Source organism: Saccopteryx bilineata, chromosome 4, assembly GCF_036850765.1.
Source record: "Saccopteryx bilineata isolate mSacBil1 chromosome 4, mSacBil1_pri_phased_curated, whole genome shotgun sequence".
Lineage (NCBI taxonomy): Eukaryota > Metazoa > Chordata > Mammalia > Chiroptera > Emballonuridae > Saccopteryx > Saccopteryx bilineata.
The window spans coordinates 258,637,226-259,213,941 of NC_089493.1; the positions used below are offsets into that span (position 1 = coordinate 258,637,226).

At 43.0% G+C, this 576,716-nt stretch overlaps 7 protein-coding genes, 3 non-coding genes and 1 pseudogene across 16 annotated transcripts; 7 read left to right on the forward strand and 4 right to left on the reverse strand.

The window, feature by feature from the left end:
* Positions 1–228: 228 nt before the first annotated feature.
* ALDH7A1 (aldehyde dehydrogenase 7 family member A1) lies at positions 229–46,071 on the reverse strand. Of its 3 annotated transcripts, none has more exons than XM_066274230.1 (19): positions 45,843–46,071; positions 44,440–44,493; positions 43,773–43,838; positions 38,339–38,419; positions 37,912–38,035; positions 33,318–33,450; positions 31,640–31,684; positions 28,226–28,303; positions 26,532–26,629; positions 20,870–20,911; positions 17,868–17,962; positions 15,024–15,108; positions 13,490–13,596; positions 11,034–11,150; positions 9,490–9,587; positions 9,199–9,272; positions 4,971–5,046; positions 3,328–3,384; positions 229–442 (listed from the first exon to the last, which is right to left on the reverse strand). In XM_066274230.1, exons 1-18 carry the CDS (start codon positions 46,032–46,034, stop codon positions 3,330–3,332), a joined length of 1,620 nt encoding a protein of 539 aa, XP_066130327.1. In that variant the 5' UTR covers positions 46,035–46,071; the 3' UTR covers positions 229–442; positions 3,328–3,329. The 3 variants fall into 3 exon arrangements, with proteins under 3 accessions (XP_066130327.1, XP_066130328.1, XP_066130326.1); XM_066274231.1 differs by lacking the exon at positions 229–442 and adding an exon at positions 1,668–2,409; XM_066274229.1 differs by lacking the exon at positions 229–442 and having other exon boundaries at positions 3,211–3,384.
* A 5,317-nt stretch (positions 46,072–51,388) lies between these two features.
* LOC136336368 (large ribosomal subunit protein eL21-like) lies at positions 51,389–51,851 on the forward strand (annotated as a pseudogene).
* A 5,139-nt stretch (positions 51,852–56,990) lies between these two features.
* LOC136334246 (phosphorylated adapter RNA export protein-like) lies at positions 56,991–69,957 on the forward strand. Of its 2 annotated transcripts, XM_066274232.1 has the most exons (5): positions 56,992–57,171; positions 61,115–61,728; positions 65,348–65,468; positions 67,494–67,577; positions 68,918–69,957. In XM_066274232.1, exons 1-5 carry the CDS (start codon positions 57,076–57,078, stop codon positions 69,185–69,187), a joined length of 1,185 nt encoding a protein of 394 aa, XP_066130329.1. In that variant the 5' UTR covers positions 56,992–57,075; the 3' UTR covers positions 69,188–69,957. The 2 variants fall into 2 exon arrangements, with proteins under 2 accessions (XP_066130330.1, XP_066130329.1); XM_066274233.1 differs by lacking the exon at positions 67,494–67,577 and having other exon boundaries at positions 56,991–57,171.
* A 29,825-nt stretch (positions 69,958–99,782) lies between these two features.
* LOC136334247 (phosphorylated adapter RNA export protein) lies at positions 99,783–112,602 on the forward strand. Its single transcript, XM_066274234.1, has 5 exons — positions 99,783–99,965; positions 102,094–102,707; positions 106,514–106,634; positions 107,080–107,163; positions 108,214–112,602. The coding sequence occupies exons 1-5, from the start codon at positions 99,870–99,872 to the stop codon at positions 108,481–108,483; spliced, it is 1,185 nt and encodes a 394-aa protein (XP_066130331.1). The 5' UTR covers positions 99,783–99,869; the 3' UTR covers positions 108,484–112,602.
* A 2,931-nt stretch (positions 112,603–115,533) lies between these two features.
* On the forward strand, positions 115,534–123,406 carry SPMIP10 (sperm microtubule inner protein 10). Its single transcript, XM_066276969.1, has 3 exons — positions 115,534–115,619; positions 116,953–117,058; positions 123,197–123,406. Exons 1-3 carry the CDS (start codon positions 115,534–115,536, stop codon positions 123,404–123,406), a joined length of 402 nt encoding a protein of 133 aa, XP_066133066.1.
* Positions 123,407–200,931: 77,525 nt separating this feature from the next.
* On the forward strand, positions 200,932–201,007 carry TRNAA-GGC (transfer RNA alanine (anticodon GGC)). The gene has a single exon. It is a non-coding gene; the product is annotated as a tRNA-Ala (tRNA).
* Positions 201,008–244,315: 43,308 nt separating this feature from the next.
* On the forward strand, positions 244,316–303,591 carry LMNB1 (lamin B1). Its single transcript, XM_066274241.1, has 11 exons — positions 244,316–245,133; positions 273,479–273,635; positions 274,248–274,373; positions 275,898–276,068; positions 277,455–277,580; positions 285,105–285,325; positions 285,607–285,832; positions 287,368–287,472; positions 290,858–290,977; positions 298,202–298,315; positions 302,902–303,591. Exons 1-11 carry the CDS (start codon positions 244,775–244,777, stop codon positions 302,941–302,943), a joined length of 1,767 nt encoding a protein of 588 aa, XP_066130338.1. The 5' UTR covers positions 244,316–244,774; the 3' UTR covers positions 302,944–303,591.
* On the reverse strand, positions 266,142–266,249 carry LOC136336974 (U6 spliceosomal RNA). The gene has a single exon (XR_010731706.1). It is a non-coding gene; the product is annotated as a U6 spliceosomal RNA (small nuclear RNA).
* On the forward strand, positions 297,121–297,252 carry LOC136337132 (small nucleolar RNA SNORA42/SNORA80 family). Its single transcript, XR_010731832.1, has one exon. It is a non-coding gene; the product is annotated as a small nucleolar RNA SNORA42/SNORA80 family (small nucleolar RNA).
* Positions 303,592–318,487: 14,896 nt separating the features above from the next.
* MARCHF3 (membrane associated ring-CH-type finger 3) lies at positions 318,488–476,474 on the reverse strand. 2 transcript variants are annotated; one of them, XM_066274244.1, is made up of 5 exons: positions 476,260–476,474; positions 364,908–365,154; positions 361,476–361,680; positions 333,779–333,988; positions 318,488–326,055 (listed from the first exon to the last, which is right to left on the reverse strand). In XM_066274244.1, exons 2-5 carry the CDS (start codon positions 365,096–365,098, stop codon positions 325,984–325,986), a joined length of 678 nt encoding a protein of 225 aa, XP_066130341.1. In that variant the 5' UTR covers positions 365,099–365,154; positions 476,260–476,474; the 3' UTR covers positions 318,488–325,983. The 2 variants fall into 2 exon arrangements, with proteins under 2 accessions (XP_066130341.1, XP_066130340.1); XM_066274243.1 differs by having other exon boundaries at positions 318,488–326,066; positions 476,260–476,472.
* A 24,178-nt stretch (positions 476,475–500,652) lies between these two features.
* On the reverse strand, positions 500,653–523,633 carry C4H5orf63 (chromosome 4 C5orf63 homolog). 3 transcript variants are annotated; one of them, XM_066277968.1, is made up of 4 exons: positions 523,436–523,633; positions 506,262–506,382; positions 501,646–501,702; positions 500,653–500,981 (listed from the first exon to the last, which is right to left on the reverse strand). In XM_066277968.1, the coding sequence occupies exons 2-4, from the start codon at positions 506,373–506,375 to the stop codon at positions 500,805–500,807; spliced, it is 348 nt and encodes a 115-aa protein (XP_066134065.1). In that variant the 5' UTR covers positions 506,376–506,382; positions 523,436–523,633; the 3' UTR covers positions 500,653–500,804. The 3 variants fall into 3 exon arrangements, with proteins under 3 accessions (XP_066134065.1, XP_066134064.1, XP_066134066.1); XM_066277967.1 differs by having other exon boundaries at positions 523,464–523,628; XM_066277969.1 differs by lacking the exon at positions 523,436–523,633 and adding an exon at positions 517,583–517,653.
* Positions 523,634–576,716: the final 53,083 nt, after the last annotated feature.

A 576,716-nucleotide genomic window follows, 5' to 3' on the forward strand; every position in this document is an offset into this window, starting at 1 on the left:
ACACCACCAGAGGCAGGTAGGGAGGGGCAGGACAGTCAGCGGGGCTCAGTATGACTAGTACTCAGCAGTACAGGACTCCTAGCTTCTCAAAATACATGGCCAGAAATAACATATGCCAATACACATTTTAACTTTTGTGGTTGAAAATACTAATGAGTAACTTGCATTTGTTAGGTCAAAGAACAAAAAACAAAGAGAACCAATTTAAAGGCAAACCTTTTTAATAAACATTTGGACAAAAATATGCTTGTTGTTACTAGAAATATGTAAAAAAAAATTATTAGTTTCAAATCTTCCAGAACCAGTTTAACCTGACTTCTACACCTAAGATTAGAGCTGCCAGTCATGCCCTCCAACCACGTACTGGAGGTTAATGATTCCACATTGGACACACGGCTTTGGTAGATACACAGGAAGATGGAGAGCCTCCTTAATTACCTAACTGGAGAGAAATTATAAATATAAAAATTTTTAATTGAAACACTGATACAGCTTATATTTTGGAGCACTTGTTTAAAAATAATATGCTTGGGGGGAAAGTATAAAATATTTTAACTATAAATAATCTCTTACGTACATCTGAAAGTAACATAATATTGTATGCCAACTGTAATTAAATAAAAATAATAATCTTACAATTTCACAAAACAAAAATGGTGTATTATTAAATGATTTCTAAATATGTTTTAAATAGTGCTTTACTTTCTTCAGGCAGTATTTCAGTCAGTTAATAAGATGGGCCTAGAATACTTAACTCTATCACACACACACACACACACACACACACACACACACACACACACACACACAATAAAAGTAGCAAGGTTTTTAAACTAAATACCCAAATTGCATAATGTTCCTAAGCAACCATTTATACTGAAAGTACGTTGTGAGTTGAAGATGATCTGAGCATTGGCAGTGTGAGATACCCTTGATCTTTCCCCTTACAAGTTCAACAGTGGAACAGCTGTAATGTAGGGAAGGAACCCACGCTGGGCTCGCAGGCCTGCCTGAAAAGAACACCATGGAATTGACCAAAGGTGAGAAGGATTGAGAAACAAGGCAGAAGATGCACTCAACCAGGCTCTAAAGAGGAGAAAAATGCACTTTTGGGGTTTTGGTCCATTGGGGCTCCAGAGGAAAGAAACCCGAAGTGACTGGGTCTTCTTCTGCGGGGAGGAGTGGAGATCGGGGGGCACTTGGGGAGATACTAAACCACAGCATCAGCAGAATGAGGGGTCACTGCCAGCATTCCCCAGGTCTGCCAGCAGACTACACTCAACATCAACACAGACGGAGAAAAACAAAGTGTCCTCCCAGCCTCCCAGATCCCATCTCCCTCCCACACAGGGTACGGAGAGTGGGAGAGACACCCCACAGCTAGTTCTACAGGGTCATTCTTCCCATGAAGAACAGACGTGCTCTGTGTCTGATTCCCAGTCTGTTGAGACATGGTAAGGAGTGCCCAGTGGCCTGAGATCACCATTGCTCAAGCAGTAAAGCCTTCCCAACACACCCCACCCATCGCCACAATTGCTGCCCTGCCTCCATTATTGAACAGCAACATCTTAGTAGAGGTCAGCCTGAAAATTTCCAAGCTAAAACTTGTAATTCAGCACTACCAACTGGAAAAAAAAAAAAAAAACAGATAAAACTCTCGAACTAAATTTTTTTTCTTTTGAATTTTATTTTACTTTAATCTCTATTTTTTGTGGGTGTTTTGTTTTTGATTATTGTTTTTGTTCTTTTTGTGTTTCTTTTATTTTTTTTTAATTTTTATATTTTTTATTTTTATTGTATTTTTTACTTTTTTGTAGTTGTTTTTTGTTTGATTTCTTAATAATACCACTCTCAAATGCTGTCAAGGCATAAGAACACTAATATCATGGCTACACAAGAAAGAGACATAGCTCAGAAAGAAAATGGAAAATTTCCAGAAAGCAATCTCAATCACATGGAAACCTTGGATAAATGATAAAGAATTCAAAATATAAGCTCTGAAAATAATGAGATGTGAGGAAACAGTAATAGGCAATTTGATGAGTTCAGAAAACAAATTAATGATCAAAATGAGTACTTCACCAAGCAGATTCAAACCTTAAAAACAGAGATGAACTCAACACATGAATTGAAAAGTGAGCTAGTCTTAATATTAAAGGCCAACAACAATATACCTAGGTGAACACTAGTCACACTGAGCACTGGAACATAATACACTTTTCCTTCCCTGATAAATTTATAATTGCTTAATTTTTTCATTTGCTTGCTTCTCTGTCATAACAATCCCAAACTCTTTGCCAGTTATGGACATCTCTCCACACATCCTGATGCATCAGGTCATCTGTAAATGTCATCTTCAAAGGCAGGAGTCCAGAGGGTGGCGGCTGCTGCCCATCCCGGGCACGTACACTGCCAGGAAGACAGGAGAACTGCAGCACAAGCCTGTCTGAGATCCACAGGGACTCTGGGCTGAACACTCTAAAGGCTCCTGGGAAGCTTCTCAAGACACGGAAGCAGACTCTCAGCAAAGAGAAAGTGAACTTTGCTGAGCTCACTCTGACACATGCTGCCACACACATTGTGGTTATTCTCCAAGAACAAACCCAAGGGCAACTGTAGAAGCCTCACAGCTAAAGACAATGGCCTAAGGCTGCATAAGAAATCCAGATGCACTTTCTACAGAATTCTGCACGAGCAGATTCCATGGCAGGAATAATATCTACATCCTCCCCACAAGCTTTTTCTGCAGTGTCACAAGACACCGTGAACAAGAGAAGTCAGGATAGTGATTAGTGTCTTAGTCATTTTTAACAGAGCAAGTCATTCCACAGATACTGCACTATGGCCCCCTGTATAAGGGATATACTCCCTTTCAATCACACCCTGTCCAGTGCAGGCTGGAAGACGGTAATGTGAATCAACGCTCACCAGAGAATTCTTTACTTGCTCAAGAGATGTTCCTGCTTCTACTGAAAAGATTTTGGTTTTCTTCTCTATTATGTTCTATGTTTTCCCAAATTCCTACAATGGCATGTACTATTTTTTCTAAATTATATCATAAACATTAAAAAAAATTAGTAACTACTAGTAACATAAAAATCTATTTTTCTACCTCTTACTAAATATGGCTATGCCATGACAATTTTTATTTTTTTTAAAAATGAGTCTCTGGATTTAGTGAAGACCTTGGGGATATAAAGGATTAACCACTTGTCATATTCAAAATGATGCATTTATTCAAGAAAAATCTGAAGTTTCTTTGTCTTCTTCAAAAGAAAGAGCTGCAAGAATATCTAAAAGACTTGAAATAATGTCAATTTAAAGCACCTTTACTGAAACTTGATTCCTTGGGCCAGAGGAAGGTCCTTACTGTAATTGATGGTACTAGGAAGAAAAAACAAACAAAATTAAATGAAGAATAGTACAAACATAAAATAGAATATTTTTATACTATTAAAAATGTACATCTGTATATAATCTGTATATATACCACTCACAAAAATTAGGGGATATTTCAAAATGAATATGAAGCGATAAAAAAAGCAGTTGATTTTCTTTTATTAAACAGGAATATCATAAAAGCAAATGACAAGTCAAAGCAAGTTGTTTAATTATGCAAATGAGTTGCAAAATCAACTTTTATTTCATTAGTGAAAATGCACTATACAAAAGGCTGAAAGTATTGGATGGAGTATCTGCACGTCCCTGAGCCCCTAATTTTTGTTAGAAGTTTATTAACTAGATAAACTGTCCAAGTTACAAACTGGTGAAGAAAAAAATTAGGACACAAAATGATAGATCCTGTTTCATAAAAGAAAAAAACAGTGAAACATGAAATCTGGAAATATACACAGCATACGTGTTATTCCTATTCTTCAGGGCACAACACTATGAGGCAATAACAATCTTCTTTATATCTCTCGGTAACTTGTACTGAATTAGCAGGGAAAACACAGATATTCCCATTTTGATAGAAAATAAGAACTATAATAATTTAGAAAATAAAAACTTCTGTTAGTCAATTGTCTGCTAATCGTCTCATTTTTCACCTTAGAGGAAAGATGTCCTATTAAATGGGTTCCCAAAAGGCCACAGCTAAATGTTTTCTACTCTAGACCTCAAGTGCACAAGAAAAGTAAAAGGAACATAAGTGACTTCAATGAACAGGAATCAGGCGAAGAGTGTGCATGTGTTTGAGACTTAGCAAGCCACAGCGGAAAGCACTTCGGCAATTCCCGACAGACAGAAAGTCACTAAGGCTACAAGGAGCCAAGGTTGAGAAAGCACCTGAGGTTACAGAACCAGTAGCAGCAGTAAATGCGGTGAGGATGGGTGTCCTTGGTCCCTCACCCTGTGTTCTCTCTACAGCCTAACACCACATGGGCCTGACCCCACACGCTGTTTTATTGTACTTGGATAAAGCTATTTTCTACTCAAAGGGGAGGAAAGGTTGAATACCTTTAAAAGCAACAACTCCTAATCCAACTCTCCCAGAAGCTGGGTCCCTCACCAGCTAGCTACCCATGTGCTAATCCAACTTTCAAGGGCTGTGCTCGATTTTCTGAGAGCTGGCATGTGCCCGCTTGCTAGCCCGGCCCCCAGCCTCCTCCTGCTTCTACAGTCAGCAAAGGTGGTAACTGTGCCCCAGGAGAACACTCGGAAAGGACAGCTACTTCCACTTTGTCCTGCTGGTGGACACCTCCCCACAGCGTCCTGCTCCTACATGGTTTCTAGATAGAAACCAACGGGATGGTCTCCCAGCTGAGCGCTGGGAGCTGGCTGAGGCTGGACAAGAAAAGGAGAAAGAAAACAGTACAAAAATAGATGCTCTGGAACGGGAGAGCTTGGAACATTAGAAAAATGAAGTGAAATGAAAAGGGATAAGGATGGAGCAGAAAGTAGAAGAGTGTAAACAAAAGCACGCTGCAACAGCGCCCAGCCCGGACCGCACTCTCAAAGCCCGTACTTACCAAGTGGATCTTCTCATGTACTGCTTCCAGGCGTCGCTGCCAGACTCCCTGCCCCCGCCAGTGTGCTTTTCTCCTCCTAGAGAAACACAGGAGAGCTCACGCCTCACCGCTCGCTCGGGCTGTTCTCTCTGCACCGGCTTCTGCTCGGCACCACCGAAACGAAGATTCCAAAAGGGGACCAGGGCGACCTGGCCGGCACCTCTACCTGTAGCCCTTGACATGTATTTGTTTAATTCCTTTACTTTTATTTATTTATTAGATTTTATTTATTCATTTTAGAGAGAGAAAGAGAGAAAGGGGGAGGAGCAAGAAGCATCAACTCCTGTATGTGCCTTGACCAGGCAAGCCCAGGGTTCTGAACCTGCGACCTCAGCGTTTCCAGGTTGACGCTTTATCCACTGCGCCACCACAGGTCAGGTTCATTACTTTTATTTAGCAAACAGATAAATGAAAGGCAGAGATCACAATAGACACACACAAAATGAAGGAACTAAGAGGAAAATAGAAGAAATTAAGAGGAAACAGAAATGTGTCAGGAAGAAGAAAACCTTAAAACTGCCTTACCACTAGACAAAGGTTTAGTTAAGAATGAAAACCTCTGGAGAGTGGAAATAAAATTTTATTTTCTCATTAATGCTTAACTATATGTAATTTCCTACAATACACATAACTGCTTTTATAAAATATTTTAAATGGCAAATTAATATCTTTAGGGAGGTTATAAGTAGATAATGACTCCATAAAACAAGGAAAGGACACCATTTAAAAGTGTGCCAGCAAAGCATAAGAATAAGTCTTGGTGTTGTTCTTAATATATAATAGCAGAGGAGAAAACACTTAATCGAAGGATTAGAAGGAAAATTTGAAGAAATCACCTATATAAAACGAATAAAGAGATGGAAAATAGGAGAAAAACACAACAAATTTTTCAAGAAATATTTAAAATAACAGAAGTTCAAGAAATTAAAATAGAGAAAATTAAAAGGCAAAAATTGTCAAAAGAAACACTACCAGAGCAAAATTAGAACTAAAAGCTACATGTTCCAATATTCTAAGGCCAATCACTGGCCCACTGACTGTCCAACAAATCATTTTACAAAGATGTCCCACTGGGGCATAAACCTGTGAAATTTCAGAAATCAGACATAAATAATAGAATCAATATTTTTTGAAACAAGGAAAAAAATGGTCAGAAATCAATGTGGATTTCGGCTTTTTCAACCACAATACTAGAAACCAGAAGACAAATACACATAATAAAAATCAGCTTTAAAAGTCTGAGGAAAAATTATTACAGAACTTCAGGAAAGGTACAGCAGGTCTGCTTGGTTGTCGCTGGCATCTGCTTGGTTGTCGCTAGGCTGCTCACAGCTCCCTACACTGATAGAAAACGTTCCCTAAATGATCAAGGAGTCCCACTGAGCCTACACTCTTTCTGTACAGTGTGGTTTATGTTGAACACCTGCTTTCCTTCTGGAACTTTTGGTTTGTGGTAGGCAGAGGGTGGCCCGTGACCAGCCCCCGGTAAAAGCCTTGTGTGCGGAGCCCCTAGTGAGCGCCCCTGGCAGACAACATATGTTGTCACAATCCACTGCTGGAAGAATTAAGTACATCGTTTGTGCCTCCACTGGAGAAGACTCTTAGAAGCTCGTACCTTGTTTCCTCTGGACCTGATGCCCTACAATGTCACATCCCTTACAGGGAAGGAGGGAGAGGACTTAAGAAGGTTAACCTAGCCTAAAACAGAGGATTAGCATATAATGTCTGAACAAGTACAGTTAAAGCACACTATTTAGAAAATTGAAGTCAATTCATAGGTACATTTACTTCTTTCTTTTAGTAGGAATCTCAAAGGGGTTGCTCTGGGAAAGAAGAGGAAACTGTGGGCAGAACTACTTTTTCCATTGCAAGTCTTTATACAATCAATCGTTCAAATGCCACAGAAATGTTTACTTGAAACCTATATACTCTTATTGATCAATGTCACCACATTAAATTTAATTTTCTAAATTAAAAAAAGGCCATGGCTGGTTTGCTCAGTGGTAGAGCATCTTGGCCGGCATGTGGATGTCCCAGGTTTGAACCCTGGTCTGGGCACACAGGAGAAGAGACGATCTGCTTTTCTACCCCTCTCCCTCCCCTTTCTCTCTATCTCTCTTCTCCTCATGTAGCCATGGCTCAATTGGTTCCAAGGAGTTGGCACCCGGCACTGAGGATGGCTTCGTGGAGCTTCTGCCTCAAATGTTAAAAATAGCTTGGATGCCAAGCAATGGCCCCAGGTGGGCAGAGCATGGCAGCCTTATAGGAGTTTGCTCCCGATCAGGGCACATGTGGGAGTCTGTCTCTCTGTCTCCCCTTCTTCTCACTTAAAAATAAATAAGTAAATAAGACTTTAAAACATTTTTTAAAAAATAACTGTGAGGGCTGACCTGAAGAGTCAATTGGAGAGAGAAGGCCTAGGTTTGCACAGGGATTAAAGGACTACAGAAGGCCTGACCTGTGATGGCACAGTGGACAAAGCATCGGCCCAAAATGCTGAGGTCCCTAGTTCAAAACCACAGGTTTGCCCGGTCAAAGCACAGACCACAAGCAACTACTCCGAGTTGATGCTTCCCATCCCTTCCCCACCTCTTCTCTCTCTCTCCTCTAAAATTAATAAAAATATTAAAATAAATAAAGGGTAACAGAAGGACAGACAGACACATTCAAGGCCACAAAGTAATGGAGGACAAGTGTGATAGGCCAAACTGAAAGAACTTTTGGCAAAATCTGCACACCAAAAAGTAATTATGAATTATGAAGTTGCTGTTTGGTTTAAAATATATGAAAGAATGATTTAAACTTTTACAAGTAGTAATAAATATTTGTTTCACTTCTATATATACTTAAAGGCAATCTGGTTTTTTTATGATACTGCAGACGATTTTCATTAAGTAAAACATTGTTGAGAAGAGTTTGTTTTCTTTTTAAATTATTGCTATTACTAAATTTAAGCACTAAGAACTCAAAGCATATAAAAAGAAAACAGAAACAGGGCTCAGTGAAAAGAAACAACATAATACTTTATCAAGATGAAAGATAACGTTTAACATTTACTATGCCCACCTTGCCAGTAAAATCTAGAATTTTTCACGTGAAATTTTCTGGCTTTAAAGCAGGGGTTCTTAACCTTCTTTGGGTCTTGAACCCTCTCCCCAGAAATCAGACGCCACGTTTCGGGGGCCCACACGTGCTGGGGGAAGGGCCCGCTGGAGTGCGATGCTGCACCTGCGAGTAACTGAATGTGGAGCCCCCGCGCCCTCCGGAGTGTCAGACCAGACAAGACTGTCGTTTCGGTGTCTCGGGCACGCTTTTCTAAAAGCTACTACTTACTGCACTGCTTCTCCTTTACTGCCCGTTGTAAACTGAACTGCCCCCCGCTCCCTGCGCCCCCACCCCAGGAACATGGTGAAGCCCTAACCTCCAATAACTCAGAATGGAGCTATAAGGCCCTGGCCGGTTGGCTCAGCGGTAGAGCGTCGGCCTAGCGTGCGGAGGACCCGGGTTCGATTCCCGGCCAGGGCACACAGGAGAAGCGCCCATTTGCTTCTCCACCCCTCCGCAGCACTTTCCTCTCTGTCTCTCTCTTCCCCTCCCGCAGCCAAGGCTCCATTGGAGCAAAGATGGCCCGGGCGCTGGGGATGGCTCTGTGGCCTCTGCCCCAGGCGCTAGAGTGGCTCTGGTCGCAACATGGCCACGCCCAGGATGGGCAGAGCGTCGCCCCTGGTGGGCGTGCCGGGTGGATCCCGGTCGGGCGCATGCGGGAGTCTGTCTGACTGTCTCTCCCTGTTTCCAGCTTCAGAAAAATGAAAAAAAAAAAAAAAAAGAATGGAGCTATATTGGGCATTAGCGTCCTGAAGTTAGGTAATTAAGGTTCAATGAAGTCGTAAAGGTAAGGCCCTAAGCCAACATGACCAGTGTCTTTAGAAGAAGACACACCAGGGACGTGTGCACAGAAAAAAGGCCATGTGAGGACACAGGAGGAAGGTGGCATCTGCCAGCCAGGAAGAGAAAAACCTTAGGGGAAACCAGACCTGCCAACACCTTGATCTTAGACCTCCAGCTTCCAGAACTGTGAGAAAATTAATTTCTGTTGTGTCAGCCCCCTGCTCCGTGGTATTTTGCTGCAGTAGCCCTAACGGACTGACGCACTGCCCACGTGGAAGAGGAGAAACGACTCTCTACATACCAAAGGCACCGCCAATCTCCGCGCCGCTCGTTGGAATATTGACGTTGACAATGCCACAGTCTGATCCTTTCGGTCTATGCGTAAGAAGGGAGGGATGGTGAGCGCGATGTACAGGAAAGTAAAAAAGAGTAATAAAAATAAAAACAAAAATAAATTAAAAATCCAAACAAAACCTCTAGTACTCTCAATGCCCAAAAAATGGATGTTCAACTATGATGGCTTTGTTTTCTTTTTTTAAAGTTCATCACCACACAAATCAGACTACATAGGTTTTTTTAAATAAAGTTATACCCAAGCCAGCGGAAGATTCTGCCCAAATCCTTGGTAAAGATGCTACTTGAAAGTCCCTGTTTTACTTCATTATTCCATGCAAAGACTTCGTCTTCATTCTAAAAGGACAGATGTGAGAAGCCGTTAGATGACAGTGTTCAGGTCAGTTACCAGTGTTAAATTCCTATCATGAGATGCGCCGGTATCATTTTAGTGCAAAAACGGAAACTACAGAGTCAGCATGTGTTTCTCTTATAGAGCCTTTGTGGGGCTTTCTCCCTAATGTGCTACAAGAAACAAAGATCCATCTTCCTTTATTCCAGTACATTCTTCTATTCAAGCTATTACACGTAAGATCTAGTATTGAAAAAGTTTTTATTATGTGCCACACACAGACCTAAGCACTTAGCACGCGTCTAGTTCCTGAATCCTCACCCTATGACACAGGTTTTCTATTATCCCTAATTTAAAATTAGGCAATGGCAGCCCAGAGTGGCTAAATTATTTGCTCAAGAGCTCAGTCACACAAACACACCCTACAACAGGGGTTCCCAAACTTTTTACACAGGGGGCCAGTTCACTGTCCTTCAGACCGTTGGAGAGCCGGACTATAAAAAAACTATGAACAAATCCCTATGCACACTGCACATATCTTATTTTAAAGTAAAAAAACAAAATGGGAACAAATACAATATTTAAAATAAAGAACAAGTAAATTTAAATCAACAAACTGACCAGTATTTCAATGGGAACTATGGGCCTGCTTTTGGCTAATGAGATGGTTAATGTACTCCTTTCATTGACCACCAATGAAAGAGGTGCCCCTTCCGGAAGTGCAGCGGGGGCCGGATAAATGGCCTCAGGGGGTCGCATGTGGCCCGCGGGCCGTAGTTTGGGGACCCCTGCCCTACAAAATATAAACTTATCCTCTCTAGTCACCACATGTGAAACAATGATAGACCATTTAAAGCAAGATTTTAAAAACTGCTATCATGTGATTGCAACAAGGTAAGATTCTGATTATGTATTCTTCAACTGTTAATCATGGCACATCAAACCCTGATTTGCTCTCTAAACTCTCTCTGGCGTGGCTAGGGCCTATCTCCTGCTGGGGCAGGAGACCCTCTATTTTCTCCATCTGTTGAAACCTCCACAGCCTGTCCTGACACAGATCGTAACTGTGGATCTTTACGTTGCTCTATATCTTCTCATTTTGTCTGCTGGTACTCAGCTCTCAGACTATCAGGTTATCTAGTCCTTCTGTGTAGAAGCCAGATTTTTGGCTCACACAGCTCAGATGATACAGGATGTGAGGACCACATTCTCCAGCAACCGCAATAATCTCTGTCTTTGCTTCCCTGCCAGGAGCTTGACATGCTCTATAGTCTAAAGTGTTCATCCCATTGCATCTTATTCACAGTCTTCAAACTTATACTCAGAATGATTTTTTTTAAAACCTCCCTAAAGGCAAATCGAGTGCAATTTAATACACCTTCATTTTCTTCCTAGTCTTCTCATTGATTTCAACATTAGACTAGAGAAAAGAGAAACAGACTCATTTTTACCTTGAATTTAAAGACATAAAGAATTGGAGCAAAAGTCTCTGTGTGTGCAATGGATGCGTCATGGGCAAGACCTGTCACAATTGTTGGTTCTACGTAGTTCCCAGGGCGATCCATAACCTTCAGGAGAGAAAGGAAATAAAAACAATGAAGGCACAGCTGGCCTGTGGTGGCACAGTGGAAAGAGTGTCAGCCTGGAAAGCTGAGGTCGCCGGTCCAAAATCCTGGGCTTACCCGGCCAAGGCACACATGACAAGCAATCAATAAACAATTAAAGTGAAGTGATTATGAGTTGATATTTCTTGTTCCTCACCCCTTCTCTCTCCTCTCTCTGTAAAATCAATATATAAAATCTTTTAAAAGAAAAAACAAAGAAAGCATTTTGTTTGCTAGTACTTGTGCTCGGAGGACACAATCTTTGCCTATGTCTATGAGAAAAAAACAAACACTACTTTAGGTGAATTATTTCTGCAAAGTAACTTCCATCATGAACGAAAATTCTTTGCCTCCTATTGGCTCTAACTTGGACAGAATAAAATAGGAATAAAAGAGGAACCAAGGACAGAGAGCTGTACTATGTGTCACAACCAAGTAGTGTTGAAAAATAAGCTACTGTACACCTACTGTGGTAGAGACTACATTGTATCCCCCACCTCCAAATCCATATGTTGAAACCTTAACCCCACAGAGTAACTGAATTTGGAGACAGGGCCTTTAAAGAGGTAAAGTTAAATGAGGTCACCCTGGACAGTTACCTCAGTTGGTTAGAGTATTGTCCCAAAACATCAAGGTTGTGGGTTCAATCTCTGGTTAGGGCACATATGGAAAGTGACCAACAAAATAGAAAAAGAAATGCTATTCTTTCTTCCTCCTTGTCTCTTTTTCTCTATCAATAATAAAATAAAAAGTTAAATGAGGAACTCCTCTCTTTATGCATGGAAGAAAGGCGATGTGAAGACACTTCATGCCAGAAATGGAGGCTTCAGAAACCAACCCTGACTGCAATTTGATTTTAGACTTCCAGCCCCCATTACTGTGGGAAAAAGAAATGTCTGTTGTTTTAGCCATCCAGTCTATGATATTTTGTTATGGCAACCATAGCAAACTAACACACACTGTACAAAAATCAAAAGCTCCAAAAGGACACAGTTTTGACAATCCTAACCTACCTGCTCGTAACCAAATTACTAGTTCGCGTCCACTCTGCTAATTCTCCCTTTCGTTCCCTCACACACCGGTGCCCACGGCAAGCTGCCGTAGCCGGTGACTGATGCCCCAGCACCTGTGCAACGCTGCTCTCGCCCTCCGAGCCGTGTTTACCAGGGGTCAGCTGCATTACTCCCAATCCTGGACATGGCAGCGTATTTATTACTGCAACCCTATAATGCATTGCATAACGTAAATAAATATCCCACAAAGGAAAAAGTCATTTCTATAAAAAGTAAGTTGAATGTTTCAGGAAAACACAACTCAACAAAAGTAACAAAAATATACACCCTGTCCATACACACGCTGTGCCATGAAACATGGGTTATCGTGAACATGAGCGGGGAGAAGGAGTCATTCCTCAGACAGCTGAGCAAGACATTCAGTCACAGCAAACTTCAAAGAAAGTGAAACTAAACTGTAGCTAATACATGATTGGTATGGCGTATGCAAGGATGAAAACCAATTCCTACCGCACAGGAAGGCAACACTTGGACTACAGGTAAGGAATCAAACAAATGTAGTTATCTGTGCTAAATTAAAATGTTTTTGCTGGCAATTTTTTTGATTCCCTGTCTTACCTATCCTATTACAATAACCATTAAATACAAATTCCAGATACTCTGAACACAAAGTCTTCTCCTGTAGCATAAAAAGTTCTCCCCTCCCTACAAATTCCTAGAGACTCAATTTAAAGGCAGCCATTGCCTGACCAGGCGGTGGCGCAGTGGATGGAGCGTCGGACTGGGATTCAGAGGACCCAGCTTCGAGACCCCAAGGTCGCCAGCTTGAGCGCAGGATAATCTGGTTTGAGCAAAAGCTCACCAGCGTGGACTGGAGGTTGCTGGCCTGAGCAAGGGTTTACTCAGTGCTGAAGGCCCACGGTCAAGGCACATGTGAGAGAGCAGTCAATGAACAACTATGGTGTCGCAATGAAAAACTGATGATTGATGCTTCTCATCTCTCTCTGTTCCTGTCTGTCTGTCCCTATCCCTATCTATCCCTCTCTTTGTCCCTGTAAAAAAAAAAAAAAAAAAGGCAGCCATGGCTCTGAGATTCTTGTGTGTCCTTCCAGAAGAGTGCCACGCAGTTTATGTCATCACTCTTTAAAATGTGCACTTCCTTCCCTCTTACAAAACGGAGGGAAGAGAAACAACGGCATCTGAAGACCCCTCACCGGTTGGCCCAGAGCCCCCCTAGGCCTGAAGGAAGAAGTAAACACCTGTCACCGCCAAGGTAAGAGCATGCATTACCTTGCCACCGTAGGCCACTGCGCCTCCTTCTTTCTTTGCTGCCTCCACTGCTCCAAGAAACATGCTCACTGCCTGCTTGGTGTGGAGTGGCCCATAAAGAACATTAGCTGGAAGGAAAAAGCAATGTTCTTCACTGTACCCTAAATGGCATCATTTCATTATTACAACAGTTTTCCCAATGATCAGACCAATCCCTTCACATAGCCTCTCAGCTTAGAACAGGAGTCCACAACCTTTTTCTGTAACAGGCCAGACAGTAAATAGTCCATTTTGCATGACACACATGGTCTCTGTCACCACTACTGCACTTGGCCACTGTTGGGTGAAAGCAGCTGCAGCAGATATGTAAACGACTGGGTGTGGCCGTGTGCTGATAAACTGTCTTCACAGAGACATGTGGCAGGCCAAATCTGTTTGTCAACCTCTGATTTAGATCAATCCAAGCACTACATTAAAAACGCAGCACCAGTTTATTCACCGCAGTGTGAGCCCTCTCTAAGAAGTTCACAGGCTAAGCAGCTGGTGCGCAATGTACCGGGGAGAGGCTGACGCTGCCCTGTGTGTGGCTGCCAGGAGGCAGAGCAGCAAAGGTGACCAGGAGGAAGAAGGGAGACATAGAGGGCCTCAGGGAGGAGGTGCCTTGGAGCAGGAAGCCAGCTGTGGGAGGGACGAGGTGAAGAGCATCCCCAGCAGAGAGTGCAGGGCAGGACAGACCGGGCCTGGGACCCCTGGAGCACTGCAGGAAGGTTGGAAACCTTAGAGCTCAGGGAGCCCAGGGGCAAAGGCGCACAGGAGGTCAGAAGGGAAAGAGGGGAGGGGCAGAGCTCAGATTGGGAGCCTACAGAAGAGGAAGTAGGAAAAAAATCTAGGTTTTAGTCCAAGAGCAAAGAGAAATCGCTGGAGTATTTAAAGTAGGAGAGTGAATTATCCAATCTAATTACATTTTAAAAAATCACTCTGGCGCCTAACCAGGCGGTGGCACAGTGGATAGGGCGTCAGACTGGGAATCGGGAGGAACCAGGTTCAAGACCCCGAGGTCACTGGCTTGAGCATGGGCTCATCTGGCTTGCAAGCAGGCTCACCAGCTTGACAGCCGGGTTACCTGCTTGAGTGTGGGATCAGCTGGCTTGAGCCAAAAGGTCACTGCCTTGAAACCCAAGGTTGCTGGCTTGAGCAAGGGGTCACTCAGTCTGCTGTAGCCTCCCTGGTCAAGCCACATATGAGAAAGCAATCAATGAACAAATATGGTGCTGCCTCCTAGGAAACGGGATGCTGGTGGCTTTGAGGAGGGTCACAGCAGAGAAGAGAGAAAAGCTCATCCAGCACATCCCACCTAAAGACCATGCCCCTGGCTCACCTCCCAGCCCCCATCAGGCATTCCAGATCCTAACCTAGGAGCGGACCCGCTCCCATAATAAATGCCCTACAACCTGCTTTATATACTCTCAGTCCTCTCGGGAGAAGGGGAAAGATCAGAAGCACTTGTGACAGCAGCTTTCAGAAGGAACATCTCTGAAATGAACCAGATACTCACAGTCCCACGGGTCCCCGACCCGGATCTGTGCGTAGGCCTTTTTAAGTCTGCTTACCACTTCATCGTGGATGCTTTCATGTAAAAACTAAGTGAGAAAAGGAACATGCAAGAGACTAGTCAAAAATATATGTACAAATTTGTTCACAATGTACAAATTTTCTTAATAGTACTGATCTATATAGTTCATAATTTCTGAAAGTGATTTCTAAAAACATGCAAGCAGAAGTATGTTTATTTTTGTAGTTACATAATTTCTAATTTTAATATTAACTACCTGAAAATAATAATTTCCTCTAAGTAGATGTTAGAATAAAATTATAAGACAAGTCTTTATCAAGTCTTTAAGGACCTAGTTGACTAAGCTTTACGAATCAATTATGCCTGTTTCTGTTCTAGAGCATTTGGCATCTTAAGAAGCAGAAATCCTCAAGCATCCCTACCCACACTGTAGCTGTCTGAGTCATGGCAAACACATACCACTGCGACGTGGTCAGCCTACTTCTAATGCTGTGTAACCATATGCTCTTAGCCTCGGGCCCAGCAAATCTCCAGAGTAAGGCCTTCATCAGGTGAGGACATGCCTTGGACTCACTCTGGGTAGGACATGAGCTCTACACTATGTTCCCAGTGGAGGAAGAGAACTTGTCAAGCCATCCATCCTCTGAATTGGGCTCCGTGCGGCAAATGCATTGACATTATGAGAACTAGTTATTGGGATGTCTGGTGTACTACAATGGATTTTTCTACATATCACTTAACTGTTCTGTTCCTATGGAAATCGATTGGGCAATGACTAATAACTGTCCTCTAATTTAACACTAACTATAAAACATGGATATGCATATTTGCTCTAAGACACAAAAGATAAGTAAAAATTCTGAATAGAGAAATGCTTCTTTTATATCATTTCATATTTTGCCATGTAATTAGATTATAATATTTTAAAGGACCCATTTTCTTCTTAGTATTAATGTAATAAATATTTAAGGCAAATAAATTTAATAAATTATAAATACTTTGTGAATACTGTATCTTAGATTTTTGGGGGGGAACTTCAACTGAGTAATGTAAAAACAAAGAAAAGATATTCCTTTGTTATAAAATACAGGAAAAAAAATAAATATAAAACCTTATGAGAAAAGTAAAGACTTAACTTTGATATATCTTTTATTTTTATCAATTTAGATTGTATCAACCTTATGAAGAATTTGTTTATACTCATTGGGGGTGAGAGTAAAAAACCAAAGGCAATTCCTCTGTAATTCAACTGACTACATTTTTTTTTAATTACAGGAGAAAAACTCAATATTAATCATTTTAAAAAGGCAAATGTAGCCAAATTCTGTACCTACCCAAAACTTGTCTGGTTGTAGTACAGTTTTTCAGTACCATGAGAGTCATGAAAATCAAGTATGTATCTCATACAAAATTGAAATGCAGCCCAAATCTAAGCATGAAGATGAAACATTCCAAATGCTATACTATATACATGCCGAAAGTAAACAGCATCTCTTATATACACTTCATATTAATGCCTTATTTACTTATTACTTGTTTATTTATAGAGAAAACACTTACATAAAGTTATCTGCTTTTCATGTCACATCAAGTCAAATCTGAGACTTTATTTACAGGCCCAAATTAAAATCTTTAAAATGTTTTTATATTAAAAAATTTTTTTAAAAAAAGAAAAGGCTGTCTACCTTTCAGCTAATCATTTTAGCATTTTTTCAAATATTTAGCTTGTTTTCGTCTGTGATATTGGACCTTGTTGTCCCAGTAGAGCCCAAGCTCTGTGTCGATCAGGCGTCCCTGATTTGACTTCCCTGTGCAGTGGGACACTCCTGCTTATTAGCAGGCTGGCAGCCTCTTCGAGACTACTCTTGAGGCGGCTATGAGGATGCTACTGTTAAGTGCCACCAGAAGAAAGACACAACCGACACACAAATTAGTTGCAATAATCACACAGTCAATTTATCACTCACAAATCCTTTTGGCGTGCCTGGATACAGCTTAGGGGGCCCCGTCGGCGTGCTCCTCTAGGCTGGCTTTGGTCAGAGCTCAGAGCGGCGTGGAGACAGTTCACATCAACGTTGGAGTCTGGGCAACCACTGCAGCAGGGGGCCCCTCAGCTTTAGTACCCTTTCTGGCCAACACCTTCTAACAGGGGTCAATCTACAGGATTATCACCTCAAACCACCTTTTTGGGAGTTCATCACAGGGAACCCCCTTTATGTCAATCTACTGAAATGTTTACAGTAAACCACTTTTTCAGATGTTCTTATTTTCATTAATTTACAAAGTTAATGTAAATAACACCACTTCTTATCTATGTATAACTTCACACACATACTAACTGGGCTCTGCTTGAAAGTCAGAGTCTGTTTATCACATTACAGAGTTATGGCACTAAGCCACTATCCAATTGGCATAACTTTATTTAATTTTAATAATTATTTTTAATATCCTTTTAATTACTTTTATATATCTTCCATAGTTTTATATTTCTATATATTTAATTACTATAACCTTATGTTACTACAACACTTGTCCATACTGTTCTGGGTGTGGGACTGAACATAGTCTCATCACCCAGTCCTAGTGCAACCAGTCAGACTGAGACCACTTTTAGCTCGGGGTGGAGGGTCACTCAGAGAGACCCTGGCTGATCAGCAACATCTGCCAGGAGCAGAGAACAGAGCACAGGGCCACCTGTTTGCCAACCACATCTAGGAACAGCACGTTTCTAACAGTACTTGGACGACACTTTCCTAACAGTACAATCTGTTAAAGGTGGTGTTTGAAGACTAGGACAAGCTCATGAGCCTATACAGACACACTCACCAGGCGCCTCGCAGTGGTGCACCTCTGGCCGGCTGTCCCCACGGCGGCAAAGAGAGCTGACGGAACGACTAAGCTGAGGTCCGCATCCTCAAAAGCTTAGGGAAGCACAACGCACACCCATCAGTGTCATGAAGTAAGCAGACAAGGTACTTGCTAACTGGAGTAAAATCATGCCTTCATTCCTTGCAGTGAAAGGATATCAGAGTGCTCCCTGCACAGTAAGCATGCTCACACTGCTGAGGCCACTGGTCTTCCAGAGGAGGTGATGCGGGAATAGAGCAGTGAGCCTTAGGGTCTTTACCCAAGTACAGATGCACATGGAGGCTCTCGCTCCCCTGACCTCTTTCATTCCTCAGAGTGTCTGATACTGGCTAAGCCTCCTCTGTAACTCACTTGTGGTCTCTTCTCTAAGACCTCCACCCTTGTTGTCAGCTCTACATGCCTCCAGTCTCAACCTCATGACCCATTTTGATGCCAGCTTCCCCGGCCCATAGAGAGAGCAATGGGAAACTTCCCACTAACACCACCATCAGACTTGCCTTTAACACCGGTATTCTCACCTGCATCTGTCCTGAGGCCTTTAAATGCCTCTTGTGACCCCTCTACAAAGTGTTTCCAAATCTCTGAAACCCTTCAAGCTCTTTACTCCTACACCAGATTACTTCACCCCACTTAGCAAATAATCTCAAAGTGATTACACGCACTCTTCCATTTATATTATTTGTCATTCCTTCCTTCTTATCTCTTAGAGAAATTTACAGACACAATTCCCTCCTACATCTCCAATTGTCCCTTCTACAGTCTGACAGCATTCTCAGACTAGCCCGGTTAAAATGGGTAAGGTGGTTTGTGCAATCAAACAGACCAGCGTTCTTGTCCATTTCCACCACTTTTTAGTTGTGTTATTTTACCTTTTTGAGCTTCAATTTCCTCATCCATAAGGGATAGCGTCTGGGGTACAAATGGGTGATAGTAAGCAGTTAAGGAAAGAGCAGTGCTCTGGGGTCTGATTGCCGGGATATCAATTGCTGGTTCTATCACTTGCTGGCCTGTTCACACACATAATCACTATAAAGCTTAGACTGCAACCTTCAAATGAGATTCATAATGGTATCTACCTCACAGGATTACTGTGGGCATTAAATGAACAATGCATACGAAACAGCTGAGCACAGTTTCGTAGCAAATACCCACTGCAAACCAGATTTTTATTATTATTTCTTTTAATCTTTTTTTTTTTTTTTTTTACAGGGACAGAGAGAGAGAGTCAGAGAGAGGGATAGATAGGGACAGACAGACAGGAACGGAGAGAGATGAGAAGCATCAATCATCAGTTTTTCGTTGCAACACCTTAGTTGTTCATTGATTGCTTTCTGATATGTGCCTTGACCGTGGGGCTACAGCAGACCGAGTAACCCCTTGCTTGAGCCAGCGACCTTGGGTCCAAGCTGGTGAGCTTTTTTGCTCAAGCCAGATGAGCCCGCGCTCAAGCTGGCAACCTCGGGGTCTCAAACCTGGGTCCTCTGCATCCCGGTCCAACAGATCCTGGTCAGGCTGCAAACCAGATTTTTAAATTAACTCTCTTTAGCCTGACCAGGCGGTGGCACAGTGGATAGAGTGTCGGACTGGGATGCAGAGGACCCAGGTTCGAGACCCTGAGGTCGCCAGCTTGAGTGCGGGCTCATCTGGCTTGAGCAAAATCCCACCAGCTTGAATCCAAGGTCACTGGCTCCAGCAAGGGGTTACTCGGTCTGCTGAAGGCCCACGGTCAAGGCACATGTGAGAAAGCAATCAATGAACAACTAAGGTGTTGCAACGTGCAATGAAAAACTAATGATTGATGCTTCTCATCTCTCTCCGTTCCTGTCTGTCTGTCCCTGTCTATCCCTCTCTCTGACTCACTCTCTGTCTCTGTAAAAACTAAATTAATTAATTAATTAATTAACTCTCTTTAGATCAGAAGTTCATCTCAAACAAACCTTTGCCACTTAGTTTTTAAACTTCTGGTGTATACCACAAATACACAGGCATTTAAACGTGATGATTAACAGCAATATACAAATTAGCAAGTTTTGCCTTTTTTTTTTTTTCATTTTTCCGAAGCTGGAAACGGGGAGGCAGTCAGATAGACTCCCATATGCGCCCGACCGGGACCCACCCGGCATGCCCACCACGGGGCGATGTTCTGCCCATCTGGGGTGTCACTCTGTTGCATCCAGAGCCATTCTAGCGTCTGAGGCAGAGGCCAAAGAGCCATCCCCAGCGCCCGGGCCAACTTTGCTCCAATGGAGCCTCGGCTGCGGGAGGGGAAGAGAGAGACAGAGAGGAAGGAGAGGGGGAGGGGTGGAGAAGCAGATGGGCGCCTCTCCTGTGTGCCCTGGCCGGGAATCGAACCCAGGACTTCTGCACGCCAGGCCGACGCTCTACCGCTGAGCCAACCGGCCAGGGCCAAGTTTTGCTTTTTTATTCACAAAAGCGGTACTTTTATTATTAAATCTCAACCTACATTATCCAGTTACACTGGTAGACTATTCCCTTTTGTGTCAGATAATTGAAAAACAGAATTAAGTAATGTCCAAGTCTATCTATAAAGTGATTGAAATGCCTTAAGGAAGCATTCCTTCTCAGTTATAAAAGCACTAAATATTTCATTAAGGACAAGCTAATGTTTTTGAAATCTAATGTAATCAGCAAGTCACATAAGAGTTACTTATTTATTCTAGACATGTGGCCAGTTTTCAGAAAATAGGAGAAGGAAAAATAAGAAACAAAGCCACATTAGGAAGTCTCATACAAAGGTCCTAAACCCAGGTTACATTTTTCAAAAATGTAACCTTTCCTTCCTAGTTATCTCTGCCTTCAAACCACTGTGTCCTGTCTCATAACTAAAATTCCTAAGCATGTGAACTAGGCCTTAGGCATGGACAACATAGAACAGAGCTCCTAAACAGATTCTATATACTCAGGACAGAAAACAAAACAAAAACACAGGGCATCCTTACCAATAATGGCATTATTTCCTCCAAGTTCTAACAAACTTCTCCCTGTAAAAACATATAAACACAAATTAATGCCTAGTTTCGTATTTAATGTGCACTAACAGATGGCCTCAAATCATAACCTTATCCTAATTATGTTTTACTTTCCGATTTAAAATATAGCATGAGCGCCTTGGCAGGTTGGCTCAGTGGTAGAGCGTCGGCCTGGCGTGCAGGAGTCCCGGGTTTGATTCCAGGCCAGGGCACACAGGAGAAGCGCCCATCTGCTTCTCCACCCCTCCCCCCCCTCCTTCCTCTCTGTCTCTCTCTTCCCCTCCCGCAGCCGAGGCTCCATTGGAGCAAAGTTGACCTGGGCACTGAGGATGGCTCTGTGGCCTCTGCCTCAGGCGCTAGAACGGCTCTGGTTGCAACAGAGCGACGCCCCAGATGGGCAGAGCATCGCCCCCTGGTGGGCATGCTGGGTGGATCCTGGTCAGGCGCATGCAGGAGTCTGACTGCCTCCCAGTTTCCAACTTCAGAAAAATACAAAAAAAAAAAAATATATATATATATATATATAGCATGAGCACTGAATCAATGTCAAATTTCCTGATTTTAGCCTGACCAGGTGGTGGCGCAGTGGATAGAGCGTCGGACTGGGATGCAGAGGACCCAAGTTCGAAACCCCAAAGTCACTGGCTTGAGTGTGAGTCCATTTGGTTTGAGCAAGGCTCACCAGCTTGAACCCAAGGTCGCTGGCTTAAGCAAGGGGTCACCCACTCTGTTGTAGCCCTGTGGTCAAGGCACATATAAGAAAGCAATCAATGAATAACTAAGGTGCCACAACAAAGAATCAATGCTTCTCATCTCTCTCCCTTCCTGTCTGTCTGTCCCTCTCTCTGTCACACACACACACACAAAAAAAAATTCCTGATTTTAATAATTGTACTAGGTTATATTGCAGAATGTACTTGTTCTTAGGAAATACAGTGAAATATTTCATGGTAAAGGAACACAAGGTCTTCAACTTTCTCCAGATAGTTCAAAAATAATATGCAACCACAATGTGTGTGTGTGTTTCTGGAGAAAGAAAAATGATAAAGCAAGTGGGACAAAATGTAAGCAATTGGTGAATCTGGGTATAAAGAAATGACTTGTGTGTCTTATAATTTTTCTAAGTTTGATGTTGTGTCCAAAAAATTCCCAATAGTGTAAATGGTGTAGCCACTATGGAAAATCCAAGAAATTAAACACAGAATTACCATATTCTTGATCTAGCAACATCATGAAAAGTAAAGACAGGGACTTGAACAGATGTTTGTACACCCACGTTCACAGTATTCGCAACAGCTAAATGTGGAAGCAACCCAAGGGTCCACTGGTGGATCAATAAAAAATTATATATATATATATATATATATATATATATATATAATGAAATATTCAAGCTTTTAAAAAATGGAAATTCTGACACATGCTACAACATGGATGAATCCTGAAGACATTATGTTAAGTGACATAAGCCAGTCACAAAAGGAAAAATATTGTGTGATCCTACTTATATGAGCTTCCAAGTATAGTCAAATCCACAGAGACAGAAAGTAGAATCGTAGTTGCCAAGGGGCTGGGGAAAGCAGAAACGGGGCGTTCGTTTTTAATGGGGACAGTTTCAGTTGGGAAGACAAAGAAGTTCTGGAGGTGGATGTTGGTAATGGTCACACAACGAGATAAATACACTTAATGTCATTGAACTGCACACTTAAAAATGGTGAAAATGATAAATTTGTATATATTTAACCACAATAAAAAAGTTTTAAAATTATAAGCTCATTGTAGAAATTTTTTAATGATCAAAATGTATCAAGCAGGCAAAAGGCTATGGCCCATAGGTCATGATGAACTTTATATATACTTTGGTATAGTGCCTTCCACTCTTTTTCCTGTAAATTTATATTTAGTTGAGATTTTATACCTAATTAACTTTGCTTTATTTTCTGATTCATATCTCATATCTTCTCCTTAAATTATTAGAAACTATTAAAAAAAAATCGCTGTAGAGTGTCCATCATGAAGATGAACCAAACTTGATTTAACTACTTCTCTAGTGTTGAATAGATTGACTGTTGAATATCTACCTCTTACCTACTTAGGTCAGGGCCAAAGGGTGTGAATAGTAAGGCCACTATCTGCACTGCCAGCGTACATTCCAGGCAAGTTACACAGCAGGCTATGGATGCCATTCCAACCTTACTCTTCTCAGCATAAAGATTTGAAATGTATATGCCTCAATTTGAGAGCTGTGTTTACTACATCTTTTGAATATACATTTATTTTTCCTTAAATGCACTTTAAAATCAACTTCTATAAAAAGAACTTTTATTTATTTGCGACAGCAGGAAAAGTGCGTTCCCACTTCCACCACTCTAAAACAGTTAAGCATCAGATAAATGTTAATTATAAGGAGGTAGGGCTGTTATTACCAGCACTGAGTGCTACATCAGCTCTAGTCTCTGCTGCAAGCACTGATTTAATGACAGTTTGCTGGCTACAGCAGAGCACTATATTAGATGGCAAAAAAAGGGGGAGGCAAACAGAAGATCTACACCTAATGTCAGCTCCCCCTGCCTGATTTCACGTGCTTTGTGGCAAAAGAGAAGGGACCTGTACTTCCTAAATCCTTCCAATTCCTTAACTGTTCCCTAACCACTCTCCTACAGCCAACCCCCACCATGAAAAGCACCTGTATCAAGACAGGCAGATACCTTCTGTAAAAATTATCATATAATCCTATTAATAGTACTGCTTAAGAGAGAACAAACTACTGCTTTGAATACGAAGGGGGTGGGAGAAGGATGAGGAGAAGAAAGTCGCTAGTGGGAAGAGTGGAATTCATGATCTTGAGCATCTCTGCGCATCTTATTGGCCAGCTGTATATATTCTTTGAGAAGTACCTATTCATTTTTAATTGGTTTGTCTTTTTTTTTTAATATTTTATTTTTTTTATTTTAAGAGAGGGGCGTGAGAAGTACCTGTTCATTGTTGCTTCGCTCTAGTTGTTCACTGGTTGTTTGTGTATGTGCCTTGACTGGGCAAACCCAGGGTTTTAAACCAGCGACCTCAGCATTCCAGGTTGCCGCTCTATCCACTGCGCCACCACAGGTCAGGCTATTTGTCTTACACGTTGTTGAATCGTTAAGAGTTCTTTATATAAGCCCTGGCCGGTTGGCTCAGCGGTACAGCGTCGGCCTGGCGTGCGGGGGACCCGGGTTCAATTCCCGGCCAGGGCACATAGGAGAAGCGCCCATTTGCTTCTCCACCCCCACCCTCTCCTTCCTCTCTGTCTCTCTCTTCCCCTCCCGCAGCCAAGGCTCCATTGGAGCAAAGATGGCCCGGGCACTGGGGATGGCTCCTTGGCCTCTGCCCCAGGCACTAGAGTGGCTCTGGTCACGGCAGAGAGACGCCCCAGAGGGGCAGAGCATCGCCCCCTGGTGGGCAGAGCGTTACCCCTGGTGGGCGTGCTGGGTGGATCCCGGTCGGGCGCATGCGGGAGTCTGTCTGACTGTCTCTCCCCGTTTCCAGCTTCAGGGGGAAAAAAAAAAAAAAAGAGTTCTTTATATATTCTAAATATAAATCTTTTATCATGTAAGATTTGCAAATGTTTTCTTCAATTCTACAGGTTGTCCATTTTTTTAATGGTGTCCTTTGAAGCACAAAACTTTTTAATTTTGATGAAATCCAATTTATCTTTTATTCTTTTGTTGCTTGTGCTGCAGGTGTCACATCACAGCTAAGGAACCACTGCCTAACCCAGGGGTCCCCAAACTACGACCGGCGGGCCGCAAGCGGTCCCCTGAGGCTATTTATCCACCCCCGCCGCACTTCCAGAAGGGGCACCTCTTTCATTGGTGGTCAGTGAGAGAAGCATAGTTCCCATTGAAATACTGGTCAGTTTGTTGATTTAAATTTACTTGTTCTTTATTTTAAATACTGTATTTGTTCCCGTTTTGTTTTTTTACTTTAAAATAAGATATGTGCAGTGTGCATGGGGATTTGTTCATAGTTTTTTTTTTATATTCCAGCCCTCCAATGGTCTGAGGGACAGTGAACTGGCCCCCTGTGTAAAAAGTTTGGGGACCCCTGGCCTAACCCAAGGTCACAAAAACTTATTCATGTTTTCCTTTAACAGCTTTATAGTTCTAGCTCCTATATTTAGGTCTTTGATGCATTTTGATTTAATTGTTGCATACTGGGTGAGGTAGGGATCTAACTTTAAATATATTTATAAATATATTTATGTGGATATCTAGTTGTCCTAGCACCATTTATTGAAAAGACCATTTTCTCATTGAAATGTCCTGGCACCCTTGTCAAAATCAACTGGCCATAAACGTAAGGCCTCTGAACTCTTGATTCTTCCTCATCGATCGTTTCGTCTATCCTTATGCCAGTACCACACAGTCTCGATTACTGTAGTTTCGTAGTTAAGTTTTGAAATCAAGAAGTGTGAGTCTTCCAATTTTGTTTTTCTCTTTCAAGATTATTTTGGCTATTGAGGGTTTTTGTATTTTCATATGATTTTCAAATCAACTCATCCATTTCTACAAAGAAGCCAGCTGGCATTTTGAAAAGAATTGCATTCAATCTTTTGATCACTTGGGCAATACCAAGAAGTGAAAATGGGATGACTACTTTTACTTAGGTCTTTAATTAACAGTGCTTCATGGTACTCCGTCTGAAAAGCTTGCACAGCTTTTGCTGAATATACCCCTAAGTATTTTATTCTTCTTTTTTTTTAATTTATTTTTTTTTATTTTTTATTCATTTTAGAGAGGAGAGGGAGAGACAGAGAGAGAGAGAGAGAGAGAGAGAGGGAGGAGCTGGAAGCATCAACTCCCATATGTACCTTGACCAGGCAAGCCCAGGGTTTTGAACCCGCGACCTCAGCATTTCCAGGTCGACGCTTTATCCACTGCGCCACCACAGGTCAGGCCTATTTTATTCTTCTTGATGCCATGCAATTAAATGAATTTTTTCTGTGGAATTCATTTTCATGTTGTTCATTGTTAATGTATAAAAATGTAATTGTTTTTATTGATCTTCTATCCTTGCTGACCTTGTTGATTAGTCCAACAGTTTTCTGTACACATGCTTTTTAAAAGCAATGCCCAAAAAAGCAACAGGGCTGGCAGATTACCTAGTCAAGTCTCTCCTTGTTAAAATCTAAATTCATAATTGCCCAAAACTGACAGTTAATATTATCCTTAAAAACCTCTTTAATCAGTCATAAAGTAGAGCACACAAAGCTATGTTTATATAAATGAGGAGACAGATTTGAATCTTCCATTCACCATTCACTGTAGGTCCTGTACTCAGTGATCCTATTTAAACTGCAGATTTTCTTTTTTTTAAATTTGCTAAATAAGTCTGATACAATTTGATAAATATATATGATTCTACCATAGTCATGTAGAGAAAAAATGACATCCTTTTCCAAATTTTGCTATTTAAATTTGTGTGTGCCCTAATATGAACTCACTAATAACTGCAACCTCTTCTTTTACTTGAATGTTCAAATAAACGTGGCTGGTATCTCCATGGAAAGGGTCAAGATAAAAAATACCACTTTTAGATTTCACATCCATACCTCTGCAGGAATTAAAATCCTCATTAGAAAGCCAACACTTACCAAACCTCTCCTGCACCATAAGGGCCACCTGTTTTCCCACCTGAGTGCTCCCAGTGAAGGACAGCAGGTTCACTCGCTCATCTTTGGCCATGGCTGTGCTGAAGGGGAACAGACAAGGTCACTCAAGCAGGAAAACCCAGCCATGGCGCCACCTAACGAGAACCTTGACCTACCGGGCTCTTGGAAAGGCAGTCTGTTATAAGAGAGCAAGGGGAGGTCTTCATGACAATGAACTAGATTTTCACAGGTAGAACCAAATAACAGAAAAAGTAACCTCTTCTGTGAGCTCTCTATAAACAGAAATCACCTTGAGGACACTGTTAAGGAAGAAAGTTCTTCCTGTACTGAGTGGGTGACTGTACAACGTGACCTTAGCATTTCACTGATGAGCAGCCCGGTTATTTTGAGGATTTTTAAACTACCCCATGGTTGCTGGCTTGAGCCCATGGTCGCTGGCTTAAGCAAGGGATCACTGGCTCAGCTAGACAACCCCCCTCGCCCTGGTCAAGGCACATACAAGAAAGCAATCAAAGGCCCTGGCCGGTTGGCTCAGCGGGAGAGCGTCGGCCTAGCGTGCGGAGGACCCGGGTTCGATTCCCGGCCAGGGCACACAGGAGAAGCGCCCATTTGCTTCTCCACCCCTCCGCCGCGCTTTCCTCTCTGTCTCTCTCTTCCCCTCCCGCAGCCAAGGCTCCATTGGAGCAAAGATGGCCCGGGCGCTGGGGATGGCTCTGTGGCCTCTGCCTCAGGCGCTAGAGTGGCTCTGGTCGCAATATGGCGACGCCCAGGATGGGCAGAGCATCGCCCCCTGGTGGGCAGAGCGTCGCCCCTGGTGGGCGTGCCGGGTGGATCCCGGTCGGGCGCATGCGGGAGTCTGTCTGACTGTCTCTCCCTGTTTCCAGCTTCAGAAAAATGGAAAAAAAAAAAAAAAAGCAAGCAATCAATGAATGACTACGATGCTGCAACAAAAAAAATGATGCTTCTCATCTCTCTCCTTTCCTGTCTGTCTGTCCCTATCTGTCTGTCCCTCTCTGTCTCTTTCACTAACAACAACAACAACAAAAATTAAAAATCTAAGGGCTGTAGGGAAACATCCTAAGTATCCCTCATGGAAGATGACTGATAAAGGCTGTGCTACGATTTCCGGTTGTTTCTAAGGAATGCAGACCACACTATCAATTTGAACCTTTTTGCTCAGTTTAGTACGTCAAAGGGCTTGGTGCACAGAGCAGTCACAGCATCTAATATAGGGCACGGACAGTTCCCCAGGTTCAGCCCAGCAAACATGAGCACAGCTACCCAAGGCAGCGGCTCCGTGACGCACAACTTCACACTAATGCGATTACCCGAGCTACTCTACGGCCAAAGCCAAGGACTGGATGCCCAGAGGGCAAGAACGGAGTTGGTCAAAGGATAGAATACTCATTGGAGTTAGATACTACACTATGAATACTTTTCATTTATTTAAAATAAAAAAGGAGCAACTTATAGCTCATTTTTTGAGATCACCAGTAAAAGTAGCATACTATGGTAAAAAAAAAAAAAAAAAAAGTTGGGTTCCATAATAATATTGATAATTCCAAAACACCATTCTCACTTCAGCTGCGCTGGGCTTAGTTATTCCAGTAAGGCTGCTTCTAGTTGATCAGCCTGGGGTCCTTCAGCAGAAAGCTGTTCTCCATCTACTGACCTACCCGATGTCTGCTCCACTGCAAGTCAAGGAACAAATCGCACCAGGCAGCTTGTTGTCCTCCAGAACCTTGGCTATTATCCTAGAAAGAAAAAGCAATTACTACTAAGGGGGCAAGTCCATTTCTTAGGGTTTTGAAAAACTAGGAATAACTTCCAGCCACCTAACCTTTCTGTCTTAACTCTGTCTCCCTCCCCTCAAACATCCAGACCTGGATTTGTCCTCACATAACAGAAATAAGGTTTTCAAACACATGAAAACAAAACTTTTTTTTCACTAATAGAATCTTAAAAGGAAATTGTTTTTAAAAAAAACATCACAAAATAAATAAAAGACGTAAAGCATTGGTCATGTAATTCAAGTGATCCTTGTTTTCAAGTAGTTTCTGCCAAACTATGAAGATGTATCTGACTGATCACAGGGCCTTTTTTTATTTTTTTGTTTCTCACTACAAATCCATTAAAATGAAAATAAAAAAATAAAACAAGAAATCATAAAAAAAAAAACCTTGAAATAGGCCCTGGCTGCTTGGCTCAGTGGTAGAGCGTCGGCCCAGCATGTGGAAGTCCCGGGTTCGATTCCTGGCCAGGGCACAGAAGCGCCCATCTGCTTCTCCACCCCGCCCCCTCTCCTTCCTCTCTGTCTCTCTCTTCCCCTCCCACAGCCAAGGCTCCACTGGAGCAAAGATGGCCCGGGCGCTGAGGACGGCTCCGTGGCCTCTGCCTCAGGCACTAGAATGGCTCTGGTTGCATCATAGTGGGCTTGTGGGGTGGGTCCTGGTCGGGCGCATGCGGGACTCTTTCTGCCACCCCACTACCCCCACTTCTCAATTCAGGAAAATACAAAAAAAAAAAAAAAAAAAAAAAAAAAAAAGGAAGACCCCTGACTGGCCAACCACATCTGGACTAGGACCACCACCTGAAAATGATAAACAGGAACCTCATACAGTTTGGCCTTCCCAGAGTGCAGTGACTCTCACCACTGCAGGACCCTGACGGGCAGCTGAAAGCCCTGCCAACAGAATTGTCACAAGGCATTCTGGCTCCTGTGCGGCATTAGGCTATCAAGTCGGGGCTACCCCCACTTGTGTGCATTGCAGATCCCATCTCTTACCCCTGTGCAAACTGCTATAAAGACACCAACTGAAGAGAAATACCTAATGCTATCCCCCTGGCCAACTAGTATAACCTTCCGCATGGAGAAGTACCATGTGGCCTGTGTTCATCTTCTGAGTCTGAGCGTTGAGCTGCATTAAGAACTCCTATTGGATACAGCAGCACCCTTGCTTAATTATGGCCAAATTCAGCATCATTTTACTTACTGCCTTCCATTACAAAATAAAGTAACATTCTCAATTACCTAAAATGTCAACCATGTTCCTATGTGAACATTTCAAACCTTCAAAATGTCTAAAGCACATAAGTATAAAACAGCTCAAAGCAACAATAACTTAAAACATCTGAAACTAATATCAATTGATAGTGTTTTAAACCAGTTGTTTAAACTGGCAAGTCAGTCCACTATGATCATGTTAGCTGTTTTAAGTTATTTTTAATAAAAAAAAATTCCCTTGGAAATCTCATCATTTTTCTGTTTTCTATATCAGAGTTCTATGTAATATATTTTTTTAAGATTTTCTTTATTGATTTTAGAGAGAGGAAAGAGAGAAGAAGAATGGGAGGAGGAGAGGAAAGCATCAACTGGCAGTAGTTGCTTCCTGTATTTGCCTTAACTGGGCAAGCCCAGGGTTCGAACCAGCGACCTCAGCATTCTAGGTCAACTCTTCATCCACTGTGCCACCACAGGTCAGGCTCTATGTAGTATTACCTTGAACATCCCTACCTTGAAGGATATACTTTTCTCAATTATCACACATTTCTTTCAAGTAAAGACTATTCTCTCTTTTAGAGCCCACTTTTCAATTCCTAAGCCAGTATTCCTAAGTGATCTTCCAATACTACAGGCCCTCTCACATAGAGATTCTGCCGCCAGCTCTCCACAACAGCTCTTAACTCAGAGAATGCAGACTGTGAAATTAATCAAGCATGAAGGATGCACTATACCCCCGCATGCGAAAGCCCACTCTTGTTGATGATTTCTAAACTCTGGAATGACAAATCAGTAACAATGATTTTATGATGTGATCAGAGTTGTCGAGTTTTCAAATATGAGAAAACAATTTTTTTAATCAAAAGATAAAACACACTTTAGATGATGTGAGAAAGAATCTGTGGAATAATATAGTAAGCATTTCTTTCTGTTCTGCTAACAGTCTATTAAACAAAAGCAATAAAAGAATTAGCAAAAAAAAAAAAAAAAGAATTAGCTAGGTAGAACTCAAAACCATTAACATGTTGAATAGTTATAAATTATAGCCCCTAAACTGCAAGAAAATTTCTCTTCGCTGATTTGCTTTTATTTTGCAAGTGACAATAATGTTTATAAGAGTTCAAGTTCAACACATAAATCAATATCTGTCATGTTTCCAAAGAATTAAAGGATGTGGCTATAAAAGAGCTCTATGAACTGCAAAATAATATAAAAATGTTATCACAACCAAAAAGAGATTATTCAAATCCCATACTTAAATATGACACTTACATTACATTAAAAATTCAGCCTGACCTGTGGTGGTGTAGTGAATAAAGCATTGACCTGGGATGCTGAGGTCACCAGTTTGAAACCCTGGGCTTGCCTGGTCAAGGCACAAATGGAAGCTGATGCTTCCTGTTCCTTCCCTTCTCTCTCTCTGTCTCTCCCCTCTCTAAAATGAATAAAGTCCTAAAAATTAAAAAATTTTAAAAAAGGCCTGACCTGTGGTGGCGCAGTGGATAAAGTGTCGACCTGGAAATGCTGAGGTCGCCGGTTCGAAACCCTGGGCTTGCCTGGTCAAGGCACATATGGGAGTTGATGCTTCTAGCTCCTCCCCCCTTCTCTCTCTCTCCTCTCTCTCCCTCTCTCCCTCTCTCTCTCCCTCTCTCTCTCCTCTCTAAAAATGAATAAAAAAAATTTTTTTTTTAAATTCAGTGCCTATTGCTTGAGTGGTGGGGGCATAGTGGATATTGTCAACCTGGGACTCTGAGGCCCTAGGTTCAAAACCCTGAGTGCAGGCTCACCAGCTTGAGTGCAGGGTCGCCAGCTTGAGTGTGGGATCATTGACATGACCCCATGGTTGCTGGCGTGAAGTCCGAGGTCACTGGTTCAGCTGGAGCCCCCCAGTCAAGGCACTTAGGTGAATCAATCAATGAACAACTAGAGCACCACAACTACGAGTTAATACTTCTCATCTCTCTCCCTTCCTGTCTATCTCTGTCTCTCTGTCTCTCTCTCTCTCTCTCACACACACACACACACAGAGTGCCTATCTATCACCCTTTTGAGAATATTCCATACTCAGGAAAAAGCCACACATACTCACTTTGTGACAGCGACACTAATGAGGGAAGTTGTTGGAGCACCTTTCCTTAAAAGGGTTAAAAAAAAAGAGCAAGTTAATTTGGTGAAAATCATAAATATCTTTTATTATCAAGCAGAAGCAAAAGTCTGTGAGAAAAACTTCTAATGAGACAACTGAGCCTAATATCTGAAACAGGAATCTATCCTTCAGCTTGGTTTCTCTGGGACCTAACAGAACACAAAACTTTCATAAGTATAAAAATGGCGAAAAGCAATTTTGAACCTTCTTGCGCTGATCGTGGGAACCGTTACATTAATCTCTGCCAATTATGGGAACCGAGTGAAAGGAAATCCATGTGAATTTTTCTTAGAAAGCTCAGAGCTGCAAGAAAGCATGGGTCCCTTTGGTAACATGGTACCAAACCATTAATCCTCCCACCCACACCTTGCTCATTTGTGACAGTCTGAGTACATCCAATAGACTACCCTCAGATCAGTATATCACTAGTGGTAAGATGCAAAATGGACAAAGACAAGTCTCGTGGCTTTGCTGACCTAAATTCTTCCTCTGAGCACGAAAGCTAAAAACAGTCAATGGTTTCTGTCATGTATAAGGCACTGACATTTTCCCATTTAACTTTTACTACCGAATATTTTATAAACTATAAAATTTAATGCATCAGTGTGAACACCGGCCAAGTGCCTCAGAGTCACTTGGGAGTTCACTATCAAATTTTTATTCAAGAAAAAAAAAAGAGTCAAACTTTAAAACAACGTTGTGATTTATCACAAGTTCTCTTTTTTTCCTCCTACTTGTTTACTTACTTTTCTGTTTGGGGAGTATAGTATAATAAAGATTATTTGTTCTTTGTTTCTGGCACAGAGCATCAAAACACCTTGGAATTCTAAGTGCTAACAAGGTGACTTGTAGGGTCCATTTGCTTCAAGACAGAGGTTGGTTGCTGGTCACCAGAAAGACCCACCACAGGGAAGGGAGGAGGAATCAAGACTGAGTTTAACCACATGTCCTGTGATTTAATCAATAATGCCTGTGGCATGTATCCCCCATAAAAAACTCTGGACACCAGAGCTCAGTGGAGCCTCTCTGCTGGGAGGGCAGCATGCCCCACCTTCACTCACTGGGAAAGGGCATGGGAGCTCTGCATCTGGGACCCTGCGAGACCTCACCCCATGTGCATCCTCATAATCAAACTATGATTGTTAAGCATTGTGCTTTCTTCCGTCCTGAGAGGTCACTCTAATAAGTTATTGAAACAGAGGGTTCATAGGAACCTCCAAATTTGTAGCTGGCTGGCAGACCTGCAGATGCCCTGAGGACCTGGGGGTACTTGCAGTTTGCATCTGAGGTAGAGCCAGTCTTGTGGAGCACTGAGCCTTTAACCATGAGGAGCCGGACACTAAATCCAGGAAGTTGGTGTCAGAATTTAATTACAGTACACACACTTGGGATGGAAACAACTGGAAAGACAAGGCTGTGTCAAAAAAATAAACTTTACCAATGGTAAAATAGGTAATAATTCCAAGTCAGTGTTTTACATGTAGCAGACGTGACTTAATATGTTGTAGAAAGAATAAGGTAATAAGAAAACATCTCAATACATTTGAAATACTTTTGCTAGTATCCAACAATGGCTACTTTTATCATCGTCTTACTGTATAAGAAAGTGAACAGGTCTTACCAAAGGCACACATTCCCACAGATCATGGCGATGGCGTTGTTCCAGCCATATACCGCCACGGGGAAGTTGAACGCAGTGATGATTCCAACCAGGCCTACAGGATTCCACTGTTCAATCAGCGCGTGGCCGGGTCCTGAGAACAGGGAAAGGTGAGGAGCCGCCTAAGCACGTTCGTTTAATGCAGATCAAGCCCTGGCCGGTTGGCTTAGCAGTAGAGCGTCGGCCTAGCGTGCGGAGGACCCGGGTTCGATTCCCGGCCAGGGCACACAGGAGAAGCGCCCATTTGCTTCTCCACCCCTCCGCCGCGCTTTCCTCTCTGTCTCTCTCTTCCCCTCCCACAGCCAAGGCTCCATTGGAGCAAGGGTGGCCCGGGCGCTGGGGATGGCTCTGTGGCCTCTGCCTCAGGCGCTGGAGTGGCTCTGGTCGCAACATGGCGACGCCCAGGATGGGCAGAGCGTCGCCCCTGGTGGGCAGAGCGTCGCCCCTGGTGGGCGTGCCGGGTGGATCCCGGTCGGGCGCATGCGGGAGTCTGTCTGACTGTCTCTCCCTGTTTCCAGCTTCAGAAAAATGAAAAAATAAAAATAAAAAAATAATGCAGATCAAGTGAATAAGAACAAAGTCTGAAATCTTTCATATTCAGAAAAAAACGTACACAGGACCACGTGGGGATTCCAGATGCCTTGTAGTGGCTCACTTTAGATAGTGGCGGGATACAGGTATATTAATTAGTACACTACAAAAGCTGTTATTACTACACTACCTTAAAAACCGTAATGATAGTCACTATGCCTCTGATCCTCATAGGAAGTCTGATTATTTTATTACTCAAGGGCAATCAGAGCAGCGAAGAACCAAAGCAAGGAGCGATGATGGCTCACAAACCCTGGTGAAAAGCAGAGAGCACTGGCCAGGCGGTGCTCCCGGCAGCCATCTTTCTGAGCCCGCTCACCTCGCTGGCTGGGAGCAGGGAAGCCGCCATTGCTGCACCCACTGCCAGACCCTGCTTTAGTCTGGGCCGCCTCATCGCCCTTCACACGGTGTGCTGGCATGGCTCCTCCCCGGCAGGGCCTGCCTCCTCCCTCCCTGTCCTCCCCGCTTTATCCTCCTCAGGGGACCAGGGCCACTCTGATAACATCACTCCTTTGCTGCAAACCCTTCGGTGTCTGGGTCACTACTGCAGCTGCCTGCAGTCAAGCCCAAACTCCCCATCAGGCGAAGTCTTTTCCCACTGCCTGTCCACGCCACCTCTCCCCTCCTCTGTGCCCTCCGGCTGGTCTAAAACAACAGTTCCCCAAATAAGCCACATCCTCCCATCCCAAGCTTTCACGTTTTCCCCCTATTTAAATTAATGCTTGCCCCAACACTCCACCTCTCTCTGCTTGAGGCGTTAACTTGAATTACTTTCTCTGGCTAGCTGAGGGGCTCATTATCCTACCCTCCACCCCACCCCAGTACTTACCATGTTCTATTGTAATTATCCCTGTACTTACCTCCCACTTGCCTCTCACTCTTAACTGTAAGAAACCTATAGGCTTATAAATTCACTGAACACAAGGACTATGCCTTATTGATCAAGTATCACCTGTTTAGATGACCTGGCACGTGGTAGACACTCAATAAGGATTAATTGCATTAATGAGGTCAAAGTTACCCCTAAGTTTCTGCTAGATGAATGATCTACTCTTAAAAAAAAAAAAAAAAAAAAAAGCCTGACTAGATAAAGCATCGTCCTGGACGCTAATGACCCAGGTTCAAAACTCTGACATTGCTGGCTTGAGCACGGGCTCATCCAGCTTGAGTGCGGGCTCATCAGCTTGAGCATGGGAATACAGACATGACCCCATGGTCACTGGCTTGATCCCAAAGGTCACTGGCTTGAAGCCCAAGGTCGCTGGCTTGAGCAAGGAGTTACTGGCTTGGCTGGAGCCCCCTAGTCAAGGCACATATGAGAAAGCAATCAATGAACAACTAAGGTGCCAGAATGAAGAATTGACGCTTCTCATCTGTCTCCCTTCCTGTCTGTCTGTCCCTGTCTCTCTCTCTGTCACCAAAAAAACCCCCCAAAAAAACCCTGGCCGTGCCTGATCAAGGCATCTATGGGAAGCAACTACTATGAGTTGATGCTTCCCGTTCTTCCCCCTACTCTTTCTCTGTCTCTCTCTTCTCTCTAAAAATCAATAAATAAAATTAAAAAAAATAAAAAATAAAAAAAAAAGCCTGGCCTGTGGTGGAGCAGTGGATAAAGAAAGCATCCATCCGGAACACTGAGGTCGCCAGTTCAAAACACATGGGAGGAGCCGATGCTTCCTTCTCTTCCCTCCTTCTCTCTTCCTCTCCCTCCCCTCTAAAATGAATAAATCTTTTTAAAAAACATAAAGAAAAGAAATTTTGCAAAATACTGAAAAATAGAAAGAGAACAGCCTGACCAGGTGGTGGTACAGTGGATAGAGCATCGATCTGGGATGCTGAGGACCCAGTTTTGAAACCCCGAGGTCACTAGCTTGAGTTCTAGCTTGAGTGTGGGGTCACTGACTTGAGCGTGGGATCATAGACATGACCACGAGGTCACTAGCTTGAGTGTGGGGTCACTGACTTGAGCGTGGGATCATAGACATGACCACGAGGTCGCTGGCTTGAGTACTAGCTTGAGTGTGGGGTCACTGACTTGAGCGTGGGGTCACAGACATGACCACGAGGTCACTAGCTTGAGCACTAGCTTGAGTGTGGGGTCACTGACTTGAGCGTGGGATCACAGACATGACCACGAGGTCGCTGGCTTGAGCAAGGAGTCACTGGCTCGGCTGGAGTCCCCTCACCCTCGTGTGAAGTTGATGCTTCTCATCTCTCTCCCTTCCTGTCACTGTCTGTCTCTCTCTCTCTCATTAAAAAAAAAGAAAAAAAAAGAAAGACAACAATAAAAACCATCAATAATTCTGCCATCCTGGGATAACCACTGTTACCACTCTGGCAGACTTCCAGCCCTTCTGTCTTCAACGCAGCCACACTATTAAAACTGCAAACATTACAAATGACATAAGCCCTTATCCTCATCACTGAAACCTGTTACAAGGTTGGTCCTTGCAGCATAGTATAACAGCAGAAGATTGAAAACATTCATCATTTTTAGGAACTGGTTACGTCTAGTATCTTAACAGCAAATAAACAGTCATTCAAAAAAGAAAAATGAAGGAAGCACCTTAATGGAATAATAGGAAACAATTTCCAAGACCCATTAAGTAGGAAAATGTATAGAACAGAATATATAGTTTGCTAATGCTGTTTCCCAAAGACACATACTTGCCTATAAGTGAATAAAAGCTCTAAAAAGATATACAAGAAACCAGAAACACTGACTACTTCTATAGGAATACTATGGAGTATCCAGGGGGAATACTTTTCATCCTTTATTCTTTTATTTCTTTATATTTTTGTGATCTGAGTTTATCATCTCCTTAAAAAAATAACATTAAAATAATTATAGCCTGACCTATGGTGGCACAGTAGATAAGGCAACGACCTGGAATGCTGAGGCCTGATTTGAAACCCTGAGCTTGCCCAGTCAAGGCACATACGACAAGCAATCAATGAACAACTAAAGTGAAGCAACTATGAGTTGATACCTCTCACTTCCCCCCTCCCCTGCATTTCTCCCTCTCTCCTCGCTCTAAAAATCAATGAACAAAATCTTTTTAAAATAATACCAATAATTTAAAAATAAGTAAATACAACCTTCCCAAAACAGTGTGAGACTGGAAGAAGGCAAATTCGTAAATAGGATTTTTATTACCTGCTAACAGACTGCCAAAATTAGCTCAACCTTTGCCATAGGACACTTAGGTCATTTTTAATGTTCCCTATTGATACCATAATGAACATCTTTACACATAAACCTTGTCACATTTCAGATTATTTACTTAAATTAGATTCTTGAAACTGATTCTTTGGATTATTTCCAAATTGTTTTCCAGATGGATTGGCAATTCTTACCACCAGTCCCCATAAAAGAATCTGGCTCAGGCCCTGGCCAGTTGGCTCAGTGGTAGAGCGTTGGCCCAGCGTGTGGAAGTCCCAGGTTCGATTCCCGGCCAGGGCACACAGGAGAAGTGCCCATCTGCTTCTCCACCCCTCCCCCTCTCTTTCTTCTCTGTCTCTCTCTTCCCCTCCAGCAGCCAAGGCTCCATTGGAGCAAAGTTGGCCCCCAGGCACTGAGGATGGCTGCATGGCCTCCACCTCAGGCGCTAGAATGACTCCAGTTGCAACGGAGCAATGTCCCCTAGTGAGCTGGATGGGTGGATCCCAGTCTGTCTCTGCTTCTCACTTCAGAAAAATTAAAAAAAAAAAAAAAAAAAAAGAACCTGGCTAACCCACAGACTCACCACCATTGACTTTTATCTTAAAAAAAAAAAATTAAGTGTCCTGATCTGATCTTTTCACCTGTTTCAATTTGCATTTCTAAGTAGAAAGATTAAAAATATTCTCATTCATTTATATGTTACTTATAATTCCTCTTTTGCAAATTGTTCACAGCCAGGGCATTTTTTGGAGCTCTCTGTGTCAGAGCACAAAACTCAGCTTAAGCAACATCATTGCTTACTTTCAGAAGGCAGGATGGGTCCCCCGATCATCCGTGATAAACCAACAGCATAATCACAAATATCCACATACTCCTGAACTTCTCCCACACCTTCTACTAAGATTTTCCCCATCTCCAAAGACACCTAAAAATACAAAAAGCCAAGTTGTATTTTTCCAACAGAATTCATTCTTTAAACATTAAAATGACAAAAGGGAGAATGCAAAACATACTTTGTGTCTGTCTTGTGACAATAAACTTCAGAAAAATCTGTTATTTTTATGAAGTATTTTTTCACTTTTTCCTGTCCATCTTTTTCATCTTTCCTTTTGAGGAGAGACTTTTACAATACACAGACTGCTTTCTTAAACATTATGATCTCACATACAGAAATGTGTGATAGCCTTATTTCCCTTTAAAGGATATTTTTACTACAGAAATACTTTACCAAGCTTCCCAGTACTTGAATCTTCTCCCGCAAGGCATCACCAATCTGTCTCACTACTTCTCCTCGCTTCGGAGCAGGAATCTAAGAAAAGAATGGAATTTTAGGCCCTGGCCGGTTGGCTCAGCGGTAGAGCGTCGGCCTGGCGTGCAGGAGACCGGGGTTCGATTCCCAGCCAGGGCACATAGGAGAAGCGCCCATTTGCTTCTCCACCCCCCCCTTCCTCTCTGTCTCTCTCTTCCCCTCCTGCAGCCAAAGCTCCATTGGAGCAAAGATGGCCCGGGCGCTGGGGATGGCTCCTTGGCCTCTGCCCCAGGAGCTAGAGTGGCTCTGGTCCCAACAGAGCGACGCCCTGGAGGGGCAGAGCATCGCCCCTGGTGGGCAGAGCTTCGCCCCTGGTGGGCGTGCCGGGTGGATCCCAGTCGGGCGCATGCGGGAGTCTGTCTGACTGTCTCTCCCCGTTTCCAGCTTCAGAAAAATACAAAAAAAAAAAAAAGAATGGAATTTTAGCATCTGATTCAAAGTACAAACTCATGTCCCTAACACAGTATTACATAAATGTGATGTGAGAGAGCAAACTACAAGCAGGTGACTTTTTGATCAGACCCAGATGGTGAGAGGGCGGCCCCAAGACCAACAGCCCAGAAAATAGACAATAGGTTCACAAAGAGCAAGGGACTGTGCCAAGAAGAGAGAGTCAGATCTGAACACAATCTCTGGGATGACTCCAGAAAGCTTAAAATTCCTAAATCCTATAGGCTTTTATGATTCCTGGCGATGAGTTTTTATGGGTTAAACTGTATGCATGCCTGAACCCTCAATGCAACTTCCTTATAAACCGGTATTCCATAATCCACTCAAATCATATTATTCACTCACCAAGTATTTTCTGAACACCTATTATGTGACAGGAGCAATAATAGCACTGGGACTAAAATAAGAAGTGAGGTATTTATGGAGCTAATTAATATCTAGTGGGAGGCTATAAATAATTACAAATTGCCAAAAGGCCTATTAAAAGTTCAAGGAAATAAACAGGGTGCTGAGATAGAGAAAGCAGCGGTTTTGAGGATATTAGGTAAGTTTTTTTAATTTAAAAGGTTGTCAGGAAAAATCTAAGAAGGTGAGATTTAAGCTGAACTCCAAAGAATGGGAAAAGTCGGCCACAGGAATATTCTTCCCGGGAGGGTGGGAGCGAGGACCTAAAGCTAGAAATTTTTAAGGAGTCAGAATCTTAGAATCTTGCCTGACTTGTGATGACGCAATGGATAAAGCATTGACCTGGAACACTGAGGTCTCGGGTTTGAAACCCCGGGCTTGCCTGGTCAAGGCACATATGGAAGTTGATGCTTCCTGCTCCTCCCCCTTCTCTCTCTCTCTCTCTCTCTCTCTCTCTCTTTGGTCAAGGCACATATGGGAGTTGATGCTTCCTGCTCCTCCCCTTTCTCTCTCTCTCTCTCTCTCTCTCTCCTGCTCTCTAAAAATGAATAAATAAAATCTAAAAAAAAAAAAATCTTACCTAAGTGCAGTAGGAAGTCTCTAACAGTTTTTAAGGACAAAAATAAGATAGTCTGCTTTATCTTTTTTTTTTTTTAAGATTTTATTTATTGATTTTAGAGAGAGGAGAAAGAGAGAAAGGCTAGGGGGGAGTGGGAAGCATCAACTTGCTGTTGCCTGTCTCATGAGCCTTGACTGGGCGAGCCTAGAGTCTCAAACCAGAGACCTCAGCATTCCAGGTCAACACCTTAACACCTTACCCACTGGTCAGACTATTTTTTTTTATTGATTTTAGTGAGAGAGGCAGTGAGAGGGAGAGGGAGGAAGACAGGAACATCAATCTGTTTCTGTATGTGCCCTGGTCAAACCGGCAACCTCTGTGCTTCAGAACAACACTCTTAACCAACTGAGCTATTTAGCCAGGGTATTCAGACTATGTTTTTTTAAGATTTTTAAATTTTTTATTTATTTTAGCGACTGAAGAGAGAGATAGAGACAAGGGAGGGAGGAGCTGGAAGCATCAACTCCCATATGTGCCTTGACCAGGCTATCCCTGGGGTTTCGAACCAGGGATCTCAGTGTTCCAGGTCGAGGCTTTAACCTCTGTGCCACCACAGGTCAGGCCTTCAATATTTTTATATTTCGTTCTTTTTCCCTTCAAGAAAAACGTGCCCTTTGAAAATGAACTACAAAAAACTGGCAAGGCCAGTCATAGGGATCATGGCCAACTAGGGGGTCCACATGCGTGAGGACCCAAGAGAGAACGTGCATAGACCAGAAAGGGATCGGGCTCTGGTCTGTTCTTGTTTGAGGTCCCAGCAACCTCTAAGTCACTGCCCCCATTGACAGAAGCCTCAGAAGCACAGTTGGGAAAGTCTGTCTCTTTCCTAAACTTTGAACTCAATTGCTTAACTCAAATTCTAACAAGTGGATCCCCAACTGACTCTACCATCGTCCAGAACAGCAACCCGTTCATGCTTAGCAGCCCCCACTCTATGGTAGGTCTGAGAAGTATGAGAAAGCGAGTAGGGCACAGGCAGAGTCTGGCATTGAGGAGTCAGAGCAGACGGCCCAATGCGATCCTGAACGTGAAAACGACAAAGCACAGACCAATATTAAAGACAGGCCAGTTCAGGGGGAAAAAAGTCCCTGATTTCACACTAACTCTTTTCTCAAACACCACTGTATTTACCCTGAGTAAGTACATACACATAATAGAAGTTTCTGGTCAAATGTTTCACTGCCATTCAAAACAGTGTATACAAAGAGTGAAATCCTAGTATAAATGACAGGCTTTATATATTTATTAATAATGTAGCAATACTGGCTCACCAATTTTTAAGAAATGTAGCACACTAATGCAAGATGTGAATAAACTTGCTAAGAGTGATGGGGAAGAGGGGAGAGAAGTCTGCGTTTTCTGCTCATCTTCCTGCTGAGGGCGCTCAGAACAAGTCACCACAGAATGTGCCCCTTTCTCATGCAGATTACTTTGTGCTGAAGGCACTCAAGACCCAGTAGACTCAGGAAAAGCCTTTACCTCCCCCTTAGCTTCCTAAAAAACTTAGAAAAGGGGCCTCTATCAGGAAGAGAGCTACTACCAGTCACAACTTTTTATATTTGACTTATCTGCATAGCAGGGCAAACATCTGTTTACCAAACATCTGCCCTTTAAAGCTCAGGACCGCTATTCATTCCCTTCACTCAGAATGCTGTATAAGCACCAGCTAACTGGCTACCTTTGGGGTTCATATCTTCGAGAGCCCTTTAAGTACAAAATTAAAGTTTGTTTTTCTGTGTCAATTTAATTACACTGCTCACAAAATTTAGGGGATATTTTATCGCTTCATAAACATTTTGAAATATCCCCTAATTTTTGTGTGCAGTATATTAGACCAGCCACAGAACCTAAAATGGAAAATTTTTTCCTCCCCTATGCTACAAACTTACCACGGCTCTAAAAAATAAGTCTATTAATTAAAAGAAAAAATTTACGTACAAGAAAACAATTATGTTTAAAAATTATGCAAGAGGAGTAGAGGGACAAATATTCTGTGACAGAAAATGATTTAACTTTGGGGGGTGGGCACACAACACAATCAATTGTTCAAATGTTATAGAGATGGCCTGACCAGGCAGTGGCACAGTGGATAGAGCGTTGGACTGGGATGTGGAGGATCCAGGTTTGAGACCCCGAGATCGCCAGCTTGAGCACTGGCTCATCTGGTTTGAGCAAGGCTCACCAGCTTGAGCCCAAGGTCACTGGCTTGAGCAAGGGGTCACACGGTCTGCTGCAGCCCCTCGGTCAAGGCACATATGAGAAATCAATCAATGAACAACTAAGGAGCTGCAAGAAGAATTGATATTTCTCATCTCTCTCCCTTCCTGTCTGTCTATCCCTATCTGTCCCTCTCTCTGACTCTGTCTCTGCCACACACACAAAAAAAGTTATAGAGATGTTCACCTGAAACTATGTACTCTTATTCATCAATGTCACCCCATTAAATTTAATTTAATAAGAAAAAAATATGCAGTAAGCATAGGCTGGTATACAATGCAATCACAGGTCACAGAATTTTAGACACATCTTGTATACATGCATGTTTGTATAATAATCACAACCATAAAATAAACACATAGAAGACTGATAGGAAATTCACCAAAACATAACTGTAATAACCATTCTATATTGAGAGTTTAGGGCTTAAATTTGATTATCTTGTTTACAGCATCATCCAATTTTGTTTTTAAGTAGGGATATGTGTTACTTTTATGATCAGAAAGAAAATTATGTATGTCATTTTTGGAACATGACACTGCTCTGGACACTCTTCTCTAGCCAGGTAGGGTGAACTTTACTGAGCACACTGTTTACTTTTGGAAGTGGTATTTGCCTGCTCAGGGATATCTTTGTGTATAATGGAACCCTCAGCCTAATTTATGCCCAGAACTAGTTAAAGTAGAAGAAAATTGTTGATTAGAAGCAATCTTTTAGCAAACAACAAAGCTACATTCACCTCAGGACTCTCTTGGAGTCTGCCCCTCCCCAAGACGCCCTAGCAATCATTGATTCAGAGAAAACACTTGGCTCAGCAGTCCGGAAACCCAGCAGCACGTGGTTTTATCACTGGCGGGTGCTGAGGTTTGCCCTGTGCCAGACTCTCCCGTAAGCATTTGACAAGATTAACTCATTCTACCCACATGGAAACTCAGGAAGTCAGCACACGAGGTCTCCCCTTTTTACAGGACAAAGCACACTTGAGGTGAAGAGATTTACTTCTAGGTAGAGCTGAGTTAACCACCCACGGAATTCCTACACAGCCTCAGAACTAAAATTTTTGGTGGCTGAACAAAAGGGGTATTCAGGGTGGGGGAGGGAGGACTGGGAAATCCAGGCTAACTCTGTTCTTCTTCTCCCCTCCTCCGGAGCCCTGGCCTCATCTAGTACCAGCTCAGCAGGGCCAAGCTCAATCAGTCCCTACACTTACTCATGTCACCCCTGGTGGGGTCAGAGCTGGAGGAGGCTGAACCCGCCTCCGAGCCTGATCAGACAGTTGAGGTACTCCTGCCTACCCTTGGAAAGAGCTCCCACCACTGTCCTGTGGACCGGAAATGTGGACATAGTTCTGAGAGACTCCTCACCTACTCCCCTACAAAGCTGGTGGGGAGGGCGAAGCAAATGGGTGTTTTTAGTATAGATATCTCATGCACTTCAATAAAACTAATTTATGCTACATCAGTAAGAGTTTTAATCCATTTAAATTTACCCATTCACACTGAAGTCCAAATGGTAAAAGGCACTCTTCTAAGACGACAGCAGAGGAAATCACAGCCCCCCAAGAGCTCCTGTTTCAGCAAGGGGGACTGACCTGCTCATCAGATGCTTCTTCATCTCACTGCAATTAAAGTAAGTAACCATTCCATGGCCTCCATTACTTACATCTGCCCAGATTCTCCATGCTTCTCTTGCTTTCTTTACAGTTTCTTCATAGTCAGCCATACTAGCCTAAATTAACAATGGAGGGATGGTGGGGACGGAATAACAAAGAAATAAAAAAATTAGGGGGGACAAAGGAAAAAGGAAAAGGAAATGATCATCTCCTAAGAACACACAGACTATTTTTGGAAAACAACTTAAAATCTCTGGCTGACCCTAAGATTTGTGGTTTGAAATTATCTTCTCAGCCTACACTTCCAAAACTTCACTGAAACCCAGTAGGTCATGTTAGAATCTCGCTGTGATTTTTTAAAACCTTGCTTCTCCAAGAAAGTGATGTTAGCCTCATCTGGAAACAACACCTGAGGTGTATCAGAATATCAGAACCTCAGGCTCCAACCCAGATTTAAGAGGTTAGAACCTTCATTCTAAAAGTCCTCAGGTGACTCTGAAGCAAGACATTAAAGGGAACCTCTCTCTCCCTAGTTCTCTTTATGGTTCACCTTTTCTAAGGCACACACACCTCCACCCAAAGAGCAGGTCTCCCAGACATTCCTAAATATCAGTGAAAAAGGAACACATCCTTCTTTGACTTTCTAAATGTGTATTGTTCTTGATCACTCCCACTAACTCTGGACGTGCTGTTTGCATGAAAAATAAAAGAACTTACCTGTCGAACTCTTGCTATTGGCTCATTGTTAGCAGGACAATAGGTTGTGATAACCTAAAAACAAAAAGATGAACACCATTAGTAGAAAATGTAATCCTGTCCAAATTGGGGGAACCAACCAAATAAGGGAAGAAACAAAAGGAGGAAAAACAAAAGAAGACTAAGATGCAGTATCCAAATTCGGAACCTGAGCTTCTGTTACAAATAAGCCACTTTTGGCTGGTCCGATGGTAGTGGGTTATCAGAACTTATTAACTTAGTGTCACAAATAAGCCACTTTACAAAGCTTTCCATTTTGACCTCAACTTTCAGAACCAACTTTCTGCAAAACCCATCCTTGCCATCTAAGTATTAGGTACATTAACAAAAACCTAAACATAACCCGTTATCTCATCTCTTTTTCCATTAATAACAGACCAAACTCCAGGTTTACTTATACCTTCTCTTCCTTACTCTGCCCATAAGGTAAAATAGCCAAGGCCAAACAACAATAGGAAAGGCCTGTGTCCACACGAACTGTAAAGGTCAACTAGAAATAACAAAAAAATCAATGTATAGCTATTAAAGGGGGGGGGGGGGGCCTTCAGGAGGAAATATTTTATCCAGGAACCTAATAATTAGATGCCATAACGGGAAAGAAAGAAAATTATCAATTTGGGAGAGGAGGGTATTAAAACTACCTGTATCTCCTACTGTCACCAGAATGAAGGTGTTTCCTCTAACAAAGCAGGTTCATTATATAACGTGCACAAAGTTTGTCTCATGTTATGTAACATTTTCTTACAAAAGCTTTCTTCTATAAACAAACAAACAAAGAAAACTCAAAAAAATCTAGGCAATGATTACCTTATCTTTCCATCGTACTCTATAAAACGTTTTATTGAGCACTGTCAGACTCTGGAAATAGAGAAATGCAGACAAGCTGGTTCCCACGGAAGCTCAGAGAACACATGACAGGTTTTCAGGAAGCACGAGCTTGGAAACTCCAAAGGATTTCAGAAAACAAAACAATATAAAGCTATACTGTAGGACATTACCTATGCCGCATGTCACATCTGAGGAGCCACAGGCAAGCACAAAATTAAGACAATCTCCACCGTTAAGCGTGTGGCATTTTTCACTACAGACTGCAGAATTCTGCCCTTAGTTTTAAGTGTGTGTGAAAAGTTTAATCCCCGACCAACTCCAAAATGACATGGAATCGACTCTCCATAGGACACAAGGACCTAAAATCTAGGGGAATTGTTAAGGCATCCTCCATTAGAAAACTTTTACTGTGGAGCATCGAAACTTCCCACCCAGTATAATCCCCCAAGGCGGCAGGGGGCGCCGGATGGAGCAAAGCCAGCCAGGCCTCCTGGAAAGAAGTGAAGCCGCAGAGATTTCCCGGGACGCCCGCGTACCTCTCCCCGGCCTCCCCAGCTTCCATTATACACGCCCTCGTTTTCCTCGCGGAGCCCCAGCTCCTTCAGCCAAGCATACTGCGGCTGATTGATGAGCAGAGTGGACATGAAGGCGGCAGGCCTGTTCCAGGGTCCTAACAGCTTGCTCTTCCTTGCAACGTGCACGCAGAGGCGGCAGGGTACGCGCCACATACTGAGCCCAGGACGCGAAACGCGCCTGCGGCCTGAGAAGCCGCTGAAATAAAGCCCCGCCCCCCCGCCCGGGAGAGCCCATTGGGCAGGCCCGCCCCGCCCCAGACACGCCCCCACCTCCTCAAGGCCAGCCCCAGCCTTCAACCCGAGCTTAATTTTGTGGCTGTAAAAAAGGGGGTGCCGCAGGGATGAAGCGAGAGGGCTACTGCCATCTAGTGAAAAATGCCGAGAACCGCGACAGCAACTAAGAAATACTTTCCAGAAGTATTGGCTCTATATAGTACAGTAGGTTAGAGCAGGGCTTCCCAGACTGTACGGTGCATATAATCACCTGGCCACCATGTTAAATGCACATTCTGAATCCGTGGTTCTGGTCTGGGGTCTCAGAACCAGCATTTCTAACCAGTTCCCAAATGATGTTGGCGCTGCTGTTCCATAGAATAGCCAAAGGGGAAGTTTCTTGTTTATTTATTTCTTTGTTTTTGGAGGAAGGAGGAAGAGGATTGATTGTTTTCACTGCTTTGATATATTCAAATTAGTTTTCTAAGCCTGACCTGTGGTGGCGCAGTGGATAAAGCGTCGACCTGGAAATGCTGAGGTCGCCGGTTCGAAACCCTGGGCTTGCCTGGTCAAGGCACATATGGGAGTTGATGCTTCCAGCTCCTCCCCACCTTCTCTCTCTGTCTCTCTCTCTTCTCTCTCTCCCTCTCTGTCTCCCTCTCTCCCTTTCTCTCTCCTCTCTAAAATGAATAAAGAAAATTAAAAAAATAAAAAAAATAAAAACAAATTAGTTTTCTAATTAATGAAAAATCTTAAATTATGATACTTTCTTCTAAATATCCTGCCTAATATTCTTGCTTTTGAAGAACAAAAACAGTTTTGCTCAATTTCCTTCATTCTCTTCGAAACCCTGGGCTCGCCTGGCCAAGGCACATGTGGGAGTTGATGCTTCCTGCTCCTCTTCCCTTCTCTCTCTCTTTCTCTCTCTCTTCATATCTCTCTCTCTCTCTCTCTCTCTCAAAATGAATGAATACATTTTTTTAAAATTTCCTTCACGCTCAATTTCTTCTATCTTCCTGCAACATCCTTTCCACCCCCCTTGCCATCCCATTTCCACGTAATCCCACAAAAACTAGGCCTGCTCTATGTAAGGGAAATGCTAACATCTCAATCACCGTGATTTGAACAGGAGCTAATACATTCTCAAATCAACTGAATTAATAATAGGTGTTTCAGCGAGTCCCAACCTATTTTTCAAAATATTACTTCTCACTACCTGCCTGTGGCCTTTCACATTGCAGCCAGACAGAAGTCACTTTAGGTTTCTGTATGAAGCCCGTATAGTCCTCCCACTGTGTCTATGTCCTTGCTGTTCTCTCCACCTGTCAAACCCTTCCGTCCAGCTCTGCATTCAAGCTTGAGCTTTAGCTGTTCCATTCTTTTTTTAAAGATTTTATTTATTCATTTCAGAGAAGGGGAGAGAGAGAGAAAGTGAGAGAGAGTAGAGAGGAGCAGGAAGCATCAACCCCCATATGTGCCTTGACCAAGCAAGCCCGAATCTGTGACCTCAGCATTCCAGGTCTACGCTTTATCCAGTGTGCCACCACGGGTCAGGCAAATCTGTTCCACTCTCAAAGTGCAAATAATTTCAGCAAATCCTTGGCATGTATCAAACACTTTCCAAGAAACTGTAGTAAGTGTTGAATAATACTTCTGCTTGTAAATGTTATATTTTTCCTTGTTAAGACAGGTACGATCCTTGACTCATTCCTGCATGGCTCCACAATTCCCATTATTGTATCAGGGTCATGTTCACCTATATGAATGAATGAATGAATGAATGAACAAATGAACCTTCCAACACACCTCAGGAGTAATAAGCATGGATCCCTTGTCCAATATTGGTAATCTCTATCAACAACCCAGTTATTGTCTTCCATCTACCCTTAGGACTGAGGCACAAATTCCCTTCATTTTATTTCTCAGACATTTTAACTAAGAATTTAATTCTCATTTTCTGGCTGCCGGCAAAATTCTTTGTGCATCCCAACACCACACCCTTCCTTCCTTCTCCTTGTTTGATTCAAAAATAAAAAGACATTTACAGATGCACTAATATTTTTTAAGATTTTTATTTATTCATTTTTTAGAGAGGAGAGAGAGACAGATAGCCAAAGGGGGGAGGAGCAGGAAGCATCAACTCCCATATGTGCCTTGACCAGGCAAGCCAGGGTTTTTTGTTGTTGTTGTTTGTTTGTTTTGTTTTGTTTTGTTTTTGTATTTTTCTGAAGCTGGAAACGGGGAGAGACAGTCAGACAGACTCCCGCATGCGCCCGACCGGGATCCACCCGGCACGCCCACCAGGGGCGACGCTCTGCCCACCAGGGGGCGATGTTCTGTCCCTCCGGGGCGTCACTCTGTCGCGACCAGAGCCACTCTAGCGCCTGGGGCAGAGGCCAAGGAGCCATCCCCAGCGCCCGGGCCATCTTTGCTCCAATGGAGCCTTGGCTGCGGGAGGGGAAGAGAGAGACAGAGAGGAAGGAGGGGGGGCGTGGAGAAGCAAATGGGCGCTTCTCCTATGTGCCCTGGCCGGGAATCGAACCCGGGTCCCCACACACCAGGCCGATGCTCTACCGTTGAGCCAACCGGCCAGGGCCAAGCCCAGGGTTTTGACACAGTGACCTCAGCATTCCAGGTCGAAGCCTTTGTCTACTGCACCGCCACAGGTCAGGCCCATATACACTAAAGTTTAGGACCAATACATAATGCTCTTAGGAACTGTTAGCTTCCTTCTCTTGACTAAGTCAAGGAGAGAGGTTCATGGCTGTCAGCCAGATTTGGGAAGATAGACACCAGCAAATGCCAACATTGAAAATTAGGATTGCAATGGGGGTGGAGGGTGAGGGAAATAAAGAGTGACAAATATACAGTGACAGAAAATGATTTGACTTTGACTGATGGGCACACAACACAAGCAACAGTTCAAATGCTTTTATAAAAATGTTTCCCTGAGCCTGACCAGGCGGTGGCACAGTGGATAGAGCATCGGACTGGGATGTGGAAGGACCCAGGTTCGAGACCCCGAGGTCGCCAGCTTGAGCGCGGGCTCATCTGGCTTGAGCAAAAAGCTCACCAGCTTGGACCTAGGGTCGCTGGCTCCAGCAAGGGGTTACTCAGTCTGCTGAAGGCCCGCGGTCAAGGCACATATGAAAGCAATCAATGAACAACTAAGAAGTCACAACGCGCAACAAAAAAACTAATGATTGATGCTTCTCATCTCTCCGTTCCTGTCTGTCTGTCTCTGCCTATCCCTCTCTCTGACTCTCGGTCTCTGTAAAAAAAAAAAAAGTTTTCCTGAATCCTATGTACTCTTATTAATCAATGTAACCCCATTAAATTTAATTTTTTAAATACATATTTTTTTCTTTCATTGAGAGGAGGGGAGGCAAAGACATACTCCTGCATGTGCCCCCTGCTGGGATCCACCTGGCAAGCCCAGTAGGGGGCAGTGCTTTACCCATTTGGGGCTTCTCTGTTGCTCAGCAACTCAGCTCTTCTTAGCACCTGAGGTGGAGGCCAGGAAGCCATCCTCAGCACCTGGGGCCAACTTATGCCAATTGAGACATGGCTGCAGGAGGAGAAGAGAGAAAAAGAGAGAATGGGAAGGAGAGGAGAAGCAGATGGGTGCTTCTCCTGTGTGCCCTGACCAGGAATTGAACCTGAGACTTGAACCCGAGACATCCAATCTCTGGGCCAATGCTCTACCACTGAGTCAATGGGCCAGAGATACGTAAAATTTTTTAAAAAGAAAGAAAAAAGAAAATTAGGATCACATCTCTCTTCCATCTCCTTTTTTCAAAACTCACTTAGCTCTGCCCAACAGAAGGTCAGGAAAAAAATAAATTTTGATGGGACAGAGCAGAAAGAGATTAAATTAAATTAATCATGTAAAAGCACACATTTTATATATGAAAGAGAATTAAATGAATCATATATGAAAGCATATAAAAAATTGCAAAGCACTATAGCAATTTAAATGTACAGGCTAAACTCAGGACACCTTGAACCAATTCTGTATTAAAAGTGGCAGAGATTGCAAACGGCCAATTCTGCTTTTCAAATGACTTATCAACGGCATCATAGGGTGGTGATTAAAGCAAGGACTCTGGAATTACAGCATAGGTACAAATAACCTGTGTCTTGGATATCCTTAGTGAATGCTAGCCAGCTTCATTCTTCAAAGATAGCTGCTGGCCAGGAAGCAGAGGGACGTAACCTGAACATGTATGTATCCCCAAGGCAGCAGTAATTAAAGAAATCATCATGACTCAAGATGTGATTTCATTATTGCTAACTGGGAATCTGACTTGTCAGAGCATGGGTGAGTGACACGGCTGTTCTGAGCAGACTAATATTAATCCAGATCACAAAAAAATGATGCTACAAACTAGAAAGCTGGTTATTTTACAGTAAAAAATATCTTGCCCTGGCCGGTTGGCTCAGTGGTAGAGTGTCGGCCTGGCATGCAGGAGTCCCGGGTTCGATTCCTGGCCAGGGCACACAGGAGAGCGCCCACCTGCTTCTCCATTCCTCTCCCTCTCCTTCCTCTCTGTCTCTCTCTTCCCCTCCCACAGCCAAGGCTCCATTGGAGCAAAGTTGGCCCGGGCGCTGAGGATGGCTCCATGGCCTCTGCCTCAGGCGCTAGAATGGCTCTGGTTGCCCCAGATGGGCAAAGCATCGCCCCCTGGTGGGCGTGCCGGGTGGATCCCTGTCAGGCGCATGCGGGAATCTGTCTGACTGCCTCCCTGTATCCAACTTCAGAAAAAGACAAAAAATAATAATCTTCAGAAAATGAATCATTCACATCCTTTGATCACTGCATTCTCTTCCAGAATACTAACTACCTATTTGGTTGTTTAAGGAGCCCAGAATCAGAAGTAGAAAAGTTGTTGATTAACAATAAATGAGCCTGACCAGGTGGTGGCGCAGTGGATAGAGCGTCGGACTGGGATGCGGAAGGACCCAGGTTCGAGACCCCGAGCTCACCAGCTTGAGCACGGGCTCATCTGGCTTGAGCAAAGAGCTCACCAGCTTGGACCCAAGGTTGCCGGCTCCAGCAGGGGGTTACTCGGTCTGCTGAAGGCCCACGGTCAAGGCACATGTGAGAAAGCAATCAATAAACAACTAAGAAGTCGCAACGCGCAACGAGAAACTGATAATTGATGCTTCTCATCTCTCTCCGTTCCTGTCTGTCTATCTCTGCCTCTGTAAAAAACAAACAAACAAACAAAAAAAACCCAAAACAATAAATGAGCTTTTCAGCCGGATCCGCCATCTTTCAGTAATTCGCCAAAATGACTAACGCAAGAGGAAAGAGGAGAGGCACGGTATATCTTCTCTAGGCATTTTAGAAAACATGGAGTTGTTCCTCTGGCCACATACATGCGAATCTACAAAAAAGGTGATATTGCAGACATCAGGGAATGGACACTGTTCAAAAAGGAATGCCCCATAAGTGTTACCATGGCAAAACTGGAAGAGTCTAAGGTGGCACCTGTTGTGAACAAACAAGTTAAGGGCAAGATTCTTGCCAAGAGAACGAATGTATGTATTAAGCATATTAAGTACTCTAAGAGCCGAGATAGCTTCCTGAAACGTGTGAAGGAAAATGACCAGAAAAAGAAGGAAGCCAAAGAGAAAGGTACCGGGGTTCGGCTGAAGCGTTAGCCTGCTCCACCCAGAGAAGCACACTTTGTGAGAACCAGTGGAAAGGAGCCTGAGTTGCTGGAATCCATTCCCTATGAATTCATGGCATGATAAGTGTAAAAATAAATAAGAGACCCCACTGTATTGATAAAAATGTTTCTCATAGCCTGACCTGTGGTGGCGCAGTGGATAAAGCGTTGACCTGGAATGCTGAGGTCGCCAGTTCAAAACCCTGGGATTACCTGATCAAGGCACATATGGGAGTTGATGCTTCCTGCTCCTCCCCTCTTCTCTTCTCTCTCTCTCTCTCTCTCCTCCTTCTCTGCTTTCTAAAATAAATAAAGTCTTAAAAAAACAAAATAAAATTTGAGGTTTAAAAAAAAATGTTTCTCATAATTGAAGTGAAGTGTGGTATCCCTTAAACCCCCCAAAATATTTAAAGAATAAAAAACAGCAATAAATGATCCTAGCCTGACTTGTGATGGCACAGTGGACAGAGCGTTGACCTAGAAAGCTGAGGTTGCAAGTTCATAAACACTGGGCTTGCCCAGTCAAGGCACATACAAGAAGCAATTACTAAGAAGTGATGCTTCCTGCTCCTCCTTTCTCTCTCTCTCATCAATAAGTAAAATATATTTTAAAAAATACATCTTCTAAAATAAATAAATCAATAATTCCAGCATAGGTAATGGCATCAGGCTAAGACAGTCTCCAAACCATGAGAAATAATTTATAGATCTAATGCAATCCCAATCAAAACACCAGAATTGGCACAGATTCTGAAGTTCCCCCCCCCTCCAGGTTCTAAAGTTTACATGCAAATAGAAATGCAAAGGATCTAGAATAGCCAAAACGGTTTGGGGGGGGGAGGAACACATTTACCTAATTTGAGAATTAAAAGAATTTTACAATTACTATAAAGCTACAGTAATCAAGAAAGTTTCACATTAATGTAAAGACAGAAATAAAGATAAATGGAGCCTGACCTGTGGTGGCGCAGTGGATAAAGCGTCGACCTGGAAATGCTAAGGTTGCCAGTTCGAAACCCTGGGCTTGCCTGGTCAAGGCACATATGGGAGTTGATGCTTCCTGCTCTTCCCACCTTCTCTCTCTGTCTCTCACCCTCTCTCTCTCCTCTTTAAAAATGAATAAATAAATAAATAAATAAAAAGATAAATGGAGCAGAATGGAGAACCCAGAAATAGTCCATTTTCAGTGAAAGTATCAAGGAAATTCAGAGTGGGAAAGGACACTAGGGGGTCCTGTCAACAAATGGTGCTATAGTAATCCGATAGTCACAGGATTAAAAGAAAAACAAAACACCTTGACTTTCAATTCAGACTATATAATTAACTCAAATGGACCACAGACCTAAAGCGTTCCTCTAAAAGTCTAAAACGTCGACAGGAAAACATTGGAGAAAATATTTTGGAAGCGAGGGGGTCTTTCCATGTGCTATATGATATTTAGTTATATCCCATAGCACATAGTAAAATGATGATTATAGAATGAAATTTAACTCTTACCTCTCACAGCACACAAACATCAATTCCAGGGGGATTGTCATTCTACGTAGGAAAGGTAAAACAGTCTAAGAGTTAGGAGATCTGGAGTCAAGACTCTTATTTTCAAAAGCTTACTGTGTAATCTTTCTTCATTTCTCAAAATGAGGAATTGGATCAAGGGATTTCCCAAATTCCTTTATATATCTTTATTTTCTTTTTGAAGATTTTATTTATTGACTTTACAAAGAAAGGAGGAAGGGGTGGAGCAAGAAATATCAACTCACTGTTGCTTCACTACGGTTGTTCATTGATTGTCTCTCCTATGTGCCTTGACTGGGCAATCCCGGGGTTTTGAAACTGCAACCTCAGTGATCCAGGTCCACACTCCATCCACTGCGCCACCCCAGGTCAGGCTAAAATCCCTTTATATTGATGTAAAGTACTGCACCCCATATTCTTTTTTTTAAAGATTTTATTTATTCATTATAGAGAGGGGGGAAAGAATGAGAGAGAGAGAGAGAGAGAGAGAGAGAAGGAGGGAGGAGCAGGAAGCACCAACTCCCATATGTGCCTTGATCAGGCAAGCCCAGGGTTTTGAACCAGCAACCTCAGCGTTTCCAGGTTGACGCTTTATCCACTGCGCCACCACACGTCAGGCTACACCCCAGATTCTGAAAGGCGCTGTACCTCATTTCATTGAGTTCACGTAGAGACTCCCAGTCCAGATAAGTTTTGAAGAGTTTTATTAAAGGAGGAAATTTATTAAATATGCCAGCCACATATAGCTTACAGGGGGCAGTCCCAAATCATGTGTGTCTATATAACCAGTCTAGGGGCTGGTTATATATCCCTAATTATACATGGGCAGGGGAAAAGCCTGACATCACGGCATAAGCTTATAACCTTTGTCTTTACCTACACAGGTTTGGGAAAAGGATGAAGTGGGGGATGGGACACAATTCATTAGCAAGTTTATAACATCTGCCTATAGGGTTCATAAAAAGACATTTCTTCACATTAAAACTTATAAGGTAACACAATGGTAAAAATGTCACTTTATATATTAAAAGACATTCCTATATTTTCTAGTGTTCATTTGCTATTCCTTTGTCCAGAAATACATGCATTAACTACATGTTTTCAGGAGGGGAGAGGTAGTATTCATGGGGACAAATGCCTGTAAATGACCCATTAATATAAGAAAAGGTTTAATTTAATCTTTTCTGCCTGCACCTGGCTAGCTATTCACCCATTTCCCCACAGGTGTGGGGAAAGTCAGAGAATCCAAGTCTCCTTCCCCTTTGCATTTAAAACACAATGCCATCAGCTATCTTGATTTTATGCTAATCACACAAGTATAGAAATCCCGCTCTGCACCTAGTCCAAATTAATAAAATGTAATTTAATCTTTCTAAAATATTAATATTAATTCTGTAACTTTTGATATCTTAGAACAATGTCTTATATTCACATTTCAAATATCTATATTCATTCTTTTCCATACAGTCTAGAAACGTATACTCAGGAAATAATAAAACAAGTTTGCAAAAGTACATGTTAACTGTGAATTAGCTACATCTGAAATGTACACTATCAGAGACTAAATAAACAATGGTACCTCCACACAATGGAATACCAAGGAGTCAGGAGCCAGATCACCAGACCTGTGGTGGCACAGTGGATAAAGTGTTGACCTGGAAAGCTGAGGTTGTGGGTTCAAAACCCTGGGCTTACCTGGTTAAGGTACATATGGGAATTGATGCTTCCTGTTCTCCCCCCTTCTCTCTGTCTCTTCTCTCAAATGAATAAATAAAATCTTAAAAAAAAAAAAGGAGCCAGATCTTTGTATTTTCGAATACAAAGGCGTCCAGGATAAATTGCTATACTGTGTATTTCCTTCTTTTTTTTTAGATTTTATTTCTTCATTTTTAGAGAAAAAGGAGAGTGAAAGAGAGAGAGAGAGAGAGAGAGAAAGGGGGGAGGAGCAGGAAGCATAAACTCCCATATGTGCCCTGACCCTCAAGCTCAGGGTTTCAAACCAGCGATGCCAGAGTTTCAGGTGGACACCCCACCTACTGCGCCACCACAGGTTAGGCATATTTATTTCTTTAAAGCAGATTACACAATATTAAAAGATAAAAATAAGATTCCTATTATGCAAAAATAAATAAAATAGATATTTCTTTTTTTTGTATTTTTCTGAAGCTGGAAACGGGGAGAGACAGTCAGACAGACTCCCGCATGCGCCTGACCGGGATCCACCCGGCACGCCCACCAGGGGCTGGGCAATGCTCTTCCCACCAGGGGGCGATGCTCTTCCCACCAGGGGGCGATGCTCTGCCCCTCCCGGGCGTCGCTCTGCCGAGACCAGAGCCACTCTAGCGCCTGGGGCAGAGGCCAAGGAGCTGGGCGCCTGGGCCAATGGAGCCTTGGCTGCGGGAGGGGAAGAGAGAGACAGAGAGGAAGGAGAGGGTGCAAATGGGTGCTTCTCCTATGTGCCCTGGCCGGGAATCGAACCCGGGTCCCCCACACGCCAGGCCGACGCTCTACCGCTGAGCCAACCAGCCAGGGCCTAAAATACATATTTCTTAATCACCTGTTATACACAAGAAGTCACTAGGAGGGAGGAAACAACACTGAATATATCAGACAAAAAAAGGCCTGACCAGGTGGTGGCGCAGTGGATCGAGCGTCGGACTGGAATGAGGAAGGACCCAGGTTCAAGATCCCGAGGTCGCCAGCTTGAGCATGGACTCATCTGGCTTCAGCAAAGCTCACCAGCTTGAACCCACGGTCGCTGGCTCGAGCAAGGGGTTACTCCGTCTGCTGAAGGCCCACGGTCAAGGCACTAAGGTGTTGCAAGGAAAAACTGATGATTGATGCTTCTTCTCATCTCTCTCTCTGCTCCTGTCTGTCCCTATCTATCTCTCTATATATAAATAAAAAATAAATAAATTCAATACATCTTCTTTAAAAAAAAAGGTTAAAGAAAATCAGACAAAAAAATAAAACAAATATACCTATGACTATTGATGCCACGAACGAAAAAAAAAAGGGTTTGAGAGTGACAGTAGAAGTTTCTATTCCGAGGTGGTCCAAGAAGCCTGTCTGAGAAGATAGCATTAATTCAGAAATCGGGTGTTCTGGGTGTTGGAGGGGTCGACCTGGCAGCCGGAACAACAACTACAAAGGTTTTGGGCCTGGAAAGAATAAAGGATGCCTGAGCAACAAGGTGAACAGCGCCGCCGCGTCTGAGGAGCTGAAGGGCTGGCGAGGGGCACAGGGGCGGGCCCGCGGCCGGGTCTGCCACGCTGAAGACTCGGCCTTACTGGGTGCAGGGAAGCCCCAGGGAGGTCTGAGCAGGGCGGTCACTTCAGGTAACAGCCTCCCAGAAAGCCACGTGGTGTAGATCGCGCTAGAGCAGAATGGAAGCCGGACGCCCTGCTGGGGCATGCAGGTGACGCAGTGAGGCCAACGAGGAAGGCCGAAAGCCGCTATTCCCGCACAAATAAGCAGAGGACACATCTCCCGGAGCGGCGCAAGTAGACAGCAGTGATGGTGCGTGTCCGTCAGTCTTGGACAGGCGTCCCAGCGGAACCCTGTCCTCGCCCCGCCCCGCCCTCCCTAGCCCCGCCCCCGCCCTCTCTAGCCCCGCCCCGCCCTCCCTAGCCCAGCCCCCGCCCTCCCTAGCCCAGCCCCGCCCCCAACACTCGCAGGACACCGGGCGGCAGCAGTTCCTCCCGGGGGCGCCCGAGATGCGGCGGCCGCCGGACCTCCTTGCCGCTGCGCCGGAAGTGCTCTCCTGAGTCCCGGCGCCGCGCCGCGGGAACATGGAGCAGGAGCCCGGCGACATGGAAGATGGACAGCTTTCTGACTCGGATTCCGACATGACGGTCGCACCGAGCGACGGGCCGCTGCAGGTGTCGGTGAGCGAAAAGGGCGGGCGGGTGGTTCCGGGCGCGGCGCGCGGAGCTCGGGCAGCAGGGCGGCGGTCGCGGGCCCTGCGCGCCCTGGAGCTGCTTGTCGCCGCAGGGAGGGTCCCGGGGCTCGCGGCCGTGTTTCTCCGCCAGCCCGGCGCCGCTTTTCGTTTTTTACACTTACCGAGTTCCCCACCCAGCGCCACTGGGGTGTCCCGCAGGGGACAGCGGCCCGAAACCGCCTGTGGGCAGGTAGGGAGATTGAGGATGACGAGTCCAGTTCATCACCTGCTCGGGGGCCTGGTCTTCCGTATCCCGTCGGACCTAGCTTTGTTCTGCGGTAATGTGGCGCTATCTGTGCACTAGTCGCGGTTGTTTGAATGGGAGTCTGTCTTGATCCTAGTCCTGAGCACGAGCGCTTTGAGAGGGCGTTGGTGCCAGGCTGTGCGCTTCATGCCCTGGCGCCGCGTGTGTGTGACCTGCGGCAGGTTGTCAGCCTCCCGCCCGCGGCTGTGCGCTGAGGGTGCTGGTGGTAGCTAGTGATGGGGTTGTAAGGATCCAGTGGAGCGTAGGGCCTGAGAAGTGTTAGCTGCCCTTTAGTGCTTATTTCAGAAAGCGGAGGTGGTTCTTTTGCATATAAACGACACCAAGGTATTTTGTTTTTCAATTTCTATCAGGTTGTTTTAGATAGACTGACTCATGACTTGGTAAATGTATTGTCATCGGCTCTGCATTTTTAAAGGTAGTGTTTCAGGAAAGCAACTTAATGGAGGATAGAAACTACGACAACTGTATAAGAGGAAAAAGAAAATTTATTAAAGGCGGCGGAGCACGCGGGGCCTTCGGCTCGAAAGACATGGTGCTCCCCGAAATTAGATTTCTTATATCTTATATATCCTTTATAGAATACAAGTTCACATACATGTGTAAGGTATTTTTCCCCACCGAGAAGGAAGGAAGGGGCCGTAGCCACGAAGTGTGGAATTATAGCAAAGGCTTTATTTAGTACAGCGCATCCCGCCCTACGAGGTTCTCTGGTCCCAGGCGACAGAGGCCAGAGGAGTCGCACAGATTAAACCGTGTGAGGGATATTTAAAGGGGTCTTCTAGGGTGGGTGAGCTAATATGACGTGGTGAAATCTCACTGGCAGAGGGACAGTCGCTCTTCTCCAAAGGGTTCCTGGAAAGTTTCTTTTGGGGTGCTTGGTTGTGGGCAGCCCTAGCCAAAGTCCCGGGTCTGGGTTCCCTACGTGACCGTCCCCCATTGCCCACCACCCTACAACATGTATTTCCTGATTTCTTAGCGGTATATATGACAATCACACCATTTCAGGATGGGAGGGGATTAGATGATATCAGAGGATAAGCAATTATAAATCGCCCATTAAGGAGAAAGAAAGGGGAGAGGAAAAGGTTATTCAAATCTCCCTTACCCCTCCTGCATTCCTGGCTGTTTACCTTCTTCTTCACAAGTATGGGGAACAGAAGGGGTCCAGAGGGGGTCCAAGTCTCCTTCCTCCTTCCATTCAAAACCTAGTACAAAAACCTCTTCATTTATACATTGGTAGTCAACCTGGCCCCTACCGCCCACTAGTGCGCGTTCCAGCTTTAATGGTGGGCGGTAGCGGAGCAACCAAAGTATAAATAAAAAGATAGATTTAACTATAGTAAGTTGTTTTATAAAGATTTATTCTGCAAACTTAGCAAAAATCCGACATAAAGTACTTGATAAGTAATTATTATTATATGCTTTAACTTGCTGTAACTCTGCTTTATACATTTTATAAAGTAAAGTTACTTCCCTACTTTATAAATCACATTACTGTGGAACCAGTGGGCGGTTAGAAAATTTTACTACTAACAGAGATACAAAAGTGGGCGGTAGGTATAAAAAGGTTGACTACCCCTGATTTATAATATAATAGCCCTTCTTAAGCATGAATGTGATTGGCCATCTTGAGCTGGTGTAAATCACACACAAGTATGAAAATCATATTTACAAAACTTCTCTGAATGTTTGGCCTATATCATAAAATGACTTTGAAGCTTCTTAGTGAAAAGAGGGGTTTCTTATCTCAGTAGTGTGTCAAGGATTCCTACCATAGTTGACTATCTGATCTGAAAGGAGTATAGTCACAAAATTGTGAAAAGTAAGTTGATATATTTATACCTGACCAGGCGGTGGCACAGTGGATAGTTAGACTTGGACACAGAGGACCCAAGTTGGAATCCCCCACGAGGCCTCCTTGAGCGACTGCTGATGGGCCTTGATCGTGGGGTCGCTGACTTGAGCATGGAATCATAGACATGACTTATGGTTGCTGGCTTGAACCCAAAGATCGCTGGCCTGAGCAAGGGGTCACTTACCCTGCTGGAACCCCACCTCCACCCCACTAGTCAAGGCACATATGAAAAAGCAATCAGTGAAAAATTATAGTGCTGCAAGGAACAATTGATGCTTCTCATGTCTCTCCCTTACTGCCTGTCGGTCCCTATATATCTCTGTTGCTATTGCTAAAAGAAAAGAAAAGGAAGTTCATATGTTTAAATGAAGGAAAAGCATCTTTGGAAAGAAAGAAAACGAATTCCGTTTTAAATGCTATTAACAATTAGTGTGTATGCCATTTTCAAAGATTCGGATAATAACTGAAAAGATTGAAGATCTTCTAAAGGTGAGAATAAAGGGCTTCAGTAATTTTTATGTATTTTTTTATTGATTTTAGAGAGAGAGGGAGAGTGAAAGAGACATCATCAATCTGTTCCTATATGTACCCTGATTGGAGATCCAACCCACAACCTTTGCATATCGAGACAAGGCTGTAATCAACTGAGCTATCCATCTAGGATTATGTATTTTTATTTTTTAATTTATTGATTTTAGAGAGGGAGAGCAATCTCGATTGGGATATTACTTTAACCACTTGAGCTACCCAGCCAGAGCAGGCTTTGGTGATATTTTAGAAGGAAGATTTAGAAGAGGGGTCCCCAAACTTTTTACACAGGGGGCCAGTTCACTGTCACTCAGACCATTGGAGGGCCGGACTATAAAAAAAAAACTATGAACAGTAGAGCGTCGGCCTAGCGTGCGGAGGACCCGGGTTCGATTCCCGGCCAGGGCACACAGGAGAAGCGCCCATTTGCTTCTCCACCCCTCCGCTGCGCTTTCCTCTCTGTCTCTCTCTTCCCCTCCCGCAGCCAAGGCTCCATTGGAGCAAAGATGGCCTGGGCGCTGGGGATGGCTCTGTGGCCTCTGCCCCAGGCGCTAGAGTGGCTCTGGTCGCAACATGGCGACGCCCAGGATGGGCAGAGCATCGCCCCCTGGTGGGCAGAGCATCGCCCCTGGTGGGCGTGCCGGGTGGATCCCGGTCGGGCGCATGCGGGAGTCTGTCTGACTGTCTCTCCCCGTTTCCAGCTTCAGAAAAATGAAAAAACAACAACAACAACAAAAAAAAAACAAAAAAAAAAACTATGAACAAATCCCTATGGACACTGCACATATCTTATTTTAAAGTAAAAAAACAAAACGGGAACAAATACAATATTTAAAATAAAGAACAAGTAAATTTAAATCAACAAACTGACCAGTATTTCAATGGGGTCTATGCTTCTCTCACTGACCACCAATGAAAGAGGTGCCCCTTCCGGAAGTGCGGTGGGGGCCGGATAAATGGCCTCAGGGGGCCGCATGTGGCCCGTGGGGCCATAGTTTGGGGACCCCTGGTTTAGAACTAAGTTCTGCATTTGCTATAGAAGTGTAATGATTTGTGCCTTTAAAATTGGAAATTCGTGTAGACCTTTAGAAAAGTAGGGACTGAATTTGTTCCAGAGATACCTGTGAAGCTCAGTTTGCCTCACCAGGGTCCAGCGGAATCCCTAAATCAGTTTCTTTAAATAGCACATGGGGGCGGAGTCGATGTGTTCTGTGGAATTGATTCATTGCCTTTCTCTTGCAGAAAGCGTTAGGCGGGGAAAGTGCAGAGAGGCCTTTCCAGGGCACTGCAGCAGCCTGTGCACCAGTGTCACATTATCGGACTGTTAAAGGTGTGGACTCAAGTGAAGAGAGTTTCTCTGATTCTGATGATGATAGCTCTCTTTGGAAACGCAAGCGGCAGAAATGTTTTAACCCCCCTCCCAAACCTGAGCCTTTTCAGTTTGGCCAGAGCAGCCAGAAACCGCCTTTTGCTGGAGAGAAGAAGGTGAACAATGTCTGGGGCACTGTGCTGCAGGAGCAGACTCAAGATGCAGTGGCCACTGAACTTGGTATCTTGGAAATGGAAGGCACTATTGACAGAAGCAGACAATGCGAGAGCTACAATTATCTGCTCGCTAAGAAACTGAAGAGGGAGTTTCAAGAACGCACATCAGAATTAGACAAAGAGCTAGAGGACTATATGCAAGGTGGCAAGAAAACAGGCTCAAAGGAAGGGGAAAATGGGCAAGGTCATCTCAAACGGAAACGACCTGTCAGAGACAGACTAGGGGACAGAGTAGAAATGAACTATCAAGGCCGGTATGAGATCACAGAGGACGATTCTCAGGAGAAAGTGGCTGATGAAATTACTTTCAGGTGAGCATTGAACTGTTTCCTACAGATGAGCACTTGACCTTTCACTTATAGGAAATAATAGATTCCAAATACATGAATGATAATCTTCTCTTTTAAGATGTTTTAGAATTTTACCCAGCTGGTTGGCTCAGAGGTTGAGCGTTGGCCCGGCATGTGGATGTTCCGGGTTTGATTCCCAGTCAGGGTACAGGGGAGAAGCACCCGTCTGCTTCTCCACCCCTCCCCTTTGCTTCCTTCTCTGTTCCCCGCCTGCAGCCATGGCTCGACTGGAGCAACTTGGCCCAGAGTGCTGTGGATGGTTCCGTGGCCTCCACCTCAGCAGCTAAGAGCTGGTTGCTGAAGAACAAAACAAGGCCCCAGATGGGCAGAGCATCGCCCCCTAGTGGGTTTGCTGGGTGGAGACCATTTGGGGCGCATGCAGGTGTCTGCCTCTTCCTCCCCCTCTCACTGATTTTTTTTTTTTTTTTTGTATTTTTCTGAAGCTGGAAACGGGGAGAGACAGTCAGACAGACTCCCACATGCGCCCGACCGGGATCCACCCGGCACGCCCACTAGGGGCAACGCTCTGCCCCTCCGGGGCGTCACTCTGCCATGACCAGAGCCACTCTAGCACCTGGGGCAGAGGCCAAGGAGTCATCCCCAGCGCCCGGGCCATCTTTGCTCCAATGGAGCCTTGGCTGCGGGAGGGGAAGAGAGAGACAGAGAGGAAGGAGGGGGGAGTGGAGAAGCAAATGGGCGCTTCTCCTATGTGCCCTGGCCGGGAATCGAACCTGGGTCCCCCACACGCCAGGCCGACGCTCTACCGCTGAGCCAACCGGCCAGGGCCTGAATTTTTTTTAAAAAGGGTTGTTTTACAATTTAAGGAACAAACTCCCGGCTTATTTGATTGTATGAATATTTCTATGGGTTTTAATAAATTTGGACAGGCTGAGAGAATAATTCTGTGAACTTTTATAAAATTTTAAGGAATTCTTTCCATTTATGGCTATAGAGCTTTTTTAGATAAAAACATCTTTTTAAATTGTGTGTGGGTTTTTGAGTGTATTCAAGAATTCATGACTTTTATTACTTGATACATATTGTACATGTGATAAAGTTTACCCATTTCAAGTGTTGAAATTCTTATAAATTTATCACTTGTTCAGCCCTCACCATAAATCCCATTTAAAACATTTCTATCACCCCAATAAGATTCCTTGTACTCATATGCCCATTTAAAGTTAACCTCTGTTTCAGTCTCCAGATAACTGCTAGTCTCCTTTCTGTACTTAATTTGCATTTTTGAACATCTCATATTCATAGATACATACAACATGTGGTCTCTTGTGCCTGGCTTCTTCTACTTACTGTAATGTTTTATTCATTATACACACATATGCATATCTATATTGAATGGATATTCCACCTTTTTTTTTTTTTTTAGATTTTATTGATTTTAGAAGAGAAAAGCAGTGCAGGGGTTGGGGATGGGGAGGAATGGGGAGCATCAACTTAGTTGCTTCTTGTATGTGCCTTAACTGGGCAAGTCCAGGGTTTTGACCCGGTGACCTCAGTACTCCAGGTTGACTGATGCTTTATCCACTGCGCCACCACAGGTCAGGTGCTATTCCTCTTTTTGGCTACTCTGAATAATTTTATGAACTTTCACGTGCAGATACTTGGACTTGTATTTTCATTTTTCTTGGGTACATACCTCAGAGTAGAATTGCTTGATGTAAATTAACACTTTATGTATTTTTAACAAGTTCAGATTGTGTTTACCTCTTCATTAGCTTACCTTGGCCAGTTGTTCTGTGGATAGAGTGCCGGGGTTGCCCATTCTCTGGCTCAACCCCAAGGTGCTGGTCAAGCCCCTGTCAGGGCTCATATGAGAACCAACCAATGGTACAACTAAATGAACAGCAGGGTGATGTTTCTCATCATCTCTTTAAAAAAGAAAGTGTGTGTGTATATACTGTAGCTCTAAATCACTAATGAACAATGTCACAATTCTTAAAACAAATATAGCTAGTAGGAAAACAGGAGTTTACTTTCCACACAAGCCTGTCAACACTAGTGTAGAAATTTTAAAATACTGAGAAAATTTGGAATTTGAGTGCTGGAAAGGAACTTGGAGATTTTGTAAACCAAAACCTTTACTTTAGAGAGATGGAAACCAGTACCAATTGTTGTGTGGCTTGCCCAAAGTCACAAATTTAATGAGTATCAGACCTGGAACTAAACCCGGGTCCCCTATTCCGTGTTTAGTGCTCTTTGTACTGCCTCCTGTTGAGAAGAAACAGGAAGCAGGTGTAGTTAGGGAACCCGTGAGACTCCTGCGTTATTAACCCGCCTTCATCTCTGTGGAGTGTGGGCTCTGATGGACAGGTGTTGCTTAGGTGGTTTTACCTCTGGGTGGTAAAGTGAAAGTGTACGTAATAATAGTACCTATTTCATAAGGTTGTTGAGAGAATTAACTGAGATCATGCATGGAAAGTTCTTAGGATGTGCTTATCCTACACTTGATCTTAGCCAAAAGGCCAAGAAGCAATTGTGCTTATATAATTCATCTGTACATATTAGCTATATATATTCTTTGTTTTCAAGTAGACAGCCTGTGCGGGAAAAATTCTATCAATTTTTTTTTTTTTTTGTATTTTTCCGAAGCTGGAAACAGGGAGGCAGTCAGACAGACTCCCGCATGCGCCCGACTGGGATCCACCCGGCATGCCCACCAGGGGGCGATGCTCTGCCCATCTTGGGGTATCGCTCTGCAGCAATCAGAGCCATTCTAGCACCTGAGGCAGAGGCCACAGATCCATCCTCAGCACCTGGGCAAACTTTGCTCCAGTGGAGCCCTGGCTGTGAGAGGGGAAGAGAGAGACAGAGAGGAAGGAGGGGGGTGGGGGGGTGGAGAAGCAGATGGGCGCTTCTCCTGTTTGCTCTGGTCTGGAATCGAACCCAGGACTCCTGCACGCCAGGCCGACGCTCTACCACTGAGCCAACCAGCATGGGCTCTATCAATTATTTTATAAGATTTTATGTACTGATTTCACACAGAGAGGGGGTAGAGTGAGAAGTATCAATTCCTAGTTGCTTCACTTTTATTGTTCACTGCTTACTTGTTGTGTATGCTGTGATCAGGCAAGCCCAGGGTTTGAACCCACAACCTCAGCATTTCAGGTTGACTGATGCTTTATCCACTGCACCACCACAGGCCACGTAAAAAAATCCTATCTATTTTAAAGCTCCTAGATAGCTCTGAAGTTAGGAGAGCTAACTTTCAGGCTTAATAATCCAAAGCTACTATATATTTGTTATTTGTTTGACAGGAGTGGGCTGCTTTTATCGTTTGTTTTTAGGCTTGTGTTCCTCATGGTCTATCTGTCTGCACATTGGTTTTGAAATCCACCACAGTCCCAAGAAAGCAAAGTGAAGAGACCAGTCAGAGACTTGAGATGAAACCTTGGGTGACCTACCATAGGTATCGATTTCAATGTTAAATATCGAAGATTTTGAAAAGCAAATGTCATTAGGATTTTAATTCTCGTTGAGGACTAAACTGGAGACTTAAGATAGATTTCTCCATCTTCATACCACTAATAAAGAGGATAATATTACTCTCTTTGTTCCTTATCAGGTTGCAGGAACCAAAGAAAGATCTGATAGCCCGAGTAGTGAGTATAATCGGGAACAAAAAGGCTATTGAACTTCTGATGGAGACTGCTGAGGTTGAACAAAATGGCGGCCTTTTTATAATGGTAAGACCAAAAGCGTCTCTGTTTCTGCTTTGAATTGTGCTTTGTATGGTTTTCTACAAAACAAACTTGTCTCTCATTCTTGGGTCATAAATTTACCATAAATTATTAGTTTTAGATTTTTAAGAACTTTAACAATGAAGACAATAAGTAAGTATTGTCAGTTTAAGTACTTTAGTTAGAAAAAAACGTGCATAAATTTTAGCCTTTTAGTGTGCAGGCAACACATCGATCCAGAAGCTCAGATTTTAAGAATATGGATTCTGGAGTTAGCAAGTCCTTGTTTTGAGCTCTGGATCTGCACCTTATTAGGTGTGAGAATTGGCTAAGTTATTTGACTTCTCGTAGCCTCAGTCTACTCAGCTATGAAACGGTGAGGATTAGCTGAGGTGATGTGTATAAAGTGCTCTTTACACTGCCCAGGGTGTCTTCATCAATGGTGAACAGAAGTGTTATTTCGGTTCATTTTAATTCATGCATTCCTGGAAATTGGTTCTTGGGAACAAAAGAAAACTAAATCTTGTTATAGCAAATGCCCCAATAGATATATAGTATATCTGTGAGTATTAAACTTTCATGGGTGATATGGGTGATGAGGGTGACGAGGGGAAAGAATGTCAGAAAGGCTTCTGCAGTGGGGGAAGCAATAATGGACAAAAAGGCTGAAGAACACTTCCCTGTGTCAGAGTGGCAGCACGAGCACTCCCCTGGCTAGGGCCGCATCACAGCAGGGCAGTCATCCTGTACGATGATCTGGCAGACCGCATTTAATTCAGCTTTCCCCTCTGGGTGACGGTGAAGTTTGAATGGCTTTTTTCTTATTTGCTCCTTGGGAATCAGAGTAATAACATCACATGAGAGTAAATCAGTATTATGCAGTGGAAACCGAATAGAATTGAGAGCATAAGCTGAGGAAATAGCCTGTGAACACAGATGACTGAAGTCAAAACCAAAACAAGTTGTAATCGTCAGGAATATACTGGCCCCACTTATGTCATTGTTAAAGTACTTTGATTTTTATTTAGTTGAGCACAGTTATAGGTTCATCAATACTTTAATTCTATAGTAATGCAATAAAACTTTATATTCCAGTGTGCTAATGCAAATCTATGGAAATTTGGGAAGATGCAGATACAAATCCATTTTCCTTTTTTTTTGTGACAGAGCCTCAGAGAGAGGGACAGACAGACTGGAAGGGAGAGAGATGAGAAGCATCAATTCTTTGTTGAGGCACATTAGTTTCTCATTGTTTTCTCATATGTGCCTTGACCGGTGGGCTACAACAGAACGAGTGACCCCTTGCTCAAGCCAGTGACCTTGGGCTCAAGCTGGTGAGCCTTGCTCAAGCTGGCGACCTTGGGGTTTTAAACCTAAATCTGCGTCCTGCACATTCCAGTCCGATGCTCTGTCCACTGCACCACCACCTGGTCAGGCCAAATCCACTTTCTTTTGATGCGTTTTTTCCTTTTCATCTCTGTGCCCAACGCTGTTTTGGACACAGGAATTTTATGTTGTAGTTGAGATGGAAGGTTGACAGTTTATAAATAATAAATATAATACCTTCAAATATATCAGAAAGTGCTAAGTGCTATGGGAAAAGAAATAGCTCATATTTAAGTACAGAGAGGAGAGGAGGGCATTGCATTCAAATTAAAGTGTCAGGATAGACCTTATTATTGCCTTAGACATGTTTCTGTTTAAAAGATACTTAGACCATCCATAGGAAGAGTCTATACAGTACAGTATTTTGTTTTCTAAGCAAGGGAGAGACAGACAGGGAGAGATGAGAAGCATCAACTCATACTTGCAGCACCTTAGTTCATGTTTTCTCGTATGTGCCTTGACCTTGGACTTCAGGCCAGCAACCTTTGGGCTCAAGCCAGCGATCATGGGGTCATGTCTATGACCTCACAATAAGCCTGCTACCTTTGGGTTTTTAACCTAGGACCTCACCATCCCACGCTGAGGCTCTGTCCGCTGTGCCACGACCTGGTCAGGCAATACAGAATATTTTCTTTCTTTTTATAGAATGGTAGTCGAAGAAGAACACCAGGTGGAGTTTTCCTGAATCTTCTGAAAAACACTCCTAGTATCAGTGAGGAACAAATTAAGGTAAAAATGATAATATTCTTGACTTTTAAGATCAATAGTAATTTGACCACTCAGCCTCTAGCTGCACTTGCTACTGATCTTCATACCTGCTCTGCCTTAAGGTGGTCGATTTTGTCACTGTCTCATTTCAAGTGAACCGTGTGCCTTTTGTAAAGCTCTGCCTCCTTTTATTTTCTTCCCTCTCAGGGCCACGATCAAGGTTTCTTATGTGGCAACTTTATTTGGTTTCTTAGCACGTAATTGTTTTTGTGTCATCCTACAACTTTTAGTAATGAAAAATTTTAAACATGTGGACTAAATGAAAGAATAATAGGATGAATACCTATATACCCTCACTTAGATACAGGAGTTGTTGAAAGTTTGGTAGTCTTAGTTTACTATACAATATTTTGGGTGCCATTTGAAAGTCAGTAACGTCATGACACTCATCCCTAATTATTTCAACAAGCCTTTTTCAATAATAGACAGTGTCCTACATAGCCATACACAAGAGAAATAAAAAACTGTTGAATAATGTCATCCAATTTCTAGACCTTACTCCAATATCCTGAATTGTCCTCGAATGTATTTTCAACTCTTTTCTCCTCCAAACCAGGATCCTTTCCAGATTTCAACGTTCCATTTGTTTAATATCTCATTTGATCTTTTTAGTCCCACATTTTCCTCCATGATTTAAGTAACTGTCTCCTTGTGGGTTTGTTTTGTTCATTCCTCTATTACCAGTTTTTTTTTTACAGAAACAGAAGGAGTCAGAGAGAGGGATAGACAGGGACAGACAGACAGGAACGGAGAGAGATGAGAAGCATCCATCATCAGTTTTTCATTGCGAGACCTTAGTTGTTCATTGATTGCTTTCTCATATGTGCCTTGACCATGGGCCTTCGGCCGACTGAGTAACCCCTTGCTTGAGCCAGCAACCTTGGGTCCAAGCTGGTGAGCTTTGCTCAAACCAGATGAACCCATGGTCAAGCTGGCAACCTCAGGGTCTTGAACCTGTGTCCTCCGCATTCCAGTCCAATGCTCTATCCACTGTGCCACTGCCTGGTCAGGCCACTTCAGTATTCTTAATCATTGTTGTGTTACTAGAATGTATTATATGGGAATTCTACAATGTGGGTGTTCACAAAATTTTAAATTGTTAATTAAGGAACATGATTTTCATTTAATAGCTATGATCAAGAGATCGTGGTGGGGACTTTTTACAATCTTGGACTCTGTATAATGATGAGTCTAATGGTGATAACTTGGTTTTTGTGAGAAATGGAGATAATGTAAAGGGTCTGCCTAGTGACACTAATCAATGGTAGTTCTTATTTACTAAAGTTGTTCCTTCATTGTAGGACATTTTCTACATTGAAAATCAGAAGGAATATGAAAATAAAAAAGCTGCTAGAAAGAGGAGGACACGGCTGTTGGGGAAGAAGATGAAAGAAGCTATTAAAAGTCTAAATTTTCAAGAAGATGATGATACATCACGAGAAACTTTTGCAAGTGACACAAATGAGGCCCTGGCCTCTCTGGAGGAGGCACAGGAGGGCCAAGGAAGAACAAAACTGGATGCGGAGGACGCCATTGAGGTGGATCATTCTCATGACCTGGACATTTTTTAGTACATTCTGAGGAATAAACCTTTCTAAAATAATATTGTGATAAACCATTTCTACTGAATTGTTTTGTTTTACTTGCACTGATAAACATATACTCTGGAGAGATACACTTGTCTTCTTGTTTAAATACAATTGAATTTGTGGGGGAGATGAATGCGATTGATAGAAACATTTAGAATTTTGTCACTCTGACAAAAGTATGTAGCAGGGGATTTAATTTCTCAATCTGTGACACGTGCTAATTGTAACTAGTTGATAATCAGTTTTCTCCAGGTGATTATAACACGCCATGCAAAAGTTGTTTTTCTCTTCTGATTTATCTTTGCAGTGGATTATGACTGGTTTCAAAACATTCCATTAAAAGGTCCTAACAAGAAATATAAATTGTTAAACTGTTTATTACAAATGCATCTAAATTTAGTTTATCTGTGTTCTAAGAATTCTTAGGTTATATTAAGGATAGTGATCAAAATTCCAATAAGTTTATACTGATGGCTCTTCCCACTTATTTGTCCAGAAATAAGTAAAGAGCAGAAGCTTTCCAAAGATGGATTGATTCATAGGTTTAACTCTGATTGTTAATCTTTATTTGTTTTCATTTAATTATGTTTTTGACTTACTTAACTTGGTCATATACTAAATATTGAATGTGACCCATATGTATGATTACCATGGACTTTTAAAATGTTTTCAGTGGTGACCAGCCTAAGTAAGACTTTTACCTTATACTAAGGAACTATTAAAAATATTGCATCTGGCCTGACCTGTGGTGGCGCAGTGGATAAAGCGTCAACCTGGAAATGCTGAGGTCGCCGGTTCAAAACCCTGGGCTTGCCTGGTCAAGGCACATATGGGAGTTGATGCTTCCTGCTCCTCCCCCTGTTCTCTCTCTATCTCTCCCTCTCTCTCTAATAAAAATGAATAAATAAAATCTAAAAAAGTAAATAAAAAATAATAATAATAATAATATTGCATCTGGCCTGGCCGGACAGTTCGGTTGGTTAGAGCGTTGTTCTGAAGCTCATAGGTGGCTGGTTTGATCCTTTGTCAGCACACATATTGAAACAGCTCCATGATCCTGTCTCTCTCTCCCTTCCTCTCTTGCTAAAATCAAAAGTTACATCTTCCTGACTGGTGGTGGCACTGTGTATAGAGGTTGACCTGAGATGCTGAGGTCCCAGGTTTGAAACCCTGCTGTCGCTAGCTTGAGTGTGAGTTCATGAAAATGATCCCATTGTCACTGGCATGTCTTAAGTCAGGGCATATATGAAAAACAGTCAATGAACAACAAAAAAAGTGACACTATGAATTGATGCTTCTCATCTCTCCCTGTCTCTGAAAAAAAAACTACATCTGCATGGATTTTTAAATTAATCATTTTTATTGAAGGGATAAACTTAAAGGTAGAGGCCCTGGCCGGTTGGCTCAGCGGTAGAGCGTCGGCCTGGCGTGCGGGGGACCCGGGTTCGATTCCCGGCCAGGGCACACAGGAGAAGCGCCCATTTGCTTCTCCACCCCCCCCTCCTTCCTCTCTGTCTCTCTCTTCCCCTCCCGCAGCCGGGGCTCCATTGGAGCAAAGATGGCCCGGGTGCTGGGGATGGCTCCTTGGCCTCTGCCCCAGGCGCTAGAGTGGCTCTGGTCGCGGCAGAGCGACGCCCTGGAGGGGCAGAGCATCGCCCCCTGGTGGGCAGAGCGTCGCCCCTGGTGGGCGTGCCGGGTGGATCCTGGTCAGGCGCATGCGGGAGTCTGTCTGACTGTCTCTCCCCGTTTCCAGCTTCAGAAATAAATAAATAAATAAATAAATAAACAAACAAACAAACAAACTTAAAGGTAGATTACTTAAGATGTTCCAAGAGTTGGCTATACGGTACTTTACAAAACATTAAGCAAAAAGATGTAGGAAGTGATTATAAACTATTCTTTGCAAGCAATGTACTTGAACACAGTAGCTCCTGAAATACATTGAAGTTGGATTTAACCCTTTGAGTAGTTTTTTCATGCTCGTTGACCCCCAGGACTGAGGTATTTGGTTTTTTTTTTAAATGAAATTAGTTCTGCCTGACTAGGCAGTGGCACAGTGGATAGAGCGTCGGACTGGGACATGGAGGACCTAGCTTCAAAACCCCAAGGTTGCCAGCTTGAGCTCAGGCTCATCTGGTTTGAGCAAGGCTCACCAGCTTGAACCCAAGGTCGCAGGCTTAAGCAAGGGATCAGTTGCTCTGCTGTAGCCCTGCAGTCAAGGCACATATGAGAATGCAATCAGTGAACAACTAAGGTGCTGCAACGAAGAATTGCTGCTTCTCATCTCTTTCCCTTCCTGTCTGTCTGTCTCTCTGTCTCTGTCACACAAAAAAAGAATGTAAGAAATTAGTTCCAGGCCCTGGCCGGTTGGCTCAGTGGTAGAGCGTCGGCCTGGCGTGCAGGAGTCCCGGGTTCGATTCCCTGCCAGGGCACACAGGAGAAGCGCCCATCTGCTTCTCCACCCCTCCCCCTCTCCTTCCTCTCTGTCTCTCTCTTCCCCTCCCGCAGCCAAGGCTCCATTGGAGCAAAGTTTGCCCGGGCGCTGAGGATGGCTCTGTGGCCTCTGCCTCAGGTGCTAGAGTGGCTCTGGTCACAGCAGAACGAGGCCCCAGATGGGCAGAGCATCGCCCCCTGGTGGGCGTGCCGGGTGGATCCTGATCTGGCACATGCGGGAGTCTCTGACTGCCTCCCCGTTTCTGGCTTCGGAAAAATACAAAAAAAAAAAAGAAAAATTAGTTCCAGTTATAGTTTTATTAACTTAAAATCATGTTTGTTTGATAACCAATTTATGGAAACGAGAACATACATTTGCCTTTTTTTAATGTTGCCTTACACATTTTTAAAATAAAAATTTTTGGCCCTGGCCGGTTGTCTCAGTGGTAGAGCGTCGGCCTGGCGTGCAGAAGTCCCGGGTTCGATTCCCGGCCAGGGCACACAGGAGAAGCGCCCCTCTGCTTCTCCACCCCTCCCCCTCTCCTTCCTCTCTGTCTCTCTCTTCCCCTCCCGCAGCCAAGGCTCCATTGGAGCAAAGATGGCCCGGGCACTGAGGATGGCTCCATGGCCTCTGCCTCAGGTGCTAGAGTGGCTCTGGTCGCAACAGAGCGACGCCCCCGGATGGGCAGAGCATCGCCCCCTGGTGGACGTGCCGGTTGGATCCCAGTCGGGTGCATGCGGGAGTCTGACTGCCTCCCTGTTTCCATCTTCAGAAAAATACAAAAAATAAAATAAAATTTTTGTTACAATCGTACTGTGGTCAGGAGGCCCATACATGAATGTCCGTACTACTCAAAGGGTTTAGCATACAAGTGGTTATTGGTTGCTTTATATTCATAAAGAAATAGTCTGACCTGTGGTGGCGGAGTGGATAAAGCATTGACTTGGAATGCTGAGGTCGCCAGTTCGGAACTCTGGGCTTGCTCAGTCAAGGCACATACAACAAGCAATCAATGAACAACTAAAGTAAGCAACTTCTTGTTCTCTCCCCTCCTCTCTCTGTAAAATAAACAAATAAAATTTAAAAAAAAAAGAAATAAAAAATTAGTTTTGGCAGTCCTTAATGAGATTGAAGTGACTTTAAAATCCCAATTACTCTTTCATAAAATTATAACCAAGGAAAGAAAAACATTGAAAATAGGTAATTGGATATTGGCCCTGAAAGTATTATTATTATTTTTTTTAGCAAGGGAGAGAGCGCGAGAGGGACAGATAGGGACAGGAGGGAAAGAGATGGGAAGCATCCACTCATAGTTGTAGCACTTTTGTTCATTGATTGCTTTCTCATATGTGACTTGACCGAGGTGGGTCCAACTGAGCCTGTGACCCCTTGCTCAAGCCAGCAACCTTGGGCTTCAAGCCAGTGACCTTAAGCTTCACACCAGAGACCATGGGGTCATTTCTGTGATCTCATGCTGAAGCCAGTGACCCTGCACTCGATTTGGTGAGCCCATGCTCAAGCCAGTAATCTCGGGGTTTTGAACCAGGGACCTCAGCGTCACAAGCTGACGCTCTATCCACTGCACCACAGCCTGGGGAGGTGGCCCTGAATTTATGAGAGGTGATTTTAAAGGTATAGTACATTAAGAAAGATAATTGGACATTCAGAAATCTAAATGCCACATACTCATGTAAATAATGCTGATAATAGTGAAAGATGGTTTTTGAAGAGCGCTAATGCCTGAGAGGCTACTTTATTAAGTGGATTGTTCCTTCCACCACCTTCCTAGTTGGTTTTTTCAATAGTTGTTTCCTTAATATTTGGAAACCACACAGATTTCTGGCTTGTATTGCATTCTAACATTGTATATAGAAACCAACACTTCAGCCTGACCTGTGGTGGTGCAGTGGATAAAGTATTGACCTAGCCTGACCAGGTGGTGGTACAGTGGGTAAAGCGTCGGACTGGGATGCGGAAGACCCAGGTTTGCGACCCCGAGGTCGCCAGCTTGAGCGCAGGCTCATCTGGTTTGAGCAAAAAGCTCACCAGCTTGAGCCCAAGGTCGCTGGCTCAAGCAAGGGGTTACTCGGTCTGCTGAAGGCCAGCGGTCAAGGCACATATGAGAAAGCAATCAGTGAACTACTAAGGTGTTGCAACGCGCAACAAAAACTAATGATTGATGCTTCTCATCTCTCCGTTCCTGTCTCTGTCCCTGTCTATCCCTCTCTCTGACTCTCTCTCTCTCTGTCTCTGTAAAAGGAAAAAATAAATTAATTAATTTAAAAAAAAAGTATTAACCTGGAAGACTGACGTCACTGGTTCGAAACCCCGGGCTTGCCTACAAGAAGCAACTACTATGAATTGATGTTTCTCCTACCCTTCTCTAAGTCAGTAAAAAATAATATCTTAAAAAAAACAAAACCAACACTTCAATTTTTTTCCCCATTGATTTTGAGAGAAGCATCAATTTGTTCCACTTAGTTGGTTATGCACCACTGATTGCTTCTCATACTTGCCCTGACCAGGGCTCAACCAGCAACCTCAGCATGGAGCCAGCGATCCCCAGATGGAGCTGGCGATCTCGGCAGCCCTCTGGGACAATGCTCTAACCACTTTGCCACTGGCCAGGGCCAATACTTTACTGACTGACTGATTGATTGATTTTAGAGAAACAGGAAGTGAGAGAGATGTGAAGTATCAACTCATAGTACAGTCACTTTAGTTCTTCATTGATTCTCATATGTACCTTGACTGGGGGGAGGGACTTCAGCCAACCAGGAACCCGTTGTTCAAGACAACGACATGGGCTTCAAGCCAGCAAACTCTGGTCTCAAGCCAGTGACCATCGGATCATGCAGATGATCCCACGCTCAAGCTGATCGGCCTGTGCTCAAACCCGATGAGCCCACACTTAAGCAGGTGTCCTCAGCATTTCAAACCTGCGACTTCAGTATCCCAAGTCGATGCTCTATCCACTCCACCACCACCAGTCAAGCATCAATTTTTAAGGTTCCTAAAGTCTTGCTAGTAAAATTACTCTTCTCTAAACCTTCTTATGTATCCAGATCTAGTGGTAGGTATCTAAATTTGCCAGATATGTATTCAGTTAATATTTAACGATCCATTTAGTATGTTTTGAAGTAATTCTTCTTGCTCAGTCTAACGTTTTTCCTACTTGATACAAAGTAAGATTGACAATGACAGCCCTCCACCTCTCTGTCCTAGTCATTTAGGTGCTCATCCTCACTTGTAGCCTTTCTTTTTTTTTATTTAAATAAATTTTTATTAATGTTAATGGGGTGACATTAAAGCCTTTCTTGATTAAAATGAGTTTCTGTAACCTAACATACTCTACAATATAACTTAGATATTAGGAGATAAAATGGGTTGGATTGGTTTGAATTGAAGCAAATTTTTAAAAATTATTTTATTTAGGCCTGACCTGTGGTGGCGCAGTGGATAAAGTGTCAACCTGGAAACGCTGAGGTTGCCGGTTCAAAAAAAAACCCTGGGCTTGCCTGGTCAAGGCACATATGGGAGTTGATGCTTCCTGCTCCTCCTCCTTCTCTCTCTCTCTCTCCCCCCCCCATAATGAATAAAAAATAAATAAATAAATAACAAAGATTTAAAAAAAAATTATCTTATTTATTCAATTTAGAGAGAGGAGAGAGAGAGAAAGGGGAAGGCGGGAAGCATCAATTTGTAGTTGTTTCTTGTATGTGCCTTGACCAGGTTAGCCCAGGGCTTTGAACTGGCAACCTCAGTGTTCCAGGCTGATGCTTTACCCACTGATTTACATTCTTTTTTTTTTCTTTTTTCTTTTTTCTTATTTTTTCTGAAGCTGGAAACGGGGAGAGACAGTCAGACAGACTCCCGCATGCGCCCGACTGGGATCCACCCGGCACGCCCACCAGGGGCGACACTCTGCCCACCAGGGGGCGATGCTCTGCCACTCCGGGGCGTTGCTCTGCCGCAACCAGAGCCCCTTAGCGACTGAGGCAGAGGCCAAGGAGCCATCCCCAGTGCCCGGGCCATCTTTGCTCCAATGGAGCCTCGGCTGCGGGAGGGGAAGAGAGAAACAGAGAGGAAGGAGGGGAGGGGGGGTGGAGAAGCAAATGGGCGCTTCTCCTGTGTGCCCTGGCTGGAAATCGAACCCGGGTCCCCCACATGCCAGGCCGACGCTCTACCGCTGAGCCAACCGGCCAGGGCCTGATTTACATTCTTAATGTGTGTGTGTCTGATTAATAATTGGCTAAAGGTAAATGAGACACATCAACCATGTGTAATACATCATATAAAGAGGAAAGTTAGCGAAAGACACATAGAGAATATGAAAATGAAATGACTGGATAAAAATTGTTTATTCTAATATACATTTCAGTATGTTTGTCAAATTTGTGGTATGTCTGCAAGCATCCTCTTTGAATTGTTCATGATAAGAACGATGTTTTACTCAAGACAGGATGTAAAAGCTCACCTACCAGGTTGGGCTCCAGTGTCCTGTTTGGCCACCGGGGAGGGCAGGTGACAGATGGGGACACAGAATGGGCTGGGATGCAAGTGTGCAGAAGGGCCACCCTCACTAATGCCACCACCACCTCGGTTTAGGGACTCACAGGCCGTCTCATCCTGCCCTCAGAACAGTGGGACTCATCATTCATCCTGGGGGCTCTGCTATTGCCAGGTGGTCCAGGACAGGGAGCCAGTGGGATCTTCAAGCAGAAAGACTTCTGCGCTTGCCAGCCTGGCCAGGTATCTCAGTTGGTAAGAGTGTCCTTTGGATACATCAATGTTTGTTACAGGTTCAGATTCCCAGTCAGGGCACATACAAGACGCAACCAATGAATAATGCACAACTAAGTGGAACAATAAATAGATGCCCCTCTCTCTTTATCTCTTCAATCAATAAATTAAAAAAAATAAAAGACTTCTAAGCTTCCTGAAAATTCCACTTCTAAACAAACAGGGAATACCCCACACTGTCCCTTTCAGCCATGCAAGTGATCTTCCAACAGCACTGTGAAGCCTAAAACTCCAGCTTCCTCAGTGACAATCACCACCTTGAGACACATAGCAATATCTAAAGTGATAACACCAGGGTCTTGACACATAGGACTTTTACTTTCTTAAAGTCCAAACCCAAAATAACAAGTGGTTCACAAAACACATCCCTCAGTATCCACAAGGCCCAAAACACACAATAGTTTGGTGAAATCTGTTTTTTCATCAGTAGCAATCACAGCAACTATAAATTCTAAAGAAAATAAAGGATCAAAATTTGATACTGGCAGCTTTGTTGATGATAATTCATTAACACTGGGAATTTTCCTGTTTTGCAAATTGGATGTAAAATGTATTTTTTTTTACAAGGAGAGGGGAGGGGATAGATAGGGACAGACAGACAGGAATGGAGAGATGAGAAGCATCAATCGTCAGTTTTTCTTTTTTACAGGGACAGAGAGAGAGAGAGAGGGATAGACAGGGATAGACAGGAACGAAGAGAGATGAGAAGCATCAATCATCAGTTTTTCATTGCGAGACCTTAGTTGTTCATTGATTGCTTTCTCATATGTGCCTTGACCGCGGGCCTTCAGCAGACCAAGTAACCCTTTGCTCGAACCAGCGACCTTGTGCCCAAGCTGGTGAGCTTTTGCTCAAACTAGGTGAACCCGTGCTCAAGCTGGCGACCTCGGGGTCTCGAACCTGGGTCCTGCATCCCAGTCTGACGCTCTATCCACTGTGCCACCGCCTGGTCAGGCGTAAAATGTATTCTTAAAGAAGAGGTGCATGGCCTGTGGTGGTGCAGTGGAGAGACCATCGACCTGGAATGCTGAAGTCACCAGCTTGAGACCCTGGGCTTGCCTGGTCAAAGCACATATGACCAGCAACCAATGAACCACTAAAATAAAGCAACTATGAGTTGATACTTCTTTTTTTTTTTTAAGTCATTTTATATTCACATTATCAAGGATATAATACTTGATGTTAGAATCTTCCTGTGGCTCCGGCTTGTTAAGCAAACTTTTGGAATGTTATTCAGGTAGCCAAGGTGTTGGCTAGATTCCCAATTTGTCTTTTGTGAATTTGATAATTGCACCCACTTCCAATCTATCTTACCTTACCCTTATCTAATACATTGCTCTAGCTGCATGTTGCCTATAAAGTTATCATGAGGGACATTCCTTCATGAGTTGATACTTCTTGTTGCTCCCTCCTTCTCTTCTCTATAGAAGAATCTTTAAAATCAATAAATCTGTTAAAAAAAAATTTTAAGTCACATCAGAGAAATGGCACTGTGAGGGGTGCTCCCGATATCTCCCCCTGAAATTTCAACAAATTCAACAACTAGAGACAGAGAAACAATCTCAGGAGCATCTGAAATATACATACATCAAACAAAGGTACAATTGAGTGAAAAGGTGGCTGAATATACAATCCACTCTGAAGGAAATAAGATGAAGAACAGGGTATTCCACTTTGCTCATTGGTCTGAGGAAGGGCTGCTTTCACTTGGAACCGAGAGAAATAGAGGATTAGCGGTGAGGGAAGCAGCTGGGCTAGGGCAGATGATCAAGCCAAGGAGAGAGCGCGCCAGCAGCTCAGCCTGAGATTGCAGATGCGTAGCTAGCGTGAGCGGCAGACTCCGGCGGTAGGTGCCCGAGCAGGTTGCCTGCGGAGGCCCGCACCAGAGCAGCCTTTGGGCTTTGTTTGCTCCCCGTCTGCAATCGCGGGTGGTGTGCCAGTGGCTCCACCTGGCACCTCTGGCATGGGTGCGCGTGTTCGCGGGCAGAGGGGCTAGGCCAGAGATTGTTAGCAGTGGACTTCTGCGTGGGCTGTAGCCAGAGTTTCTGTGTGGTCTCTAGCCAACCAGCATGGGAAGTGCACAAGGGCCGGGATCCCTAGGCCTGGACCTGTCAGGGCGGGGTGTCTCCAGCCAGCCAATACAGGTTACAAAGCACATTCCTGCAGAGCAGACCTCCAAGAGCACTGCAGAAGTTGTGGGGGCTGGGCTACGGGCTTCCAAACAGGGCATAAGGGAGAAAAGCCTGTGGAGATTAGACCCGCAGAGTGCTGAGGCATACTAGACATGCCTGGGGCCCTTAGAAAGGCACCTGAACAGCAATCAGCTCCCTGCCCTGCCTTCTTATGCTGGCGGCTCTGTTTGGCAAAGCTTTACCCAGAACTGTGTTTTGAGAGGTGCTAGAGGGGGGACTTGGCAGCTCTTAGAGCCTCTTGTTCTGTAAGCAGTGGCTGGGGCAGCTACACAGCTGGGTTCCCAGACTGCTGGCTCAGGAAGGAGAGACATGGGGAGAGGCACCTGAAAAACTGAGTCTCCCATTGTTGAAGCCTGCAAACCCTAACAAGCTTGACCTACCAATGGGACTGAGGCCTAGCTTACACATCAATTGCAAATCTCTACCCAAGAGTGCCACAGGGGCAAAACCTGTGGTATAGCACCACTTGCTGAAAAAAAAGAAGCTACCTCTCAAAACCAGGAAATAAATTACAGTTTTTATAAATATTTTCCATTTTTTCTTGTTTTTTTTTTTTTATCTTTTTTTTTCCACTTTGGTCATTTTATCTTCTTTCCATCTTATTCTTTCCTTTTAATTTTGAACTTCATTACCCATAGGTGTAACATTTTTCATTCTTGTTTTTTTTTTTATGAGGGTTACTTTTCAAAAACCTTAACCTTTTTTTTTCTTCTTTCTTCTTTTCTCTTTCTTTCTCTTTTACTTTTTCTCTAATTCAATTGTCATTTATAAACAAATTATTTTATTCTGAATTCATATATTTTCTTTGTGGCATTTTTCTGTATTTTTTACTTCGTTTCTTATCTCTTTGTCATTTCTCCCCAGCTCTGGCTCTCCATTCTATGTAGTTTTTGTTCCATTTAGCATAATTGAATTTTCATTTTTTCATTGTATTTTTTCAATTTTTGTTTTTGTTTTTTTACAGCAGTGATTTTCACCTTTGTTTCTCATGCACTCATAAACTAATTACTAAAGAAAAAGGGGCCCTGACCTCTTCTTCCTTAGTAACTAATTTATTTGTGCCATGAGATGAAAATGGTTGTATTTAGTCAGGGGCACTGACCTTAGCAATTAGTGTGTGTTTGTGCCATGAAAAAAAAAAGGTTGAAAATCAGTTTTACAGAGACAGAGAGAGAGTCAGAGAGAGGGATAGATAGGGACAGACAGACAGGAATGGAGAGAGACGAGAAGCATCAATCATCAGTTTTTCGTTGCAACATCTTAGTTGTTCATTGATTGCTTTCTCATATGTGCCTTGACTGTGGGCCTTCAGCAGATGGAGTAACCCCTTGCTCGAGCCAGCGACCTTGGGTCCAAACTGGTAAGCTTTTGCTCAAACCAGATGAACCCACACTCAAGCTGGCGACCTCGGGGTCTCGAACCTGGGTCCTTCCGCATCCCAGTCTGACACTCTACCCACTGTGCCACAACCTGGTCAGGTGATTTTTTTTCAATTTTTTTAAAACCATCTCTTATTAGTGTTATTAAAAATACCACTCTAAAATGCCATTAAGGAAAAAGAAATCAAATATCATGGATACAAAAGAGAGATGTAGCTCTGATAGATGAGGAAAAATCTCAAGAAAAAAATTTCAATTGCTTGGGAACCTTGGAGTTAAATAACAGAGAATTAAAAATTGAAATCCTAAAAATACTCAGAGAAATACAAGAAAGCATGGAAAGGCAATTTAGAGAGCTCAAAAAACAATTCAATGAACAAAAAGAATACATCACCAAGGAAATTGAAACTATGAAAATGAATCAAACAGAGATGAAAAACTCAATACATGAACTGAAAAACAAGGTAACAAGCTTAGCTAATAGAACAGGCCAGAAAGAGGAGAGAATTAGTGACATAGAAGACAGGCAACTAGAGACACTATAGAGAGAAGAGGAGAGAGACTCACGAATTTAAAAAAAATGAGAAAGCCCTAAAGGAATTATCTGACTCCATCAGAAAGAGCAACATAAGAATAATGGATATATCAGAAGGAGAAGAGAGAGAAAATGGAATGGAGAACATATATAAACAAATAATAGATGAGAACTTGCCAAACCTGTGGAAAGAACTAGAGCTTTGAATTCAAGAAGCAAACAGAACACCAAGTTCTCTTAAGCCAAACAGACCTACTCCAATAAACATCATAATGGAATTATCACAAACCAATGACAAAGAAGGCCTCAAGGCAGCCGGGGAAAAGAAGAATACCACACATAAAGGAAGGCCCATTAGATTATCATCAGATTTCTCAGCAGAAACTCTACAAGCCAGAAGAGAGTGGACCCCAATATTTAAAGTTTTGAAAGAGAGGAACTTCCAGCCAAGAATACTATATCCATCAAAGCTATCCTTCAAATATGAAGGAGAAATAAAAACATTCATAGATATAGAAAAGATGAGGGAATTTATCACCAGAAAACCTCCACTTCAGGGTTATCTGACCAGATACAAAGAACAAAACAAAATTACAAGTAAAAGCTCCATCAAGATCACAATAAAAACAAGATTAATCTGTGACAACAAAAACAAAAACAGGGAGAGGACAAAGATTAACAGTAGCAGTGGAGGATGGAGTGCAGAAGCACTCATGAGATAATGTACTACAATGAACATGATATGTATCCTTTCTATTACTCAATGGTAACCACCCCTGAAAAAATCACTACAGAAACACATGGCTTAAAAAAAGAAGAAACAGAGGAAAGAAGTATGGAATACAACCAAACAAAAACAAATGACAGAAAAACAAAAGAGAAGAACCAAACAAGATACAGAGCTATCAGAAAGCAATATATAAAATGGCAATAGGAAACCCTCAAGTGTCAATAATTACACTAAGTGTAAAAGAATGGAACTCACCAATAAAAAGACACAGAGTAGCAGAATGGATTAAAAAAGAAAATCCAACTATATGCTGCCTTCAAGAAACACATCTAAGCTACAAGGATAAAAACAAATTCAAAGTGGAAGGTTGGCAAACAATTCTCCAAGCAAATAACATCCAAAGAAAAGCAGATGTAGCCATACTCATACCTACCAATGCTGATTATAAGACAGGAAAGGTAATCAGAGACAAAGATGATCATTTCATAATGATAAAGGGGACATTGAATCAAGAAGACATAAGACTTCTTAATATACATGCACCAAACCAAGGAGCACCAAAGTATATAAGACATCTACTAACTGACCTAAAAATAAAAACTGACAAAAATACAATCGTACTTGGAGACCTCAATACACCGCTGACAGCTCTAGATCATCCAAACAGAGAATCAGTAAAGAAATATCGGCCTTAAACAAAACACTAGAAAAATTGGATATGATAAACATCTACAGGACATTTTATCCCCCAAATGCCAGAATACACATTTACCTCCAGTGTACATGGAACATTCTCAAGAATTGACCATATGTTGGGCCACAAAACTAACGTGAAAAAATTCAGAAAAATTGAAATTATACCAAACATATTTTCTGACCATAAAGCTTTGAAACTAGAATTCAACTGCAAAAAAGAAGTAAACAAACCCACAAAAATATGGAAATTAAACAACATACTTCTCAAAAATGAGTGGGTCAAAGAAGAAATAAAAGCAGAGATCAAAAGATACATACAGACAAATGAAAATGACAATACAACATATCAGAATGCGATGCAGCAAAAGCAGTAATAAAAGGGAAGTTCATATCACTACAGGCCTATATGAACAAACAAGAGAAAGCCCAAGTAAACCACTTAACTTCACATCATAAGGAACTAGAAAAAGAAAAACAAAGGCAACCCAAAACCAGCAGAAGAAAGGAAATAATAAAAATCAGAGCAGAAATAAATGAAATAGAGAACAGAAACCTATAGAAAAAAATCAATAAAAAAAGGAGCTGGTTCTTTGAAAAGATCAACAAAATTGACAAACCCTTGGCAAGACTCACTAAGGAAAAAAGGGAAAGGACTCATAAAAACAAAATCTAAAATGAAAGAGGAGAAATCACCACAGATATCATAGCTATACAAAGAATTATTATAGAATACTATGAAAAACTGTATACCACCAAATTTAACAATCTGGAAGAAATGGATAAATTCCTAGAACAATACTATCTTCCTAGACTGAGTTATGAAGAAGTGGATAGCCTAAACAGACCCATAAGCAGGGAGGAAATAGAAACATCTATCAAAAACCTCCCCAAGGCCCTGGCCGGTTGGCTCAGCGGTAGAGCATCGGCCTGGCGTGTGGGGGACCCGGGTTTGATTCCCGACCAGGGCACACAGGAGAAGTGCCCATTTGCTTCTCCACCCCTCCCCCTTCCTCTCTGTCTCTCTCTTCCTCTCCCACAGCCAAGGCTCCATTGGAGCAAAGATGGCCCAGGCGCTGGGGATGGCTCCTTGGCCTCTGCCCCAGGCGCTAGAGTGGCTCTGGTCGTGGCAGAGCGACGCCCCAGAGGGGCAGAGCATCGCCCCCTGGTGGGCAGAGCTTTGCCCCTTGTGGGCGTGCCGGGTGGATCCCGGTCGGGCGCATGCGGGACTCTGTCTGACTGTCTCTCCCCTTTTCCAGCTTCAGAAAAATACAAAAAAAAAAAAAACCTCCCCCAAAAATAAAAGTCCAGGGCCAGACAGCTATAGTAGTGAATTCTGTCAAACATTCAAAGAAGACTTGGTTCCTATTCTACTCAAAGTCTTCCAAAAAATTGAAGAAGAAGCAATACTTCCAAACACATTTTATGAGGCCAAAATAACCCTCATACCAAAACGTGGCAAAAACAACACAAAGAAAGAAAACTACAAACCAATATCCCTAATGAATACAAATGCTAAAATACTAGCAAATCAAATACAACAACACATTAAAATATAATTCATCATGATCAAGTGGGATCCATCCCAGAATCATAAGGATGGTTTAACATACATAAAATAGTTAATGTAATACACCATATCAACAAAACAAAGAACAAAAACCTTATGATCCTATCAATAGATATAGAAAAGGCATTTGATAAAATACAACATTATTTTATGTTTAAAACACTTAACAAAATGAGTATAGAAGGAAAATATCTCAACATAATAAAGGCCATTTATGACAAACCATCAGCTAAAATATTTAAATGGCATAAAACTGAGGACTTTTCCTCTAAAATCAGAAACCAGACAAGGTTGCCCACTCTCTCCACTCTTATTCAACATAGTGCTGGAAGTTCTAGCCAGAGCAACCAGACAAGAGAAAGAAAAAAGGCATTCATATTGGGAAAGAAAAAGTAAAGGTTTCACTTTTTGCAGATGATATGATCCTACACATTAAAAACCCCAAAGACTCCACAAAAAGACTATTAAACCAATACAGTAAGGTTGCAGGGTATAAAATTAATATACAGAAGTCTATTGCCTTCCTATATGCTAACAATGAAACATCAGAAAACGAACTAAAAAAAATAATCCCTTTTACAGTTGCAACAAAAAAAATAAAATACCTAGGAATAAACATAACTAAGAATGTAAAGAACCTATATAATGAAAACTACAAAGCATTGTTAAGGGAAATCAAAAAAGGTACAATGAAATGAAAAAATATTACTTGTTCTTGGATAGGGAGAATAAATATAGTCAAAATGACCATATTACCCAAAGCAATATACAAATTTAATGCAATTCCCATCAAAATTCCAATGTCATTTTTTAAAGAAATGGAACAAAAAATCATCAGGTTTATATGAAACTATAAAAAACCCCGAATAGCCAAAGTAATCCTAAGGAAAAAGAACGAAGCTGGGGGCATTACAATACCTGACTTCAAATTATAGAGCCACGCTAATCAAAACAGCATGGTATTGGCAGAAAAATAAGACACTCAGACCAATGGAACAGAATAGAGAGCCAAGAAATAAACCACATATATATGGTCAAATAATCTTTGATTAAGGGACAAACAACACACAGTGGAGAAAAGAAAGCCTCTTCAATAAATGGTGCTGGGAAAATTGGAAAGCCACATGCAAAAGAATGAAACTCGACTATAGTTTGTCCCCTTGTACTAAAATTAATTCAAAATGGATCAAAGACCTAAATATAAGACCTGAAACAATAAAGTACATAGAAGAAGACATAGGTACTAAACTCATAGACCTGGGTTTTAAAGAGCATTTTATAAATTTGATTCCAAAGGCAAGAGAAGTGAAGGCAAAGATAAATGAATGGGACTACATCAGACTAAAAAGTTTTTGCTCAGAAAGAGAAACTGACAACAAAATAGACAGCCAACTAAATGGGAGATAATATTTTCAAACAACAGCACAGATAAGGGCCTAATATCCAAAATATACAAAGAACTCACAAAACTCAACAACAAACAAGCAAACAATCCTATAAAAAAATGGGAAAAGAACATGAACAGACACTTCTCCCAGGAAGAAATACAAATGGCCAACAGATATATGAAAAGATGCTCATCTTCACTAGCTATTAGAGAAATGCAAATCAAAACTACAATGAGATACCACCTCAGGCCTGTTATATTAGCTATCATCAATAAGACGGGTAATAACAAATGTTGGAGAGGCTGTGGAGAAAAAGGAACCCTCATCCACTGTTGGTGGGAACATAAAGTAGTCCAACCATTATGAAAGAAAATATGGTGGTTCCTCAAAACATTAAGAATAGAACTACCATATGACCCAGCAATCCCTCTACTGGGAATATACTTACATAACTCAAAAACACTGGTACGTAAAAACACATGCAGCCCCATGTTCATTGCAGCATTGTTTACAGTGGCCAAGACATGGAAACAACCAAAAGCCCTTTAATAGAGGATTGGATAAAGAAGATGTGGTACATATATACTATGGAATACTACTCAACCATAAGAAATGATGACATAGGATCATTTACAACAACATGGATGGATCTTGATAACATTATACAGCCTGACCTGTGGTGGCGCAGTGGATAAAGCGTCGACCTGGAAATGCCGAGGTCGCCGGTTTGAAACCCTGGGCTTGCCTGGTCAAGGCACAAATGGGAGTTGATGCTTCCAGCTCCTCCCCCTTTCTCTCTCTCTATCTCTCCTCTGTCTCTCCCTCTCCTCTCTAAAAATGAATAAGTAAAAAAAAAATAGTTAAAAAAAAAAAAAAGATAACATTATACAGAGTAAAATAAGTAAATCAGAAAAAACTAAGAACTGTATGATTCCATACATAGGTAGGACATAAAAATAAGGCTTAGGAACATGGACAAGAGTGTGGTGGTTATCAGGGGGAGGGGGAGGGAGAGGGGGGAGAGAAGGGGCACAAAAAAAATCAAATAGAAGGTGACATAAGACAATTTGACTTTAGGTGATGGGTACACAATATAACCAAATATCAAAAGGACCTGGAGATGTTTTCTCTGAATCTATGTACTCTAATAATTGATCAATGTCACCCTGTTAAAATTAATTGTCTAAATAAAAAAAAAATTTTTTTTAACACCAGTGAATGCATAAATAAGTGGAACAAGAAATCGATGTTTCTCTATCCCTCTCCACCCCCTTTCTTTTTCTCTATTCAATCAATAAATGATTTTTAAAAAGAAGGAAAAGGCCCTGGCCGGTAGGCACAGCGGTAGAGCATCAGCCTGGCGTGCAGGAGTCCCGGGTTCGATTCCCGGCCAGGGCACACAGGAAAAGCGCCCATCTGCTTCCCCACCCCTCCCCCTCTCCTTCCTCTTTGTCTCTCTCTTCCCCTCCCGCAGCCGAGGCTCCATTGGAGCAAAGATGGCCTGAGCACTGAGGACAGCCACCTCAGGTGCTAGAATGGCTCTGGATGCAACAGAGCGACGCCCTAGAGGGGCAGAGCATCGCCCCCTGGTGGGCATGCCGGGTGGATCCCAGTCGGGCGCATGCGGGAGTCTGTCTGACTGCCTCCCCGTTTCCAGCTTCGGAAATATAAAAAAAATTTTATTTTTGTTTTGGTTTTTTTTGTTTGTTTTATTTTTTGCATTTTTCTGAAGCTGTGAACAGGGAGAGACAGTCAGACAGACTCCCGCATGCGCCCGACCAGGATCCACCCGGCACGCCCACCATGGGGCGATGCTCTGCCCACCAGGGGGCAATGCTCTGCCCATCCTGGGCGTCGCCATGTTGCGACCAGAGCCACTCTAGCGCCTGAGGCAGAGGCCACAGAGCCATCCCCAGCGCCCGGGGCCATCTTTGCTCCAATGGAGCCTTGGCTGCGGGAGGGGAAGAGAGAGACAGAGAGGAAGGAGAGGGGGAGGGGTGGAGAAGCAGATGGGCGCTTCTCCTGTGTGTCCTGGCCGGGAATCGAACCCGGGTCCTCCGCACGCTAGGCCGACGCTCTACCGCTGAGCCAACCAGCCAGGGCCCGGAAATATAAAAAAAATTTTAAAAAGCCGGGCCATGGTGGCGCGCGCCTGTAGTCCCAGCTACTCGGGAGGCTGAGGCAGGAGGATCGCTTGAGCCCAGGAGTTCTGGGCTGTAGTGCGCTATGCCGATGGGACGTCCGCACTAAGTTCGGCATCAATATGGTGACCTCCCGGGAGCGGGGGACCACCAGGTTGCCTAAGGAGGGGTGAACCGGCCCAGGTCAGAAACGGAGCAGGTCAAAACTCCCGTGCTGATCAGTAGTGGGATCGCGCCTGTGAATAGCCACTGCACTCCAGCCTGGGTAACATAGTGAGACCCCGTCTCTATTTAAAAAAAAAAAAAAAAAAAAAAAGGAAGGAAAAGAAAAAAGATGGGGCTGATAGTTGTCAGTTACTAACTTAGCCCTAACTGGTCTTTCAACTACTGCTTTCATATCTCTGCAGAGTATACTTAAAATACTGTACATTTTATAATAGCCCTGACCAGATACCTTGGTTGATTAGACTAGAGCATCACCCTGATACACAAAGGTTGCAGGTTCGATCCCCAGTCAGGTCACATACAGGAACAGATTGATGTTTCTGTCTCTCTCCTTTTCTCTCTAAAATGAATATTAAAAAACAAAACACTTTAAAATAAACAAAAAGTACATTTGATAGTAATGGATGGACTCCTAAATTTAAGTTGTTTTGACCTTGACATTTTAGTACAAATCAGTCAGACCTTTGTAAACAGGCCTGAAATTTTATTAAGTACTTGTTTCTTTAGCATTTTGAAAATATAAAACCACTTTTTAAGAACTCAAGATCAGGCATGACCTGTGGTGGTGCTGTGGATAAAGCATTAACCTGGAACACTGAGACTGTGGGTTTGAAACCCTGGGCTTGGATGTGAGGGCGAACTGGCTGCAACATCTGTCACCCCATTGATCGCCAGGGTTGAAACCCTGGGCTTGCCTGGTCAAGGCACATATGAGAAGCTACAAAGCAACAAGGAGTTGATGCTTCCTGCTCCTCCCCTGCTTTCTCTCTCTCTCCTCTAAAATCAATCAATAAAATATATTTTTTAAAGATTTTATTTATTCATTTTTAGAGAGGGGAGAAAGAAAGAGAAAGAGAGGGGTGGAGGAGCAGGAAGCATCAACTCCCATATGTGCCTTGACCAGGCGAGCCTGGGGTTTTGAACCGGCAACCTCACCATTCTAGGTCAAGGCTTTATTCACTGTGCCACAACAGGTAAGGCTATAAAGGCTATAAATGTCAGTATATACTTTTAAAGTTTCCTGTGCTTTGGGTTTGAAGTAATTTAGTTGTCTTTTCTTTGTATTGATATATATGTTGTGGAATTTGTTGCTTTCCAGCTTCAGTACAGTCAGGCATTTATAGTTATGTGCAAAAATTGAGGGAAACAGTGAGTCAAACCAATATTTTGCTTCGGAATACATTTTCTTTTTCTTTCTTTTTTTTAAATTCAGTGAGAGGAAGGGAGGCAGAGCCAAACTCCCTCATGGGCCTGGACCGAGATCCGCCAGGCATGCCCACCAGGGGGCGATGCTCTGCCCATCTGGGGCTTTGCTTCATTGCAACCAGAGCCATTCTAGCGCCTGAGGCGGAGGCCATGGAGCCATCTCAGTGCCCTGGGCCAACTTGCTCCAATTGAGCATTGACTGCGGGAGGGGGAGGGGGGGGAGAGAGAGAGAGAGAGAGAGAGAGAGAGAGAGAAGTGAAAGGGTGGGGGGGTGGAGAAGCAAATGTGCACTTCTTCTGTGTTCCCTGACTAGGAATTGAACCCGCGGACATCCACACACCGTGCAATACTATACCACTGAGCCAACTGGCCAGGGGCCTGGAGCACATTTTCTAAGCATAAATTTATCTTCCTAATTATATTTACTTAAATGTTCAATTTTGTTTTCATTGAGAATGTATCTACTTGGAGACAAAAGCAATTTAGATGTACATCTAAATATTAGGCAGAGTCCAATCAGATTGAATAATCCATAAAATGAATAATTCAAATACAGATAAGTGAGAGTTGGCAGTATATTTAAAGTGATAATTTTGAGTTTTTCAGAAAAAAATTCATCTTCCTCCCTCCCTTCCTTCCTTCTTTCCTTCCTTCCTTCCTTCCTTCCTTCCTTCCTTCCTTCCTTCCTTCCTCCCTCCCTCCCTCCCTCCCTCCCTCCCTCCCTCCCTCCCTCCCTCCCTCCCTCCCTCCCTCCTTCCTTTCTTTCTTTCTTTCTTTCTTTCTTTCTTTCTTTCTTTCTTTCTTTCTTTCTTTCTTTCTTTCTTTTGTGAGAGGCTAGGAGGCAGGGAGGCAGAGAGATTCCCACATGGGACCAGACCAGGATCCACCGGGCAAGCCCCCTACAGGGCCATGCTCTGCCCAGTTCTCTGTTGCTCGGTAACTGAGTATTTCAGCACCTGAGGTGAGGCCATGTAGCCATCCTCAGTGCCCGGAGAAAACTTTCTCAAACCACTTGAGCCCTGGCTGTGGGAAAGAAAGAGAGAGAGAGAGAGAGAGAGAGAGAGAGAAGTGGAGAAGAAAATGGTCACTTCTCCAGTGTACCCTCACTGGGAATCAAACAAGGGACATCCATACATCGGGCTGACACTCTACTGTGGAGCCAACCAGCCAGAGCCTAGAAAAAAATTTTTAAGCAAATTTCTCTTACTTTTTTTTCCTTTGTAATGACTGGCCTTTGCCATTTCATTGTTACCAAGATCTATTTTTAGAATAAAATTTTGTTCCACAGGAAAAAGAAAAAAGAAGTATACAAAACACTGAAAATAGCTCTCAGCTCTACACTTTTTTTTAATTTTTTTTTAAATTTATTTATTCATTTTAGAGAGGAGAGAGAGTGAGAAAGTGGGGAGGAGCAGGAAGCATCAACTCCCATATGTGCCTTGACCGGGCAAGCCCAGGGTTTAGAACCGGTGACCTCAGCATCCCAGGTCGACGATTTATCCACTGCGCCACCACAGGTCAGGCTCAGCTCTACACTTTTAATCAACTGCTAATGGGTTGCTAGGAAGCTAGCAGAACATTGTTACATCTGAGGCAGCAATGTCATCATAATTAGACCAAGGGATTAGTGAAGTTCTAGAAGAAAATTCCATCTCTAAGGGCAGCAATGGCTTCAGGAAAAGACACTCGTCCTATCTTACCTAAACTTGCCAACAACTGTTTTGATGACAATTCATCTAAGCCTGCTAATAGGTAAGCACTTAAAGATTTTGGAGTTTGGGGTTTTTAGTTTTGTTTTTCTAGTTTGGGAACTACACAGATGAGGGCAATAATTCTGTGCTTCCCCCAGACGTCCATACAGAAAGCTCTATGTTCCAGAGAAAAAAATGTGTGTGCAAGGCAAGGAGGTCTGACCTGAGCAGAGGTAGACAACCTTTTCATACCTGCTGCCCACTTTTGTATCTCTGTTGGTAGTAAAATTTTCTAACCGCCCACCGGTTCCACAGTAATGGTGATTTATAAGGTAGGGAAGTAACTTTACTTTATAAAATTTATTAAGCAGAGTTATAGCAAGTTAAAGCATATCATAATAATTACTTACCAAGTACTTTATGTCGGATTTTCGCTAAGTTTGGCAGAATAAATATAAAACAACTTACTATAGTTAAATCTATCTTTTTATTTATACTTTGGTTGCTCCGCTACCGCCCATCATGAAAGCTGGAACACCCACTAGTGCGAGGTAGGGACCAGGTTGACTACCACTGGTAGAGTTTGTACTACATTGTGGTGCTAATTTAGTGACTGTTTTTTGTGACTGGCCAGAGATTCCCTAAGCAATGGGTAGGCCTGAGGCAAACCTCTCCCCGCCGACCTTACCCGGTCTCCCCAGCTTCCATTATACACGCCTTCGTTTTCCTCACGGAGCCCCAACCCCTTCACCCAAGCATACTGTGGCTGATTGATGAGCAGAGTGGACATGAAGGCGGCAGGCCTGTTCCAGGGTCCTAACAGCTTGCTCTTGCTTGACGGGTGCACGCAGAGGCGGCAGGTACTCGCCACTGACTGACATCGGGATGTGCAACGCGCCTGCGGCCTGAGTAGCCGCTGAAATAAAGCCCCGCCCCCCGCCCGGGAGAGCCCATTGGGCAGGCCCGCCCCGCCCCAGACGCGCCCCCACCTCTTCCAGGCCAGCCCCAGCCTTCAACCCGAGCTTAATTTAGGGCTGCAGAAAAGAGGGTGCCGCAGGGAGGAAGCGAGAGGGCTACTGCCATCTAGTGAAAAACGCCAGGAACCGAGGCAGCAACTAAGAAATTCTTTCCAGAAAGTATTGGCTCTATATAGTACAGTAGGTTAGAGCAGGGCTTCCCAGACTGTACAGTGCCTATAATCACCTGGCCATCATGTTAAATGCACATTCTGAATCCATGGTTCTGGGCTGGGGTATCAGAACTAGCATTTCTTTTTTTCTTTTTTTTTTTTTTAAGATATTTATTTATTTATTTATTTATTTATAGAGTCAGAGAAAGGGATAGACAGGGACAGACAGACAGGAATGGAGAGAGATGAGAAGCATCAATCATCAGTTTTTCGTTGCGACACCTTAGTTGTTCATTGATTGCTTTCTCATATGTGCCTTGACCGCGGGCCTTCAGCAGACCAAGTAACCCCTTGCTCGAGCCAGCGACCTCGGGTCCAAGCTGGTGAGCTTTTGTTCAAACCAGATGAGCCGGCGCTCAAGCTGGCGACCTTGGGGTCTCGAACCTGGGTCCTCCTCATCCCAGTCCGACGCTCTATCCACTGCACCACCGCCTGGTCAGGCAGAACTAGCATTTCTAACCAGTTTCCAAATGATGCTGGTGCTGCTGTTCCATAGAATAGCCAAAGGGGAAGTTTCTTGTCTGTTTCGTTTGTTTTTGGTGGAAGGAGGCAGAGGATTGTTTTCACTACTGTTATATTACAAATTAGAGTTTTCTAAGCAATAAAAAATGTTAAATTATGACCCTGGCCGGTTGGCTCAGCGGTAGAACGTCAGCCCAGCATGTGGAAATGGCAGGTTTGATTCCTGGCCAGGGCACACAGGAGAAGCGCCTGTCTGCTTCTCCACCTTTCCTCCTCTCCTCTCTCTTTTATCTCTCTCTTCCCCTCACACAACCAAGGCTCCATTGGAGCAAAGTTGGCCTGGGTGTTGAGGATGGCTTCATGGCCTTCGCCTCAGGAGCTAGAATGGGTCCGGTTGCAATGGAGCAAGGGCCCACCTGGGCCGAGCATCGCCCCCTACTGGGCATGCTGGGTGGATCCCGGTTGGGTGCATGCGGGAGCCTGTCTCTATTTTCTTTATACAAAAAAAAAAAATAGTTAAATTATGATACTTTCTTCTAAATATCCTGCCTAATATTATTGCTTTTGAAGAACAAAAGCAGGCTTGACCTCTGGTGGATAAAGTGGATAAAGCATTGACCTGGAACATTGAGGTGGTAGGTTCAAAATCCTGGGCTTACCCAGTCAAGGCACATTTGGGAGTTGATGCTTCCTGTTCCACCCCACCTTCTCTCTCTCTCTCTCCTCTCTAAAATGAGTAAATAAAATCTTTTTTTTAAAAGCCCAAGAATTTTTATTAATTATCTTCATCACAATTTCTTTTATCTTCCTGTAATATCCTTTCTACCCCCACCCTCACCCCCATACCTCACCCCTACCCCATATCATCCCGTTTCCATGTAATCCCACAAAAACTGGGCCTATGCTATACTAGGGAAATACATCTCAATCACCGTGATCTGAATAGGAGTGAAGACATATATTCTCAAATCAATTAATAATAGGTGTTTCAGCGAGTCCCAACCTATTTTTCAAAATATTACTTCTCACTACCTGCCTGTGGCCTTTCACATTGCAGCCAGACAGAAGTCACTTTAGGTTTCTGTATGAAGCCCGTATAGTCCTCCCACTGTGTCTATGTCCTTGCTGTTCTCTCCACCTGTCAAACCCTTCCGTCCAGCTCTGCATTCAAGCTTGAGCTTTAGCTGTTCCGTGTGTGTGTGTGTGTGCGCGCGCGCGTGTGTGTGTGACAGAGACAGATAGAGGGACAGAGACCGCAAGGGAGAGAGATGAGAAGCATTAATTCTTCATTGCGGCACCTTAGTTTCTCATTGATTGCTTTCTCATATGTGCCTTGACTGGGGGGTTGAGTCTGCGCTCAAGCTGGCGACGTCGGGGTTTTGAACCTGTTCCCAGTCTGATGCTCTATCCATTGCGCCACTGCCTAGTCAGGCTATCTGTTCCACTGTTAAAGTGCAAATAATTTCAGCAAATACTTGGCATGTATCAAACACCTACCAAAAAACTGTAGTAAGTGTTGAATAATATTTCTGCTTGTAAATGTTAAATTTTTCCTTGTTAAGACAGGTACCATCTTTGACTCATTCCTGCATGGCTCCACAATTTCTATTATTGTATCAGGGTCATGTTCACCTATATGAATGAATAAGTGAACAAATGAACCTTCCAACACACCTCAGAAGTAATAAGCATGGATCCCTTGTTCAATATTGGTAATCTCTATCAACAACCCAGTTACTGTCTTTCATCTACCCTTAGGACTGAGGCACAAATTCCTTTCATTTTATTTCTCAGAAATTTTTAACTGAGAATTTAATTCTCATTTTCTGGCTACAAGCAAAATTCTTTATGCATGCAATCCAACACCACACCCTTGCTTCCTTCTCCTTGTTTGATTCAAAAATGAAAAGACATTTACCAATGTACTAAATTTTAGGAGCAACACATAATGCCCTTAGGAAATGTTAGCTTTCTTCCCTTGATTACGTCAAGGAGAGAGGTTCATGGCTGTCAGCTGGATCTGGGAAGATAGACACCAGCAAATGCCAACACTGAAAATTAGAATCATATCTCTCTTCCACTTTCTTTTTTTCAAAACTCACTTAGGTCTGTCCAAGAGAAGAAAGTCAGGGGAAAAAAATGAATTTTGATGGGATAGAACAGAAAGACATAATATTAAATTAATCATATAAAAGTACATTTCATATCTGAAAGATAATTAAGTGAATAATATATGAAAGCATATAAAAAACTGCAAAGCACTATAGCAATTTAAATGTACAGACTAAACTCAAGATACCTTGAACCAATTCCATATTAAAAGTGGCAGCTTGCAAATGGCCAATTCTGCTTTTCAAATGACTTAATCAATGGCATCATAGGGTGGTGATTAAAGCAAGGACTCTGGAATTACAGCATAGGTACAAATGACCTGTGCTTAGGACAGTGATAGGCAATCTTTTGAGCTTGATGTGTCAAAATTCACCATTCACCAAAAAACCAAGCATAACTCAGGTGGTGTGTCACTTCGAGAAAAAAACCATAATTTTGCGATATTTATAGTTTAAATAACAAAAATGTATAATTGTAATATATAACTGTATTTAATAAACCAAAAACTAATTATTTAACTTACCTGCTTAGTGACTTCTTTGTTCATCTGTCAGTTGGTTTCTTTTGTGGGTCTTGATATTATTTAACTTGTGTGGGGTGCTGTGAACTAAGATAAGTGAGGGGGAGGGGGAATTCTTTAACTAACCTGCCTATTAGTGACTTTTTTCTTGCTGAATTTCATTGGCTAAATCTTCAATTGAAGGTTGGTATTTTGTATACTTCAAGCCCAAGCAAGCACTACTAATTTCATCTGTCAGTCTGTTTCTTTTATTGGTTTTGATATTATTTAACACTGAGAATAAGGTCTCACAAAAGTACAAAGAGGGAAAAATTGTGAGTAAAGCATTGCTATATTTTTCAGGGTGCTGAAAGTGTCTGGTAATCGGTTCCAGGCACTCCAAATTTCCTGTTCGTAGTGGCACTCCTCTTGATTCTCCAAGTGGCACCTTTCCAGATTCTCAAGCTTTGACCTCAAGTCGACAAACACCTGAGCCCAGATGCTGTCTTGAAATTCTGCAAGTTGCATCTTATGTAAATTAAGATGGCAGCCGCTATTTCTAATGGTGGGAAATGGCACCCATAGCACAGGCCCTCTCCTCTCCCAGCCTCCCCCTCACTTATCTCAGTAATGATGGTCAATTAGAAATCCACGACACCCCAGAACAGTAGATTGGATGGATGATGGTTGCTGTAGTTATGTGGCTGCTGGTAATGGTGATCACAGGGCCCCCAGAGATGCATCCCCCGCAGCATTCCGCTGTTCCCTGCTCCGCCGGCCGGAAGTGAGGTCAAAGATCCCCTAATGGCCTAACAGGAAGTCCCAGAACTAGACGCTCTGTGCCGGAGTTCTGTTGTTTTGGCCTACAGATCTCTGGCACAGAGTGTCTACACTACAGCAAATGTTTTATCCTCGGCTGCTGCACCTGGCCGTACAGGAGCCGAGGATGAAATGTCCTTCTCGGCATGCGGCCCCATACTTCTCTGGTATGTGGCCGCATGCAGCCGCGTGTCATCGAAAATGGCTACATGTGTCAGTGCTGACACACATGTCATAGGTTTGCCATCACGGGCTTAGGATATCCTCAGTGAATGCTAGCCAGCTTCATTCTTCAAAGATAGCTGGCCTGGAAGCCAAGGGATGTAACCTGAACATAAATGCTTGCCCCAAGGAAGCAGTAAATTGGAGAAATCACTATGACTCAGAATGCAATTTTTTTTTTTTTTTTTTTGCAAGAGAGAGAGATGGAGGGACAGACAGGGACAGACAGATAGGAAATCGGAGAGATGAGAAGCATCAATTCTTCACTGCAGCATTGATTGCTTTCTCATATGTGCCTTGACCTGGAGGCTCTAGCATAGCCAGTGCCCCTTGCTCGAGCCAGCGACCTAGGGCTTCAAGCCAGCGATAGTTGGGTTCAAACCAGAGACCATGGGGTCATGTCTATGATCCCATGCTCAAGCTGGAAACCTCAGAATTTCAACCTGGGTCCTCAGCATCACAGGTCGATGCTCTATCCACTGTGCAACCACCTGATCAGGCCAGGATGCAATTTCATTATTGCTAACTGGGAATCTGACTTGTCAGAGGATGGGTGACCCTATTGTTCTGCTCAGAACACTATCAACAGTCTGTTCTGAGCAGACTGATAATCATCTAGTTTACAAAAAATGATGCTACATCTAGAAAGCTAACTTATTATTGTACATGAAAAAATATCTTCAGAAAATCAATCATTCACATCCTCTGAACACTACATTTTCTTCCAGGATACTAACTACTTGATTGTTTAGTGAGTCCAGAATCGGAAGAAGAGTTATTGATTAACTATAAATGATTGCAGCATGGATAATAGCATCAGGCTAAGACAATCTCCCTACTGTGAGAAATAATTTATAGATCTAATGCAATTCCAATCAAAACATGAGAATCAGCAAGCAGATTCTAAAGTTTAAATGGAAATGCAAAGGATCTAGAATAGCCCACACAGTTTTGAGGAAAAAACACACATATTTACCTAAATTAACAATTTTTTAATTATTATAAAGCTGCAGTAATCAAGAAAGTTTCACATTGGTGTAGAGATAGACATAAAGATCAATAGAACTGAATAGATAACCCAGAAATAGTCAATTTTCAGTGAAAGAATAAAGGAAATTCAATGGGGAGAAAGATAGTCTTTTCAACAAATAGTGCTGTAGTAATCAGATATTCACATACAAAAAACCCCCACAAAAACAAAACACCTTGACTTCCACTTCACACTATATGGTTAACTCACAATGGACCACAGACCTAAAGAGTTCCTCTAAAACTAAAACATCTAGAGGAAAACATTGGAGAAAATATTTTGAAAGTGAGGGGGTCTGTTTTGTGTGTTATATGATATTTAGTTGTATCCCATACCACATAGTAAAATGATATTTATAGCATAAAAAATTTTTAGCCTGACCAGGTGGTGGCACAGTGGATAGAGCATCGGACTGGGACATGGAGGATCCAGGTACAAAACCCCGAGGTCGCCAGCTTGAGCGTGGGCTCTTCTGATTCAAGCAAGGCTCACCAGATTGAGCCCAAGGTTGCTGGCTTGAGCAAGGGATCACTCGCTTCGCTGTAGCCCCATGGTCAAGCCACATATGAGAAAGCAATCAATGAATAACTAAGGTGCCGCAACGAAGAATTGATGCTTCTCATCTCTCTCCCTTCCTGTCTGTCCCTGTCTCTGTCTCTGTCACACACACACAAATTTTTTAATTAATTATTTTAATTTTTTTTTTCACATTTTTATTTATTCATTTTTTTAGAGAGAGGAGACACAGAGAGAGAGATAGAGACAGAGAGAGGAAAGAGATAGAAAAAACAGAGGGAGGAGCAGGAAGCATCAACTCCCATATGTGCCTTGACCAGGCAAGCCTGGGGTTTCGAACCGGCAACCTCAGCATTCCAGGTCGACACTTTTACCCACTGCGCCACCACAGGTCAGGCTAAGTTTATTTATTGATTTTAGAGAGAGACAGAAACATTGATCTGTTTCTGTACCTGCCCTGTCCTGAGATCAAACCCGCAGCCTTTGTATATCAGGGTAATACTCTAACCAACCCAGCCCTCCTGGCCACGGCTAGCATAAAATTTGACTCACACCATAAGCAAATGAATTCCAGGGGATTGTAATTCTATGTAGGAAAGGTAAAACAATAAAGTTTTCTAAGAGGAGACCTGGAATCAAGACATAGCGCTTCAATAGTTTAGCTGTGTAATCTCTCTTCATTTCTCAAAATGAAGACTTGGACCAGGTGATTTCTAAAATTTCCTTTTCTTTTTTCTTTTCTTTTTTTTTTAAAGATTTTATTTATTGATTTTATGGGGGGGAGGGAGTGAGAAGTATCAACTCATAGATGTTTCACTTACTTTTTCATTGATGGTCTCTCCCATGTCCCTTGACTGGGCAAACCCCAGGTTTTGAACTGGTGACCTCAGCATTCCAGATCCATGCTCCATTCACTATGCCACCACAGGTTAGGCGAAAATTCCTTTATATGTCTTAAATTCACATTTCAAAAATCTATATTCATTCCTTTCCATACAGTCTAGAAACGTATCCTTTTATTTTTATAGCTTTCAGCTGGTTAGTGTTGGCATGAGGATTTTTTTTTTAATTTTTAAAATTTTTTATTTATTATTTTTTTTACAGGGACAGAGAGAGAGTCAGAGAGAGAGAGATAGATAGGGACAGACAGACAGGAACAGAGAGAGATGAGAAGCATCAATTATCAGTTTTTCATTGGGACTCCTTAGTTCATTGATTGCTTTCTCATATGTGACTTGACCGCGGGCCTTCAGTAGACCGAGTAACCCCTTGCTCGAGCCAGCGATCTTGGGTCCAAGCTGGTGAGCTTTTTTTGGCTCAAGCCAGATGAGCCCGCGCTCAAGCTGGCAACCTTGGGGTTTTGAACCTGGGTCCTTCCACATCCCAGTCCGAGGCTCTATTCACTGCGCCACCACCTGGTCAGGCGGCATGAGGATTTTTTTTTAGATTTTATTTATTCATTTTAGAGAGAGGAGAGAGAGACAGAGAGAGAGAGAGGAGGGGGGAGGATAGGGAAGCATGAACTCCCATATGTACTTTGACCAGGCAAGCCCAGGGTTTGGAACCATTGACCTCAACGTTATTGATCTACGCTGTGCCACCACAGGTCAGGCTAGAAACATATCCTAAGGATAAAATAAAACAAGTTTGCAAAAGTACATGTTAATTGCAAATTGGCTACATCCTACATGTACACTATCACAGAAACTAAATAAATAATGGTACCTCCATGCAATGGAATACAAGGGAGTCATTAAAAAGGAGTCAGATCTTTGTATTTTGGTATAAAAAGGTATATCCAGGATAAATTGCTATATTGCTTTAAAGCAGATTACACAAAAGTAAAAGGTACAAATAGTAAGATCCCCGTTATGGAAAAAATATTCAACACATATTTCTTGATCACCTGTTATATACAAGAAGTCATTGGGCAGGAGGTGGAAACAAAACTGAATAAATCAGACATTATGTGGGGAATTCAGACAAAAAATAAAATATACATATGACTATTGATGCCACAAACGAATAAAAAAGGATTTGAGAGTGACAGTAGAAGTTTCTGTTCTGAGGTGGTGGAAGAAGCCTTTCTGAGAAGATAGCATTCATTCAGAAATCGGGTGTTCTGGGTGCTGGAGGGGTCACCTGGCAGCGGCAACAGCAACTACAAAGGCCTTGGGCCTGGAAAGAACAAAGGATGCCTGAGCAACAAAGTGAGCAGCGCCATCGCGTCTGAGGAGCTGGAGGGCTGGCGAGGGGCACAGGGGCGGGCCCGCGGCCGGGTCTGCCACGCTTAAGACTCGGCCTTACTGGGTGCAGGGAAGCCCCAGGGAGGTCTGAGCAGGGAGGTGACTTCAGGTAACAGCCTCCCAGAAAGCGACGTGGTGTAGATCGTGCTAGAGCAGAATGGAAGCCGGACTCCCTGCTGGGGCATACAGGTGAGGCAGTGAGGCCAACGAGGAAGGCTTAAAGCCTCTATTCGCGCACAAATTTAGGTCTGCACGAAAACCAAGTTTCGAAGAAAATGCGCCAAAGCGGCAGGAAAGCAGGAGACGCATCTCCCTGAACGGTGCAAGTAGACAGCAGTGATGGTGCATGTCCGTCAGTCTTGGACAGGCGTCCCAGCGGAACCCTGTCCTCGCCCCGCCCCACCCCTCCCGAACCTCCCTAGCCCCGCCCCGCCCTCCCTAGCCCCGCCCCGCCCCCAACACACGCGGGACGCCGGGCAGCAGCAGTTCCTCCCGGGGGCGCCCGAGATGCGGCGGCCGCCGGACCTCCTCGCCGCTGCGCCGGAAGTGCTCTCCTGAGTCCCGGCGCCGCGCCGCGGGAACATGGAGCAGGAGCCCGGCGACATGGAAGATGGACAGCTTTCTGACTCGGATTCCGACATGACGGTCGCACCGAGCGACGGGCCGCTGCAGGTGTCGGTGAGCGAAAAGGGCGGGCGGGTGGTTCCGGGCGCGGCGCGCGGAGCTCGGGCAGCAGGGCGGCGGTCGCGGGCCCTGCGCGCCCTGGAGCTGCTTGTCGCCGCAGGGAGGGTCCCGGGGCTCGCGGCCGTTTTTCTCCGCCAGCCCGGCGCCGCTTTTCGTTTTTTACACTTACCGAGTTCCCCACCCAGCGCCACTGGGGTGTCCCGCAGGGGACAGCGGCCCGAAACCGCCTGTGGGCAGGTAGGGAGATTGAGGATGACGAGTCCAGTTCATCACCTGCTCAGGGGCCTGGTCTTCCGTATCCCGTCGGACCTAGCTTTGTTCTGCGGTAATGTGGCGCTATCTGTGCACTAGTCGCGGTTGTTTGAATGGGAGTCTGTCTTGATCCTAGTCCTGAGCACGAGCGCTTTGAGAGGGCGTTGGTGCCAGGCTGTGCGCTTCAAGCCCTGGCGCCGCGTGTGTGACCTGCTGCAGGTTGTCAGCCTCCCGCCCGCGGCTGTGCGCTGAGGGTGCTGGTGGTAGCTAGTGATGGGGTTGTAAGGATCCAGTGGAGCGTAGGGCCTGAGAAGTGTTAGCTGCCCTTTAGTGCTTATTTCAGAAAGCGGAGGTGGTTCTTTTGCATATAAAGGACACCAAGGTATTTTGTTTTTCAATTTCTATCAGGTTGTTTTAGATAGACTGACTCATGACTTGGTAAATTGAATGTCATTGGCTCTGCATTTTTAAAGGCAGAATGTCAAGGATTCTTATCATAGTTGACTATCTGATCTAAAAGAAGAATAGCCACAAAATTGTGGAAAGGAAGTTGATGTGTTTATGCCTGACCAGGCGGTGGCGTAGTGGATAGAGCATCAGACTGGGAGGCAGAGGACCCAAGTTCAAATTCCCCACGACATTTGCTTGAGCGCAGGGTCGCTGGCTTGAGCAGGGAATCATAGACATAACCCCATGGTCATTGGCTTTAGCCTAAAGTCGTTGGCTTGAGCAAGGGATCACTGGCCCTACAGTATCCCCCCCACCTTCCCGCCCTGTCAAGGCACTTACCAGAAAGCAATCAATGAACAACTGTGGTGCTGAATGAAGAATTGATGTTTCTCATCTCCTCCCTTTCTGCCAGTCTGTCCCTGTCTCTCACTTAAAAAAAAAAAAAAAAGGAAGTTGATATGTTTAAATGAAGGAAAAGCATCTTTGGAAAGAAAAAAACAAATTGTTTTAATTGCTAGTAACAAGTAGTGTGTATGCCATTTTGAAACATTCAGACAATACTGTAACTGAAAAGTTTGAAAATCTTCTAAAGGAGAGAATGAAGGACTTTGATATTTTTTAATGTATTTTTTATTATTTTTTGTGACAGAGACAGAGATAGGAGAGAGATGAGAAGCATCGATTCTTCATTGCAGCACCTTAGTTCATTGATTGCTTTCTCATATGTGCCTTAACCAGGAGGCTAAAGCAGAGTGGGTGAGCCCTTGCTCAAGCCAGCAACCTTGGGCTCAAGCCTTGGTCAGACCAGATGAGCCCGCACTCAAGCTGGCGACCATGGGGTCTCAAACTTGGGTCCTCTGTGTCCCAGTCTGATGCTCTATCCACTGCACCACTGCCTGGACAAGCTGTGTTTTTAAAAAAAATTTATTGATTGATTTTAGAGAGAAAGGAAGAGGGAGAGTGCAAGAGACATCCGTCTGTTCCTGTATGTACCCTGATTGGAGATCCAACCCACAACCTTTTCATATCAGGACAAGGCTCTAACCAACTGAGCTATCCACCTAGGATTATGTATTTTTATTTTTTAATTTATTGATTTTAGAGAGGGAGAGCAATCTCGATTGGGATATTACTTTAACCACTTGAGCTACCCAGCCAGGGCAGGCTTTGGTGATATTTTAGAAGGAAGGTTTAGAACTAAGTTCTGCATTAGCTATAGAAGAAATGATTTGTGCTGTTAAAATTGGAAATTCGTCTGGACTTTTAGAAAAGTAGGGACTGAATTGGTTCCAGACATATCTCTGAAGCTCAGTTTGCCTCAACAGGGTCCAGAAGAATCCCTAAATCAGTTTCTTTAAATAGCACATGGGGGCGGAGTCGATGTGTTCTGTGGAATTGATTCATTGCCTTTCTCTTGCAGAAAGCGCTAGGTGGGGAAAGTGCAGAGAGGCCCTTCCAGGGCACTGCGGCAGCCTGTGCACCAGTGTCACATTATCGGACTGTTAAAGGTGTGGACTCAAGTGAAGAGAGTTTCTCTGATTCTGATGATGATAGCTCTCTTTGGAAACGCAAGCGGCAGAAATGTTTTAACCCCCCTCCCAAACCTGAGCCTTTTCAGTTTGGCCAGAGCAGCCAGAAACCGCCTTTTGCTGGAGAGAAGAAGGTGAACAATGTCTGGGGCACTGTGCTGCAGGAGCAGACTCAAGATGCAGTGGCCACTGAACTTGGTATCTTGGAAATGGAAGGCACTATTGACAGAAGCAGACAATGCGAGAGCTACAATTATCTGCTCGCTAAGAAACTGAAGAGGGAGTTTCAAGAACGCACATCAGAATTAGACAAAGAGCTAGAGGACTATATGCAAGGTGGCAAGAAAACAGGCTCAAAGGAAGGGGAAAATGGGCAAGGTCATCTCAAACGGAAACGACCTGTCAGAGACAGACTAGGGGACAGAGTAGAAATGAACTATCAAGGCCGGTATGAGATCACAGAGGACGATTCTCAGGAGAAAGTGGCTGATGAAATTACTTTCAGGTGAGCATTGAACTGTTTCCTACAGATGAGCACTTGACCAACTGTTTTTCACTTATAGGAAATAATAGATTCCAAATACATGAATGATAATCTTCCTTTTTAAGATGTTTTAGAATTTTACCCAGCTGGTTGGCTCAGAGGTTGAGCGTTGGCCCGGCATGTGGATGTTCTGGGTTTGATTCCCAGTCAGGGTACAGCGGAGAAGCACCCGTCTGCTTCTCCACCCCTCCCCTTTGCTGCCTTCTCTGTTCCCCGCCTGCAGCCATGGCTCAACTGGAGCGACTTGGCCCAGGGTGCTGTGGATGGTTCCATGGCCTCCACCTCAGCAGCTAAGAGCTGGTTGCTGAAGAACAGAACAAGGCCCCAGATGGGCAGAGCATCGCCCCCTAGTGGGTTTGCTGAGTGGAGACCGTTTGGGGCGCATGCAGGTGTCTGCCTCTTCCTCCCCCTCTCACTGAATTTTTTTTAAAAAGGGATGTTTTACAATTTAAGGAACAAACTCCGGGCTTATTTGGTTGTATGAATATTTCTATGGGTTTTAATAAATTTGGACAGGCTGAGAGAATAATTCTGTGAACTTTTATAAACTTTTAAGGAACTCTTTCCATTTTTGACTCTAGAGCTTTTTTAGATAAAAAACATATCTTTTTAAATTGTGTGTGGGTTTTTGAGTGTATTCAAGCATTCATGACTTTTACTTGATACATATTGTACATGTGATAAAGTTTACCCATTTCAAGTGTTGAAATTCTTATAAATTTATCACTTGTTCAGCCCTCACCATAAACCACATTTAGAACATTTCTATCACCCCAATAAGATTCCTCGTACTCATATGCCAATTTAAAGTTAACCTCTGTTTCAGTCTCCAGATAACTGCTAGTCTACTTTCTGTACTTAATTTGCATTTTTGAACATCTGATATTCATAGATACATACAACATGTGGTCTCTTGTGCCTGGCTTCTTCTACTTACTGTAATGTTTTATTCATTATACACACATATGCATATCTATATTGAATGGATATTCCACCTTTTTTTTAATTTTAGATTTTATTAATTTTAGAAGAGAAAAGCAGTGCAGGGGTTGGGGATGGGGAGGAACGGGAAGCATCAACTTAGTTGCTTCTTGTATGTGCCTTAACTGGGCAAGTCCAGGGTTTTGACCCGGTGACCTCAGTACTCCAGGTTGACTGATGCTTTATCCACTGTGCCACCACAGGTCAGGTGCTATTCCTCTTTTTGGCTACTCTGAATAATTTTATGAACTTTCACGTGCAGATACTTGGACTTGTATTTTCATTTTTCTTGGGTACATACCTCAGAATAGAATTGCTTGATGTAAATTAACATTTTATGTATTTTTAACAAGTTCAGATTGTGTTTACCTCTTCATTAGCTTACCTTGGCCAGTTGTTCAGTGGATAGACTGCCAGGGTTACCCATTCTCCAGCTCAACCCCAGGGTGCTGGTCAAGCCCCTGTCAGGGCTCATATGAGAACCAACCAATGGTACAACTAAATGAACAGCAGGGTAATGTTTCTCATCATCTCTTTAAAAAAGAATGTGTGTGTGTGTGTGTATACTCTAGCTCTAAATCACTAATGAACAATGTCACAATTTTTATTCATTAAGTTGGGTTTCTTTTAACTTTTTTTTTTTTTTTTTTTTTTTTACAGAGATAGGGATAGACAGGGACGGACAGGCAGACAGGAACAAAGAGATGAGAAGCATCAATCAGTAGTTTTTCATTGCGTGTTGCAACACCTTAGTTGTTCATTGATTGCTTTCTCATATGTGCCTTGACCTCGGGCCTTCAGCAGACTAAATAACTCTTTGCTCGAGCCAGCGACCTTGGGCTCAAGCTGGTGAGCTTTTGCTCAAAACAGATGAGCCCGCACTCAAGCTGGCGACCTCGGGGTCTTGAACCTGGGTCTTCTGCATCCCAGTCTGATGCTCTAGCCACTGCGCCACCGCCTGGTCAGGCCAATGTCACAATTTTTAAAACAAATATAGCTAGTAGGAATACAGGAGTTTACTTTCCAGGAAAGCCTGTCAACACTAGTGTAGAAATTTTAAAATACTGAGAAAATTTGGAATTTGAGTGCTGGAATGGAACTTGGAGATTTTGTAAACCAAAACCTTTACTTTAGAGAGATGGAAACCAGTACCAATTGTTGTGTGGCTTGCCCAAAGTCACAAATTTAATGAGTATCAGACCTGGAACTAAACCCGGGTCCCCTATTCCATGTTTAGTGCTCTTTGTACTGCCTCCTGTTGAGAAGAAACAGGAAGCAGGTGTAGTTAGGGAACCCGTGAGACTCCTGCGTTATTAACCCGCCTTCATCTCTGTGGAGTGTGGGCTCTGATGGACAGGTGTTGCTTAGGTGGTTTTACCTCTGGGTGGTAAAGTGAAAGTGTATGTAATAATAGTACCTATTTCATAAGGTTGTTGAGAGAATTAACTGAGATCATGCATGGAAAGTTATTTTTTTTTTTTTTTTTAATTTTTGTTTGTTTGTTTGTTTGTTTTTTAATATTTTATTTATTGGTTTTTTTTAGAGAGAGAGGAGTGAGAGAGAGAGAGAAGGGGGAGGAGCAGGAAGCTTCGACTCCCATATGTGCCTTGACCGGGCAAGCCCAAGGTTTCGAACCGGCGACCTCAGTGTTCCAGGTCGACGCTTTATCCCACTGCGCCACCACAGGTCAGGCCGGAAAGTTCTTAGGATGTGCTTATCCTATACCTGATCTTAGCCAAAAGGCCGAGAAGCAATTGCGCTTATATAATCCATCTGTACATATTAGATACATATATTCTTTGTTTTCAAGTAGAGAGCCTGTGAGGGAGAAATCCTATTGATTTTTTTCCTATGATTTTATTTATTGATTTTACAGAGGAGGAGAGAAAGGGTTTGGAGCGAGAAGTAACAATTCCTAGTTGTTTCACTTTAGTTGTTCTTCATTGCTTGCCTGTCGTATGTGCCTTGACCGGGCAAGCCCAGGGTTTCGAACCCGTAACCTCCACATTGCAGTTTGACACTTTACCCACTGCACTGTCATAGGCCAGGCAAAAAATCCTATCTATTTTAAAGCTCCTAGCTTGACCAGGCGGTGGCGCAGTGAATAGAGCATTGGACTGGGACGTGAAGGACTCAGGTTCGAAACTCCAAGGTCATCAGCTTGAGCCCAAGGTTGCTGGCCTGAGCAAGGGGTCACTCACTCTGCTGTACCCCCCCCCCATCAAGGCATATATGAGAAAGCAATCAATGAACAAGTAAAGTGCCACAACAAAGAACTGCTCCTTCTCATCTCTCTCTCTTACTGTCTCACTGTCCCTATCTGTCCCTCTCTCTATTTCTCTCTGTCTCTGTCACACACACACACACACACACACACACACACACACAAAAGGCTCCTAGATAGCTCTGAAGTTAGGAGAGCTAACTTTCAGGCTTAATAATCCAAAGCTACTATATATTTATTATTTGTTTGACAGGAGTGGGCTGCTTTTATCGTTTGTTTTTAGGCTTGCGTTCCTCATGGTATATCTGTCTGCACATTGGTTTTGAAATCCACCACAGTCCCAAGAAAGCAAAGTGAAGAGACCAGTCAGAGACTTGAGATGAAACCTTGGGTGACCTACCATAGGTATCGATTTCAATGTTAAATATCGAAGATTTTGAAAAGCAAATGTCATTAGGATTTTAATTCTCGTTGAGGGACTAAACTGGAGACTTGAGATAGATTTCTCCATCTTCATACCACTAATAAAGAGGATAATATTACTCTCTTTGTTCCTTATCAGGTTGCAGGAACCAAAGAAAGATCTGATAGCCCGAGTAGTGAGTATAATCGGGAACAAAAAGGCTATTGAACTTCTGATGGAGACTGCTGAGGTTGAACAAAATGGCGGCCTTTTTATAATGGTAAGACCAAAGCGTCCCTGTTTCCGCTTTGAATTGTGCTTTGTATGGTTTTTGTTTTGTTTTGTTTTTTAAGTAATAGAGAGAGAGAGAGACAGGGATAGACAGACAGGAAGGGACAGAGATGAGAAGCATCAATTCTTCATTGAGGCACCTCAGTTGTTCATTGATTGCTTTCTCATATGTGCCTTGCCCAGGAAGCTCCAGCCAAGCCAGGGACCTCTTGCTCAAGCCAGCAACACTGGGCTTAAAGCCAGCAACCTTTGGGTTCAAGGAAGCAACCATGGGGTTATTTATGTCTATGATCCCATGCTCAAGCCTGTGGCCCCGTGTTCATTCTCGTGACCTCGGGGTTTCAAACTTGGGTCCCCAGCACCCCTCGCTGAGGCTCTGTCCGCTGTGCCACCACCTGGTCAGGCAATACAGAATATTTTCTTTCTTTTTATAGAATGGTAGTCGAAGAAGAACACCAGGTGGAGTTTTCCTGAATCTTCTGAAAAACACTCCTAGTATCAGTGAGGAACAAATTAAGGTAAAAATGATAATATTCTTGACTTTTAAGATCAATAGTAATTTGACCACTCAGCCTCTAGCTGCACTTGCTACTGATCTTCATACCTGCTCTGCCTTAAGTTGGTCAATTTTGTCACTGTCTCATTTCAAGTGAACCGTGTGCCTTTTGTAAAACTCTGCCTCCTTTTATTTTCTTCCCTCTCAGGGCCACGATCAAGGTTTCTTATGTGGCAACTTTATTTGGTTTCTTAGCACGTAATTGTTTTTGTGTCATCCAACAACTTTTATTAATAAAAAGTATTAAACATGTGGACTAAATGAAAGAATAATAGGATGAATACCTATATACCCTCACTTAGATACAGGAGTTGTTGAAAGTTTGGTAGTCTTAGTTTACTATACAATATTTTGGGTGCCATTTGAAAGTCAGTAACATCATGACACTCATCCCTAATTATTTCAGCAAGCCTTTTTCAATAATAGACAGTGTCCTACATAGCCATACACAAGAGAAATAAAAAACTGTTGAATAATGTCATCCAATTTCTAGACCTTACTCCAATATCCTGAATTGTCCCCGAATGTATTTTCAACTCTTTTCTCCTCCAAACCAGGATCCTTTCCAGATTTCAACGTTCCATTTGTTTAATATCTCATTTGATCTTTTTAGTCCCACATTTTCCTCCATGATTTAAGTAACTGTCTCCTTGTGGGTTTGTTTTGTTCATTCCTCTATTTCCAGTATTTTGTATGAACTAGAAGCTGGCACTTCAGTATTCTTAATCATTGTTGTGTTACTAGAATGTATTATATGGGAATTCACAATACATGGTTTTCACAACACAAAATTTGTTATCTTTTAAATTGTTAATTAAGGAACATGATTTCCATTTAATAGCTATGATTAAGAGATCATGGTGGGGACTTTTCACAGTCTTGGACTCTGTATAATGATGAGTCTAATGGTGATAACTTGGTTTTTGTGAGAAATGGAGATAATGTAAAGGGTCTGCCTAGTGACACTAATCAATGGTAGTTCTTATTTACTAAAGTTGTTCCTTCATTGTAGGACATTTTCTACATTGAAAATCAGAAGGAATATGAAAATAAAAAAGCTGCTAGAAAGAGGAGGACACAGCTGTTGGGGAAGAAGATGAAACAAGCTATTAAAAGTCTAAATTTTCAAGAAGATGATGACACATCCCGAGAAACTTTTGCAAGTGACACAAATGAGGCCCTGGCCTCTCTGGAGGAGGCACAGGAGGGCCAAGGAAGAACAAAACTGGATGCGGAGGACGCCATTGAAGTAGATCATTCTCATGACCTGGACATTTTTTAGTACATTCTAAGGAATAAACCTTTCTAAAATAATATTGTGATAAACCATTTCTACTGAATGAATTGTTTTGTTTTACCTGCACTGATAAACATATATTCTGGAGAGATAGACTTGTCTTCTTGTTTTAAATACAATTGAATATGTGGGGGAGATGAATGCGATTGATAGAAACATTTAGAATTTTGTCACGTCTGACAAAAGTATGTAGCAGAGGATTTAATTTCTCAATCTGTGACACGTGCTAATTGTAACTAGTTGATAATCAGTTTTCTCCAGGTGATTATAACATACCATGCAAAAGTTGTTTTTCTCTTCTGATTTACTTGACAGTGGATTATGACTGGTTTCAAAACATTCCATTAAAAGGTCCTAATAAGAAATATAAATTGTTAAACTGTTTATTACAAATGCATCTAAATTTAGTTTATCTGTGTTCTAAGAATTCTTAGGTTATATTAAGGATAGTGATCAAAATTCAAATAGGTTTATACTGATGGCTCTTCCCACTTATTTGTCCAGAAATAAGTAAAGAGCAGAAGCTTTCCAAAGATGGATTGATTCATAGGTTTAACTCTGGTTTGTCTTTATTTGTTTTTGACTTAATTAACTTGGTCATATGCTAAATAGTGAATGGGATCCATACCTATGATTACCATGGACTTAAAAATTTTTTTCAATGGTGGTCAGCCTAAATAAGACTTTCACCCTATGTTGAGGAACTATGAAAAATACTGCATCTGGCCTGGCCGGATAGCTCGGTTGTTAGAGTATCGTCCAAAGCGCATGGGTTGCTGGTTTGATCCTGGTTGGGGCACGTACAGGAGCAGCTCAGTGTTCCTGTCTCTCTCTCTCTCTCTCCCTTCCTCTTGCTAAAATCAATACATAAAATTTTAAAATGTTACCTCTTCCTGACTGGTGGTGGCACAATGTATGGAATGTTGACCTGGGACGCTGAGGTCCCAGGTTTGAAACCTCGAGGTTGCTGGCTTGAGCAAGGTGTCACTGGCATGTCATGAGCCCCTAGTCGAAGCACACATAAGAAGCAATCCCTGGGCAACAAAAAGAAGTGACACAACTGTGATTTGAGGCTTCTTATCCCTCTTCCTATCTCTGTCTCAAAAAACCAAAAACTTATATTTGCATAGATTTTCTAATTAATCATTTTTAATTGATGGAATAAACTTAAAGATAGGTTACTTAAGATGTTCCAAGAGTGGGTTATACTTTACAAAACAGATTAAGCAAAAATAGGTAGGAAATGATTACAAACTGTTCTTTACAAGCAATGTACTTGAATGCAGTAGTTCCTGAAATACATGGTCATTGAAGTTGGATTTAAGGATATAAGTGGGAAAAGGAGAGAATAATGGTTATTATTTGTTTTTTATTCATAAAGAAAGAAATAAAATTAGTATTGGCAGTCCTTAATGAGATTCAACTGACTAAAATCTTAAGTGCTCTTGTATAAAATTATAACCAAGGAAAGAAAAACATTTTAAATAGGTAATGGGATATTGGCCCTGAAACTATTATTATTATTATTATTATTATTTTACTTTTAGCGAGAGAACATGAGAGGGACAGATAGGGAGAGAGATGAAAAGCATCAACTCCTAGTTGTGACACCTTAGTTGTTCATTGATTGCTTTCTCATATATGCCTTGAGCCAGTGACCCCTTGCTCAAGCCAGTGACCTTGAGTTTAAGCCAGCGACCTTGGGCTTAAAGCTAGCGACCTTTGGGCTCAAGCCAGTGACTATGGAGTCATATCAATGATCCCACACTCAAGCCGGTCACCCTGCGCTCAAGCTTGTTGACAAGCACTCAAGCTGGCAACCTCGGGGTTTTGGACCTGGGACCTCAGTGTTCCTACCACCTGGGCAGGCTGAAGTACATTTTATAGTATCCCTGTCTGGATAACTTGGATGGTTAGAGCATCATTCTGATAAACAAAGGCTGCAGATCCTCAGTCAGGGCACATATAGGAACAGATTGATGTTTTTGTCTCTCTCCCTTTCTCTTTAAAACCAATCATTTTTTTAAAAAAACTAAAACAAAAGTACATTTCATAGTAATGGGCAGACTCCTAAATTTAAGTTGTTTTGTTCTTAATATTTTAGTACTTCAAATCAGTTAGAAATTTGTAAACAGGCCTGAAATTGTATTGAGTACTTGTTTCTTTAGCACTTTTAAGGTATAAAACCACTTTTTTTTTTTTTTTTTTGGTATTTTTCTGAAGCTGGAAACTGGGAGGCAGTCAGACAGACTCCCCCATGCGCCCGACCGGGATCCACCCGGCACACCCACCAGGGGGCAACGCTCTGCCCATCGGGGTGTCGCTCTGTCGAGACCAGAGCCACCCCAGCGCCTGGGGCAGAGGCCAAGGAACCATCCCCAGCGCCCGGGCCATCTTTTGCTCCAATGGAGCCTTGGCTGCGGGAGGGGAAGAGAGACAGAGAGGAAGGAGAGGGGGAGTGGTGGAGAAGCAAATGGGCACTTCTCCTGTGTGCCCTGGCCGAGAATTGAACCCTGGACTCCTGCACGCCAGGCTGACGCTCTACCACTGAGCCAACCAGCCAGGGCTTAAAACCACTTTTTAAGAACTCAATATCAGGCCTGACCTGTGGTGGTGCTGTGCGTAAAGCGTTAACGTGGAATGCTGAGGTTGCTGGCTTGAAAACGGGCTTGCCTGGTCAAGACACATATGAGAAGCAACTATGAAGGAACTAGGATTTGATGCTTCCTCTTCCTCCCCTACTTTCTCTCCTGTCTCTAAAATCAATAAACAAAATCTTTAAAAAAAACACAACTAAATGTCAGTATATACCTTAAAGTTTCCTGTGCGTTGGGTTTAAAGTAATTTAGTTGTCTTTTCTCTGTAGATAAGTTGTATAATTAGTTGCTTTCCATCTTTATTGATTGTACTTCAATACCGTTAGGCATTTTTGGTTATGTGTAAAAATTGAAGGAAACAATGAGTCAAACTAATATTTTGCTTTGGAGCACATTTTCTCTTAAAAAAAATTTTTTTTAAAGATTTGATTGATTCATTTTAGGAGAGGAGAGAGAGAAGTGGGGGAGGAGCAGGAAGCATCAACTCCCACATGTGCCTTGGCCAGGCAAGCCCAGCGTTTTGAACTGGCGACCTCACTGTTCAGGTCAATGTTTTATCCACTGCACCTCAGATCGGGCTTGGAGCACATCTTCTTTTTTTTTATTTTTATTTTTATAGAGACAGAGTCAGAGATAGATAGGGACAGACAGAGATAGGAACGGAGAGAGATGAGAAGCATCGATCATCAGTTTTTCACTGCTACACCTTAGTTGTTTATTGATTGCTTTCTCATATGTGCCTTGACCATGGGCCTTCAGCAGATCGAGTAACCCCTTGCTCGAGCCAGCAACCTTGGGCTCAAGCTGGTGAGCTTTGCTCAAACCAGATGAGCCCACACTCAAGCTAGCGACCTCGGGGTCTCGAACCTGGGTCCTCTGCATCCCAGTCTGACACTCTATCCACTGTGCCACTGCCTGGTCAGGCTGGAGCACATTTTCTAAGCATAAATTTATCTTCCTAATTATGATTACTTGAGCAAGTGTTCAATTTTGTTTTCATTCCTGAGAATGTATCTACTTGGAGATAAAAGCTATCCAGATGTACATCTAAATATTAGGTAGAGTCCAATCCATAAAATGAATAATTTAAATACAGAGAGTTGGCAGTGTATATAACTGATAATTTTGAGTTTTTTTAAAAAAAGTTTTATAATTTTTAAATTTTATTTAGAAAATTAACTTTAACAGGGTTACATTGATCAATAAGAGTACATAGGTTTCAGGTGACCATTTCTATAGCATTTGAACTGTTCATTATGTTGTATACCCATTACCCAAAGTCAAATCATTTTCAATCCCATTATTTCCTTTTTATATTTGGATTCTAACTTCAGAGGCTTATGGTAAGAAAATATGCTTGGTATTATTTCAATCTTCCTGAATTTGTTGATGTTAGTTTTGTGACCCAACGTATGTTCTATCCTTGAGAATGTTCCATGCACACTGGAGAAGAATGTACAATCTGATGTTTTGGGATGAAATGTCCTATAAATGTCTATTATGTCCATTTGGTTCAGAGTGTCATTTAAGAATGATATTTCTTTATTGATTCTCTGTTTGGATGATCTACCATCAATGGTGTGTTGAAATCTCCAAGTATGACTGTGGTTTTGTCTGCTTCTATTGCACTTTTAGATAAGTTGGTAGATGTCTTATATATTTTGGTGCTTCCTGGTTTGGTGCATATAATTTAAGAAGTGTTATGTCTTCTATATTCTTATATTGCTCTTTCTGATGGAGTCAGACAATTCTTATAGAGCTCTCTTTTTTTAACTCGTGAGTCTTTCTCCTCTTCTCTCTGTAGCATCTCCAATTGCCTGTCTTCAATGTCACTGATTCTTTTCTCTATCTGGCTTGTTCTATTAGCTAAACTTGCTACCTCAGTCCTCCATTCACGTACTGAGTTCTTCATCTCTGTTTTTAAAGTTTCAGTGTCCTTGGTAAGGTGTTCATTTTGTTCATTAATTTGTTTTCTGAACTCATTAAGTTGCCTATTGATGTCTTCTTGCATCTCATTGAGTATTTTCAGAACTTCAATTTTGAATTCTGCCTGACCAGAATGGTGGTGGCGCAGTGGATAGAGCATCGGACGGGGGCACAGAGGACCCAGGTTCAAGACCCCAAGGTCGCCAGCTTGAGCGCAGGCTCATCTGGTTTGAGCACAACTCACCAGCTTGGACCCAAGGTCGCTGGCTCAAGCAAGGGGTTACTCGGTCTGCTGAAGGCCCGTGGTCAAGGCACATATGAGAAAGCAATCAATGAACAACTAAGGTGTCACAATGAAAAACTGATGATCGATGCTTTTCATCTCTTTCTGTTCCTGTCTGTCTCTCCCTATCTATCCCTCTCTCTGACTCTCTCTCTCTCTGTCTCTGTAAAAAAAAATTTTCTTTTAATTCTCTGTCATTTAATTTCAAGGTTTTCATGTGATTAAGGTTTTCTCTGGAGATTTTTTTTATTTATTTATTCATTTTTTAGAAAGGAGAGAGAGAGGGAGAGAGAGAGAGGAGAGAGATAGAGAAGGGGGGGGAGGAGCAGGAAGCATCAACTCCCATATGTGCCTTGACCAGGCAAGCCCAGGGTTTCGAACCTGCGACCTTGGCATTTCCAGGTCGACACTTTATCCACTGCGCCACCACAGGTCAGGCTTAATTTTCTTTCTGAACTATTTTCGTCTTGTGTAGCCATGGTATTCAATTTCTTCTTCCTTGATGGCATTTGAGAGTGGTATTGTTAAGAACCCTAACAAAAAAACAACTTAAAAAATTAAAAAATAAAGCCCGACCAGGCAGTGGCGCAGTGGATAGAGCGTCGGACTGGGATGTGGAGGACCCAGGTTGAGACCCTGAGGTCACCAGCTTGAGCATGGGCTCATCTGGTTTGAGCAAGGCTCACCAGCTTGAGCCCAAGGTTGCTGGCTTGAGCAAGGGATCACTTGGTCTGCTGTAGCCCCCTGGTCAAGGCACATATGAGAAATCAATCAATGAACAACTAAGAAGCTGCAACAAAGAATTGATGTTTCTCATCTCCCTTCCTGTCTGTCTGTCCCTATCTATCCCTCTCTGACTCTCTCTGTCTCTGCCACACACAAAAAAATTTTTTTAATTAAAAAAATACAATAAAAAATATAAAAATTTTAAAAATTATGACAGGAAGAAACACCACAGGAAAAAAGATCAAAAGCAAACAAAAATAAAAAGACATCCATAAAAAATAATAAAAATATATAAAAATAAAAAAAATGAAATTCAAATAGGAAAAAGGAAAAAAGAGTAAGAAAAAAGGGAAAAGGGAAAAGTAAATTTTGGTTTTGAAAGGTTTATTCTGGTAGGTGTCACTGTACTACAACTTTTAGCTCTTTGAAGTTCCTGGGCTGTCTGAGATATTTTTGTTGCAATGGTGTAAGTGGGGCCGCACTCTTGTTGGTGGCTGGGGCGTGTTGTTAGGGCTTTATGGCTTTGGCTTTATGGCTTCAGCTTTATGGCTTTACGGCTCTAGTAATGGCAATCTCAGCCTTCCAGGTGCTCCTTCCCACAGCTTGACAGACCTGGGGACCAGACGTGGAGCACCTCTGTTCTTCACGGGAGAGAATGGCTCTGGGGAGCTAGCTGTGGGGTTTGTCTCTGCCACTCTTGATCCTGCGAGGTGAGGGAAGCGGGATCTGGGAGGCTGAAGGGCTGCACCTCAGCTTTCTCTACCTCTGCCAAGTGCAGGCTGCAGGCAGGCTGCGGGAACACTGGCCATGACCCCGTGCTCTGGCTGTTTTGGTTTATCTCCCTTCTGCCCCTCTGTCTCTCCATTCCTCCTGGCAGAAGGAGACTCAGTCACTTTAAGTTTCCCTTTATGTATCCCTCAGACAAAATCCAGAGAGCCCAAGCTTCCCTCCTCCCCATTGTCCAGCAGAGGAAAAATAACCCAGTCACTCCAGCTTTGCACCTCTCCTCACCAAAGCCCTCCGCAGCTGTGCTTTGTCTTCCGTCCCCCTTTTCATCCCATCCCACCTTTAGTCCATTTAGTGCATGGATCTTTCAGGCTCACCTGTGAGCCCAGCTGGGTTCTTTCACTGTGTTACAGCTGTTCAATTTGTTGAAATTTTAAGGGGAGAGATCAGCAGAATCTCTCACATCGCTATTACTCTGACATCATTCTCAAAAAAATTTAGAGCAAATTTCTTTCTTTCCTTTTGTAATGATTGGCCTTTGCCACTTCATTGTTCCTGAGATCTATTTTTAGAATAAAATTTTGTTCCCCAGGAAAAAGAAAAAAGGAGTATACAAAAAACACTGAAAATAGCTCTCAGCTCTGCACTTTTAATCAACCGCTAATGGGTTGCTAGGAAGCTAGCAGAACGTTGTTACATCTGAGGCAGCAATGTCATCATAATTAGACCAAGGGATTAGTGAAGTTCTAGAAGAAAATTCCATCTCTAAGGGCAGCAATGGCTTCAGAAAAAGACACTCATCCTATCTTGCCTAAACTTGCCAACAACTGTTTTGATGACAATTCATCTAAGCCTGCTAATAGGTAAGCACTTAAAGATTTTGGAGTTCGGGGTTTTTGGTTTTGTTTTTCTAGTTTGGGAACTACACAGATGAGGGCATTAATTCTATGCTTCCCCCCGACGTCCATACAGAAAGCTTTGTGTTCCAGAGGGAAAAATGTGTGCAAGGCAAGGAGGTCTGATCTGAGTGTAGAGTTTGTACTACATTTGGGTGCTAAATTAGTGACTGTTTTTGTGACTGGCCAGCGATTCCTTAACCAGTGGTTGGCAAACTGCGGCTCGCGAGCCACATTCGGCTCTTTGGCCCCTTGAGTGTGGCTCTTCCACAAAATACTACGTGCGGGTGCTGCCTCGATAAGGAATGTACCTACCTATATAGTTTAAGTTTAAAAAACTTGGCTCTCAAAAGAAATTTCAATCGTTGTACTGTTGATGTTTGGCTCTGCTGACTGATGGGTTTGCCACCCCTGCAAGTGGGTAGGCCTGAGGCAAGTCCTGGGGCTCTGTCTTCTTCCCGAAAAGCAGGTTAAAATGAACATGCTGAGCCAACGGTAAGGGACAGCAGGCAGTTGGAGGTACAGATATCCAGCCTGGGCTCTTGATCTTGGTGATTCTTAGGGATTTAATGGGTTGTTTATCTGTCAGGTGAGCCTCAAACAATGGCACAGCTCTCTGTCCTGCAGCTGTGGGGGTCCGAACATCAGAGACAAGAGGCAACTGCCTCCATTCCCCTAGAGCAGGGGTTCCCAAACTATGGCCCGCGGGCCGCATGTGGCCCCCTGAGGCCATTTATCCAGCCCCCGCTGCACTTCTGGAAGAGGCACCTCTTTCATTGGTGGTCAGTGAGAGGAGCATAGTTCCCATTGAAATACTGGTCAGTTTGTTGATTTAAATTTACTTGTTCTTTATTTTAAATATTGTATTTGTTCCTGTTTTGTTTTTTTACTTTAAAATAAGATATGTGCAGTGTGCATAGGGATTTGTTCATAGTTTTTTTTATAGTCTGGCCCTCCAATGGTCTGAGGGACAGTGAACTGGCCCCCTGTGTAAAATGTTTGGGGACCCCTGCCCTAGAGCCTTGGTTGGCAAATTGTGGCTTGTGAGACACATGCGGCTCTTTAGCCCCTTGAGTGGGCTCTTCCATAAAGGGTACTCCACCCTAATTAAGTTAATAACAATGTACCTACCTATATAGTTTAAGTTTTAAAAATTTGGCTCTCAAAAGAAATTTCAATCATTGTACTGTTGATATTTGGTTCTGTTGACTAATGAGTTTGCCGACCACTGCCCTGTGATGCTAAAATGATTGTGTTTAACTCACAAGATGTCTTTTCTCCTTGCCTTCCTAACCTTCAGGAGTGAGGGTCATTTGCCGCAGTTTTCATTAAGGCATGCGATGATCCCAAGATTTTATGTTATGCCTTGGAAAGAAAGCATGAAATTCAGGAATGTGAATCTGAAGGTATTTTCCTATAACCATTCATAATAAAAAAAAATCTATGCTATTTAATATAATGAACAGACATAATAGTTATATAAAAGGTATTTAAATTTATTTTGGGTTTTTTTTTCAGTTTTATCAAGGAATAACGGGCAAATATAATTGTATATATTGTATATATTTAAAGTGCACAATGTGAAAATTTGATATACGTTGTGGAATGATTACCAAGATCATGTAGTTAACATATCTATCACCTCACATAGGAACTGCTTCTTTCTTTTGGTCAGAATGCTTTAGATCCAATCTCAGCATCCTTCCAGTATACATGCCATATTATTAATTGTAGTCACCATGCTAAACATTATATCCTCCAAATTTACTCTTTTATAACTGAAAATTTGTACCCTTTTCCTTATATCTCCTCATCTCTAAGCTCTTCCCAGGCCCTGACAAATACCACTCTATTTTTGTCAAAAATATTTGATGTAGTTACACATAAACTTGCAAACAAAAGTGAAACCTCACAATCTAGTCAAATAACCTAATTACAATTCTAAAAGTTGATATACTGGAAGATTTCAAAACTCTATGTCAGGGGTCCCCAAACTACGGCCCGCGGGCCGCATGCGGCCCCCTGAGGCCATTTATCCGGCCCCCGCCGCACTTCCGAAAGGGGCACCTCTTTCATTGGTGGTCAGTGAGAGGAGCACATTGACCATCATTAGCCAAAAGCAGGCTCATAGTTCCCATTGAAATACTGGTCAGTTAGTTGATTTAAATTTACTTGTTCTTTATTTTAAATATTGTATTTGTTCCCATTTTTTTTTCTACTTTAAAATAAGATATGTGCAGTGTGCATAGGGATTTGTTCATAGTTTTAGTCTGGCCCTCCAACGGTCTGAGGGACAGTAAACTGGCCCCTGTGTAAAAAGTTTGGGGACCCCTGCTCTATGTCTACCTTTTTCTCTACACAATGCCACCAGCAGTTGTTAAGTAGCTCTGATCAGCTCATCAGAAGTAGGGCCCATTAATATTAAAGCACAGTACAGAGCATGTATTTTTAAAGTTGTACTGCATATTTAGGTTGAGTGCTATGGGAACAGTTTGGGTAGATTTACAGATAAGACTTGTTGCCTATTCCATGTTCCTATTCAATCAGTAGTTTCAAAACATTTTCCAAATTCAGATTGACCATTCACTTGTGAAAAGGTAAGTTCTTTCTTTAAATGAGAATAGAATATATTGTGATAGTCACCCTGCAAAAGGAGATTTCAAGTTAAAATTCCTAGAACGAAATGTGTACCACTAACTTGAAATTTTCTGATAAACAATTAATGTTGAATAAAAAAATACTTTGCCAAGACAGAGATGACGTTACAAAATATGACTGTTATATCGTCTAAAAATATCCTAAAAATATGGCTGTTATTTCCTTATAAAATGCATGCATGCAGTGTAATAGGTAAAGCTGCCATTTGCACTATGATTATATGTATTTTATGTGCTATTTTGATAATAAAGATAAAACTAAGGAAATCAAGACTCAAATAATAGACTTACATATCAAATTTACAATCTTAATATTAGGCTGTATTTTATGTAATTTAGTGGCTTATCAAGTCATTTTTAATGTCCTAAATAGCTTTAGCATGGTGACAAATATTAGTACTGGTTTTATTTTTCATTTATTAAAACTACAGGGTGTAAAAACATCAAGTTGAAGTCACTAATGGAGAACTGTTTTGAATGCTTCAAAACACTTTTTATTTTTGAACTTACTCTTTGTAATTCAGCATAAATTTTTTAATTTTTTTATTTATTGATTTTAGAGAGAAAAAGGGAGAGACAGACAGACAGACAGAAATATTGATTTGTTGCTATATGTTCCCTGACTGGAGATTGAACTAGCAACTTCTGGGTATCAGGACAATGCTCTAACCAAGCTAGCCAGATAGGGCTCTAAGAATTCTTTTTTTTTTTTAATTTACTTATTTATTTTAGTGAGGAGAGAGAGAGGGAGAGAGAGAAGGGGGGAGGAGCAGAAAGCATCAACTCCCATGTGTGCCTTGACCAGACAAGCCCAGGGTTTTGAACCTGCGACCTCAGCGTTCCAGGTCGACACTTGATCCATTCACTGTGCCACCACAGGTCAGGCTCTAAGCATTCTTTAAATATTGTTAGTGATTGGTGTACAGAACATGCTGCCTTACAGAGAAGAAGTGAAAATGAAATAAGAAGTGAAGTAAATGTACACTGAGTACAAATGTTAGCTATGCTTTCCTCACATTTACTCTCACCATTTTTCCTGCGGGAGATGATATAACTATTTAACAATATAAGGTGAAAACACAGCATAGTGGAGATGGGGCCACATCCCAAGACCAGGCCGGAAAGCTATTGAGCAGTACTGAAGACTCAGAAACGGATATAAACTCAGGAAAACAACCTCAAGTAGCTGTTACTGATCCAGCCGCAGCGACAGTAGCAGCAACATGCTTTATATCAATTTAGTATACTTAATAATTGGCAAAAAGTCTCTCACTCATACATAGTATTTTATTTAAAGATCTAAGAATCCTTTAATAATTTCTATTTTATATTTGAGAAAACTGACTCCTGGCCGGGTAGTTAGGTTGCATCCCCTGGAATCACAAAGATGGCAGGTTGGTCAGAACATATAAAGGAAGACGTCAATGTTTCTGTTTCTTTCTCTCTCCCTTGCTTTTCCTCTCTCTCTCTCTCAAGTCAACTTTTAAAAAATCTTTAAAAAAAATCAGTGAGGCCCTGGCTGGTTGGCTCAGCGGTAGAGCGTCGGCCTGGCGTGTGGGGGACCCGGGTTCGATTCCTGGCCAGGGCACATAGGAGAAGCGCCCATTTGCTTCTCCACCCCTCCCCCTCTCCTTCCTCTCTGTCTCTCTCTTCCCCTCCCACAGCCAAGGCTCCATTGGAGCAAAGATGGCCCGGGCGCTGGAGATGGCTCCTTGGCCTCTGCCCCAGGCGCTAGAGTGGCTCTGATCGCGGCAGAGCGACACCCCGGAGGGGCAGAACATCGCCCCCTGGAGGGCAGAGCGTCGCCCCTGGTGGGCGTGCTGGGTGGATCCCTGTCGGGCGCATGCGGGAGTCTGTCTGTCTCTCCCCATTTCCAGCTTCAGAAAAATACAAAAAAAAAAAGTCAAAAAAAAAAAAAATCAGTGAAAGAGTCCTGACCTGTGGTACACAGTGGATAGAACATCACCTGGAACACTGAGGTTGCAGGTTTGAAACCCTGGGGTTGCCTTATTGAGGCTGCACGAGGAGCAATCAATGAACAACTAAAGCGAAACAACTGTGAGTTGATACTTCTCATCTTCCCCCCACCTCTGTAAAATCAGTAAATAAAATCTTTAATAAATAAATAAATAAAAGAGAAACGGGATCTCACAGGGGTAAGTGACTTGTACAAGGTCACATAAGTAGGTGAAGTTAAAGTTCAACAACTTGTCCTGGCTGGGTGGCTCTGGATAAAGCATCGACTGGCATGTCAGACATCGTGGGTTGATGAGAAATGATCAATGAGTTTACAACCAAGCGAAACAATGAGCTGATGCTTCTCTCTCTCTCACTCTCAAATCAATGGAAAAATTAAAAAAAGATGTTCAACAATCTGACTCTAGGTTTATCTTTGTAGTCTGCAGTGCACATTGCTCTTCCTGGTGATTGGATGACACCAGCCAGAGCCAGAGAGCAATACTTGATTGATTGATTTAGAGTACGTTCACTAAAGCTGAGGCAGTGAAACAGGAAGGGCTTAGGGCAGGGGTCCCAAAACTTTTTACACAGGGGGCCAGTTCACTGTCCCTCAGACCATTGGAGGGCCGGACTATAAAAAAAACTATGAACAAATCCCTATGCACACTGCACATATCTTATTTTAAAGTAAAAAAACAAAACAGGAACAAATACAATATTTAAAATAAAGAACAAGTAAATTTAAATCAACAAACTAACCAGTATTTCAATGGGAACTATGCTTCTCTCTCTGACCACCAATGAAAGAGGTGCCCCTTCTGGAAGTGCGGTGGGGGCTGGATAAATGGCCTCAGGGGGCCGCATGCGGCCCGCGGGCCGTAGTTTGGGGACCCCTGGCTTAGGGTTTAGGACAGAAGAAGCTACGTGAGGGGCTGTTCAGTCTCTCTGGATACGATATAGGAAAGAAATAGCCAAGGCAGGGCTGCTTCGGCTCACTGGAAAGTCAGAGAAAAGGAGGCCTTGGAGACAGGTTCAGGAGGTTAGTCTGAGAGGAGATGCCGCTGCCCACTGCTCTCCTGGTTTCAAGTCTCATGGGATCCCTTAGACTTTAGGAGATGCGTGCCTGTGGGGAAAAAGACGGGGGAGGGAAACGTGTGGGCAGTGCTCCAGGGAGGGAGAGCATACCCAGTGAGTATTGCTTTTGAAAAACAGATGTCACCAACCAGCCAGTGGCACAGTGGGTAGAGCATCAGACTGAGACATGGAAGACCCAGGACCCCAAGGCCGCCGGCTTAAGTGCGGGCTCATCTGGTTTGAGCAAGGCTCACCAGCTTGAGCCCAAGGTCACTGGCTTGAGCAAAGGCTCACTCAGTCTGCTGTAGCTCCCTGATCAAGGCACATATGAGAAAGCAATCAATGAACAACTAAGATGCCGCAATGAAGAATTGATGCTTCTCATCTCTCTCCCTTCCTGTCTGTCTGTCCCTATCCCTTTCTCTGTCTCTGTCACACAGACAAAAAAAGTAAAGAAAAACATATGTTGCACCTGACCAGGCAGTGGCGCAGTGGATAGAGAATCAACATGGGATGCTGAGGTCCCAGGTTAGAAACCCCGAGGTAGCCGGATGAGCTGTGCTGAAGCTGCTCACCAGTTTGAGCATGGGGCTACCAGCTTGAGCATGGGGCTACCAGCTTGAGCATGGGGTTACCAGCTTGAGCATGGGGCTACCAGCTTGAGCATGGGGTTACCAGCTTGAGCATGGGGCTACCAGCTTGAGCATGGGGCTACCAGCTTGAGCATGGGGTCACTGACATGATCCCGCGGTGGCTGGCTTGAGCCCAAGGTTGCCGGCTTGAGCTAAGGGTCACCGGATGAGCCTGAGCCCTCTGCCCGCCAGGAATGTATAAAAAAACAATTGATGAACAACTGAAGTGCTGCAACTATGAGTTGATGCTTCTCATCTTTCTCCCTTTCTCCCCACTTTCTCTAAATAATAAAGAAAGGCTCTGGCCAGATGATTCCATTAATTGGAGCATTGTCTCGAAGTGCAAAGGTTGCTGGTTTGATCCCTGGTCAGAGCACATACAGGAACAGATTGATGTTCCTGTCTCTTTCTCTCTCTTCCTCCCTCTCCCATTAAAATCAATAAATAAAAATAGTTTAAAAATAAATAAATAGAACCTGACCTGTGGTGTCTCAATGGATAAAGTGTTGACCTGGAATGCTGAGGTCACTGGTTAAAACCCTGGGCTTGCCTGGTCAAGGCACATATGGGAGTTGATGCTTCCTGCTTTTCTACCCTTCTCTCTCTCTTTCCTCTCTCTAAAATGAATAAATAAAAATCTAAAAGAAAAAAAGAAAGAAAAACAGATGTTTCAGCCCTGGCCGGTTGGCTCAGTGGTAGAGCATCGGCCTGGCGTGCAGAAGTCCCAGGTTCGATTCCCGGCCAGGGCACACAGGAGAAGCGCCCATTTGCTTCTCCACCCCTCCCCCTCTCCTTCCTCTCTGTCTCTTTCTTCCCCTCCCGCAGCCAAGGCTCCATTGGAGCAAAGATGGCCTGGGCGCTGGGGATGGCTCCTTGGCCTCTGCCCCAGGCGCTAGAGTGGCTCTGGTAGGGACAGAGCGACGCCCAGGAGGGGCAGAGCATCGCCCCCTGGTGGGCAGAGCGTCGCCCCCTGGTGGGCGTGCCGGGTGGATCCCGGTCAGGCGCAAGCGGGAGTCTGTCTGACTGTCTCTCCCCGTTTCCAGCTTCGGAAAAATACGAAAAAAAAAAGAAAAGAAAAAGAAAAACAGATGTTTCTCTGTCCAGTAGACCTTCCTTCTCAACAGGGACAGTTAGAAAAACTACTAGACAACTTCCATCTTAATCTCATAAAGTGATGTTCGCAGTCATACAAAGCAGATTTGTGTTTTGTTTTTCCTCTCAGCATGCAGAAGCGTGTGGGATCCATGCTGGCCCTTTAGAAGACACTCTGTTTTTAAATTGCAGCGAAAGGCTTTGCCATGGGGAAGATCGGAAAGTTGTCTCGAAGAAAGGCCTGCCAGAAATAAAAATCGCAGATATGCCTTTGCATTCACCACTCTCCAGATACCAAAGCACAGTGATTTCCCATGGCTTCAGGAGGCGACTGGTTTGAGGAAAGACAAATAAACTGATAAAGCATTTCAATCTCTCTCTCTCATAAATGTTTAAGTCCATTTCCATTTCACCTACATGTTCTGTTTAAAGGTTATAAGTCAATTGCATACTGTATACCTTATAAAAGCTTTAGAAGAGAAATAGGCTCAGAACATCTGCAATAAAGTAGAGGAACAATAAAAACTATCTCACTGAGCCTGACCAGGTGGTGGCGCAGTGGATAGAGCGTCGGACTGGGATGTGGAAGACCCAGGTTCGAGACCCCAACGTCGCCAGCTTGAGTGTGGGCTCATCTGGTTTGAGCAAAAATTCACCAGCTTGGACCCAAGGTCACAGGCTCAAGCAAGGGGTTACTCGGTCTGCTGAAGGCCTGTGGTCAAGGCACATATGAGAAAGCAATCAATGAACAGCTAAGGTGTCACAATGCGCAACGAAAATCTAATGATTGATGCTTCTCATCTCTTCATTCCTGTCTGTCTGTCCCTGTCTCCCTCACTCTGACTCTCTCTCTGTCTCTGTAAAAAAAAACCCCACAAAAAAACAACAAAAAAACCCTATCTCATTGAAATTCATTCCATACCAAATAGCTAAGACCCACCATCTAACCTCACCAACACTGTCAACCTTTCTCTTCTCACTCCATCTTTATTATTTAGTCCCTCCAATACTCAGTGTCAAGGGAGCTGCAGGATGCGGAATTATTTTAGCTAGTTTTCTGACTGCCCCAAAATGCTTCTTTCAGTGCCCACAAATATCCCCTGCCCCCCTCCACACACACACATGGCTTTGAGTACTGAAAACTAATCACCATGGTACAGTGGTACCTTGAGATATGAGTTTAATTTGTTCTATAACTGAGTTTGTAAGTCAGTCAACTCGTATATCATACAAATTTCTCCCATTTAAAATAACTGAAATAGATTTAATCGTTCTAGCCCTGTGAAACATCCCCAAACCATCCTGAATTATAAAAGAAGACATGTTTTTAATTAAGAAACACACATGTATACTTTACCAATGCATAACAAAATATATGAAATAAAAGAAAAAAGTGTTATTTAGTACTGTATTCTTACCTTGGAGACAGACAGGTGCGGCTAACGGAGGTGAACAGCAGAGGAGGAGGGACGGAGGAGGGGATGCCGGCACTGTAGACACGTAAACTAAAACTGTACTTTCTTAACACTAAATGTAAACTAAAACTGCATTTTCTTTACTTTAAACAAAACTAAAACCACTTTCTTTACTTAAAATGAAACCACAAAAACTTAATTGTAAAAAAATGCACTTTCTTAACTTTAAACTTAACCTAAGCTTAACGTTACATATTTTTTCATTTAATCATCACCAGCTTGCCTGACCAGACAGTGGCACAGTGGATAGAGTGTTGGACTGGGATGTGGAAGGACCCAGGTTTGAGACCCCGAGGTTGCCAGCTTAAGCGCGGGCTCATCTGGCTTGAGCAAAAAACTCACCAGCTTGGACCCAGGGTCGCTGGCTCCAGCAAGGGGTTACTCAGTCTGCTGAAGGCCCATGGTCAAGGCACATATGAGAAAGCAATCAATGAACAACTAAGAAGTCGCAATGCACAACGAAAAACTAATGATTGATGCTTCTCATCTGTCTCCATTCCTGTCTGTCCCTGTCTATCGCTCTGACTCTCTATCTGTCTCTGTAAAAAATAAAAAAAAAATAAAAAATCATCACCAGCTTTTTCCTTTTTTGGCTGCACTTTCAGCACTTTCACTTGCAGGACTTTTGAATAAAAATCTATCCAAAGAGGTTTGCTTTTGCCTGCCTTTTAAAATGTTACAGAAATGTGACAAACAAGTGTCATTAAAAAGTGCCGAAGCACGACCAGTTGAAACTTTTTCTGGGTGTTTCTTTTCAATAAAACTTGAAAGCTTCTCCCACATTGCCAGCATGTCTTTAATTTCACTTGTAGAAATCACTTCCTCCGACTCTACCTCCTCCTCACTACTAATCTCTTGCAGAAGCTCCGTATGTTGCATCATCTGTAGTTCCTTCAACTCAGTTGAGAGTTCCACTTCATGTTCCTCAATGAGCTCGTTTATGTCACCCTTATCTACCTCCAGACCCATTGACTTTCTGAGGGACACAATCTCCTCCAATGCTTCTACCTCGGTCTCAGTCTCTGGTTCAAATCCTTTGAAGTCCCTCTCTGCATCATCAGGCCATAACTTTTTCCATGCTGAGTTCAAGGTTCTTCTTGTAACCTCTTGCCATGCCAAGTCAATAATGTGTAAACATGTCATGATGTTGTAGTGATCTTTCCAAAACTCTCCAAGGGTTAGATTTGTATTCTCAGTCATCTCAAAGCAGTGGCGGAACAAGTGCTTTGTGTAAAGCTTTTTAAAGTTGGAAATGACCTGCTGATCCATAGGTTGCAAGATTGAAGTCGTGTTGAGTGGGAGGTAGAGGACTTTCACAAATTTGAACTCATCGAGAATGTCATCTTCAAGACCAGGTGGGTGGGCTGGAGCATTTTCAAGGATTAGTAATGCTTTCATCGGGAGTTTATTTTCTTGAAGATATTTCTTCACTGCAGGACCAAAGACAAGATTTACCCATTCAATAAATAACTGCCACATAACTCATGCCCTAGCATTGGCATGCCACATAACCTGCAGTTTTTCTTTAAGAATCCTGTGAGTCTTAAAGGCTCAAGGATTTTCGGAATGATATACTAGCAGTGGCTTTACTTTACAGTCACCGCTAGCATTTGCACACAATGCAAGGGTCAGACGGTCCTTCATGGGTTTATGGTCTGGCAGCTTCTTCTCCTCTGCAGTGATGAAAGTCCTCCGGGGCATTTTTTTCCAAAATAATCCTGTTCGTCACAGTTGAACACTTGTTGGGGGACATAGCCTTCCTTTGCCATAAGCGTAGCAAAACGTGCGATGTACTCCTCAGCTGCCTTAACGTCAGCACTCGTAGCTTCACCATCCTCACCACCGAGTGGATGCCAGATCTCTTCTTGAAATTTTCAAAGCAGCTGTGACTTGCCTTAAACATATCTTCTGCTGCCTCTTTTGAGGTTGATGGTTCTTTATTCTTTAGGTCGCTGTAAATAATACGTGCCTTTTCGCATATTACAAGTTTCTGTCACTGTATCTCCTGCTAGCTCTTTCTCTTTCACTCACACTAGCAAAAGCTTCTCTATTTCTTCATGGATATTTGTCCTTAATTGGGACAGAATTGTAGTTCATTTCGCTGGACTTGCGCTTTTGATGGCATCCTTTTCTTTAAGGATGGTACAAATTGTAGATGTATTGCAGTCATACAGCCTTGCCAGTTCAATCACTCGTACACCATGCTAATGTTTTTCTATTATTTCTTGCTTTACTTCAATCGACATCATTCTCTTCTTGTCACCACTGTCCTTTACACTCACTTTCTTCAGCCCCATGATAGCACACAAAAAAGTAAAAAATGCAAAAATGATGCAAGAACAAGTACAGCGCATGAGATCCGACTTGATTCTGCGGGTACCACGTGAGAAAGAACGAGATGCTGGTGTTGTGCTGCCGATACTGGACCCGTGCGCCAACGCGCCAACTAGCGGCAGCTTCCCAAATCACAACTTGTATCTCGGAATTTTGCTCAGATCTCGAACAAAATCACAGCTCGTATCTTAAAAAAAAAGTATGTTGGTCTGTTCGTATCTCAAGGTACCACTGTAATTAGAAGTGTTTAGCAGACAACTCTATGATATGTCATATACTTTTAGTGAAGATGTGCTTTCTGTATGGGTTTGGTGTACCCAAGCATCACTTTCCCACAACAAATTGATTCACATAATTTAATGACATAAAAATGACCACATGCAAAACAGTATACCACTGTGGAAGACAGTAGAATGATTTCTCAAAGTATTAAACATAAAGTAGTTAAACATTACCTGATAACCAGAGGTGTATTTAACGGCAGCGCACTGGGTGTGCGCCCTGGGCCCCGACTTCTGAAGAGCCCCGCAAAAGCCCAACTTTACACTTTTTTCTAATGACATCAAGTCTGGTTTCATATGTGCAATTTTAACATTAATAGTACATAATATTTTTTATTTATTTAAAAATACAGTTAACATGTATTTTTATTTTCCCTAATATTTTCTTCTGCGCCCGGGGCCTCAACTGACCTTAATCTGCCTCTGCTGATAACCCAGCAATTCCACTTCTAGGTATATACCTAAAAGAATTGAAAGCAAGTAGCAAACAGCTATTTGTATACCAGTGTTCATACCAGCATATCCACAAATAGCCAAGGGTGAAAACAGTTTAAATGCCCATCAACTGATGAATAAATAAACAAATGCAGTATGAACATGCAATGGGTTATTCGAACCTAAAGTGTAATGAAGTTCTGATACATGTTACAACATGTAAGAACTTGGAAAACATGTAGTAAATGAACCAGACACTAAAGAACAAATGTTGTATGATTCCACTTATATGAGATCCTTGGATTAGTCAAATTTCTAGAGAAAGAACATAGAATAGTAGTTACTAAGGGCTATAGAAGAGGGGGAAATGGGTAGTTACTGTTTCATGGGTACAGAGTTCAGTTTGAAGTGTTCTAGAGAGAGATGGTGGCACACTACCAAAGGGTTACAATGGTAAATTTTATGTCACGTATATTTTACCACAATTAAAAAAATAAAAAAGAAAACAAAACTTAGTGTGTCTAAGCTATGCTTCACCCAGCCAAGTAGTCATGTCTGATAACAATACTGAGGAAACTGTTATAAAAAAGATAGAGTCATCCATCTAATATCAACTTAAAGATCAATAAATAAAGTAAAAACTATATAGTCAGAATGTTACAATGATTAAAGAAGACTAGGTAATACAAGTAAACAGTCTCTATTTGGAGAACTGCAAAAAGGCAAGAAGCTTTTATAGGATAAAGAATAAGAAATGAGGTATTTATTGAGCCCAGAATTGGCTTGGCTTGTCATTTGGGGATTAACTGGATATACTGCATTTCTGGTCAAGGAAAGCATTTATATGGGCATGAAAGTCATCTAGTTTTGGTTTGCCGACAGGAAACCCTTGGGCCTAGAGATTTATTTCAACGTTAGGGTCCGATTGTGGAAAGTGTGAATGAAAAAAAGGAAGCCACACTAAACCTGACCAGTTCATGGGAGGCCTGTATGGTGGCCTTACAAACTCAAGAGACCAGAAGCAACTGCATAGGATGGTCTGAACATAAAAATTCCTAACTGAAGGTGGGCCACAGCGAGTAGTCACATCCTAGGCCTGCAGCTTCCTTAACAAAGGTCAGTCTTTACCTTAACTGAGCCTGCCTAGTAGTGTCTTTGTGCACCGAAGATAACACATCTTTTTTAAAAATTTATTTTAGAGAGGCAAGGGGAGAGAGGGGGAGAAAGAGTGACAAAGAGAGGGGGGTGGGGAGGAGCAGGAAGCATCAACTCCCATTTGTGCCTTGACCAGGCAAGCCCAGGGTTTCAAACCAGAGACCTCAGCGTTCCCGGTTGATGCTTTATCCACTGCGCCACCACAGGTCAGGTAGATAACACATCTTTGAACTATCAGAGCAATCTTTTCCAGACCCCCTCTAAAGCACAACCCCCAACAGCAGGACACAATACCACATTGTCATCTGGGTGACTGCATCCTGTAAGAATGAGACGGCACTGGAACATCAGGTGTGCAGGCTTTATTAGAGGAGAAAGACCTGCCGGGCACTTCTCTGGGAAGAAGGGCCCCCAAACAGACTGAGGTAAAACTTTATAGGGTTGGGGATGGCCTTGAGCAAGGGTGTGCTGGTATGTTTGGCTTTCTGGAATACTCCTCTTTGGGGTGATTGACCAGTTTCCTGGAATTCCTTTGTCCCAGGGGCGATTGTCCGGTAATGAAGGGTGGGGTCAGGCAGCCAAGCAGAACAGCAAAAGGGCAGTGGTAATTCATGTATCTATCACATACCATCTCTATGTGCTGTAAGTGTTAACTATCCTGTGCCCACCAGGGTAAAAGAAGTATATGTCTCTCCCTTTTGCTCTTCATCAAATCCCAGAGATATCCTACACTTTGCTTTCTCCCGCCCCCTTAATCTACCCCCAATGGATTTCATGCAACCTTCTTTGTGTCTCCTCTTTTGATTCTAATGTATAAAAGAAGCTGCAACACTGCCATTCTCCAGAGCATTTTCTCAATCCATTGAGATTTTGCTTTCTGGCCATTGTTGTCACTTTGGCTCGAATAAATTCATAAATATTTTGTACAAATTTGGGTATTTCTTATGTCGACAAAAGTAAGTTACTGAAGTCACTGTTACTGTTGAATTATCTATTTCTCTCTTCATTTCTGTTTTTGTTTCATGTATTTTGGTGCTCAGGTATTAGATGAAAATATGTATTATTATATCTTCCTAATGCACTGACCCCTTTCATTATTTTTAAAAGTCTCCCTTAGCCCTGGCCGGTTGGCTCAGCGGTAGAGCGTCGGCCTAGCGTGCGGAGGACCCGGGTTCGATTCCCGGCCAGGGCACACAGGAGAAGCGCCCATTTGCTTCTCCACCCCTCCGCCACGCTTTCCCTCTCTGTCTCTCTCTTCCCCTCCCGCAGCTAAGGCTCCATTGGAGCAGAGATGGCCCGGGTGCTGGGGATGGCTCTGTGGCCTCTGCCTCAGGCGCTAGAGTGGCTCTGGTCGCAATATGGCGACGCCCAGGATGGGCAGAGCATCGCCCCCTGGTGGGCAGAGCGTTGCCCTGGTGGGCATGCCGGGTGGATCCTGGTCGGGCGCATGCGGGAGTCTGTCTGACTGTCTCTCCCCGTTTCCAGCTTCAGAAAAATGAAAAAAAAAAAAAAAGTCTCCCTTTATCTCTTGTAATGTGATAAGGTGCCAAAGAACTGTAAAATGTAGTATTGGCAATGTCATTTTAAAGAGGAAAAGTCAGGCTTCTTGCCCTCTCAGTTCTGTGGAAAATGGAGGGAGAAGAATGCAGAAGCTTTCTGGATTACAAGGACAAATGGGTCATCTAGTCATAATTAAAATATAGTTCTCTGGAAGGACTGAGGCCACTACTTGCTAGACAACAAAGAAAATAAAGGTTATCTAAGAACTTCCTTTCTTTTTCAATAAGAGACAATGTTTGTATATCCTACACTGATTTTAACTCTTCCTCACCCCCTGGAGTCCTGAGAGTAACATATACCTCTAGACAAAGGGATGGAAGGTAGACATTAAAAGATTTGTGCATGGCCCTGGCCAGTTGGCTCAGTGGTAGAGCGTCGGCCTGGCGTGCAGAAGTCCTGGGTTCGATTCCCGGCCAGGGCACACAGGAGAAGCGCCCATTTGCTTCTACACCCCCCCCCCTTCCTCTCTGTCTCTCTCTTCCCCTCCTGCAGCCAAGGCTCCATTGGAGCAAAGATGGCCTGGGCGCTGGGAATGGCTCCTTGGCCTCTGCCCCAGGCGCTAGAGTGGCTCTGGTCATGGCAGAGCATCGCTCCCTGGTGGGTGTGCCGGGTAGATCCCCGTCGGGCGCATGCAGGAGTCTGTCTGACTGTCTCTCCCCATTTCCAGCTTCAGAAAAATACAGGAAAAAAAAAATTTGTGCATGTCTTTGATATGTAAAATGACACCACTATTGTGTTACCTTGTAAATTTTAATATGTAGGAATGTTTTTTATAGATCCTATAGATGAATGTTTTAAGCTTGTTAATGATTGATTATTGTGTCATGCTCCCCCTCCTTTTCCCCCAACCTATATGTGATCAAGTCTATATAACTAGCCGCAGGGCTATTTTTGAGACACACATGATTTGGGTTAGCTATACCCCGTGTAAGTCATATGCAGCCAGCTTATTAATAAATCTCCTCCTAAAAATTCTTCTGTATCCTGCCTTGGTGTCTCTACGTAAGCCTGCGGAATTAAGGTACGCTACTTTATAACAGTAACATTTAATTTTTTATTGATTGATTTTTAATAAGAGAGGAAGGGAGGAAGAGAGAGAAACAGGAACAGGAATCTGTTCCTATTTGTGCACTGGCCAGGGATCAAACCAGCAATGTGTGCACTTTAGGACAATGCTCTAACCAACCGAGCTATCTGGCCAGGGCATTTTTTGTTTTGTTTTTTTTAAAGAATTTTAACAAATTGATTTTAGAGAGAGAGGAAGAAAGAGAGAGAGAGAGAGAAACATTGATTTGATGTTCCACTTATGCATGCATTCATTTCAATGGTTGTTTCCTGTATGTACCCTAACTGGGGATTGAACTCACAACCTTGGCATGTCAGAAAGATGCTTTATCCAACTGAGCTATGTGGTCAAGGCTCATTTTTTTATTTTAAGGTATATTTCTTCTGATATTAATACAGTCACTCCATTGTTCTTGTGGTTGTCACTTGCATAATATATTTTTTCTGGGTTTTTTTTTTTACTTTCAATATATGTATTTGTGTAAATATATACACTAAATATATATGGAGGGGGAGGGACAGACAGGCACAGAGAGATAGACAGGAAGGGAGAGAGAGATGAGAAGCATCAATTCTTCGTTGAGGCACCTTAGTTCTTCATTGATTGCTTTCTCATATGTGCCTTGACCAGGGGACTCTGGCTGAGCCAGTGACCCCTTGCTCAAGCCAGCGACCTTGGGTTTCAAGCCAGTGACCTTTGGGCTCAAGCCAGCAACCATGGGGTTATGTCTCTGATCTCACGCTCAAGCCAGCAACCTCGCGCTCAACCTGGTGAGCCTTCTCTGAAGCCAATAAGCTCATGCTCAAGCCAGCGACCTTGGGGTTTCAAACCTTGATCCTCAGTGTCCCAAGCTGACGCTTTATCCACTGTGCCACCACCTGGTCAGGCCAATCTGTTTGTATTTTTAAATCTAAAATGTCTCCTGTAAAGAGCATATCATTGGACCTTGCTTTTTATCCAACCTAATAATCTCTGCCTTTTAATTGGATTGTTTAATTCACTTGTGTGTAATGTTATTGTTGATCTGGTTGGGTTTGTGTCTGCCATAATCCCTACTGATCTTTTAAAAATTAACATTTTTTTCTGCCAGTTTAAATATACTGTTGAGCCCCCTAGTGAATTTTTCATGTTACTGTACTTTTCAATTTCAGAATTTCCATTTTAAAAAATATTTATCTCTTTATTGATATTCTCCATTTGATACAACATTGCCATTATACCTCACTCTACTTTTTTTTTTTTTTAGGTTTGATGGTCTTTTTTTTTTTTTTTTTTGCATTTTTTCTGAAGCTGGAAACAGGGAGGAGAGACAGTCAGACAGACTCCCGCATGCGCCCGACCGGGATTCACCCGGCACGCCCACCAGGGGCTACGCTCTGCCCACCAGGGGGCGATGCTCTACCCATCCTGGGCGTCGCCATGTTGCGACCAGAGCCACTCTAGCGCCTGGGGCAGAGGCCACAGAGCCATCCCCAGCGCCCAGGCCATCTTTGCTCCAATGGAGCCTTGGCTGCGGGAGGGGAAGAGAGAGACAGAGAGGAAGGTGCGGCGGAGGGGTGGAGAAGCAAATGTGCGCTTCTCCTGTGTGCCCTGGCCGGGAATCGAACCCGGGTCCTCCGCACGCTAGGCCGACGCTCTACCGCTGAGCCAACCGGCCAGGGCCTGATGGTCTTTTTTTTTAATTAATTTTAATGGGGTGATATTGATAAATCAGGGTACATATGTTCAGAGAAAACATCTCCAGGTTATTTTGACATTTGATTATGCTGCATTCCCATCACCCAAAGTCCAATTGTCTTCTGTCACCTTCTAACTGGTTTTCTTTGTGCCCATCCCCTCCCCCAACCTCCTCCCTCTCCTCCCCTCCCACCCTGTAACCCCACACTCTTGTCCATGTCTCTGTCACTCTACTTCTTTCTTAAAAAAAAATTTTCCATTGATTTGAGAGAGTGAAGAAAGGGGAAGGGAGAGAGAGAGTGAGAGAAAGAGAGCGAGAGAAGCATTAACTTGCCATTTCACTTACTTGTTCCGTTTAGTTGTGCAGTCATTGATTGCCTCTTTTGTGTACCTTGACTCGGGATCAAGCCAGAACCTCGGCACACTGGGATGATGCTTTATCCACTGAGCCACCCAGCCAGGGCTCACTTTACTTCTCTCTTTTTTTTTTAACTTTTTTTTTTTTTTTTTTAGGTGACAGGAGGGGTGATAGTGAGGCAGACTTCCGCATGCACTCGGACCCGATCGGATCTTCCCAGCAACTCCTGTTTTGGGCTGATGTTCAAATCAATCAAGCTATTTTTAGTGACTAAGACTGATGTGCTCAGACCAACCAAGCTATCCTCAGTGCCTGGGGCCACACTCACTGTGGGAGAGAAAGAGGGAGAGAAGGGGGGAGAAGCAGATGGTTGCTTCTCCGTGTGCACTAACCAGGAATCGAGGAATCGAACCTGGGATGTCCATACACAGGGCTGATGCTCTATCCACTGAACCACTAGACAGGGCCTCACTTTACTTCTCAAATCATCTTTTCCTTTAGTTCTCTGAACATATTTATAATGGCTATTTTGAAGGCTTTGTCTGTTAAAACTGACATCTGGCCATTTCTGTTGCCTGCGTATTTTCTAGTGTATGGGTCATAGTTTTCTGTTTCTTTATGTGTCTCATAATTTTTGTGGGAAACTGGATACTTCAGAAGATATATTGTAGCAACTCTGGATAATGGTCTCTCTTCCCATTTTCTGGGACTTGTTACAATTTGTTTATATGTTTGACTGGCTAGATTATTTCCAATGAAGTCAAATCTCTCCTCTTCTCTCCATCCTCCACTCTCTTGCATGGTAATTAAGCCTCTGGTGTCATTCCCAACAACAGTAGTTTGGGCAGGGTTCTCTTTAAGTGTTTCTTTCCCTGACTATGCCCAGCTGTTAAACTCTACTAATTACAGACTGATTGCTCTGTTATTTTCAACCGTTTGTCCTAGGGAATGCATTTCTCCCAAATGCAATCCTGTCAAATCTGGGCTCTTTTGAAAGGCTAGTTCCGGAGGTCGGTGTGATTTGTTCTGACCCCAGGCGGTTTCCTCCCAGTTGTCTCTTTCCCTAATTCTCTTAGGTAAACCAGTCAGCCTGCAATTTAGACTATACCTTCAATGAGTCTACTGATCTCCTCCTGGTTGCCTTTTACCATAATCTTCTCTGTTTTTGAAAGTTATCTTAAGCTTGAACTTCTCCATACACAGTTGCAAATGAAGTCCGTTCCTCTGGCAAATTAGGAGATAAATGCTTTATGGCCTGCTTTCCCCCCCAGACAAAATCTCTGAGCCATGACTAAAGGACAAAGGCACACTTTTTTCAAATCCACAACTCCTCCTCCAGAAGCTGATCATTCCATGGGGGAGGGTGACTGTAGCCTCTGGTTTTCTCAGCTTGTCTCTCCCAGCATGAAGCCAGGAGTCGGGGACACGGGTGATTAAAACCCCAGTATTCTCAGTGGCTGCGAGCCCAAGGCAGAGCTTTCTCCCCACAAATTGGGGCTGAGCAGAAGAGGGAGGCACATGCGGGAGTCTGTCTGCCTCCCTGCTTCTAACTTCAGAAAAATACAAAGAAAAAAAATCATTCTAAGGAACCCTGTGGTCCTTTAGATCCAACTTCCCTAAAAACATAAAGTCCAGTCAGAGTATTTAGAAGAGATACTAGAATAACTCTGTCTCCTCAGCTGATAAGTACGGGAATCTCATTAAAAGTATGGGAGGAAGGCCCTGGCTGGGTAGCTCAGTTGGTAGGAGTGTCATCCCCAAACACCAAGGTTGTGGGTTTGGTCCCCAGCCAGAGCAGCTACAACAATGAATGCATAAATAAATGGAACACAAATCAGTGTTTCTCTTTCTCTCTCTCTAAAATCAATCAATTAAAAAAATTTTAAGTATGGTATGTGAGGAAGAAAACAGTAAAATATGTTGCCTGACTGATGGTACAGTGTATAGAATGTCGACATGGGATGCTTAAGTCCCAGGTTTAAACCCCGGAGGTCACCGGCTTGAGCATGGGCTCATCCCACTTGAGCACAGGCTTGCCAGCTTGAGCACAAGATCATTGACATGATCCCATGGTTGCCGGCTTGAGCAAGAGGTACTGGCTTGGCTGGAGCCCCCTGGTCAAGGCACATATGAGAAGCAATCAATGAACAACTAAAGTGCTACAACTCTGGGTTGATATTTCTCATCTCTCTCCCTTCCTATCTCTCTCTCAAAAAGAAAAGAAAATAGTAACATATAATTTATATAATTATACCATTCTACCCTTAATTCAATCCAGACTTGAGAAATAACTAGAAATATCCCACAAGAGTTATTTTATACATCTGAGTTAAGAAATATAAAAGCAGGTGGTACTGAATTTCTAAAAGCTCCTTAGGATAAGTAGAAGATCTTTATTTCCAGGTGGTTATTAGACTTTTTTTTTTTAAAGAGAGAGAAAGGAGATTAGAGAGAGAGAAGGGGGCTGGGGACAGCAGGACGCATCAACTGGTAGTAGGTACTTCCCTTATGTGCCTCAACCAGGCAAGCCTGGGGATTTGGACTGGCGACCTCAGCATTCCAGGTTGACATTTTAGCCACTGTGCCACAGTCAGGCAATTTCCACGTGGTTTCTAGACTTAATGTGATCACATCATAAAGAATATAAATGTCCATTCTTTATATTTGTAAAGCCAGTGGCCAAGGCCAGGGCTACCATCACAGCAGCCTCCTGGCCCATGCAGGTTCGCATTGGATTCGGACAGTCGGTAAAGAAACAACGGAGCCAAAAACTGATAGGCCATTTTCTTTAATCCTAGCTTGCACCCGGCGGGCAAGTAAAAATACACACTGGGCTCCAAAACCCAGTCACATTCAGTGCTCACAAAGCCACTGACTTATCCAAGTTTCCTAGAATTAAAGGTTTCTAGCTCACCAGCCTTATTCACCTCTGTTCCCCATCTCCTTCCTTATCCCAGATACAAACTCTACACAAACTGGCATCTCACTCAGCACTCCGCCATCTTAGCTGCTTCTCCTGGCCTCCTCCACGTGGCCTCCTTCCGCTGCTGGCTCTACTCTCTCATGCTAATCATCCCAGGAGCCAAGAGGGCAAACTCCCGTTTTGCCCCCACTTTATACTGTAGCTTCACAACCTCTAATCCAATATACAAAGTAGTAAAGTCTCCAACCCAAAGTCACCTTCTGAGGCATGATTGGATTGCACCACCCCACATCAAAAAGGGTAGGAAAGGCTTAATCCCAAAACCAAGTCCCAGGCTACAAGGATTCCGCCTGCCTTTAGCCCACCCCAACACGCATTAATATCACCTGGGCAACGGCCTCCTCGTGTTATCTTTAACAAAGTGAGCATAATACATTTTATCTGCTCAACAATATTGTACACCTGGAACTAACATAACATTCTAGTTCAACTGAAGAAAAAAGATCTTTACTTCCTATAATCCCCTAATCCTACTTTACCTCCAAAATAGCCCTGAGACAGTTAACCCACTTCTCCTTGAGTAAACATTGACAAGACTCTGTCCCTGTAAAGTTTTTCTCCATTACTTTCTCTTTGAAAACAAAAGCAAATTTGACTGGTAATGGGATATATTTTAGCAATGTCTTCAAGTTATAACTTAAGTCTGACAGTGCTTTTCAAGCATTTTACACTTGGGGACCTGTGAAAATAGGAGCATTATTTTGGGGACCACTAAGGCGGAAATCACCTTGAGCATAAGGCTTTGACTAAGATCACTGGGTCTATAATTGTCATAAAACTTTAGGGCGGTTAACTCCTCCGTGGACCAGCATAAACTTCTGGTGGACTGGCAGTTGAAAAACACTGGTTTATACCACGAACTTAGAATTTAAAATCCACTGTGGCCACAGCAGCCTGGCTCCACAGAAATGAGGAATGGGAGTGCTGCAGGACGTCACAAAAAGGCTGAGCTCTGAGAAGGGGTGCCTGCAACTCCAGAAGCTCATTTGAGTGGGGTCTTGGTGCATTTCCAGGAATGAATGGAAAAACAGCTTGAGCAGAAGAACTGAACTGAACAATGTACAGTGCTTTGGTCCTGCCTCAGGAAAACATCTGAATATATTGTTCACACCCAGTCATGTCAACCCATTCACCCTCTGTGAGGTCCGACTCTGAAAGTCTTCCCAGGATTGCAGCAATGATTCTGCCCTTCTATTGATACTTAATTTCCCCGAAATTCCTGTGACCCCCTATGTTCCTTCTGAGCAAGTAATCCTCTTTCCGATAGATCCTCTTCTAATTTCAGTCTCCTAACTGTCAACTCCTTTTAGCCTCCTCCTTTCGAAGCCCACATCCTCCATCCACCGTGGGTTAGTTTGTGACTGCAACTTTCGTCACAAGAGAGCAGAATATCGTGTTGCAGTTTAACCGAGGTAGAACAGTCTCAGTGATTGTGACATCTCTGGGATTTCCAAGGTCAAAAAATGCCAATGGATATATTTTTATAGATGGAGAATACTGGTGATTGTATTTGACCATTGCTAATGTCAACGAAAGAAACATTCAAACCTGTAAGAATTTTTAGGAGTTTATTTGAGCCAAACTGTCGATAATCACCAGGAAGCAAGATCTTAACAGATGGAGAAAATGCTGCAGAGAATGGCAGTTTTACCACTTGTTTTATACATCAGAATCAAAGGGGAAGATGTAAGGAAGTTACATGAAATCCACTGATAGATTAGGGAGGTGGGAGAAAGCAAAACAGGGAAATCCGTGGGATCGGATAGAAAGGAAAACTTACACACATTTCTTTTACATTGGTGGTTACAGGCTAGTTAACAATTAACAAAGTAATGATAATGTCTGACCAGACGGTGGCGCAGTGGACAGAGCGTCAGCATGGGTTGCAGAGGACCCAGGTTCGAAACCCTGAGGTCACCAGCTTAAGCTCAGGCTTATCCAGCTTGAGTGTGGGGTTGCCATCTTGAATGTGGGATCGAGAACATGAACCCATGGTCCCTGGCTTGAGCAAGGGACCACTGGCTTGGCTGGAGCCAGCCAGTCAAAGCACATATGAGAAAGCAATCAATAAACAACTAAGGTGCCACAACTATGAGTAGACGCTTCTCATCTTTCTCCCTTCCTGTCTGTCTGTCCCTAACTATTCCTCTCTCTCTCTTTCTCACATAAAAACAAAAAAAGATAACAATAACAATGAGGGGTTCTGTGGTCTCCTGCTCTGACTTGTGTCCTGGAGAGATTACTCCTATATTTCTTTCTTTTTTAAAAATTTTTTTTAATTAATTAATTTATTTTTTACAGAGACAGAGAGAGAGAGTCAGAGAGAGTGATAGGGACAGACAGACAGGAACGAAGAGAGATGAGAAGCATCATTCATCAGTTTTTCACTGCGACGCCTTAGTTTTTCATTGATTGCTTTCTCATATGTGCCTTGACCGCGGGCCTTCAGCAGACCGAGTAACCCTTTGCTTGAGCCAGCGACCTTGGGCTCAAGCTGGTGAGCTTTTGCTCAAACCAGATGAGCCCTCGCTCATGCTGGCGACCTCAAGGTCTCGAACCTGGGTCTTCCGCATCCCAGTCCGACACTCTATCCACTGCGCCACCGCCTGGTCAGGTTACTCCTATATTTCAAATGCATGTTATCGTAGATGCAAAAAGACAACAGGCTGGCTCAGGTAAGGTAAGCATTGCCCTTTGTTAGAGAAACATACTGCCCTAGGATGTGACGTGACTATCCACCATGAACTGCTTTAGAAGAAAGTTTTAATTCCAGACCATCCTATGTGGTTACTTTAGGTCCCTGAGTTTTCAAGGCTGCCATGCAGGCCTGCCCTGAGTTTGTCATGTTCAGCATGTGGCCCCTTTTTCAGTCCAAAACTAATTAGCTTTCTGGCAGGCTGAGGGGCCCGCAAGAGCAGGTATGTAGGCACGCCTCGTGTGGAGGAGTCCGGCCGAGATGGTGAGCAGCGGCTGGAATGCAGCCAGCCCTCTCAGTGCATTAACTCATGGGGGCTCTGGCAACACAGGGGCCAGGATACGGTAGTCATTGAAATTTCTCTGGCTTGTAAATGGTTTACATTTGAAGTCTGCTAGTAGAAAACAGCCTTTTCTTCTTATAAAATGAAAAGTTCAGAATTTACCCAGTTTTATGGATGAAAAAGAATATATATGACCATAAGACAAAGCTAGAAGCCAGTACATTAAAATGTACAGTTTTATTTCTGGATGGTGAAGTTATAAATGATTCCTATTTACATCTTTGTACCCTTATAAATTATCTATAGCAAACCGGTATTTTCTCATTAGAAAAGAAGAAACACTGGCTTGTGCACGCACTGCTCCCCAGGTGTGAAATGGACTCCTTTCTCTATGCTGCTTGTCAGCGTTCCAAAGCCAATGCAAATGCCAACTCCTTGGTGCAACTTATTTCACAGTCTATCTTCTCCCTTACCAGTTTATCTTCTTTCTCCAGATTGGTTCTCTAAGACTTTTGCTTCTTGACCAGAAGAGGTCTCTGTTGCACAGCTCAAAAAACTTTTTTTTTAAAAATGTTTTCTTTGCTCTTTATAAAATAAGGGGAAACTTGTCCCTGGTTGGGTTGCTTAGTGGATAGAGCGTCACCCAGGAGTGCGGAGGTCCTGGGTTCAATCCCTGGTCAGGGCACTTATGAAAAGCAACCAGTGAGTACTCAGCTAAATGGAATGAATAAGTGAAATAAGTTGATGTTTCTCTTTTTCTTTTTCCCCTTCCCCTTTTTCTCTCTCTCAAATCAATGGCAAAATTTAAGCAAATAAATAAATAAATAAGGGCAAACATCTTTACCTGTTAGAGATATTGTGATATTATAGAAGTAACAGGTACCATATTTTCCCATGTATAAGACACACCTCTTTTCAAAAAATTTGGCATCTAAAAACTGGGTGCGTCTTATACAGTGGTTGTTGATTTTTTACTTGCATTTCCCACTTGAAAATTTGTATGAATTTTATGATGAATAAAACTTGAGTTCAATAACTTTATGTAATACATTTTTTTTTTCAGATTTCGGGCCCAAAATTAAGGTGCATCTTATACATGGGAGCGTTTTATACATGGGGAAATACAATAAATATTCTTCAATGCCTCTGTAACTAACACATTTTCAAATAGAGTCTTTTATCAACAAAGGGGTACTTAACCCCTTAGGACTGCCCTCCTTAGTAGTAGCACTTTACTGAGCCATGGAGGATTTTTATCTGATATGCAAAAGCTTGAAAGTGAAAAAGAGAAAACAAGGGGAACACATCTGGGACAAAATAAAAACCATCAGTAAAGTGCTTCAGAGAGCGTGGACTTGGCATTTAGGCTGAGCTGTGTTCCACTACTTTCTGTGTGGCTTCAAGCAAGCTCCATGTACTATAGGCCTCTCCCTCTGTTTCTCATCTGGAAAATGGGGTTACTGATAGCAAATTCTCATCTGGAAAATGGGGCTGCTGATAGCAAATTTGTAGAGTTGTGAATAGCCTATTAGGTAACATAAAAGTGCTCACCATGACTCTACATACAATGTATGTGTTAGCAGGCCTGGGGATAGGCATAGGATCCGGTTGCCAGTTAAATTCTACCATGGCTTAATAGCAAAGTAGCTTTTTCCAAGAGGAAGAATGCAGTGAATGCAGGAAATAAGAAATCCCTCAGAATGGGAAGAGGAGTCTTTTTCATCGACCGTCTTGGCTTGAAATATCACAGCTAAGAGAAAACTACATCTCTAATCTCGTTGACGAGCTAGGTACTCCACGTTAGATGTTTCAAATCACTGTCTTATTAAGAATCTCAAATTCGGCCCTGGCCGGTTGGCTCAGCGGTAGAGCGTCGGCCTGGTGTGCAGGGGACCCGGGTTTGATTTCTGGCCAGGGCACATAGGAGAGGCGCCCATTTGCTTCTCCACCCTCCCCCCCCTCCCCTTCCTCTCTGTTTCTCTCTTCCCCTCCCGCAGCCAAGCCTCCATTGGAGCAAGGATGGCCCGGGCGCTGGGGATGGCTCCTTGGCCTCTGCCCCAGGCGCTAGAGTGGCTCTGGTCGCGGCAGAGCGACGCCTCCTGGTGGGCAGAGCGTCGCCCCCTGGTGGGCGTGCCGGGTGGATCCCGGTCGGGCGCATGCGGGAGTCTGTCTGACTGTCTCTCCCCGTTTCCAGCTTCAGAAAAATACAAAAACAACAACAACAACAAAGAACCCCTCAAATTCATCAGATGCGCTCCTCATATTCCTCACTCTTTTTTTCTGTTCAAATCTACTCTTTTCTTCTTGGTTACCGATTCCTAAACTATATCTAATGTTGATAAATACCATCAACTACTAAGGTTCCCATGTTCTCAGTTCTCTGCAAGCCTCCGTGTGCTTCCCTTACCGCCCAGAGCCCTTCAGTCCCCCAGCTTCTGGTCGGTGGAGGGTGGTGCCGTTAGGAGTGGTCCCTGGTCCCCTCTAGCACTCTCCGCGAGGAGCGACTCTCCTTGCACCACGTCTCTTGCAATAACCTAATTTGTTCTCTGTCCCCTCTCTCATCATTCCCATAAATATGTGAGGGCAGCTCAGTCAATCCTGACTACTGGGACTAGGAGTAATCTTGCTAAATCCTCTGTGATCCCTTCATCCTCTTGCTCAAAAATTATTCATGAAACATTCTGGAGATGGATAGTGGTGAGAGCTACACAGCAGCGTGAGTGTGCTAATCCCACTGAGCTGTACACTTAAACGGGGTTAAAATGGTGAGTTTTAGTTATGTATATTTTAACACACACACACACACACACACACACACACACACACACACAGACACAATTAATGATCCAAATGCCCGGAGCATGATCTCATATATTGCCATCCAAGCCCGCTCAATCTTCATTAGCACAGTGTCTGGCATCGGGACGGTGAAAAGATACACAGGTGGCTGTCTGACTGCCCGTGACGTGTGTACACCACCCACACACTTGCCCTCACACTCCTGTGTCTGAGGCTGCTTTCCTCCAGAGTCACCAGACGTTCTCTGTGCTTTGTCTCAGATGTAGCTTTTCCCCTTGAACCTGTCTAAAAAACCATATCCTAACCTAGCCTTTCAAAGCCCAGCTCAACAGTATTTTGTCTATGAAGGCTTCACTCTTTTTCTTTTTTTAAGATTTTATTTATTGGCCCTGGCCGGTTGGTTCAGCGGTAGAGCATCGGCCTGGCGTGCGGGGAACCCGGGTTCGTTTCCGGCCAGGGCACACAGGAGAAGCGCCCATTTGCTTCTCCACCCCACTCCCTCCTTCCTCTCTGTCTCTCTCTTTCCCTCCGGCAGCCAAGGCTCCATTGGAGCAAAGATGGCCCGGGCGCTGGGGATGGCTCCTTGGCCTCTGCCCCGGGCGCTGGAGTGGCTCTGGTCGCGATGGAGCGATGCCCCGGAGGGGCAGAGCATCGCCCCCTGGTGGGCAGAGCATCGCCCCTGGTGGGCAGAGCATCGCCCCCTGGTGGGCAGAGCATCGCCCCTGGTGGGCGTGCCAGGTGGATCCCGGTCGGGCGCATGCGGGAGTCTGTCTGACTGTCTCTCCCCGTTTCCAGCTTCAGAAAAAAAAGAAAAAAATATATATTTTATTTATTGATTTTACAGAGGTGTGGAGTGAGTGATGAAAAGTAGTTGCTTCACTCCAGCTGTTCATTGATTACTTGTCGTATGTGCCTTGACCCGGCAAGCCTAGGGTTTAGAACCTGCGACCTCAGCAGTCTAGCTCATTGCTCTGTCCACTGTACCACCACAGCCCAGGCAAAGCCTTCACTCTAATATTGCTCATGTTGGAAATAATCCCCTTGTCTGGGCCTTGCTGGCACTTTGTATTGCTATTCTGCCTGTGCAAACATCCTGAAGGCTGAGACCATGCCTTAATCTCCCTGGTATTTCCCCTAGATTTTCCATCCGCGCTGCGCACAGAGCAGACCTACAGTGAGTGCCGACCGGCTGAGGTGAAGGACGGGCGGAGGGGCCAGCAGGCTCACTGGGCTCTCTGGGTCCCCACGCCTGACTCTGCACACTCAACCCCACCTGCCCACACAAGGATTCGAAAGGTTTTATGCGCTTTGGTGTAACACATTTTATTCTGTTGGGTTTTGGAAATACTCGTTTTCTTCCTTTCTTCATTTTATTAACCACTCAATTTCGAATTGTGAACTTTTATTTTATTGTGGGACCAAAATGTAACAGATTCAGCATCAATCTCCCTAGATTCCCATAACAATCTGTAGGAAAGGAACATTCTGTATCTCTAATTCCAGGGGTTTTTTACATTTTTTTGTTTTCTTTTTATTTATTCATTTTAGAGAGGAGAGAGAATGAGAGAGAGAGAGAGAGAGAGAGAGAGAGAGAGAGAGAGAGAGAGAGAGAATGGGAGGGGGAGCAGGAAACATCAAGTCACATATGTGCCTTGACCAGACTAGTGCAGGATTTCAAACCGGCGATCTCAGCATTCAAGGTCAACGCTTTATCCACTGCGTCAGCACAGGTCAGGCCTAATTCCACTTATTTATTGGGTGTCCTGGCATCTTTTTGCTATTGGGTAGTCTAACGACATGCTTTAAAAAATAATGAATTAATCTTGATAAAATTATACATGTTTATGCACCATTATTTTCTGAGTAAACTATTGTTGAGCAATATTTTATCTTCAAGGTAAGTAACCTTAGAAGAATGTGTGGTTTCCCATGATATAACTTTGCCTCTAGCATCATCACCAGAAGTTAGTATTATGTCAACACTTTCATATGAAGATGTAACTTCATTGTAAATGATTTGTCTGAATTAACAGTGAACTTAGCTGGAAGGGAAAAGAAAGCCACTTTTTACAATGAAGAAAAGTTTAACTCTTTTTTTTTTTTTTTTTTAAAAGGACAGAGAGAGAGTCAGAGAGAGGGATAGATAGGGATAGACAGACAGGAACGGAGAGAGATAAGAAGCATCAATTATCAGTTTTTTGTTGCAACACCTTAGTTGTTCATTGACTGCTTTCTCATATGTGCCTTGACTACAGGCCTTCAGCAGACCGAGTAACCCCCTGCTCGAGCCAGTGACCTTGGGTCCAAGCTGGTGAGCTTATTTTTTTATAAATTTTATTTATTTATTTTTAGAGAGAGGGGAGAGAGAGAGAGAGAGAGAGAGAGAGAGAGAGAGAAGGGGGAGGAACAGGAAGCATCAACTCCCATATAACTCCCATATGTGCCTTGACCAGGCAAGCCTAAGGTTTCGAACCGGCAACCTCAGTGTTCCAGGTTGACGCTTTATCCCACTGCGCCACCACAGGTCAGGCCAGCTGGTGAGCTTTTTAGCTCACGCCAGATGAGTTCACACTCAAGCTGGCAACCTCGGGGTCTCGAACCTGGGTCCTCCGCATCCCAGTCAAACGTTCTATCCACTGCATCACTGCCTGGTCAGGCAAAGTTTAACTCTTAATGTGGAAACAAACCCTGCACACACAAAAAGAGCTTTGACTACACCTAAGGGCTGGGCCCTTTGTCTAATATAAATATAAATTCTTTTTTACGATTTTTTTTTCTTTAGAGCGACAGGAAGGGAGAGAGATGAGAAGCATCAACTTGTAATTGCAGCTGTTTAGTTGTTCATTGATTGCTTCTCATATGTGCCTTGACTGGGGGGCTCCAGCTGTGCCAGTGACCCCTTGCTCAAGCCAGCAACCTTGGGCTTGAAGCCAAGGACCTTTGGACTCAGGTCAGTGACCATGGGATCAAGTTGATGATCCTGAGCTCAAGCTGGCAACCAACCCCAAGCTCAAGCTGGCAAGCCTGTGCTCAAGCCGGTTGAGCCTACACTCATGCCGGCGGCCTCGAGATTTTGAACCTGGGCCCTCAGCATCTCAGATGAACGCTCTATCCACTGTGCCACCACCAATCAGGCAAAATTTTGCGTTTTTAACAAACTTCCATATGAGGCTTATGTGTGAACCACACTCTAAGTAGCACTGCATATACGTAGGAAGTGTTGTTATGCAAGATGCTTATTATAGACTACACTTCCTTAAACATAATTGTTTGTCCAGAGGTATTGGAAGCCACAGCCCACATAGCTAATACAGATTCAGAGAATTTGAATTACAGGTAAGTGGTTTTCACTTCCTATAAGTAGCATTGATGCTATTGCTATTTCACTAGTTTGGGCTATTCTGATTAATGGGTGTCAGTGCTATACAATGTGTTAATTATTGTGATCACTGTCCCTTTCTAAAACTTTTTAAACCTCTCTTTTGAAAACCTCTCTTTTGAAATCCCAGTCTGACGCTCTATCTACTGCGCCACCGCTTGGTCAGGCAAAATTTAAGTCTTTTTTTATTTTATTATTTATTTATTTATTCATTTTAAAGAAGAGAGACAGAGAGAGAGAAAGAAGGGTGGAGGAGCAGGAAGCATCAACTCCCATATGTGCCTTGACCAGGCAAGCCCAGGGTTTTGAACCGACGACCTCAGCGTTCCAGGTCGACGCTTTATCCACTGCGCCACCACAGGTCAGGCAAAATTTAAGTCTTAAACAACATGAAAACAAACCCCGCACACACAGAAAGAGCTTTGACTATACCTGAGGACTGGGCCCTTTGTCTAATATAAATATAAATTCTGTTTTGAAAACAGAATAGACTAGAAACTGGATGAGGGAAGAACCCCTCTCTATCACCAAATACAGTATGTTCAGTCTTCACTGCTGCCAAAGGCTGGTCATGGACAGTATATTCTGGAGCAAATAGAGACAACTCTGACACAAAGACCTGGAAATTGGCAAAGATTTACCTAACCTGGATGCAGGAGCACTAAGTACGAAGAAAAGATTAAAATTTTGGACTTCATTAAAATTAAAAACTTGCCCTGGCCGGGTGGCTCAACAGATAGAGCATCGTCCTGGCATACTGAGATTGTGGGTTTGATTACTGGTCATGGCACATACAAACATACGAGAAGCAACCAATGAGTGCACAACTAAGTGCAACAGCCAAGTGGAACAACAAATTGATGCTTCTCACTCTCCCTTCCTCTCTGTCTCAAATCAATTGAAAAAAAAAAAAAAAGCCTGGCCTGTGGTGGCACAGTGGATAAAGTGTTGATCTGCAATGCTAAAGTCACTAGTGTTGTAAAGTATTATACTTTAACCCACGGGTTACATAGAGACACCAAGGCAGGATACAGAAGAAATTTTGAGGAGTTTATTAATTAGCTGGCTAGCTACACGGGGCACAATCCCAAATCATGTAGAAAGTTCCTACCGTTCTGTGGCTGATTTTATAGACCAAATCACATTCTGGTTGGGGTGGGTAAGGAGGGGCTCGTGATCCCTTTGGAGGTATACTTACTCTCATGACTTTAGAGTGAGTCCGAGTATAGGAATTCTTGATTAAGGTACATAAACATTGTTTTCTAAGGTTTTTAGATAAATTCTATCTTCTTTGTTCTGTGTGGCAAGTGGCCCCAGGCACCCTTGCAGAGAATTCTAGGAATTAGCTAAACTATGACTAGATGACCCAGTTGTCCTTGTGAGCCAGGAAGCTCCTGCATTCTTCTCTTTTCTTTCTCCACAGAAAGGAGGGGGTAAGAAGCCTAACTTTTAAAATGGCATTGCTAACACTAAGTTCCTTGGCACCTTCTCACTTTAGTTGTTCATTGGTTGCTTGTTGTTTGTGCCTTGACCAGGCAAGCTCAGGGTTTTGAACAGGTGACCTTAGCATTCCAGGTCGACCATCTATCCCCTGTGCCACCACAGGCCAGGCTGAAAAATCCTTTTTTTTTAAAATATTTTTATTTATTGATTTTCAGAGAAAGAGAGAGGAGTGAGAGAGAGAGAGAGAGAGAGAGAGAGAAGGGGGAGGAGCAGGAAGCATCAACTCCCATATGTGCCTTGACCAGGCAAGCCCAAGGTTTTGAACCGGCAACCTCAGCATTCCAGGTTGACGCTTTATCCCTTTGCGCACCACAGGTCAGGCCCTGAAAAATCTTTTAAAAATAAAAAATTAAATTAAAAACTGATTTTCATCTCAAGACTCCATTACAAGAGCAGATAAAAAGCCACAAACTAGCAGGAGACACACGAAATACATAAACTCAAAGACTTCCTTTCAGCCTGATCAGGCAGTGGCACAGTGGATAGAGCATCAGATGAGACGCGGAGGACCCAGGTTCGAGACCCAGAGGTTGCCAACTTGAGCGTGGGCTCATCTGGTTTGAGCAAAGCTCACCAACTTGGACCCAAGGTCGCTGGCTTGAGCAAGGGGTTACTTGGTCTGCTGTAGCCCCACAGTCAAGGCACATATGAGAAAGCAATCAATGAACAACTAAGGTGTGGCAATGAAAAACTGATGATTGATGCTTCTCATCTCTCTCTATTCCTATCTGTCTATCCCTCTATCCCTCTCTCTGACTCTCTCTCTGTATCTGTAAAAAAATTAAAAAAGAAAAGAAAAGACTTCCTTTCAGCATATACAAAGAACTCCTTCAAAACGATGAGAAAAAGATGAGCCTGGGGAGGAAAGTTTTAACTTTTTTCATCTACCCTCTTAGGTTCTTCTGGGGCCCTGTCAACCGCACTGACAAGAGACAGATCAACAAGTGCAAAACAAGCAGAAGTTTATTGACTCGTGTATCGTGCATACGAACAGGAGTACATACTCAGTGATGAGGTGCCCAAAATGGTGGTTGAAACTTGGGGTTGTAAGGCAAGTTAACAAAAGAACAATAATTCTGTAGATAATTGACAAAACAAATGAAAGACCTTTGAGTTTCTAGAAGATGCAAAGTGTTGGAGGGCAAATATATGGAGAAACTAATAGTAGATAAAGGCTAATTTGAGCAAGGTTTGCTATGTAGATTCCCCTGGGCTGAAAAGGGTCCAGTGTTGTATCTGATGATTAACTTCTGTCCTCCCTGGTAGAGAGGGGAGATGGGGACACCTTTGGACATTTATATCCTGCTTTTAGGCAAGTAGTGGGAAGGCAGAGAGTTTCTTTCTATCTGCTTCTTCTCAATTGCCTTCAGCTCAAAATATTCCTATGCTAAAGTGGCATATTTTGGGGGGGCATATTCTGTTACCTATCATTAGCGATTCACATCAGTATTTCGTTGTGGCACTTTAGTTGTTCATTGATTACTTTCTCATATGTGCCTTGACCGTGGGGCTACAGCAGACTGACTGACCCCTTGCTTAAGCCTTGGGTCCAAGCTGGTGAGCTTTGCTCAAACCAGATGAGCCTGTGCTCAAGCTGGCGACCTTGGGGTCTTGAACCTGGGTCCTCCGCATCCCAGTCCGACGCTCTATCCACTGCACCACCGTCTGGTCAGGCAGCGATTCACTTTTAAAAATGGACAAAAGACAAACAAAAGCAAGTTCTCTCTGCTCTCTGGCTGTGTGAGGAGAAAGTATGCCTGTTCATTCTTTCTGTGGTCTTCTCGTCACCTGTGGGCACTTCTTGGGCAAATCAGTCCCCTCCCCCCCCCACACACAGAGTATCTCGAGGACAGTGAACAAGATGAGCAATAATTCTCAGTGATGTAGCAGAGACAGACATTTTTCTAAAGGCAAACATAACTTCAGAGATGACTCTTGCCCACAGTAAAGTAATTGAGGCTCTCCTGGCTGTTGTACCACCAAGAAAATACTTTGAGATGCTTTTCTGATCAAAACAACACAAAAAAAGCCATTTACACCTAGTTTCTTCCATGGCAGCATAAAGAATTTCCCCTAAAGATCACCAAAAGGGGAACAATGTATTGTCTTCTGTCCAGGATAACTCCGTGTGGAACTTGTAATTCTCCTGCACACACTCACATGCACAAGCACACACATTTTCTTTCTTTCTTTTCTTTTCATGCTTTTATATTTTGACATAATTTAACACTCACAAGAAGTTGCAAAAATAGTACAGTATTCCCATGTACTCTTTACCTGACTTTCCCAATGATAATATCTCACATAACCATGTAAATTGTCAAAACCAGGAAAACGTTTTTTGGTAAAACACTATTAATTTATTTGGAATAGAATTTGGTATAGAACTTATCTTGGATTTCATCATTTTTTACATACACTCTTGTTTTGGTTTTTGGTGTATAGTTTTATGAAATTTTAGCACAACTAACCATCACCACCATCAGCATGCAGAATACTCTATTACCGTAAAGAAACTCTCTTGTGTTACCCCTTGATAATCACACCTTTCCCCTGGATCTACTACTCTGATCTGTTTTTTATCACTATAGTTTTGTCAATTCACACATGTCATATTAAATAGGTTCACACAGCCCTGGCCAGATAGCTCAGTTGATTAGAGCTTCATCCTGAAGTGCAGAGGTTACCGGTTTGATCCCCACCCAGGCCACATACAGAAACAGATTGATGCTCCTGTCTCTCTCTTTCTCTCTCTCTCTTCCTCTCTTGCTATAAACAATAAAATGAAAAAACTTTAAAAAGGACAAAGACAGTAATTTATGTATATCTATAAAAAGCATTACACAGTATGCCACCCTTTGAGATTGGCTTTTCTCACTAGGTATAATGCCTGTGCAATCCATCCAGTTTGGAGCATGTCTCCCTACCTCATTTTTTTTTATGGCTGAATAGTATTTATTTTATGGATGAACCACAATTGGTTTATCCACTCGCCCATTGGAGGCCATTCAGCTTGTGTGTTGGAAGGTCCCCAAACCACCTCCAGGTTCAATAACTCACCGGAACTCACAAGACTCAGTAGGTACAGGGTGGGGTAAAAGTAGGTTTATAGTTACGAGTATGTGAAACAGTTTTTTCTTGCGTTATCATTTATTAATTATTGTATTTTCCATATGAGCAACTGTAAACTTACTTTTGCCCCACCATGTAGTCGCACTCATGGCTAGGGTTTATTACAACAAAATGATACAGGGTAATATTGGTACAGGAAACAGGCACACGGGTGAAGCCCAAGGGACAGCTGGCACAAGTTTCCAGGGTATTCCCTCTCAGTGGAATACAGGGCATGCTTAACTCACCCAGCAGTACACTGTGCCCACTCTGTTCTTTCTCTGATCAGGATAATAAACTTGTTCATCCTTTGGTCTTCCTGGGCGGTTAAGAGAATTCTCTGCAAGTACAGCAAGGTCCATTGCCATCCTGGTATAAGAAGACAAAGATCATAGTTGCATTATAGTTTTCTGAAGCAATGACATGTGCATATTATCCAGAGGGATTACTAGGTAATCAGTCCTTGACTGGTACTACCTTTCAGAAAAGAGGTAAGTCTGAGGAGTCAAAGGAGTAAGGCAAATTCCAGGAGGAATTGGTTGATGGGTAAGATGTGAGGAGATGAGAACTTGTGGTAGGGAGTTATACAGAAATGAACAGAGCAAGAATGATAGGCCAGGTACAGAAGGTCACCAGGCTGGACAGCCCCAGGTGCCTAGACTGGGCAAAACTGGGAAGACAAGGATCTTGCTCCCGGGATAAACTTTCTTCCAATAGCGTATTTTTGGTTATGCAGGTTAGACGCCCCCTTAGCAGGGGAATGAACAAGGGGGCCAGGAAACAGCCCTTAAGCATTAAACCCCCAGGACAATAGGGTTCTGACCCACATCAAATAAATCTAGACCTCAGTTGTTTTTCAGCTCCAAGCCCAGAAAAGCGACAAAACCAGACAAGAGATGCCCTGGCTGACCTCAGGACCAGTTGCATTCACTAATTACCCCCTGCCTTGATGCTGGCCAATCAGTGGGGGCCACGACCCTGAAAGGGCACACCTGGAGAGCTGATGACTATTCTGCTGAGATCCCAGCCCCCTCCAGAACCTCCCCTAAGATCTCCAGCCTTAAAAGATCGTAGGACGGAGGACCCGGCTGCTCTCCCCTTTCTCACTTCGTCCCACACAGGCGTGCGTCTTTCTTTTTTTTTCTTCTTCTTTTTTTTTTTTCTGAAGCTGGAAATGGGGAGAGACAGTCAGACAGACTCCCGCATGCGCCCGACCGGGATCCACCCGGCACACGCCCACCAGGGTCGATGCTCTGCCCACCAGGGGGCTACGCTCTGCCCCTCTGGGGCGTAGCTCTGCCGCGACCAGAGCCACTCTAGCGCCTGGGGCAGAGGCCAAGGAGCCATCCCCAGCGCCCGGGCCATCTTTGCTCCAATGGAGCCTTGGCTGCGGGAGGGGAAGAGAGAGACAGAGAGGAAGGAGGGGGGGTGGAGAAGCAAATGGGTGCTTCTCCTATGTGCCCTGGCCGGGAATCGAACCCGGGTCCCCCACACGCCAGGCCGACGCTCTACCACTGAGCCAACCGGCCAGGGCCTGCATCTCTTAAACTCTAAGGGTTCCCACAAGACTTGCAACCAGGGGAGCAGCGGGCAGTGGCATCTCATTAACCCCCTGAACCTCTCTCCAAGGCCCTTTTACTCTGATTTCCCAACGGCCCACAGCAGCCCTGCCTAGGCTCTCTGCTTGCTTCTTCTGTTTTAGGACTTTCTTTGTTTCACTGTCCCCAGCTTTAATAAACTTACTCTCAAGATCACCTGGACGCATGTTGTGAAAATGTTCCTGCACAAAGTCAAGAACCCACACACTACTGGCTGTCTCTGGGCAGACTCTAAGGGCTAGGTCCGCAGTCTGGTAACAACCCGGAGAGGAAAGCATGAGCAGAGGCAACAGGGAGGGAGAAGTCGCTGTGTCTACACAGGCTGGTGAGACTATCCTGGGCAGAACAGAAGGTTTCTGTTGGGGAATAAAAGAAGGTCATCTTAGGAAAAGGAATCCAGTTTATAAAGGAGTTTTTTTTAAAAAGTTATTGATTTTACAGAGAAAGAGAGAGAGAGAAACATCAATTTGTTCTTCCACTTAGTTGTTCCATGTAGTTGTGCACTCATTGATTGCGTCTTGTCTGTGCCCTGACTGGGGATTACACTTGCGATCTCGCAGTGCTGGGATAACGCTCTATCCACTGAGCCACCTGGCCAGGGCTATAATGAACTTTAAATTCCCAAACAAATGATTGAAATAGACAGCTACTCTGGAGTGTTATGTTAATAATCAGAATAGGGTTTGAGAAAGATTGATCTGGCAACAGGTCAAATGATGGATTAAAAATTAAGAGATACGCACACCTGTCTGACATGAAATCCAGGTGAGAAGACCCAGACTAGGATCAGAGCGATGAGAACGGAGACTGGTTGACATTGGTGTAAATGATGCACACAGACAGGACTGAGCACGTGGAGACGGGGTCACCCTGTCCTGGGAAAGAGGTTAGTGGCATCTGGTAGTTACTTTTATAAATGAGGTCTGTAGGGCACTATTAGAGAAAGCTACTGTCGCTTCCAAGAAAAGTTATAAAACACTTTCTACTAGAAAGATGATAATACAAAGGGAGAAAAAACATCAATGTTCAGTGTAAGAAGTTTCAAGAGGTACAGTGGTTTGTTTTTTTTATGATGATGAAGTATTTTTAGAAAGCCAGTTAGTGTAACTAATCTGTTTTCCCTTTCAAAGATGGTTCATTTAAGTATGGCCTAATTAAGAAGGAATAGATGACTTGCGGTGGTGAACACACAACGCTTATACGCATAATACATTGTAGAAATTTGTACCTCAAATCTGTATAATTTTTTTAACCAATGTCATCTCCAGTAAATTCAATAAAAAAAGAAAGGAATAGAAAAGACACTCAAGGTCAAGACTGGAACTGTGTGGACAAAAAAGGGACCATCTACTAAACCTGACAAGCTCAGGGGAGGTCTGTGTGGTGGTCTTACAAACTCAGAGACCTAAAGTAACCAGATAAGATGGTCTAAAATCAATACTTTCTTACTAAAAGCAGTTCGTGTTGAGTAGTCATGTCTTAGGGCAGTATTTTTTTCTAACAAAGGTCAATGTTTACCTTAACTGAGCCTGTTGTCTTTTTGCATCTGAGGTAGCATACCTTTGGAATAGTAAAGTAATTCTCATTTTTTTCTGACCCCTCAAAGCACAACCACCATCCAGAGCAGAGATCACAAGTCCCCCCTCATTGTATTTTGTTTGTGTGTGTGTGTGTGATAGAGACACAGAGAGAGACAGAGAGAGGGACAGATAGGGACAGACAGGAAGGGAGAGAGATGAGAAACATCAATTCTTCGTGTGGCTCTTTTGTCTCCTTTAGTTGTTCATTGATTGCTTTCTCATATGTGCTTTGACAGGGTGGGGGGGGGGTGCTACAGAAGAGCAAGTGACCAATTGCTCAAGCCAGCAACCTGGGCTCAAGCCAGTGACCTTTGGGCTCAAGCCAGTGACCATGGGGTTATGTCTATGATCCCATGCTCAAGCCAGTGACCCCACACTCAAGCTAGTGAGCCCATGCTCAAGCCGGGTGAGTCTGTGCTCAAGCCGACGACCTCAGGGTTTCAAACCTGGGTCCACTGTGTCCCAGTCCTGACACTCTATCGACTGTGCCTGGTCAGACCCCCTATTGTTATTATTACCATGTTAATTGTTAATTATCCCATAGTCACCCATGTAAAAGAAGTATGTGTCTATTCTTTTTACTTTTTATCCAATCCAGAGATTGCCCTGCTTTGCTTTCTCCCGCCTCCCTAATCTATTATCAGTGAATTTCCTGTAACCCGCTTAGGTCTTCCCGTTTGATACAGATGTATAAAATACGTGGTAAAACTGCCATTTTCCGGGGCATTTCCTCAATCCCTTGAGATTTTGCTTCCTGGCAATTGTCGGCAGTTTGGCTCAAAGAAACTCATAAAAACTCTTATAAATTCGGCCCTGGCCGGTTGGCTCAGCGGTAGAGCGTCGGCCTGGCGTGCGGGGGACCCGGGTTCGATTCCTGGCCAGGGCACATAGGAGAAGCGCCCATTTGCTTCTCCACCCCCCCCCCCTTCCTCTCTGTCTCTCTCTTCCCCTCCCGCAGCCAAGGCTCCATTGGAGCAAAGATGGCCCGGGCGCTGGGGATGGCTCCTTGGCCTCTGCCCCAGGCGCTAGAGTGGCTCTGGTAGTGGTAGAGCGACCCCCCCCCCCGGAGCGGCAGAGCATCGCCCCCTGGTGGGCAGAGCGTTGCCCCTGGTGGGCGTGCCGGGTGGATCCCGGTTGGGCGCATGTGGGAGTCTGTCTGACTGTCTCTTCCCATTTCCAGCTTCAGAAAAATACAAAAAAAAAAAAAAAAAAGATGAAAAAAAAAAACTCTTATAAGTTCAAACTTTTCTTGACACCTCCTTTGTTACTTTATAAAAATTCACAAAAGCAGGGATATCTAAGATCTGTTATATTATATCTAAAATCTGATGCATTCAGAATGAGCCAGGAGCTGATGTGTGAGTGTGCATTTTTAATGAAAGCAGTAATAGCATTTCTTTCTTTGTTTCTTTTGTGTGTGTGTGTGTGTGTGTGTGGCAGAGACAGGGAGAGTCAGAGAGAGGGACAGACAGGGACAGACAGACAGGAAGGGAGAGAGACGAGAAACAACAATTCTTCGTTGTGGATCCTTAGTTGTTCATTGACTGATTTCTCATATGTGCCTTGACCGGGGGGCTACAGCAGACCAAGTGACCCCTTGCTCGAGCCAGTGACCTTGGGCTCAAGCTGGTGAGCCTTGCTCAAACTAGATGAGCCCACACTCAAGCTGGCATCCTCAGGGTCTCAAACCTGGGTCCTCCACATCCCAGTCCGATGCTCTATCCACTGTGCCACCACATTTCTAATCATGTCACTAACTCAAATTTTTTTCAATGTAAATCAAATTAACACTATAGCTCTCATTTCTCCAGCTATCAAAAAGAAGCATTTCCTAAGAGAGCTACTTATTTAGAAAACAAGTAACTTTATCAACATGCTTTGAAGACAAAAAGGAAGTGATAGAGTAAAAGGCTGTTGCCTGTGCCATGCTGTTGGGTCACCACATTCCACTCCCACTGACCTTTCTATACTTCAAACATGCTAACAGTCCCCACCTCAGAACTACCAGGATTCTCTGCCCAAGAGTTTCACATGGCTGCCTCCCTCTTGTGGAGGAGAAAAAGGGGGTTCTGTGATCTCTTTCTTTCTTTCTTTCTTTCTCTCTCTCTCTCTCTCTCTCTCTTTCTTTAACTTTTTTTTTTTTGTATTTTTCTGAAGTTGGAAACAGGGAGGCAGTCAGACAGACTCCCGCATGCGCCCAACAGGGATCCACCAGGCACGCCCACCAGGGGGTGATGCTCTGCCCATCTGGGGCGTTGCCCTATTGCAACCAGGGCCATTCTAGTGCCTGAGGCAGAGGCCATGGAGCCATCCGCCCAGGCCAACTTTGCTCCAATGGAGCCTTGGCTGTGGGAGGGGAAGAGAGAGACAGAGAGGAAGGAGAGGGGGAGGGGTGGAGAAGCAGATGGGCACCTCTCCTGTGTGCCCTGGCCGGGAATCGAACCCAGGACTCCTGCTCGCCAGGTCGATGCTCTACCACTGAGCCAACCAGCCAGGGCCGCTTTAACTTTTTTTTGAGAGAGAAAGACAGAAAGAGAGAGAGATGAGATGCATCAACTTGTAGTTGCAGCCTGACCAGGAGGTGGCGCAGTGGATAGAGCATTGGACTGGGATGCAGACGACCCAGGTTCGAGACCCTGAGGTTGCCAGCTTGAGCACGGGCTCATCTGGTTTGAGCAAGGCTCACCAGCTTGGACCCAAAGTCGCTGGCTCGAGCAAGGGGTTACTCAGTCTGCTGAAGGCCCGCGGTCAAGGCACATATGAGAAAGCAATCAATGAACAACTAAGGTGTCACAATGTGCAAAGAAAAACTAGTGATTGATGCTTCTCATCTCTCCATTCCTGTCTGTCTGTCCTTGTCTATCCCTCTCTCTGACTCTCTGTCTCTGAAAACAAAACAAAACAAAACAAAAAATCTTGTAGTTGCAGCACTTAGTTGTTCACTGGTTGCTTCTCATACGTGCCTTGACAAGGGGGATCCAGCAAAGCCAGTGACCTCTTGCTCAAGCCAGCAACCTTGGGCTCAAGCCAGTGACCACGGGATCACATTGATGATCTCACACTCAAGCCAGCAAACTTGGGCTTCAAGCCAGTGACCACGGGATCACACTGATGATTCCACATTCAAGCTGATGACGCCAACACTCAAGCCAGAGACCTTGGGGTTTCAAACCTGGGACCTTAGTGTCTCAGGTCAACACTCTATTTACTGTGTCAGCACCGGTCAGGCACAATATGATCTGATCATAAATTCCTAAGCGGGCAGGTCATGATGGGTAATTATGCTCCAGGCATATAAGTTGTTTAGTAAAAGGCTTATCTTTGCCTTAAGCAAGCCCTGTTCATTGTTTCTGTGCAAAGGTTAACACACCTTTTGAAATGTCCACTTCCAGACCCCCTCCTTCTAATACCATCCTCAAGAGAGCCCTGTAATCAGATCACCAGGAGTTTATTCTGTAAGCTAGTCCCAGAATTGCTTTCTCACACCTTCGTGCCATCTTACTTATGTCCCCTCCTTAATTTCAAATGCATAAAAGAAAGTATAGTTGTGCTCTCCAAAATTCCACAGGACTCCAAGAGACTTGCAACCAGGGGTGCAGTGAGCAGCGGCAGCTTGTCCTGGGCTGACCCCCTAAACCTGACTCCAAGGCCCCATTTTCTCTGACTTCTCAGTGAGCCAAAGCAGCTGTCCCCAGCTTTTTTTTTTTTTTTTTTTTTTGTATTTTTCTGAAGCTGGAAACGGGGAGAGACAGTCAGATAGACTCCCGCATGCGCCCGACCGGGATCCACCCGGCACGCCCACCAGGGGGCGACGCTCTGCCCACCAGGGGCCAATGCTCTGCCCCTCCGGGGCGTCGCTCTGCCGCGACCAGAGCCACTCTAGCGCCTGGGGCAGAGGCCAAGGAGCCATCCCCAGCGCCCAGGCCATCTTTACTCCAATGGAGCCTTGGCTGCAGGAGGGGAAGAGAGACAGAGAGGAAGGGGGGGGGGGTGGAGAAGCAAATGGGCGCTTCTCCTATGTGCCCTGGCCGGGAATCGAACCCGGGTCCCCCGCACGCCAGGCCGACGCTCTACCGCTGAGCCAACCGGCCAGGGCCTGTCCCCAGCTTTAATAGATGTACTCTTAAAATGAAAAAGAAAGAAAGAAAGAAAGAAAGAAAGAAAGAAAGAAAGAAAGAAAGAAAGAAAGAAAGAAAGAAAGAAAGAAAAAGAAGAAGAAAGAATCTGCAAACTCTTTTTCTCAAAAGCATTTACTCAGTGTATTGGATCTTACTTTCAGGTGTATCCTCTCTTTCGCTGAAAAAAAAAAATATAAAAATTCTGTACGGGTTTGGATGTTTTTACATCAACATTCTCATTATTCAGCTTTTTAAACTGAGTATCCTCTAGGGAGCTATAGCACCCTTACCAGGAGGTACATTCATTCCCCAGGTGCAGTTGGTGTTGGCTGCCCATAGCTCAGGCCTTTGTTCTTTTACAGAGGATTGGCGGGGCCAACTGGAACCGACTCACCTGCAGTGGTCCTGGAGACAATGGCTGAAAGCTATGTCCTTCACTCCAGGGTGGGCGCGGAACATAGACAGAGACCAAATGATGAAAGCATATGGCAGCCTCCTCATCTCTGGGTTGGACAGCCTTTGTGGTACAATTCTTGCCAACTTAGGGCTTCTCAAGGGATAAGGCTGAGACTAGACTTTTCCTAAAGTCTTATCCTTGCCAAACTTTATCCCTGCTATCTCCTACTTTTCTCATTCCCTAATAGGTTTCTCCTTAAGACCAACTAAGCAGGACTTCCATCTCAGGATCCGCTCATAGGGAACATAATCAAAGACAGTTGATGACAAATGTGGTCCTAGGGCCTGAGCAGGCGGCGGCGCAGTGGATAGAGCGTCAGACTGGGATGCGGAGGACCCAGGTTTGAGACCTCGAGGTTGCCAGCTTGAGCGCGGGTTCATCTGGCTTGAGCAAAAAGCTCACCAGCTTGAGCCCAAGGTCGCTGGCTCGAGCAAGGGGTTACTCAGTCTGCTGAAGGCCCGCGGTCAAGGCACATATGAGAAAGCAATCAATGAACAACTACGGTGTCACAATGCGCAACAAAAAACTAATGATTGATGCTTCTCATCTCTCTGTTTCTGTCTGTCTGTCCCTGTCTCTCTCTCTCTCTCTCTGTCTCTGTAAAAAACAAAACAAAACAAAACAAAACAAAACAAAATGTGGTCAGGAAGCTGAGTAGATTTTGGCATCAGGGAACTCATCCACTAGACGGCAGTGAGAACCCTGTCATTGGTGCTGGGTGAGGTATTTTTAGTCCCTGATGTGCTGTAGCGGTACAGTTGCTAAGTGTGGGGAAACAGCTCTGTTAGGCTTGCTTGCTGGTTTACAGGTTGCAAGCACTTTGCCTGATTAGTGCCTGAACACCTGGCAGCGCTGCGTGTGTAGTCTATGTAAGGCTACAGGTGCTTTCCCTCAGGGCAGTTCTCCCAGATGGCTCTCCCGACGCTGCGAGGTGCAGTTTTCCTGATCCCTTGCCCTTCACTACGGAAAGCAGGTTTTCCTTCGTTTATTTGCTTATCTGTCTTTGAGAGCCTCCAATCAACGGGAATGGCCCGATGCTTTCCGGCTTCGCAGTTCCTCTACCATCTGCCTGAATTCAATGTGAACCTGCCTGGCCTCAACCACCAGCATTACACTAAGATTTTCACCTGTAGTGAACTGGGGAAAATACAGGTAGAAGAGGCTGCATTAAATTGCATAACAGCTCTGATATTTAGTACATATGGGAAACAGTACATGGTACTATTGGGCCATATGACCCGAAAGGTTCTAGGGTATTAGATGTAGCTGTTGTAGATAGAGATGCTGTGAGTCACATCTCAAAATTGTACATCTGACACTAATATAATCTTGGATGGCAACTATACTTCGATTAAAAAGAGCTTTACATTCCAGAATAAAAATTTAATAAAAAAGATGCTGTGTAAAAACACTTGGGAAGTTCAAATATGAGAGTTGTGGGCAGACTCCTAGGGTTCTTGGGCAAGGTCATGCCACCTGCATTAAAGAACTATACACTAATCAGGGCCTGACCTGCAGTGGCACCGTGGGTAAAAGTATCAACCTGGAACACTGAGGTCGCAGGTTCAAAACCCCGGGCTTGCCTGGTCAAGGCACATATGGGAGTTGATGCTTTCTGCTCCTCCCCCTTCTCTCTCTCTCTCTCTCTGTCTCCTCTCTCAAAAAAATGAATACACAAAATCTAAAAAGAAAAAAAAAGATCTACCAGAAGACATTTAAAAATATTTTTTTAAATTAAAAAAAAAAGAACTATGCACCAATCAAACAACAGCTTCTGACACAGTACTGTGACCTGGCAGAGATTATCTGCTTATGAGAGATCAAGTATTTATAAAACTAGAGCTTCCCACCATGAGCGGGGTTTGGTCTGACCTACCACATATACCACTGGGGCACCAGCCGCGTTCCATCATAGGATGGAAACAGTACAACTACTCCCCAAAGCATAACAAAGCTGTACAAAAAAGTAGTTCATAATAACATATTTCTCATTACTCTTACACAGACACCACTTTTCCTTCACCTTAGATCTATAGCTTCTTGAAATTTCCCTAAGATCAACTGATAGAGGAGGCATGGCGTTATAGGTTGAAAATACACTGCTACCACACTGCAGCCCACATGCGCTGACAGGTGGTGGTGGGAGCAAATTCTCCTTGTAGGTAGAGCTTCAGATGGTGCTCCTGGCGATCTACTTTGTGTGCAGAGAAAATGGCCCTCCAAAAACTCAGACACAAGTTTATGGGCCATCGGTGTCCAGGAAAGAGCAAGACCAGAAAAATCATGAAGAAAGAGGTCTGGAGAAGAAGCATGTGAGTAGTGAGTCAGTGGGAGTGGGCAAGAAGCTCTGGGTAATGTCCACCAGTGAAGACCTACTGCAGATGACGCACTAACCAGCCAAGGGACAGGAAGAGTCACCCCGCAGGTGCCAACTAGCCTCTATCCTTGCACAGCTGACTTATGAGCAGGTAGCCATGGTGGCAGCAATGGGGGTTATGCATGCGTTCAACAGCTTGGGCTCCCTCTCCTCAAAGCCGACCTAGCTATTGCCGCTGCTGTACTTCCAGCCCCCAGAAACAAAGAGCAAAGCAATGCTGAGCCCCCCACAGAGTACAGCCCCTTGAGAGAACCAACTAGCTACTTGGTAGCAAAATGGTTTTATCGGCCCCCCTCCCCCGCACCCCCGTTCATGTTGAAAAGAGCAACAATTTAACAATTTAACAATTTAAAATGCAATTGTATTTATCATAACTGCAGGACCACCTGCAACAATTGGGAGCATAGCTTGTTCCAGTAACCCTCCTCTATACAGTACCCAGAAACCGCACCTGCTAGAGTCTCGGAGGACCTGCTACCAGATGGAGTGACATGAACAAGAGACCCAGTGCTCTCTTAGTGGTACAAAGGGGAGACCGCAGCAGATGCTACTCGTGTCTTCCTTATCCCCTTTACTGGCCGGTGTGCTGGTGTCAGCTGCTGAAGCCTCACACCCGTATTCTTCCCCATTTGGTTAGAGAGGTGCTGAAGTCAGAGAAGACTGGGAGGCAAAAGTCCTTCCCACTGCAGGGTTAGCCTGGCGCCAGTGCCTGACTGGTGCTTCTGGAGGGTTCGCTAAACATCTGTACTCCTTGCACAGTGTACAGAGGCAGCTGTCCAGCCACAACCACATCAGCCCCTCTTGCAACTAGATGGGGCCAAGTGACTAGTTCTTACCAGTGGAATGTCAGAGGAGGTGAGGTATAGTCTCTCGAGACCAAGGTTAAGAAGCATTCTCGGGTTCTACAAATATTAAAGGAAACACTTTGTAAAGTACATGATTGTCTGACCATTATGCTATATGCCTGAAACTAATATAAAATAATATTGAATGTAAACTGTAATTGACAAATCAAATTTAAGTTAAAAAAAAAAAGCCTTCTCTGCTTGTTTGTTCCTCAGCCTCCTCTTGCAGGTAGAGGATGTGGAAACCCTCGGAGGGGGCACCACCAGATAAAGAAAGCCTGGTTCCTGAGCCACCTCGTGGAGACTGCCACCATCAGGAACACTCGTATTGTTAAATGAGTGAGAAATAAACGTGAGTTGCGTTCAGTCATTAGAGTTTGGGGGCTTTCCGCTCCAACAGCTGGCATTGCTCTCATGTACTCTCTACCTGTGAACTCTAATCAGATCCCTGACGTACAAGCTGAATGCTTTCAAAGGTTCCTTCTGATACAGATTTGCTGGTATGTTTCCTCTGAAAAATGTTTGAATTGTTAATGAGTTATTGTACAAAAGTTTATATCATAAAATAGTATCACTTAATTATCCCATAGTAAACATGGTAGAGTTCAAAAGCACTGGATCTGGAGAAACGATTCTAATATATATATTGTAGTTCCGGCTTCTGTACCAGCCTGTTGTGTAGAGTCAGGAAAAATCTGTTTTTACCTCTCTTAGCTTCAGTTTCACCAACTGTAGAATGTAAATATATGCAGTGTGAGAAAGAACAACATGACCTCTCGGGTCCTTTCTAGCGCTTGTATTTAGTGATTCTTTGTATTGTTTAAAATCAGATATGGCCTGACCTGTGGTGGCACAGTGGCTAGAGTCCTAGAATGCTGGGGTTGCTGGTTGTAAACCCTGGGCTTGCCTGGTCAGGGTCCATGCAAGAAGCAACTGTAAGTTGATGCTTCCTGCTCCTCCCCACCACCTTTCTCTCTCTCTCTCTCTCTCTCTCTCTCTCTCTCTCTTTCCTCTCTTTAAAAATCAATACATAAAATCTTAAAAAATATCAAGTCTCTTACAGCAACAGCTTTTTATAGGCTGGGAGGAGTGGGCACGCAGAACTTCAGTGCATTAAATAGCACACCAAACTTAACCCATAATAAACCCTTTAACCGCAGAGTATCTTTTATTACTGGGCTGCAAATTTTGGAAGTGAGTCAAAGACATTAGGTTCTTTGCTTTTGGCTCTGGATATAGTCAAGTTGTGTCCAACAGCTCAAGTACTCTGTTTAGCTAAGGCAGTAATTGGTGATGATTTGTTTCAGAGGAGTGAGAAATGGGGCCAAGTGAGTCCAGTGGGAAATGGCTGCTTGGCAGTGCCAAGAAACACTGCAGGGCACCAGGCCATGACCATGTCAGCCCATGCTCAGCCCACGCTGAGAATGAATCCAACATTAAGCTATAGGCTAATTGAAGTGTTGTCCTCTATAAACAAATAAGTATGGCTATGTTCCAACTTTGTTTACCGGTTTCGGTAATCACTTTTTTAAAATTAACAAACCTAAAAAAACTCATTTAGAAGACACAAAATTATTAAAGAAAAGTTGCCACAAGTTACTACAGATAAATTTATTTCTCTGGTGAATATAAATCTCCTGATATTCTATGTTTCTGAATTACATAGATTTTATTCTCTCTCTCTCTCTTTCTTTTCTTTTCTTTTTTTTTGTACTGAACAGGGCATTTAACAAATTTCTTGATGTTCATGGAAGAAACCCAGGCCAAGTGTAGGTAAGGAAAGTATTGCAAAGTATTTGGGACTTTCTCTGACTTTTCTGTGGGCTGCCTTTGTCTCACGCATTGTACAATATGCACATATTCATTGAGCCAATGTTGCCACAGGCCAGGATGAATAGCAGCCCTCAGAGGTGGGAGGAGCTGCTGGATTCAGTGTAGGCAGTTGGATTAGGCCTTCCTGAATAGCCATGCAAATTTTAGTGAAAGTCTGTAAATCTGCGGCTTGAGCAATGACATCCTGTAAAGCATTTCAGGTGAGCTCATCAGCCTCTCCACCAAGAATTTGGTCCTATTCAACTTCCCACTCACCTGGTTCCTTTGTGTTGGGCTGTTTATTCCTTATGCCCCTATTACTAGTATATATATGATATTTATTTTTATATTTATGAAACTATGTTGGCATAGCAATATTATAATTGCTAGGTTTCTCAATGAACAACTAAGGTGTCACAACGAGAAACTGATGATTGATGTTTCTCATCTCTCTCCGTTCCTGTCTGTCCCTATCTATCCCTCTCTCTGACTCTCTCTCTCTCTCTCTCTCTCTCTGTCCCTGTTAAAATAATAATAATAATAATAATAATTGCTGGCTTTCTCTGCTGAGGACCTATGGAATAATTTCAAGTCTCCTCACATCCAAATACATCAAACCACCAGGGGATTGTGAGGTCGGTTGGCAATGGCGGAGAGTCAGGTGGGGAACCAGGCCCGGGAACTTTGGCTGGAACTGCCCCCACCCATGCCCACCAAAAGAAACTTCCCAGAAGCCCTTTGAATAAGAAGGACTGTCCATCAGCCAATGAACTTTCGCCACGTCATATCAGCTCGACCACCCTAACGATACTATAAATTACCCCCATGTGAATCCCCCCCCCCCCCCCTGCACGACTTCTCTGGCTCCTGTCTCCTGGACCAGAGAACCTCGTCTGAGAAGCACTGTACTAAATAAAGCTGTTGCTTATCCACACTGGGTGGCTATGCCCTTCCTTTTTCCCCCAGTGGGAAAAATACCTTATATTTGGTGCCGAAACCTGGAAGGAGTTTGAAGTCTTCTAGGACCGCTCTCGCCCTTCCCCTCCAAGGAAGAACCAGGACCTCTGACTTTCCACCCACTTCGACACACGGTGCAGTAAGTCCCCTGCCTCCAGCCTCCCCTCAGTTCTTTCCCCCGAGACTCCCTGTCCATAATTGCAGCTGCGTCAGGGACCTCTTATCCGTTCTGAGTGCGTGTGTGCCCAGGAGATGTCCTGGACACTCCCATTCTACCTCACCATCCAGTGGCCAGAGTTTGAGTTACAGAACTCTAATTCTCATCTCTGATCACTCCGAGGACTGAGGGCAGCCATGGGAGGCACAGGAATCTAAATCTGACTCAAAAACACGCCTGGAGTTGCCTTATCCAAAATCTCTTCCTCCCTAACGAAGAGGAAACTGTTCTTCTTCTCTGCTGTGGCCAGGCCACATAACCACTGGATAACCAGACCATGTGGCCTCCTGAAGGGACTTTCGATTTTAACATCCTCTCCAATTTATTGCCAAAGAACTGGGAACTGGTTGGAGATCCCTTACTAGCTTCAGGGCTTCTAGTATTTGCGCTCCCGTCCTAATCTCTGTGCTGCCTGCTCCACGACACAGACCCTTATTGGCCAGAGAAACCTCAGCTAAACCCTCCACACCTGATCTTTCTTCCTTCGCTGACCCCCAATTCTCTTCCCCTCTTGCACAGCTCCCTCCGTCCTATCGGGCTCTTTTCCTCCCTTCCCCGGATCCTATTTCTCATTCACCTGCAAACACCAGTCCCTCTTTCTCCTCCCCCGCCGGCCAGGAGCCCTCCCTTCTCCACTGTGTTCTTAAGCCCCTCCCCTGTCAGGCCCTCCTCTGCTGGTCATTGACCCTCGCGCTGGTTTGCAGGGCTCCCGACCCCATGGCCCAACCCTGGTCTTCTTGCAGGAAGGCCTGGCCCTGTCCTGCCTCTGGCTCCAGTGTTTCCAGCTAGATCTGGGTGCCAGGCTCCCCAGGAGCCCCCCAACTCCCAAACCCCTATTTGAGATTTGATGAACATGGCATTTAAGGGTTTTTTTTTTAATTTAATTTTTATTTTTTATTGAATTGATTGTGTTTACAGAGATTCTAGGGCATTTAAGGTTTTTTTTGTTTTTTTTTTTTTGTTTGTTTTTGTATTTTTCTGAAGCTGGAAATGGGGAGAGACAGTCAGACAGACTCCCGCCTGCGCCCGACCAGGATCCACTCGGCACGCCCACCAGGGGCGATGCTCTGCCCACCAGGGGGTGATGCTCTGCCCCTCTGGGGCGTCGCTCTGCCGTGACCAGAGCCACTCTAGCACCTGGGGCAGAGGCCAAGGAGCCATCCCCAGCGCCCGGGCCATCTTTGCTCCAGTGGAGCCTCGGCTGCGGGAGGGGAAGAGAGAGACAGAGAGGAAGGAGAGGGGGAGGGGTGGAGAAGCAGATGGGCGCTTCTCCTGTGTGCCCTGGCTGGGAAATCGAACCCGAGTCCCCCGCACGCCAGGCCGACGCTCTACCGCTGAGCCAACCGGCCAGGGCCGCATTTAAGGTTTTTAATGGTCGGGAGGAACACACCGAGGCTGCTCACCAGGCCCGCATGCAGCAGAAGGTAACGCTCCAAACCCAGGCTCTTGTGGCAGCCCTGAGGCTGGCAGATCAACAGGGGCAAGGCATAGGAGGTGCCCAACCCAAGTCCTGGCTGCAAAGAGGAACCCCACCAGGAGCTTGCTTTAAATGCGGCAAGGAGGGTCACTGGGCCCAGCAGTGCCCCTGCCTGAGGCCACCCACTAAGCCCTGCCCTAACTACAAGCAGCCCGATCACTGGCAGAGCGATTGCCCCTTTTGGGCAACAGGCTTTTCCTTGCACCTCTACATGGAGGACAAGCCACCTAAATGGCAGGCCAAGCCAGTCAGGCGGGCCCAGTGCTCGAAATTCTTGACCTCATGAACGACTGACGCGGCCCGAACTTGGAGACCCCCATCACCCTCACCGAGCCCCAGGGTAATGCTACAGGAGCGGGTAAGTCCATCTCGTTTCTGTGGACATGGGGGCGACCTTCTCTGTTTTGCCATCACACTCTGGACCTCTAGTTCCCTCACAGGTCTCGATTATGGGAATAGATGGGACCCCTTCTTTTCCTAATTGCACACTACCCCTGACATGCAGTTTGGACGGAATCCCCTTTTCACACTCCTTCTTAGTTATGCCATCATGCCCTGTACCCCTCCTGGGTCGGGACATTCTACAAAGTCTCGGAGTCACTATCCAGCTGACAACATCTTCCTCACTACCAAGGGCTCCCCCATAATCAATACTACCCTCATTTCTAACCATGTTTTTCACATCAAGCTTGTACCCATGCAGGACTGCTGGCAGTTGGAACCACTGGGCCCTACCCGCCTCCGGCTCACTAAAAGATTGGGCCCTGCAGATCCCCCTGTTGTTTCTGTCCCTCCCACCGGGAACCTGCCACCAGAGTGAGATAAAGCAGGGAGCAGTGCTGTTCAAGGAAACCGGCCCAATGGAAGAAAGCATCAGGGTCCTCCACCATCTGCAAGAGAAACTGCACAAGGACCTCTCCTTCTACAACCCGCTTAACTCCTGATGGCAGCCACCCATCCTCACCTGGGCTGCCCCTACCTAGGTCCTCTTCTAATTATCAGCATATTACTCATAGTTACTCCTCCTTTTAAAATTCTTACAGGACCGTTTCCACGAAGTTTCTCGAGTCACGGTCAAACAGATGTTCCTACACCCATATACGCAACTCCCCTCAGAGCCACCACCTTCCGACCTCCCTCCCCCACGACGCCCCTAACCAGCAGGAAGTAGCCAAACGAACAGCGGCGCCCCAGCTAACATAGAAGGTTGGAATGTGAGGTCAGTTTGCAATGGAGGAAGGTCACATGGGGAACCAGGCCCAGGAACTTTGGCTGGAACCGCTCACACCCATGCCCGCCAAAAGAAACTTCCCAGAAGCCCTTTGAAAAAGAACGAGTGTCAGCCAGTGAAACTTTGCCACATCATATCAGCTCGACCACCCTAATGACCCTATAAATTATCTCCACGTGGATCCCCCTGTGCGACTTCTCTGGCCCCTGTCTCCCAGATCAGAGAATCTTGTCCAAGAAGTGCTGTACTAAATAAAACTTTTTTTTTTTTTTTTTTTTTACAGAGGCAGAGATAGACAGGGACAGACAGACAGGAACAGAGAGAGATGAGAAGCATCAGTCATCAGTTTCTTGTTGCGCGTTGCAACTTCTTAGTTGTTCATTGATTGCTTTCTCACATGTACCTTGACCGCGGGCCTTCAGCAGACCGAGTAACCCCCTGCTGGAGCCAGGGACCTTGGGTCTAAGCTGGTGAGCTCTTTGCTCAAGCCAGATGAGCCCGCGCTCAAGCTGGTGACCTCGGGGTCTCGAACCTGGGTCCTTCCGCATCCCAGTCCGACGCTCTATCCACTGCGCCACCACCTGGTCAGGCCTAAATAAAACTTTTGCTTATCAACACTTGGTGGCTATGCCCTTCCTTCTTCCTCAGTGGGAAAAATACCTTACAGGGACATGTTGAAGGGTCACCTGGATTTACAATCTCAGCACCACCTGTCCCTACCTCTTTTACCTCCTTATAGCCAATCATTTGCCAATTTATGTTTATTCATTATACAAAGGGGTTTTTATACCATCCCTTCTTAAGGCCACTGTCACTTCCTTCAGGCCCTCTTATTGACAGTATAGCATTAGACACGAAACCGCCTTTCCAGCCTCAATGCGTCTTACACATGCTAGTAGACTAAGCATCTAAAACTCCCATCATATTAATTTCTGCTCAGTTCTCAGTGGTTTCCTATTGCATATATGGCCTGACCTGTGGTGGCGCAGTGGATAAAGTGTCGACCTGGAAATGCTGAGGTCGCCGGTTCGAAACCCTGGGCTTGCCTGGTTAAGGCACATATGGGAGTTGATGCTTCCAGCTCCTCCCCCCTTCTCTCTCTCTGTCTCTCCTCTCTCTGTCTCTCCCTCTCCTCTGTAAAAAAAAAAAAAAATGCTTCCTATTGCATATATAATTCAGTGTAACCTAAGCTTGGCATCACTTAAAACTAAGCTCAAATATGCACTTTCAATTCTTAATTTTCTAGTATCTATCTCACATATCCAACTCTGATATAATTACCTGGAAATTTAAGCTTTCTTACAGATGTGCTTTTTTTCATGCTATGCCCGATTCTCTTTAGAAACTTCCCATACGGGTAGTGTCTGATTTTGTTTTACTTCCCGACCTCCACTGTTCCAGGTGCAAACCCATTCACACAGCTAGTTTCAGCACACTTGTGGAACTGAAGGAGAAAATGAAGTCCCTCTGGTATAATTCAAGATCCATTCTATCACCGTTATATGACAGGCTTTATTCCAGGGTTAGGTTACAAAAGTGATCACAGCACAAATGGGTCCCATTAAGAAAGTCACATTTGAGCAAAATACTTAAAGGGGTGAAGGAATGAATGTGTTGGCTACTGAGGGAAGGTCTATAGACCTCTGAAATTTTATTCTAACAGAATTAAACAAGTTTTTTTTTTTTTGTTTGTTTGTTTTACAGGGACAGAGAGAGAGAGAGAGAGAGAGAAGAATAAATAGGGACAGACAGAAATGGAGAGAGATGAGAAACATCAATCATCAGTTTTTCATTGTGACACCTTAGTTGTTCATTGATTGCTTTCTCATATGTACCTTGACCACAGGCCTTCAGCAGATAGAGTAACCCCTTGCTTGAGCCAGCGACCTTGGGTCCAAGCTAGTGAGCTTTTTTTGTTCAAGCCAGATGAGCCCGCGCTCAAGCTGGCGACCTCAGGGTCTCAAACCTGGGTCCTCGGCATCCCAGTCCGACACTCTATCCACTGCGCCACCGCCTGGTCAGGCAGAATTAAACAAGGTTTTTGGGTTTTTTTGTATTTTTCTGAAGCTGGAAACAGGGAGAGACAGTCAGACAGACTCCCGCATGCGCCCGACTGGGATCCACCCGGCACGCCCACCAGGGGCTAAGCTCTGCCCACCAGGGGGCGATGCTCTGCCCCTCCGGGGCTTCGCTCTGCCGCGACCAGAGCCACTCTAGCGCCTGGGGCAGAGGCCAAGGAGCCATCCCCAGCACCCGGGCCATCTTTGCTCCAATGGAGCCTTGGCTGCGGGAGGGGAAGAGAGAGACAGAGAGGAAGGAGGGGGTGGAGGTGGAGAAGCAAATGGGCGCTTCTCCTATGTGCCCTGGCCAGGAATCGAACCCGGGTCCCCCGCATGCCAGGCCGACGCTCTACTGCTGAGCCAACCGGCCAGGGCTTAAACAAGGTTTTTAAGCAAAGGCAAAGTATTCTCATGAGGCAAAGTCTTTTGAAAGAAAAGAAATAACTTTAAACTTAATTCTTACTGTTAAAGTTTTGTTTCCAGACTCTATTATGACTTTTATTGTCAAATATTTTATTTGTCAAGCAAAAAAGCTTTGATTTTCTCAGGAAAGGTTTGTGGTTTTAATCTTTCCAGTGCATTTTCTCCACACTTCCTGTTATAGAGTGGCATTTATTTCCATTCAGTGAGATATGTTAAAACTACAAACTTTGATTAACTTTCTGCTAATACATTATATTATTAAGAATAACTTTTATTTATTTCTGATTATAAAATTAAAAAATACATATTGGAAAAAAATTTAGGTAAAAAAAGCTCAAACAAACAGAAAAACACCCAGAAAAATTTAAAGAGCATGTAAAGCCAGTAGCCATGGCCATCATCACAGCCACCTGGCCCGTGCAGTTTCACATTTGATTTGGACAGACGGTAATGAAACAACGGAGCCAAGAACTGGTGGGCCATTACCTTTAATCCTAGCTTGCACCCAGCGGGCAAGAAATACACACAGTGGAAAAACACTTTCCTTTCCATTCAGGGCTCCCAAAGCCACTGACTTATCCGAGTATTCCTAGAATCAAAGGTTTCTAGCTCACCAGCCTTATTCACCTCTGTTCCCCATCTCCTTCTCTCTGCACAAACTGGCTTCTCCTTCAGCACTCCACCATCTTGGCTGCTTCTCCTCTCCTCCACGTGGCCTTTCTCTGCTCTCCTCCAGCATGAGCTCCTCTGCCCCGCTTTATAGTGTAGAAATCAAAACCTTTAATCCAATATACAAACAAGGAAGTCTCTGATACAAAGTCACTTATCTGAGGCATAATGAGATTCCTCATGAGAGTGCATCACCCCACATCATAAAACAGTCAAGGGTGTGGGGAAAAGCTTAGTTTTGAAAAGATCTTAGTATTAAAAGGGTGGGAAAGGCTTAGTCTTAAAACTAAGCCTTAGGCCAGGGGTCAGGAACCTTTTTGGCTGAGAGCCATGAATGCCACATATTTTAAAATGTAATTTCATGAGAGCCATACAACGACTCGTGTATGTTACATATTATCCAATAAAAATTTGGTGTTGTCCCGGAGGACAGCTGTGATTGGCTCCAGCCACCCGCAACCATGAACATGAGCGGTAGGAAATGAATGGATTGTAATACATGAGAATGTTTTATATATATATATATATTTTTTTTTCTTTTTTTTACAGGGACAGAGAGAGTCAGAGAGAGGGATAGACAGACAGAAACCAGGAACGGAGAGAGATGAGAAGCATCAATCATCAGTTTTTCATTGTGACACCTTAGTTATTCATTGATTACTTTCTCATATGTGCCTTGACCACGGGCCTTCAGCAGACCAGGTAACTCCTTGCTGGAGCCAGCGACCTTGGGTCTAAGTTGGTGAGCTTTTTGCTCAAGCCAGATGAGCCCGCGCTCAAGCTGGCGACTTTGGGGTCTCGAACCTGGGTCCTCCGCATCCCAGTCCGATGCTCTATCCACTGCGCCGCCTGGTCCGGCGAGAATGTTTTATATTTTTAACATTTTTTTTTTATTAAAGATTTGTCTGCGAGCCAGATGCAGCCATCAAAAGAGCCACAACTGGCTTGCAAGCCATAGGTTCCCGACCCCTGATCTAGATTTTGATCTCTAGGCCAAATTCGTTGTCATGGACAAATAAGCCAGAATTTACCAATTTGTTGGCAAACCTGTAGATCTGCAAATTATGTGCCCTAATACACACATCACATAATTTTACACTGATACTGTGGTTAAGTGATACCTTCCAAATTAACCAAATATATTCCTGTATGGCTCATTGTTTAGCTAGCCATATTAATTATCCTTTCCACATGTTTCTCTGAAGTGTTCATTTAGCTATTCTCTGAACAGATGGTCCCCTGATGTTACCTCACTCAGGATAGGGTAATTCAGTGTGAGAATCATCATATGAAATATGATCCTGCCTTCCACAGGAAATGCTACAAAATCCTGTAGAAGGAATGGATATAAACAAAGTGTCCTTAAGTATATTGTGCTTAGAACAGAGAATGAAAGAGGCCCATACTTGAGTAAAAGAGGTTACAAAAACAATAGAAGTTGTTGTTCCTGTATTTCCAGTTAGTAAGCAAAGAACCTTCAGAGCACACTGGCTATCCAACTACCTAAGTGTGTGTGTGTGTGTGTGTGTGTGTGTGTGTGTGTGTGTGATAAATCCCAAGTGATTTTTCTAGGGTCTGATCATTCTGCATGAAACTTTTGGATTATAAGATGCTTGTGAAGCATTTACTTCTTAGTTATATTGAATGCCTGGTTTTAATTCAGACATTTGGATGTTGCATTAAATCTTAAAGATGTACAATTTAGTCTAATCCAGTTGATCTATACAGTGATGGTCAACAGGGATAAAGCCCCATTCTAAATGTGTTTTGGGAATTTGTGGGAATTTTTTTTATCTTTCATAATGGCTGGAGGATGCAACTCAAGTGTTTAATAATTGGGGACCCAGAATGCTACCCCACCTGCAGTGTGTGGAAATGTCTCACATGGCAATGAACTATTCTTGATTTGCATACTTTCCAGAGTTCCACCAGAACCCACTCCAAATGTAAAATCCCCGGCCAGGACACATTCAGGAGCAGCTAGGTGTTCCTGTCTCTCTCTCTTCCTGCCTCTCAATACATGCATGCATGCATACATACATAAAACAAATGTAAATTGATGTTAATTTGGTAGATTTTAATTATGAAGGCTTTGTAGTTCTGATTATTTTTGTAAGAAGTTATAAGAAAACCCCTGTTATTTAGGAGAAGGTGGTATGGAAAGTAGCAAACACAATGGACTAAAGACACAGTCTTTGAATAATTTATTAACTCTGAGCTTCCTTCCTATGTGATGTATGATTATAGTTCTAAAAAAATGGTAGTAGGCCCTGGCCGGTTGGCTCAGAGGTAGAGCGTCGGCCTGGCATGCGGGGGACCTGGGTTCGATTCCCGGCCAGGGCACATAGGAGAAGCGCCCATTTGCTTCTCCACCCCCACCCCCTCCTTCCTCTCTATCTCTCTTTTCCCCTCCCACAGCCAAGGCTCCATTGGAGCAGAGATGGCCCGGGTGCTGGGGATGGCTCCTTGGCCTCTGCCCCAGGCGCTAGAGTGGCTCTGGTCGCGGCAGAGCGAAGCCGGGGAGGGGAAGAGCATCGCCCCTGGTGGGCGTGCCGGGTGGATCCCAGTCGGGCGCATGCGGGAGTCTGTCTGACTGTCTCTTCCCGTTTCCAGCTTCGGAAAAAAAAAAAATGGTAGTAAATATACTGAAAAGATGCCTGACCAGGCGGTGGTGCAATGGATAGAGCATTGGATTAGGACGTGGAGGCCCCAGGTTCAAGACTCCGAGGTCGCCAGCTTGAGCGCAGGCTCATCTGGTTTGACCAAGACTCTCCAGCTTGAGCCCAAGGTCACTGGCTTGAGCAAGGGGTCACTCGATCTGCTGTAGCCCCCTGGTCAAGGCACATATGAGAAAGCAATCAATGAACAATTAAGGTGCTGCAACAAAGAATTAATGCTTCTCATTTATCTCCCTTCCTGTCTGTCTGTCCCTATCTGTCCCTCTCTCTGTCTCTGTCACAAATAAATAAATAAATAAACTGAAAAGGGAGCTATTAGTACTGATTGAATAATTTCCCCTGTTAAAAACACTGTAATTCTGGGATACAATAAGAGACATCCCATACTAACACAAAATTCAATAAACATTTATTTAAAAAGGTAAAAAATTAAATAAACACACTGTATTTTGTTAATACTGATGACACATGGTAGGCACCTCATTATGTCACTTGTGGTGTTAAAACTGCATAATGGCATAAAAAAGTGTTTTTGCAACTCTGTAGTTTTATAAATCTGACAGCCCTGGCGGGTTTTATCCACACTGTTCACTTATTCATGTGTGGGAACATCATACCTCCTCATTTTCTCCACCAAGACAGTACGTTATCTAGGCACATTATCCTCACTTCATTTAACTTTCTCTCTCTTATCATCTACAAATATGAATCACATGTGTTTTCCTGCTATTTCATTATTTTTTTAAATTATTTTTTCTTTACAGAGACAGAGAGAGAGAATCAGAGAGAGGGATAGACAGGGACAGATAGACAGGAACGGAGAGATGAGGAGCATCAATCATTAGTTTTTCGTTGCACATTGCAACACCTTAGTTGTTCATTGATTGCTTTCTCATATGTGCCTTGACCGCGGGCCTTCAGCAGACTGAGTAACACCTTGCTTGAGCCAGTGACCTTGGACTCAAGCTGGAGAGCTCTTGCTCAAACCAGATGAGCCTGCGCTCAAGCTGGCGACCTCGTGGTCTCAAACCTGGGTCTTCCACATCCCAGTCAAACGCTCTATTCACTGCGCCACCGCCTGGTCAGGCCTGCTATTTCATTTTTGTTTTTCTTATATGGAATATCTTCTGGTCCTCTTACTTTTTAAAAATCCAATCTTATCAATTATAAATAGTTGCAAAGATCTGGCTACTTCATATCTTCTAGTGTTTCCCTACTACTCCACGTGTGGTGCAAGAGCCAGCAGCATCTGCTTCACCTGGGAGCTTGCTGGAATTGCAGAATCTCAGCCCCCTCCAGAACTGCTGAATCAGAATCTGCATATTTCACAGGATCCCCAGGGCTTTCAGATGCACAACAGAAGTTTGAGAAGCCCGGTGGGACTGACCTGTGGTGGCGCATTGGATCAAGTGTCAAACTCGAACGCTGAGGTTGCTGGTTCAAAACCCTGGGCTTGCCTGGTCAAGGCACATATGAGAGTTGATGTTTCCTGATCCTCCCCCCTTCTCTCTCTCTTATTCTTTCTCTCTAAAATAAATAAAAATCTTTAAAAAAAGAAGCACTGTGATAATGTAGCCATGCTCTATGACTCATATAAAAATACTGAAAAATTACATAACATTTTATTATAAATTGTGTTATGGGCTGAACAATGTCCCCTCAAAATTCACATATTAAAGCCTTGATCTCAACTACCTCCTAATGTGACTATATTTGGAGACAGGGCCTTTAAAGAGATGATTAGATTAGAATAAGGCACATATTTTATTTAAAAATGTATTGTATAATAAATATATATTTTCCGATGGCTTTAGGCGACCCCTGTGTTTTGGTCGTTTGACCCCCGCCGGGGTTGCGACGCACAAGTTGAGAACCGCTGACATAGGGGTTAAGTTCTCCACGTTGGTTCTTATTGCTCTCTTCCCTTCTACTAGTTCAGAAAGTATATGCGTACTTTATTGTCCTCACTAGGAATGCTTAACATTTAAGTAATCATAGTATTTGACAAAATAAAAAATTGATAATTTTGTTCTCCTGCACAATTCAAGGGCTTCAGTATACTCGAACTGAGCATATGACTCTCAGTTTTACATGTTATGTTTGCCCAGTACTATATTTTAGTACATACATTCCACTTGACTCATGTGTTATAAAGAAGAATTTATTTTCTTTACATATTTGGTAGTAGGACCTTTGTTTTGTGGTAATGTTAAGAAGTCTAATTTTATTGTATTGTAATTAGAGAACGTGGCCTATATTATTTCTACTATTTAAAATGTCTCCTTTTTTTTTAAAATGAGCACTTGAAGGTATATTGTTAATTTTAAGGAAACACAATATGATGTGTTTCACTGAATCCAAGTCACAATTTCTTTCTTTTACATTTTTAAATCCTTGACTGAGATTCAGCTTTCAATGCTGGCATCTTTTCATTGCTTTTGGCTCCATGCCAATCGAAATGCAGTCGCTATTTCTGGGACATGCACATATTCGGTCACAGCTGTTTATATCACTGACACTTCAACTCAGTTACATTCACGTTGCTGGCTCTGTACAGGTTGGGTTTAATTTCCATGTTACATTTGGTTGAAGGATTACAGTATGTTTTGGCATTGAAACTAAAAATTACTGGGTACACAGAAAGGCTTGGAACCAAAGCAGAAAGGTGTAAATTTGATATTAGGAAAGCAAATATTAAGGATAGAAGAATTTACTATAATTCTGCATTTTCATGAAAAAAAAAAATAACCAAAGATTTTAAAGAACCTTAAAACAATAAAGGACAATAACTATGAGTAGATGAATCTGTGTGATATTCTTTCCTGAGATAAATGCAAAAGGATCCCTACTGTACACCAAACAAAGCAGTCACATTTAGGAGAAGTGAACAAATCCCTCAAAATAGATGAAAAAAAATTCATAACAAGCAGAGGATAGAGAGATTTCTTCATGCATTTTGCAGAGCTATAATGAAGGTATTGTCATTGTTTAATTGATAGCATTTATTTTCTTTCTTTTTCTCTTATTTTATTTACCTATTTATTTACCTATTTATTTATAGAGAGAGACAAAGACAAACAAATAGGAAGGGAGAGAGATGAGAAGCATCAACTCATAGTGGTGGCACCTTAGTTGTTCATTGATTACTTTCTCTTATATTCCTCGACCAAGGGGCTCCAGCCGAGCCAGTGACCTCTTGTTCAAGCCAGTGACCTTGCCTGACCAGGTAGGTGGCGCAGTGAATAGAGCGTCGAACTGGGATATGGAAGACCCAGGTTCAAGACCTCGAGGTCGCCAGCTTGAGTGTGGGCTCATCTGGCTTGAGCAAAAGCTCACCAGCTTGGACCCAAGGTTGCTGGCTCAAGCAAGGGGTTACTCAGTCTGCTGACAGCCCACAGTCAAAGCATATATGAGAAAGCAATCAATGAACAACTAAGTGTTGCAATGAAAAAGTAATGACTGATGCTTCTCATGTCTTCATTTCTGTCTGTCTGTCCCTGTCTATCCTTCTCTCTGACTCTCTCTCTCTGTCCCTGAGATAAAAAAGAAAAAAAGAAAGAAAAAAAAAGAAATCCCAGTTCTCTTAAAAAAAAAAAATATATATATATATATGATAACTCCTACAAATCAATAAGAAATGGACAGACAATCCCAACAGAAAAATAGAAAATAATTTAAACAGATCCACAAGAGAGAATATCTAAATAGCCAATAAGCATATGAAAAGATGTTTGACTTTATTAGTAGTCAGGGAAGTACAGATTAAAACTATAATGAGATACCATTATCTGCCCACAAAAATGTCTAATATCAACAAGGCAGAAAAACCAAGGATTGACAAGACTGTTGGGGAAGTGGAGTTCTTAAATATCCCTGCTGGAGGTGTAACTTAGTCCAACAACTTTGGAAAACGTATGGCAATATTTACTAAATCTAAACATATAAATCTCTGTAAAGCCACTGGCCACACCCACCATCACAGCTGCCTGGCCCGTGCAGGTTCGCATTTGATTTGCACAGACAGTAATAAAACAACAAACCCAAGAACTGGTGAGCTATTACATTTAATCCTAGCTCGCATCCGACAGGTGAGAAATACACACAGTGGAAAAACACTTCCCTTTCCATTCAGGGCTCCCAAAGCCACTGACTTATCTGAGTTTCTTAGAATCAAAGGTTTCTACCTCACCAGCCTTATTCACTTCTGTTCCCCATCTCCTTCTCTCTGCACAAACTCTGCACAAATTGGTTTCTCCCTCAGCACTCCGCCATCTTGGCTGCTTCTTTTCTGCAATGCTAATTTCAGGAACTGAGAAAGAGAGCAAGCCCCTGGTCTGCCCCATTTTATAATGTAGAAATCAAAACCTTTAAGCCAATATAAAAATAAGGAAGTCTCTGATACAAAGTCACTTATCTGATGCATAAATGGGATTCCTCATAAGAGTGAACCACCCCATATCATACAACATTCAAGGACAGGGGTCCCCAAACTTTTTACACAGGGGGCCAGTTCACTGTCCCTCAGACCGTTAGAGGGCCGGACTATAAAAAAAACTATGAACAAATCCCTACGCACACTGCATATATCTTATTTTAAAGTAAAAAAACAAAATGGGAACAAATACAATATTTAAAATAAAGAACAAGTAAATTTAAATCAACAAACCGACCAGTATTTCAATGGGAACTATGCTCCTCTCACTGACCACCAATGAAAGAGGTGCCCCTTCCGGAAGTGCGGCGGGGGCCGGGTAAATGGCCTCAGGGGGCCGCATGCAGCCCGCGGGCCGTAGTTTGGGGACCCCTGGTCAAGGATGTGGGGAAAAGCTTAGTTTTGAAAAGATCTTAGAATTAAAAGGGCAGGAAAGGCTTAGTCTTAAAAATAAGCCTTAGGCTATAATGACTTTGCCGGTTTACAGCCTGTCTCCCTCACCCAATGCAAACTATAAGCGAGCAAACATATATGTCATATTTACAAACTTATTTGACCGACTATCTCCTATATCAGAAATTTCACTCATGTGTACATACCCAACAAAAATTCTTAGATAGGTTACCAAAAGACATGGGAGCACTATATGTTTTAGTCCCTAACTGGAAAGAATACAAAAGCCTATCAGCAATAAAATGAAAAAAAAACCCCCACAAAACTGTAATATATTCACATAACAAACTCTCATACAGCAGTAAAAAAGAGAAACACTCATGTACTCAGGAGGCTACCAAAGGATGTGAAGTTGTGGCTTTAGTAAGGGAATAAACCAAGACAGAGGAAGGCGTATGTGCTAAGAAAACAAAGATCCAACCCAACAGAGACAAAGGATTCTCCGGAAAAGCAATGATGGGAAATCCCAGAGCAAGAGCCACTCAGCAGGCCTGCAGGGCCGCCTGTCCTGATGGGAGCCCACGGGGAAGCTTCTGATACTTAATATATCTGACCTTATTGAGAAGAAAATTTAAAACTGGCGTCAAGTTTATGGTTTGCTATGGTCTGAATGTTTGTGTTCTTCTAAAATTTCTATATTGAATCCAACCCTTAAAGGTATTAGTAGGTAGGGCCTTTGGAAGGTGCCAGGTTAATTTATAAAGCCATTATAAAAAAGGCCCCACAAGCTTCCTAACCCCTCTGCCATGTGAAGGTACAGTGGGAAGTCTGTGGCCAGGATGATGGCACCTTGATCTTGAATTTCCAGCTTCCAAAGTGTAAAAAATAAATTTCTGGTGTTTATAAGCTACCCAGTATGTGGTATTTTGGTATAGTAACCTGAATGGACTAAGAGTAAGACAGGATTTAACTAGTAAAAAACATTCATCCTGACCTGTGGTGGTGCAGTGGATAAAGCACTGACCCCTGAGGTCGCCATTTCAAACCCCTGGGCTTGCCGGCTCAAGGCACATATAAGAAGCAACTACTAGTTGATGCTTCCTGCTCCTCCCCCACCTCTTTCTCTCTCTCTCTCCCCGCTCTCTAAAATCAATAAATAAAATCTTTAAAAGGAAGAAATATTAGTGAGAGAAAATTAAGCAAATGGGAGGAAAATAATGATTAAATCCAGGGTGGGGTGCAGAGGTGGGGCAGAGAGGAATGCTATACAGGAAAGGGAGCATATTCATAGAACACCACTTGGCCCAGCAGTGAACAGTAGTCATAGTAATGAAATACTGAACACCTCTCTAAGTACTCTTACAATATAACTCTATTTGGAGACAAGGGATGAGAAATATGCTGCTGTGTGTATGTGTGGAGAGAGGGAGATGGAGAGAGAAAACTCGTGTTATCTCCCATAGTGAAGTCAATAGATAATGCCTCAAATTAGAAATTCAAGAAGTAATATTATAAGCATATTATTTAGAGACATGGAGATAAGTATAAAAAAAAATGGGCAAGCCTGACCTGTGGTGGCGCAGTGGATAAAGCGTCAACCTGGAAACGCTGAGGTTGCCGGTTCAAAACCCTGGACTTGCCTGGTCAAGGCATGTATGGGAGTTGATGCTTCCTGCTCCTCCCCTCCCTCTCTCTCTCTTCCCTCTCTATAATGAATAAATAAAATCTTTTTAAAAAATGGGCAAAAGTAGTTGAAAGCATTGCTCTGGAAATGGGAAAGGAGGTGGGATATGGTGAGGTGACAGGTTGGGTGGCAGGGACTAGCTGGGTTTTTTTTGTTTTGTATTGTTTTAATAATAACCTTATAGAGCCTGACTGATGATGGTGCAGTAGACTGAACGTTGGCCTGGGACGCTGAGGGCCCCTGTGGGAAACCCTGAGGTTGCCGGTTAGAGCATGGGCTTGCCAACTTGAGCGCAGGGTCACTGGCTTGAGCTCAGGATCATCGACATGAGTCCAAAAGTCATTGGCTTGAAACCCAAGGTTGCTTGCTGTCTTGAGCAAGGGTCAATGGCTTAGCCTGAGCCCTCCGGTCAAGGCACATATGAGAAGCAACCAATAAACAACTAAAGTGAAGTAACTACGAGTTGAGGCTTCTCCTCACTCTCCTCCCGCTTTCTCCCTTCTTGTCTCCTTTTCTCTAAAAAAAAAAGAAAAAGGAAAGGAAAGGAAAGGAAAGAAAGGAAAAAACTTTAGAGAATTACTTGACTCTTTACACTGTGGGCATAAAATTTTTGATAAAGATAAAATAAGAATATATGGTCAACTGGCCCTGGCCGGTTGGCTCGGCGGTGGAGCGTCGGCCTGGCGTGCGGGGGACCCGGGTTCGATTCTCGGCCAGGACACATAGGGGAGGCACCCATTTGCTTCTCCACCCCCCCCCCTCCTTCCTCTCTGTCTCTCTCTTCCCTTCCCGCAGCCAAGGCTCCATTGGAGCAAAGATGGCCCGGGCGCTGGGGATGGCTCCTTGGCCTCTGCCCCAGGCGCTAGAGTGGCTCTGGTCGCGGCAGAGCGACGCCCCAGAGGGGCAGAGCATCACCCCCTGGTGGGCAGAGCGTTGCCCTGGTGGGCATGCCGGGTGGATCCCGGTCGGGCGCATGCGGGAGTCTGTCTGACTGTCTCTCCCCGTTTCCAGCTTCAGAAAAATACAAAGAAGAAAAAAAAAGAATATATGGTCAACTGTGCTGAATGCCACCAAAAAAAACAGGATAGAAGTGATTATTACATTTGGCAACATGGGCTCACTGATGACCCTCGAAAAGAACAACTTCATTTTACTAACAGGAATTAAAATTAGATAGTAATAAGCATTTATAACATGTAGTCAATATTAATTTTCCAAAGAGCTGTATATATTTTATGGCCACTTTTATGTTTTTTTCTCATGTTCCTTATGTATAGAACCTAGAGGAACTACCCATATAAATATTTTTAGTTCATTATCAATTACATGTTATCCATTGCCATTCTCTCTAAAGTCATTTGGATATAGAAAACTCCAAAGGATAAATAATATGTAATCTCCATCCCTTTCCATACACCCTGCACTCACTGAAATTCCTCACTTGTTTCTTGAGGGCCTCACCCAGTGAGCTAGATATGAGTCATACTCTGCTCTAGGGGAGGGGTTTCATTACTGACATGTTAAAGGTATAAAGCCACTGGTCTAGATGAGGACTAAAAAATTCAGATACACATTTACAGTTCCCTGCCCCGTCCTTCCTCCCACCCCATCTTATTTTCTGACGAAATTAAGGTTCCACTGAAGGAAAGGAGAGAATGAGGGGAGGGACCACACAGGAAGAAGTGGGTGGAGAAAGGCATCAGTGTTCAGCTTGGACAAGGAGGCCCAGTGTCACTGGCAGGTCAGCTTTCAGAGGCCCTTCAGTCTCCCAGCAAGTGAGGATGGTTCGCTGTTGTGCTGTGTTACCGCGTTAATTATCCTTGTCCGGTCACTCTCCTTCCCCTCTGTGACACTCAGAGCAGTCAGCACAGCACACACTGCTTGTCTGTTAGGAATGACAAGCCCCATTCCCGACCGAGGCTTTGCCACCTCCCAACACACCAGCTCCATGTGCTCAGCTGGCTTTTCTGTGGTTGGATAGTCTTCACCTGAGCAAGGCTGGGCCAGACAGAAGCGGGAACCATCTCACACAGCGTGAGCTGGTGGGAAAACATGGCTTCCATTGTGTTCATAATGGGGTTGCGTCATCAGGAGGAGGCAGAACTTAAGGTTAGGGAAGGATGGAGGGGGTCTGCATTTACTTCTTGGATCACATTGCAATGAACGTTACCTAATTCTATAATCTCCACCTCTAGAAATTTCACCTGAAAGCCCTGGCCGATTAGCTCGGCTGGTTTGAGGGTTGTCCCTGATACACCAAGGTTGCAGTTTCCATTTTGGGTCCGGGCACATATGGAAGCAACCAATGAATGCACAACTAAGTAGAACAACATATGAATGCTTCTTTCTTTCTCTCCCTCTCCTTTCGCTCCCTTCCTCTCTCCATCTCTCTAAAAGCAATCAATAATTTAAGAATTAATAAAAATAAATTCCTCCCGGGACCCTTGGACTCTGAGTATGATGGAGAGAAAAGCCCAGTCCTGGATATACCCTGTCTATCTGCATGCCGGTGAGTAAGACACTTGGCTTTTTGCAGTATGACTACATTAATATCAGTAGTTTTGGTCCATTTTTCAGTATTTTTGCAGTGAGTTTTCAAATAAAACTTGTTACCTGACTTTTAGAGAAATAAAATATTTCAAGTATGTAAACACCAATGTTGGCCAAAAGTATTCCGTACCTTTCCCTTTGAAGCATTGCATGTTGGATCAGGTTTCCACCAACTCGAGGCCAAATGTGATTTAAAATACATACAATTCCAAAGAGTGATGGAGTATGAAGTAATTTGTTTTGAACTGATAAACTAGCCTCAGCTGAGTTATTTGTAAGATTCTTTTTTAATGGGTTACAAATTTTATTTTTTTTACAAATTTTTTTTTAAACCTAGAAACTCACATATTTGTAAGAGCTTGACAAATTCCACTTCCTTAGCAAGACAGTCGTGTGGGCAACGGTGTCTCTAAGCACTATAGTCTCAGCGCTGACATGCTGCTTGTTTAACACTGAGTTCTGAGGGTTTAAATATCAATATTTATCTAAGCTAAACTGAGACAGAAGGGCAACAGTGTAGTGCTTTGAAGAATCCTATAAGGTTTTAAGGTTCTGGCCGGTTGGCTCAGTGGTACAGTGTCAGCCTGGCGTGCAGGAGTCCCGGGTTCGATTCCCGGCCAGGGCACACAGGAGAGGCGCCCATCTGCTTCTCCACCCCTCCCCCTCTCCTTCCCCTCTGTCTCTCTCTCCCCCTCCTGCAGCTGAGGCTCCATTGGAGCAAAGTTGGCCCGGGCGCTGGGGATGGCTCTTTGGCCTCTGCCTCAGGCGCCAGAATGGCTCTGATGGCAACAGAGCGACACCCCAGATGAGCAGAGCATTGCCCCCTGGTGGGCATGCCGGGTGGATCCCGGTTGGGCACATGCAGGTGGGTGTCTGTCTGGCTCCCCGTTTCCAACTTCAGAAAAAAAAAAAGAAGAATCCTATAAGGTTTCCTAAACATTGCTAACAATTCAATTTTAATCATTGAATTGAGTTATAATCATTCTTTCATGAAAAAGTACAACTAGTGACTAAAAATATTTGATTGCCTGGAATCTAGAGACCCAGATTTTTTTTTTTTTTTTTTTTTTTTTTTTACAGAGACAGAGAGTGAGTCAGAGAGAGGGATAGATAGGGACAGACAGACAGGAACGGAGAGAGATGAGCAGCATCAATCATTAGTTTTTCATTGCGCGTTGCAACACCTTAGTTGTTCATTGATTGCTTTCTCATATGTGCCTTGACCGTGGGCCTTCAGCAGACCGAGTAACCCCTTGCTGAAGCCAGTGACCTTGGGTTCAAGCTGGTGGGCTTTTTGCTCAAACCAGATGAGCCCGTGCTCAAGCTGGCGACCTCGGGGTCTCGAACCTGGGTCCTTCCACATCCCAGTCCGACGCTCTATCCACTGCGCCACCGCCTGGTCAGGCTGTCTTGTTATTATTATAAAATACAGCAGGATGCCAAGTGCTCCGCTTCCCCCAGCAGTCGTGAGAACTCCTGGATGAAGGTGGGACGAGGTTTCCTGTCCTCTCAGTCCCCGGCCCTTCCTGTGTACACCCTCAGGTCATTACCAGATCACCCCTGGGTGCTCCTGCTTGCTCTCCATGAACTCTAGGCAAGCTAGAGTTTAATTACGTGCAGAAAACAAAATAAATTCGAGCTCATCAGACATTTCTGGGCCTCCAGTTCACTAACTATTCTCGGCCACAGAGAACTTCCTACCTTTCCTCTCTTACCCGAAGCTCCCAGTTGCTTCCACTGTACTAGGATCCACCTGCCTAGCCTGAGCTTTTCCCCACATCTTCTCATCTTCTCGTGATTCTTAGTTCAAGGGCTTTTACCACTTGTCACTTCAAAGTCAAACTTAAAAATTCCCATTCCTTTTATATTTAGAAGCACTTACTTTACTTTTAAAAAACCTATACTGGCCTGACCTGTGGTGGCACAGTGGATAAAGCGTCAACCTGGAAATGCTGAGGTCGCCGGTTCAAAACCCTGGGCTTGCCTGGTCAAGGCACATATGGGAGTTGATGCTTCCAGCTCCTCCTCACCTTCTCCCTCTCTGTCTCTCTCCCTTTCTCTCTCCTCTCTAAAATGAATAAAAAAAAAGATTTTTTAAAAAAAACCTATACTGGCCCTGGCTGGTTGGTTCAGTGGTAGAGCATTGGCCTGGCTTGTGGATGTCCTGGGTTCGATTCCCCGTCAGGGCACACAGGAGAAGCAACCATCTGTTTTTCCACCCCCTCTCCCTTCTCTCTCTCTTCCCTTCCTGCAACCATGGCTCAAATGGTTCAAACAAAGTTGGCCCCAGGGACTGAGGATGGTCCATGGCCTTGCCTCAGGTGCTAAAAATAGCTCGATTGAAAACAATGGAGCAACTCCCCAGATGGGCAGAGCATCGCCCCATAGGGGGCTTGTTGTATGGATCCCAGTCGAGACATATGCAGCAGTCTGTCTCTCTGCCTCCCCTCCTGTCATTTAATAAAGAATAAATAAATAGGCCCTGGCCGGTTGGATCAGTGGTAGAATGTCGGCCTGGCATGCAGGAGTCCCGGGTTCGATTCCCAGCCAGGGCACACAGGAGAAGCGCCCATCTGCTTCTCCACCCCTCCCCCTCTCCTTCCTCTCTTCCCCTCCCACAGCTGAGGCTCCATTGGGGCAAAGTTGGCCCCGGGCGCTGAGGATGGCTCCATGGCCTCTGCCTTAGGCGCTAGAATGGCTCTGGCTGCAACAGAGCTACGCCCCAGATGGGAGGAGCATCACCCCCTGGTGGGCATGCCGGGTGGATCCTGGTCTGGCACATGCGGCAGTCTGTCTGACTGCCTCCTTGTTTCCAACTTCAGAAAAATACAAAAAAAAAAAAAAAAAAAAGAATAAATAAATCAGATAAGATAAAAAAATCTATACTATTCAGACTATCCCAGGACATTGTATCTTATGACTAAAAAGCATATTAAGGTACAACAACATGAGAGAGAGAGAAGAAGAAGGAGGAGGAGGAGGAGGAGGATAAAACAGAAGAAGAAAGAAGGGAGAAAGGGGGAGAAGAAAGGAGAAGATAAAGGAAATCCATTTCCTACATAACAGAGAGACTCTGTGGTCGGTTGTGGCCAGGTGTCCATTTTCTTCCCTTTACACACAAGTCTTTGTTTTCAGCCCTGATTATTTTCTTAGGCCAAATCCTCAGAAGTAAACAGCTGAGACAAGAGCATGAACATTTGTTCAGCCTTTTAAGACATGTTAAAATATATTCTCAAGTTTTCCTGTTGCGGCTCTTCTGGCCTGGTTTGTGGTGAACTCTCCTGAACTTGATTCAGGCATTCCACTGGTCACTCAGCTTACTGGCCCACACTGGTGTTCACAGGTTTCCGTGAAATGAAAGTTTTTCCCTGCCACCATCTCCCTAAGAAAACAGAGACTCCTGTGGTAGGTGCTCATAGAAATCATCTTGTCTTATCGCTGGCATTAATGGGAATGTTTCCGCAAATGGAAGGTTCCCAGATGGGAGGGGGGGGTTGAGGGACTGGATCAAAAGGTGAAGGGATTAAAAAGTACAAAGTGGTAGTTACAGAATAGTGATGAGGATGTAAAGTGCAGTACAGGAAATATGATCAACGATACTGTAGTAACTGTGTATGGTGCCACGTGAGTACTAGACTTGTCAGGGGGTCACTTTGTAAAGTATATAAATGTGTGACCACTAAGTTGGACACCTAAAACTAACATAAAATAGTATTGAATGTAAACTGTAATTGAAATATTTTTTTTCTTTTTTTTTTTTTTTTCTGAAGCTGGAAATGGGGAGAGACAGTCAGACAGACTCCCGCATACGCCCGACCGGGATCCCCCCGGCACGCCCCTGCTCTGCCCACCAGGGGGCGATGCTCTGCCCCTCCAGGGCGTCGCTCTGCCGCGACCAGAGCCACTCTAGCACCTGGGGCAGAGGCCAAGGAGCCATCCCCAGCGCCCTGGCCATCTTTGCTCCAATGGAGCCTCGCTGCGGGAGGGGAAGAGAGAGACAGAGAGGAAGGAGGGGGTTGGGGGTGGAGAAGCAAATGGGCGCCTCTCCTATGTGCCCTGGCCGGGAATCAAACCCGGGTCCCCTGCACGCCAGGCCGACGCTCTACCGCTGAGCCAACCGGCCAGGGCCTGAAATATTTTTTTAAAATCTATCAATATTGGGGAAAAATGGGAATGGTTTTGGTGTTTTACCATTGGATATACTGTTGGCATTTGGTTGCAGATCTACATTTTTAAATATCAGGTCAAAAAGATATTCATCTTGCAGTAGTCAAAATTCTTGATTTCAAACATCCCAAACAGAACCTGGGTAATTTAAAGGAAGAAAATTTGGGAAGGCTAGTTGATGGCTCATGGAATCTCTGGGAAGGTTAAAGATACAAACTCAGCATATAAGAACAAGAAAGAGTGAGAATCACGAAGTTGGGGTTCCCCTGCCGTTTGAAGTTTTGCTTGTTCCTTGTCTGAGCAGTGTCCAATAATAAATCTTGCATTTGCAACTACGAATTCATCTGGTCCAATTACCCATCTGATATTTGAATCCGCACTGCAACATTTTTACCAATGGTGACCCATTGGTCTCTGTCTAACTGCCAGTATTCTCTTTTGCCCTATTGACAATTTTCTTTGACTTCCTGTAGCGTGTACCCAGTATTATTAGTTTTATTCCTTGGGTCATCAGAACACACCTAACACATTCTGTTCCCTCTGCCTACAATGCTTTTCCTCTACTTTGTAAGACACAATAATACTGATCTTTTAAAGATAAAATCAAATTTTATCTCTCCTAAAAGAAAAAAAAATGTCTTGGAAGCCAGACTGCAGCCAGAATGATGCCCTCAGAGGAGGAGTCAGGTCGAGAGTCCCTGCAGTTTCTGAACACTGCCATCACTGCTGCCACCAGGCAGAGTTCTAATTCACTCCGGCTTCCTCACATTGCCCACCCCTGACCCAGAGTCCCAGGCGAGTCTCTGGTTAACCAGGTTTGTGTCAATGCATGTAGTGTGACTTCCAGAGCCAGGAAAAGCCAGTGCTTCACCTTTATAATGAGACGCCATGTCCCACCAAATTCACACAAACTCCACACTGCAGAAGGGGATGTGGCCAGGTGTCTGACGGATAGCCTACAATAGAAACGACAATGTCTATTGTCCATCTGTTCTGACTTTACTAAAAAAAGGAGTCAATAATGATTACCTTTCCAGCACTCAAAATGACAAATTTCAAATAGTAAGTAGGATTTTCAGCTTCAGACCTATTACCGTAATAACTATAAATATATTTGTAGATTTAGTTGGACTGTCTTCCCATTTTTGGAATAAAACCCACTTAGTTGTGACATTTTATTTTTTCCTGTTTAGCTGGATTCTATTCGCTAATATTTTATTTATTATTGTCATGGTTAATTTGTAGGTGAGACTGATGTGCACAATCCTTTCCAGGGTTTGATAATGATGTTTTGATTCGATTGTAAAATGCTTCACATGATTTCCCTCTATTCTCTGGAGCAGTTCAAATATATGCAAACACTTGAATGTTACATAATACATACTTCTACATGTATTACATCTAGGAAATCATTCACTTTCTGCAACAACCATAAGAAATAAGTACTATTATTTTCATTTTACACAAGAATAAATTGGCAAAGTGGTTAAGTAACTCGCCCAAGGACACAATGTTAATCAGATAGGTTTTTTGAAGAACAGAAAGATTTTTGACCTGTGAAATATATCCGTGAAAAACACTTATTTGGATAAGAAAAGCTTCAATAGTTAAAAAACAAAAAAATCCTAGAATAGTGGTTCTCAAAATGCGGTCCTCAGCCCAACAGCACCGCCATCACTTGGACAGAGCCCTGCTGAGTCACAGTGGTGTGGTTCCCAGCAATCTGCTTTCACAGGCTTCAGGGACACCAGATGTTTCTGATGCCTGTGAAAGCTTAAGAACCAGTGAGCCAGAAATATACCCATATGAGTCAAACATTCGATGGAACGCAGCTGCACCAACAGGTAAGGGCAGATTTACAGTTTAGGACTGAAGTTCAGGACTGTCTTTTGTCTTTTGCAGAGCTCTTCTTCCTTTGGGGAGTGAGTTCTCCGCCACAGCAATGCAAGTGTGTAATTTTGGTGGGTCTGCTAAACCATGACCCGGCTTTCAGTGGGCACAGAACATTCTGCACATTCCTAATATCCCATTTAACTGGCTTAGGTAGGCAAGAGCACACAACCCAAGCTGAACCCTGGACTCTTACATTTAGAGTTGGACAAAGTGCTTGCCTTTGCATTATGGAGGTAGGGGCAGATATTTTCTGGGGAATATTGTCTGATAATTTCCCTGCTATGTGGAAAAAGCCCACTTGCATGGGAGAGAACACTTCCAGGACAGTGAAAACACAAAGTTCAGAGAGAGACCTGACAAGCCCATCTGAGACCCTGGATGTGTCATCGTGAAACCAGGCCTGCCCTGAGTTTAGCAGTTACACAAGCCAGTAACTCCCCTGCGCAGACTATTTCTTACTGGGTTTCTGTAACTTCAAACAGAAAGCACAGTGGCTGCTACGCTGGAGGAAGGGAGTATTCAGAGGGTTTTAGACTATTTCATCATCACAATGTTTCGATTTTCAAATCCACTGGTATTTTGGCAACACCGAAGGGCTTATCTCAGTTATATTTCTATGCTTCATACCTTAAACATGTGTAACTAGTTAAAGTTATTTGGCTTTTTTATGTTGTTGGTCCATCCACTGGCGCTGTTTTTTCGTTTTTGAACGTAAGCCATCACTTCCATCTGTCACCAGTAAGCTGTGACACTTTTGTTTCCCCACAGCTGGCAGCTGCCACAGAAAACAGCGGTTCTAAACTGCTGGCTCCTTTGGGAGTCTGTTCACTTGGAAGAAACCGAACAGCGCAAACCTGGCAGCTCTTTCTCCCCCAGTTTGGCTCAACCGTAAGGAAAACCCTAACACATAGCAAGCACTTAATAAATACTCGTTGAATAAATGAAATCAAACCAAAGATAAATTTAAAATGATGATTTAAAAAAAACATCGAGGAAAAATTTTATTTCAGCAGTTAAATCCAGAATCCATGTATAAATTTAGGAAGTACACTCAGTTTGGCAAATGTTAACGATCGGGGTGAATGTAGGTACTGTACACCAGAGGTTGGAACGTGGAGTCATTAAGCCTGAGGCAGGCACGGCGAGCACACCTGTGCCACACAGCCTTGTGCCTGGGCTTGCCAGGTGGTAGGTGAGCAATGAACATTCAGGCAGGCCTTATCTCTGACCCAGCTTCACCCTCTCAGCTGTCCAAGTGGATTACTGCATTGTGTCGGCTCCTAGCCAAGGCTGGCTTAGATGTGTGTTTCTGACATGTTTATGGCCGGTGAGAGTCCAGCCTGACCCGTGCTGAGCACATTACTCTGCTGAGATATCCTCCCTAATGGAACAGAAGTTCCCGTGAAAAGCTGGCTTAGAGGCAGACCTATTCATTCTGGTTGCAGTATTATACTGGAAAGATTCTCTTCACAAGTTGTGGTTGTCTCTGTGTTTCGGATATTTTTTAATATTGGCCTTATTAAGAAGAAAATAATTAGATCTCCTGGAAAATTCACCTTTCCATCTTTTTTTTTTTCCCTGAAAGAAATTTTAAATATAAGTATTTTTTGGTTACTTGAGTCTAAAAGTACATAGTACTTTGAGGAATTGACCCTTTGAAAAAAATCTATAGAAGTGCAATTTTTGAGTATCCCCGCTGTTGTTAGCTTATCGCTTCCAGGTATTCTGGAAGTTCATGAAACAGAAAAGAATATGCCTGATGTTTTGAATCCACTTTTGAAGAATTTTGATGAATCAATACTAAATTAATGCCTTAAATAATCTGCTTTTGTTGTTCTGTTCTTTTTGGGTAAATTCCTTTAAATATCCCAAGGTTCTGGTGCTAAGTGGATTTGGCTAAGTAACTAGAAGGATTTCGAATGCTTGGCAATGTGAAACCTACCCAGTATTCTTCAAAGGTTTTCATTGGACATCGTAACTGTAATGGCCCACGTAGTAGACCATTTGCAGAGTGGGTCCTATTTCTTGACTCAAGCAGATTATACAAGTGGCTCTATTTGAAGGATTTTCTGTAAATACCACCTCAACATAACCAAATTGATATAGCTCTCTGATGACATCTAGCTTTTGTTTCTGAACAAAAGCTAATCCTGTAGACTTGTTTCTGCAGATTGGATTTTTGTTTGAGTTTTGGGAGGAGACAATTTTGCCTTAAGTGATTGAGAAATAAATGTATTATTTCTTATAAAAATATACAAGTTCTAATTTGCCAAAATAAAGTGTCTGATACATACCTGGGAGGTTCTGGCGTGCCCTAGAGTTGATCTTTGCTCTCTCATTATAAATTGACAAAATTATTATGAGTGAGTGCCTTTTGAATAAATATAGCAGGCACTCCCTTCTGGGCATAAAACCTTTGGGGATGTAAAGTAAGAAAACAAAACAACACCTCTTTATGCAAAGTATCTTAGATAGATATGAACTATTATAAAACAGAAACCAGTTCCTTTTAAAAATCTTAAAGTCTCATTGTAAAGCCAGTATTCAGGGCCAGGGCCACCATCACAGCCGCCCAGCCCATGCAGGTTCGCATTGGAGTCGGACAGTCAGTAAAGAAACAATGGAGCCAAAAACTGGTGGGCCATTTTCTTTAATTCTAGCTTGCACCCGGCAGGCAAGTAAAAACATACACACTGGGCTCCAAAACCCACTCATATTCAGTGCTCACAAAGCCACTGACTTATCCGAGTTTCCTAGAATCAAAGGTTTCTAGCTCACCAGCCTTATTCTCCTCAGTTCCCCATCTCCTTCCTTATCCCAGATACAAACACTACACAAACTGGCATCTCACTCAGCACTCCGCCATCTTGGCTGCTTCTTCTGGCCACATGGCCTTTCTGCTCTCTGCTCTGCTCCCTCTGCTCTCTCATGCTAATCATCCCAGGAACCAAGAGAGCAAGCTCCCGTTCTGCCCCCATTTTATATTGTAGCTTCACAACCTCTAATCCAATATACAAAATAGGGAAGTCTCTAATACAAAGTCACTTCTCTGAGGCATGATTGGATTGTACCGCCCCACATCAAAAAGGGTGGGAAAGGCTTAATCCCAAAACCAAGCCCCAGTCTACAATGATCCTGCCTGCCCCCAACACACATTAATATCACCTGGGCAACAGCCTTCACGTGGGCAGCGTCATATTTAACAAAGTGAGCATAATATACTCTATCTGCCCAACACTCATAATGCCAGGGATGATGACAAATAAAGTTAAAAGATTTCTAAGGACAAAAAAAATTATACTTTAAATTTAAATATTCAATATCTTCACTTCTTTGACCCTGTACCTGACCCTATCACCTGAGTTCAAGAGTTTTAGTCCTGGCCAGTTAGTTCATTTGGCTAGAGCAACATCCCTGTTGGGCAGATAAAATATATTATGCTCACTTTGTTAATGATGGTGCTGCCCACATGGAAGCCCATTGCCCAGGTGATATTAATGTGTGTTGGGGGCGGGCTGTGGGCAGGCAGGATCCTTGTAGCCTGGGGCTTGGTTTTAGGACTAAGCCTTTCCCACCCTTTTTGATGTGGGGTGGTGCAATCCCATCATGCCCCAGATAAGTGACTTTGTATTAGAGACTTCCCTATTTTGTATATTGGATTAAAGGTTTTCATTTCTGCACTATAAAGTGGGGCAGACTGGGAGCTTGCTCTCTCGGTTCCTGAGATTAGCATTAGAAAGGAGAGCAGAGAAAGGCCACGTGAAGGAGGCCAGGAGAGGCAGCCCAGATGGCGGAGTGCTGAAAGAGAAGCCAGTTAGTGCAGAGTTTGTGTAGAGAGAAGGAGATGGGGAACAAAGGAGAATGAGGCTGGTGAGCTAGAAACCTTTGATTCTAGGAAACTCGGATAAGTCAGTAGCTCTGTGAGCACTGAATGAGTGGGTTTTGGAGTCCAGTGTGTGTTTTTACTTGCCCGCAGGGTGCAAGCTAGGATTAAAACTGATGGCCCACCAGTTCTTGGCTCCATTGTTTCATTACCATCTGTCAGAATCCAATGTGAACCTGCATGGGACAGGCGGCTGTGATGGTGGCCATGGATACTGGCTTCACAATCCCCTTACTCAAAGGTTGTGGGTTTGATTTCTGGTCAGGGCCAGTGGCAGATTTAATGGCGGGTGCACCAGGCGTGTGCCTTGGGCTTCAACTTTGGTAGGGCCACACAAAACTCCAACTTTATACTTTTTTCTAATGACAACAAGTTTGGTTTCATATGTGCAATTTTAACATTAATGGTACATAACATTTTTTATTATTTAAAAATATAGTTAAGATGTATTTTTATTTGTCTTTTTTTTTTTTTTTTTACAGAGAGAGAGTGAATCAGAGAGAGGGATAGACAGGGACAGACAGACAGGAGCAGAGAGAGATGAGAAGCATTAATCATTAGTTTTTCATTGCGCGTTGCAACACCTTAGTTGTTCATTGATTGCTTTCTCATATGTGCCTTGACTGTGGGCCTTCAGCAGACCGAGTAACCCCTTGCTCAAGCCAGAGACCTTGGGTTCAAGCTGGTGGGCTTTTGCTCAAACCAGATGAGCCCACGCTCAAGTTGGCAACCTCAGGGTCTCGAACCTGGGTCCTTCTGCATCCCAGTCTGACGCTCTATCCACTGTGCCACCGCCTGGTCAGGCTCTTTCTTTCTTTTTTTTTTTTTTTTTTTTTTTTTTTTTTTTTTCAGGGACAGAGATAGAGTCAGAGAGGGATAGACAGGGACAGACAGACAGGAATGGAGAGATGAGAAGCATCAATCATCAGTTTTTCGTTGCGACACCTTAGTTGTTCATTGATTGCTTTCTCATATGTGCCTTGACCGTGGGGCTACAGCAGACCAAGTAACCCCTTGCTCAAGCCAGCGACCTTGGGTCCAAGCTGGTGGGCTTTTTGCTCAAGCCAGACGAGCCCGCGCTCAAGCTGGCGACCTCAGGGTCTCGAACCTGGGTCTTCCGCATCCCAGTCCGACGCTCTATCCACTGCGCCACCGCCTGGTCAGGCTCTTTCTTTCTTTTTTAAGGGGCCCAATATATTCTTCTGTGCCTGGGGCCTCAGCCGACCTTAATCCACCTCTGGTCAGGGCACATACAAGAATCAACCATTGAATGTGTAAATAAGTGTAACAACTGTTGGTCAAATAAATTTTAAATATGATATATGTTTGCTCACTTATAGTTTGCATTGGGTGTGGGGGACAGTCTGTAAGCAGGCAGGGTTGTTATAGCCTAAGGCTTAGTTTTAAGACTAAGCTTTTCCACCCTTTACTGATTGCATGATGTGGGGTGGTGCACTCTCATGAGGAATCCCATTATGCCTCAGATAAGTGACTTTGTATTAGAGACTTTCTTGTTTGTATATTGGATTAAAGGTTTTGATTTCTGCATTATAAAGTGGGGCAGACTGGGAGCTTGCTCTCTCAGTTCCTGAGATTAGCATTAGAGGAAAGAGCAGATTAAGGAGAGCAGAGAAAGGCCACGTGGAGGAGAGAAGCAGCCAAGATGGTGGAGTGCTGAAGGAGAAGCCAGTTTGTGCAGTTTGTGCAGGGAGAAGAAGATGGGGAACAGAGGTGAATAAGGCTGGTAAGCTAGAAACCTTTGATTCTAGGAAACTCGGGAAAGTCAGTAGCTTTGTGAGCACTGAATGAGTGGGTTTTGGAGCCCAGTGTGTGTTTTTACTTGCCCACCAGGTGCAAGCTAGGATTAAAGGTAATGGCCCACCAGTTCTTGGTTCCATTGTTTCTTTACCAACTGTCTGAATCCAATGCGAACCTGCATGGGCCAGGCAGCTGTGATGGTGGCCATGGCTACTGGCTTTCCAACAACAAATTGATGATGTCTCTTTCTATTTTTGGGGTTTTTTTCTGAAGTGAGAAGCAGGAGGCAGACAGACAGACTCCCGCATGTGCCAGACCAGGATCTACCCAGCATGCCCTCCAGGGGGCGATGCTCTGCCCCTCTGGGTGTTGCTCTGTTGCAACTGGAGCACCTGAGGAGGAGGCCATGGAGCCGTCCTCAGCGCCCGGGCCAACTTTTGCTCCAATGGAGCCTTAGCGGCAGGAGGGGAAGAGAGAGATAGAGAAAAAGGAGAGGGGAAAGGTGGAGAAGCAGATGGACACTTCTCCTGTGTGCCCTGGCCCAGAATCGAAATCAGGACTTCCACACACTGGGCTGAAGCTCTACCACTGAGCCAACCAGCCAGGACCTGATGTCTCTTTCTAAGTCTCTCTCTCTCCCCCTCCCCCTCTCTCTAAAATCAATAAATAAAAATAAAAAGTTTTAAACCTATTTAAGTCTATTTCAAAAAGTTATTAGAGGTTACTGACTCAATAAGCTCTCCCAAATAATTGAATCTAATTTTATTTTATTTGTCAGAGTCACCTGCTTCTGTTCAATTCTACCTTATGTTTTGTGACATTGACCTCAAGCCTCTTTTAAAGTTTTTTATTCATTCTATGTGTCTATTTTGAAACATTCCAAAGCATCCAGTGTGACCAAGCCACATTCTATTAGTAGGAGTTGAAGCTCAGCTTTAGGCAATTATTAATGCCTGTGAAACTGCTCCAGAAGCTTCCTGTTCCTCTGCCCTGTGGGAGGTTCCTTACTCTTATCTTTCCCGCATCTGACTCCTTGGCTATGCACAGTCTCCCAACACCTGCCTTGGGCCACTTGCTTGGCTGACAATTCATTTTAGACTCACCTCCCTGGGTGGTGCTCTTTAGGACAAGTCGGAATTGTACACTACAGCTGGGGTGAACGATGCTCCAGTCCCCAGCTTAATCCTGAGGTCAAGCAGGACCGGAACTAGCTACTCACGGGTGGTCAGCAGGCCAGTCCTGCCCAGCTCCTTTGGGATATTCTACCTTTTCCCTTAGCTATTTTAATTTAACTCTTTCAGGTTTTCTGAGATACCTTACTGTTGGGCAAATAAGTTTGTAAAATCTGGATTTTCTGGTTTTGCTCACTTTTATTGTTAAAAATGGCTGCTGCCCAGGTGAAAGGGCTAATTACCTTCCAACTTGGGAAGGGCCATTGTGTTGCTAATGTTTACTGGGAGAGAGATTCTGCCCCCACCACTGATAGGTGTGGGAGAATTTCTTTTTCTCCCCTTCCTGATCCCTTGCCCTCCGTGAGAAAAGCAGGTTTCTGCCCTTGGCTTTTTTTGTGACTTGCCTGTCTTGGTGAGACACCAATAAACAGAATGGCCCACCATCCTCTGACTCTGTCGTTTCTTTACCATCTGCCCGAATTCAATGAGAACCTGCATGTGAATGGCCATGATGGCGGCCCCTGGCCATACACCTTACCTTTTAAAAAGTAAGGTTCGTCGGCCTGACCTGTGATGGTGCAGTGGATAAAGCGTCGACCTGGAAATACTGAGGTTGCTGGTTCAGAACCCTGGGCTTGCCTGGTCAAGGCACATATGGGAGTTGATGCTTCCAGATCCTCCCCCCCTTCTCTCTCTCTGTCTCTCCTCTCTCTCTCTGTCTCTCCCTCTCCTCTCTAAAATGAAAAAAAAAATTTAAAAAAGTAAGGTTCCTCAAATGACACTATTTAACACAAAAATAACAAGTTAAATATAAATTTCTTTAAAAACTTATTGTGTCAAAAAGAGCTAAAAGCTATTCCAAAAGACATTTCATATGTATAGATAAAACCACCTTTAAATTCTTTCAACCTCTGAATTTCTTTAATTTTTTAAAAAAATACATCAGACTCCTATAAAGCACTGTTGGGCAGATAAAATATATTATGCTCACTTTGTCAAAGATGGCGCTGCCAACGTGGATGCTCGTTGCCCAGGTGATAATATTGTTGCCCTTCTTGCTTGGGATGGGCATGATTATACTAATGTGTGTTGGGGAGGGCTTTCATGCCAAAAGGTTTTAAAAGGAGGACAGATCACATTGTTCCAGGGAAGAGTGATTACGTTCTAGGAAGAGCCCATGGAGGCAAGACAGGGAAGCCATGTGGAGGAGGCAGCCAGAATGGCGGATTAGGAGAAGGAATGGGGAACAGAGGTGAATAAGGCTGGTGAGGTAGAAACCTTTGATTCTAAGAAACTCGGGTGAGTCAGTGGCTTTGGGAGCCCTGAATGGAAAGGGAAGTATTTCCCACTGTGCGTATTTCTCATCCGCCGAGTGCAAGTTAGGATTAAAGGTAATGGCCCACCAGTTCTTGGCTCTGTTGTTTCAGTACCCTCTGTTCAAATCAATGCGAACCTGCATGGACCAGGAGGCTGTGATGGTGGCCGCGGCTACTGGCTTTACAAGCACCAATGACATAAAGATTCTGAAAAGTTTTCAAGTATTAGTAACCAAATGTGGAAGAAGGGGATTTTCTGTCCATGTGCACACCTCATTTTTCCTTTCAGTCATTTTTTTTTTAATTTTTTTTTGTTCTTTAATTAATTTATTTATTTATTCATTTTAGAGAGGAGAGGGAAAGACAGAGGGAGAGAGAGAGAGGAGAGACAGGGAGAGAAGGGGGGAGGAGCTGGAAGCATCAACTCCCATATGTGCCTTGACCAGGCAAGCCCAGGGTTTTGAACCGGCGACCTCAGCATTTCCAGGTCGATGCTTTATCCAATGCGCCACCACAGGTCAGACCAGTCATTTTTTTTTAAACATAAGGCCTGTAAATGCCTAATTTTTATGACTTCTTTGTTTTCAGGCCTACATGACTTTTGTGTCTTAGGGAGGGGAAGGAGAGAGGAGGCCAGAGGGTCTGTCCTTGATAATCTACTCATTCTTCTTACTGGAGCTGTAAATTCACTTCAAGGAACTGATAACAAGCAAGATCCACACCCATGGTTTGTTATTTTACAAACTTGTCTCTCTGCCCTTGTTCTGTCAGTCAAGAACACTAAGGTCACAGGTTGGAGTGTAAGACCTCAGACACTGCAGGCCCCCCTCTCCTCTGCATTCTTCTGGTTTCTCCTCCCTCAAAAGTAAACAGTTTTAGCCTGACCGGGCAGTGGCACAGTGGATAGAGCGTCGGACTGGAATGCAGAGGACCCAGGTTCGAGACCCCGAGGTCGCCAGCTTGAGTGAGGGCTCATCTGGTTAGAGCAAAAAGCCCACCAGCTTGAATCCAAGGTCGCTGGTTCCAGCAAGGGGTTACTCGGTCTGCTGTAGCCCCACGGTCAAGGCACATATGAGAAAGCAATCAATGAACAACTAAGGTGTTGCAATGAAAAACTGATGATTGATGCTTCTTGTCTCTCTCCATTCCTGTTTGTTCCTATCTCTCTCTCTTTGACTCTGTCTCTGTAAAAAAAAAAAAAAAAAAAAAAAAAAAAAAGGCAACCACAAGCAGAAAACTAACTTTTGCTAAAACTGTTTACTTTTTTTTTTTTTTTTTTTTTTTTTACAGAAACAGAGAGTCAGAGAGAGGGACAGACAGACAGAAATGAAAAGAGATGAGAAGCATCAATTATCAGTTTTTTGTTGCGACACCTTAGTTGTTCATTGATTGCTTTCTCATATATGCCTTGACTGTGAGGCTACAGCAGACCGAGTGACCCCTTGCTTGAGCCAGTGACCTTGGGTCCAAGCTGGTGAGCTTTGCTCAAACTAGATGTTGCTATGGTAGAGTGGCTAAGGCCAGCAATGGCTGATGTTCGTTACTGATTCTCCTTTGTCTGATCTCCTTACAATGTCTAATTTCACTTTGTTGGTCACAAAAGTTTGTAAATATGATATATATGTTTGCTTGCCTTAGGTGTGGGAGACAGACTGTAAGCTGGCAAATTCATTATAGCCTAAGGCTTAGTTTTAAGATTAAGCCTTTACCACCCTTTTAATAATAAGATCTTATCAAAACTAAGCTTTTCCCCACCCCCTTGACTGTTGCATGATGTGAGGTGGCACACTTTTTTTTTTTAATTTTTTTTTTATTCATTTTTAGAGAGGAGAGAGACAGAGAGGGAGAGAGAGGAGAGAGAGACAGAGAGTGAGAAGGGGGGAGGAGGTGGAAGCATCAACTCCCATATGTGCCTTGACCAGGCAAGCCCAGGGTTTCGAACCGGCGACCTCAGCACTTCCAGGTCGACGCTTTATCCACTGCGCCACCACAGGTCAGGCCTGAGGTGGCACACTCTTATGAGGAATTCCATTTATGCCTCAGATAAGTGACTTTGTATCAGAGACTTCCTTATTTGTGTACTGGCTTAAAGACTTTAGTTTTCTACACTATAAAGTGAAGCAGACCAAGGGCTCTTGCTGTCTCAGTTTCTGCTATCAGCATTGCAGGGGCCTCCCTGATCTCTTGCTCTCCATGGGAAAAGCAGGTTTTCTGTTTTTCCCTTGGCTTCTCTTGTGGCTTGCCTGTCTTGGTGAGACACCAATAAACAGAATAGCCCATCATCCTCCGACTCTGCCATGTCTTTACTGTCTGCCTGAATTCAATGAGAACCTGCATGTGAATGGCCATGATGGTGGCCCCTGGCCATACACACTTCCATTGTGATGGTTTTCCTCTTCATCAAAGCACTACCATCTGAAGACTCTGACTTTTGTTTAGGAGCCATGATAAGAGCCAAAAAGTCACCAAGCAAAGCAACACGAAGAGGACACTTGTGCTTTTAACAGTCCAAATGGCGTAGGTAAGCATACTGGGGGACGCCAACTCTCTCACCCATATGCAGTGTTACTGTGTATTCTTCTGTTGCGTGCAACCAAATTAGTTTGCCTACACAGTAGGATGCTATTTTTTTTTCAGTTTTCATGGAAGTGAGCTTCCTAAACTCGAAATGTCATATGTCAAAACTGTCATAGCTCGAGAACCCCCTCTATATAGCCAAGAGAACTGAAACATGTGACCATGCAAAAATGTGTGCATGAATGTTCTTAACAGCATTACACCAAATATCCATCAACTGATGAACAGATAAAATATGACAGCCATACAATAGACTATTATTTAGTAATCAAAAGCAATGGAGTACTGATGGGTATTACAACACGGATGACTCTTTTTTCTTTTTTCTTTTCCTTTTACAGAGACAGAGAGAGAGAGTCAGAGAGAAGGATAGACAGGGATAGACAGACAGGAACGGAGAGATGAGAAGCATCAATCCTTAGTTTTTCGTTGCGCATTGCAACACCTTAGTTGTTCATTGATTGCTCTCTTATATGTGCCTTGACCATGGGCCTTCAGCAGACTGAGTATCCTCTTGCTGGAGCCAGCGACCTTGGGCTCAAGCTGGTGAGCTTTTTGCTCAAACCAGATGAGCCCGCGCTCAAGCTGGCGACCTCGGGGTCTCGAACCTGGGTCTTCCGCATCCCAGTCCGACGCTTTACCCACTGCGCCATTGCCTGGTCAGGCACGAATGACTCTTGATAACATTATGCTAAATGAAAGAAGCTTTTTTTTTTTCTGTCTTTCATGACAATACTTTTTTTTTTTTTTTTTTGCACTTTTTATTTTTATTTTTTGCACTTTTCTGAAGCTGGAAACAGGGAGAGACAGTCAGACTCCTGCATGCGCCCGACTGGGATCCACCCGGCACGCCCACCATGGGGCGACGCTCTGCCCACCAGGGGGCGATGCTCTGCCCATCCTGGGCGTCGCCATGTTGCGACCAGAGCCACTCTAGCGCCTGGGGCAGAGGCCACAGAGCCATCCCCAGCGCCCAGGCCATCTCTGCTCCAATGGAGCCTTGGCTGTGAGAGGGGAAGAGAGAGACAGAGAGGAAGGTGCGGCGGAGGGGTGGAGAAGCAAATGGGTGCTTCTCCTGTGTGCCCTGGCCGGGAATCGAACCCGGGTCCTCCGCACGCTAGGCCGACGCTCTACCGCTGAGCCAACCGGCCAGGGCCAACAATACTTCTGAATAGTCATTTATTTTATCAAGTGTCCTTCAGTTTGGGTTTGCCTGGTGTTTCCTTATGATTAACATCAGATTGGGCATTTGTGGCAGAAATTTCACAGACTTCTCAATATTAGGAAGTGCATGATGTCAATTTGTCACCTCTGTCCTGATTTTAACTTTGATCTCTGGATAAGAAGGTATTTGCCAGTTTTCCCCACTGTCAGGTAGCTATTTCTCTCTTGGTGATTAAGAAAAACATTGTGGCCTGACCTGTGGTGGCGCAGTGGATAAAGCATCAACCTGTAAATGCTGAGGTCGCCGGTTCAAAACTCTGGGCTTGCCTGGTCAAGGCACATATGGGAGTTGATGCTTCCAGCTCCTCCCCCCTTCTCTCTCTCTCTCTCTCTCTCTCTCTCTCTCTCTCTCCCCTCTCTATAATGAATAAAGTCTTTTAAGAAAAAAAAAACAGCCTGACCAGGTGGTGGCGCAGTGGATAGAGCGTCGGACTGGGATGCGGAAGGACCCAGGTTCGAGACCTCGAGGTCGCCAGCTTGAGCGCGGGCTCATCTGGCTTGAGCAAAGAGCTCACCAGCTTGGACCCAAGGTCGCTGGCTCCAGCAGGGGGTTACTCGGTCTGCTGAAGGCCCACGGTCAAGGCACATGTGAGAAAGCAATCAATGAACAACTAAGAAGTCACAACTCGCAAGGAGAAACTGATGATTGATGCTTCTCATCTCTCTCCGTTCCTGTCTGTCTGTCCCTGTCTATCTCTGCCTCTGTAAAAAAACAAAACAAAACAAAAAAACTCTTTGGCATCAAGAAAGTGAATTAATAAAGCTAATTAAAAAAAGAAAAGAAAAGAAAAGAAAAACATTGTGGAGAGCTAGTCTCAACTACCAAGCCCTAGTTCCTCATCCACCTGGTGGAAATAACAAAAGTGTATACCGGGCTGTTCACCTGACTCCAGCTCACCTTTGCACCTGCCAGGCCCCGCCTTTGTCTGCGTTCCCAGCCTGGCCAACTCCCAACTGCTTCCCCCCACCCCCTGCCCCCAGGACCCATCCCTTCCCAGCTCCTTCTGCGCTCCGCCCTGATCGCTACTCCAACACTTTCTGGGCAGGGTTGTGATTTGTCCTTCTGGGTTCTATTTACTCTGTGTTTCAGAATGAGTTACACTGTTGCTTTTTCAATGAATGAGTCCTAGATAAGGAAACCCAGGGAAAGAGATTTTTTTTTTTTGGTCACATCACAGGGGCGCTAGCACCTACTGAATCATGAAGTAAAAAAAGCGCTTTTAGCCCTGGCCGGTTGGCTCAGTGGTAGAGCGTCGGCCTGGCATGCGGAAGTCCCGGGTTCGATTCCCGGCCAGGGCACATAGGAGAGGCGCCCATTTGCTTCTCCACTCCTCCCCCTCTCCTTCCTCTCTGTCTCTCTCTTCCCCTCCTGCAGCCAAGGCTCCATTGGAGCAAAAGATGGCCCAGGCGCTGGGGATGACTCCTTGGCCTCTGCCCCAGGCGCTAGAGTGGCTCTGGTCAGGACAGAGCGACGCCCCGGAGGGGTAGAGCATCGCCCCCGGTGGGCGTGCCGGGTGGATCCCGGTCGGACGTGTGTGGGAGTCTGTCTGACTGCCTCCACATTTCCAGCTTCAGAAAAAAAAAAAAAAAAAAAAAAAAAAAAAGCACTTTTGAAGGAAAACAAGAAAAATGTAAATGCCTTTTCCGTTAAATCAATATACTTCTGGAAGAGACCCCAGTGACCAGATATTCCAGTCCTGGTGTTTTATAAAAGAAAAGGAGGGGTAGAGAATTTAAAGATGGAGCAGAGCTATGGCTAAACTCGATTCCAGGCCTGACCAGTGGTGGCACAGTAGACAGAGCATAGACTGGGGACTCTGAGGTCCCAGGTTCCGAACCCTGAGGTTGCCGGCTTGAGTGGGGGCTCATGGGGCTTGAGTACAGGCTCACCAGCTTGAGTGTGTGTGGGGGGGAGGGGGTTTTTTGGCTTGAGCATGGGAACATAGATATGACTCCATGGTCACTGGCTTGAGTCCAAGGTCGCTGGTTTAAGCAAGGGGTCACTGGCTTGGCTGAAACCACTTGGTCAAGTACGTATGAAAAGCAACCAATGAACAACTAAAGTGACACAACTATGATTTGATGCTTCTCCTTTCTGTCTCTCTCTCTCCAAACAAACAAATAAAAACTTGATGCCAGAGCTTCCTAACGGTGCTAAATTCCTTTCGGTCTGGTCCACCCTTTATAAACACAAAACAAGATGGACATATTTTGTAACCACAGAAAGATTTTTTTTTATTCATTTTTAGAGAGGAGAGAGAGATAGAGAGGGAGAGAGAGGAGAGAGAGACAGAGAGAGAGAAGGGGGGAGGAGCTGGAAGCATCAACTCCCATATGTGCCTTGACCAGGCAAGCCCAGGGTTTCTAACCGGCAACCTCAGCATTTCCAGGTTGACACTTTATCCACTGCGCCACCACAGGTCAGGCTATCAGAAATATTTTAACAGATAGCAAATTAAGGCTCCTCCACTCATTTTTTTTTTAGCTGACGTAAAATTCACATAAAATAAACAACCACTAACCACCGTAAAGTGTACAATTTAGTGGCATTTTCTGTACTAGATTTTTGTCTCATGTTTTCTTCCTTAAAAAAATTAAAATTTCACACGTGAGATTCTATTCGACCTGGTCCCACTTAAACTCCAGATAAAGACTTCCTTTCTGAGGCGGGATGAGTGAAAGGCTGTGGAGGAACGAGGCCAGGCCTCCTCCCACCCCGGGAACTCCTGGGAGCGAGAGATGCCAGTTACAGCCCTTCGGTGGCCTCTTGCCAAAGACAATAAATAAGTCACTCCTTCAAGTGCACTGCTTTATTGCAGAGGTTTTTGTTGCCTTTTTCTTGATGCTGTTATGCCTTAGGTGCAAAAAGAGCAGGGGAAGAGCCTAGCAGCTTTGATGATAGTTTTGGTTTGACTCATCCTCCAACTGAAAAGAGTTGAGTGGTGACTATTTAGGAACCTGTGTGGGTGTGGGGAGTGGTTGGTTTGGTCGTGTCCCTGCAGTTCCAGTGGGTTCCAGCTCTCCCTGGAGGTTTCCCTGAAATCCCCAGCTCACGAGGGTTTCCCCCTTCTGGGGCTTACTTTTGGGGCTACTCATTTGGTTCCAAGCACAAAGCTCTGGGTGTTTTGAGTGGTCTTTTTTATATACCTTGTTCAGACTCTGCAATTTGACTAGAGGCTCCTTATATTTGAAATCTGTTTGTATTTGCCAAACTTGCTGCTTTTTCTTTTATGTGATAAATATGAATTAAAATGTGGCTTAAGTTCTTGCCCTGGGCATAACATTTGCCTGAACTATGTGAAATCTAAAGTTTAAGTCCACATGGTTCTTAATCCTTCTGAGAAGTAGATTCTAGTAAGAAAGATAAATAAATTATACTTTTTAAAATTTTATTGATTTTGACAGAGGGAGAGAGAAAGAGAGAGAGATGAGAGACTGAAAAGCATCAACTTATAGTTGCTTCACTTCAGTTGTTCATTGATTGTTTTTTTATATGTTCCTTGATCAGGGGGCTCCGGCTGAGCCAGTGACCCCTTGCTTAAGCCAGTGACATTGGGCTCGAGCCAGTGACCTTAGGATTCAAGCCAGTGACCTTTGGGCTCAAGTCAGTGACCTTGGGATTATGTCAATTATCCTGCGCTTGCCTGACTAGGCAGTGGCGCAGTGGATAGAGTGTCAGACTGGGATGCGGAAGACCCAGGTTCGAGACCCCGAGGTCACCAGCTTGAGCACGGGCTCATCTGGTTTGAGCAAAAGCTCACCAGCTTGAGCCCAAGGTCCCTGGATCAAGCAAGGGGTTACTCAGTCTGCTGAAGGCTCGCGGTCAAAGCACATATGAGAAAGCAATCAATGTACAACTTAGGTGTTGCAATGCGCAACAAAAAACTAATGATTGATGCTCTCATCTCTCCGTACCTGTCTGTCTATTCCTCTCTCTGACTCTCTCTGTCTCTGTTTAAAAAAAAAGAAAGAAAGAAAGAAAAAAAGAAAAATAAATAAATAAATTATCCTGTGCTTAATCCAGCAACCCTGCAAGCCAGGGCTCAAGTCAGTGACCTTGGGGTTTCAAACCCAGGACCTCAGCATTCCAGGTTGACGCTCTATCCACTGTGCCACCACCAGTCAGGGAGTTATGCTTATTTGACAAATATTTATTGAGCTTCTGTTGGTCAAATAAGTTTGTAAATATGATATATAGGTTTGCTTGCTTATAGTTTGCATTGGGTGTGGGGGACAGGCTGTAAGCAGGCAGGGTTGTGATACCCTAAGGCTTAGTTTTAAGACTAAGCCTTTCCCACCCCAAGTGACTTTGTATCAGAGACTTCCTTGTTTGTATATTGGATTAAAGGTTTTGATTTCTACACTATCAAATTGGGCAGACTAGGAGCTTGCTCTCTCTTGGTTCCTGAGATTAGCATTAGAGGAGAGAGCAGATTAAGGAAAGCAGAGAAAGGCCACATGGAGGAGAGGAGAAGCAGCCAAGATGGTGGAGTGCTGAAGGAGAAGTCAGTTTGTGCAGAGAGAAGGAGATGGGGAACAGAAGTGAATAAGGCTGGTGAGGTAGAAACCTTTGATTCTAGGAAACTAGGATGAGTCAGTGGCTTTGGGAGCCCAGAATGGAAAAGGAAGTGTTTACCCACTGTGTGTATTTCTTGCCCGCTGGGTGCAAGCTAGGATAAAGATGATGGCCCACCAGTTCTTGGCTCCGTTGTTTCATTACCATCTGTCCAAATCAAATGTGAATCTGCATGAGCCAGGCGGCTGTGATGGTGGCCATGGCTACTGGCTTTACAGCTTCCTAATAGCAGGCACAATGGTAGGTGCCAGGGATGCAAAGATGAATTGGACAAGGTTGTGGCACTCAAGGACTCACAGTGTGCTGAGAATTGTCTGTCTGGGCTGACAATATGACTCGTTCACTGAACTTAGGACACTCCTAGGAGATGTTTGAAACTCTCACTTAGACTAGAGAAGGTGGGGTCTTATGAGACATCTTCATAAAAAGGTAGGCCTAAGAATTCTCTTAATATCTTTTAATATAAACATTTACTTGAATACCTCAATAAATTCAATGAGTGAGAAATTGATTAAGAACCCTAATTATTTGGTGGGAGGTGGGTCAATGAAAGGATGTGGTAGTCAGCCACAGATTGAAACTCTAATCCAATACACCACATCTAACCTTACCCAACACTGCCTCCAGTTTCCGGCCATTTCTTTTCGGGCTCCAAAGAGATCTTATGCTGCCTTCCTGTGCCTTGGATGGAGATTTTCAGGTAGAGCAAGATATTACTGCTTCCGGAAGAAGGGGGGTGAGGGTGGGCGAGGCAGAACCTACAATTAGTTTTCATGATAGAGATCTTGAAGAAGAAACCACAGGTGCTCACTATGATTTTAGTTTAATTGGAAACACACCCTGAATGGTACATAAAATCAAAATTGTTGCTTTCATCTGAATTTGAGACTTAGAGACTATAGGTCTAATTATGCTTCCCACCCCCACACTACACAATATGCACCTATTAAGTTCTTCCAGCGTTAACTGGGTCTATGAGACAATATAATTTAGCCCAATGAATGTGGCAGAATAGGATACTACATATACATAGTATAGGTACTACTGTCGTCTGCATGTGCTGGTAAGAGTTCTGCTCTATTTCCTGGTGTTTAACTTTTTTTTGAAACCTCATTAGTCATACAGTGACTTGGGACTTTTACATCCTGAATAGGTCAGCAAGAACTTTCATGCTGCTGGGCATGAGTGTTCTTGCTGACTGAAAAAGGAGACATTCATTTGGTGATGAGGAACTGAATAGCCTTTAGCCGCAGTTCACAAACAGTCTCCTGTATGGTGCTGGGGTGCAAGAGAGCCTAACAGACATTTTTTTTTTTTTTTTTTACTAAAAAAAAGAAAAGACAAAAAAATAAAAGAGTTGGTGTTTAAGTTAACAAACTTCACATTTTCCCACCAATTCTTTAAATCATTTTCTAACATATTGCTTTCATTTACCTCCAAATACTTCTAGACACATCAGCTGTGACTGGAGTCCTTCAGAAAGGACAGTGTTAGGTGGAAGATGACAAAGTGACCTTCTTTTTACCACAAACCAGAAATTCCATGTTAGCTCTGAAATAAGATCACATCAAACATGTGTGTTGTGTTACGCTAAATTGACTTTTCTTTGGTTACAAGTGACCAAAAATAAAGAGAGCTTAAGCAAAAAAAAAAAAAAAAAAAAAAATCAAAGGGTGGAGGGACGGGTGGGACAAGACTGGCATATTTCCTAGAATGTGGGAGAAGTGGGCCCGGCCTGGGGAAGGCAGAACCAGGGCGTCTCTGAGGCTCCACAAGCACAAACATATGCAGAGACTTTTCTTCTTAGAGCGCTCGCTGCCTCAAATACTTCTATGTCAAAATGGCCACTTCCCAGGAAGGAGGAAATGATTGTCCCCTCTTTGCTCAGGGTTCAGCTCTGGACAGGTCAGCCATGATGCTAGGGTAGAACCACACAACCGAAGCCAGACCTAGAGCAATCTACTCGTCAGGACAGAGTAGGAAGATCAGAGGGAAGGGGGGCCATCTACTGCCCACCACACGTTCACTTTAGTGCTTTAACCGCATGTTACAATTAAAGGTAAACTTGTTTGTTTTCCATAGTACAGTGATAAACTGACTAAATTATGTATTCTTTCAAAATACTCTATTTTCAAAACTTAAAAAAAAAGTAATTAAGGCCTAGTGCAGTGACCCGAATCAGAGGTGTGCCCAATGGAAAATACAGGATGAGTCTGGCATTCCGATATGCAATGGGACAGATGTCAGAGGCTCACAACTTGCAATCACTATGAACATGCAATTAAGGACAAATCTCTTAATTAGTTGTGGGTTTTTTTAGATTTTATTTATTCATTATAGAGAGGAGAGAGAGAGAGAGAGAGAGAGAGAGAGAAGGAGGGAGGAGCAGGAAGCATCAACTCCCATATGTGCCTTGACCAGGCAAGCCCAGGGTTTCAAACCAGAGACCTCAGCATTTCCAGGTTGATGCTTTATCCACTGCGCCACCACAGGTCAGGCTTAATTAGGTTTTAAAATAGGACAAAAAAAAAATTTTAAGGTCCAAAAATGTATCATTATTGTTTTATGCCATGGATATTAACTGGCTTCTAGTCTTGAATGTGTGCATGTACACTGCTCACAAAAATTAGGGGATATTTAAAAATGAATATGAAGCCATAAACTATCCCCTAATTTTTGTGAGCAGAATATATGGACAAATCCACATATATTCATACATTTTGATATCAATGTCCTTCACATTCCAAAACTATGCTATCTGCAGCCTTTCTAACTATATAGGTGGAAAACCATAATTAACAATGCCTAAATTACATATGTGGAAACATAGCTGTTGGAGTCACTATTCTGACAGCCTGTCCTTGTTTGAAGTCCCACTTCTTTGTCTCACACAAGTTTCCTAGGTCTGTTTCCCATGGCTGTACGACAGACCTGAAACAACGGATGTAAGTCGTGTGGTGGGAAGACTGTAGAAGTGCTTCCCTAGAAGTCCAGAGAACAGCTCGGCATGCCCGCTGCTGTGACCTCAGAGTCACACGTTTCATTACCAGGAAGTGGACTATGTCAGGCTCTCTCCTTCCCCGGTCTCTGGTGTTGTCAGAAACCATGAAATGGCCTGACCTGTGGTGGCGCAGTGGATAAAGCGTCGACCTGGAAATGCTGAGGTCGCCGGTTCGAAACCCTGGGCTTGCCTGGTCAAGGCACATGTGGGAGTTGATGCTTCCAGCTCCTCCCCCCTGTCTCTCTCTCCCTCTCTCTTTCCTCTCTAAAATGAATAAATAAAATAAAAATTTAAAATTATATAAAAAAAAAAAGTACAAAGCTTGATTCAAATACAAGGTGTGATTATTGTAATTAAATGTATATCTTTAAAAAAAAAAAAAAAAAGAAACCATGAAATGTAGGCCCAGCCTGCACAGATGAGCCTCCTGCCCACTTAATAAATAGCTTCATTTCTGGAGAAGCATATGAGCAAAGGCTTCTCCTGCTTTCAGAACTTGATATGCAGGTGAGAATCCTGGAAATTCTCGCTCCAGACTGCAGCAAACACTTGTATTTCTAGGAATAAATGAAAATGTCATCTCTGAACTATTGATCTCCTTATCATCTCATCAACTCGGATTTCTTTACAGTTCTTTTAAAAACAAACTCTTGGGGGCTATTTTCCTTCTTTCCATTATTTAGGAATGGAAGAGGTGCCTATTTTACTTTAACAAACTTAGCCCACACTCTGTGAAAACACATTACTCACGCAATTTACACCTCTGAGTGGAAACACCAAAAAGGAAAAAACAACAGTCTAACAGTGAACTCCACAACTTTTAGATCATCAGATTTTTCCAAATAAAATTTACGAGTTTGTATCTCAACTGCCAGACTAAAATCCCAGAAACCTGGGGTGACAGCAGAAGCAGGGGACCCGTGCTCTGGTTGGACCTGCAGCATTCATGGGAAACTCAGGCATGGAGCCTTTGGCTTTGCAGCTCACACACCCGGGTCCCCCAAGGAAGCAGGTGATTTCTCCTGTCGGCCTTATTTCTGTCCTTTGCTCTCACAATATGTTCCAGGAAGGCTTACTGGAGAACAGTATGGAGATGCCTCAAAAAATTAAGAATAGATCTACCACACAACCCAGCTATCGCACTCCTGGGTATTTAGCCAAAGAATACGAAAACACTAACTCAAAGACATATATGCTCTGCTATGTTCATCGCAGCATTCTTCATAATAGACAACATATGAAAACAACTTAGTGTTCATCGATGGATACATGGATAAAGAAAATGTATCCCCGTGCGCGCACGCGCGCGCACACACACACACTCACATATACTCACACACACACAATGGACTATATTATTCAGCCATAAAAAAGAAGGAAATCTTGCCATTTGCAACAACATGGATGGACCTTGAAGATATTATGCTAAGTGAAATAAATCAGATGGAGAAAGACAAATACCATATGAAATTACTTAAATGTGAAATCTGAAAACTAAAACAAACTCACAGATACTGGTGGTTACCAGAGGGAAAGGGGTTTGGGGAACGACTAAATGGGTAAAGGAGGTTATAGTATGGTAGTGGATGGCAACTAGACCTACAATAGCGATCACTATGTCGTGTATACAAATGCTGAATTACAATGCTGCACAACTGAGAAATATATAATGTATAGCAGTTGTACAAAACAACAGCAAGAGAAGAAATGGATAGTTGAATGAATGGATGAATACACACATGGATGGATGAATGAATAAATAAATATATAAATAAATATGCTGTGGCTCTGTGCAGAAGAATTGGGAATATGATTGGCTCAGCCTTTTAGTTTTGTACTCTTAAATAAAAAAGTATCATTTTCTATGTGTGTGACTTTTAAAAAAGTGGGAAGCAACTGTTCTAGGCAATGCAAGTATTTCCTTGGAAGCCACCAAAGTAGCAATTCATAGCAATTCAACAAAAGTTAAATGTCAAACTAGGAGAGGAAAAAAATGTGATTTTTTTCCTTCATAATAATTACAGAAAAATGACTTATAAAGAGAGGCCATTACTTTGAATGAAGGTGTTAAAATCACTGGATGCAACACATGAATAATTATAAATAAACGCCTTTCTTTTGGTGATGAAAGAAGATCATTAGGTGATCTAGGATGTTTAAATTTTTAGAAGGACTTACACTGTATGAGAATGCTAGGGAGTGGTACGGAAGATATTTCCCCCTAATACCACTTTGTTGGTCTTACCCCCACCAGCATGGAGAGTCATGGAGGACACTTCTAATCTCCATCCCCTGCCCCTGCCTGATCAGAACTATCTGAGAACTGTGCCTACAGTCATCATTTCAAAATCGTTTTGATTTGTCTTGAGGGTGATTCTCAGCTGGGGGCTAGGAAGGGGGGAGAATGCTGTTTTGGCTGAACCTTGAGTGATTGCGAGGATTTGAACATACACTGCTATGTGGAAAGGACATTCCAGGTGTAGGGAACAGCGTGATTAACAGTGTGGAGACAGGAGTGTCCGGGGCACATACAGGAACCTGCCTAGAGGAGAAGAAACTGGGCTGTGGGACAGGCTACTTGGAAGGCCTGGGCTAGGTGGCGGCGCAGCCCCTCCCAGCTGTGGGCGGTTCCAAGCGGGGAGCTATCACGTGCTGTCTTACACTGAGTGGGCCTGGACCTTACGGATTAAAAAAAATCCATTACAGACAACTGTGGTTTTTATTTTCACTTGATAATTCTTAACTTCCCTCTGGCAGTGCTGCCAGTTTCTGGGTGAAAGTGTCCATCTCTGCCAGATTCGTGTTATTCATTCCCTTCTATTTCTTTTCAATGATGAGCCTCTGACGCATTCCTAACCTTGGATGTTTGTGTGTCTATTGTCCCTGATACACAGTCTAATGTGCTGTGACAGGGAGGTGACTGCTTATCCATGAGACATGAGGAACAATTTCTCACCTCCTAAGAGGCTGCAATGTTGAGCACCATGTGCCAAATGTTTAAAAATAAAGCTCCTAAATGCTTAGAATATTTTAGCAGCTTTGTTGACATAATTTACATACAATACAATTCATCCATTTAAAATGTACAATAAATGTTTTTTTTGTTTGTTTGTTTTTACAGAGACAGAGAGAGAGTCAGAGAGAGGGATAGACAGGAACAGACAGACAGGAACGGAGAGAGATGACAAGCATCAATCATTAGTTTCTCATTGCAACACCTTAGTTGTTCATTGATTGTTTTCTCATATGTGCCTTGTCCGTGAGGCTACAGCAGACCGAGTAACCCCTTGCTTGAGCCAGCGACCTTGGGTCCAAGCTGGTGAGCTTTTGCTCAAACCAGATGAGCCCGCGCTCAAGCCAGCAACCTCGGGGTCTCGAACCTGGGTCCTTGGCATCCCAGTCTGACACTCTATCCACTGCGCCACCACCTGGTCAGGCTCTTATTAATATTTTTAAATTGTGGTAAAATATGTATAATAAAATTTGCCATCTTCACCATGTTAAGTGTACATGTTGTGTGACTATCACCACGATAACCTATTTCCAAACTTTTCCATCATTCCAAAGAAAACGCTTAGAGTATTGCTATGCTATATAATTAGGCTAAGAGTAAAAAAATTCTTTTTGTAAAAGAGGGTGCTTAATATCATCCTCCTGTGCCCCTGGTTCCCCACCACTGATGATCTTTTTTTTTTTTTTTTGGTATTTTTCTGAAGTTGGAAACGGGGAGGCAGTCAGACAGACTCCCGCATGCGCCCAACCGGGATTCACCCAGCACTCCCACCAGGGGGCGATGCTCTGCCCATCTGGGGCGTCGCTCTGTTGCAACCAGAGCCATTCTAGTGCCTGAGGCAGAGACCATGGAGCCATCCTCAGCGCCTGGGCCAACTTTGCTCCAATGGAGCCTTGGCTGCGGGAGGGGAAGAGAGAGACAGAGAGGAAGGAGAGGGGGAGGGATGGAGAAGCAGATGGGCGCTTCTCCTGTGTGCCCTGGCCAGGAATCGAACCCGGGACTCCTGCACACCAGGCCAACGCTCTACCACTGAGCCAACCGGCTAGGGCCCACCGCTGGTGATCTTACAATTTCCTGCTGGCTATTTGTACCTGAGCTGGGAGCCACAGCCCGTGGTGAATCCCATCATCTCCGGAAGGGTCTGCTCTGCTCTACTCCTCTCAGGCCCAAGGGCCGGGCAGCTGGAGCTTCCTTCTCTTCTGGAGATCTCAGGGGTGAAGGAAACGACACAGGCATGTGGGCCAGACGCAAGGCCTCTGATAGGAGCCCTGCATTTTGCACAGAGTAGTCAACTGCTTTTTGTCTCTATTCTCCACTCCTACTTCCAACTCCCCCGGGCAATCATTTTCACAGGTTTGATGTAGATTATTTTGTTTTGCGTTATTATAAAATGTATGTAAATGCATGTTTAAGGTATGTAAGTTACCTCGGCCTAGACCTAAATAAAGAGATAAGGTTTTCCTTTAGTGTCTAGACGAGGGGTCGGGAACCTTTGGCTCGCGAGCCAGATGTAGCTCTTTTGATGGCCGCATCTGGCTTGCAGACAAATCTTTAATAAAAAAAATAATAACGTTAAAAATATAAAACATTCTCTTCCCTGACCAGGCATTGGCGCAGTGGATAGAGCATCAGACTGGGATGCAGAAGACCCACGTTTGAGAACCTGAGGTTGCCAGCTTGAGCACAGGCTCATCTGGTTTGAGCAAAAGCTCACTTACCTTGAGCCCAAGGTCGCTGGCTCAAGTAAGGGGTTACTTCGTCTGCTGAAGGCCCGTGGTCAAGGCACATATGAGAAAGCAATCAATGAACAACTAAGATGTTGCAACGCACAACGAAAAACTAATGATTGATGCTTCTCATCTCTCCGTTCCTGTCTGTCTGTCCCTGTCTATCCCTCTCTCTGACTCTCTCTGTCTCTGTAAAGAAAAAAAAAAAAAAAAAAAATATATATATATATATATATAACATTCTCATGTATTATAATCCATTCATTTCCTACCGCATATGTTCATGGTTGTGGGTGGCTGGAGCCAATCACAGCTGTCCTCCAGGACAACACCAAATTTTTATTGGATAATGCGTAAGGTACACAGTCATTGTATGGCAGTGGTCCCCAACCCCTGGGCCGTGACTGGTACCAGTCCATAGGCAATTTGGTACCGGTCCGCAGAGAAAGAATAAATAACTTATATTATTTCCGTTTTACTTATATTTAAGTCTGAACGATGTTTTATTTTTTTAAAATGACCAGATTCCCGGCCTGACCTGTGGTGGCGCAGTGGATAAAGCATCGACCTGGAAATACTGAGGTCACTGGTTCGAAACCCTGGGCTTGCCTGGTCAAGGCACATATGGGAGTTGATGCTTCCAGCTCCTCCCCCCTGTCTCTCTCTCCTCTCTCTGTCTCTCTCTCTCCTCTCTAAAATGAATAAATAAAATAAAAAATTAAAAAAAAAAAAGAAGCTGAAAAAATGACCAGATTCCCTCTGTTATGTCCGTCTAAGACTCACTCTTGACACTTGTCTGGGTCACGTGATACATTTATCCGTCCCACCCTAAAGGTCGGTCTGTGAAAATATTTTCTGACATTAAACCAGTTCGTGGCCCAAAAAAGGTTGGGGACCACTGTTGTATGGCTCTCATGGAATTACATTTTAAAATATGTGGTATTCATGGCTCTCTCAGCCAAAAAGGTTCCTGACCCCTGGTATAGACTATCACTGTGACCGGCCTTTCCCCTTGTATCCTCCCAGACACGCTTCCCTGACTTACTTTAAGAAAAAATACACACATATCTTTTCATTACCTCACCTTCCACTCGCTGTCTTTAATGAGCAATATATAGCTTACAACAAAACTGTACTCCATTCCCTGGTGCCTCTTTTTAAATTTCTTTTTTTTTTTTTTTTTAACAGGTACAGAGAGAGAGAGTCAAAGGGATAGACAGACAGGAACCCAGGTGCCCACCTTAGAAAGAATCCTGATAATAAGTGCCCTTTTAACAACCGGTTTGCTGAGTTCAACAAAAAATTAGGCATTGGTTCTGCCGAACCACTGCGAACCGGCTAAATCCCACCACTGGATGTAGCCAACACACAGCGGGCAGCTCATGGACATGTGGGAAGCTAGAAGTCCTCGGTGAAAGGAGGCTATGTGCCAAGGGTCCCAGAACTTGTCTGGAAAGGTCACTGTGGCTGCCAAGGAAGAACAGGCCGTCCAGATGCCCCTACCCCACACTGCATGTGGCACCTTGTCCACACTGCCTTTGGAAAGTGGATGTGGCACCAGAATGGGTTCACTACTCTTCATTACTTCAGGTCTAATTCGGGGCTGCTGCATCTGATTGGCCAAACCTAGGCTTGCAAAAGAAATGGCTTTCTTCTTTTTTTTTTTTTTTTAATTTTATTTTATTATTATTATTTTTTTTTTACAGAGACAGAGAGAGAGTCAGAGAGAGGAATAGACAGGGACAGACAGACAGGAACAAAGAGAGATGAGAAGTATCAATCATTAGTTTTTCATTGTGCGTTGCAACACCTTAGTTGTTCATTGATTGCTTTCTCATATGTGCCTTGACCGTGGGGCTACAGCAGACCGAGTAACCCCTTGCTGCAGCCAGTGACCTTGGATCCAAGCTGATGGGCTTTTTTTTTTTTTAATTTTATTTATTCATTTTCAGAGAGAGGGAGAGAGAGAGAAACAGAGAGAGAGAAGGGGGGAGGAGCTGGAAGCATCAACTCCCATATGTGCCTTGACCAGGCAAGCCCAGGGTTTCGAACCGGCGACCTCAGCATTTCCAGGTCGACGCTTTATCCACTGCGCCACCACAGGTTAGGACTGATGGGCTTTTGCCCAAACCAGATGAGCCTGTGCTCAAGTTGGCAACCTCGGGGTCTGGAACCTGGGTCCTCTGCATCCCAGTCCAATGCTCCACCCACTGCACCACCGCCCAGTCAGGCAGAAATGGCTTTCTTTCATTCTTTCTTTCTTTTTTCCCTAAGCATCTAGAATGAGAGGCAGACCCCGTCTCTCGTTAAGACTCAAATGGTGAGGAATTGCCCAAACATAGAAAGTTCAGAGGGTGAGCAGCCAAAAGAGTTACAGATGTCCCCTATAGATAGGTAGGAAGCATCGAGTGCTCTGTGTACATTGGAGTCATGGCTGAATTTTATTCAGTTTAGAAGAATAACCTGGCCCTGGCTGGTTGACTCAGTGGTAGAGCATCTGCCTGGTGTATAGATGTCTCGGGTTGGATTCCCAGTCAGGGCACACAGGAGAAGCACCCATCTGCTTCTCCACCCCTTCCTCTTCCCCTTCTCTCTCTCTCCCCCCCCCCACCTCCCACAATCATGGCTTAGTTGGTTCGAGCAAATTGGCCCCAGCTGCTGGGGATGGCTCTGTGGAGACTCTGCCCCAAGCACTAAATATAGCTCAGTTGTAAGCATGGCCCTAAATAGGCAAAGCATAAGCCCCAGACGGAGGTTGCTGGGTGGATCCTGGTCGGGCGGCATGTGGGAATCTGTCTATCTCTCCTCCTTTCACTTGGAAAAGAAGAAAAAAAAAACTCTAACTGGTGTGTTGTCTTCCCTTTCCTTCTGTTATTAAAAAGATATACTTGGCCTGACCAGGTGGTGGTGCAGTGGATAGAGCGTCGGACTGGGATACGGAAGACCCAGGTTCGACACCCCGAGGTCGCCAGCTTGAGTGCAGGCTCATCTGGTTTGAGCAAAAGCTCACCAGCTTGGACCCAAGGTCGCTGGCTCAAGCAAGGGGTTACTCGGTCTGCTGAATGTTAGATTCAAGGAGTACTGACATGCTGGGGCTGCCAAAAGTGTACAAGGTCCCTGTGATGCTGAGAACAAAGAGTTCAGCAACATCCTGCATTGAGTCAGAGACCCTTATTAGAAATTTATGTTTGAAATTCTCCACTGAGCAATACCCCCCCCCCGTAACTGCGCACAACCTCCCTAGCCAATGACTAACAGCCACATCAGCTTCTGTATGATGCTTGCTCATCCTAGATAGCCACCCTATAAAAAGGAGCCATTTTAGAAGCTCGAGGCTGCAGTGCTCCAGTCTCTTCGGAGGCGTGGGTTGCCTGCAGTCCCTGCGCAGGTTTAGGGGGCTGCAGTGTTCCCCTGTGTGGGTTACCTGCATCCCTGTGCAGGTTTGGGGGGCTGCAGTGTTCCCCTGTGTGGTTTACCTGCAGTCCCTGTGCAGGTTTGGGGGGCTGCAGTGCTCCCTTGCATGGGTTGCCTGCATTCCCTGTGCAGGTCTGCAATAAAACTTATAAAATTCACTTTGTGTCTGCTGTGGCCTCTCTCGCTGGGATGTAACAGATGGAGGCCCCAGCGAGATTGGCCGTGTAAGACCCCTCCTCACGGAGTGGGCTGCAGCAGACGTTGGTAGCTGGCCGGCCTCCGGCAGTTGCCGTTTGGAAACTGAATTTGGCTGATTTGAAACATTTGGAGTCTTGAGACTGTTTGGTAAGGAAGCTTCCTCTTTGAATATTTGAAAACAGAGCTCTGGTTAGAAAAGGGTGTAGTGGAGCAGGCGGGACACCACCTGATTTCTCCTCACCCAGTTGGTCAGGGAACGCAGGACGCTGCCTTCTCCCTTTGGTTTTGGTTTAGAAGTTTTGTTTGTTTTGTGTGCATATTTGGTTTGTTTGTCTGCTACTAGAATGGCCAAGTTAAGAGCAGACTGGCCAAACCAAGGATTGCTAGACTCATAGAAAACATAGAGAGTTTAGCGTACTATCACCAGCACCCACCTGCAGGCAGGTGGCACGGTCAGTATGCAGCCAGTATAGCAGCAGAGGTAGAGAAAGAAAAGGCAGCCAGGCTGCAGCTGGCTGCAGGAGAAGCAGCAGCTCCTCTCACAGTTTCAGGCACTTGCCCCTCCTCCTTGGGCACTGGCTCAAGGGCTGAGCCACTGCTTAGTGAGGCAAAAGTAACAGCACAGTAAGCTAGAGGTTATCATCACCTTGCTACAGCCCTCTGTCCTTCTCTGCTTTGGCTCCGGGGAATCCCCACCTCCTATCTGGAGCCAGACCTGAGGAGAAGATTTAGGGAATTACGGCCCCTTCTAAATCCACTGCTTTAGGCTTCTTTAAATACAGGATACCCAGTTTTGCTCTCTTAGTCAAGCCCCTCAGTGAGATCTTCTGAGCATGGCTTTTAAGGTCTATAATGACCAAGGAAGTAAAAGAAAAGGCAAATAAGGCCCCAAAGAAGTCAGGAAATACCAACTTTTGGCTCCAGCACCCTAAGGGGCTTGCTTCATAGCTTTCATCAAGGCCCTGCTCCAGAGTGGAAAGAAAGGTCATTGAACTGAAGCCTGCCAGGCTTCCCGGCCCCATCAAGGGACACGTCTGTACTGTGGAAAGAGGGACATAAGAAGGTAAGCTGCCCCCTTGCTCCATGGAGGGAGGGTTCAGTCTCTTCTAGCCCTGCTCCAGCTATCTGTGACCTGACCTTGCCCAGCGTGCTGGGAATTGCCACTGAAGGCCTAAGGACATCGTTCAGGAGCCTAAGGTATTTCTTCCAAGTAGAGATAAGCTAATAACACAAGGGCCATCTACTATGCCTTGCTTGAATATTTAAGTTTTATTTATCCCTCAAAGATCTCTACTGTGAGTATTGACAGTCTGGTTTTATTGCTTTATGTTTAGTATCTCCTTTATTTCTCTTATCTCAATGCCCCATGCCTATTATAGGCTGGGACCTGCTGCTAATTCCAGCTAGAAGCAGTAGTCACTAGGACTTAAACTCTAACTGCAAAGTGTAGAAATGTAACACCCTTTCCCTAAGTACTTACAGGTTTTATAGGTTACTCAGCAAACTGTTCAAAGACTGTCCAAGAGGCACTTCTAGCAGTACACCACCCAAGGACTGACTCCCACGTAGACGGGTCCAGACACCATGATCCTGACAACTCCCACTACTGCCAAGGTAGAAGGCATACTCGCCTGGGTCCACCGCAGCCGGCTGAAGCTTGCAGTCCCAGCAGAGACACCTTTGTGGACAGCGAAGACTGACCCCATCAACCCTTGTAAGCTGACCCTGAGAAGGACAGCATGCCCTGCTTCAGCCACAAACCAGAAGTTAACTGGTCCACGCATGGCTAATGCCTAGAGGAACTCACTAAGGACCTCCTTTTAATTAGACTTTGGGGAGGGAGGGAAACTAAGGTAAAGGAAAGCCAAGTAAGTCATCTTAAGGTTTGATGCATGTACTGCTATGAGTCATACAGAAAGGGGGTGTAGGTCCCTTGGCTGAGAGAGAAGCTACAAGGTAAATAAAAGTTATGTATGTGCTCATAGCTACCACTATAGAATAATCTGTGAATATTGGTCATGTGTCCAATAGGCTACTTATGAAAAGGACACCTCCAAAAAGCAATCTTTAAAAGAGGATTACTTAGTACTAACTTAGTCTTTGCTGAAGGTTAAGGTTTTTAAAAATCAAGAGTTTTGACTAGAAAGAAATTGTATGGTTTTGATAATAGAAGGTATAAGGTGTAGAGGTACTTTTGAAAAGAAAAGGAAAAGCAAGTTGTTATGAAGGCCAGTTATTCCTGGATAAGAAAGTGCATAAAAGTTGAAAGTTTGTGTAAGTTGCAGAAGGTTTGTGCAAGTTGTAAGAAGTTAGTACAGAGAAGAAAAATGCAAGGCAGAAAGAAATTAGTCCGTAAGGCTTGTAGTACTAAGGGCACACTATCAGCGTGCCAGCACATACTAGGGAGGACCCCTGACCTAATTATCTTATAGCTACAGCTAAAGTAGAAAATTCTCATGAGCCCCAGCCTTATACCATTCTCCCCACTGATGAAGAATCAAGGATTTGATTTATGTCCAAAAGAGATGGGGGAATGTTAGATTCAGGGAGTACTGACATGCTGGGGCTGCCAAGAGTGTACAAGGTCCCTGTGATGCTGAGAACAAGGAGTTCAGCAACATCCTGCATTGAGTCAGAGACTCAATCAGAAGTTTATGTTTGAAATTCTCCACTGAGCAATACCCCCCCCCCCGTAACTGCGCACGACCTCCCTAGCCAATGACTAACAGCCACATCAGCTTCTGTATGATGCTTGCTCATCCTAGATAGCCACCCTATAAAAAGGAGCCATTTTAGAAGCTCGAGGCTGCAGTGCTCCAGTCTCTTCAGAGGCGTGGGTTGTCTGCAGTCCCTGCGCAGGTTTGGGGGGCTGCAGTGTTCCCCTGTGTGGGTTACCTGCATCCCTGTGCAGGTTTGGGGGGCTGCAGTGTTCCCCTGTGTGGGTTACCTGCATCCCTGTGCAGGTTTGGGGGGCTGCAGTGTTCCCCTGTGTGGTTTACCTGCAGTCCCTGCGCAGGTTTGGGGGGCTGCAGTGCTCCCTTGCATGGGTTGCCTGCATTCCCTGTGCAGGTCTGCAATAAAACTTATAAAATTCACTTTGGGTCTGCTGTCGCCTCTCTCGCTGGGATGTAACACTGAAGGCCCATGGTCAAGACACATATGAGAAAGCAATCAATGAACAACTAAGGTGTCGCAACAAAAAATTGATTATTGATACTTCTCATCTCTCTCTGTTCCTGTCTGTCTGTCCCTATCTATCCCTCTCTCTGACTCTCTCTCTATCTCTGAAAAAAAAAAGAATACAAAAAATTAAAAGATAATATCTCTTTCTATAATAAATAAATAAAAAGATACACTTGGACAACTTCTTTTAGCAAATTTGTTTTGTGAGGTAAAAATTCTGATATCCAAACCTTACAGTATTCTTTTTTCTTTTTCAAGTTTACATTGCTATATTTGAAATATAATTATGGAGCAAGCCTTTTCAAAGTAAGCTTAACTACAGCTCATCTCCAAGATTCTAATCTGATTCATGTTTGGAACCAATGTACAGTTTCGTAATTTGCAAAGTTTTTTCTATTGTCTTTCTTCCTTTAAACTGAAACAGTTAAATTTTCTTTAAAAAAGTATGTAGCTTGGCCTTGCCTGGGTAGCACAGTTGGTTAGAGCATCATCCCAATATGCTAACGTTGAGGGCTTGATCCCTGGTCGGGGCACATATAGGAACAAATCGATGGTTTTGTCTTTCTTTCTCCCTTTCTCTCTTTCTAAAATCAATCAATAAATTAAAAATAAAGAATTTTTTTAAAAAGTATGTAGCCTGACCAGGCAGTGGCGCAGTTGATAGAGTGTCAGACTGGGATGCTGAGGACCCAAGTTTGAGACCCTGAGGTCACCAGCTTGAGCGCGGGCTCATCTGGTTTGAGCAAAAGCTCACCAGCTTGGACCCAAGGTCGCTGGCTCAAGCAAGGCGTCACTTGGTCTGCTGAAGGCCCACGGTCAAGGCACATATGAGAAAGCAATCAATGAACAACTAAGGTGTCACAACGCTCAACAAAAAACTAATGATTGATGCTTCTCATCTCTCCGTTCCTGTCTGCTGTCTGTCCCTGTCTATCCCTCTCTCTCTCTCTCTGTCTCTGTAAAAAAAAAAAAAAAGTATGTAGCTTGTATTACTATAAGGTAGAAAAAGAGAAAAAATAAAATGGAACAATAATGAAGTACAGAGAGAAAATACTTATTTTTGTAACCAAATTGTATTATTTCTCAGGTAAATAGAATCATATTTCTTATATATTAATAGCTACTTTGTTTACTAGTTAGTTTTACTCTGTTTATTCTCTGAAGTCTCAAAATCTTAGTCTGCCTCACTGATGTCCTATTTATCTGACATCTTATTAGTGAGTAATGGCATTTGAGCTGTCACTGATGTTTCATGTTAAACCTACCCTCTCACCATTTCCTGTGGCTTTATGGCGAAATATGTTATAGTTACTTGATTTTATATCCCATTTCTGCCCTGACCCCAAACCCTAATGAAACAGATAAGAGAGACTGAGTGTAGGAATTAGGTACAGTACTTGCCTATCATTAGACAATTGTCAATCACAAACCAGATTGGATTCCAGACCTAGAAGGGAAGAAAAGATGTTTTAAGTAAGATAACAGGCATCAGTGAAAGACAGCATTGGCGGTGGGAGGGGGGAGGTAATTTGTGCAATTTCCTTTCGAATTTTAGAAATTTATGGTCCAGCATGCTGCTGAAGCCTGTTCCTGTCTCTTTCTAGGACAGGCAAACATCTCTAACCTCCCCAAGCTAGAGGATGCAGAAAGAAGCCGCTGAGGGAGGGAAAGGGAGGCCAGCCAGATGGTAGAGGCATGGAGAGGAGGCAGGGGGTAAGGGAGAGGGTGGGGGTGCTAATTAGCTTTTCTTACCTCACCAAGAGCCAGTGGCAAGCAGATGGCTGCACCCTTACCAACACCCTTTCTCTGCCCAGAAAGCAATGGTGGTTGATCTTGTGGTCACGCAGAGAGCACGTACTTTATTTTTTCTCTTCAAAATGTGGAAGTGGTGGAAGGACAGACAAAGGGAAAATTTATATTTAAATATTATATGTATCTAAGAAAAATAGATTTATCTCCTTTTTAATTTTTATTTATTTATTTAGTATTTTTCTGAAGTGAGAAGCGGGGAGGCAGAGAGACAAACTCCCGCATGCGCCCAACCGGGATCCACCCAACATCCCCCCAGCACCCGGGCCAACTTTTGCTCCAATGGAGCCCTGGCTGCGGGAGGGGAAGAGAGAGACAGAGAGAAAGTAGAGGAAGAAGGGTGGAGAAGCAGGATGGGCGTTTCTCCTGTGTGCCCTGGCCGGGAATCGAACTCGGGACTTCCACACACTGGAATGATGCTCTACCTCTGAGCTAGCCAGCCAGGGCTATAGATTTCTCTCATTTTGAAAAATTAGCCTGACCTGTGGTGGCGCAGTGGATAAAGCATCGACCTGGAAATGCTGAGGTCGCCGGTTCGAAACCCTGGGCTTGCCTGGTCAAGGCACATATGGAAGTTGATGCTTCCTGCTCCTCCCCCCTTCTCTCTCTCTCCTCTCTCTCCCTGTCTCTCTCCTCTCTAAAAAATGAATAAATAAAAAAAAAAAAGAAAAATTAGATGCCCGTTCATATTTTGACAATGCCAGCTGAAAGTGACTTGTTCTTTCTATTACCAAAAAATCATTCCAAACTAATCAAATTGTGTCTGGAGATCTAAAAAAATATTTATAATTGATAACACAAGAAAACTGGCTATGAAGTCTAAACTCAACAGCCATACCCTCTTGTGTTTGGCAAAAGGTTGGCTTACGGATAAAAAGATTCAGCAGAACATGCATCAGGCTACTCACGTTGGCCTTTCTTTGCACAATGTCAGTTTCTGTGGGGTGGGGCTGTGTCTTGATCACTTCATAATTTCTTTTGAATGGGCCATGATGATATTCACTGAAAGTCTGTTAAATGGAATCAAGGTACAGTGAGTCAATCACTACATGGACTACTCAACATTTGTATAATTATTATTAACTTTATGCCAAGATAAACATTAGTGAGTAAAACAGTTAACATTTTGAAAGTGCAATATTGTAACAGACCCTGGTTTTGCTGTTATCATGTTTTACATGCTAATTTAAATGGTAGCTTTCAAAATTGGAAAGTAAAGATTCTAATATCTATTTTTGTAGAAGAAAGGGATGTAATAGATATTTAACGATGTTCCAGATACACTTTACATATATTAACATATTCAGTCCTTTCAACGTCCCTATGAGGTAGTTTCTTCTCTGCTTTTTACAGATGAGGGAATGAAGGTTCCATATGTAAAGTACATCACTAGAGGTCACATAGTGAGTGACTGAGCAGGATTCACACTGATTATAAAGCCTGCACTGTCCTGCTTTTGTTCTACCTGAACCCCAATATCTCCATTGGCCCCCAAATACTATTTTTTTTTTGTCCAGTGACTGGTCAAACCAACACACTGTCTCTCTAAAGCACTTTTCATGTTCTTCCTTGCCCCCAACCTCAATAGCGGAAAGAGATCTGGCATCCCGTCTTCAACTGCTTCACTATCCTACATTTAAATCATATTTGGAGCTTTCAAAGTCAAATGGGAAGTAGTGTCTCGCTGGAGATCCAGAACAGAGTGTTAATTCTGGTTCTAAAGTGCAGTTCTGTAATTCTGTCCAACCTCTGCCTTGTGCTTGGTAAGATGTGATACATGTATCTTATCCTTGTATTTGGTATTTATTCCATTGTCTGAACATCTTTTAGATCTAATGTTAACTAGATCTAGATCTCCAATGTTAACTAGATTCCATTTATGGTCAGGAGCAACATCTATGGTTCTCTTTCTCATTGTTTAGCATGCCACATTCAATTTATTTATACATTTTTTTATTTTAGAGAGAGAAGAAGGTGAGAAAGAGAAACACTGATTTGTTGTTCCACTTACTCATGCGTTCACTGGTTGAGTCTTATATGTGCCCTGACTGAAGATCAAATCTACTACCTGGATGTGTTGGGATAACCAACTGAGATACCTGGCCAAGAATTCAATTCTTTAAATACACATATTTCATCCAGTAAACGATTTTCTACAATTTCTTCATTAACAGTCATGACCAACTTTGCTGGAAGCATTTGAGATGACATAGTAAACCTGAAGCTGAAATAGGCTGTTGGTATTTAAGGAGAATAAGTCTTACAATATACGTTGCTATTTATAATATTTGTAACTATTTTATCAGTAGTAGATGGTCACTAAAACATTAGAGATCAGACTCTTATTTACAGACAAGAGTATAGAAATAAAAGTCTCTCCCCCAATAGAATTGTTACAAAGTTTTAAAATAATTGTTCTGAGAAGTTTTAAGAGTATCTTTTGACAAGCATGTACTAGTTTCTTGCTCAGAGGAAGTATACAGGAAGCCTTTTTTCAGAGACTTACAAGAATTGAGAAATCGGTGAAAGGCTAGGGTACTTAGATTATCTATTGTTATATATCACTCTACTTCTTTATGGGCACCATGGACAGAAGTGACAGGATTTCATCATCTGTAGTGTCCCCCAGGAGAATTCGGCTGCCTTCAAGGGTCTTAGGATTTGGTTGAAATGATAGACCAAAAAGCAATATGCTTGGTTTCAAGTGCCTGTTAGAGACGATAATGTTATGGGGGTTCATAGGAGGAATGATATCTTAATTATTTTGGGGTGAAGCAGACATTTTAAGATTCACTTTACTTTTAAAAATAAAAGTGCTGGACTCACCCCTGTGACTTCCCTTTTCCCTATGACAATTAAGACCTCGCTTCTCCATCCTTCATTTTGAAATAAACTCAAATCCCTTAAAGGAAGTATATAGTAAATGAAAAAAAAAACTGAGAAGTTAAGATTAGAGAAATGAAACTAATTTCTTTTAAATGACAACCGGTTTTTGAAAACCTTGTGCAGAAGTTGATTCAAGTTACCATAGGTTGATTTTTGCAAGTGAATGTCACAGTGAGTGACAGCATTTTTTTTTTTTTTTTTTTTTTGCAGTCATGGTGGATTGTCTGACCTATTTACTTCTGGTTTGTAATAGAATATAGGCTTATATGGTTCTGGATGTACCTCAAGAGCCCAGTGAGACCAAGAACAGCAGCTTTGAGTTTTACTTCCTCTATGTCAGTGGTCCCCAACTTTTTTTGGGCCATGGACTGGTTTAATGTCAGAAAATATTTTCACGGACTGGCCTTTAGGGTGGGACGGATAAATGTATCACGTGACCGAGACAAGCGTCAAGAGTGAGTCTAGACCAGGGGTCCCCGAACTTTTTACACAGGGGGCCAGTTCACTGTCCCTCAAGACTGTTGGAGAGCCAGACTATATAAAAAAAAAACTATGAACAAATCTCTATGCACACTGCACATATCTTATTTTAAAGTAAAAAAACAAAACAGGGACGAATACAATATTTAAAATAAAGAACAAGTAAATTTAAATCAACAAACTGACCAGTATTTCAATGAAAACTATGGGCCTGCTTTTTGGCTAATGAGATGGTCAATGTCCGGTTCCATATTTGTCACTGCTAGCCGTAACAAGTGATATGACGCGCTTCCGGAGCCGAGACGCGTGCATCCCACGTCACCGGAAGTAGTACTGTACGTGAGTGACGCTGCTACATACAGTACTCCAGGAGCACAGGATATGGATGCTGACCACCACTGAAAGAGGTGCCCCTTCCAGAAGTGTGGTGGGGGCCGGATAAATGACCTCAGGGGGCCGCATGTGGCCTGCGGGCCGTAGTTTGGGGACCCCTGGTCTAGACGGATGTAACAGAGGGAATCTGGTCATTTTTAAAAAATAAAACATCGTTCAGACTTAAATATAAATAAAATGGAAATAATGTAAGTTATTTACTCTTTCTCTGCGGACTGGTACCAAATGGCCCATGGACCGGTACCAGTCCTTGGCCCGGGGATTGGGGACCACTGCTCTATGTTCTCCCCACTAGTGCCTCATAATTTTATCATCTCCTGATCTCTTTTGATAAACATAAAAATCTCATCTGCGCCCCACATCTGAGAAAGTCCTTTAGGAACAGGGAACTTTCTGTCTACCACCATCACACAGTTGAGAATCATAGCATGGCTGGCCAAGAAGACTTAGTCAAAATTTAATATGTATTATTAAAACAAAGATACTTATTTATTTTGCTACCCCAGATTCGGATAATTCCCTTTTTCTTCCCTTCTTCTAAATCCCCATCCCACTTGAAAATTACATCTGCACTCCTCTTGAATTAAATCAGTGCTGTGTCTTTAGTTGCTTAGAAAGTAGTTATACTATTAAAAGAATTTAAGTCCCTAGAATACTAGAGATCAATATTTGAATCTGATCAATGGAATAATCAGTGCCCAGATATATATTCATATAAAACATACTCTATTGTTCAACATATTTGTGAGATTTATCCATGTTGCTGCATGTATCTGTGGCTCAGTCTTTTTAATTGCTAAATAGTACTTACACCATGGTTGATTTGTCTATTCTCCTGTGGGTGGGCATTTGGATTCATTCCAGTTTGGGTTATTATGAATAAAGTTCCTATAAACTTCTTGTATAAACCTTTTATTTTATTTTATTTTATTTATTTTCAGAGACAGTGAGAGAATCAGAGAGAGGGATAGATAGGGACAGATATACAGGAATGAAGAGAGATGAGAAGCATCAATAATCAGTTTTTCGTTGTGACACCTTAGTTGTTCATTGATTGCTTTCTCATATGTGCCTTGACCGCAGGCCTTCAGCAGACCGAGTAACCCCTTGCTCAAGCCAGTGACCTTGGGTCCAAGCTGTTGAGCTTTGCTCAAACCAGATGAGCCTGTGCTCAAGCTGGCAACCTCAGGGCCTTGAACCTGGGTCCTCCGCATCCCAGTCTGATGCTCTATCCACTGCACCACCGTCTGGTCAGGCTTGTATAAACTTTTTAGTAAACAAAAGCTTTCTTTTGTCTTGTGAGTAGAATTGCTGGACTAAAGGGTAGGTACATTTATTTATTTATTTATTTTTGGTATTTTTCTGAAGCTGGAAACAGGGAGGCAGTCAGACAGACTCCGCATGCACCTGACTGAGATCCACCTGGCACGCCCACCAGGGGGCAATGCTCTGCCCATCTGGGACACCACTCCGATGCAACCAGAGCCATTCTAGCGCCTGAGGCAGAGGCCACAGAACCATCCTCAGCGCCCAGGCCAACTTTGCTCCAATGGAACCTTGGCTGCGGGAGGGGAAGAGAGAGACAGAGAGGAAGGAGGGGGGGTGGAGAAGCAGATGGGCGCTTCTCCTGTGTGCCCTGGCCGGGAATCAAACCTGGGACTCCTGCACGCCAGGCCGACGCTCTACCACTGAGCCTACCAGCCAAGACCAGGGTAGGTACATTTTTAACTTTATACAAACTGTCAAACAATTTCCTGAAGTAGTTATACTATTTTATACTCCTATCAGCAATATGTGATAGTTTTAGTTGCTCCTTTATTCAATGTATATGCAAATCAGAGAGGTCTTTAATTAAATTTTAATGTCATCTCTTTTCAGAGACTTTTTTTTTCTTCTTTTCAGAGACTTTAACAGAATATTTTTGGTAGCATTAAATCCTAGGTATGTGGGTGCCCAAATTCTTGCTCAGTATCTCATATTCATAGTTAATATTCACAAAATACAAATATTTCACACAAAATACAGAGTCATCTTATTTTATGGAATTGTTATATTCCTTAAAAATACTTGTGTGTAAAGCTAATTTTTATAATACAGATCACTTACTGAAATAAACCTTCCTCTACTTCCAAGTCCAATCCAACTCCTCTTTTTCCTTGATATCTTCTTATGCTGTCCTGGCCGGAAGGGAGTTCTTCATTCTCAAGGTTTTTTTGTTTGTTTGTTTGTTTGTTTGAATTCATTTTAGAAAGGAGAGAAAGTAAGAGAGAAAGAGAGAGAGAGAGAGAGAGAGAAACGGGGAGGAGCAGGAAGCATCAACTCCCATATGTGCCTTAATCAGGCAAGCCCAGGGTTTTGAACCAGTGACCTCAGTGTAGCAGGTCGACACTTTATCCACTGCGCCATCACAGGTCAGGCACTCTCTAAGGTTATTTTATTTTATTTTATTCATTTTAGAAAGGAGAGGGAAAGCCCTGGCCGGTTGGCTCAGTGGTAGAGTGTCGGCCTGGCGTGCAGAGGTCCCGGGTTCAATTCCCAGCCAGGGCACACAGGAGAAGCACCCATCTGCTTCTCCACCCCTCCCCCTCTCCTTCCTCTCTGTCTCTCTCTTCCCCTCCCGCAGCCAAGGCTCCATTGGAGCAAAGATGGCCCGGGCGCTGGGGATGGCTCCTTGGCCTCTGCCCCAGGCGCTAGAGTGGCTCTGGTTGCAAAAGAGTGATGCCCTGGAGGGGCAGAGCGTCGCCCCCTGGTGGGCGTGCCGGGTGGATCCCGGTCGGGGGCATGCGGGAGTCTGACTGTCTCTCCCCGTTTCCAGCTTCAGAAAAATACAAAAAAAAAAAAAAAGAAAAAAAAAGAAAGGAGAGGGAGAGACAGAGAGGAGAGACAGAGAGAGAGAAGGGGGAGAGGAGCTGGAAGCATCAACTCCCATATGTGCCTTGACCAGGGAAGCCCAGGGTTTTGAACCAGCGACCTCAGCATTTCCAGGTCGGCGCTTTATCCACTGCGCCACCACAGGTCAGGCATTGTCTAAGTTTTAGCAGCCCCAATGTCTGGACACTTTTCATCAATGTCACTCCTTTGGGCCTTTGTCTTTCATGGCATGGTTGCTTAACCTATTTATTCACATGTCTACATTTCATTTCTACACATACATTTATTGAAGAAAGAAATCACATTTCATATTTATTTTAAAAAATGTATTTCATAGCACACAGTGCAGTGCCTTGCACACAGGAGTTACTTAATAAAATTTCTTGCTTAATTGGCTTTCTATTTTTGTTTTGCTCTAGGCAAGGCATAACTGTTATTTTATGATTCAGCTTAAGAAATTTACTTGTTTTAATTATAATTTTCTCAATTTTTCTTTTTTACTACTAATGTAAACCAGGTGTAAAGTTAAGACTGGCTTCCTTTATCAGCATACTGATTCTTAGTTTAAAGCACCCGCTATGCAGAGTGGTTTGAAATGAAAAGCACACCACAAGATTAGGGATTCCATCTGGGGTTTCTCTCTAATTCTCACTGGGGGTTCTGGGTTCCCACTTACGGGTCTCCATAAAGCACCAGATCCATTTCCCAGTCCCTGGAGGCTGACGTTATTTGAAGCCCAGTTCAGAGGTCACCTGTCTGCGAGTGGTTTTCTTGTCCCCGATGCAGAGGCCAGTCTGATTCCTGGTGTATACTACTTGCTCATGCCCCCTGTTCAGTATCTGGCACTTTGAGGCAGCATTTATTTAGATGTACGTTTGCTTGTCCACAACTGGACTATTGAGCCCTTCAAAGCAGGGATCATGTACCTCAGTGATCCTTGTTCTGCATGTGGTAAGCCTCCCCCAAAATGTTTGATAATAAATGCATGGATTAATGAATGAGCAAAAGAATATGACATTTTAGGTAACCTAAATCTTTAAGTTTCTATTTTAACATTTTGAAAAATATGTATATCTCTGGAGAATTTTAGGACAGAAAAGACTGTTAGGTTGATTGTCTTCCTCTCCTTCCATGAGGTGGATATATTTGTTTTGCTTGTTTGTTCAGCATCCCTTTATCATATTTTGGGATGTGTGCCTCATTCTTTTTTTTTATTTTACAGGGACAGAGAAAGAGTCAGAGAGAGAGGGATAGACAGGGACAGAGAGAGATAAGAAGCATCAAACATCAGTTTTTTGTTGTGACACCTGAGTTGTTCATTGATTGCTTTCTCATATGTGCCTTGACCACGGGCCTTCAGTAGACTGAGTAACCCCTTGCTCGAGCCAGTGACCTTGGGTCCAAGCTGGTGAACTTTTGCTCAAAACAGATGAGCCCACACTCAAGCTGGTAACCTCAGGGTCTCGAACCTGGGTTCTCGGCATCCCAGTTCGACACTCTATCCACTGCGCCACTGCCTGGTCAGGTGTGTGCCTCATTCTTGATAAATCCCATCTCATGTGGTTTGGTGAGGGGAGCCTTGACTTTTGATTCTCCCTCAGCCACCAATCAGAGTGTATTCTAGCCTTGGACACAGAAACTGGCACAAGGCTGGGCAGGCAACCCAAACAGGCAAATCAGATTTTCTGAGACGTGTGGTTATATTGTGGACAAATAGGAGAACATAGGCTTGGGGTGCCCAGCACCACATTTTTCACCTGGTGGAGGGAGAGCCTATGTTGGAATAAAACCTACTGGTAGATGTAAAGCCAGTAGCCACGGCCATTATCACAGCCGCCCAGCCCATGCAGGTTCGCATTGGATTCGGACAGACGGTAATGAAACAACAGAGCCACGAACTGGTGGGCCATTATCTTTAATCCTAGCTTGTACCCGGCGGGCAAGTAAAAACACACTGGGCTCCAAAACCCACTCATTCAGTGCTCACAAAGCCACTGACTTATCCGTTTCCTACAACTAAAGGTTTCTAGCTCACTAGCCTCAATCACCTCTGTTCCCCATCTCCTTCTCTCTGCACAAACTCTGCACTAACTGGATTTTCCTTCAGCACTCCTCCATCTTGGCTGCTCCACCTCCTCCATGTGGCCTTTCTCTGCTCTCCTCTCTGCTCTCTCCTCTAATGCTAATCTCAGGAACAGAGAGAGAGCAAGCTCCGGGTCTGCCCCACTTTATAGTGTAGAAATCAAAACCTTTAATCCAATATACAAATAGGGAAGTCTCTAATACAAAGTCACTTATCTGAGGCATGATGGGATTCCTGCCCCACATCAAAAGGGTGGGAAAGGCTTAGTCCTAAAACTAAGCCCCAGGCTACAAGGATCCTGCCTGCCCACAGCCTGCCCCCAACAGACATTAATATCATTTGGGTTCCACTTGGGCAGCACCATCTTTAACAAAGTGAGCATAATATATATTATCTGCCCAACATAGAGAAAAGTAGTGTGAAGAGATGGAAAAGGAGAACTTTTTGGTGATGGGATTGCAACCTCCCAGAGGTGGGGAGAATTTAAGTTCGTATTTCAACCACATTCAGTTTAATACCCTTCATCCTTCATCCTTCTGATCTACCTGAGGCCGACTCCAAGTCCAAGGAGATTCTTGACCACTATAGGGAGAGCTGTCTACTTCTGGGTTTTGTTCTCTCTCCATTCTGTGCTGGTTTTCTCTAAATGGAACTTATTATGGTTTCTACCCGTTGGCCTCTCTGTCTTATGTGTTCTTGATGCTTCTGCAGACTATCTACAGTTTTACCTTTGTTGGGCAGATAAAATGTATTATGCTCACTTTGTTTCCCATCCAAGTACTAACCAGGCCCGACCCTGCTTAGCTTCCGAGATCAGACGAGATCGGGCGTGTTCAGGGTGGTATGGCCGTAGACTCACTTTGTTAGAGGCCGTTGCCCAGGTGATATTAATGTGTGTTGAGAATCGTTGTAGCCTGAGGCTTGGTTTTGGGATTAAGCCTGTCCCACCCTTTTTGGTGTGAGGTGGTACAATCCTATCATACCTCAGAGAAGTGACTTTGTATTAGAGACTTCCCTATTATGTATATTGGATTAAGGGTTTGGATTTCTACACTATAAAATGGAGGCAGAACGGGACTTGGCGCTTGGTTCCTGAGATTATCATTAGAAGAGAGAGCAGAGGAGAGCAGAGAAAGGCCACATGGAGGAGGCCAGGAGAAGCAGCCAAGATGGTGGAGTCCTGAGTGAGATGCCAGTTTGTGTAGAGTTTGTATCTGGGATAAGGAAGGAGATGGGGAACAGAGGTGAATAAGTCTGGTGAGCTAGAAACCTTTGATTCTAGGAAACTCGGATAAGTCAGTAGCTTTGTGAGCACTGAATGTGACTGGGTTTTGGAGCCCAGTGTGTATGTTTTACTTGCCCGCCGGGTGCAAGCTAGGATTAAAGACTATGGCCCATCAGTTTATGGCTCCGCTGTTTCTTTGCCGACTCTCCGAATCCAATGCGAACCTGCATGGGCCGGGCAGCTGCTGTGATGGTGGCCCTGGTAGCCCTGGCCGTGCCTGCTGGCTCTACATTTGGTCTAGTCTGTGGCAGGATTCGATACAGATCGGCAAGGAGTCTTTGAGCGGTGGAGTAGAGGACTGGCTAGTGTTAGGGTTCCCCATGGCTGTCCTTTTGGGGATTGTAGGCTGGCTGACTTTTACAGCCATGCGTGAGGAAACCGAGAGCTCTGTGGAAGAGGCTGCCTGGGACCTGCAAACCAAGCAGCGGAAGGAGCTGGAGCAAATGCAGGAGAAACCGATGCTGACCCTGGAGCTGGAGGAAATGTTGGAGGAGGAGGCCAACCAGGTGTTCGAGATTCGCCTGGAAATGGAGCAAACGCTAGAGGAGGATTCAGAGGTTCGTGAGTTGCAGCTTGCCCTGGATGTTGCGGAGAGCCAGCAGCGGCAGGAGGCCGAGGCCGAGGCTGAAGCTGAGGCTGAAGCTGAGGCTGGAGCTGAGGCCGGGTCCGGAGCTGCAAGGTCTGCGGAGCAGAAGGCGGCGGCAGCCCGGGGCTTGAGCCTGGCAGCAGGAGTTGGTGTTTTCAGTTCCTCTTTGGAGGATGAGGAGAATTGGGCTGGAGTTGCGATCCGCAGTCTCCAAAAGATGGAAGCCCAGCTGGAAGGAGCACGTACTGCGGCCCCGGTAGGTCTGCAATTTTGGGACATAGGCCTGGAAATGCTTTCCGGAGCAGAGATGGAAATGCTGACTGCCATTGCCACATGCTCCTCTTTGGGACAGTGTAAGACCTGCCAGGATGGCAGGAATGAGGGGGGTGGCTAATGCCCTATGTGCGTGGACTGATTTCCTGGACTACGACCGGAGTGGGCATTGGCTCCTTTGTTGGATGGATTTATGGATTACGGATTTTGGACAATGTGAAATACCCTGATGGGGGTGGGGGGTGGCTTTGCTGGAAGCACTCCCTGCCCCGGGAAGCTTCTCCCGTGGCTAGAAAGAAGGCCGAGGACATTTTGCGCTTTTGGCAAAGTGCTCAGATATTGGTGAAATGTACCTTTGTAATTGTTGAAACTGTATGATTTTTGCTGTTGTAATCTGTGTAATGTTCTAATTTCCTTGCACAGGAATGCTGGTGATGTAAATTGTGGGTAGTAAAGTGAGCATAGGGGTGGATTGTTGGGCAGATAAAATGTATTATGCTCACTTTGTTAAAGATGGAGGCCGTCGCCCAGGTGATATTAATGTGTGTTGAGAATCCTTGCAGCCTGGGGCTTGGTTTTGGGATTAAGCCTTTCCTACCCTTTTTGATGTAGGGCGGTACAATCCAATCATGCCTCAGAGAAGTGTCTTTGTATTAGAGACTTCCCTATTTTGTATATTGGATTAAAGGTTGTGAAGCTACACTATAAAAATGGGGGCGGAATGGGGGCTTGCCCGCTCTTGGTTCCTGAGATTATCATTAGAAGAGAGAGCAGAGGAGAGCAGAGTAAGGCCACATGGAGGAGGCCAGGAGAAGCAGCCAAGATGATGGAGTGCTGAGTGAGATGCCAGTTTGTGCAGTTTGTATCTGGGATAAGGAAGGAGATGGGGAACTGAGGAGAATAAGGCTGGTGAGCTAGAAACCTTTGATTCTAGGAAACTCGGATAAATCAGTAGCTTTGTGAGCACTGAATGTGATTGGGTTTTGGAGCCCAGTGTATGTTTTACTTGCCCGCCGGGTGCAAGCTAGGATTAAAGACTATGGCCCATCAGTTTTTGACTCCGCTGTTTCTTTGCCGACTGTCCGAATCCAATGCGAACCTGCACAGACCAGAAGGCTGCTTTGATAGTGGCCCTGGCCGTGGCTCCTGACTTGACAAACTTGTTTCTTTCTTTCTTTCTTTTTTTTACAGAGACAGAGAGAGAATCAGAGAGAGGGATAGATAGGGACAGACAGACAGGAACGAAGAGAGATGAGAAGCATCAAGCAATAGTTTTTCATTGCGACACCTTAGTTGTTCATTGATTGCTTTCTCATATGTGCCTTGTCCATGGGGCTACAGCAGACCGAGTAACCCCTTGCTTGAGCCTGCGACTTTGAGTCCAAGCTGGTGAGCCTTGCTCAAACCAGATGAGCCTGCGCTCAAGCTGGCGACCTCAGGGTCTTGAACCTGGGTCCTCCGCATCCCAGTCTGATGCTCTATCCGCTGCGCCACCGCCTGGTCAGGCTGCAGTGTTACCATGTTTAAGTGCCTGGTTCACCCAGGTCAGTTTGTAGCTTCTCTGACCCTTTCACTAATTTAAATCTGTTGCTCTTCCTTAAGAAGGTGAATTAGTCAGGGTGCTCCAGAGAAATAGATCCAATAGGATGTGTACATATATAGAAAGAAAAAGATTTTTAAGGAATTGGCTCATGTGATTACAGAGGCTGATGAGTCCTAAATCTGGGGGGTCGGCAGGCAGGCTGGAGATCCAGGAGAGTTCAATGTTGCAGTTCAAGTCGAAGGCTGTCTGCTGTTAGAATTTCATACTGCTCAGGGCGAGGCCCGTCTTTTGTTCTATTCATGCCTTCAACTGATTGGCTGAGATTCACCTGCATTATGGAGTCCAATGTGCTTTACTCAAAGTCCATGTATTTAAATATTAAAATCATCCCAAACACCCTTACAGTAACATCCAGATGTTTGAGCCTGAATCTGAGCATCATGGTCCAGCTAACTTGACATGTAAAATTAATGTAAAATTAACCATCACAGAAGGCTAGAGTGCTCTCCACTCAGCTCCTCACATTCCTTGTCTTTTTCTTTCTTTTTTCTTTCTCTTTTTTTTTTTTTTTTTTTGAGGCTGCTGACTACCACGGTTCTGGAGAAGGCTTCTTTTGGAGTCTGCTCTGCTGCACCAAGGCAGAAGAAAACGGGGGCTTTGTAGTGAGGCACAGATCACCTCCACACTTGCATCCTCAACCCCACTCTCAGCTCAGCCCAGGGGGGGACAAAGAAGTATGCTGCAATGTCTCCCTCTTTTCCCAGACAGGAGGCTCGTTCAGCCAGACCCTTTCTTTTTACCATATCAACTATGTGAATAATGTATTTTCCTTTTTCCTCTGCTTTCTTGAACTCCCTGAGGGTCTGGAAACTGTGCCCTTACTTTTCTAAATTGATCCTAAAGACTCTTTTTTTTTTGTATTTTTTCTGAAGTTGGAAATGACGCAGTAAGACAGACTCCCGCATGCACCTGACCAGGATCCACCTGGCATGCCCACCAGGGGGCGATGCTTTGCCCCTCTGGGGCATTGCTCTGTTGCATCCAGAGCCATTCTAGTGCCTGAGGCAGAGGCCATAGAGCCATCCTCAGCGCCCGGGCCAACTTTGCTCCAATGGAGCCTCGGCAGGAGGGGAAGAGAGAGACAGAGAGGAAGGAGAGGGGGAGGGGTGGAGAAGCAGATGGGCACCTCTCCTGTGTGCCCTGGCCAGGAATCGAACCCGGGACTCCTGCACGCCAGGCCAACGCTCTACCACTGAGCCAACCGGCCAGGGCCCCTAAAGACTAACTCTTAATGGAGAAACTTCAGGCAAAAGGAGAAAGAAAAGCTGGTGAGAAAGATATTTTAGGTAAAGAAAGTCTCACCTCAATAGTCTAAGAATCAAATGAATACACCAAGATAAAGTGGCTGACAAGCCTGATCGGGAAGAAGGAAAGCCGTTAACTCCGAGCAGGGTCAGTTCCAGTCAGAGCAGAAACAGCTGAATTGCGTGTAAGCTTTATACTCTGACACCCCTCGTGTCTTTACTATCCTAAATGCAAAGGTGCAGAATATAGGGTGAAAGGGCCAATGTTGTAAGATTTAAAAAAGACTGTTAAAAACACTAATTTAAGAAATGTTTAAAACATTTTATTATCTATTTATGTAAAATTTATTTCTTGATTTTATTTTTTTTAAGATTTCTTTTTTTGGCAAGAGAGAGGAAGGGAGAAAGATGAGAAGCATCAACTTATAGTTGCAGCACCTTAGTTGTTCATTGATTGCTTCTCATAGGTGCCTTTATTGGGGTTACGGGGTGGGGTGGGGGCTCTAGCCAAGCCAATGACATGTTGCTCAAGCCAGTGGCCTTGGGCTCAAGCCAGCAACCATGGGATTATATCAATAATCCCATGCTCAAGCTAATTTTTTTTAATCTTTAAAATATTTTATTAATTTTTAGAGAGAGGGGAGGGGGGGAGAGAAGCAGGAAGCATCAAATCCCATATGTGCCTTGACCAGGCAAGCCCAAGGTTTCGAACCGGCGACCTCAGCGTTCCAGGTCGACGCTTTATCCCACTGCGCCACCACAGGTCAGGCCAGCTAGCAACCCCATGCTCGAGCCTGTGAGCCCATGCTCCAGCCAGCGACCTTGGGGTTTGGAACTTGAATCCTCAGCGTCTCAGGTCAAGGTTGTATATACACTGCACTACTGTAGTACTCCAGCCTGCTGGGACCTACTAGTGTCACATGGAAGAAACCTACTCAAGACATAAACTTATGTCAAGAGAAAGAGGGGGAGGCCTGCCAAGGGAGGCAAAGAAGACCTCCTGAATTTCCTTCTCCCTTAGCTTTTATTTTTATTTTTTTATTTTTTATTTTTATTTTTTGTATTTTTTCCCAAAGCTGGAAACGGGGAGAGACAGTCAGACAGACTCCCGCATGAGCCCGACCGGGATCCACCCGGCACGCCCACCAGGGACAACGCTCTGCCCACCAGGGGGCGATGCTCTGCCCCTCTGGGGCGTCGCTCTGCGGCGACCAGAGCCACTCTAGCACCTGGGGCAGAGGCCAAGGAGCCATCCCCAGCGCCCGGGCCATCTTTGCTCCAATGGAGCCTTGTCTGCGGGAGGGGAAGAGAGAGACAGAGAGGAAGGAGTGGGGGGTGGAGGAGCAAATGGGCGCTTCTCCTATGTGCCCTGGCCGGGAATCGAACCTGGGTCCCCCACATGCCAGGCCGACGCTCTACCGCTGAGCCAACCGGCCAGGGCCCCTTAGCTTTTATTGATCAGAAACAGAACAGAGCTAAAAAGATTACAAGGGAGGCAGATCAGATGATATGGGGAAAGAATGACTAAGGGCCATTTGCTGACATGGAGAAAGGGTTAATTTGGGTCAGTATATACTTTTTCTTTTACTATTTAACAAGCACAGAGGAAGGGGCAATCTAGAACTTCTAGGCTAATTTTCTAAAGCCCATTTTCAAGCATTCCTCATGCATTCCTTTGTGTCTGCACAAAGGTCACTCACTTACACAGCTCTTTGGTGTTTGCATCCAGGAGACATTCACTCTGGACTTTTAGCTAAAGTTCCCCAATTCAAGTCATAGAGGGTTCAAGGTTAGATGGGTGATTCCCTACACACCACCACTGGTCAGGAAAAACTTATTTATTGATTAGAGAGACAGACAGACAGAAAGAGAGAGAAAGAGAGAAATATCAATATGTTGTTCAACTTATTTATGCGTTCATTGGTTGATTCTTGTATATGCCCTGACTGGGGATCAAACCCACAACCTTGATATACCAGGAGGATGCTCAAATCAACTTAAGTACTTGGCTAGGTAAAGAATGGTTGAAAGATATTTTTTTTAAAAAAAGTTTTCCCTGGCTGGGTAGCTCAGGGGAAGTTTTACAGTGTTATGACCATATTTTGGCATAAAAAGCTAAAATGCAAGAGTGTAAATTTTTTTTTCTCTTTTTGCCTAAAACATAAGGTATAAAAAAGATGAACTACTGAGTTAAAAGAACACCAGCAATCATACTATTGCCATATATCCAGACTCTAACAAGCAACGTGGGAAACAATTTTGAGCAGTAGATAAATTTTGTGGGATTATTCTATGAGAACAATCCTATTGAAGATGATAAATACAACTTTAAAACTCGCCTGACCAGGTGGTGGCGCACTGGATAGAACATCGGACTGGGGTGCGGAAGACCCAGGTTCGAGACCCCGAGGTCACCAGCTTGAGCGTGGACTCATCTGTTTTGAGCAAAGCTCACCAGCTTGGACCCAAGGTCGCTGGCTCGAGCAAGGGGTTACTCGGTCTGCTAAAGGCCCGCGGTCAAGGCATATATAAGAAAGCAATCAATGAACAATTAAGGTGTCGCAATGAAAAACTGATGATTGATGCTTCTCATCTCTCTTCGTTCCTGTCTGTCTATCCCTATCTATCCCGCTCTCTGACTCTCTCTCTGTCTCTGTAAAAAACAAACAAACAAAAAAACTCTTAAGCATTTTTTAAAATACAAAAATCAAAATCAGCCTGACCTGTGGTGGCGCAGTGGGATAACGGGTTGACCTGGAACACTGAGGTTGCTGGTTTGAAACCTTGGGCTTGCCTGGTCAAGGCACATATGGGAGTTGATGCTTCCTGCTCCTCCCCCTTCTCTCTCTCTCTCCCACTCCTCTCTCTCTAAAAATCAATAAATAAAATAAAAAAGTCTTTAAAAAAAAGTCAAAATCAGAGTTGGAAGGGATTCTGGATAGTTATAGTCACTTAAACTTCTGACACATGATTTATTCTTACACTTTTATGATAACTAAACAAAGTATTAACTTTGCAAAGTGTACTAGAAATCTGGCCTAGTAGACCATGTATTATTTCTTAATTTATTGAGCAAATATAAATTGAAGAGAAATCACTTAATATTTTCCTACATTTTGCATTGCAGCCCTAGCTGTCCCGTTTGTTTATATTGTATACTCAGCTGTTTGCCAGCCGTCACTCCCCTCTCCTGGGACAATAGTGGGGTTACTGCTGGCTCTGGCTCTCCTTCCCTGGTCTCTGCCTCCCTACCTCCATCCTACTCTGGGTACCTTTATGCCTAGACCTTTTAGGTATCCTGTAATTTTCTGTCCCAGATTCAAATAACCTGCCGAAAGTGGAGAAAATGTCAAATGAATTCTATGCAGTGAGGTAGCTGAGTGTTGTGGGAAGAGTACTGAACAGGGAAATGATGACATGGCGTGCTGAGGCTTGGTGGGGACGTACATGGCCTACCCAATAATCAGGACATGTGCCCTGACAAGTACATGAAGGTTTATAGGAAAACAAGGCAGACTTATTTGAAATCACAGTTGTCCTTGAAAATGCAGAAGCATTGTTATCAATCTCATATTTGTTTTCTCGTGTGTGTGTGTGTGTGTGTGTGTGTGTGACAGAGACAGTGAGAGAGACAGAGAAAGGGATAGGGACAGACAGACAGGAAGGGAGAGAGATAAGAAGTATCACTTCTTCGTTGCTGCATCTTAGTTGTTCATTGACGGCTTTCTCATGTGTGCCTCGATGGGGGAGGGGGTGCTCCAGCTGAGCCAGTGACCCCTTGCCCAAACCAGCAATCTTGGGCTTCAAGCTAGTGACCTTTGGGCTCAAGCCAGCAACCATGGGGTCATGTCTATGATCCTGCACTCAAGCTAGTGACACTGCTCAAGTCAAATAAACCTGTGCTCAAGCTGGTGACCTCGAGGTTTCAAACCTGGGTCATCAGTGGCCCAGGCTGATGCTCTATCCACGGTGCCACCACCAGTCAGGTGGGGTTTCAGGAATTATTTAATGAAGAGGGCTGGACAAACAAAGAAGGAAAGGACATGAAAGAACCAAGCCTTACTGCAGACATAGTTAGGATGAGAAAAGCTAAGAAAATAAGGGAAGTATACGTTTAGAAAAGTTCCTGACCAAATGCTTACACAATCTCCTAATTGTAACTTGAAGAGATTTTTCCAGGCCCTGGCAGGTTAAGCCAGTCAGTCAAGAGCATTGTTCCAAAACAAGGTTGTGGGTTCCATCCCAGGTTAGAGCACACACAGGAAGCAAACAGAGAATGCATGACTGAGAGGAATAATAATTCCCTATACCCCCTCCCACCCCGGGTCTCTCTAAATATCAATAAAAATTCAGCCCTAGAGGATAGCTCAGTTGGGAGCGGGGCAGTTGCTGTCTGGATCCCCCCATCAGGGCACATACAGGAGCAGCTTGATGTTCCTGTCTCTCTTATAAAAAAAAAATTTTTTTTTTCAAATTTTTTCATTGCTTTTGATTAAGACACAGGATTACTATATGTCTAACACTTATTTATCTTTAGAAATCCCCTGCAAGGTGGGAATTATCCCCCATTTTCCTGTGAGGAAACTAAAGAATAACTTCCATAAAGTTACACAGCTATCAGTTCGTCAGTGGTCTAACTCCAATGTATTTGTCGTTTCAGATAATGGATATAATTCGAGTCCCTTAAAAAATCTGAGATCGGGCCCTGGCCAGTTGGCTCCGTGGTAGAGCGTCGGCCTGCGGGGGACCCGGGTCCGATTCCCGGCCAGGGCACACAGGAGAGGCGCCCATCTGCTTCTCCACCCCTCCCCCCCTCCTTCCTCTCTGTCTCTCTCTTCCCCTCCCGCAGCCAAGGCTCCATTGGAGCAAAAGATGGCCCGGGCGCTGGGGATGGCTCTATGGCCTCTGCCTCAGGCACTAGAATGGCTCTGGTGCAGAGCGATGCCCCGGAGGGGTAGAGCATCGCCCCTGGTGGGTGTGCCGGGTGGATCCCGGTCGGGCGCATGCGGGAGTCTGTCTGACTGCCTTCCCGTTTCCAGCTTCAGAAAAATGCAAAAAAAAAAAAAAAAAAAAAAAACAACTGAGATTGAGGGATTCTATCAGGAGCAACGTCACAGTCCCTCAGGCGGCACTGTAGACAAAATCAGGAATTACGCAGACGATGGCCGCTGCGGCCAGGCTGACACACAAATCCCCGAGGCGTTCCACGAGAGAGAGAGAGAGAGAGAGAGAGAGAGAGAGAGAGACCTCTTGGAGCTGAGAGCAGTAGAGATTATGCCTGAAATCATTTCACACACAGTCTTTTTTTTTTTTTTTGTATTTTTCTGAAGCTGGAAACGAGGAGAGACAGTCAGACAGACTCCCGCATGCGCCTGACCGGGATCCACCCCGCAAGCCCACCAGGGGCAACGCTCTGCCCACCAGGGGGCGATGCTCTGCTCCTCCGGGGCATTGCTCTGCCGCGACCAGAGCCACTCTAGCGCCTGGGGCAGAGGCCAAGGAGCCATCCCCAGTGCCCGGGCCATCTTTGCTCCAATGGAGCCTTGGCTGCGGGAGGGGAAGAGAGAGACAGAGAGGAAGGAGGGGGGGGGGGGTGGAGAAGCAAATGGGCGCTTCTCCAATGTGCCCTGCCCGGGAATCGAACCCAGGTCCCCTACACGCCAGGCCGACGCTCTACCGCTGAGCCAACCGGCCAGGGCCTTCACACACAGTCTTAAAACTACAAACACGGACAAAAGAATTTTAAAAGAAAATTTCCGAATTTTTAAAAAAAACTGAGATAAAAAAGAATACGTCGTGAAGAACAAACCGGTGGCAGTGGAATCCAATCCCAATCTCATCATCTTGGACCCACCCAGCACTCTCCTTTTTAAGGCCTCCTATCTTACGTAATTTGGATTTTCCAGACCCTTTCAAGTTATTACAATTACCTGAATCTTTACTTACCGACTCCTAATAACTTCAAAATAGAAGCTTTTCAACTCCTAACTCTCAAGAGGTTAGGGAAGGAGGTACAGGTGACCCCAGAACAGCGCCAGGGTTAGGAGTGTCCACCCTCAGCACAGCCTGAAATGAACACCCGGTTTTATTTGTCTGACCTCCCTATTTGCGAATTCACAAACGCGGATTCACAACTCCGGAAAGCAAACAGTTTTGTGTCAGCAGTTGGTTGTATCTGCGAATGAGAAATGCAAGGATAGGAAGGCCCACTATAATACTGACTGGAAATATAACACTGTTTAAGTAAACCTGGGCAGTTCAACCTAGTGTTGTTCAAGGGTGTACTGTACTTGAGATAACAGGGCAGGAAACAGAACCATTTAGAAGGAGAATATCATTACTCATAGAGTGCCTAGAAATTCCCGGAGTTTGATATGCAGTCTGGTGCCATTCACTAATTCTTATGTCTGTGACTTGATTAATATTTAAAGAACATTCTGGCTTTCATTGCTGCCATTATTAAAGTAACTAACCTATAATTACTCTACAGATGCATTCTTAATAGGTTGTGAGATGGCTTTCTAGGCTATAGTTAAGGGTGAGGCTCTGGGTCCAAATGAAACTGCCTGGATTCAAAGTCAGTCCTGTCGCCTGCTGGGCAACCTTAAGAAAATTCATCTATTAAATGGATGAATTTTCATAAAGGGTTAATATCCAAAATTTATAAAGAACTTATAAAACTCAACACCAAAAAAATCAAACAACCTAATTTAAAACTGGGCAAAGGACCTGAAAAGACATTTCTTCAAAGAGGAGATATAGACGGCTAGTAGACATATGAAAAGATGCTTAGTGTCACTACCTCTCAGAGAAATGCAAATTAAAATCATAATGAGATATCACCTCACACCTGTCAGAATATTTATCGCCAATAAATCAACAAACAACATTTAAAGAATAGGGACCTTCATGTGCTGTTGGTGGGAATGCAGATTGGTGTACCCACTGTAGAAAGCAGTTTGGAGTTCCTTAAAAATTAAAAATGGAACTGCCTTATTCAGTGATTCCACTTCTGGGAATTTATCCAAAGAAACCTGAAATACTGATTTAAAAGAATATATACACCCCATGTTCACTGCAGCAGTTATTTACAGTTATATGGAAGCAGCCTAAGTGTTCATCAGTAGATGAGTAGTTAAAAAAACTCTGATACGTCTGACCAGGCGGTGGCGCAGTGGACAGAGCATCAGACTGGGATGCGGAAGACCTGGGTTCGAGACCCCGAGGTTGCCAGCTTGAGCGTGGGCTCATCTGGTTTGAGCAAAAGCTCACCAGCTTGGACCCAAGGTCGCTGGCTCAAGCAAGGGGTTACTCAGTATGCTGAAGGCCCATGGTCAGGGCACATATGAGAAAGCAATCAATGAACAACTAAGGTGTCGTAATGCGCAACGAAAAACTAATGATTGATGCTTCTCATCTCTCTATTCCTGTCTGTCTGTCCCTGTCTATCCCTCACTCTGACTCTCTCTCTGTCTCTGTAAAAACAAAAAACAAACAAAAAAAACTCTGATACATTTACACAATGGAATACAGTGAAAAGGAAGGAAATCCTACCCTTTGTAATACATGGATGGACCTGGAGATTATTATGCTAAGTGAGATAAGCCAGAGAAAGATGAACACCATATGATTTCACTCAGATGAAGGCTCTAATGAACAAAATAAACTATTCAATAACAAATAAAATCAAAACAGTCATAGATAGAACAGTCTGACAGATGTCAGAGGGGACGGAGATGGGGGACTGAGTGAAAAAGGTAAAGGAATTAAGCAAAAACAAAGAAACAAACAACAAACAACCAAAAAACAACTCATAGACACAGTATGGTGATGACCAAAAGGCAAGTAGGGGCAGGTAGAAGAGGGTAAAACAGAGGATAAATGTTGATGGAAACACATGACTTGGCGTGGTGACCACATAATAAAATGTAGACAGTGCACTATAGAACTGTACACCTGAAACCTATATAATTTTATTAACCAATGCCACCCCATTAAATTCAATAAATTAAAAAAATAATAAAAATTAAGAAATATAAAATGGATAAATTTTTAGATGAAAATATTTCAGTTCCCACACCACAGAGCAGCTAGGTAGACAGATAATCCACGAATAGCACACAATAAATTCCAATAAATGGTATCCATAAAGGTAAACACTTTTTAAAGGTATTCATGACCCTTGTATTAGAACGAGTTGTCACATTTTAGAGGATTTCCCTTTTAAGGCAAAATCATTTGTACTTAGATTTTTACATATTTAGATTAAATTTTATTTATTAATTTTAGAGAGAGAGAGAGAGAGAGAGGGAGTGTAAAGCCATTAGCCATGACCACCATCACAGTCGCCTGACCCATGCAGGTTCGCATTTGATTTGGACAGATGGTAATGAAACAATGGAGCCAAGAACTGGTGGGCCATTAGCTTTAATCCTAGCTTGCACCCGGCAGGCAAGAAATACACACAGTGGGAAAACACTTCCCTTTCCATTCAGGACTCCCAAAGCCACTGACTTATCCGAGTTTCCTAGGATCAAAGTTTCTACCTACCTTATTCATCTCTGTTCCCCATCTCCTTCTCTCTGCACAAACTGGCTTCTCCTTCAGCACTCCACCATCTTGGCTGCTTCTCCTATCCTCCACGTGGTCTTTCTCTGCTCTCTTCTCTAATGCTATTCTCTGGGAACCCAGAGAGAGAGCAAGCCCGGGTCTGCCCCATTTTATAATGTAGAAATCAAAACCTTAATCCAATATACAAACAAGGAAGTCTCTGATACAAAGCCACTTATCTAAGGCATAAATGGGATTCCTCATGAGAATGCACCACCCCTATCATGCAACAGTCAAGAGTGTGGGGAAAAGCTTAGTGTTGAGAAGATCTTAGTATTAAAAGGGTGGGAAAAGCTTAGTCTTAAAACTAAGCCTTAGGCTATAACAACCCTGCCTGCTTATAGCTTGTCCCCCACACCCAATGCAAACTATAAGCAAGCAAACATATGCAACATATTTGCAAACTTATTTGACCCACAGGGAGACAGGAACATCAACCCGTTCCTGCATGTGCCCTGACCCGGGGTCCAAGCCCCAGCCTCTATGCTTCCCGAGGATGCTTCAACCAACCGAGCCACCCTGCCAGACACATATTTAGATTTTGACACATGGAGTTTTAGTAAAGCAGGATGATTTACATACAGCTTGTGCTCTTTACTCAACATATGTTAATCACATCACTTGTGAGGTGGTTTTGTTTTTATAAATCCCTATACTGTTAAGAAATGAACGGATCACAGACAGCACTGGTCGCCAGCGATCTAGCGTCAGTGCTTCTGGTTTCTCCGGGTCTTTATCTGTCAAATGAATACCCGCGTCCATCAGGTTGACAGGAAGGAGGTGTTCTGCTACACTGTTTCCCACCGGAGAGAAATACAAGCTTGCCATTGGAACCAGCACTCAGCGGGTTCTGCACCTCGGGCACCCGCGCCCCTTACGTAACCCCACAGCAGCCGGGCCTCCGGGCCGCGATCCGAGCCCTCCCCGCCCGGCGGGGATTAGGTTACAGGGCCCGCGGTCACACCGACCGCTCCGAGTTTTGCGCGTGGCTGTTAAGGACGTTTACATTTGAATTTCCCTGAACCGCCGGGTGTGGGCGGCGGCGCAGGCCCGCCCCGGAAACCACTCGGCTCCGGGCTCCTTCCCGCCACTCGCCGAGCCGGCCCCTCCAGGGGTCCCAGCGAGGTGTCGGGAAGGCCCCGCCAGCGCGGGAACCCGGGCCGCCTACGAGCAGTCCAGGTGCCACGCCCCGCCGCCCTCCGCCCCCCTCCACCACGCCCAGCTCCGCGCGCCCCGCGGACCGTTACCAGGGGGCCCGATTTTGAATTTGCAGACCCGGCCCCCAGGCCGCCGGGGCGCCCCGCCAGCTCCCCATTGGCAGGCGGCGGTCACGTGCGGCTCGGGCGCGCGCCCGCCATGTTGGGGGCTGCCGCGCTCCGGCTGCGCCACCTCCGCCCCCCGCGGCTCGCCTCCCGCCCGCCCCTCCGCCCCGCCTGAGAGGAAACAAAGTGCTGCGGGCGGGAGACTTCGTGGCGGCGGCGCGCGGACCCTGCTCGGCCTTCCCGTCACCCTTGCCTCACATCTCCCCTAGTGCGTGTGTGTGTGTGTGTGTGTGTGTGTGTGTGTGTTTGCGCGTGTGCGCGCGTGTTTTCTTACAAAGGGCATTGACGACTGATTGATTCGTAGTCTTCCCCGGAGCCCCCGCCCTTTGTGCTGTAACCCCGCCATCCCAGGTGCTTCTCCCTTCCCGCGCCGGCCCCTGCGCGATCGCCGGTGTGTGCCTTCGGTCCCGGCTTCGCTGCCTGCAGCCTGCTGCGTGTCCCCGCGCTGCCCGCGGCCTCCCCGCTGCGCCCGCCCCGCCGATCGCCCCGCCGCTCTCCCGCCGCCCGCCATGGCGACAGCGACCCCCATCCCGCCGCGGTCCGGCGGCCGCGCCGGCGCCCCCAGCACGCCGCTGAGCCCCACGCGGCTGTCGCGGCTGCAGGAGAAGGAGGAGCTGCGCGAGCTCAACGACCGGCTGGCGGTGTACATCGACAAGGTGCGCAGCCTGGAGACGGAGAACAGCGCGCTGCAGCTGCAGGTGACCGAGCGGGAGGAGGTGCGCGGCCGCGAGCTCACCGGCCTCAAGGCGCTCTACGAGACCGAGCTGGCGGACGCGCGACGCGCGCTGGACGACACGGCCCGCGAGCGCGCCAAGCTGCAGATCGAGCTGGGCAAGTTCAAGGCCGAGCACGACCAGCTGCTCCTCAAGTGAGTGACCGCTCTGCCGCCGCGTCCGCGCGCCCCAGGGCCTGGGGGCGCAGCCCACCGCCCGCGAGAACCCCGGAGAGGGAGGGGGGCCGGAGCGCCCGCGCCCGTTCTCGTTCAGGGCAGGGTCTCCGTCCCCGGGAAGGAGGAAGACTCGAGTGTTTCTTAGCGGGCGCAGGGGTTACGGAGGGAGCTGGAGTTGTAGCGAGGGTGGGACTGGAGGCACATTTCCTGACCCCGGATACCCAGCTGGGCGGGCGATGCGACCGCCTGGGGCTGCAGGAGCGCCTGGCTTCGGGGCTTAGACCTCGGGACACGGGAAGGGTGTGGGGCGCGGAGGCCGGGCGGGCCCCAGGTGCTGGGAGGTGGCGCCGGGCACGCGCTCGAATGCGCGCCCCGGGTCCCGGCCGGGCTCGAGACAAAGCGTCCGGTGGGTTTACCGTGCGGAGAGGGCCGGCCAGGGAGGACTTGTTCCCCGCCTCGAGAATGAATGAGTTCTGCGCCTGGCGGAGGGAGGAAGGGGAGGGACCTGCCTTGAGTGTCCGGGTCTCCCGGGGGTGGGTCCCGCCTTGGCGCGCTCAGTCTTGGCCCTGTGACATTTTGTGAACGGTCTGCGCCTGCCCTGAGCAAGGAGCGAGGGGCGGGGTCTGAGCCGCGCGCCACCGCCGGCCCCGGGCCAGTGGGTGTTGAAGATATCCTTCCTGCGAGACTGGCGGGGCCCTTGGGTGCTTAGGCGCGCGGGACTCGCAAGCTGGGCTTTGCATGGCAAGGCCGCCGTTCCCCCATCCGTGATCCTCATGCTCCCTAGGCAGCAGTCGCGCCTCCAGCTTTTGCACTCATTTAATAATTGTCGGTCTTTCGGGTAATGGGGAGACCACGCTCATTCTCCGCGTCATTGTGCTGATAGCCAGGGCAGATGAAAGGGTGTTGTGTAAATGTGGAGTGTGTGGCGAGGGAGAGCTTGTAATTATTCCACCTAAGGGACTCTGAGTTTCAACCAGCGCATAAGGGTAAAATTGCAACCCTTTGCTGATCCTACCTTGACTTTCTGGTGAGCAAAATAGCGTAATTGTCATCATTAGGCAACTTAGTGTTGATGTCAAGCTTTAGATTTAGAGATTTGCTAAATTTGTGTCCAGAATTCACAGTCTTCGTCCCCGTTGTCAATTGAAAATTTGCCAAATGAAAATCGATTTTGACTTTGACTCTGCCCCTCGGTGTCTTTCTATCTGTATCCACGTGAATGATCCTGTCTCAGTCTGTGATTTTTGTATGTGTGAATCTTTACTTTCCCTCTTATTAAATACTCTTAAAGGCCGTTGATAAAAATATATGTGCACTTGGTTAAAATAAAATATATGAAAAATACAAACCGACAAAATATGTAGACTGGTTTATAGTGAAAAACGAGAATAGTCTCCTGCCTCTTTCCGGAGGCAATCACGTTTAGCCCTTTTTATTTTTATTCGTTTCTGTTTTAATTTCTGTAAATATTTCGTTTCATAACTCAAAAAAATAAAAATAAAACAACCCTATAAGCTTATGTTCTGTTTTTTGGATGTACCAACCCTCCGGAATCATGTTTTGAATACACTTCTGTCTCCATCCCTCCACCCCTCAAGTCTTAATGAATTTCTTCAAATCTTAAATGCTACTGTTTGTATTGTTCACTATTGTTACAGTACCACTTAAAAAGAAAACCTCTAAGAGCCAATTATGTGCTCCAGCCTATTGGACCCATCCTAGTTTCAGAGATGTTAAAATGTAGCACTGATTAAGAATCTGTTACTTGCCACACTCTTCTGTGTGGATACAAAGATTACAAAAAAAAAAAAAAGTTACTGCTCTTATGTTTATGTTTCTGAGAGTACATTGTAAGTAAGGGAAACACCCAGCAAGCAAATAAATGCTGCATTTTATCTAATCTGAGGTATTTTGGGGCTAGTGCTTTTAAAATCTTTCCAGAGGTATCCATTGGAGATTTTTCACCCAGTAACAAGACTGCCACCTGGCTGGTGGCAGTTGTAAAATGCTATGCAAAGATTGTGAGAGGTATGCTGGTTTCAATAAGATTAAAATGTGAAGAATGTATTAGAATCAATGAAATAATGTATGTGATTTAATGTTGGATAAAAATAGGTGCCACAGGAATAAATATAAAGCCCGGTAAAGTGATAACCTTGTTAAGAAAGGCATGTCTGAGGGGTTGACAATTGAAAATAATAGGACGTTTTTGGGGGGTTATTTATTTATATTTAGTGAGAGGCAGGGAGGAAAAGACAAACTCCTGCACGTGTCCTGACACAAGCCCCCTACCCTGTTATACTCTGCCCATCTGGGACTGCTGTTCAGTTGCTCGGCAACCGAGCTATTTTAGCACCTGAGGTGAGGCCATGGAACCATCCTCAGTGCCTGGGGCCAACTTTGCTCCATCTAGGGATCTAGCCCAGGCTGAAGAAGGGAAGAAGCAAGATAGTTACTTCTCCAATGTGCCCTGATCCAGAATCAAAGCCCAGACTTCGACAGGCAGGGCCCACTCTCTACCACTGAGCCAACTGGCCAGGGCTGAGATGTTGAGTCATGTCTTGGGATTATTATTTTTTTAAAATCTGTACCTATATTCCTTTTGTAAAGATTAAATATACAGTAGTCTGTTCTTATAAGGGAGAATACATTCTAAGACCTCCCAGTGAATGCCTGAAACTGGATAGTGCTGAATATATATATAATTCTTTCTATAAAAACATGTCTACAATAAAGTTTAATTTATAAATTAGGCACAGTAAAAAATTACCAAAAATAGCTAGTAATGAAATAGAATAGTTTTAACAGTATACTGTAGTAAAAGTTGAGTGAATATAATCACTCCTTTCAAGGAATCCCTTGCTGGAGTCTTCAGATAGGCTTCATGCATTCTGGTGCAATATGTTGCTATCAACTGGACCATTTTCTCTCTTCCATATGCAAATTTTGATGGCTTTTCTATCTTAATTTATTATGCACTGTGGCTGTAACTGTTGGAGTTAGAGGTTCAGCATCAAAACTAGGACAGGGGCCCTGGCCGGTTGGCTCAGTGGTAGAGCGTCGGCCTGGCGTGCAGAAGTCCCGGGTTCAATTCCCGGCCAGGGCACACAGGAGAAGCGCCCATCTGCTTCCCCGTCCCTCCCCCTCTCCTTCCTCTCTGTCTCTCTCTTCCCCTCCTGCAGCCAGGCTCCATTGGAGCAAAGATGGCCCCGGCGCTGGCGATGGCTCCTTGGCATCTGCCCCAGGCGCTGGGGTGGCTCTGGTCGCGACAGAGCGACGCCCGGGAGGGGCAGAGCATCGCCCCTCGTGGGCAGAGCGTCGCCCCCTGGTGGGCGTGCCCGGTGGATCCCGGTCGGGCGCATGCGGGAGTCTGTCTGTCTCTCGCTGTTTCCAGCTTCGGAAAAATACAAAAAAAAAAAAAAAAGGCTAGGACAGGTTTGGGTTTTTTTCTTCACAATTTCACAGATAAAAGATTTATTCTTACTGTAGAGGCTAATTAGCAACCTTATTAAGTCTAGAACTTTCACCTTTTCACTTAAAGGAAGCACGTTACAGCTTCTCTGGCATATCTGAATTGCCAGAATCACTGCTCTTGTGTTTTGGGACCATTTACTAAGTATAGAAGGACTGCGCGAACATACGCACTGCAATACTTGGACAGTGGGTACTGTGTAGTGTGGATACGTTGTACGAAGAGATGATTTTACATCTCAGGTCAGATGGAGCAGGGCAGTGTAAGATTTCATCACATTTACTCAGAATGGCTTGCAATTTAAAATTTATTTCTGGAATTTTCCACTTAATATTTTTGGACTGTGGTTACTGTGGGTAATTGAAACGTTAGAAAGTGAGACTGTGCATAAGGGGAGCTACTGTATTTTTTTTTCTAATGTGCTATCAATTACTCAAAATATGCCACATTATACTTTGTTTCATATTTGAAATCTGACTTTCCTTATATAATTTTGTCCCTAACTAGCCTTTCATGTTTTTGTTGTTGAACAAAAAAATACTTGCCTTTAGTATATCTTTAAACCCTTTAAAGATATGTAATCATAACATCTATTACATAAGTCTACTTTCTTTTCTGGAATTCTGCTCTTAAGACATGTTACTGACTTCCCAGGGATTTTCCAGATTTAGATTCAGTTTCTTTCTGGGTCAAATATTTTCCTTTCCTTGTTTTTTTCTTTATTTTGTTGGAGGACATCCATAAATAATTTATTCAGAAAAGATGGCGAGAGGTAAATTCTCTAACTCCTGTCTATGTGAGAAATAATTTTGTCTTATGTTTGGATGATAGTTGGGCAAAGTTTGGATGATAGTTGGGCTAGGTATAGAATACTGGTTTGACCGTTTTTTCCTCAGAATTTGGAAAGTCATATTTGTTCCATTGTCTTTTTCTTTTCTTTTTTTTTTAAAGACTTTATTTATTCATTTTAGACAGGAGAGAGAGAGAGAGAGAGAGAGAGAGAGAGAGAGGAGAGAGAGAGAAGGGAGGAGCAGGAAGCATCAATTCCCGTATGTGCCTTGACGAGGCAAGCCCAGGGTTTTGAACCGGCGACCTCAGCATTCCAGGTCGACACTTTATCCACTGCGCCACCACAGGTCAGGCTGTTCCATTGTCTTTTAACATCTGGTATTGTTAACGTCTAATACCAGTCACAGTTATTTTCTTTTGGTAACTGCTTTTGTTTTTCCTCTTTGGAAGCTTTTAGAACTCTCTTTTATTTTGGCTTTCTGAAATTGCATGCTGAATAAGTAAGTCAGGTATGGATATTCTGTCATGCATTCTAGCTGTTATAAGTGTGTCCTTTCAGTTTAAAGTCTTGATCTCTATTTAGCTCTGGAAAACTCACTTTATTTACCTTTTGTATGCTCATCTTCTTTGTTCTCCCTAGTAGGAACGTTTAGTCCTTTAGTCTCTTGTTTTCTTTCATATATATATATATATATATATATATATGATAGAAAAATATATTTATTGCATTCTGTGAAATTACTTTGTCTTCTTTGTCACAATAGCGGAATTTTAAAGGCACAAATTGTACTTTTAATTCTAAGAAATCTTTTTGTATATATATTACTTTTATTCAGTTTGTTTCTATTTTCAGAATGCATTTTTTTCTTTAATCTGTCTGAGGATAATATTTAAGGCTTTCTTTTTAAATTTCTCTTCTGTAAATTGGATTATCTCTTTTCTTCCCTGGTCACTTATTTTTTTGTTTGACATGTTTTATTCTTGCCACTGATTTTGATTCTTGGTTATGTACATTTATAAATGAAGCACGAAGTAATGTTTAGTATTGCTCTTGTTATTGTTCAGGTGAGTCCTCTGCCTTTTCTGAATAGAACAAATTAGGACCTCTCTATATGAATAGGATGTGTTGTTGGCTAACTTACTGGAGAGCCTGCAGTTAAGCTAAGGGATGCTGAGCAGGGTCATGTGCAAAGCTGTTCCATGAGTTAATTCCTCTATTTTAAGCCTGCCTCACTATCCCCTGTAGACCCTGTGTGCATGTTCTGTGATATGCACTTTTATCTATATTTCTTTTTTTTTTTTAAGAATTATTTATTTATTTATTTATTTACAGGGACAGAGAGAGAGTCAGATAGAGGGATAGATAGGTAGAGACAGGCAGGAACGGAGAGAGATGAGAAGCATCAATCATCAGTTTTTCGTTGCGACACCGTAGTTGTTCATTGATTGCTTTCTCACATGTGCCTTGACCGCCGGCCTTCAGCAGACTGAGCAACCCCCTGCTCGAGCCAGTGACCTTGGGTCCATGCTAGTGAGCTTTTTGCTCAAGCCAGATGAGCCCGCACTCAAGCTGACAACCCCAGGGTTTCGAACCTGGGTCCTTCCGCATCCCAGTCCGACGCTCTATCCATTGCGCCACTGCCTGGTCAGGCTTATCTATATTTCTTGTTGAAATCTGTTGAAATGTCTGCCAATGATTCCTTTCTTATTCACTTTGGTGCTATGGATTTATTTTAAGTCATATAATTCACTGCTTTTATCTTAGGGTCTCGTGGGGAGGCTAAGCCTATGCATAGTAAGCCATCATCTTGGAAATCAGTTAATTTTTGAGCAGTAATTGAAGTGTAAACTGTATGATGAAAAGAAAGAAATGTCTTATTTGTTTGGGTCCATATAGGTCTTGTATTTACTTAAAATAATTTTTTATACTTAATTATTTATTTGGAGCCAAAGTCTTTGTAATTAGTTTATCATTTAAGTGGATTTAGATGAAGAAACAGTCTTGAGGGTTGTAGATTCCAAAGTTACTTAGTCCCTTTCTGGTTCCTCGGAGACAAGAATTCATGCAGACACTTGGTCTTGCTGGAGAGAATTTTTTTTGTTGTTGTTTTTGGTTTTTTTTGTATTTTTCTGAAGCTGGAAACGAGGAGACAGTCAGACAGACTCCCGCATGCGCCCGACCGGGATCCACCCGGCACGCCCACCAGGGGCGATGCTCTGCCCACCAGGGGGCGATGCTCTGCCCCTCCGGGGCGTCGCTCTGCCGCGACCAGAGCCACTCTAGCACCTGGGGCAGAGGCCAAGGAGCCATCCCCAGTGCCCGGGCCATCTTTGCTCCAATGGAGCCTTGGCTGCGAGAGGGGAAGAGAGAGACAGAGAGGAAGGGGGGGGGGGTGGAGAAGCAAATGGGCGCTTCTCCTATGTGCCCTGGCCGGGAATCGAACCCGGGTCCCCCGCACTCCAGGCTGACGCTCTACCTCTGAGCCAACCGGCCAGGGCAAGAGAGAACTTGACAATAGCGTCCTCTGGAGGTGGTTTCTGGATCTACATGAACACATATCTCTGATCTAATATATAGCTGCTCCAGTTCAGTCCAAGTATAATTACATTTTATTGGAAGCTGTTTTGGGGAAGTTTCCAAGAATGATGAAGAATGCCATCAGTCAACACTTTAAAGAAAAAAGTAAAGAAATACTGAGTTACTTCAGAATTTAGTATTAACTAAATATGAAGGAAAAATAGGTACAAGAAATTATGTTGATCGGTCTTTCAGTAACTAATTCTGTGGATGCATACATTTTTTTTTTCTTCAGTGATGTGGGTCCATATCTTTTATGTAAAACCCTTACCAGCAGCTGTGTTTTGGAGGTAAAAGCAATGACAATTTTAATAAGGTAACATGATTCTCATATTCTCTATGACAGCTCCAATGGAGTCTGGGGTAGCTCTTCATCATGAAACAGATATTTCTGCAGGGAAAGATATTAATTGTCACAGTAAATGGAGAAAGACAACTAAAAATAGACTTACATCTATTCAGGTCTAGTTTTGTTACCAGGTTAGTTAATGAAACATTATTTAAGTTTTAGAATTCTAAAAGTGCATTTAAGAGGTTGTCAATTTCTGTTTTAAGTTGACTGCTTCTTATTAAGTTCACTTGACTCATTAGATTCCAAAAATTTTCTTTTATTCCTCATTTGATTTTTGTTAGATATTAAAACTTGAAAAGCTGCAAAAATAACTGTTAAGTTTCTTATTTTATTTTATTTTTAAAATTGATTTTAAAGAGAAGAAGGGAAAGAACAAGAGAGAGCCAGGAGTATCAATCTGTTCCTGACCTGGGATTAAGCCTGCAGCAGCTGTGCTTCTGGATGATGCTCTAACCCAGTGATTCTCAACCTTTTTTGAGCCGTGGCACATTTTTTACATTTACAAAATCCTGAGGCACACCACCTACCAAAATGACACAAAATGACACTCTAACACAGTACATATTATACATATAGTTAATAATATAGTGTCTAAATGTATTTATACTCACACCTGACCATGTCTCACGGCACACTAGAGTCTAACCAACTGAGTTATCAGGCTAGGGTTCTTTTTTCTTCCCTTTTCAAAAACAGATTTTATTTATTAATTTTACAGAAAGAGAAGTGCAGAGGAATGAGAAGTATCAACTCATAGTTGCTTCACTTTAGTTATTCCTTGAATGCTTGTGGTGTGTGCCTTGATCGGGCAAACCCTGGCTTTCCAACCAGCAACCTCAGCATTCCGGGTGACACTTTTATCTACTGTGCCCCCACAGGTCAGGCTGTTTCTCTTTTTGAAAATTATGAATGAATTAGGAAAATGGTGGTGGGGGCTCACTGGTATCTATCTCATATAACAAGTGCTATAGGATCATTTGAGATGCTGAGCAGTTTACTGTTCCTTTATTAAAAATAAAATTACAGAAACGCCCCAAGAAACACAGTTTAATGTCTTATAGGTGTTAGGCTTTAAAGCCAATATTTTCAAAGTAGTCTTTGAGCTATTGCATACACATTAAAAACTTTTATTTATTGATTGATTTTAGGGGGGGGAGAGAAGAGAGAGAGAGAGAGGAGAGAGAGAGAGAGAGAGAGAGAGAGAGAAACATTGACTTGCTACTCCACCTATTTATGTATCCTTTGGTTGATCCTTAAATGTGCCCTGACTGGGATTGAACTTATAACTTTGGTGTGTTGGGACAATGCTCTAATCAACAGAGCTACCTAGCAGGGCTTGTACACAAATTTTGTTAATAAGGCAGAATTTCATACCTTTTAAAATTAATTGGTGCTTTTTTTTAAATTTATCTTATGAAAATAAATTTATTATTTTTTTATAAATAAATTTTTATTTTAATGGGGTGACATCAATAAATCAGGGTACATATATTCAAAGAAAACATTTCCAGGTTATCTTGTCATTTAGTTCTGTTGCATACCCATCACCCAAAGAGAGATCGTCCTCCGTCACACTCTATCCAGTTTTCTTTGTACCCCTCCCCCTCCCCCCCCTCTCTCCTTCCCTCCCTCCACCCCCCGTAACCACCACACTCCTGTCCATGTCTCTTAGTCTCGCTTTTATGTCCCGCCAATGTATGGAATCCTGCAGTTCTTGTTTTTTCTGATTCGCTTATTTCACTCTGCATAATGTTATCAAGATTCCACCATTCTGCTGTAAGTGATCTGATGTCATCATTTCTTCTAGCTGAATAGTATACCATGGTGTATATGTGCCAAGTCCCAATGACCGCCGCTTCTAGCTGGTAATGATTCAGGTAGACTGGAAAAGCCATTTGTAGCATGCGTGGATATGGAGCTTCTGTTCTCCTCTGCCAGTCTTCTCCAGTGTTCCTTGGTTGAAGAGTCCTCTTAGTTTAGTCCAAAGTTGGTTTTTCCAAATGATAGTTCTTAAAATTAGTTTGTAATCCACTTTGGTTCTGGGAGGTAGATGTTGGTACGTCCGCCTACTCCAGCGCCATCTTGTCTCCTCTCCAATTTTTTTTTTTTTGTCCAAATAGAATAAAGCATAATGTTGATTGAGTTTTTCATGGTATATGTGGACCTGAAGATCTATATAAACTTCCCCCCTCCAGTCACAGGCATCAGAGATTGAGCAGGATGGGTCGGAGGCTGAGGCATCAAGCCTACATAGTGCATTCCTTTGTGGAAAACAGCATTCCTATGATTTTACTTTGTCAATACATTAGTAAGGAAACTTCTAATGGGAAATTTGGTTTTGTGAATTTTCATAACAAAGAAATTGAATACAGATGTTGGCTTGCTACTAGCAAATATGATTGGGACAATTTCCATCAGTATCAAGTATAAAAGCACTACCTGAAATTCAAGTTCAGATTTTTGGTGACTTGGGCTAAGGCCCCTAATTCTCTTTTTTTTATTTGTTTGTTTTTTTGTTTTTTCAGGTTTTTTTATTTTTTATTTTTCTGAAGTTGGAAACGGGGAGGCAGTCAGACAGACTCCCACATGCGCCCGACCGGGATCCACCCGGCATGCCCACCAGGGGGCGATGCTCTGCCCATCTGGGGCGTTGCTCTGTTGCAACCAGAGCCATTGTTGCGCCTGAGGCAGAGGCCACAGAACCATCCCCAGCGCCCGGGCCATCTTTGCTCCAATGGAGCCTTGGCTGTGGGAGGGGGAGAGACAGAGAGGAAGGAGAGGGAGGGAGGGGGGGAGAAGCAGATGGGCGCTTCTTCTGTGTGCCCTGGCTGGGAATCGAACCCGGGACTCCTGCACGCCAGGCCGACGCTCTACCACTGAGCCAACCAGCCAGGGCTCTTTTTTTTTTTTTGCGTCAGAGACAGAGAGTCAGATAGGACAGACAGACAGGAAGGGAGAGAGATGAGAAGCATCAGTTCTTCATTGTGGCTCCTTAATCTCCTTAGTTGTTCATTGATTGCTTTCTCATACGTGCCTTGACCCCCCCGGGGGTGGGGGGACTACAGCAGACTGAGTGACCCCTTGCTTGAGCCAGCGACCTTGGGCCTAAGCTGCTGAGCCTTGCTCAAACCAGCTCAAACTGTGCTCAAGCTGGCGACCTAGAGGTCTCGAACCTAGGTCCTCTGTGTCCCAGTCTGACTCTCTATCCACTGCACCGCAGCCCTTTAACTCTTTGAGCCTTAATTTTCTCATTTGTGAAATTGGGATAAGGAGTTAGCAATATTTTACTGAATCTCAAGAAGAGTGAAAAAACTTAAACCTTTTTCTAGCCAGTCACTTACTTGTCTCTTACTAATGAATGAATTTTATCTAAATTAGCAATTTGAACAAATTAGGAAGCATATTGAAATGTAGTTATGATAAACTAATTTTCATTTTTATTCCTTTTTCAGTGGAGATGGGGTAGTGATTCACTATATAGTTGGACTTACTATATATTTATTGGGTTGGCATTCTGTATATCTTGGTCATTGATAGAATGAAATTTAGAAAATGTGTATAGGCTAAACATCTGCAGGATTGTTTAGTTCAGTTTTTGGATCTAAAATAAATGCTAGTCTGCTTTAGGGGAATTTTCTTTGCACATAATATGATTAATTGAAAAACAAACACATTTAACCTGTGTATTTCTTAGTCTTTCCTTTATGTCCCGATTTTGCCCTGATAGAAGCAAACTGACAGTGATATCTTGGCCTTTATGGAAGAGCTAGAAAACTTCCATGTTGACTATACTTTAATTTTCATGGCAAGACCAGAAGGATGAAAACTCTTAGAACTGGTGTTAAAGTCTAGGAAGCAGGTCCTAAGTAATTAAACTGTCATGACACTTCTCATGCTTTCATAGGATGTTTGGTAGAGCAAAATATCTTTTGGAGTTGTTTATTTAACCTAGGGCAGTGATTTTCAAACTTTTTCATCTCATGGCACACATAAATTATTAACTTAAATTGTACGGCACACCTCCCCCCCAAAATTACATTTTTTGCTGATCTGACAAAATAAGTTTTTGTTTTGTTTTGTATTTTTCTTTAGTTGGAAACGGGGAGGCAGTCAGACAGACTCCCGCATGCTCCCGACCGGGATCTACCCGGCATGCCCACCAGGGGGCGATGCTCTGCCCATCTGGGGTGTTGCTCTGTTGCAACCAGAGCCATTGTTGCGCCTGAGGCAGAGGCCACAGAGCCATCCCCAGCACCCGGGCCAACTTTGCTCCAATGGAGCCTTGGCTGCGAGAGGGGAAGAGAGAGACAGAGAGGAAGGAGAGGGGGAGGGGTGGAGAAGCAGATGGGCGCTTCTCCTGTGTGCCCTGGCCAGGAATCGAACCCGGGACTCCCGCACGCCAGGCCGACGCTCTACCACTGAGCCGAACGGCCAGGGCAAAATAAGTTTAATTTTGATTCAGTCATACCAGTTGACTGTTGTTGTGTTGGCTGTTGTCATTTTTTTTATTTGACAATCTAAGAGAGAAGAGGTCAGTGCCCCTAACTAAACAGTCAGGTATTGCATGTTTTAAAAATTCTTGCGGCACACCGGTTGAAAATCACTGACCTAGGGGATTAGACTAAGTAATCTTTTGGTGAACAGATTCAAGAAAGTAAAGATGTAGAGTGAAAGATAAAGCACTATGAAAATGTGCCTCCGAGTCTCAGTCTGTTACATTTGTTCATTTCATTTGTCCTGTTGACGTCATCTTAGAGACCTTTAGACTTTGGTATCACCAGTGCAGGTCGATTTCATGAGAATGAACATTAGGTGTCAATTGGGTGAGGGGACCCAATCTAACTGACGTTCCCAGTTCAGAGTTCTACAAAGGTTTGCTTATCAGAGTTGTAGCTTCTTTTTAAAAAAATTTTTTTAAAGTGTAACTGTGATAAGGGAATTGGGTTTTGGCTGTTATATTTGGGGGAGTTTTTGAAAAAAACTTTTTTTGGGGGGCAAGAGAGACATGGAGAGGAAGGGAGAGAGATGATAAGCATCAACTTGTAGCTGCAGCACTTTATAGTTGTTCTTTGATTGCTTTCTCATATGTGCCTTGACAGGGAGCTCCAGCTGAGCCAGTGATCCCTTCAAGCCAGCAAGCATGGAATCATGTATATGATTCTGTGCTCAAGCTGTTGAGCCCACGCTCAAGCTGGCAACCTCGGGGTTTCTTTTAAATTTTTTTTTAATTTATTCATTTTAGAGAGGAGAGGGAGAGACAGAGAGAGAGACAGAGAGAGAGAGAGAGAAGAGAGACAGAGAGAGAGAAGGGGGGAGGAGCTGGAAGCATCAACTCCCATATGTGCCTTGACCAGGCAAGCCCAGGGTTTTGAACCGGCAACCTCAGTATTTCCAGGTCGACGCTTTATCCACTGCGCCACCACAGGTCAGGCCCAACCTTGGGGTTTCTAACCTGGAAACTCAGCGTTCCAGGTTGATGCTCCATCCACTGTACCACCACTGGTCAGGCGAAAATGAATTTTTTTATTACACAAATATTATATGTTCATTATGAAAAACTAGGAAATATAGATAAACACCAAAAAGAAAATAAAAATTGCCCTTAGGGCCCTGGCCGGTTGGCTCAGCGGTAGAGCATCGGCCTGGCGTGCGGGGGACCCGGTTCGATTCCCGGCCAGGGCACATAGGAGAAGCGCCCATTTGCTTCTCCACCCCCACCCCCTCCTTCCTCTCTGTCTCTCTCTTCCCCTCCCGCAGCCAAGGCTCCATTGGAGCAAAGATGGCCCAGTCGCTGGGGATGGCTCGTTGGCCTCTGCCCCAGGCGCTAGAGTGGCTCTGGTCGCGGCAGAGCGACGCCCCGGAGGGGCAGAGCATCGCCCCTGGTGGGCGTGCCGGGTGGATCCCGGTCGGGCGCATGCGGGAGTCTGTCTGTCTCTCCCTGTTTCCAGCTTCAGAAAAAGAAAAAAAAAAAAAAAAAAAAAAAAAAGGGAAAAAAAAAATTGCCCTTAGTTCTATTGCCCAGAAATATAAGCTCTAAAGTTTGTCTCTTCTTATCTATATATATATATTAACAAAAAATGGGTTCATGATAAATATTGATATGTAACCTTGTATTCATGCAGCACTATTTTGTAAAAATGTTACACGTCAGTAAATGTGCTATACCTTTATTGAACACAATTTGAAGATTTCCTCAATAACCTTTATTGGTCAGTTTGCTGTGACGAAGGCTCTGGAGTAACTGAATCTACCCAATTTCTCGGGCCATAGTGGGCTGTGATTCCTCTTCTCTCTCGCTTACATTATCAGGTTTTTCCTCTGGTTAACTTAATGGTTAAATGTTAGCTAAGTTTACTGGTTAAATGTTAACCACCAGATAAAGTACTGGTAATTACAATTCTGCCAATTTTTGATGCCACTTGTAGCAGTGGCTTTTCCTTTTTGGAGGGATTTTCATTTCTGGACGTTCCTTTGGGGCCTTGATCACTTTTATTCTCGTGTTGCTAGCATAAGGGAGTTACAAAGATCAGATATCAGATTATAGTCTTAGATTTCTGCCAATATTTTTGGTGTAGGCTTACATGGTAACTGATGTTTCCTTAACTAAAATATTTATTTGGGCCTTTTTAAATTTAATTTTTGACCTTCACTGCTTTTGGATTTATTGGTCATAGATAGAGAATTACAGCACTTTTACTGCTGGAAGGGGACTTGTATCATCTGATTTAACTAATTTATTTTTTTTTAATTATTTATTATTTTTTAAATTTATTGATTAGAGAAAGGAGAGAGAGAGAGGGAAGAGAGAGAGAGAGAGAGAAGGGGGGTGGGAGGAATGGGGGCATCAAGTTGCTTCTCATATGTGTCTTGACCAGGTAAACCCAGGGTTTCAAACCAGCTGGCCAGGGCTTAACCAATTCATTTTGTAAATACAGAATTGAAACCTAGAAAGATTAAAATACTTGTGTAAGATGCAGGATTAAGAGCCAACATTATTTCCTGCATATTGTGCTTGCCAGGCACAATGCTAGACATTCTCCTGTAAGCCTTATGACAGCCCTGTTGAGGAGTGCGGGAACTTGAAGCTTAGGGTAATTAAGTCTTTTGCATAGGATTACTTAGCAGGTAGATAAATGGCAAAGTTAGCATGTTGATAACATTTTTACATATTTTGCCTCATTTAATCCTTAGAACAGCGTTGTTTTGCAGGCATTACTACTCCACCAGCCTTCAGGAAGCAGGCTCACCGCACTGTCATGTGTTCTTGGAATTCCCAGTCGTATATAGGACAGTTAATTTTCAGGTCCGTTTGGGTCTACTTTTGGAAATAGTACTAGGTATGTGTGTTTTTTATGTTGATAGTCCATGCCTCCAAGATTGTACTTTTGGAAGACAGGAGAGTATAGTAATTGAAGCTGCTGTTTGAAATACTAACTGAAGGCTTTGTTCACTCATAAGGAAAGGGTGAAGATGAATTACTGAAAGGGACCTCTATCCTTCCTTCTTAAAAAGCTACTTTCCTACTTTATGCTTTAATAATAATTTTTTTTTTTTTTACAGGGACAGAGAGAGAGTCAGAGAGGGATAGATAGGGACAGACAGACAGGAACGGAAAGAGATGAGAAGCATCAATCACTAGTTTTTCGTTGTGACACCTTAGTTGTTCATTGATTGCTTTCTCATATGTGCCTTGACCAGGGGCCTTCAGCAGACCGAGTAACCCCTTGCTCGAGCCAGCGACCTTGGGTCCAAAGCTGGTGAACTTTGCTCAAACCAGATAAGCCCATGCTCAAGCTGGCGACCTCGGGGTCTCGAACCTGAGTCCTCGGCATCCCAGTCCGACGCTCTATCCACTGCGCCACTGCCTGGTCAGGCTGCTTTAATAATTTTAAAAGAAATTAAAATCTCTAAATAAATCTTTAATAGTCATGACAGAAATGTTCTTTTCCTTTATCTTTATTATTATTATTATTATTATTATTTAGCTAGAGAGAGAGAGAAACAGACAGATAGATAGGGACAGACAGACAGGAAGGAGAAAGATGACAAACATCATTCTTCATTGTGGCACCTTACTTGTTCATTGAGTGCTTTCTCATATGTGCCTTGACAGGGGGCTACAGCCCAGCTAGTGACCCCTGGCTCAACCCAGCAACCTTGGGCTTAAAGCCAGCGACCTTTGGGCTTCAAGCTAGCTACCATGGATCATGTCTATGATTCCACGCTCAAGCCAGTGACCTTGGGGTTTAGAACCTGGGTTCTCTGTGGCCTAGTCCAACGCTCTATCCACTGCGCCACCACCTGGTCAGGCTCTTTTTTTTTTTTAAGTGTACATTTGTGGCCAGGTACTACTGTGTGCCTGCCTTGAGCCAGATGCTGGGGATAGAAAGATGGAACACTCAGTCCCTGTTATCAAGTTGCTTACAGGTCTAGTGTAGAAGATAGAAAACAAATGCTACAGTATTGTGATACTTTAAATGTGATACAGAATACAATGTAATAAGTGCTGTGATAGCAATAACCATGTAGTGCTATGGAGATACAAAGACTACTACCTAAGGCCTACTAGGAGCCTTGTAAAGATTTCAAAGACATCGTGGGAGGTAGTGATATCTGAGCTGAGTGTTGGGAGTTAAGTAGGAGTTGACATCTAAAGGAAAATATTAAGAGAGGGTATTGTCCTGATGGCAAATAGAGCATTGAACTAGAACCATATATTTGTTAATATAAATATAGAAGTACATTAATAAGTACATGAATGAATGAGTAAATGAGTGAAGAATACATGGTGGGGTAGGGGTTGGCTTTTATGTAATGAGGAGCCTCAAGAATTTTTGGCCTGAGTGACCTCAGTCTGGTGGTTGTGTGGAGGGAAAAGGGTTGAGGTGAAAACCTAGTGAGGACATTTGGGGAATAGTGAGGTGACTCCTGAACTGAGGCAGGCAGTGGGAAAGGAAGGACGGAACGCAGATTTGGGAAATGAGGGAGAATAACATCTGTTTCCCTGTATGGTGCCTGGGGAGATAGTGTTGCTCTGAACAGAGATTGGTGGGGAAGGAACAGGTTTGGAGGATCCTACTCAGGGTTCGTGGTGTTAGGGACTTCGTGGTGTTTGTTGGGCTTCCAGGTGGAGATGTCAGCTGGCAATTTGGAGTACTTACTAGTTTGGAGCTCTGAAGAGAGATGTGGCTTGGAGACACAGTTTAGGAACATGGGTGATATATGGGAGTAGGGAGAGAAAAAAGAGGGGAAAAATCAGAGACATGGCAAACAGCTATGTTGTGAAGACTAGATAGAGAAAAAAAATCCACAGTGGAGATGGAAGGTAATAGCCAGAGAGGTAGGGAGAGTGTCATGGAATAAGGAGATTTGCTAAGGAATGCTGGTGATTTAAAATGTCTGATGAGATTTAAAATGTACCCAGTTGACTTGCGTGCCTGGACATGATCACTAACTGAGGAATGCCTTATGCTAGTGAAGGGCAGTGGGTCAAAGACACTGATCCTGACTGAGAAAGGAATGAAAAGAAATCATGAACTTAGGTCACTTGACAAGAATGTTGGCTGTGAAGGGAAGGAGACATTTCTAACACCAATTTAAAGTAAATTCTTCCTCGATGCATTGAGTAGAGGACTAGAACACTTACTCCTTCCTCTAAGATTCTGTACTAGAAAAGTGGTCATATTTGCTAAGTAGTTTAGTAGTTTCCAGGGTGAAGACAAATCCCCAGCATTACCTAATAGTGGAGTGACCATATAATTAGTATCAAGAGATACTATTTTTTTTTTCTTTTGAGAGAGGCCAGGAGAGAGAGACAGGAACGTCCTGTATGTGCCCTGACCGGGGAATTGAGCCATGTTACAGTAATATAATGTTATAGTAATTAAATATAAGGAAATGTAGAAAAATATGGGAGATATATAGAAATAAATTAGGATATAATATTAAAAGCCATTGAGGCAAGTAAATAAGGCTATGCCATCTGGATAGGAATTAATCTAGTGTGTACAGATATAGGCAGACTGCCTTTCACACGGGGCCCAGTTAGTGTGTGTGTGAAGTTATATATAGATAAAAAGTGGCTTGATGTTATAACTCTAGGTTAACATAAACAAGAAGCTTCCCTAGAAACACCTTAAAGGTGACTTGATGTGACATCCTGGTAGATTAACGTAAAAAGGGCTCCCTTCAAGAAGTCCCAAAAAGGTGGTAATCCTGTGGATTGACACCTGTTAGAAGGTGTAGGCCAGAAAAGGGACTGGTGACACTGACAGGGCTCCCTTAAGCTGTACCCAGGCACGCCAAAAGGATTTGTGAGCGATAAACAGCCTGTGTGATTCTTGCAACTAACTTGTGTGTCGGTCCTGTCTTTCCTCCAGTGGCAGTTGGTCTCGGCAATGATAAGTGGAATCCTCATAGCCGCCTCAAGAGTAGTCTCGAAGAGACTGCCAGCCTTGCTGTTAAGCAGGAGTGTCCCACCATGTGGGGAAGTTGAATTGGGAACACCTGATTGACATAGATTTGGGCTCTACTGGGACAACCCAGCAACCTCTGTGCTCTGGGATAATGCTCCAACCAACTGAACTGTCTGTCTAAGGATTAATTTTTTATTGATTGATTGATAGAGAAAGGGAGAGAGAGGGGAGGGGGAAGGGGAGCATTCATTTGTTTTAATTTTTTTTTTTTTTTTTTGTATTTTTCTGAAGTTGGAAACAGGGAGGCAGTCAGACAGACTCCCGCATGCGCCCGACTGGGATCCACCTGGCATGCCCACCAGGGGGCGATGCTCTGTCCATCTGGGGTGTTGCTCTGTTGCATCCAGAGCCATTCTAGCGCCTGAGGCAGAGGCCACAGAGCCATCCTCAGCGCCTGGGCCATCTTTGCTTCAATGGAGACTTGGCTGCGGGAGGGGAAGAGAGAGACAGAGAAGAAGGAGAGGGGGAGGGATGGAGAAGCAGATGGGCGCTTCTTCTGTGTGCCCTGGCCGGGAATCGAACCTGGGACTCCTGCACACCAGGCCGACGCTCTACCACTGAGCCAACAGGCCAGGGCGGAGGGAGCATTCATTTGTTGTTTTACTCAGTTGTGCACTCATTGGCTGCTTCCCGTGTGTGCCCTGACATGATCCCATGGTTACTGGCTTAAGTTTAATGACTTGAGCAAGGGGTCACTGGCTTGGCTGGAGTCTCCCAGTCAAGGTACATATGAGAAAGCAATTAATGAACAACTAAGGTGCCACAACGAGTTGATGCTTCTCATCTCTCTTCCATTCTCCCCTCCCCCCTGCTAAAAAAAAATAAATAAAAGTTGAAACTCTTTAATTAATCTTCTAGTTTTCTTTTTTTATTTTTTACAGAGACAGAGAGAGAGTCAGAGAGAGGGATAGATAGAGACAGACAGGAACAGAGAGAAATGAGAAGCATCAATCATCAGTTTTTCATTGCGACATCTTAGTTGTTCATTGATTGCTTTCTCATATGTGCCTTGACCATGGGCCTTTAGCAGATCGAGTAACCCCTTGCTCAGGCCAGCGACCTTGGGTCCAAGCTGGTGAGCTTTTGCTCAAACCAGATGAGCTGCGCTCAAACTGGCGAGCTCGGGGTTTCAAACCTGGGTCCTCGGCATCCTAGTCCGACGCTCTATCCACTGCGCCACCGCCTGGTCATGCTAGTTTTCTTAATTAAAACTATTTTCTCTGCTAGATGTTTTTAATTATACCTTCTAATTTTGCTATCTTTTAAAAATTTCTGATAGCTTCTTTTTATCTTGCTGTCCCTTTATGGAATCTAGAGCTTGATTAAATTTATTGATGCAGTTGTTTCTCATTTTTTCAGAAGTCTTCATTTTCCTTCATAGTTCCTGTTTGCCTCAAATTAATTTCTTTTTCTATTTCTTTAGGTCTGTGTATGGGAAATAGAAAAAGCACTAGATATTTTAAGCAGAAAGGAAAACGTTGCGGGATGTGTGGGTGCTTAGAAAAAATGATAAGAAGAGCTGGAAGAGCAAGTACAATGCCTGTAATAACACTGTCGAGTGACCTTCTTTGGGAGCTTTCATGGTGAGACCATGACTGGACCTACTGAACTTAAGAAAACGGCACATAGCTATGGTTCAGGGCCAGGAAGCTGCCACTGCTGTTGTTTGGACAACTGCCTCATGCCACTCATCAAACTGGAGAATAGACTGTTTCAGAAAAACTTCACAGACCAATATTCCTCATGAGTATTGGTGCAAAAATTCCCAATAAAATGCTAGCAAACCAACCTGACCCATGTGTATAAAAGGAGTATATGCCATTATCACCAACTAGGATTTGTCCTGAGAATGCAAGATTGGTTCGGTCTATGAAAGTCAATAATGTAATATTATACCATATCAACTGAATGAAGCACAAAAACCCTATAATCTCAAAAGATGCAGAAATAGCATTGACAAAGTACACCACTCTTTTATAATAAAAATATCTGAACTGTTGATAAAAGGGAACATCTTCACCTGATAAATGGGATCTATGAAAAACCTATATAAGCTAACGTCGTACTTAGTAGTAAAGCCTGTCTGCTTCTCCCTAAGATCAGGAATGAGACAAGAATGCCCACTCATCACTTTCATGCAGTGTTGTGCTTGAGGTTCGAGCCAGGGCACTTAGGCAAGAAAAAAGAAGTAAGAGGCATTTGGATTGGAAAGAAAGAAATAAAACTGTCTTCACTAGCAGATGACAATATCGTAAATAGGAAATCCTAAGGAATCTGTAAAAAACAAAGTGATCTGGAGAGCTAATAAACAAGTTCATCAGCAAGGTGACAGGATACAAGAACAATGTACAAAACTCAACTGTATTTCTATACACTAGCAGTGACCAGTCCAGAAATGAAATGACAAAAGTCCACTTTTTATAGACTAAAGAGATAGAAATACTTTAGGAATAAACTGAACAAAGGAAGTGTAGGACTTGCACATTGAAACATTGTTGGAAGAAATGAAAGACATTCCATGTTTATGGATTGAAAGACAATATTAAGGTGGTAATTCTCCCCAATTGACTATAGATTAGTGCAGTTTCTATCAAAATCACAGCCACCATTTTTTGCAGAAGTTGACAGGCTGACCCTGAAATACATATGGAATTGCTTGATACTCAGAATAGCCAAACCAATCTTGACAAGGAATACAACTGGAAGGGGGACTCAGTTTCTGATTTCAAAATTTACTACAGAGTTATAGTAATGTATGTGGTATAGACTTAAGGACAGAAGAACTTCAGGTTTTAAGGACCTTGCTTGTTAGCAGAAAAATTGCACAAGGACAGGGAAGGTAGCCCCATGACACCTCCTTCTTTCATATACTTATGTTATAGGTGCTTGAGTTAAAGGACCTAATTTGTTTTAAAGATTTTATTTATTCATTTTAGAGAGGATAGGGAGGAAAGGAAGGAGAAGCAGGAAGCATCAACTCCCATATGTGCCTTGACCAGGCAGACCCTGGGTTTCGAACCGGCAACCTCAGCATTCCAGGTTGGCTCTCTTTCTACTGTGCCACCGCAGGTCAGGCAAGGACCTAATTTTTATCCATATTTGTGTGGGTTTATTTCTCGGCTCTCAGTTCTGTTTAATTGGTCTGTGCCTGTGTTTGTTCCATTACAATGCTGTTTAGATTACTATAACTTAGTAGTATAGTTAGAAATCAGAGACTGATATCTCCAGCATTGTCCTTTCTCTCTCTCTCTCTCTATCTTCTTTTTGCGAGAGAGAGAGAGACAGAAACAGACAGACAGGAAGGGAGAGAGATGAGAAACTTCAACTGGTACTTGTGACACTTTAGTGCGTGTCATCCTTGCACAGGGGCCATGCTAATCTTCTCTGTATCGTTCCAATTTTTAGTATATGTGCTGCCGAAGCGAACACGATTGCTTTCTCATATGTGCCTTAACCAGGGTTAGGGGCTCCAGCTGAGCCAGTGCCCCCTTGCTCAAGCCAGTGTCCTTGGAGTCAGACCTGTGATTCTGTGCTCCAGTGGGCAACTCCATGCTCAAGCTGGTGAGTTTGCACTCAAGCCAGATGAGCCCCCACTCAAGCCGGCGACCTTGGGTGTCGAACGTGGTCCTCAGCCTCCCAGGTCGACGCTCTAACCACTGCATCACCACCTGGTCAGGCTGTTCCTTCTCAAGATTGTTTTGGTTGGTTTGGATTTTTTTGTGATTCTATACAATACTTAGAATTATTTGTTCTAGTTCTGTGAAATATGCCATTGGAATTTTGATAAGGATTGCACTAAATCTGTAGATTTCTTTGGGTAGTATGGATATTTTAATAATATTCTTTCAACCCATGAGCATGGAATATCTTTCATTTATTTGTGTCTTCAGTTTCTTTCATCAGTGTCATACAGTTTTTAGTACACAGGTCTTCTACCTCCTTTGTTAAATGTATTCAGAGGTGTTTTATTCTTTGATGCAATTGTAAATGGGATTTCTGTCTTAATTTCTTTTTTCTTTTTTTTTTTTTTTCCTGAAGCTGGAAACGGGGAGAGACAGTCAGACAGACTCCTGCATGCACCCGGCACGCCCACCAGGGACAACGTTCTGCCCACCAGGGGGCGATGCTCTGCCCCTCCGGGGCGTCACTCTGCCGCGACCAGAGCCACTTTAACGCCTGGGGCAGAGGCCAAGGAGCCATCCCCAGCACCCGGGCCATCCTCGCTCCAATGGAGCCTCGGCTGCGGGAGGGGAAGAGAGAGACAGAGAGGAAGGAGGTGGGGGGTGGAGAAGCAAATGGGCGCTTCTCCCATGTGCCCTGGCCAGGAATCGAACCCGGGTCCCCCGCACGCCAGGCCGACGCTCTACTGCTGAGCCAACCAGCCAGGGCCTGTCTTAATTTCTTTTTGATAGTTTATTGTTAGTATATAGAAATGCCACAGATTTTGTGTATTGATTTTGTGTTTTGTGAGTGTACTGAATTTACTTATTCTAACAGTTTTTTGCTGGAGAATAAGTCATTTTTTTTATTAGGACTTAAGCTGTAAGCGTCCATTCCCCACTCACATGCCTATTTAGGTAAATGAACCTTTTTGGTCAAAGCAATGGTTCTGTGGTCCAGTTTCAGTCTTATTTAGTACTTTTTCTAATTTTAATCAAATTTCAATTGGAGTTTGCTGATTTCTAATTGGGTTGTTGCTAATTCGACAGTTCAGTTTAATTGAATGTTACAGAATTTTATTGCCATCATAAATAAGGCATTGCAGCTCTAAAATTTATTCATTGATTCATTGATTTTAGAGAGGAAGAAAGGGGTTGGTGAGAGAGATTGGGGGGAGGGATAGGGAGAAGGAGAGAGAAACATTGATCGATTCCTGTGTGTGCCTTGACTGGGATGGAACCCGCAACTTCTGTGTGTCCAGACTACGCTCTAACCAGCTGAGCTATTTGGCCAGCTGCAAACACATCATAGTCATTTTGCTTATGCCAGAGGGGACACGTTTTTTTTAAACGAAAATTGTGGATGAATGACTTTCTGGAGATTTTGTGTATTAAATTATATTTATCTAAATTGCAGAGACGTTAATTTTCCTCAGTAAAAATATGCAGATTACATCACTTCTCTGTTTGGAAGGGAAGATAATTTGGAAACATTGAAGATGATGAATGAGTGTTAGAGTGAACTCATTTAATATGCAGTTTGAGTCCATTATGAAATAGATTATTTTGGGACAGGAAGTTTTTGTTTGGGCATATTAATGCCGTTATCTTTTTTTTTTTTTTTTTTACAGAGACAGAGTCAGAGAGAGGGATAGACAGGGACAGACAAATAGGAACGGTGAGATGAGAAGCATCAATCAGTTTTTCGTTGCGCATTGCAACACCTTAGTTGTTCATTGATTGCCTTCTCATATGTGCCTTGACCATGGGCCTTCAGCAGACTGAGTAACCCCTTGCTCAAGCCAGCGACCTTGAGTCCAAGCTGGTGAGCTTTTGCTCAAACCAGATGAGCCCTAAACTCAAGCTGGCGACCTTGGGGTCTCAAACCTGGGTCCTCGGCATCCCAGTCCGATGCTCTATCCACTGCGCCACTGCCTGGTCAGGCTAATGCCTTTATGTTAATAAAACTTCAGAAATAAAGTCCCCAGTAAAGCTTATTTTTTTCTCTAAAACTCATGGTTAGACGATAAAGGCATGTTGATTATAAATCCTGAGTACGAAGAGAGCCCCAGAAGCTGGATTACCTGACATAGTCACTTGGGTAACTGTGCTAGTGTTGAGTGGTGTCCAGCTGCCATCAGACAGCTGTTCAGAAGAACCTTAAGGTAAATTAAAACAGAACTCAAACAGCTGGACTTTATTGGCCTGGTTCTCCATGTAGAGCAGGGGTCTCAAACTTAACTCAGCATGTGGGCCGCAGAGCAAGATCACAGCCGTTCGGCGGGCCGCACTAGGTCTACAAAAGGCAACTGTTACGCAACACTTTTCTCACTGCAGTTGAAAACAAAAAAAAATCAGTACAACAAGCACAATCGTACATGCAGTTTACTCAGTGTCACAAAACGACCAGAAACTGTAGTTCGCATCACAACTGCTGTTAACTAAGCTAATATCTAGCTAGGATGCTAGAGAAATGAAAAATACAAGTAGGCCCCTAGGCTTACTTAATTTTATCCAAAATATTTTGAGTTTGAGACCCCTGATGTAGAGGGTCTTTTTTGAGGGATTGAAACATCTTTGTCAATATGATTAGAAACAACAGTTTTACATAGAACGGTTTTTCCTATGTCTGGCTTTTAAAATCTATAGTTTATTTCAAATGGGTAGCTTTTAAAAGACTATATTAAGTATATCATATCAATATTATACCTTGGATGGATTTTTCCATAAGCACACACCTCTTAACAGATTTTATTCCTTTAGCAAGCATTTAATGAACACAAAGTTTTGCCCTTGTCTACTTTTATATACATGTAGTATCATAATCTTTGGCAAATTTTATAGAAATTACATTTAGTAATCCAGAAACTAACTTTATATATAGCTTTTTCTAGGTATGTACTTATTCTACCAACTAAGAGACCATCTCTAATTTAGGTCACTTAAATTGAATTGCTTAATATTATTCTTTGTACCTATATTTCTGAATATGAAAATTAAAGAACAAGGCCAGAAGTACTTGAGGAAATAGTGAAAATTGTGGCCCTTGTAAAAGAGGGAAACCAAACCCAAGCGTGCACACAGGTCCTGGCCTGCACATGAACACAGGTTCCTGGTTCACAGGTACACGTGGGTGTTCAGGTAGCTGAACTCAGGGGCTTCCTTTGTGTGTGCTACTGGCCAAACTAGGTATTTCATTCAGCTGAGCATTCGTGATATAAACTGAAGAAGGAAATGTTATTAGTAGGGTGATAATTTAGTTGCTTGTTATAACTGGTGGAATTCAAACTTACTTGAAATAAAAGCTAATTTTGTTTATTAAGGGAAGAAATTTTTTGACAAGAGTATGAACTACATTTTAGAAACCCTTTTCCTGGCTGCAGCTGGAGGTTTGGTTCTTCTGTAAGTGTCTACAGTGAAATGGGCTTTTTAAAAAATAGTCTGTGCATATTTTTAGTGTTACATTCATGTGTTGAATTTAAATGAAAATGCAGAAAGATCTCCTTAGCTGGAGGTAGGAATGGCAGGTTAGTTAGGAAATACAGTCAAAGAAAAATGCCCACCACCCCCTGGATTCCTGCTTAAGCTGCTCTTTGTTTCAGGGCACTGTCATGTGTTACTCTGTGCTTAGGTGAGGGCTGCAGCCAGTGTACCTGTGCAGTGTAGGATGTCAGTTCCGTGGGTTTCTGCACGTTGACCATGACCTGATAATTAGATCAGGACTTCCTGCATCACATTCAATGAATGAAAAATAATAATACAGTTAAAGACTATGAGAAGATTATGTTTAAGATGTTAACTTGCTACGTGGCCTTGGTATTGACAGCTTATGGTGGCACATAAAACTCATTGTTTCATGGCTTCTGATTGGATGGAGACTAGTGTAATCTTAAGAATTTTTTCATGATCCATCTAGCCTAGGACATTGGCAGACAATAGGAGGACATCTAGGAATGTGACTTGTAGAGATTATAAAATGTCACAGTAATTTTTTTCTAGGAAAAGACGTGCTATTTTACACAGCATAAAGAAAAGCAGGATGGGTTTTTTTTTGGGGGGGGGGAGTGTACAGGAAGTTTCTTTAACAGTTACTAAACGGTGATTAATTATCTGTTATCTATGTAGAAAGTAAAGGAATAGTCATGACCCTCACCCTCAAAGAGTTCTCAGTCTATTGAGGTAGCTAAGAACATGCACAAGGATGGGTCTGTACAATAAGTGTAATGTAAGTACATGCGAGATGCAGCCATACTATCCACCTCTCCTCCTTTCCACCCTTGAGCCAGGGCATGTAAGGTTAGCTTTCATTTGCAATTTGAAGCACATTTCCAAATCTAATTTGTATCTTTCTAATTTGTTCAGCATGTGAAAGTTACAGTTTTACAAAAGAATTTGTAATGGAACAATGTGTATTTTTACAAAATAACAGTGGTACAATAACAAAGAGCTTGACATCAAATTTCAATTGTTACCACTGGGTGGCTCAAGAGATCACAGATTAATAGCATGTCCTACTCATCCCTGTTAGTCCCCCACTCCTTGTCGTACGTGGTTTTGATTTTTGTTGAAGAAATCACCATATTCTAGTCATTGAGGTGCACTGTCTTAATTTTTGGCTTCTCTTATTTACTATATACTCCGCAAGATGTTGTGCAGTATCTTTCACTTGTGGTTTAGCACTGAATTTGGGGCCATGTGCATGTATTTATTCATTAAATAAATGAAATCAAACACAGAACATGCATAACCTGTGAAGTTGGAGTGTGTGTGTGTGTGTGTGTGTGTGTGTGTGTGTGTGTGTTTAATTCAGTCTCCTCGGTGGGCCATTTGGTTTCTGGAAAGCAGAAGTTCACTCCCTTGCCATGAGGCATGACATTGAGAATCACCACGTTATGATCTGAGACTTAAATATTAGACAGTGGTGCAGTAGAATTTTTTGTAATTGTTAAGTAAGTTTGAGTCAGTAGCTTTTGTAAATACTGTGTGATATATCTGTATATTAAAGGGTTATATACGTTGTGATAGGTATCCCTGCCTAGCTCTGGTCATTTATATCGTGGGATAAAATAATAGCTCTTCCACAAGCATTGATCTGCTCTGTGAAGTTCTCAGCCTAGGACCCAGCACTTGTGGGAACTAGGTGGGATTGTTGTTATAAATTAATGACTGTATGTTTTTTCTTTAACAGTTGATTTCTTTTCCTCTTTAAAGAAGTCTTCAGTGAAAGGCTGCCATCTTCTGGTTTTTAAAAATATAGGATTTAAGAAAAATGTGATAGGACTGATATTTTGTGTATATAGTTTTATGTTACCAAAATGAGTAAGAAATGAATACTATTGAATCTTCTGTTTAAATTACATTTGCTTATTCTTAGAATAAATTTATCCATTTGAATATTACAGATTTTTAAATTTTTTCTGTTAATTAAAAATTTCTCTTTTAGCCCACTTTCAACCATCAGTAGTAGAAATACTCTTCTACAATTGCCATTTTAGTTAAGAACAGGTATTGAGAATTTGATATTAAGGCTTTTCTGGTGTCACTAATTAATGATACTAGAATTATTTGGGTAAAAAAATGGTGTTCTTTTTTTTAAATTTATTTCAGAGACAGAATGAGAGTCAGAGAGAGGGATAGACAGGGACAGAAAGAGATGAGAAGCATCAATCATCAGTTTTTTATTGCAACACCTTAGTTGTTCATTGATTGCTTTCTCATATGTGCCTTGACCACGGGCCTTCAGCAGACCGAGTAACCCCTTGCTCAAGCCAGCGACCTTGGGTCCAAGCTGGTGAGCTTTTTGCTCACACCAGCTGAGCTCGCGCTCAAGCTGGCGACCTCAGGGTCTCGAACCTGGGTCCTTCTGCATCCCAGTCTGACACTCTATCCACTGCGCCACCGCCTGGTCAAAAATGGTGTTCTTTAAGATGTAATTATTTGACAAAATATATCAAAGGAACCTTAATTTTATAATATAGAACTCCAGTTAATAAAAACTGGTGTTTAAAAGAAAAAGAAACCTCAGCTTGGATCTCATTTTTGGGTAGTTATGTAATACTATAAACTGAAATAATTAGTTTTCCTTCAAACTGTCAGTGAGGGCCTAATTTATAGTTAGGAAGGTCTTGAAATCACCTCTTCTGTAAGGAATGGGCAGTCCTTGCAAGCCTGGGGCCGGTTCTACATCAAGGGAGTTTCTGTAGGGCATCATCAAGTAGTAAAATTACTTTTTAAAATAACTTAATTTTTATTTATTTAATATAATTTTATATCTTGATTTGTGTCTCTACATCATCTTAGTTTATAATGTTTATTCTATTAAAATAATAAATATTCATTTCTTTAAAAATGTCCTTTTATAGAAACATGTAATGCCCCTATAGAACCAGGGGTACAGGTGTTCTCTCCTAGACCACTGGGATTCTGGTGTGTCGGTCCTATGGACATCTGTGACTTGGAATCGTTAATAATTATGGAAGGGGCCTGGCCAGGCAGTGGCACAGTGGATAGAGCATCAGACTGGGATGTGGAGGACCCAGGTTCGAGACTCCGAGGTCGCCAGCTTGAGCGAGGGCTCATCTGGTTTGAGCAAAAGCTCACCAGCTTGAGCCCAAGATCACTGGCTCCAGCAAGGGGTCAATCGGTCTGCTGTAGCCCCCCCGGTCAAGGCACATATGAGAAATCAATCAATGAACAACTAAGGAACCACAACAAAGAATTGATGTTTCTCATATCTCTCCCTTCCTGTCTGTCCCTCTCTCTGACTCTCCCTGTCTCTGCCACACACACACACACATTCAGAAGGGACATCATTGGAAGAGAAAGTTCTTATCCACCAAAAACTCTAGATATGATCGTCCTGAATTGGCCCTCTGAGTTTAGTAGGTCATGGCAGCGTTTAGATAAACTGCCTCTCCGTTTTCCCCTAAGTGGGGAGGGAAAAGGCCTCAAATCTAGGGTATAAATTGATGTCTTGTGCTTTTTTTCAATGTCTTACAGTTATGCTAAGAAAGAGTCAGATCTTAATGGAGCCCAGATCAAGCTTCGAGAATATGAAGCAGCACTGAATTCTAAAGATGCGGCTCTGGCTACTGCACTCGGTGACAAAAAGAGTCTGGAGGGAGAACTGGAGGATCTGAAGGATCAGAACGCCCAGGTAAGAACTCTGCTCTGAGCTGTGTCTGGCAGGTTAATTGCCTCACCTGTCCTGATTGACTGGTGGATTATTTTGTATATTTTGATTTAAACAATGTTTATTCATTTGATTATCTTATGGCTTATCTGATAGTGCTGAGGCACAAAGCACCTTTTTCTTCAGTCACTGCATCTTGATTATACTCTTCTTCCTCTCTGTGTGTTGATGCTCATTCTGTTTCTTGCTCTCAAAGCCTGTTTTATTGTTGTGACAAAATGTGAGGTAGGAAGAGAGGTGTTAAAACAAACAGTGCTCCGCACACAGGAAAAAATGAAAGTGGCAGCGAAAATTGTTGGCTTGAGTTTGAAATGTAAGTCCAAGGCCTCTCTCTGCTCATTGCCCTTTGGCAGTCAGGAAATTTGAGAGGTGTTTTGGTGTGGCACTCTGTGGGCAGGGCCAGAAACTGAACACACAGTTAAGGATAAAGGTTATAACGAAGGACTCTCATACGTTTGTAAATATTTATATACAGAATTTGCAATACTTGACTGGATTCAATTCATAGGTATCAAATTAAATTCGCTACTAAATGATTGCTGTACAATTGTCTTCAATTCTTTTTCCTTATGTTAGTTGGAAGCCTCCTTGACTGCTGCCAAAAAACAGTTAGCTGACGAAACTTTACTGAAAGTGGATTTGGAGAATCGTTGTCAGAGTCTTACCGAGGACTTGGAGTTCCGTAAGAGCATGTATGAGGAGGTAACTATGCAGAATTTTACTTTTTTCAAGGAATGGAAAGATCCCAAGAGGCTTTGTTATAACTGTGCATATAAAAAAATGGGAGAAAAATTTTTTTTTTTTTTTTTGTATTTTTCTGAAGCTGGAAACAGGGAGAGACAGTCAGACTCCCGCATGCGCCCGACCCGGGATCCCCCCCGGCACGCCCACCAGGGGGCGACGCTCTGCCCACCAGGGGGTGATGCTCTGCCCCTCCGGGGCATCGCTGTTGCGACCAGAGCCACTCTAGCGCCTGGGGCAGAGGCCAAGGAGCCATCCCCAGCGCCCGGGCCATCTTTGCTCCAATGGAGCCTTGGCTGCGGGAGGGGAAGAGAGAGACAGAGAGGAAGGGGGGGGGGTGGAGAAGCAAATGGGCGCTTCTCCTATGTGCTCTGGCCAGGAATCGAACCCGGGTCCCCCGCATGCCAGGCTGACGCTCTACCGCTGGGCCAACCAGCCAGGGCCTATACCTAAGTTCTTTATTAAGAACAGTTAAGGGGGCAAGAAAGGAAAGAGAAACCAGGAAGAGGAAGGGGGGTAGATGATGTGCAAATCTTCATTAGTACATGCTCAGCATTTGTTGAACTAAACCGTTCGTTTGCATGTTTTTTACATCACTAAATAGATGGTAGCCCTGGGAGGTTAATAGCAAGCAGAAGTGGAGTTTGAACCTGTTTTTTTTATTCTGCCCAGTGCATTTGCATTTTCCTCTGCAGCGACCTGTTACAAGAAAGATGAGGAAAGGCACAGAAAAACACTTGCTGTAAGATGATACTGGAACAAGAACTTCAGTGGGTTTTAGCCCCCTCTTGTGGCCTCTTTAATTATTGTTAATTAAAGACAACCATTATATTTTCAGAGCTGGAAGCTGGAATGGAAATTTTATTCTTGGACTTGTGTTCCTTGCCATTCTAGTTTTGAGAGTTCCTTAAAACATAAAGCGAAGGATCATGCCTACATTTCTATACTTTAGTAGTGAATTGTTGTCCTGTGTACTCAAGATAGTAAAGTAGTTGCGATTCTTTATCAATTGACATTGATACTTTAGCACTAGTTCTTAGTCATGTAAATTAGCTCGCTCTGCCTACTATTGCAGGAAAACAGTTTTATTATGCACCAATCTTCTCCTTGAAGTTGTCCTGACAAGGACATTTCATTTGATTTCTTTTTTCAGAGGTGTCCTTAGGATAATCAAAATGACACTTTTGAGAAACAATTACTCTTCAGTGTACATAGTTATCCATGATTCTTGGTATTTTAGTAAGTCTTCCAGACCATTTCTTTCAGGTAAATAAATAGCTATGCTACTGAAAAGAAACATTAGTTTCCTTTCAAAAATCCTCTCATTTGAAAACAAAGACAAAGAGGTGCATTCACAGGCCTGCCCTAGGACAGACATGAGGAGGTTGGTATATAAAACTGTAGATGGCTCTGGCGTCACTCAGACTTGTACCCATGCAGCCATGGTAACTAACTTGGTTTTATCTCCCCCCACCCCCCACCCAGGAGATTAATGAGACCAGAAGGAAGCATGAAACTCGCTTGGTGGAGGTGGATTCTGGGCGGCAGATCGAGTACGAGTACAAGCTGGCCCAGGCCCTTCATGAGATGAGGGAACAGCACGACGCCCAGGTCAAGCTGTACAAGGAGGAGCTGGAGCAGACCTACCACGCCAAGGTGAGTGCCTCTCCCGCCTCTCCCGGGACCGGCTTTCAGCTCTTACCGTTCCTTCACGGCCGCCTGCAGAGCAGGACTTGATGTTTGATTTGTCTAGTTCTCTCAAATGAATTCCCCTAGTCTCCATGAATATAGAAAGTGGATCTCTAAAAAGCAGCAGTTGTCTTTAAAGTAAATGTTACTAGAAATTATTCAAGAAAATAGGGTTTTCTAATTTTATCTGAGATGAGGGTTTATCTTTATGTTCCACTGATCATTCCTGTCATGTCGTAGTAGTAAAATCCAAGCCATCTGAAAATGCTTTCCTTCCAATAATAACTACCAATCGTGCTGTCCTGCACATCCGGGTAACTGTCAAGGGTGTTTGGTCGCATCTGGTTCTGACTTCCTCGGCATCATTGTGCACAGGTAGTGACCACCACACTTGGGGCTTTTTTGAACAAAGGCCAAATGGAAAGTCAAATATTTCTTCCTCTGAATTCATTTATTCAAAAAATATTGTAGAAACTTCCCACTTGTACAAGTAGACCGTCCAAAAATCCAGTCATCAAGTAGATGCTTTCCTAGTAAATGGTTTACCCCATGTGTTCAATGTTACATGATTTGATTAAAAAGAATTATTAGTGGAAGATTTAGAAAACTAGGATCATAGAGGTGTTGAAAATAATTTCTATTGCATGGCCTTAAACTGTTTGTGTTTTTATAAAGCAGTGATTGGTCCGTGGAAGGGAGAGGTCTTTTAAACCCCACATTCAGCTGTCCACCACTTACTCAGTGCTGGGCAGTGGAGTAACCAGAGGAAGGATCAACCTGTCACATAGACTGTGGCCTTAGAGGGAGCCAGACAAGAGACGAGAGATATGACAGTGTGCCCAAGACACACAGAACAGAATGGGGCGGGCATTCGGAGGAACAAGATATCGAATCTACCTGAGGAGCTGTATTTTGCTTCTGAAAGGAAGTGTTTCTATTTGGTTTCAAATAACTTATCAGTTAGTGGTTTCTGTCTATTTTCTTTATATTCTGTGTTATTTAGTGGCAGTAGGGATAGGTGATGTTTGTTTTCCTACAACCATCACCCTGGTTAAATTGCTACTGCCCAGTCACCTTATTAGCAGAATTATCTGAGACATTTAGAGATATAATGGGTGAAATATTGACGTAATGAACTTTGGGTAAAAACCCAGCACTGTTAAAGCTCTCAGACATTGAAACGCTCAAGGTAATTTCTCCCACGTCAGCCAGCTTCGTGATGCTTTTCCTGTTTCATCAACCACTTACCGGCAGGGCTTCGGTTTGAAATGAAGTGCTGTGAGATGAATCATGCTTCCTTATTTGTTTGTTCTAATTCACTAGATAAGACTGACCATGGTTTGCTTCTTTTAGCTCGAGAATGCCAGGCTGTCGTCAGAGATGAATACTTCTACTGTCAACAGTGCCAGGGAAGAACTGATGGAAAGTCGTATGAGAATTGAGAGCCTGTCATCTCAGCTTTCTAATTTACAGAAAGAGGTAAGCAAGCCTCTTCCCCTAAGACAAACCAAAACAGAACGTGAAAGCCACCTCCACTGAGGCAGTCCACTTGGCTCTGCTCTGCCTGATGCTACTTTGCAGAGAGGGGAGCCTTTTGCACTCTGGTTTCACAATGCTCCCCAGATTTTTTCTTTTTTTTCTTAATTTTTAATTAATTAATTAATTGATTGATTGATTGATCAATTTGTATTTTTCTGAAGCTGGAAATAGGGAGAGACAGTCAGACAGACTCCTGCATGCGCTCGACCGGGATCCACCCGGCACGCCCACCAGGGGGCGATGCTCTGCCCACCAGGGGGCGATGCTCTGCCCCTCTGGGGCTTCGCTCTGTTGCGACCAGAGCCACTCTAGCACCTGGGGCAGAAGCCAAGGAGCCATCCCCAGCGCCCGGGCCATCTTTGCTCCAATGGAGCCTCGGCTGCGGGAGGGGAAGAGAGAGACAGAGAGGAAGGAGAGGGGAGGGGTGGAGAAGCAGATGGGCGCTTCTCTTGTGTGCTCTGGCCGGAAATCGAACCCAGGACTTCTGCACGCCAGGCCGACATTCTACCACTGAGCCAACCGGCCAGGGCCTTTTCTTAATTTTTAAAAAAATATTAGGAACACTTCCTGAAATGCATGCCGTCCTTGCACAGGGGCCGTGCGGATCTTCCGTGTGCTCCGGTTTTAGTGTCTGTGCTGCTGAGTAGTGCCCAGGTGTTTTCATTCTGCACTGCTGAATGTCCTTCTGCCAGACGACTATTCCTAAATTAACAGCTCACCCGGAGCTAAGGCAGTTGCCTTTGAAGAAGCAAGCTGCTGGTTTATGCCCTGGCCTGAGCTCAGGGCCCAGGTTTTCTGACCCACCTGGCAGCCTCATCTCCACACAGTGTTCTGCCTAACAAACTCCTTTTTCATCACATTTGGAAGCCACAATGAAGAAAAACACACAGAACGTCTTTGTGGGCGGTGAATGCTTTGTGTCTAGACAAGCTCTTTGAGTCCATGAACTACCTAATCAGGACCTTGGGAGATGGCACTTATCTGTGGAAGAACGCAGTGCACTCATTCACCGGTGCTCCTAGTGACGAATGACTGCCTTGCCGGTTGCGTTGAGTGGGTACTTGTCTGTCCGTGATGATGCCCTAGGTGCTGCTGAAGCAAGCTGGGCACTGCTTCAAATCTGTTTCTGTCTAAGGGCGATGCCGCAGACAGACAGACACAACCACACCGTGCTCAGAATGCTCTAGTTTACTGCTCACCGCGATCACTTGGAAAGTAACCAGCTTCTGTTTTCCATAAAGCAGGACATTTTATCGTTTTACACTTTCCATATAAGACTAAACTTTATCTTATTCTTTTTTTTGTCTTTGTTTGTTTGTTTGTTTGTTTTTACAGAGACAGAGAGAGAGTCAGAGAGAGGGATAGATAGGGACAGACAGACAGGAACAGAGAGAGATGAGAAGCATCAAACATCAGTTTTTCGTTGCGACACCTTAGTTGTTCATTGATTGCTTTCTCATATGTGCCTTGACCGTGGGCCTTCAGCAGACCGAGTAACCCCTTGCTCGAGCCAGCAACCTTGGATCCAAAGCTGGTGAGCTTTTTGCTCAAACCAGATGAGCCCGCGCTCAAGCTGGCGACCTCGGGGTCTCGAACCTGTGTCCTCCATATACCAGTTCGATGCTCTCTCCACTGCGTTACTGCCTGGTCAGGCCACTCTTTTTATGTTTTCTTTTTTCTCTTTAGTAAACTTTTTTTGGTTATAAAACTGAAAACACTTTTTGCAGGAATCTAGAAAACAAAGCAGACAGTGACTTACATAAATAGGGTAAAGTAAAAAAATTAAACTTGAAGCTTTTACATTGCCTACATGTGTACTATGTTACTCACAACATAAATGTAAAAATTACTTTAGAAGTATTTTGCCCTGGCAATATTTTGAAGTTATCATGTAACAGTAGAGCTGGAAGGATCTTTGAGTTCAGTCAGTTCAGCCACTGACCCAGCTGGGTTGATGACCTGCCCGGAGCCTGCAGACTGACCAGTGGGCTTCTCTCCTAGTTCCCAGTTTCCCGCTTTACACCACTCTCTGCACAGGTTTTCTTTCAGGCCTTTAACAGACCATCTTTTTTCCATTACAGCATCTTTACAGTTACCGTTCATAAAATAGGCTTCTCTGTTCTTACTTGGAGTTGATATTTACTACTGTTTCTCCATTTAATAAATTATATTCCAGTTATCCCCTCTCCTTCAATTTTACCTTTCCCTATTCATTGTTATTGTTGTTGTTATTATTATTACTATTTGGCTGCTCTTTGGCGTAACCCACTGGGCTATGCTGTGTGCAGCTGTTGTGCAGCTGGAGGCTGCCCAGCCTTGGTGGAGCAGTGGGAGGCTGTGAGATGTGGCGGCGTCTCTGCTTCCCTGTTGGCCAGTTAGTTATGTCTCCATCCTTGCAGGTTCCTCTGATAGAACTTCAGGTTAGCTTTTCAACGATGGGAGGTGGGGCCCAGGGGTTTCTTGGAGCTGACTCCTGTGGAAATAGGAGAGGCACACCTCCTTCAACCAAAATGGTTTTAAATTTCTCTGTTGTGGGGCGGGGAGCAGGGATCCTTTCCTCTAGTCATTCCAGGTATCAGATTTTATGATAAAAACTATATCTTGAGGAGGAATATCTTCATTCCAATTAGTTGATAAATTTTAGCCTTAGGAAGATCATGAAAAAGAAAACAAGCCACCTCTTTCGATACCTTCCTGTTGTATATGTTAATAGTATTGTTGAGTCATATCAATTTCATCATGCTGCCCGGTACCGCAGGCTTTCCTCTCAGCCACATGACTCGTGTTAGTGAAGTACTTCTTAAATTTTACTTAAAATTGACAGAGCCTTTAAAATTTTGACTTTAGAAAGTATTTTTAAATACAAGATGGTGGCAGTGCTCTGCTTTGGAATTAGGAATTTCATACATTGCTTGTAGCATTTCTATCATTTCTACCCAGATTTTTTACTTAGGCCAAATTAATTGGTCAGTCAGAGTCTCTGGCTTGCAGGAGTCTCCAGTGGCATTTTGTTTTTTTGTGGGTTTTTTTGTTTTGTTTTGTTTTTACAGAGACAGAGAGAGAGTCAGAGGGATAGACAGGGATAGACAGCCAGGAACGGAGACAGACGAGAAGCATCAATCATCAGTTTTTCGTTGCGCGTTTTGCGACTTCTTAGTTGTTCATTGATTGCTTTCTCACATGTGCCTTGACTGCGGGCCTTCAGCAGACTGAGCAATCCTTTGCTGGAGTCAGCGACCCTGGGTCCAAGCTGGTGAGCTTTTTTGCTCAAGCCAGATGAGCCCACGCTCAAGCTGGCAACCTCGGGGTCTCGAACCTGGGTCCTTCCACATCCCAGTCCAATGCTCTATCCACTGCGCCATCGCCTGGTCAGGCTCCAGTGGCATTTTGAAAGCATATCTAATTTTTGTTATCCTAACACCTAGACTATGGAAACTGCTTTTTGTAATTAGAAAATAATAAACTAGTACAATAAACTGTTACATATTATGAAATTTAAAAAACCAAGGCTATTAGAAGTCAGTTATACAATTTCAGTGTTAGAGATGGGATCTTACAGACACTCTAGTTAGACCTCTTCATTTTCCCAATGTGGATACTTGTTTAGTGAGTGCCAAGAACCTTGTCAGTAGTTCACGGCAGAATTGGGAAGAAGAATCTAGGCTTGTTTCTTTCTTTCTTTTTTTTTTTTTTTTTTTTTTTTTTACAGGGACAGAGAGAGAGTCAGATAGAGGGATAGACAGGGACAGACAGACAGGAATGGAGAGAGATGAGAAGCATCAATCATTAGTTTTTCATTGCAACACCGTAGTTCATTGATTGCTTTCCCATATGTGCCATGACTGCGGGCCTTCAGCAGACTGAGTAACTCCCTGCTCGAGCCAGTGACCTTGGGTCCAAGCTGGTGAGCTTTTTTTTTTTTTGCTCAAGCCAGATGAGCCCATGCTCAAGCTGGCTATCCTGGGGTCTCGAACCTGGGTCCTTCCGCATCCCAGTCCGACGCTCTATCCACTGCGCCACCTCCTGGTCAGGCTCTTTCTTTTTTTTTTTTTTAACAGAGACAGAGTCAGAAATGGAGAGAGATGAGAAGCATCAATCATTAGTTTTTCGTTGCACATTGCAACACCTTAATTGTTCATTGATTGCTTTCTCATACGAGCCTTGACCGCGGGCCTTCAGCTGAGTAACCCCTTGCTCAAGCCAGCAACCTTGGGCTCAAGCTGGTGAGCTTTTGCTCAAACCAGATGAGCTCTCACTCAAGCTGGAGACCTTGGGGTCTTGAACCTGGGTCCTCTGCATCCCAGTCTGACGCTCTATCCACTGCGCCACCGCACGATCAGGCTCTAGGCTTGTTTCTTATGTTGCATTCTATGTATTTCATTGCATATCAAATATAGGACAGCTATTTAGGATATAATTTAAATATTTCTATTTAAACTACAAAATGATTTCAGAATAACTTCAAAACTTTTTTATGCCTACATTTTGATTTTTTCCCTCTGAACTCTATAGCATCAAAGGCAGACAAACAGGCACATTTTGGGGTTTACAAGTCTAGGCCCAGAGGTTATTTCTAAATCCTGGGGAGTGTGTGTCTCTCATCCTGGATTCTACCTTGTTGCGCTTCTACCTCCCACGTGGGGAATAAAGTGAAGAGATTGATTAAAGAAGAGACATTTTGAACTTATATATGTTTTTTTCTTTTGGAGAAAAGAAATTATATGAAACCTGAGAGGAATAAAAAGGAGTTGTCGATTTATAGCATGTTTTTTGCAAATGCATTGAAATGCAAGTTCTCAGAGGCAGGGATTATGTTTGGTATCACTCTTAAGATGAATGCATTTTTCTGATATGGAATGTCAGATGCTGTTCTGAATTGTAATTAATTGATTGATTATTTTTAAACAACCTTTTTATTTTGATATAAGTCTAGGTTTACCGAAAAGTTGGAAAGATGGTACAGACAGTCCTTTATCTCCCTCATTCACTTCCCCCCCATTGTTAGCATTTTATGTTACTGTGGTCAAAACTAAGACACTGACATTGGTGTGTTACTATTTTGGGGTCGGGGAGCCATTGCAACTCAGCCAATGAGAAGTCATCAGCCCCCTGAACTCTCGTTTTCCTCGGGTGGACTTTCTGTTCAGAACACCTCCACCCAGCTTGCTCTGGCGCATTACTATCAACTGGACTCGAGACGCTAGACCAGTGGTCCCCAACCTTTTTTGGGCCATGGACTGGTTTAATGTCAGAAAATATTTTCACGGACTGGCCTTTAGGGTGGGACAGATAAATGTATCATGTGACCGAGACAAGCATCGAATTAGTCTTAGATGGATGTAACAGAGGGAATCTGGTCATTTAAAAAAAAATAAAACATCGTTCAGACTTAAATGTAAATAAAACGGAAATAATGTAAGTTATTTATTCTTTCTCTGCGGACTGGTACCAAATGGCCCACGGACCAGTACCGGTCCGTGGCCTGGGGGTTGGGGACCACTGCACTAGACTATTTGGATTTTGCCACATTTTCTGTTACTGTCAGTTTTCTGTTCAGGGTACCACATGTCTCCGTAGTCTCCTCTGGTCTGTGACAGTTCTTAGGCTTTCCTGGAATTTCATGCCCATGACAGTTTTGAGGAGAACTAGCTAGGTGTCCTGTAGACTGCGTCCCAAACTGGGTTAACCTGGTGCATTTCTCATGCTCAGACTGGAGTTACGGGTTCTAAGTGCCCTTGTTACCTCATAGCAGGTATTACATGACATCCACGTTATATCCCTGGTGATGTTAACTTCATCATTGGGGAAGGTGGTGTTAGCCAGGTTTCTCCACTGTCAAATTACTGTTTCCCCCCTTTGCTACTTTCTTCTGGAGAAGCAAGTCACCCAGTCCAGCCTACTGTCCAGTGATGGGCAGGAATCCAGCTCTACATCCTGAAGCAGGACTGCCTGCCTTCCTTCTTTTCTTCCTTCTTCCCTCCCTCCCTCTCCCATTCATTTATATTTATTTATTTGTTTGTTTATTTATTTATTTATTTATTTTTCCCCAAAGTGAGAAGCAGAGGGGCTGTAGACAGACTCCCACATGAGCTTGGCTAGGGATCCACCCAGCATGCCAACCAGGGGGCAATGCTTTGCCCATCTGGGGCTCTGGGCCGTTGCTCCGCTGCAATCAGAGCCATTCTAGTGCCTGAGGTGGAGGCCATGGAGCTATCCTCAGTGCCTGGGCCAACTTTGCTCCAATGGAGCCTCAGCTGTGGGAGGGGAAGAGAGAGACAGAGAGGAAGGAGAGGGGGAGGGGTGGAGAAGCAGATGGGCGCTTCTCCTGTGTGCCCTGGCCGGAAATCAAACCCGGGACTTTCACTTGCCGGGCCAAGGCTCTATCGCTAAGCCAACCGGCCAGGCCAGGGCTGTCTTCATTTATTAAAGGGAATTCTTTTTTTTTTTTAACTGAGACAGAGAAAGGGATAGATAAGGACAGACCGACAGGATCGGAGAGATGAGAAGCATCAATCATCAGTTTTTCGTTGCGCATTGCAACACCGTAGTTGTTCATTGATTGCTTTCTCATATGTGCCTTGACCATGGGCCTTCAGCAGACCGAGTAACCCCTTGCTTGAGCCAGTGACCTTGGGTCCAAGCTAGTGAGCTTTGCTCAAAGCAGATGAGCCCGCACTCAAGCTAGTGACCTTGGGGTCTCGAACCTGGGTCCTCTGCATCCCAGTCCGACGCTCCATCCACTGTGCCACCGCCTGGTCAGGCTAAAGGGAATTCTTAAGTAAAGGTTTATTCTCCCCCTATTTATAAACCTGCTTATTCAGTTATTTGTTTATATCAGTATGGACTCACGGATATGTATTTTGTACTTTGCGTTGTAATCTGATGCGTTTGTATATTTACAGTTCTGTTTCAGGGACCGCACTCTACTGTGCAGTGTCCGCGTGCTGACCGAGCGGGCGAGCGCGCAGCAGTCCCAGCGGGCACCGGCCCCGAGGGGGAGCCAGAATCCCTCTTCTCTCTGAATAGTTCCAGCAATTCTCCAAAATGGAGACACTTACCCTTTTTTCCTTTTGCCAATGAGTTATCTTTTTTAGTTAATTTATGCTTCTGAGAAAAGTTTTATAGGGCAGCTAGACTCGACTTTAATAAAACTACAGTTTAAAATTTTGTTTTATTTAGTCAAATACTGAAAAATTATATGGACATTTATGACATGTTTGATGGATATATCTTCTTTTAGTCTTTTATAAGCCAAAACTTACCTGTGGGCTGTATTTTTTTATTGGAAGGATTTTGGTTTTTAGTTTCTTAAAAGCAAAATCTCTTGAATTCTAATGTTAGACATTCCTTAGGGTTCTGTTTGCTTCCTGGTCCAGGAAATGGCGTGTGGTTTAAAATAGCTGCCTCGCGCTAATGTGGGACGGTTCCTAGAAAGTCAGTGTGTTCTGTTCCCTTCCTCTGAAGTCTAGGGCATGCTTGGAGAGGATTCAAGAGCTGGAGGACTTGCTTGCTAAAGAGAGAGACAACTCCCGGCGCATGCTGACTGACAAAGAGAGGGAGATGGCGGAGATTAGAGATCAGATGCAGCAACAGCTGAACGACTACGAACAGCTTCTCGACGTGAAGCTGGCCCTGGACATGGAAATCAGTGCTTACAGGAAGCTCTTAGAAGGCGAAGAAGAGAGGTGAGTAACTTCAGTGTTACCCGACCTCATAGTCTACTTGCCCCCCACCCTTTTTAGGTAAAGAAAAGCAAATGGGATTGGGTTTTATTTTAAGACAATAAAGGCAACTTGAAATATTGTCTCTGTCATTTCTTTTAACACCTAGGTGCTAGGAGTTGAGGTGTGGGGAGTAATAGGTGGTATTTCTGCCTCAGCAACATGCGCAGGACGTGAATACCCGTTTCTTTAAGGTGGGGAGGACATGTGTTTCATAAACAGAACATGCTCTTTCTGCTGTACAGATTGAAGCTCTCTCCGAGCCCCTCTTCCCGAGTGACAGTGTCGCGAGCATCCTCGAGTCGCAGCGTGCGCACGACCAGAGGGAAGCGGAAGAGAGTGGACGTGGAGGAGTCGGAGGCCAGCAGCAGCGTCAGCATCTCGCATTCCGCCTCCGCCACGGGCAATGTCTGCATCGAAGAGATCGACGTGGACGGGAAGTTCATCCGCTTGAAGAACACTTCCGAACAGGTGAAAAACACCCGTTTTTTTCCCCAGCAAACTTTGCTGATTGGTGGGCTACCTTTGCAATTGTAAAATTCCTTAGCCTTTACTTGGATTCAGTGGTATTCACTTAAATTCATGAAGAAAGGAGAAATTAAAATAGGAGGAGAAAGAGGAGTTGGTGCTTTTAGTGGTTTAAAGATTTTCTTCCTCAGCCCTTCTTTACCAGAGAGCCAGGGCACTTTTTTTCACTCCTGATTGTTTTGCCACAGTGGCCTCCCTGAGGGTGAATTACTGTTATCCCTGGCCTGGCCAGGTGTCGGGAAAATGTGGAGTGTGGGTGAAAATGGTGGCTATTTTTTCACAGCCATTACCTTTATGAGAGGAAGGACATATGAGCCAGACTCAGATGGATGTAGGGAGTGGTTTTCTGTATAAATGAATGAATGATTGCTAATGATTTCATGTATATCAAGAATAGTATAAACCCCTGCCTTGAAATTGCTTAAAAGTGAACATAAAATATTCATAGGGAATTCTGAAGTTTCGAGCGGGGGGTTCAAGCAGCGAAGGTCCTCCCTGACTAGGGAAGGCAGGCCCAGGGGCAAGGGGAGCAGTGTCACTGTCTGAATTTTATGTTCAGGGATATGTCATATGTAGCTTGTGAAAATCACTCCCTTTCTCACCAGCGCTATACCTGTCTTGCATGTGGAATAGGAAATAACTTGGATGGGCGAAGGAGCACTAGCAGTTCTGACACGAAGGGACCGGTTCTAAGCCTTAGTCACGACTTCAACTGCTAAAGAACAGAGTAGCCTCCACTGCTCTATTGTTGTAGTTTGGCTATTTTTCAAAAGGCACAGCAGCTCTGTTTGGAGCTATTCTGAGGCTGGCTCCGAGCCTGGTTTATTCTTGTCTTTGAGTCAGAGATGGCTCTAAATCAGCATAGCTAATTGCTTTAACATCCCCATACCTTTCCACAGGTGTCAGGCCTAGTGGCTTGGGGCCTAGAGTTGGTAGCTGGCACCTGGGACTGGCTCGTTGTATCTCTGCCCCTTGAACCTCTTATGCCTTAAGGTAAAAGAGTTAAAAGTGGGCTGGTCAAGGCACAAATGGGAGTTGATGCTTCTGCTCCTCCCCCCTGTCTCTCTCCTCTCTCAGATAAATAAATAAATATCTGTAAAAAAAAAAGTGGGCAGAGCAGTATAGATGCAGAAAAGAGACATTCTTCTTCCTTCTGTTTTTAAACTTGTCTGTATTTTAAGAGTTTTATCAAGTATGAGGTGTTTGTTACTATGATCATGACAGATGTGTTGTAAATTTAAAAGGCCCACCTGCTCTAGCAGTGAATATGACCATTTAGTTTGGTTCACATCTGCTTTCTTCCAGTTTTGTCCTCTTAAAAACTAAGAAGCAATAATTAATACTGCAGCATTGTCGAAGTTACTATTTTGCTGAAAGACAAAGCCATAAAGCCAGATTAACTGCTTGTATAAATTTATTTGTTATTATTCCATAACTTTCTGTATGTTTGAAGTGACCTTATTTTGTTCTGTGAATAGGATCAACCAATGGGAGGCTGGGAGATGATCAGAAAAATTGGAGACACATCAGTCAGTTACAAATATACCTCAAGATATGTGCTGAAGGCGGGCCAGACTGTGACAGTAAGTGAATGTGGTCATCATTTAACATCATTGTCTTAGCTAACAGCGAAAGTAATTCAAGAAAATTTTTGGCTTAAAGAGAAGCATTTTAGAAATGGGCATTAAAAATGTCTTTAATGTTGTTAGGGAATCACACGTGCTCTTAAAGATTTTAAAAGTTCTGTGTTATTGAGAGTGGCAATTGTCTATTAAAAATGAAAGAATTGACCTATGTGTTCTTATTATTTTGTCTATCCCAGTAGATAGAAAACAGCAGTCTCTTGACTGATAAATGTAGCCCAGGGTAATTCAGAAGATACTGTTTGGCATAAAGACAGGTTAGGAAGATAATCTATTAATGCTAGTGTCTGTCTGCCTTACTGCAAGTCTTTAGTCTCGAGCATCAACCATCTGCATAGTGTTTTGGTGTCCAGCCCCCCCCCCCCCCCCTGCCACCATCTCTAGTGTTGGGATAGGGACCTACGTGCATTTTCTATAGAAGTCCATTAGGTGATAGGCACTGCTGTAAAGTGTCACTCCTTTAAACATAATACGTTAGCAAGTTACATGTGGTTTTTACATAGTATCAAAGGTTCTAGATTTAGAAAGTTGGCCTACTGCCATTCTGATTCTGTTTTGAGTTCTAAATTATTCTCTATTGCAATGTGCTGAAATATCACCTCTTTAGTAGTTACTAAATATCATTTACTCACTTTTTAGAGAAGTATGTATCATTGATCAAATACAAGGTTCCTTTGCTTTTCCTTAGTAAGTAGTTTTAGCAAATAAAATATGTTAGTTTTAACAGAGATTTTAAATAAGTCACTATTTCATTGCTAAAGAATGTAGAGATGACTTTTTATTGATTCTTTTTTAAAAACATTAAACATGTTTTAAATTTTGATCGATACAAACTTTACTTAGTGTATAAGATCAAAGGCTCAAGAGGTAGAACTTTTCTTTTAAAAAATGTATTCATAGAGCTTGAAGCCACATTGTGAAAATATCAGATGCTAATTTTATAATGGGTAAAAATGGGAACAAATATCCTAACTACATTATCCTTTCTTCTCCTTAGTAATTACTATAGTGAGAGAAAATTGCTCAGCCTTATTATATGTCTTATGGAAGCTGCATAATGTAGTGGAAAGTATCGAACATTTTAATTCAGAAGATTCAAATTTGAGTTTGTGCTCTATCTCTTTAAAGTAATGTGAGACCATTATGCCAATCATCTGCATTTTCCACTGCATATAGTTCCCCAGGGACTAAATAGATACAGTTCTATAGGGCTCTTGGAGAACTCAATTATCGTATAAGATAGTGTAATACATTTTCTTTCTCTGTTGGTAGCATTAAATGGGAGAAGAAGCTCTTTGGAACATGGTAGTGATAAGTGCTTGTTCTATAAGATTGTATAAGGCAATATAGCAAAGATGAGTTTAGGCCCTGGCGGGTTGGCTCAGCAGTGGAGCGTCGGCCCGGTGTGTGGAAGTCCCGGGTTTGATTCCCGGTCAGGGCACATAGGAGAAGTGCCCATCTGCTTCTCCACCCTTCCCTCTCTCCTTTCTTGCGATCTCTCTCTTCCCCTCCTGCAGCCAAGGCTCCACTGGAGCAAAGTTGGCCTCGGTGCTGGGGACTGCTCCATGGCTTCCACTTCAGGCACTGGAATGGCTCCAGCTGCAGCAGAGCAACGCCCCAGAGGGACCGAGCACCCCCTTCCCCCCCCCCCCCGCCAAAAAAAGATGAGTTTAAAACTTTAGGACAGAAATAAGAGAACTACATATGTAATTATAAATTTTCTTGGAGCCACACTAAAAAAAGTAAAGAAAGATGTGAAATTAACACTAGTACTACATTTTATTTAACCCATTATATCTGAAATATTGTAATTTTGACACGTGATCAATATAAAAAATTATGTCAGATACTTGACGTATTTTTCTAACTGAGACTTCCATCTTACCGATGTCCTTACGGCGTGTCTCAGTTTGGACCAACCACATTTCAGTGCTCACAAGCCATGTATAGCTATCATATTGAGCAACTTGGTCTTGGACATATTAATATTAGGTTAAATTACTCAGGAAGGTTATGATAAATACTGATATTTTATGATTATTATTAATACCAAACCAACTGTGTGATTCCATGTGGACTAGTGAGAAGTATTACTTGCAATTAGGAAAACACTGTCATCCTCCCTCATAATCTGAAAGTCTGGCCAGATCCAGCTCCTTTTTTCCATTTTCTTCCAAAAAATGCTCGCTGGCCCTTTTTATTTATGATGCTGTTGGAAGATCTGGAAGCTTCCAATCAGCATCAAAAGAGAAAGGGCTCTCCTGATCAGTAATTCATAGATTATTTTTCCCATTTAAAAGTATATCTGCCTACCTATACCATCACTAGTCTTCCTTAGCCATCAGATAGCCCTTTATGTTGGAAAACAATTTCTGGGTTTGAGAGCTTTGCTATTTTCCTGGGGTCTTTTAGAAAGAGCAGGGCTTTCCTATAGATGAAGACACTGAGGTTCACAGAGCCATGGTGGTTTGTCCAGGGTTCAGATCTACGTTTTCTACTCTAAAGTTTCCTCCACTTTACCCACACTCTTCTACCAATAAATACATTAAAAATATGGCAGAATTTCCACGCTGATGAGAAGGAAAATATAATTATTTTCTTTGTTTTTCCTATTTCAGTAGCAGTCATATTATTTATTGACTAATGGATGATTTGTCCATTTCCTGTATTCTCTTTGGAGTTCAATTTTGCACACTGTGTGGTATCGTGACACTGTTCCTGCTGGGAGTCATACCAATTTCTATGACTAATTTCGATAGGCTGTCTGCTGCAGGAGATTTGAGAGAAGTTAGTCATCTCATTTCCTGCTGTGGACAGCTGGAGGGTAGATACTGTGGGTGGGGGTCAGAGGGCTCCCTTAGCATGAAGGACGGCCCATAAAACCCATAGAATAACAGAACGCTAACGGTGAGAGCTAATAGTCATCCAGCGAGCCATCCTCTCTGTCTAGGTAATCACTTGTTCTTGATGACAATCTCACATATTATAGGAACTATTTCTGTCCCATTTTTATGGATGATAAAAGTAAAGTAACTTCCTCAAGGTTACTGACATGGAGAGGAGCTAGGATGTGAGCGTAGGCAACTTACCTCAGAGCCCTGTGTCATCATTGTCATTTATCAGAGGAGGAAGCTGCAGCCTAGATAAGTTCTGTGGGTTCTGCTTGATACAGCTAGTTAAGATAGCAGGTCTGAAGCTAGGGGACGGTTCTGAGACTTAGAATTAGTCCTACAGGGTGTTGAGCTTTCATCATAAAGTTGCTCTCCTTGGCATATGGGATAGCTGGGTTCTGAGTAAACTGATGTCGTTTCCTCTCCCCCTCCAGATCTGGGCTGCAAATGCTGGTGTCACAGCCAGTCCTCCCACTGACCTCATCTGGAAGAACCAGAACTCCTGGGGCACTGGCGAAGATGTGAAGGTTGTACTGAAAAATTCTCAGGGAGAGGTATGGCCATTCATCAGTACCACTATGATGTCAATTTCACCTGAAAGTTCATCGAGCAAGTGTGATTTCCTTGGCCTTGCAAAGATAAAATTGAAATGTAGAGTGACTGATTACTTATCATACCAAGGCTGCCGAGTAAGAGTAATTCAAGGTAAAGCGGACTTCAGCATTTAGGAATGAAATGGGGGTGCATCAAAGCACCGGTTATTAGCGCAGGCTCAAGTCAGTTCAGGTCCTGTACCCGTATCCACTGCAGCCTGGCTTTGTGCCTGTGGGCAGGTCCCTTCACCTCTCTTCGTGTTCTTTATTTTTTTTATTTATTTATTTTTTTGTAGTTTTTTTCTGAAGCTGGAAACGGGGAGAGACAGTCAGACAGACTCCCGCATGCGCCCGACCGGGATCCACCCGGCACACCCACCAGGGGCAACGCTTTGCCCCTCCGGGGCGTCGCTCTGCCAGGAGCAGAGCCACTCTAGCGCCTGGGGCAGAGGCCAAGGAGCCATCCCCAGCGCCCGGGCCATCTTTGCTCCAATGGAGCCTCGGCTGCGGGAGGGGAAGAGAGAGACAGAGAGGAAGGAGGGGTGGGGGTGGAGAAGCAAATGGGCGCTTCTCCTATGTGCCCTGGCCGGGAATCGAACCCCGGGTCCCCCGCACGCCAGGCCGACACTCTACCGCTGAGCCAACCGGCCAGGGCCCTTCGTGTTCTTTAAAATGGAGATAATAGGACAATATAAGCGAGATAATATTAATATAATGAGAATAATATAAATGAGACAATCTCTGGGAGATGCTTGGAACAGTATCTGGCCTCTAGTGAATGCTTATGTTATTAGCCTTGTCACTAGCTCTTAGATCATTTGTGAAACTCTGTGAAGATGTGCTAGTGTGTTTTGTCAGTCCTAGAACTCCTGTAAGAACCATGCCAATTGCCACCTGTCACATAGTCAACCTGGTGTCCCCAACCACACACATGCACCGAGTTGGCTATGTCTGAATGAAGACGTGGTCGCGGGCCAATCGCGACCCACAGGTTGAGAACCGCTGCCATAGGGGTTCCTGCTCTGGTCCCGCGGTGCTGGGGGCAGACGTCCCTGCACGGTGCTGGTCAGCTCATGCTCTGGTCCCGCAGTGCTGGGGGCAGCCGTCCCTGCACTGTGCTGGTCAGCTCATGCTCTGGTCCCACGGTGCCTGGGGCAGCCGTCCCTGCACTGTGTTGGTCAGCTCATGCTCTGGTCCTGCGGTGCTGGAGGCAGCTGTCCCTGCACGGTGCTGGTCAGCTCATGCTCTGGTCCCGCGGTGCTGGGGGCAGCCGTCCCTGCACTGTGTTGGTCAGCTCATGCTCTGGTCCCGCGGTGCCTGGGGCAGCCGTCCCTGCACTGTGCTGGTCAGCTCATACTCTGGTCCCGCGGTGCCGGGGGCAGCCGTCCCTGCACTGTGCTGGTCAGCTCATGCTCTGGTCCCGCGGTGCCTGGGGCAGCCGTCCCTGCACTGTGCTGGTCAGCTCATGCTCTGGTCCCGCGGTGCCTGGGGCAGCCGTCCCTGCACTGTGTTGGTCAGCTCATGCTCTGGTCCCGCGGTGCCTGGGGCAGCCGTCCCTGCACTGTGTTGGTCAGCTCATGCTCTGGTCCCGCGGTGCCTGGGGCAGCCATCCCTGCACGGTGCTGGTCAGCTCATGCTCTGGTCCCGCGGTGCCGGGGGCAGCCGTCCCTGCACTGTGCTGGTCAGCTCATGCTCTGGTCCCGCGGTGCCGGGGGCAGCCATCCCTGCACGGTGCTGGTCAGCTCATGCTCTGGTCCCGCGGTGCTGGGGGCAGCCGTCCCTGCACTGTGCTGGTCAGCTCATGCTCTGGTCCCGCGGTGCCTGGGGCAGCCGTCCCTGCACTGTGTTGGTCAGCTCATGCTCTGGTCCCGCGGTGCTGGGGGCAGCCATCCCTGCACTGTGCTGGTCAGCTCATGCTCTCGCGAGGGTAGTGAGTACAATGAGGGCAAGACGCTTCTCAGTCTTTCCTGGCAGTGAGTCTGGCACATAATAGATATTTAATAAGAATTTACTGGATACATTTTTTAAAAATATCAAACATGGACCTTCACTTAAATTTAGAGAAATAAAATAATTAACAGCATTCATTATGGGGTCTGAGATATTTGCATACTGGGCGTGGCCTTCTTCCCATCCATCCCTCACTGTAAACACATGCTGACCATCAGACTGCTACGTATGGAATTCACTGAAGGATGAGGAGTGCTTGTCAGACGGAGGCTGTCAATGAAACACATCTGATTTTTTTCTCTGTGGACCTCAGTATAGCTATGCTAGATTTTGGGGTGCATCTGAGGCGTTCACCTCCAAATACCTGCTGGGTCCGTAGGGTTGGGGGGTGTTTACAAGTGCTTTTAGTAACTCACAGACTTCGAGGTGCTGGATCCTCCTCCTGTTCTCTGCAGAGCCCTTGCTTGCTGCCTCCGGCATTTTGGAATCCTGCCCAGCTGTTGCTGGTGCTGCCACCGAAGTGCTCGAATTACTGCAGCTCCTTTGCTGGTAGTCTCCCCAATAACTGAAACTGGCAGAGAGCACATAGCTTTCAAAACATTGTTATGAGTGATTCGCTCAGATTGAAAGCACTATTATAAGGCAGATGAAATAAGTTTTTGTGAGCCATAGAACCTAGTTGCCATTCATAGCATTTTTCTTGTATAATTGTGTTCCCGGTTATGAGTGATCTTAATAGAATATTTGGAATGCAGCAGGGTTAAAAACCCACACAATAGAGACAATGACATGTAAACAAAGAACATAACATGGATGTGTCTTGAGGTAGTAGATAGTATTATCACTGACATTTTTAAAAAAAAAATTTTATTTTTTAATTTTTTTTTTGTTTTTTTGTTTTGTTTTGTTTTTGTTTTTTTTGTATTTTTCTGAAGCTGGAAACGGGGAGAGACAGTCAAACAGACTCCCGCATGCACCTGACCAGGATCTACCCGGCACGCCCACCAGGGGCGACGCTCTGCCCACCAGGGGGCGATGCTCTGCCCCTCCAGGGCGTCGCTCTGCTGCGACCAGAGCTACTCTAGCGCCTGGGGCAGAGGCCAAGGAGCCATCCCCAGCGCCCAGGCCATCTTTGCTCCAATGGAGCCTTGTCTGCGGGAGGGGAAGAGAGAGACAGAGAGGAAGGAGGGGGAGGGGGTGGAGAAGCAAATGGGCGCTTCTCCTATGTGCCCTGGCCGGGAATCGAACCCGGGTCCCCCACACACCAGGCCGATGCTCTACCGCTGAGCCAACTGGCCAGGGCCTATTTTTTTATTTTTTATAAAGACAGAGTCAGAGAGAGGAATAGATAGGAACAGACAGACAGGAACGGAGAGAGATAAGAAGCATCAATCATCAGTTTTTCATTGCAACACCTTAGTTGTTCGTTGATTGCTTTCTCATATGTGCCTTGACCGTGGGCCTTCAGCAGACCGAGTAACCCCTTGCTCGAGCCAGCAACCTTGGGTCTAAACTGGTGAGCTTTTGCTCAAACCAGATGAGCCCACGCTCAAGCTGGCAACCTCGGAGTCTTGAACCTGGGTCCTCAGCATCCCAGTCTGACACTCTATCCACTGCACTACTGCTTGGTTAGGCACATTTTTAAAAATTCTTTTAGATTTTATTCATTTTGAGAGGGAGAGAGAGAGAGAGAAGGGGGAGGAGCAGTAAGCATTAACTTCCATATGTGCCTTGACAAGTCCGGGGTTTCAAACTGGCGACCTCAGCATTTCAGGTCCACATGTATCCACTGAGCCACCACAGGTCAGGCCTCGATGACATTTCCGTAAAGCTACCTCAAGCTCAGGTTTCCCTTCATAATTCAAACCACGGACTGTCAGGTTAGCTAGTTGGTTTGTCTTTATTTATTTATTTATTTTTTTTTTTACAAACTATTGCTTCCTGCTTGCGAGGCTCTATTAAGTGACTTCTGTCAGAAGCAAGTGCAGTATCACAATATAGTTATTTTCTGTGATTATCAGATGAGTACTTTTGGCATCTATAATATTTAATTCTGCATGACCATGTTTATCAGCAGGTCCCAAACCATATTTGTAACAATCTATAATTATCACCAAAAAGACCACTTTTCTGTAAGGTTGAAGGTAATTGTCATAAAAGTCAGTTTAATTTTTGATGTATTTTTTTTTCTTGCTAAATCATTGAAAATGTCAGAAAACTCAATTAAACTGGCTTTAAAATAATGGGAATATGTGTTCACAAAAGCAAAAATCTAGAGATAGTGGGCTTGATCTGTGGGCTCCCCAGCGTCCCCCAGGATCTTGGTTGTCTCTGCTTCCCGGGTGTCTCCCTCGTGGGTTCCGGAGAGCTGCTGGCTCTCCGAGAGGCCTGTTATTGCAGGCCGGCTTCGTTCAGAAAAGAGCATCTTTCCCTGTGAGGTCCGAGTCCTGGGCCTTGAGTCACATGCCTACCTCTAAACCAGTTCCTGGAGTGAGGGACGGAGTTCAGGCTTCAGCTTCCGTCCCCCTCCACAGCTGCCTCACACTGGCTCCTGCGACATGTGCGTCCCATCTCCATGGGAGAGATAGGTATCCAGGTGAAACTGGGGACTCTTACTGAGAAATGAGGGACGGGGTGTTAGATGACTAAAAACAGTAACTAAAATGTTTCCGTAGGAGGGAAATAAAAAATAAAGCAGTCTCTGTGTCTTGCAGAATATAGGTATAACTGAAACTTTTATATCATATATGCCACTGCTTACTTTTGTATACAGAGACATCATAAACTGTCAGTTTCTCCATTAACAAAGGAAAACTTGATTTATATCGTTGACTGATTTCTGTGCTGTAAGTCCTTTCACCGTGGGGGTTTTGGCCACCAGCACATCACTATGGAGTGCAGAGTTGTGAAGAGGTGAGCACGTGAGCTGGTCCTAGCAGGTGTCAGTGTACATCTGAACAGATGGGTGTGCCTTCAGGTGCCCAAGGCCTCCCCAGGCGGACCGGCATTCAGTTTATACAGGGGCCATTTGTGTGTGCCTTCCCGGGCACTTAGAGCATTTAGGTGTCTTGCTGAGGGGACTTCTTTCTTTTTTTTTTTTGTAAATGCATTTAGAGCATCTTGAGTAATAACAATTTCCTGGGCCAAAAACCTAATAACTTGTTTCTTTTTATTTTTCTTTTTTTTTTTTTTTTGTGACAGAGAGAGGGACAGACAGACAGGAAGGGGGGGAGAGATGAGAGGCATCCATTTTTTGTTACGGGCACCTTAGTTTTTCATTGATTGCTTTCTCATGTGTGCCTTGACTGGGGGGGGGGGCTCAGCAGACCAAGTGACCCCTTGCTCGAGCCAGCGACCCTGCGCTCAAGCTGGCAACCTTGGGGTTTTGAACCCGAGTCCTCTGCGTCCCAGTCTAACGCTCTATCCACTGTACCACACCGCCTGGTCAGGCCTTTTGTTTCTAAATTTACTCTATTTATTTTTCTGTCTAAAATTTTAGACAGTATTAGCTCATTCATTTTTCCATTTAGCCTTTCTACATTAGAATCATGGTTTTTAAATGTTGTCAAATGAAAAGTGCTTAACTGCGGGCCTACATAAGAAGTAGTTATGTTGAAGTGATTCGTAATTAATGATGTTGGGCAGGTTGTTTTCTAAGCTCGTTTGAGGCCTACAGTCCTGTTGCACCATGAGCTTGAAGAGCCAGCTCCATATGGGAGGTGCACACTGGCGCAGGCTGCTGGGAGCTAGGATGTGAGGACTCTGTAACAGTTTTATTTCCCCCCCGCGTTTTAAGACGAGCTGAGGAAAGCTGGTTACTTGGGAAGCTTCTTGAGAACCCTTCTGTTTTGTATGGTGAGCCACCATCTCCCAGTTGATGTCTTAGTTCAGGGAATTGTAATTGATCTAAAGATTCTCATGCTTTTTTATTAGTGCTAAGTTGGTTAAAACAGGCAGATACTTGTAAAATGGCTATCTGTATGTGTAACAATTGATTGACCATAGAATTGACGTGTCCAGTGAATTAAAAGACTCAAAATGGTCCACCTTCCGCGGCCCTGAACAGTTATTAAAGTTCCCCACAAAATACGACTGTGTTACCTGATTTCAGTCACAGAGTGTATCCTTGGACATATTAACAATTGAAGTCTTATGCATGGGTTTGGATTTATGACAGGCCTGTCCCCCTGGGTCTCTCATAGTGCCCCATGCCAGAGCAAACTGGCCCTGAACCATTGCCTGGCCTCTGCCCATAGGCTGCAGGCACTGAACTGGGCCGCACAGTGGAAAAAAATAAAATAAAATAAAGTTGGAGTCTCATTTCTGTGACACTTTTGGTTTTCGTCCTCCACCATGTTAAACTAGCTGGTCTGTGTTAAATTTCAGATAAGCTTTCACTGGCATTTTCGGTCTTCCTCTTCCCCTGGAGGCCTTATCTTTCTTGCGTGACCTTAGGGCACAGCACAGAGTGAAACAGGCGCTCTGCAGCACTCTAGGACACTCACTGGCTGCCAGATCATCGGGCTAGCCTGGTGCTCAAACAAAAACCCTGCTGCATTCGTGCAAGTCAGCAGCCTCTGCTGGAAAGTCGTCTGTGTCTGAGCCTTTCAGTAGGAAATGGAAATGGTTATGTCTGTTCCTCTGCCAATGAATGACAGCAGGTCTGTTTTATGTGTGGACTCCATTGGAACTTCACTAGTAAGTTATTATTAGTAGACAGCATGCATTTGTCTTGATTCCATTTCATTGGAGAGGAGCCCATTGCTGAAGGAATGAGAGGAGCTCGTCTTTGTCATCTCACTCATCAGGTGGTCCTTTTGCCACCACGGTCCCGAGATCACACAGTTGGCCTTTAACTTCATTTATTTCAGCATTTATTTCACACCTTCTCTTTGCCAGGAGCCAAGCCAGTGTTATAAGAATTTAGTGTGCCAAGTCATTTACAGGATTCTTAGTGACCGAGTGGGATAAAAAGCAGTGGAAACTTCGCAGCAGGCATTTCAAATTGGATACCAGTAGCTCCCCTGCAGGGAATATTGAAGATCTAAGAACCGCTACTAATTATGCAAGAATTCCTGTTCAGCAGCTAAAGCTACTGATGAACCACTTAAAAAAAATTCCCTGATGTAGGAATGCTATTTCTTAAACTTAAGCAAAGATGAGTTCTCCCTCCCCCGCAACCTTTGTGATTTTAAATGTGGTTTTAAGTTAAAATCAAACTACTCTTGTTTTTAGGAGGTTGCTCAAAGAAGTACAGTCTTTAAAACAACCATACCTGAAGAAGAGGAGGAGGAGGGGGAGGAGGAACCAGCTGAAGTGATTGTCGAGGAAGAACTTTTCCACCAGCAGGTATTTGTTTTAAATTTTATTAACAGTGTTACATAGAAACCAAAATCAATAGTGGAGTTTGATTTTCTCCCTGGTACTTGATGGAACCAGACCAGTGATCTACAAGTAGGCTTTGTTTTTCCTGAGGAGATATTCAAGGTAGTACATTAGGGCAGGGGTCCCCAACCTCCGGGCCGTGGACCGGTACCGGTCCGTGGGCCTTTTGGTACCAGTCCGCAGAGAAAGAATAAATAACTTACATTATGTCCTTTTTTTTTTTTTTTTAATTTTTTATTTTTTATACAGGGACAGAGATAGAGTCAGAGAGAGGCATAGATAGGGACAGACAGGAACGGAGAGAGATGAGAAGCATCAATCATCAGTTTTTCATTGCGACACCTTAGTTGTTCATTGATTGCTTTCTAATATGTGCCTTGACCGCGGGCCTTCAGCAGACCGAGTAACCCCTTGTTCGAGCCAGAGACCTTGGGTCCAAGCTGGTGAGCTTTTTGCTCAAGCCAGATGAGCCTGCGCTCAAGCTGGCGACCTCGGGGTCTTGAACCTGGGTCCTCCGCATCCCAGTTCGACGCTCTATCCACTGTGCCACCACCTGGTCGGGCTCCATTTTATTTATATTTAAGTCTGAATGATGTTTTATTTTTTAAAAATGACCAGATTCTCTCTGTTATATCCGTCTAAAACTCACTCTTGACACTTGTCTTGGTCACATGATACATTTATCCATCCACCTTAAAGGCCGGTCCGTGAAAATATTTTCTGACATTAAACTGGTCCGTGTCCCAAAAAAGGTTGGGGACTACTGCATTAGGGTACTGCAAGAAATGTTGCTATGCCTTTTAAAAACATTTTTCTCATTATATCCAATTTCAGTTTTGTCTTTTTTTAATTTTTTTTAATTTTTTTGTATTTTTCTGAAGTTGTAAACGGGGAGGCAGTCAGACAGACTCTCGCATGTTCCCTACCGGGATCTACCCGGCATGCCCACCAGGGCGATGCTCTGCCCATCTGGGGTGTTGTTGCTCTGTTGCAACCAGAGCCATTCTAGCACCTGAGGCAGAGGCCATAGAGCCATCCTCAGTGCCCGGGCCAACTTTGCTCCAATGGAGCCTTGGCTGCGGGAGGGGAAGAGAGAAACAGAAAGGAAGGAGAGGGGGAAGAGTGGAGAAGCAGATGGGCGCTTCTCCTGTGTGCCCTAGCTGGGAATCAAACCTGGGACTCCTGCACACCAGGCTGACACTCTACCACTGAGCCAACCAGCCAGGGCCTTGTCTTTTGTTTTTTAATATGCATGATATGTTACGGTAGGACATGTATAATACTTATAAATAAGTATGTAGAATTTGAATGCATGCTCAAAATTTTTTAGTTAAGGGTTGCATCACTAAATTAGAGTAAGCATCTGCATGTAAACTTAAAAAAATAGCACAGAGCAGCATTCAACTTCAGTACGAAGCAAAATTGTTGCTGTATTAAGTTCCTAATCATCTAATTACAAGATAGATTTTAGCTGATGCTTGGGCTTTTGAGAGCCCTTGAAATAAAGAAGTTCCAAATTTGATTTTAATTAATTAAATTGGAATTATTAATAACTAGTGATCCTTCAGTTTATATTCTCAAGCTGTTTGAATCTGATCATTAATCAAAATTCCCATCCTTATTCTCTAGATTATAAATCTATTCGTTTGCTTTAGTAGTCCCAGTCCTACTCCAAATGAATATTATTTTATGTGTTTAGTCCCCATGGTTGCGAACCAGTTGAGGTGGATTGTATGAGGTAGAATGAATTTTGGGCTTGGGTACTTCATACATTTTGGAGAATATTTAAGAACAGCTACTTTATTTATTTATCTTTTATGAGAGGAGGGGAGGCAGAGAGACACTTCTGCATGTGCCCCTAACAAGATCCACCTGGCAAGCCCATTAGGGGGTGATGTCCTGCCCATCTGGGGCCGATTCTCTGTTGCAATCAGAGTGAATTTTTAGCGCCTGAGGCAGAGGCCATGGAGCCATTCTCAGTGCCCAGGGCCAGCTCGCTTGAACCAATGGAACCATGGCTGTGGGAGGAGAATGGAGAGAGATAGAGAGAGAAAAGGGGGAGGCATAGAGAAGCAGATGGTCGCTTCTCCTGTGTGCCCTGACTGGGAATTGAACCTGGGACGTCCACATGCTGGGCCAATGCTCTACTGCTGAGCCAACTGGCCAGGGCAGAACAGGTACTTTAGAGGTGGCTTTACTAAGAAACAAAGCATGGGTTCTATTTCCTGCCCTTCATGAAAAGTGTTGTAATGACTAGAAGTAAAATAATGATTTAAGTTATCTTACAGGGCCAGACGAGTGGCTCAGAGCATGAGTTGTGGTAGGTCAGATGCTGGAGAAAGCTCTCCAGAGTAGTTGGGAAGTATTTTGTCCAGTATTTTGAAGGATGGGCAGTTATCAATTATTTAGGTATGAGTGACAGATGCTGGTGTATTGAGGGTGTTTGAATTAATTGTTGTTACATTAACAAAACACCCTAAAAATTATTGACTTAAAACAATGATTTCTCATGAGACTGTAGTTTGACTGGGCTTAGTGGGCAATTGTTTTGCTCCACATGATGGAGAGTTAATCATGCAGTTGGATTCAGCCGAGAGCTTGGCTGGGGCTGAAATGTCACCCATGTCTCTTTCCATGTGACTTCTCATAATTCACTAGGTTAGCCCAAGCTCTGCAGCATGGCAGCTGGCTTCCAAGAGGGTGAAAACAAAGCACTCTTATCTCTTAAAGGCACACTGTCCCTTCCACTCTATTCTATATTCTCTTGGAAACAGTGGTCACAAGGCCAGCTGCAGGTGAGGGTCAACAGCCTTTACTCTTTACTGGTAGGAGGAGTAGCAAAGACTATGTGATGATCTTTAATTCATCTGTGGGGACATGTCAAGACTCAAGCACAGGGCACACCTGTGCCTGCAGTCGTACTGTAGGGCAGTGGTCCCCAACCTTTTTTGGGCCACGGACCAGTTTAATGTCAGAAAATATTTTCATGGACCGGTACCGGTCCGCAGCCCGTGGGTTGGGGACTGCTGCTGTAGGGTGCGTGTGAGAGAGGAGCAGAGCTGGTGGGTGGGTGCTGGCAAGCAGCTGCTGCACACTTGGGAACGGAGAGAACCAAGCAGTATCAGGGGGTTGAGTCTAGAAGGGAGACTGCAGAGACGCTGAGGGACTATTTAAATGGAGATTCATTAAGGCATAGGGGCCGACCCTGAGGGCAAGAGAAGAAAAACAGCTGTAGAGATGTGTGGGGTTTCTAACTTTTGCGATCAGAGAAAATAATGATACCAAGGCTCAAAGCGGGAATACGGAAGGGCGGTTTGGCTAGTTTGGCATCACCTGAATCCAGTGGCTTTGCGAGTTGATAGGTGTTTTTGGTGACTTTCACATCTGAGGATGAACCCAAATGCAGATGCTTGGGGCTGTGAAAGCCAAGGGTCCAGCCAGCGTGTACTCTGATGTGGCTGTTCAGATTGAGTTCACTGATCTCCTTCCTAAGTTATAAAAGGAGGTTAGTGAACAGTGGTTTTCCACTTCAGTTGCATATTAGAATTACTTAGGAGCTTTGAATATTTATGTAAATAGATTCTCATTTAATTGATCTAGGAGCCTAGATCAGAAATTTTCTTTTTAAGCTCCTTCGGATCTGAGTGTGCAGCTGGAATTGAGACTCAACTATCCTGGGATTTGTTGGCGTTTTCTAAGAAGTCCATACAAGACCGTTATAAAGGATAAGTGAGAAATGATGAGGGTTCGTTTGAAGATAGGTAATACGGATTTGCAGTATCTCTTACTTTAAACTACCGTGATCCATTTTCTTAGTCCGGTCCCCAGGTTACATGTGAGATAGGCTCTGTAGGTTTGATCTGAAGTTGAATATGTATGTAAGCTGGAACAGGTACACTTACCTATTAAATGCAACTTAGATGTTTGTCTTAACATAGTAGTCATTTTTTTACCTTTCTTGCACATAAATACTTAGACATTTTCAAATACAACCTCAAACAATCTTGGATGATGCAGAAGATGATGGACTTGGAGAGGATGGGACTGGTGTTGGGAGCCAGGGTTTGATTCCGGTGCTGGAGTCAGTTACTTGACGTAGAGGCATCCAGGGAGGTTTGGACAGAGCTTTTCTTTTTCTCATCAATGGCCTTTTTCTCATCTCAGGCCTTTGGTTACTGTACCGGAAACTTTGGTAAACCTTTCTGTGTCAGGATCTTGCTCCTCTAACTTGGCCATTCCTGCTTCAATGAGATGAAAAGCGTCAGCTAAATCTTGTAGAAAACATTTTTGGTTTTGGAGTTTCTAAGTTCCTATTTTCTTCCCTAAGTGCTATCATCTGCTGCTCTAATTCCAAAAGGTCTTCATTTGTTAGTTCTTTCCCATGGGAGTCAAGTAACTCTATGATAGCATTTTCACTGATGTCCAACTGCATTTGATGACCAAATAGCCCTAATGGGGCTCCGTTCGTAAGTACAAGTTTTATACAAGTCGGATGTTTGTAACTCAGGGACTTGCTATACTAATTTTTTCTTTTCTGTTTTCCTCATCAGGGAGCCCCAAGAGCATCTAATAGAAGCTGTGCAATTATGTAAACTTCTCAAGTCAACTGTCTTCCTCAAAATAAAGAAGTATGGTAATCCTTACCACATACAGTGCAGAGCCTTCTCAGAAGCACAGAATATTTTTATATTTCCTTTATGTGAATTTTTAAGCTGCGAATCTGATGGCCTTAATTTCCTTTTTTGACACTGAAAGTTTTGTAAAAGAAATCATATCCATATACTTTGTTGCAAGATGTGAATTATTGACACTGAATTAACTGTACTGTTTGGAAAGGGTTGCTCAAATTTTTTGACTTCTTTTTTTTGTATGTGGTTTTTTTTTGTTTTGTTTTTTAAGTTCTTATGAGAAGAACGGGGTCAATAAACCACTGTGTGTCTGGGATTAATTTGAAGATTGCTTCATTAGATTAGCAATCTGCTCTTGACTATTCTCTGCTCTATTATAACGGTGCTGTGAGGGAGGGGAAAGTGTTTTCCAATATATCGAAATTTTGTACTGAACTTTTTTGTAATAAACAATCAAGGCTACAATTTTTTTTAAAACAGAAGAGAAATTTTGTAAGATGGCAATATTAACCTAATCATGTAAACACTCTGGATGAAGGATTCCACAGAACTTTGTTTTATGGTTACTTCTCTTAGATTCTTAATTCATGAGGGGAATGGGGGGGAGGTGGGAAGGGGGGGGTTTCTCTTAAAATGCATTAGTTGTGTTTTTTTAAGATAGTGTAACTTGCTTAAGTTTCTTATGTGACATTAACAAATAAAAAGCTTTTTTAATATTAATCTACTGTCTTTTTCAACTTGTGCTCAGTGCTGTACAATTTAGCTCATTTAACAGTAAGACCTTTTAAAATGGAACATAGATTGGATAGTGGGAGAAGACATTGAGGAAGACATTTTTTTTTTTTTTATAGAGACAGGGAGAGGGATAGATAGGGACAGACAGGAACGCAGAGCTCTAGATGAGAAGCATCAATCATCAGTTTTTCGCTGCAACACCTTAATTGTTCATTGATTGCTTTCTCATATGTGCCTTGACCATGGGCCTTCAGCAGACTGAGTGACCCCTTGCTCGAGCCAGCGACCTTGGGTCCAAGCTGGTGAGCTTTGTTCATACCAGATGAGCCCGTGCTCAAGCTGGCAACCTCGGGATCTCGAACCTGGGTCCTCCGCATCCCAGTGCGACACTCAATCCACTGCGCCACCGCCTAGTCAGGCAACATTTCTTTTAAAGGGAAAAAAAATGAAGATTATATTCTAGAACCTAGTTTTACTGTCTTTTAAAATAGGGAAAAGATATTGATTTTAAAAAGCCACCTTTTAGAGGAGAAAGGTGTGAATGATGTGAAATACAAGTAGGGGGTGCTGTGGCAGGGCACCGTCCTCAGGCGTGGTGGTAACTGGGCTGTCGTTTGTTATGGGTATTGGGAGTCTTTGTCTTGTGTTTGCTTTAGCTAGGTGTGCTCATCTTATAGAACATTTCAGCAGCTAGCCCAGAGTCAGTGTTTGTTCTTCTCTTAAAATATTCCTGCGGTAAGCGGCACAGACTCCCTGCTCTCCCCTGAAAATAACTCAAAGCCCCGGAATTCCTGTGCTCTGCAGATTTACTGCACAGGCGGTGCTGGCGGAGACACGCGGTGAATGCGGCTTAGAGACGCTGTCGGGTGAGGCAGATACAAGGATAGCTTTGCCACGCAGACTTGTCTTCAGAGTGAGGGTGGCAGTGCATTCGGTGGCCACACTTGATTGTGGAAAAGTTTACCACAAGATGGGGTTCTTGTCACCAAAATTCACTCTAGGTACTTGATTGCTGGATAAATTAAGTTATAGAAATCAACACTTTTCAAGTTAGTTAAGAATTGAGAGAAGCTGGCAGTTGGGATACCGAAGTGTAGTATGTACTCGAGTGAAATTTCAAGTAAAAATCCAGGACTCAAGCTTTGCGTTCCTAAGTGTGCGGGCAGTAGATCGTGGAGTGAATCCAGACCGACAGACTTGAGACTGCGTGGATGTTTCTGAGAGCGGGACCCACAGAATAGAGGGTCAGAGCACACGCTGCCTCTGTGTAGTAAATGTGTTTCCTTTTCGGGGAGGTTAGCATATAAAATTGTATTTCTGGATTATTGAACTATTTTATAATCATGAGGTTCTCCACTGCCCCCTTCCCCCATTTTGCACCTTTGTCTTTAGTTACTGTTGTTTCATCACTATGTTTACTCACTTATTTTTATTCCTCTTGTTCAGCTCTGTTTTCTTCACTAGAACAAGACTGGATGTTTATATTTTGTTGACCGTTATCTTCATTCACTGTTCTTACCTTCTGGGATTTCTCTTAGATTATTATTGAATCCATCCTCTTTCAGATGTTTAGATTTCTCTATGCTGTGTTCTCAGTAACTGCTTTTGAATTTATCTCACTGATTCTCTGCATTCTTTTTTTTTTTTGACAGAGATAGAGAGAGGGATAGATAGGGACAGACAGGAACAGAGAGATGAGAAGCATCAATTATTAGTTTTTTGTTGCGCATTGCAACACCTTAGTTGTTCATTGATTGCTTTCTCATATGTGCCTTGACCACGGGCCTTCAGCACACTGAGTAACCCTTGTTCGAGCCAGTTACCTTGGGTCCAAGCTGGTGAGCTTTGCTCAAACCAGATGAGCCCGCGCTCAAGCTGGCGACCTTGGAGTCTTGAACCTGGGTCCTAAAGCATCCCAGTCCGTCATCTACTGTGCCACCGTCTGGTCAGGCTGATTCTCTGCATTCTGTTTGCCCTGCCCGAGTTTCTCATTTCATTAACTATACTTTTCATTTCTGAACTTGCTTTTGATTCTTTTTCAAACTTAACTGCTGTTTCTCTAACTTACATTTTTATTATGCTTTCTGTTAAAAATCATTATATTTATTTTATAGTCTCTAATTAGTTATTTTTTCTTAAGTCCCAAGGGGTGCTAATTTTTCTGTTAGCTGCAGTTACTGACTCTCCCTAGTGGTGGTTTGCTTTCTCATGGGGTTTTTAGCATTGTGACCCCCTCTACAGCAAGGGTTGTTGATTTTGTGAGTGCTTCGTGTCCCAGGATTTTGACAGTGTTTCTACAGAGTAATTTGGGTGTTTTGGGCCCGCTTTCGTGTTGTATTCTCACCTTGTGATAGTGAAAATCCACTAGGACACTGCAGGTGTGCTCTCTGTTTTTCACAGGTCATGTCCACATGCCCCATGTCCCAGCGGAAGTTTGCTATTGTCCCGGCCGGCAGGCAGCGTTCTGGTGGTGTGAGGTGTGGGAGCACCGGGAGGTTCCATGCTTTATTTACACGGCGGTCCCCATTCTACGCCCGTTCCTCTACCTGGACTTAACGCCATGGTTCCCAGCCCCTGAGGCTCTGAGTTCAGTTCTTTGTTTCTTCTTGGTATCTGGACATTTCCTGCTCTCTTAAGCTTGGCTCTACATTACAACAAAAATTTAGTTATACTTTAGCAGTTTTATAGTAGAAGGAGGGAGGGCTTGTCCTTATCTGTTTAATCTGCCATCATACATAAATATATAGGTATGCACCTTTATTTGCATGTGTATGTTTGTATGAGAAGTGTGATTATTCTAAGTCACGTTCCTCTTGATTTCACTCTTACCTACTATCCCATCAAATCTGAAATCTAGAAGGAAATTTATTTGAATACATGTTAAAAATTAAATGATAAATTGAAAGGGCTCTTTAAATAATCCATGCTTCTGGATCATTGACTTCTAAACAAAAGGCAGAGTTTTTCACTTTAGTTCCATTGCCTGCGTAGTGGCAGCGTGAGTATGCGTAGTGGCAGCGTGGGTATGCGTAGTGGCAGCGTGAGTATGCGTAGTGGCAGCGTGGGCATGTGTAGTGGCAGCGTGGGCATGCGTAGTGGCAGCGTGGGCATGCGTAGTGGCAGCGTGGGCATGCGTTCTGGGAGGAGCCGCCCGAGGAGAGGCTGTTTGAGTTCCAGCTTGAGCCCCTGCAGCGTGTTTCTAGTATTCCCACGACATTTACTGGGCAAAACCCAGAATTCTGAAATGGAGGCTGACTCTTCTTCCTTCTCCTGCCCTTATCCACCCCCCCCCAAAAAAAAAAAACACCAGATACCAAAGGAGGAAGGATTTAGGATTCTGTTTCTGCCATTTGCCTGCCTTACTAAAGGGGCATAATTAGCCAAATGGATAGGAATGAGGAAGAATGTTTAGGCAAAATACGTGGGAGACTCAAAGAAGTCATATTTCAAATTGCCGGAGAGGAAGCTTCATATTAACTGTTGAATGGGAAGGATAATTAGCGGGGAACAATACTGGGAGTGGATGCCCCTTTGCTGATTTGGAGGGTCAGCGAGAGGGCAGAGAATAACAGGAGGTAGACTGTCGCCAGTTTGCCCGGGAGACCTGCCTCAGACCCAGTGTACGAAATCACTTTCCTTCCTACCTCCTACTCTCACTTCCACAATAATGTGTTTTCTCTCACTTTCAACAGCAGAGTAAATCCTGTTGTCTGGTGACATTTCTCCAGAGACAAAACACACCTCTCAGTTTAAGGAGATAGCGTGTTCAGTGCCTTAATTACTTTATAACAATAAAACACATACTCGCCCCGATTTGTTATGGGAGTACTTCCTCCACCAATCTGAAATGGAAGTCTTGGGTTCAGTGCCAGCCAAGTTTGCTCTCAGAAATGCAGCTCTCGTTCCGTATCAGTGTTTTTTAGACTTCGTTTGGCCACTACTCTTCCGTACTATAAATGCTGTTTTGTTTTTTTTGTTTTTTTTTAAGTATTGATGTTGATTTTCTTTGACTTAAAACATGACAGGCCCTGGCCGGTTGGCTCAGCGGTAGAGCGTCGGCCTGGCGTGCGGGGGACCCTGGTTTGATTCCCGGCCAGGGCACATAGGAGAAGCGCCCATTTGCTTCTCCACCCCCCACCCCCACCCCCTTCCTCTCTGTCTCTTTTCCCCTCCCGCAGCCAAGGCTCCATTGGAGCAAAGATGGCCCGGGCGCTGGGGTTGGCTCCTTGGCCTCTGCCCCAGGCGCTAGAGTGGCTCTGGTCGCGGCAGAGCAACGCCCCAGAGGGGCAGAGAGTTGCCCCTGGTGGGCGTGCTGGGTGGATCCCGGTCGGGCGCATGCGGGAGTCTGTCTGACTGTCTCTCCCCGTTTCCAGCTTCAGAAAAATACAAAAAAAAAAAAAAAGAAAACATGACAGCTGTCACTTGCTTTCTTTCAGGAGTCACTTGGCCCCAATCCTCTGCCACTATAGCGCCTGCCAGCCCTCTGAATTCCTTCATGGACCCAGCGTTGAGGGCAGACTTCCCCATGCAATAGTAGCAGCATGCAGGCACCTTCCCTAGTATTTACTTTTCCTTAGTGTTAGGTGACTCAGTCTAGATAATTCTTTCAAACTTCCTGGTTCACTCTGTTGAATACACTCAGATGTTTCCGTAATCCCTTCCATGTAGTCCTGTGTCCCATGGCTTCAGTTTAACCACAGGGGCTAGGCTAGATAAAGTGTCCACTGTGTGACCACACCAGAGACACATCTCTCACTGTACCGAGTAGGTCTCCTCTCTGCCAGAAACTGGCTTTCTAGCTCAGTGGCTGAGAGTGACTGTCGGGAAACTTGTTATTATCTAGTGTCCCAAACTGTGAGTCCCAGGTCACTTGTTCCCTTTGTTCCCTTCTCTTTCTCCATGCTTGACCTTGGAACCGGGAGCCTCACCGCTCACGCCACCCTTTAACAAACACTACCTTCTGCCCTAGCGCCCTGCAGTGGGGCATTCTCTCCGGAGCGGGGGTCGGGATACTGCTTTCCTCTTTGCTGCCGGCTCCCCGCTCCTTTGCTGTGCTGCTGTCCAACAGGTATCCACAGGGCTGAACCCAAACCCTTTCTGGGACCACATTTTTCTACAAACCATTTCCCCAGCTGCCTGCTTAGATCATTTCTCTTAAGTTTTTGTCCTGCTAAGAGAAAGATTATAGGAAATTTGAACCTTGGAATAAAGGAGAGATGAAAACAGTTATTTAGTGCCTGTTGCATATTTTTCATCCCTCTGTGTCATAAAAGAAACAGAGCCCGGACTGAGAGGTACAGCCATAGGTCAACCGGGAAGGGTCTTTTTGTGGAGAGGGAAGGGTTTGGCACCGGAGGGGGATGCTTTGGGTGACGCAGGGTGATCTCACACCAGAAATTCTAATAGCCTGAAGTTGTGTCCTGTACCTAGGGGACCTGTGGGGACCCCACTGGGAAACTGGCTTGAGCAGCGTTCTGGAAATGCATGCTGCTCTGTTCTGCGGGGCAGTGTCACGTGGTCTTCCTTACACGTGGGATACTTTCATTCTCATGGAAGAAGGAAAGAGCATCACAAGACCCAAAGAGACGGAGGAGGGAGTAAGGGAAACGATTATAAAATGTTCACAAAGCCGGGTACTCTGCCCGGGGTGCTCCCGTTGCCTTACTAAAGCTTTCAGAGCCACACTGGGTGCGTGGTATTAGCCCCGTTTTGCAGATAACTTTACGTCATCGATTCTCTCAGTCACTGAACCATTCTCTGGGAGGTTAGATTTGCCACTCACTGCCTAGCAGGGCACCAGGAATACCACGCTCAGAGACCAGTTATTTTCTTGGGAACCCAGTCTGATCACACAGGTCTATATCCCAGACAACTATGCCTATTCTGGTATCCCAGGCAGCTCTCTGAAAATAATTTTACATCGTTTACAAACGCAAACGGTGCTATTCATTGTCAGGGATGAATGGCAAGGATTCCAACTGTCAGATAATCCCCCAAATCCCTATTTTAAATCTTGGTTCTTTCTGATGTTCTTCAAATGAATGGCAAATGTAATAAATGGTATTTGCATGGCGCAGTTTAGAAAGTGCTTTCATGTAGATGAGCCTATTTGTGCGTCAGCCCTGAAAGCAATGCCGGTCGGGAGCCGAGGAGCCCTCGCTCGTGTGGCCTCCCTCCTCCGCCTCGCTCCCACGCGCTGCACGCTGCCAGCTCAGACTGCGCCAGCTCAGGCGCGCGGCGGCCCTTTCCCCAGCTGGCTGCGTTTCAGGCTGCACTTTGTCTGACGTGGAGGAGGAGTGAGGGGTTCTGATTTAAAAGTCTCCCGTGGGGGATAGTCACCGTTAGGTAAGCTAAACTGAGGTGGTGGAGGACCCGACAAGTCGCTGAAAGCAGGTTGGGCCTCCGCGAAGCAACATGTTAGTAACATATCTGGGAACTGTTGAAAATGACCCAGAGGGTGTGCAAGTCCCCCTGTGTCCCGTCCCCCCTCCCCCCCCTCCCCCCGGGGTTATGGGTTATCCTGGTGTTCAGCGGGGGAAGGCTGTGACTAACAGAAATGATTGGAACTGGTGGTGACTCAGCTCTGATTAGAAAGGAGGTAGGAAATAAATGTGTGTTTTTTGTTTTTTGGGTTTGTTTTTTTTTTGAGAGAGAGAGGCAGGAACATTGAGCTGCTCCTGGTTGTGCCCTGACTGGGAAATTGAATCGGCAATTTCTGTTCTCTGGGACAACACTCCAACTGACTGGGCTATCTGACCAGGACTTAATTTCTTTTTCATTTTTCAGAGAGAGAAGAAGGGAGAGAGAGGGGAAGGGGGAAGGGAAGGGGAGCGTTCATTTGTTGTCCCTCCAGTCATGCACTCACTGGCTGCTTCCATGTGTGCCCAGACCGGGACTGAACCCACAACCTTGTTTCAGGATGATGCTCTTAACCGACTGAGCTAACCAGCAAAAAATTTTTAATGATGAAGAATTAACCATTCTTTAAAACAGGGGTCCCCAAAGTACGGCCCGTGGGCCGCATGCGGCCCCCTGATGCCATTTATCTGGCCCCCGCCGCACACCCGGAAGGGGCACCTCTTTCATTGGTGGTCAGTGAGAGGAGCATAGTTCCCATTGAAATACTGGTCAGTTTGTTGATTTAAGTTTACTTGTTCTCTATTTTAAATATTGTATTTGTTCCCATTTTGTTTTTTTACTTTAAAATAAGATATGTGTAGTGTGCATAGGGATTTGTTCATAGTTTTTTTATAGTCCGGCCCTCCAACAGTCTGAGGGACAGTGAACTGGCCCCCTGTGTAAAAAGTTTGGGGACCCCTGCTTTAAAACATGCCGAGTGCAGTCATGGGTTATGTCCCAAACATGTACTACCCCGCATGGACGGCCTTTGCGTTTGAACTGGCTCTGCGAGGGGCAAGCCCCTGGTTGGAGCCGCAGCTGGTGGCACTCCGTTGCTGTCACTTAGTCGTGTGATCCTGAAAAGGCTAACATCTTGAGACTAGAAGTCCTACGGCAGAGAAATGATGGCGGAGTTAAGTAAGGTCCTGTGGGAGGGTGAGACCAGTACAGCAGGTCTGCCTAAATAGGGATGCAGAACTGATGGCTACTTCCACGTGTTCGGTTAGGGGGACGGGGAAGGAAGGTGAGACTTCCATTCTGAAACGGCAGGGCTGCCCGTCGCCGTCAGCGTAGGGAAGTCTGCCAGTGAAGATGGTGTCGGCCAGTTAAGACTTCTCCTGGTCAAGTGAGTGGTTAAACAGGGAAGCTATTGAGAATACTGGAAGCGCCACGTTTACTCATGTCATGAATAAATATCAATTCAACAGACGTTTATTAAGCACCTCCCAAGTGCCATGCTGTATGTTAGGCACTGTCAAGGAAACGTGAAAAGGAAGTTAAAAGAAATCTTGTCCTGGCCGAATGGAGCTTGCAGCTCAGTGTGGCATCAGTCAGACACACAGATAAAGAAACCTGCAGCCGCGCTCCTGAAAGGGAGGCGCTGCTCACAGCAGGCTTTGGGGCTAACTGGTCTCATGGAAAACGGCCGTCAGGAAGGATTTGTCTAGTCAGAGGCCGTTTCAAAGATGACACTGTGTCTTGGAAGAATTCGCCTACACAAACTCCCACCATTGTGACGAGTGGTATAATACTGTGTTCAAATTCTTCGGCTTCCTATTAGGATTATTTCAGTTTAGTGAAAACCACGACCACCACATTGCACAGTTAGCTAAGGGATACAAGCGGTCCCAAGGGCCATTTTGCATTAGCCCCGGGTCAGTCATTCAGACTGTAGCCCGGGCTCCTTGGGCAGGTGGAGAGAGTTGGTGGGGAAGAAGGGCCAGAACAAACAGATTCCAGGAGGCATCTCCATGTGTAATGGCAGTGTGCCACAGGCCTGCAGCCGGGCTGTTTCCCTGGGGTCCCCGGGGGTCCTGGGCCTGAAATTCAAAGGCACTCAACTCAGGGGTCCCAGTCAGTTGGAGTGCTTCCATGGAAGGGGAGCATGCCAAAGTCTCAAGTTCCTCACCCAGCCAGTGAGGTTCCCTGAGACGTGCCTTTGCTGCTATAACTGGTGGGGTTTGGGTAGGGACCTGGAGGCACCTGGAAATTTGAGTTCCTGAGTCTAAAGCTGCCAAAGATAGACTGTGTGTCACCTGCAAAAAGAAACCATACCTGGGAGGGGCTCATGATGCACCCCCATGGCCACCCTGCATCCGGCTGGGGACATGTCACAGCAATGCTCACTTTGATGAAGAGCAAGGTCTGCCCTTCTTTTCCTTGGAAAACTGAATCGTCTATGAGGGAGGAGGACTATTTTTCAGTCAGATGCTCTGCAACGTGCACTGGGATTTTTCCATATAAGACAAACATCAGCTCACCCCTAAGTGGTCTCTGTTGTCCTGATTTGTTCCAAATCATTTAAACATTTTTGTCGTGTGGCTTGTCCCCACCATGTGGAGCTGCAATGTCCCTGTTGGATCTCTCTCTCTCTGGCAGGAAGGAGGCCTCTGTGAACTCTTGTCAATACTTGTGACAGGTTGGCCACATTGCTTCCTTTGCTCCTGTGGTTTAAAACCAAAGGTGACAGTGACTGTCGAGGTGCCCTGTGTGCTCAGAGCTCCAATGGGAAAGAGAATTTCTGGAACATGTTTGGCAATCACTTCTGAGTTTTCTATTGAGACCCAAACACTGAGAACATCTTTTGGCTGTGCCAGTTGGCGCTTCCTGTCTTCCCGTGGTTTCTCCCGGCCTAGGGCTCCCTCCCGCGCTGCTGGATCGAAGCTGCCCCCCCCCCCCCCCCCCCCACTGCTGGGCTCCGCTCGCATGCTGAACGCTGGCTCTCTGTGCTTGATCCCGGAACTGCAATCACAGGGTCTCGCTTGTCTTTGATGATGTCTATAGGACGATCTCAGGCTTTCATTTAAATAAATAATAACTCAAGCCTCCAGCCGGGCAAGGGGATTGAAGTGGCAGCGGGCAGGGCCTCTGGCACACTGAAGCACTGTGCAACCCAGCCGGGGGGGACTTCCCTTCTCTTCCCCATGCAGGTTCCTAGTAACTGTGGGCTTTTGGCAGCTCTTTCCCAAAGTGAATGAAAGAAGATTGGAAAATACCAAATTATGAAATAAAGGAAGGCATTTGTGGTGCCTTTGTCATCCTTGGCACATGAATCTGAAGTGATAGTACTGAGATCAGGCCTTGAGTGGGGTCTAAAGCAGGGGTCCCCAAACTACGGCCCGCGGGCCACATGCGGCCCCCTAAGGCCATTTATCTGGCCCCCGCCGCACTTCTGGAAGGGGCACCTCTTTCATTGGTGGTCAGTGAGAGACGCAAAGCATGGCATCGCTCACATACAGTACTACTTCCAGTGACGTGGGATGCACGCCTCACAGCTCCGGAAGCACGTCACATCACTTGTTACATCTAGCAGTGACAAATATGGAACCGGACATTGACCATCTCATTAGCCAAAAGCAGGCCCGTAGTTCCCATTGAAATACTGGTCAGTTTATTGATTTAAATTTACTTGTTCTTTACTTTAAATATTTGTTCCTGTTTTGTTTTTTTACTTTAAAATAAGATATGTGCAGTGTGCATAGGGATTTGTTCATAGTTTTTTTTATAGTCTGGCCCTCCAACGGTCTGAGGGACAGTGAACTGGCCCCCTGTGTAAAAAGTTTGGGGACCCCTGGTCTACAGGGCACCTTATTATTCTTAAGCAATTTGTGTCTTTAGCAGACTCGATAGGCATTGCAGAACTAATGTGAATGACTTTGGATGGTTCTAATTGGGAAACAAGTTAATGCTCACTGATATTGTCTCTGGGGGAAACCAGGAAACTGACAGGATTACAGAAGGTTGTTGTTTGAAGGGGCTCGTTTAGCTCCAAGCAGAGATGGGAGAAGCAGGAAAGTGAACATATGTGCTGCCTATTAACTGATTTGTATCACGTGGCAAAATGTCCCCATCTGGGGGCTTGTGACCTCTGTTATGTTGGGAAGAGCAACCAGGAAGTTGTGGAGACAGCTGTGTCCTCTCATCTCTAATCCCCTGGCCCTGGCAGGGCACGCGGCCGCTCACTTCTCCCCCGAATCCTCCCTGGGTCCACTGTGGCTTCTCACATCTGCTGCCTCAAGCTTTTCTCTCCTCATGCAGCCCTGCTCCAGGCACCCCTTCTGGTCCCTGAGCTTCGCCACACGGCGCTGTCGTTAGGAGTGTGGGAGAGGAGAGAGGGGTCGAGGGGTTTCAGATGATTTCACATTGAGACACGCTGATATTGACAATAAAAAGTGTTGGAAGTGTTGGCCTGTCGCAGGATTCTAAGTGTGTCTTAGCGTGCACACCCACATATGTGTGTGTGGATGTGGGGGTGTATTTTCTAGTTCAGAATAACTTCTTAAATTGGAAAGTTTTCCCCTAGGAGATCAACCCTACATTTGGTCTTCTGTTTAGATGTTTTGTTTGTTTGTTTGTTTGTTTTGTATTTTTCTGAAGTGAGAAGGGGGGGCAGACAGACTCCTGCATGCACCTGACTGGGATCCACCTGGCATGCCCACCAAGAGGTGATGCTCTGCCCATCTGGGGCGTTGCTCCGCTGCAATTGGACCCATTCTAGTGCCTGAGGTGGAGGCCATGGAGCCATCCTCAGCGCCCAGGCCAACTTTGCTCTAATGGAGCCTTGGTTGCAGGAGGGGAAGAGAGAGATAGAGAGAAAGGAGAGGGGGAGGGGTGGAGAAGTAGATGGGCACTTCTCCAGTGTGCCCTGACCGGGAATCGAACCCCAGACTTCTACACACTGGGCTGACGCTCTACCACTGAGTCAACTGGCCAGGGCCTGTTTAGATGTTCTTAATGCACTTTGGAACACAACAGGGTTTGATTCACAAAGTTTTCTCCTTGTCTTGTCCCTTGGGTGGCAGTGAAAAGGAAGGTAAGTGAAAGAAAAGCCAGCGACATTTTTGAGCTCCGTAGGAGTCTGTCCATATGTTAGCAAAATTATTGCAAATTTCCCCACAGCCCACCTGAGCTTCCTGTGTAAAGAGCAGGAAAACATAGTTGTAGCTGTTACACTGGAAAGACGCCGCTCGCCCATTGTCGGGCGCCACTCACGGGAGGGCTCTCCGCCCCCGCAGGCCTGGGACGGCTGCTCTGCAGCGCTGCCCTCGCGGCAGCTGCCTGACACCTTCTCTCACAAATGTCAAGGTTGACTTAAAAAGTTCTAACGTCAGCAGCCTATCTGAGAATGAACTGTAGTTCATGTGTCTACTAAGTAAGTGTTCCTTACTTGTCTCTGGGTTGAAAGTCCCTGCTGTTGCCTTGCTGTGAGCAGGGGTGGGGGTGGGGTGTGCGGGGGGGTGCCTGCCGGGGAGAGTGGTTAGCTGTTTCTCCACAGGACAGGGCCATGGGGAGCAGAGCCGTTCCTGCCCAGCTCCTCATTGCCCTTTGCTAAGGGAGCCAGAGGAGGTCAGCCAGAATTTTAGAATAAGAAAGAATCTGACAACCTGACCTGTGGTGGCATAGTGGGTAGAACATTGACCTGGAATGCTGAGGTCACCAGTTCGAAACCCCGGGCTTGCCCAGTCAAGGCACATAGGAGAAGCAACTATGAGATGATGATTCCTGCTCCTCCCCCTTGCCTTTCTCTCTCTCTAAAAATCAATAAATAAAATCTTTAAAAAAGAAAATAAAAAAGAAAGAACTAGACAGACTTCAGACAGACTTCCACCAGGTCCCATCACATGGAGGTTAAGTGGCTGAATGGAGCTGGGCTTCCAGAGCCGAGGCTGTGGGGTTCCTTCTGGACCCTGCCCCCGCTGCTCCCTGGCTCTGAGAAGGGCTTTCTGAGAGTGCTGTTAGCAGATACTGTGGCAAGCTTACCCTGATTCCTGGTTCCCCCCACTCCCCTTCACACTCCTATCAACCCTGGAAGTACTAAAAAAGTGAGTGAATGCAGGGTGAATCTGAGAAAAGAATATAAAACCAAGGGACACTGAGGCTACAGAAGGTGTAGGTCTGGATGCCACACCTAGGGGGACAGGTATGGGGGGTGTCCTGTCCCTTTCTCTGTTGTATAGTACTTTTTTGTTTGTTTGTTTGTTTGTTTTTAAAGGGACAGAGAGAGGGATAGATAGGGACAGACAGACAGGAACAGAGAGAGATGAGAAGCATCAATCATCAGTTTTTCGTTGCAACACTTTAGTTGTTCATTGATTGCTCTCTCATATGTGCCTTGACCGGGAGCCTTGAGTAGACCGAGTAACTCCTTGCTGGAGCCAGCAACCTTGGGTCCAAGCTGGTGAGCTTTTTTTTTGCTCAAACCAGATGAGCCCGCACTCAAGCTGGCGACCTTGGTGTCTCGAACCTGGATCCTTCCGCATCCCAATCTAATGCTGTATCCACTGTGCCACTACCTGGTCAGGCTGTATAGTACTTTTGAATGAACCACTGTCTGCTTCATCACATCTCAGAAAACAAAAGTGCAGAGCCAGTCCAGTGTCACCAGGGCAGTGGGGCAGCATTCCGGGCACACAGGGGTGGGTGCGTATAACATACGTGCAGGCAGAGCCCCCTTCTGGGCCCTCGAAGATAGGACCTAGAAACTGGTGATCAGGATAGAGGTGTGGGCATGTGCCCTGAGAGGCAGAGTCACCGGCTGAAGTGATCAGTGGTTAAGTCTCAGTGGCAGCACTAGAGGCTTGCCAATCCTCTCTGCTGGCCCAGCAGGGATTTCACTCCCCCCTTTGTGGGTAGATGTCACTAGCCAAGGTAGTCAAGATCCCCAGGAGAATACGTGATCACAGGAAGAAATCAGGAGACATGAAATGAGATTGTAGATTAAGACCCAACATCATAGTAAAATAAGTGTACATGGGTTAAACTCACCAACCCAAAGATAGAGAGTCTCAGATTAATTTTAAAAAGAACATTTAGCAGTATGCTATCTATGTCTAGGAGACATAACAGGATACACAAATGTTTAATATTAATTCAGAAAAAAGAGAATTTTCAAAACATCAAAATGGACAAGCAGCATATTAAAATATTATATTTTGGTAAGAAGAACAATATATCAAGAAATATAATGATAAAGATAAATCTATAAACATTGCCTCAAGTACATAAAGCAACTACCAACAGGACTAAAGGAAGAAATAAATAAATCAACAATGTAAGCAGAAATTTAATATGCCCTTCTCAATATTTGACAGATCAAGCATGAAAAAGCAAAGATAAGAAGGCGTGAACTACACAATTAGTACACAGTAGCTTATTTATATATAAACACATGTATATATATTTGCAAAAACGAACTATGTATTAAGCCACAAAAAAGTCATAATTTCAAAGACTCAACATCATTGAGACCATAGTGTTTTTTTTACCATAATATAATAATAGTTAAAATAGAAAACAAAAGAATAGCGCTCCCCACTTCATGCTCATTTGCTGAAAGCTAAAAATTCACTCTAAATGACCCTTGAGTTAAAGAAAGAACATAAGAGAACTTTAAAAATACTTAGAACAAAAGATACACATTGAAAGTTTAAAAAAAAACTGTGGAAGATAAAGTAGTACCTAGAGGAGAATGGATAGTTCCAAATCATGTATCCAGAACCACCCTCCCCCCAAAAGACTGAAACAAAAGTGATTAAAAATACAACAACAACAAGGAAAGTAAGGTGAAAAATCAATGAAAGAAAGTCCTGGCTGAGTAACTCAAGAGCGTCACCCTGTTATACAAAGGTTGCAGGCTCGATCCCAGTCAGGGCACATACAAGAATCAATCAATGAAAGCATAAATGGGTGGAACAACAAAATCTCTAAAATCAATCAATAAATAAAAATAATAAATGAAATGGGGGTCAAAAGAGAGGATGAGAAAAAAAATTAAGACAGTTCTAAACCAAATCTTTAAAAGGAACAAAGGAAATCCATTCAGATTGGCTACGCTAGACAAAGAATAAAAGCAGGAGATGGAAAGAAAACACCACAAAGAAGGAAAGAGTACAGGCTGGGCGGAGGTGAGGAACGTCAACCGGCCACCCCGAAACCTGACAGGGATGAACAGGCACCCTCGCAGGGGCTGGCCTGGCTTGGGTGTCAGAGGCGGGGAATGGTGAGGGGGACAGCGACACGGGGAGGGATGGCTGTGGGGATCAGAGATAGGGTACCTGCGGAGAGACTGATTACATAGGTTAACCAGGAAAGTCAGATTTCCAGTGGTAGAAAAGGGAGCTATATGAAAATGGGAAAGAGAAAATGAAACTGTGTGCTACTGGATTGGAGTTTGTGGTGTTAGTGTGAACTCTTCATTTTCAATATAAATGTAGAGGAGGCTTATCCAGGAGTGAAAGCATGGTTCAACAGTAGTGTATCTGACTACCTGGATTAAAGTAGAAAGTTACACAAAATTCTCAATATTATTTTTGTTAATTATATTTAATTACTAATTAGAAATCTTACTTAAAATAAGGTATTCACTCAAAGTACTAGAAATAGAAAGAAAACAGAATAACTCAATGAAATTATATAAGAAAAACGTATATATACCAAATATCAATGGTGGAGAAACTTGGAACCGTCTTTTACCTGTGAAATGAGAATACACCTGCTAGCATGTCTGCACAGAAGCGCCCAGGAGCGCCTGGGCCCCGGGGCAGGGGAGAGCGGGTTTAAGAGAGGATGACCAGACTATGAGAACTAATCCAGACTTCAGCAAAAGTGTCGTCCACGCCTGCACTAACCAACTAGAAAATAAAGTATCCTTTACAATAGCAACACGATTACAAACTATTTATGAGTTGACCTAACAAAAGGCACACTATAATTTAACTGACCATGATTAAAACTCTGTTTTCAGACCAAACACCTAAACAAATGGTGTTAGGCCATGATCATCGGATGGGATTGCTAAGAACTATAAGAACGTCAGTTTATGTGAAATGAATGTATAAATTCACTAGGATTCCAATCAAAGTTCCATCAGGACCTTTGAAATGACTTAACAAAACTATTTAAAAATGTATCCACAAGAAGGAAAAGCTTGTTCACAAAGAAGTAAGTCAATTTGGAAAAGAAGTAGAGTACAGCTAGTAGGGGACTGGAAAGAGGTTACTCATTCCACTAGATGTTGAGATGCACTATGAAGCCACGGAAAGAAAAACAGTGAGGCAATGCAGGGACAGACAGACAGACTGAAGCCACAGACAGAGTATGCAAAACAGGCCCATGTTGATATAGGTCTGCATATAAGATACAGGTGGCACCACAAGTGTATTAAGAAAGGGAGATTGTTTAGCAGATGGCGATGGAAAGGTGTTTCCTTTAGAGAGGTAAAGTTGGATTCCTATTAAAGGCCTAAGGGTGACACATCAAACCATAGAGCTGAAGGAAGAAAATATGGGAGATTATCTTTGTGGTTTTGAAATGAGAAAGGACTTCTAAAATTGAAAAAAGGGAACCCACATAGTACATGAAAAAACAACAACAACCAGATTTGACCACATCACAGTTAAGGATTTCTGTTCAACAGAGTATACCATAGACAGTTGAGAGAGTGGAGCCAGTGGGGACTGTGCTGTACAGCAGACTGTCTAGGGAGACTACAAAGGAAAAGATAGACAGCCCCGTCGGAAAAATAATGAAGTAGGAATTCGAATATAGTAATAGGACATAGGTTTTATACTGTCAGATTGGATAAAAATGAACAAATAGCTAGTATAGAAAAGGATGCAGAGAAACAGCAATCGTCAGCCACTAGTGGGGGTGTGTGTGTGTATGTAGGTATGTAGGTGTATGTGTGTCTAAAGTGCTTTAGTCTTTCTGGAAAACAATACAAAAATAGCGAAATTAAATATGTCAACATCCTATAACCCAGCATTCCCATTGATGGACCCTAATCCAGAGGAAGTCTCCAACAGGACTCTAAGGAGATGAGTACCAGGATGTCCATCACAGCACTGCTGGTTGGGTTCAGGAGTTGGAGGTATCATTAAGGATGGAAAAGTGAAATGGAATCTCAAGCAGCCATTAGGAGCAATGAACTAGATACACAGTAGCATAAATCTTAAATGCATAGTGTTAAGTAGGGGGAAGAAGGGGAAGAATGAGATTTATAGCACAATGACTTTTATGTAAATTAAGACATAGGTTCACAAAACAATGTTTTGCAAAGCTATATACATATTCCATTTATATATCAAACATATTATAGTAATGCCTCAAGAAGGAAGGAGATGAGAGTGGAGATTAAGCAGGAAGGGAAAAATATTACAAAACTAGAAGCTGACAGGCATCGTAGCACATAACCATAGTTACAGCAGGGGCTCCAGGGCGTGGGTCTGAATCCCAGCTCTGCCCCTTCCTAGCTCTGTTAACTTGGGCAAGTAATTTAGCCTCTCTTTTTAAGTTTCCCCATTCATAGAAAGGGTCTGGTAGCTAATCTCCACAGATGGCCCCAAACAGTTCTGCTCCTCCCTATAAGTGCAAACAACTCTTCCCATCAAGAGGGGGGTCCCGTGACTGCTTTGACCTAGACGATGCAAGGAAGTGACACTCCGGGACTTCCAAGCTGCTGCATTAATTAGGACAGACACTTCTTCCCTCTTGGAGCTTTGAGCAGCCATGGAAAGAGAGGGAACCTCGAAACTGAGGGGCCATATGGACAGGCAGGCCCCAGGAGGAGCACCTGGGCCGTCTGACTATCTGAGATACCCAAGTGCAATCAGAAGAGGCACTGCCCATGGACTGCCCAGCTGAGCCCTGGCCAACCCATGGAATAGGGAGATGCCGTTAAATGGTTGTTTTAGATGACTGACTTTAGGGGTGGTGTGTTAGGCAGCAACATATGAGGTCTTTGTGATGATTAAAGGAGACAATCTTCAAAGTGCTGAATAGTGCATGGCTCATGGGAAGTGTCTGGCACTGTGTACAAATCTGCAGAATAAAATAGCACAGGGACCTACGTAGGCTGATGGTGATAGAAATTGTGCCACGGACTAAAATGTACAATTAACCCAGTTCTTTGCTTCTGGTGTCCATGAATAAGATAAAAATAGAGCCTCAGACAGAGTCCATATATTCATTTCCTTGACGGAGTAACTATGGCCTGGGTAGGTGAAAAGTGTGTTCGAAAAGGAGTTTCTCAGAGGGAAGTAGGTCTCCCCGAGCCGCTCTCCTCTGGTGACTTTGTGCTCAGAATTCAGAGCCTCCAAAAAGGCACTGGATGCACGAGCTCAGTGACTCACAAGTCCCTCGTTTCTGGGAACACAGACAACCGATGGACTATATTTGTTCTCCTTTGTAGCACTAGATCCAGAACTAGTGATTTTTTTTTTTTAATCTGTGAGAAATTCTCAATTAGCCATAAGCTCCATCCAGTATCAGGAAATGCCAGGATAACTGAAATCTACCCCTAATTCAAAGATCTCAATCAAGTCAGTAATTTCAGCCTCCAGGAGGGCCTCTTACAGTTCTTTTTCTGCCCAAGCACTGTGTGCTCAATAAATATCTGTGGATTTTTTGAAATCAACCGCTCTTCTTTTGGAAAAAGATTTAAAAATGATTTGGTTGTGGTCCTTCAAGTCATTTATCAAAGAAGTCTGTCAAAATCCAAGCTAAGGCAAAATAACCCACGTTAGCAAGAGCGAGTAGAGGAAGGGAGAGGGCTGCCATTCACTCATGAGCTGCTGGAAGCTAAGCCTTACCAATCTTACAAGGACAATCTGAGGTAGCTATTATCCTCATTTTACAGAGGCAAAAAACAGGCTTAGATGGAGGTGAGAGGGGTGGTCACTTGTTCAAAGTCTATAGCTGGGACACTGTAGAGTCAGGCTGAGACCCAGGTACACTGACACATGGCTGGTTCTTTCTCACTCCGTCACACCAGGAAGCAAAGAGCCAAAATCACCCCAGAACAGCTAAACTCAAGGGAAAGGCAGTGTGTAACCAAGGCAACTCCCAGACACAGAGAGTTTTGTAAAGCCACAGAAGGTGGACCGTAGAACATACCAGCCCGTGTACGTCTCTAGAACCAATACACTTTGGAGAGGGTCTGCAGCTGCTGGAGCAGCACTATTGGGATGCCGAATGCGCAGACTCCAACCTCTGCAGCGCCCAGCCCCGCCGGCAGTCTGCTGCACCCTCTGAGCGCTGGGCTAGGAGGGACGGTGGGTCCATCCCTGTCCCAAGCTCTTGTCCTAAATAATCCTGAACCCCGTCCTACTTGCTGGCCCACCCCCATCCTACGTAAGGCTTCAGAACTACAACCCACATTTCTTAACCAGCACTAGGGCTACATGCCGTGCGGCTGATCCTCAGGTAGTTTCCGGGAACATTGCAGATTAAAGTGAAAAGGAAGCATGTGTCGATTTCCCTTCCCAGGTCTCTTTCCTCCTCAGTTTCTTTCGGCCTTGGGGCAGCCCCTGGTGAGGGTAGGTGTTCCGCAGAGCTCTGCACGCTGTGCGGACGGTCAGGAAAGGCAGAGGCAGACCAGGGCCAGGCCGGGGCCAGTGCCAAGCGGGGAGCAGAGAGGTCTGGGGAGAAAACGGAGCCTTCAGCTGGCCGCTGGCCAAAGTGTGGGCAGCCCGGCTGCTGTCTCGCTGGCATTCTCTGCCGTGGCTCCTCCAAGCCCCCAGATGAGTTACTCTCATTGCACATGAAATAACTGTGGCTGCAGCCCAGATAAAAGGGACAATTCGGGCCACTCAGATCACAGGGAAGGGAGACAAGGACACAAAAGACAAGTACAAGTACTTCCCAAGTCATGCTATTGCTCTTTCCTTCACTGGGTTTTACGGCTAATCTGAGCTTGTGCTCGGTTCTCCCAGGAGCTGCGGAAGGAGTGTGTGTGGACGCCGGTGTTCTCTGTCCCCAGGATGAGAACCCGCCGAGTGCGCATGCGCACACCGGGCCAGCACGAGCCCTGGACCGGTTTCAGTTGTGAGCTTTCCTTCTGGCTTCACGGCGACACACATTTGTCTCTATCTCATGCTCTCAAGGAAAATGGTTCGGACAGGGTCCAGTAAGGAGCGCCGATGAGAGGACTGTGTGAGAAGGCGACAGAGGGAAGCAGCGAACCATCCCCTGCGACCCTCTACCTGCCCTTCCTCATTCCTTTCCTGCTTCATTCTTGGTCGCTCACAAAGAGGCAGAGTACGAGGCCAGCAGGGCTGCTGGGAACCCGGGGAGCCAGTCAGCAAGGGCACCTCTTTGTCCAGGCAGGGGCATGTCGTGGCGACAGGTGCAGGGCCTCCGCTGTAGTCCGCACCTGCCTCCTGCCCTCTTGGCTGGTGCCTTGAGCAGATGCTTGAGCTCTCCCGACTCTCCCACCTTGGACAACCTCAGGGCCGAGAGGGGATGAGTGTCTTCTGAGAGCTTTCGGAATCCCGGGTGGGCCCTGGCGCTGGTGGAGATCACAGTCTCTCAACCGGAGGTTCCAGGCGGGCGGCCTGGGGAGGGAGTCCCTGGTGCTGCTCTTGGCTCCTGGGGTGTCCTGCTCCCCACCCCACGTGCAACTTACTCCTGGAGTTTTGACTCTGCCTTATTTTCTTGGGGTGGAGATGCAAATCCAAGGGCACAGTACTAAAGGGCCAACCTTCCCAGAGCAGCAGGAGCCCCTTTGATATTTTGCATCATTATATCTCATCTCAGGAACCAAAACAGCAGGGCGTCTCTGCAGCCAGCCTCAGCAGGAAGTGATCCTGGGGATCTGTCGCTTCCTAAACGCACAAAAGCTGGGAGGAAAAAGGGTACGGTCCTCTTGTGAAGGTGCCAGTCAGTTGAGAGGTGTCACTGGTTAACCTGACAGCTCAGGGACCGAGGCAGGGTAGACCTCATTTATCAACTATATTACAGGCCGCTATTCACCAGCTACCAACTTGGACTCTCGGCGCTGGAAATTTAATGTGTGACAGCCGCGTTCAGCCAGTGGTGTCCAGCATTTTAAAAAGGTCAATTAAGAAACGGTTGACGGTGGTGCCGCTAATGACAGCCCAGAGGGGTGAGCAGGGCCGAGTAAACAGACGGGCTGAGCCGTATATTACTGGAATTGAAGTGTCGAAGTGAAGCGTGGTAGGGAGGAAAGCTATTGTCACAAGCCATAAAGCACATCTGAGTTTTGCAGCGGAGAACAGTACAGCTGTTGCCCTCCCCGGGCAGCGCGGGGAGCAGTCTGGGAGTGGGGGGCTGTGCAGACAAAGGCGACACCTGCATCAGCTTGATCAATCTGCTGACAGAAATCGTTACCCTCCTCATTGCCTGTTCCTCTGTACAGTCTGTTCTCCAACTAGGCGAGCATAAGGCAGGCGCTGGAGTGATATTTGGAATGTGGGTCATGTTCTAGAAATCTATATTTTAAGCATTCCTCAAAGCTGGGCTCCACCTCCCCCCCCCCCCCCCCGGGGCCTGTGGGTGGGCGGGCAGCTGGAGTCTGAGTGCCACCAGGAGCGAGTGCTTTCCTCGGACCACACATCTGCTCCCTGGCTCCGCGGGCACAGAGACGCAGGGTGCAGCTCCTACCCTTTACACTGTGATAGAGAAAAGAGGGACAAGAAGCGGTCTATTTCAGTCTGTGGCAGAACTGGCTCATGGCTGGGGGAAGGTAGTGTGTGGGGCTCTGCGTTTTGAAACTGTGACAAAAGGGTCTGAGAGGACGAGGGCAGGCTTTTTTCGCCACATCTACCTGTCAAGCTGGAAACTCAATAGAGCAATGGGAATGCTAATTGATATGCGAAACAGGTCCAGGGTTCCTAGAAATGTCTAATGATCCTCCACGTCAATGCGAAAGCAGAATTAAGACAGGCACTAAATGAGATGGGAGTAAGGGCACCAACCTTTTCCCTCTTTTTTTTTTATAATCTACTTTGGGAACCTTCACAGGTTTTATGATTTAAAAAACAAGTGTTGCAATCAGCGGGGTTTATCTTTCACACACTGGGTATTTATTGTTAGAAAATAGCTTCTATCAGTTGTCAGTACCAAACAAGTTGACAGGAGCCACTTCTCACCATATATATTTTTTTTCCTCCTTAAGGAAATTTAAATAAACAGCTCACTGTGGGGAGAGTTGCCACACCTTTTTTCCTTCAAAGTCTGAATAATTCAATGAGGGTTTAGTACAAAACAGCCTTCAAATGTGACTTGTTCCGCGGTAGTTATGCTGTCCCCTCGCATACAGGACATGGAAGAGATGAAAAAGACCACCTATGCTAGCAAATGACCCCAAAGAATCTACAATAGAAACCAGCAACAAATAAACTAACCCAAATGAAACCCATCCAAACCATGAAACCAGGTTTAACGTTGGCTTTCCGGATTTTGATTATCGTCTAAGTTTAATATATATATATATATATTTGAAATAGTAATAAAAAAGGAAGAATTGACTTGCATCTTTAGCAGGACAACCTTCCTCATATGTTAAAGAGGTGGTCAGAAAATTCCATACAGTATCTGCAAAATAAACATGTTTGGCAGCTTAGCAAATATCTTATGATGGCAGCATCAATGAATTGAAGTAAAACAGCACTGGCTTCCTTCTGGCAGAGTGCGTTGCTCGGGGCGGTGTGCTCACATAGCTCTGGGTGTTCTTGGACCTGCAGGCTTGAGGAAGGGTTTGGAGTGGCTCAGTGCATGGCCCCAGTGCAGAAACTTCCAAACCCAAACAACGAAACAATCACCCAACCACACAAATGTCAAACAATTGTCTCCTTTGAGTTCCTCTTGACGGAAGGGAGGCCCAGCAAGGACTGCTGGTTAGAAGGTACGTTGTCAGACTTTGGAATGTGGAGAATCACCTTCTGATTGGTCCGACGCCATTCGTTGTACAATCGACAGTGGTACCTAAATGACACCTGGGGTTAGGAGAGGAAGAATAAGGGAAGGCTTCAGGTAAGCAGACATGTCATTTAAAACAGCTCCCAACCGCTGGCAGCAGGACCCTGGGTGGAAATGCTCGAGCAAGCAGCTGCGCGCTGGGCCCCCAGCAAGGAGCACCCGTGTGGACACACAGGCACTTCTTGCACTCCTCATGTTAAGTAAAATCAGGGCAGCAATAGGAAAGGAGGTTCCTTCTGAGATTGCATTTATTTTGGGGATAGTGGTGTTTAGGTCCCAAAGCATCAATGATGGAGAAGGTTGGCTGGAAGCAGTGGGCAGAGTGGGTATAGCGTCAGCCCTTGCCCAGTAGTGGGCCCAGACAGTGTGCCTTTCTGACCCTCAGTTCCTCTCTGTTAAATGGGAGGGATGCTGGGGCTTCATGTAGTCTTCTGCAGGTTGGACACTGCACAACTCAAAGGACCCCATTCACACTGACGGTGACAGGAAGGGCATCTTTTGTAGTGAGCCTCAGAAACCCTACAAAGCTGTACAGGGTGACCCTGGTGGGTGATCTCCAACTGCCTCCAGCTCTAGCATTCTGTGGCTCCCAGGGGAGAAGCTTTGGCATGGACACCAAACCCCCTTAATCAGTTCTTTTTGAGCCACAGGGCCTTGTGCCTACCTCAGCATGGCATCAAGGGCCCTGTACACCAGTGAACTTGCTTCTTTCTCCCCAGCACTAGAAGCATTTTGAGAGCTGGGCTTGTGTTGTATCCGTCTTTGCACGCCCTCCACCTGTCACAGTTCCTCAGTAGAATTTGCAGAGTGAAAGGATGGGTGAATATATATCCTATGCTTTCTAAATGCATCACTGCTTAAGATTTAAGCCTCTCTTATATACATGACAGTATGAACAGTAAACTCCTGGTTCATTTCAGTACCACTGTGCCCTCAAAGCACTTGCTTCTCATGTAAATATATTGGAATGGGATGGCTACATGTGTGGTCTGTTTTGGAGAAGGCTGGCATAAAGTACTGATGGATTGCCTGGGAAAGTCGAAGAGTTTCATTCTTACTTTTCAAGATGTACAAACTGCCTTTAAAGTTAACACTACTGTATGATATACTTAAAAATGGTTCAGATGGTAAATTTAATGTTGTGTTTTTACCACAATTTAAAATAAAAAGCATTTTTTTTTTGCCTAACCTGTGGTGGCACGGTGGATAGAGCATTGACCCAGAACACCGAGGTTGCTAGGACAAAACCCTGGGCCTGCCTTGTCAAGGCGTGCACGAGAAGCAATCAATGAACAACTAAAGTAAAGCAACTACGGGTGATGCTCCACTCTCTCATTCTCTCCCTCTCTAAAAATCAGTAAATAAAAATTAAAAAGAAACAAATAAAAATAAAAAGCATCTTTAGATACAAAAGGTTTGGTGCTTCTGAGCCTAGCCTTAGAACAGGGAGATGAGAAGGACAGGTGTTTTCAAAAGGTAAAAGAGCCACCTGGTCCGCAGCTCCTCCCAGTGTTCCCTCACCGCTTCTGTGATGACCATACAACCTTATGATCCAATCTATAAGTCTAGCAAAAATTGGTTTTGTGCTTTTGTTCTCCTGAGAGCAAAGGGCTTAGGTATCTTTTCTGATACCGCTTAAAATTCGTAAGCCAAAAAAGAGAACTGGAGCTTCCCACCTCACTGTAAGGCATCCCTTCTTCAAAACTAGAAAAAACATAGGTACGCAAAGACACATGCAGCCCCATGTTCATCGCAGCATTGTTCACAGTGGCCAAGACATGGAAACAACCCACGTGTCCCTCAACAGAGGACTGGATAAAGAAGACGTGGTATATATGTACAAGGGCATACTACTCGGCCATAAGAAGTGATGGCATAATGCCATTTATGACAACATGGATGGACCTTGACAACATATACTAAATAAGTAAATCAGTAAAAGCTAAGAACTATATGATTTCACACATAGGTGGGATATAAAACTGAGACTCACGGACATAGATAAAAGTGACATGGTTACCAGAGAGAAGGGGAGTAAAGAGGGACAAATATACAGTGACAGAAAATGATTTGACCGTGGTTAATGGGCACACAACACAATCAAGTTCAAATGCTATGGAAATATTTACCTAAAACCTATGTTCTCTTACTGATCAATGTCATCCCATTAAAATTAACTTTCTAAATAAAAAAAAATGAAGCCAGGTTAGAACAACAACAAATTAATGTTTCTCTCTCTCAAATCAATAAAAATAAATAACAAATTTAGAATGGGGACAGGATCCAGGTTGAGTGCATCCAGATGACTAGGTACTGAGAAGGAAGATGCCCATGGGCTTGGGTGACAAATTATCCAGGTAGGGGCTGTTCAACCCTCCGGGGTAGGGGGGGTTGTATTGACCCTAGTACAGGCCAGGAAGTGGACTGACCCAGTGGTTTGAGGTCAGCGTTTGTAGAAGTGAAGGAGAGTACAGACCCTTGACCAGAAAGGGCTTGTTAGTCTTCGTGGCAGGATCATGAAATTCAAAGCCACTCACTCAAATTTCTGAGGCTAAAAAGCAAACGCCACAGGCTGAGTGCCAGAGAGATTTGGGTATGAAAATATAAGCTTTTAAACTCACACAGATGTGCTTTTCTCCAAAAGGCCCTGAACATGCCAAAGCAGGTCAGGGGTTTTTTTTTTTCTTCTTTTTCTTTTAAGCTTCATTCTGTTCTATCTATTCTGTCCAGGGGCTGCTTGGTGCTACTCATGAATTTAAGAGGCAGGCTGGAAAGCCCGCTGTCCAGGGCCAAGGGCAGGGAAGAGGCAGAACACAGACAAGCAATAATGAAGAGCTCTGGCAGTACAAGAAGTCTGGAATCTGCAAATATTACAGGAAAGCTGAATTTCAAATCAAGAGTTCTTTTATCCATGATGTAAAGAGCCGGGCATGCTTGGCATTAGAAAGCAGAGAGGTAGAAAGCTTTCTGCCTTTCTTGGCATTAGAAGGCCTATGGGTGCAGGTGGGCAGCACCTTCTCCTAGGGGAGGGAGCAGGCCTTCAGCTCTGGGCAGGCACATGGGGCTCGAATCCCCATCCTCTGCTTAGTGGCTCTGGGACTTTGGGAGGGTTGCTTGCTATCTCCAAGTTCCAGTTCCCTCGTTTGTAAAATGTGAATAACGGTATCTAAGATAATGCATAAAAAGCATTTAGCACATGCAGCATAGGGAATATATCAATAATATTGTAATAACTACGTTTGGTGTCAGATGGGTTAGACTTCTTATCAGGTTGCTCATTCCATAAGTTATACAAACATCTAATCACTATGCTGTATACTGAAAACTAATAGTATTGTATGTCAACTGTAACTGAAAAACAAACAAAAATACATAAAAAGCACTTAGCACAGTGCCTCGCACACAGGTTAATTAATGTCTGTGGCCTGTTGTTTTTGATGCGTTAAGTATGGAAAAGATGATAACTGTGTGACACTCCTTACACATAGGAAATGGGGAAAATAGAGTTTGGGCTATCTTCTTCAGTGATGCTGTCTGTGTGGTGGTGGGTCAGCCTGCATCACCTGGAAGCTCACTAGAATATCAGAACTTTGGGCTCTGCCCAGACCTAAGGGCTCAGAGCACCTAACAAGGGCTCTGGGTGACTGGTATGTTAGCCCAGCCTGAGACGCTCTCGGTCTCCTGGTTCCTCGGCCAGGAAGCCCAGAAATCAGCCCCGTTGTTCAGATGAAACAAATGAAATCACATTATACATTAATCTATCTTGATTGCTGTTAACTCCCACAGTTTGCAGGCAAATCCAATCAATAAGAAGCAAGCATCATAAGCAGACGACTGCATCTGAGGGAACAGAAAGGAGGTTGGGGCCGTGCAGAAGGGACCGCAGTGTGCAGCTGCCCGGAGCGAATGCGGAATGCCGCTCCTGTCTCCAGGAGCTCCAAGGCACTCCCTCCCTCCCCGCAATGGAACAGAATAGAATAGGAACGAGGAGGCCTGACTTAGAGAAAGAAAGAGGCAGTGAGGGGAAAATAAACATAAACCAAAAGAAGCCACAGCGATAGGAACATTCAGAACCTCTCTTGCTTGAAATTTCCAAGGTTTTAAGGAGCGAGGAAGAAGAAAGAGCAGGGCCACTGTTTTAATAAAACGATGCCTTGTGGGATGCATTTCTTAAACTGCATTCATTTCTTCATCCAAAAGATATTTATCATGGGCCAGGACTGTACAAAGAAACTGTGATCACAGGCATGGCACAAGGAGGGGCACCCACCTTTCCTGGTCAGGAAAGTCACAGTGGGCTTGGGGAAATCTCATTATGCATTTTTATTCTGCCCTTTCCGGAGTTTATGGGGTGATCGTGAGGTTATATGGAGCCAGGGCTTTGTGAGTTGCCTTTGCAGAGACGGGACCTGCTCTCTTATCTCTGATTGCACCGTGCAAGAGAAGAGGACTGAGCAGGTGCACATGAGCTGGGAGAAATGCCCAGCTCAGGATCACACTGAACACCCCCATGCTGCCACAGGCTATTGGGGGTGTGTCTTAAGCAGTCCCACAGTGACCCAAGTAGGGGTGGTATTCTATTAGAGGTTTCCCCCTTTGTAACGAGAATTTAAATGATTCATCCACGAACTGGGAGTCAGCCAGAGGATTCAGAATGTTCCTTTGTTTCTACGATAGAACCAAAGTTTCTGTGCTGGACACTGGTTGCGCCAGTGACCCAGTGAATGGAAGGACTTCCTGCAGTCACTGAAGTGCGGTGCCTCCATTCTTGCACCTCTACACTGGGGCTAATGTGAATTCCACTTGGTGTCTGTCCATAGACTTCAAGCAGTCTGTGACATGAGCAGTGATGTTCTGGGGCACCCCTCTCCTGAGCTCTCCGAGTGCGGATGGCTGAGACTTTGGCCTCCTGGGGACCAGCTGCTTGTGTTAACACACAGCAGGTTTGGAAGGCAGAACTCCCCAAGTCTGTGTCAAGGCCAGGCCCTCGTGGCCGAAGTGAGCCGGCCAGGAACTCCAAACGCACGTCTAAGTGCACGGCGTGGATGCGTGTCCCTCTTCACACAGCCGCAAGGCCCTTCCCAGAAGGCTCCTCTGAGGAGCAGGGCTGACACCATGTTTGTTTATCTAAGACATTTTCATGGCATATTCTCCCTAAACCTGACAGCTTGTTTACAGTGGGTTTCTGCCGGAGGGCAGTTTCCAAGTGCTGTCAGCTTCTGAATTACGGCTCTTGCCAGGCGGCTCAGTTCAGCATTTATCTGGAAGGAGTGAGTTGACTCCGTATCCTCTCACTGAGCGGACACCGCAGCCTAGTTTTGCACACCAGTCAAAGGGCCGCTATGCTTTTCTTTCCCTCCAGGGGCTTCGCCTGTTGTAGAGGACCAGCAGGTGACAGCAGGTGGGAGAGCCAGGAAGTCCAGGGTGCCTATGCTAGGTGCTCTGAAGTATGTTGTATGTTCCCATGTTACCGTTATCCCACCTAATGCTCACAATAGCCCATTGACTTAGGGGTTAGCAATCATTTCCTCCATTTTTTTTTTTTTCTTTTCTTTATTCATTTTTAGAGGGGAGAGAGAGAGGGAGAGAGAGAGAGAGAGAAGAGACAGAGAGAGAGAAGGGGGGAGGAGCTGGAAGCATCAACTCCCATATGTGCCTTGACCAGGCAAGCCCAGGGTTTCGAACCGGCGACCTCAGCATTTCCAGGTCAACGCTTATCCACTGTGCCACCACAGGTTTGTGCTATCATTTCCTCCATTTTTTGCATAAAGGGAAAGGTGGTCAGAGAGGCTAAGTACCCTGTTTAACATCACACAGCTATCAGGATGCTAAATCTTGGATCGGAACAACAGGGCCTTTGGATTCTAAACATATGCTCTTCGCTGTGCTGCGCTGCCTCTTGGAAACATTTGTGGAATGAAGTATGTTACCTAGCTCCTGAAAGAGCCGACTCCGGGTCTCTTCCCACCCAAACCTTCCTTTCACCGAGAATGGGAGATCAAGCAGGGTCACATCCATTTTTCTCTTGGTAAGTTCTTCTTTTTTTCCTTCCTGCCCCCCTCCCCCCATCCTTTTCTCCTTGTTAGGTAAGAGGACCCCCCCACCACCCCCACCCCGCTCTTGTTAGGTAAGAGGACGCTTTACAAAGCTGGTTTTCAGAAAGGCCTTCCCATTGATTTGAAAGCCAATCAGTATTCAAAGTCTATACCTTCATTTTAGGAACTCTTCTAAGCAAAACGGTAGGCAAGCAAAACCTCTAATTATGCTGAAAAATTATTTTCCAAAGTATCCCCCTTGCACTCTTTAGTTTCAATCTAACAGCGCCAGGGGAAGCTGGCCGGATGGGAGCTGCCACCATTTCCACTTCCCAGACAGGAACACTGAGGCTCAGAGCAGTGAAAGGACTGCAGACGGTGCTAGCTAGACTGCTGCGCTTCTTATTTCTAACTCTCTTCCCCTCACAATGTCCTGTGACTTCTGAGTCAACCTCATTGCTGGATCTGCAATGCATTAGGATATACTTCTAAAGGAGGCCACGGGAGCTTTGTGTGGGCGCTTCGTTAAGCTGGGAACAGAAAGCCTAAGTTCACCAGACTCACAAAGCCTGACGCATCAGAGCACTCTGTTTACCAAGGCTCACACCGGGTCCCTCTCACGGAGACTGGAATGTGTCCCCCACTAACTGACTGAGCACGCTCACCTGAGGGAGGCACAGGAAATGAGCAGGGGTCGTGGTCAGTGTGGGAGGAGTGGCCGCTGGGGGGCAGGGCTTGGGAGGAAACAGGAGCGATGGAAGCTCCCACGCGCTGACACCGTGGGATATGGGAACAGAACGCTTCAGACAGGAAATACATATTGAATAACAATGGAACGTGCTCAGATTAGAAACAAGCAGGCACAGAAGAGTAATGCCAGGAAGCAGGAGGCCCAGTTTCTGAAACTATTCTAGATAGCGATGTTTTTCTCTGCTGGTCGCAGAGGGCAGCATAAAGAGAGACCAGGCTGCCCTTGCTGGTGCTGCTCACCGGTGCCTGAGCACGCACCTGACTTCGTAAGTTAAAAGAACAAAAAACAAAACAAAACCAAAAACAAATCAGAGATGTTTAAAAATTCCTTCTCCTGCACAGCGGGAACACTCACTGGGAAATGTTTTTCCTTTGGTGGCAGCATCTCAGTGAGAGACATTAGTGTTTTTCTGGGCAGGGGAGTCAATAACCCACCGCACAGAATAATCACCGGCGCGGTGCAGCCCGCACCTGATGACGACGTGAGGCTGTGTCAGGGTGTACAGAGGAAGTACCCGCAGGAGGATTCATGGTCTGCGCAGGCAGTGACAGCAGCAGCGGCCAAGGGCATCGTTCACAATATACTAAGATCCCAGCAAAAGCGAGGAGCGCGAGCAAGAGAAGGGAAGCGCCAGGCCTCATGACAGATGGAGCCCAGACTACCGAGGAGGAAAAAGCCCAGGGTGCGTGCCTTTGACTGATGGGCTTTCAGAAGCTGGGGCTTTTTTCTTCCCTTGATCTGCTCTTCCCAGCAGCTCATGCCTGCTCATGCACCACACACACACACACACACACTCTCTCTCTCTCTCTCTCTCTCTCTCTCTCTCTCTTGCCAGCCTGAAGCAAGCAGGCGAGACAGGATATCGACCAGAGGGGAGGCTGTGCCAGCTGTGGGGCGCCCGCTCCAGCTGGCCTGAGTCCCCGGGGCTGTGGGCCATACTTACTAGTGTCCAAAAGAGGTAAATAGTGAAGAGTGCGACAGTGAGTGCAATCAGTCCGACGGCTTCCAGCCGACTACTAAAGTGCAGGTGGTCCACGGCGCCGCGCAGGCAGAGCCAGCCCGAGATGGTGGCCAGGGGGGTTATGAACAAGAAGCACACCAAGTCTCCAAACAGAGTCCGCTTCTCGTGCTGAGGGCCTGGGTTTCTGAACCACTGCCAGGGAGAAGGAGAGAGAAAGACAGGACAAGGTTAAACCCCTGGCGTGGAGTGGAGACACACTCCTCTGAGGTTGCCTCTATCTTCAGAATCGGGAAAAAGGCACTTCTGACTTGTTTTGAGATCACAAGAAAGCATTAAGGGCTCAGTCCCAAGCCTCGGCCTCCTGAATAATAGTGATTATGATAATAATATAATATGACAATAGTGATGATGATTATATTGTAATGATAATAATAATAATGTGTCCTTGTTGCAGATGGCCTGCTCTTCTTGAAGACAGTTTAATGGTTATTAGTATAAGTCACAAGGACTCTATGTAGAAGGTAGAGAGGATGTTATTTTTGGAAGGTTGAGGTGCCAGAAGTGCTGTCATGTGGCCAAAGCCTTACAGTGTCTTGACTCAGGGAACGTGAGCACGAAAGGGTTAACTCAGCAGGCCTGGATTGCTCAGTTCCTGCCAATTCCCAAGAAAGACCTGTTTTCCAGACTGGCTCCGAAGGGATGAGCTCTTACAGTCCTTGTGATATTCAGCCTGATGAATGTTTTGTATGCTTGAGGCACTGGGCCACAGGGGCACCAGTATAATCAGATAGCTTATGCCAATGATGTGATTTGTGATTTATGCTGAACGCCTCTTTTTGTCCTGGGGGGCTGGAGTCTGAGTAGCTGAGGTTAGTCATGCAGGCGCTGTTTGCCTGTGTGACTGACACCAATAAACACCACAGATACCAAGGCTTGGGTGAGCTTCCCTGGTTCATAACTTGGTACGTTTTGTCACAGTTTGCTGCTGGGAAAGTTAAGCACACAGTAATATGTGACATTACCGGGAGGGGACACCTGGGAGCTCATGTCTGGCTTCTCCTAGACTTTGCGCCATGCCCCTTTTCCCTCTGCTGATTTTAATTGGCATCCCTTTGCTGTAATAAATCATAATCACAAGTACAAGAGCTTTTCTGGGTCCTGTGAGTCTTTCTGGTGAATCATTGCGCCCGAGGGAGGTCTTGGGGACCACCCACACACAGTGACTCACCTGACTCGTGAGCTCAGTGATGCCTGCTCCCTCATGTGTCAGGAGCCTGAACATCCTACTTAGCACCATTCCGGACATCCTTTTTTTAATGTTTATTTTATTGATTTTAGAGAGAGAGGAAGGGAGGAAGAGAAAGAGGAGTACCGATCTGTTTCTGTGTGTGCCTTGACCAGGGATTGAACTGGCAACCCCTATGCTCTAGGACTGTGCTCCAACCAACTGAGCTCTCCGGCCAGGCTGTCTCTGCTATTTTAGCTGTTCCTACTAGGGGTGAAGTTGTATTCCCCTGTAGGTTTAAAACAATTTTATTTTAGGCCCTGGCTGGTTGGGTCAGTGTTAGAGCGTCGGCCTGGCATGTGGAAGTCCCGGGTTCGATTCCCGGCCAGGGCACACAGGAGAAGCGCCCATCTCCTTCTCCACCCGCCCCCCTCTCCTTCCTCTCTGTCGCTCTCTTCCCCTCCCACAGCCAAGGCTCCATTGGAGCAAAGTTGGCTTGGGCGCTGAGGATGGCTCTGTGGCCTCTGCCTCAGGCGCTAGAATGGCTCTGGTTACAACAGAGTGACGCCCCAGATGGGCAGAGCATCGCCCCCTGGTGGGCATGCTGGGTGGATCCCGGTCAGATGCATGCAGGAGTCTGTCTGCCTCCCTACTTCTCATTTCAGAAAAATACAAAAAACAAACAAACAAAAAAATATATATAAATTTTATTTTAATTTATTGATTTTAGAGAGAGAAGAAAGGAGGATGGAGAAACTTTTGTGCTTGTTTAAATATTGGAGCTGTGAATTGCTACAGGATGGTTGTTTTCCTCCCATTTGGGAAACTGCTGAATATCTGCTGAAATGTTCTGCATAAGCTGTTTTAAGAAAAGTCACACTTACATATTGGGGTCAGTGCATGCTGGTAATGAGGCCTGGTGGCTTCAGATTAGTAGGAAAACATTGTTTCCAAACAATCTGATATTCTCATAGCACATTCTCATGTAACAATGAGAGAGGCCATGGAGTCCAGAGAAGGAGGGGAGTCAAACACAGGTACTGAGATGGGAGTGGGAAGAGATACTGGGGCCCCTCTCTTCCATCTCGTCCTACCAACAAATGGGGAGGCTACACAGTGCTGTGGGTTGGCCTCCAAGTTGGGGCACTATGGGTCACTGAGCAGACACCCCAAGTGGTGGCCAGGGCAACAATTCCCACAGAACCACTGGTGAGAAGGAAAGAACCGTATCTGACAAGGAGGGTGGTGCTGACTGGAGAGAGGAGACTGTCCTGCTTAGGGGGAAGGGAGAGACAAGGCCGCACAGAGGGCAGGCCGTGGAGGAAGGAGCAGTGAGGGGCAGGGAAAGACTCGAGCAGTGAGCAGGAGAGATGGTGGGCGAAGGCGCGGAAGAAAGTTTTGTGGGAGGTGTTTGTCCTTGAATGTTTGCCTAGACAAATACTAAATGATCTGGAATGCCCAACATAACGCTTTTCACTAACAACCCACCTTAAAAATGGGCTGAGATGCTGAAAGCAGTCAACTTCAGCTTAAAAGTGGACCTGACTACACACACACACACACACACACACACACACAGCTCAGCTTACCCTTTATTTTTTATTTTATTTAGCAAAAGACAGAGAAAGGGATAGACAGACAGGAAGGGAGAGAGATGAGAAGCATCAATTCTTCGTAGTGGCACCTCAGTTCATTGATTGCTTTCTCATATATGTCTTGACCAGGGGGCTCCAGCAGAGTAGGTGACCCCTTGCTCAAGCCAGTGACCCTGGGCTCAAGCCAGTGACCCTGGGGTCATGTCTATGATCCCACACTCAAGCCAGCAACCCCATGCTCAAGGTGGTGGGCCCACACTCAAGCCAGATAAGCCTGTGCTCAAGCTGGTAACCTCAGGGTTTTGAACCTGGGTCCTGTGCGTCCCAGGCCGACACTCTATCCACTGCACCACCACCTGGTAAGACTGGCTTAGCTTACTCTTTGTGTGGTTTGCTTCTGGGTCATATTCAGGTATAAATTTCTTTAAACAGGTAACATCTGAGACTTCTTCAGAATCCCAAGTGTTTTTTATCTCTTACACAAATGCAGACCCCTAGAATAAGACCAGTGATAATACCTGTTGTTGAGAAAAGATTCACCCTATGCCATGGTAAGTATCTCTGCTAAAGTATCTAACAGTAACTGAAAATTTAAAAATTAAAAATAAGCCTGATCTGTGGTGGCACAGTGGATGAAGCATTGACCTGGAATGCTGAAGTCAACGGGGTCAAAACCCTGGGCCTGCCCAGTCACGGCACACAAGAGAAGCAACTACAATGAGCTGATGCCTCCTGCTCCTATGCCCCCTCCCTCTCTCTAAAATCAATTAATAAAATCTTTTAAAAAAAATTTAAAAACTGGCTATTTCTGGTGATGGAATTATGAATGGTTTTTAATTTTTCTCATTGTATGTATTATCTTATTTTTCTACAATAAATATGGATTACCTGTATAAATATATATTGTAGATTAGCTGTGTATGAAACATTGAGAGAGTAAGAGAGAGAGAAAAGAGAGAGAGAGGTCCAATGTCTGGGTGTTTAATCTCAGCTATATTATCATGCATTTTGGCTTAATTCATAATAGACAAGGGTTATCTCAATTATTTTCAGTTACATTTCTAGCTCATATATGTCTTTGGCCTCTCTTATCAGTTATACTTATTATACATGGAGTATTATGCGCATTCTATAGTAGTATCTTCGTTTCCAAACATTCAGTAAAGAGCAGGGTGAGGCAGAGGGCAGGTGTGTGTGCCCATCTCCCCACTTGGCCCAAGGAGACAGCCTCTCTTCATCTCACTGGCATCTAGCCCATTCAACACTCTCGATGATGAATGATGACGGTAGCATATTTCCTCATACCTTACAACATGCCAAATACTATTTTATATGCTACATGTAGTAACTGTTTTACTCTTTAATAATCTTTAAAGAGGTACCTTTAAAGAGGTACCATGATTACCGCCACCATTTTATAGATAGAGAAACTGAAGTCTAGGGTAGTTATGGTAACTGACTGGTCTTGGCTTTGGTTCATGTAGTCTAGTTCCAGATACTGCTCCTAACCACTCTATTATATCATCACTCTTAGTAACAAAAGCAATATGGAGGAGTGGGCAGATAAAGGGGATAGGAGTTGAATTTAACTGTTTTATCAGTACAAGAAAGAATATTTACTTAACATGGTTCCCCTGGAGTGAAATACCAATTAATTCATCCTTCCACTTGTTGACAGCTTTTGCAGCTAAAATATTATTCTTGCCTGACCTGTGTTGGCATGGTGGATAGATAGAGTGTTGATCTAGAATGCTGCAGTTGCCGGTTTTAAAATCCCAGGCTTGCCCAGTCAAGGCACACATGAAAAGCAACTACTACAAATTGATGCCTCTTGCTCCTCCCCTTCCTTTTCTTTTTCTCCTCTCTCTAAAGTCATTAACAAAAAATCAAATTAAAATATTATTCTTGAAGAATCTTTAGTTTAACCTTGATCTTCAGCTTATACTTGGTTAGCTGTGTTTTAAAAGCTGAAGTCAAAGATTGAGAATACTGATATTTATGGCATCTTTCACCTGGTGGACCCACTTATATTATTGCCAGGGGATCTGTGGGCAGCCCAGGGCACCCTTCCTATAAAGCATACCCTGTGACTCAGTAATCCCTCTTATGGAAATCTACTAGAAAAATTTGAAAACATTTATTCATAAAGATATATGTACCCCTATACTCATTGTAGCTTTATTCACAGTGGCCAAGACATGGAAAGAACCAAAGTGTCCTTTGACAGAGGACTAGATAAAGAAAATGTGGTGCATATATAAATGGAATACTACTCAGCCATAAGAAAGATGAAACATTGCCATTTGCAACACCATGATGGTCTTGAGAACATCACGCTAAGCAAAATAAATCAGATGGAAAAAGTCAAGAACCATATGCTGTCACTCATATGTGGGATATAAAACTGAAAGCAGCAAATGAATAAAGAAGACAAACAAGCAAACAAAAACCCAGGGGAGGCAGAAGGGAGTAAAGGGGGTAAGATATATGGGGATGGAAGGAGACTGGCTTTGGGTGGTGACCACGCAATGCAATGTACAGATAATGCATTATAGATTGGTACACTTGAACCTTATATCATTTTATTAACCAACATCATCCCAAGAATTTCAATAAAATTGCAAAAAGTTTAAAAAAACAAAAACAAACCATAAAGCAGGCAGAAATGCTGTTGAAAGTCCAGGCAGTGAGCTGCCTGTTTTGCTGTGGCTACCTCATTCCAGGTGCTGGCTTGTTCCTGAACCATGACATTGATCCACTCTTGGAAACAGGTACACAAACCAACCACCCAGCTAAACAAAACAGAAAGCCCCATGGTAATCAGCACCGCAGGGCTTGAGCCACAGAGGGATTCGAGTGCCTTCTGCTACCAGTGAGACAGCATTGCTCATTGGCTGCAAATGTACATCCGCGGTGAGCCAGGCACTAGTGGTTATTTTCAAGGTGGGTTAACGGAGGGTTCGGATCTAATTACAGTGTCAGTTTGTTAAATCCCTTACTGGTGGCTAGGGGTGAAGGGGGTGCAATGCCCAAGGACATTAGATCTGCCTCCCAGGCTCTGAGTTAATCGGCTTAAATCCCCAAGGTAGACAGGACATTGTGCAGGTCAGTTTGTACTCGAACCAGGTTACACTTTGGTGGCTAATAGCCCTGATCGATTAGAACCTTCCCCATGAATCTCTTTAATGAGAAACCATCATGAGAATGAAAGAAACTGATAGAAGGGATAACAACTGATAGAACTATAGCAAATTTATGGGGCGGGATAAAAAAAAAAGAAGGAGAACATGGTCTCACACTGTTGATTCACTTGGGTTTGTCTGCCTGAGTGCCTCCTGTTAATCTGACACTTGGCAGAGTTATTAACCGAGCGCTTGCCTTTCTTGGGGTGGGTCTCATTTTCAAAGCCCAACACAACCAACACTTAACTGCCTTGCTTGCCTGGGGAGCTGCCATGTGATGATCAAAGATATGTGACAGGTCCTTAGCATGATTTAAAAGTGAAGGTAAAACCTGAAAACCACGCATTTCAGTTAACTTGAAACTCAGCAGAGAACAAAAACAAACTCCTCCCTGAGTTTCAGATCCCTGAACTCTACAGACTATCAATGAATTTCAGGACAGCTGAAGCCACACAGAAAGAAATTCTGACTCTGGGGAAGGCCAGGAGATGCGTGCTCTAGATAGCCATCAAACCAGGCTTGGAGCATGCACCTCAAATGCAAACTTTACAGAGGATTTGCTCCTGATCTTAAAATGTCAATCTCCAGCTCTGGCCTCTCTCCAATGCTCCAGATGTGCATATTCAACAGCCCACTCAACATCCCCCCGGAGATGACTAACAGACAACTCAAACTTAATCTGTCCGAAACAGAACTCCTGGTTTAGCCTTTACTCCACGGCCCTTTCTTCTCCAAGTCTCCTTCAGATCAGTAAGTCACAACACCACCCACCCAGGCGCTCAGTCATCCTGATTCCTTTCTGTGTCTGCCCCACACCCCTAGCCCCTCAGCAAGTCCTATTCGCACTCCCTTCAACATCTATGTGGACTCCGCGCTTCTCTCCATTTCCAGCGCCGCCATCCCTGAGCCAGCATCGTCTGCTGGGGAGGCCACAGCCTTTCTGCTCCCACTCTGGCCGCCCCACAGTCCAGCTCCAAAACAACAGTCAGAGAGACCTGGTAAAAATATAAATCAGATCAGGTTACTCCCTTGCTTAAAACTCTCCGAGGGTTAGAGTAAAGGCCAAACTCGTTTCCTGGGGACTGCAAGAGACCTGCTCTCAGCCCTGCCCTCTCATCTCTGACCACTTCTCCTCCTACCTCTTCCCTTTCACTTCCAACCCATAGAGGGCACAGGCTTCGCCCATGTTCTCACATAGCTGCTCCTTCTCATCGTTGGGGTCTCATCTCACATGGTGCCTCCCCATTGAAAACACTCCTTGCACCTGTGAACATCGCCGGGCTATATTTTCTACACAGCACATGACACACTCTGAAATGGTGCTATTGATTTCTTTGTTTATTTTTTTAATTTTGTGCTCCCACTTCAGTGAGAGATCCGTGATGGCAGTCTATTCTTGTGTGCCTCCGCCCCAGAGTAGCGCTGGAACACAGTGAATGCGTAATGAAAACGAGTGAATAAACATTGAGGCCTTGACCAGAAATGATCTTACAATAGTAGACGTATTGAATGGACTGGTAAGGAGAATATTTATTGGCGTGTAAACATCACATTGTCAAGTTCACTGCTTTTAACCTCCTAGACTCGAGGCAGCATTCCTTATGGTTTGCTCCTTTTAGTTTTCCAAGAGAAATACCTACACATTGTTTTATCCCTACAAGGTGAAAAACCTGTAGTTCTTGCTCAAGCTTTTCCCCCCCAACCAAGATGTAAATAGCTGCAGAATACCATGCATTTGCCCATAGGTCATGAAATAGCGTGAGAAATTGAGTAAATTATTCAAGGTCTTTTGCACTGTTTTAGTCACAATTACTATCTTTTTTCTTTCCCCCTAGAGGAAAACTACCCTGAAATATATGAGAAAAAGAGAATACAAAAAAATGCATGTAAAAATTACACAACTCTAGTTCAACCAAAAATACGTACTGAGTACCCACTAAGTGCCAGATACTGTTGCTGAATCTAGTAACACCAGGGGGGGTTATTATCACCACCTTAAATTAGGATATGAAGCCTCAGTGAAGTTAAGTTACTTGTTCAACAGGACAAGGTGGAGGAGCTAGTATTTGAAATCTCCAGCCTGCTGTTCTTGCAACTCTTTCCTTCCACTTGCTCTAGCGCTACACAAAATCTTGATGCTAGTTTCTGTGTGCTCCTACAATGGACAAGGCTGGAGAAGGAGCTCTGTGCAGCGGACAAAACATGCCCTCTAAAGCAGGAAACGAAACACTGCGTCCAGTTACCCACTGGTCTTGGTTCCCCCAAATGCTGGGTGACCTTTATCAATTTCCTTCACCCCTCTGGGGGAGTAAAACATGGGAGTCTCCCTAAAAAAGGTTAGGGAACTACAGCTTTGAGGGGAGTCAAGAACCCTCTCTAGCTGTCTTAAGTTCTCACTTTTTGTTCAAAACATCAGGTTCAACTAAAGAGTATATGCCTCAGCTGTCAGTCCAATTCTCTTCTGAGCTCTAGGCCTGAGTATCTTGCTTTTTACTAGATATCTCTCCGTTAATGGAGTGAACATCTCACTCTCGACAAGGTCTGTGATGGAAGACTGGATTCACCTCTATTACCTCAACTCTCCCACAAATCGATTTTCTCCCAGGTTGCCCTACCCCAGTATGTGGCAACACCTCAGTACCATCCATATTCTCCTTCTCCCAACTTCCCTGGCCTTTATAGCCAGTCTGCCAGCAGGCCTGTTACTTCTGAAATCATGTTGAATGTGTTCACCTGTCTCTCTCTAGTACCACCACTCTTTCCCAAGCCATCCTCACCTTTGACCTGAGCCATGCGATAGCCTCCTCACTCCTCTGTTCCTGTTATCCTAGAATCTAGTTTCTGTAAAGCAGCAAGATCACATTACTTCCCTTGATCAACATTTCTCAATGTCTCTGTATCACGCTTCGATATCCATAGGCTTCAACTAGACTGCCCAGGGGCCCACGACAGAAAACTTAAAGCACCTCCCTTAACCTCTCACACAATGCTTGTTAGCAGTGCTTCTTCCTCTTTCAGAAATACTGAACTGCCTGCCTCAGAGCCTTTGCCGTGGCTGTTCCTCTGCCTGGAACTCTACTTCTCATAGTGGTTCCTTCCCGTCAGTCATACCTCTGCTTGAATGTCACCTCCTCAGAGAGGCCTGCACAAACCATGCGCATTCATTCTCTCACTCCCGTCATTCTTTACCACAACAGTTTGTTTCTTTCTTTATAACTTTTACCACTGTCAGAAATAATCTATTTATTTGTTTGTTATCTGTTTACTGAATTTATTGGGGTGACATGGTTGAAAACTATACAGGTTTCAGGTGTACAATTCTATAATACATCATCTGTATATTGTATTGTGTGTTCACCACTCCAGGTCAAGTCTCCTTCCATCTAATAACTTTATTTATTTTATTTACCTAGCACAGTGTTTTTCAACCAGTGTGCCATGAGACATGGTCAGGTGTGCCGTGGGGAAATTAAACATGGGTCCCCAAACTACGGCCCGCGTGCCGGACACGGCCCGTGGAGGCTATTTATCCGGCCCGCCACCAGCCGCCTCCATCGGAACATAAACATTCCCCTCACAATCCCTCCAGCTATCAGCAACAGGAAGAGTGGAGGCACAGGCTCACTAACCAATCACCTTCCAGGATTCATCCCGACCACTAGCGATGAACCAATAGTAGGCCGCCTCTCATCCACACCCAGGAAGGTTCCCCGCTTGGGCTGCCGCACACTTGTCATTGTGTGGCCGCGGAGAGTAGTTGAAGCTGCTACTCCTCCCCATTGTCCCGATTTCTAATCCTGGTCAGGACTGGAGGTAAATGTTGCCACCACTAGATGAAGCCTCAGCCTCAGCTGGTTATGTCTATCCTAATGGTGTATATAGATATTTGACCTTTTTCTTTTTAAAAGAGGCCCCTGCAGAGGATGATATACAATGCATCACAATGCATCACAATGTTATCTATATTGTATATGGCCTCCTGAAGGGTCATCTTTTTAAAGAGCTCAAATCTCTATATACACCATCAAAACAGACAGAACCAAGGCCCCTGCACCCAACTGACCATGAGCTTTGAACCCACAACCTCAGAGAGAACTCTAGTATTTATAAGAATCCTTACCTAGAAAGCAAACTTCTCAAACTGACAGTAGAGATGCTCTGAGAGCTTATGATATTATACAAGTACCCAACATTTTCTAAAATTGATTTTGTCCAGTCTCTATATAGAGAGAGTATTTGCCAAATTGATTTGAACCCACAACCTTGATGAAAGCTCCAGTATCTATTAGCGTGACTATATATATGAGGGGATGGATACATGGGACTGTATATATGAGGTTACATGGGACTGTATATGAGGGGATGTTACGAGGGACTGTATATATGAGGGATGTTACGTGGGACTGTATATATGAGGGATGTTACATGGGACTGTATATATGAGGGATGTTACGTGGGACTGTATATATGAGGGGATGTTACGTGGGACTGTATATATGAGGGGATGTTACGTGGGACTGTATATATGAGGGATGTTACATGGGACTGTATATATGAGGGGGTTATCCTTTTTTATTTAACTTTTTTTTTAAATAAATGTAATTTATTTAAACTTTAAATAAATTATAACAGTTGAGTGTCATTTTGTGTCATTTTGGTAGGTGGTGTGCCCCAGGATTTTGTCAATGTAAAAAATGTGCCGCGGCTCAAAAAAGGTTGAAAGTCACTGACCTAGCAGGTAAGCTCTGTTAGTACATGACATTCTCCTGGCTTGTTCAGAGTTATATTCCCGTTTCCTAAAATATTTAATTTTTGATTAATAATTAGGAACTGAAACAATATATAAAGTTTTCCAAACTGGAACATTGCTTTGGGTAGAAATTAAATGAGTTTAAGTGAAATATATACGTATGTATGTAAGACCACTCACCCTGATTCTCCTGATCAAATACAGTAAAGTAATTCTTGCGGCAGACAGCTGCTTTGTGGTGGCTCTGGCACTCACAGCAGCGATTTGGCTGAAGCATAAGTCATACTCAAGGACACCCGGGAGATTTGTGCTGCTCCCTGGAGGAGTTAGGCCAATAAGCCAATTAATGGGCTATAATGCTCCATAAGTACTATATTTGTGTCTGGGACATTATAATTTGGATTTGGCATTATTTAAACAAATGCGACACACACTCCCACCAATGGTTTGACATTTTCTGAAGATGAGATTAGCAACACAGCAGGATTAAATGGTAAAATAATTTTATATATTCACTTTCAACTTTGGATATAAGCAAAACAGGAATCATTTCTCTCTAATTATTTTACATCCTCACTGTGCAGAAGTGATCACAGCCAAATGAAGATGGCTTATCTGAAATAGGAGAAGACGCTGCAAACTAGGTGGCATATGTGATCAATGCAAAGCCAGAAATGTAAGAGGAGATGAACAACCAGGTGGGGATGGAGAGCAAGAAAACAAATTTGCAGAAGAAATTGATAAATAAGATGCACGGTGCCAAAAACAGAAATGATTTACTCTGGGAGGCAAGAGAGTCATACTGTGTAGTTGTTTATAAACAGGACACAAAGAGCAGCCCTCAGTCCCCTGAGTCCTGCTTCATTCGGGCTCTCATGGGCCCCTGACCCTCCAGCTGGTAAAGTTGCTGGCATCTAACACCCTCTCTGCTGGCCTGCCGCCAGAGCCTGGGCTTCTGAAACTTTGAATAATTACTTCCAGGAGGACAGAATCACGGGGTAAAAGGTGCCGGACAGTGTACCAAGAAAAAGACCCAGTTGGAACACGAAATGAGAATATAATAAGTAACATGAATAAGGATAATAAATCCCTATTTTGATAACTGGGGGTGTTTAAAGGAATATATAGAGAGAGATCATATTCAAAAGTATTCAAAATGGGACTATATATATATATATATATATACACACACACACACATGTATTTTTCTGAAGTGAGAAGCAGGGAGGCAGAGAGACAGACTCCGCATGCACTCAACTGGGATCCACCTGGCATGCCCACCAGGAGGCGATGCTTTGCTCATCTGGGGCGTTACTCCATTGTAACTGGAGCCATTCTAGCACCTGAGGCAGAGGCTATAGAGCCATCCTCAGTGCCTGGGCCAGCTTTACTCCAATGGAGATTTGGCTGCAGGAGGGGAGGAGAGAGACAGAGAGAAAGGTAAGGGGGAAGGGTGGAGAAGCAGATGGATGCTTCTCCTGTGTGCCCTGGCCAGGAATCGAACCCTGGACTTCCACACGCCTTGCTGATGCTCTACCACTGAGCCAACCAGCCAGGGTTGGGACCACATTTAAAAATCTGTATCCCTCAGACATAATGAGAATGGAAATATAAGAATGACCCAAGCAGCATGTGGTGGAGGCATTTCAATGAAATGTAAAATAGAGGATAGAGAAATTGTCCCAGGGTCACCGACTCCCAAAGTAAGCAAGAATAGAAACACTGTGAGAAAGGGGAAAATTTCTGCTAGATGAAAAAACTGTGAGAAGAAAGGAAATTTTAGGTTCACAGTTCCTACAGGCCAATGTTTTGCTGCCATAAAAGACCCCAAGTAGTTAGGAGGTCCTGACTGATCTTACTGACATTAGACACATCCTAGCAACAAATGGATTTGGAATCTCTTAAGGCTCCACTTGAGGCAATGGCTTAAGTTCATGAGCCGTGGTAGTATTAGTTTGAACCTCTTTATTTTTGTTTGAAACTTGCCATCCTCAAATTTCAAAGGGAGCCCAACAGCATCCAAGGAATTTGGACTATGCTATGTACTTCATGCTCACATTGCCTAGGCTGGTCGCGATTTTCAAACTTTCAAACACAGCCTTCCCTAATCTCACATCTAGAGTCTCCCTCTTTCTTCCCAGGGCAACCCAGACATCTGTGTGTACTGCTCCCTGGGACTGTGAGGGTATCTGTTTTTGGATATTCATTAGATATAGGGCCCAGGTTATCAGAACACCAGGAAAAAATATGCCATGGTGTTATATGAGGCGAGGGCGACAATTTCTATTTTGTCGGCATTACTTCTCGTGATTATGTTCATTAGTTGTAGACCAGTGGTCCCCAACCCCCGGGCTGCGGACCGGTACCGGTCCATGGGACATTTGGTACCGGTCCGCAGGCCATTTGGTACTGGTCCGCAGAGAAAGAATAATTAACTTACATTATTTCTGTTTTATTTATATTTAAGTCTGAACAATGTTTTATTTTAAAAAAATGACCAGATTCCCTCTGTTACATCCATCTAAGACTCACTCTTGATGCTTGTCTCGGTCACATGGTACATTTATCCGTCCCACCCTAAAGGCTGGTCCGTGAAAATATTTTCTGACATTAAACCTGTCTGTGGCCCAAAAAAGGTTGGGGACCACTGTTGTAGACCAATTTGCTACAAATCTCACGAAGCTGTCTTTAGGGCAGACATTGTTAAGGTGATAGGGGCAACAGCTCAAATGACACGGGCCATGACATCAAGGACTGGCATTTACAGAAGGGCACGCCAGGGGCTGGCTGGCTGAACACAATTCCTATCTATGGGAAAGCTCTGCTTCAACTGGGAGACACATATAGATTTTTAGCTTGAATGGTCCTGAGACATGTGTCCCCTATGTGTCTCCAAGGCAGAATCAAGCCAACCATGGAAGGACCCAAGTTAATAACTAGCCCAGTCCTGCATATGTGCAGACCCAATCACTAGCTCTCCCTTCAAGACTAGCGAATTATATAGAGTGGCTCTGGACGCAACAGAGCAACGCCCTGGATGGGCAGAGCATCGCCCCCTGGTGGGTGTGCCGGTGGATCCTGATCGGGTGAATGCGGGGGGTCTGTCTGACTGCCTCCCCGTTTCCAGCTTCAGAAAAATACAAAAAAAAAAAAAAAAAAGACTAGCAAATTATGGCCATTGTCGTGGCACCCACAGAATTATAACCTGGCCTCCTTACAGAGTAAGAAGTTTACGGTGAAGTGTTCAAAAGTTTCTCTTATTTTTCATGTTTAAAACATTTTAAGGGTGCAGGAGACATTTTTGGAATATATATTTGCCTTGCCATTTACATAAGTATGTATCTAGATCAGAGGTCCTGGACCTAGGGTGTAGGGCTTCAGAAAACCTGTGACGCCTTTGAGACTGTATTTGAACACTGGATGCCTATGCATTTCGGGGGAGAGAGTTCAGGGTTTTTTCCCCTTCAATGATATGCTCTTTTAAAATGCACGTATTTCATATACACATTTTATAAGGTGTGCAATATGTTAATTTGATACCTTTAATACTGTTATCATTGCCATTGTAGGGATATCACCACTGCTACCATGTTACATAATTATGTTTTCTTTTAGTGGCTGGGATAATTAACTTCTAGTCTCCTAGAAGGTTTGATGACTACAGTACAATATAGTGATCTATATCCATTATAATGAGTTTCAAGCTTTTCTCAGATTCTCAAGCATGTTTGAGAAGAAGATGCACTGTTTTAGAGCATTTCTATAAAATGGCTTAAGACACTCCTTGGTCCAATCCAACTTTCTGAGGTTTGAAGAATTTAAGAATATGATCAGTAGGCTCTCATCTTTGGGACAAAGTTTATTGTTCCCACATCGTGTTCAGTATTTACCCAGGGACAGAGGGCTAGGCAATAATTTTTGAGCTTGAACACCCATGTGTGAACAAATTAAATTCTTTTTTTTTAAGTTTTTTAAAATTAATTAATTAATTTATTCATTATTAGAGAGGAGAAACAGAGAGGGAGAGAGAGGAGAGAGAGACAGAGAGAGAGAAGGGGGGAGGAGCAGGAAGCATCAATTCCCATATGTGCCTTGACCAGGCAAGCCCAGGGTTTTGAACTGGCGATCTCAGCATTTCCAGGTAGACGCTTTATCCACTGCGCCACCACAGGTCAGGCCAAATTAAATTCTTTAGCACCTGAATCCCAGCCATTTCATTGGGAGCAATTCAGGGTCAGCCATCAGCTAGAGCCCTAGAGAAAAGAGACCCTCTCCAGCACGTCCGGAGGCCTGGGGGACTTCCTGGCCTGCATAGCGCAGCGCAGTGTGCTTAGAGGGTAGTCCGTCGCTAGCTGGCATCCTTGGCTTCTCTTACTCTGTGTTTGTTACAAGGTCTCAGTAATTTACAGAACTCTCCCTTCTTTCCTTCTACCTGTCCTCTCTGCTTCTGAAATAAGAACCATTTGTGTAACACCAATACTTAACTTAAGAAAGACATGCATTATACGGTTGTAACCAAACCTGATGCTTTCAGATGACCTACTTATATCTTCACCATGGAAAAGATTGACAACAAAACAAATTCATCTAAACTTCTGGGCAATCCCATTTACTTTTAAATGTAAGAATGGAATTCCAAACACTAAACACACTCAACTACATGCCAGAAGGTAAATCTATGGATATGGTATTTTGTGAATGAGCTTTTAAATAAAAGAAAATCTTATGTAATATTTTAAAAAAATATATGGGCAGTAGGATTTGATTGCCTTTTGAGAACCCATCATGTTGCTTGAAGCCTGGTTAAGAACAAAAATTCACCTAGGACACAAAATGTTTTATTAAAAATAATAATTGCATAGTTGTAGGACAGCAGAATTGAGAAGCCAAACAAATTAAATTAACTGGATTAAAGGAAGAAAAAGACTCTCATTGAGCAAAGATGGCCGAAATTCAGACAATATAAAAAAAGGTCAATGTGCACATGATTTCTATACAATAATAGAGTGAGGCGGAGAAGAGGGTTTTATCACATGAACTGTGACAGGGAAAAGGCACAGCGTTATGAGGGGGACGAGCCATGGGCAACTCTGTGCCAGTTTCCCCGTCTCTCAAATGGAGGTGGTTACGCACACGAAGCGCAGAGCAGCGGAGCGCCTAGAACACTGGCGGAGCGTAAGGACTCAGACTCCGTAAACGATAACGAGTCGTAGCAGTATATTAAGTAGCAGTATATTAAGTAGTAGCAGTATATTAAGGTAAATAGGATGTTGAGAAGGAATCAAAAACAAATAAAATTATAGCAAGGAAGGTTAAGATACATTTTCTTTCTTTTTTTTTATATTTTATTTATTGATTTTTTTAGAGAGAGAGGAGTGAGAGAGAGACAGAGAGAGAGAGAAGGGGGAGGAGCAGGAAGCATCAACTCCCATATGTGCTTTGACCAGGCCAGCCCAAGGTTTCGAACCGGCGACCTCAGTGTTCCAGGTTGACGCTTTATCCCACTGCGCCACCACAGGTCAGGCAAGATACATTTTCTATAAAGTCTGAGTCTAGACCTTGTAAACATGATGATAAGTGAAGGAAGCCAGTCAGAAAGGACGACACTCTATAGGATTCTCTTTACAGGAAAGCTTCAGAATAGGGAAATCCATAGAAGTATAAAGGGATGGGCCAGGGGTGGGGTGGGGCTGGGAGGATTGTAGAGAGAAGGCTGAAGGCAGGCTTCATTTTAGGGTGATAAAAATATTCTAAAACGGACTGTGGTGATGGTCCCACAGCACTGTGAATATGCTAAGTGTCACTTAACTATACACTTCAAATGGAAGAACTATGTGGTATATAAATTATCTCAATAAAGCTGTTTAAAAAAATCTGAGACTGGAAAACCCCCTTACTAAAAATAAATTGAAGTGTCCTGTAGATTTCCCTAAAACTATCCCTCCATCTTGCATAAATTCTGGTTTTTGGATATTTCCTTTCTGCTCGCCCCATCTTCACCTAGTAGGGTTACTTTTCAGATATATATCTGACGGGTACGTCTTATAAACAGCTGAGAACATGTATATCTTGATGAATAAATATCTTCTGGGTTTCAACATTAAAGTCGTGGACTTTAAGCAGATGAGTCAGTGTTTAGAAAAACACTAGAACCACTTTATTGCTTCCATCTCTCTTGCCTTTGGTCCCATCATCTAACAAACACAATGCCAAGCACAGGCCTGGGGCAGGCGGAGGGGCTGCTTTAATTTCCAAGATGGTGGCTGTTTCCCCCACACCTCCCAATGTTTGCTTTGATTGTTTCTTCCCAGACACAAGTCCTTCAATGCCTCCAGGTTCTATTTTACCACTTCCTGCTGCTCCTACTTGCCAGCATTTCCTATGTGCCATATTAGCCGTCTCCCTCAGAGCCTTAACAGATTTAGAACCTCCCAATTTATCCCAACTTTCCATTTCCAACAGGATCGCTGGAGGTGAAGCAGTGATAAAATAATGTGTAGAAAAGCTTTTGTTTTCTTTTTCTAATCTGACTTCAATCATCACAAACAAATGTACGCATTTTCGTAAGTGATGCACCGAAGAATGAAACCCGGTTTTCAGTATTCTCCGGGCTTCAAAGCAGTGTTTTCTCTTTCATGTTATACAAGGGCAAACATAACTTTCCTCTCCTGGATCCATCACAGTGTGGCTCTCCTCCTCTCACTCTGTAATAATGGATTGTGAAGAAACAGCTTTACTCCAGACGACCTCACAGGGTCCCTATCTCTTCAAGAATGAAGGCAGGCGGTGACTAGGCACGGCACAGAAACACACGTTCCGTAAAAATGGAGGAGGACAGCAAAGCCACCACACGCGACAGGGGTCTTTCTTATCATCCCAAGTCTGCTGCACCTGCCAAAAAAGCGCAGCAAAGAATCCAAGCACTTATACAAATAATTCAAGAGAAAGACCAGCGGTCTCCTTCAGGAGCTGTAGAACCAGTTCTACCAACCTGAGTTACCTAGATGGCAGTCTTGAAAGAAGCGTACCTAACAAGAGTGTGTAACAGTACTATGAGTGATGAACCTTCCCAACCATGTGTGAAAGGAGGGGAAGGGCTCTTAAACATACTGAGTTCACCAGGCTTTCTAATGACCTCTCTCCCTTACAACTAATCTCAGAAGAAATTGGTGGAACGATAACTCTGTAAAATAAAGACTCAAATGCAGAGAGAGAGAGTAATTAGATGAAAAGAAAAAAAAAAGACAAGGTATGTATAAAGTTCCTTTGCAACTGAGCATGACTTTTCTACCTTCTAATAGGATGACACCTAAGAGCTTTGTTCCTAGCTAGACCAGGTGTAAGGAGGCACGCAGTGCTAATGCCATCCCACTGTCCCAGCACACAATTGGGCCCTGCTTGGGGTTGGTTTTTTAATGCACTCTATTTTTTAGAGCATTTTTAGGTTCATAGCAAAATGCAGTGGAAAGCACAGAGCTCCCACACATCCCTCGGCTCCCCACCTGCATAGCCTCTTCCCTTATCAACATTCCCACAGCACATCTGCTGCGCTGGATGAGCCTACACTGACACAGCATTATCCCCCCAGGTCCACAGTTTACATTAAAGCTCACTCTTTGTGTTGTGCATTCTGTGGGTTTGGACAAATGTAGAAAGACCATCATAGCATTGTGCAGAATAGGCTCATCGCCCCCCAAATCCTTTGTGCTCCCCCTGTTCATCCCTCCCTCCCAGCTCCCAGCTTGGGATTTAATAGAGAAATTCAGCATCAAGAGAAATCAGGTCTTTATTCCTCATTTTTTCATCCCCCCCCCTTTTTTTTCAGAGACAGAGAGAGTCAGAGAGAGGGATAGACAGGGACAGACAGACAGACAGGAAAGGAGAGAGATGAGAAGCATCAATCATTAGTTTTTCGTTTTGACACCTTAGTTGTTCATTGATTGCTTTCTCATATGTGCCTTGACCATGGGCCTTCAGCAGACCAAGTAACTCCTTGCTCGAGCCAGCGACCTTGGGTCCAAGATGGTGAGCTTTGCTCAAACCAGATGAGCCCGCGCTCAAACTGGCAACCTTGGGGTCTCGAACCTGGGCCCTCCGCATCCTAGTCCGACGCTCTATCCACTGCGTCACCACCTGGTCAGGCTCATTTTCCCCTTTCTGAACTATATCAAGTCCCTTAAAAAGCTGGCCATTGATAAAGAAGCCCTCAGTTCTGTGTGTGCTTGCATGTGTGTGTGTCAATGAGCAAGTGAAAGACAGTACTTCTGAGCTGAGAAGGAAGAAGCCAGGTGTGGTGGCAAGAGCAGGGCCTATGGAGCCAGAGACCTGGATCCTTCTTCTCCTTCCTAGCCCTGTGGCTGGAAGTATTTACGATCTTTCAAGAATCACTTAACATCTTGGAATCTTAGCTATCTCACCTATAAAATGGAATAATATCCGTTATAGGGATACTCAAGGCCCAGAAATGAGACAGCTCTATTCGGTGTTTAGCATGTGATATTTTCCCTTTGCCTAGAAAACGGTAAATAACTTAAGCAGAAAAAAGAACTTTGGGGGCGGGAGAACCTTAAGGGTAAAAACAGATGGACTCAAAGTGCAATTAGTGCCACTGGATGGAAGTGTCATGTCCAGATCTGTGCCTTTTCTAGAAAGCCAAGTTCTTAGCACAGTCGGGCGTGGCAGGGTGTCGAAGAATAACCGACCACGCATCTCCCACTGCTTCACGGAGGGACTGCTCCCCTGGGCTCGTTCTAATACAACCGTCCACCACGCAACATTTAACCACAATCATGTACTGCTCACAATGTTTCACACCACTATTTGTTTCAGAGCGCGTATTCTTTTTCTGGAGGTAAGTGTCAGTGGTTGCCACAAAGCAGAAGAGGTAGGAGGGCCGGCAGGAAGCCCTCGGAGGCGGGAGTTTGAGGCGTATTCTGTAACTGCATCAGAAAGCTGCACCCGGCCTCTGCACTTATGTCTCCCTTCAGTTCATCCCAGTGTCTCCTACCTACACAGGCCACTCCTGAAAGCCAATTGTGCCTTGTTATTTTAGCAAGACTTAGGAGAAAGATGATTAGCGAACACAGCAGCCACGGAGGGACACTTGACCACTCGTCTATCAGACTCCCCTTTACAAAACCCTCCGCCTCCGGCTGCCTTCACCTCCAGCTCCCGCCCTCGAACTCCCACATAATAACTGCTCGATGTCTGCCTTTCAAAGCAGGTGTCCTATTTATTCTTACATACGGATCAGCTCAAAGGGTCTAGAATCTTTCAGGATTATCTGCCTCATTTTGTTTATTTCCTCTTACTCTTGGCCCGCATGTTCTTAAGAAGAGCCTGGCTGCATTTTCTCCTATATTTGAGACCACTGAGGATAAATTAGTAAAGACTACAGACATTGTCTCTCTGCTAACCCAAGCTGCTGGCCTTTTAAATGGTTACGTCACTTATGAAAGGCTAACATTCGTTACTTTTAGGTGGTGGACACACACCTGGTTTGCTGTATTGTTCTTTCTCCTCCTCTGTATTTTTAAAAACAAAAGAACTAAAATAAAAAAGTTGTATGAAAGGACTCTTGGTGTTTTGCATCGATTATGTCTCTGTTCCTCAGATATGGAGAGGTAGGGGCAGCTACTAGAATTTAAGAAGGTCCTCTTGAGATCATGGATTCTAATTTGCACTGCAAGTATCAATGAAATAATAGAATCTAGATGTGTAATTCTTTTTATGCATGGAACTTGATTTTCCCTCCAAATTAAGCCTTCGCCAGCTGTGGATGGGCTACAAGCACAGGCACAAGGAGGCAGCTCGCTTCCATCTGGGGCGGCCGTGGGAACACTCGGTTGGCTTGCTTTTTTAATGAAGCAATTTTTTTTTAATGAAGCAAGCTGTGAATTTAACAGATACCTTAAAACAGCTTCTTTGTAACTAAGCTTTAAGTAACGAAGCAACTGCCCAATTAATAGCTACCCAAACCAGGAGAAACAGGCAAGCTTCAATAACTGTGGGATCAAGGATTGCTGGACTCTGGTCACCAGGCATGTCAGCTCCACAGCTGGCACCAAGGACGGTGACACAACCCACTCAGAGGCCAGTGGCCGGCCTGCCTGTTCAGTGACCTTACCAGAGGTCAAGGAAGAGCTCGGCCAACACAGAGGCATACTGCAAGTGTGATCCAGTCACTTCAGCTCGCTTACAACAGGAGGGAGATCGTTAGGGTCAGCCTATACTACCCTGAGAGAAAGATATGTCGACAGAAGACAATGCATATAGCATTAGAGAACGCTTTTAAAGGTGGGAGAAATCACCCGACTCTGGAATCTCAGCTGCAAACAGTAAACAGGTAGTGTAAGAGGGTGAAGAGGGCTGGGTGGACGCGAGCAAAAGGCAAGGCCTGGGGAAGCTGGAAAGTGCATGTCCCACTTAAAGGCATTCAAAGTCTTAAAAGTTACTTCAATAAAGCACAGCTGTGTGCACGAATGAGTCTGCCAGTGGGTGAGGTCTGCTTTATTTTACAGGGGAGGAAGCTGACGCACAAAGAAGAAAAATGACTTGTTTGGGTTCTATCTGCAGGTGTGGGGGTGGGGGAACAGGAATCCACCGCTCCCAGCAGTGAGCCCAGTGCTGTTCCTACTACAGTTCTAGAACGGCAGCCCCAGTTGTGATGTTAAGCCCTGCTGGGGAAGGTCACTGGCAAAGATTTCAGTTAGTGGGACCTTTATTCTGTGGCCCATAAAATAGACAATGAGTCCCTTCACACACTCCCCTCTGGTACCTGACATTTCCTTTGTCCTTCCTGCTATGTAGCTCTTTCCTCTGCTTTAGGAGGCCTGAGCCTCACGTGGGTCGGGTGGGAGCGTGGCCTCAGGTAGCTGGAGCTGGAAGGGAGGGGCCTAGTCAGCCTGGAGTGGCAGAGTAGGAAGGACCTCTGACCGCACACCCTGGAGCTCACGTGGCGGCAGTCTGTGGCGGACATGGGCGTGGGAACTGGGAACTCCTGGTGAATTCAACTAAACCCTCCACATGCTATTTCACAGACGCTGGGGTGTGGACTTCCACGCTGTCCCTCTGGAACACAACACGGAGTGGAGGGCAGCCTGAATGTAGGGCCAGGAGACCCTCTTACTTTTTCTCACGGAGGAATCTTGACCTAACATCACCACCGTAAACTTGTTTCTTCACCCGCCAGATGGTTAACAGGAGCTCCCCCTGCCAAGACTGCGGTGAAGTGTTTGCTAGCACAGTGCTCGGATTCCTGAAAGCTTGACCAATACTAGGCGGGCCTGGCTCTTTCTGATTTGGCCTGATCTGCCCAACCCCCAACCACACTTCTCTAACTCAGACCAGCGTTTCCCTGCGGAGCCCTGCAGTGCGCACGTGCTCCTCTCTGGTTCCAGCGCTCCTCTCTGGTTCCAGCGCGTACAGAACTCCCCACCTGCCATGCCTTAAAACCAGACTGATCACCGATGGAGGCGGGGCGGGGGCGGGTGGAATGATTTGCCAGAATCACCGCATTTGCTGTGTTGCCAGTTTGTGTTATACAAAAGCCCTGTCCAATTGAGTCTGTCTTAAACTGTCCTCAACAGGCAAGGGGTCAATTTCTATGACTTACAACCATAGGCCAAGAACATGATATAGTTTGCAATTGGGGGAGGAGAGGGACTCCATCCATTTATTTAATGAGCAGGTGCTTCTTGACTGCGTGTCACATGCAGTGATTATGGGCTAGTCACCTTACTCACTGGGCTGCACTCACGAGTTGGAATAAAGAGAGGAGCTTGTCTGCCTTCTTTTGAAGAACGGAATAGGTGCTCCTCATGCCTGGGAAGCTCCTCGAATCAGTTTATATCCCCTAAGGTGTCATCCCCTAATTACCCCAAAGGTCCAAGGGCTTGCTGATGAAAATGAATACGCTAAAACCAAAAGCTCACATTTTTCCTTAAATGAATATATTGAATCAAAACAAAACAAAACCCCCAACAATGAGAGTCTAGCAATGTCCCCATCTACATCTGATCTGTACCCATCAGGAGGGTTGAAATGAAGTCTTCAATCTACTAAATAGCAAGTGCCAAGGTATAGAGTGGTTTCCCCATAGCAGTGCATCCCTGCTCCCTGCTGAGCTGCAGATCCCGCTGAATCCAGGGCATGTGTCAGGGCCATTTTCCTCCAGTGGCTTATAAAAAGAACGCTAAATAAAAGGTTTGAAAAAAAGATTCCTAATCCTCACCCCCCTCGCTTTACATCCCATTGTCCAGAGTGATCAATATGCAGAAAGACACCCAGTTTCAATTTAGTCAAACCTCTGATTCACAGGGAACAGCTTTTAATTGTTCAGACAATTCTTATCAGTCAGGTGGGTTTATGTGAAGGAAACAGAAAGATGGAAACCTACCTAACCACTCCCTCTGAAAAATCGCCACGTCTCCCTGATTGGAGGAAGAGCAGATCCCCAGCAGCCTTTCCTCCAGATTCTCGTACCCCCCCCCCCCTTTCCTGGCTGTTTCATCTGAAGCACAGCATCCATGAGCTGATCTATTACTTCACCAGTTTCCCGGGCAAGGCTGGGTGTTACTGATGCATGTCTTAAGAAAGTCGGGGGCATCTACTCCCATCAGCAGAAACTGATGTTGCAAGCATGCAATTTGCACACAGTAAGATGGACTTCCCTGGCAAACTGCTCAGTTAGATGTGTAATCGTGGCCGCAGGCTGGAGCCGAGGCACGTGATTTTGGGAAACGAGTCATGGTATTTTTATTGCTTTATTCCATTTTACCCTTATAAAAGAATGGTATCAGAGTTCAACTTAGAATTGAGGAAAACTAAAAATGAGCAGGAAAGAGACCATAAAACCACCCAGGCCGGTCATTTAGGGAATCCTTTTATGGTTGATGGATGTCTGTTGACTGCATTCTACCAGGTCATTATTCTTGGGGATAATTCACCTCGCAAACCGCCACATCTTCAACAAGAAATATGTAGTCTTCTGAGAGAAGTGCCAGCTGTGTAGGTGGGAAACACGTGTGTGTCATATTTGCTCTTCTTTCTGGATCAGCCTAGTTTGAATGTTTTCCTTTTGAGCTTTACCTTGTTGGACACAGTCTATATGAGATTTGCATTAGCTGGACTGTAGAGGAAATTCACGCACATCTGAATAAACCAGATGAGCATGATGGAGCTCTTGGGTTGAAACTTGCTTACTTAGCAACAAGAAAATATTTAGGGTATAAAATTGGCAATGAATTTACCAAATGAGACTAAAAGATGTAGTCTGGCCATGTAGGCAGGCAGGTAAGTAGACGGTAAGTAGACACACACACAATCAATTTACTAAGGTATAAATTATATACTATACAATGTATCCTTTTAAGTGCATTTTTTGCACAAGAACTATAGGCTTGGACATTTAACCTTATAGAGCCTCCCAGGGAGAGCTCCTAGCTCGCCTTCCATCTACTGCAGCTCAGAGAAACTGAGCCACTGCCCCCACCCAGATGGAGGTGACGCTCACTTTGGGGGTGCTAATAAAAACCAGCCCCCTGATTTGGTCATTATGAATAAAAATCAGCATTTTGTGGGGAGGGGGACAAAAAACTTGATGTAGCAGCCCACGTGCAGATGCCAGCTGGGTTCCTGACCTGTTAAAAGTGTAGCCCCAGCTGCTGGCTGCAGGGAGTGAGGGAGGGGCGTGGAGGGGAAGTGTCCTCGGATGGTGTTACGGAGGATAAAGGCTGTGCTGGCGAAGGACTGAGCTTACTGCAGAGTGGGAGTCTGAGGTGCTCAAGGAATTCCGACCACTGTTCATGTCTGGGTGCTGACAAATAAAATTAAAAAATGACTTTTTCATCCGCATCCTCTAGCAACGGGAGCTGTTATTACCACATTGATTGTAAAATTAAATGTTATGGAATTTTCTTGCTTTAATGAGAAGGCAGATCCAACTAGTAAATAAAGTAATGATTAAAGCAATTAATTTTTTTTTTTTGTTTGTTTGTATTTTTCTGAAGCTGGAAACTGGGAGAGACAGACTCCCGCATGCGCCCAACCGAGATCCACCCGGCACGCTCACCAGGGGCAACGCTCTGCTCTGCCTACCAGGGGGCGATGCTCTGCCCCTGCGGGGCGTTACTTTGCCGTGACCAGAGCTACTCTAGCGCCTGGGGCAGAGGCCAAGGAGCCATCCCCAGCGCCCGGGCCATCTTTGCTCCAATGGAGCCTTGGCTGCGGGAGGGGAAGAGAGAGACAGAGAGGAAGGAGGGGGCGGGGTGGAGAAGCAAATGGGCGCTTCTCCTATGTGCCCTGGCCGGGAATCGAACCCGGGTCCCCCGCACGCCAGGCCGACGCTCTACCACTGAGCCAACCGGCCAGGGCTGATTAAAGCAATTAAAAGAGTGAAAATGAGAAACAAAGTAATGAAACATTTAATGCTTATCCCAAACTGGCAGGTTTTAATGATTTACTGAAAAGATTCATGTCTATCTGGAGGTAAATGCATGGCGAAGCAATGCTCTCTGTGAATCAACCCTCCCTTTGCTAAGGGGAGAAGTCAATTAGTAATGTCATCTGTTTAAACATTTCCTGCACCTGGTTCTCATTTGCCCTCCAGCTGGGAAACCAAAGACAACCTTGTTTTATTGCTTGTGGTCAGACAGCAAGTTCATTTTGCCCTGGGATGATCAAACAGCCGGCCTCCCCTGGCTGGGGAGGGTTTGCCTTTCACTTTCAACTTGTTCAATCATTATTAAGTCTGAAAAATGTCACATTCCATTTGCGCAATGAAAGTTTCACCACCAGCAACCGTTTGGGTGAAGTTTCCGTCGGCGAAGCCCTAAATCTTGCAGCGTACCTCACACATTTTCAAGGTCATTTGCTTTGTTTCCTCATTTAAATGACAGTTGCCTAAGATCCTGGAGACTGTCTGCGGCCTGACACAGGCAACTCTGAAGAAATATCTCTGTGTGGGTACGTTCCCCTCCCTGAGAGTCTGTGGGTCCCCTGAGAGTTACTGCATTGGTGTAATCTGAGATAGCAGGGGTCCCCAAACTTTTTACACAGAGGGCCAGTTCACTGTCCCTCAGACCGTTGGAGGGCCGCCACATACAGTGCTCCTCTCACTGACCACCAATGAAAGAGGTGGCCCTTCCGGAAGTGCGGTGGGGGGCCGCATAAATGGCCTGAGCGCGCGCGCACACACACACACACACACACACACACACACACACACACGCTGTCTGACTCTGGGAAACCAGCTGCTCTGAGGAAGCTACCATATCAACTTGGGGAAGTTCCAAAACATTTCTAGAAAGGAGAAACAGGCTTCTTTTTAGCTTTTGCCATTGGGCTCGAGGAATGTTCACCTCCTTTGTTTATCATTTCATTCTATCTCCTCCTCTGCAGAGAAGCTCTGACATGTAAATCCCAGTGAATGTGGCAGAGGGCCAAACCCCTGATGGGCACTCTATAAATATGAATTCTGAACGTGGTTGTCAAGCAGCAAGATGGCTAAATTAAGAGGGCATTTGATCTGGAGTCTTAAAAAAAAGCATAGAGTTTACTGGGGCAAGTCAAATAAATTTGTGCCATTTGGCAAGCAAGTCATAGTTAAAAACAGGCCTCGGTTACAGGTCCTGATTAAAATTTCAAGGTTAAACCCAAAAGAATACATGTATATATACACAAAGCTCTCCGGAGCCGTGAGTGCCGAGGCGCTAACATACTGTTTTATTTTTTTTTTATTTTTATTTTTTCATTTTAGAGAGAGAGGGAGAGACAGAGAGAGAGAGAGAGAGAGAGAGAGAGAGAGGAGACAGAGAGAGAGAAAGGGGGAGGAGCTGGAAGCATCAACTCCCATATGTGCCTTGACCAGGCAAGCCCAGGGTTTCGAACTGGCGACCTCAGCATTTCCAGGTCGACGCTTTATCCACTGTGCCACCACAGGTCAGGCTAACATACTGTTTTAAATGGTCTCCCAGAAGGGCTTCTTGATTTCCAGCTTTAGTTTAATACCACAGTTTTGCTGGGTCAGCTGTTGAAATAAGGAGGCGATTACCGGTAGGTCTGGATTATAGGCACAACGTCTGGGGTCTTTTTCATAATGTATTAGAATGTTTATTGTTGCCAAGATCCAATTTTTAATTGACTAGTAGAAATTGAAGATAGGAGAGTGGACGGAAATAGTCCAATGATATTTTCCAATTCCCCCAGTTAATACAAGACCAGACCCTTAGTTTACAGAAGAATCATGTGGCCACTAAAACATAAAAGAGAATGTCCTAGGCTGACATTTTAATGGCTGGGTTGACACCACCACCTTTAAAAAAAAGATTCTAATGCTAGGTTATTAGTTGAAAAAAACTTGTGTATAATTTCCTAGGAAAGATTTTTTAAAATTCATATACTGTGTATGTATGTACCCAGTATTCATCCAAGTGCTTAATAAACATCAACTCATTTAATTCTCATGGTACTTCCAAGAGGTCAGGTAACTTACCGAAGGTCACGGGACTATTCAAACCACCAGGCACCTTAATTTTTTCATAAAGACCCCTCAGAATTAGGCCCACTGATGTGTTGCTTCAAGGTGGGCAGCAGATGGGGTGTAAAGAGAAAAGTGACTGCTTGCTCCACTTCACAGGGACAGAAAGATGGAGATCAAGTCTCTAAACCTCCCCTTTGCCTCACACTGGTTTCTTCTCCTGTCTCCACCTCGTGGAGGTTAGCTCTACTGCGGCTCCTGAGTGAGTTAGTGTGCTGTCTCTGTGTCACGCATGCGTGTGTGTGCGCACACACGCGCACACACACACACATTCTCACACAGCTATTCCCGTGCTTCAGTGAAGCTACACAGCATTTGTGATCTGGGCATAAAAGCAGACATCATCTGCTCATTAGAGCTAAGTTCTCAGGACATGCCCCAATTACTGACCTCCATTACCGGCCTGGGTTTGCGCTCCAGTGAAAACTTGAAGTGGCAGAGTTCACAGTAGTTGGTGTTCGAGGCCGACAGCCAGTGCTCCAGGCAGCTCCGATGAATTGTCCCCAAGGTCCCCGTGCATTCACAGGGAGAGAGCAAGTCCTCCTGGCTGCTGCCCTCGTGGCAGATCCTGCACATCGGCCGGTCATTGAAGGGGCTGCAAGAGAAGGAGGGGCACCGCTGGTCACTGGGCGGGAAACCACTGCTACGCGGACGGTCCTCTGGCTCTGTGTCCTTCAGACCCTCCCCAGTGGCAGCTGCTCAGAAGAGACACCTGCTTCAAAACCCTAGCTCTACACTTGTACTTGGCAACGGAGGCCAGTGCCACAGTCCTGGAGCATCTACTTTTACCAATAGAAATAGAAAGTAGCCCGGGGCCGGAAGTGAGTGGACAGAAGCGACATGTTACTTCGGCCCTTGGTACAGATGTAATTCAGGCAAACTCCCAATTAAAAAATAAAAACCATCCCTCGCCATGAAGGGCAGAAATTATTTTAAAATGACACCAATTGTAATTTCTAGACAAATTGTGTCTTTTGAACCTGGCCAGGACACTTTTCTTTCTTTTTTTTTTTTTTTCATTTTTCTGAAGCTGGAAACAGGGACAGACGGTCAGACAGACTCCCGCATGCGCCCGACCGGGATCCACCCGGCACGCCCACCATGGGGCGACGCTCTGCCCACCAGGGGGCGATGCTCTGCCCCTCCGGGGCGTCGCCATGTTGCGACCAGAGCCACTCTAGTGCCTGAGGCAGAGGCCACAGAGCCATCCCCAGCACCCGGGCCATCTTTGCTCCAATGGAGCCTTAGCTGCGGGAGGGGAAGAGAGAAACAGAGAGGAAAGCGCGGGGGAGGGGTGGAGAAGCAAATGGGCGCTTCTCCTGTGTGCCCTGGCCGGGAATCGAACCCGGGTCCTCCGCACGCTGGGCCGACGCTCTATCGCTGAGCCAACCGGCCAGGGCCAGGACACTTTTCAATACCCAGAGATGCCCATCGTCCCTCCTTTCAATAGTGTGAGAGACACGTTACCTGGCCGCCAGCGCCTGGAGCTGCCACTCAGCACAAAGCTGAATAGCAGGTCGGTCCTTTGAACTCTCCTAGGATGCTAAGGACACTAGGCTGAAAGGAGTAATGAGTATGTTTGACCGAGGTGGCCTTGGTCTAGAACTCTGCCTTTACTTTGGAAAAACCACGCCAGCACGTTTTCTGCAGGCACCGGGTATAGCGGCTCATGGGGCAGGCTCTGGAGTCCAGCTACTGGGCTCGGTCACCAGCTCTGCTGCCTACCAGCTGCCTAGCTTTGGGCAAGCAGCGTTCTTTTTCTGTACTTCAGTTTTCTCATCTCTACAGTAGGTACAAAGATTGGTGCCTTCCTCACCCGGTGATTGAGAGGATGAGAAAAGACAGCTTAGACAAGGGACCAGCATGTAGTAAATGCCAGGTTAATGCTAACTATTTTCATTCACAGAAATATTCAGGCCAGGGAAAATCAAATTACATGGCCATAAATCAGTGGCCAATGGAAGGGTCAAACAAAGATGACCTCATTTCTCCATGGCTACTGTGTCCCGTCAGAGGACTACCTCTTTCTGATCGATGTTTTTATACTGCGTGAGCTCTCCTTTCCTGGGCAATAGATATTAAAATATGTCATCCATGGTATGTGCCAACCTGAGGACCAGTCTCTTCTCCTGCTCTCCCCTGTCACTTCCAGTCCCCCAAAGACGATAATGACACCACCGCTCCCTGACACCATCTTTGGTCTAAATGGAAATAGCCATGTAAACACTACTGTTTCCCACAGGCCTTTCAGGGGACGATCCTGGGAATGAGTGAAGGGTGAAAGGGGATTAAAAGAGAAAAGGACATCTTCCTCACTTGCCTAAAAGACGCGTTCATGCTCAGTGGCAGGAAACGCAAGTTTATAGTTGACTTTTTCTCTCATTATTCCTGGCCTCCTTCATTTATATTGAGCCACTTGCATGTAGAATCGTAAAACTGACTAGTTTACATTACTACGTGGTGGGAGAACATGTAAAAGTGGCGCGCGCGCGCACACACACACACACACACACGTGCACATGGTGGTTCACGAGGCTCAGTCATTTTAACTCTGCAACCCGAGGGGTTTGATGGCTCCGTGGGTGACAGGTATCTGTCTCAGTTCACAGATGAGCAATGACGCTCATCAATTGTTAGAAGCTTTCTCAAAGGTGCAAAAATATATATTAACTACCCCCGCTCTACTTCTCCCCTTGGCAACAGCAGCACAAATTACACGGACAGTGTTTACAACACGCATGGGGAGGTGTGTCCATGTCTGGCAGACACCGCGTGCATGCCGGCGGCAACAGGTGGTGCCACCAGCCGTCCTGCAGCGGGCACACGTCCGGAGATGTGGACCTGCATCTGCGCTGGATGGGTTGCCTCAATTGCTCAGACCAAGGTAAGCGGTCAGGGTGTGAGTGATTGACACAAATTTCAGGGTCAGAAGGGTCAGGGCTGATATTCAGAGGCAAGTCCAGTGCTGATATACATGTTGTATTCATAGGTCAACACCCCCTTACCCATTTCTGAAAGAAAGCTGGAGAAGCCAAGGTGTACTTCTTCGACAGGCAGCCTGCAGCTCTCAATCTGCCACCGGGCAGCAACAGCACAAGAGACCTCCAGGGACAAAGCTCTGGCCTGGATAAGCCTTCTCTGGGCTGTTGAAGCCTTAAGCTTTGCTTTGGTTCATCACTCGGGAGACAAGCTGTGGGGGCTTTAACAACAGCATGCTTCATGGGGTAGGGTGTGTATGAAGGGCCCTGGGTTCCGGGGGCCCATGAGGAACAACGGAGGGAGCAACAGAAGAGGCCCCCAAGTGGGGATGTACAGAGAAGAGACTCGCCCAGCCAGGAAGTGGCCCCGTCAGCGCTCCTATCAGGCAGTGCTGACCGGCTTGCACACCAGGACTATCCCTTCAAAAGTTTTGCCCATGAATCCAATCAGTTTGACTCAGCCACCTGAAATCAGGTGCCCCCGTCATTCTATTCTAACAAAAGGTCACCTTTGTTAGGGCCTGGAGACAATGAGTGTGTTTACTGTTGCTATGTCAAAATGAATGTAAAGCAAGGGGCCCTGTGTCCTGTGGGATCCTTCCCTGCCTGGCTCTCTCTGCAAGTGTGACTTTAAGTGGAAAAGTGGACAATGTGAATTTTAGCTTTATACCTTATTGCTATAGAAACAGAACTTGTGTAGTCTCCACCCCTCCCCCTAGTACTTCCTCTCACCTGACACAAAGACCTGAGTATGAATCACATGCTTTTTAGCATTTTCCATCTGACAGGGCATTGTTTGGATCAATCACACATATATTTATTTTCATTTTAGTTGTGGTACTACCTCTGGGTGGCAAGAGTCCGCACTACTGTTGACAGCAGCTGCCCATCCTTGGCAGAAACTTGCATGACATACTGCGGCTGTCCATTTGCTAGGCTGCCACAGTCCTCCACGGTCTTCACCACCGGCGCATCCGAGGAGCTGGTGCAGTCTGGCAGCACTTCGGGCAGGTGACTGCAGCGGCTGGTTGTCATGGTAACAGACAGCAATTACTCTGCTAATGGCTTCCACATTCATACAGGATTTCCATCTAAGAGAGATCAGAAAACAGTTTACTTGGGCAGGGTGGTTAATAGGAAATGAAGAATTATACGCTACCAACATCATCATGTCATTATTTAATATAAATAACAGGGTAGCCTAGATGTGGCGCATTAACTTGTGACCACTTAATATGCGCACGCACACACACAGAACCCACAAGAAACAGCGGATGTGGTTATGAACAAGACAACGAGCATGTCAGGGTACATAAACATTTAGGATCACTGTTCTGGGAGAGGGGAGAGAATGATGGCTCCAAAGCCGGATCTGAAGACGAGATAAGCAGCTCTCCCGTTCTGCACCAGAGAAGCAATAAGTCTTTGTTGACACTTTCTAAAAGTTACTAGAATCATTATTACTGATCGCAACTATTTCTTCTTGTAAGCAATTTATCCTCCATGTGGCTTCATTTTGAGATACTAATATTTTTTAAAAGGAGAGAGAAAAAAATACATAAAAGCAAATCTGGCCAAGTAGCACCTTGAAGGGCAATATTTGCCAAACATGAATCATTCAATTAACGTACCACCATTCAGACTTTTGCCACATCTGATTCATAATACAATGATCTATTTATGGCTTGAAAGTTCACAACTTTTAAAAATTTAGCCTATTTTAGCATGAAGTAAAGTTATTTATGAAATGATGAGCTGGATGATCTTGTTATATATCTTCCTCATAAACATTACAATAAACATACTGGTATTGAGTTTTGTTTGTTTAGGCACTACCTAAAGTCCATGTCATAGAATGGGAGACACTGATGAATGAAATCTCTACTGCTTATTAAAAATAATCCATTCTTAAATGACAGCCTTTCCTCCCTGATACACAATCATGCAGAATGCTCGGAATTCTGTGTCTGATCTGTGTCGTGTGAGATTGAACCTGACCTCAATCAAGTTCAGAGCAGTCAGGCCCACTGGAGTAAGAAACCTCACTACATTCAAACTAATTCTGCATGTGACGTGTAAGAAAGAGAGGGCTTTATAGAAACTTGCAGGAGGAATTATTTCTGTCTAAAGGTGATATGACAGTTTTTTTTTTTTTTTTTTCATTTTTCTGAAGCTGGAAACAGGGAGAGACAGTCAGACAGACTCCCGCATGCGCCCGACCGGGATCCACCTGGCACGCCCACCAGGGGCGACGCTCTGCCCACCAGGGGGCGATGCTCTGCCCATCCTGGGCAGCGCCATGTTGCGACCAGAGCCACTCTAGCGCCTGAGGCAGAGGCCACAGAGCCATCCCCAGCGCCCGGGCCATCTTTGCTCCAATGGAGCCTTGGCTGCGGGAGGGGAAGAGAGAGACAGAGAGGAAAGCGCGGTGGAGGGGTGGAGAAGCAAATGGGCGCTTCTCCTGTGTGCCCTGACCAGGAATCGAACCCGGGTCCTCCGCACGCTAGGCCGACGCTCTACCGCTGAGCCAACCGGCCAGGGCCAAGGTGATATGACAGTTTTACAGTTCATACAGACCATTTCTGCCCAGCCTGCTAACCTCAAGCTCCTGAGCCCAACAGGCCTAGAGGGAGGCAGGACTGGTTGACAGACTGAGCTCATGGTCAGTCTGGTGGCCAAAGCCTCACATCTAAAAGAATCACCCCCCAACCTCAAGAGGATTGTTGGAACTTCTCAAAGTGTTCTTTGCGCCCAGATATTTGTCTCTACTTATTACACTTCACTTGACTCTTAAAGGTCTGGAAAACAGGATCTTCCCAATTTTCGAAAAAAATGTGCATCAACTGGACATTCTTAGGATGAGAACACAGTGTTTCCAGATGAACTGGGCTGACACTGCCCCTCCCAACAAGCACATGTCAAGTAGGCCTGACCATCAGAGACAACTGATGGGAATTGAATCCCTTTCTTATTGCAGAGGTCTGGCTCAGCATGCTGCCTTTCCTGTGCTCCTTGGCTGCCATGAGTCCCCTCAGGGTCTGAGGTCAGGCCTCTCTGATGAGCCTTTTGGGACCTTGTAGTGGTGAGAGGGCTGTGGACACCAGCCCTGTTCTGTGGCTTGATGTGAGGACAGGGGCAGGGCTGCCCCTTCCATGCCATTGTCACGCCTCTGGTGGGCTTTGTAATCACCAGGTACTGAGCATTCAAAGAACACAATGAGATAATCAGCTAGTATAGTTTTGCTTTTTAAATAGAAGTTGTTAATTAATTTTTTTTGAATATTGCAAAAGCAAGATCAATATGTTATGGAAAGTACAGAAAAGCACAAAGAAAAAACTAACTCATAATCCCACCACTCAGATAATCACAGTTAACTTTTTGGGTGACTGTCTTTTTAATTTTTTGCAGAATTGGTAGGGTGGAGTTGATTTGCAGCTGGGGCCAGATAACCTTTTTTTTTTTTTTTAAACTGAGTTATGGTAGCTCTCAGACTGTGGGAAAAAAAAGGATGTTCAAAGACCGTCTTCTAAAACTGTGTCTAATCTCCCTCCCCTGCCTTGCCCTTACAACACCCATTGACATGATTTAAAATTCTCATAATGCCTCACAGTCACAGAGTGTAACTTCCTGGCACAGCTTTCTTGCTTCACAAGGCAGCCATAGATTAAGAGCCAGGGGTGTCTTGGCAGGAAAAGCAGACACAGTGACCTTCTTGCCGCATGGAATCATTATGTCTGGGTGCGCTATGAGAGTCTATTTTTGGGTTTTGCATAATTCCAACTCAGAGGGCCAAACACTCCCTCCCTCCACTCGAGGGAGCTGGAAGAAGGCGGAGAGGGGATGCACAGAGTGAGGGAGCGAGACCAGCATTGTCAGTAGTTGGGCTACTCTGATTAGTGAAGGGCTGTCAGCTGGGCACAGAATGTTCCCAAGTTCATTTCCTTATCACCTAGAGTCCTCATCAAAAGAAGTAGATCTAAATGTCTAATCTAAATTTGCAATAAAATGCCCTTAAAACAGTTCTAGAAGTGGAGTTTTTGTAATTTTACTTCCGGATGATGTATTTCATTACCTTCTCAAAGGCAGAAGGAATATTACCAGCCATCTGATCAGTTTATTCTGTTCACAGGGGGTGCCAGGCACTGAGCTGAGCATAAAGGAACACAAGGCTCCTCTCCTCTTCCTTCTCCTGCAAGCAAGCCTGGGCTCTTTCCCTTGTGCATCTCTGCAGATGTCCTGAACCCAACTCAGGACCTGATTGAAATGAGATTCCAGTCTAGCGCTCACTGAAGAACGCACCAGTGCATCCCCTGACCACCACACAGCAGAATAACCTCAAGATACTAAGACTGGCATCGTGAGTCCCCACACTTCTAAAAAACACTGTCGCCTGACCTGTGGTGGTGTGGTGGGTAAAGCGTTGACCGGGAATGCTGACGTTGCTGGTTCGAAACCCTGTGCTTTCCTGGTCAAGGCACATATAGGAGTTAATACTTCCTGTTCCTCCTTCCCCTCTCTCTCTCTTTTTCTCTCTCCTTTGTAAAATGAATAAAATAAAAATAAAATAAATAAAAAACACGGTGTCTTGAGTTGACAATGGACTGGGAGGAATCACACACACCATAGGCACCTTTGATCATGGTGGGAAGGGCTGGGTTGGTTCCAACCCCAGAAGAGTGAATCAATCTACTCATCTACTCAGGTGAAGGAGCAGAGAAGGGAGCACATTCTCCCCAATCTCAGTCAAAAGGAAGTGCAGAGGCCTCAACCCAGACGTGGGCAGGAGTGGGCCCTGAAGGCTGCATGTACCAACTGGCATGAATACTGCACCTGGAGCAGTGACAAATGGCCCACTGCACTTCCCTGTCTCACGCAGAGCCACCTGGGAAAACAGCAGGCTGGAGGCACAGATGCTAAAAAGAGCTGAGCTGTGGGTTTGTAGCCTAGCGCTGGTCTCTCTCACTGATCTTTCTGCAAAATTCCAAGCACCCTTTGACCACTTTCTTTTTATTTATTTTTATTTTTATTTTTATTTTTCTGAAGCTGGAAACGGGGAGGCAGTCAGACAGACTCCTGCATGCACCTGACTGGGATCCACCCAGCACGCCCACCAGGGGGCGATCTGGGGCATTGCTCTGTTGCGACCAGAGCCACTCTAGCGCCTGAGGCAGAGGCCAAGGAGCCATCCTCAGCACCCGGGCCATCTTTGCTCCAGTGGAGCCTCGGCTGCAGGAGGGGAAGAGAGAGACAGAGAGGAAGGAGAGGGGGAGGGGTGGAGAAGCAGATGGGTGCTTCTCCTGTGTGCCCTGGCCGGGAATCGAACCCGGGACTTCTGCACGCCAGGCCGACGCTCTACCACTGAGCCAACTGGCCAGGGCCAACCACTTTCTTATTAATATTGCTGCATGTGAGAAAATGGCTTTCTAGCCCACCCAAGAATTTTGCTCTCTGGGGTGTTTCGGGACCAGATGTGCTGGGAGGGAGTGGTGTCCGCATCACCTGGAAGCCTCAAGCTGCACTGGGAGGATGCGCCTTTGTCGGCCAGGCTTGCCACCTTGTAAAATGTTTTACTCAGGCTGAGAGTAAAACATAATTCGGCACTGGCCGAATCCAGCAGCAGACAGCGGAACAGGTAGATGAGAGGGAGACAACACAAAAGGAGGGAGGGCTAGATAAATGCAAGCCCGGTTAGACAATTGTTAGGACAAAAAGGACTGTCTGTAAAACTGTGACCCCTTTAAAGGACAGAGTACAGGTTTTACAAAAGCAAAGAGCCAACCAGGCTGCAGATAATTGTTGCTGCATTTCTGAACAGGCTGCCATTGGTAAGTGATTTCCATGGGAACATGTCTGGTATCATAAGGACGTGTTCAGAGGACAAGGGGGGAAGGGCAGGGAAGCCAGTTCCGCTCACCTCCGCAGCCTGGATCGCGGAGTCACAGGGGAAGGCTCTGTTCTTAAAGGCAGGGCACCCAAGCCCGCACCCTGGCTCACTGTTCACGAGGGAAAATCACCGTCTCTCAGACTTTGCTGAGATTTCTTGCACATTTGAAACCAGGGTACTAATACCCCTGAGACACATCTGGTTGTTTGTGAGGTCTGAAATAATATACACGCAAACGTGCTTTGGAACAAGCCACACACGGTGAAGGCTGCATTTTATTACGACATTAAGCTTTATTCCTGCTCTTCTTCTGGCCTGGGCTGCACCCCGTTTCTGATGCCCCGTGGCTGGCTGACCTCTACAATGCTTCACCTTTTGGATCACAGGTGAGCCTTGTTGATGTACCACTCCATCTTCTTAGAGGGGGGACGCAAAGGGAGTCTGTTCCTTGTATGCCCACTTCTCCTCATTCTCCTTAGTCCTATCCCCTTCATATCCCTGAGCACATGTGTCATTCTTCCATGAAAGTGTTTAGTAAAGATACATGATGCCCTAGCCAGCTGGCTCAATGGATAGTGTTGGCCGAGCATGCGAATGTCCCAGGTTCAATCCCCAATCAGGGCACACGTGTAAAGCAACCATCTGCTTCTTTTCCCCACCCTCTTCCCTTTCTCTCTTTCTTCCCCTCTTGCAGCCAATGGCTCGACTGGTTCAAGCGTTAGCCTTGGGCACTGAGGATAGCTTGGCTGGCCCAAGCATTGGCCCTAGATGGGGGTTGCTGGGTGGATCCCGGTTGGGACACATGCGGGAGTCTGTCTCTCTATCTCCACTCCTCTCACTGAAAAATAAAAAAATGATATATGATGAATAACTACTATTAGGTTCGAGATACGTACTTGGGTCTAGTTGTCATAGCAGCTACCGTTATCTTAGTGAACCTAGTGCATGAGAAATACACTAGAAAATAAGAAAACACAAGCCTCTCCCAAGTGCCTTTTCAGGCCTACTTCTATCAGAACTGTATTTCTAGTGCTAGGTCAACTTTAATCTCTTAGAGGTAGGAGAAGGTGGGGGAGGAATCTGGGCTGCTGGGATCTCTGTGTATAAAAATTACCCAGGGAGTTTAAAGGTGAGCATAATGGTGTATATGCCAGCAGGCACTAACCATGTGGGCTGCCTGGGCAGTGGCCTGAGCCCCCCAAAGCTTGGAGGTGCAGTCCAGAGCAATACTGCACTTCCAAATTAAATTCCAATGTCAGTTCCAGAGGTTCTAAGGAGTGGGCTTCTCAGGTTCCAGTATATCCTGGAAGGGTCCTGAGCCACCTTCACATCCAGAGTTGATCAACAAAGCAAATCAAAGGAGCAAACTGATTTATTCATCCTTTTGTCCATTCAAAAAATATTTTTTTGAGAACTTACTAGGTTTTCCTGGGAAGTTTCTGGTGGTATAAAGTCCAGCCATTTCAAGTCCGCTTTACATTGCCCAAATATAGGCCACCAGCCAGTCTAAAGTGTTCCCAGACCCTTCTGAGGCTAGAGTTGACAGAGCACTAGTAATCATGCCCTAGCTAATTCAGGGAAAACCACCAGACGCCTTACATTTGCGGAATGAAACTGCTGAACTGTGGAAGGGCCAGTATCTTTCTGCTTCCACAAAGCTGCACATTATTAACACTGGTTCAGGACTCAGAGGCCTACCTTTAGTTTTACATGAGCAAATCTGCTTCAGAAGGACCTCTAAAAATCCTGCTTCGAGGATCTGCATATTCAGGGTGCAAGGCCTCCTCTAATGAGACCAATGAATGGATGATATAAGTTGGCTGGTGATTGAAATGGGGAAAAAACAGCAATTATGGTCTGTCTAGGAAATTCCCCTTCTGAGTAAAAGTTTTAGACTTTGAATTCTAGGAAGAGTCTCTGAGACTAGGAACACTCTTTGAGAGAATATTTTCTTGGCTTTTCAGGCATGTTATACCAGACAGTACGCTGCACGGCTGATGAACGGAGTGAGAGTATCCTGAATGTTCAGAGAAAATGAAGGCAGGCAGGAAATCACACACTGACCTTGCTTTCCAGTGAAAATGGAGCAAATGACTAATTCCAAAACCATTAACATGTAAAAGCAGCATATTTCTTCTGAGCACAGGGCACAAAGGCTCTCCAAGGAGATTACTGGGCCATGATTACCAGCAGCATTTAAGTTTTCAAAAACACGCCAAGGAGGCTATTCACTAAGAATGTGTAACAGCAAAGTAGCTGCTTCATTAAACTTAAATAGCCGCGGCAGGGCTGTGCTTCCAGACCCACGCTACCAAATTATACATTTCTTTTCTGGATGCTTCACTGACCTCATTATGGAGAGTGGAGAATTTGTCATTCCAAATAAAGTGACCATCCAAGTCATTATAAACATGTCCATCAGGGGCTTGATGAGTGTACAGAGGAAACACCGGCTGGCCCAGTGAATTAAAAAAACACACCAAACTTTTCTTTTTACTGTCTCATTCATCTCTGCTATGTGCTCCCTGTCACCCTTACAGAACAGAATAAGCAGGTGAAGTGCCCATTTCTGAGCAGGAAGGAGGTTTTGATTTGGCGTAATGGCATTTTCTTGAGGAATGTGTAAACATCAATGATGAAGCATGGGAGAAAAAATTCAGACCGGCAGCAGAGAAGTTGGATCTGGAGAGAGTTACAGTAACACATTCCCAGTGTCCTGTTTGAAACATTTCAAGAGTTCTTTATCATTTTCCATCAAGGTCATTAAATCTGTTTCTCAGACACAGAAGTATCAAACTAATTTTTTTTGTGTCATTTAAAATTACTGTATTTTCTTTTCAGCCAGGTAAAATCCTCTAACTCTGCCGAAGGCAAATCAAGTAACGATTATTGTATTTATATATACTTTTCCCCCTCAAGCAGTGCTCATGAAATTAATTCAGATTTTTGGAAGCTATTCATTTTTTTTCATTTAATTTTAATTATGTAGATGAAAATGGCAATTAAAAATCCCACAACAACCCCTCGTGTTCAAAGACAGAGCGACAGCGGAGTTACTCTTGTAAATAACAACTGGCTCCTGCACACGGAGCCCTGCTGAGTGTGGGAGCGGGCGGGGGAGCAGAGCTTGGGAACGATCAGGGCACACCAGGAAAGTTTAAACGTCGAGTTTAAAAAAATAGAGGAGGGCAGGCAAAGTAGAATGAAACGTTCATGGGACATTACTCAGAAACAAGACATAAAAGTGTCTTCTTCAATGCTAGCCAGCGTGCCTAGTGCCAACAGCTACCTGTCCAGCATAAGGGAAAGTACAGGGTATAGCATGCTGACCAGGGAATCTAATAATGCAGGAAAAAACGGTTCAGCTGCACATGAGAGCTGAATGTGCACTAAGAACTAGAAGTTCCCAACTTGTCATCGGTTCACACACATTTTCTGCTAGCATGCAAGTGAATGTCTCCCAGTCAAGACGTTGATTTGGGGTTCAGTCCAAGTTTTATCTCACCCGCCTCTGCACAAACAACCCAGTGCCAATGGTACAGATGTGCCAGTTCTTAACCCCAGCCTCTCGCTATGCCCTGGAGTAAAGCCAGCTGCTGGCTTATCCTAAACCAGGGTTCCCTGGGGCTTTCCCCATTTCTGTTTCACCAAGACCATTCGTTAGGAGGTTGCAGTCCTGCCCTCTCGCAGGGCAGGGTCCACGCTCTGTCTTCCACCAAGTTGGGATGGGTGGGGTGGGAAGAGGTCCTCTGCAGTGCTTTCAGGCCCGGGAAGTCCCAAGAGACATTTGGCTGTTACTCTTCATATACTTGCAAGGATAACCAAAGTTACTCAGCTTGCCAAGGGATACTCCGGCAGTGCAGAGCAAAGACTACAATGCTTTGGATTTTGCTTCTCAGCCCTATCTTTGGCATTCCAGATGGGCTCCCTATCATATGTTTCCATTGCTAAATCCCCCAAACCTCATGTCCTTTCACATGTGGTCTACAGACCTGTCCAAGTCTCTGGGTGATTCTGCATTTGCATTTTTACAAATTTGGTTTTAGATTCAGGGGGCCCCATGGAAGCCTTTGGGGGAGTGGGGGCATAGCCCTGGTTTTGGGTCATGGAGTCCTGGCTTTGAACTGCCAGCTGGAGCTTATCAGTGGAACAGAGCTCCTTGGCCCTAGCCTGGGTTTCCTCCTGACACAGGACCTGTGACAGGTGTGTGCCTGGCAAGCGGAGGGGACCTGGTACCTGGCAGGGCGGCAGGGTCATCTCACAGCAGCCGGAGGCCGGGCTCAGGAAAAGAGGTCCCTTCTAGATCCTTCCTGTAGGTCCCCTCACCTAGCCCACCCCTCTGCAGTCCTTCTCACTACCCTCCACCTTCTTGGGGAGGGGGGCGCAGAACTGCTGACATCTGCTTTGACTGTCTTATATTACATAGGTAAAAAGCACAGTCACCCACTACCCTGGAATTATTTTCTCTGTCACACACACACACACACACACACACACACACACACGCACGGTTCTTTTTTGTTGGTACTTTAAAAGGTGTCCAGTCTTTTTTTTTTTTGTATTTTTCTGAAGTTAGAAGTGGGGAGGCAGTCAGACAGACGCCCGCATGCGCCCGACCGGGATCCACCCGGCACGCCCACCAGAGGGCAATGCTCTGCTCATCTGGGCTGTTGCACCTTTGGGGCTGGAGCCATTCTAGCGCCTGAGGGGGAGGCCACTCAGCCATTCTCAGCACCTGGGCCAACTTTGCTCCAATGAAGTGTGGGCGGGGAAGAGAGAGATAAAAGAGGAAGGAGAGGGGGAAGGATGGAGAAGCAGATGGCACTTCTGTGTGCCCTGACTGGGACTCAAACCGGGGACTTTCACACGCTGGGCCGATGCTCCACTGCTGAGCCAACTGGCCAGGGCTGTGTCCAGTCTTTTTAAATCATGAAGATACAAACAACCACAAGAAAAACGTTAACAATTTGCCAGGGACTGAGTTACCTGAGATCACTTGATCACTAATCTCTTCACAGTTGTATATCCTGGATTCTTGAGGATCAGGAAATTGGTGGGGAAGAGACCTCTTTCCTGCTCACTTTCTACTTATCTCAATACAAAGCACCTACTAAATGCAAAGTACCTTACTAACCCCTTCAGAGGTAGCCCTGAGGTGTTACTGTTTTCTAACGAGAGCACACTCCCCCTGCTGCACTTGCTCCTTTCACTGCGGGTTCCAGCTCACCGAGCACCCTGACTTCCCATCGGTCAGCCCCTGAATCCTGCACAGCCCCCTCCTGTTGGCTCATGAGCTTTGTCTGCACTTTTCAGGGTGAGAACCAGCAGACTCTCTCCCAGGTCTCCAGGGGAACTGAGTGTTTAACACCTGCTAGAAATGCCCCAGAGCAAAAGGAGACCTGCCTTTGGGTGGTGAACACACAATACAATATACAGATGATGTATTATAGAATTGTATACCTGAAACCTATATAATTTTATTAACCAATGACATCCCAACAAATTTTAAAAAAAAGAAACGCCCCCATCCATCAGCTTCCATAGGGGGCTGTCTTCCCACTGGAACTTCCCCTCAACAACTCCTCAACAACTTAGAAGAAAGGTCCTCAATCAAATATCCAGTCTGTTCATTTCTTTGTATATCCAGCCTTGCCAAAAATAAAGGGTGAGCCCTGGCCGGTTGGCTCAGCGGTAGAGCATCGGCCTAGCGTGCGGAGGACCCGGGTTTGATTCCTGGCCAGGGCACACAGGAGAAGCGCCCATTTGCTTCTCCACCCCTCCGCCGCGCTTTCCTCTCTGTCTCTCTCTTCCCCTCCCGCAGCCAAGGCTCCAAGGAGCAGAGATGGCCCGGGCGCTGGGAATGGCTCTGTGGCCTCTGCCTCAGGCGCTAGAGTGGCTCTGGTCGCAATATGGCGACGCCCAGGAGGGGCAGAGCATCGCCCCCTGGTGGGCAGAGCGTCGCCCCTGGTGGGCGTGCCGGGTGGATCCCGGTCAGGCGCATGCGGGAGTCTGTCTGACTGTCTCTCCCCGTTTCCAGCTTCAGAAAAATGAAAAAATGAAAGAAAAAAAAAATAAAAAATAAAAAATAAAAAAATAAAGGGTGAAGTTCCTTCACCTGATCCAGTTTCTTCGATAAAAACAACTGTAGATTGACACTGAATAAAATTATTATCCAACACAAAACAACCAAATATTAAACATAGGGTCAACCTTTACTTTTAAATTTTTGTCTGGAGGTAGTTTTCCTAGAACAGACACAAAAAATTACACTACTATGAGCAATAGTGTGAGTGTACCCTTCTATTTTCACAGCACTATTCATTTTCTGTCCCTAAGCACTTAGAATACAGAGGGTCCTTCCTCACCGCCTTCCAGGGTGAAAATAACAGCGATGCAGCCACAGAGCACATTCACTCGCGTTACAGGCCAAAAATCTCCAGCATGCCACAAATTAACACAGTGTTCTTGAGGACTGTGTTTTATTCTTGAATCTCCAATTTCACTAATAAATGTGAAAAACACGGGCAGCCCAATGAGCCCCTAGAGATCAGCCACTGCAGATGCTGAAGAAAACAAGTCATTTCAGCTAAGATCAGCATTCACATTCACAATTCTCCTCCAATTGCTTGATGTGTGGCAATGAGGTTGGTTTCTAGTGACTACCCAAAAGATCTAACAAGACTAGTTGTTGTTGTTTTTATAAAAAGGGTAATGACCTTTTTTCTAGTCACAGTTCCAATTCTACAGTAAATCCCCAAATACTCCGTCATTCACGTCTAATAACCAAAATTTTGCCCTCTCTTTCTTCCTTTCATCCTATTAAGATTCTTAAGCAAGTCCCAGCTTGCTTAAATTATGTCATTTTACCCCTATATACTTCAGTATGAATTTCTAAAAACATGGACATTTCTTATATAACCACAAAGCCGTTATCAAATATCTAGCAAACAATAATTCCTCGGTATCATTTAATACCCAAACTGTATTCAAATTTCTCCAACAGTCTTGAAAAATCATTTACAGTTGCTTCCTTTAGATGATCTAACCAGGGCAGAGTGGCTGCATGTGCCCTCCGAAGCCCCCTCTCTGTGCACCCAGCCGCTCCTTGTTTCCCCCCAGGACGTTGTCTTGCTGAAGAAATCGTACAAGGCTCCTGGGGAGCCCATCTCAATAGCCACATTCTTAATTTATTCTCTTGTGGTATCATTTAACTTGTTCCTCTATCTCCTCTATTTTCTAGAAACTTATTGATTGGTGTGCCTAAGTTTCAAGTTCAACGCTTAGGCTCCAATAGCTCACGGGTGGCACTGTGTACATTGGCATTGCATCACATCAGGAGGCACCTAATGTGTGGCCATCCCACTTGGAGTGTGTTTGGGTGACGGCAGCCCAATTCCTCCACTGTGAAGTTCCCCAAGAACATTGCTAATGGTCTAATGGTTGAATCCATTGGCTACAGTTGCTTGAGTCAATTATTTCGTTGGGGGCTTACCAAAGTATGCTTTTCCAACTCTGACTTCCTTTCCACATTTAGTGGTTGGAATTCTCATGCAAAGAACTTCCCTTCATCACCAGTGCGATCTGATTATCCTCAGATACAACATGCACAGAAAGGGCAGGATCACTGCCTAATTTTCTCCTTTGCCAATTTTCAAGGAATTGGTGCCTTAGTTACATCCTATAGTAAGAGTTGCTTTTGTTGTTGTTTATATTATTCCCAAAAGCCCACTTGTCTTTACTTTATTTGTTTTTTTGTTTTTGTTTTTGTATTTTTCTGAAGCTGGAAACGGGGAAAGACAGTCAGACAAGACTCCCGCATGTGCCCGACCGGGATCCACCCGGCACGCCCACCAGGGGGCGATGCTCTGTCCACCAGGGGGCGATGCTCTGCCCCTCCGGGGCGTCGCTCTGCCGCAACCAGAGCCACTCTAGCGCCTGGGGCAGAGACCAAGGAGCTATCCTCAGCGCCCGGGCCATCCTTGCTCCAATGGAGCCCTGGCTGCGGGAGGGGAAGAGAGAGACAGAGAGGAAGGAGGGGGGGGTGGAGAAGCAAATGAGCGCTTCTCCTATGTGCCCTGGCCGGGAATCGAACCCGGGTCCCCTGCACGCCAGGCCGACGCTCTACCGCTGAGCCAACCGGCCAGGGCCTTGTCTTTACTTTAAATAAACAGCCACCCCTTAATAATCCTTACTGAGTTCAGAGAAGCACATTTGTGATGTCACAGGGCACACAGTAAGTGGAGGGCATGGGTCCTGCCCTCTTGCAGCACTCAGCAGAAAAGCCAGGCGCTGCTTCCCTCACCTGTCTTGGTATCTGATGCTTGTCTTTCTGGTTGATACAGTCTTTCCTTAGGCTGGACACTCTGTCTGCATTTACTGATCCCTTAGAAAAATGAGAACAATTCTAACATATCCTCTTTTTTGCATATTGTGGCACAGACCACTTGGTTTCACTTGTCCCTGTAGACTTCCACTTCCATATTATTTATTAGCTACGTCTCAAGGCACCTCAAGCGTGTGGGAGCAGGTGGGCAGAACTCCAGCCCTTCTGAATGACTGGCTGGAGTAATTGGAGCTGTCTCATCCCAAGCGTAGTCTGTGACCCATCAGGAAGCCACCCAGTGCAGCCTGCAGGTGCCATCTGGCATGGCCATACCCGGCTCCAAGACTGCACTGGTGACACATTGACACTCTGGGCAAGCTTCCACTGGGGGAAGAATCTACAGTGTGGGTAAAATCCACACATGTATGAGAAACGGCTCCCCTTTCTTATACTCACTAACACGGGTGGAAACACAGAGGTCACCCAGGTATTACCCGCAGAGGCGTTTATTAAGTCTTCTCTAACCATGGCTGGCAAGTGTCTTTGAGACTGATAGCAACCCGGGATCTTTCTTTTTGGCTTTTAAGAGTAGAGACATTTCCTGCCCATTATCGCCTTGTTTTACTGAAAGGCATCTGTCAGACATTAAAACAGAGTGCTAACGGGAAGATAATATGCAGCCTCTGGTCCACACACTTCAAGAGGGAAGTACTCAGGAAAAATGTGTGTTTTGGGAAACCTAAATGCTCATGTGCCCATCTGCATTTCCATTTCGTTTGAAATTCCTTATAAAATCTCAAAGCAGTGGGAAGAAAAATAACACAGGGATGGATTCGGAGGAGATTCCTAAAAGGCCCTAGACCCCGTGTGGGTCGCTGCTGGAAGCAGGAGGGAAATGGTTGGGAAACGCATGCCAAACGCAGAGGAGGACAGAAGCGTCTCCTCTCTGTCTTCCCTGGCACTCACAGAGCTGCTGAAGCAAGGGACTGGCAGCAACCGTGACTCTAAAAATGGAGGGCTTTCACATACTCTAAGAGAGTGCCAGTACGCTCTCCTGAAACAGAAGTGACGAGGGAAGAGCACGCTTTAAATAAACGAATGAAAGCAACTCAACTCCCGCTGAGACTCCCTCTGATAAAGTTCTCTGTTAGAAGTAACACCGTTACTCAGATAACTCAGCCCCCAGTTGTTTTCTCGGGTCCTGACCTCTTGGCTAATGCAAATAAAAACATATCTTCCAACACACATGCACATACAGACACACTGCCCTATATAATGCCATCATTTGTTTTCAATTAAATAAAACTGCAGCTTATTCAATAAATGATTGTCATACAATGCCATCTTTATGCTAACAATTCACCATAAATCTTACCACCCCGCACTTAGCCACGGAGCCTACAAACAACTACAATGGTATGACCAGGACTGCAAACTTCTCATATGCACACAACAGGAAAGAAAATAGGTGCCACTATACCTAGTGGCAGTGGTCAGCCTGACTACGATAGAAGCCAGAAACCACTCGACTCACCAGCGAGAAGTGGTGAACTTTTCTTTTTTAAAAACAAAGTGTGGGAATGCTGTTTGTTGCAGTGATTCAGCACGTGAGCATGGAACTGGACACCTCTGGTCTGAATCCCAGACTTGCCATCTATCAGTTATGCCTCCTCAAGTTGGGGGTAAAATCATGCCCATGTCATACTTGCGGATGAAATGAAATAATGTATATTAAGTGCCTAGCATAGACCTCGGCACACAGCAAACACTGCTAGCTGCAATTGTTGCGTGAGGGCCATAGCAACTTCAAACACCATATCATGAGGGTACATTATCGCTTTTGATACTTCTGCTCAAGCCGAAAGACATTTATCACAATACTGATGTCAACAGTGGGGCAGCTGTGCTAGGCTTGCTCACGAGGTTACTGGCTGCAAGTCCTTTGCCTGACTGGTGCGTGAGCACGTGGCAGTGCTAGTGTGTATGGCCTATATAAGGCTATGGGCACTTGTGCTCAGGTGGACTGTGGATGCACGGGTTGCCTGCCCGCCACTGTGAGGGGCCATTTTGCGGTTGGTTTGCCTGAGAGACGGTTTCCCCTGCCTGTGTGCTTCTCCGCCGCTGTGAGACTCTATTAAATGGAATGGCCCAATGCTTTCTGGCTCCACAGTTTTTCTACCGTCTGCCAGAATCCAACATGAATCTGTCTGGCCTCGGCCACCAGCATTACACTAACACAGGAGAAATCACAGTACTTTGAGAAGCAGAGTGGAGGAGTGATAAAACACATGAACTTAGGAATCAGCTATTATAAATAATAGCTTTTGCTACCAGTTACGCGGGTTCAATCTTGGATGACTAAGTGAATGTCTCTGCCAGTTGGTTTGCACGTCTGTAAAAAAGGAAAGTGACTTTCTTATAGTCATCATGCAATTAGCCCACAGGGTATGTAAAATGTCTTGCTCAGTGGGTGCTCAACTCAGTGGTATCTCTCATTATTATTATAATACTATAAAAGGCTCCAGAGAGGGACAGAGGTGGGCCTGAGGAATCCTGGCACTAGATGTGATCCTGACCTGAGGGGATGGGCCAGATTTACAGGGGAACATTGGCGTGAGGCAGAACACAAACGCCCAGGCACACCTAAAGAAACGAAGTGTTACTGTAAGGTGACGCCTGGAGAACATTATCTTAGAACACAGCATCAATACAATACAGAATAGACTATAGTCTCCCTTCGTTTTTGCCAGAGGGAGAGTATGCGGCTCTGAGGAGCCAGCTGGGCCACTACAGCTCTCTGTAACTTCTCCTTTATCTGTCCTGGGTTTGCTTAAGGGCCAGGTACCATTTTGACCCCAGAATGAGGCAGCAACTCTGAAGCACTTAGCAGGATGGGACACAGATGAATAAATGGTGGCATTCTTTTCTGGGGAGGCCAGTTCTTTGCCCTTTCCTGACAACAAGGGGGAAAGCCAAACTGAGTTTGTAATTCTACTTCATCTGTTGTCAACATTCCTCGAACCAGGCATTCTCTTTATCTTGTTTACACAGGAGTCTGCACAGGGCTGGCTTAGATGTTTACTAGGTAGCTTAGGGAGAAATGTATGTTCTTTTAATAAAACAGGGAAGGGGAGATTTTTAACTTTTTGGTTATTTGCGTCATAAGTATCTGAACACTTGAAAGAGGCTGGAATACTTTGCATCATCATTTGTATTAATTCTATTTTCAAGGTGACATAAAATGTATCCTGTCTGCTAGGAGAGAAAAGGCAACTAAAACTAATTCATGATGACACTGTATGCATATGCAAATGAGACATGCTGATTTCTCTGGCTTTTTGTTCATAAACGGGGACTCATTTCTTAGATTTACAAATGATGATCACTGTGGCAAATTCATTAACAGAATTTTCTGTTTTAAAGATGGCATTCTCTTTGGTATCTTTTTGGAGCCCTTAAGTGGTGTTGATGTACATGAAACTAAAAGCGGGCAGATTAAAAGTTACACAAATAATGAAGATAGGTTCCTAGGCAAATTACCCATTACTGTGGAGGTTTGGGGATCTTTTCATTAAAGAGAGGAAAAAGGCCATCTAAAGATGCTTGTGTATCTATAGATGATTATAAAGTCATTCTCTTTATTTTTTTTCCAAACTCCCATAAGCCTCTTTTATTAGTTTCAAGGAATAAAGCTCCAATCTGCTTCAATGAGCTGTATTATTTTTTTAAACTACAAAACCATACACAGTTTCTTTACACGAGCAATCTTCTTTAATGGCAAGGCAGTCACTGAAAGGCTGCACTAAAAGGTATACTTTATGGACATTCCCTCTTCCTTCTAGCCCTTCTCTACCTTGAAAAATACATATTATTAAGACGACTTCTTTTCCACAAGTGCCTGGCTTATAATGATCACTTAAAAATATTTGTTGACTTGGACCTGGCCAGTTGGCTCAGCGGTAGAGCGTCGGCCTGGCGTGCGGGGGACCTGGGTTCGATTCCCGGCCAGGGCACATAGGAGAAGCGCCCATTTGCTTCTCCACCCCCCCCTCCTTCCTCTCTGTCTCTCTCTTCCCCTCCCGCAGCCAAGGCTCCATTGGAGCAAAGATGGCCCGGGCGCTGGGGATAGCTCCTTGGCCTCTGCCCCAGGCGCTAGAGTGGCTCTGGATATGGCAGAGCGACGCCCCGGAGGGGCAGAGCATCGCCCCCTGGTGGGCAGAGTGTCGCCCCTGGTGGGCGTGCCGGGTGGATCCCGGTCGGGCGTATGCGGGAGTCTGTCTGACTGTCTCTCCCTGTTTCCAGCTTCAGAAAAATACAAAAAAAAAAAAAAATTTGTTGACTTATTGAGTGAATAAATGAATTCACTCTTGACATCAAATTCTAGATCCAGCCTGACCAGGTGGTGGCGCAGTGGATAGAGCGTTGGACTGGGATGCGGAAGGACCCAGGTTCGAGACCCCGAGGTCGCCAGCTTGAGCACGGGCTCATCTGGCTTGAGCAAAGAGCCCACCAGTTTGGACCCAAGGTCGCTAGCTCCAGCAGGGGGTTACTCGGTCTGCTGAATGCCCACGGTCAAGGCACATGTGAGAAAGCAATCAATGAACAACTAAGAAGTCGCAATGCGCAACGAGAAACTGATGATTGATGCTTCTCATCTCTCTCCTTTCCTGTCTGTCTGTCCCTGTCTATCTCTGCCTCTGTTAAAAATAAATAAATAAATAAAGTTTAAAAAAAAAAAAATTCTAGATCCAGGTTTAAAGTCACACAGTCATGGGGCTGACACAGACTTCCCACTTAAATACACAATACCCTCTATATAACTTAACTTCTAAGCAGTCTACTATCCCTCCTGCCGTTTGATGTTGTCTATATTTTTATTTTTTTCTTGAATTTGAATAATCCATATGTTTATTACTAAACTTGCAAATCAGGCAATCCTATTTACAGATCATTTAGGAAAATTAACAGGCAGACCATGAATTTGAACTCTTAACCTAGAAATAGATGGCTTGCAATTATCTCTAAAACAAAGAATTTCTAATTGCCCTCCCTACTCACCCATGTGTACATAGCATCCTTAAATTGACATGGAGGGTATTGTTTAAAAGATAAAAAGAATAAATGTATGAATAAATGACTGAATGAATAAAGATCCAAAATAGTCCAGAGGTAAACCAGACGCATGCCCATTTTCCCGTCAAAACATGACCCCGTGAAAGTGCAGGAAAGAAGACTCTCAGGCTCAGGGACCTTCTCGTCCTGTGTCCCCAGGCCCAGGTCCCTGATGTGCTGTGTGAGGCAGAAGCATGGTGGATACTGCATGTTTCTGGCACTTCGATTTGGAAATCATGAATGGATTTTTCCCACTCACAATACAATGTCCAGTTCTAGTTGAAATTGTACCATTACTTCCAACTTCAGATACACGATTAAGTGATGGAGCTCTTGGGAGCTGCTGTCAGAATCTAGCCATCGCACAGTCAGGTTTCAAGTTGTCACATTATACCACATTTGCAAGTTGAGGAAGTCCCGCTCATTCTGTTTCTGAGTGACATCAACTAGCAAAACCACCAGAAACATCTACTATTGTAAAAAAAATTTTTTTTTCTCTGTAGTGGATGGTAGGGATAGATAGACAGGCAAAGGTGGCACAAGAGTGTAGGGCGTGACAGTTCATTTTATGTGTCGACTGTGCCACAGGGTGCCTAGATATTTGGTTAAATATTATTCTGAGTGTTTCTGTGAGGGTATTTTTGAATCAGCTTAACATTTAAATTGAGAGGCTGAGTAAAAGAGATGGTTCTCCCTTATGTGAGTGGGCCTCATCCAGTCAGTTGAAGGGCTGAATAATACAAAGGCTGACTCTCCCCTGAAGAAAAGGGAATTCCTCCTTCCTGAAAGCCATTGAGCTGGGACATCAGTATTTCAGATTCAAACAGAAACTGGCTGTCCTTGGATCTCAAACCTGCCGGCCTATGGCACAGAACTTACACATTGGCTCTCCTGAGTCTAGAACTTGCCAGCTTGCCTGTAGATCTCCATTATAAGCCAATTCCTTATAATAAATCTCTATCTATCTATCTATCTATCTATCTCCTATTAGTTATGTTTCTCTGGAGAATGCTCACTAATACAGCAGAAACAACCAAAGAGTATCTATATCTATATCTATATCATCTATCTATTGAAATCCATAAAGTAAAATTTAAGCAAATTCTCAGTTACTTTCTTGGTGATGCTCAGACTATATAAAAAGTAATCCATGACCCCTAGTCACACGTTAAGAGCATGGATGATGGCGTGTACCAGGCAGGGATGACACAGGCTCTTCTCACCGTGGGGGATGAGCCTTCACACACACTAAAAAGCAATCTGGTGGTATGTACTCATTACTTTAAACTGCCTATGCTTTTCCTTTTAGGAATCTATTTTTAGGATATAATGTTTGAGCCTTTTCTTTAAGGGATATATTTTAGGAACATAACCAGAAATACAGATGGTGTTCTTTTCTAATAGCACAAGACAATTGTCCAACAGTTGGGGAAAGGTTAAATATTATAGAATATATATACAGAATAACGGATCATTAGTGAGGCTGTTAACAATACTTTTATAATAAGTGTTTAAGGGCATTGGGAAATAAAATTTAAGGCTATATGAAAAACAGTAGGTTATACAAATATTTATATTTATAATTTCAACTACCAAAGAGAAAGAGGGTGTATCCAATATGTAAACAGTAGTTCTGTCTGGGTAATAAGTGAATTATTATTTTACTTTTATTTCTTATGTTTTTGTATTTTCAAAGTTTTCTAAAATAAAATATTTTAATCATATCTAGGAAAAGAAATTAACAAATAATACTGTAAAAATTTTCAAGAGGAAAAGCATATTAAATCACCTCCTAAGACAACAAAACTAAACCAGAGCAAGCCCATCAAAATTCCCAAAAGCACATGCTATCTTCATAAAGAATACAAAGAGCAACCAAGAGGATTTCCGTTATTCCATAAATGCAGACAGGACATTACAGATATCTAGGGAAGGAAATCAGCAGCCCTCCAAGACAGCCTGCTCCAGGAAGCAGCAGGGTCAGTGGGAAAACCCTGGTAAGTGACTGAATCCTTTGGTAGCTTCTCCACCCCCTTGGTGGCAGCCACAGATGTCAACAGTGGAAAGACAAAATGAACCAGACCAGATACTACTCTCTCTCTCTCTCTCTTTTATCCCATATAAATACAACATGCATAAATTAACATTTCATTTGACTTTTTCTTTTTTAACCATAAACATGCCAATTTATGTTAAAAATTCATGTACTTAATGTGAGTCATATCCTTTATAGAGAAGACAAATCTGTCAATAGGAGCTGTAATCATCAGCTTGTCTGGCATTTATATACTGAAATTGCCTAGCCATCAACTGCACATTTAAGCCATGTGACCTTATGAGAATTGGTGAATATTTTCACTTCTTGTTTCAAAAATGAGGAAATTAAAGGAAAGGAATTTTATGATTTTCTCAGCACCCTCCAGTTAGTAGAAGAACCTGGTAACTGCATTGACCTGATTTTTTGTGCCTCGTTACCACTTATTATTTAAACTGATGAAGTGCCTATATAATACAAGGGTGCCATTAGTCATTCCGGTTGGGGTGAGAGGAAGGTGAGACAGAGAAGTAGCACATGGGGAATAAAAAAGTGAAACGTCTTTCTCTCCCCAAAGTTCAAGTTAACAAAGTAGGTGATTTCTCCAGTTATGACAAGCATATTCCCGAAAACTCCTGTTATTTCCTGATAACACTGAGTAGAATTGAATGCTTAAAGAAAAAGTACACGTTCTTTTGATAAGACTCAAATTTTGCAACAGGAAGAATTCTTGGTATTTCATGATTTGGCAAGACAGTGTGTAATGGCTGCAAGATTTCGTGATTAAATTCCATAATATAGTTTCTGCAGCTATCACTGACATTGATGAGCACCTCAGATTTTTTTTTTCAATTCACATTTTATCAATTTAGAAGAGAGTAGAGCATAATTCTCAGCTCTGTTGATCTGATACTATAGAACTTAATCACCTTCCTTAGTATTTCCAAAGTCTCACACTGTGGATGAAATTTCTATTCATACGTGTGAGTCATCATACATTTTTCTAGGCATCACAAGAGTGCAATGATTTAATTTTTCCCCGTGGCACTTTAGAAATGTAGGCAAGAAAGTTATGTGAGCTGTCCTACTGAATTACAGGAAATTAGAATCTGGTTTGAGGAAAATAACTTCACATGTGCATTACAATGAAGAAAATGCAGTATTTCTTCAGTTTTGCAGAGGCTAAAATAAATATTTTCCCTTATTTCTTACAAACAACAACAACAACAACAACAAAAAACCATATGGCGGCCTCCTTTGCTATTAAAATCAGGTATTTTGGGACTGGAGGAGGAAGTCTAAGATTGTCCTTTCACTGAATAAAAGTAAATTTTGTAAATACACCAGTCACTAAAGTTGCAAATGGCTCTTTTTCTTAGAAAACCTTAGAAAGCTTGCCAGAGGTTTCCCTCTTTTTTGGATAGTGTATAATAATATCACATGCACAGATTCTTGTTGGTATTCAATTCTACAACAAACGTAAGCTTATGCTGGTGTTAATAATAGCAGATGACCCTCAACTTAAACACTATCTTTATTATTTCTTCATTGACAACTATACCTTCGGGTATGCCTTCCTGTAGGAAATGGTCAGGAACAGCATCTCACCCATGCAATCTCCTACCTCACGTCCTTTCTTCCTCATTTGAAAGAAAGGCTTTGCTAAGTGGTAAAGGCAATTCAGCCAGGGTGGATGAAGTTCTCAGCAGTGGGTGGGATGGGAGAGGACGTATTAACCCTCTCCTGGCTACTACCCATTCTTCACTTCCGCCTTATCCTTTACCCCTTCACATATCATCTACACTGGGTGGTCAACCTTCAGTATAATTTCTTTTGGAATATGGTACAGTATCAAAAAATAAAAGAGAGAACTGAAATTATATTGTTAGAACTGGAATAAATTTCTGTCAGTCCTTTTAAAATAATTGTAATTATGAAAAATAGCTGCAGTTTTAACAGAGATGCTTCTGGACTAAAATTTAAGCCCCAAATCTTAGACTTTAATAGAAAGGAAGTCCAAATACAGCTGATTCTTGTTATTGGAGGTGGTTATGTTCTATAAATTGCCACGAACCCTGAGTTAGTGAACAATGAACCTTTCTCCTACGGGAAATAGAGGGTTAAGTTCCTACAAGCTGCTGGTCACATTTTCATCAAATGATCAATACATACCCTGTTTTATGTGTATTTATGTTTAAATATAACTTATTTAATATATAGTTGATTCATTAACACTGAACTCAGGGCCAACAACACTATAACTCATGCCGGGATGAAACCTATCCAACATTTTCTTATGTAACAGAGGATGAAACTTACCTAACTTATATTTTCTCCATAAGGCACATCAGAGCCTTCTTGTGCTTAGCAATACTACACAGCACTTTAGCACTATCCTTGGGGGCCATTTTAAAGAGCGAAATTACCAACAAACCTCACAAAAATAGATTGTAAAAAATAACACTGGTTTACATTCTGAGAGCTAAAATGAGAAGGAAAGGCATCGCCTTTTGACCTTGGCTGGAAGTGTGCGTTGGGCAACCCAAATTTTTCACCACTCTGTGCAGGTCTGCAAATTATCATGAAAGTACTACAAGTATTGATTTTAGGGTTACACATAAATTTCAGCAAGTAGCCTTATTCTCAAATATGGAATCCATAAATAATGACTGAGTGTAGACATTCCACTTTTATCCATAGCAGATCATGCTTTATGTCCCTTTCTGTGTCAGTTTTTAAGAGAAAATATTTCTCTTGTGCTGAACAGTGAGAAATGATTTTATGTTAGATAGCCATTGTAATTGTAGTGCAACTGTGTATTACTTATTTTCGTTTTTCTTTTTAAGTAAACACATGTTAAAAGCTTTGCTTTTAGAAAATAAATGAACGTTACTGTGGGTGGAAGAAAATATAAAACTATAAGTTCACAAAATCTCCTCTGATTCTTTGTTTTAGAAAGAAAATAGAGAACGTGTTGTGAACAGATACAGAAGTTAGCTTTTATAATTCAGGTAAAATGTCCATTAGAGTACTGTAAGTCACTCTGGTTCAGAAAAGGTATGTTCAGAATTTGGTAAGCCTGACCAGGCAGTGGTGCAGTGGATAGAGCATCAGACTGGGATGCGGAGGACCCAGGTTCGAGACCCCGAGGTCACCAGTTTGAGCGCAGGCTCATCTGGTTTGAGCAAAGCTCACCAGCTTGGACCCAAGGTCATTGCCTTGAGCAAGGGGTTATTCAGTCTGCTATAGCCCCACGGTCAAGGCACATATGAGAAAGCAATCAATGAACAACTAAGGTGCCTCAACAAAGAATTGATGCTTCTCATCTTTCCCTTCCAGTCTGTCTGTTCCTCTGTCTCTCTCTGTCTCTGTCACACACACAAAAAAGAATGATGAACAATTACTAAATACTCTGGAAAGGGAGAGATGCTGAGCTGAACATGTGCAAATAGGAGGTCTCTGTCCTCTTAACCCCTTTTATGCTAAACTGCGTTTCAGGAACCTTCTAACTGCTGCAGGTAAGATTAGAAGTTCCAACCTTTTTTTTTTTTTTTTTTAAGTTATTGTCATCTCTAATATGTGGAGATAAATCTTGATGCCATCTACTTAATAAGGAGGTGTAATAAATAGGGGGATAAACAGTAGGTGGGAAAATTCACACTTGTTAGAAACAGTTTTCAGAATTGTGCTTAGGTTTTTACAATCTTAAGCCCAGACAACATATATGTGGTAATAGTGTCCCATGAGTAGAATCTGTATGAGTCTGGACTGACATGCAGCTAGGTTTAGGCCAACGGTAAAGTACGATGCTGGCAGAGTCATGGTTTACATTTGGGACCTGACCCCAGGAAAGCATATTAATTGGTTCGTTTGTTAGTTCATTGGTGAGAGGGCCATAGGAACACCGAGGGGCCTGTCTGCTGGTGGAGCTGTATGCAGTTCCCCTGATCTCATCGCCACCATTGTTTCTCTCCAAGGTAGGCTCCCAGGCACTCAACCTGTGAAAGAGGTCTGAGAAAATAATGAGTTAGGTCGAGTAAGGTATAAGCACCCAGTGAGGGCATTTAATAATATCAACAAACAGATCTCAGTTAATCTTCTAAATAGCCCTGTGTCGTATCAGTTCTTGCTGGTCTACAGAATCACGGTGCTGTCGGACACTCACGGTTGCAGTCTTCTGCCTCGTGCTTCTTGCCTAACCTGCACAACCCATCGCAGCTGTCTGAGAGCCTGAGAGGAAGCCTTCTTGAGCATTTTTAGCTATTTACTCATATTGTGCCTTTTAAAAAGTGGCATCATGGCACATTTCCCCTGTTCCCCTGTATGGTTTAAGAAGCAATAAAAATCTTCAAAACCTCAATATAGCCACTGTAGTATTTACAGAAGAAACCTTCACTTGTTAGGGATTTACTAGTTATTCTAGGTCAGAAGTCAGCAAAGCTTTTCTGAATAGGGCCGGATAATAAATATTTTAGGCTTTGCAAGCCAATGATTTCGGTCAACACTATTCAACTCTGCCTTTGTAAGATGAGAACAACCATAGATGATATTAAATGAATGATATATAAAAATATATTTAAATAAAACTTTATGGACACTGAAATTTGAATTTCATATTATTTAAAAACCATTTAAAAACATAAAAACTATTCTCTGGGATTGAAAAAGCAAACGAATTCTCTATACTAAAGAAATTTATCTTCTTTCTTGTTTATTTTTATTGATTGCTTTTAGAGAGACAGAAAAAGAAAGGAGCGAGAGAGAGAAAGAGGGTACCATTCATTTGTTGTTCCACTTAGTTGTGCATTCATTAATCACTTCCCATATGAGCCCTGACCAGGGAGTGAACTCACAACCTTGGTGTTTTGGGACAATGCTCCAACCAACTGAGCTAACCAGACAGGGCTGGCATTTGCCTTCTTAACTGAAGACTGTGGGCACAGACATGCAAAACAAAAAAACAAACAACCCCCCCCCCCCCCCCCCAGAAATAACTATATACTAGACACGGTAAGAAAACGGTAGAGGACAAATCATTTATATTAGGTGGAGTAAATGTCTCTGTACATTTTACTCATGATTGTACGTGCTTGGCAAAGGATGTCATAGGCCATGTAAAGCCTCTGGTGAATTTACATGGAGAAGGGAAATTATCAGAGCTTTTGCTAAGAAAAGCACAAGTGGTCATCTAAGTTGGTGACTGAATATCTCAGAGTTTTTAGACATATTTGAAACTTCCTCAAAAACACTTACTAAAACATTTTTTGAGCTCAAATGCTGGGTGGCATTGTATCCCTACTCATACTAACAGCACTGCACTATTGGCAAGGTTTTCTTTTCCTATGATTTACATCAATAAAGGAGGCGAAATGACCTCAGTGTCTGATAGAAACCAGTGGGAGGAAAAAAGAGGAGGCAATCAAAGGCAAAATAATACTAGGTTCAATTATAATAAGCACTTTGCTTTAAGCAATCAGTCTGTATTAGCTCATTTAATCCTACAACAATCCTTTGAGGTAGGGACTGTTTTAAAAATATTATTATTATTTAAATTTACTGATTGATTTTAGAGAGAGAAGAAGGGAGAGACAGACACACAGAAACATCCATCTGTTCTTGTATGTGCCCTGACTGGGGATCAAACATATAACCTTTGCATATCAGGATGGTGCTCCAACTAAGCTATCTGGCCAGGGCTAAAATTATTAATGGTAGGAAATGATGGCACAAAATGGCTACAGGGACAAAGTCACTTAGCAAAGTGGTAAAACAGGATGTGAACACAGGTATCAGATTCTTGACCTCCCTACTTTTAATCACTCACAGTTCCACCTCCCAATGCTACTAGTAGGCCCTCTGTATCTACAGATTCTGCATCTGTAGATCCAAACTGCAGATAGAAAAAAATTTATATATATAATATATATATATATTATATATATATATAAAGTTATCTTATTGCTGACAATTACTATGTAGTTAGGCCTATGATGGTTGCATCTGTACTGAACATGTACAGACTTTATTCCTTGTCATTATTCCTTAAACCATACAGTATAACAACTATTTCTATAGCATTTACATTGTATTGGGTATTACAAGTAAATTAGAAATGATTTACAGTATATGGGAGGCTGTACGTAAGTTATATGCAAATACTACGCCATTTTATACAATGAACTTGAGTATCGTGGATTTTGGGATCCTTAGGGGTTCTGGAACCAATTCCCCACAGATACTGTGATGACTGTACTAAATGTTCTAACCATTAATGGCTCTGTCACATACTTGGTATTCTTTCCCCAAGATACTGTGTTACATGTGCACCTAGGCACATAAAACATTCAACAGACCCGGACAGTTCCACCCTTCCAGGCACCATCACCCTCCCTACTCCAATTCCTGCATGTGTCCAAATGTCTGCTTTCACACCACGAGTAGGAATGTTGACACGGAAGCCACTCGAATACTAAAGGAATGTGAGGCTGGAATTCAAGAGACCTTGGTTCTAGCTTAGGTATGAACTCAGTGACCCTGTAAAGGTCACTTCACCTCTGGGAGACAGTCTCTTCATCTACTAAATAACACTTATCCTTATAACATTTTTGCAGAAATGATCCAACGACACAATGTATAGGAAGCATTTTATAATCTAAAAGGAAGGGGTGATTGTGGGTTATTATTTTTACTACACACAGCCTTTAATCTTTCCTCTCCAATTCCTTCCTTACTCAGTGTGAAGAAGCAATGCATTTGGTAACCTTAGTATTTCTCAGAATACCAGCCCCTTTTCTTGCTTGCTGCTTCCTTCCCTTTCTGTAATTCACTGAGGAGATACACAGTGGTCAGCAAGACAGAGATGATCCTTCCCTTTTCCCCGGTCGGAGACAACAAGGCAGAAACCCATTGGTGTGCTGGGCCAGCTCGCACCATTTCATTGATTTCTTTTCCACCTCATGTTCAGTGAAGCCACATCCATGGCTTCAAATTGGCAACAGTTGGAAGTATTTTACACTATGGAAACCAGTAAATGCTGCAAGTCAGTCCTTCTTACCTCCCTCTTTCCCCAGAGAACTGGTTGTTGAACATTTACCAGCACACCAGTGGATAGAGAAGCAAAATAATAAAATGGCACAGGCACTAGAATGGAGAAAGAAAGACTGGTCTGGGAGCACATAGAGAGGCACTTATCCTGGTTTTGGGGGTGGGCAGAGGCGATCAGAGAGGGTGTCCTGGAGAAATGAGGTCTGAGCTGAGACCTAAATAATGAGAGGAGTTAGCCAGGCCAGGGGAGGGAGAAGAGACTTCCTGGGAGAGGTAACAACATGTGCCAAGACCCAGGGTGTTCCAGAAGCTGCAGGACTTTCTTTTAAGGCGGTAGTGCAAAGTGGGAAGGAGAAGAATGAAGCTGGAGAAGTAAGAGGTTTAACTTGACCCTGAGAGCAACGTTGGCTACCAGTGGGCTTTGCGTCGACTGGGTCAGGGTTATGAGTGTGGGGTTCAGAGTCAGAGAGGTGGTATTTGAATCTGGCTTTACCAGCTGGAGACCTCAGGCAAACTTCTCACCTCAGCTGAGTCTCATCTGTAAAAAGAAGGTCATTATTGTACTCGGACCTCCTGGCGTGGTTGTGCAACTGCAGGTAAAGTGATCAGCACCGTGCCAGGCTCCGCAGAGTGGCCTGGTGGGCATCCAAGCATTTTGTCAGCTAACCTGGAGCAGATGCACATGTTCTATGGGAGAGGAGCTGTTTCTGCCGCCCCTTCCCACCTTAAAGCACCACTAGTCTGCTAGATTAAAACAGTGCTTTTCACACTCTGGGTGGTGACCCATGAGTAGGTAGCAAAATTAATTTAGTAAGCCTTCAACAGCATTAAAAAAAGAAAAGTAAAAAGATATAGAATTCAATGAAACTGGATTAAACCAAACCAAACCACACCAAACCTAGCACCACAGCCCATCGTATGCTGCAAGGTCGGCTTTGTGTGTGCGGGGCGGCCACGTGGAATTCATTCCCGGGGCTGCGGTTAAAGTGTGACGACTGCTTCAGCTTCAACGGGGAACTAACTGCCCGGGAGCTTCGGGGACTGAAAGAGGGGGATGAGCAAGCCTGGCTGGCATCACTTCCTCCTTCCTCGGGAGATGAAAATGAAATGTTCTGTTAGGGATTTCTTCCCCTGGGTTTCCAAGGCCTTTTAGCTTCCAATAAAAAATTATGTTCCCTGGGCCAGGTAGGACCCTACCCTTTGTTGACTAGCAAGCAGGGTAATTGATAGTCCATGAAAGTGACCATAAGTCAAAGGTCAGGAGGGGAGAGTGTCTCTTCTAAGTAGGGGTGGGTGTGTGAATAGGGGCAAGGGGGTACTGAGGACCCTCCAGCTGCCTTGTTACTAAGCTCAGTTCTGACTGAGTCACACTCAGTAACTAACACTGTCCAAGGCAAGTCGACGCCCAGTCAGTGGCTTGGTGCACGAGGAAACAGAGTAGTGAAATGGACATTTATAAATGTTCGGTGTGTCCCAGAAGGATAATGGTATATGTGAATAAATTTTAGAATTAATTTATTTTCAACGTATGTCAAAACATATTCAATTTGCCCTTTGGAGTTGCAAAAACCATTTGGCATTTCTTTTCCCTTTGCAATTTAAAAAATGGAAAGTAATGGCAGATGCCTGACCAGTGTGTGAGAGAAAACACAAGCACCGCATCACGTGACGGTTTAGTTTCCTTGAGTTTCCACGGACTCATTCCCCAGGCACATGCAATTGGCACTAGATTACATGCCGACATTTATTGACAAAGGAATTAATCTTCCCCAGTGAGGTTTTTTTTTAAAGCCCATTCTTTACAGGAAGTTACAGCAGAACATCAGGGCTCATTCACTTTCCCGTTTCCTCCTTTCCCTCCTGACAAAAGTGGCTAAAAATAACCTGTTAAGCCCTTGATTCCACTGAGAAAGGTGTGGGATCAAAAGAATAAAAGAACATCTTTTCCCCTGTGCAGGTCATCACATGCCCCGCTCAGGCATCACAGAAATCACAGCTGTTAAGAGACCACCTATCACGTGGATTTAGGAGGACGTGTGCATGTGTGTGTATGGGGATAGCGGGGCAGCCAATGTGAGAACAGATACCCTAAACATAACAGCTGTGTACTTGGCCCGAGAAGACATCCCTATCAATGATCTGCAGTTACCCAGTTCTTGGCTTAACTGCATTTTCCTTTCATTCTCATTCATCAAAATCATTGTTAGTGGAGGGAGAAAGCCATATACACTTCCTACATCAATAAAACAGTGCTGAGCCAGGAACTGCCCACTTCCATTCCCCTCTCACCTGACCCTGGGTGGGCCACGCCAAGGCTCTTTAGCTCCCTCCACTGGGTCTGCCCCACTTCTCACTCAATCTGTTAATAATTGAGCATCCACTATGGGCATCAGAATAGTGCTTGTGCAGAAGCACACAACAGAATAGGGAAAAGTTTGCCCGATAACCTCCATGCTCCTTGAAGAAACAAAAAAGAATGTATGAGAGAACAAAGGGTTGAAAGTAGCCTAAAATTGTGCCATGAAGTTTTTCTGTTGTCACCCGTGTCACCTGTGAGACAGGCAAGCAGCATGGACCTTGGTGACTGTTATATAAAGACTCCAGTACACAAAGAGGATATAGAGATTGCAGGGAACTGAAATGTGGATGGAGCCTTTTCAGGGCTGGTGTGATGTTAAATATCTGTGTCTGGCAAGAGCAGGCTGAAGGAGGTGTACGGTGAGGGCAGTCTTCTTAGATAGGCAGCATTTGTCAAAGTGTTTTTGTGTGTGTGCGCTTTTGTTGGTCTGCATAAGTTGGGATGGTGAACAAGGCAGGGAGTGGGGAGGGGACATGAAGAGAGGAGGGGGGACTTTCCCCACCATGAAGGAAAATCTTCATCAGCAAATAGTTAATAATACCAGCCTCAAACAGTTCTTTCTTTTGAATATAATTTTAGCTTTATTAAAAGGAAATGTTAGTGAAGGAAATACCTTAAAAGACAATGCTTATATTCCCTTCTGCCTAAGATGAATCCATACATAGAAGGGACATAAAAATGAGACTCAGAGACATGAACAAGAATGTGATGGCAACAGGGGTGGGGGGTGGGAAGAGGGGGGATGGAGTGAAGAAGGAGAGAGGGGTTAGGGGAGGGGAGGGGCACAAAGAAAACCAGATAGAAGGTGACAGAAGACAATTTAACTTTGGGGGAGGGGTATACAGCACAATCAAATGTCAAAATAATCTAGAGATATTTTCTCTCAACATATGTACCCTGATTTATCAATGTCACTGCATTAAATTTAATAAATAAAAAAAATTTAAAAAAAGCTTTAGACAAAAAAAAAAAAAAGACAATGCTTAGGAAGGCAAACACAGTTGTAAATGTATTCAAATCTAAATGTCAACTCCTTCGTGTACATATGTTAAAGAACACAAGGCACTAGATGGCTAATAAATAATATGAAATCTCAAATTAGTCCTCTCCTAAGGAGTTAATTATCCTGCTCAACTGATTTCCTATTAAAGATCATAGTACCGTGATCATTTATTTTTTTTCATTTATTCATTTTTTAGAGAGGAGAGAGAGAGAGGGAACCGTGATCATTTAAACCAAGAAAAATATGAAGACACCACAATGGTGGGAGTATCTCCAGATAACACTTATAGTGGTTCTGATGGAACAGGAAATAGAGAAATGCCTCCTAGGACATAGTGGCAGATCCCGTTCCATACAGTAAGAGCCCTAGAAAGGCTGAGCTACACCCTGAAAAACTTCTGCATTCTAGCTCCTTTGGGGGGCTAAAGCCCTAGCTGTAAAAGGAACCCCCACCTCTCTCCATTCTAACAACCCTTCATTGATGACTCAGTTTTTGACAAGATGGGTTGTTCCCACGGAGACCCGGAAGGACACATGGCAAGTGGACCGGTTTCCCCTCATTTCCCTTCTGGTTCTCAAAGGAATCACAGAATTCCCAGCATAACTCAAGGGCAGATGTTATAGAAAGTTGAGATGAGAGAGGTAAAGGTATTTACAGAGAATAATTAGGTTGAGGTTAACTCATCTCAGAAAGAAGGGATTGAACCTCATGGAAACCCCTGAGAGCTCAGTGAGAAGCAGCAATGACTAAGATACCAGAGGTGGCAAAGGGAAAGGAGATAACTTCCATGATCCCACAGGCTCATCTAACAAAAGGGTCACTGTGCAAAGAAACTCTGTACATCCATGTGATGGAATGCTGTGTTATGCACCTACTTTGACCCATCACCTCCCACCTTTCAAGCTCACTCCCTTCAGTACCCCAACTCCAACAATCTTTTGATTTCTTCAGGACCTCCAAGCCATTGATTCTAGAATTTTTTCTTCCTCCTTCACCTCCTTGATGTCCCTTCTTCCCTCCTAACCCAGTTTATATAAATGGCTCTACATTATAATTAATCTCTTGCATGTACCCACATCACTTTTATCTCTTTCACTTATCTAGTCTCTTGGCGAAACCATGATCCAATTTCTTGCCAACTCTACTCCAGGATCCTTGCTGTTGTACATGGCTGGAAAAAAACACACTACTGCATCAAATAAAAATTCATGACCACAAGACGCAATAAGCCCTAAATGCTGCAGTAACCGTTCCTCACTCCACTACTTTACACAGTATCTCTCTCCTTGACAATGATTTTACATTGATTTTTTTCTTCCCTCAAACCTCCAACACCTTCTCCCCTCTCCTCATTGTCAGTTGATGACTTTGCTTTTCACTTCATGGAGAAAAACAAAGCAATCCAAAAAGAACATCCCCAGACTCCCACCACCTGATCTCCTCCCCTACCGGAATCTGTACACATAGATTCTGCCTCTCTGCCTGTTGTCATAAATGAACCACCTGTGCTCCCATTCTCCATTTGTGCATTACATCCCATCCTCTTACAGACTTATCTACGCCACAGGACATTCACTCTAGCAACTTTCTCCTCTTCAACATCACCAATTTCTGTCTCTTACTGAACCATTATCAGCAGCACACGTCTGTGGTTATTTCTTCCACCGAAAAAAAGGTCCTTCTTTTTTTGCTCTACTTCTTTTGTAACTATCACTTCTTTTATCTGATCCCCTTGCAGCAAATTTCCTCAAAAGGGAGTTTCTTCATTTCTTTCTTCCCATTATCTCTTTTTCAGCTTTATTAAGGTATAACTGAAGTACCCTAGAGTGCACAAATTTAAAGTGTACAATGTGATCAGTGCTGACATATTATACACCAAGAGACCATTACCACAATCATGATAATAAATCCTTCTGTATCTTTCCTTCTCTCTTACACCAATGCAATCAAGCGTTTGCCACCACCACTCCGGAGAAACTGCTCATCAAGATCACCAGTTATCTCCACGCTGCTAAATCCAATAGTCAACCCTCAGTCCTTATTTTGTTTGACTTTTCTGAAGCATTTGACCTTGCTGTTTTCTTCTTCCATTCGGATGCACTTTCTCATTTGGCTTCCAGGTTATGACACTTTATCAGTTTTCCTTCTACCTCATGGATATCCTTTATTAGTTCTCCCCTTCTCACTATCACTTTATGCTAGAAAGGTCTGGGTTTAGTCCTCTCTGTCTACACTCAATCCTTTCATAATCCTCAATATGGTTAATTCCAAATGAATATCTCCATTCCAGATGTCTCTCCTCTAATGCATACTTGCACATCTAATTGCTTATTTCACATCTCCATGTGGCCAAGTAGAATCTTCTCAAATTTAACATGTCAAAGAGGAACTCCTGACCCCCCCCCCCAAGAACTGCTTTACCTGCAGGCATCTTTATCTCAGTCAATGCCATCTCCATTTTTCTAGAGGCTCAGGCTGGCAAAAGACTTGTTTTTATACTTGATTCTTTTCTTTCTCTTTCTGCTATCATCATTAAGTCCATCAGAAAATCTAGTTGGCTCTACTTTCAAAACATATCCAAAATCTAACCACTTTCACGGCCTCCACTGCCTTCATCCTGGTCTGAGCCATTGTTATTTCTTTTCTGAAGCTGGAAACAGGGAGAGACAGTCAGACAGACTCCCGCATGCGCCCGACCGGGATCCACCTGGCACGCCCACCATGGGGCGACGCTCTGCCCACCAGGGGGCGATGCTCTGCCCATCCTGGGCGTCGCCATATTGCGACCAGAGCCACTCTATCTAGCGCCTGAGGCAGAGGCCACAGAGCCATCCCCAGCGCCCGGGCCATCTTTGCTCCAATGGAGCCTTGGCTGCGGAAGGGGAAGAGAGAGACAGAGAGGAAAGCGCGGCGGAGGGGTGGAGAAGCAAATGGGCGCTTCTCCTGTGTGCCCTGGCCGGGAATCGAACCCGGGTTATTTCTTGCTTGACTCACTACAATGATCTCCTAATCTTCTCTCCTTTATAGTCTATTCTCCACACGAGAGCCACACTGCTTCTTCTAAAAATGAAGCCAGGTCACATCATGCCTCTGCTCAAAACCCTTCAATGGCTCCCCATTTCTTTCAGAATAAAAACCAAGGACTTTACAGTGGCTTAAAGGGCCCTAACATTCTGGTCCTGCTGCCACCATCTCGCTGACCCCATCTTTGGTTCCTCCGTCCTATTCCAGCTCCAGTAGCCTCCCAGTGGTGCCGCAGGTGCGCCTTGCTTGGCACTGGCTGTTCCTTGTGCTTTAAATGCTTTCTCCCTGGCACAGCCACTATGGAAGACAGTCTTGAAGTTCCTCAAAAAGTTAACTACAGAGTTACTATGTGACCCAGCAATTCTACTCTTCACACATAGTATTGAAAACATATATTCCCACCGAACCTTGTACATGAATGTTCAAAGCAGCATTGTTCATAATAGCCAAAGAGTGGAAATAAATCAAATGTTTATTAAGTGATGAACGGGTAAACAAAATGTGGTGTATCTACATGATGGAAGATTATTCACCCATACAAGACGTGAAGTCCTGATACATGCTACAACCTGGGTACACCTTGTAGACATTCAGTGGAGGAAGTCAGACACAAGAGTCCAGCTATTGTATGATTCTATTTACAGGAAATGTCTGGAACAGGTAAAGCCAAAAGTCAATCAGTTGATTAGTGGTTTCCAGGGACTGTGGGAGGAGGTAATGGTGAATGACTGGTAAAGGATACTGGTTTTTTAGGGGGTGATGATAATGTCATGGAACTAGATAGTGGTGATAGTCGCACAACTTTGTGAATATACTAAAGCCACTGAACTGTATATTTTAATAAGAGAGTAAATTTTATGATATGTGAATTACCTCAATTTTAGAAGAGCCCCCCCCCCCCCGATACCTGCTTGGATTACTCCTTTACTCCATCAGGGTTTGGTCAAATGTCATTTTTCAATGAAAAGTTTAATCGCCCTACCACCTCTCTAGCTCTCGGATTCTTTTATCCTGTTATATCTTTCAATTCATGTGTCAGCTGCCAACATAATATACATACATATATATATTATATATATAATATTTATTATTATTTCCCCCCATTGAAATGTAAACTTCACAAATTCAGGGATTTTGTCTGCTTGTTCACTTATGTAATACAAATGTCTAGAAAAGTGCTTTATACAACAATAAATATTGGTTGAATAAATTAATTAATTAATACCAAACAGACATTAAAATTGATAATGCAGAAGAATACTGAATCAAATGGAATAATATTCATTTATTTTTAAATGAAAAAAGTGCAATAGATTACTGCCCTGGCGAGGTGGCTTAGTGTTAGAGTGTTGTCCCAATATACCTAGGTTACGAGTTCAATCCCTGGTCAAGGCACATACAAGAATCAACAAATGAATGCATAAATAAGTGAAACAACAAATCATATATCTCTCTCTTTCTCTCTTCCTTCCTCTCTCTTTCTAAAATCAATAAATAAAAAAATTAAAGAAAATATTAGCTTGACCTGTGGTGGTGCAGTGGATAAAGCATCAACCTAGAATGGTGAGGTTGCTGGTTCAAAACCCTGGGCTTGTCCAGTCAAGGCACATTTGAGAAACAACTACTATAGGTTAAGCTTTCTGCTCCTTCCCTGCTTCTGTCTCTCTCTCCTCTCTCTAAAATCAATAAATAGGATCTTAAAAAAACAAAAAAGTAGATGACCAAACAATACATAGCATATATGCATGATCCACAAATTGGTAAGAAATAAAAAAATTCATACCACATATAAAAGGTACATTGGGAGAATGAAATACATTAAAATACATCTCTGCATATTAATATTGTAGTTATTAATTTATTTCTTTAAAAATGTGCTGATATTTTCTAAACTCACAGGTTTTGGGATCAGTAGGATTTGGATCTAATCTATGCTCCATTTGTTACCAGTGACGTAATTTTGAGCAAGTTATTCAACCCTTTGTGACTTAGTTTCCTCATCTATAAATGGAGATAATAATAGTACTAACCTCACTGGACTTTTGAAGATTAAATGAAATATGCACGTATAACACTCAGGACAGTGCTTGGCATGTAACAGGCACTCAGTAAAATGTTTACTATTATTATTTACCTCTTTAAATACTGTACCTCTCTCTATATTCTCTTTCTGGAATACTTAAACTACTATACTAAGATTAGGTGTCCTTGCTTATTAAGTTTTCTCTTGTATGTTCTATCTTCTTGCCTTTTTGTTTTATGGTTTATGAGATTGACTTGACTTTTTTTTGGTGACAGAGATAGAGAGAGACAGAGAGAGAGAGAGACAGAGAGAGAGAGACAGACAGGAAGAGACAGAGATGAGAAGCATCAATTTTTCATTGCGGCAACTTCGTTGTCCACTGATTGTTTTCTCATATATGCCTTGACTGGGAGCTACAGGTCCTTGCTCAAGCCAGCAACATTGGGCTCAAGCCAGTGACCTCAGGCTTCAAGTCAGCGACCTTTGGGCTCAAGCCAGTGACCATGGGGTAATGTCTATGATTTCACACTCAAGTCAGCAACCCCATGCTCAAGCTAGCAACCTCATGCTCAAACTGGCGACCTCGGGGTTTCGAACCCGGGTCCTCTGTGTCCCAGTCTGATGTTCTATTCCCTGAGCCACTGCCTGGTCAAGGTAAACTGATTTGACTTTTAAACCTAGTAAATAAATTTTCAAAATTTCATCCACAATATTTTTAATTTCTACTGTTTCCCCTTAGTTTATAGGTATTTATACACAATATACACTATTGTTTTATATATATTAAATTTGTACTATAAGATACATATTCCAAGATCATTTTGTTTACCAACACTGGGTCTGAAACCTATCCATGTTGAGACATAGATTTAGTTTACAGGGTGGGGCAAAAGTAGGTTATCAGTTGTGAGTGGATGAAACAGAATTTAGTCTTGTATTATTATTTATTATTGTATTCTGCTCCATGTAAACAAGTGTAAACCACTTTTGCCCCTCCCTGTATTCATTTTTAACTACCGTGAATGTTCCTCCATATTCATTTATTTAATAACTATTTATGTGCACCAACAATGTTCCTGGAACTATACTGGTTGGTGAAGAGAAACACAGCAATGGGCCTGACCTGTGGTGGCGCAGTGGATAAAGTGTCGACCTGGAAATGCTGAGGTCGCCCGTTCGAAACCCTGGGCTTGCCTGGTCAAGGCACATATGGGAGTTGATGCTTCCAGCTCCTCCCCCCTTCTCTCTCCTCTCTCTCCCTTTCTGTCTCTCTCCTCTCTAAAAATGAATAAATAAAATTAAAAAAAAAAGAAAGAAAGAAACACAGCAATGAAGGAAACAAAACAGGAACAAGCTATAACTTATTTTATCTTTCCTTCATTAACAGACATTAGGCATTACCATGACAAAGAATGCGTTGATGAATGTCCTGTACAGGGCTTCCGCTGCCAATGCTTCCCCAGGGATATGTCTATGGGTAAAACTGTTTCTCCCCAGATCCCATTTTCAACTTTACCAGGTATTGTCAACTTGCTCCAAAGTGGTGGACAGGCTGCATACCCAGCAAGCTGGGAAAATTCTCTGTTCTGTTCCTCTTGTCCAACATCTGAACAGTCATACTTTATTTTTGCTATTCTGATGAAGAATGGTACTTCTGTTTTAGTAAGCATTTCTCCTAACTGGTAATAGGCTTAGCATCTCTTCTTATATTTATTAGTCCTTTAAATCGCCTTTGCCTACTGCCTGAAGGTTCCCCTTTGCTGCTCATTTTTGTAGTCAGTTGTTTGTCTTTCTCGTACTGATTTGTAAGGATTCTCCAACTATATAGTCTGGAAACCAACATATTTGCTGTTTTATGTGTTGATAATTTATTTTTCCAGTCCAGGGTTTGTGTCCTAACTTTATAGTGGCTTTTGTATAAAAGAATATTACTTCTTAATGTAGTCTTTCCCTTTATGAACGGTCCTTTTTGTGTACTGTCTGAGAAATACTCTCTCCGCTGCAGACATAAAAATACTCTCCTGTACTATCTTCTAATAATTTTAAAGGGTTATTTTACATATTCAGGCCCTTAGTCCATCTAAAATTATCCATCTGTATAAAGTGAGGCATTACTCTATTTTTCTTTTTTCATAATAAGAATTAAATCATTTATTAAATAATCTTTCCTCTTCTCACTTAATTTTAAAGTCTTGTCTACCCTCTGCGAAGTTCCCGTATATATTTTAGAGATTGTTTCTAGGGTTTTTACGCGTTACAATGACTAGATCTGAGATTTTAATCAGAGTCTTTTATTTATATTTATATTTATTATATTTTATTTGTGTGTGTGAGAGAGAGAGACAGACAGACAGAAAGGGAGAGGGATGGAGAAACATCAACTTATAGTTGTGCCACTTTAGTTGTTCACTGATTGCTTCTCATATGTGTCATGACCAGTGGGGGGGGTGCTTTGGCTGAGTCAGTGACACCTCCTTGCTCAAGCCAGCGACCATGGAATCATGTCAATGATCTTATGCTTAAGCCTGCGACCCGTGCTCAAGCCAGTGACCTCAGCGTTTCAAATCTGGGATCTCAGTATCCCAGGTTGACACTCTAACTACTGTACACCACCAGTCAGGCTCAGTTTTTTTTTTAAAGCAATTCTCTTTTGGTCCCTAAATTTCCAGTCTTTCTCCCAATCTCACAACTTCTCCGGTCTTCACTTATACTGACCATATTTTTAAACCTGTCTCTTTGTTTGCAGATGAAGAAACAAAGACACAGAGATCTTTTAATTTCATTTATTTATTTTTTACAGAGACAGAGAGTGAGTCAGAGAGAGGGATAGACAGGGACAGACAGACAGGAACGGAAAGAGATGAGAAGCATCAATCATTAGTTTTTTTTCATTGCATGTTGCAACACCTTAGTTGTTCATTGATTGCTTTCTCATATGTGCCTTGACCGTGGGCCTTCAGCAGACTGAGTAACCCCTTGCTGGAGCCAGCGACCTTGGGTTCAAGCTAGTGGGCTTTTTGCTCAAACCAGATGAGCCTGAGCTCAAGCTGGAGACCTCGGGGTCCCGAACCCGGGTCCTCTGCATCCCAGTCCGATGCTCCATCCACTGCGCCACCGCCTGGTCAGGCGACACAGAGATCTTATACTTTCTGTTCAGGGTCACATTGCAAGATAGTTAGCAATCTTAGACCAGGTGATATCTCATTGTGGTTTTGATTTGCATTTCCCTGATGATTAAGTAATGCTGAGCATCTTTTCATGTACCTGTTGACCGTCTGAATGTCCTCTTTGGAAAAATGCCTATACAGATTATCTGCCCATTTTTAAAATCACATTGTTTGGGTTTTTTTGCTATTGAGTTGGATGAGTTCTTTATATATTTTGCATATTAATCCCTTATCAGATATAAAATTTGCAAATATTTTTTCCCATTCAGTAGATTGTCTTTTTGTTAATGATTTCCTTCGCTGCATTAAAGCTTTTTAGTTTTATGTAGTCCCACTTGTTTATTTTTGCTTCTGTTGCCTTTGCTTTTGGATTTAGATCCAAAACAATCATCACCAATGTCATAGCTATATGTCAAGGAGCTTATGGCTTATATTTTCTTCTAGGAGTTTTATAGTTTCAGGTCTTACATTCAAGTCTTTTTTTATGTTAGAATTTATTTACTTTAATTATCTTTTGACATTCAATATTATTTTATATTAGTTTCAGCTGTACAGTACAGTAGTTAGATATTTATATAATTTATGAAGTGATCCCTTGATAAGTCTCGAAGACACCTGGTACCATATATAGTTATTACAATATTATAGACTCTATTCCCTATGCTGTACTTGACATCCCCATGACTATTTTGTAATTACCAATCTGTATTGCTTAATCCCTTTAAGTCTTTCATTCATTTTGAGTTACTTTTTGTGTATGGTATAAGATAGTAGTCTAGTTTCAGTCTTTTGGCTGTGGTTGTCCAGTTTTTCCAACACCATTTATTGAAGAACTGACCTTTCCCTATTGTAAATTATTGCCTATTTTGTTGTAAATTAATGGACCGTATACGTGTGGGCTTATTTATGGGCTCTGCATTCTGTTGCATTAACCTACATGTCTTTTTTTAATGGCAATACTATACTGTTTTGATAGCTATAGCTTTGTGATGCAGTTTGAAATTAGAGAGTGTGATGCCTCCAGTTTTGTTCTTTTTTTTTCTCAAGATTGTTTTAGCTATTCAGGGTCTCTTGTAATTCCACACAAATTTTAGAATTGGCTGTTTTATATCTGTGAAAAACGGCACTGGAATCATGATAGATTGCACTAAATTGGTCGATTGCTTTAGGTAGTGTGGACATTTTAACAATATTACTTTTTACAATCCATGAGCACAAGATATTTTTACATTTATTTATGTCTTCATTTTCTTTCATCAGTGTCTCAGTTTTCAGTGTTAGTCTTTCACATCCTCGGTTAAATTTATTCCTAAGTATTTTATTCTTTTTGATGTAATTATAAATGGTATTTTTTTCTTCATTTCTTTTTTTTTAATTGAGTTTATTGAGGTGACATTGGTTAACAAAACCATACAAGTTTCAAGTGTATAAATCAACAAAACATCATCTGCACACTGCATCATGTGCCCATCACCCAGAGTAAAATCTCTTTGTCCCCATTTATCCCTTGGGCCCTCTTTCACCTCTTCCTCCCACCCCCTTTCCCTCTGGCTATCACTATAATGTTGTCTCTGTGTTATATACATACATGTGTGTGTGTATGGGTGTATTTTTTTTTTTTTGCTTAATCCCTTCACCTTTTTTCACCCAGTTTTCTAACCCCTATCCCTTCTGACAGCTGTCTGTTCTATGTATCTATACTTCTGGTTCTATTTTGTTTGTTAAATTATTTTGCTCATTAAATTCCACATATAAGTGACATCATATGGTATTTTTCTTTCTCAGACTAGTTTATTTCATTTAGCATAATATTCTCCAGGTCTCCATGCTGTCTCAAAAGGTAAGATTTCCTTCTTTTTTATGGCCAAGTATTGATAGTATTCCATTATGTACATGTACCACAGCTTTTTTTTTTTATCCACTCATCTACTAATAGGCACTTGGGCTGTTTCCAAATCTTGGCTATTGTAAATAATGATTCAGTAAACACAGTGGTGCATATATACTTTCAAATTAGTGTTTCAAGTTTAATTTCTCTTTCTAATAGTCTATTGTTAGTATATAGAAATGCAATAAATTTTTGTATATTAAATTGTATCATACAACTTGACTGAATTTATTAGTTCTAACAGTTGTTTTTATTTGTTGTTTGTTTTGTTTTTTTGGTGGAGTCTAGGTTTTCTATATAAAAAGTCATGTCTTTTACTAACAGTGACAGTTTTACTTCCTCCTTTCCAATTTGTTTGCCTTTTATTTCTTTTTCTTGCCTAATTGCTCTGGCTAGGAATTAAAATATGTTGAATAAAAGTGGCATGAGAGGACATCTTCGTCTTGTTCTTGATCTTAGAGGAAAAGCTTTCAGCTTTTCACTGTTGAGTATGATGGAAAAGATTTCACTTTTTCACTCATGAGTAAGATGTAGGTTTGTCATATATGGTCTTGTTATATTGAGGTATACTCCCTTTGCTTATAGTTTTTTTTTAAATCAAAAATAGACATTGAATTTTGTCAAATGCTTTTTCTGCATTTGGATAAACATATGCTTTTTATCTTTCATTTTGTTAATGTGGTGTATTGCTTTTATTAATTTGTGGATGGTGAACCATCCTTGCATCACTGGAATAAATCCCATATGGTCATAGTGTATGGCTCTTTTAATGTATCATTGAATTAGTTTTGCTAATATTCTATTGAAGATTTTTGCATACATGTTCATCAGAGATATTGGACTGTAATTTTCTTTTCTTGTAGTGTCCTTATTTGGTTTCAGTATCAGAGTAATACTGACTTTATAAATAAGTTTGGAAGCATTTTCTCCTCTTCAATTTTTAGGAAGAGATTAAAGAGCATTCTTATTAATTTTTTTTTTTAACGTTTGGTAGAATTCACCAGAGAAGCCATCTGGTCTTGCACTTTGGTGTGTTGGGAGGTTTTTGATTACTGGTTCAATCTTCTTACTAATAATCAGTTTATTGAGATTTTCTATTTCTTCATGATTCAGTCTTAGAAGGTTGTATGTTTCTAGGAATTTATTCATTTCTTCTAGGTTGTCCAATTTGCTAAGATGTTAATCACAGAGGAAGCTAGGTGGGAGGTATTTGAGGATTTTCTGTACCTCATCTTTGCAATTTTTCTATAACTATAAAACTGTTCTAAAAATAAAGTTAATTTAAAAAATAACATATCTTATGTAAATATAGATAATAATTCCTGAGTGTTCTTAAAGCTGCAGTTACTATACTTATTATACCACCATGGGAAACAACCCAGTAACTAACAGCCAGCTAACCCTGCTTGGTATTCCAACAAAGCATCTCTTCCTGGACTAATTACCAATGAACTTTGTTTCCTAGGTTGTTGCTTAGCTATAGTTCCATAGGAGGTGCTCAGTTATCCTCTAAAGCTCCTCTGAGAAAATAGCAAGAACAAATGGATATAAACTGCAGCAGGAGGGCCTTGAGTTTGAGTTTTGTTGTGCTATAGAGTCAAGCTATGTGATATTCCTTGCTAATTATATTTTGAAGGGTGAGTTGACCATATATCAATTTTGTCCAGCCTGGCTTTAGCCGATGTTAGAGTAAATCAGGCAAGAAAATGAATTTCTACAGTTTCCAGAAGGTCCTAAGTGGTGTTATATCTTAAGTAGAAAATTTCCATGCACTAGAAATAGGAATAATGGGTACCAATCACATAGAACTTATTCATCAAATTGTTTATAGTCTCTGCCATTTTCTCCATCAACACATGATCTATTAATTTTGTTACAAAGATTTGCATTCAAGTGGCATAAGTCATGAATAAAGATTAATTTAACAGTCATAATCCTCCCATGGGACAATGTTTCAAGTGAAAAAAACTCAAAATTGACAGTTGTATCAATATTAGAAAATTGAAATGATATTCAACCCTTATAGAGGTAGAGTATAAATCTTATTTCTATTTATTTTATGCATACTCTAAAATTTCTCTTTTTAATTTTTATTAATGTTTTCCCTTGTGAAAATGTTTTGAAAAGCAAATCTAAGATCTTTCTGACCTGCACCCAGCTATTAGGCAACACTAGACACTGACGTTTGCTATTGTTTTGATGACTTAAATACTTTAGAAAAACAATATATTACCAAGCCCCCACCATTTACAGTAATGATATTTTGACATTGGGGGGGGGCATTAAAAAGGAGAGAACTGTTACTGTGGCAAATATCAGTTTTAATATTTGAAATTATATCACCTTGATTTTACTGGTTTATTCCACCTGGCTCTTTAACCATTATGAAATTCAAATTGTTTGGTACTTAAAAACACACTTGTGATTTAGAAAAATGACAAGACAGTAAATACTCTAGTTAGAAGTTAAGTACTCACCAGAATGAATTTAAAAAATGTCTAGGATTAAGGAGAAATGGCTCATTATTTAGTAACTCAATTTGCTATTATTTAAATTATTCTCATGTAACTGATGGCAGTTAGTACAGCCAATAAGATGTGTCAGAGGTAAGTCCACTATGACTTGGTCCATTCTATGACATCTCCTGTTATACATACTTATTAAAAAAAAAGTTATTTCAAATGTCTGAATTCTGGGTATGCTGAATGAAGAGAGAAATATAGCAAGTGGACCAGAGCAAATCAAAATCCTTAACACTACATTCCTTCTGCACTTCACTAATGATATTTTTGTCAGAAAAGTTTCAGTGCATTCTTATTGTCAGAAATGAGGAACACTGATCTACATGCAGGGTTTGCATAGAGGTTTTCAAAACCAAGTTTTAGAGAATCATGAAAGGGCTGAATTCAGTATGTTAAATCTCTGATCAGAGATGCAGAAGTTCAGAGCCGAACATCTTTCAGAAGTGACCACCAGAAGGCTGATGAAAGAGGGTGCATGGAAAGGCCAAAGAAATTGCCAACAGTTATGTTTATTATTATAAAAAATATTTTTGGTAAGCAATATAATTGTTCCTTTTTATTTTTTACCTTACATTGTCCCCTATTCATTTGTATAACTATGGTTGAATTTATTTCATTAACTAGTATTGGGGAATGAACAAAATTTAATTAAAATTTAAATCATAATTCCATCATTATGTATTCTACCCTGGTATTCTCTGGATCTAATAAGGAATTATGCCTCATCAAACACATATACTTAGACTTGAAGTGGTAATTGTAGGAAACCAAATTTATAGTTAAATAAAGTTGTCTATGCTGGGTGTTTTCATTTCAGAGTGCAGCATGCATTGGGTGACCTGGGCCCCCAGGCAATCATTTAGCTCACTCTAGGTGGAGCTTGTTTACATCCTATAATCACACCCTTCACAGTCACTGCTAACTATAAACACAAGGAAGTGTATTAATGACTGTTTCCCAACTTCAGTGATACCATTACACAGTAATATTGACAGGCTGGATATTGACAACAGTAAAGCTACCATGGTTACTTTCTCACAATGTAAAAAAACAGGCATCTGCAAAACTTAACAGAAATATGCCATTTCTTGGTCCTATAGAACTAGGGAGACAGCATCATAGAAAGAAACAAGGATGGGTTTATGCCACATAAACATGGTAGTTTTGCAATATAATAACCCAGGGTAAGAAGTTGTGGATAAATTGCCAATGTTTGAAGAACCTGTGTTCATAGGAGGCACATAATGTACATCTGCTGATTGACTCTGAAATTCAATTAACTGGCTGAGTCTTTATGGGTTAGTCATTTCATTTCCATGGACCTTAACTTCTTCATTTGGAAAATAAGGGTATTAGATATTCTATGGTAATTCCCTTCCAGTCTAAGGTTATGTAACAATAATCATTTGGGTCATATATATGATAACTACATGCTTTCAATAATAGCAAGAATAATAAAACAATATGAACTTGTGATTCTGTAAATTGTTACTGAATCTATTCTATTACTATTTTTTAATAACACATTCTCTTTTTGTCCATGTGACTGTGGGCATTTGTATTCTCTATGCTTTAGTTTCCTCATATAAAAATTAAGATAATAGCACCTATCATTATTTATAACACGTTGTGAGCTTTATCTAAATAAAGTATATAATGTTTGGCCCAGTGTGTGGCATATAGTTGATACTTGCTACATTATTTCTATTGTCTTCTAACCCTCTTTATTCTGTTTATGAAAAAAGTGAGCAAAGAATGAATAGTCTATGATTGTCCACTGGAAACTATTTTTATGAGTTGTTACAAAATATATTTTTTTTGAATTAGAGTTTTTTAGAAAAGGAACATCTGAATTTTGGAAATTTTAACAGAAAGAAAGGGTCCTAAAATAATGCAATTCTCCTGTAAAAGATAAACTATAGTAATTATACACTGAATTTGCTATTTTGTAGGATAAACAGTATTAATTGTAATATCTATATAAACCAAAATAGAAGATTTGACCAATCTTAAGTAGCTTGTCAAAATTATCAAGAAAAAAATTCCTTGGATTGTTATTGCTAACTTTTAAAAAAAACAAAAACAAAAAACAAAGGAAATGCTACATATAAAAAGAAAATGGAAAAAAAAAAACCCAACCACCCACATGTTCTGCTTGAGTGAATTGCATAAACTATGTTTGCTGCAGACATATACTTATTAGTTTGAACTAATATAATAAAAATTTGATTTAAGGCACTACACGTTTTTAGAAAAAGAACTGACAAAAACTTAAATTTAGTTTTTAAATTGGTAAATATTTCAAGAAAAAAATATCTGGTGAGTTTTTGAACAGCTGAAGAAGAAACTTGGTTCTGCCTCATTTGCTGTATACTTTTTGTCAGGAATACCAAAGAAAAATAGAATAGGATGTCAAAATGTCAAGGGTGCTGATTTTAAACTCTTAAAGCTCATCAAAATAATTCACCAGAATTTTCTGTTATTATTTCTTCCCCATGTAACAAAACTGACCTACCAGGCAGAGCATCAGAGGCCTCAAGAGCCTCCCCAAGAAGCACTCCTACTTTGGGTCGTAGTTTGAATATTTAATACAAAACTTGACTGTCTCCCACTTTCACCAGTTCTGGCTAAGGGAACTGAGTGAGCGGACAGATGACAGCCTGTCTTTCAGTAAATACCTTGTAAGGTATTTGACAGAAAGATCTTCAACTAAGGTTAGCATGATTTCACCCGAGTCCTGCCATATCATAACCTCTACCTTCCTCAGCAGTCATCTGTCCTTGACCTGAAGTTGAATCTAACGCCAGAAGGCAAAGGGCACAACACACTCCTATGAAGGCAAAGGTAAGAAGATTTGCCTTTATGTGGTATTTAAATGAGTCACTTGCTGTCACGATGCTAGTTCAACCTGAGTTTCCCTGGTTGCTCTATTTGCTAAGTTTACATAAGCACATCACATTTTTTAAATTAACTTATTTATTGGCATGATTCATTCACTTCCTGAGAGACTTCAGTTTCTCCAGATTCAGGAGCTAGGGAAGATGGAATACTGGCTATTCCCAAAGCCCCCAAGTGCAAGTGCAGAGAGAAATATTTACCAAATAGTCTTTAAATTGAAAATCTGAGACCAGCAAATTTATCTTCCTTATGGTTCATGTCTTTGGAAAATTAAATTTAAAAAATGACTTTCTGGAATTTTAGATGTGAGTCCAGTGAGTGTTTTTTTATTGTCCAATTATGGTTGAGGCTGGGGTCCACATAGCAACGCCTCTTAAGCCCTCAGCCCACGGGTTTTTGTGTCAGTGTGAGCGTGTGGGAGGCTGAGGCTGAGTTCTAGAAGGAAACAGGATGTTTCAGGATGAGATTAGTTGAGACAGCTGAGAGTTCTGAGCAGGAGAGCTAGACTGAGCAGACTGGGAGCTGTTGAGAGAAGGCTCGTACCTTCTAGCCAGGCCCCGCAGGAGAGAAGGAGGAGAGGGGCCTGGCCTTGAGGAGAAGGGGGCTTATTGGAAAGTAATGGAATGGAAGCCTTCCTGACTTTAAGCAGAGAGAGAGAACTGGCTCCTGGTGAAAAACAAGGAGGAGAGGGAATTGACATTCTAGAACACATCCTTATTTTTCATATGATGACGTCTTTCTTCATCACATTGGGACACATGTTTTTTCAAAGCTTCCATTTATTGAGCAATAAATATGGACCAGGAACATTTCCAAAGGCTTTACATGCATGAGATCATTGTCCTCAGAACAATCAGATGAGATATGTATAATTATGACTCCTACCCCCCAAGATTATACATGAGGAAACCAAGGCTTTATTTATCAAAGAATGGGCCCTTGAAAGAAGCCAAGCCTCTCATGCCGGTTTGACCACCTATTTAAACTAGAGCGCTTTATCACTAAACTGGACTGCTTCTCTTTCGTGAACACAGGCACTGACTTCCACACAGTCTACTTTCAAAAGGGTAAACTACAAAAACTGCTAAGACGTTGATTGGTCAAGGATTCAATAATAGTCATTGCCTACTTATTAAAAAGGAACATAAATAAATGCCCAGATGGGCAGAGCATCGGCCTCAGACAGGGGTAGCTGGGTGGGTGATCCTGGTTAGGGCACATGTGGGTGGGTGTCTGTCTCTCTATCACCCCTCCTCTTACTTGGAAAAGAAGAAAAACAAAACAAAAAAACACACAAAGAAACAGTTTTTAGCTATGGGTGTGGGGGGAAATATTTTGTGCTTAAAATTTTAGTTTTAATAACAGTATTAATTATATATATGGTTAATTATATGGATTAACAGTATATTAACAACTGTTAATATGAATGCTAGTTGAAGCTTAAAATGGTCTGAAGCTGTATTGGGAAAAAGTTACATAAATACAAAGTGAAACTCCTTACACAGTAGACGAAACAACGAACCAGTGGAAGATGAAACCACTCAGAGAGGGAGCGTGTTTCCTCTCTACTGATTTGTAAGCTAAACTTTCAGGCTTCAACTTTCATGCATGACTAGTGGGTGTATAAAATGGTGAAACTACTTGGGAAAGAGTTTGGCACTTCCTTCTAAAGTTAAACACACATGTAACATATGGCCCAGCATTGGGTATTTTACCCAAGAGAAATAAAAGTCTAGGTCCATAAAAAGACATGTGAATTTTTATTTCAATAGCCCCAAATAAAAAGCAACAGGCGAATGGATAAGTAATTTTTGGTGTAGTCATATAATGAATACTAATCAGCAATAAAATGGAATAAACTACTAATAACATGTAGCAACATGGATGCATCTTGTAGTTACCATGCTGAGAGAAACTGGACAGAAGAATACACACACAGTGAGTCTGTTTCTATGAAATTCTAGAGGCAAAACTAATCAGTAGTGACAGAAATCACATCAGTGGTTTCCTGGAGCAAGACAGGTGTTGGGATGTGGGGGTCTGCCTGCCCAGGGGGACAGAATTCAGGCAAGGTGAAAACCTACTTTGATTGATTGGGATGGTGGTTACGCAGATGTCTGCATACATTTGTCAGAAGCATTCAACCAATATGTTAAAAATATTATATATACATATTACTTCAAAAAAGTTGATTTTTTAAAAAAGACAATTGGCTTAGAAGAGATTACTCATTAAGAAACAAAAATTCCTCCATCTGTTTCCCTGTCCCTTCAAATGTCTTCTGTATCTGATGCTTGTTTCAGGAAGTTTATATCCTGTTATTTTTCCTCAGTTGCAAGATAGATTTTTGTTTATTAAATCCAAATGGAAAAGATTTAGAAGGTTTTAAAATAAATCTATTAAAGATTTTTAAACTATCTTACCTGGATAATCAGATTTCCCTGATATTTGAGGTTTTACCACTCAGACCATTCTTTCTTTCTTTTCTTTCTTTCTTTTTTTTTTTGTGAGCAAGAGAGAGAGACAGACAGACAGGAAGGGAGGGAAATGAGAAGCATCAACTCTTAGTTGTGGCACCTTAGTTGTTCATTGATTGCTTTCTCATATATGCCTTGACTGAGGTGCTCCAGCTGAGCCAGTGACCCCTTGCTCAAGCCAGAGATCTTGGGCTCAAGCCAGTGACCATGGGGTCATGTCTATGATCCTACACTCAAGCTGGTGACCCCATGCTCAAGCTGGATGAGCCATGCTCAAGCCAGCAACTATGGGGTTTTGAACCTGGTACCCCAGCGTTTAGGCTGACGCTCCATCCACTGTGCCACCACCTGGTCAGGTCAGACAATTCTTAAAATGCTACTTTCTAAAATTAATATTTACCTCTACATGTCTTTAACGTTTATTGAAAACAATTCAGTCTTTTCTGAATGCCTCCAGGTCTTCACTGTTAATATAAAAAGTTTTGCTATTCTGTAATAAAATGATTACTTCCGTTTCAAATAGCACATAGGACTGTTTGCTTTATGCTAAGTGATCTCAGAATATTGAGCGTTTTTAGGGTTCATATTTGCATCTTTTTTTTCCTGTCTTTCTTATTGGGTGGTAGGCAACTTTCCCCCCCACCCTGCTCCTCTAACCTTCTAAGAGAAATAAGAGAACTGCATACAGAGTAGTGATCTCCAACTATGGGTTTTCAAACTGGCAATTGATTGATTTCAAAAAAATCTCCTGGAAACTTGTCAAAACTACAGATGCCTCGGCTCCATCCTTGGTGATTTGAATATCTAATTCAGTATGTATCATACATAATTTTTAATTATGAAAATAAGTTTGTGTATGTTTGAACATTCAAAAAATATTGTAATGAACTAACAAATACCCATCACCTATTACAATAATTATCACTTGGTCAATCTTTATCATGTATCTGCCCCTCCCCCCTTTCACACTAGAATGGATTGGTCAAATATGGCCCTATAGGATCAAATCCAACATGCTGCTTGTTATTTAAGAAAATTCAGATATAATTCACATACCATAAAGTAACCCTCCTAAGTGTACACAATTCAGTGGTTTCTGTATTTCACAAAGTTGTGCAACAATCACCATAATCTAATTCCAGAGCATTATCATCACCCTAATAGAAACCCAACAACCATCAGCATTCACTCATTCTCCATTTCTTCCAGCCCCTTGCAACCACTATCTTCTATATAAATGGAATCTTAAAATGTGTAGGTTTTTGTGTTTGGCTTTTTTCCACTTAGCTTAATGTTTTCAAGGTTCATCTATGTTGTAGCATTCATTAATAGTTTATTCCTCTCTGAGTGAATAATATCACATTATATAAATATACCACATTTTACTTATCCATCTATCAGCTGATGGCCACTTGGGTTTCCATTTTCTAGCTGTTATGAACAGGCTTCATGCACAAGTGTTTATGTCTTCAACTCCACTGGGTATAAACCTAGCAGTGGAACTGCTGGGTCATACGGTAATTCTATCTTTAACTTTTTGAGGAACTACCAGACTGTTTTCCAAAGTGGCTGCAGCATTTCACATTCCCATGTGCAGTGTATAAGGGTTCCAATTTCTTCAAATCCTGTCAACATGGTATTGTCCATATATTTGATTCTAGCTATCTTACTGTGAAGTGGCATCTCATTGTGCTTTTGATTTGTATTTCTATAATGACAAATGATGTTGAGAAAAAAAAGATTCGGTGTGCAGTTTTCCAGTGTATATGTTGAATGTTGACAGGTCTTTTATTTTTTTATCTAGTTTCTAGTTTTTCACTGTATTGTAAATGGCTGAGACGTTCAGAGAACTGATTAAGGGAAAAGTGTGTATTACTGTTTCGGTATGTGGTCAGCTTTTAGTACCAAACAACTAAAACAATCCGATCACGCTTAGGAGGCATTTCTTACAGTTTCAAGTTTAAAAACAAAACTGTTGAATTGGGCACCTGAAACCTGTATGATTATGTTAACCAGTGTTACCCAGAAAAATTCAATCAAAAATCAAAAACAAAACTGTCATCTCAAGTTAAGTTCAATGTATTGATCCAGGTATAGGAGAAAAAGAAGCAAAAATCAGCAGCTGAGACATCAACCAAAAGAGGATAGCATGATGGCCACAATTCTTCCACTTGCAAAGAGAAAGAGATCTGGGCTCAACCACAAACCGTCAATTGCTAGTTGACAGTTTCTTCCAGAGACCCTGAGGCCAGTGGTTCTCAAACTGGAGTGAACATAGGATCACAAGAAGAGCCTGTAGAAACCCAGATTCCTGGGCTCCAACCCCAGAAATGCTGCTGCAGCAGACTGGGGAGGGCCATCAATTTGCCTTCTTCACGTGCTACCAGGTTATGCCAATGACGCTGGCCCTAAGAACACACTTTGAGGACAAATGGGTTCTCCATCTTGCCCTATTGCCAACTGAACATTGGCCAGGAGACTAATCTGATGCTCCTGTTTGGTCATGAACATGCTAACAATATACTCAGAAAGCCACAGGGCCATATAGAGAGTTTTCAGGTTTGGTTAAAATTCGTTGTCAGTATGCAGTCTCATATCAGGTTGCAGGAGTATGGTCATTTTTCCAAACACCATTTGCACATTTAGGAAAGTGTCTTGATTTTAATAAAATTAGCAGAAATTATCTGAATTCCTATGTTTTTCTGGTATTTTTTGGTATTTGATCTTACTCGATGCATATTGACTTCCACTGTGGTTAAGAATGCTATTCAGGAACATCCACTGTGTCTGTGATTATGGATCTGACCTGTTGCCAAATAGTACTTTTGAGAACTGTGGTTGTGACTTTGACAGATTGAGCCAAAGTTAAACTCTGATGAACTGCAAAGAAATTTTATCAGTCTCAGGATGTTCGCCAGCTGAGTTGGGCAAAAGAGTGACATTCTAAAATGTCCTGAGCAATCCACATTTATTCTGTCACCACTACTTCCAATTTTCTCAAATGTCACCTAAAAACTTCATTTTTCTATTTCCCATCATTTCCAGGACCACAAGCTAAACCTGAGAACCAGATGGTAAGCTGTGTTCCTGCCTCTTACAAATAAGCAAGAACAGAGCTCAGCAGAAGGGAGTTCACAGCTTTGCTGATGGCACAGAGACAGAGCGAGACCTCAGCTCGTTTGGCTATTCAGTAGAGAAGAAAAATAGAAAATGTTTCTATTGCCAAATCGAGGAGGAGATCCAGGAACAGAGAGAAACCTGAGAGGCTGGCCACAAGAAGACATTTTGCATTTAGGTTCTTAGAGCAATACCTGAAGTCAGTTATTTTTTTTTGTATTTTTCTGAAGCTGGAAACGGGGAGAGACAGTCAGACAGACTCCCGCATGCGCCCAACTGGGATCCACCCGGCACGCCCACCAGAGGCAACGCTCTGCCCACCAGGGGGCAATGCTCTGCCCCTCCAGGGGCGTCGCTCTGCCACGACCAGAGCCACTCTAGCGCCTGGGGCAGAGGCCAAGGAGCCATCCCCAGCGCCTGGGCCATCTTTGTTCCAATGGAGCCTTGGCTGTGGGAGGGGAAGAGAGAGACAGAGAGGAAGGGGGGGGGGTGGAGAAGCAAATGGGCGCTTCTCCTATGTGCCCTGGCCGGGAATTGAACCCGGGTTCTCTGCACACCAGGCCGACACGCTACCGCTGAGCCAACCAGCCAGGGCCTCAGTTATTTTTTTGAGAGAAGTGGAACATTTGCTCTGAGAAGAAACCAACACTCTATGTTTACCCTGTCTGTAACATCCCTGTGACAAGCCCTCTGTCTCCCAGACCACCTCTGTCTTCCAGAGCACAAAACCCTTACTGTGCTCCAAGGAGGAAGCATTTTTTTTAAGTAGAGGCCAACCCAGCCCAAATCTTAGTATTCATATATCCACAAGAGGAAAAGGTGCATTTTAATTCCTCGGAATGACATTAGTCACTAGTTTCTAAGAAACTTGTCTGTTCTTCTTTTCCCAATTCTCTAAATTGCAATGGCAATAACTGCATTTGCACAGAAATCCCCTCAACTGGCTAGCTACTTCATTAAGTGATCACATGGTTCCTATTTTATGAGTACAAAATAGTTGATCTCAGTGAACTGGCAACTTTGAAACTTAGGAGGTAAATTAAAGCAATTACTAATAAATTATACATGTGGTAACTAACAATTTGTCTATCACCTAGAAATATGAGGGAAAACGCCAGACTCCCTGCCCCTGCAATTCTGAACAGGTCTTTTCACTTCTCCCTTCCCGAGGCCAAAAGCTTTCATTATCCACACCAGTTCCACCATTACTGTTGCTGCTTTTGCAGAGTCCAGTATTTATAATACAAAGTTAGAAATGCAATGGGTGGGATCAGTGCTCCATTTGGAACGGAGATGTGATGGCTTAAAATTAAGGACCCCCCTAAAAAATCCACCCCCACAAAATCAAAAAGTGATCATGCTAGCTTTCCCTAAATAAGGTCATAGAGAAAATAATGGCAAGAGATAAGGACAAGAAAGTATGTCCTCATTCCTAATCACGATTTGTAATCACTCCTGTGCATCGTTTCTGGGCGAGGCATTTGATGAAATTAAAGGAAGTTTTTTGTTATAAATCATCAGTAGTTCTGGGGAGGTAAGATTAGGCCAATTAACAAGATATGATCTTTCTGTTCTTTCCTTCTCGCCTCACCAGAGCCTTGCCATTCAATATGATGGGCGTTGACGTCGTTCAGTAATTGAGGACGAGATCCCTCCATCAGCATGTTTTCCTACTTTCAACAGCCTCACCACCACCCAATCAGGTGCCGAGCAGGTTTCATCTTCTGGAGCTGCGGTCAAAACGTAACTGGAGGGAGGGAGTGGCTTTTACAACTGTATGCCGACTTTTCTCTCGTTTAAATGAGAAAGATCTTGGGGAAAGGATGTAATAAACAGCACTGAAAAAAAAAACAACCCTGCAAATTCAAGCGGATTTACATATCAATTCCAAATACCTTCTGGCAATGGAGAAAAGTTATTTTCTGCATAATTTATATACCACATTTCCCTTCTTACCCAGCACAAGTTATATACCTATTTCTTTACATCACATGATACTATGTCAGTTTAAAATTTTTTTTTTCTCCTTTTACACTGAATATAAAAGATCCCTTTGTTTGTAATCTCATGGTGGCATATTTTACTTTTGTTTATAATTTCAGTATTTTTTCCAAGGCTCTTTAGTTATTTTTTTTGCATATACCTGGTTACAAGATCTAATTCCATGTCACCGTGTCTCCCTGGAGAATTGCACGGCAAATATTTCCCTTGATAAGTATCGATGTTAGGGAGAATATAGAGCAATCACACTCATTGTTCTCTACTAGTGCAATGAGTTTAAAACAAAACCAACCTCCCTGTGAATTCCAAACACCTTTCTAAATAACTACTGGTGCTGTTTCACAACTGACCCGCATACTTCCGTCGGGCTGCTGTGGGAGTTGTGCTTACCTTGTGCCTACATGTTTGTGAGCTAGGTCACACTGACTGAGCAAACAAATTCTGCATCAATCTGTCCTCTGTGGAGACCTGAGTGAGGGCAACCCAGTGAAATTCCACCTCTGGTGCTCCTGCCAGGTGTAAGGAAGTAAGGCTTCCACCTGCAGGGGATGCACTTGTAGACCTGGCTCCCGGAGGTCCCACTGGTCCTGATTCTGCGTGTCTGACCCGCTCACCTAGTTAGGGGCTAAAGCAGACAACCCAGGAGTACTGAGAGGATTTGGGAGAACAATGCTCAACTCTTACATCCCCTTTCCCTAAAATGCATTGTAATGACTCTACCCAGCTCAGTAGTGCTAGCAAAAAAAAATGTTTGAGTGTGGATTATTGCTTCTGTTGCAATTATAAAGTAGTGAGGTATCTCTACTAGTCAGAACGTATCACACACATTTTTGTAGTTCATCACTATACAAAAATTGCCTAAGGTGATGGCACCAAAAAGCATTATTTAAAAACATTCATTAATTTGGAGGCTGAAGGATGTCTTAGAGGAATATAGAGTTTGTATACATAATTTCAAACAAAAGCTATTTTTTTAAAGTGGGGGCCCAGAGGCAGAGAAGATAAATGGGGAACCCTCATCCCAACGGAGTCTGATTGCTGGGAATGATGGTCCTGACCCCTGGCTCCCAGCTTTCTCTGTCAAGGCTACCCTCAATCGAGGGGGGGAAATCCTGGCCACTGCTACCCTAGGAAGGAGAAGCCTCACTAACACGTCCCACTTCAGAATTCTTTCTTTTGGCCAAAAGAACCCCTGCTTTCCTCCGTATTTTGGCATTGTTCTCTGGATAACCAGAAGTGAAGGAAAAATAAGTAACCTTTGTTATAATACTCTTGTCCTTGTATTTTGTTCAAACCTCTGTTACCTGTCCCAGTGCCTCTTTCGGGTTCTTCTATTCCCTCTGGAACTGCTTGCTGTTCTCCAGTCCCTGTCTCTCCTTTGCGGCCCCCAGGCTGATAACTCAAAAAAAAGCTCCGCCCTTCAGGTTTCCCCCATGTTTTCCCCTCTTCTCCTTGCATAACTTTCTCCTACTGCCTTCTACTTTGTCATCCAGGGAATGATGAAGGAAGATATTTCCCCTTCTGTACTCATGGGGCTGTATTCATGGAGCCACATATCCTTAACCCCCCCCCTCCCCGCTCATGGATGTCCATCCCACAGTGTGAGTACCTTGTGGGCAAAATTTTCCACAGCTCAGTGGGTCTGGGGACAAAAATCTTATGTGACTCAACCAATTTTGTTTTATACTCTGCCAGCCTGATCCTTGGAGTCCCTCTCCTTTCTTGCTTGTTTGCCCTGCTGTCAAATGCGGATCCAAGTTCAGCTCTCTCATAGCTCCTCTGTGGCTTGCTGTCTACTTCTACTATCTCTGCTTTGGGTCAGAGTTTCCTCACAGAGCCATCTGACCCTCTGTGGGGGGACTCAGCCCCTTGGTGACTTCTGCAAAGCTGAATCTCCTCGCTCTCTGTGGAGGCCTCCTCTCCTCTGCTACCTGCACTCTGCCAGCTCCACACCTGCTGTGCTGATTGGCCCTGTCGCCCCACCCAGCTCAGCTTACTCTGCTCACTCCTGTCTCTCTCTCCAAGACCTGGAGCTGCAGTGCCCCAGACCCCTTCAGGAGTCCATTCTTTGGCACCTGCAGTTTGCTCAGGTGGCCCCTGGCCCCTTGCTCCCTTCAGGGATATTTGTTACCAATGCTGGGCAGCCTGGAGGCATATCCATTTGCCCTCTGCCTGCTCACCTAGCTGGCAGCCCACATGTCCTACCTGGGAATGTTCCTTCAGGGGTGTTTCACTGACCTGGCTTATAGACACTGGCCTGGATTTGCTTCTAGTCTCACCCTCCAGAGTAATTCCCAGAAGCTTTTAGGAGAAAGGAAGGCCTATGTGTTCAGGTGACAATGCCTGCTCCGAAGGCCCCGCTGTCTGGCCACATTTGGAGGCAGGGTGTTGATTTATCAGTCTTGGCCAGCCTGCTCTCCACCCGACACAATCAGCATGTGTGCACAGACAGGGCTCTGCGCTTGGGCAACATGAGGTCACATTGCTGAGGACACTGCCTGTCTGTATAAGGTCCTGTATATGAGGCACCAAATCATGGTTTTGTTTTCAGTCATGGGACCTCTAATGGATCAGTTTCCCCTCTTTGCATTAGCTTCTGGAAAGCTTAGTGCCCAACCTCAGCCTGTGCCTGGGGCACAGAATGAATCTGCATGGGTTTTTATAACCTGACTCCCCAGTTCATTTTATGTCTTCACCTCGGCTTTCCACTTCCCTCCCCCATTTACCTCTAACTGCTATTCCCCTGCCAGCCACCTTAAACCCTCCCTGAGTCAAGGTGGGGCCTAGATAAACAGACATATAAAATGAGGTTATTTTAAGAAAAACTGAAACAGAGTCTCTTTTACACAGTAGTTGGAAGATAAATTTCTGGACGGCAATATCCACTAAATGTTATAATGCACTCATTCATGACACAGAAATACCAGCTCTAGGAATTTATCCTACTGACATAATCACACAAGTGTGCAATATTTATTTGATGGTAGCCTTGTTTGTAATAGATTTAAAAAAAGAAGAGTAAATGTCCAGGAACGACTAAATACATCATGTTGCATGTATACAATGGCGCACATCGTGGCTGTTCAAAATGAGAGATGAGTTTACATGTCCTAACATCAAGGATGCCTCCAATGTATTAAGTAAAGAAGAAAAAGTTTGTGGTTGGTGTGGGGAAGGAGAGGAGAATATATTGCTATTTAAACTTCAACCCCACAACAAAGAGCACGAATACTAAAGAGAACTTGTTGCTTATTGCATCGTATAAACAAGATCATTATCTTTAGCACAGCTTTCTCATAATTCAAGGCAGTATTAAACATCAGGAACAAGGAAGCAAAACTGCGGAAGCTTAGGAAGCGACATGCTCTGAATTGGCACAAGCTACGAAGTGAGAAGAGGGGTAGGGTAACGTAGAGGAGAGACGAGGGGGGCAGCCTTTGAAAGACGAAAAGCTTTGGCAGTTGAGGGTTGTCTAATGGGAATTTTGATGTGAAATGTGGCGAATTTTCTTCTCACTTTGTCTCCCAAACCCTCAATAAAACCTACCTGTTACCCAATACCTTTGCAATTGGATTTGTTTGGGAGGCAACATAATAGTGTTGCATCCAACCTAAAGGTCTGAAAGGGTCAAGGGCAGGGGTGGCCCAGAGTGACAATCCCCATCTGAGTCACCAACAGATAATCAGGTCCCAGATGTCATCAGTTCTGTATACATTGGAAACATCAGGTTGAAGAGACCAGGGAAAAGCATAATAAACCAAATTGACTCCAGGCCAAAGCAATGGTCTGGCTTAATAAACACTGAGATTAGTTTCCAAATAGCAATTTAGAAAAAAACAAGGCGAAAAGATCACAGAAGAGAAGATTATTCCTTAATAGAATGAAGTGAAATCCTATATCCTAAATTTAACTCATCTCACCTGTTTCTGCATTCAGGACTCTGGCACGTATATGATTCTACTTTTCATCAATAGATCAAATTTCATACCAGCAGAAACTGTGTCTCCATGGACATCTGTGAAGAAAGCAATGTCTTTCCTCTTCTGGACTCCTTCTCTTGTTGGAAGTCCCAAGCCCAAATGCTCACAGGGACTAGTAGTAATAAAGGTGACACAAGTAGGCTGGTGGGAACTGGGGCAGCCAGGAAGGGGCTACTTCTGGCCTGAGGACAGACTGGCCCTTGGTCCCAGTATATCATGATCACTTGAGGATGTGTGACCAGATCTTCAGAATTTTAAGAGAAACCAGAGACGTAGATTTATGTGGAATTTCCTAAGGTTTAGATGTAGACAACTCATTCAAGCATTTCTAAAAAACACAGTACAGGCCAAATGAAACACATTGCTCATGGCTGGGTGGGCCTGTGAGCCTCCAGTTTATAAACCCAGTTTTTATTTGGAGAATATCTGAATCTGGTCCAGTCAGGCAGATACAGGGTGTGGAGGAGAGGTGAAATTAATATTTTCAGTTTTGCAGCTTGTTAGCATCTTTACTGAAAGGTTTGGTGAGAGAGGCTAAAATGGTTTTTAGACTGTTGGTGGATTTGAAATAAGCTCGTTGTGACCCCAAACTGAAAATCAAGAGCACCTGCTCTTGTGTGTGACTTTCTTGTGTGTAACAGTTGTGTGTGACTTTCTCCCTTAAGCTACCAGTCAAGCTCCCTGTGGCACAAAGAATCGTTCCGCTGTGCATGGGCACATGACTTCAGCATTCTTCAAGCTGGCTCTAGTTGGCAGCTCTCTGGTGAGTCAGCAGAAAAATCCGTAACCCGCTGCCCACACTGCAGGTCAGCAAATCAGCTCCAGCAGTGAACACACACCTATTTACAGGACATCCTTGGATAGTCAGTGTCCAGTAAGGAAGAAAAGCTGCTCAGAGGACTGGGACCTCTCCTAACAGTGGGATCCTACTTCATCTTTTACCCTGTCTATCAAGGCTGTGCAAAAACACTGAATAAATCTGGATTCACTCAGGGATCAACTACTCTGGGATAGAGTACATCCGGGGCCCTCAGCCTGCTTTCTGGCCAGCATTGCCTTGGAGGCTTTGATGTGGGATGCCATGCAAAATCGTAACTTAGAAGACGAGACTGAAGACCTTCAAGGATTAGTTCCCAGTCCAGGTCTAAGAACAGTATTTTGAGAAAATTTCCTCAAGCCTTCTTTTCTTTAAATACATTAGTGAAATGCATGCAGAATATTAATGTACTCTGCAAGGCTTTGGGAAGTAATGCTAAACAGTTCCCTTCAAACTGAAGGTGTTGTATACATGTTCAGATTGAAGAAAGATCTATGTTTGTGCGTGCACAGAATTTCCCTCTCATACCAGCAAATTGAGAATTTTCCAACCTTCTTTTCTTTCAACAACAACAAATGAAAATATCACATCTGATACCTAAGCCAACAGTAACAGAATACTAACGCATGTACAATATCAAATATTATGTTTGGAGTGAGGCTGTGTTCTTCACAGACTGCCAGACATGCTCGTTTTAATTTTATAAGGAGAACACATTACTTAACTACTCTAGTATGTAGAATCCCTATACCAAAGTATTCCCAAGGTTTTTCATAAAATTTTAAGTCTATTTCAAAACAGCACTTCCTACGTCTGTTAATCCTTTCCTTTCCTTTCAAATCAACTTGATAGACTGTGGCTTTCTACCTTTAGGGTTCAGATTTTTCAATACCCAGTTTCAATATCCAGTTCCAACGTGTTGGGACAGTGATCACTGGTTTGTCCTATTCGTACTTTTAGGTTTAAAAATTGTGGACCAAGATCAAATTCATATTTTAGTGCAAATCTCAAAGGAAGAACCTGTGTTTCATCTTTCCTTTCCTACTTTTTTCAATTCCTAAATATATAAGAGCCTATATGTTAAATAGAGGCCAAGCAGGAATGGTTCTCACATGGAATATACAAGGCAGCAAAGGATCAAGGGCTTTTTCTCTCCTGCAAATAAATAGTTTTCTTTAAACAGAGAATTTAATTATTTGTCAGACGGCTCTTCCATCGCCTACTTCACAGGTTTTTGTTTCTTGTCCTGACAATTAAGGTAAACTATGAAGGGAAGCTGACTAAAGTTCCCTTAGTCAGGGAACTGCTCTGCTGCATAAGGAGCCCAGGCGGCCACATACGCTCGAGTTAAAGGGTGGACATAATTTGGAATTTGTTTCTGGTTTGGATTTTATTTTCAGTCAAGTAAATAATGACAATTTGAGCAGGATATATGCATACATCCTTATTTTTTATTGAGATGCAATTCACCCATTTAAAGTGAGTTCATTATACTCACGGAGTTGTGCAATCATCAGCATAATCAATTTCAGAGCATTTTCATGTCTTATCTATCAGCAGTCACTCCCCAGTCCTCTCTTCCCCAGCGCCTGGAAACCACTTGTCTACTTTCTGTCTCTATGGATTTGTCTACTGTAGAAATCTCATATAAGTGGTATCATACAACACGTAGCCTTTTGTCTGTTTTTCTTTTACTTAGCATAATGTTTCCAAGATATATATGCACACACAGGAGTACTATCTGAACGTCCCAAAGGAACCTGGGTGCATGTTCTTGCTGTTAACTCTCTCACTTTCTTCAAAGAGTCTGCACCCCATATTAATGCATATGGGTAACGGCGTAAGTCCAATTCTCTCTCCTCATAAATTTCCACTTGCCAGTAGACATCTCCATGCCAAGTTCTTACAACACTTCAAACTTAGCATGTATATTCTCCCTCTCTAAACCCAATATTCCTTTTCATTGACTTCTTTTTGTTAACGATAAACCCCTGCCCACATTAACTTTAAGACCTTGTCATTTTTACATCATTAAAGTCGAACTCCTCCATCAGTGTGCTAGATGCAGGGTCTCCCTGTTCTGCCTCACAGCTCCTCTTGCATCCTCGAGTGACACCCCGGACCCAGACCCACATCACAGCCAGCCCGCTCGGCTTTGCCGGCAGTCCCCTCCTGCTCTGATCTGTCCTGCGCACGGCTGAGCCCAGAGCCGGATGAACTGCAGTGAGTGACTCCGTCATGAGGCCGGGGATGGGGAGAGATGAGCAGGGGAGCTGGTGATTTTGCTCGGACCCGTGCTGGGCCCTGGGATGATGCTGAGGCAGTCTGCCCTCTCACTGCTGCAGAGGAGACTGAGTGCTGGTCAGCTCTCCCCTTGGTGCCCTGGGCCCCACCTGAAGAGGTTATGACTTACTCATTTTCAAAGTGCCCCGATGACTCTCCTGAGCAGGTTCGGGATCTAACAGACTGCCACAATGCCAGGTGCTAAAAATACAAGCAAGGGCTTTTCTGTCAACAGACCTGGGTGCCCACCGTGGTCTACCAAAGGACAGCTGTGATACCTGGGGTATGTTAACTCTCTACCTTTGACTTTGTCATCGGTAACCTGGGCTAAAAATACCTTCTTCGTGGAAATGCTTTGAGTGTGAATTAAATCAGACATGAAGTACAGAGCAGAGTGCCTGGTGCAAAGGCCCCGGAAAGTGGGGGGTGGAGTGGGATGCGCATGCCTTGCTCTGAATTGTCTTTGTCACACTGCTAACACGGCTGGGTGACAACTAAGAACCATTTTGTTTGTTTCCCACAAGGCCTCACACTAAGGTGGCTCCTCTGCTGAAAGGCAAAATGACTCAGCTTACAGCTAATCCTGACAGGTGCACAGCTGGGTCCCAACATTTTGTGCTGTTTTAGTTTCTGAAAATGTGGGAGGGCGTGGTGGTACATGAAGGCATGTGGCGTGCGAAGGGCGGCTGGATGAGGAGTCAGGAGGACTCATGCTACGTGACAGGAGGAAGCCTCCCTGTGTACACACAGGCTTAGGCTGTTCTTGACACCCTATCCACGTACACAGCCCACTAAACACTGATCACATTTTATTTCCTCCTCCCACAAGCCCTCTAGATACAGATTAAACTGAGATACCCGGTGGCAGTGGGCTCTAAAATACTTTGCAAAGTCTCACTGATGATTCTGAACTATGAAAAAGGCTTCTTGTGAGTCAGCTGTGCACGCTCTCATTATCTCCCCTCTGCAGGAGGAGCGCGAGATTAAGACACATGTGGAGGAATCATGTAGCTGATGGTGCATATACTGCTCGGCAGCCCCCGCACGCCCCGGAGGGGAGTTGGCTTTGGCTTCTTAAGAGAGCTGCTTATTTTTTCAGTAATGAAGGGGCAGAAGATCCCTTGTGCAAGTTGGCCTCAGGATGGGAGGGAAGGGTCAGGCAAGCTATTTGGCAGGGCCATGATGTCCCGGTCCCTATCTGAGGACAGGAACTAGCCTGCTGCCCGTGATCAGGCTTTCCTGTGATCCTGTGAGGCCCCAAGCTGGTCACTGCTCTGGATTGTGTATCAAACAGTAATGAAGCAACTGAGAACTGACTTAAAGTAGAGATCTAAATATGGCAGGGCTTGAATTCTTTGGTCTGTATATCAGCAAAGGCTATCGGAAGTGCCTGCAGGCTCAGAATGCAGACCTCATGGGGAGCTAAGTTTGGACCGGAACAGCAGTTTACTTGGGGCCCCAAATCCACCCTCCCCGCCAATTTGATTTACGATGCCGGTCAGTCCACTGAAACTCGTCTGGCCGAGGAGCCAGAGCTCTCAGCTCCCTCTCTAACTGTGGCCCTCTGCAGCCCACACACTCCACGGGCAGCAAGGCAGACGGGGCACATGGTGCCAGTGGTTCTCTTAGGTGAGGCTGACGAGACCGAAGCGAAGACCCAAACCAAAAGAAAACACTGGAAGTCTATGTTCTCTTTTCTTTTTCTTATCTCTTATCTACGCCCAGCTTCCTTTATGTTTCTTCGTATTTAAGCAGGGTTGGTTATTTTTTTCCAATTCTAAAATTGAAAAAATTGACCAAAAAATGTAGAAACTGCTATCCTAACACTAAAAGCGAGAAGTTATTAACGTGAGGCTGAAGCAAGTTACACCTGCTCATGAATGGAAGTTGACGGTAATAGATAGAACTGGGGTAGGAGGATAGTCTATAATGCTGGTGTGGGATCTTGCAATTTTAAGGGGTGAGAGGAGAGACAATGCCAGGATTCCTCAGGGTACAGGGATGCTTCTGGTCCTTTGAGTGATGCGATTCCCTGGGAAGGGAATGTGTCACCCCTTAAGGAAGGCAGTGGCTCTGGGATGGGCCAGGTACACTGATGAGGAGGACAGAGGGTTGAGGAAAAACCTCTGGCAATTCTCTATACTCAGCAAAAGCAAAAAACAACAAAATAAAACACCCAACGCACACGTACAATCTCTAGAATAAACCAGACCAGAGTAAGGGTGCTTGGGAAAGAAATAGGACAGGAACACCTTCTACACCAGGGCAGGGGGTGTGACAAGGAGTAAGGAAAGCCACGCAGAGGTTAGGTCCAGCCCAGGGACAGCACACAGAAGACAGCGTGCAGGATAGGCAAAGCCCAGAGGAACCAGACAGGAAATAGATCAATGCCACAGCCTAACCCACACCTCAAGTAAAAACAGAAGAAGGCAGTAGAAGTGAAGGTCCTCTGAGAGCCAGCCGTGCTCCTTAAACATTCTTGGGTCATACATAGACCCCTTTTAGAACCTGAGGAAAACTATAGAGCCACACCAAAGAAACTGCATTTGTGCTCACATTATTCCACCTTTCCCTTCTGAGGATTCAAAGGTCCCAAAAACCAAGTCACAGATGGGAGGTTAAGAAGCCCAGACCCAAAGGATGCTCCTATGTCCTGACAGAAGAGAGGTCCTTCTGTCAGAAACAGAAGGAAATACGTCTTTGAAGGACGGTTTAATCCTTTAAACTTTTGGCAACCAAAGCGCAATGATATGAGACCTGGCCTCAAACTGTTCTGAATAATACATAATTTGCAACGAAGATCAGTTACGCACTTAAGCTGAAGGTGTGTGTATGAGTCCAGAGGAAAGGTGGGGACTGCAGGGTGGAAAAGAGGTCTTGGAGGCAGACTTGAAAGAAAGAGGAATAAAGAAAAACTGGGAAACTAAAGGTAAAGTGTATTTGACAAGACAACTAACTGTCCCCTTACTCACTTCCGGGTGGCAGTAAGAGAAGGTTAATTCATAACAATGATGGGGCCTTGCCGGCTTAGGGGACTATTCTTGGCTTTTTTCAGATGTGTGTGTGTATGTGTGTATGTGTGTTTCATACTAAATTAAGACACATGATATTTCTTTAAAATATATATATATATATATATATATTTGTGACAGTGAGCCTGTACTTATATCAAAATGATGTCTTAAAAAAACCCCACCAGCCTGACCAGGTGGTGGCACAGTGAATAGAGCACTGGCCTGGGATGCAGAGGACCCGGGTTCAAAACCCCAAGGTCACTGGTTTGAACACGGGTTCACCAGCTTGAGCATGGGGTTGCTGGCTCGAGTGTAGGATCATAGACATGACCCTAAGGTTGCTGGCTTGAGCCCAAAGGTCGCTGGCTTGAGCCCAAAAGTCACTGGCTTGAAGTCCAAGGTAGCTGGCTTGAGCAAGGGGTTACTGGCTTTGCTGGAGCCCCCGGTCAAGGCATGTATGAAAAAGCAATCAATGAACAACTAAGGAGCAGCAATGAAAAATTGATGCTTCTCATTTCTCTCCCTTCCTGTCTGTCCCATCTCTCTCTCTCTCTCTCTCTCTCTCTCTCTCTCTCTCTCTTGCTAAAAAACAAACAGCCTGACCAGGCAGTGGCGCAGTAGATAGAGCGTCGGACTGGGATGCAGAGGACTCAGGTTTGAGACCCTTAAGGTCATCAGCTTGAGAGCAGGCTCATCTGGTTTGAGCAAAGCTCACCAGCTTATACTCAAGGTCGCTGGCTTGAGCAAAAGGTTACTCAGTCTGCTGAAGGCCCACAGTCAAGGCACATATGAGGAAGTTGTTCATCAATGAACAACTAAGGTGTCGCCACAAAAAACTGATGATTGATGCTTCTCATCTCTCTTTGTTCCTGTCTGTCTGTTCCTATCTATCCCTCTCTCTGACTCTGTAAAAAAAATTAAAAAAAAAAATAAAAATAAAAATAAAAAACAAACAAACAAAAAGCAGCCATCATTACTTTTCATTTACTCTTTTAATTAAACCACTAAAATTTGATTTTTAACAAGGTGTGTCTTGGGAGATATGGGTAGGAAAGGATTATAGCTCTTAGTAAATATAGGATAGGTTCAGTTTGATGTTTTTGTATGGATGAGTTTTTGGTGGTGGTAAGGAGGCTCTGGTTTTGAAAACACACAGTGGTTTCTGATTCATAAACACTTTTGCTGGTAGAGATCCTGACCTTGGGAGCATTTTTCATGCATGACTCCATTTGGTCCATGGGTACAAAACAAGCAAGGACACAGCAGGGCAGACTGACCGTCCAAGGAAACTTCCCTTCTAAAAGAGATCATTAGCAGAATCATTAGCAGAACATGCCCTGAGTGTAAGCCCATCACAAGCCTATCTAAAGTAGTACTAGGATTTATAGAAACATGCTCATTGTCTAATGTTCCCCAGCTTTACGTACACCATTCTGAAGGAGTCAGAAGACCTGAAATAAAGCAGATACAGAGGCTGTAAGGTAAGTGACCTAGGCAAATTATTGACCATTTCAGACAGAGCCCAAGTGTACTACCTGTAAAGTCAGAGTAAAAATGCCTGCTACCTCCCTACCCCACAGTAGCATTAAATGTGAGCAGTGAATGAAATATCAGAAATTAAATAATTTGAAATCTCTAAAGTACCATATAAAGTGATGCCATTATTAAACAAAACTAAGGAATTTTTTGAAAATTTAAGTACAGTTAAAAAAATAGTTTGGACAAAGAACTGTCCTAGGCATTGTGAATTACAGAGGTAAATTAACCCTTGAAAAAGCTTTGTTTATTATGATTTTTAAAAATTAAAAAAAGATTAAAGTTCAGATTACAAAGCTGAAAATACCTATTTTGAAGATTTTTCAAGTATTTCAAAGTTGAATGGACGTACATCCAAATAAATAGGAAAATAATTTCATTTAGATAGGTCTGATTAAATAAAACAAATATTTGAAAAATTCTAAGTAAGTACAATGCCACAAATACCTGAGCATCAATATCGGTAAATCTGTCCAGAATAATACGTAAAATAAATAAATTTGAGCTGACTCATGTTATGCTTTTTTTCTTTTCTTTTTAAAATGTCAATAGGACTGCTGATGTCTGCTGTCATGCCAGTGTTTAAGAGAGGCACTTGTTCGAGCAATCAGGTTCTCTTTAGCAAATAAATGGTGGTTTTTTCTAGTAGAATAGGTTGGAATGAGTACAAGCAATTGTCTCCCTAGAATCTAATAAAATGATATTGAAAGGGATAAGGACATAACAGTGAAGCAACATGATGGGAAAGGAACATCAGGGAAAAAGACAGATTTCAGTCCATTTCTAGAGGTCAAGGACAGGATGGTCAAGAGGACAGAGTACATGATGGTTGACTTTATGTGTCAACTTAGGTAGGTTACGGTGCCCAGCTGTGTGGGTAAACACGAATTAAGATATTGCTGTGAGGGTATTTTGTAGGTATAATTAACATTTAAGATCTTTTGACTTTAAGTAAAAGAGATTGCCCTCCTTAATTCAGGGGGGCGGGGGGTATGAAGCCTCATCTAATCAGTTGAAGGCTTTAAGAGCAAACACTGAGGTTTCTCAGAGAAGATGTAGGAGAAAACTTTGGAAAGGTGGGAGAGTCAGAATCAGCAAACCAGTTAGAGCCCAGGCCCACTGGGCAGCTGCAGCAGAGACCGGATTGTAAAGAGGGTGGAAGAGGAAGTGGTTGATCGCAGGGTGCCTAAGGTAGAGGAGGCCTGTGAGCGCCCTTCATTCCTCTGGCCAGCCCCGCCTTAGGTCCACGCACTGTGCCGTAATTTTACTTGTGGGCAAATGACTGGGGACTCCTCATCTATAAAGAAAATTGTAAACTGCCTGGAAATCATACTATATGTAAGACATTAACATTGGGGGAATCTGGGAAAGGGATATATGAAACTCTGTATTATTTTTATAACTTTTCTCTAAGTCTAAAATTAGCTAAAAGTAAAACGTAAAAAAACAAACAACTGTCTGGAAGGAACCAGGAGGGCTGGAGTATGTGCCAACACTGTAAATTCCTCGCCTTAGGTATTTGAGCCCTCTCCTGCCCCCACACCCACAGAAACTCCTGACGAAAACCCAGCCCCTTCTCGGTGTTGATCCTAATGTGAAACTGCCAGGAATCAACCCCCCCCCCCCCCCCCCCCCCCCCGCATCAACGGTCCATGCAGCCTTCCATTTCAGGGAAATCAGCAGGGAAAACCCACACCAAGTATTAAGAAAAATCAACTTAGCCCTTTGTTCTTAAATATCAGTAACCAAAGTTCAGTACTCCTTTCTAAGAACAAATCAGAAGCCTCAAAATTACAAAGAGAAAAGCTAAGTAATTTAAACATGACTCCTGAAGAAACAAATCATTCAGAAAACACAAGACAAAAAAATGTTTAATGTTTATTTTATTGATTTTACAGAAAGGAAAAGAGAGAGTGAGAGAGAGAAGAAGCATGAGTCTGTTCCTGTATGTGCCCTGACCAGGGACTGAACCCGCAACCTCTGTGCTTCACGACAACGTTCAAACCATCTGAGCCAGCGGTTCTCAAACTCTTTGGAGTTTGGGCGCATTTAAAATTCTACAAATAATTGTAGGTGCACTACATACAAATTTCTGAGAAATACGTTATAATAATTAAGTCAAATATTAAAGGAAAAAATATAAAGTACAAGCGTAATTTTATGGTAATTTATACAACAAAATTAAATTTATTCTGACAGTAAAAAACATTTTTATGTTACAGTTTTTGAGTTATGCTTTTTAGAATTTGTAAAAAAGAGGGGTTAAAAAAATAAAAAAATGACAAAAAAAGTTATCTTTTTATATATATAGATACATTCTTAGTAAGATTTAGTAAATTAGGCAGGTCCCGGCACAAATGTGTTGAGTTTTTTCATTCTTGTGTTTATAAGAAACATGAGCCTGATGTATCCTAGCAATTTCTTCAATGTTTCAGCATATATTTGAAAGCCAAACGCTCATTTTCTTGTCAACACATTGAAGAATTTCCTCTCTTCTTACTCCTAACTGTGTTGAGTGCAGAAACCCCAACCATACATATCATCTTAACTTTACACCAAACAAAGAATAGAAGAAACTTGCCTCCAGTCTTTCTGGGGATCATGGGGGGTAGTGTAGACAATCCAGTACCACAGCTTAACAGCCTTTTGTAACCTAATCAGGCAAGTGAGGTGGGAGGTTGGGCAGTCTGTCAGCTTACAGCCAATTCCCCACACCTCTGTTCCCCAAAAATGTAAACTCCAAAAACCCTGTTGGTTTTTAGGTCCCCAACAGGCACATATTTCTCTGGAATACCATAGGGCGCACCTGGAAATCTTCCGGGAGTGTGCCCGGGCGCACACTTTGAGAACCACTGATCTGAGCTATCTGACCAGAGTATAAGAAAATTATAAAGAAAACTCAAGCTGTGTTTCCACTGGGATTATTAATATTTTCAACTAACAGAATGGAGAGACAAGATGTACTATATAAATAGGTGGAACAAAAAAAAAATTAGAGGTTTAAAACTATTATTTTAAGGTACAAAGATTATCAGAAGAATAATTAAAAGTAACCATCAATTTAGGAAGGGAGATAAGTAATGAAAGTGAATAAGTAGCAAAGAGTCAACAGATAATTGACAATGAATCAAAATAATAGTGGTGTAAAATGATTCTTTGGGAAGGGAATAGAGAGGTGGGAGGGGAGCAGGGCTTTTCAACACGAGCATTTGTGTACTGTTTTATTTTTTATTTATACATGTATCATTTTCACAAGAACTTAAAAGGAGAATAAGAAAAAAAGTTTCAAAAATATTCTTTCAGAAATGAGACATTTTTTAAATGTAGGCAACTCTCACTGACATTACCAAAAACACTTCATTGAAGAAGAAAAAAGCCTATAATAATGGGACTAAAGGGAAACAATTTCAAATGCATATTTAGAGTTTCAAGCAGCAAGGCAGTTTGGAAATTTCTGAACTGTTCTCTTTGTCAGAAAGCAAAGAAAGTTTAAAAAAAACAGCGGTAGAGCGTCAGCCTAGCGTGCGGAGGACCCGGGTTCGATTCCCGGCCAGGGTACAAAGGAGAAGCGCCCATTTGCTTCTCCACCCCTCCACCGCGCCTTCCTCTCTGTCTCTCTCTTCCCCTCCCGCAGCCAAGGCTCCATTGGAGCAAAGATGGCCCGGGCGCTGGGGAGGGCTCTGTGGCCTCTGCCTCAGGCGCTAGAGTGGCTCTGGTCGCAACATGGCGACGCCCAGGCTGGGCAGAGCATCGCCCCCTGGTGGGCAGAGCGTCGCCCCATGGTGGGCGTGCCGGGTGGATCCCGGTCGGGCGCATGCGGGAGTCTGTCTGACTGTCTCTCCCTGTTTCCAGCTTCAGAGAAATGCAAAAAAAAAAAAAAAAAAAAAAAGAAAGTTTAAAAAAAAATGCTTCAGTAACACTCCCCCTCCCTGGGACACTGTGGATCTTGTCAGTCTATGAGCGCCAGAGCACTGTAAACCTAAGTGTGAAAACGGACCACCTGCTCTGTGAGCTGGGCCTTCCCCTGGCTGGGGAGTGAGATTTGTAATGTTCAGTACTACTGTGATCTAGCAAACCATAAATTGTAACACATGTAAAGGGAAAGAATGTTTTACTGATAGCACCAGTATGAATATATTAATTAGAGTACTTAGAGCACATCAATGATAATTATAAAGTTTCCTACTATATTATGCTCTGATCCTTGGTGTCTTGTGCAACTTGCCTTATTAAGAATAAAATTTAGCAGAATAACAACTTCTATTCTTGAATTTTCTTCTCCCTACATTCATTTTTATTCTAGTCTTTTCCATGGCAGATGTAGTCCTTGGCATGATAACATGTCTAGCTTTGTGAACTTGCCACATGCCTAGCAAGCAAGCATCCCAAAGATATTTCCATGTCCTCGCTGCCTCTAGGAATTGATGTCTAGGGTCTGTCAATTGGGTCTTCTTTGGGCCACATGCAATAAATGAAGTTGAGCAATTCACTCAGCTGCAAATACTGGCAGCTTTGGGGAAACAATTTACCAGACAATAAAAGGGAAAGCCATCCTGTGGGTTTAGTGAATGCCGAGTGAACAGTCACAAAACTGCTGGGTGCCCCAGGGTACATGGTACAATCAAAACCTGTGATTGTCCCCCGCCACCCCCACGTCTCTTCTCTTCTTAGATTCTGATAGCTCAGCTCTAAAAAGTTCACCTGCAGTCAACTCTGTAGCTGGGAACAAAACAAACCTCTTCCTCTTGATATCACAGCTAGCATATTTATTAGTCTTTAGTACTCTATCCAAATTGGCAGCCATAAGAAGAATGTCAAATCTGCCCGAAACACAAGATCTCCCTAATGATGTTGAAAGCTCCCTAATGATGTTGCAAAGCCTTTCTGAGCACCTCTGAGGACGTGAGCTTAGGGAGGGAAGGAAGGAAGGAAGGCAGGAAGGAAGGGGAGCGTGTAGCTCTGCAGCTGATAGGTAGGGGCTGGATAGACTTTACCCTGAAGCAAAACCAGACAGAAAATAATCATTTTCTTTTTGCTTTTCCATCTTCCTTCCTATTCTGTTAAAGTGGAGGTGTCAGTAAAATACAAAAACCCCAATGATTTTAGTGCCCTTGGCTGAACATTTTTCTTCATTAGAATCATTCAGTTAATTTGTACTTAAATACAGAGAGTAACTGTTTATTTTGTTTGTTTTTTTAGAGAAAGAGTGAGAGGGACAGCCAGGAAGAGAGAGAGATGAGAAGCATCTAAGAATCAACTCATAGTTGTGGCCCCTTAGTTGTTCATTGATTGCTTTCTCATACATGCCTTGATGGGTGGGGGCAGGCACAGCAAAGCCAGTGACCCCTTGCTCAAGACAGCAACCTTGGGCTTCAACCCAGTAATCCCATACTCAAGCTGGGTGAGCACACTCTCAAGCTAGATGAGTCTGCGCTCAAGCCTGTGACCTCGGGGTTTTGAACCTGAATCCTCAGCATCCCAGGTCAATACTCTATCCACTGTGTCACCACCTGATCAGGTAAGTAACTGGTTCTTGAAGGTTGTTGGCTGAATTTCCAGGTTAGGGTGCAGATATGATAACCACAGAACTCTGAATGTTACAAAAGAGCATCAGAGGTACACATGTCACTGAAACTATTTTTCCCTTCCTGTCTTTGATACCCAGGTGATTCTATGGCAGACCACCAAGATCCACACAAGGCCGTAGGAGGACAAGGCCGCTGACCCAGAGAGCCTTTGAACTGATCTTCCTGTTGAGTATACAGGTATCGATTGCAGCAATAGTCAGAGGTGCAGATACAATTCTCCTGAATTAGGGCAGAGGTTCCAAAGTCAGGTGTAGAGAACAAATCTATAATACCCTATTTCAACCATGGGAAATCTAGACACTGAAGCTTTATAAGCAAAGTAGTTCCAATGGTCAGAGTTTGAAAGCATTTAGGTGAGGAGCTACAAGAAATAAGTTATTAAGCAACTGAGAATATGAATAAAACTTAGAAATATCACCCTTAAAAAATGTGCCATCTTCAAGTTCCCAATATTGGATATTATCAGATGCCATCAACATCGTGGCACTGGTGACTGTCTGAAGAACATGCAAAATGACTTTGTGGCCCAGTAGATTTTCTGAGCTTATCTGCAAAACTGCTGTAATCTCCCCTGAATATCAGGGCAGAGTCATGCCACACAGCTAAACACTCTCTAATCATTTTCAGGCAGAAAAAAAAAGTTCTGTATATAAACAAAGAGCTTAGCCTATTGCGGTGGGTCGACATCCTTATTCCACTCCTCTCTCTTCCTTTCCACGAACCCACAGCCTATTGAAATAATCTAAAATGGGGTAGCTGTCACCTCAATCTTAGATCTTTCTCAGTTAATAGCACAGGAATGCAAAACAAAACAGCCACTTTGGAAAATGATTCAGCAGTTTCTTATAAGAACGAAACACAAAACTGTCATTCATCCTAGCAATCCTATGCTCAGGTACTTAGGTAAGAAAAATGAAAACACATTTACTAAAAATGGTATGTGAACGTTAATAGTGACTTGATTCATAATGACCCAAATCTGGAAACAACTGACATGTGCTTCAACTGGTGAGGACCATAAACTCTGCATCCATATAATAGAATTATACTTGGTAATAAGAAGGATATAACTACCGGTACACGCAACCACACAGACAGATCTCAAGTGTGTTTTACTATGTGAAAGAAACAAGACTCAAAAGAATGCCTACCATAGGACTCCATTTATATAACATCCTGCAAAAGGCAAAAGTATAGGGCCAGAAAACAGGTCAGTTGTGGTCAGGGGCTGGGAGTGGAAGGAAAAGTTGACTTCTAAAGGGCATGAAAGAATTCTGGAGGGTGCAATGTTCTATCTCTTGATTGTGGTGGTAGATACAGAACTATATGCATTTTGTAAACTACATGGTACTGGACACTAAAAAAAAGTGAAATATTTTGTATGTAAGTTGTAACTCAATATACCCAACTGGGAACAAAAATCTCAGCATAAAATACTCAGTGATTAAAAAAGGCAGACTTTAAAACTACCGATGAACTTCCTACCTACATCAAGATCTGCAGGCTTTCTCCCACACTGGGTCTGGTAGCACTCAGAAGCACTCAGTTACTCGTGGACCTATAGTTTAAATAAAGCAACTAATAGGCAAATCAACAGAGCCAATGCAGCAGCATGCTTCTGCCTGTGGTGTTCCTCATTGAGGATATTTTCAAGCCTATTATTTCATGACAGTGCTTCTGACATTCTGGCGTTAAGGTGCTATTTATTTCGCAGGGTGCTTACCTTGCTTTGCCTAGGGGTCTGACTGCCTGGGTATCACTGCTTTCACAATCATGACATTTAAGAAAATATTTTGGACTGAGAATTCAAGCCTGTCTTTGTGTATGTTTTCTCTGATGAAGCAAATTAGTTTTTATTACTCCAATTGGACATAACACAGAGAAAAGAAAATTCTCTAATTCAGTGATATTTTTCTTGATTGCTAGTACAGAATTATTTTTGGCAGAAAAATATTCATATCCTGGACATTCAACAGTTGTTTAATATTCCACTGAATGCTATGACCATAATATACCATCTCCATTTTGAATGGCTGTGATTTGATGCTAGACTTTATTTCCCCTCCATCCTTCTCCCAATGAAAATGTTTCCTGATAATCCACCATACGGAAATAAATGCTAAGGGCAAATAGCATGAGAAACTCAACGACTCAGACTTGCAGTAGCCTTCCACTACTACTCAGATACCTCCAATGGCAGGCAGTGTGTGATGTGTGATAAACAGAACATCAATACAGTGCTGGGCTCCGGCAGCAAAGGGGAGGGGAGACTGAAATAATTTGGGAAGGTGGATAGAAGTGGGGCCTCTGAACGACGAATAGGATGTGGAGCTGCAGTTATTCCGGGTTGGGAACCGGTTTTCATGAAGGGCCTTCCTTGTGAGTGCCGATTTGTCTAAATCAGTTATCATAGGCTGGCCTCTGGGAGCCTGAGAACCATGGGTATTTACCTTTTCTTTCTTGTCCTTCTTGTCCCTTCCTCCCTCCCTCCCTCCCTCCGTCCCTCTCTCCCTCCCTTCCTTCCTTCCTTCCTTCATCCCTCCCTCCCTCCCTCCCTCCCTTCCATTTTTTTTTTTTTTTAATTTCAGTGTCTTCAGGCCTTAGGCCTCAAACATTTTTTAGGTTATCTGCCTTGTCTGGAAGGGCATTTCAGCTGTGACCCTGGTTTAAGCAGATTGCTTGTGGTTAAGAGTTAGGTTATGAAGAGTCAAGTTTGGAAAGAAACACCAAGAGGAGAGGGAAGAGAGGGCACACTGGCGCAGGCTTTGCTCCTCCCTCGTGGGGTATATGCATCCAGGATCTTCAGTCCCCTCGGGAAGTGCTTTAGCAAAAAACACTAATAACGAATGCAGAACTTTTACTGCAGTAATTTAATTACTAATAAGAAAACGGAAATCATCTAAATATTCATCAACAGGAAAATGCTTAAATCAATAATTGATTATTTACACAATAGGTTACTACAGAGTCAGTAAGGGAAAACAAAACAGTGTGAAGAAATAGATTTCTAGGTAAATTAAGTTAATTAAAAATCAGGGTGCAAAGAGTATGTATATGAGGCTTTTATTTATGTTTGCAAATGCATACAAACTTCTAAAATGATACGTAAAAATTGTTAACATTGGTTATATCTGGAGAGTGAAAAATGAGGAGAAAGAGAAAGATTTATTTTCAATTTTTACCCTTCAGTAACTGAGTTTATTTTTAACCACTTGTGCATATAATGATGATGATCATCATCACATAAAGTATTAAAGAATATTTAAAATACTTTCTGGAGCTGACCTGCAATTTTTTTTTCCCCCTGTATTTTTCTGAAGCCGGAAACGGGGAGAGACAGACAGACTCCCGCATGCGCCCGACAGGGATCTACCTGGCACGCCCACCAGGGGCGACGCTCTGCCCCTCCCGGGCGTCGCTCTGTTGCGTGCGACCAGAGCCACTCTAGTGCCTGGGGCAGAGGCCAAGGAGCCATCCCCAGCGCCGGGGCCATCTTTGCTCCAGTGGAGCCTCGGCTGCAGGAGGGGAAGAGAGAGACAGAGAGGAAGGAGAGGGGGAGGGGTGGAAAAGCAGATGGGCTCTTCTCCTGTGTGCCCTGGCCAGGAATCGAACCCGGGACTTCTGCACGCCAGGCCGACGCTCTACCACTGAGCCAACCGGCCAGGGCCTGACCTGCAATTTATTATGAGGGCTAATGTTGTAAAGAGCCAATAGGTACTAGAAGTTTAATTTACAACTATTAAACATTTTAATTTGACAAATGGTTATACTAGATATGTTATTGTTGCAATCCTTGAACAACTAATAATAGAGTGCAGCCTGACCTGTGGTGGCGCAGTGTATAAAGCGTCGACCTGGAAATGCTGAGGTCACTGGTTCAAAACCCTGGGCTTGCCTGGTCAAGGCACATATGGGAGTTGATGCTTCCAGCTCCTCCCCCCTTCTCTCTCTCCTCTCTCTGTCTCTCTTTCTCTCTCCCTCTCTCCTCTCTAAAATGAATAAATAAATAAATAAATAAATAAATAGAGTGCAGTGGCAAGTTGAGACAAAGAGAAAGACCACAGACATGATGTGAATGCGGGGGAAAGCCAGGCAGAAAAGACTCCCTGGTGGAGGCAAGCCTGAGGGCTTAGACTGGTGAAGCCGGAGAAGCGCAGAAAGGGCAGCAAAATGAGAAAACAAGAAAACAGTATCTGGAGCCCTTCCCTTGACAAATAGGCACTTACCATTTTCAATTCTGTTTCAGAACCAATTAGTACTAGAAGCAAGAAAGCATTCCAAAATCTGAAAATCCTAACCCCCCTCAGTCACAAAGGGAAAAGCTTTCTATCAAAGACTTTAAAGACAAAAGCAATGTGGACCAAGATCCATAAACCAGACCTGAGTCTATTCTTCAATGCTTGAAGAATAATGAGAGAACACTAGGAATGCCTCCACCCTCCACCCCACATGCACGCCTAAGTGTGTACAGGTGCACTTTAAAACACATTCTGATCTCTTTTCCTTTGGCAGAGGTAAAAAGCTTTGCCACATATTTGAATATTTGATTAGAGCAACCAGCCACCCTTTTAAAGGTTTGCTGTTTATCAATGTATTTACTTATTGCTCTATCCTAAGAACCTACTTGAGAAACACTGTTCTCTTTTGCGAGTACGAGGAAGGGAGTAAGAAGAGGAAGCTCTTCTTCCTAATCAATAGGCTTGCTATCTCTTCCATCATTGGTACCCAGTGTGAAAGGGCTAAGGGCCTCAGAGCAATCTTTCCTGTAGGTTCAGATCCTGTTTCTAATAGCAACAGTAGAATAAGCTGTTCAGTTTCGTTTTCTAAATACCAGTTTACCCAAGGTGATTGGATACCTTATTTTTTTGGTAAGATTTTCCTTTTTCATACCTCCTCCTTTTCTTTCTTGAGAAAATATGTTCGATCAGTAATAATTCTTTGTGTCTACTTAATATATCTGGTCAACTAGGCTTGCCTGCTACCATTTTTCAGAAATTAACAATTTGTATTGTATTATCAGTATACAAAGGAAAACAGCCAGTTATTTTGAGGAAATGATCATGACCAATAATCTGCCAATTGTTTATTGCTAGGGAAAAAACCACTGAAGCACTGTTATTACAGAAACCCATTGGAAACTATTGCTAATCTTAAGAATATCCAAGGAAATATTAAGAGAATGAAAAAGAATATTACCCTACTCCTCAAAACTCTCCTGACCAGAATCTAAAACAATTTTTTCAATGGTAGGAAACAATATATCTTATCGCATGGGGAATCTTTGGTTTAGGTGGATTGTTTTTCTTTTATGTTGTGTAGGTCACAAAGTAAATCAGGAAACTGCATGTGCAAGGGGAAAGGTGGATTGTGGAAGCACAACGGCAGCGGCTCCCAGGTGGCCCGCTCGGCAGCCAGCGAGCGGCAGAACCAGAAGTCAGCCAAGCCTGGCTGCCGGTCAGGAACAGTGCTGACTGACAGTGAGCCAGCACTCTGCTCTGGTAGCTAAGAATAAAGCACAGAGTTCCTGCTCCTTTTTCAAGCCACTCCCTGGCTTTCCTTAACTTGGAGCAGCTACAGTGGACGGGTACTTGGCCTCTCACTGACATGCTCGTTTCTTGACTTGCTTCTCAGCAAACCCAGTGCAAACACTCAGCATTCCATGGCTGAGACCACACACGGAAGCTATGGAGTGGAATGACCACAAATGTACTTTCTCACACTGGGGACAACAGGCGGGAAGATGGGGGTGGGGAGAAGGTTAGAACAGGAATACAGGAGCTTTATGAATGCTTTAAAATCTATGCCAGGAGGACAACAAAGAGATACTCCCATGAATATCAACCTGAGAAGAGCTGTCTTGAAAACAAAAGTCGCATCTGTTCCCCTGCACCATTCCCTCCTTGCCTGTCCCCAGGCTATGCGAAAAGAAATTGAAAAGCTATAGCGTTTGTGGTTAAAAGAATAAACTTCAACATATTTGTGGATATTACTCAAAGGGCCCCCAAAGGGATGGACTGAAGTAAAACTAAGAACTGGAAGAAATATCACCACATGCCACAAGACATCAGGAAGAAAATACACAAAGCAGAAACCAGAGAGGCTCCCAGAAAGTTCGTTCTCAGCAGCACTTCTCAAGGAGAACCAGCCTATCAAACTTTCCACATAATTGCTTTCAGGTCTGTCTCCCAAATATCCCTCAGTGAATATCTAAGTCAGCAAAACAATAGGAATTTTTATATTGATCCTGTAATACTGGCAGGTCTGTGAACTATAGATCTCATCAGAGGCAAACGCATAAAATACTGCCAATAAGGATAAGAAGTTTTTACGTAATGTAGATGATACAGAGAATGGGTCCATTTTCATCCTTTTTTCCAGATGGCAGACTTATACAATGCCCATTTCTAGGGTAATACCATTCAGACCAGCTTTCCATAAGCCCATTACAATCATCCAGTCCAGCCTAAGTTTCTGGTCACCCTGCGCCTTGGGACACGGAGTCTGTTTACAAAGTCGAGTCCTGATTGACTTGACCTGAAGCCAGGGCCTCCTGGCTCCAAACTTCTTATAGTCTACCCTCTTACAGGCTGCTCTCTCACTTTCAGATTTGATCCTCACTCTTCTATTCTCGGGTGTACATTTACCTCACTGCCATTACAGCTTCTGCCTGTCCAATCACCTTGCAGTAATGTCTCCTAGTTGATTCAGCCCCTGGGATTCAGGCACCTGGCCACTTACCGGGAAGAACACTCCCTTAAAAAGAGATTTATTTTCAAAACACGCTATTTGTTTCTAAGTGGTCAACTTCTCTATATATCAAATACACAATCTAACTTATTTGTTCAACAGACATACCAAATACCTATTATTATAAGACTGTTAGTGTTGAAGGTACAATAAGGCACTGCCCTTACCCTCAAACAACTTACCCATTACCAATGTAGCATAATGCATAGAAATTAGTCCACGCCATTGAAGCCACATTATGGAACCAAAGCAAAACAGTAACAATGCCTTAGAGTCATTTTAAACTTTATAGTCTTCAAAGGGCTTTTACATATATTTTAATGCTAATGATCTGAAGTTAATTTCTCACTAGTGAATTGAAAGAGATCCTTAATAGCATTTGGCCAACTTTATTTGTGCTTTCTCTATTGCTCTCCCTTTTAGCATTCCTCCCTCATTAAGCTCTTTCTGCCAAAACCTTAGGAGGCATCATATTTCCATTCCATTCCTTTCCCCACATATTCACTATCAAGTCCTGTTTGTTCTGACATGTCCCTCCATTCCCTCAATCTCATTACCTTACCCAGCCCAACATCAGATCTCACCTTAATTACTGAAGTAATCTCCTAATTGTTTGCCTTGTGTCTTGTGTCCACTTTTCATCTATTCTCCATGTAAAAGCCAGTGGGCAGGGTGCCCATAGCATGCAAATAAGTCAAGGTGAATTAGGTCCCAGGAACTTTTATTAGGCCTAGACGCTGGGGTAGTGATATATTGTATTTCCCCATGTTTAAGACGCACCTTAATTTTGGGGCCCAAATTTTGAAAAAAAAAATGTATTACATAAAGTTATTGAACTCAAGTTTTCTTCATCATAAAATTCATACAACTCCTTATCACTGTCAAAACTCCCATCCAGGCCCTGGCCGGTTGGCTCAGCGGTAGAGCGTCGGCCTAGCGTGCGGAGGACCCGGGTTCGATTCCCGGCCAGGGCACACAGGAGAAGCGCCCATTTGCTTCTCCACCCCTCCGCCGCGCTTTCCTCTCTGTCTCTCTCTTCCCCTCCCGCAGCCAAGGCTCCATTGGAGCAAAGATGGCCCGGGCGCTGGGGATGGCTCTGTGGCCTCTGCCTCAGGCGCTAGATAGAGTGGCTCTGGTCGCAATATGGCGACGCCCAGGATGGGCAGAGCATCGCCCCCTGGGGGGCAGAGCACCGCCCCTGGTGGGCGTGCCGGTTGGATCCCGGTCGGGCGCATGCGGGAGTCTGTCTGACTGTCTCTCCCTGTTTCCAGCTTCAGAAAAATGAAAACAAACAAACAAACAAAAAAAAACTCCCATCCATTAGCTTGTCCTTATGTGCCTGATGATGAATCACTGTCTTCAACAATGAGTGCAAAAAAAAAAAAAAAAGCGCAAAAAAGCGGGAAATGCAAGTAAAAAAAAATTACTGCCACTCTATAAGACGCACTCAGTTTTTAGACCCCAAATTTTTTGAAAAAATGTGCGCCTTATACATGAGGAAATATGGTAACGTGCAAGAGGATGACAAATAATTTGGATTTGGCAGTGCCGGTGACCTCATGGCATCACTCCTCTTTGAAAAAGCAAGAATGAATTACTGTATATAAGACTCTAGGAAGACAGCTGTAATCATTTGGCTGCATGCCATTTAGAGACACACTACAGAATGGACACTACACATAGTGACACATTCCAGAGGGTATGGAATGAGAAACAGAGGAAGACCAAGGATGAATTGAGTAGACTTAGTGTACGATGACATGGCCCAAAAGGATTTAAAGAATGAAGATGGGAAACCAATGATACCCCGCCACCGGAGAGACGTTAACCCTATCACAAGTGATGAAACCAGTTAAGAATCCCATCCACACAGCAAGGCCTCGACGGGGAAGGATCTCACGTTATCTTAGCCCTGATACCATTTGTCTGGTGATTATCAGAAGACTGCAATAGAGACAAGAGTTATATTTAAAATGTGTATTGGTTTTCAAGTTCCTTCCCTACCGCTTGTTTTAAGTCTGGCTTATATGCAACTGGCATAGTTCTGTGACTGTGAAAGATGTGCTGCCTGTCACTATTCTTAGTGGGTCTTTCATTGAAAATAAACTGATAAGGGGGATGTGGAGGGGAACACAGGGGTCGAGGGGATGTATTCGGTGGCACACTTGAATCTATGTAAAACACAATAAATTAAAATCAATAAAGAAAAAGAAAATAAACTGATGTTATATTTGGATGGGCAGAGAGCTTTGTAAGTGTAAAAGTTCTAAAGGGAAGAGATGGGTGCAGAGATGTTGGAAAGCAATTTCACCAGCAGCAAAGTGGAGTCAACTGTTACTATGCGCAATCAGGGTTTGTTCCTTTCTTTCTTTCCTGTGCTGATTTTCAAATAGTTATTTTAGCATTCCAATGCTGCACTAGTACTAAGACCACCACATCGAAGTGAAAGTGTCAACAGGCCATTTCCCAGCGCCTCCGACAACTATGCCCTCAGGTGAACCGACATTACTGCAGTAGTGTTAGGAGAGGGTTAGGCCCATTAGCATCTCTGGTGTTTTTAACAAAATCCACCTCCTTCTCATATCCAATTTCAGGGTGGGTGATTCCCTTGCTACAAGCCCAGCTCCTCTTATAAATCAGACATTACTGGGGGCTTAAGATGAAATTAATTTCTAATGAACCACTGCTTAGCGATTACTACCATGGAGTACACTGGCAGGAGAGTGCCTGGAGGGAGCGATCAATACTACAGTGGAGAGAAGAGGGAGAGCAAGTCTCACTGATTCTGTCTTATTTCTCTTTCGCTCCAGAACCTCGCAGGTACCCAGCACTCACTAAATGCCTGTTGCATTGAACTGACATTGTGAAAAAAGAAAAAAAAAAAGCCTAGGGTGGAAGCATGATGCGTGGGATGGAAAGGAAACTAGAAAAATCAGAATTTGGGGGTATTGGAGGAGTAAATAACTGGTAGGAACTGAGTGGAGAGAAAAAAATGGACAAAGATGTACCAAAAACATGAATGGAGAACCAAATGTCTAAAGAGGATCCCATGAAAACGTTCTATTCATAGACAAATGTGCACACAAGCGCACACACACACACATGCACACAAGCATGGTCAATATCACCGAGGAACTGGAAGAACTCTCTAGAGCAGGGGTCTCAAACTCAACTCAGCATGTGGGCCGCAGAGCAAGATCACAGCCGTTCAGCGGGCCGCACTAGGTCTACAAAAGGCAACTGTTATGCAACACTTTTCAGTGTCACAAAACGACCAGAAACTGGAGTTCGCATCACAACTGCTGTTAACTAAGCTAATATCTAGCTAGGATGCTAGAGAAATGAAAAATACAAGTAGGTCCCTAGGCTTACTTAATTTTATCCAAAATATTTTGAACTTCGTGGATTAGTCTGCGGGCCGCACAAAATTGTTCGGCGGGCGGCATGCGGCCCGCGTGCCGCAAGTTTGAGACCCTGCTCTAGAGGAACTGAAGGGCAGACAGGGTTTGGAGGCGTCCTGTTTGCTTCAGCCCCTGCTCCTAGAACAAGGGTGCAGCTGCGGGAGGCTGAGGGCAGCTGGTGGGGTGAGCACCAGCTGGAGGAGGCACTCGGCCTGGAAGCATGTCCATGGGCAACGCAGCCACAGACACTGGGGACTCCCTCCTTTGTTCCACAGGAACACAATGGATGAGCCCTTTCACTAATTCCGAAGGAGATCCCCTTTAGTCCTATTTCCCAACGTAAATCAAAATTTGCCTGACTGTTCACCTTGTTTTTATCATCTGTATAAAGCAGTGAATGAGCTGCACTCTATAAATAGGTTTGCAAAACTGGGCTGTGCCTTTTGCAAACATTAAAGTGGAAATGGCCCTGACACAGATCAATAATGCTTGCCTATTTCCCTCTGCTGCTGTTTATTTTTAGCCCTTACACAGAGCCCAGTATTTGTAAGAAAAACTCTGTACCACCTTCAAGAATATTACCAACTAATGACCAAGGCAGAAAAATTTACATTTACTCTATTCCTATCAGTTCTTTTTCTATAGGAATAAATTTGGACTTGGCAGGAATTTGTTGCACTACCTCATTACATAATTTCAGGCCTTTGGGGAAGGAGATCATGAAGCTTATAAAATTCCATGCTTCCTTTATTACTCTCTGTTTTCTTCCATTTGCCAATTTATCTAAGAGTTCAGTTCTCGAGTCCACAGGCAAAGAAGGGCATATTAGTGCACATGAACACAAAGAGATTTGTGTTGCTTAGAAATAGGAAGGCCTATGACCCTCTCTCTGCCTCACCTCCTGTTACTTGTATATCATCATTTAGCACATGAAGGAAACAGAGCTGCAAACCCCAATGGGATCATTACGAGGTTCAGCAATATAAAAGGTACATTAGAAAAAGCACTGGGCCATGGCCAGATAGCTCAGTTGGTTAGACTTATAGCATCATCCAGAAGCACAGAGGTTGCCAGTTTGACCCCTGGTCAGGGCACATACAGGAACAGATTGATGTTCCTGTTTCCCTCCCTTCTTCTCTCTAAAATCAATAAAATAAACATTAAGAAAGAAAGGAAGAAAGAAAAGAAGAAGAAAGAAAGAAAGAGAAAGAGAGGGAGGGAGGGAGGAAGGAAGGAAGGGGAAAGAAAGAAAGAAAAAGAAAGAAAGAAAGGAAGAAAGAAAGAAAGGAAGGAAGGAAGGGAGAAAGAAAAAAGAAGGGAGGGAGGGAGGGAGGGAAGGAGGAAGGGAGGGAGGGAGGGAGGAAGGAAGGAAGGAAGGAAGGGGAAAGAAAGAAAGAAAGAAAGAGAAAAAAGAGAAAGAAAGAGAGAGAAAGAAAGAAAGAAAGAAAAAAGAAAGAAAAAAAGAGAGAAAGAAAGAAAGAAAGAAAGAAAGAAAGAAAGAAAGAAAGAAAGAAAGAAAGAAAGAAAGAAGAAAGAAGGGAGGGAGGGATGATTAAGAAGTCTTGATTGAAACAGCATATTATGTCAATGTGTGACCCTGGAAATGCCGCATAACTCCTACGGCGTTCATGTCCTATCCAGGGGGTTTAATGGAGTCCCTGGCAACAGCCATCAGTGGGCATGTGATCACCCTGAAATTCGGGGCAAAATTTTATTTGCTGGAATGTGTACATAATTTTTCTGAGAAGACGATACATATCTTTTATTTTCTCAAAGAATCTGTGACTGTTCCCTACCTCCAAAAGTTTAAGAATCTTTGGCAGCAGTTCCCAATATTATTTGGATCATGAATCCCAATACTGAAAAGCTTTGAACATGCACATCATACTCATGTACTAGATATGTACACATGTATATTAGGTACACGACAAAACAAACATCAAAATGACAAAAGTACAAGGTAAATATAAAACAAATAATACTTCAAATATTTATTTATTTAAACTGTTTTATTGAATTGATTGGGGTGACATTGATTAATAATATCATATAGGTTTCAAGTATACAATTCTATAATACACCCTCTGCATATTGTATTGTGTGTTCACCACAAGTCAAGCCTCCTTCTGTCACCATTTATCTATCCTGTTACTCTCTTCTACCCCATAACCCCTTTCCCTCACCACACTGGTGTGTGTGTCTGAGGTTTTATTTTCTTTGCTTAACCTTTATTTCTTTTTCACCAACCCTCCTCCCCTCTAACAGCTGTCAATCTGTTCTCTGTATCTATGAGGCTGTTTCTGTTTTGTTTGTTAGTTTATTTTGTTTGTTCGATTCCAGATATAAGTGAAATTACATGGTGCTTGTCTTTCTCTGACTGGCTTATTTCAGTTAACATAATAGTCTCCAGGTCCATCCATGCTGTCACAAAGGGTAAATTTCCTTCTTTTTTACGGTTGAGTAGTGTTCCATTGTGTTCATGTACCACAGCTTTATTTTATCCACTTAAATATTTATTTTCTTTAAATATACTTAAGAGTACAAACCCATTTTATTTACTAAATAATCATTATTTTATTAAGAGCAATGTGATTGAATATGCTTCATGTTTGAAATTCTAGACTTAATTATTTGTGATACGTTCATTTGACGGTTCTAAGTTTATTTTACATAGCTGGATTTTAATGGCTATTATAGTTTTAAGCAATAAAATCAAATACAATGTAAACATTTCCAAACACTTTTCACAGTGTTTTCTCTAAAATAGGAATTTCTTTAAAATTCAGTTCTTTTCTTACTTATTTTCAGGAGGACAAACTAATTATGCTTCCTTTTTATAAAAAAAAAATGACCACTAAGTAGCACACTAATGAAGTTGCCTATTATCACAGAAACAGCTAACAAAATATGGAAACCTTTATTTTTTATTAAAAAAAATTAACAGCCCTGGCCGGTTGGCTCAGTGGTAGAGCGTCGGCCTGGCGTGCAGAAGTCCCGGGTTCGATTCCCGGCCAGGGCACACAGGAGAGGCGCCCGTCTGCTTCTCCACCCCTCCCCCTCTCCTTCCTCTCTGTCTCTCTCTTCCCCTCCCGCAGCCAACGCTCCATTGGAGCAAAGATGGCCCGGGCACTGGGGATGGCTCCTTGGCCTCTGCCCCAGGCACTAGAGTGGCTCTGGTCGCAACAGAGCGACGCCCCGGAGGGGCAGAGCATTGCCCCCTGGTGGGCAGAGCGTCGCCCCTGTTGGGCGTGCCGGTTGGATCCCGGTCAGGCGCATGCGGGAGTCTGTCTGACTGTCTCTCCCCGTTTCCAGCTTCAGAAAAATACAAAAAAAAAAAAAAAAAAAATTAACTTCTGTAAGTTTGAGAACTCTCAATTATGTAATTTTCAATAAGATAAACAGCAAACCTTTGTGAAGTAGAAAAGAGTTTCATGGTCCCTTCCCAACTTAAAATATTGTATTAAGTAATTTTTCTGCTATGCAGCATAGGAAAGGTCTATTTTTAAAAATTAACTATAAAGTAACATTTTGCAATATTTTACGTACCTCTGGCTTCAACACCCTAAATGCACTTTTGTGAATGATGCAGTGAATGAATTTATCTCTTCTAACTTTACCCTAGAATTGAACAGCTGCTTCTTAAGAGGATACATTGTTCTTCTTTTTTTCCATAAAACATTTTAATCAAGACTGTGAATAAATTTCATCCTCTGATGGTTCACCAAAAAAGAAGCACTTAGTGTATTTCATTGGTGAAACAGAAATAAACAAAAACAATATATTAGATCTAACAACTTAAAAATGAACACAAGTCTTCCGCCCTTGTATCTTGTTTTAATACACTATTTAGTTCTTCAAGATTTCAGTAACATCTCCAATAATACTTTCAACAGAATTTTCTACTCATTTAAGACAGATAGTTTTTAACACATTATCTTATCTGTCTTGAATTGAGTGAAAGAACAAGTGTTTCTTATAGATATGTGGCTTTTTAACTTTTGCATATAAGTAAACAACTTAAGAGGCTTCAAAACACTATGTTTTCGTTACGAAGATTTTTAAAAGATTAGTAGGTAAATTTAAACACTGAATTTAAAAAATTGCACGGGTTATTCTGTTTTTTAATCGTGGTACCTTCATTATTTTCATTAGGCAATTTCTTCCTTCCAAAATAAGCATTCTTTTTGTTTGTTTGTTTGTTTGTATTTTTCTCTAAAAGCAGAGAGACTCCTGCATGTGCCAGACTGGGATCCACTTGGCGTGCCCAACAGGGGCGATGCTCTGCCCATCTGGGGCATTGCTCCATTGCAACCAGAGCCATTCTAGCGCCTGAGGCGGAGGCCATGGAGCCATCCTCAGTGCCTAGGCCAACTTTGCTCCAATGCAGCCTTGGCTACAGAAGTGGAAGAGAGAGAGAGAGAGAGAGAGAGAGAGAGAAACAAAAGGGGGAGGGGTAGAGAAGCAGATGGACACTTCTGTGTGCCCTGGCCGGGAATCAAACCCGGGAATTCCACACGCTGGATGGACGCTCTACAGCTGAGCCAACTGGCCAAGGCCCAAAATAGGCATTCTTAATGAGAATAGACGCAAATCCTTATTTCAGTGAGCTGTATGGATAGTTTTGAGATTCAGGGGCTAACTTCTGGTCAGAACTGATTGTATTAGTACTGTTTTTAACTCATAAGTTGACTAATAAAAAGGCTAAACAGAACTGATTGTATTAGTACTGTTTTTAACTCATAAGTTGACTAATAAAAAGGCTAAACAGAACTGATTGTATTAGTACTGTTTTTAACTCATAAGTTGACTAATAAAAAGGCTAAAAGGCTGCCTTAGATTGAAGTGTTGACTACTCCATTTCATCCAGTTCCCTTGTGTTTGCTTTACATGATTAGTGTTATCTTCAATCCACATTTTGTTTCTTCCAGAATCTTTTTAAGCTACTTCTCTTGTTTATCTTGTTGTTGAGGGCTAGTTTAACTGAAACAGATTAACATTCTGCAAACTAACTGGGCACATACAAATACAATGCAACATGCTATAGACAAGTGAGGTGACCTGCTTGTTGAGGGAAACGTACTCCTCCCTCAGAACATATGGCCTTCTGACCTGAAGAACTGGAGAGGGTGCAAATGTCCTCTGTATATACTCATAAAACTTCATCTTTCTTATTTTGGGGTATATGGCTTTTAAAAATAATCTGGAGATGTTTTCTCTGAACATATGTACCCTGATTTATCAATGTCACCGCATTAAAATTAAAAAAAAAAAGAACCAAAATATTGCAAACTATAAAAAAATAAATAAATAGAAGTTGTAGTATTTTCTCCCCAAACCTCACTAGCTTATCTTGCAAATTCCACTTTGGAAACCCTGATCTGGATCATCTCTAGTGCCAGTCCCAAATCAAAAATGTAAAATTAATTTTTTTAAAAATGGAAAATTAATAGATATTCTGCTAGAAGGGCACCGGCTCTCATTGTTTGACTGCTCTAAGAACTTCTGCATAATCCCTACACTTCTGTCCTCTGGTAGCTCTGGAGCAACCCTCTATCCAAAAGCCCACTGAGTGAGGGCCAAAGGCAGATGACCTGGGTGAGTCTTCTCCTGCTGTCACTTAGAAGGCAATCTGGTTGACTCCATCCAGAAGACGTGGGTAAGGTTCACGAGTCTCTGTCTCCACATCACCTATATTCACGTGCCTTTCAAATGGACTGGCAGTTTTCAGCCTCAACAGACACTACAACATGTGATTGTGAGGTGTTGCGAAATTATTCGGCACACACGAATTTCACTTGGAAGCCTTGACAGCTGTAAGTGGGAGGGAAGTGATGGGGTCATGTGTTTTCACGGCTGTTCCTCTGGACAGCTCTCTTTTGTGTGGGAAGAAGAAACAAATTGTATTCTCTTATGTGGAAGGGAAAAGTTTTCTAAATTTAGAATCTTTTATCACCTGGATTATTTCCTTTGAACATGGTTTTCTATAATCACATTGAGGGGCAGCGGCTCAGGAAGTCTAGTGTGCCCAAAGCAGCCAGTGGTAACAAAGTCATATGCCAGGCAGCAGGCCAGACAACCCAGTCCAGTGACCAAAGCCTATTTCAAGAGTCTGAAAGGACAGTCATAAACATCTACAAGACGTTATTTGTAAAGTGGCAAGATCTGGCTACCCATAAGTAAAATCTCTGAAGGCACTAACAACAATTTAGGTAAATTTGGAAATCAAGAAAGACGGGACCAAAAGATGATCTCCAGAGTTTGTCCAAATTTCCTCCATGAGAAAACCAGCTTCTCTCCAGAATCTCCTAAAAAGGAGATCCCAAAGCCTCTAATTCAGAGGTCAACCACTCTCACAACCAGATACTCTTTCACAAAAGCTAAGGATAGCTCACCCTTAGGAAGTTAACTTGATTGGTTATGTCTATGTTTGAGGAAAGGGAGGTGTAGGGCATATAGATGCCACTCAGAATTTCTTTCTTTGGAAAAATATATTTTGTTAACCAAAAGAAAGATGACAAGAAAAATAATCCAATCTGGGTTGTTTTCTGTATTTTAGAAATTCCACCCACATTCTCTGTTGTCAGAAAGACTAAAGATAATAAGGGGCCATTTGTATCTCAGTTAAAATTATAACCTTTTATTGGGGCTTTTAGAAAGTGACAAAATGACCTTTATCGATGAAGTCTTTATTTGTGCCACTTCCTTGCACACAGGTTTGTAAATACTAGCATCGTATTTCCTATGTGAAGGGATGGTGGTTATTAACTGTGAATCCTGATTGGATTCCTGTTACATGTTTGCATATTGCTTTGCTTCTCTTTATTTTCCCACAAAACTAGATCCTCTTACCCCCTCAGTCCCAACCATACCACCCATTGCCCCTCAAAAGTCTTGCTGCTTCTTACATAAAACCTACTGGTTCCTCTTGCTTGGAATTTGTGATTAGACAGATTATATTTGACCTCTTCCATACAACACAGGTAAAAGAAACAGCCAAAATAGCAACTTAATTAGCCAACTAGTAACAAGGTGAGTATTGCCCTTACAAGTAAAGTTATCAACCAGAAAATTTTACATCTTTTTCCCTACAGAAAGGAAAAATAGACAAAGAGGCTGAAAAGACTAATACAATCATAAAGCGTTAACAATGGAAGGAGTCCATAAAAACGATCCAGTTTTCTGTTCCTTTCCCAGAAGAGGAGCAGAAGGCCCTGAAAGGAGCCTGGTGACTCACTTTCCTTCCACTCGTAGTCAGAGGCAGAGCTGGACCAGGCTCAGGGTCTGACTGGGGTCAAGGCAGAATGGGGGACCCACCCATCTGGCCATTTACATTGACATCAAAGAGAAATCTCATAGCAGTAACTGAAATTAGATAATCAATTTCATAAGGTAGAGTTCCCCAAGACATAAAATGTTTAAATATTTACTAGTGATTCATACATTTTTGAAACTACATAGTAAAGGGATCTTCCAAAAATTTTCAAAGCAAAAATCTATTTCAGACACCCCTAAAAAATTTCCAGGATGTTCCCACCAACCTCTCTCTTGCTCTCTTTTTTAAAAAGATTTTATTTATTGATTTTAAAGAGAGCAGAGAGAGAGAGAGAGAGAGAGAGAGAGAGAAGAGGAGAGGGGAGGGGTAGGAAGCAACAATTCATAGCAGTTACTTCTCGTATGTCTTGATTAGGCAAGCCCAGGGTTTTGAACTGGCGACCTCAGCATTCCAGGTTGACACTTGACCCACTGTGCCACCACAGGTCAGGCACCACCAGCCTCTCTTAACTGACCTTCTCTGGCAGAGGTCTACAAGATGAACTAGGCCAACCAATGTGCTTCATGATGGGTGAGAACCAGGCACAATCAATGGCGCAACATCATTTGGATTTTCTCCAGTCAGAAGCCAAGAGGCTTCTTACTGCCAATAGAAACCACTCCTAGTATTTTCATTCCAGAAGATTGCCTGTGAGAGCTGTGCTTCAACCCCCTTTTCAACATCCTATCCTGGATCAGGCATAAAATCTAGGCTCTATGTTTAAGCTGAAGGAGGAATAAAGACTAAAAGCACTGTCAAAATACTCCTTCCATTGAGCCTCCACGTGACTTTCCTTCTCGAAAGTTATAAACTGCATGAAATAGTCCTAGTTTCAAGTAGAGTGTTTTAATCTACACTAATGACCTCTGGAAACATGAGCCCAGAAGACCTCTGGTTCAAGCAATAAAACTATCCACACAGAGTACATGGATTCCATAAGCCAGGGTACTTTTCTGAAGGACTCTGTGTTAGAAGTGAATGAATACTCAATGCTTTAAACATAGACTCGAATTCAGTCATTTCAGCATGCCTCCATCTACTCATCCAAATAACTGCTGGCTCTTTCGACTTGTGCTCAGCTGCTTAATCTAGCCTGTGGGGGATGGCTTTGCTCAGAATCCAGGGCTCCATCTTGATCTGGCCCCCCAAAACAAGGTATTATCTTTCATTGGGGCAGACCCAAGAAAGCACTGCTTCCCCTCCCCCCCCCAGCTTTTTATTTAAAAATTAGAATCAGTGTATGCAAAAAGGAGGTACCTTCTGTGGTGAAAGTTCCACCCATACATAATAAATCTTCCTCATACTGTTCCCCTAAAAGGTAACTGAATTCCCTAAAAGTGTTCTTTCCCCCCATATCCCCACACTACCTTACCTTCAAATAGGAAGATAAGTGAGGTTTCCTTTAAAAAAAATGTTATAGATTTTCTTCCTGTTTATTGAATTTATTGGGGTGACATTGGTTAATAAAATTATATAGGTTTCAGGTATACAATTCTGGAATAAATTATCTGTGGATTGTATTGTGCGTTCACCACCCAGAATCAGATCTCTGTCACCACTCATACCCCCCTTTCCCTCTGGTAATCACTATACAGTACTGTTGTCTGTGTCTGTGAGTTTTGTTTGTTTGTTTGTTTTGCTTAATCCCTTCACCTTTTTCAGCCAACCCCCTCCCCTTTGACAGCTATCAGTCTGTTCTCTGAGATAAATGAGATTTTAAGGGAATTCATTTTTGATTGGTTCCTTATTCCTTTATAGTGATTTCATACACCAGGAAAGTCTACAGCTGTAACTAAATACTGTATATAGCTGATTACTGCTTCCCATTTATACTTTTAGAATATAAAGGCTGCCATTTTAATTGGTATTCAGAGGTGTATCAATGCGCAAAAGCAGTTCAGTTACATTACTCATTGGGAAAGTGAGTTATCTAGAAACAAAAGGGAATGATTGAGTAAAAAGTTATCCTTGCTAATACTTTTGAATTGGGCCAAAGTTAGTTTGACCCTGTTGAGTCCTTCTATTTCTTAGAATGAACAATGCAGCGAGCGTGGTGAGACATATTGCCTGGGCCTCTAATCTTAGCTGTGACATTTCCTGTCTCATGTTCTACCATCAATAGTGACCTACTTGCTATACCATGTGATTTTCCAACTGAAGCTTTTGATTCTCACACGTGGGAAACACAATTATTTTTATATTTAGCACAAAGTGTAGCCTAGCCATGAAACATTTCAAATGATTTCCAGTTCAAGATACCACATTAATCTTATTTTGTGACCATTTCTGCCGTTGTCATTTAGGAACATAATAATAGTTATGACCAATTAAAAGCAAAGGTTTAACTTTTTTTTTTAATCAAACTGTGAAAAATGTTACATTATGTCAGGATCTAATAAATTGAAAACTAACTGGCAAAATGTGAAATAATCATGTCCTAGTTACTTATCTTGTTCGAAGAAATGGACAAAAATGACTCTTGTTAAGTGTGATAGGAAACAACACTGCTGATATTACTTAGGTTTGAAATGATTAGAAAAGTGAAAATAACTTATTAATGAGTATAAGAGAGTAGACAAAAACTAACACTTAGAAATGGAATGGAAGTATACGGAAAGAGAAAAACAACAATATTTGTTGGGTAAAACCATGGGCAAAACTAGAACTCACCAAAAAAAAAAAAAAAAAAAGGCATAATAAAATTATGAGTACCTAGCAAGAAAGCTTTACAATACAACAAAAAACCTGAGAGTAACTCAGGAAAGTTGATTTACCAGGCAAAATAAAACTGTTATACCTAGTTTCTAAAATGAAGAAGAAAGTCATGGCTGGTAGCACAATGGACATAGAGCCTTCTCAGCACTGGGGTCGCCAGCTCAATCCCTAGGGCACTGGCTCGACCCCCAAAATCGCCTGTACCAGCCTTGGTCAGGGCACATATGAGAAGCAACCAATGGCACAACTAAGTGAAACAATGAGTTGATGCTTTCTCTTTCTCAAAAAAAAAAAAAAAAGAAGCCGTTATCGCAAATTTATATACATAACATCGCGAATGACTGTTCCAAATGTAGTCTTTTCTTGTTAGCTTTGATCCACAAACCCTAAAGCAGGGGTCCTCAAACTTTTTACATAGGGGGCCAGTTCACTGTCCCTCAGACCATTGGAGGGCCGGATTATAAAAAAAACTATGAACAAATTCCTATGCACACTGCACATATCTTATTTTAAAGTAAAAAAAAACAGGAACAAATACAATATTTAAAATAAAGAACAAGTAAATTTAAATCAACAAACTGACTAATATTTCAATGGGAACTATGCTCCTCTCACTGACCACCAATGAAAGAGGTGCCCTTCCAGAGTGCGGCGGGGGCCGGATAAATGGCCTCAGGGGGCCGCATGTGGCCCGCGGGCCGTAGTTTGGGGACCCCTGCAAAGGGTCTAACACTCTATGAAGAATATGTGTTCCATGTCACTTGCGAATAAGCAAATTCCCATCAGTCAACCCAAACTCCAAAACAGATGTCAGGAGCCTGCAATACACCTATTTAAGTGAATTTCCAAAACTTACACCAGCTCAAAAGCAGCTGCTTTTGTGAATAATAAAGAACCTTTCAAAGCACAGTGTTCACACATGGAAAAGCACATGTTCTAGTTTGCCTCTGCCAAGGAAGCCTCACTGCCACCCCCTTACCCCAAGCACTTGGGAAATATTCCAGCCATGTGTGTATACCCATTATGGATTCTTTCTCAGTGCTACTGCTTTTACTATAGATTTTCTATAACCTCATGCTGTTTCCCACCCACACAGCTTAGAAAGAAAGAAAGAAAAAAAGCTTTTTTTTTTTTTTTTTTTAGCCATAAAAGGGTCAATCTACTGTATATGAAAACTACCTTATTAAGGATAGGCTTTCAGGAGCTTACATAGACCATGCACCTGCCTAACTTAAACAATAATGATAGGCTGACCCAGCCTTCTAATTACCGATTGTATTGTTACCTGGATCTTGATGTGCTCCTACTCGGTCACATACCCATATCTACCCACGAGGAAGAAAGAGGTCCCCACCAGGATACTCAGGAAGAAAGTACAACGTGAACAACATCAAAACATTCTCTTATCTTTCTTCCCCCTTGAGTTTTTTCTTTTTTGACTTGTCACTGATGCAAAACATAAAAACCATCTGGAAGGAACCAGATTAAAAATAATTCTCAAATATGGATGTATTCTACTCACCATCAAATTTAGATCTGATTTTGGAAATCTGATATGGGAATTTAGCTGAGAAGTATATTTCATAGTAAGTGATTCTAACAGGTTTTTGGGATAGTGGGAACCCCAGAAGGCAGAAAATAGTGTCACCTGGGTTTAGACTGATCATCTGCACAGAGCAAGGTTCTGTAGCTTGCGAGGTCACCTGGAAGAAGATCCAGGACAGCTGAGCAGGTCGGAGGGGAATGTGGAGTTCTTGTCAAAGCTGAAATGATGATTTACTTAGTTGAGCGGTAAGTCACACAGCAAGCCTCAGAAAATAATGGTTCATAGCATAGTTAACTAATGACCAAGCAACCCTCAGAATGACAGGGAAAGAAATAACACAAAAGCATGTACGTTCATGAAAAAGGTCCTAAGCTGAATGGCAGAGGAAAGGGACTTTGGAGAGGGCACTCAGCTTTGTCTCTGTCAATCCCTTCCATGTTAATATGTGAAGTCAACCTATTTCTTTTTGATTTTTACCTTTATAATTTCCTCAGAATAATTAAGTTCTAAAAAAAATTGTTTTTGTAGATACATGAATTCTAATTAAAAATTACATATAAGCAAAGTATACAATTTTATATTGTTTTAAGTGATTTTGCCACTGCCACTTATCATGCAACTATAATTCTCCTAATTTGCCATTTTATCCTTATATGTATACCTTCATTTTTAAGGGTTCATACACAATTAAAGGAACTGGCATCCTTAAAACTGTAATCAAGGCCTGACCTGTGGTGGCACAGTGGATAAAGCGTCGACCTGGAAATGCTGAGGTCACTGGTTCGAAACCCTGGGCTTGCCTGGTCAAGGCACATATGGGAGTTGATGCTTCCAGCTCCTCCCCCCTGTCTCTCTCTCCTCTCTCTTCCCCTCTCTCCTCTCTAAAATGAATAAATAAAATTTAAAAAATTAAAAAATAATTTTAAAAAACTGTAATCAAGATAAAAAAAAAACTAAAGTTAAAAGTATTACTCAAATTTCCCTCTTGTACCAACGTCTCTTGAACTCATGTAATTCTACTGTAGTAAATCTATCTTTTCTTTAAATAACATTGATATCTATATCTTATTTTTCCCTCAAAAAGAGAGAAAGAAAAACAGGTTTTGTTAGTTTTCAAATTTTATAGGAAAAAAGATAAGGTGCATATACTCAGCTAAAACGACCATCAACATCCAACTTTATTCCCACTGTAAAAGATAAAGACTGCTTTATTAGATGTCAACCCTTCTAAATATTCATCTCTTCATTAACTTACTCACTTGCATGTTCATTCACTTTACAAATACAGCCAGGGTCTCTGTCCTCATGGAACTTATATTCTAGTGGGAGAGACAGACAAAAACCAAGTACACAAAATAAGATTGTGGCAAGTACCAGAAAGGAAACAAAAAATAAGGAAGAAACAGAATTGGGTGAGGGGGTGGGGCCCTCCTAAAGAGATGAGATGAAAGAGTCCTGAGAGGTACCAGTGAAGAGGAGCCCTTAGTGGAAAGGATGTAGCAAGGGTTGTGTGATCCAAGCAGAGGGAACTGGGTCAGAGCTGGGAAAGGGACTGGCTTAGCAGACAAGCAACAGGAAGCTAGTATGATTGGAAAATGGAATGAGGCAATGAGGTCACAGAGATGGGCAAGGCTCAATCTCTTAAACCTTGTTGTAGCCCTGGGATTATTTTCCAAAACACAGGGAAGCCATGGAGAGCAGAAAAGGGACATGAGCCGATAAACCTAAGTCTAAATCCTAGCTTATCCACTCAGTAGCTACGTGACTTAAGCAAATTATTAGCTCCTTCCTGATCTGTGGTGGTGCAGTGGATAAAGCATCAACCTGGAATGCTGAGGTTGCCAGTTCGAAACCCTGGGCTTGCCTGGTCAAGGCACATACAGGATGCAACTACTATGAATTGATGCTTCCTGCTTCTACTCCCTCTTTCTTTCTCTCTTCCTCTCTCTCTCTCTCTCCAAATCAATAAAACCTTTAAAAAAAAGATTAAATTATTAGGTTCTCTTGGATATTAAGTTTCTAATTTATAAAAGGGTACTCAATAAATAATGGCCAGTTACCATCATCAATTATCATTATTGTTAATGCTGTGATACGTAAATAAAGCTAATAAAAATTTTTACATTCAAATAGACTTCTACTGCAAAATAATGTATCAGAAAAATAGAACTATTGAGAAATAAGCAAATGCTATTAATCTTTTATATTCAATAAAGATAGTCTACTTTAAGAGTACAAATAGACATAAATTAGTACATTCAAATTCATTAAGGTTTATTGTGGTTTTAATCAGAAAAATTATTGATTGTGGCTCATTTCTCTGTCCTTAATTAGTCTTCATTGTGGCTTTTTTCTCCCTGTCAACATAGCCTTGCCATTTTGTGTAGCTTGGAATGTGTAGCTCAGGCAGTTAGTTGATGGTGCCTACCAACTATACAGCAGTCATAAGGGGAATTTTATGATTCCTGCCCCAGTCACAAAATGAAGTAGACATTTACAATTGCCAGCCAACATTTATTGCACCCCCACTCCCACACATATGCTTCTTTCTTATTAATGAATCCTAATTTTGTTCAAAATCACCTTCTCTCTCCCTCACGCAATGATGGTTGATCTTCCAACTAGTGACCAATTTAGGAATGGGCATATGATCTTGTTCTGATCAATGAGATGAGAAGAGAGGTCTTTTCACATTCTGCTCAGTAATGTTTTCATTTCTTCAAAAAGAGACCCCAGAAGAAGGTATCCATTTTCTGGTATCCAATTTCTCTCGATATTGATTGACAGGCTTGCAAGTGCCACCTGAACAACTGCAGCCATCTTCCAAATATGAAAACCAATCTTAGGGAGAACTGGTCCCTGAGGACAACAGAGGCAGACAGATGAAAGGAATCTGTATCCTTGATGATATGATTGTGCCACTTAATCAACCAATCCCGCCACCTGCCCTACTTCTCACATGGATAATACATTTCTATTACTGTTAAGGTTCATCTGAATTGGGGTCGTTTTGTGCAGAAGGTCTCCTAACAGGACATTTCCATTCACCACCATCACTCATTTTTTTGGTCTCTGGGATGGCCTAGGAATGAAACCAAGACTTCTGGCTCTAACTCAGTGAACTCCAACAATTCTGGATATGGGATGGTACAGAATTTTAATTGACAACACTGCCATAGCCACCCAGAGAGGTCCATGGGGAAAATTGTCCTAGAAATCACAACAAGAAGATGGTACTTTGGTAGAAGTAGCTGGTACTGAACGGTCTCTCTGCCTTTGGCTTTCCCTATCTGTGTAAGAACTTTGACTTTCACCTACTGCCTGCCTGGACAGCTGTTTCCTCCCACACAACCTAAATATATAAGGCTACCAATTGTGAGCCCTTATCCAGTTACAAGAATTTCAGTAGAAACCATGTAGGACTAGCACAGATCCCAGGCACAGGGCAGATGTTAGGGAAGCAGAAGCAGCTTCACGTTCCATGGGGACAAGGGGATTGAGGGACAGAAGCACTCCAGAGGAGGAGCAATGCTGGGACTTGTGGCCAGGAGGAAGACATGCCTGAAAAGGAGGTGGGAAATACAATGAGCATCAAAGGACAATGGCTGCTTTTTTCTTTTTTAAGCTGTGTAGAATTATTTTTAAGTTGAAAATATGTATCTTACAAAATATGTATCTTACAAAAAAAAAAAAAGCATAGATACTAACTGACTGTGAGAGAAAGAATGGAGTGGGGTTATTGCTTGGGGAGCTGCTTGTGGGGTTGGGAATGAAGTAAAAGATTACCTAAATGTCTAATGGTTCACAATAAGCAAAAAGGCAGTATGGCTTGAAACCAAATTAACCATTCCAAATCTTATAAGCGCTTTTCCTATAAGAAAATTATAAAATTATAAATTTAGCACATAATGGAGAGCAGAAAATGTAATGTGCACAGATTTCATAATTTTGTCTAGTTTTGAAAAACATTACTTAGAAAATGGAGTGAACAATATAACAGGGGGAAATTTTCTAAGAGACCATAATTAAAACAGGATATAAATGGTGCCTTAGCTCTTGAAAAGGTCACTATTAGAATTGCACTTAGTGTCTTCATTACTAATTTGCAGCAAAAATAGATATTCACTCTCTACGGCTTGGGGAGCTGCTGGTGGGGGTCGGGAATGAAGCGGCTACCTGTGAGGATGGTAGCTCACTGTGAGTTGCTGTCAGGGGAAAGAAAGTGGTTGACTCTCCGGAGAGGTTAGAAACAACCCAACTTAGGAGGTAGCTCAGGAAAAGAAACCTGAAACACCAAAAATAAAAATGAAATGGAATAACTGAAGGAGAGAAAACTAAAATTCACTGGGAATAATTCTGAAGGGAAAGAAAAAAGTGACAGCAATTGACAAATAGCTACAAGGTCGTGGTTAGTTATAACAACAAAATAAGAACTTATCAGGAAACGGTGCACCAACCCACATGCTCTGTCTTTCAAGAATTCAGGGCAGCCTGGTCCTTTTCCCTATTCTCTGGGTGCCTGTTTTGGTTTTAGTGGAAAACTTCCTCTCCTTGGCTGTAATGAATATGTCTTGCTAGTAGAGACTTGTAATTTTGTTTCTTAATGATTGAAAATACACAGGAGGTGGTAAGAGTGATTAGGGGGCTGAGGGTGTGTGTGTGTTACTGGCAAACATGGGTAAGGCTGGTAAAAACCGAGGTTTTGTGAGGCTAATTACTTTTGAACTGTGTAAGGCTGTCAGAACATGTACTATCCTAGAGACGGGAAGCCGCATTACTGCGATCTTTTTCTCAGCATCAGATACATACACTGGGTTGCTGTAGGAAAGTCCTTTGAATATGCTCAAAAATAGTTACTCCCCCCCCCCATAAGATTAATGGTAATACTGATTATAACAGAGCTTTTGTAAAGTGAGTTCTTACCTGAACAGAACGGAAGAAGATTGCCAAAGAAAGGAAAACATTATTGGAAGGTGGGGCTACATGAAGGAGAAAAGTTGAAATTAAGGAAACTTAGAAGGTTAAGGATGAGAACTTCCTGTGAGAATCTCTGTGTAACATATTCGCAAAGTGTAAGAGGAAGTGGGCCTGAGAAAATGCCAAAGCAAGGCACCACAGAGAGAACCTCCCCGGGCTGCAAAGACGGGGCTGAGCAATGTGTTCCACAGACATTTGCCACTACCCCTCACCTGAGCCTTCCTCAAGTCCTCCCGGGCCCTGGGGTTTGCACGGGCAGGTGCTTCTGACTTAGAAGATCCAAAAGAAAGGAGTGTTTGAGTCCATGACCTAATCTAGGGCTGCTCATCTTCTCTGTTACTTTGAACACTTAAGTAACTTTCAGATGTGATCACTCAATTTTCTGAGCAGGTATGAGGAGAAAGCACCAATGTTAAGAGAGACTGGATCTCCCAGTTGAGATAGAAAATAAGGGTCATTGATCTCTTGCAGTCATTTAGAGCAGTGGTCCCCAACCCCCGGGCCGCGGACCGGTACTGGTCCATGGGCCATTTGGTACCAGTCTGCAGAGAAAGAATAAATAACTCACATTATTTCCGTTTTATTTATATTTAAGTCTGAACGATGTTTTATTTTTTAAAAATGACCAGATTCCCTCTGTTACATCCGTCTAAGACTCATTCTTGACGCTTGTCTCAGTCACGTGACACATTTATCTGTCCCACCCTAAAGGCCGGTCCGTGAAAATATTTTCTGACATTAAACCAGTCCGTGGCCCAAAAAAGGTTGGGGACCACTGATTTAGAGCTTGTGAAGCCCTAACAAAAAGGGCTTTCTTAATGGCCCTGACCTCAGGCAGTTATGCTTAATTCAGCTGAGCCATGAACTCCACCTGGACATGTGATCAGTACACGCCCTTGGGGACCCATCTCTGAGGTGAGAACTGGTGCATACCTAAGCCATCAGACTATTTCATAGAAGTAATTACCATATTTCCCATGAATAAGATGCTCCCATGTATAAGATGTACCTTAATTTTGGAAACTGAAATTTGAAAAAAAATGTACTACATAAAGTTATTGAACTCAAGTTTTATTCATCATAAAATTCATACAACTCCTCATCACCATCAAAACTCCCATCCATTAGCTTGTCCTCATCTGTGTCTGATGATGAATCACTGTCTTCAGTAATGAGCACAAAACAAGCGCAAAAAAACCCAGGAAATGCAAGTAAAAAAACTACAATCACTATATATAAGACGCACCCAGTTTTTAGACCCCAAAATTTTCAAAAACTTGTGCATCTTATACATGGGGATATACGGTATTTAAGAGGCAATTCCTAAAGAAAAGATTTATAAATGAACAATATTATGAAAATTAGTTTCTGAAATTAAAATCTGCTGGAATTATTTCTTTAAAAAAAATGCTTCTGAAAATATCTCAACATGATAAAGGCCATATATGATAAACCATCAGCTAACATCATATTAAATGGCACAAAACTGAAGGCTTTCCCCTTTAAATCAGGAACAAGACAGGGTTGTCCACTCTCTCCACTCTTATTTAATGTGGTACTAGAGGTTCTAGCCAGAGCAATCAGACAAGACAAAGAAATAAAAGGCATCCATATTGGAAAAGAAGAAGTAAAGGTATCACTTTTTGCAGATGATATGATCCTATACATCGAAAACCCCAAAGAATCCACAAAAAGACTACTAGAAACAATAAGCCAATACAGTAAGGTCGCAGGATACAAAATTAACATACAGAAGTCAATAGCCTTTCTATATGCCAACAATGAAACATTTGAGAATGAACTCAAAAGAATAATCCCCTTCATGATTGCAACAAAAAAAATAATAAAATACTTAGGAATAAACATAACAAAGAATGTAAAGGACTTATATAATGAAAACTATAAACCATTGTTAAGGGAAATCGAAAAAGATATGAGATGAAAGAATATTCCTTGTTCCTGGTTAGGAAGAATAAATATAATCAAGATGGCCATATTACCCAAAGCAATACACAAATTTAATGCAATTCCCATCAAAATTCCAATGACATTTTTTAAATAAATGGAGCAAAAAATCATCAGATTTATATGGAACTATAAAAAACCCCGAATAGCCAAAGCAATCCTAAAGAAAAAGAATGAAGCTGGAGGCATTACAATACCTAACTTCAAACTCTATTATAGGGCCACGACAATCAAAACAGCATGGTATTGGCAGAAAAATAGACACTCAGGCCAATGGAACAGAATAGAAAACCCAGAAATAAAACCACATATATATAGTCAAATAATTTTTGATAAAGGGGCCAACAATACACAATGGAGAAAAGAAAGCCTCTTCAATAAATGGTGCTGGGAAAACTGGAAAGCCACCGCAAAAGAATGAAACTGGACTACAGTTTGTCCCCCTGTACTAAAATGAACTCAAAATGGATCAAAGATCTAAACATAAGACCTGAAACAATAAAGTACATAGAAGAAGACATAGGTACTAAACTCATGAACCTGAGTTTTAAAGAGCATTTTATGAATTTGACTCCAAAGGCAAGAGAAGTGAAGGCAAAAATTAATGAATGGGACTACATCAGACTAAGAAGTTTTTGCTCAGCAAGAGAAACTGATAACAAAATAAACAGACAGCCAACTAAATGGGAAATGATATTTTCAAACAACAACTCAGATAAAGGCCTAATATCCAAAATATATAAAGAACTCATAAAACTCAACAACAAACAAACAAGCAATCCAATAAAAAAATGGGAAGAGGACATGAACAGACACTTCTCCCAGGAAGAAATACAAATGGCCAACAGATATATGAAAAGATGCTCATCTTCTTTAGTTATTAGAGAAATGCAAATCAAAACTGCAATGAGAAACCACCTCACACCTGTTAGATTAGTCATTATTAACAAGACAGGTAATAATAGCAAATGTTGGAGAGGCTGTGGAGAAAAAGGAACCCTCATCCACTGTTGGTGGGAATGTAAAGTAGTACAAACGTTATGGAAGAAAGTATGGTGGTTCCTCAAAAAACTGAAAATAGAACTACCTTATGACCCAGCAATCCCTCTACTGGGTATATACCCCAAAAACTCAGAAACATTGATACGTAAAGACACATGCAACCCCATGTTCATTGCAGCATTGTTCACAGTAGCCAGGACATGGAAACAACCAAAAAGCCCATCAATAGATGACTGGATAAGAAGATGTGGCACATATACACTATGGAATACTACTCAGCCATAAGAAATGATGACATCGGATCATTTACAGCAAAATGGTGGGATCTTGATAACATTATACGAAGTGAAATAAGTAAATCAGAAAAAAACAGGAACTGCATTATTCCATATGTAGGTGGGACATAAAAGTGAGACTAAGAGACATTGATAAGAGTGTGGTGGTTATGGCGGGAGGGGGGAGAGGGAGAGGGAAAGGGGGAGGGGTACAGAGAAAACTAGATAGAAGGTGACAGAGGACAATCTGACTTTGGGTGATGGGTATGCAACATAATTGAACGACAAAATAACCTGGATATGTTATCTTTGAATATATGTATCCTGATTTATTGATGTCGCCCCATTAAAAAAATAAAATTATTAAAAAAAAAATGCTTCCCATAACAAAAGTCAAGTTTCCCCATTATGCTGAGCTTTGGCTTTCAGCAGCCTCTAGGCTCAGCACTATCTTGTTCCTCCAAGGCCCCCAAACCTCCCATGGTCAAAGCTAGCTGGTCATCTCTACTAGGTGGTGAAAGAAACCAAGCCACCGGAGACTTCAAAAGATAGGGGAGTGAGGATGTCCCAAGTCTCAAAGGGGGTCTATGGGTTAGCTGCCTTTTTAAGATATGACAAGGGGAATGGGAATAAAAAGGAACCAGGGGAGATGGCCTCGGTTTGGGGGAGAGTTGGAGATATTCTTGAAGAAGACACCACAGGGAGGTAGGGAGGCAAGGAGACAAGGCAGGAATAAAGTGTCGGGTTTTGAAGATGGAGGGGCAGGAATACATGGTACTTATATGAAGGACTGAGATTGGTGCTAAAGCTGAAAGTCTAGCACCAGGATTTAGTTTTGCTACCATTCAAACTTTTGATGAAAATCTTTGCCATATCCTTTTAAGGCCTTGCAAGTGTTCACTTGAAATTCTTTGTAGCCTCTAGAGCAGTGTTTTTCAGTGTGCAAAGGCACACTAGTGCGCCGTGTGACATGGTCAGGTGTGCCGTAGGGAAATTAAACATGGGTCCCCAAACTACGGCCCGCGGAGCACGGGCTATTTATCCGGCCGCCGCCAGCCGCCTCCATCCAAACATAAACATTCCCCTCACAATCCCTCCAGCTATCAGCGACAGGAAGAGTGGAGGCACAGGGAACGCTCACTGACCAATCACCTTCTAGGATTCATCCCGACCAGTAGCGATGAACCAATAGTAGGCCACAACACTGCTGCGATATGCGAGGTGATTGGCAGACATTTGAAAACTCTTAAGATGTTGTCATTTTATTTCTCTTCAGCCTTCACAGAATGCCTTGACTGGGTTAGGGACCCATACAGCTCAGTATCCGTTGCTGGAAAGGACATGACTTTGAAGGAGCAAGAGGAACTCATTGAACTGAAACAAGATCATGGTTTAAAGCTAAAGTTTGCTGATCTTCCTTTGGACAGTTTTTGGTTATCTGTTGCCAAGGAGTTCCCCATTCTGGCCAACAAAGCTATTTTGACATTGCTCCCATTTTCAACCACATATCTATGTGAGCTGAGCTTCTCAAGCTTGACTGCGATAAAAACTAAAAACAGAGAGAGACTGAGAACTATTGAGGAAGAACTTTGTGTGTGTCTTTCTACCATTCCTGCCAGGATATCCCTTTTGTGTTCATCAAAACAGGCCCAGGTTTCACACTAAGTTAGTATAAATACATTTATAAATACATTTAACTATATGTATAATATGTGTTAGAGTGTCATTTTGGTAGGTGGAGTGCCCCAGGATTTTGTAAATGTAAAAAATGTGCTGCGGCTCAAAAAAGGTTGAAAATCACTGCTCTAGGCCCTGGCTGGTTGGCTTAGCGGTAGTGTTGGCCTGGCGTGCGGGGGACCCGGGTTCGATTCCTGGCCAGGGCACATAGGAGAAGCGCCCATTTGCTTCTCCACCCCCACCCCCTCTCCTTCCTCTCTGTCTCTCTCTTCCCCTCCCACAACCAAGGCTCCATTGGAGCAAGGATGGCCCGGGCGCTGGGGATGGCTCCTTGGCCTCTGCCCCAGGCGCTAGAGTGGCTCTGGTCGCGGCAGAGCGACGCCCCGGAGGGGCAGAGCATCGCCCCCTGGTGGGCAGAGCATCGCCCCTGGTGGGCGTGCCGGGTGGATCCCGGTCGGGCGCATGCGGGAGTCTGTCTGACTGTCTCTCCCCGTTTCCAGCTTCAGAAAAGTACAAAAACAAAAAACAAAAAACCAGAAAATCACTGCTCTAGAGCACCTAGCACAGGCATGGCCAACATACAGCCCGCGGGCTGGATGTGGCCAGGTAATGAGTTTATGTGGCTCACGATTAAATTTTTTTTTTTTTTTTTTTTAACAGAGGAGAGAGAGAGGGGGAGAGAGAGAGAGCAAGGAGAGACAGAGAGACAGAGAGAGAGAAGGAGGGAGGAGCTGGAAGCATCAACTCCCATATGTGCCTTGACCAGGCAAGCCCAGGGTTTCGAACCGGCGACCTCAGCATTTCCAGGTCGACGCTTTATCCCACTGCGCCACCACAGGTCAGGCACGATTAAATTTTTAATATTCTCCGCTACTTTAAAATCTCAGCTACTCAGAAGCGGAAGCGTCTTTGATTATTGGAAATTGAGATATTTAAGAAGATAGTGATATGCAGAAAAGAATTCCACGTGTGACTAATCTAGGGTTAACTTCCAATAATTGGTCAAATGGATTTGTGATATTTCTTTATTTAAAAAAAAAATTCCATTATAGAGATTTACAACTTTTATACTCATCTGTACTCGATATGAACTGTTTGACGTGAAACCCATATTCTTTTAGGTGGAGTTTGCCAGTGCGCACCCAAGGTCAAACAATTCGTTATTTTTGTGGTCACATGTGCTGAATCAAGTGGCATTGCAGCATAGACAATAGCTGCAGTTGATAACTGAAAACGTGTCCAGGCTGTTTGTAAAACAAAGTAATTGTTTTATTTGCAATATAACCCCTTCAAGCTCATTCTATTAATTAAATATTGTTTCGATTGATTGCGATACAGTTTGGATATTTATACGGTATATAATTATATTTTTATTAGAATATATTTTTATTAGAATAATATTGTATATTAAAATCTTTTTTCACTCACATTTATTCATAAACAAATTACATAATAAAATTTTGTTTACTTAAACGGATCGTTTTTGTATTTAACATTTTTTAATTTTAATATTTCATGGGGGGGGGAGGTTGTCTTTCTAATCTGGCCCGGGGGCAAAAACTGTGGGCTAGGCCTGACCTAGCAACTATTTTTTGAATACTCTTTCTTGAGAAGCTATAAAATGAAAGGTGTGGTCCCTGCCCTCAAGGCGCTCCCTGTCCTGAGGGGGTGATTACAGGAGGTAAGGGTCTACTAGCAGTATCCAAGGAAGCCAAAGAGAGACATGGAAAAGCTTCCCATTTCAAATACTTGAAATGCATTTTGAGTTCCCTAAGCAGAGAAGGCACAGGTGCTACCCGTGATAGATACTCTATTACTATTTGTTAATTAATTTCAGTTCATTCTCATTTATAATAATTACCTGGAAGATCATTCAAGGACTGGGAGCTATATAGCTCTTATCACTAAAATTATCTTATCAGTTAAAAAAATAAATCTATCCATTTTAGTTTCTAGGGCTATAATCTGAAAAACACACCTTACTTTTGGGTGAGGTGGGGAGTATACTTATAATTTTTCTAATTACAAGGCATCTTCTCGTTTGACTAATTTCATAGTAAAAAGTTTTAAAAAGCTTTTGAAATGATCATATTTTTCTCACTTAAAATATGTGTGTGTGGCCTGACCTGTGGTGGCGCAGTGGATAAAGCGTCAACCTGGAACGCTGAGGTCGCTGGTTCACGACCCTGCACTTGCCTGGTCAAGGCACATATGGGAGTTGATGCTTCCTGCTCCTCCCCCTCTTCTCTCTCTACTCTCTCTCCTCTCTAAAATGAATAAATTTAAAAAAATATATGTGTGTGTGTTTTAGCATAAAGTATACTTGGCAGCTGCTAACATAATTAGATGGCTACGCCTTGCAAAAACTTGATATCTTTTTAATCAAATTTTTAGAACCATACTGGGTTTCTTGCCAGATCTGCAAGAGTGAGCAATAAATACATCATTAGATTAATGGTGGTCTGATGATGGACTGTTCAAATGATAGTTCCAGCCAAGAAGAATAAGCCCAGAAGTCTCAGTGTGCAAAGATTAATAAAATATTGTTTAAAACATAGACACTGAGTTAATACAACAGGGAAGAAAACACTGCAAAATAGAAAGGAACGGTTGTAGGTTTATATTGTAGCATAGTGATATTGATTACAGATTTTCCTAAGTACTCCAGAGCAGCCACACAATTATATATGCCTCTGATTAGACCCAGAGAAGAGAAGGAAAAAGTTATAAAAAAAGAAACTAACCAGAGGAAGGCCTGCTGCTAAAGTAAATTATTTAAAGCAAGCAGGGCAAGCGGGCTGTGAAGACAATATAAAACAGAATCAATGCCCCCCAAGAAACCCCCAATCATCAGCACCTCTATAAATTTCTTACCACCCTGTCTGGCATTTTACTGGAGGTATTTTTTTTCCCACCACTCTCCCCATCCTTTCTCACCCCTGACCCTTCACTTTTTGCCAATTCTTTCAATGCTTAACACTTGTTTTTCTTCTGTAACCCAGGATGCTGTCTTCAGTTATATTTTTCAGCTTGTATCAGAAGAGCGTCTCCAAGGCCACAGAGTTCATCAGCCACTTCATTCATCTGGATCTTAAATTTCCCACGGAAACTATGAACTGGGAATATCTAATGTGATATTATCAACATGATTTTAATATTATCCTTCTTTAATTTTTTCTTGCTATTGTTACAGTTTAATCCACAAAGTTAAAGCTAGTACAAAACTTCTATAGCTTAATGTCTATTCTATATTAGATGTTACTGGATGCAAAAAACAAAGTGAAGGTAGGAGTTGGAGGGAAACAATGGCTAAAATTTTAGTATTAGGAGCTGTTACAAGGGCAGATTGACTTGAAAACTGAATTTTTTTATAAGTAGATTTGCCATGGGAATAAGGGCATGGAAAGAATAGAGTATAGAAAGAAGAGTTAAAAACTTGAACCTGACCAGGTGGTGGCACAGTGGATAGACCGTCAACTTGGAATTCTGATGACCCAAGTTCGAAACCCTAAGCTTACCAGCTTGAGCGTGGGATCATAAACAAGACCCCATGGTCACTAGCTTGAGGCCAAAAGGTCACTGGCTTGAGGCCAAGGTCGCTGTCCTGAGCAAGGAGTCACTGGCTCAGCTGGAGAGCCCCCACCCATCAAGGCACATATGAGAAACAATCAATGAACGACTAAACGCGGCAACTAAGGGTTGGTTGATGCTTCTCATCTCTTTCCCTTTCTGTCTCTCTCTTTCATGCATTAAAAACAAAAAACAAACAAACAAACAAAAAAACCTTGAAAAGAATTTGTCAAATTGTTTTTGCCACAAGTATGCCATGGCAAAACAAACAAATAATCCCGGGCCAGATAGCTTAGTTGGTTAGACTAGAGCACTGTCCTGATACACCATGATTGTTAGGTTTGATTTCTGGTATGGCACATAAAAGAATCAACCAATAAATGCATAAATAAGTGGAACAATAAATCGATCTCTCTCTCTCTCTCTCTCCTCCTTACTCTCTCTAAAATAAAAACTAAACAACAACAACAAGAAGACCCCAAACAAACCAGAATTGCAAAATTGTTGCTTAGAAGCTTACAATGATCAATGGCCCAGTTCTAAGAAAAGTAGCAGTCTACTGTCATTTTTAACTAGGCACAATTTGGTCCCATTGTATAATCAGGGACTAAGAGTATACCTTAGGCTTTTAAATTTTTCTATGTCCATTCATCCAATCATACTGAAGCTGAGCAAGTAAAAGATGAGCAACTCTACAATGGCAGCCTAAAAACATTATTAGCAGCATGACTCAACAGGCAAACAGTACAGGTCTAAAATATTAGTCCGAAAAATTGCACAGGCTTTACTGCCATTGTGCTCTGTGACCTTAAGCAAATTATTCGCCATTATGGGTCAAGGCTGGCTGGGTGCAGGGTCATTGAACCAACTACCAAATATGGTGGTTAGCTTTATAAAGAAAACTATTCCAAGGTTATATTCAATATTTAAAGAAAACTTCAAGGAAAGGTAAAAAAAAAAATGTAGATGGTATAAATGACTAAACATAACTTTATCATCTCACCATGATGCTAAATAACAAGTCAAAACACAAGGCCAACCTCTCAGTTATTGGTGTTATTTTTTAATGTGAAAGGCAGGATCTAATTATTATTATCCTTTTGTGGTTGCTGTTTGCTCATCTGTAATAAAGTGGGAGGGGGAGAGAGAATCATAGTACTCAAAGGATTGTTAAGATAAGTGACCTATAAACATGCCTCCCAACAGCTCCTTAAAACAGAAATTGCTCTGTAAAGTCCCCCTAATGATTCAGTGGCCTGGAACAATCCAAGGATAGGTTCCCAGACTACCTACATCCTTTTGTCGTCAGAGAAGTAAATACTCTGGGCACTGCTGACCTCTGTGAAGTCTGTATTTTTTTTAAGTACTTGGATAGAAAGAGGAAAGGGCAACAACTTCTCATAGATCCTTCTCTTTTAAACCTTATCTAGGAGTCTTATATGGAGAATTATGCCATTCTGAAATGGGAGAATAGAATTCAAACATTAGTATCAAACTATACATAAAAAAACACAAATTGGCAATAATTAAATCAAAATTCACAATGATTTGAAAAGAGAGCTACCCAGCCAGGCAGAGCATCATCCCAATATGCCAAGGTTGCAAGTTGGATCCCTGGTCAGGTCGTATACAAGAATCAACCAAAGAATGCATAAATAAGTAAAACAACAAATTGGTGTTTTTCTCTCTCTCTCTAAAATCAATTAATCAATATTTTTAATATTAAAAAAAGAAAGGTTGCCTGACCTGTGGTGACACAGTGGATAAAGCGTCGACCTGGAAATGCTGAGGTCGCCAGTTCGAAACCCTGGGCTTGCCTGGTCAAGGCACATAGGGGAGTTGATGCTTCCAGCTCCTCCCCCCTTCTCTCTCTCTGTCTCTCTCTCCTCTCTCTCCCTCTCTCTCTCCTCTCTAAAAAAAAAGAAAAAGAAAAAAAAGAAAGGAGAGATGGCAATCAATTTTCAACCCATCACTCCGTGATGCTGAGACAACGTATGTACCCAGTCAATTGGACTGCTCAAAATACTTCTAAGATGACTTTCTGAAAATAAGACTCCCTGAGCCTCTGAGTGGTTGGCTTGGGACTATCCTGATGGAGAGGTAAACCAGTTACAGCTTCCCAAGAAAATCCTTGACCTTGAATAAATTAGTACTACCCCTGCTGAAGTTCTAGTCCCCAAGCCTGAACAGCTTTAAAGTGTCAGTGGTGGCTCCTAAGAACTAGGATTCTTCTACCTTCCAAAGAGAAATGACCAGCAGTGTGAGTTAGGACTGGCAAAGTCACCCTGGAGCACCCCAAGGATCCACTGGATTTGGAGTAGAGAATGGAGGGACTAGAGGGGGGCAGGGTCTTAAATTACCTTGCTTCCTCAGGTAGACTTCCTTAGAATTGGGGCTAACCTAGAATAGGGATAGATAAAGCTTATAAAACACTTCTGAACATAGGACAAAAGGTGCCATTGTTGAGGACAGAGAATTAAAGCGTTACCTATAAATTTCACAAGGCCAGTCAGTAAATGCCACCTGGGAAAAAAATATTTGTTAAATCAATTTAGAGATTATATATTGTTCTTTTATATCAAGAATCACTTGGGGGTGCTTGTTAAAAATGCAAATTCCTAAGCACCCCAGACTCGAATCTCAAGAGCCTAGAATCCAGCCCATGAAATGAATTTTCTACTGAGCAACCCACTTGACTCAGATGATCCATATCAAGGCAGGAAAATTATTATGTTTATGTAGTTCACCAGAAATTTAAAGACACATATTTTAAATTTTTCCCAAAATGTTTAAGTACCATAAAAATGAAAACAATACTTCTTGTGATGAGTTTTTAAGAACCATTGCAGTTTATTCTGCAATATATAATGAAGACCATTATGAAAATATAATTATGATCATAAAATTATTGGGAAAATATCAACTATGCTTTATTTTGTCACTCAGAAATAATTATGTTATTAAAGAAATTTATAATTTATTTTAAGGATCAGTCATTTGGTTGCAAGAACTTATTAAGCTGTTAAACTCCTCCCATATCCTTTTACTCATCAGGATTTTTGTGATAAAGGTTTTGTTTGTTTTTTTAAACTATAAATTGTGAACCCTTGCAACTAGTTATTAGGCTGACTATGAATGTATATCCAAGTTATAAACTCCTAAAAACATATTTCCTTAGAATTACTAAGGCAGTCAACTCTAATAGATTAACCTCTGCAATAAAGTTCTGTTTACTTCTATTAAGAATTATTTTTGAGGCGGTGCCAAACAATTCAGTTGTAATTCATTCTCTTAAGAATCAAAAGAACACAGTTTCTAAAATACATGCTACTGCAAAGCAGTAAACCAGTGTTACATGGTAATGTGACAAGCATTACATACTTTTTCTAGAGGAATTGTTTTTTCCCCTCCCCAAATCATGGATATAATTATTTCACAAAACGCAGTTTACCATTTCTGAAGAGTCAAATACTCTTGTTCTTCCTTACTCAAATCACAAGTTTAGGCTGACTATCGAATGAAAATAGAACTTGAGACACAGGCTTTGTTTGTAATATGTTGTTTCTACTAAGGGTTGCCTCCTACCCATGCTCTGTCCTAGGGCTCTCACTGAAGTATACACGTTATGTTTTAACAGAGGGGCCAGCTGGTGGCCGATGGGCTGTAAAACAGGAAGATGAAATCTGCACGGAGTGGCACTGAACTGAATGCTTGTCAAGTTCATGGATATACACTGACCCAGACAGACCAGGCAGATCCAGACATACTTACACACACTCATACATCCCACATATCAGAGGGTCCATCCCTCCACCTAGGAGAAGTTCAAAGTTGTTTCCCCTTCCATATATTTCTATTTCATCACTTATCAATTTCATACACACGCACATATAGACACATCTACATATGCATTATACACACAGGCAGTTATGTATCTCAACGTTTTTACATATTTTCAAAGATAAAAATATTCCCAAATTCTGAACCCAAGTACTCTCAGTAAGCTCTCATTCACGTCAAATAAAAATTATAAGAAAATACTGTATTAAATTATATTTAGACCACACATAACATAAAATACATGCTGCTTTTACTCCTTATTAAAAAAAAACCATCCCAGATTTAGTCACAAATGAAGTGTCAGGTTTAACCTAAATCCTGCCACAACTTCATCACTTAAACACACAGGTGTTCAAGCAAACACCAACCGACCAGCCTGGTGGTTCATTTCATGGTCTGATACTGTCTTCTCCGGGGCTCTGGGCTCTGGGACAGACAGACAGTAGCTCCCCCCCTCCCCTCCGCAGGTGATGTGGAGGTCCGAGCACCTCAGGAGGGATGCGAATTCAAGAGTTAGTAGAAAGTAATTACTTTCCAAAGTTTAATATTCGTGCTGTCATTTCTTTTCAATAACTGCAAAGCACCGAAGCCCCAGCTACGGAGCCTGGCTAGTCATTGAAGTTATCTGACCACTGTAGAGCCACCCGAACCCGATGGCTCGGGCTACAGATGAGACACGGATGCGGGGCCATCGTGCCGCAACGCCTCTGGCGCGGGATAAATTTTCAGGAACCCGTCCCCAAGCCCTCTAGGAACCTGAGCACAGAGGCCGCCCCAGCGCGCGTGTCGCCGCCGCAGAGAGCCAGGGGACGCGTCCCCGGGCCCCACCTAATGATGGCAATTACGACACGCCAAGTTCGTAGGAACGCAGAGTCGCGTCCGGGCCGTGTTGCGACGCTTTGGAACTGGAAGTTCGGGACTTGGGTTTCTGGCAAGGAGTAAATCCCTCCCAGCCTTGACCTCTCCACAGAGGCCACCCTTGGACGAATGGACCGACGCGCTCCGGGACGCGTCCAGTCCCGCGATCGCGCAACAGCTCTGAGCGGAGCCGCTCGCTGGTGCACCGCCACTCACCCCGTTTGCCGACTCCCGATGGCAAACCAACACCTCTGCTGCGGGTACTGAATCCCACGCTGCTCCGAAACAGCGACTGCTCTGGCCCTAGCGGACCGGGACACATTGGCTCAGGCTGGCCCCTCAGAGGAAACACTAGCTCGGCGGCCGCCCCGGCTCAGCAGCCGCCGGGAGCGCTCTGACAACCCAAGGACCTGCTCAACGAATGAGGCTGACCGAAGCGCTGAGGACACCCGGCTCCGGAGGGAGGCGGGGCCGGCGGCGGGGAGGGGCGGGGCCAGCTGCGGGTAAGGCCCCCCGCAGGGCGGGGCGTCACAACCCGTGACTGGTGGATGTCACAGCCAATCGTAGTGGCGCCAGGGCCAGGGCCAGCCAGGGGCGGTGCCGAGCGCCGGGCTCCGCCCCGCCGCCACGGCCCAATAGCCGCAGCGGAGGACTGGAGGGGAAACGCGCGGGCGGCGGGCAAGTTGGCTGTGGTGAGGATCCTGGCCCGTGAGTGCTGCTGCAGCGGGATCCAGGCTCCTCCAGAGGGAAGTGGCGGCTCCGGAAGGCTGACAGAGGCCCGGAGCCGCCGCAGATCTTTCCGCTGTGGAGCGGGAAACCCAACCGCAGCGCGGGCCGAGACCCGGTAGACAACGCCACACCTGGCACCCGCGGGAAGCGCGGAGCTGGGCGGCTTCAAAGCAGCCCCGGCAGTCGGGGGAAACCACCCAAAGAGGGTGGTTGGTCCCCGGCCGGTCACCAGCCTCCCGGGAAGGCTTGTGCTCCGGGCTCTCTGGAAAACGTTCTGTTTGAGGTCTGATGGTTATCCCCGAAACAAAACTCGGACACCTCAAACCTCTCGGCAAGTTGATTACACGTCCCCTCCCTCCACAGCGACGGCAGCGGGGGCCCTACGAGGCGCCTGGGTTCCCGTCTCTGGGCGAAAGGGAGGATCGGGCACTCCACGGCGCTGGCACCCGCGAGACCCTTCCTCAGGTCCGGCTGCCCCGTGAGGTGGCATCCTCAGCGGGGATTCCTGACACTGTCCCTTGGGTCCGCCAGACGGGCCAGAACCGTCCGTCTTCGAAGGCAGGAACACCGCAGAGTGTCACATCTGTCCCACTCGGCATGTTCTCGGCCCCTTCCCCTTCGAAAGTCCCTGGACCTAGCTCAGAGACCCCCGTGGCGGCGGGCGTGAGGGGAGCCGGGCTCGCGGGGTCAGCGGCCGCTGAGCAGCCGGGGAAGAAGGTTCTGTGAGCTCAGCCCTTCTGGCTGGAGCGCCAGTCAGCCCTTCAGCTGGCTTTAAGCCCTTACCTGCCCTGACACACACTTTCTCCACTGACCATTGCCTCCCTCGGATCTCCGAAGTTCCAGAGGTTTTAGTCTCTCAGTGTGGGTAACGAACTATTAAGGAGATCATGTGTGAGGAGCGTGGGCCTCCACAGGAGTTTATTTCAATGGCTGCCCAACCCCCTTAAGGACCGCGTCGTAGCTCACTTCTCGTGTGCAGCTGCTGATGAGGGCCACTGGCAGGAAAAAAGACAAATGGCATGTAGTTAGTTTAAAAGGAGCGAAATGGTCCCCTCCAGTGGGGAAGGCTGCAGCTCTGAGGTGAGCTCGGGCCTGGGTTGAATTTCAAATTGTGTCTCCTCAGCTCCCCGTCTGAGTGGGGAAAGGTCCATAATAAATATGACAGGCTGTCAAAAGGGCAAGAAAATCAGAGCCTGGGCAGTTCTGATTAGTGATGCAGAAATTGCGCATATTTAAATCTTCATCCAGTGAACCAAATGACTGGTACAGGCAAGGGAAATCATTCAATTCCAATGGTTGCTTAGCTGCTGAGTGGCCTGGGAGAATGGCCTTTGTCGGCAAGGAATTAACTTTAGACCACATAAATGGAATATACACCAGGTCTCTGTCCAGGTCAGGGTCGAGGATGAAGGGGATAAATAAATATACTTTCTTGGCTTTTTTTTCTCCATTTCTGTATATAACTAGAGAAAAAGTTGGTCAGCAGTGTTTATCATATTAACAACCTGTGAAGGCCTTTTTTGGGTATTTTGTTTGTTTGTTTGTTTTTATAGATGCCAATGATTATTTTTAAAATCGCCTTTGTAATAAGAGCCAAATATTAGCTGTCCGGTATACTTGCTATATAGTACAGTCTTTATGTTAGATAATAAAAAAAAAAGGAACTAGGAAATTTCTTTTCATGAAATTAATTAGAAGTAAACAAGTAGCTTCTGTGTCTCAATTTCCAAGGTTTTCTGTTTGTTTGTTGCATACAGACATGACCATGTATGGGCTCTTGGATACATACCTGGTCTCATTTTCCCTTATAGAATGGCTGACAGGGAAGAAACAGAGCACATCTAGACTATGGTCATATTTCCACACCATCTTCTGTTGTAACTGGCATTTGACAAGTGGTTGTCTTTCAGAAACAGACTTATTCCTTTGGTTGCCAGACCCCCTAACAATCTCTTGGGTTTGGGCCATCCCCATATTCCACAAGGGAAAATGAGATCTGTTGGTTATCTAAGATCTCATTATAGTACTGTCTATGTGAAACAAAGAAAAAACCATGGAAAGATAGATGTGAAAGTCATGTTTTAGTTCTACCTATTTTCCCAAAGGAAATTTCTTTCCCTAAAAGGAATGAGGAATTTTGTGGAATGGGTGAAGTGGGGCCATAGAAGCAGGGATGATGCCTTTGTATCTGGTGAGAAGATCTGCCTTCAGGCACTGTCACCCATCTCTGACACTGAATCAAAAATTTGAAATAAAAAATTTATGTAGGGTGTGACTAATAGGGAGCCCTGGGTTCTAATCTGAGCAGCTGCCATGGTGAGTGCTTCTGGCAGTCAGTTAACCTCTGTATACCCTTGCTTTCTTGGCCATAAAACAGCAGTGGCAGAATAGGTCCACTGTGTTTATCTGCTTAAAGGGAACACCGTGACAATAGTTACAAAGCACTTCAAATGTATGACAATTTATAGCAGTTCTGACTGTTGAAAAGGAGAACAAAATGATGTTGAAATGGGAAAATAGTGTGATCTGAATAATTCCTCTTTATGCTTGCAATTTCTATTTATTTTAATCTCACTGGATTATTGTCCTTTCATTCTATAAATGGAAATGAGGGAAAAGGGCCCTCACAATCCTTATTCTTTGATTACCAAATGTTTTGGAAGCTTTACTTAAGTGAATAGTATTTTTTCCTTTCCTATTTCCACCACCTCTCTCAACATATTCCCTTTGAAAATTATTCAGAATTTGAATAGGTTAAGCTAAAGACCTTAGCAAAGAAGTGCAATCAGAAGCAACCGATTCTAATACCAGCTATGCTAGGGTTCATTCTAAGACCTTGAGCAAGCCATTAACCTTCCCTTACCTTAGTTTTCCATCTGTGAAACTGCAGTGGTACTTCTTATTTAAAAAACTTTTTTTTCCCATTGATTTGAGAGAGAGAGAGAGAGAGAGAGAGAGAGAGAGAGAGAGGCATCAACTTGTTGTTCCCCTTAGTTGTTCCATTTAGTTGTGCACTCATTGATTGCTTCTTGAATGTGCCCTGACTGTGGATCAAACTCCTTACCTTGCACTCTGGGACAACGCTTTATCCACTAAGCCATCTGAGCAGGGCTGCAGTGATACTTCTGATTAACTTCACAGTAACAGGAAAGATGATAAGGTACTTTGAAATAATGATTGCTGTATAGAGTACAAAATACTATGTAGGTATTTTTTTTTTTTTGGCAAATTAAAGTATGGTGGTAGTTTCTATACCACAACTAAAAGATATTTTTGTGATAGAGAAATTATGCTGGCACAAAGCTGCAATTAGATGATACCACTCACAAAACAATGCCATGTCATTATATTTGGATGACAATGCAACTGCCCCACATGAGACTTATTTGGCCACAGGTTTAACGAAATATAAATGTGATAATAAAAATGTATGGGGAAGGAAAGTTTCTGTCCCACAAAAACATGGAGTTTTTCTCATACATGCACCAGGAGAAAAAGTGTTGTACATTGAACTTTTTAAAAATGGATGCCGCTATGTGAGGACCAGTCTGATGAAAGACTAGAATGATTGTGGAAAAATGACCTAACATAAAAACAGACAAACTAGTTAGAAGTCCACCAGAAGAGATAAAAAATATATATACTCTTAATTCATAACAAAATGAGTAACACAGGAATTAGCCATTTAGGAAGAGAAGATCAGGTGCTCAGGGAGGAAAAATGGGCTTCCAACCTAAGTTAAAAATAAGAAGAGTAGGATGTTTTAGGACCAAGAATATGGACTCTAACTACATTACAGTTCAAAGGTTGGGCTTTCTCTTCAATGCTTCCTAACTTTGAGACCTTGAATGAGTTGCTTAGCTTCTCCTTGCCAAATGAGGTGGGAAGAGGAGAGTGATAAGGGTTTTCTCCTAGGCTTGTTATAAATCTCAAGTGAGAAGCTGTATGTAACTCCTAGCACAGAGTTAGAGTCATAGTGGGCCTTCCACTGAAAATAATGACTCCTAACAGTTATTGAGAACTTAGTGTGTGCTGTGCACTATTCTAAGTCTTTTCATCTAATGACTCACTTGATCCTCATGACCTTCCTATTAATTGCTGCTAGCTCTTCAACAGAGTTTCTGTCTACATATAAGGACTATTCTATAGGTACTGGTGATATCCTAAGAAAATTTATATTTTATAGGCAACCTTTTTCTCAATCATATTAAGAAAGAAAATAGCATTTTAAACTAGCATTGCCTTGTTTTCATGTGGGAAGGGCTAACCTAATCTTTTATGGTACTGTACATAGGAAATCAGGCTCCAGTGAGTACTTGGTAGCACATACATTATAATAAAGTAAATGAGTGATTCAGAGTTTGGGACAAAAAGGTCCATAGAAAACAGGTAGTGCTTCAAAACCCGAATCCTCTTCCAGGTCTCAGATTGTAGACTCCTAGATGATTTGGGCTTCTAAACAGTGTGCACTTCATCTGGATTTGGGGTTTAATGGAAGTTAGTTCCCTTGAGGCAATAATATGGGAGTGATAACTGGCCAGCCAAAGAAGGACAAAAATGGATTTTCCTTAGAAATGAATTGTATCACTAGTTATTATGAATAGCCCAAATTATGACAAATTCATATGTAAGTATGCCAAGGAAAAGTAGCTGTGAGCTATAATACCTACAATCATTTATTACCCAAGGGAATTTAGGTGCTAATGTGAATGGTATTGCATCTGTGAAATTCTGAAACCCACAAAGGATTACAAGATATAAAGCCAAATAGAACATAATACAGAAGGAAATGATTTTGATTATGTAACGTTTATATATAGCATTTCATTTTACATTTTCAAATTGCCTTTTAGTCATTGGTTTATTCTTCACAGCACACCTGGGGAGTACATCCGTGCTGTTATCCTCTCTTCACAGCTGAGTCAACTGAGACCGAAAGAGGCAAAGTGTTCTGTCCAAGAGCACAACAGGGGCAGGGTGAGAAATAGTGTGTTCATTCAATCAGGAGTCTATTCAGCACCTTCTCTTGGCAAAGCATCACATTCTGTGATGCCCAGAGGTGGGTACTGTGCACATGGCCTCTGCTTTGCAGGAGCTTGCAATCTATTGAGGCAATGAGTGGCTCATGGGTTATGTCTCTGGGAGTGTTCTAGACGGCAAGGATGAGGGTTTAGAGGAGAAAAGGTGAGTCCTCTAAGATTCCCAGAGACAGTGGGATTTGAAGCCCTTGAGAGATGGGTATAATTTTGGCAAATGAAAGCTGAAGGTGGTGGGAATGGCAGAGACAGAGACAAGAAGGTGGGAAAATTCAAGAGGTATCAAAGAATGTTTGACTATAGCAGGGCAGTTGTGGAGAAAGGATTGGACAGTGGAAAGGAACAGATTTTCCAGGACCCTGAATGCCTAGCTAAATATAAGTATACAGACTTTAAGCTGTGGTCAATGGGGACTGCACTCACCTCTGACTTCTCCCATTCACTCATTATTCTAACAGGTAGCAAGGGCTATGCTTAGTGTCTAGGTGTTTTCCCATACACATACATTTTCTAACCTTCACAACATTCCAATGAGATACATATTATTACCCCTACTTAAATGGATGAAAAAACTAATGCATGTAGAGATTCAGACTTTCCCATGATCATGAAGCTAAAACTGATAAATGTGGAATTCAAAGGAGTACTCTTGACTTTCTCATGGATAGTTACGGGAAGAATGTATGCAGAATCTGGACAGTGTATTCAGGATGCCCATCTGATAAAGGCCCTTTACCCCTAGCTCAATGTCTTTCCAGAAAAAAATGTAATTCAGACCCTTGGCCAGTTGACTCAATGGGCCCAGCATGTGGATGTCGCGGGTTCAATCCCCAGTCAGGGCACACATGAGAAGCGACTGTCTGCTTCTCTTCCCCTCCCTTTCCCCCTTCTCTCTCTCTCTCTTCCCCTTTTTCAGCCAGTGGCTTGATTGGTTCAAGTATGGGCCTCTGGCGCTGAGGATAGCTCAGTTGATTCAAACATCAGCCCCAGGCAGGGGGTTGCCAGGTGGATCCTGGTTGAGGTGCATGCGGGAGTCTGCCTCTGTTATCTCCCCTTCTCTCACTTAAAAAAAAAAAGTAAATCAGAGAAACATAAAAAATTAATTTCTTATCATAGAATTTACTTTATGTCTGAAGTCAGCTCCAGGTCAAAAAGAAAAGAAAAGCTGTCTTCCCCTGTTTTCTTTACCCTACAATTAATAATGAATATCTGCATTTTGATAACTTTATTTTTGTGAGCACTAAAAACTTTTATTTTTTAATTATCAGTGGCATACAATATTATATTAATTTTAGGTGTACAACATAGTGATTGGAAATTTATATAACTTATGCAGTGATAACTTTGATGAGTCTAGTACCCATCTGACTCCATACAAATTATTGCAATATTATTGACTATATTCCCTACACTGTACTTTACATTCCCATAACTGGCAATTACTGCTCACCATAACTGTTTTTATAACTAGCAATTTGTACATCTTAATCCTTTTTCCTCCCATCTGGCAACCATTAATTTTTTCTCTGTATCTATGAGTTTGTTCCTGTTTTGTGTTTATTTTGTTTTTTAGATTTCACATGTAAGTGAAATCCTATGGTATTTGTCTTTCTTTGTCTGACTTATTTCACTTACCATATCCTCTAGGTCCACCCATGATGTCACAAGTGGCAAGATTTTATCCTTTCTATGGCTAAGTAATATTCCACTGCATACATATACCCCATATTCTTTATCTATTCGTCTATTGATAGACACTTTCCATATCTTGCTTCCATATCTTGGCTTTTGTAAGAAATGTTTCAATAACATTGAGGTGCTTATGTCTTTTTAATTTAGTGATTTGGATTTTTTTTTGATAAATACCCAAACGTGAGATTGTTGGGTAATATAGTAGTATTATTTCTAATTTTTTGAGGTGCCCCATACTGTTTTACATAGTGGCTTTACCCATTTGCAATCCCACTAATAGTACATGAGGGTTCCCTTTTCCCTACATCTTCACCAACGCTTGTTTGTTGACTTATTGATGATAGCCATTCTGACAGGTGTGAGGTGATATCTCATTGTGGTTTAAATTTGTGTTTCCCTGATGAATAGTAATGTTGAGCATCTTTTTATATGTTTATTGGCTATTTCTGTGTCCTCTCTGGAGAAATGTCTATTCATGTCCTCTGTCTAGTTTTAAACTGGATTGTTGGTTTTTGTGGGGTTTTTTTTGATAAATTGTATGAATACCTTATGGACTTTGGATAGTAACCCTTATCAGATGTATCATTGGAGAGTATCTTCTTCAGTTCAGTTGGTTGTCTTTTCATTTTGTTGATGGTTTTCGCTATGCAAAAAATCTTTAATATAGTTCCATTTGTTGTTTATTTTTTCTTTTACTTCCTTTGCCTAAGAAGACATATTCAAAAAATATTATTAAGAATGGTGTCAAAAGTTTGCTCCTTATGTTTTCTTTATGGAATTTCATGGTTTGGGGTCTTAAGTTTAAGTCTGTAACCCATTTTCAGTTTATTCTTGTATATGATATAAGAAAATGATCCAGTTTTATTACTTTGCATGTGTCTGTTCAGTTCTCCTAACATCATTTATTGAAAAGACTGTCTTTACCCCATTGTATATTCTTGTCTCCTTTATCATAGATTAATTAACCATATGGGTATGGATTTATTTCTGTGTTCTCTATTCTATTCCATTGATCTAGATGTCTGTTTTTATGCCAGTATGATGCTGGTTTGATTACTATAGCCTTATAGTATAGGTTGATATCAGGTAGTATGATACTTCTAACTTTGTTCTTCTTTCTCAAGATTGCTGTGACCATTCAGGCTCTTTTGTGGTTTCATATAAATGTTAGGTTTATTTATTCTGGTTCTGTAAAAAAAAGTGCTTTTAGTTTTTTGATAGATTTCTTTGGGTAATACAGACATTTTAGCTATGTGAGCATTTTTAATACGCTCTGATCTCAGATTAGTTTTTCCACTAAACCAGAATCTCTCTCTGGAGTTGGTCAGTTCAGTTCCTAATCCTTTCCCTTTATCATGAACCAAACCCATTTATCTAAGTGACCTAAAAGGTCTCCATCTCAGTTTGAATTTTTCCCATCGAGAAATAGCTTTTTATCCCCAAATACAGACTACCAGTTAGCATTTTTACTGTTTAATCATCAGGACTAAAATACAAGTGAAATAAGTATTATTGTTAATAGTTGTATTTCAATTTTCCTATAAAAAATAAAGAGATGCTCTAAGAAGATGGGTGAATTCTTAGGTGACATAAAAACTAAAACAGTGAAAATTTTACCATCTGTTAAATAAGGAGCTTCTCACTGATCTGGTTTTGTAGAAGAGGCTTTTTTTTAATGCCTATCTATTATCACTCAGAGAAATCTTCCCCTAGAGCAAATATCTACCACAAAAACAGGCCAATATCGACCTTCTGTATGAAGACAAATGGAAAACTACCAAAGTGGGGCATTTCAAAGTCCTAAATCCAATACACAACATTCTCCATGTCTCTCAACCCTCAAGTGACTTCTTTGACTTTCCGAGATGTATTTTATGTCCCAAGTCATAAAGATTCAAGAGTAAATTGTTGAGTGTTTCTTCATGAGATGTTTTTTTTCTCACTTTTAAAGTGAGAAAGGAAAGTTAACATGTAAGGATTATTAATTTTCATTTAAGAGTCTTAAGATCTCCTGTGAAAGATATGTAAAACAAGCACAACACAGAACATTGTACCTGATTTCTCCTCTCCCTTAAAATGCTATCTGATCACAAAGAGAGCAGTGGGCTGGAGTGCCATGGCCTGTGTTTCACTGAGGAAAGCAGTGAAACTAATTTCATGATGTCTTGGCTTTTAGATCAAGGTAAGGCAGGTATGCTTACCTTGAGGTATGAAGAAAGCAGGAGTTTGCAAGACTCAGAGGAAATCATACAACTTATAGTAACCATTTGCATCTCTTTACAGAAGGAAAATCCACAATTTATACTTCTGGGGTTTTTCTATATTGATGGAAGAGAGTGTTTGGGATACCTAAATGAGTCCCACTGAAGGCATGCATTAGCATTAATTTCTCCTTACTATTGAAATGAAGCCTGTGTGGCTCTTTCTCCCTTTAAGATGTTCAGCAAAAATGCTGAGACTCTCAAAGATTACTGAGGTTGAAACATGCTGAAATTAACCTTATTTAAAAACCAATAACTATGCATAATAGATACTTTTCCCAACCAAGGAGTCTCCCTGCACTGAGGCTCTTTTCAAAGGAGTTTCTGAATTCTGATGGAGATCTAATAGGATATTGCAGGTAGAAAAATATTGTGTGAGAAATGAAATGACATTTCAACTTGGTGTCTGCTGAAGGCCAGTCTAGGAATCCCTTGGGAACCAGCATGTCAGCTAACCAAAACTTGGGGTTCCTTGTGGGGAGATTGTTGGTCTTAACCTGACTCAAGGATTCAAGATCATTGAGTTATAGCAATTCTGTAAGCATCTCAAGGAATTCTTGATAGCCTCCCCAGTAGGCAATACAGTATTATTTAGAGATCTAAGTACTCAATAAATATTTGCTTAATAGCATTTAATTATTAGCAGGTCCTGAACCTAAACAAAGCAGACAACTGCCCTTAGGAATACCACCCAGACTCTGTGAAGGAAGCCCAAAGGGGAAAGAGCATGATCAAGGTCAAGTAGCCTCAGGAAGGTTATGCTTTCTTAGGACTCATGGCTCAAATCAGCTATGCCAGATATGAGGGCACTAGTTCCCATTCAGAGTCACAGAATTAAATTGTAAATGAACTGGAATATGTAATTGCACGTGGCCCTTGAAGTTTTGTAGTCCTTTCAAAGCTAAATGGTAAAAAGGACAAACCTTGTCTGTCTTCTTACTCCTGTTTTTACAAAGCTGAAAATATAGTACAAATGAGCCTAGTTGTGGGTGATCATCCATACCAGTCCTGTCTCTGGTTCCAAAGTTGGAGACTGTTCCACTGCCTTTCCATTCTCATGCATCCTTGACTTGAGCCAGCTCTCAAGGTCTGATTTTGACCATATATTCTTTCAGCCATGTAGAGGAGATGAAAAGAGGTTAATATAACCATGTAAAAACTGTCAGTGATCTAGAAAACAACTTGAGGCTTAAAAAAACAACAGTGAATATGTAGCATCACCTTAAAGACTTGTGTGAACATGCACAAATGTTTTATAAGTACATTTTTTCTGCAGAGTATATTTATAGATATAATACCTAATTGCAGTATGAATGATGAATGAGAAGGTTAAACTATATTCCAGGGATGCTTTATGTATTTATTTGCTGCCATCCATTAGCTCTGTTTTCTTTGTGGTTACAGATTATGACTGCTTATTAGTCTTGGTGAAAAGGAGGAATCATTGTACTTTGGAGCCGGAAAAAGATCTTTCAGATGACGATGAAGGTTGTAGGAAGGCTTGTTTAAGAGTTTATGTTGGTATCTGTTTCATTTTAAAAGGCTGTGACTAGCACTTCATGCTTGTCTAATAAGCATGCATGTAAAATTTTTGTTTGCTGAATGCCTTACAGTCCTCCATTAATTCTTTGAGGGTGGGTCAGTATTATTGCCTACAGTTTACATTTGAGGAAATTTGAGACACGAAGGGATTATGTGATTTTACAAGGTCGCCCAGCTTGCAAGCCTAGGTAATAAAAGATGTCTGCAAAGCTCTTTCCAAATAAAAACTGCCTTATAAATATTAGGTAGTACTATTAATGGACATGATCCCAGGGTAAGTAATATACTCCCAGGAGTAAAGTGTTCATACATGCTCTATAAGATTAATTGTTTTTAAGCTCAGAGCAACTTTTGAAATAGGAATTCTTGAACCTGGCTACACATCAGAAGAATCTTTATAGCTTTTAGAACATGTGAGCACCTGAGCCCATACCCAAGATACAGAATCATAATTTGAAAGGCGGGACTAGAATAATTTGTATCTTGAAAAAGCTCCATGGGGGATTCTGATGCTTAGCCAGGCTTGAGAATCACCACTCTAGAGTAGAATAATAACCTCAGTCAAGCCAAGAGCAACAACAGACACCGTGGAGTCAATCTAAGAGAAAAAGTCTGGCACCCTTCAGGCTTCGGTTCACTCAGTTCACAATTACCATTCGAAAGAATTGCCTTTATAAAATAATCAACTGTAAATCCATGTGTGGAGTTCCAGAAAATAGTGCAGAGATTAACATTTATTTAAGATCCACTGGTGTTTGAATGTTATAATTTGTTGGGTAAATTTACTGGGTCTACTCTAATGTTTTATTCTGAAGACTTTTATGATAATTGACATAAGGATCTATAATATCTGCCCATTCATCCATTTGTCAAACACTTATTGAATACTTGTTAGGTGGAGGTTACAGAGTGAAAACGATAGTTTCTGTCCACAAAGAAGTTATAATCAAGTGATAAAACAAACACAGGCCAAACAAATCAATAAAAACCCTAAAATGCCTAAGCCATACATATTAAATGATAATCAAAGTATAAGTAAGGCTTATACTTTGTGGTGATGATTGCACAATTCTGTGACTATTCTAAAAAACATATGCTTTAAATGGGTGAATTGTAGGATATGCAAATTATATCTAAAAGTGTGTGTGTGTGTGTGTGTGTGTGTGCGCGCGCGCGCACATAGTGCTATATGAGCTTGGAGGAAAGAATAATTAATTTCCTGGAGGAAATGGCATTTGAGCTAAGTCAGAAAGGGTGATTTTTGTAAAGAAGGAAGGCATGTTTAAAGATATAGTCAAAATGATGATGTTTTCATGCAAGGGCAAGTTATCGAATAGAAAGAGTTTAGGATACATGAAGGGTGCTGTAGATGGGGGCTAGATGTATATAGCTTTACCGCCATTCCTAGTTCTATAGTCTAGTTTTCATTTCTGTAGGCAATGGAGAGCCATGATGGGTTTGTGAGTGGTCTAATCAGGCCTGTGATTTGGAAGGAAAATTGGAGTAGTGATGAGGTAGATGAGCCTGGGAGACCATTTGGGAGGCTAGGCGTTTGCAGTGTGTAGGCAAGAGATGATGGAACCCTACACTGTGACAACAGCAGTGAGCACTGAAACAAGGAGACAGGTTTGAGAAGATGATGAAATAGATTCATAAAACAGCAGTGAGAGAAGTGAGAAGCCATGAGGTATACGCAGCATAGTATTTTAGACCACCAGTGATTTTGTTGTAATTTAGAATCATAATGCTAACACTATTGTTGAAATAACACCAAGCAGCCAAATTGTAGCTATTTAACACCTTGTCAACAAGAGTTTGATTACAGAGACTCTTTAACATTTAACAAAGAAATGTATATTGTGAATAAAGGTTTGATTGAAAAGAGAAATGCTATCCCACTATTATGTGAGCTCTTTGGAATCAGAGCTTCCCTTGTAGGAGATAAAGCAGTCATTTATGGCCTGTTTGAATGACTAAGTATTTACCTCTTAGATAGCTTCCCCAGAAACACTTCCTTTGGTGTGAGCAACTTGGATTTACTGCCAGGGCAACACCTCCCATTCCACACCCACACTGTCTCTTGGCTCAGTCCTCACTGACAGGTGTTCATAAGCAACATTTTGTTTTGCTTCTGATAACAGCACCATGTCTGAAAAATTCAAGGACATTATAACTTTCACTTACAAGTGTTCTTGTGGGGAAGGTCTGAAACAATGGAAGTCTAAAGGATCAGGAAAACCAACACTGCCTTTTCCCTAAATCATGCAAGGCCACACCTATGTTTTCCATGCGAAGGAGGGACAGCCAGATCCTGGGCAAGGTTAAAATAGAAACAGTTTCTCACAGTGCATGGCAGTACACTTGATGGGGATCTGTTATGGCCTCCTTTGTGGGCTTTGGAAGGTGTTGCAATGATACTGTCTGCTGCTAGCTATTTGGGAGCAGCGTCCTTGACAAGTGCCTTACATGAGCTTAACCAAGCAGGGAACACCATTTAGAACATCACTTGCTGAGATGTGGCTCTTATCTGTGCCTGTCAGTGAACAATGACTACAACAAACTATGTTTAATCACAGCTAACAGCTAATTTCAGCAGGGTGGGAGGAATTCCAGTGGATGTCTCTCAGGGATTTCCATTACAAGTTCAAACATTGGCTTGCAGGTAAGCAATGAATATGGGCCCTTCTTTAAACAACTGTTCTGCAACTCTGAACATGGATCCATCTTAACTCCAAAGTTGGTAAGGGATCATGTTGAAAAGAGAACCATCAAAGGGAGAAGGAGGGAAGGGATGCTTCAAGCCAGTAGTGTAAATGTTCTGGGTTAAATGAGAGCAGAACTGGGTATTATTCTTTGGGCTGTCTTTGGCTCACTGCATGACCTCATAGAGGTCATTCCCCCTTTTGAAACTCACTCTTCTGGTCTCAAAAATAAGGATAATACAGGAGTTGGCAAAAGTAGGTTTACTGTTGTGAGTATATGAAACAGTTTATTCTTGTATTATTATTTATTAATTATTGCATTATTTATTTGTATTATAACTGTAAACCTACTTTTGCCCACTCTTGTAAAATTGGCCCTGTTTATATCATGGGATTGCTGAAAGAATAGAATATATAATTTTATATGTATGTCTGTGTGTGTTTATATATGTATTTATGTATATATTTAAAAATAGAAGTTGGGGGACAATAGAAAATCTTATATAACTCTATGTAGTTTAGCTCTTATTTCCCTTCTTTTGTTTTACATTGTACTTACAGGTGATGAGAGGGAACAAGAAAAAATATCTGTGCTTTTGTAAAATCTCAGACTTCATTTTTTAATTGAATTTATTGAGGTGACACTGGTCAAATTTCTTCTGATGCCTCTGAGTAATTCTATGGCTTGCTTATCTTGAGATTTTTCTCCCCTTCCAGAGCATCAATTCTGGTATAAACTCATCTTCAGCAGGAGGGGTAGAGAAGGGCCTGGGAATCTGAAGATGCAAAGCCCTACACAAATCTAGTCCCCCATCTTCACATCACTAGTTGTATCCCAGGTCTTGAAGGCCTTCTTTGTCCCCTCCCTGTGATACCCTATTTGGGAGGATATCAGCCTTGAATGAGTCCCACAGTCAAATTGGAACTTCGTGGGGTACCTTCAAGACAGAACCAAAAAGAATTTTGTAACGTGTGCTGGACATGTCTTAGTGTGGGTCCCTAACTGCATTCTTGTTCTTGATGAAAATCACAAGGCACGTCTATGTTACTGATGGTGCTGTCAGTGACAGAAAAGGATTGTATTATGGATTTGGTAGGAAGGAAAAGAAGATTTATTACAAGGGTTGAAGATTTATCTTTCCCAGATATGCAAAACCAGTTAAAGCATTAAGAAAAAATCAGTGAAAAGTGATCATGTTTTGTGAGCAGGAGAAACCATTCTTGACTTCAAAATAAGATTTATAAGGATCCCAAATCCATGGTTTTAAATAAAATGGTTTGACAGTTGGTTGCCAGCAGGACTATCAAGCTCTTAACTGTCCCCTACAGTGAGGCTACAGCTCCATTTAAATGAATGTCTTACATTGAATGCTTAAATCTTTCCCTTTTTCTTTTCTCTTCCCCATCATTTAGATTTTTTTCAATGTTCAGCATAATTAAAATGTCTAAGTTGGGAATTGCACATAATTGTAGGCTCTGCACTATTGGCAAATGATGCTTCATCTTAATCATTTATAATTATTTGTTCTACTCTTCCTCCTCCTGGAAAATTTACTTAGAATAACAGCAGTGTTCTTTATTTCTCTTGAAGGCATCCTTTGGCCTCACTTTGTGTAGAGGTTATAAAACCATATGGAGAAATGCAATATTCTATTCTTGTAGTTACACATACACAAATAGAAAAAAAACCCACTTTAAACATATAGAGCAAAATGAAAATATCTAAATTATGTTTTATTTATTAAAATTACGTATTTGGTAAGGTAAAGAAATTTAAAAGATACTTTTGTAACTCAAAGGCCATGGTCATTCTGAATATGTTGGCCTGCACCTGCCAGTTGGGAGCTGCTTTGTGCTGTTGGGTGAGAACTCAGTGGCATCCTTTCTTTATCTGTCAACCTTTTCTTTATTCTTGAGTTAGAGATATGTGACATTGCTAAAAACTCTAACTTGGAAATGCTCCACGGGGTAGGCTCCTTGAAAAATTCAGAAATCTAGCTAGTTTGCAAGATGAGAGCTGTCACACAGAACCAAAGTCTGATACTAGAAGTCAGCAATCACAATGGGAATAAATCCCTGAATCTGTGCTTTCTGAATGTTTTAATCTCCAACCTTAACAGAGTGATGCTGGACTTCCAGGATACCTTTACAAAGAAAATGTAGGGGCAAGTAGAATTAAATCCTAAAACTTAGTTTCATTGGCAGTTATTTCTAACACCTCCTTTATTATCCAGATTATGAATAGATGCCCATTTTCTCTTCTTAGCATTAACTTCCTAAGAAAGAACACCTTCTTACAACAACACCTTCTTACCTAGTCAAGGAATAAGTTACCCTGAATAAGGGAGTTTCCCAGCTGATTGTTACACTAGTCCCTTGACGTAATTGTACATTTTACCCCAGTTTCATGGGAAGTGTTTTCTATAGTTTGTTTCCCTCTCTATTGCCTTAGTGGACAGAGCATGTATTGACTTTATTGGGAGAACTCAGGATCTTTGCTGAGGTCTTTTGTACAATGCAGTGGTGCAGTAAGACCATCAGGGTTTCTCAGGGGAATCGGGCCATGTTGGTACATTGTGAATAGCACAATGAGGCCATAGGCTGAACTTCCTTTAACTTGTATCCTTTCTACTTTTTGGTATATCTGAATCATTAAGAAAAGTTCCAGTTAGTATTAGGCCTACCTACCCTGCTTCTGAAGATAGAAAGCGCTCCATAAAGAATAGTTTAAATATAACATTTTGGCATGAAGAAGGGCCGTCTTTGACACTCCGTGTAGGCCTATGACTGGATTCTTCTTAGGTCTGTCTATTGACAGGTACTGCTCCTATGAGCTGTTCTTCTCCATCTTTTGTATGATTTTAATATTTCTCCCTTTTCTCAAAGCTTTATGTCTTTCTAGACTTTAGAATTCAGAAGGAGTTTGTCTTTGGTAGTCATCCTTTTTGAACTTGAGAAGGAAGGTAAAATCCAAAACATTAGTGCCGAAATGAAAGACTAGCCAAATGAGGCCATTCTCCACTTCAATGGTTGGTGTGGATTTCAGTGTCAATGAAGAGATATAAGATCTCTTCCAGGTGGAGGATTTTAGACCACAGTGTCAAAGTATTCTGGTCTCTGGTGAGAAAGAGCTTTGAGTCGTGTGTGTGTGTGTGTGTGTGTGTGTGTGTGTGTGTGTGTGTGGGCTCTACGATGGTTGGCATGATTTACTCTCCAGTGTCAGAGGTGCTCTGGAAGCCTCTGAATTCTGCTGCCCAGTTGGTTTAGCTTTTCTAAGATAGGCTGAAGGTTATGATACTTCCCCAACACTGCTTGCATTTTGGAGTACTGAGTTAATCAATTAATCAGTTCTTCAGCCTGACCTTTGGTGGCTCAGTGGATGGAGCATTGACCCGGAACGCTGATGTCGCCTGTTTGAAGCCCCTGGCTTGCCTGGTCAAGGCACATATGGGAATTGATGTTTCCTGCTCCTTCTCCCCTCCTTCCTTCCCTCCCTCCTTCCCTCTCTCTCTCTGTCTCTCCCCCCATAAAATAAATAAATAAATAATAAAAAAATTAATCAGGCTCTGGCCGATTAGCTCAGCGGTAGTGTGTCAGCCCGGCATGTGGGAGTCCCAGGTTCAATTCCCGGCTAGGGCACACAGGAGTAGCACCCATCTGCTTCTCTACCTTTCACTCTCTCTCTCTCTCTCTCTCTTGTCTTCCCCTCTTGCAGCCTTGGCTCAATTAGAACGAGTTGGCCCCAGGCACTGAGGATGGCTCTGTGGCCTCACCTCAGGCGCTAGAATGGCTCTGGGTACAACAGAGCAACGCCCCAGATGGGCAGAGCATCGCTGCCTGGTGGGCATGCTGGGTGGATCCTGGTCAGGCGCATGTGGGAGTCTGACTGCCTCGTCGCATCTAACTTCAGAAAAATACAAAAAAATAAAAAATTAATCAATTCTTCAGCTCTTCTCTGGTGCTCTGTCTTAGATGCGTAAATGAGGTATGTTTTGAAAACTTACTGAAAGATGGATAGTCTGCTGTCTCTTCTAAACCTCTCATCATTCAAATACATTTTTTTTGTATACATCTTTTTCCATCTCCACCGAAATTGTTCTCAATAAGGTCAAGTTACCATTCACATTAATTTCCTGTAACAAATTAACACAAACTTTGTGGCTTAAAAAACATGTTTATTTTCTTAGAATTCTGTAGGCCAGAGTCTAAAACCAGTTTCACTGGGCTACAGTCAAGATATTGGCAGGACCTGTTCTTCTGAAGGCTCTAGGGGAGCATCTTTTTCTTTGTCCTTTCTAGTTTTTAGAGGCCACTTGCATTTTTTGGCTCATGACCCCTTTTGGATATCACTCCAACCTCCTGCTTCCAGTGTCACATCTGCTGTTTTCTCTTCTGTAGTCAAATTTCCCTCTTACAAGGATGCTTGTGGTTACATTTAGGACCTACCTGGATAATATGGATAATTCACAATAGTTTCTTTATCTCAAGATTCTTAACTGTCTACAAAGTCCTTTCAGCATGTAAGGTGACAGTCACAGGTTCCAGGGATCGGAAACTGAGTATTGTTCGGAACTGTTTTTCAGTCTATCACAGCACTGGTTTCCTGCTTTTTAAATCCAGTGTCTTCTTTTCAGTCCTCATCCAACTCTTTTAACATTTGATACTGTTAGTTACTCTGGGGAAAAACTCCTTTGGCTTCAAGATATGAGTTATTCTCTATTGATATTTTTAGTGTCTATCTCTCTCTCTCTCTAGAACGCAAGCCCCTGAGTAGGAACCTTGGCTATCTTGTTTACTGCTTTATCCACAGTGCTTAGAATGGTGCTATAAAATAATGAAAAGCATCAAATAACAGAAATCAGATGAAATTTCCCCACTCCTAATTCTATTACCTTTCATTCCCTTTTCCTTCACTGGCCCTTCCTCTACTCCTGTGGTCAAGATTGGTATTTCCCAGGACTTAGTTCTAGTCTGCTTTCCTCCTCATATGCCAGATGGATGCAGTGCCAACCCTATTGTGGGGGCTCTCAAGTCTGTACCTCAAGCCCATATCTCTGATTTGAACTTCAGCTTTAATCTTTACCTGATTTTCCACAAGCATAGCAGACTATCCCACCCACCAAACATACCTAAAAACAACCTTCCCTTCTTCTCATACTCCCTGTCTCCAATAGTATCAGGATTAACCCAATAATCATAGCAAGAAGACTGAGAGCCATCCCAGACTCCACGCTTTCTCTCTGCTTACTCTTTCCTCACCCCCTCCAGTCAATCTTGAAGTTTTGTCAGCCTTCATCCCAAATATTTCTGATGTTTCTTTCTCACTCCCATTTCCCTGGTTTAGGTCCTCATCACTCCCATGAGTGGTAGGATGACACACACTTAAACTTTTTGGATGTGTGCCAGAGCTACTGATTATTGCTAGCCATGCTTTCAGCCTCTGCTGAGTGGGCAGTGACTACAATTTGGATGCCAAATGATCGCAGTTGTATAATTGATTGGACCAGGGATGGGCACCTGACCCAAAGGTGGCTCTTTCTATAGGCTTGATTAGGCAATATATGACTTGGGTGACTGGTTGTAAAATGCTAGCTGAGTGAAATTCCTCGTTGGGGATTTCAGAGGAGAGAAGTTGAGAGTCTCAGAGCATTAAGGTGCAGAAGGATCAGCAGGAATGATGGGTGAGAGCAAGCTGCAGTGATGAGAGAGCAGATGCTGTGAGTAAGCAGGGGGCTGGTGAGCCTGGAGGGAAGAAGAAGGAAGAAGCTCAGGCACAGTGAGAAGGACTCTATCTCTGTTTCTATGGTTTCTTAAGAGTACTTCCTGAGGCCTGGCTCTGTTAGGATTCCTATTTTCAGACTTCTGAGAGTTGCTGCTTTAGTATAAACAAACTAAACAACCCTACTCTAGGCAAACCTCTGCTTCCTGTGATAAACTGGCCAAAGAGTTACGTGTTGCAGCTAGCCCTTATAATGTTCTGATGAAACATCTGGAAGAAAGCAGCACTGTAACTAAAAGCAGCAATATGCAGTCCCATATTCAATGTTTATTCCACTCCTTTTTAAAGTATTAGCTTAGGGAAAAAAAGAAGGAAAGGGTATATCACTGTTTCCTTTGGGAGCAGAAGAGTATAATGAATTTCTTGTGTCAAAACCAGTCTTTATATAAAAACAAATTGATCTCTGCAAACATAATATCAGAAAGAAAGAGTAATTGCTGCTACAAATATCATATGGAAATGACTGTAATAAGAGATTGAGGCTTTTTAATGGTGGCATAACTAAGTGACCTTTTAGACCAGGGGTCCCCAAACTACGCCCCAGGGGGGCATGCGGCCCCCTGAGGCTATTTATCCGGCCCCTGCCGCACTTCCGGAAGGGGCACTTCTTTCATTGGTGGTCAGTGAGAGGAGCATAGTTCCCATTGAAATACTGGTCAGTTTGTTGATTTAAATTTACTTGTTCTTTATTTTAAATATTGTATTTGTTCCCATTTTGTTTTTTTACTTTAAAATAAGATATGTGCAGTGTGCATAGGGATTTGTTCATAGTTTTTTTTTATAGTCCAGCCCTCCAATGGTCTGAGGGACAGTGAACTGGCCCCCTGTGTAAAAAGTTTGGGGACCCATGTTTTAGACGTTGTGTTTCTTGATAGGCGCCTTTTGATTTGCCAGCTACTGGGACCAGAGGGAGTGATGAAGGTCTCCAGGATTCTTAGTCACATGACCATATTACTCTCTCACCTAGAAATTAATAAGTAAATTTATTGAAGACTTATAGGTAAGAAACTTTGGACATATGTAATTAATACTTTGAATATGAAATACAATCAGAAAGCATCTTTATTGATATCTCCCAGTAGCCCTATAAAATGTATTCAGAGGGGAATTTTCTACTCTGTTTAGGATAAAATTAAAACCAGGTAGAAAAACAAAACAAAACAAAAACCAGGTAGTATGAGGACTCTTTTGAGCATTCTTGAGCAATGGAAAGCCCCATGATCACTTGCAGTTGTGTTATTGTGTCTATTCCTATGCCATAATAAAAATTTAGAACTTGGTTTAAAATTAACCAAGTTCTAATCCCCTTATCCAGATGACATGTGCAGGTGGGAAGGTGTGGAAGGAGGTCTTTCTCTCCTGGGTCCTGGCAGCTTCCGATTATTCTAGGGTTGGAATGGGGGAAGGTAGGAGACGTGAGGAGAGGCAGGAGTGTTGTCCAGTGCAGTGCTCCCCAACCCCCGGGCTGCGGACCGGTACCGGTCCGTGGGCCATTTGGTACCGGTCCGCAGAGAAAGAATAACTTACATTATTTCCGTTTTATTTATATTTAAGTCTGAACGATGTTTTATTTTTTAAAAATGACCAGATTCCCTCTGTTACATCCGTCTAAGACTCACTCTTGATGCTTGCCTCGTAAGTTCAACAATTATATTTTAAAATACCACAGTTTTTATGACGGTCGCATAATTTTATTTTGTGCATTTATCCGTCCCACCCTAAAGGCCGGTCCATGAAAATATTTTCTGACATTAAACCAATCCGTGGCCCAAAAAAGGTTGGGGACCACTGGTCTAGTGAACTTGTAAGGTGGCCTCTGTTTTCTGGGTCTGGTAAATATTTAAAGCAGTACAAAGCTGTCTAATGAGTCTCACTTATTATGTCCCTTTCTCTTGACATTAGGCTACCCCAACCTTTTACTTTGGTGGAAACTGAGAATACATCTTTCTTTAAAAAAAAAATCCTCCAAATATTCTTCTCCAATCTCCAACAATTCTATGTGATCTAGTATTTCCTTTGTGATCTAACACTTGTTTTGGTGCCTCAGCCAACACGTTAGTGTTAACACCCAGTAAATATAATGGGGCTTGGTTCACTTTTTTAAAATTTTAAGGTCAGGATTTGTTATTTGGATGAAGTGCTTGCACTTCCTGCACCCCATGGCTATCCTCAGGTAAGAAGTGCTCCAAAAGAACAGACCTCCCGGGGTCTCTGGTCAGCCCTGCTTTCTGAAGGGAACCAATAGAGTCCCTCCCTCTTAGCTCAGCAAAACTCTTGAGATGTTTCCAACTGATGGCCCAGGAGAAGGACCAGTGACCCTTGGACATGAGCCACATAACCCTCATTCTGCCTGGAGTAAGGAGGAAGAAACACAGGGTGCCCAGACACACAGGTGGGCGACCTTCTTTATGGCCTTCTCTCCCCAGCTGCACTGAAGATGTGAATATCCTGCAGGGCTTCTAGCGGGGACTAGAGAGTTGAGTGTGCTTGAAGACTAGAAGGACTGAGAGAACCTGGAGAGGCCACAGATGCCTGAGGGATCAGGAACCTAAAGGCAGACTCTAGATGAGGCCAGGACGCAAGGCAGGGGGGAAAAATCACATTTCTTGAGGTCCTTATCATCAGTTTCATCTTATTTACTCCTCTCCTCTTCACTACAGCCACACAAAACTATCTACTATTTTCTAAATTTGCCATGATCTTCCACACTCTTTCCTTCTTCACATGCTATTCCTTCAGGGTGGAATACACTCTTCACTCTCAACCCCCCTCCCATTGCTTCTATGCAACCATTAAGGGCTAGTTTAAGTGTAGTTTATGGTGGATCCTTCCTGCCACTTTCCCCATCTGGCTGCTGTACCACTTTTTATATGTCTCAGTTTCTGCCCTCATGGCACTACATTATAGCACTTTATTAACTTGCTGCTCCCTGCTCTCCAAGAGACAGCAAATGTCACCAAGACAAGGACTGTGCCTTATTCATTCTTGTATGCCTGCCACCTACGATTGTGCTTCAGTGTTGCAGGGACTTCTATTGCTGTGTAGCAAGTTACCATAAACTTAGCAGCTTGAAACACACATTTATTATTTCATAGTTTCTGAAGGTCAGAAGTCTAGGCATGGTGTGGCTAGATTCTCTGATCAGAGTCTCACTGAGCTGAAATCAAAGTGTTAGCCAGGGCTGTGATTCTCACCTGGAGCTCAGGATCCTCTTCTGTGCTCGCTGATTGTTGACAGAATTAGTTTCTTGAAGCTGTTGGACTGATGTCCCCATTTTCCTGCTAGCTGTTGGCCAAGAGCTACTCAGCTCCTAGAGGCTGACCACAGTGCCTTGGCCTGTGGCCCCACTAGGCAGTTTACAACACTGATCTTGACTTCCTTCTAAGCTAGCTGGAATACGTCTCTGATTTCCTCATCTATGATCAGCCAGAGAAAATTCTCTGCTTTTAAAGGGCTTACATGATTAGGTTAGGCCCAACCAGGATAATCTACCTTTTGCCATACAGTGTAACATAATCACAGCAGTGATATGTCATCATATTCATGAGTTCCACCCACACTCAAAAGGGAAGGAACACAGGATGGGGGTTCATTGGGGTCAATTTTGCCTATCACAGAGCTCAATGAATTTATAAAATCAAATAAGATGTCAGAGATATGTAAATTATAAACACTACTACTCAATTTTAAGATTTTTTCCCCTCTTATCTTGGAAGGCTTTTAAAGTTACTTTCTAATTTGTGTTGGATCCAGTATGGTTAAGGATGCTGTATATGAAACCACATGATACCGCTGCCGTGAGTTCAGGTAGTGCTAGAAATTTGGAATGGGTGGCAAGCCTGATCTGACAGCTGACCGTGTGACCTCAGGCTAAGTCCCTGAAACTCATCAAATGTCACATTCTTCCTTATGTATAAAATGAGGGGGGTGGGACTAGATAATGTCTATGGTTGGCCAGCTCTAATAGTCTATAATTTCTAACAAAGTCATCTTGATCAAATTTAAATCTAGCCAAGGGACTCACAATATTCAAATTCATTAAAATAGTCCAGAAAAGAATTTCATTATAGATGAAATTACAGTGATGTGATTTTAAGAGAATAAGGTAGTTTTGTTTTTATATGAAGCCATTCCTATATTAGCCAAACCTGACTAAATATAAATAAGTGCACACACCTATATTTTTAATACTTGACATAAAATGGTGAAGAATATTTTGTCTTTAGATGAAATATCTGTCCAGTTATGGTCAGAAATGAATTTTTCCTAAGATATTCAAACCTGATAAAAAAACCCACTGTTTTATATAATAAGCTTAATTGTCTCAATTGACAATAAATGAAAAACTATCAAAGGCAGTACTCAAATATTACGAATCAATTCACTGACTATGTGCAAAGCATGTTGAGATTCCTATATATATTTTGGGTGCCTAAGTCTTTGTTTTTCTCAAAGGAAGCTTCTTTGGCTGAGATAATTATTCTCTTCAACCCCCAAAAAATGAGTTCTAATTTTAAACAGGTATTATTAAATTTCACATAAATAGGCTTCATGCAGATATATTTGTTAAAACATCTCTTTATTGACTGTGCACAGTTATTAACAATTCACATTTCACTTTATCTTACTGAGAGGAAGAGTGTTTATTTTTTCATTAAAAAGTTATGCCCTCAGGGCAGCAGCAGGGATGCAGAACCTTCTTCCCATAAATGACACTGCCCGATGAATGTGAAATGTTTCTACATTAATACAAAAGAGAAAAATAAGTAAAACAAATGGATTTCTCCTGCCCTCCATCACCCTCGTCCTGCCAATATTTTATAAAATGCCAAAAGGTAAACAGTTCCCACAGTGGTTACTTCCGTCGATCAGAAGAAGAGTGACAATATTTATTTGGTAGCACTACGTTCAGAACATCATTACAGTTGTACGACAGTGACAAAAGGAGTACAAGGCCATGGCCATTTCCTCAGGAAGATGCCTTATGGACAGCGAGGGTGGAAAATCAAGAGGGCTTTCATCAGCTTCCATGACCTTGCCGCTCAAGTTTCTGGAGCTGTTTTTCAAGTTTTGAGATGTTTACTTGATGCATCATCAGAAACTTGCCATTCAAATGAAAGACAGGGATGTCAAATTTGTACCTCTCATACCAAGCAGAGTTTTCTGGAAGTGTGATGTCCACCTCCTGTAAAATAAACTGAAACAGAAACAGACTAAAACTCTGTATTTTAGAGAACATGGAATGATGTAGTAACTTCAGTGACAAACTGATCCCAGGCCGGTTCTAATGCCAAAAGGTTTTGTTCTTGTTGTTTATCTGTGTGAGGTCCAAAGTAGTCTCATGTTCCCGATTTCCACAACTTGACTGATTTCATTACATTCATTAACTCCTGATATTGCTCCTCGTCTGTTACCTATTACATTAAGCATCCAGGCACTACTCAGTTCCCAGTGAAATAAAATATGTCCCAACTGGGAAGCTCCTTGAGAATCAGGACAAGCATGTTTTGGTTTAAAAAAATGGGAAAGTTGTCATGTGTTGCTACAGGAGAACACTTCCATGTAAATGACAAAACAAAAGGAATAGGGACCAAAGTTTAAAAAGAAGCACGAATCCTGCACCTGCTAATTAACTTTGACTCATATGAAGAGGCAGAGTAAGGAAACCAGTACTGCTCAGAGAAAAACACTTAGGGGCAATAAGTTTTATGGAAATTAGCAGTAAAATCTCTCTCTGAAAATTAGAAAGCAAATTTAAATGAAAAATCATTTAATCTCTTTTCCTAAAGGAAGGATCCAGATACCTTATATCACATACATTCCCCGTTCTATGTACATAAAGCCACACTCGATGAAATTACCCTGTCTTTATAAGGCTCCAGCACTTCCTTCGCTTCATCACAAAGGGGACATGGATCCTACAGAAAGAAAAACGGTAAAGCCATCAAACCCAAAGAAAGGCGTGCAGCCTGACAAAAACCACCAGAAGCAGATTATACCTATTTTAAAGGACTGTTTTCTACCACGTTGATTACACTGTTTTATTTCCAAAGTAAAACACTGTCACAGACTTTTATAAATAGCTAGTATTTCACAGTAAATGGGCTTTCAGCATTTTTCAGTTGTTTTGTTTTGATTTTTCTCCAAAAATCAATCTAGCTATCTAATAAATTTAGATGCTTACATTTGTTATACATACATGTATACATACACACATGTATACATACACATATATGTACATAACAAATGTATCTAAATGTATTGGATATGTGTTATATATATGTATACATTTAGATGCTTACATTTTTTGTTACTGGCTTTAGGTAATTGATACCTGGGAAGAGTATTTTACACTGACCTATACTCCCAGGAGTACCTTCCTGGCCTGGCTGACATCACCAAAATGTCTAAAAGTCTGTTTTTAATGGGGAACACTGAGCTTTGCCAGCCTGCTCCTCCTAATCAATCCACAGAAATAGACCAAACTGGGACAGAGTTAGATAGTGAGTGCCCCATCTTTAAAAAAGGAAAGCTATTTCAGATGATGATTGTAACAACTCTTTAATGTTTTGACTGTTTCTTATTACAAGTGTTGGCAATAGGTTTCCCAGATGATTCTCCACTTGAGAAGCAAGCAAGTTTTAGTGCCTATTGTTGTTTGTACTCTAACCACGTAGTGAAGCCTGTCTAGAATGCTATGGATCGCTGGCAGGATTTTAAAGGCTTCTCAGGCCTCGACTCTATGAACAGGAACTAGCTATAGGTTCTCTTGCATGAGCTCAGAATAGACTCAACATTACCGATGCTTATATAAAACCTGCTTTTTAACATGACAGGAAGAGATGAGTAGTTATATAAAAGAAAGGCCCTTCCTTCAGCTTAACTCACAGCTTTTTTTTTAATACCAAGATTTAATGTACATTTATTCTTAACATGTAGAACATATAATGTATAGATTTCATATTGAATAAATGATATTCATTAAGCCAAAAAAGGAGGAATTTACATCAAGTTTTAGCTTCACTGTTTGAAATATAGACATGTGAATTTTATCACTGAAAAAATTTCAATTGTGTTTCTTCATCAGGAATTTCAACTGAACCCAGAACGCTTTCATACCTCTATTGTAAAGAAAACAGAAACCCAGGGAAAAAAAATAAACAATAAGTCGATTGGCTGCTGAAACAGCTAGTACTTCTCACAGAGACCTGTACAGCATCGCACCAAGAGGGGTGATGGCTGGCAAGAGATTACATAACTGTGTCTCGCTTGGTGCAGATCAACAACTTGTTAACTAGTCATACTATCCAAGGGTAGCTGGGAGGGGGACCAGACTGTGGGGGCCCAATGTGCAATGCACACTGTGGGGGCACTGCAATGCACACTGTCATGTATATACACACACACGTGGGAGGGAGCACAGCCACTGCAGCTAAAGGTTAAACCATTTCTAAGAGGTGATCTCAGGTTCGGTTATTCATACAATCAAGGAGGAGAGAGAAAGGTCAGAGTGTTGTAGGTTCACACATGATACTCTGGGGAAAAAGCCTTTTTGTTTCTCCTTAACATTTAACTAAAAATATTTTTTAAAAAGCTTGCTGCTGACCCAGGGTTTTTCTCCTGTTTCTATGTGAGGTGTTATCATTACAGTATGTTTACAGTATCAGGTGTATGGTACAGTCCATGAAAAGGTTCACACTACTGCACAGGCCTCACCACTGAATAGGATCTGTTCACACCTGCGAACTTCTCAGCTCCTGCAAGACTGTGAATGCACAATAATAAACCATACTTCAGCAGCCATCTTTTTTTTTTGTCCTTTAGCATTTTTTTGTATTTTCTTTTTAACCATTGAAAACAGTTATGAAATGTGGTATCTTGTTGATGCAAAACTAGGGAAACCATTTTTACTTTATTTATTTTTCCCCAAATTCACTGTAAGTGACAATAACTTCGGTTTAAATAAAAAAGTCTATGTAGACAGAGCTTTGTCTTTTCAAAAAGAATGAGTCCCTTCAGAAGGATCTTTCTGGCCTTAATTTCCTAGTTCAGAGAATTAGGCTCATGTGGTTACTCTTAGTTTTATCATAAATAGATTAAGGATAGTCTGTAATATGTTGAGATAATCCTGTTGACATTTCTGAGAAAGTTTCAAAAAAATCAACAGAGGTTCTTAAAAGCAAAAGAAAAATAAGCTAAATTGCAGAAGTACGAGATTACTACCATTTTGCTTTTATAATAAAAACCTTTAGTAGAGCCTAGATAAGGTTTTTAGGTTTGGTTTTTAAAAGCTGGTGTTCATGGAAATCTGTGCAAATTATCGTGTGTGTGTGTGTGTGTGTGTGTGTGTGTGTGTATTTATGAGGAAAGGTTCATCAAATTTTAAAGAGGTCTATGAACTGAAAAAGGGTAAGACCCAATGGTCTGGATCATTCACACATCCTTGTCTAGGATTTTCCTATGGCACAAATAGAGCACTTATTTACTCCAGCCCTGAATTTCAGCGAACATTTGCTGGGTTGGTTGTCTACTACCCACACCTCTTTCTTGTAGCAAGAATGCTGTGATTTTTGAGTCACAGAACCTGCTCTCAGCATGTGGCTGATTCCATCCCTGAACCAGGCGGAACACGAGACTTAGCACATCCTATCCCTTCGGCTAAAATGGTATGGCTCAGGGTTCAGTTGATCAGGCCAATAATTAGCTGAGGCTTTTGTTGGAGTTTAGGTAGATACTCAAGCTGTGAGATATGGAGTCTGGGATCTCTGCAGTCATTTACGAGAAGAGGCCAAGTCAGGGCAGGTCTAACCCAGAGGATGCGGAGCTGTAGAGACTGGCAACAAGCTTAGTTTCAGAATGAACCTACTAAAGATCCTTTTACCATTTATAATGGAGAAAGACCTAATACTGTGCCTACCTTTTCTCTGGATTGTGAACTCCTGAAGGTGAGAATGATAATGACACAGGTCAAGGGTTCAGTACAAAATTTAAGCTGAATAGAAGATTAGTAGGTTGTTGTTTGTTTTTGTTTTTTTTGCAAATGTTTTCAGCTAACTTGGCTGTTGCTTAAACGAAAAAATAGTGCAGAATAGTTAGGCTGAGTGAACGCCATTGGCCTTATGGGATTATTTTATTTTTGTGGGTAATTCTCACATGCATTTCTTATATGGAGACACAAATGATGAAATAGTTTTATTCCAAAATTTCCAGCAGTGCATTAATACTTATGGATATGAAAAGTAGTTTAGTAGCTATTCTCAACAAGTAGTTAATTTTTAAACACTTCTTAAGCTTTGTTATCAGATAACCATTAGATATTTTCATGTTAAAATGACCGAAATCTGAAAAATCTATTAAACATAAGACTTTTTTTTGTTTGAATTGCAGTATTATTCACTAAAGTTAATTCTGTTACCTTGTATTTAATTTATTTTTAATTATGTATCACACAAAGTAATTTTAACTAGCAAAATAAAATTGGTAATGTTTGTATTATAAATTTCTGGGGGCGAAGCTCTTAAAAATTTTTAACTACCTATACCTTCAGACTAGTGTTAGGGATAAGAAAACAAGTACAGTCAACCATCACTTATAAATTCTGTATTTGTGAGTTCACTTATTCACTAAAACTTGTCACCCCAAGATCAACACTCATGGACCTTTTGCAGTCATGTACATACATGTACACAGAGCTGAGTAAATTCTGACTCACCCAAAATGCACATTCCCTGCTAAGGTTGAACAAGATGACGCTCTGCCTTCTTGTTTCAGTGCACACTTGTAAACAAAGTATCCTTCTTATGATCTATTTAGTGCCACGTTGGTGTTTTTTGCATTTTTGTGGTTTTTTGTTGTTGTTGTTGACATTGCTGAAGTGCTGTCTAACGCTTCTAAGCACAAGAAGGTGGTGTTGTGCCTTATAGAGAAAATATTGTGTTGGATAAGCTTTGTTCAGGCATGAGTAACAGTGTTGTTATTAAGTTCAATATTAATGACTCAACAATATATATATATATTAAATATGGTGTTTTAAAACAGAAACACATATAAAACAAGGTTATATATTCATAAATTGACAAAAATTTTACCAGAAGCTCAATGGAACCTAACCTTATATTTTATGTTTCAGTATTCACTAATTCACTGTTTGTGGTGACTTATAGAACATACATATCACAAATAACAAGAACTAAGTTTCTAAGCTATACGTTTGTAACCATCATATTGTAATCTGAGAGTTCTTTTTTTCAACGTGAGGGTCTCAGATGGCTAGTACATATGTTAATTTACACTCTAATTGTGTGACTAAGCAATCTGAGTAGGAAACTGAGTTACTGCTGTTGTTACTGAAACTGAGGAGCAGGTCTGAAGAATGTTTCTTCTTTTACTTTCAACATGTTTCTTCTTTATTTTCTTCACCCAACAATTTTAATACTTTACATTTTTAACGTAGTAATTTTACTTTTTCACTCCGTACCTTTGTGAATAAGGTCAGCACAGGCAAAACAGTCTTAGAGGCAGAGAGATTTCTCAGGAAGAGTTGAAAGGAGTATTTGGCAAGTTGCGTGCTACTTCCTTGAAACCAGAGCATCTTACTTCTGCCAAAAGAAAAATAGACCAGTAAACTTTTATGCTCTAGATGCTCTTGATAATATGAACAGAAAGCCGCAAGCCTGTGATGGAATTTGAAGACTTCAGAATTGCTTCTTGAAGTTCAGGAGTGTCAGAGAGTCCCAGATGTTTGGCAAGTCTCCACCACGCCTCCACATTCACTGTATTCCAAACAAAACCAAATTTAGAATGGGCAAAAAATCCATATTTATAGATTAGCTGTGCACCTAATCACTTAGTTTTTGAAAGCAAACTGCATGGGTTTGTTCATTTGAATATAAAATTAAATTACACCTGCAGATTTTGCCAGCATCCTGATGATCCCTTAAAATGTGTTTGCTTCCTGAGATTGTTATTATTCTCTGAGATAGCTGATCTTATTAGCAAGCATTCACTAGCCAGCATCACAGTTAAGGAAGCAATAAGTAAGCGGCGCAAGGCCCCAGGTGAAGGTTAAGGCTATCACGTATGAGATCTATGCCCCTCTGCTGCAAAGGATAGGGCAACAGAGTTGTACTTAGAGGAACTGTACGGGAGAATTAGACCAAGTAAGCTTGTCAGAAACAAAAATTTACTCCTTAAGAAGAATTTTAAAAGGAGATTGCCGTTGTTTTTGAAAACATACACAAATGTGCTACTGTTTCTACTGGAGATATTCTAATAGGAACAATTTGATGACAACAGCATGCCAAACACTAGTCTTTGAAGCACCCTCGTCCTGCCACTTTGTACAACATAAGATACCCTACTTATTCCTATTCTATTGAGCCTCCAGCTTTGTCCTGAACGCTACAAATATGATCATTTCACTTTTAAAACACTTTTAAAATGAAAAGGCACTGCTTACTTTATCATTTACCAAAATTCCCAAGATGAATTCATTCCTGGTATTTTCATATTTGCTTTACTCTATCTCTCCAACTTTATCTATCACCCGTCCTCCTTCCCTTATCTTGGCAAGTTGCAGTCACAAAGATTCTCTTTCCGTTCTTTGAATGACCAAAGGTCATTTCTTCACCAGGATCTCTGCACTTGCTGTCATCCCTCTGTGTGAAAAGCCCTTAAAGTAGCTTCTCCTCATTTGGCCTGCGTTCATGTCATCTCTTTAGAGATACCTTGGTGACTATCTTACAATTATTATTGATCAGCCCACTATTCTTCATACTTTGCTATAGTTTTCTTTTATCCTTCACTATCTAAACTGACTTATTTACCAATATGTCCCCTTCTACTATAATGTGAGTTTTATAAGAGCAGGTATTTGTTCACCCCAAACATTTATAATTAACCTGGCACAGAGTAAGTGTTCAAATATTTGTTCGAGTGTTAAAAGTATTGAAGTGAGGCCCTGGCCAGGTAGCTCAGTTGTTTAGACTGTCATCCTGATATGTCAAGGTTATAGGTTTGATCCCCAGTGAGGGCACATATAAGAATTAACCAATGGCCTGACAGGTGGTGGTACAGTGGATTAAAGGTTGGCCAGGAATGCTGAGGGCCTCAGTTCAAAACCCTGAGGTCTCTGGCTAGAGTGAGGGCTTGCCTGTGTGAGTGTGGGGTGGCTGGCTTGAGCATGGGATCATTGACATGATCCCAAGGTCTCTGGCTGGCATGCCAAGGTTGCTGTCTTGAGCTCTCTAGTCAAGGCACATATGAGAAGCAATCACTAACCAACTAAAGTGAAGCAACTACGAGTTGATGCTTCTCATCTCACTCTTCCTCCTCCTCTTTTTTTTTAATGTACATTTATTTTATTTTATTTATTCATTTTAGAGAGAGGAGAGAGAGAGAGAGAGAGAGAGAGAGAGAGAGAGGAGGGGTTGGAAGCATCAACTCCTATATGTGCCTTGACCAGGCAAGCCCAGGGTTTCAAACCGGCGACCTCAGCATTTCCAGGTCGACGCTTTATCTACTGCGCCACCACAGGTCAGGCCCTCCTCCTCTTTCTCTCCCTCTCTTAAAAAAATCAACCAATGAATGCAAAAATAAGTAGAACAACAAATTGGTGTTTTTCTCTTTGTGTCTCCCCCTTCCCCCCCTCAAATCAATCAATAATAATAATAAAAAGTATGAAAGTGAGCCTTTCTCCCCCTCTTCAGTCTCTCCTCTAACCCTAATCAGATAGTCATTGTGCACAGTAGTTGCTATTTGGGCAAATCTCTGAAATAAAGATCAGTGCTCCTCAAGGCACCCACAGAACTGTGGGGGAGGGTGCGGCAGCTGTTCCCGCCCCCTCACTACCACCTTAAATCTCCCCCTGCTCTGCTCCCCAGCATGACTGTATTAATTACACGCTAATCCCTCCTGGAGACCAGGCTTCTCAGTATAAGATTAACCTTAAATTCATTTCAGACAGAATGGTATGATTTTAGAGAAAAACACCAATCCATATCAAACTAGAATAAAGACCACAGGACAAAAAGATTTGATTCTAATCCGTGAAAACAGTAATCTTTCCTTCACTCTTAAACCCTTAGTCTTCTATTGAATACTTCTCACTAAATCTCCCTGCTAACTAAATGATCATGATAATGCATAGGAAAGGAATGTGATGAGAATTTTGCCATGATCTGCTACCCAGCATTATTCCAAGGAGGAAAGTGGGTCTAAGTAATTTCATGTTACGCAGTGCCACTCTCAACTAAGTGCTAAGCCCTGATATACACATTTTTTGTAAATTCAGCAGAATCAACAAGTCCAAAAGATGCAAGTGGTTGGAGACCACTGCTGCTAAACATGGCTTTGTCTACAGAATGTATACATGAGAAGGGAGTGTAGAATGTTAGTCGTGTTTATAGTAGGTAGGAATTTCTGCATCAGTGGTTTTGGGAAGGCCCTATGCTAAAGGTAGCACACCCATGTAAGGTATGGGGTTAAGGAAGCTGTACTATATATAAGGAGGAGAAAGGAAATTAAAAATTTGTTTTGTTAAAGGCAGAAACACAGCCCTTGGAAGTGAGAAGGACCAGCTCATCTATGGCAGTGATGTGAGACTACAGCCAGGGACACTGACCTGCAGCTACATGTTTTCTGTGGAGCTATTTAAGATTCATTGATGTTTGGCTGGTTAGGAAAGGAAAATGTATCGTTTTACCTAACTGAGTTGCGACTGAGGTGTTAAGGCTTTAAAAAAGAGACTCACATTCACAATGGAAATCTGCTTCAGTATTTCCAACATGACAAAACACAGCATGTGGTCTTGGTTGTGCCCAAGACAAATAAAGCCTGTCATAGTAAACAGAGTTGCTGCTCATTCCAGATTTGCTGGAATATTTGTTCAACCAACCCAGGGAGCTAAGTAAAGTCTTCAGTGATGCTACAGCTATTCTGTTTAAAACTAGTTCTCTTTTCCACTGTTAGTCTCCATTTCTACTTTTTTTTTTACAATGTACTTAACTACTTAAATATCATGTATCTGTTTACTGAGAAATGCATTAGCATTATGTAATTTTACTACCTGCGTATTTGCCAAATGCCCTAAGGTACATGCAATTTACCACATTGTTAAATTAATTTACTTCCTTAGATGATAAAATTATATTAGAGTCTAATATAAATAAAAAGCTTCATATACCTCTCCTAGGCAGAAATACTACATCAAGGCTAAAATTCTGAACATAGTTCTAGAAAAAAGTCCACTTAGTTCTAGAAAAAAGGTAAAATGAAAACATAACATACTCCAATTAGAACTCTATGATATTCTTTCTAGACTATTTTATTAACTCTGTAAACCCTAACACCATTGCTGTCCATGTCACATTCACCTGATCACGCCTTCTTGAAGTAAAATCTTAATATGGCTACTCTATCAAAGTGACATTTTCATTAGTCCTTTTGTTTTTGAACAGCGTCTCAGCACTGTAAAAAACACTCGGAAAGGCGGTCTCTGCCTGTTAGCTCATGACTGCGAGAGGACAACACCTTTTTGATTATGTCACTGAATTTAGTCATAGAATATATGTCCTTACTACAATACATAGAGACATATTTTATCCTTTGTATTTTGTTACATGCCTCTGTGATATGAGCAAAAAGAGCTGTGTTCATAATATCAAAGAAGCACAATTGGGTCACCTTTGTCGCTGACAAAAAAAAAAAAAAAAGGCGCAAAAAGGCTAGATTTAGAATGTGCCTAAAACAAATTGCACAGACTAACAATAAAGATAGCAACTCCTGCTGTTTCAGGTCCACTGCCACTCAGAGGCACAGAGATCACCCTGAAAGAAAGGGAATGCTGGTTTTTCAACAAAATTGAGGCTGACTTCAGTGGTCTTTATAGCAGAATCAAGTACAACATGGGGGAGAGGACTGATTGGACCAATTCAGCCCTTCTTGAAGCACACAAGGAAGATAACTTTGGAGCATTTTCTCTGTGAAGCACTGACGGCATACTGTTAAAGCAACTGATTAGAGTACAGAAAAAGGCCAGGGTCATTTGAGCCTTTATTAAGGATTATTCATTTCTCCATGAGATGCTGCCGAGACTATGGCTGCACATCATTTACGTGGGGCTCTTGGAGTCTTCAAACTCTGCGTGTGTCTGATTAGAAGGGAAATATCATTGTTCTCGCTTGAGTAGAGAAACTGACCTTCACTGACCAGAATTTTTATTCATACAAAGAATCCTTTGGCACACCAAATCTCCAGGCTCACATAATCCCTCATCGGCAAGCTGCCATGTTAGTTCATGTACAAAATCAAAAAGTCTGTATAAGCCCAAGTGCCACCTTGGTTATTAACAGGTAATACTGGAGCTTCTTCACAAGAGGATAATGTAAATTTAATGCTGAGCTGACATTAACCAGACACTATTACTGTAGCTCTCACTGAACCTGTCTTCCATAAAGAGAGGCTCAGGGCTTCCATTTAGCCAATTGTGCCATGTGAGATGTTAAGTGCTCATTTCACATTTATTATTGTCCCAGTATAACATTCCTATTTCTTACCCAAATGACTAGAAACACATACACACACACACACACACACACACACACACACACACACCCCTATTGGGAACAAACCCCATCATTTTATTTTTTTTAATTTTTTTATTTTTTATATATATATATTTTTTTTATAATTTTATTTTTTTAATGGGGTGACATCAATAAATCAGGATACATATATTCAAAGATAACAAATCCAGGTTATCTTGTTCAATTATGTTGCATACCCACCACCCAAAGTCAGATTGTCCTCTGTCACCTTCTATCTTGTTTTCTTTGTGCCCCTCCCCACCCCCTATCCCTCTCCCATTCCCCCCTCCCCCCCGTAACCACCACACTCTTGTCAATGTCTCTTAGTTTCAGTATTATGTCCCACCTACGTATGGAATAATACAGTTCCTGTTTTTTTCTGATTTACTTATTTCGCTTCGTATCATGTTATCAAGATCCCACCATTTTGCTGTAAATGTTCCGATGTCATCATTTCTTATGGCTGAGTAGTATTCCATAGTGTATATGTGCCACATCTTCTTTATCCAGTCATCTATTGATGGGCTTTTTGGTTGTTTCCATGTCCTGGCCACTGTGAACAATGCTGCAATAAACATGGGGCTGCATGTGTCTTTACGTATCAATGTTTCTGAGTTTTGGGGATATATACCCAGTAGAGGGATTGCTGGGTCATAAGGTAGTTCTATTTTCAGTTTTTTGAGGAACCACCATACTTTCTTCCATAATGGTTGTACTACTTTACATTCCCACCAACAGTGTATGAGGGTTCCTTTTTCTCCACAGCCTCTCCAACATTTGCTATTACCTGACTTGCTAATAACAGCTAATCGAACAGGTGTGAGGTGGTATCTCATTGCAGTTTTGATTTGCATTTCTCTAATAGCTAAAGAAGATGAGCATCTTTTCATATATCTGTTGGCCATTTGTATTTCTTCCTGGGAGAAGTGTCTATTCATATCCTCTTCCCATTTTTTTATTGGATTGTTTGTTTGTTTGTTGTTGAGTTTTATGAGTTCTTTGTATATTTTGGATATTAGGCCCTTATCTGAGCTGTTGTTTGAAAATATCATTTCCCATTTAGTTGGCTTTCTGTTTATTTTGTTATCAGTTTCTCTTGCTGAGCAAAAACTTCTTAGTCTGATGTAGTCCCATTCATTAATTTTTGCCTTCACTTCTCTTGCCATTGGAGTCAAATTCATAAAATGCTCTTTAAAACCCAGGTCCATGAGTTGAGTACCTATGTCTTCTTCTATGTACTTAATTGTTTCAGGTCTTATGTTTAGATCTTTGATCCATTTTGAGTTAATTTTTGTACAGGGAGAGAGACTGTAGTCCAGTTTCATTCTTTTGCATGTGGCTTTCCAGTTTTCCCAGCACCATTTATTGAAGAGGCTTTCTTTTCTCCATTGTGTGTTGTTGGCCCCTTTATCAAAAATTATTTGACTATATATATGTGGTTTTATTTCTGGACTTTCTATTCTGTTCCATTGGTCTGAGTGTCTATTTTTCTTTTTTTTATTTTTTTTATTTTTTTTTTTATTTTTTTTTATTTTTTCATTTTTCTGAAGCTGGAAACAGGGAGAGACAGTCAGACAGACTCCCGCATGCGCCCGACCGGGATCCACCCGGCTCGCCCACCAGGGGCGGTGCTCTGCCCCCCAGGGGGCGATGCTCTGCCCATCCTGGGCATCGCCATATTGCGACCAGAGCCACTCTAGCGCCTGAGGCAGAGGCCACAGAGCCATGCCCAGCGCCCGGGCCATCTCTGCTCCAATGGAGCCTTGGCTGCGGGAGGGGAAGAGAGAGACAGAGAGGAAAGCGCGGTGGAGGGGTGGAGAAGCAAATGGGCGCTTCTCCTGTGTGCCCTGGCCGGGAATCGAACCCGGGTCCTCCGCACGCTAGGCCGACGCTCTACCGCTGAGCCAACCGGCCAGGGCCTGAGTGTCTATTTTTCTGCCAATACCATGCTGTTTTGATTGTCGTGGCCCTATAATAGAGTTTGAAGTCAGGTATTGTTATGCCCCCAGCTTCATTCTTTTTCTTTAGGATTGCTTTGGCTATTCGGGGTTTTTTATAGTTCCATATAAATCTGATGATTTTTTGCTCTATTTCTTTAAAAAACGTCATTGGAAGTTTGAAAACCCCATCATTTTAGATTACTGAGAGTTTATGTAATGAGGTGAGGTTGTTCTTAGGGACTCATCTGGGTTACTGGGCTCCACTTAAACCAGGGAAACAAGGGCAGATGTATCTTCACCTGTGCTCTCTCATGTGCTTTTTGGTCAGCTGTGTCCAAGCATCCCTCTCCTCAAACAAGTGGGAGCCTAGCCGGGGACCCTGGGTGCAAGTGTGGAGCCAAGAGTGACAAGAAGAGGCAGCATGGAGGGATACAGCCAAAGCTGAAAATTGAGCAGATCTGAGATGTCACTTGCAAGGGGCTAAGCAGGGCCAGAATGAGGCTGTAGCGTAGAAGCAGAGAGTAGAAGGTAGAAGCCCTAATCTGGAGTGGGGCCCTCACTCACTGTCATGGGTGGGATCTCAGGTACTTTTCTAGCACCTCACCCTCAGGTGTCAGGGTACCTGGCCAGGGGAACTGCTTAGGAGGTACAGCCAACTCAGACAAGATGTCACAACAGAGACACAGAGACCCCGAGCTAACCACCCACCTGTGAACCCACTTGTACATGGCCTCATAATCAGTTTCATTCTTTTTTCCTTTTTAATTTGAGGTATACTTGACAAAATTCATTGTATTAGTTTTAGCTATACAACACAATGATTTGACAACACAAAATGCTCACCCAGCCCTGGGGAGCGAGAAGCAGCCTGTCACACACATGTCCACCACACTCCCTGCAGCATCTACGTCCCATTTCAGTTCCAACAGGCTCAGCACATAGCAGGCCAGAGGAGCCACTAGAGAACCGGTCCCAGGAAGGAATGACTGGTCACAGAAGTGCCTAGGGACAAAACCCCTTTTTTTTATTTCCCTTCAAATTATTACTATGACTGTGAGATTTCCAAGTATGTGGGTGTTTCTATTCTGTTTGTACTCATCAGGTGGTATGTTAATTCACAGTTGACACACTGCTCTGTGATAAAGTTCTTTAGCTGTTTGAAGTGTGGGCCTTGCCTATCAGGTAAGATTATCATTTAACTGACAGTATATCGCATTTACATACCCACCACTTAATATATGCACTATGCTCCCATATCCCACACCCTTCAAATTCTCAGTAAGATTAAGCCATTTTTTCCCCCTTCAGTCTGTTTGGTCTATAGCCCATTTGCTTCCCTCCAAATAAAACTCTCATGTGAAGAAATAAACCCTACTTGCTAAATACAAGTAACAAGAATAATAGAGAGATTCCGGATTCAGGAGAAGGGAGTAAAATTCCTAACTGAATCAATATAAATACAGTAGCGATTGCAACAGGGACATCTAATGGGCAAATCTGAATGTTAAGAGAGAAAGGAAGACTACTGTGGGCTGAGATTGAAGGTGCTTCACAAGAGGAGGATCCTACAGCGTGTAGGATCTGGAGAGGTAAAAAAAGGGGAAGTGTCCAAAGTGGTGGTTCGACACCGAGGCACTGAGTAGGAACGCTGTGGCCTGTTCGACGGGAGCCACTGAAGGGTTTCGAACAGATAGTGATGTGATAAGATCAGTTTTGGAGGACTGATCTGGCAGCAGCGTGCAGGATAGAATGCAGAGAAAAGGCGAATGGAGCTGGGAAAGAGTCAGAGGTCAATTATGACAATTTAGATGCAGGATAAGAGTCATTTATTTATTCATTCAAGTTATCTGATGTTTCCCATGAATTAGCTACTATTAGAGATGCTGGGTTCGGGGATGAACAAGGAAGCAAGGTTCCTGAGCTCCCGTGGTCCATATTCTAGTGACACTAAAGAATCTCTTTAATGCCAGACAGTATCAGACAGTGGTCAGCAGAGAGAGGGAGGGAGTAAAACAGGGTGATGTGATATCGAGTGGTGTAGGTCCTTTAATAAGGTATTCTGAGCAGGTGTCGTTTTTGCTGAGACGAAAGGATGAAGAACATCAGAAGGAGGAGCATGTAGGGAAGAGAGAACAGTAAGTGCAAAGGCTCTAAGGTGAGGACAACTTTGATTTATTAGAAAAAATAAAAAGGACCCTGTGGCCGAAGCCCAGTAAACTAGAAGAGTGGCAGGAGTCAGGGTTCAGAAAGGTCTGTGGGGTTGCATCACCGAAGACCTTGTGGGAAGGTCTTAGGGAATCGAGGTTTTATTTTAAGTACAATTAGATTTACAGGGAGGAAGTGACATACATTTTTAAAAGATCACTTTAGCTGCTGTGTGAAGAATAAACTGTTGGGAAATAAGGGGAAGCAGGGACTCAATTAGGGGGCCAGTGCAATGGCCTGGGTGAGAGAGGTATGGACTCAGGCAGAACTAAGGCCAACAATACTTGACAATGAACTGATGTGAGGAATTCAAGATGATGGTCAAGACTTTCCTAGCTTTGGCCTTGAGCCTCTGGTGGGTGGCAGCGCCATTTACGAAAATGAGGAAAACTGAGCCAAGAAGAGATTGAAATGTATGGGACCCCGAGCTCAGTTAGAGACAAGGAGAGAGTGACATATGCAGGTTTAGTGGTCAGGAGAGAAGCCAGAGCTGAAGATAAAAATTTGAGACTCCATCAGTTTAGGATTTGTATTTACAGGTAGGAAACTAGATGACATCATTAAAATAATACAGAAAAAGAAGAGGGCCTGGGAAGGATCTCTGAGGAAATCCAACAGTTAGAAGTTGGGCAGAGAGGAGCCAGCAAGGGGCAGAATAAAGGGTTGATGAAGTAGGATGCAAACCAGGAAAGAGTCATCACAGAAGCCAAGGGGAGAAAAGGCTTCCAGAATGCGGCAGTGGCCCATTGTCAAAAAAAACAGTGAGGAAGGCTTGGACTAGAATGGGGTAGTGAAAGAATCTGCCACAAATCAGAGAGGTCTGATGTTGCTGCAAATGAATGAAACCTTCCAACCAATGTCTTCCCCTAAAATGAAATGCCCGCCTGGTTCTTGTCTAATTTAACATCTAAACTAAAAGTAGTTATTTCCGTGAGAATGGATGCTGTGGATTGGGGGAGAACAGTGAAGGCAAAAGTTGATTGGGCCTGTCTTTATATTTTCAAAGATGGAGAAATTCTGTACCGCTATTATAGTAATGATATCCTTGACTCATGTATATCAAAACAGAAGCTTCCCAGTATTTTATTGATCATCTTTAAAGACAAAACTTATTCCAAAGTAGTTCTGAATAAATTGTGTAGAGATGTTAAAAGTAAAGTGAAATGAACACAACTCCCACTAAATCATCAGTCAGGGGAATAATGCACAAATGGTATAGAGTGTTAAAGTTACTCTTCATATAGACTTTCAGTTGGAATTCAGCATGTTTGAAATTCCCTGAATGCATCTGAGGTGAGGATTTCATAACAATAAACCCCCAAAGACAGGCAACTGTCACTAAGTAGTTCGGAGATGCTGGGCAATTCCTCATTAAGTCTCAGTTTCATCTTTACTGTAAAGTGGAAATGCTGGGCCTTGCCGTGTTCTCTTATTTAACAGAGACCTGGGGAAACTGTCCATAAGCTCCGGGTATCAGATGTCTCCCTGACTGAAGAAGGGGAAATAACAAGCAGGAGAAACGCTGTGGCAATAGCCCAAGACTTCAAAAGGCCCTGAACAAATAATCCGAAAGACAAAATTCATGTACAGATCTAGGCGGAAGTGTAAAGGCGTTTGCCTATCACAAACTCGCTTTCTAGTTCCTCAATCATAACTGGGAAGCCTTGACATCGGAAGGACACAGTAAGGAATCGGCAGAGGTGACATGAGCGTGGCCAGCCACTCATCTTGAAACTGAGCATGTAGATGGAAAAGCTCTTTTGAAAAGGAAGAATAATGTATTATTCTTTCTTACTATTAGACACATTTAAAAAATGACTTTTTAAATGTTTTAATTTTATTTATCACAATACCTTTTGAATTAGGCATTAAAGTAACTTTTCCTAAAGTCAGAGGTGTTGGCATCATGCCTTCATTAATTATATTTATATTAAAAATGATTACAAAGTTTTTTTTTCCCACTGATTTGAAAGACACATAGAGAGAAAAGGAGGAGAAGGTGGGAGAGAAAGAGGGAGAAGTATCAATTTGTTGTTCCACTTAATTGTGCTATTTAGCTGCATACTCACTGATTGCTTCTTGGGGAGGTCAAACCTGCGCCTCTGGTGCACCAGGTCAAGGCTTTATTCACTGAGCCATCCGGCCAGGGCTGAAAAACGATTTTTAATGACAGACCCTCATCATCTTATTCTCCTCCCCATCGAGAAGCAGTGCTGTGTTTGCCTAGGCCTAGAGCAGGCTAACATATAGGAAGTAGAAGAGGAAAGAAATCTTTAGTGTAAGCAAGAATTTGCTTTAGAATCTTTGAACCTTAGCAGTCCCACTTTCCAGATCATTGCTTCAGAGGAGTCGACTCAGTAATGGGGTTGGTGCACATTACAAAGGCAGGGACGGGTTTGCAGAAAAACATGCAGCTGAGAAAAATAAAATAAAGATACTAATTGGCAACAGTAATGTATTGTTACTATACATTCCCTCTAGCACTCAGGAGTCATAAGGGGATTCTGGACTAAATTCAGTTAACACACAGGGCTTGCACTTATTACACTCTTCCCCTTATCCTCAGCCTCAAAGACACTGACTCAGCATCTGGCCTGAAGCCAGAGAGGCACATTCTGAATTCAGAGTGTGCAACAATGATCAGTACAATTATGACATAATGGCTGCAAAGCTGTTCCTGAAAGCCAAGAAAACCTGAATAATGTGGTTGGGTTATATCATACATGAGGGCTTAATAGAGTTTAAAAACCAATTTGAAAATTTCTTCATTCCATAAAGATAGCATTAAGATGAGGGCAAAATCATTCTAGTTCAAGGGATGAGAACAAAGTGCATAAGGAATTATGCAGACTCCTTCCCACATTATCCTTCTTAACCAAAATGACCTATTCCCTTTGAAGATATCTCTGATACTTAACACTGACCCAGAAAGAAGGCAATTTCCTTAAAACGTCTTAGTCTTTTTTGTACCCAGCTAGTAATGCCAGTTTCTTTGCTATTTAAAAAGCACACAAACCCATTTCCAAAAACAGCTATTTTCAATGCAAAGTCTGTCCATTTAGGCAATATCTTCCATTCATCACTAATACTCCTCTCCCATTTCATCTTGCTCAAGAGGTACAGTTATCCTCATGATCACACAAGAGCTGAAGGATGTTCCATTCATTTTTAGCTATTTTGTAGCAAACGACTTTGGAACATTTGAGTTACTAACTTGAACACTTCTTTGGACTTTTGATACCAACAGTACCTCAGCCTGTGAAGTACAGTGCTCAATCTGAATGATGGGAATCGTGCACTCTTGAGGTCAGGCCCTAGCAACCCTCAGTTATGTGAGATTCTACAATCCTCTGAATCCTATTCTGTTACTTAACAGCAAACACTGTTAAAATACTTTGTAGCTAGGACGTGACTTTGGAGATCCCTTTGCTTTATGGATAAAGGAAGTAATGTTTAACCAAAGCTTTCCATACAGCACTTGTGTGTTCGTTTTTCTATATTTTCTCCTTGAACAATGGATTATTTTTCTACATAATGAGATCAACAGAGAATTTTCAGAATTAACAGGGATCTTCAAGTTGAACCCCCCTTTCTTAAAAAAAAAAATCTCAGCCCGACCAGGCAGTGGCACAAGTGTTGGACTGGGATGCGGAGAACCGAGGTTTGAAGCCCCAAGATCACCGGCTTGAGCATGGGCTCATCTGGTTTGAGCAAGGTTCACCAGCTTGAACCCAAGGTCACTGGCTTGAGCAAGGGGTCACTTGCTCTGCTGTAACTCCCCCCTCCCCCCCGTCAAGGCACATATGAGAAAGCAATCAATGAACAACTAAGGTCTAAGGTGCTGGAGCGAAGAATTGGTGCTTCTCATCTCTCCCCCTTCCTGTCTGCAATATCTGTCCCTCTCTCTGTCTCTGTCACACACACACAAAAAAAGACTTAAAAAAAGTCTCAAAAAGCTTTATACAGTAATCCTCAGAGTATAACAAATAATGAATACCCCATTTGTTTAAGTGTAATTTAAAGATGGAGAGAATAAGGAAAATCTTAGCTTTGGATGGCAGAATTCTTTTGCTACCAATATGAAGTTCTGATCTCTAACTCTGAAAAGATTCAGGTTAAGTTCATATTTGAACCTGTACAAACAAAGCTGCATTTGGATCTTGTCTTTTCTTTTTTAAGTCTTATGTCCTAGGCTGCCTTAACCTACTGAATTTCTGTTAAATAACAGTCTTCTTTCTCTTGGTTGACTGGGAGAACTACATGTTTTAAGAAAAACATGAAAAACATTTCTAAAAAAATGAAATAATTCAATCTCATGTTCTTCCTTCTAACTTAATGAGAAACTATTTCCCCATTATTTCATGATTAATATGAAAAGTACAGGAACAGTAAGAAGAAGTTCACTTATTTCCAGTAGTAACATTCTGGTTTCTGCTGTAATTCTATTGAAAATAGAAAGCAGCAGCAAATACCACAGGTCTGGCCAATTATAACAGAAAAAACTGGACTTTGAACTCCTTTGGAATATCAGCCAAGTAGAAAACATGACTACCTGACTGTGGCTTCCCTTCAATGTTATTTGGGCAACCTAGCCTTATAGTGACCATAATTAGGTCCTCTATCTTTAGGGCAGACAAAACCAAGATATTAGTGCCTTGGGTAAGCTAATAATTTGGCATATATTCAAATGGACACTATTCAGATGTTCCCCAACAGCTGTTTGGGTGAGGAGTTGAGCATGGCAGGACTGGGAGGCGGTGGAGACAGGACTGGTGAAGCCTTTCAGCTTGCATATTCCATTCAGTTAAACAAAGGCCCTGCAACTGGCCAGGCCAGATCTCCCGGGAAGGCAGTTTGGTGACCATATCTATGGATTCTCAAATATGCCTTTCCCTATTCCAGGTGTTTTTTTGTTTGTTTGTTTGTTTTGTTTTTTTTAAAGCATTAATAACCATAGCACTTATAACTCCATCTAATAACCCCTTCAAAGGTTTTGGTTTTATATTCTTTTCTCTACCTTGCTACATTTCCAATGATGTTTCACAATCCTTATAGGGACACTGTCTTTTTATTTCTATCGCATATACTGAGTTTCTGCAACGTGCCAAACACCGTGCCAGGTACTAGAAATATAAAAGCGATTAAGATACTTTCCCTTCCCTGAAGGAACTCAAACCCTTGGCAGGAAAAAGATCTACAAACAAAGAATACAATACCACAGTGATGAAGCCTATATCAGCAAAATGATTGTTACTAGATATTACTGGTGGAATGCTCTGAAATCCTTGGACATGGATGCTTTCTTAAAATAGAAGGTATTTCGAGTTTTGCTTTTATCTCTGAAAACTTTATTTTGGGTAAGGATTGAAATAAAAAGAGAATAAGTAATGTTTTTTATGCTTCCAGGTCCCCGTGGATATAACTGGGTTGGGGAGTTAGAGATATGGGATAATACATATGCAAAACTTAGCCAAAACCTTTCATTCTGCACATTCTTCTTCAAATGATTTTGTCCCTCGAACACACTATGTCAGCGGTTCTCAACCTGTGGGTCACGACCCCAGTGGGGTCGCCTATAGCCATCGAAAAATACATAATGCATATCAGGTATTTACATTCCGATTCATAACTGTAGCAAAATTACAGTTATGAAGTAGCCACCAAAATTATTTTTTGGTTTGGGGTCACCGCAACATGAGAACTGTATTGCAGGGTCACAGCATTAGAAAGGTTGAGAATCACTGCACTATGTGATGACTAGGGGAAGGATAAAGGAGGCTCTCCTTGTCCCTGCTACCTGTGTACCTCACACATCTCTGGATCCAGATGGTTTCTCCCGTTTCCAAATAATTGCAAACAAGATTAAAACTGCATGCAAGAACTAGTCCAGCTGGCTTTTGGCTTCCTTTGTTGTACACTCCTTGAATAAACCAGTGGCAAGATTAGATTTAAAATAAGGAACATAAAAAAATCTTACTACTTGTACCAGATCATCTCAAGGTCCTGCTAACATGTGAAAGCGGGAGCCCTAGCATTATAGTAACTGAATGTGCAAGCCAGCTAGAGGATGCACACGTTGTGAAATACAAAAACTTTAATAGTAATAAAAGAAAACTTATTTTGAAGGCCTATCTCCACATTGCCTGTGGATACTTAAAGAATACCAGGTGTCTGGAATAAAATAGAAATACAGTCCAATAAATTCCCAAGCTGGGAAATCCTCATTTCTATTACCTTAACTGCCATCAATCCATCTAAATAAAATCACATAGCCAATTTCCCTCTGGTAAGGGAGACAAAAAAAAAAATATATTGATTCTTCCTTGGCAGGAGGCTACCACTAACCACAGAAGGCATGAAGAAAGAAAATCTGGGAAGTCTGCCTGTCTATAAAGTACCAGCCCCACTGACCTTAATTCTCACGAACAGGACCTTTCTGCTTCCGGGTTATTCCTGAGCAGAGCAGGACCCAGGCTATCAGATCACAACATTTCACACAGAACCATGATTAGTTCTACCTTATTCCAATATTATTGTAATTATTCACTATTTCCAGGGTATATCTCTTTTTCCAAGTATTTTATTTATTTATTTATTTTTTAATAGTTAGGTTCATTTTTTTTTTTTTTTTTAGAATTTTTTAAGATTTTATTTATTCATTGTTTGATTTTAGAGAGGAGAGAGAGAAGGAGGGAGGAGCAGAAAGCATCAACTCCTATATGTGCCTTGACCAGGGAAGCCAGGGTTTTGAACCAGCGACCTCAGTGGTTCCAGGTCAACAGTTTATCTGCTGCGCCACCACAGGTCAGGCATTTTCCAAGTATTTTAAATCTCAATGTATCCAGTTCCAAATACAGTACTGGTAGAGAGCTTCATATGCATTTTCATTAGCTATTCTCCAGATAATTACTAAATGAGAAGAGTGTGGCCTTTAATAGCCACCTCACCTTGTGCAGTGTCATGCATACTGAGACATAGCTGTAGTGGCTGTGTAGTTGTAGGAGCCCTGTTTATGTCCGGAAATGTGCTAGAAAGGGGTGGGATACAACAGATTCTAGACACTATCCCTATTCTGGACGAGCTTTGAATCTTGAAGTCAAGCTGGGCCATGTTGTGGATTTAAAAAAAAAATGCTCTAAAATATAAAGTACTATATAGAGCTTTCTATTAAGAAACAAGAATAAAGATCACACAGGCCACAAATTCCTTGTTAAAGACAGCCTTAGAAACAGGAATTTGCTTATTCATGGTAGCAATAATGTAGATGGGACTTTTCTATCTCTGGATTTAGTAAAAACTTGTATGAGCTGGTATTTCTTGGGGGGGGGGGGTAACTGACAAGCCTAAGTATTTGTTCAAAACTGGACAGTCTGATTTATTCTCACTGTTCAGCACCCAGAGTGCTGCTTTTTACCCAATAAAGCAGAGAGTAGGTACAGAGAACACTGGGCTCACAATGTTCCCTATTGCATCTTTCAACCTTTTCACCCCCAATTAAAGATCAACATGGCTGCCCAAAAATATTTATTTAAAAAGAGAGTCATCTCAGCGGATTGTCAGTTGAGGTTATACCGCTACGTCATACAAGTTAATTAAACCGAGGCATCTCGGTTTAATAGGCATCTGTGAATCACTGTAAATAGCATGAAATTGAAATGTTTCCTGCTTTATCTTAAAAAGCTGCCTTTTCCCGCCTGTAATTCTTCCCAGAGCGCCATCGCGCGCGCGCGCGTGCACACACACACACACACACACACTTATAACCCCCACCCCTCCGGTGGTTCACGGATTTATGGCTGCTGGTCTAATTCAAGTCCCTCTCACGAAAATCAATACTGGCCGCGCGCAGCAAAGCCAGAGGCTCCTTTGCGCCCCTCTCCTGCCCGCCTGCCTGCCCTGTGCAGGGGTCCGCGAGCGCCCACCTGCGGGTGCGGGGTCACTGACACCCACCTGAGCCGCCCGCCGCCTACGTCGCCGCTTCCGCCCTGCGCTGGGCACTTCCGCCCGAGCAGGCCCCTCAGCTGCTCGGTGCTCCGCACTTCCGCCGGGCGGGCCGCCACCGGGGCAGGTGTCCATGAATCTCAGGTCTGAGCAGATTACCCATCTGAAGGGTGGCGGCGCCTGATCCTTTACTCGTCAAAAGAGACACAGAAAAACCGAGGCCGACCTGTTGAGGAAAAAAAAAATGTGGGGAGGTGGGGCACGGAAATGTGACCCAGCGTGTTTGGGTACTATTTAATAACAGGCGTCAGGTGGGCTAGCCAACCTTTTGGGAATGTGCATACTCTTCCGTTTTATTTCATTCATTCATTCATTCATTCATTCATTCATTCATTCATTCAACGTTTACTGGGCTCCTCTGGGTCTGAATTGAGCTAGGTTATCAGGAGCACGATTATGAATGAAACTGACAGTGTACCCTGCAAACTTAAAATTGCGTGGGTAAGTCAGACCTTAGGAAATGATCCTTTAAATAGGTCATGTGTTCAGTAAGCTTAGTGCTTTGAAAGGGAAGGAGTATGGTCTGATGGAAAAATAAGAATGTGATGTAGTCAGAGAGGTAGCTTTGGCTCTGGGGTGTATAGAACCGGCTTGGGCAGGTACAGACCTGTCCAGGTTTACGAAGGCGAGAACTGGAGGGAGTCCCGCACGGACAATGCATAGAAGACTGGCTAGTATGGCAGCAACATAGTGGGAGTGGGAAATAAGTGGCAACAGGCTGAAGACAGTAGGCAGGAGTCAGGTGTTAAGGGCCTTTCAGGTTTTTGCTAAGGGTAGCTGAAGGAATTGTTTTACTCTGTTTTTGTTTGTATGTGGAAAGGGGTTCAAACTGATTGCCTTTCCATTCTGAAGGGATGACTCAACTTTGAGAAGCAGATGAGAAGGCATTGGGGTAGGTGAGAGCAGATTACAAGAGCAGGGAAGTCAGGGAGTAGGTGTGGTGGCTTGAATAGTGATACTGTAGTGAGAAAATGATGAATAAAGAGTAATACTCAAAGTTAGCATTTATTGATTGCTCACCAACAGCATTATTACACTCATTAACTTGGTTAATCCTGAGAACAATCCTGTTAAGTATTCTTAGTACCATTTTACAGATGAAGAAATGGAAGCTTAATTAACTTGCCCTGGTTCTCAGAGCTAGAAAATAGCAGAGTTGGGATTCCATCTCATGCTGTCCAATGCCAGTACCCATGAGTTTACCACTATACACTCAATATGTTTCAGTGATTTAAAAAAATGACACAAAACAAACCAAGTTCAGAAATACACAGACGTTATTTATGTGACATTGTTAGAGTACACATTTAGAAAGTAGAGTTTTCAGAAATATTACTTTATCACTCCAGCATTTGCTGATAGCAAAAAGAGATTTCCTGACTGTCAACAGACTACCTGTGATTATTTTTGAGTTCAAACACTCTGATAAAACTTAGTCTTTCAGGGGGGAAAAGTTGACTAAGAGCACTCCACCTAACAGTCACTGATATAATATCTTTCAAGAAGTTATCTTGGGTCTAGTTATAAACGCCTTAGTAGAGCATGCATAACTTGCCTTTGGTGAGTGATAGGAAAGCTTCCTAGAAATGCAACTTCATAACAGCTTCCAAATCTTATTTCTTGTTGAAAAACAAAATAAATTGGATTTGTGAGACCTCATTCCATTCACTGAAGGAGAAGAATGACTTCACCAAAGGCCAACAGTGAAGGCTTTTAGATTTGCTTATGGAGTAAATTTGTCTAAGGAGCCAAAAATTCACACATTTTTAGAATTTGAGTTTAATTAGTAGGAACATCTTGGGTTGTTCAGGTGAAGGCACCAGATTTAGTACATCCACATGATATCCCATGGAATGGCTGAGAATCCCTGAGAACTCACTGTAGTCAATACCCCGGCGTTTTGGGAGAGCTTGGTTGAGTGCCAGAAGCCTAGCAGACCAGTGTGGCCGGTAGGTACAGGACTTGCAATACCGGGCACGTGAGCTGTCTTTGGCAAACTGTCAAGAGTCTTACCAGGAAAAATTTTGTCTCCTAAATAAAAAAAAAAGAAAAACTGCCAAAGCAAAATTAATAAACATTTATTAAATAGTCACAAAATATACCACTCACAAAAATTAGGGGATATTTCATAGCTTCATATTCATTTTTGAAATATCCCCTAATTTTTGTGAGCAGTGTATAATACTGAGTCAGTCTAAATTAATTGCTGAATTTAGCGTTCATAACAATTTAATTACATTTGAAACAGGTTTTTAGATGAGATGTTCTTATTGAGCAAGAGTTCCTAAATATGCATGATGAGGGTTGAGAAATCACAGCATGTTTTAAATTAATTATTTTAGCTGAATAATTTCAAAAGAAAAATGATAAAATTCTTTATTAGCAAAAATATTAAATGTGGGACATGTACACATTTTAACATGTTTCAAATGATGTGAAGGTCTTAGTACAGTAATAAGTCTTACATAGTTTCATTCACTCCAAACATTCTTGTCATGAGCATTTGACCAGGCCTCCAGGTCTGGACTCCAATCCCAACAACCCTGGGAATCTGGACAGGACTGGTACAAGGATCTCTGTTTTTGGAATGTCAATTCAAAACTCCCCTGGGTTTAACTTTTCTCTTAGATCTCAAGGCCCTGCCTGCATTATGGTCAATTCTGATACTGAAGAATGTTCTAGTCTGGCCCTGCGATAATTTCAAGGGTACTTTAAAGGATACATTGCATTATTCTTCCAGAGATGACCTGGAGCCGGGCTTCCCCCTCTCTTAAAGGCTGGCTATGTGGTGTGGAGGGAAGCATCTTCACTCCCAACCCCTGGCTTTGCTTCTGGGAGAACAGGAGTAAAGAAATGGCTTTTATTGATGCCAGTGCTTTTCCTTGATAATGCCTTAGAAAAATAATGTATGTCCTGACAGATAGCGACTGTCATGCCAACTGAATTTTACAGTAACTTGGCTCCATGCTGCCACTTAAAATATATGCATTCTGAACTTGGACTAGGAGCGACAGTCCCAGTAATCGCCACGATTGGGTGATGTAATCGTGTTGATGGAGGTATTTGGAAACCTGGTAGATTTTATTCCTGGTCCTTACAGTGAACTTGTTTGTTTATCTCATGAGTGTCTCATCTCCAGTACTGCAAACGGCAGGAAATGATCTGTAAGGGCCAGATATTGTGTTATGTTTAAGGTCATGGAGGAAAACAGTGGCACCCTCCCAAAGAAAAGACAGACTTCTGAGTCTGGATGTGTTAGGTCAGCAGGGTCACTGTTGACTCCCTCAGGCCAACCATTACAGGAAACAGAATTATAAGCCTGTCTAACCAGAAGAGAATGGACTTCAGAAGCCTGATTTCTATATCCTCCTTGACATTTAAAAAATTCTTGTTTTGTGCCAGACAGTCAGAGGAGAGTAAAGAAAATTTTAAAGGGAGAAAAATGTTTATTTGTATTAAAGTTTGCTTAGTAATCCACTTATGCCGTTTACATTAGTTAAAGAAACTTTCCATGTAAACACCATTAATTATGTGGGATAAGAGCCAAATAAAAATGCTAAAAAATAAAAGCAAGTGTAGAATAAATTAGTATAGTTCGAGTGCACATATATTATACAGAGAAGAGTTTTATGTTTTATTAAAGGAAATGGATTTGTGGTTTTTTATTGTTTGAGCTACTAGGATGGAACCAACAGAAATGACATTTTGCAAATGGATACCAAAGTCGTTACTTAAACTCATACTGATAGTAAAATTACAGTTTTTGCAGGGGCCTTGATTTCATACGTGCTTGGTATATCTGTCATTAAAAAGATTATGGGAGGAGATGTGGCCTTTCCCAGGAGGTTTGTGGGAACAGGACCATTACTGTCTCACTGTCTACTCCAAAATCAGCAGCCTCCAACAACTTCTCGAGTGACATAACAGAAGATTGCTTGCGTTGGTGCTAAAAGAAATGAATGGTGTACAGAGACAGCCAGGCACAAAGAGGCCAGGGGCTGCCGTTGTCGAGGAAATACGGCATGGGGATCTTGTAATTGACAGCAGACATTTGCATCACATTTTGTTCTATTTCAAGGATTTTTATGTGTATTATTATATTTGATTCTTCACAATAATTCTATAAACTAGGTAAGATATAATTTTACCAACCCCATTTTACAGACAAGGAAATCAGAGCGTAGGCAGGGAGATCACAATGAAGCAGGGATTGGAAAATATTTCCTAACTCCTACCCATCTTTTTTTCCCCACTACCACATACGTATTTATTTTTAAATGTAAATGAAAAGAAACAGTTTAGTTCTTGAATATTTTGTGCTATGTGGGATCTTTTAAGAACATTTAAGCACATCTACATCGTTTCCTCAGGGAAAGTTTGGTTTTACCTAGAGAAACGGGAAATAGAATTGCAATGGGAGAAGGTTTTCATTTTTATGGATTAAAACCTTCTGTTATTCTCAGCAAGCCTAGACCATGAAGGAGGGTAGATTTCTCAGAGCATATAGAGGGGAAAGAAGAGTAAGAAGCGCCACATCAGTTCCCTGGTTCAGATCCATCTACATTCATCCAGGGAGCCCAGTTCAGACAAAAGAGGGTGGCAGGCAGTGGTGCAGTGGATAGAGTGTCAGACTGGGACGCGGAGGACCCAGGTTCGAGACCCCGAGGTCGCCAGCTTGAGCGCAGGCTCATCTGGTTTGAGCATAGCTCACCAGCTTGAGCCCAAGGTTACTCAGTCTGCTGTAGCCCACCCCCCCCTCCGTCAAGGCACATATGAGAAAGTAAGGTGCCGCAACTATAAGTTGATGCTTCTCATCTCTCTCCCTTCCTGTCTGTCTGTCCCTCTCTCTCTGTCTCTGTCACAAAAAAATAAAAAATAAATTAAAAAGAAGAGGGCGGCTGGCTTATCAGTTGGAAAGAAGACAACGCTGACCTCCAACACACTGACCGTTTGGCCCCAGCGTTGAAGTTAACATCTACTGCTCAGAGAAATTTTGAGGGATGTTTTTTCACTATTTTGAGTGTTTTAAGAAATATGTTTAAATATTTTGCTATATTATCTGCTATGTCTGTACAACACAAAATAAAGGGAGTTGTCTCTCATTCATTTATTCAGAATAATGCTTATTGAGTCCCTACCATGTGTCATTGCTAGACACTAAACCTCTGGGGTTGAAGCAAACAGACATGCCCTTTGTTGTATTGAAACTCACAGTCAGGTGAGGAAGATTAATATTAATCAAAGGATCATGTCAATAAATATTTACTATACCCCTTCTCTAATGAAAGCAAGACTCGTAGCTGAGTAGGTAGTTGTAAAATGTAGTTAAAGTGGGAAATCATTAAAATATGTATTGCATATGTGTGTGTGTATAATTTATTTTTTACTTAAGACCCATACATGAACATGTATTTGCCAAATGTGATAGGGCCAAGGTGTGTTCTTTGAAGATCAGCCCAGTAACAGAAGTTTTATATCCTCTTTCTTGTATAAAGCTCACTCACAATGTGTATCATCGACAATTTCTAGTTTCAAACACTTTAAAGTGGAGGGAGGACTTAAAGACACTTATGAAGTAATTTGAATTCATTAAAGATTTTTATTATTTTTTTCTCCAGTCTTTCACACTTGTTCTGCCTAATTTAAGAGTGATACCCCCCTCCAGCCTTATCAAGTCTTTCCAAAACATTTAACTTAGTTTTCATAGAAATAGCAACTCTCTTTTTATGCTCATAATTAATCAGTTTACGTGATATTTAATTAAACTGCATAATTATAGTAATCAAGTACAACTGCCATAAACAGGTTTGGGAACTAAAACAACCCCCTCTTAGTAAGGACAGAGCTTGGTTGGAGGGAGTGGAAGTGCTGAGGGTACCTGTTAGGGGGCAGAAGCCAAAAGCATTAGTTATACTCTGACCTATCATTCAATACATTTAATAAGTGGATTTGAAAACATCAGATAATTCCTGAGGAACGCAATATAAAAAGTCTCTATTGTAATTAAAAGCTAATGCTCATTTTTAAGGAGAGGCAGTGGATGCCATAAAGGTCTGTAATTGGGGGATGTGACTCAGTCCTCAGGCGTCAGAAAGGAAGACTCGACAGCTGAGTGGAGATCAGAGGCTGATTAGGCGTGTGTTCAGAGAGGGGCCGGGGCAGGGATCTGGAGGAAAAGAGTTTCAGACAGCAGGAGCAGCAGGGGTGATGCTCTGAGGGCAGAGGGAGTATATGTTGAAAATGAGGAATTGAAAGAAACCAGTGGGGTCAGAGCAAAGAGTAGAAGTGTGAGGGCAGTCCAGGATGAGGCGGAGGGAGGAAGAGGCCAGTTTACATGCCAGCTTTACGGGATCTGAAAAACCTGAAGGTCTTTGTCTCTGGTGACACTGGGAAGCTGTCAATGGTCATGAAGCAAGCGTCTGCTTATTTGATCAAGAGCAATAGCTAATTTGTTGCGTTTTAACCCCCCCACATCTAATCTGGGCACCGGTACTGTTTATTTTTTACAATTTGAATACACTCTAGGTAATTGAGGAAAAAAGTATTTTCTTAAATCTGGCACTAGAATTTCTCTTAGGGAGGGAACTGTCCTTGACTAGGAAAATACATTCTTTAGCCACTTGTGGGTCAAAGTTGAGGATCCAGGATCTGGGGATTAGGAGGGTAGATGTTAAGATAATAAAAGAGAGCTAACTGCCTCTGCTGACAAAGTAAGAGGGAGGAGAAAGAAGGAAGGGAGGGGTGTTTATTAGTTTCCTAGGGCTGCCAACCAAGTCCCACAAACTGGGGGCTTAAAATAATAGATACTGATTCATTCTCAGTTTTGGAGACCAGAAGTCTGAAATGAAGGTGTCGGCAGGGCCATGCTCTATCTATGAAACTCTGGGTAGAATCTTTCCTTGCTTCTCCCTAGTTTCTAGTAGTGGCTGGCAATCATTGGGTTTTTTTGTTTTGTAAGTGAGAGCAGGGAAGATAGAGAGGCAGACTCCCGCATGTGCCCTCTCCAGGGTTTACCCAGCAACCCCCATTTGAGGCTGATGCTCCAATCAACCAAGCTATCCTCAAAGCCTAGGGCCAATGCTCAAACCATTCGAGCCACTGGCTACAAGAGGGAAAGGAGACAAGGGGGAGAGGGAGGGGAAGAGAAGCAGATGGTCACTTCTCGTGTGCCCTGACCGGGGATTGAACCCAGATGTCCACATGGCAGGCTGACACTCTATCCACTGAGCCAACTGGTCAGGGCCAATGCCAGGTATTCTTTTGCTTATAGCTGCATCAGTCCAGTCTCTACCTCAGTTGTCATGACATTTACCCTGTGTGTTTCTGTGTTCGTGCCTCCTTTCTTGTTATAAGGACACCAGATGTATTGGATGCGGTCCAAAATGACTTTATCTTAACTCTAATAACTTTATGTTAACTTGATTACATCAGCAAGGATTCTCTTTGTAAATAAGGTCACTCCAAGGATGCTATGGAATTAAGGCTTAAGTATATCTTTTTTTTTGGGGGGGGGTGACACAATTCAACCCATAATAGGTGTGAATGGAACGAGGTGAGAAGGATCTGTGAAATTGTGGGAGGTTAAATGCTAGGGAGGCTACTGTCATTAAGAAATTGTTGGAGGTGGGGATGCTGAAAGGATTGATAGGGGTTCTCAAGCGCTTTTCTTACAGTGTAAGACGTGACAGCCTGCATAACATCTTCCCCATTTTACCCACGGAGTGGCTTTTATTTTTCCAGTGAAAGTTCTGCTCCATGTGTTTGCTGATGCTTTAGGGGTGGAGATGAGGGGGCAAGTGACAAGTGGAGTTATCAAGAAGGACTTGGGTCTCATGTTTGGGTCACGGATATAAAGGGTGTGATCATAGAAGGTTGGAAAGCTAAACAAAAAAATAATAGTAATTCTATGACTGTAAGTTTCCCTCCTTTCCAGAGAAAGATATATTGGATTTCCACAATCTTTAGCATGGGGGTTTGAGTCAACTTTATTTTGTGGGCTGGGACCAAGGTTTCAAACATAATTATTAAAAATCTTTTCTTTATCCTGTCAGCTTTTTTTTTTTTTGGGGGGGTTACATTGTATTATTTTAGATACATTAAGAATGTTTGCAGGTTGCTTTTTAAAAAACGCTGTATTCTATATCTCTTGCCCTACCATTTATTTTCTCAATAAAAATTCCAAGTATAAGGGGGTGAACACACAATACAGTGTACAGATGTTGCCTTGTAGAATTGTGCACCTGTGACCTAAATAATGTTGTTAACCCGTGTCACCCCAATAAATTCAACAACAAAATATTCCCAGTAGACTACCACTCGGACAGCAGGAGAATGTTCTCTGAAGTTCGGTTTTCATTTGTCGTCCCTCTCCCTCCTTCCTTCACAGAAGACGTTCCCATTTCACGTCTGCATCGGAGGCAGAGGAGCAGACGCTCTTCATGCCTGCCGCTCAGGTTTGCGCCCAGCTCTCAAAATGAAGGAACTGACTTCTCATCCTGGGTCCAGATGTTCGTGTTCAACATTATTGCTATTAGCTATCGAGTCTGAGAGTTGTACGAAATTAAATCTGTCCTTGTGGCCTGGAAGGGAAGATGATCTTGATAACAGTTAATGTCCTCAGCGTGAAATAGCTGACACGGGGGAAGAACTACCATCTCCGTGAACTACAATCCTACACACAACAACATTTCTGTTCATTTCTGTGTTTCATTTACACTGGTATTTAACACAAATGTGGTTTAAAAACACATTAAAGCCTCCTTAAAACCTAAGTAACTGGCGAATGGTTAGAATAATTAATAAGGCAGGTTTTTTTTTTTGTTTTTATTTTTTTCCCCTGTAAACAGCTTGAAGAAAATGAGAAACTTTGAAGTTGGCAAAGGTATTATTTGCACTGATACATGGTGCCTCTGCGGAAGCTCTCACCCCATAGTGCAGGCAGTGCATTAGCCTTCTCAGGCAAAACGAAGCCACAATGCAGAACAATTACTCAGAGATTATGGACTTAATATGTGGTTATGTTTGACTATTTAGCCAAGAAATCTCTAGGGCCGTGATGGCGAACGTTTTTATAAAAACCGCCCACTTTTGCAGTGCTGGTCAACCTGGTCCCTCCCACCCATTAGTGGGCGGTCCAGCTTTCATGGTGGGCCAATCGCAGCACCATTTGGTTGCTCCGTGGCACCATCGCACACCATGAAAGCTGGAACACCCACTATGGGCAGGAGGGACCAGGTTGACCAGTACTGCAAAAGTGGGCGGTTTTTATAAAAACATTCGCCATCACGGCTCTAGGGTCTTCTCCTACTTTGTGAATCCTGCATGAGCTGTTGGTTGGAGTAACTTTTCTTTACTCCTGAAGCAGTTGGCTAACCCACCCATCTCCCCACATTGTGCCAGGGAAATTATGTTCTCTGGCTGCCGAGGGAACCTGATAATCATCCTCTTCAGCCCTTGCGAACCAGCCAGTCTTCCCTTTGAACCAAATCATCTCTGCATGACTTCTGCCTACTAAAGGACAATGTCCTCCACAGGACAAGCACTCACACAAGGGCCAGAAACCACTAGGTGGCCCAGAGAATGCCGGAGGAATGGCCTCTGAGGTTCACCCCAAGGCCTTAAGCCATGTGCTAGGCTCTTTAGTTCTGTATAGTGTTCTTTTCTGTAGTTCTTGTGTGGGGTTCTGTTTCTGCAATTCCTGCTCAACCCCTATCAGACCTCAGAGCAAGCTTTTAAAGAGTAATTCACTGGCTGGGTAGCTTAGTTGGTTAGAGCATTGTCCCAATACCCGAAGGTGGTGGATTCAATCCCTAATCAGGGCACATACAAGAATCAACCAATGAATACATAAATAAGTGGAACAACACATCGATGTTTCTCATGCTCTCTTTTCCCCTTCCTCTCTTTCTAAAAATTAATAAATTTTAAAAAAGTCTTCAAGAATACTACAAAATGAAAAACAAAAAAGAATAATTCGGCTATGTACGAGATGCCAGTCTTCTATGCACCCACATTTTGACCACATCCTAAGCCGAAGACCATTTTCCTCATAGTTCTATATAAACTCTCAATGGTTACTGCACATTCAAAAGATTAAAGCAGAGAGAAAAGATTTTCAGCTTGAACTAGCCATACTGGTTCTCGTTACCCTGTAGGCATTTGGTTTGTGCTATGTTGTAGGCATAGGCATCAACAACAACAACAACAAAAGCATTCTTAGGTTTTAAATATTTTTTTAAAAAATAACAAGTCAAGTTGGCTAGGACTCAGAAGAAGTCTCTTGAAATGGTAATAAATATAAAAAGGTTCCTTCTAAAATGAAGAGTGTTAGCTACTTTCTGAGAAAAAGCAGGAAGACTGAAGGATAACAATACTTTGGCAGATACGAATGCTAGAAGGAAGGTTGGGATAAGTTATTACCATTAGTCAAAATAATTGGCATAAGCTTGGTGGAATAAGACATTCAATGTAAGAAAAAACTCATTATAAGCACAAGGAAATTTTGGCATTGCCCTTTTGTACTGCTGGTGACAAATCAACTACAGTATAGTCATATTTCTTATTTTGTCATTGTTAATTGGTTAAGGCAGAGAGCATCTTTATGAAACTTCTCTTACCAAGTGTGTGTGGTGTGTGTGCCTCAGAAAAGAGGCAGAGCAGAGACATATGTTACTGGCTCCATTCATTTGGGGAAAAGCTCACAACCCAAAATTACTCTTTCCTTCCACATAGTGAGATTGATGGTTGCTTTAAAGACATCCACTCACAGTTTTTTTGTTTGTTTGTTTTTCTTCTTTTCTTTTCTTTTGCAGCCCTCCCCCTTCTATCTCCCACAGTCTAATTCTGGGGTTATTTGTGGCTTCTTGGCTTAGCAGTGGTCTCCTTTCCGATCATCACTGACTCTCACGTAAGGGCAGAGGCAGAAAAATCTAACCAAATGAAGTAGTCAGTTCACATTTCATTGTATTTTTCTCTGCCCATCACCTGTTTTAAAAGTTTATCTGATTATACATTATCTCTCATAGCTTGCTTGGATTCCTCTTTCCTCTTGGTGTGGAAATAGATATAGATATAGATAGAGAGAGAGGCAGAGAGAGAGAGAAAAGTGTTTCAAGTTCTTCTCCACCTAACATCCCCTGTGCTCCTGCAGGTGATTTACATGTCACCTGGCCTCCACCGTCTGTGTGCTGTAACTCAGTAACACAGTGGAAGCTTGACCTTCAGCAGCTGCTGAGCCTCTTACTCTCTAGGGCGAGGGCAGAGACCATTATAAGCAAGGAAATAACATGTGGCTTTCCAAACGGCATGAAATACATCTATTGTGACTAGATGAATTACATATTCATGAAGGCTGCGAAATGGAAGGCACTCCGCTTGCAGTGCCGAGCCCTCACCTTGGCTAAGCGCAGGCCAGGCACAGTGCGGAGCTCTGGCGCTTCTCTTTCTTGGCCTTGCCAATCAACACGTGCGGCGTGATTGCGGGTTTCTGCCACACTCATAAGGAGAGTTCGCATTTCCAAGGAAAACTGAATTCCATGATGATTGCATTTTTATTTCATATCAGCAAGTATTTATTAGGTGCCCATTATTCTAACACTATCTTAACAAAATTGCAATATTATATTATTAGGAAAGGAATTTACTGCTCACAAGGTGGGTTTCTGCAAACACTGGGAAGATTTCCTTTCCCTCTTTAAATAGAGTACCCAGCTAGTACGTGTGAAAGCACTCACAGCAAGATGGTGAGTTTCAATATTTCTATTTTTTAAATTGGTTATTTTTTATTTAATTTAATTTTTTTTACAAGGACAGAGAGAGAGTCAGAGAGAGAGGGATAGATAGGGACAGACAGACAGGAATGGAGAGAGATGAGAATCATCAATCATTAGTTTTTCATTGCGACACCTTAGTTGTTCATTGATTGCTTTCTCATATGTGCCTTGACCGTGGGCCTTCAGCAGACTGAGTAACCCCTTGCTCGAGCCAGTGACCTTGGGTTCAAGCTAGTGAGCTTTTTGCTCAAACCAAATGAGCCCGCGCTCAAGCTGGTGACCTCAGGGTCTCGAACCTGGGTCCTCGGCATCCCAATTCAATGCTCTGTCCACTGTGCCACTGCCTGGTCAGGCTCAATATTTCTATTTCTTAATCCTTGATTTATTAGCAGAGACTCGTGGAAACTCCCTATTACACATGTGGGGGGGGGGGAATAAAAGGAAGCAAAAATGTTAAATTATTCCTCCTCTCCTCTCCCTAGGGAACACTGTTTGTGGTAGAGCCAGGAAGAACATTGCTGTCTCTTGACTCTGACTTGATATTTACTCCCCCAGAACACTGCACACATGTGGATTTGACTTGAGGGTTACAGTGTCAGTAATGACATGACCAAAAAGACTGTGACATTTCCAATGCTGTCTTTGGTTCTGTTCACAGCTCTCAGGGGCGCAGTTCCAATGCTGGTTGGGTTCATGCACAGGACAGTCAGTCCTTCGAAGGTCCTCCAGTCCTTTTCCTTTTCTGCCCTGAGATCTCTCCAGCTTTACATTCTCCCCTGGGCTGCTGAGAATTGGAGTTAAATGGCAAGTGCAGTGCTGATCTGTTGCTATTCATTTATTCATGTACCATATTTCCCCATGTATATAAGACGCTACCATGTGTAAGACACACCTTAATTTTGGGGCCCGAAATTTGAAAAAAAATGTATTACATAAAGTTACTGAACTCAAGTTCTAGTCATCATAAAATTCATACAACTCCTCATCACTGTCAAAACTCCCATCCATTAGCTTGTCCTCATCTATGTCTGATGATGAATCATCGTCTTCAACAGCGAGCACAGAAACAAGCGCGGAAAAATGGGAAGTGCAAGTAAAACAAACAAACAAATAACTACTGTATAAGACGCACCCAGTTTTTAGACCCCAAATTTTTCGGAACAAGGTGCATCTTATACATGGGGAAATAAGTGTATTTATTTTCCCATAAGGAAACACTAGTAATCCCTAGAAAGCTGCTAAGAGGTGTCCTCTTTGAGACCATATTACAATGGCAGCCTCTTGATTCCCAAGCTTCCTGAACATGGTGGAGAGGGCAGCTAGCTCCCTTTGCCGGTGCAGTTCTGCAGTATTGTTCTGGGACTCCTCTCGCCAGGCTCAGCATAGGGACTGCTCCTCCTGACCTTTCAATGATTTTGTTAACACCTAATTCCCTATATTAAATCTCTTTCTATTGAAACTAGCTCGAGTGGTTTCTCTGATCCACAACTAAAGTCCTGACTCATTTGCTGTTCAGAGATCACCTGTGAGCGCCTGGGTCCTGAGTCAGCCTGTGTGCTGTCACAACACATTGCGTTTAAGTTGTTCTCTCTCCTTCCTTCTCTGTGTCTGTTTCTCTCTGTTCTCTTTGTCTCTCTCCTTCCTGCCAACCTCTGGTCCAATGATTTTCAACCTTTCTTATCTCATGGCACACATAAACTAATTACTAAAATTTGGTGACGCTACTAAAATATTTTGATGATCTGGCCAAAAAAAAAAAAAAAGGGTATAATTTTGACTCAATCACACTGGACAGCTATTGTTGGGTTGGCTGTTGTCATTTTTTAATTTGACAATCCAAGAGAAAAGAGGTCAGTGCCCCTAACTAAATAGTCAGCTATTGCATTTTTTAAAAATTCTTGTGACATACCAGTGTTCCTGTGGCGGTACACTGGTTAAAAATTGCTGCTCTACAATCAGACAAGACAAAGAAATAAAAGGCATCCATATCAGAAAAGAAGAAGTAGAGGTATCACTTTTTGCAGATGATATGATCCTATACATCAAAAACCCCAAAAAATCTACAAAAACACTACTAGAAATGACAAGCCAATACAGTAAGGTCGCAGGATACAAAATTAACATACAGAAGTCCATAGCCTCTCTATATGCCAACAATGAAACATTTGAGAATGAACTAAAAAAAAATAATCTCCTTCACAATTGCAACAACAACAACAAAATACCTAGGAATAAACATAACAAAGAATGTAAAGGACTTATATAATGAAGACTACAAACCATTGTTAAGGGAAATCGAAAAAGATACAATGAGATGGAAGAATATTCCTTGTTCTTGGATAGGAAGAATAAATATAATCAAGATGGCCATATTACCCAAAGCAATATACAAATTTAATGCAATTCCCATCAAAATTCCAATGACATTTTTTAAAGAAATGGAGCAAAAAATCATCAGATTTATATGGAACTATAAAAAACTCCGAATAGCCAAAGCAATCCTAAAGAAAAAGAATGAAGCTGGGGGCATTACAATACCTGACTTCAAACTATATTATAGGGCCACGACAATCAAAACAGCATGGTATTGGCAGAAAAATGGACACGCAGACCAATGGAACAGAATAGAAAGTCCAGAAATAAAATCACATATATATAGTCAAATAATTTTCGATAAAGGGGCCAAGAACACACAATGGAGAAAAGAAAGCCTCTTCAATAAATGGTGCTGGGAAAACTGGAAAGCCACATGCAAAAGAATGAAACTGGACTACAGTTTGTCCCCCTGTACTAAAATTAACTCAAAATGGATCAAAGACCTAAATATAAGACCTGAAACAATAAAGTACATAGAAGAAGACATAGGTTCTAAACTCATGGACCTTGGTTTTAAAGAGCATTTTATGAATTTGATTCCAAAGGCAAGGGAAGTGAAGGCAAAAATTAATGAATGGGACTACATCAGACTAAGAAGTTTTTGCTCAGCAAGAGAAACTGACAACAAAATAAACAGACAGCCAACTAGGTAGGAAATGATATTTTCAAACAACAGCTCAGATAAGGGCCTAATATCCAAAATATATAAAGAACTCATAAAACTCAACAACAAACAAACAAACAATCCAATAAAAAAATGGGAAGAGGACATGAACAGACACGTCTCTCAGGAAGAAATACAAATGGCCAACAGATATATGAAAAGATGCTCATCTTCATTAGTTATTAGAGAAATGCAAATCAAAACTGCAATGAGATACCACCTCACACCTGTTAGATTAGCTATTATTAACAAGACAGGTAATAGCAAATGTTGGAGAGGCTGTGGAGAAAAAGGAACCCTCATACACTGTTGGTGGGACTGTAAAGTAGTGCAGCCATTATGGAAGAAAGTATGGTGGTTCCTCAAAAAACTGAAAATAGGACTACCTTATGACCCAGCAATCCCTCTACTGGGTATATATCCCAAAAACTCAGAAACATTGATACATAAAGACAACATGCAGCCCATGTTCATTGCAGCATTGTTCACAGTGGCCAGGACATGGAAACAACCAAAAAGCCCGTCAATAGAAGACTGGATAGAGAAGATGTGGCACATATATACTATGGAATACTACTCAGCCATAAAAAATAATGACATCGGATCATTTACAACAAAATGGTGGGATCTTGATAACGTTATACGAAGTGAAATAAGTAAATCAGAAAAAACCAAGAACTGCATTATTCTATACGTAGGTGGGACATAAAAACGAGACTAAGAGACATTGATAAGAGTGTGGTGGTTATGGGGTAAGGGTAGGGGTGGGGGTGGGGGAGGGAGAGGAAAAGGGGAAGGGGGAGGGGCACAAAGAAAACTAGATAGAGGGTGACAGAGGACAATCTGACTTTGGGTGATGGGTATGCAACATAATTGATTGACAAGATAACCTGGACATGTTTTCTTTGAACATATGTACCCTGATTTATTGATGTCACCCTAGCAAAATTAATAATAATAAATAAAAATTGCTGCTCTAGTCCACAGACTACAAGGTTATTCATCTTTTAGTGTTTTTCTTTGTGAGGTAAAGCCTGGCACATAATACTCACTTAAGAGATGTTTGTTTGAATAAACAGATTGATGACTAAATGCATAGGACCAAATATCCTGTGATGCTTTGTTCATGGGAGAATGAAAAACTTGTTGAAGATGCCATTTTATTCCATACATTAGCCATTAATGTATTTTATTTAGGAAACTGTAGAAAGGCGCACACTTTTAGCTTGATATTAATCACTACCGTTTACTTAAATAGTCAGCTGGGATGTGCTGCTCAGCAGTTAAATATCTTGCTGTCCCCGGAAGACTAGCAAAGTGCATTGATGAATGGAAGCCTTGACACTTGGTTCCTGCCTCCTACCCACTACGTTTCTTCCTGGGTAAATTCTGAACAGGTGCTTCTAGATGCCTCATTAACTGCATGGAGTTATAGAAATTGTGGGTGAGATGATCCCTCCCCAGAAACTAAGCCTAGCATTCTTTAAACACTGCATTGGACTTAAAGCATTGTGATTCTTTCTGTGTTGTCATCAGCAACTGACACTGTCTTAAGGTGCCAAAAGCTTGAATTGATGTTATGTGTTATCTTCTCTCTGATCCTTCATTCTTGTCATTATTCAGTCTGCACTCTATCATTTATCTATCTGTTTCATTTCCCCATTAATATTTATTAAGTGCCTACAGGTTATATTATACTACTGGTAATCATATTATAACTTTTTCAACAATTTTAAAAGCTGTCCGCAATTCATCACTCATTTAATTCTTGCTAAAACTTTCTGAGGTCGGGACGGTAGGCACTGATGTTCTCATTTTATTGGTGAGCAGAAAGAGATGTAGAAAGTGTAAGTGTCCTGCTAGAAGTTTTATAGTAGAACTGAGCCTAAATGGTACCAGCTGACCTGACTTTAGGTTCAGGGTTTGTTTTGATCCCATATTTTTTATGATATAAAAGAGGACTCCAAGACATAAAATAGACAATACCAGATCTCTAGGGCTTTGCACTGTAAACCAGTATATAACATATACAAAGACACAGAGGGAATGTTTTGATGAGAATTTAAAAATGCTTCAACTGAATTACAAAAGGTAATTCTGTTATCAGTGAATGGACGTAGTGTATATACACGAAGCACCCAAACGGAGAAGAGCACATCAGCCTTAGCTTGTGGTGATGGCTCTCTGGCAGTAATGATGCTACTGCAGCAGCAATCAAAGGAGGCCACATTCTCACTGCTCCTGAACTGGTCTGATAACATATGGGATATTGAGCAACATTTCCAAATAGGAGAGAGCAGCCAGGAGAGGAGAGTCGGGATGGAAAACCATCTCAGAGACCTTGTCAAACAGGAATTGATTAAAGGGTATAGGGAGGAGAGAGGGGAAAATGGGACAGGAGATGCGTGAATCATTTTCTGTGTGACACTAGAGAGCGAAATGCTCACACCAGTGGGTAAAATGATAGAGAGCTAGAAGAAAGCCTTTTCTGACAATTACAGGACTAAGAGGGGCCATCCTGGAAGATAATATGCTCTCCGTCATTGAAAATGTTCAAGAAGATGACCAGCTGTCAAAGCTATGGGAAGGAACCCTCCATTGCGGGGAGGTTAGATGGTCATCTAGTTGTCAGACTACTGCAGCCTGGGAGCTGGTTGAGAAGCAGGCTTCACCCAAAAGTCTGATTCAGTAGCTCTGGGCAGAGTTCAGAGAATCTCTGTTGGGAAACCACTGGACCAGACCTGTGATTTCACAGAGGAAGACGAAAGAAAAAGGATATCTCTTTAATATTTACATTTTATCTAAAAGTAAACAAAGGAAATCAGCTTACTAATATTTGGTGTCTCGTGCATCAGACAGTCTCATGTGACATAGGATCCTACAGGTGGAGTAGGAGTTTTCCAACACTGAAGGCTGACACAGTATCTTTATTTGTTTTCTTCTCATTAGCACATTTCTATATATTGTAGTTTATTGTGCCCAACTAAAGAAATTTATGGACTGTATTACAACAGCATCGCAAATAGCAGTATCTTGATATTTGCAACAAAATGGGGAAGAACCATGACAATCTTTTGTTTCACAGAGAGGTTTAGGAGTTATCTTGGGTCAAAATAATTAAAGCATAAAGTTGTGCATATTTTTTATACAAAAAGTTGTGTTCAATTATGCTATCTCCTGTGATGATCAGTAGCTGTTGGTAGTAGGACACTTGATGGAAATTTCTGAAAACTAAACACGCTTAACATATTCCATTTATATAAGGTTTATTATAGGACAGGCACTGTTCTATTTTAAATAGGTTAAGTCATTGACTCTTCACACATCTTAGGAGGTAGGTAAGTAATATTAACTCCATTTTAGAGATGAGGACATTGAGGCACAGAAAGGTGAAGTGAATTCTCCAAGATCACTCAGTTAATTAGTGAAATAATGAGGTTCAAATGAAGGCTTTTATCAATTAACTAAACTAATTTACTCCTCTAACATGAAAAATCTGTTGATGTTTGAAAGAAACTTATGCTATGCAGAAAGCATTTTGAAAATAATGACTGAAAAATGTTTCCATCATTAGTATTATTTTTATTTCCAAAGCTGTATAAGTGTGTAAAATTTAAAAACCATACATCACAAACTTAGAAAATCTAGTAATAGAATTTCAAAACTGGTTTTAAAAATGAAAAGTTTTGGTCCTGGCCGTTTGGCTCAGTGGTAGAGCGTCAGCCTGGCATGCAAGAGTCCTGGGTTCGATTCCCGGCCAGGGCACACAGGAGAAGTGCCCATCTGCTTCTCCACCCCTCCCCCTCTCCTTCCTCTCTGTCTCTCTCTTCCCCTCCTGCAGCCGAGGCTCCACTGGAACAAAGTTGGCCCCGGGCGCTGGGGATGGCTCTATGGCCTCTGCCTCAGGCGCTAGAATGGCTCTGGTTGCAACAGAGCAATGCCCCAGATGGTCAGAACATTGCCCCCTGGTGGGCATGCCGGGTGGATCCCGATCAGGTGCATGCGGGAGTCTGTCTGACTGCCTCCCCGTTTCCAACTTCAGAAAAATACAATAAATAAATAAATAAATATGAAAAGTTTCAGTGTTTTCTGAACTATTTTATCAAATATATAAAAATACAGTAAGTTCTGATTTGATGGGAAAACCAAATGATCTTCCCATCAGAGGAGATGAGGAAAAAGAGAAATTTACTAGAAATTTCTACAAAAAACTTTCACATAATTGGTGAATGAGATTAAAAATAAGTTTCATGATTTGGTAAGCCTAGCCAATAATGCACTTTTCCTCCCATTTGGATGAACATAGTTTTCAGAAGCATCTTTTTTATTAAAGCTGTACCAAACTTTTAAATCCTTGTATCATAAAATATTAAACTAAGATTTTCACAAAATAATGAATCATATTACATGGCATTATTCTCAGTAAAGAAATGTTATCAATGGTGACATCTTTATAGTGAGAGCAAAAATTCTTTGTTCTTTTAAATAAAATACAAAAAACAAAAATTATTTAAAATTTTTTTATCTTTATGCTATCTTTAAAATGTCTCTTATTTTGTATGCTTTATAATGATTATAATGCATTGGTATCGTGGTATATGTATATGACATATAAGTAACTATGTATATAAAAACATGGTGTGTGCTCAAAGAGTTTACTAAGGTAAGTACACAGTCAGCTAAGTTCAGAGACCATGGTGTGTGATGTCCTTCAAGGTCTATTCCCCAGTTTGGAGTCTTTGATTCTCAGGTAAATGCTCTTATTTGGTGAGTGATAAAACCTAAGTGCCAGAAAGACACTTCTTTCCAAGGTAGGCAGCACCTCATTATCCAGCTCACTGCCCAAATTCCATTTTAAAAAGGCTAAAATAAAGACCCACATCTCTGAGTGAATCAGCTTGATTTAAGTCTTGGAGCTATCTGTGTTTTGTACAACATCTAGTGCACTGTGGATGCTCAGTAAATAACAAATCGTGATATTAATAATTAAGAATTGATGTTACTGCTCCTGTGAAATGATTTGCCAAAGAATTATTCCCCATTCAACCATAAAGAAAAATGAGAGGTGGAGACAGAAAAATAGCTTCCAAGGAAGTGTAGTTCCAGCAGCTACTTTGTGTGCATGTGGGTCCCCCCCCCCCGCTCTGTGGTAAATCTGATGAATAACTGAGCACCACAGACCTAGAGCCAACCTAAGCTGCTTCCCCGCAATCTTTTTGTCTTCCTATTTTTAGGTGGGAATGCCTACGATGTTGAATTGTATGACTTTAAAGTACTTGACAAACATTAATTAATGGGGGATTGCTCTTTGTTTGAAGAGAGTTATGTCTAATTGTGCATATGTCTCCAATTATCTGCTCTTTTTTGACTACATTATTATCTGAAATGTGCGGTACCTAGTTTGCTTGTACACTTACTTTAATAGGCTTTTTTGAAATAGGTGGCAACCGTGAAGAAAGGGACATATAGTTACCTTAATGAGAAAAATTGTTATTTCACAAGTTTTATGGTTATATTCTTGGATGTGCGTATTACATATAGCTACACACACACACGCTCACACACACACAATACACACATCTTTCCTTGTATTTATAACCATTCTCCCTTTCAAGCTTTAGATTTTGACAATTGTGATTACCTACACTGAACTGGACTCCATTCTTTCTGAGCTAGGGAGATTGTTGAGATTTACTTTTGAAAAGCAAAAATCAGAAAAGCTCTCCAGAAAAGTGAGTTAATCCTCCTGCAAAAGCAAGTGTAATTAATCATAAGAGAAAACTAGCCATGCATGTCAACAGAGTCCAAAGAATTGGCTGAGCATTATTGATTCATTACCCACCATGGAGCCCTCCCCCCACCCCATGCAGGAAGACAGGTGACATGCGGACGGCAGCCATACCTGACACTGGAAGCCTAGAGACCAGATGGGTTACAAACTGTGAGAGATGCTGGGCTCGTGTTTTGGCATCAGTGGTGCACACTGTTAATTAGGAGCATAGCTTTGAACAATGTCTTAAATAATTAGCCAGGGCAGGTATGTGCCTGTGCAGGGGTGGATTATAGATTTTTCTGTTGCTTAGAGAAATTTTCTATAGTAACAAAGGAACAAAATGTAAATTAATCTACAACTGCAGGACTTATACATATTATACATTTCAAAGCAGGCTTCTAAGTCCAGCCACCTACCAACACCTTCTAGACCTATAAATACGGATTTTTTTTTGAGTGATTTTGGTGTCACTCTTAGCCTCCTCTTTGTACTGCTCATCAGCTTTTAGAGGCAGTGTCATATATATAGTAGAGATAACAGACCCAAATTCAAATTCTGCCTTTACCATTGATTAACTAGCTAGGTTATATATAGCAGACCTTAAAGTCAGAATGGCGCCCATCAACAAAACAACACAGAGTAAGTGCTGGCGAGGATGTGGAGGAAAGGGAACCCTCCTACACTGCTGGTGGGAATGCAGACTGGTGCAGCCACTGTGGAAAACAGTATGGAGATTCCTCAAAAAATTAAAAATCAAACTGTCTTCTGACCCAGCTATCCCACTTTTAGGAATATACCCCAAGAACACCATAGCACTGTTTCAAAAGGAGAAATGCACCCCCATGTTTATGGCAGCATTGTTCACAATAGTGAAGATCTGGAAACAGCCCAAGTGTCCATCAGTGGACGAGTGGATTAAAAAGCAGTGGTATATATATATATATGCAATGGAATACTATAGGGCCATGAAAAGGAAGGGAATTTTACCTTTTGCAACAACATGGATGGACTTGGAAACTATTATGTTAAGTGAAATAATGCAGGCAGAAAAAGAAAAATATCATATGACCTCACTCATTTGAGGAATCCAATGAACAATGTGAACTGAGGAATGGAATTGACACAGAGGAGAGATCAAAGGGACCAGAGGAAAAGAGGACAGAGGGAAAGGGGATGATAGGATGGGAGAAACCTGAAGGGAAGGGGGGAGGGCACTATGGGGAGGGGGCAAGGGAGATGTTGAGGAGAATAGGGGTGAGGGGGGATGCATTCGGGGCAACACTAGAATCTATGTAAACACAATAAATTAAAATCAATTTTTAAAAAAGAAAAAAGATGATTAAGTTAGAATAAGGCTATTAGGATAGGCTCTAAACCAATCTGACCAGTGTCCTTATAGGAAGGGGAAATTGGGCGCACAAAAGATACTCCAGGGAGCAGATACACAAGGAGGAGGCCATGTAAAGAGGCAGCAAGAGGATGGCCGTCTGCAAGCTAAAAAGAGAAGTCTGGAACAGATCCTTCCATTAAAACCCTAAGAGGAAACCAGCCCTGCCAGCACTTTGATCTTGGATTTCCAGCCTTTAGACCTGTGAGAAAATATATTTCTGTTGTTGAAGCCCTCCAGCCTGTGATACTGTTATTGCAGCCCTACAAACTAATACAGTACCTGTTTTATGGTTATTGTACAGATAAATAATTTTTGCACATAATATGGCATATAGTCTTAATAGATGACAGTTGTTATTATTAGTGAAAATGATCTTCCTCACTGAAGATGTTGTCATTTCCAGGATTACTTAGTTATGACTGTGATAGCTGTTTGAAATTGGACTTCAGGCAGTATGATTCCTTCCCTTGTGTCCAAGAGGAAGCTGCCAACAACCTTCTCATGGAGCAGTCGGCCATCTCTGCCCAAGTGCCCCCCTTATTCCGGATTTAGATTCTTCCCTCTGGCTTTTTTTCAGTCCTAGCTTAAGGAGACAGTGCCTCAAGCGGGGCAGGCTGCCCGCAAAGGCAAATTCACCCTCTTCTAATGCCCCTTCCAAATCTCCAAAGGAAAGGCTGACTGCCACTGGTGATGATAACAGTAAGGAGAGAGCGATGCTCTTATTGTGATACTGGTGCTGTCCTGTATTTCTGCACTTTGTTCATTAACACGAGGAGGTGTTTGGATACCTATTAGCTCCATATTTTGTGCAAAGTCAAAGTCGATACTGTCTCAGAAACAAACACAAACGTCTGTGCTGTTCCCACTCTGACGTTTGGCTTTGTAACCAGGCAAATTAGCACAGCTCCATGGTCACAGCACTTCCTGCTTCAGTTCCAGACAAAAACAGTCGGTGACTCACAGCCCTGCTGATGCTGACAGCCTCAGTCCGGCCTCGTCTCTGGGAAGACTGTGTGTGCCACTGACTGCTCTCCTCTTGTGCTGAGGAGGGAGGAACTGTCAGGATGATAGTGTGGCATATGAGTCTTGGGCTGATGCAGAGGAATTTTTTTTAAAGATTTTATTTATTGATTTTAGAGAGAGGATAAGAAAGAGAAAGGCAGAGGGAGGAGCAGGAAGCATTAACTTATAGTAGTTGTTTCTCATATGTGCCTTGACCAGGCAAGCCCACGGTATCGAACCATCAACCTTAGCATCCCAGGTCAACACTCTATCCACTGTTCCACCACAGGCCAGGCAGAGGGTCTATTTTTAAAGATGTTTAGGAGGTAAGGGATTCTTCAGGCCTGGAATTTGAAGTTTCTCTTTCCTCAATGGGTTAAGAAGCTTGTTGGCTGCAGTTATTGGTGTATTCAATAATCTGACCAACCTTTACTACATGCTTACCAACTGCAAACCAACGAAATGCTCTCTGAGGAGAAGAATAACAATAATAATGTTTTATTATGTCATATACATGACTTAGGCCATTTACATATTATTATTAATTTATTGATAATATTCGTTGAATCTCAGCTATGCAGCAGAAACTGAGTTGCAGACGATGCTCAGAGTCACATAGCTGGTGAATGCTGAAGTCAGGAGTCAAACTCAGACTGTTCTGATCCCCAAGTCGATTCTTTCTTTATTCACTTGCCCAAAAGATAACCGAGAGAGAAACATTCTGTGATAATTGAGGTTCTTTGTGTCCTGCACTTGAAAGTCACTTTTCAGAAAAATGTTCTTCTTATAAACAATACTAGCTTTAGTAGTTCATCAAAACTTCGGTCTAGAGTGTTTTTCAGACTACTGCTCTGGGTGCTCAAATCTCCACCTCGCACTCTGCAATCAGCTTTTTTATCAACCTTTGAGAGCTATTCCTCTGGGTGGAGGCTGTGTGTCTGGTGAGGGGAATGTTTCTTCCATTGTTGTTTGCACCTTCGCGTGACTGCGTTTATCATGTCATATTCTCTTGTGGGTGCTAAGAGAGTTCAGTGCCGGTTGATAGGGAGAACCGGAGCCAGAGCACGTGAGGTATGAGGTACAGGCCTCTCCAGCATAACAGCCAGTGAAGTCCAAGCCTTCTGAGGCTCTAGCTGGTTTGTTTCATTATGAGCTGGGATTTCCTGAAGGTCAAGGCTTCTCTCTTTTCAAATTCATCTAACCTGTAACTGGATGTTCCCACTCTAACTGGATGATGGCTTAGATAAAGATGTTAGGAAGTAGGCAAGGTCAGACTGCTTCGTAAATAGTAAAGAACCCCATTTCTCTGAAATCTCCATCGAACCATGGTCGAGCTCGTGTAGCCTATTTGAATGGAAATATGACTCTCTCTGCTAAATCCAATTACAACCTAATACTACTAAAAACTAATATTTATATCATGCTGACCATTTACAAAGCACTTTCCAGGCACCATTTCTTCAGATTATTCTGGGATGGATAATCTTTCATTTCCCTTTAAGGGAACTGAGGTTTGCCTAGTTAAACCATTTGCCTAGGGTCGCAGAGACAAGCAGCAGGGCACTTGTGGGGAAGCACGCCTCACCTTTGGGGGGAGCCAGAGGCGCTTGGCCATATGAAACCGCCCCCTTCACTTCACACACATGCCCCCTGTAGACACCTGCAAAGGCTGGCCTCACAAATCACAGGCCAGTGTGAAGAAACAAAGAGGCTGACCTAAGTCTTTCTACTCTTCGTGGTTCTGAACCGTCCATCGGAGCCCAGTTTCCAAACACTCCCTCTAATTCGGCTCTCCCCAGCAATGACTTCCAAGGATTTGCAACTGGTCGAATAGATAGATACATTGGATAATGTCAGTGCTCCGGCTGAATCCCTCAGACCCCTCTTTGCTGTGGGTGTTGGCCAGTGGGTTTGGCAAGGTTTGCTTTCAGTGGCCCTTATTCTGGCTTTTTTTTTTTTTTTTTGTCCGGGAAGAACCCTGACCAACAGGTGTGGGAGTGACTCTGGTTAGACAACTCTGAGTTGTGGCTTACACCATGGAGCTCCCCAGCGGGGTCAGGTGAAGTCACTCGGTGAGTCTTTACCTGAGATCACACCTTTGCTTGACTTTCTGCCTTTCCCATCCCTACTCCCCTCACCCCCAGCAGTATCCTCCAGGAGTCATCCTTCCTCAATCACTGGCACATAATTCCTGGCTCCAGCTTTGCTTCTAGGGAGCCTGAAAGGGTGTCACGAGTTGTTTGGGTTGCCCTAGTTTAATGCTTATTTTCATGTGTTTGATTAAGCAGTTTAAAAGTTTATTAGTCACTGACCTTAAATTATTTAGAATCTTGAGCCCCTTTTCGCATCTCTAACGTAGGAACGGTAACACCTATCATGGTAACACCTATCTTATGGTGGGATTTAGTGAAATAAGGTAGGTAAAGCACTTAACATAATATTTATAAGTGGTATTCAGATGTTATTACCTATTCTAATATTTTTCTGTGGAAATGTCTCTAGTAGCATTCCAGAACACGTTGCCAGAATGGGTCATAGTGACAGAATAATTCTACAACAGCGTAGCCTTGTTTTTCTGTAGATTTCATAGACTTAGAGACAAAAGCTGTTTATAGCCTATGTAATCCAAGGGTCTCAGGATTTAACAGCTGCAGCTTGCAAAGGCAGTCACATTATCTTAAACCCCAAAAGCCAAGAGAAGTGAGAAAACCCACATTTGACTGGCTTCTTGTTGGCTCAAGGAAGCCCATTTTTGGACAGAGGCCCTACTTGGGGCGCTCACATATGTCCACAATTATCCCTCACTACTGTTTACTGAACCCAGACCTACAGCTTTATGCCTCTTTGTGTCCAGAGCTGCTGACCCCGGCCTGTCACTCTGCTCTTATCAGTGCTGCTACTGCTGCTAATGAGGATGGAGAGTCCCACACCTAATGTCACTTTAAAGAAAGGAGCAAAACCACTGCCCTGCAGAACTTAAGGTTCTCACTGTTGTTTTTGTGAGATGGATGGAGCTTTCTTTCTCTTTCTTTCTTTCTTTCTTTCTTTCTTTCTTTCTTTCTTTCTTTCTTTCTTTCTTTCTGTGTGTGTTCAGCTGGGATAGGTGTGGCAATTCCATGGTTGATGATAGAGTTCTTTTTATTTTTTAAAAAGATTCTTTAATTTTTTTATTTACTGATTTTTTTTGAGAGAGAGGGAGGGAAAGAGAGAGATAGAAGCATTGACTCGCTGGTCCACATATTCATGCCAGCATTGGTTAACTCTCATATGTGCCCTGACCAGGGATTGAACCTGCAACCTTGGCATGTTGGGACTATGCTTTAACCAACTGAGCTACCCACCAGGGAGATGATAGAGTCCTTCTAGCTGCAGATGGCCGCGTCAGGACCCCACGGCGGACAGGCCCAATCGTATGCATAGGTACTGGAAATCCACTGCTCACAGCAAGATAATGAAGATTATCTCCACTAAGCCTCAAGTTCAATGACTCTGATGGCCATCACATCTGACAGTCACCAAATGCTACTTTTCCTTATAGTGTGTGTGTGTGTGTGTGTGTGTGTGTGTGTGTGTGTGTGTGGCGGGGATGGAGATTGAATGAAATAGAGAGGTGGGAAACCAGGAAAAGTGAAAAGGACCCATAATAAGTTCACCAGAACCAAAAGAATTCCAGAATTTTAATATATTTTCAATGAACACACACAACCCTTTGCTCCTCAAGACAGATGCTTGCTGTCAGCCTCCTTGGGTGGCAGTGAGTTGAGGGACCTCCACCACCTGTAACCGTATCGCCCCGCCTCTCCAGATTCAAGCCCTGTTGCCTGGTCTTACGACAGAGATAAAGTAATTATTATTTAAAACCACAAGTGACTGAAGCAGCTTTAGCCTATAAGAAAGTGGCATAATTTCTCTCTGGAGTAAATAAATAGCCTTTTATTTCGCAAAGATGAGGCCTCCAGGGCATGATTTGAAAGGTGGTATTGAAACAAAGAGATAGCGAAGGCAACCAGCATAAAAAATAAATGAGGGTTTTCTGGGGAGGAGAGCAGAAAAAAGAGGAGAAAGGAGCAGGAGAAACAAGGGATTAAGCCACAGAGTGGAAGGTCATCGGTCTCCAGGAAACCGCAGGCCAGACATCACCAGTGGCCAGAGCATGTTCAAAGACAGGGATGTCTTGTGTTCTATTTTAAGCTGCTTGCTCTGTGCCAAAAAGTGATTGCTTGAGGTGAGGTCTCGCGGGAGTGGTGTTTCTTAGAAATCAAGGCAAAGAGCTTGTGTTCTAAATGTGAGTAACTAGAATGCAGAGCCCTTTAATTGGCTAGTGGGGAGAGCCTGGGAACTTTACTACTGAAAGGAGAAATCAGAGGGGGAGCTTCGGGACTTCCTGAAACTATTTCGGAGGAGCCTGGATTTCCATTAACCATGGGATCGGGGAGAGTGTAAGTGATTTTATGTAATTCGTAGAGGACAAGGTGATCTCAACGGACATCTGGATGACAATCTAACTACCCCTCTTGGGATCTTATTTTCAGTCATCTCAGTCTGTCAAACATATCTGTATGTTTCTGAATTCCAGTACATTTCTTGGTTTTTGCTCTCTAAAGAGGTTCCTCAAATCCCAAATAAGTGACTGGGTGAAATGGCTAAGTAGGAGGAAAATGTGTGTAATTGATTCAGAGAAAAAGCAAGGCTCATGGGGTGTAATCATAAAGCAACTTTATTTTGTTCTCCCCAATCGCTGGATAAAAATTTTTAGGTTACCAAGCACAATCTTAATTCAGAAAGTCTAGCTCATGCAATACCAACACTCTAAGCTTGATTTCAGTGAAGTCTTCTGCCTCCCCCAGTTAAGTCACAGCTGGGGAAGGGATGGAGACCGCAGAGGTGGGAGCTGGAGTCCTCCCCTCCTCCTCCCCCTCTCTTGTTAGAATCTGTTTTTACCCTTCCCAGGTAGGAATAGAGTGTGTGTGTGTGGGGGGGGGGGGAGTTAAATGGGGAGCAGAACATTTCTCACATGACTGTCTTCTGGATTTGTGACCTGTGACCTTGGCTTTGGCTTAAGGTAAGTTTCAGTTCTTTGGAGGTCAAGTGACAGCCTTTTATCGGAACCAGGCAAAGGCATCTTCATTGTGGAGGTTGCTTTCTCCTTCTGCAGCCTCCAGATATCTGGCAATATCTGTAGCTTCTCTCCACTAGGGCCTGTTTGCCCCTTCAAGAAATCTCACTAGACAGGACCAAAGCTGATCCCACATTCTTTTTTTTTTTTCCGTATTTTTCTGAAGCTGGAAACGGGGAGAGACAGTCAGACAATCTCCCGCATGCGCCCAACCGGGATCCACCCGGCACACCCACCAGGGGCGATGCTCTGCCCACCAGGGGGCGATGCTCTCTGCCCCTCCGGGGCGTCGCTCTGCCAAGACCAGAGCCACTCTAGCGCCTGGGCAGAGGCCAAGGAGCCATCCCCAGCGCCCGGGTCATCTTCGCTCCAATGGAGCCTCAGCTGCGGGAGGGGAAGAGAGAGACAGAGAGGAAGGGGTGTGTGTGTGTGTGTGTGTGGAGAAGCAAATGGGCGCTTCTCCTATGTGCCCTGGCCGGGAATCGAACCCGGGTCCCCCGCACGCCAGGCCGACGCTCTACCGCTGAGCCAACCAGCCAGGGCTGATCCCACATTCTTTCTTAGTCATATAACCCACTTCTGCCCACGGGAAACATTTATCCATTTTCCCCATCAACCAAACCTCAGAGTATAGGTTGCCTCATGCAGCCATTTGCTTTTTGACTTGTTCATTAGCTCATCAAGTTTAAAGTAAGTGTCAGACTTACTTTAAAGTGTCCTCTGCAGGCCTGTTGAAATCCTGATTGCTAAGCTTGAGATGCGGGGCAAGTGTCCACCACCCTTCCAAACTGGAGGAACACGAAGTTTGCATAGCACAGTTCTCTTCAGGGAAAACCTCTTTCCCAAGTCCTCTGAGTCCAGGTGTTTTTATTCCCTCTATGGAAATGAAAAGTCTAAGAGATGTCTCACCAATTCTCATCACTAATGCTGAAGTTCCCACATGGGAATATGAAACCATTTGGATTGTAACATGTTGACGTTGTGCTTTAGCTGAAATATTCCCTCAGAAGCCCCCTGCTCCTACTTGTAATCTGACTTTCACTAGGATCACGCCTCCTTCACACATGGCAATTTATGTCCAAATTCCAGTTAGTATGATGGTTTCAAGTCTTTTCTCTCCAGGAAACTGCTCAATTCCAATGATAATAAGGGAACACAGATGGTTGAGGGGACGATGGCTATTTCCTTGGGCTATTTTCCAGAGGCGTCTGAGGCTCAGACCTGCCTCACCAGGCTCCCTGTTAGAATTAAGAATGTCTGATGGGCTCTTCTGTTGTCACTCTTGGACGAAGGACAGACAGACAGAACACTGAAGTGAAGGTGTGTTAGGATGTTTTCCTCCAATTGGTTTTTAGAATTTGTTTCTAATTGTGTTATCACGAACCTCACATATTAAGATCCAATATATTTGAGAAATATCTGGAGGAATACTATAAATCCATGTACGATTAGAGAAGTTAGAAAGTGATTATCATGACTCTTTTGCTCTTTTCATCATCCTACTCCGAAAGTACACCTTGATTCTCACTTGGACTGATCTTTTCTCAGACAATGTAGTGACCTTTATTTTTGAAGTTTAGAATTCAATATGCTTGGCTTAGGAGTTACACTCTGAAGGATGTGAGAGTTACATCAAATTACAGACTTATCTTGTGCCATGAGGTATATGGAAACATGAGGGCTGCAGCTGAGGAACCATGAAAAGTGCCCTTAGGAACAGGCCTGAGATTTCGACAATGAGTGTCATTGAGAAATAGCTCTCCTTTTAAATAATACAGATGATGTAGTATAGAATTGTACACCTAAAGCTTATATAATTTTATTAACCAATGTCACCCCAATAAATTGAATAAAAAAAAGAGAGATACAGGTCTCCTTCAGAATTGGCCTACTAGGTTGAGATAAAAAAAAGGCAGGTGTACGTGTGTGTGTGTGTGTGTGTGTGTGTACACATACCATTCTCTTACCCATTCACCCAATTAATTCTGGTGAGGTAACACAGAGGAATCAAAAGAAGTGGCCATAGGGAAAAGAAGTGGACAAAGGGCCCATAAAACCTCCTGTTCTATTGAGCTGTGCTAATTAGCAATGAGCATGATAGTCACATAATCTTTTTTTTTTTTAAAGGTCAGGCAACGCAAAGAAGGCAAAAGAAGTGGCCATAAGGGAAGAGGAGTGAACCACGGGCATAGATAACTTCCTGTTCCATTCAGCTCAGCTAATTAGTAATGAATGTAATATTTCTTTCTTTCTTTTTTAAAGGTCAGGCAGTATAGTTTAGTACAACAAACAAAACTAAACTTCCCTGCCATTCACTTGGAGTCTGAAACCTTGGGTTAGTTTTATCTCCACTTATTAGCCATATGACCCCAGGTAATTTATCACTGCTCTGAGCCTCATGTTTCTGCGTCTATGAAATGAAGATAAACTTGTCTATTGTGTTGAGGCCTCATTTAAAGGATACACTATTTATGAAGTTCTCTGTAAATGGCACAGTGAGACCAGGCGATAGTTGAGATGACGGCAGATGTGGAGATACGACACTGGCACTTCAGGGTGTTGAATCAGGTTTTCAGTTTCAATTTGAGCATGTACCCACTGACTGTATTGATATATAGCACAAAGCCAAGGGCAGATTTGACAATGATTTGTTTAATTTAATTGATGTGGACTGCAAAACTGGGCTGTTCAGTCTGCAAAGTGTCGAGCCCGTAATGATCTGATATTGGCTGTCTACATTCATCAAACTAAGTGGGTAATTAGCAAAACACCATTTGACTTTGTGATGTGAAGACAATAACTGGCTGTTTCTCAATTAAAAATTTCACCTAAAGTTGTGACTTTGGTTGTCACTTTTGTGCAGACGATTTTCACATTTGTCTGTAACTCCAGCTCTGCATTTTTTCTTAAAAGACTATCTCATTTTTTTAAATAGTCTCCAAGCATCTTCTAGTATCTCCTGATAAGTCTTTCCTCCCAAGTCCTCCCCCCTGTAATCCTCATTTCAGCCGGTCTCAAACTCTCAGGGTTAACCGTGACTCCACCCTTCCCCACATCTTCCACATTCCATCAGATGCCAGATTCTATCAATTTTCTCTATGAAGCATCTTAATCTCTTTCTCCTCCTCTCTAATTCTATAGCCCTGTTATCCTACGACTTTATCAAAGCCCAGCCTATTATTACCGAAACCCTATAATTGGCCTCCCTTTTCAATTATGGCCTCATTCCAATCCATTGAATATTAATGCTCTCATCTTGTTTTTTCTCTGCTCTGAAATCTCCTGGGGGATTCTCATTGCTTAGGGAATGGGTTCCCATATTCTTTCTTAGCAAGGCAAGCCGTGGGTCTAACCTGTCTTTCCAACTTTATCTTTTCCCACTCCCCACATGTATACTACTGAGCAATCAACGTCTCATCCTCTGCACTGACTCCTGCCCTCCCAGATGCTGTTCTATGCACACATGGGTCCCTTCTCCAGAAGTTTCCTCCCCTCATTTTAGCTCTCTACCCCCTCCCCACTCCAAAAAGCTACCTCATTAATCTGCAAAAGCCACTCAAATACCGCCTCTTCACTGTCCTCCTTTAGACTCTTGTTTGGAAAACATCTCTTCCTAGTCTGTACTTTACAGCATGCTCACTAGATCTGTCCTTCTTTCTCTTGTCTAGACTGTAAGATTCTCCAGGGCAGGATTGTGCCACAGTCATCTCTGCATCAACAGGACCCACAGAGCTTGCGTGTAATAGCTGCTCCTTAAATAACTGCTGAAGAGACGGGTGTCTGTAAGGGAAGCAAGATTTCCAATGTATTTGTTGCTTACTTTCTTGGGTGGAAGCAACTTTTTATATGAATATTGTAAAGTTACGTGCTGGAATATTTCCTTTTGAAAATACATAATATCGCTCCATTGGAGCAAAGATGGCCCGGGCGCTGGGGATGGCTCTGGCGCTGGGGATGGCTCTGTGGCCTCTGCCCCAGGCGCTAGAGTGGCTCCGGTCGCAACATGGTGACGCCCAGGATGGGCAGAGCATCGCCCCCTGGTGGGCAGAGCATCGCCCCTGGTGGGCGTGCCGGGTGGATCCCGGTGGGCGCATGCGGGAGTCTGTCTGACTGTCTCTCCCTGTTTCCAGCTTCAGAAAAATGAAAAAAAAAAAAAAAAAAAGAAAATACATAATACGCTCCTCTGGCTTTCTCCTCTCTGAAAACGTGGGTCTTTTATTGGTAGTATGTGGCAGCAATTATAAGAAAGAGGAAAGGAGATTCTAAAGAAGAGTTCACTGAAGAGAAAAAATGAACATGAAAATTTAAACTTTAGGGGGAATAAATAATAAGTTTTCTGAGGAGGACTTCTTGAAAGGCAGTATTACTCTAGGGCAGTGCTGTTTTTAAAAGGATAATAATAATTTTTTTAAAAAGAATACATTATGACTTGTGTGCCTGAAACATGTATAATTTTATTAACCAGTGTCACCCCAATAAATTCAATGGAAAAAATCTTGTAATTTTATAAGAGAAACTGAACTTGTAAGAAGTATTAAATAATCATATTATCTGAAAATTGGGCCAGACTTCTCCTGGAATTTCATAGCCCATTTGGACTTGACAAGACAGAAATGGCTGTTAGATCGGAGAAAAGGACTAATGAAGACAAAATACAGGGAGGGTAATGGTTTCACCCTGAGGGTAGATGGATGGTGTTTAAAAGACCAGCATGTCATACAGATGGTGAACTGCCATTGTCACTCCCTATCACACCGGGGAGCGGGAGCACAATGAAAGAGAATATGGGCACAACTAATCAGTGCATTTTGATGCCAAGTAACAGGTGGAAAGAGGGGGTAAGGCTTGAGGATAGAAGCAGGATTTCATTTGGGCACATTTCATAGAATAAAATAAAGTGAACATTTAATTGCTTATTTTTAGTTTCATCAAAAGAGCCCAAAGTTATTAAAATGTCCTGCGCCAAGATCTCTCTAGAAGAACTGAGTTAAGAGTTTTCTAATGGTGCTACGTGATCAGTGACTGAAAGAGATACTGATAAAGACTTAATATACTTAGTATATTGCTTTACACACAGTAGCTGTTAGGTTGAATACTGTTGGGTTAAAAAATACTATTAGCTGTTAAACATTCACAAAGGTTCAGGTATAGTAATTCTGTCCAAAGGCAAGGGGACGAGTGCTATGTGGAGTCAGTATATGCCTCAAATTTTCCAGAATATCTATGATTTTAAGTAACTTTGCTATTTTGAATGCATTTTAAAAAATTATTAATTATGTGGCCTATTGACATCCAATCTCTTTGGGGAATTGTATCTGTTATAACTGATTTTATTATCACAGAGAGATACATTATAAACTAAGATTTTTTTTTTCCCCCTAAGAGGGTCAAATTTAATTTCATGGTCTGCCTCTCTGTCTTGTGTCCTCTTCATTTATTAAATGCATGGGCTCAGGTTAAAAAGAAAATTAAAGAATGAAGGGGAAGATAATATAGACATCCATATCTCCTTCACATCGCACTTTCTGTTGCTTTCCAACCTACTACTCTTGTCAAGGGCACCATGACCTCCAGGTTGTTAGACCCATTAGCCAACTTTTGCTCCACATCTTACTTGACTTCTTATTTCTTTTTAATTTAAAAATTCAACTTAATGGGGTGACATTGACCCATGGGAACACATACGATTCAAGTAGACATCTCCATAGTATGTGAACTATTCATTGTGTTGTGTGCCCATCACCCAAAATCAAAACACTTTACATCACCATATACTTGGACCCCTTTACTCCCCTCTTCCCTAATCCCTCCTTCTGGTAACCACTTCATTTTGTCTGCATCCATGAGTCTTAGTTTTATATCTCACCTATGCATGAAGTCATATAGTTCTTAGCATTTTCTGATTTCTTTATTTCACTTAGCATAATGTTCTCAAGTTTCATATATGTTGTTGTAAATAGGAATATCTCTCTCTTTCTTTCCTCCTTTCTTTTTTTCTTTCTTGATGAGAAAAAGAAGAAGAGAGAGAGAGGGAGGGAGGAGAGAGAGAAGCATCAATACATAGTTGCTTCCCTTTAGTTGTTCTCACACATGCCTTTGACAGGGAATGGGGGTGGTCAAGCTAAACCAGTGATCTTTGCTCAAGCCAGCAACTTTTGGCTTCAAGCAAGTGACCTTGGGATCATGTCGGTGATCCCATGCTCAAACTAGTAACCCTGTGCTCAAGCTGGGGACCTCAGGGCTTTGAACTGGGGACTTCAGGGTTTTGAACTGGGGACCTCAGCATTCTGTGTTGACACTCTAACCACTGCATCACCACCAGTAAGGCAATATCTCATCATTTCTTATGGCTGAGTAGTATTTCATTGTATATATGTATACTACATCTTCTTTATCCAGTTCTTTATTGATGGACATTTTGGTTGTTTCCATGTATTGGCCACCATAAATAATGCTATGAAGAACATGGGGTACATATATCTTTGCTCTTACTTAACTTCTTAACAATAGTTGACACAATTATTATTATCTCCTCCTCCTTGAACTGTTTTCCTCATTTGTCTTTTAGAACGCTTGTTTTCTTTCTACCTCACTGGCTGATTTTCCTCTGCCTCCTTTGCTGGGTCATCCTCTTTTCCAGAGCCTTGAAATATTAGTGGGTCTCACAGCTTAGGCTTTAGACTCCTTCTCTAGCTATACACACTTCCATTTTCTTGACTCAAAACCATCTGTTGGCTCTTGACTCCAAAACATCTCTCTCCTGCACTCCTGACTGTATAAGCAACTGACAACCCTACATCTCCACTTGGATTCTAATAGACATACCAAATAATATGTCTCAAGCACAACTCTTAATCTCCCTTCATAAACCCACTCCTCCCATAGACTTTCTCAAGTCAGTAAATGACAACTCCAATCTTCTAACTGATGAGGCCCCAAATCACAACTGTCATGTTTGACTTGGGTTTTTTTCCATTCCCATTTCCATTCAGTCTCTCAGCAAATACTGTCAGCTTCACGTTCAAAATACATGCAGAGCTGATCATGGTTTACTCTTCCTCCATCATCATCCTGTGTCCATCTTTGCTCCTCTACATGTAGCCATGCCTTACACAGCAGCTATAATTAACCTTTAAAAAGTAAATCAGATCATGTCACTATTCAACTCCAAATCCTCCAGTGGCCTCCATCTTCACTAAGTGTAAAAGCCAAAGTTCTCACCTAAAGGGTCTTTGGGGCCCATTACTTGTCTGATTTGAACTCTCATTGCTTTTCTCTGTCATTCTACTCCTCTTATACTCCAGGCATGCTCCCTTCTCCATATCTTTTGATATGTTTTTTGCTTTTGAATGAAACACTCTTACTTCAGTCAAGTCTTTGTCCCACTGTCACCTTCTCATGGAGGCCTGCCATTGCCCAACCTAATTAAAAGTCTATCTTCTTGCCCCCAGCACTCTGTGCCTCCTGTCTCTGCCTTCCTTTTCTCTGCACCATTTACTGCTATCTGAAATTGTATATATTGAATTTGTTTACTTGTTTATGGCCCGTATTACCTACCCAGAATAGAAACCCCATGAAGATATGGATTTTTGTTTACTTTGTTCATTCAATCTGTGCCCTCAGTACTTAGCACAGTGCCTGGCACATACATAGTCTTAGGTTTCATTTCTCTAACCCTGTCGGCACGAGTTGCATTTCACGGCTTGCGGCAGGTGACCAACCACAAAGGAATGTCCGATGAAGTCATGGACGGTTGAAACTGCTGACAATTGAGAATGCACCAACATCCATAATTGATGAAAAGCACCCCTGCGCCCAGCGATAGCGACAACCAATGAGCAAATGCCCCGCTACCCTTCCCACTTCCCTAAACCTAGCCCTTAAAACGTAGCCTAAGCCCTGGCCGGTTGGCTCAGCGGTAGAGCGTCGGCCTAGCATGCGGAGGACCCGGGTTCGATTCCCGGCCAGGGCACACAGGAGAAGCGCCCATTTGCTTCTCCACCCCTCCGCCACGCTTTCCTCTCTGTCTCTCTCTTCCCCTCCCGCAGCCAAGGCTCCATTGGAGCCAAGATGGCCCGGGCGCTGGGGATGGCTCTGTGGCCTCTGCCCCAGGCGCTAGAGTGGCTCTGGTCGCAACATGGCGACACCCAGGATGGGCAGAGCATCGCCCCCTGGTGGGCAGAGCGTTGCCCCTGGTGGGCGTGCCGGGTGGATCCCAGTCGGGCGCATGCGGGAGTCTGTCTGACTGTCTCTCCCTGTTTCCAGCTTCAGAAAAATGAAAAAAAAAGAAAAAAAACAAAACAAACAAACAAAAAAAAACAAAAAAAAAACGTAGCCTAAGTCTGTAGCCAGGGCTGCTCTCCCTTACAAGACAGCCCAGCAGGTTTCCTTTCATTAAAGCCTGTTACACTGGTCTTTCCGACTCCGATTGATTCTATCACAAAACATGCAATCAACTTTATTTAAATAAAGGAATGAATAAATATTTGGAAGAGGATAAGACCCATTCTCCCCGAGGCGTTGTGTTTTGACTCCCAGGGCACTTTGCAGTGATTTTAGTTATACTGAATGCTCTTTTGTCTTTTACCCAAGAAGTAAATACGATATCTCTTTGTTCTTTATCTTGCTCAAAGAGATTAAACCTGACAATATTGATGGAATGACTAATGAAGAGAAGTATATAATGATGCTTGCTATATATGTTCAATATGTGTGAGAAACGATGTTTACTATAGGTATTGGAAAAGAAATGAGGATTTCTTTTCAAAGATATGACAATATGCCATTCAACAGAAAGACCATGTTGAAAAGTATTCACTCGTGTGCCCAAAGTACTCCCCAGAGTACTTTGTCCTTGTCTCTATAATAACCCTTAATCATGGGTTTACACATTTGTCTTACCATTTAGACTGTGAGTTCCCCAAGTCTAGGGTTCCTGTTAATTTTTTTGTATACAAGTTATAGTCTCTGGGACATATAAGATACATAAGATGGTATATTACTGAATTGATATCCTTTGCAATTGAAATAACCCCCACATTGGGTGACTGCCCACGGAATAAGCACTTAGCGTAGTGAGGAAGGTTGAGTGGAAGCCTTGAGACTCCCACCCTTCTTTGGGCAAGAATGGAAATCAAAACTAATACCCTGTGTTGGGGGAAGGGAGGGGATTAGTGTATCATTAAAGACATACAGGCTATAAGAGTACTACCCATTATCTCTCCATTTATTTCACAAGTCTGGGGCCTGCCCAAACTGGCTGGTTCCTAGAGAAAAGGATTAGGCTAGATAAACTCAATCAATAGTAGCCTCAATTACCACTGATGTGCTGGTCATGTTTTCATGCCTGGAAGAAATTAGGTATGTAACACATGACCATTTATTGGCAAAAACATTCTTTTCTGTTTCAACCAGAAAATAAAATCAGAAATAATTCATATTCATGTGGAATGGATAATAATATCCCCTTACAGTTTTGTCCCGGGGCTATGATGCTCTCTGTAATAACATAATTTAAAGCCATTTGGACTATCTGGACATCTTGCAGATTATGACGTTGATCTAGTATATCAACAACATTGTGTTGATTTGGCAGTAAAAGCAAGAGGTTGTTAATATTCTTGATGCCTTGGTAAGAACATGTTCTCCAGAGGTTGAGAAATAAACCCCATAAAGTTTCAGGGAGCTACATCGTATCAGTAAGCTATTTTAGAGATTCAATGGTTGGGAGCATACTAGAATGTTTCCTCCAAAGTGAAAGTCAAATTACTGCATCTTGCATTCTCTATTTCCAAAAAAGATAAATATAGTAACCTGGTAAACTGTTCTATAAGAAGCACATTCTATAAAAATCTTGCTCTGACCCATACACTGGATGACAGAGAAGCTATCAGCTTTTTTTTTTTTTTAATGAAAGTTTTTTCTTTTTTTCTAACCCCTTCACCTTTTTCACCTAGCTGCACAACTGCCTGTCCTCTGACAGCTGCCAATCTGTTCTCTATCTGTGACTCTGTTTCTATTTTGTTAGTTTATTTTGTTCATTAGAATCCACATATGAGCGAGATCATATGGTATTTGTCTTTCTCTGATTGTCTTATTTCACTCAGCATAATACTCTCCAGGTCCATCCATGCTGTCACAAAAGGTAAGATTTCCTTCTCTTTTTATGTATTCCATTGTATAAATGTACCACATTTTTACTCACTCATCCACTGATAAACACTTAGGCTGCTTCCAATTCTTAGATATTGTAAATAGCTCTGCAATGAACATAGGGGTACATATGTTCTTTTGAATTAGTGCTTGAGTTCGAGAAGCTTCCAGATTTGAGTGGAGCCTGAGTAGGAAAGGGCTGTGTCCAGGTTGTGATGCAAATGTTTGGGTCATACGATTGAGCTACTGGAGCTGGAGGTGTTGGTCATGAGAAAAGATTCAGTGTTGAGTTTATGGAAAGACCAGACCCAAAGAAAGAATCACAATATAGGCCCTTAAGATTCTGGAGCAAAGCCATGCTATCCCAGCAGGGAATTAACATAGCTGTTTGGGGAACAAAACTGTTTCTGGCATATTATGGAGCCTTGGTAGAAATGAGATACTTAACTGTATGATACCAAGTGACCGTGTATCTTAAGGTCATAGGGACCTAGCAGCAGTATATCTTTTTAATTTTTTTAAATATTTAAAAAAATGGATTTGAGAGAGAAATGAAAGAGGACAGAGAGTGAGAAAGAGAGAGAAAGATCAATCTGTTGCTCCAACCATTCATACACTCATTGGTTGTTTCTTGTATGTGCCCTGACCAGGGATCAAACCTACAACCTTGGCATATCAGGATGATGCTCCAACCAACTGAGCTACCTGGCCATGGCTTAGAAGTACATCTTAAAATGGAAATGATACATCTACGATGGAGCCCAAGCAGAATCAGAAGGTTTGAATCAACTGCATGAGCAGTTAGTCCAGATCTGATGTCACCTGTCATGACTGTACCAGCATCCCTCTCCCAGCTCACATTTATGCCCATAGGGGAGGGATACATATGACCAACTCAAAGAAGAGGAAGAAACCCAAACCTGATTTACAGAGGGGTCAGCTCAGGGTATCAGTGTAAGCGAAAAAAGGACTGCGGCTGCATCACAGCCACACTAAAGGGTGGCTTTCCAAGCCAGCAATGATTGACAATCTTCTTACAGAGGGAAGCTGTAGTGGTACACCCAGTCACTTACTATGTGCAGAAGAAGTGGCCATGGTCTGGTCAGCTGGCCAGGGACTTGGAGGGAAAAGAACTGGAACATTGGAGACAAGAAGGCTTGAGGTAGAGACATATAGGTGGATATATGGCAATAGGCTCCAAATGTGAAGACTTTTTTTCTGTTTATTGAATTTATTAGGGTGACACTAGTTAACAAAATTATAGAGGTTTCAGGTGCACAGTTCCACAACACATCATCTGGGCAAGTGTGAAGATTTTTATATTACACATTAACACATACCAGAAAGCATTCATCACAGAATAAGGCTGAATAACCAAATAGACAAAAATGACTCAACTCATTTTTGTCATCTGGTTGTCACTATTAGCTACCGTGGAAGTGGCTCAATGGGCACATGAGTGGAATGACTAAGGTGACAGTGATGGAAGCTACAAATAGCCCCAGAGCATGGGCTCCCAATTATCCAGGCCTGTCTAGCTACTGTTCCTTGATTGTCCAAACTGCCAAGAATAGAGATCAACATTGAACACCTGATTCAGCACCACATCCCTCATGACCAGCCAGTAGGAGGCAAGTCCACTCCCTTCTGTGCTGGAGCTATCAAGGGTTTGTTTTCTCAGGAACAGATACTTATTATACTTGTTCCTGGTATGGCTTTGCCTTTTCTTCCCTCAGGGCCTCACCCAGCACCACTATTCAGGGGCTGCTAGGATGCTTGGTCCACATGACATAGCAGTTGACCAGGAAATACCTTTACAGGAAAGGAATTACGGGAATGAGCTGTGGACCATGGCATGAGATCCACTGGTCATATCACATACTTAAAAATTCAGAAGGAACTGGTTTCCCATAACCTGAATACGAAGGCCCACTTGAAATGCTAGCTTGGAGGAAATATTTTGCAATTAAAACAATACTGCCATTCTAGCCTGACCAGGTGGCGGCACAATGGATAAAGCATCAGACTGGGATGCTGAGGACCCAGGTTCGAAACCCCAAGGTCGCCAGCTTGAGTGCAGGCTCATCTAGTTTGAGCAAGGCTCACCAGCTTGAGCCCAAGGTCGCTGGCTTGAGCAAGGGGTCACTCAGTCTGCTGTAGCCCCCTGGCGAAGGCACATATGAAAAAGCAATCAATGAACAACTAAGGTGCCTCAGTAAAGAATTGATGCTTCTCATTTCTCTCCCTTTCTGTCTGTCTGTCCCTCTCTCGATCTCTGTCACACACACACACAAAAATACTGCCATTCTAGATGCATTTTATGCACCAAATCAGAGACCTTTATATGGCACTATGTTCTTAATAGGAAGATTGCATAGATTCTGGAACTAAGGGTTAGAAATCAGGAGTGGCTTCATTTACCATCACTCTCACCAATTCATCTGAGGAAGCATTGCTTGTCATCCCCACAGCTCTGGGTGTTATAGGGTTAGAGGTCCTAAATCCCCAAAGAGGTACATTGTCCCCAAGGAACACAGCAAGGATCCCATTGACCTATGGTTACTCTGGGCACTTTGAACTACTCGTGTTTAAAAACCAGGAAGCAAGAAAGAAGTCATAATATTAGCAGGGCAGTTGTCCCTAATCAGCAAGTGGAAGTAGGATTGCTTTTACACAAAAGCAGGAAGGGAGGAATACACGTGGAACTCAGACAATTTACTTTGGCACCTCTTGGTACTTCCTTGCCCACGTATAACTGTGGGTGGACATGAGCAGTGACTCTGGCTTAAAGGGAGTATGATTGGCCCTGGCCGGTTTGCTCAGCGGTAGAGCGGGGGCCTGGCGTGCGGGGGACCCGGGTTCGATTCCCGGCCAGGGCATGTAGGAGAAGCGCCCATTTGCTTCTCCACCCCACCCCCTCCTTCCTCTGTCTCTCTCTTCCCCTCCCGCAGCCAAGGCTCCATTGGAGCAAAGATGGCCCGGGCGCTGGGGATGGCTCCTTGGCCTCTGCCCCAGGCACTAGAGTGGCTCTGGTTGGCAGAGCGATGCCCCAGAGGGGCAGAGCATCACCCCCTGGTGGGCAGAGCGTCGCCCCTGGTGGATGTGCCGGGTGGATCCCGGTCAGGCGCGTGAGGGAGTCTGTCTGTCTCTCCCCGTTTCCAGCTTGGGAATAATACAAAAAATATATATATTATTTTATATATATATATATATATATATAAAGGGAGTATGATTACCAGCGGCACAGACACCTCAGGAACAGAAGTTTTGGTCGCACCACAAAGTAAGCCACCAAGACCTGTAGAGGTGATAGCTGTGTGTCAGGGGAGGTTAGAATGAAGAGTGGAGAGGGAACCTGACAACACCTGTTGTGGCCCCAAGACTAAATGCAGCGACAGCACCTGTAGTTTTTTTTCCCATTAAACTCCTCTAAATTTCTTTCAAGAAAAGAGGCCCATGAGCCCTGGAGAGTTTACTCTAGCACAGAGTATTGTCACAGAGTTTCATTTTTGCTTTTATTGTTTTTTGCCAATGTCATTATTTGTTGTCACAGTTTTATTTCCATCTTAAAGTCAATAGCATTTTCTCCACATTTTTCAGAGTTCTTTTTTTTTTTTTTTTTTTCTTTTCATTTTTCTGAAGCTGGAAACAGGGAGAGACAGTCAGACAGACTCCCGCATGCGCCCGACCGGGATCCACCCGGCACGCCCACCAGGGGCGAAGCTCTGCCCACCAGGGGGCGATGCTCTGCCCATCCTGGGCGTCGCCATGTTGCGACCAGAGCCACTCTAGCGCCTGGGGCAGAGGCCACAGAGCCATCCCCAGCGCCCGGGCCATCTTTGCTCCTATGGAGCCTTGGCTGCGGGAGGGGACGAGAGAGACAGAGAGGAAAGCGCGGCGGAGGGGTGGAGAAGCAAATGGGCGCTTCTCCTGTGTGCCCTGGCCAGGAATCGAACCCGGGTCCTCCGCACGCTAGGCCGACGCTCTACCGCTGAGCCAACCGGCCAGGGCCAGAGTTCTTACATATAGTTCAGCTATTTTTACTTGCCTTAAAAATTTTAACATTTTTTTTTTTAAATTAATTTTACTAGGGTGACATCGATAAATCAGGGTGCATATGTTCAAAGAAAACATGTCCAGGTTATCTTGTCAATCAATTATGTTGCATACCCATCACCTAAAGTCAGATTGTCCTCCGTCACCTTCTATCTAGTTTTCTTTGTGCCCCTCCCCCTTTTCTTCTCCCCCCCCATAACCACCACACTCTTATCAATGTCTCTTAGTCTCGTTTTTATGTCCCACTTACATATGGAATAATGCAGTTCTTGTTTTTTTCTGATTTACTTATTTCACTTCGTATAATGTTATCAAGTTCCCACTATTTTGTTGTAAATGATCTGATGTCATCATTCCGTAAGGCTGAGTAGTATTCCATAGTGTATATGTGCCACATCTTCTTTATCCAGTCTTCTGTTGAAGGGCTTTTTGGTTGTTTCCATGTCTTGGCCACTGTGAACAATGCTGCAATGAACATGGGGCTGCATGTGTCTTTACGTATCAATGTTTCTGAGTTTTGGGGGTATATACCCAGTAGAGGGATTGCTGGGTCATAAGGTAGTCCTATTTTCAGGGTTTTTTTTCTATTTTCAGTTTTTGGAGGAACCACCATACTTTCTTTCATAATGGTTGTACTACTTTACATTCCCACCAACAGAAAATGAGCATTCCTTTTTCTCCACAGCCTCTCCAACATTTGCTTTACCTGTCTTGTTAATAATAGCTAATCTAACAGGTTTGAGGTGGTATCTCATTGCAGTTTTGATTTGCATTTCTCTAATAACTAATGAAGATGAGCATCTTTTCATATATCTGTTGGCCATTTGTATTTCTTCCTGAGAGACGTGTCTGTTCATGTCCTCTTCCCATTTTTTATTGGATTGTTTGTTTGTTGTTGAGTTTTATGAGTTCTCTGTATATTTTGGATATTAGGCCCTTATCTGAGCAGTTGTTTGATAATATCATTTCCTACCTAGTTGGCTGTCTGTTTATTTTGTTGTCAGTTTCTCTTGCTGAGCAAAAACTTCTTAGTCTGATGTAGTCCCATTCATTTATTTTTGCCTTCACTTCCCTTGCCTTTGGAGTCAAATTCATAAAATGCTCTTTAAAACCAAGGTCCATGAGTTTAGAACCTATGTCTTCTTCTATGTACTTTATTGTTTCAGGTCTTATATTTAGGTCTTTGATCCATTTTGAATTAATTTTAGTACAAGGGGACAAATTGTAGTCCAGTTTCATTCTTTTGCATGTGGCTTTCCAGTTTTCCCAGCACCATTTGTTGAAGAGGCTTTCTTTTCTTCATTGTGTGTTGTTGGCCCCTTTATCGAAAATTATTTGACCATATATATGTGGTTTTATTTCTGGACTTTCTATTCTGTTCCGTTGGTCTGAGTGTCTATTTTTCTGCCAATACCATGCTGTTTTGATTGTCATGGCTCTATAATATAGTTTGAAGTCAGGTATTGTAATGCCCCCAGCTTCATTCTTTTTCTTTAGGATTGCTTTGGCTATTCGGGGTTTTTTATAATTCCATATAAATCTGATGATTTTTTGTTCCATTTCTTTAAAAAATGTCATTGGAATTTTGATGGGAATTGCATTAAATTTGTTTATTGCTTTCGGTAATATGGCCATCTTGATTATATTTATTCTTCCTATCCAAGAGCAAGGAATATTCTTCCATCTCGTATCTTTTTTGATTTCCCTTAACAATGGTTTGTAATTTTCATTATATAAGTCCTTTATATTCTTTTTTTTATGTTTATTCCTAGGTATTTTATTTTTTTTTTGTTGCAATTGTGAAGGAGATTAGTTTTTTGAGTTTGTTCTCAAATGTTTCATTGTTGGCATATAGAAAGGCTATGGACTTTTGTATGTTAATTTTGTATCCTGCGACCTTACTGTATTGGCTTATTGTTTCTAGTAGTCTTTTTGTAGATTCTTTGGGGGTTTTGATGTATAGGATCATATCATCTGCAAAAAGTGATACCTTTACTTCTTCTTTTCCGATATGGATGCCTTTTATTTCTTTGTCTTGTCTGATTGCTCTGGCTAGAACCTCTAGCACCACATTAAATAAGAGTGGAGAGAGTGGACAACCCTGTCTTTTTCCTGATTTAAGGGGGAAAGCCTTCAGTTTTGTGCCATTTAATATGATGTTAGCTGATGGTTTATCATATATGGCCTTTATCATGTTGAGATATTTTCCTTCTATACCCATTTTGTTGAGAGTCTTAAACATAAAATTGTGTTGTATTTTATCAAATGCCTTTTCTGCATCTATTGATAAGATCATGTGGTTTTTGTTTTTTGTTTTGTTGATATGGTGTATTATGTTAACTGTTTTACATATGTTGAACCATTCTTGAGATTCTGGGATGAATCCCACTTGATCATGGTGTATTATTTTTTTAATATGTTGTTGTATTCGATTTGCTAGTATTTTGTTTAGTATTTTAGCATCTGTATTCATTAGAGATATTGGTCTGTAGTTTTCTTTTTTTGTGCTGTCCTTGCCCGGTTTCTTTTTATTTTTTTTAATAATTTTTTAAATAATTTTATTTTTAATGGGGCGACATCAATAAATCAGGATACATATATTCAAAGATAACAAGTCCAGGTTATCTTGTCTTTCACTTATGTTGTATACCCATCACCCAAAGTCAGATTGTCCTCTGTCACCTTCTATCTAGTTTTCTTTGTACCTTGCCCGGTTTCAATATGAGGGTTATGCTGGCCTCATAAAATGTGTTTGGAAGTATTGCTTCTTCAATTTTTTGGAAGACTTTCAGTAGAATAGGAACCAAGTCTTCTTTGAATGTTTGATAGAATTCGCTAGTATAACCGTCTGTGCCTGGACTTTTATTTTTGGGGAGGTTTTTAATAGTTTTTTCTATTTCTTTCCTACTAATTGGTCTGTTTAGGCTTTCTGCTTCTTCTTGACTCAGTCTAGGAAGGTTGTATTGTTCTAGGAATTTATCCATTTCTTCTAGATTGTTGAATTTAGTGGCATAAAGTTTTTCATAGTTAACTACAATAATTCTTTGTATATCTATGATGTCCGTGGTGATATCTCCTCTTTCATTTTGGATTTTGTTTATATGAGTTCTTTCTCTTTTTTCCTTGGTAAGTCTTGCCAAGGGTTTGTCAATTTTGTTGATCTTTTCAAAGAACCAGTTCCTTGTTCTATTAATTTTTTCTATAGTTTTTCTGTTCTCTATTTCATTTATTTTTGCTCTGATTTTTATTATCTCCTTTCTTCGGCTGGTTTTGGGTTGTCTTTGTTCTTCTTTTTCTAGTTCCTTAAGGTGTGAAGTTAAGTGGTTCACTTGGGCTCTCTCTTGTTTGTTCATATAGGCCTGAAGTGATATGAACTTCCCTCTTATCACTGCTTTTGCTGCATCCCATGGATTCTGATATGTCGTATTATCATTTTCATATGTCTGTATATATCTTTTGATCTCTGCGTTTATTTCTTCTTTGACCCATTCATTTTTTAAAAAGTATATTGTTTAGTTTCCACATTTTTGTGGAGTTTTTTCCCTCTTTTTTGCAGTTGAATTCTAGTTTCAAGGCTTTATGATCAGAAAATATGCTTGGTACCACTTCGATTTTTCTGAATTTGCTGATGTTGTTTTTGTGGCCCAACATATGGTCAATTCTTGAGAATAATCCATGTACACTGGAGAAAAAAATGTATACTCTGTCACTTTGGGATGAAATGTCCTGTAGATGTCTATCATATCCAGGTTCTCTAGTGTTTTGTTTAAGACCAATATATCTTTATTGATTCTCTGTTTGGATGACTGATCTAGAGCCATCGGCGGTGTATTGAGGTCTCCAAGTATGATTGTATTTTTGTCAGTTTTTGTTTTAAGGTCAATAAGTAGCTGTCATATATTTTGGTGCTCATTGGTTTGGTGCATATATATTAAGAATTGTTATGTCTTCTCGATTCAGCATCCCCATAATCATTATGAAATGACCTTTTTTGTCTTTGAGTACTTTTGCTGTCTTGTAGTCAGCATTATCAGATATGAGTATTGCTATGCCTGCTTTTTTTTAATGTTATTTGCTTGGAGTATTATTTTTCAGCCTTTCACTTTGAATTTGTTTTTATCCTTGTTGCTTAGATGTGTTTCTTGTAGGCAGCATACAGTTGGATTTTTCTTTTTTAATCCATTCTGCTACTCTGTGCCTTTTTATTAGTGAGTTTAATCTGTTTACATTTAGTGTAATTATTGACACTTGTGAATTCCCTATTGCCATTTTATACATTGCTTTCTGTTAGTTTTGTGTCTTGTTTGATTCTTCTCTTTCGTTTTTCTATCTTTTGTTTTTGTTCGGTTGTATTCCATACATCTTTTCTCTGTTGCTATCTTTTTTAAATCATGTGCTTCTTTGGTGGTTTCTTCAATGGTGGTTACCATTAAGTAATGAAAAGGGTTCCTAGCCTGTTCATTGTAGTGTACTATCTTGTGAGTACTTTTGCACTCCATCGTCCTTTGCTACTGTTAATCTCCCTCCTCTCCGCTCCCCTTTTTTTTTGTTGTCACAGTTTAAATTTGGTTTTATTGTGTTCTTGGTAGAGCTTTTACTTGTGGTTTTGTTTTGTTTTGTTCTTTATAACTGGTTGGAAAACCCCCTTTAGTAATTCCTGGTGTGAGGGTTTTCTGATGATAAATTCCCTCATCTTTTCTGTATCTGTGAATGTTTTTATTTCTCCTTCATATTTGAAGGATAGCTTTGATGGGTATTTGTGGCTGAAAGTTCCTCTCTTTCAGGACTTTAAATATTGGGGTCCACTCTCTTCTAGCTTGTAGACTTTTTCTTGAGAAATCTGATGATAATCTAATGGGCCTTCCTTTATATGTTGTATTCTTCTTTTCCCTGGCTGCCTTGAGAATTTTTTCTTTGTCGTTGGTTTGTGCCAATTTCATTATGATGTGCCTTGGAGTAGGTTTGTTGGGGTTAAGAAAACTTGGAGTTCTGTTTGCTTCTTGAATTTGAGGCTTTAGTTCTTTCCACAGGCTTGGGAAGTTCTCATCTATTATTTGTTTGAATATATTCTCCATTCCATTTTCTCTCTCTTCTCCCTCTAATATACCTATTATTCTTATGTTAGTCTTTTTGATGGAGTCAGACAATTCCTGTAGGGCTTTCTCATTTTTTTAAAAAATTTTTGAGTCTCTTTCTTCTTCTCTCTGTTGTGCCTCCAGTTTCTTGTCTTCTATTTCACTAATCCTACCTTCTACCTGGCCTGTTCTATTAGCTAAACTTGTTACCTCATTTTTCAGCTCGTGAATTGAGTTTTTCATCTCTGTTTGATTTGTTTTTATAGTTTTAATTTCCTTGGTAATATATTCTTTGTGTTCATTGAGTTGTTTTCTGAGCTTCCTAAATTGCCTTTCTGTGTTTTCTTGTATATCTCTGAGTATTTTTAGGATTTCTATTTTAAATTCTCTGTCATTTAGCTCCAAGATTTCCAATATATTAAATTTTTTCTCCATAGATTTTCCCTCATCTATCTGTGCTATCTCTCTGTCTTTTGTATTCATGATATTTGGTTTTCTTTTTTTTAATGGCATCTGAGGGTGTTTTTGTTGATGGTATTAATGAGAATTAATAAAGAATAAAAAGTTAAAAAAAAAAAATTATTATCCCCCCCCTTTTTTTCCTCTCCTCTCCTCTCCCCTCCTTCTTGAGAAAATCTTGTGGTGAACTGTGAATTATATTGTGCTAAATAGAACAAAAACTACCTATAATGGAGGGCCTGAGTTGGGGGGAAGTGATAAAGGGGCAAAAAAGGGGTATGGACCCACAAAATGCAAAAAAGGAAAAAAATTGGGTCAAGAATAAAATAATTTGCTTTTAGGTGATGGTTGACTAAGAGATATGATGAGAGGAATAAGAGGGAAACAGGAAAAAGGGGAAAAATTAAAAAATTACTATTGTATTTAATGGAGCAAGAACTAGATAAAATGGAGAGCCAGGGTTGGGAGCACTGCTAGTGAGTTAAAAAAGCAAAGTAAAAAAACCCCAAAGTGCCACAAAGAAAAATTTGAGTCCCAGATAAAATAATTTGTTTATGATTGAGGATTGAATGAGAGGGAAAGTAAAGGAGAAAAGAAGAAACTAATATAGAGGGATAGAAAAAAAAAAGAAAGAGGAAAACACAAAAAGAATAAAAAAGAATAAAAGGAGAGAGAGAGAGAGTTAAGGGTTTTGGAGTGCAACCATCTTAGAGATAAAGGAAGAAGAAAGAAAAGATAATGGGAGATGTAACACTTATGGGTAGTGTAGTTCAAGGAGAGGAGAGAGTAAGACCGGCAGAGAATTAAATGACCAAATTGGAAGAGGAAGAAAATAATCAAGACAAGAAGATAAGAGAAACAATGAACAAATATAATAAAATGAGATAGGTTATAAAGTCTGTGGATTATTCTTGATTTTGAGAGGTTATCTTCTTGCTTTTTCTTTTCTCTCCCTCTTCCTGGTCGGTGACTCTGTACCCCAGGTTCTGCCCCTGTGGCACGCTTAGGTAGAGATTTGCAGTTGATAAGTCTCTATGGCGATGTCATATATTGGGCTTCAGTCTCATTGGCAGTCGAGGCTCATTAGCATTTGCAGGCTCTGCCAATGAGAGAGTTCGTGTTCCTGGAGCCTCTCTCCTAGTCTTTCCTTCCTGAATTAGTAGCCTGATGATCCAGCTATGGGGTTGCTGCTGCCTCTGCCTGGAGAGTAAGAGGCTTAAAGAGCTGGCAACTCCCCACTCTATTCCCACTCAGCACAGGGCTCTGGGTAAGGCTCAATCAGTCAGAGCCCCTAGCATAATCAGGTGGGTCTTCAACCCACACAAAGACCTCTGACTCTGCTCCTCTGTCCGGGAACACGGGCGCCCACTCCCGGGGGAATCTCTCGTCCACTATCTGCACTCGCCGACCAGGGGATCATGCCGGCAGCCTCTCACTCGGAGTGAGGTGCCCCGCCCACACAGAAAAGCTCGACCGGAGGGAATTTCACTACCATTCACTCCCAGCACACTGCTTTTCGGGGCACAGGGGCAACCTCAAGACTCCGGCTTCAGCCCACAGAAAGGCCTCTGCCCCTGCCCCTCTGTCCGGGAACATGGGTGCCCACTCCCGGAGCTCTAGGAGGACTCTCTCACCCACAACCTGTGTGCGCTGACCAGGAGATCTGGGCGGATGGCTGTCCCAAGTGCCTTTCTTTGTCTGGGTTTGGCACGAGCATTAGCTTGTGTTGACTGGGTTGCCACAAGCACAGTTTTTCCTCAGCTTGGATGTCCGTGCCACAGCCTGGTTCAGACGTTTGTGCCGCAGTCTGGTTCTATTCACACCCTATGCCTGCCTTAGTTCCTATACTCTCAGTTCCCAGTGAAAGCAGCCCTTATTTAGGTTAGTGAGGAAGGCGGAGTGTTTCTTCCTCCTTATTTCCTTCGGGGTTGATTACATATTTAGTCAATTTTTCGCTCGATCATACCTTCGCGTTTAGTGTGAAACTTCTGGAGGCTCCAAGGATAGATTTTTCTGTCTCTGGTTGAAGATCTTGTTGAATTTTGGGGGAGATTTATCGGTATCACTCCTTATGGCGCCATTTCTCTGACGTCACTAAGATTCTTATTAAGCATATAAATGATAAGAAATAGCTATAATCATCAATACTTTAACTTGCCCTATTAAATTCAAGAAGTGATTTGTTTAATTTTACCCATTGTAGAAATTGTAGGACTGGTTTTTAAATAACTAAGTAAATATTAGAAACTAATGCCATTTTTTTAAAGGATTTTTAATTTAAATTTTATTTTTAATTGAATTTATTGGGGTGACATTGGTGAATAAGATTATATAGGTTTCAGGGATACAATTTTATAATTCGTCATCTGTATATTTATTGTATTGCGTGTTCACCACCCCAAGTCAGGTCTCCTTCCATGAGCTTTTATCCCCCTCTGCCCTCCTCTCCATTCCTCTAATGCCCCTCTTCCCTCTGGTAATCACCACACTGTTGTCTATGACGTTTTTCTTTTTTTTTTTTTCTTTTTTTTATTTTTATTTTTTTTATTATTATTATTATTATTTTTTTTCTTTCATTTTTCTGAAGCTGGAAACAGGGAGAGACAGTCAGACAGACTCCCGCATGCGCCCGACCGGGATCCACCCGGCATGCCCACCAGGGGGCGATGCTCTGCCCATCCTGGGCGTCGCCATGTTGCGACCAGAGCCACTCTAGCGCCTGAGGCAGAGGCCACAGAGCCATCCCCAGCGCCCGGGCCATCTTTGCTCCAATGGAGCCTTGGCTGCGGGAGGGGAAGAGAGAGACAGAGAGGAAGGAGAGGGGGAGGGGTGGAGAAGCAAATGGGCACTTCTCCTGTGTGCCCTGGCCGGGAATCGAACCCGGGTCCTCCGCACGCTAGGCTGACGCTCTACCGCTGAGCCAACCGGCCAGGGCTTTTTTTTTTTTTTTTTTTTTTTAAAAAATCCTTTCACCTTTTTCATCCAGCCCCTTAACCCTTTCCCCTCTGACAGGGGTTACTCTGTACTCGGTAGCTATACTTTTATTTTTATTTTGTTTGTTAGTTTATTTTTTCATTAAATTCCATATATAAATGAGATCATATAGTATTTGTCTTTTTCTGACAGGCTTACATGGTCACTACTTGTCTTTCACTCTCAGTATTGATATAATAAATGGTAAGTATCCTTTTCAGGGAATACTTTTCTTATCCATCGGTTAGTGATTATGTGAAATCCAAATCTAGCTGAAACCTAATGGAATTTGTACATGCAATCGACAATTTATGTTTGTATAGCTTTTTGCCAATTGTTTTACAAATAATATATCATTTGAAATGCACTGAAAACTTTGAGTTAATTAAGAAAGGTATCATTTTTTCCTGCCCAAAACTAAATCTCAAAGAGATGTACGTGGTGATTTATCCTACACATACAGTGTAAGTGTAGATAGTTGAACCCTGGGTCATGTGACTCTGAATTCCATTCTTCACCCAATACTCTAAGTGACTTCACTTTCAAAATAACGCCCATGAAGTTTTTCAGGCAAAACACACAGTAAAGTCATTACAAGAAGAATCAGTCTTTTTATTTATAATTTTAAGTGATCATCCTTGCTACCATGCCCTTGATGTTTTTTCAGGGTATGCCACCTGCATTCTATGTCCCACCAGTGGTTGTAAGACAGCCACTGTCCCTGTTGATATTTCCTAGTTTGAAATAAGTAAATCAGAAAAAAATCTCAGAACTATATGATTTCACACATAGGTGGAATATTAAAATGAGACTCATGGACATAGATAAAAGTGAACTGGATACCAGGGGGAGGGGAGTGGAGGGCAGGGGGTAATGAGTGACTAATATACGGTGACAGAAAATAATTTGACTTTGAATGATGGGTATACAACACAATCAACAGTTCAAATGCTATAGAAATGCTCACCTGAAACCTATGTACTCTTATTGATCAATGTCACCCCATTCAATCTAATTTTCTAAATAAAAATGATAACCTTTATTATTCAAAAGATAAATAAAATGGAAAAACAGAGAAAAAAACCCAAATAACACTAAGTCTCAAATCAACATTCTAAATGAAAAGCAATGGTTTCCCACACACATTTGGGCTGTGTCCTGTGATAAGCAGGAGCCCAGTGTTCAGCATCCTGCTGTTTTTCTGGAGCCCCTTTATTTATTTTTCATTAATCTGTCTCCCTTGTGTGCCTGGTGCTCAGTAATCTGCTCATCTCTTCATGATCTATACTATAATCCATTGCTTCTCCCTCCATGCATTTTAATGAAGCCATTTCTGCCTCCTTTACAGAACTGCTTTCCTGATTTTATACTACAACATCACCATTTATCGTCACATCACTGAAAGCAAATCTTTAAAGGAATACCTCAAAATGGATACATAGAGATACAGATTTTTTTTTTTAAAGAGGGCTTTGGGAACTTAGCAGCACTTTTATCATTTTTTTTTTCCTTTTCAGTAGATGCTCAGGTTTAGAAATATATAGATAGCCTCTGGACACAAATCCAGGCGGGAAGAACATTGGCAGTCAGCATCTGTCGCCACAGCAGTGGGCTCCCTGTCGCCATCATGCCCCATCAGTTGGCTGGCTGGTCCGATTCCTGCCCCCTGCCCTAGGCTGTCTTTCTGGGATGGCTTCCATGCCTGCGGAACCACAGAGGAACGGCACAGGAGGTACTTGCCCGTTGCTGTTTGGTTTCCGTCTTCCTGCTGACATGCCTCGCTCCTCTGTTTCCTGACCGGCGGCCTGGACTTGGACCTTCTGCTGTGCTCTGCCCACAGGTGGGCGTTTGCACATTCCAGGCCTGTGTTTGTCTGCCTGGCTTCTGCCCCTTGCTCTCCGTGTGAGGTCTGATTTACGGGCTGGCTCCGACTGTGGTGTCCTGGCTACTGTCCCTTTCCTGGCTGTTCTCAGGGAACCAGGGAGCTCCTGGTTCTGGACTTCGGCTTCCACATTTGCCTCAGTCTGCTCCTGTTGCTGGTTTTTTCCTCCCCTCCCAGTCTGGCCTTACATTCTGGTTATTCTTTCTTTCAGCAACCAGCTACTAAGTGCCCTAGTGTATGTTGTTGATACAAAAGTAAATAAGACATAGGCTCTGCCCACACCAACCAGAGGATAAACAGACCCCTCCCCCAAAGGGGCAGACACAGATGTTGTGAGACCTGAAACTTATAAAAATTGGAAGGTCCCGGTCAGGAAAAGGAAAGCAAAATTCTGAAAACACATTTAGGCAAGGGCCTTGAAAGGGGTTATGTGAAGGAGGGCCCTGGAGCTTCGGAGTTCACCTATGTGGGTAAACGATTTTTAAAGGGGGTCAAATCCTGAAGTAGAAATAT

Excerpts from the sequence above, each read along its gene's own strand:
- ALDH7A1 (XM_066274230.1), bottom strand. The coding sequence starts at position 46,034 with ATGTGGCGCGTACCCTGCCGCCTCTGCGTGCACGTTGCAAGGAAGAGC. Across the intron at positions 44,494-45,842 it reads GCTGGGGAGGCCGGGGAGAG|GTTATCACAACCTATTGTCC; the intron begins GTACGCGGGCGT and ends TTTTGTTTTTAG. Across the intron at positions 5,047-9,198 it reads GGAGATTGGCGGTGCCTTTG|GAGGAGAAAAGCACACTGGC; the intron begins GTATGTAGAGAG and ends GTGTTTCTCTAG.
- LOC136334246 (XM_066274232.1), top strand. The coding sequence starts at position 57,076 with ATGGAGCAGGAGCCCGGCGACATGGAAGATGGACAGCTTTCTGACTCG. Across the intron at positions 57,172-61,114 it reads ACGGGCCGCTGCAGGTGTCG|AAAGCGTTAGGCGGGGAAAG; the intron begins GTGAGCGAAAAG and ends TTTCTCTTGCAG. Across the intron at positions 65,469-67,493 it reads ATGGCGGCCTTTTTATAATG|AATGGTAGTCGAAGAAGAAC; the intron begins GTAAGACCAAAA and ends TTCTTTTTATAG.
- LOC136334247 (XM_066274234.1), top strand. The coding sequence starts at position 99,870 with ATGGAGCAGGAGCCCGGCGACATGGAAGATGGACAGCTTTCTGACTCG. Across the intron at positions 106,635-107,079 it reads ATGGCGGCCTTTTTATAATG|AATGGTAGTCGAAGAAGAAC; the intron begins GTAAGACCAAAG and ends TTCTTTTTATAG. Across the intron at positions 107,164-108,213 it reads TCAGTGAGGAACAAATTAAG|GACATTTTCTACATTGAAAA; the intron begins GTAAAAATGATA and ends CCTTCATTGTAG.
- SPMIP10 (XM_066276969.1), top strand. The coding sequence starts at position 115,534 with ATGGCTTCAGAAAAAGACACTCATCCTATCTTGCCTAAACTTGCCAAC. Across the intron at positions 115,620-116,952 it reads TCATCTAAGCCTGCTAATAG|GAGTGAGGGTCATTTGCCGC; the intron begins GTAAGCACTTAA and ends CCTAACCTTCAG. Across the intron at positions 117,059-123,196 it reads TCAGGAATGTGAATCTGAAG|CATGCAGAAGCGTGTGGGAT; the intron begins GTATTTTCCTAT and ends TTTTCCTCTCAG.
- LMNB1 (XM_066274241.1), top strand. The coding sequence starts at position 244,775 with ATGGCGACAGCGACCCCCATCCCGCCGCGGTCCGGCGGCCGCGCCGGC. Across the intron at positions 285,326-285,606 it reads TTAGAAGGCGAAGAAGAGAG|ATTGAAGCTCTCTCCGAGCC; the intron begins GTGAGTAACTTC and ends TCTGCTGTACAG. Across the intron at positions 285,833-287,367 it reads TGAAGAACACTTCCGAACAG|GATCAACCAATGGGAGGCTG; the intron begins GTGAAAAACACC and ends TTCTGTGAATAG.
- MARCHF3 (XM_066274243.1), bottom strand. The coding sequence starts at position 365,098 with ATGACAACCAGCCGCTGCAGTCACCTGCCCGAAGTGCTGCCAGACTGC. Across the intron at positions 361,681-364,907 it reads CGGACTCTTGCCACCCAGAG|CCCCTTCAATGACCGGCCGA; the intron begins GTAGTACCACAA and ends CTTCTCTTGCAG. Across the intron at positions 333,989-361,475 it reads AACCCAGGCCGGTAATGGAG|TGGTTCAGAAACCCAGGCCC; the intron begins GTCAGTAATTGG and ends TCTCCCTGGCAG.
- C4H5orf63 (XM_066277968.1), bottom strand. The coding sequence starts at position 506,375 with ATGCTCTGGTTTCAAGGAAGTAGCACGCAACTTGCCAAATACTCCTTT. Across the intron at positions 501,703-506,261 it reads TGCTGACCTTATTCACAAAG|GATCCATGTCCCCTTTGTGA; the intron begins GTACGGAGTGAA and ends TTCTTTCTGTAG. Across the intron at positions 500,982-501,645 it reads TGGAGCCTTATAAAGACAGG|TTTATTTTACAGGAGGTGGA; the intron begins GTAATTTCATCG and ends TTTCTGTTTCAG.